The sequence below is a fragment of the Euleptes europaea genome, chromosome 7 (genome assembly GCF_029931775.1).
Source record: "Euleptes europaea isolate rEulEur1 chromosome 7, rEulEur1.hap1, whole genome shotgun sequence".
Lineage (NCBI taxonomy): Eukaryota > Metazoa > Chordata > Lepidosauria > Squamata > Sphaerodactylidae > Euleptes > Euleptes europaea.
In genome coordinates this window covers 24,993,835-25,570,550 of record NC_079318.1, presented here as the reverse complement: position 1 = coordinate 25,570,550, position 576,716 = coordinate 24,993,835, and the positions used below count along the sequence as shown (strand labels likewise).

General features: G+C 42.7%; 5 protein-coding genes across 5 annotated transcripts; 1 reads left to right on the top strand and 4 right to left on the bottom strand.

Moving 5' to 3' along the window:
* Positions 1-39,235: 39,235 nt before the first annotated feature.
* Positions 39,236-66,424, bottom strand: KCNK1 (potassium two pore domain channel subfamily K member 1). The gene is made up of 3 exons (XM_056853329.1): positions 66,085-66,424; positions 42,619-43,014; positions 39,236-39,730 (listed from the first exon to the last, which is right to left on the bottom strand). Exons 1-3 carry the CDS (start codon positions 66,422-66,424, stop codon positions 39,471-39,473), a joined length of 996 nt encoding a protein of 331 aa, XP_056709307.1. The 3' UTR covers positions 39,236-39,470.
* An 87,537-nt stretch (positions 66,425-153,961) lies between these two features.
* On the bottom strand, positions 153,962-207,570 carry MAP3K21 (mitogen-activated protein kinase kinase kinase 21). The gene is made up of 10 exons (XM_056852516.1): positions 206,743-207,570; positions 187,171-187,351; positions 184,844-184,992; positions 181,994-182,169; positions 181,241-181,481; positions 176,784-176,906; positions 163,316-163,466; positions 157,746-157,840; positions 155,390-156,139; positions 153,962-154,382 (listed from the first exon to the last, which is right to left on the bottom strand). Exons 1-10 carry the CDS (start codon positions 207,545-207,547, stop codon positions 154,000-154,002), a joined length of 3,054 nt encoding a protein of 1,017 aa, XP_056708494.1. The 5' UTR covers positions 207,548-207,570; the 3' UTR covers positions 153,962-153,999.
* Positions 207,571-219,822: 12,252 nt separating this feature from the next.
* On the top strand, positions 219,823-363,186 carry PCNX2 (pecanex 2). The gene is made up of 34 exons (XM_056852517.1): positions 219,823-219,975; positions 225,495-225,694; positions 226,043-226,160; positions 227,941-227,977; positions 229,920-231,191; positions 233,572-233,701; positions 233,851-233,996; positions 240,469-240,562; positions 249,969-250,104; positions 251,642-251,784; positions 252,541-252,694; positions 252,797-252,829; positions 258,637-258,808; positions 268,818-268,928; positions 271,848-271,939; positions 279,689-279,798; positions 285,119-285,215; positions 288,785-288,877; positions 291,537-291,687; positions 295,560-295,701; positions 297,381-297,558; positions 304,616-304,725; positions 306,699-306,827; positions 324,157-324,215; positions 326,934-327,149; positions 334,251-334,504; positions 339,002-339,235; positions 340,836-340,939; positions 348,783-348,927; positions 349,889-350,119; positions 353,062-353,336; positions 355,162-355,343; positions 360,444-360,904; positions 362,971-363,186. Exons 1-34 carry the CDS (start codon positions 219,823-219,825, stop codon positions 363,142-363,144), a joined length of 6,336 nt encoding a protein of 2,111 aa, XP_056708495.1. The 3' UTR covers positions 363,145-363,186.
* Positions 363,187-375,236: 12,050 nt separating this feature from the next.
* Positions 375,237-391,696, bottom strand: NTPCR (nucleoside-triphosphatase, cancer-related). The gene is made up of 5 exons (XM_056853284.1): positions 391,663-391,696; positions 387,712-387,874; positions 386,938-387,034; positions 379,046-379,255; positions 375,237-375,391 (listed from the first exon to the last, which is right to left on the bottom strand). Exons 1-5 carry the CDS (start codon positions 391,694-391,696, stop codon positions 375,323-375,325), a joined length of 573 nt encoding a protein of 190 aa, XP_056709262.1. The 3' UTR covers positions 375,237-375,322.
* Positions 391,697-438,385: 46,689 nt separating this feature from the next.
* MAP10 (microtubule associated protein 10) lies at positions 438,386-440,981 on the bottom strand. Its single transcript, XM_056853297.1, has one exon. The coding sequence runs from the start codon at positions 440,979-440,981 to the stop codon at positions 438,432-438,434; it is 2,550 nt and encodes an 849-aa protein (XP_056709275.1). The 3' UTR covers positions 438,386-438,431.
* Positions 440,982-576,716: the final 135,735 nt, after the last annotated feature.

The window sequence follows — 576,716 nt, the reverse complement described above, 5'->3', positions numbered from 1 at the left end:
CTCTAAGAAGCATAGTTAATAGTTATTTTAATATATGATAGGTAGTGTAGCCTGGATGGCCCAGGCTGGCCTGATCTCGTCAGATCTCAGGAGCTAAGCAGAGTCAGCCCTGGTTAGTATTTGGATGGGAGACCACCAAGGAATACCAGGGTTGCTGTGCAGAGGAAGGCACTGGCAAACCACCTCTGTTAGTCTCTTGCCATGAAAACCCCAAAAAGGGGTTGCCATTAGTCGCCTGCAACTTGATGGCACTTCACACACACACACACACACACACACACACACACACACACACACACACACACACACAGAGTGTAGCCTTCTGGGCATATTGCAGATTCTGTTGGTTTGACAGTGGAATCAAACAAGCTATGATGTACAGTCTTCTGTATGGTCCAATGCCCAGGGACTGTAATCAGGCATTAAGCATAGGTGTACAGTTGCCCAAGGTCCTTTTTAAAGAGGCTTCTAGAGTTTTGGTATCTAGATCAGGGCTGGACAGGATTGCCAGGTAAGTGGTGAGAGACAGGGGAGAATATGGGGGGACTGTTGGTGATGGTGTGACATCACTTCCAGGAAAACCTGGATGTGACATAAGTCCTCTTTAGGAATAGAGTTTCCAGCTATTCCTAGAGAGGACTGGCATCACTTCTGGGTTTTCCCCATGTTACATCATGCTGTTAACAATTTTTTAAAACATTTTTCTCCTACTGCCACGCAGAGTGGGAAATGAAATGTGTCAGAGGGGAAATTCCCTGCCCCCATTGGGGGGGGGGGGGGGCTGGCAACCCTAGCTAGGAGCCACCCTGGGCCTAAAAATAAAGATTGAGAGATAGTGACTTTAGTGCCTGAGCAGGAATTAGAACACAGAGACTGGAAGGTTTGCCCAAACGAGGCGAACAGAAGCAAACACAAACTTGCACAAAGGAAATGCAAGCAGATAATTAGAGATGCAAAAAAAGATTTTGAGGGGCATATTGCTAAACACATCAAAACAAACAATAAGAAATTCTTTAAGTATATTAGGAGTAGGAAACCAGCTGGGGAAGTGGTTGGACCATTGGATGACAATGGGAGTAAAGGAACTCTAAGGGAGGATAAAGCGATTGCTGAAAAACTAAATGAATTCTTCTCATCTGTCTTCACTGTTGAAGATACAGGGCAGATTCCTTCTCCTGAACAGAGATTTTGGAGAGGGGAAAATGAGGAACTGAGGCAAATAGTGGTAACAAGGCAGGATGTCCTAGAACATCTAGACAAACTGCAAACTAACAAGTCACAGGGACCAGATGGTATTCATCCTAGAGTTCTTCAAGAACTCAAATGGGAAATTGTTGAACTTCTAACAAAGATATGTAATATGTCTCTTCGATCAGCCTCTGTACCAGAGGACTGGAGAATGGCCAATGTAACACCCCTTTATAAAAAAGGTTCCAGGGGGGACCCAGGAAATTACAGGCCAGTTAGCTTAACGTCTGTTCCGGGTAAATTAGTGGAAAGCATTATTAAAGATAAAATTGTCAAGCATATAGAAGGGCAAGGGCTGCTGGGCAAAACCCAACATGGCTTCTGTAAGGGTAGGTCCTGTCTCACTAACCTATTAGAGTTTTTTGAAAGCATCAGTAAGCACGTGGACAGGAATGAGCCTGTGGATATTGTGTATTTGGATTTCCAAAAAGCTTTTGACAAAGTCCCCCACCAAAGACTGCTAAGCAAACTTCATAGTCACAGGATAAGAGGACAAGTCCTCTTATGGATTGAGAGCTGGCTGAAAAATAGGAAGCAGAAGAGAGTAGGAATCAATGGTCAATTCTCCCAATGGCGGGATGTGAGCAGTGGGGTGCCTCAGGGATCTGTGTTGGGACCGGTGCTTTTCAACCTGTTCATCAATGACCTGGAGTTGGGGTTAAACAGTGAAGTAGCCAAGTTTGCAGATGACACCAAATTATTTAGGGTGGTAAAAACAAAATCGGACTGTGAAGAGCTCCAGAAGGATCTCTGCATACTGGAAGAATGGGCATTAAAATGGCAAATGAGATTCAATGTGAGTAAGTGTAAAGTGATGCATATTGGGGCAAAAAACCCCAACTTCACATATACACTGATGGGCTCTGTGCTGGCAGCGACAGACCAAGAAAGGGATCTTGGGGTGGTAGTGGATAGCTCAATGAAGATGTCAACCCAGTGTGCGGCTGCTGTAAAAAAGGCAAATTCCATGCTGGCTATAATTAGACGAGAAATAGAGAATAAAACTGCTGATATCATACTGCCCTTGTACAAATCTATGGTGAGACCACACTTGGAATACTGTATAAAGTTCTGGTCACCACACTTAAAAAAGGATATTACAGAGCTTTAGAAGGTGCAGAAAAGAGCAACCAAAATGATTAGGGGACTAGAGCAACTGTCCTATGGGGAGCGGTTAAGACGCTTGGGGCTGTTTAGCTTGGAAAGAAGGCGGCTGAGGGGAGACATGATAGAGGTCTATAAAATTATGCATGGTTTGGAGAGAGTGGACAGGGAGAAGTTTTTCTCCCTCTCCCATAATACTAGAACACGGGGTCATCTGCTAAAGCTGGAGGGTGAGAGATTCAGAACAGATGAAGTATTTTTTCACACAACGCATAGTTAAATTGTGGAACTCCCTGCCCCAGGATGTGGTGTTGGCTGCCAGCTTGGAGGGCTTTAAGAGGGGAGTGGACACATTCATGGAGGAGAGGGGTATTCATGGCTATTAGTTAGAATGGATACTAGTCATGCTGCATACCTATTCTCTCTAGTATCAGAGGAGCATGCCTATTATTTTGGTGCGGTGGAACACAGGCAGGATGGTGCTGCTGCAGTTGTCTTGTTTGTGGCTTCCTAGAGGCACCTGGTTGGCCACTGTGTGAACAGACTGCTGGACTTGATGGGCCTTGGTCTGATCCAGCAGGGCCTTTCTTATGTTCTTATGTTCTTATGACCTTGGTCTAACACACTCTATCCATTATATCCATTATATCACATTGGCTTGCTGGGCCTTATTTGACTACTGGCCTGTCTTTTCCAGTATTTTTTACTCTGAATGGCCGGCATTCTGTTTCCCAACAGAAGACAGAGATGTCAGAGAATGAACCTTGTATATGCTCTACAATGAAGAAAGAAGGGTAATGACAAGGAAATATAACTGCAATGAATTAATAAACTGTTTACAAAAACTGTTAAAAGCTTTGATAGCATCCACATATACAGCAAAGTCAAATAAAAAGCAGAAAGGAATGGAGGCCAGGAGTAGAAGCAAACTGTAAACCACCAAAAAGGGGGAAATGAGGTCAGGGCATTACCAGCCGGGCATAAATGAATGATGCTGTTAAGAGTAAGGGCTGTGAACTGTACTGCACTTCAACAGACTGTGAAAGCTGAGCTTCTCTGGCACAAAACATGAAAGATTTGCAACTCTGGAGGGAAGCTGGGATTCGGCGATAGTCAGCCAGCTCCCTTACCCCACTGACTTAGACCATCTGATCGACTGCCAGTTGCTCTAAATGAACACACTTAATTGCAAAAGTGACTCCATAGCAAATAATCACAGATTTAACAGGGGTTGTTCCCACAACTTTCAGCATATAGTAGCCATAGGTGAAAAAAACACCTGCATGTGACAACTTCCACCCTGTGGCAAATACTTTATGTATACTGACAGCATGCGATGGGAGGGCTTTTCTGCCGCTTTCCAAGTGATGCTGGGAAAGATGAATCTCCCGCATGATAGGAGGTGCACAGAACAAGCTCAGTCACATGCATCCAGCCAGAGAGCCATGGGGAGTGAGTTTTACCTCACAGAAGTACTTGAGAGAAATATTTAGGACGTAAACTTCTGAGGGAGCTGAGTGTGGGGTAGTTTCATCCCAGCCATAACTTCCTAGTTAGCCTTAAGCTAACTGCCATCGCTGGTATTAATTCTGCCCTCTTTCCTCATCTGTAGTGTGGGAATAACCGTGTTGGCCTGTCATACAGGGCTTTTCTAAGGATCATTCAGTAAATATATACAAAAGGCTTTGAACATGTGGAAGCACTGTATTAATTTGCTACGGTCGTTGCTGTTGTTAGTGCCATTCGAAGATGTTCATGTATCTGTATAAAAGAGTCCAGTAAGACAGAAAACTAAACAAGAACAAACTTCCTCGCAGAACAGTGATGGGAGGAATGCCAAGCCTGAAAGGTAACAATCCTGAGGCTTTAGTGTCACGTACCTAACCAGAACTCTAGAATGACCTTGAAATGGAAAGAAAGAAAGAAAGAAAGAAAGAAAGAAAGAAAAAGAAAGAAAGAAAGAAATGAGCCAAAGCAGAAACATGATATAAAGTGGATGTCTTCAACTATTCTCACATTGACTGGTTAAATATTATGGTCGGCTTGTGACAAAGAAATCTAATTTAGTCATGGAACCATCTACGGGGAGGCAACTCTGCAAAGTGAACTCTGCACTGAACCAGCTAGGAAGAGTGTTATTGTTCCATGGCAGCTTACAATATTCAATTTAACAACATGTTAAAATAGGACAAGAGAGAGAGAGAGAGAGAGAGAGAGAGAGCAGCATAAAAAAACAGTTACAGTGACCCAATTAAAACAGCAACAAGAAGGTAAAATAGAGAAATAGATATATAGTACGACCAGAAGTATCAGAAAAGCAACATTGAATCAAAGAGTTGGAAGGGACCATACAGGCCATCCAGTCCAACCCCCTGCTCAATGCAGGATCAGCCTAGAGCATCCCTGACAAGTGTTTGTCCAGCAACTGCTTGAAGAGTGCCAGTGAGGGGGAGCTCACCAGCTCCCTAGGCAGCTGGTTCCACTGTTGAACTATTCACACTGTAAACCCCCCCCCCCCATAATATCATAATAATACCGTGAAGGCAAACCAAGCATCAATCTACAAAACCATAAAAACTAAAAATAGGGAAGGGGAGAGGACTGACATTAATGGGCAGTAGATTAAAGGCGAAGTACTTCACACAGTGCATAATTAATTTACATAATTAATTTACATAATTAATTTACATAATTAATTTACGGAACCCACTGATGGTCCCAAGCTTAGATGGAATTAAAGGGGAGTTAGACAAATAAACCCATGTAGACTAGCTCCTGATGTTGCTCATAAAATCAACTAAAATATATATAACATATATATATAAATATATATATAAAATATATATTTATATATAAAATATATATATAAAAGCAATAAAACTGGCCTTTGTTTAGGTGTTTTTAGGCTATACAGTTTGTACTTAGGCTATACAGTTTGTCTCAGAACTAGAGTTACAAAGATGGCTAGAACAGTGACCAATATTAATGCAGTCACACAAGCAGGCTGCTGACTGCAATTTGATTTCTGCTTAGTAACTATAACGGCCATAAGGCACTGAAATGGAGGGAGAAGAAAACAGAAGGGTAATCTTTTCTCTATTTTCTCCAGTTCATCTTATTTCTTCCTTCATAGTTGCTTTTGCTGATGGAATCGTTTGGTTCACAGGAATGTGGTGTGCCAGGAAGAAGAAACAGTTCAGGAACTGATGAAATGGTGTTGTAGAATTGGTTCATACAGAGTAAGTCACATGAACAAAAAGGAAGGATGACTTGTCTGTTTTAAAGAAATATATGACACACAGTTTGGGGGTATCCGATTATAACTGACACTCAATCCCTCCTTTGAAACAGCTTCTTTCCTTCTTGGATACATGGCATACTTTACCAATTAAGTGCAAGACTTAAAAACAGGACTCTGTCCTGTAAAACCTTTACCAGCTCATACATGAAGGAGAAGGCTTAGGCATAGAGTAGGCTTGCCACTTAATTGGACTGATGGCTGCCTGTTCACTGGGTGTTTTCTTGGGCCCTGTAACTGCTACCTGGATTCTTGTTAACTGATAACTGCACTCGGTTTCTTGCAGTTTTCTACAACCTGCTGCCAGTTGCCCCTTCTCCCAATGAGTTTGCTTCAGCTCAGACTTCATGGCCAGAACAGAACATCCCAATTTGGGGAGATCAACATAGAAACAACACTAGTACATAACAGGAAGAAATTGCCTGTCCCATTAAGATAAATCCTCTTGTCCCTGCTCAGCTGAATAACATTTTCTACAGTCAGTGAGACAGCACTTTCTCCATGTGATAACCCCCTGAATCAATTAAATATGTGAACCCATTATCACGGATCTGCTATCACATGTTGTGTTCCCTTCTTAAATCTGCTCAGTATCTGTAAGGAAATTAGGATGTGACAAAAAAGAGAGAATGTTGCCAATGACGCATATTTAGGCAATCAAGTAACTACCAAAGGTATTAGGATGGTCACTTCAGATATGCTCTTCATATTTGTTAGTCTCTTCCTTGACTGCTTTTGTATGTGAGGGAGTGCTTCAAGAAATAACAATCTATCCAGATTAAATTAAAATATAATAATCTTAAAGACAATTTAATGCTAGTAATAAGTTGAAAATAAATAGCTATGGAAATGGAATCCCCTGGTACCTTAATATATATGCAAATAACACCATGGACATAAATAACTGTTCTGTTGATCATGGTAGGCAGGACACATGTGATTCTCCTCAGTGAACTAATATGACTGCTTCTATGCACTGAATGACTATATTGTTATTAATAAATAGGCTACATGTACAAGGTATACGGTGCATATCAAAGGCACAAATCCCTTTCTTACATACCAAGGGTGTCTGTCCTGTGCTAATAACCTTAATTTGATTTTTAGGCAGAAACAAGTGAACATAATGAGCAGCCTCAAGAAGGACTCTGAAGAGATGGTATTATAGAAATGGTCTAAATAAATGAAGGAAATGTAAAATATTCTGCTTCTTTGTAATTTAATCGTAGATACATCTAAAAGTAGGTTATTAAGCGTTACTGTTCTCCTTCACTAGGAACCTCTCCCAATCACTAAAACAGCATCCAAGAGAGTTAGCAGCTCTGTAAAGTGTAAATGATAACAAACTCATGAGCTTTGTGTCAATTTAAAAAAAGTGAGTCTCCTGTTGAGTGCACAACCAAGTCCACAATGCAGTTAATGGGTCTGACTGAGTGGTCCACAAAATGTTAATGTATTTCAATTTTGGGGGCAACATAGAGCTTGGCATGTGTGCATATGTGTCAGTTGTGAAATATTCCCTTCTTTCCCTTGCTTTGGGAACCTGTTTGGCTGCCATCGTTTCCCCTGTCTGTGCTGCCTCGATGCCATTTTTTTTTCCTGATCAGGGTTTTGCTCTTCATCCTAGAATGATTCAGACTAGCTAGGGAACACACAGTGCATACAATGGCAGTCAGATCTGGTTATATGACAGGGTCAGAGAGGTCAAATCAGTCACATGCATGATCCCAACCAACCAGATCACCAATTCCCTGCATTCTGTATAGCAATTACCGTACTTTTGCCTCCCTTTCAAAATATTCCCCAAAAAGCCACCAAGAGGGGAGAGCTTTCCCCCTCCCCCAATTTTTTATTAAAGAATATAACACATACAATCCCACACATACAGAAAATCATTGCTTGCAAAGGGGACATATTTTTAAAGCCATTCATAATATTTCTAATATCAGATTAGTAATCTACTGACTTTAATAATTACTGCTTGAATCATATGAATCACTATTATATCAATGTTAATATCATATGAATTACAGCTTGCCGACATCTGATTTTATACTAACCCCCCCTTGATATTACATACCCTCTAACCTACTAATATTAACATTCTATTTATTTAACACCCTCTAACCATAGTGTGGTTACATATATTCAATATACAATTTCAATTTTCTCTGAAACTCCTCCTCCGGTCTTCTGTTCACCAAATGCATCAGTTTTGCCATCACTGTATACTCCTCCATTTTCTATCTCCACTTATCTATCTCAGGGATCTCTTCCTGTTTCCACATTGATGCCAACACCGTTCTTGTTGCTGTGGTCATATAACTGAACAATTCTCTATGATTTTTCTCCAACTCTTCTAGTGCGGTAAAGGTCCCCTGTGCAAACACTGGGTCATTCCTGACCCATGGGGTGACGTCCCATCCCGACGTTTCCTAAGCAGACTTTGTTTACGGGGTGGTTTGCCAGTGCCTTCCCCAGTCATCTTCCCTTTACCCCCAGCAAGCTGGGTACTCATTTCATTGACCTTGGAAGGCTGGAAGGCTGAATCAACCATGAGCCGGCTACCTGAAACCAACTTCCGTTGGGATTGAACTCAGGTCGTGAGCAGAGCTTGGACTGCAGTACTGCAGCTTACCACTCTGCGCCATGGGGCATAGTCTCTGGGCTTAGGGGAAAGGAGATTTTTTAGCACTTTCTGCATTTCTTGATGAATTACAATCCAGATCACCAATTCCTTGCATTCTGTATAGCAATTACTTTTGCCTCCCTTTCCAAATAGTCCCCAAAAAGCCACCAAGAGGGGAGAGCTTTTTTGATGCAGCCAACAACGTAAGCGAAAATTACTCTCAGCCACCCTTGTTGAACTCAACCCGTGTGAACTGGCTTAAGCTTTGATGTCATGGATAATCAGGCAACACCAAATTTGAGGGGAAGGCCATGTTAAAATCTATCTATCACACCACCCTGTACATGGAATATCCATATCCACATATTAAGGACAATGGAGTTTTGTCATTGCAAGCAGAAGGAGGTGCTGGATTGTACCATTGACGTAGTTGCTGCAGAAATTATTTTATTGGAAGCAAATACAGAAAAGCTTTTGATGGGAGCTGCATTCAAAGGAAGAAAGGAGTGAGTGGTGGTGTGAAGCATATGGCACTGAATTCTAAGTTAAAAACAAAGAGAACAGAATCGTTAACTGGAATCAGAGCAGAGAATGAAATGCAAACTGACAGTAGAATAAAGGCTGGTTGGCAAACTAGGTAGCACGACATTATTTCTGATGCCAAACTAAAAACAGCAAACACGAGACCCAAGTGGGGAAGCAGTAGGTTTCAGGAAAGAGTCTATTGCAGAAAAACAAAAATTAAGGGGGAAAAGGTCAGGTAAAATGCATGTGTTATTCAGTTCAAAAAAAATGTAGAAAATATTTTTGATGAGTATATGAAAGGTTTGCAAAATATGTTCATATTAATTGGCATAGATTTGACCTTCCATTTATTAATACATTTTATGCAGTTGGAAATTACTGGGACTATATTAATTTTCCTGAGCAACTGAGGATCTTGTTGCCAAGTAACAATCAACATTAGCACCAACAGGTATGGTATCTGATTCCACAACAGTGTTAGTGCCTGGGGCTATGCCATGCTTTCACATTTCAGTACAGTTGCTGAAAAATGCTCTCCCCAGCTTTTGATAAAATACTGTGAAGAATGAACAGGCTTCCATTTACTGTAAGAGATGTTGCCTTTCATGATACTATTTGTGGGACTAATGGACACAGCTAATATCAAAGTACAGTGAGGCAAAGGCCTTATTTTGAAACTTGATCCAGGTTATGGTGAAGATTTTTTTTTTAATTTAGAAAATACTACTAGACACAAACAATGTTTAGGTTCCACAGGGAGTCATGACTGTTCAAATGCTACTGCCCCCATCTGAGAACCATTTAAATGCACTTTCCTATGGTGATGCAAAAGTTATAATGTCTAAAAAATTCTGTGTGCATCTGTGGCGTCATGTGTGCCAGTGCTGAAGACCATCATGGAAACAGTGTGTTTGGGTAGATGTGCGCAATTAACAAATAAATCTTCTATGCAGAATGCTCTTGTGGATAAGAATTTGTCAGACTCAATTGTGTCAGTCCTACCATTGAAGACCTGCCCTCTCTCCCTATCTCTTCTGTCATTAAAATAGTCATTTTCTACAAATTGCTCTTGACTTTTTTGCTCACTAAGGCAGGCTTCAAATACACTTTGTGTTGCTGGATCAACTGTGGTAGGACATGATGAGAACCATGAGGAACTAACTACATGTTGTGGAGGAGGTATGGTTGCCGCTGGCTCATATCACCTGTCTTGCACATCTCCCCAGTAATACTGTCTTGGTGCTGCTCCTTCAGCACCCAATGTCTTGCCCAGTCCTCTGCAGTACCTCACTGCCCTTTACCTGCTGAGGGAGACGTCCTGCACTGAGCCTCTTGCTGCCAACCTCTTCTCTGCCACCTGCCATCTTCGTTTATCTCCGGTACCCAGCACCACCCTCAAACACCCCTCCTCAAACTCCAGCTCTGGCCCAGTTGGCAGAGGAAGAGGGCATGAACTCACCTTTGCTTGGGGTTCATAGTGGGGGCAGCTGCACCCTTTGTGTGAAGTTTCTTGGTTTCTCAAAAACATCTGGTAGGGCACTATCGAAAACAGACTACTGGAACTGATGGGTGCCAAGGTCATAATTTTCCTAGGGCAGCAAAAAAAAACCTTGGGCCAGCTCTAGATGGGTCACTGTACAAAGTAAATTTGGACTTCTGCGTCATCATACCGAAAAGGTTGGGTACCAGTATTCTAGAGGCGATATAAAAAGGTATTGTCTTGATTCCTTTAAAACACTGATGTGTCTTTTTAAAAAAACCTACTATCTATTGTTCCTGTTCTAGTCACTCTGTGAGCCTGGGGTTTTCCAAGGAAGGCAAATACTGAACAGACCAATTGCCAGGTAAACAGGACCTGATGACCACCAAAGCCTCAAGCAAAGTAACTTGGAAGACTAGCAGCCATATGCTGACACCATTGCATGACCTTATGTTGTGCTTGCTTCATTCTTCAGAAGGGAATCCTGAGAGAGGGGTTAGCCTTAATAGTGGAGTGGTATGACTCAGGCTTTATACTTGAAAGGTCTGAGCAGCCAGTTCCAGGTTCAGAATTTGCTGACTCATTCTCCTGATCCTTGGCCCCTCTTGCAATGAGTTTGGTGGGTCCTGGCAACATGAGGCCCCCTGAGCAGATAATCATGGTTGGTAGATTAGTTGCCACAAGGATCTGGGGGAGGTCTAATCTGGAAAAGTCTTGCCACTCAAATGTGTATATGATCAGCTTTAATGATATAGGCACTACAGAATTTTAAATTTGTGAATATTTCATTTATATGCAAACAGGCGTGACTGTTATCCACTTGAGAAGTGGAAATTGCATCTGTATAAATAAACTGTAAAAATATTTATATGAATACGTAAGTAGGGAAGTTACGGTGTGTTTGCTTCCAAACTATTAAAATAAAATTCGTTCTGAACACATAATAAAACATGTCAGGTTAAGACAGGCTCCGTAATAGAAAGATGGAGAAGTGATGAACATGCAGATGGTGAACAGCGTGTCAATTGCCTGCCAATGAGTTATTTTTTCTGTTGCCTTTTATGCTTTAATCTGGAGTATCAATCAAGGGAGCAACAATTATTACCGGTACTCACAATTTACATTGGTATCCATTCAAAAGCAGCCTTTAAAACAGTTTGTGAAGTAGGCATTCAGGAAAGGAATGACAAGGGGAACATCCTTACTGTGTTTTTCCTTTATACCGTTATTCCTCATGGCAATTACCCTTTAAAATATCAGCAGCGATTACCATTCTTCATACCATCACCGTTTTACCTCTCCTCCAGTTTCTGCTACTTTATGCAGAGACCATGGCAACAAATCCTCATGAAATAACAGCAAAGACCTTTGTGTCGTACATTGTTTTTGGCTTCTCCACAGACAAGGAGAGGGGCAGTCTGTGGTTTTGTGGGTTACACGTAAAATAACGGGTCACTCGGGGCCACCTGCTCTTTGCCTTTTAAAAGAATTAACCTCCCTGTGAAGGTTTGCTCCGCCACCATGAAACAGCTCTTAAACCCAGAACTTCCCCAAGGAGCCACTTCCTCCTCCTCATAACTTTTAAGAGAGAAGAGCAGGGACAACCAGGACATTTGTTTTCGGCTGGACGTTATCTCCTGAGAACGGCATCCTAAGTGTGTGTAATAGGAACAATGACATTCTTCCACTGTTTATTACCATCCTCGCATCAGCCTTCTTCGTTGACTTGTCACAGACTTTAGAAGTGAAGCTACATGTACAGGGATATGTCTTCCAACAACCAAGTAACAGAGATTTATTAAACACTGTACAAGGGATTTACTTGGAGGAAAAATGGTAGGTAGGGCAGGTATAGAACCAGGGCTAGTTTATAAGTTTTACTACAGAGAAGGCATAGATCTTAGATGGCTTAGTTAGTACAGAATTACAATTCTTAAATCAAGTTCCCAAATTCAGTTCACAGAGCTTCCTATAGATGTTCCTATTCAGACTCTGCTGCCTAGCCAACAGGGAAGTATGGAGATTATACAGTCTCTCTCCCCCAGAGAACAAAAAAGTATGGAGAGTGTTCCTCAAATCTCTCTTCCCGTTCTTTCTATAGATTGACCCCACTTTTGTGGCAGTAATACGTTAACAAAACCCCGGATCTGGAATATCTCCTTCCCAGAGCCAATTCCCTTTCAGTGACCTGAGAAAGGGTCCCTTTCCTCCCAATCTCTGTCTGTCACTCCACAGGAGAGGGTTCACAACTGCTTAGGCAAATCTGAACCCTCAGGTTCCCAGAGTCAAAAACAGCTACTTGAACACACAGGTCACCAAAAACAGACTCTCTCCCTTTTTTTCAGAAAAGAGAGTGAGCTCCCTAGCTCCGACCACCCCCTGCCAGTTTTTTTTCCTGAACTTCTCTCAAAGATTAACTCTTTGTTCATCGCTTCTTCTTGTGTTTTGTAAGAGGACATGCACATCAGCTGGGTTACATATAGAAATAAAAGGCAGCCTCTTATATAATTCTAAGGGAAATTAGAATTAGCCTTTTCTCTTAATGCAGTGTACTGAGGTGATCTGAGAGAACCCCTCCCCTGACAGCAGGTTTATTTTTGCTACTGCTTCACACCCAGCGGCTGCCCTTTATGTTTCCATTTATCTCCAACTCTGCTGGCATGACCTTGCATGAGCTTCCCCCTCCCGTTGCCGTCTTTTGTTTCATGGTGTGCATGAAATACCTCTTGCTCTCTGTTGAGGCTGAGCTGACATTTATCTGACCATGAGTAGTTCCTCCCCTGGATGAAGAGGTTGTGGGTTGCTTTTTTTGCATTATACATGAAACCAGAGCCAAAGAAGTACCAGGGGCTCACATGTTCCGTTTCAGTGCTCCCAATACATTGTTGGGAGTGGGAACTTATGTTTCTCTTTCTATATGAACTGCACCAGCTCCACAAAGAGAGTGCTTCAATCATTTGTACTTTTTCTCCTTCTGCTTCTTTGTAATATGTGACATTGCCCAGCACAGCGTATGGACAACTAAAAGGAGACCGAGCTCTGGAGGATTTATACTGCTTTGACACAAAGTAAATATGACGTCAGATGGCAGACTGGGGCCCAAGAGCATTTAGCCATTTCTGCCACATTTCTCAGATGAGCAAAAGTGAATGTCATCTCTTGATCTCCTTAGCAGCAAGCTGCTCTCCTTACCAGACTCTTTTTAGATCAGAGGGTTTTGAAAGATACAATTTTTAACTATACACAATATGAGAATCATTTTCTCTTAAGGAGAAAGTTGCAAGAATAGAAATCCATTTCAAGTACTAATTTATGTGGAGTTATCAGCCAGCAAGGTTATGTCCCTCCTAGAACTGCCAACTGGCAAAAAGCAAAGTGAACCAGCCTGGTCTCTCCCCCAACTCAACTTTAACAGTCTGATAGCAGAAATCAGCACATGGAGCATTTTATGGCCTGTAACTCTAATAAATGTACCCTGGTAATTGCGGCAGATCAAAGGGCTGTTCGGGAAAGCGAGAGGGGCTGACTCAACAGCTAGCAACATGAAAGCACGTACATTGTCGTGGCCTCTGTGCAGTCCCACATGGGATCTGCGCATGCGCAGGCCAGCCGCGGGAAATTTTGATTACCAAGCTTCTCTGCCTAGAGATAGGGACGCTCCCCCTCCCCTCTGTCAACGGCTCTTCCCGCCAATTGGTGACATGACAGGGGGGGGAGGGAGCGGCCATCCCTCAGTTCTCTTTTCGCCGCCGTGGGAAGAGGACTTATTCAAGCTTCAGTTACTGCTTTCTCTACTATTATAAAAATGGCACCTTTCAAAAAGTGTTCTGCGTGCGGCACCAACATGTCGCGGCAGGACGATCATGACAGGTGCGTGCTTTGTTTGGGAGAATCTCACATACCGTCCGCTTGTCGGGCTTGTTCTCGGTTGACTAAAAGGGCCCGCAAGGATAGAGCGAGGCGTCTTAAAGGGGCTCTCTATGACAAATCGAATGGGGGGGAAACCGCCCGTCGGCTTCCAGCGCCCCCGTTTCCCCGAGACCTACCGCTAGGGCTAGAGAGAGATCGTCGCTTTCTGAACAGCCCGCGGCCGCGGCAGTTAAATCCCGCCCTTCTGGATCTCCTCACCTTCCGAGATCTTCTGGGCCTGACAGCCATGCCAAGGGGCACTCCGGGCACTCAAGCAGGTCGCCCTCCCCCCCTTCTCCGGCTTCTAAGATGTCTCGTCGAACGGGAGGCTCTTCTGTTTCCAAGCGGCACAGCCCCTCCCGCTCTGTTGTCTCCGGCCGCCCCGACCCACAGCGTCGCAGCGCTTCGGGGGCTCCAAGCCGGCTGCCATCACCCCGTCGGCGCAGGTCCTCAAGGAGCGGGGAGTCAGCCGGCACCAACCACCCTCCCCGGGGGCAAGGTTCGCCCCAAGGCGCCAGGTCGCGCCGTAGTCGCGACTCAGAGCCCCGGCGCGGAGAGCAAGGCTCTGAGCGCCGGAGCCCTCACGACGGAAGTCCCGCCTCCAAGAACTCTGGCACCGGAAGGTCCGCCTCCAGAGGCTCGCGCACCGGGCGATCAACCTCCCGGTCGGCCCCAGACTCGCCAAAGAAGTGGCGCAGAGGCCGCACCCCTCCCTCGGCACGGAGATCTGCCTCCCACCTCTCCCCTGACCTCAGGCGCCGCGAAGGTCGCAGTTCCAGCTCGGCTCGGCGTTCCAAGTCCCCTCGGCACCGAGCCTGTAGCTCTCCTCGGCACCGCACCCCACCCAGGCACCAAACCCATAGGTCTCCGCGGCGCGGCTCCCCAGCTTCTCCACGGCGCCGTGCGGAACAAGGCGACCACAAGGAGGCGCCCCTTCGGCACCGTGACTGGGAATCATCCCGGCACCGCCCCTCTCCACCTCGGGCGCGGTCCCCAGGTCGCAGCTCGGCACGTTCGCCTCGGCACCAGGGTGGACCTTCTCATGTTTCTCAGCGGCGCCGTCGGTCTGCGTCCTACCAATCTCACCTATCTCACCGTAGCCGTTCACCTGTCTTAGACAGTAGGGACGTACTGGTGCTTGACTGCTCTGAGTCCGAGTCCACTTCTTCCCGTCGGGGTCACCGTTACCACCCCCATCACAGGGAGCCATCGCGTATCCAGCGCTCATCTGGATCAGGTACCCTGACTCCACGAGAGCCATCCAGTCGGTCTCGCAATGTCACCTCCCCAAGGCAAGTCCTCCGATACACTTCTGATGACCAGTCGTATGACTCAGAAAGGGACTCGGAGTCGGCTCTGACCACATCCCCAGATGGGGTTGTTGGGGACCCTTACCCGGTTTCTCCCACTGAGGATACCCATTCATACAACGAGCAATTGACCAGAATGGCCAATGCGCTGGGGGTTGCAGCGGTTCCAGTCGAACAAGAAGAGTCTGACCCCATCATGGATGTTCTTCAAGACTCTTCTTTTCGACCAGTTAAAGTCCCTATGGTTAAGGGAATCAGGAAGGTGGCCCTCAAAAACTGGGCAAAACCTGCTTCCTACCCTCCCATTCCTAGGAAGGTGGAAAATTTATACAGGGTGGAAGATGAGAATTCCTCTTTCTTATATAATCATCCCCCCAACAACTCCCTTATAGCGGAGACCCTCCCTAACAAAGGGAAACCTGGCCCCCACGCAGCCCCCCTGGATAAGGAGGGGCGCAAACTCGATGTATTAGGGAGGCGTTTTTATTCAGCGGGCTCCCTGGGTCTAAGAGTGGCTTCCCACTCTGCGTTGATGGCTCGTTACCAAATGCTGCTTTGGGAGAAAGTGGGGCCCCTTATGGATTTCCTCCCTGAGGACAAGGTACCCATAGGTAAGGCCATGCAGGCTGAGGGGTATAAGCTGGGTTGCCATCAGCTCTATGCAGCTCGGCATACAGCTGATGCAGCCAGTAAGTCCATTGCTTCCAGCGTTGTACTTAGGCGCCATTCGTGGCTCCGCTCCTCTAACCTGCCATTGGATGCAAAGTCACGGCTGGAAGACATGGTCTTTGATGAGCTGGCTCTGTTCCATGCTTCTACAGATGACTTCCTTCACAAATTTAAGAAGGATAGGGCAATGGCAAAATCGTTAGGGGTGACCCAAACTCCGGCCACGTCCTCATCTAAGCCTAGATATCAATCTAGGCAGAGCTCCTTCTACAGGAGGGGGTTTAGGTTTGGGCCCAGTTCGTATAATTACCAACAGCCTAAATCGCATTACCAGCCTCAGGAGCAACGAAAGTTCCCTCCTAGAGGCAGGGGGAAAAAGTGGGATCGGCAGTCTTCCCCGAGGGCTTCAGGGAAGAAGGGTTCCACATGACTGACCGCCCAAGAGGGGTCTGTAGTTCAAGCCCCAAATTTCTTTAACCGTTTGGCAAGTTTCCTACATTGTTGGTTATATGTTACTTCTGATAGTTGGATTTTGTCCATAATAAAATCAGGATACAGGTTGGAGTTCTATTCACAGCCTCCTTGTGGTTCTCCTTTATCAGTTCGTGAGTCTGATCCCCCTGAACTTCTCCAGGAGGTATCTGAACTGCTCCATAAGGGAGCCATTTCTGTGGTACCAGGTGATTCCCTGCACCATGGCTTTTATTCACGCTATTTCCTAATTGACAAGAAGGGCGGTGGTAAGCGTCCTATTTTGGACCTCCAGGACCTCAATGAGTACATGTACACCCGTACCTTTAGGATGGTGTCGGTCTCAGACATTCGCCTGCTCCTCACAAAAGGGGTTTACTTTGGGGTTCTTGATCTCAAGGACGCCTACTTTCACATTGCCATACATGAAAGTTATAGGCGGTTCCTCCGTTTCACCTGTGGTCAAGTTCACTATCAGTTTAATGTCCTCCCTTTTGGTCTTTCTACAGCTCCTCGGGTTTTTTCCAAATGCATGGCAGAGGTGGTGGGTTACCTCTCCATGAAGGGCCACACTATTTTTCCCTATCTGGATGATTGGCTGTTAGTTTCTCATTCCCAGTCGGGTTTAGAGGATTCAGTTTCTGAGGTGATTGATTTGCTTTCCTTTTTAGGGTTGGTGGTGAATTATAAGAAATCCCACCTTACACCTACGCAGCGCATCAAGTTCATTGGTGCTATCTTTGACTCCCAGGTGGGCAAGCTCTTCCCCCCCCCTGACAGAATTTCAGCTATTAAACGCCTAGTCTCAGCTTTCGGCCATAATAGGTTCCAGAAGGCTGTGACCATTCAGAAATTACTATGTCTGATGGCTTCTACGACAGCGGTAGTTCCTTTGGCCAGGCTACACATGAGACCTCTACAGAATTGGTTCCTACGCCACTTTAAAATCAATGTGGATCCTCAATGGAAAAAGCTTTCCATTCCCAGATATGTACTCCGTTCCCTGAGATGGTGGTCGGTTGCAGACAACCTTTTATCAGGCATGCCTTTTGGCTCCCCTTCTTTTGATGTCCAATTATTTACGGATGCATCTTTGAGCGGTTGGGGAGCCCACTGCGAAGGGTTGACCGCCCAAGGCAGATGGCCCCATTCACAGACCAATCTGCATATCAACTTATTGGAGCTGCGTGCGATAAGGTACGCACTTATTTCTTTTGCAGGTATCGTGGCAGGGAAGACCGTGCTGGTGGCTACGGACAACAAGGTAGCCATGTACTACCTGAACAAACAGGGTGGCACGGGCTCCTTAGCGCTCTGCACGGAGGCAATCGCACTGTGGAATTGGGCAGTAGCCCACGACGTGTCTCTTTCTGCCATCTACGTAGCGGGCGCAGACAACATCACCGCAGATGCACTCAGCAGGGACACATCAGACCTCCACGAGTGGTCTTTGCATCCCCGTTACATACAACCCATATTCAACAAGTGGGGCATACCAACCCTAGACCTTTTTGCCACGGGCATCAACTCCCAATGCCCTCAATACTGCTCACGCGCGTCCCTGGACCCTCGGTCTCTAGGGGACGCCTTCCAGATGAGGTGGCACGGCAGTCTAATGTATGCCTTCCCTCCAATTCCTCTGCTCAACAGGGTGGTGAGCAAGATTGTGTCAGACAGGGCCTCCATCATTCTAATAGCCCCGTACTGGCCAAAGAGACCCTGGTTCCCAATTCTGTGGAACCTAGCCAGGGGCAGACTTATTCCCCTCCCATCTGTCCCGGACCTGATTTCCATAGATCAGGTGAGACACCACGATGTTCCCTCCCTACACCTAACAGCTTGGCTGATTCTGTAGTTTCATCTTTCTCACAGGGAGTGGCGGAGATTCTTTTATCTTCCCGCAAGGTCTCTACCAGAAAGGCCTACAGGCTTAAATGGAGCAGATTTGTTAAGTGGGCGTTGGCAGCTAAGTTAGATCCCTTCGTTTGCCCCTTGCCCAGAATTCTCGACTATTTGCTCTCTCTAAAAGAGAGTGGTTTGGCCAATTCATCAGTTAAGTTACATCTGGCAGCCCTCTCCGCCTTCCACGAAGGCCTAGAGGGCAATTCACTGTTTTCACACCCTTTATGTAAGCGGTTTTTGAAGGGTTTAAATAATGTGTTCCCTCCTGTTAAGCAGGTGATTCCTCAGTGGAGCCTGTCTTTAGTTCTTTCCCAGTTAACTAAAGACCCTTTTGAACCCCTGCCTTCGTGTGGCTTGGATTATCTATCATACAAGGTAGCTTTCCTAGTAGCCATCACCTCAGCTAGGAGGGTTGGCGACATTCGGGCTCTCCGTCATGACCCCCCATTTTGTCAAATCCATGCTGATCGAGTGGTGCTTCGCACTGCTTTGGATCACCTCCCCAAGGTGGTTTCCACTTTTCACACCTCCCAAGAGGTCACCTTACCTGAGTTTTTCCCTCACCCTTCATCTGTCGGGGAGGAGACTCTTCACACTCTGGATGTTAGGAGGGCTTTGTTGGTTTATTTAAACCGTACACAACATTTCAGGGTTCATTCCAATCTGTTCATTTGTTTTTCTGGACCAAATAAGGGCAAAGCAGCCTCTTCTCAATCTATCTCAAGGTGGGTGACACAGGCCATCAGGCGAGCTTATGACCTTGCCTCTGAAGTATGCCCTCTACAGGTGACGGCCCACTCTACCAGGGCCCAGGCTTCCTCGGCAGCTTTTTCTTCCTCAGTGGCTTTGAGGGATATATGCAGGGCTGCCACTTGGTCATCGGTGTCGATATTCATTAGGCATTATGCAATGGATGTGGACGCTTCTGCGGAAGCAGCAGTGGGTAAGGCTGTTCTCATGTCTGCTCTTAAATAAAGTTTGAGCTTTGCAGCCTCACTCCCGCCTCCTGGTGTTTATTTGCTTGCTATTCTCCCATGTGGGACTGCACAGAGGCCACGACAATGTAAAACACAGTTGCACTTACCTGTAACTGTTGTTCATTGAGTGGTCCTCTGTGCAGGCACACATCCCTCCCTCCTTCCCCTCTGTGGCCTGCTGCAGCTCTCTGTGGTGGTCCCACGGCGGCGAAGTGAGAACTGAGGGATGGCCGCTCCCTCCCCCCCCTGTCATGTCACCAATTGGCGGGAAGAGCCGTTGACAGAGGGGAGGGGGAGCGTCCCTATCTCTAGGCAGAGAAGCTTGGTAATCAAAATTTCCCGCGGCTGGCCTGCGCATGCGCAGATCCCATGTGTGCCTGCACAGAGGACCACTCAATGAACAACAGTTACAGGTAAGTGCAACTGTGTTTTTCACTTTTACCCCTCTTCAGCAGGAACAAATGCACAAGAAAACAGATGGCACAAATGCATTCCCTTAGGCTAAAATGCTGGATCCAGGAGCTGGTGCTGCTTGCACACAAGCCCAGACAGATTGTTGTCAACAATGCTTATAATCTGTTTGGGGGAGGGGAGGTCTGAATCAGTCCCTCTGCTTGCTGTTACCATTATCTTCAACAGAAAACATAAGCTATAGATGCTGATCTGCCTGGGGCTATGGGAATGCAGCCTTGGCTCCAGGACTGGACATTTCAGCCTGGCTGAAAACACTGAGTGTGTATGTTTGTACCTGGCTCCAACACAATTCCATTCAAAGGCAGAGAACAGTGCTACAGGTTGACAGAAAGTCTGAGATTCTGACACAGAATCCAGGGAAGATAGCCGAAACATGATGTGATAGACGCTGCATTCTCAGTTGTCCCCATCATAGAATCCTTTGATTGACACGGAGTTTGAATGGAATTCTAAGGATGGCAATTAGAAAAACTGAAAGTTGGGGATGGACAATGGAAGGAGAGCTGTTAACAATGTTGGAGACAGTGGAGTGAGCTGAAAGTGTCTGTAGAGAATTCTGTAGAGAGGAACATACCTTGGTTTAGGATCAGAAAAACTTACCGTATAAAGGGAAATTTATTATCTAGTGTTGAGAGGGTGATCCCTAAGCATTTAACAGGAAATCACTCCAGTGAAAATAGTGACTCCAGGCCAGTTTAAAGAAGAAAACTGGGAAATTGTGTATATATCCCTAACTCCTCCAACTAAAGAATTACTGTTTGAAGAAGGTTATATTTATGAAACAAAGCAGTGACTGCCAAGATAAACCAATCTCAGAACTTAATAAAAGTATCAACCCTTGTCGGTGAACCACCTTACATACATCTTAAATTACCAAATATCTCTTCAATGTAATCATCATAAGTTCTTCGTTCCTTTTGTTCTGTTACAAGCCACATTCATGTTATGACATTTTATTAACCTGACCTTTACATTTCCCTCAAAAGAAACAAATAAACCCATTTTTACTTCAAAAAGCCTCTCGTACACCAAATATTTCTGACTTTTATATAAACCTGAGTATCTGTCATACATGGTATGTAGTCAGAGAAGGATTTTGACTTTGGTAGAAAGGAGAATGGGCTCCTAAGAGTATATTTGTACACTTGAAGAATTATGCTTGCACATTTTTCTTACTGAATGTGTACACGTACGTAATTATTGAAGTTCACTGAAACTCACAGTTAAGCTCACTTATTTGGGAAGCAGTCACAGTAAACTAACTGGTACTTAACTTCTGAGTAAATTGCATAAGATCACACTGCAAGTGTTAGCTTTGTCCACTTATAAAAACACAGAGAATTGTTCTAAAAACATCAGGTAAAATAAATGTGCTGTAATAATCTTCCCTTTCATCACTGTATATTTGAAGAGCATTGTTGGGGACATTCCACAGCTGACATATGACAACCCCAGAGGGTTTTCAAAGCAAGAGATGTTTGGAAGTGGTTTGTCATTGCCTTCCTCCACATCACAACCCTGGTATTCCTTGGAGGTTGCCCATCCAAATACTTACCAGGGTCGACCCTGCTTAGCTTCTATCGCAAGTTCAGCGGATTTAATCAGATGCTCCAAGAAAACTTCACCAGACGGTTGTTCTACAAAAGTACTAGTTTATTCACAGTGCAGTTCTAAAAGTTCTATAGACATTTTAGCATAGCCCTCGGCTTAGTCAGTAATTCACCTCAAAACTAAACCTTAGAGGCTGTGCTCCTTATATACATATCTCAGGTATAGTTAATTATCTGGCCACCTGGTGTATGCATCATACCACCAGTTCCATCCAGTTCTCTCCAGTCCACTCTGCTGGGCCAAGTCATTACTACACCTTGCATCAGCAAGATTAAGTGGATCTGACAGCTCCTTCTCAGCTGTCCTGTCACAATAATACAGCATGCTTGTATATTCTTGACAGCTTCTGATATATGACAAGATATTGTTTGAATATTTGAAAAGTAACCCAATGAATAGGCTCAAACTGCTTGCAAACAGCGAACTGATCAACTGATAATTAGCTTTCTGTCCACGACTGGCAAACAGATGGAGAGCTGATATGTTGTGTCCCTGAGCATTCCTGGTGATTGACAGAAAAATCTGATTGGTGTGACCAGCAAGACATATGCAAGTTTTTATGTAGCCAGTTTTACTTTGGTGGCTGCAAAATGCTGCTAAGATTATTTTAATGTCCATATTCAGACCAAAAACTCTTTTTGATACCTCTAGTATCATTTCCAACATTGTATACTCTTTTATAGTTTGCATAGTTTTTCTGTTTCTAAACAGTTGTGCTAAAACAAATAAAAAGAACAACAGAAATGAATTAAAATTAAATAAAGGTATAATGTATTTTATTTATAAAGATAAATAATAGTAAAATTGATTTTTTTCTATGCATGTACAAATACACAGAGAAACATACACAGAGAGAAGATGAAAATCTATTTTGACTTAATAAAAGGAGCATCACAGTATGTGCACATGTATATCTTTTTGCATACTATTAGCTGGTAAACTCATAAGGCTTTTCTCAGTATCCTTCGTAAATATATATTAAGCCACTTCCCCAATTGAGCACTTCCTGTCTACTAAACTTTGTGGAAACTATTATCATGAAACAATTAAATACTGTGTAATTGTAGACTTTTACTATGAAATTTCCATAATTTGTCAACAAGCTGTCTCTAAGTGCCCATGACAGCATAATTTAATTTTCATGACACCCCCCCCCCACAATTGAGCTGGCTCTGGGCTCCAACTGGGAAGCCTCCAAGGAGCCAGAGGAGCCAGAGAATACTGCCAGGAGGAGAACAGGAAACTTGGAACACCCCTGCAGGGCAGATGCTTTTGGCCCATCTGCTCCAGAACTTGCCCCTAAGGAACCTGCAGTGGGTGGGGTTGCTAACCTCCAGCCTATTACAGTTGCTATTACAACTGATCTCCAGCCGATAGAGATCAGTTCACCTGGAGAAAATGGACGCTTTGGCAATTGGACTGTATGGCATTGAAGTCCCTCCCCTCCCCAAGCCCCACCCTTTTCAGGCTCCACCCAAAAACCTCCCACCGGTGGCGAAGAAAGACCTGACAATCCTAGCAGTGGGAGATCCTCTGCCAGAACTTCCCTCTGTCCCCCCAGGTCCTGAGGCAACGAAGCAACAGTCCAGGACTCGGTCCACAAGCCCACCAGAATCTACCTCCACCCAGCAGAAATGGCAGAGGGTTTGTGCCAAGATAGCCCAGCGAAGGAGCAGTGCCAGGCTGGCAGCCCATCTCCTACCTCCTAGGTCAGAGGATGGTGGGTGGAATCCTTTGCAGGATTGTGGCCCCCTTAAGCCTGGCTAGATGAGTCCCAGGTGCTGCTTCCAGAGCAGGTGGAGCAGCTGTCCTTTCAGCCTATTTCAGCCTTGAGCTGGGAGGGGAAACTTGTTCGATCAACTGGTCCACTCAGCGAAAGCTCATGTCCCAGCTCCTTGCCTCCAGCTCCTGTTGATGCTCAAGCCTTGCTATTCAAGCCTGAGGGCACTGTCGCTCAAGGAGACCTGACTGGCCCTGCTTGCAGAATACAGGACATTAACCTGTTTTAAACACACGTACAAAAGCTGTTTTGAAGACAGAGCCTAGTCCATCTTTAAACCCCCAAGCCTTTTATTTGTTTGACTTGGTATTCTGATTAGGTACAGACTTAAAACGTGTCATGAATACTGTCATGTAATCTTGTTGGTAGGAGTTTTTATGGGTTTGTGCATCTGGTATTAAGGGCTGAATATAAATTAGGAAAAAATTATGTTTACACTGGTGACTACCCTGGGACTGAAAAGCTTGGCTGCTCTGTATGTGGTTTGTAATATGAATAACATCTAAATGAGGGAGGAATTTCAATTAGGAAACCTGTAAAACTGTTTACGAAGAGCACAACAAATAAGAAGAATACTTTCAAACTTGTCCTTGTTCTTTGATTACTCTGGAGACGACAAGCCAAAGAGTAGCGCCCATTTTCATCCCATGTCACTTTCTTACATCTCTTGCCTTTTCAGTTAGAAAGGTTTTTGAAAGGTATGGTAACTAAGGCTACAATCCTAGGGATACCATCTGAGGAGTAGCCCCCATTGATAAACATGGGACTTACTTCCAAGTAGACCTACTTAGGATGGCTCCCTTTTTCCACATTCATATACTACCTTTGAGGGACATGGATTTGGGGACATTAAGGGAAGTTTCATGTCAGGCAAGATGCACCGATGCCCCTCCTACACTGACACCACTCTGGTGAAGGACATAGTGGCACTTCAGACAATGAAGTAACAAAGCTGAAGAACAAATACTCATGAATACTAACATGCCCATAGAGGCATCAGCGATTGCACTGCAACCACCCAGTCACAACCATGTGCATTAATGTTGTTCCCATGCATGTAAAGGTGATGGCAGGAATATTATAATGATGGCATCTGGTACGCATACCCCTTGCCACACACAACGCACAGACATTGTACCTGGAAATGCCCAGAGTGCCTCACTAACCAAATGTCTCGCATGGCCCAGTGGTTAGGAGGACAGCAGCCCAGATCCTGGGCTCCTCTGACAGAGGTGGAATCTCCTGGCAGCCCAAACTTCTCGTTTTATGATTTCGAGTTTACCTTGATTCATACTTCTCATGTTCCTTGTTCCTATTATATGTGTCAAACAGCTTTGGAATTTCCTTTTGCATTCATTCACATCAACAACTGAACATCCTTTTGACTTTAGTCTGGTTGTGTCATTAAGAATAGCACCATAGGTAGTTGTCCTCCACTTTTCCCCAGTAGCCGACTGAGTGCCATCTCACCTAGGGGTCCTGTCTTCCAGCACTATATATTCCTTTATTTTGGATTGTCTCGGTCATAGGGTTTTCAAGGTAAGAGATGATCAGAAGTGGTTTACCATTGCCTTCTTCTGTGCAGTACTAACCAGGGTTAGCTGAAATGGCATGGCCGATGTCCACGAAAGAGCCTTTGCCAGTGTCCCGTTCCACTACTGCTGCTATTCAGTGGCTACCCTTCAAAGATTCCTCCTCTCCCATCACCATTGCAACTGTCTAGATAGATATAGATATGAATAAATAGTGGCAGAGCATGTGAAGCAGCATTTGAGTCCCAACCACAATAGCTCTATGAAGTGTCTACTAAGGAGTAGTTAATGAAAGGGCTCTGGGCTGCTCTGTTTAGAAGCATGTCTGGAAGTAAGAGAGGGGCCTGGTGTGAGAAAGGGGCAGGACTATATATTTAAAATAGATAAGACGGGTGGCAAGCTGTGACTGCCTGACCCACATGTATCCATGAGCCTGAGTGACCAAGGTTGTGATGTATGGTAGAGTCTGTGAGTTGGGAGTCACAGCACCGCTGAATAAAATGGGATTTACTTCTGAGTAGAACTGCTTAGGCTTATTCCCTTAGACATCCAATTAGCTTTCTTATGTCAGTTAGTAAATACTGTTGGAGAATCTTTGTCTTCATTTTATCTTTTACTTAAACATAACACTTAAATGGTTCTTTAACACTGACTAACTCAAAGGAATATAATATGATCCACTAATTCTACATAGATAACTGTAGGAGAGCAATTACCCAACTCCATTGAATACCCTACTCAAGAGCAAGCAGGCTCACAAGGCAAGGAGCTTCCTCCATGAAGAAGCTGATGATCGATTCAAACTTCCATATTTATAGGTTTTCAGAATCATCTCTACCAATAGCTAACTATCCCACTTGACAAGATTGACATTCTTGGCTAATTAATTACATTATAACTTCAAATACCGTACAAAGTTATCTATACTCACATCTACGTTATCTATACTCACTTCTAAAATTAAAAAAAATGCCATGTTAGTTTATTCTTGCCTCTTTTAATCCCAACAAAGAAATAAGAACTGCAAATTGCTCAAATGTTGGCCCTTAACCATTATACAACTTTGATCTCTATCTTCATTACTGTCCTTGGCTGAACATTCTCACCAATCTCAGACACTACTCACACTTGAGTACCAATATATCCCTCAGTATGAGCTAGAGTGTTTCTATACTACTATTATTCTATAGCTATTTTGTTATTTGTCCCTCTTCAAGTCTGTTCTATTCTGAATTACTTGATTTCTGGTTTGAGATGCCAATATTTAGCTGAGAGATTTGTTATGTTAAGTGCCGTCAAGTCGCTTCCGACTCATGGCGACCCTATGACTGAAAGTCCTCCAAAATGACAGCCTTGCTCAGATCTTGCAAACTGAAGGCTTTGGCTTCCTTTATTGAGTCAATCCATCTCTTGTTGGGTCTTCCTCTTTTCCTGCTGGGTCTTCCTCAACTTTTCCTAGCATGACTGTCTTTTCCAGTGACTCTTGTCATCTCAGGACGTGACCAAAATACGACAGCCTCAGTTTAGTCATTTTAGCTTCTAGGGTCAGTTCAGGCTTGATTTGATCTATAACCCAATGATTTGTTTTTTTTGGCAGTCCACAGAATTCGTAACACTCTCCTCCAACACCACATTTCAAAGGAATCTATTTTCTTCCTATCAGCTTTCTTCACTGTCCAGCTTTCACACCCATACATAGTAATAGGGAATACGATGGCATGAATTAATCTAGCTGAGAGATTAGGATAGCCCTTATTCTAGTCTACAGAAGAACCTTCTGTGATCAAGACCAGCAAACCTTAAGGACCACCTACTCTCACGTGAACCTTCCTAACCACTATAGTCATCTGAATTTAGGTAGGTAGCTACCCGAGAGGGGGTCTTCTTGGTGATGGCACCAAAACTGTGGAACTCCCTCCCCTGGTATATTTGTGTGTCCCCTTTCATCACTGCGCCTTCTACTGGCAGATGACTTATTTATTTATTTATTTAATTTTTAACCTTCTCTACCCCAGCCAAGGCCAGGCTCAGAGCAGCTTACAACATTAAAACACTGATACAAACATCGCTGTATTAATATAAAATACAAAAATAATTTACAATTAAAACCTAAATCATAATTCTAAAATCCAGTTGGTACATAATTTGCGGCACACAGGGTGGCAGCCAGCCCAGAAGAGAATGGTCAGCCCCCCCACCAATCAATCAATTCAATCAAATGAAGAAAGAAGGGGTGCAGGGGAAGGGAGGCTATTGCTGCCCTCAGCCATAGGCCTGGTGGAACATCTCAGTCTTACAGGCTTTGCAGAACTGTATCAAGTCCTGAGGTTCCCTGGTCTCACTAGATAGAGAGTCCCACCAGACTGGGGCCAGGGCAGAAAAGGCCCTGGCCCTGGTCGAGGACAGCTGGACACTGTTTGGGCCAGGGACCACCAGTAGGTTGTTATCTGTGGGGGGCATACCAGAAGATACAATGATCCCAGACTGTATAGGGCTTTAAAGGTTAATACCAGCACCTTGAACTTGATCCAGTATGCCACCTGAAGCCAGTGCAGTTGCCAGAGCACCAGCTGTATGTGTGCTCTCAGCGAGGTCCCTGTCAGCCATTGGTTCTGGGCACTTACCCAGAGCCAGATTTGGTGTCCTGAGCGGGGGCGAGGGGCAGCAGAGCCGCGGCTCTTCCGAGCAAAGGGGCTCCTTCTCCCCTCCCTCTGATTGGTCCCGGGAGCAGCTCGGCTCCCGGCCAATCAGGGGGTGGTCAAAAGGCTCAGACGAGCCAATCAGGTTCTGGGCGGGGGCTCCTGGGACGGGCGGCAGTTGCAGAGCAGGAGGAGTTCCCACTCAGGTCCTCCTGCTCTACATAAAATCAGAGCTCGCCCCACACGCTGCTCAGTCCGTCTAAGGACCCTTGCTGCTGCATCCTGGATCAGCTGGAGTCCTTGGAGCAGTCTCAAGGGGCTGTCATAGAGTGCGTTTCACTTGTAAACAATACACTGCCCAAAAAACATGTTTGATGTGGAGCAAACATCCTGTTCCTGCCTCAGGCACTCGCTGGGTGTTGGGAGCACAGAGAATATAAAAGATGCCTCATCACAACTGTCAAAAGTTACTGGTCTGAAATGGATTCTGCCTCTTGGTCAGCTTGTCTGCACTCTTTCTTAGCTCCGATAGTTTTGAAAATGTTCCTAATCTTCCCGACAAATATATTTTCAGTGCTAAAGAGACCTATTGCCTAAATAATTTACTTATGCCACAACATTTATTCCCCCCCCCCCCGCCTCAGTTCAGTGGAGCCATCCCATAGTCGGGGGCTAAGATCATCTGCAACAAATAGAAAAATGTCAATGAGTCTTCACTGATCCATCCATTATCAGCCTGACTTACCGTCTCATCACAGGAAGCGTCCCCACAGTGTCACTCAGCCAGACTTGGCTGCCAGCTTTCCCCATCTTTTCATCCATATTTAACTTCCTCCATTATTGAATCTGTCACCTCACCAACACTCACATGGTGCAACGTATCCTGTTTGTCACTCACGCAAGGGCTGTAACGATAAGCTGGAAAACGAGGCTATACATTATCTGGCACCATCAGCTTGCAACATTTTAGATATGCGGTGATAAGAACTGTTACCTCAGCAGCTGTGCCACTGTGCCCCCCGAGAGCTACTTTTGCTTCGTGCGTTATGTTAATGCCGTCTCAAACCACTCTAAGAAACCAGAGCAGTTGCAAAATCTGCAGGGAGAGAGTGAAATAGAGTTGTTAATGTGTTAGGCTATTTCTGTATCACATGGCATTTTAGGGGCATTTTGGTCCCTCTTCTCCACCAGCGGGATGTTTTTGGGGTGGAGCCTGAGGAGGGCGGGGTTTGGGGAGGGGAGGGACTTCAATGCCATAGAGTCCAATTGCCAAAGCAGCCATTTTCTCCAGGTGAACTGATCTCTATCGGCTGGAGATCAGTTGTAATAGTAGGAGATCTCCAGCTATTACCTGAAGGTTGGCAACCCTACTTTTTGGCCTTCCAAAAACCCCAAATATTGGTGTACCTCTATGCGCCTATATGCCTGAAGCTTTTCTGGGGCTGTATTTATGTGGAGAATGAGCTGTCCACAGAAATAGCCACACTTACCTAAAGGCAATTCCTTGTAATCGCGGTGGGCAAAAAGGTGCTTTCAAATCATGGAAGTTTTCACCAGGAAGCTTCTTTGGGGGACATCCTCGCTCGTACATTTTGCACACACGTATGTGCTGCTTAAGGCAGCCAGGATGCATTTCCAAGGAGCAACTGAAGCTGCTCAGAGTCATGTTGATTTAGGGTGCATTCTTATTAAAATCAGCTTGCATCCTTAAAACACTATGTGGGCTTATACTGTGGATACAGGCACAGAGCACAGGCTCATATATATTGCGAATGTTTATACATTAATTAAAATATCCTTTGTTTGGAGATGCTCAGGAGAAAGGTGGGCGTATACAATTTTTAAAAAAAGATCAAAATTGTGGTTCAATGCACTTGGAACGAGTGCTTAAAACATTCACAATGTAATCAAAGAATAGTTTCAGAAAAAAACTATTACAAAAATAATGGGTACATCAATGCTAAAATATTGAGAATTCAACAAAATGAAGGCACTATAAATAGAAAGGTATAAGCAGCCTCATGAAGAAAAAAGAATAATATGTAAAACCAATCATTCCTTTTGCCTGGCCAAGCTGAAAGGAAAACTAAAACCAGCGTATTTTCATCTTCCTTTGCAGATTGGCAGTGTTTGACTTCTGAAAGCAAATCTATTCATTTTATAAACTAATCAATTTTTGGTGTAAGAATTGTTCCAAATAATTAAATGTATCTCACCTCAGGCAAGCGAATCATACATAGTTTAGAACATCCTCAAAAAAAAGTAATCTATTAATGTTGTTTTTTATTCTAGACCAAAATGTGGATACTTAAGTCCAAGAAAGGGCTTTTGAGAGGGTTTAAATGGCAGGAATTTTTATGGAAGGGAGGGAGATATTTGTGGTTTATTGTTTTATTCTGGTATTAACTGGAAATGTTTTTAATTATTATTGTAATCCACCTTGAACCATAAGAAAAGGTGTGGTATAAATATTTTAACAAAAAAATGTATCATTAACAATGTCCCCCTTTATACTTCGCTTGTATCTGCGGTGCTGACGTGGTGTAGTGGTTAAAGCATCAGACTAGGACCTGGGTTTAAATGCCCACTTTGCTATAAGAAGAAGAAGAAGAGTTGGTTTTTATATGCTGACTTTCTTTCCCTCTTAAGGAAGAATCAAACTGGCTTCCAATCTCCTTCCCTCCCCATCCCCACAACAGACACCCTGTGAGGTAGGTGGGGCTGAGAGAGCTCAAAGAGCTGTGACTAGGCCAAGGTCACCCAGCTGGCTTCATATGTAGGAGTGGGGAAACCAACCCAGTTCACCAGATTAGCATCTACTGCTCATGTGGAGGAGTGGGGAATCAAACCCGGTTCTCCAGATCAGAGTCCACCGCTCCAAACCACCTCTCTTAACCACTACACCACACTGGCTCTCTATAAACCTTACTAGGTGTGCTTGGGATAAACTCTCTGCCTAACTTACTTTAAAGCGTTGCTGACAGGATAAAATGGGGTTAGGGTAGGAGATAATAATTTATGATACCCTTACTAGATTGGAAGAAAGGTGGAATAAAAACCAAAATAAAATGTTAATTTGTTTATTTATTGGATTTATATCCTGCCCTCTGTCCTGGCCACAGCCGGGCTCAGGGTGCTAACATCAATAATATATCATAAAATACAATAAAACAATCAGTTTGTTACAGTAATTCATTTAAAACCAAAAATTCCAGCCTAAAACAATATCAACGGCGCTCAATTTTGACTCACGGGGTCATGGCCGACCTGGAAGGGGCAGTCACACTCCCCCGCTTAGATGGAAGGAAAACGTAGGGGGAGGTAGGGAGGCCATCTCTCATGGAAACCGTGGCTGCCCTCAACCACAGGCCTGGCGGAAATCTCTATCTTACAGGACCTGCAGAACAGGGACAGGTCCCGCAGTGCCCACAGTGTCCTCTGAGAGGGAGTTCCACCATGCCAGGGCCAAAAAAGCCCTAGCCCTGGTTGAGGGCTGCCAGACACTTCTTGGGCTGGGGACAACCAGCAGGTTGGCATCTGCTGAGCATAATGCTCTCTAGGGGGCCGTACCAGGAGAGGCAGCCCCGCAGATACAATGGTCCCAGACTGTTTAGGGCTTTAAAGGTTAAACCCAGCCCCTTGAACCTGATCTGATATTCCAGCTGGAGCCAGTACAGTGGTCGGAGCGCTGGCTGGATATGGGCTCTCAGCGGGGTCCTGTAAGGACCCTCACTGCTGCATTCTGAGCCAGCTGGAGCTTCTGGATCAGTCTCGAGGGCAGCCCTATGTAAAGTGAGTTACAGTAATCTAGCCTGGAGGTGACAGTCACATGGATCACTGTGGCTAGGTTGGGGTGGGAGAGGTATGTCACCAGCTGCCTAGCCCGGGGAGATGGTAAAAGGCTGCCTGGGCTGCAGCTGTGACCTGTGCCTCCATTGGCAAGGAGGCATCCATCATAACATTTTGCATTTAACATTACAGATCTTCACATCTGGGAGTCTGCAAGGGAACAGTACTCTAGTTACAATTCAGCGAAGGGTTAAATGCGCTTATGCAGATTGATATATCCTGCCTAAAGATGTTGGCTATGTCTGGGTAGAAAATAAACTCTATTTTATAACGTCTACCATTTTGAGCAAAGAAAGTGCTCAGTGTTGTCAACAGAAGATTAAGAGTAAGCAGTAAATAAGCTCCACATTAAGATAAGCTTCTTAATTTTTAGAGCAGCTCAGCCATGGAATGAGTTGTTTAGGCACATCCTTCCATGAGGTTTAAAAAATGAAATGCACATTGGTTAATGGTTATTCAGGCACATCATACCTTTAAGTTCTGGCTAGACCAATGGTCTTCAGTCTTTCCAGACCTGGGTCCCACCGAGCATGGAACTTCCCTAAGTCAGGGAGAATGGGAGCCAGAGTTTTGATTACACAGGTATCAAGGCTGAGATTACAGATAGCAAACCGAAAGATCCAGGGACAGGAAACACAAGTCAAGCACCAGAAGAGCCATGGAGGAATTCTTGCCATCACTCAAATGACCTTTCCTCGGTGTACTTCTGCAGTACAATAATGTGCATACAAAGATGGGCAGGAGGCGTGATGCTCTTGCTCTTTTCACGTGCAGATTCTTCTAAATGGCAGCAAAAATAGTAGTTTTATAGGGGCTCATGACCCAGCAAGTGTAAGGTCGTGTCTTTAGCAACCAAGATCAAGTTACTTCACGCCTTTGTATTCCCTATTACTATGTATGGGTGTGAAAGCTGGACAATGAAGAAAGCTGACAGAAAGAAAGTAGATTCCTTTGAAATGTGGTGTTGGAGGAGAGTGTTACAGATATGGACTGCCAAAAAAACAAATCAGTGGGTTATAGATCAAATCAAGCCTGAACTGGCCCTAGAAGCTAAAATGACTAAACTGAGGCTATTGTACTTTGGTCACATTATGAGAAAACAACAGTCACTGGAAAAGACAATCATGCTAGGAAAAGTTGAAGGAGAAGGAAAAGAGGAAGACCCAACAAGAGGTTAATTGACTCTATAAAGCAGGGGTCCTCAAACTTTTTAAACAGGGGGCCAGTTCACTGTCCCTCAAACACTGTTGGGGGCCGGACTATAGTTTGAAAAAAATATGAACAAATTTCCTGTGTGTGCGGGGGAGGAGGAGGAGGCGTGAGGGGGCTCTCCGGAAAAGCATCCTCCTCCCGAGCCCGGACCTTCCCCCTGTAGTGGTTAAGAGTGGCGGTTTGGAGCGGGGACTCTGATCTTGAGAACCGGGTTTGATTCCCCACTCCTCCACGTGAGAAGCGGAGGCTAATCTGGTGAACCTGGTTGGTTTCCCCACCCCTACATACGAAGCCAGCTGGCTGACCTTGGGCAAGTTACAGTTCTGTTAGCACTCTCTCAGCCCCACCTGCCTCACAGGGCGTCTGTTGTGGGAGGGTATGGGAAGGGGATTGTAAGGCAATTTGAGTGTCCCTTTAGTGGTAGAGAAAGTCGGCATGTAAAAACCGAGGCCATTTATTCATGGAAGGGGTTGCCTTGGATTTGCCGCTCTCCAGATGCACATTTTCCCCATCCGAATTCTCCAAACTCTGCCCGGGGGTGGGGGTAGGGAGCTTACTTTTGAGTTCTGAGAATTTGGATGGGGAAAATGTGCATCTGGAGAGCGGCAAATCCAAGGCAAAACCTCCTGTGCATAAATGACCACAAGTCTTTTTCTTCTTCTCCCTGGAGATATGCCCAGCCCCCCCCAGGGACCCCTACAATAACCTCCAGGTCACAAGGATACCCCCGGGAGGAGAGAGAGCCCTGAGCTGTGAGAAAGCTGCCGACTGCGGCCAAAACAGGAACACCAGGGCCACGTTGGGCTGCATCGTGGAGGGCTCGAAGGACCAGGCGCAGCTGCATGGAGCTCGAGGAGGCCAGGTCCAGCCAGGCCACAAAGCTAGGCAATAAGAAGTCTCCCGGTGGGGCGTGCTGTGGAAGAGAAGGGGGCTACCGGGCCCAGGAAAGGGGGTTTTGGGCCGGGGAGGGTAAGAGGGGGAAGGGGGTGACCGGGTGGCGCGCGAGGCAGCAAGACGCCTCGTGCGCCCAGGAAAGGGGGTTTTGGGCTGGAGAGGGAGCAGGGAAGGGGGCGACTGGGGCGGGAGGGAGGCTTCCAGGTGCGCGCACGTGGCCAGGAAGCCCAGAAAAGCTCTGGAGAGGGGGCAAGGGGGGACTGGCTTTCTCGGTCTTCAGGCCGGACAAAAGCCCTCCGGGGGCCGGATCCGGCCCTCAGGCCGTAGTTTGAGGAGCCCTGCTATAAAGGAAGCCACAGCCCTCAGTTTGCAAGACCTGAGCAAGGCTGTTAAAGATAGGGCGTATTGGAGGACATTGATTCATAGGGTCGCCATGAGTGGGAAGTGACATGGTGGCACTTAACACACACATGACCCAGCAGATGGGTCTCCATGACTCAGATGGGTCTCCATGGCCTAGGTAACCCATTGGGGTCCATTCCAATCATCAGCAAGATTGTGAGGGTGTAGAATAATATATCACTTGTTTCTCCTTGCAGTTCTCTGTCAAACACTGACATTGACAGAGCTCAATCCCCACCCCCCTCTGTTGCTTTTGGTCTCTGTTTCAATTTACACCTGTCAGCTTGACTTCTGATTAGTTTCAGCAACAAACAAAACAACTTCCTATTTATACAGAAAACTGCTCTGTGGAATGATCTCCTATCTGTTCTGTAATCTTGAGTCCAACAGCAACATGTTGATGCTATGAGGTCTTGCACTGTTGGCTTCAAAGGAGGATTTTGCATGGGCAGGAACTGGAAGATTACCATCAACTGCACCGACTGGTGAAAATGAGATTTTTAGCATTACCTCATCTAATTGCTTGTATGAAAATAATCCACATTGGGGGTTTGCATTTGGATACACCTGAGCATATTCGAGGTCTCCCAAATATATCCAGGAATTTTTGGGAAACTGAAAAAGATTATCCCGAAAAATCCCGGAAATATTCAGGATTTACTGGGAAGATCAGGAGCAAGTGTTTGCAGGCTCCCAAGGACTCCTTCCTTCCTTCCTTCCTTCCTTCCTTCCTTCCTTCCTTCCTTCCTTCCTTCCTTCCTTCCTTCCTTCCTTCCTTCCATTTCTGCCCTCTGTTTTTGTGTCTTAGGGGAGTTGTATGGGCTTGCTGGGCTGCTTGTCAGTTTCTGGTTTCTTTGTCAGTTTCAAGAGGGTTTTTTTTTCTTTCTTTGCAAGAGTTGCTTTGTGTTCCCTTGGAGATTTTTACAGTGTTACTTACTGCTCAGAGCTTGGATTTGTTCTTCTCTGGTTTGACATTAGTCCTGTGGAGCTTGCACTGCCACTGTGGCCCTGGAGTTCTGCTGGGCATTCTGTATACGGCCATTAATTCTGCTAGGTTTGCAAAAGTGCCCTCTCCCCACTTGGAGTTTTTATGGCAGAGATTCTCTGGTTTGATTTTAGTCCTGTTGAGCTTGGCACATTGGCTTGTGGCTCTAATGGGATTACTGGGTTTTACAATTGTTCTGCTGGGTTTGTTGTGTTGGTTCTTCCATGGGAGGCATGATTTGACCAGTGATTGCTGCTTGCATGATTTGACCAGTGATTGCTGTTTGCAGGCATGGTTTTTTCCTGAAAGCAGCTTGAGGTTTTTTTCTCCCCCACCCCCACCATAGGCAATAATGGAGGATAGCTGCAGGTGCTCTGTTCAGGGGCTCACAGAATTGGACCCGTTGGTCCAATCTACTTGAAATTGGGGGGTTATTTAAAGGACAGGCACTAGCAGCTTCACTGCAATTATGGTGCCTGTACCTTCAAAAAAAAAACAAAAAAAAAAAACCCAGATCTCCAAAAGGTTTCCCCACAGGGAATAATGAAAAAAGAATTTGGATCCCCCAACCCCAAATGTGAATCCGAAAACCATATTGGTATTGGAATTCAGGAATACCATCATTTTTCAGGTCCAATATACTTGAATCTGGGGGGGAAAAAACAATCATTTTTTGGCACCCCCCCGATCCACATGCCATTTTACTACTACTATTTTTATCACTAGCTCCTCAAACATTCTTCTTAACAGACTGCACGTTTTAAGATCAAACAATGAAGGCTGACCTGAACAATCCTTATCTAACTTGATAGACATCTAGAACAGAAACTGAAGAATCTGAATACACGGAGATTACAGTACATAATTGTGCTTACTCTGTGGCAATGATGGCAAAGCTGTACACCAGAACTGTTCTGGGTGATGAGGGGACTTGGGGGGGGGGCACTGATGTTATAAATTCAGTGTATGTACCAGACCTCTTCAACTTGTGTGCTAGGTATTTGCAGACAAAATTGCTCACATCTCTGAGGACTTGAACATTGTTTTTATAAGCAGATCAGTCACGGAATATCATGAAATCTCAGTCTTATCCAGTTTGTATGCATGATTTTGGTTCCTGTACCTTTAAAAAAAAATCCCAGCTACCCAGAACGTTTCCCCATAGGGAATAATGAACTAAAAAATTTTTGGATCCCCCCCCCAAAAAAGAAATACTATCCCATCCCGTCCTCCCATTCAAAGTTGGTGAAGGACTTTATACCCAGCTGGTGTGAACTGTATCAGAGTGACCACATCACAGTCATCCTGTCAAGCAAGCCAGATCAACCTGTTCCTCATGCAACAGGTCAAATATTGTTGCGATCTTATTTTTCACAGACTTGGCACTGCACAACTCCAAGGTTGAAGTGGAGCCACCTAACAGAGTCTCCCCACCCACATTTTGCGGGGTAGGATGGATACTAGGCATGCAGCGACCACCATTATGTCTCTTTGCATGCCTTCTGACACCAACACTCCTCCTATCGCCATATCTGCCCACCCTTTTGTATCACCTTGATCTGAGATGGAATAACACACATGCTGGAAAGCAGGCAAGTGCAGGTTCCCTACCCCAGGCCTCCACAACCACAACTTGTGAGAGATCTCACATAGGGTTCTGCTAGCCATCAGATCTTCCTGCCAGAGGGACCGTCCCCTCTAATGTCCTTGACACTAGAGTCCTCTAGGGTCCTTGACACATTACACACTTTCTAATTGAATCCTGACATAAAACTGGACATGTGAATGGTGTATTTTTAAACTAACTGTATGTAAATACGTGGAGTCCATCATGAACAAATATTTTGGACATAATCCAGCAGAGAGTTAATGCACTTTCACCTAACTACATCAATGATATTTTCCCCCTACTATATAATCAGAAAGAGCCCCATGGCACAGAGTGGTAAGCTGCAGTACTGCAGTCAAAACTTGGCTCACGACATGAGTTCCATCCCAACAGAAGTTGGTTTCAGGTAACCGGCTCAAGGTTGACTCAGCCTTCCATCCTTCCAGTAAGGACCCAGCTTGCTGGGGGTAAAGGGAAGATGACTGGGAAAGGCAATGGCAAACCACCCCACAAACACAGTCTGCCTAGTAAACGTCGGGATGTGACGTCAGCCCATGGGTCAGGAATGACCCAGTGCTTTGCACAGGGGACCTTGACCTTTTATATAATCAGAACACATGCCATGATTCCGTGGGGATGATCTGTGAACAGAAACTGATGGTCCCTTGCTGCTGATCATGCTGGTAATTGCCACCTCCACTGATCTATTCAGTAGGGAGAAGTGAGAGGGATTCTGCAGCTGGAGAGTGAATGCATAGCCATTTGCTGCCTTCAAGTATCTCTGGATAGTTGAACATCACACAATGCACAAAAAAGGGAACTGGAACCACACTTTATTTAACTTTAAAAATCTAAAATGCTGTTTGGTAATATATAACACAGTGTGGTGTTCAGCTTGTCTCTTCAGTTCTGTGCTTTAATGTCCATTGTCTTTGCAACTGAATGCATCACTACATTGCAACACATATGATATTCCTCAGAGAGTAGCTATACACTAAAGTACACACATCATACCTGTTTCCAGGTACCAACAGTTAACAGAACTTCAGTGAAAAACTTTTCATGGTACAGTAAAGAACACCGCATTCAAATCATTGGCTAGACATATTACAAATAAGAATCGGAGAGTTGCAGCTCTGCCGACTTATCCTTCCACATTCAGTCAGTCAAAATTTAAGTCATTATTTCCAGTGTCACAGTTTGAATTATTTGTTCTCTTACAAGATAAATCATGGGGGGGGGGGCTGAGATAGGATTGCCAACTCTGGGTTGGGACATTCCTGGAGATTTGGAAATGGAGCTTTGGGAGGATGAGGCTTGGGGAGGGGGCAGACCTCGGGTATAATACCATAGAACCCACCCTCTAAAGCAGCCATTTTCTCCAGGGGAACTGATCTCTGTAGTCTGGAGATCACTTGTAATCCCAGGAGATCTCCAGGCCCCACTCGGAGGTTGACAACCCTAGGCAGAGATCTTCACAATTTCTAAGTTGTCCGTTTAAATTCTGGTGATTTTCAATGTATGTACATTATATAAATATATTTATGTATATTTATGTACACGGTAGTTAAACATTCATTATAAATAGAACCAACTTAGGCTGTACAAAAATAGCCACTCAGATGACAGCATGCAGTTACAATATGCTCCAAATCAAGTTTATAAAGAATCTCTGTCTTCTTAATTTCTTAATATAAATTTCAGTTCACACAGGCTTTAAAGCAGATCTAACAAGAAAGTTGATTTTTTTTTCCAGTAAAGGTATAAAATCTATTAATAACACTAAGTCCTAACTAAATTCATATACAGTGCTTTTAGGTGATAAGAGTTTCAAGTATGTTTGTCTTTCTCATGAAAAATCTAAACAGTATTCGGCTTGTTTACAGCAACTATCCACCTTCTATGAACAGATAAATATTACCATAATTCTGAAACCACTGAGAAATAAATTGTTTGGGAATCACATCCTATAGGATAAAGTAAAGGCCAAAGGATGTGTCTGAATGCAAAGGAAGATGGCTTTCCCCTATGTTACCTACAATGCTGTGTATGCTGGTGCTCATGGGTCCCTGATCCTGTATTCACTGAAATCAGCTGCAGCACACACTTTTGCTAGGGTTTTAAGGCCAGAAATAAAGCACCCAGTTTGATTTCCTACGGAAAGCAGGAATAGAGAATTCTTGTCCAGTGTTGCCTACAGACTGGAATATACCTTCGAAGTGTGGTGGGTATACAATGAATGCACGCTCAACCCACTTGCCTCCACGCTGCAGACGGTCTCTGTCCTTACTGAGCCAGGCTTTGATGGTGTGTTCGCTGAGCTCCAGAATCACAACGAGGGAGGCTACATAGAACTGCTGCCGTGCACTTTGCCTGCAGCCTTGGACTCCGTGGGGTGGAAGAAGAGGCACGACATGCTGTGCCCTGACTGCTCATTAAAGGACGTCACGGAATGACAGTGACCTTGCAAAGCCTATTCCTGTTTTCCAGGCAGTGTTACGTGCCATTCCCACTCGCACTACTGGGAAAGCAAGATGATTTCTTTTTCAGACAAGTTATTTCAATCTCATCAGTTCCCATTCAAAACCAGAGCCTGGACTTTGTGCCAAAATACTTCTGCTTTGCCAAAGGGGTCGGTTTTTTTGTGGGGGGGGAGGAGGATCTCAACAGGCTGCGGAAGTGAGAACTGCACTGTTCTTCAAACGTAGCCTCACTTATTTCTATTTCTTTATACACCATGAATTCAGGGGTTCCCAGCTGCACACTATGGTTCCACCAATGTCCCCAGAATGTAGATCCAGCTAAAGAAAGCCTAATTTGGCCCATACTTATTAAATTATTCCAAACAACGAATACTTAATAATGTAGCATAGCCTTCCTGCCTCTATAGTTTCACTAACGGTGCTAGTTTTAACTGCAAGAATGTAAGTGCACTGTTGATATTGGAATGGAAGCCCTTGGTTAATTGTTTATAGAGCCATCACAGTTAAGTGTAGGCTGAGGACTGACGAAAGGTTCATTTACTTTCTGATCGTCCTTCATGGATGCTGCCTGGTCTGAAATCGAAGAGAAAGATAACTGGTCATGTTCTACTATATGAACTTGATCCTCTTCCTTGTCCTTCTTCACATAGAACATTTTCCTAAATTTTTTGAGCTCGTGAAGTTCACAGAATGTCTCTAGAACAACCAGCATTGCAATGAGGCCCAGCAAAAGGTAACCTAAAAAAGAATGACAATAGTGTTTGAAACATTAGTTGATAAAATGTAAGCTACAACAACACTCTAAGTTTACACCAAAATACAAGATGCTAAAGAGCCCCGTGGCACAGAGTGGTAAGCTGCAGTACTGCAGTCCAAACTCTGCTCACGACCTGAGTTCGATCCCAATGGAAGTCGGTTTCAGGTAGCCGGCTCGAGGTTGACTCAGCCTTCCATCCCTCCGGGGTCGGTAAAACGAGTACCCAGCTTGCTGGGGGTAAAGGGAAGATGACTGGGGAAGGCACTGGCAAACCACCCTGTAAAACAAAGTCTGCCTAGTAAACGTCGGGATGTGACATCACCCCATGGGTCAGGAATTACCCGGTGCTTGCACAGGGGACCTTACCTTTACTTAAACAGTTTGGGCTGAAAGCTATTTGTAAGTTCACTCGTGGACATGGAGAGATGCCCCTTCAAATTTGTTTTAGATGTACCTCTGTGAGTTACAGATCTACTGTGTAGCTAACTTTCAGCCATAAAGGACTTAATGTGCGACCCTCATCTATTTCATTCATGTTTATCTATAATTTCCATCCTGTCCTTTTCCAAAAAGGTCAGAATGGTGTTTTAGCCACTATGAGGTGAGACAGAGGTTGTGATATGTCCAGTCACTCCACGTGTTTGTGAACTGACCAGAGATTTGAATTTGGGTTTTCCCACATCCAAAAAAGATGTCTCTAATTACAGTACTACACTGGGTCTACTGTACTTCAGGATTGTCATGCATGCTGCACACTTCTGGCATGATGCATCTCCTGAACTGTATGATGTAAAAGCTTCCTGAACAGGCTGCCTCACTGTACACACAAATGCAGGCTATGAAGCACCAGAATGATGGCTAAGTTGTTAATTTACATTATTGCAGTAATCTTTTGCCTTTGTTCCATCATTGAGGTCAAGGCAGTTTACATAGGATTCCCAAAACGTTTCAGCAAGAATGCTTTATCATGTGCCATATATTAGGATTTTGAATGAAAAAGCACCAGGAAGGAACAAGACATGCTCAACCCTCTCTATGCTGTTTCTTTAAAAAAATGCAAAACAACAACCAACAGTTGGAGCTTTGTTACACTTAATGTGCGACCCTCATCTATTTCATTCATGTTTATCTATAATTTCCATCCTGTCCTTTTCCAAAAAGGTCAGAATGGTGTTTTAGCCACTATGAGGTGAGACAGAGGTTGTGATATGTCCAGTCACTCCACGTGTTTGTGAACTGACCAGAGATTTGAATTTGGGTTTTCCCACATCCAAAAAAGATGTCTCTAATTACAGTACTACACTGGGTCTACTGTACTTCAGGATTGTCATGCATGCTGCACACTTCTGGCATGATGCATCTCCTGAACTGTATGATGTAAAAGCTTCCTGAACAGGCTGCCTCACTGTACACACAAATGCAGGCTATGAAGCACCAGAATGATGGCTAAGTTGTTAATTTACATTATTGCAGTAATCTTTTGCCTTTGTTCCATCATTGAGGTCAAGGCAGTTTACATAGGATTCCCAAAAAGTTTCAGCAAGAATGCTTTATCATGTGCCATATATTAGGATTTTGAATGAAAAAGCACCAGGAAGGAACAAGACATGCTCAACCCTCTCTATGCTGTTTCTTTAAAAAAATGCAAAACAACAACCAACAGTTGGAGCTTTGTTACACACATTTGCATGTAATGTATAGTCTGGCCCTTTAGAAGAAGGCAGATGCTGGCAAAGGGAGCTGGATTTTTGTTGCAAAAAAAGGGGGAGAGGGATTAGAGTCTCTACTACTGAAAGTTGCTAAATGCCAGAACTGCGTGTGCTGGAGGTGGTGGAGATGGAAGGCACTTATTAGCTATGAGCACGGAGCACAGCAAGGGCGTTAAGAAAGTGATATAAATAATCTCCAAAAAAGGCTGTTTCTTTTGTGTTCTAGGGGACGCCAACCTACCTCCTGGACGTGGGTGCAAGAAAAGAAATATTCTATGTATGTGATACCTCTGGCTAATGGTTACACCTTAAGAAAAGCTATCTAGTTCAGTGTCCTACTTCTCTCACATTGGCCATCTGATGCCACTGGAACACTCCCATGGTTGTCCATTGGCATCAGGTGTTCAGTGGCACACTGCATTGAATATCTAGTTATCATGGCTTATAGCTGTTGATCGATCTGTTTTCCAATAATTCCTATGATCCTGTTAAAATGCTAGTAAGCTAGTAGCTGCCACTATTAATCCTAAACTGCACAGATATGCTATAATAGATTCATTTATACATTGATTGTATTAGTTAGGCAGAAAAGCACATGGTCCTTGAAATGTCTACAAGGATCTGGTCCAGAAATTACTAACTCCAGTAGTCTTTACTTGGGACTCAGATCTATTACATTTAGTCATGATTGCCAAAGCAACTATGATTTTGGAACACTGGAGAGGATCTCAAGTAGTAAATCACTGCTAATGGATGGCATTTCCATCAGTAAGGCAGGACATTCTTGCCTCCCACTTCTTCCTGCATCTCAAAATGACCCCTAAAATGCTGCTCCAGGGAAATAGGGACCCTCTGGAACAGCATGAGGAGTTAACTGGAGGTCTGCAGCAGGAGGGAGGAATTGGTAAAAATACCCCTCCCCCATCCTTACTGTTAGCAGAAATTTATGATGGAATCCCAGGCATTACATTAAAATATATATTAATTTCATATTTTATACAAATTTAAAAGGAGTTTGATAACTGTTACAAAATTACTTTTGGATGTTTCTTGATTTGTTGCTATATGAACCAAATGTTATAGAGACAGAAGAACATACAACAGAGCTCTGACAAACTCTCAGCCAGTATCTGTTATTTGTATTGATGCATTTTACTCACATGTTATTCCTAGTTTGTACAGCTCTCTGAATTTCTGGTTGTAACCTTCTCCTGGAACATAGTCACCAAGGCCAATGGTGCTCAGAGAAATGAAGCAAAAATAAAAAGATTCCAGGAAGTTCCAGTCTTCCTCAAGTACAGAAAATACTGCTGCTGGGATAAAGAAAAAGCACGAAACAGTAACGAAGCCCAGAATCACTGCATGGATGATGGCCACGATCTGCTTTGAGAAACCCCATCGAATGTGGAAGTATAGCACAGGCCTCCGGGTGACGTACACAATAATGCGCTGCACCACTGCTGTCAGGAACAGAAGCGTAAAGGGGATTCCAATGACAGAGTAGATGATGCAGAAAGCCTTTCCTCCATCCGACAAAGGCACAGCGTGGCCATAACCTGTAACAAGAAAAAGAAGACGAGGGACTCAGAAAAACAGGCACACCAGGGAAATGAAAGTCAAATTAAAAATAGACACATCAGCTCTGACTCACAAAGGTTGTTAAGTCTTTAAGATGCCACCGGACTTTTTTTTGTTTTACAACAGAACAGCCTTTCTGTTTTTATCTTCTGCCATAGGGCAGAATTAAGTCAATAATGACTGATTACATGATTTCATGCCCTAACCAGGGTAACTCATGTTAGCCCAATCTCATCAGATCTTGGAAGCCAAGCAGGGTTGACCCTGGTTAGTATTTGGATGGAAGACCAACAAGGAAGTCCAGGGTCACTACATAGAGGCGGGCAATGGCAAACCTCTGAACATCTCTCATCTTGAAAACCCAACATTGTGATCAAGGTGTCTCCCCTGCCAGGTAAGTTGTGACTTGATGACAAGAAAGAAAGAGAGAAAGATTTAATGACATTTAAGGTTTGGATTTACCATATATCACCCACAGTTTATCAACATCTAGAACGGAAGTTGATTTCAGGTAGCTGGTTCAAGGTTGACTCAGCCTTCCATCCTTTCAAGGTCAGTAAAATGAGTACCCAGCTTGCAGGGTGTAAAAGGAAGATGACTGGGGAAGGCACTGGCAAACCACCCCATAAAACAAAATCTGCCTAGTAAACGTCGGGATGTGACGTCACCCCATGGGTCAGGAATGACCCGGTGCTTGCACAGGGGACCTTTACCTTTTAGATCATGTATATGTTTAGTGGAATAAAAACTAGTTCAGATCTGCCTCACAATCCCTGTTCTCTGTGCCCTTGCCTTCAGAGGCCAGGTGAATGGCAGCTACCGACAAGGCATTTTTAGTGTTGGCACCTTGCCTTTGGAATGTCCTCCCTCTTGAGGCTTGCATGGTGCTTACTATAATATCTTATAGGCACCAGGCAAAAACATATCTTTTTACCCAGTCTTTTAAATGAGGAGTTTTATCTACTTGGCAGTTTATGATCTGCCTCTGGTCTGGTATGTTTTATAGGTATCTTTATGCTGTTTTTTACATTCCTCGCTAGTTTTATGATTTTTTGTTTTATGGTGTTTTTACTTGTAAGCCACCTTGAGCAGGACTCAAGAGCAGGACTCTAGAGAGGTACCATAAAATTTCCTAAATTAATAATTAAAAAAAATAACAACATGAATAAATCTTGAAATCCAAAGGTATATTTTTCAACATTTCCTTCAAACCCTTTTATTTTGCTAGGAGAGACTAGGAAGAACCACACACAGAACTCCTTTGAAGTCACTCATACTGGAAAAGAGGAAAGCCACATTTGAAACTGAAATGTAGCTTGAAAATACTTCTTCATGCAATGCATAATTAACTTAACGGAGTTTGCTGCCTCAAGATGTAATAATGATCGCTAGTTTAGATACCTTTAGGACAGGACAGACACTATCACGGGGGAAAGGTCTAACAATGTATAACAGCTATAATAACTACACGAAATATCCCTATTTAGATAGAGTGCACATCTGACTAGGTGCTGCCAGGAAACAGCAGGAGGCGAGTCCTGCCTACAGTCCTGCTTATAGCTTCCTAGAAGCATCTGATTGGCCCCTGGAACAAGCAGGATGCTGGGACTATATGAGTCATTGGTGTGACCCAACAGGGTATTTATATTTTTATATATGGGTTTTAAAATTCTGATCCCACCCAACTCTGCGCTGCACACAAGTTCTTCCAAGCTTTTACCTGTAGTTTTTCTGTTTTGTTGGGTTGCTCTGGAAAGCCATAAAAATTAATACCACCACTGACTAATTTCAGCACTTTTAAAAACTTTTCTTACTTTGCCAGTCAGCCAAGTATCAACTGTTTTATGACATGACTAGTTAGGGAACCCCATAATAAGACCGTTCAGTCCTGCTTCTTGTGGGGCAAAATAAAGCACACTAATTTGTCTATATCTTCTTGAGTGTTGAAAGTTTAGCATAGTTTTATTCTGTCCTACAGGGCTGAAACATTTCCTTTCCAGCCTCCTTGAATTTTGGTAAGAGATAACAGCAGTTTCTTTTTCTTTTTTGTTTGTTTTTGCAAAAATAGTAAAACAAGCAAACTGGACAGAAACTGCAATCCTGGAATTGTTTCTGGGAGCTGCTCCAGATCTGGATCCCAGCAGAGAGAGTATTCCATGGGTGAAATCAACTATCAAGAAATGGCACCCACCCCTCATATAATGCTGTTCAGGGGTTTACAGAACACCTGTTTTGGCGTACTCTTATAGGAGCATGGGACTTTCTTACACAAGTAAGATAGACGTTTGAATCCCTTTCTTCAAATACATAACATTTAAACAAGTGAACATGAAGGGAAGAAAGGTTGGGCAGTCCTAGCATAGTATCTCACCCCCTCTAGGGATTGAGAGAGGAAGCCAACAGAGAAAACCCATGAACCCACCCCAACAAGGGTTCTAGTCCCACTGAGAAAATGATGCCCTAGGAGGAGATGAAACTCCAGTCTTTGAAAAGAAAGGGAAAACAGACGCCAGGACAAGCAACACGAGAAGAATCACTAGAATTCACAGAAGGCGTCCCTGTTCCCCAAAGCTTAGTGGGTAAAAGCATGGTTTAGGGAAATACGGGTTTCTAGTTTAAGTTCCACAATAGCTGGGATAAAGCCAAACGAATCTTTGGCAAGTTGCAGTATTGGCGGCCACAAAACAGAAATAGGATAGTGATAGTATTAAGGGCTATCACCAGATTTGGGTACTGAACTATATAAACACTTTAGAATGCTTATTGAATATGCACAAACAGACTTAGATGAATCTCTAGGAAAATAAATGCTGTCACTTTGCAACAACAATCCAGAGCACTCTGTAGTATTTTCCTAGATGCCTTTTAAGTATGGATTATATGAACGAAACTCTTGACATTATCATTTGCAAGAAAGGTCAAAGAGCGACAATAGGCAAAGACCAAATTGTTTATGAGTTTATCATATGCCTCAGTTTAGATACTGTACAGTAGGAGATTCTATAGTTGCAAAAGCCTAAATGATGATGCACTTTAAAAAATATGACCTTGACAAATGCAGTATTGAATATACTTCTGTTATATGCATGTGTAAGTAATATCAGCTGCAGTATCATATGTTCTCTTTTGCCTAAAACAGAAATGACTAAGGGAAGAGAATGATACTAGCTATTGCTTTTCCTACTCAGCCTGTATTATGTATGAGCTCAGCATGCAGCGTCAACTCAGGATGAACCATTACACCATTGCAATGAGGGAGTCTAATTAGCAACTCAGTATGGAAAAATGCACACCACTCGTGGATAAGAAACTGGGAAGAAGGTGGTTATGAGTTACTGTGGCTTCAGCTATTCCCTTAAGCATGCTGGATAAAAAGGATCAGACTCTGAATCCTAAATCAGCTAATTGTGCTCTGTGCTTTCCACTTACTCAGAAAAACCTTTATTCTACACTGTGTGCAAGAAAGACGCCTGCCGTTCACATTTACTGTTGTTCATTATAATTTATGACCCAACATACACTGCAAAGACCGCCTGCATCCATAATTACTTCTTAGGATGATAGTGAGAATGTTCTTATACATAGCAGGCCTGAAACTGTAAAACGCCTACTTCAGAGTTCACGCAGTCCTTCTGGAGTGTTGTTCTGATGATGCCATATAGAAGAAGAAGAAGAGTTGGTATTTATTTGCCGACTTTCTCTACCACTTAAGGAAGAATCAAACCGGCTTACAATCACCTTCCCCTCCCCTGTGAGGTAGGTGGGTCTGAGAGATCTCTAACAGAGCTGTAACTTGCCCAAGGTCACCCAGCTGGCTTTGTGTGTAGGAGTGGAGAAACAAATCCAGTTCACCAGATTAGCCTCCGCCACTCATGTGGAGGAGCTGGGAATCAAACCCGGTTCTCCAGATCAGAGTCCACCGCTCCAAACCACCGCTCTTAACCACTAACCATGCTGGTCATATAACCCTATCCCCAATACTTTGGTTAACTTAAAAGCAAAAATTAAACTTAGCAAAACATTTTTCCATTACTTAATCTTTAGACCAGGAGAAACATTATTTGCTTGGTTTCTACTTTCCTGGGACTACAACTAGTGTTGCCATCTCTGGATTGGGAAACACCTAGAAACTTTGAGGGTGGAGCCTGAGGAAGGTGAGCTTTGGAGAGGGGAGGGACTTCAATGCCATAGAGTCCAATTGCCAAAGTGGCCATTTTCTCCAGGTGAACTGATCTCTGTCGCTTGGAGATCAGTTGTAATAGCAGGAGATTTCCAGCCACTACCTGGAGGTTGGCAACCCTAACTTCAACAGTACATGTTTTTCCTCAAACCTGGACTCCAGAAACACAATAAAACAAGCCCTGTATGAAGCACTTTACTCACAAACTGGATCTAATTCCTTCAATACATTTACCACAATGAAAATCAAATTATTCCTTTGCTTTACTCCCTAAAAGCATGAATATCTGAACACTCAAGAATGTAAATATACAGTGAAAACCTATTAACCTTTATTCAAGTTCTTTCTGGACATCAGAATTGCAAATAGCAAAATTACTGCAAGATAAATTATTAATCCAGGCTCTTTCAATACACAGTAATTTTTTAACTCGACTATGCCATATTACAAATCAAATCGAGGCAAAGGACATTATTTTGGCTCAATAAAAAAATAATCAGCCAGGAAGGCAAAAACAAAGTTAAGACTTTGAGAAGAACCTTGAAGGATTCAGGCAGGAAAACTCCCAATTTACTCATTTATTGATTTATCTGCTTGCTAGGCAACAAGCAATAAAAGGACTGAATCAGGGTGAGGCTCCTACTAACAAGTAGGCAGCAGCAACCTGGCACAGCTCAATCAATAAATAGTAGTTAACTACAGCCACATTTTACAAGAAATACAAAAGTGCTCTTGGGTGGGTTTGGAAAGAAGTGGAGCTGGAGCAGCACAGAGACTGAGGAAAGTCAGCAGTCTCCGGTTCGATTCTTGCCTCTGCTGCCTCTGCTGTGAACCAATTAGAAGCCATGTGCTTGGATCCACGCAAGCATTTCTGGATGTGCAAGCTCTTGCGCCCACAGAATGAAATTTTCCTGCCTTCCCCCCTCACATGGCAGCCAGAAATGTGCCCCAGAATCCTGTTACTAGGGGAGACGGGAAGCTCATTTATTTACATCCCACCTTTTCCCCATCCTGGAAGTCAATGCAGGTATGTTCTTATCCTGGCACTGACCAGGCGCAAACCTGCTTAGCGTCAGCAAGCTTATGGTATCATCATGCCGTCAGACCATACTCTGGGCCCAGCCCCTCTCTCACTGTGCCTCACCCACAAATTTGCAACATGGAGATGTTATTATATAATAATCAAAATAATGTATATGCTGCCATTCTCCCTAATATGGGAGACAAGTAACAACAAATAAAATAAAGAAGAATACTGCCTTAAATCCTCAATGTTCCACAGTTACCCAGTATTCTACAGTTACAAAATCCTTTTGGAGAGGACAACTTTGAAATGCTAATAAGAGACAAGGAACAAGGATGCCTTCCTGACATTCTTGGGAAAACTATTCCACAGAATGGGCACTACCACTAGAAAGGATTGCACAGAGTTTGTAGCCAGTGTGCAGTTGTTTGCACAAAGGGATGGAAAAGATCTGGCCTGAGAAATGAAGTTGTCACATGGGTTCATGTAGAGAGGCAGTCCTTCAGGTACAACTGTGAAAAGCTCTGAGTCAAGGATCTAAAACCTTTCACAACTGAACAGCCACACGATGTCAAAATTCAGAGAAAGGGTTCAACAAATAGCCAGCATAAGAAAGTCTACTTGCATAACCAAAACTATTCCATTTAACATTACTAATAACAGGCGTGTTGATTAATAAGCCATAAAGTTTGTGCAGGGTATTCTTCATTTTATTTGTTGTTACTTGTCTCCCATATTAGGGAGAATGGCAGCATATAAATTATGAAGTGGCACACACAGGATCCAACAATAAGTAATAAATACACACAGGAGCTCCCTGGATGATTGTCTTGTGCACTGGAATAAATCTGTGCATAGTCAGCACTTGGATTACTGCAACAGCTCACACCTTTTATTTTCTTTTTTGTAAATCATCTCTAGGAAACCTTTTAAAGGTAAAGGTAGTCCCCTGTGCAAGCACAGGGTCTTTCCTGACCCATGGGATGATGTCACATCCCAATGTTTACTAGGCAGACTATGTTTACAGGGTGGTTTGCCATTGCCTTCCCCAGTCATCTTCCCTTTACCCCCAGCAAACTGGGTACTCATTCTGCCGACCTCGGAAGGATGGAAGGCTGAGTCAACCTTGAGTCGGCTACCTGAAACCGACTTCTGTCGGGATCGAATTCAGGTCATGAACAGAACTGCAGCTTACCACTCTGCACCACGGGGCTCACTAGGAAGCCCTTTAGTCCTACAAAAATCTTTTCATGCCACTCTCTTCAAATACAGGCTATTCTAGCATCTACCTACCCTGCCAACATACCTTAAAGATTTCATTTTCTTTTTAAAACAGCCTTGTTGCAGATCCCTGCTATGAGCACTTGACATCTTTAAAACTACATGACAAACTGTTTACTTCACCCTGGAGTCTGCTCTGGCCTGAGGATTTAGGTGTGTAACATTTAAAAGTAAGTACATAAAAATAATTTAATTTGCTTATTTTTCTCCAATTAAAAATTAGCTGTAACAGGAAAGTATAAAATGGTTCTAGATGCTAATGATTCACCATGTGTAACGAGAGGGGCCTGCTCGATATGCTAATATGAAGCTGTTAATTAGCAATGTTTAATTTGCCCACAAAATATGGAACTGCGTATTTCTTTGAAGCTGGAATATGGGTTTCCCCCCACCTTCTTTAGCATCATTTACAAAAGTGCAACCCTTTTTTAAAGCTTATCCTAATTAATCCAAGTACTTGAAATATATTGTTTATTCCTAGCTCACTGTGGAGATTGCCAGCTGTGAAGGCTGCTACTGCTGAGTGAAGCACCTGTGCAGGATGGTGACTCAGCTTGAGAAGAACAAATGGCAGGTACAATTAATCCAGAACAGGCTCCCAACCCTGGTATATGGCATCTGTCACCAACCCACAAGCAGCATGACTTGGTCAACCGCTTGACAGTCATACATTGCCATGTACTGCTGCATTTAATAAATCAAGCACTTAACTGGTTAGGAACTCATTATACAGTTGGTATTTCTTCTTGTTAGATGAGCAGCCGAAAACGTGCATGAAATAAGCTGCATAAATTGTATAGGGGAGGGGTAGAAGTGATATGCAAACATTTCTGTGAGCTTCCATCTCTAACTGCCAGGAATATTGTGGTTATTTCCTCTTCATGGCACTATACTCAACCAATAGCTGCTGCTGGCCAACAATGACAAGGAACGTCTAAAAACAAAATCCAGTAATGAAAGTGCAAGAAAATAAAGATCACAACTCAGTTTCACTGAGTGACTGCTGTGTACAGACGCCAGCCATGCAACAATGAATCAGGACAATATAGCAACCAGAGAACATTTGTTATTCCTTTGGCATCCAGTAATCTATCCTCACCCCTCACCATATATAGGCTGCAAATATATGGTAGAGTCATTCCGTGCCCTGTGGAGAGAAGTACATGTCCAGAAGATAGACATTCAGTGAATTAGAAGGAAATAAATTGAAGCTGTCTTTTTACCTCCTTATGGGACAACAGCTGCTCAAGGGAGCCAATGTCTACCGCAAAAACAGCAGGGTTATTCCCCCCCAAATCGCACACACACACAATGGCTGTGATTAAAATCAGGGGCCCATGGCTGGTTTTTAATTTTAATAAATATATTGATGCAATCTTAAACAATTACACCCTTCTAAGCCCATTGACTTAAACGGGTTCAGATGGGTGTAATTCCTTTTAGGATTCCACTGTAAGAGACCCATGACTGGGTCTTTCCAGTTTTTAAGGGGACAGTATCCATACAGGGCCTCAATTTGGACTGGAATTATGGAAAAGGCAAGGGGAAAAAGGGATCAAGAAGAAGAAGAAGAAGAAGAGTTGGTTTTTATATGCCGACTTTCTCTACCACTTAAGGGAGACTCAAACTGGCTTACAATCACCTTCCCTTCCCCTCCCAACAACAGACACCCTGTGAGGTAGGTGGGGCTGAGAGAGTGTGACTTGCCCAAGGCCACCCAGCTGGCTTCGTGTGTAGGAGTGGGGAAACAAATCCAGTTCACCAGATTAGCCTCCGCTGCTCATGTGGAGGAGTGGGGAATCAAACCCGGCTCTCCAGATCAGATTCCACCGCTTCAAACCACCGCTCTTAACCACTAAACCACGCTGGCTCTAAAAAGGGATCCCACTCAAGCACTTTTCTGGATTGTAACCAACTGCCTTCATAGCAAACAGCATTTTGAAAATCCCAAATCCTTTCACAAACACTGCATCATTTCAAAAGTCAAATCAGAAATCTGTATGTAATGTCTACAGTTTCTGGCAGCTGACATGTAGCTAGATTTGTAGCACATCATAACTGCCTTAATAGGAGGTTACATTTACCAATGTCAAATGCCCAGGAACTTTTGTTCTATGGTTAACATTATTCTGTCTTTACATTTCAAATGATTCTATAACCACTACTTTCAGGCAACCTACAGAACATAATAAAACAGGATTTCTAGGGATAAATTTATATTAGATGTAATTCTGGAGCAAGAACATAATATAATATTCCACTGACATTGGTTTATTCTGTATTTGTTCATTAGTTGCTTTTTTTTAGGACAAGGATAGGCCACAGGCTCCAGTGTGGTGTGGTAATTAAGTGTGGGACTAGTATCTGGGAAGGCCAAGTTCAAATCCACACTCATGCCATGGAAGCTTGCTGGGTGATCTTGGTCCAGTCACATTCCCTCAGCCTAACCTACCTCACAGGGTTGTCGTGAGGATAAAATACAGGAGAGGAGAATGATGTAAGCAGCTTTGGGTTGCCATTGGGGGAAAACGTGGGTTATAAATGAAGTAAATAAACCCGACCACCTAGAGTGTCCTATCTAGTCCCAAGCATAGTCCCCTGACTCCAAGGTTCTCATCACCCTTTCTACTGCCATTTTTATTTTTTTTATAGTCATATACATTCCTGTTAGACTATAAACAGAGGTCCTGTCACTTGCCCACTCTGCACACAGTGAGTCAAAACACAAGCAAACAGGAAGACACTGGGTACTGCCGATGTTTTGGCTATTCTATGTGTCCTGTGAATGCATATTGACTTCTGTGGGAATGAGTCAATTGCTGGAGTCAAAACTGCTAGCTTTTCAGCCCTTGCAGAATTCAATAGATGGACCTTCCTTGCTAAAAATTAACTGCTATCCTGATTTTTAAAAAAATAATTAAAACAATAATCCATGCAATTGAAATATTTTTCCAACTATAAATCCTCAGTCTTGAAAGACTGTCAGTTCTATCTCTTGAAGACAATGTTCTATCTCTTGAAGACACTAAGAACTGAAACAGACATGATACTGGGTATCCATGGTCAGATCAGATCTATGACTTTTGAATAACTCTTGTGGGGGAGGTCTCCAAATTTAGTTGGAACAAAATCACTAACAGAAGGGTGTATTTAACCTTTTCGCCCTGCTGTTTTCCTCATCTAATTCACCCATAAAGTTGCTACTATCTCCACAGCAGAAAGCAACAAACACCATTCTTTTTGATGTTGTGCTAAGAGCAGCTTTGTGTATGTGTAAGTATGCAATTTAGATTGGGGAAAATGGTTTGGGGCAAGGTTTAAAACACGCTCTCCTCTGAACTCTGCTCCAATCAAAATCAAAGCCCTGTGACAGATTTAAAGGGAGGAATGTCAGGTGATCATGACTCTCTCATGTCACATCTTTTTCCAGCACAAACTTACCTCTGAAGGTCATGGATCTGACCCAAAGTTTTGATAAACAGATTAATAACTTCCCCTTTTGTTTTTTATTACCTAGCAACCAAAATCTCATAGTCACAATGCTTGTTCTTAGATCTTCTGAAAAGACCTAGTTTTACAAGTAGTGATGTTGCCGTACAAACACTTGATCATGGGCAAATAGCATGCAGTAACGTTTGTTACCCATCTGAATGGATTGCAATCCTATGCACACTTGGAAGTAAGCCTCATTGAGCAAAACAGGATTTACTTCTGAGTTAGGCTAAGTGTGTGTGTTAAGTGCTGTCAAGTCGCTTCCGACTCATGGCGACCCTACGAATCAATGTCCTCCAAAATGTCCTATCTTTGACAGCCTTGCTCAGGTCTTGCAAATTGAGGGCTGTGGCTTCCTTTATTGAGTCTATCCATCTCTTGTTGGGTCTTCCTCTTTTCCTGCTGCCCTCAACTTTTCCTAACGTGACTGTCTTTTCCAGTGACTCTTGCCTTCTCATAATGTGACCAAAATACGATAGCCTCAGTTTAGTCATTTTAGCTTCTAGGGTCAGTTCAGGCTTGATTTTATAAGTACCTGTATATTATTTATATAATCAGAAACACTTGTGGAAAAGAGGAGATGCCACCCTGGGAATGTGTTCTTTGCAGTTATGGTGCATGTCACCTTCTTACAGTCTCACAGTATGTTCCTTATTTAAAAAAAAAATCAGTTAACACTCCCATTCTGAGTAAACACATTAGACTGGGTTGCATAAATCTCTAAAGATTGCCATCAGTGGCAAACAAAGAAGGAAATATTGCAGAAGGTTTAAAAGACTGACTTTTTGTGTGTTTGAAATCGTATACAGAATTGCTGTTTATTTTGGCAGCCATATCCCTCATGAAAGGGGGCTCTAAAAATACAGGACAGAAAGATAGCTTCTGACCCAAATGGCATCAAAGACACATTAATGCAGGCAGTGTGTTTTGCATGTCTGCATGTGTGTTTAATAGCCGGAAAGGAGAAACAGAAAGGGACTGATGATAAAGTGCCCCCTCAAAAATACAGAGCTTCATTAATTAACACTAATGACTGTACACATGATAGTATGAAGGAAGTTTATTTCTGTGAAACCTTTCAGTGATTTATCCTCTCACCATGCATGCATACAGAGGCAGAAAGCATGGCATCCTTGATTTCTACGCATGCAAAGCAGTAGGATGAAGACCCAGCACGTTTCTATGGCAGTCTGGGGATTCGAATCCATGTCCTAGGTTGGCACTTTAACCACTATCACCATAAAGAATCCTTAACCTTCTGACTGAAAAGAAGGAATAGGTAGTAAGTTACATCTGGCAGTATGTTACTCTGCTGTAAACATGAAATAACTAATGCAAAAGTGATTGGGTGCCACAAGTGTTCTGTTTTGTACAGACTGACTTTGTGACAGAAATACAGCATTATGACTTAAAAAGCATCTGCACTATCATTTTCCTAGCAATCATTATGGTTACACAGGACTGCAGTCATAGTTTACTTGATTTTAATATATGCAATATTGTTTTTCAACCAATATGGACCCAAGGCAGATTACAACAAAGAATTCATAACATTTAATCAAACAAATCATTAAAATCCAGTATCCATTCCAATAAGGACTCAACCAAACAAGCAGCCAGTCTGAGTTCTTCCCTCTGAAGCCAATCAAAAGCAGAAAATGCTGATTTAAATGCATTTGGATTATAACTCATGTTTTTAAAATGACTCTCTCGCACTAGTTTGGAAATAAGTGATTTCTCCTCCTAAAGACCACAAAGCCCTGCCAAGTATCACTTGAAAGTCAAATCCGCACTTTGGATCAGTGAATCAGACTTTAAAAGCATCTCATACTCATAAAAAGCCTTGTTGAAAATTTTCAGTGACTCATTTTCTACATGTTCCGTGAGTACTCTGTGTCTACCCAAGTATAGCTGGTTTTTCTTTCCTTTAAAGCAATATTGACAGCATCCCTGTTCTTTACAAATGAGATTTTTTAAATCTGGGGAAAGGAATTATTCCACATACTATTTTGTGATGGTTATTTTCTTCATTTCAATTCCCCCTCCCCCTCTACTATTTAAAACCTTGGTAGCATGCTAGTCAGACTGAAACTGATTTTTAAAAAGCTTTAAAACCATCAACCCACAATAGCCCAACTGCTGCAGCTGAAGCGGCATGTAATGTAAACGGGGCAAAGCTACCAAATTCTAACCATTTAGAAAACTCTGAATTCATCTTCCTGTATTCCCTTGCCGACGCAAGTTTGCCCTGGTACTTAGAGGGATAGTTTGACTCCCATAATTGTCAGGAAGTGATCCCACATTGCTTTCCACACCATTAACCAAACACCCTTGGTAAGGTTGAAACCTCCAAGTAGTTGCAAAACTTGGACTGCAATAATCAAACAAATGCAGCCACTATGGCTAATGATTATAATATAAACCAGTAATTTTAAAAGATCTTATTTATGTTTTTGTTATCCCCACAAAAACCAAAGACATTCTATACAAAAGTCAAACCAAAAACAGCCTATACAAAATTTCTAAGCCAAAACCAGCCTGTATATAGGCTTATGTAAATTCAAAGAGCACGTAAACATGTAATTATGCTTACAAAAAGAGGATAATTATCAACACGACAGGATTCCGGTATATGCCCTGTTTCAAAATAAATTTCCTCAGTTGAAAAGTATGAAAGTCCTCAAAGTAAGTATGAGAGTCCTCAAAATAAATGTTGTCTTCTCTCTTGCCTTTTTATTTCTCTTCTTTTAAATTCATTTTAAACATACTAGACACAGCAGTACATACCACAGTCTTTCCAAAAGCATTTTTCTGAAAATACTTCATTACAGTATAGTCCTGTTATCTGTATAAAAAACCCTCATGAATACTTCAGTTTTCCATAGTTTATGGAAAGCCAGGAGGGAGGACGCTTTCCAGACCTCATCAGGCAGGCCAGTCCCACAAGGTGGGGCCACAACAGAGACTGCACAAAGGTAGGCAGTTGTTGATTTCGCCCATTTCCATGGTGGCACCGGCTCAGATGAGTGAAGCTGTTATGGTATGAGAGTAGGGGGAGGGGCAGTCCTGCGGAATATGATGGACTCAGGCCATGAAGGATGCCCTTCAAGACCCAGTGTCCTTCCCAACTAGCATCACTTGCACCTTGTCTGGGCTCAGCTTCAATTTGTTCACTGGTTCCCTCTCTCCTTGGCCTCTGCCTGCCCTCTGGGCTTTGGGCCAAGACCGGGCCTCCTCCCTCCTTGGCGGTCCTCCAGGCAGGCCTTATTAATGGAGTAACTGGGGCAGGGCTTCCCCATGCTCCCACCAATGCATCCCAGGCCCCTTCAGTGACTGGCCTACCAGCCAATGGGCTGGTGTCCCTCTGCTCTGTCCAGTTGTCATTTCCCTCCAAGTCTTTAAAAGCCTCTCCCAGCCCCTTCTACCTGGGCTAAGGCCCATCCCATATTTCCCAAGGCTTTTTTTTTTTTTTTGCCTGCCCGGCCTCCCACCTTCCCCAAGGAGTCCCCAGAGGTCACCCTTCCTTTTCCTGGCCTCCCACCACTGGCCAACCTCCCGCTGCAGGTGTTGCCTCACCTTCCCTCCTCCCTCATCTGATGGTGGCCAGGGATTGGCAGCTGAGGCCCCTGCTGCCCAGGTGGATCCATCTGACAGTGGAGGCCACATGATGCCTCCTGGTGATTCAGTGGCGGGGACATTGGGCTTCTCAGAAGGAGGCAAGTGCAGGGGCTCTTCCATCCCCAGACATCCGCATATTGATGACACCAAGTTCCAAAGCAAAGAATTATTCCTTTGAGTCTGAACCACGAGGAATGATTTAAACCAACCCAAGGCACATCCTCTGACACCTGCTTCTGCCTCCAAGCCATTAATGGGATAGCATGATCTACTATATCGAAGGCTGCAGATACATCCCTTAGGAGCAACAAAGAAGCACATCCTTTGTCTCCATATAGACAGAGGTCATCAACAAAGGCCACCAGGATTGTCTCTGTCCCATAGCCCAGCTTGAAACCAAACTGAAAAGTATCCAGAGCACAAGAATTATTCAAGAAGACCTGGAGCTGGTCCGCTACTGCTCTCTCGATCACTTTTCCCAGGAAAGGTAGATTAGAGACTGGGTGATAATTGATAAATTAAAATAATTCAGTGAGCATCATTTTTCTGTCAGAAAGGTTTTTAAAGTAGTAGATAGATAACGGCCCCTTTGAGTGATAAATGAAAGGTGCCATGTATTAATGACTGATTTATAATGTACATCAAAGGCTCATTTATGTGGTCCTTATATGGTTTTAACAGCCAGAAAGGTAATGGATCCGGTGCACAAGTTGTGGCCTTCACAAATCCCAGGATGCTGTCAACATGCAGCACAGTATCTGGGCCAAACTGGTCCATAAGCAGACCAGATGAAGTGTTAGGCAATTCTTCTGTTTGGCATATATTACAACCAGCATCCAGATCAGAGTATATTCATGTTGTTTCATCAGCAAAAAAAAACTTTCTAAAGGTATCCCAGCTAATTGTCTGTTCCTGACACAATAAAAGCTCTAATTTAGGAGGCAGCAGATGTCAGGAATACCTTGAGCAGTTGAGATGGACAAGAACTAGCAGATGCAATGGTTGCAGAGAAGTAACATTTCTTTGCCACTACCACTGCTGCCTCGTAAGTCCTCCAATGGGCTCTATGGATGGTTCTGTTAAGATTCAGTACAGGTTTTCTGCCAGCATCTTTCTCGATATCTCTTTAGGTCACCCTGCTCCACAGTAAATCACAGGGCAGGCTTTTGCCCCATGTGCAGGAGAGGCTGACAAGGAACAATCTTGCCAGTAGCTTCAAGGAGCTTCACATTGCAAGCTGCCACTGCAGCCTCAACAGTATAAGTGTTTAGAATTCTAAAATCCTCCAGAAAAATCTGGAATCCAGAAGGATCCATGAGCCTGTGTGAGTGGACCTTTTTAACTGGGGAGGGGGCTTTTGTGGGGGGGTTGGAGCCATGTTCACCATTGCTTTAGGCAGGCAGTGGTCAGATCATGATTCAGGCCAAATCTCCAGTCCTGAAACAAGACCTTGGCTCAAGGGCTCAATGCAGAAGATTAAGTTTAAGGTGTAACATTTTTAAAGTGTTGGACCTGTAACAATTTGAGAGAGACCCTGGTTGCCAAAAACACTATAAAATCATGGGCTCACCCTGGTAAGGAGCACTCAGCATGAAAGTTGAAGTCCCCCCAGAATAATCACTCTAAGGAGTTCCCAGAACTGCATGCAAGAGCACCTCTGCCAACCCAGAGAGGGTGCCCACTGAGGAACTAGATGACCAGTAAACGACATGCCTAATTTAGACTTGGCTGGTTTGGAGACCATAGTGTTCTATCCCATGTAACTGTCAACATAACACATTGTGAAAACTAGTGGCAAATTGAGATAATCAACATATACAACTATGCTATTCTTACCCCTTAACAGCATTCTCTCACACATCCCGGTAAATCTAGGGGGTAAGTCAATAACTGGGATGCTAGACTTGAGATGTACCTGTTAAGGGCTGTCTTCTCAACCATCTAGTAAGCAGCGGAAACACAACAGCACAAACATTTCATCATCACTATAAAAATGGCAGGAAGGGAAGGCTACATGATATAGCTCGATCTTGTCAGATCTCAGAAGCTAAGCAGGATTGGTACCTGGAAGGGAGACCTCCAAGGAAGACTCTGCAGAGGAAGGCAATGGAAAACCACCTCTGCTTCTTACTTGCTTTGAAAGCCCTTTGCTGGGGTTGCCATAAGTCAACTGTGATGTGATGGCACTTTACACACACATACATAAAGATGGCAGTGCTGGTACACAGATCAATTTCTTGATATTAGCACAGTTATTCTTAAAATTAAAAAGTTTCTATGAACTAATGTCTAATGAAGAACAAATTTATTTTTATTTGCTCATATATGGCACGAATCAACATAGATTTATAGATTGTAGCATTTTATACAATCATGCATCAAAGTTGCAAAATGACCTAAAAAGCAACTAAATATCCAGAAGAAATAGAGAAGGCATCAAAGAAATTCCTTGATTGGGGTGTAATTTGTTTTAGATCCATCCCTATCTCACATTACAATGGGTTGGATCCAGCAGGAACCTTCCACAACTGGAAGGGGGTGGGTTTTGCTGATTCCGTTTCCCACAGCAGACCCCCAAGCTCACCAGTCATGGTGCTTGTGGGGTCCCTTTGTTCCCAGAAACAACATTTTAGAGAGGTCAGAGGGCTGGAGAGGAGAAGACATCAAAGTTGTGTTCTCTGATACAAGTGCCTTTCATGCGCAGAAAATTACCACTGGTTCTCATTAAATACTGCGTGCTTTATAAAAAAAACTTATCCTTAACTAAGATAATTATGTAGCCAAAATTGTAAGGAATCAACAAGCCTTCAATATCCAAAGGGGTAAAAATAACACCCCCTCCCAAAGTGACAAGCAGTGAATATTGTTGAAGAAGATCAGCAGTTCTGGGCAACCTGTAAGTCATCTTCAGGCGAGGGGGAACATTATATTTTGTAAAGCTCCAATAACCATGAATTATCCTAGAGAGAGAGAAAAACCCCTGCAGTCTAACCTACAATTAACTGAAGCTTACAGTACAATATCTGCAGGTCAGAATCAAACTAGGTGTGACAGAATGAAGATCTACATATTTCTATACACATTTTTACCCATTCATGTCTAATTGAGAGGTCTACTTTATATAACAAAAAATGAGAATAAAGGCGAAGATAAACCCTGTCTTCTCCCCCACCTTGTCTGCTATGCTTGGTTTCTTTTAGTGCTTTCATTCCTCCCTTGCTCCAATACCAGAAGTGGGATGGGTTGGAAGAAGGTGTTGAATGCAACCAAGTTCAGAGAGTTAAGCCCAGGGAAATGGCAAGGTTTCGTTTCCCTCACAAGCATAACTACACACCTAGCTTTAAATGTGTGTGTGTGTGTGTGTGTGTGTGTGTGGGATCACGTGGATCACTTCCTCCATCTCATCCAGTACTCTGGCCCTGATCTTTCAGCCTTACTCATATCATTCAAGATTTGTCACCACAAGCGTCACTGCTATAACCAGTTGCAGCCTCAGGGCTTCTACAGGACTGCCAAATGGCTGGAGAAGCATAGCCTGACTGGGGTGGGGGAAGCAAGTATTCTGAATGAAGGGAAAGCTGATTTAGGATGAAGGACTCCAAACTGAACTGGCCTGTTTAGGATTCAGAACATACACCTAGAACACTGAAAGCCACAGCACACAACAAAACAGCTGCCAAGGCACAAGTCAGCTATCCAGATCGCGAACATGTGATAAATTAGTTATGGGTGTGCATTTCCCCTTCAGCTATACTTGATGAACAATCAGTTTTTCCACTGCAACAGGAAATGTAATACTTGCTTGTCCTTACCAGGTGATGTTATTCAGAAAGCGAGAGAAGCACAGAAGGTAACTTTCCTTCTTTCAGCCATCATATCAGCACTGTGATGTACTTTATGCTTTTGAGAAGATTTGCAGAACTTGTATTCTCATGATAATGAGATGAGGCTTCTGAATTTTCTAGTTCTATCAATAACAACTGGAAAACATTTTTTCTAAACCTAGTGGAATCTAGATTAGATTCTCAGTTCTTGCAAAAAAACTTTACTTTGGATGTTTCACATAAGGAAAATCACATGACTGAAATCTTATTTCAAGTGGATTTTAGCTTTAAATGCAAAGTGTTTTCACTACTTAACTGGAAATCAGAGAAACCAAAGAAATGAGACAAAAGTTTATGCTCTTTTTGTCACTATTCTTTTACAGTCTCCTCTCTGCAGAACTTAAGGAAAGCAAGCAAGCACACTCACAAACTGACCTTCCTGACAACACTTTTAAACTTTTTCAGCCCCATGATCAGGGGGCGAGAGAGCATGTCCAAAGTGCAGAGCCGCTATTTCAATGCAGTAATGCTTATGCAATCTAGGAATCTAGTGATCCTGACAGGAATAAATTCACCTAAAATAAATGAGATTTACAAGAGTCACTACACGCAGGAGTGGGTGTATATCTCTTTTTGTCAGATTCTCAAAATTTAAAACTGTGCTTCTAGTTTGGAATCACTCTCTTTACATTACATCCAAGAAATGGGTAAGGGAGATGCTGTTCTTTGGCTGCCAAACTTTTCAACAAGATGATCCCTGAAGAGAACTTTTTTTTCTTTAACTGAGGAACTGAACCTCAAGCCGTTATTCGCAAGAATGCACAGCTGCCGTAAGATATTGCACAGATTCTCAACATAACACAGGAAGTGTTTTTTCTGATGAACTCAATTACACAAGCATTACCTTACTTCCTCTAGGCATGGTTGGGTGAACACTGGCCTGTCAATGCAGCATTGACGTTGTTTTTTTCTGGCTCTGAACATCTAAATCTGAAGAACACTCTCATGTACAGTCTACATGAAGCATCCGATTCCAGTATCGAAAGAAGTGTATCGGCTTGTGACTAGTTTCTGGGCCCAATTCAAAATGCTGGTCTTGACTTTTATAGGCTGAATTTTCTGAACACATGAATCAAACCCTTGGTCCATCAAAGTCAGTATTGTCTACTCAGACCAGCAGCGACTCCCCAGGGTCTCAGGCTAAGGTCTTTCACATCACCTACCTGCCTAGTCCCTTTAACTGGAGATGCCGGGGATTGAACCTGGGACCTTCTTCATGCCAAGCAGATGCTCTACCACTGAGCCACAGTGGAATTATCAAGGCCTGCCTCTCCCTTTATGCCAGTGGTTCTCAACCTTTTTTGAGTCGTGACCCCCTTTTACAATTGCCAAGTAACCTGCGACCCTCGTCACATTTGCATAAATTTGCATAAATGACATTTTCAATAGGATAAAGAAAACACATTTGTTTTTTGGGCAGTCCAGGGTATCAATATATATAATTACTTTAAATTTTTAAGTTTAAAACAAACAAGCAAACGGTACTACCACCTGTTGTGAAACGGCTGTGACGGTGTGGCGCGGCAACCTTTCCTGGCACGGAGGAAAGAGTGCCTCTGAGCATGCACTGCGTTCCTTGTCCTCCCCTCTCTCCCCAAAAACTCTTCCAAGCAGGCCGGGGCTCTTGCGAGGAAACCCCCTCTCTTGTGACTGGGACACTGCTTGTGCACAGAACTGCAGTTATCCCTCAAAGCGGAGCTCTGTTTAACCACCTCACGAGAGCGAAGGGCCAGGAAAGAGCCGAGGGCCGCTTATCCCGCTCGGACTTTTCGTGCCTTTTTCTCCCCTCTGCCAGTCACTGCTCCTTCTGCGCCTCACCAAACCTGCGCGCTCGAGGGGGAAATCCCGAACTGTGCATGCACCTCGACTCTCTCCCCCTTGGCCTTGCCAGAATGGAACTGATGACTCAGGGCAGAGCGGAACTGATGACTCAGGGCAGAAAAGTGAAGCCACACTACAGACATGCGCACTTGGATTCCAGGCTGAAGCTCCCGCCCCACCCGAGCGCAGCTAAAAGTAAAAACAACGTGGCTGTAGCGGCCTCAAGGGGGACCGCCCTCTTCTCCTCCGAGACCTGAACTGGACGAGCCAGGGGAGCTTCCTCGGCCTCCCACACATCCTGCCGCATCATCTGCCCAGCACAGGTGCGACCGCGCCCAGGACTGGCCAGCCCGCCTCTCAGCTGGGCAGCGGGGCTACAGCTGGTGTGTGGCGGCACGCCGCCGCGTCTCTGCAGCCCGGCTCCTTCTGGCTGTCGGTCGGCCAGTTCCTCACCTCTCTGCTTGGGGTCTTCCCTGCCCTCACGGACGGATCAGGGTTACAGGGCGTCTGGGTTAGTCCTGGACAGCCCGGGATGGGGGCTGTCCCAGGACAGTGGCGGCGACCCCCCAGAAAACACTTCGTGACCCCCTTGGGGGTCCCGACCTCCAGATTGAGAACCACTGCTTTATGCTATCTCTACATGTGTGGGATAAAACGTGGGTGAGAACAGTTTAAAAATGATATGTGTAATACAGCCAGTAGGAGCCCCGTGGCGCAGAGTGGTAAAGCTGCAGTACTGCAGTCGAAGCTCTGCTCACGACCTGAGTTCGATCCCAGCGGAAGTTGGTTTCAGGTAGCCGGCTCAAGGTGGACTCAGCCTTCCATCCTTCCGAGGTCGGTAAAATGAGTACCCAGCTCGCTGGGGGTAAAGGGAAGATGACTGGGGAAGGCACTGGCAAACCACCCCGCAAAACAAAGTCTGCCTAGAAAACGTCGGGATGTGACGTCGCCCCATGGGTCAGGAATGACCCGGTGCTTGCACAGGGGACCTTTACCTTTACTTAATACAGCCAGGGAAAGCTTTACACTTGCTTTATGGACCAAAATAGGTCAAATTCCATTTTAAACGTAATGTATAGTTATGCCCTACATCCCTGCCCTTTGTTATCTTCTACTCTTTTGGAAAATCTGTTTCCATTAGCAATGTATGGCTATGGGGTTTTGTTGAGTCTTTTAACTTTTGTACATGTATATGAAGGCCATTTTCATCCCATCTCTTTTCTTTGGCAAATGTTTTTCATTTGTTCTTTCTATGTTACTCTTACATCATATTAACGTTATATGCTGTTTTTTTCGCAACTGAAGCAAAAACATGAATCAATTTTAACAGTAACATTTATTTCAAATTTTGCTAATGTGGTTTTGGCAGGGAGGAAGGCCAACTGAAATTTTGTCCAGAATGGAAACTATATATATGTTTAAAAGACCTGAACTAGTTCCACTGTTTACATTTCTAAACAAAGAGGTACTGGGGCTCAGCCATGTTTGGAAGCCATAAAAAATGCCTTTTTTGGAAGCCATAGAAAATGCCCCCCCCCCTTCTTTTTTTTTTTTTTTTGCTGTTTACAATAAAGTGACTGTAGCTACTTAGTAGGGAGGGCAAGACATTTTGCATATGCTCAGAGGCATCTTCTTTATCAAATCTTCATACATTCAAGAACTTATTCCAAGTACTGAAAACAGGTTTGGCTGAACCTTGGCGCATACTAGGCCTTGCTCTAGAACAGGCTTGTCCAAACTGCGGCCCCCGGGCCGCATGCGGCCCAACACAGCTATGAATGCAGACCAACACAAAATCGTAAGCATACTTAAAACATTATGAATCAGCTATCGTTAGTGTTTGTGTATTTTATGTGCGGCCCAAGACCATTCTTCTTCTCCCACTGTGGCCCTGGGAAGCCAAAAGACTGGACACCCCTGCTCTAGAAATTCCTGCGCCAGGCTGGCAGAAGTAGAGTCCTGTATACAGAAAGAGAAGGGCAAGCACTTGGACAGAAGGAACAGGAATTACATGGGGGATTTTTTGCATGGTAATTAGAAGCGTGTTCCAGGCTGAATTGCCCCACATATTTTTTTTTAATTTTGCACGCTGAACCATCATTCCAGAAGTGACTGCGAAGCCGGCGTATACCTGCTTCGCATTGGAAAAGAGCCCATTTAACGCGACCTTTGGTGTTTGCCCCGAAGAATCCTGCTCAAGGAACAATGCAAAACAACAGAGGTGCGTTAGCTATGCACATGCTAATGGCGATGCAAACAGGAACAAAGGAGCAGGCAAGTGGGGGGGGGAGTGGAACTTCTCCTTTTGTGTCGGGACCGTGAAAGGGCATTTTTAAAGCCACATTTTTAAAAAAGAGCTTTGAGCAAGCATCAAAATTGACCATGCAAAAATGGATGGGGAGGGAGAGGGGCATGTTGCTGACAGAAAAGGAGAATACTTTCCAGTGGTTCCCAACCTTTTTTTGGCCATGTCCCACCTAAGCATCTCTAAAGTCCTGATGCCCCCCCCCCGTGACACATAATTCTTATTATTCAAAAAGTGAACTCCTATTCACGTGGAGCAATTCTAAAAGGCCATTAACCTGGTCCAAACAAGCTTCCAAAGAACATGGCATCCACGAGCCCATTAAAAGAGCCCATTTAACGCGACCTTTGGTGTTTGCCCCGAAGAATCCTGCTCAAGGAACAATGCAAAACAACAGAGGCGCGGTAGCGATGCACATGGTAACAGCGATGCAAACAGGAACAAAGGAGCAGGCGAGTGGGGCGGGGAGTTCTGATGAGATCAGGCTAGCCTGGGCCATCCAGGTCAGGGCCAGTCTCTCTCTCTCTCTCTTTTTTTAATAATTTTTTAAAAATCATAATTCAAAGTTGTCAAAGGGATTAAATCAAAGAATATCCTTTAAACGGCCCCGTTAAAAATTGCTTCTCACAGTAGAGTCTCCACGCCTCCCATTCCCCCCCCCCAAAAAAAATTGTACATTATCCATCTGATTTATCAACGCCTAGGTCAGGGCCAGTCTCGAATCGCCCCCCCCTTTAAAAATCAAACTGCCCCCCTGTGGGGCGTGTGCCCCCTCCCCCGGTTAGGAGTCACTGCTGATATGGCAAACAAGGGTTCGTGGGGGGAGAGAGAGACCTGAGATCAATATTTCAAGAAAACAGTTTACTTGCAGCTGCTGACCCAGAGGCCCTAATGGGCAGAAATCTCTGAGCCCCGATCATACTGAGGAAGGGATATTTATCCAAATTCAAAATAGGACAACCCATCAACATTCAGGGTAGGCTGACAGCACTCCAGACATAGAGGCGGCGCAGTACAGTTCGGTTCTATCCAGTTTCTCCTACCAATGTTTATAGTTCACTCTGACTCTCCATGACTCTTAACCCACTCCCTTAGCACACAGACATACAGGGCTATTCTGCCCAGCAACAAGCTCTTCCCTGGCTGCCCTAATACATTGTACAGAAAGGAAAAGAGATGATTACAAATTGCTAAGTCAGTGGATCTTCCATAGTCAGGGGAAGTCTACCTGCTGTCACACTGCTCTAGACCGAACGGCGGCGAGGCTGAACCCCAGCGGCAGCCAGCCCCCGTCCCAGCAGAGCTCTTCTCCCCCAGCGCTGCCCCGGGGGCCGCGAGGCGCGCGCGGAGCATCGCGCGCCTGGCACGAGCCGGGTCCCCGGGCAGGGTCCCCGGGCAGGGGCGCGCGGGCAGGGGCGCGCGGGCGGGCGCGCGGCTGCTTACCCGTGGTGGAGAGCACGGTGCTGGCGAAGAAGAGGGCCGAGGCGAAGTCCCAGTTCCAGGTGTCGGAGGCGTTGCTCAGGGCCGACACGCCGGCGTCGCTGGCCCGCAGGACGCGCGCCAGGAAGCCCTCCAGCTGCGCCTCCGACAGGCACGCGTGCTCCGCCACGAAGCGCCGCTTCAGCTCGCGCAGCTCCCGGCGCAGCAGGTCCTCGGCGGGCAGCTCCACCGACGAGAAGACCACGGCGCCGAAGAGCAGGTAGAGCAGGTAGCCCAGCACCAGCAGGCCGAAGCGCCAGGCGGGGCCGTGCCGCGCCACCAGCCGCGCGCACGACGGCAGCATCGTCCCCGGACGGCGCGGCCGGGGGGCTGGGGCGGGGGGCGCGCGCGGGAGGCGGGAAGGCCGGGGCCAGGCGGCGTCGGGGACCCTCCTCCCGAGAAGGCCCCTCGCCCCCGCCAGCCTTTGCGGCGGATCGCAGCCGGCCCTGGCCCGCCGCTGGGGCGCCGTCCCTTCCTCCTGCCTCCGACTTGCCAGCTCCCGAGCCCAGATGATGTGGCGCTCACGTGGGTTGGCTCCCCAGCTCAGGTAACCGGCAGGGAGCCGGGCGTCGGCGGGAGCTGCTGGCTGAACGGCTTCCGAAGGGCCCTGGTCGGCTCATAGAGCCCGAGGAAGACCACGAGGAGGAGGTTAAAAAGAGCGACAGTTCTTGGTTGAGCTCCACTGGTTCCCAACCGGGGGTCCCTAAATTAAGGTCCGCGAAACAAAAGTTATAGACCCATAATAAATTAATATTTTCAATTAAAAGTTCTCTATTATAAATATATATATATATATATTCAAATATTATTCTAAGTTTAATGCTGAACTAACAGTTATGATTAAAGTTTATTTTCAGATTGTTGGGATTTTTATTTTGGACCTTGGGGTCCCTGCACCGAACAAAAAAGTCCTAGTGGTCCCTGGTCAAAAAAAGGTTGGGAACCAGGCCTGGGGGTGAAATCAGCCACAAATAAGATGTGCAGAGGGACTCGCCCGAGAAACAAAGGAAAGTCGGTATCGTTGATGCGTTCGCATGGGGCAGGCCCACGGTTGCTGACAAGCAGATTGATACACGAAAGCACCAATGCACATTAAGGGTCTACTTCACTCTAATTAGTATAGCCATAGGTATTGGCCGAAGGCGTCACTTAGCGAGTGCCTGATCTTGTGAGCTCGGTAACCAGAAACCACATTCCTGAAGATGATCGTAATTCAGAGCTCTCTACTGGTGAGAGGCCGTACCAGGCACAGAGAGCATGATTTGTTGGTTCATGGCTCCCGGATTCCAACTTCCCCAAAACTTCCATGTGTGTGCGTATGAATACATAGTCTTCTAAACCAGCCCTTATATCTGGGCATTACAGTTCCAGCTAGGAGCTTTAGGGACATGGAAGAAGAAGAAGAGTTGGTTTTTCTATGCCGACTTTCCCCACCACTTAAGGGAGACTCAGACCGGCTTACAATCACCTTCCCTTCCTCCCCACAACAGACACCCTGTGAGGTAGGTGGGGCTGAGAGAGTGTGACTTGCCCAAGGTCACCCAGCTGGCTTCATGTGTCGGAGTGGGGAAGCAAATCCAGTTCACCAGATGAGCCTCCGCCGCTCATGGGGAGGAGTGGGGAATCCAACCCGGTTCTCCGAATCAGGCTCCGCCCCTCCAAACCACCGCTCTTAACCACTACACCACGCTGGCTCTCAAGGGGGTGGGGGAAGGTGTGCGCGGAGACACCCCCCCCTGAAAAGCTGGAGGGTCGTGGGCTCAGGTGGAACGACCGTCAGAGCAAAAAGGAGACCTTTCCAGTCCCTGGGAGACTCTGCCTTGGCACCTTAGGTCGAGGTCAAGGTCCCCTGTGCAAGCACCGGGTCATTCCTGACCCATGGGGTGACGTCACATCCCCACATTTACTAACTAGGCAATAGAAACATAGAGTTGGAAGGGACCACCAGGGTCATCTAGTCCAGCCCCCTGCACAATGCAGGAAGTCACAGCTACCTCCCCCCTGTGCCCCCAGTGACCCCCACTCCATGTCCAGAAGATGGCCAAGATGCACTCCCTTTCATCATCTGCCTAAGGTTATAGAATCAGCATTGCTGACAGATGGCCATCCAACCTCTTCTTAAAAACCTCCAGAGAAGGAGCTCTCACCACCTCCCGAGGAAGCCTGTTCACTGAGGAACCGCTCTAACAATTAGAATATTCTTCCTAATGTCTAGATGGAGACTCTTTTGATTTAATTTCAACCCGTTGGTTCGGGTCCGACCTTCTGGGGCAACAGGAAACAACTCAGCACCCTCCTCTATATGACAGCCCTTCAAGTACTTGAAGATGGTTATCATATCCCCTCTCAGCCTTTTCCTTTTCAGGCTAAACATACCCAGCTCCTTCAACCTTTGCTCATAGGACTTGGTCTCCAGACTCCTCACCATCTTTTTTGCCCTCCTCTGGACACGTTCCAGATTGTCTACATCCTTCTTAAATTGTGGTGCCCAAAACTGAAAACAATACTCTAGGAGAGGTCTAACCAGAGCAGAGTAAAGGCAGACTTTGTTTACGGGGTGGTTTGCCAGTGCCTTCCCCAGTCATCTTCCCTTTACCCCCAGCAAGCTGGGTACTCATTACCTTAGGTACCTTGGCACCTTAGGCGTCCCTTTTTTGTGGCTCTTGGCCCTGGATCTGTGGGTTTTCTTTTCGTTTTGGACCTGGCTGCTGCACTTTGTAAACACCATTCTATTTAAGGGCTGATGTGGACACTACTAGCCTAACCTATTTCACAGGGGTGTTGTGAGAATAAAAGGGAGGAGAGGAGAATGATGTAAGCTACCTTGGGTCCCCGTTGGGAAGAAAGATAGGGTACCAACGAAGTAAATAAATAAGTACTCTCAGGATCAAGCACAGGAGTGTGGGACGCATCCAAAAGAAAGGACACCCTTTCACTGCAAGCTGTGCTTGTAGTAGTCCATAGTGTTCCTCTCGCAAAAGTAAAGCACTAATACTAAATAGACTAGCTGTGAGAAACAATAGTACTCAGCTCTCAATGTAAGCAAAAAGTGAACATGTATTCAATACAATTACAAGTAGCCAACAGTGACAACAATACAACAATAGTTACAATATATACAATGACAAGATATAGAACAAGAAGGTATAGCTAATCAGCTACCACGTAGGATGGTAAGTTCAATATATGGTATAATATCTAAAGGTAAGTACAATGTCTCTTGTGTGTTTCTTCCAAGAAATAATAATGAAGCATGGACCGGAGAAATGAGAGATGGGAGCTCCTTCCGGATGATTGTGGACTCTTTCACTGTCACAAGACAGCTTCCTCAGCCATCATCTTCACAGTTGTTGATATTCCTTATACAGATGTACAATTTCTTATCAAAATATCTTGTCCTTCTATGCGCCCGGCTGGCTACTTGAATGGAGGCAGCCTCCATTCAAGCAGCCTGGAAGAAACACACAAGAGACATTGTACTTACCTTTAGATATTATACCATATATTGAACTTACCATCCTATGTGGTAGCTGATTAGCTACACCTTCTTGTTCTATATCTTGTCATTGTATATATTATATATATTGTTGTATTGTTGTCACTGTTGGCTACTTGTAATTGTATTGAATACATGTCCACATATGGTTCCTCTGCCTGTCCTCAACTAGGTGGCAGGGTTGTCAGCCTCTGAGTGGGTCCTGGACATCTCCCAGGATTACAGCTGATCTCCAGATGACAGGAATCAGTTTCCCTGGAGCAAATGGCTGCTTTGGAGGGTGGACCCTACAGCAGTGATTCCCAACCTGGGGTACACATACCCCCAGGGATACGAACTAGGACATTTGAGGTATGCGGGGGGAAATGAACAATGGCGGGAAAAGGCATTTGACATAACAGCAACTATATTAATTACGAACATTTTGGTAACAGACATTTGGGGAGGGGCCTTGGCTCAGTGGTAGAGCATCTGATTGGCATGCAGAAGGTCCTAAATTCAATCCCTGGCATCTCCAGTTAAAGGGGCTAGGCAAGTAGGTGATGTGAAAGACCTCTGCCTGAGACCCTGGAGAGCTGCTGCCGGTCTGAGTAGACAGTACTGATTTTGATGGACCAAGGGTCTGATTCAGTAGAAGGCAGCTTCATGCGTTCAATATGAGGGGTACAATTCATGGAAATAGGCTGCCAAGGGGTACACAAGTGAAAAATGGTTGGCAACCACTGCTCTACAGCATCACTTCCTTCTGAGCTCCCTCCCCAAACTCACACACACACACACTCACATCAGCAGGAATTTCTCAACCTGGAGTTGGCAACACTACCACTGGTCAAATGGGAGACTGGCATGAGTATTTAGTGTAGGGAATCACACATTCCAAACTGCACACCTGATCCCAGAAAGCAGAGCTACCCTGATATTGCCCTTAGCAGCAATTCCCCCTGTCACTGGGGAGCATTTTTATACAGAAGTATTGCTGCAGTGCTATGGCCTGTTAAGCCCAGTGGAATCCTGTACAAGGCAAAGTGGTGTTTGTATGTCTATCCTATGAATTAAAAGGTAAAGGCAGTCCCCTGTGCAAGCACCAGGTCATTACTGACCCATGGGGTGACGTCACATCCCGATGTTTACTAGGCAGACTATGCTTGCAATTGCCTTCCCCAGTCATCTACACTCTACCCCCAGCAGCAAGCTGGGTACTCATTTTACCGACCTCGGAAGGATGGAAGGCTGAGTCAACCTTGAGCCAGCTACTTGAAACCAACTTCCTTCGGGATCGAACTCAGGTCGTGAGCAGAGCGTTTGACTGCAGTACTGCAGTTTACCACTCTGTGTCACGGGGCTATCCCATGAATTAGGATCACTTCATAACAATGTGCTACAATTTATTGTATTGGGCTGAGGTAACGAGTTCTCTTTGGGTGAAAGGTGTTCATGCAGCTGAGAAGGCTATAGGCCTACCTAGCCTATTTCTATGCCATATGTTGGATGCCGCTGCACTGGCATTTAACTTACCAAGGAAGTGGGTCATGTCAATGGCATAAGGTCCTGTGATCGCCTGCCTCTTGCTATGGAGCAGTAATTGTTGTACTCCATCCCAGCTACTGGGGTTTGGAAATGCATTCAATTCACTTTCAAAACCTGCTTGAACGCACAGAGGGGATGGTGCATAGACATGACAAGCCACATCAAATAAGATACTAATCTAACAGAGGCTTTATCCAGTCATCGGTTTGGCAAATCAGTTTTCTGCAGGGAAAGTGTGGGGGTGGCAGAAGGATTTTGCCTGCGCTTTAACCAGGGAAAGAAAACTAGTCGGTCCACCAATTAGTATCACACATGACTCATCTCTTTTTTCAATTTTGGACGCAAGCATAACAAATGAAAGAGAACAGTGACATGAGTATGCCAAGGAGCCTCTGAGAAGCAAAATGAGCTAGACACGATCCTTTTCAATCTGGATCCCATCACAGTACATAAAGTACCTCGGTAGCCCTGACCTTTCAGCCGTTATCAGTAGCTGCAGCAATGAGCATATAAATTCAATGCTGTGGCAGCTGTATTGCCTCCCAGGTTTTTTCTGAGCTTCACTGAAGATGCTGCCTTTGAACTTTAGAGCCCTGAATGGCTTGAAGTACTTTTTTTTGGGGGGGGGGGTATCCCTCCATTTTTTGCTGCTGCTTCGAGAAGGTCAAGGATGCAACATGATGCCAGCACCATTTTAAATCTGGACAACTCAAAAACTTTTACTGTACCTTTACAACGTAGAGCTTTTCTATTGGCCAGGGTAAATGCCTTTCCATCTAAGATGCTCTCTGGTAGATATTCCCAGATTCCAAGGCACAAACTCTTGCACCATTGATCATATAATTTTAGAATGTCCTCTTTATGAATGTCTGCAGGAAAGATTGCTATCTACTTTATTAGCTACCAAAAGATTTTTGAATAATGATCTTAAATGTCAGTTTCTTTTGAACAATTCGATCCCTGAAATAACTAAGACGGTGGCCCAATATCTCACAGAAGTGCTTAAGATTAAAACTGCTTTTAATTAGTATATTGTATAATATCTTAGTTTATATGGAATTTTATTGTATCCGTCCAATCTATATTATGCTTTAAGTGTATTTTATATGGATTTATGATTATGGCATCGTAATTATGCCAATAAAGGTTTGTGTTTGTAACTCAAAAACTTTTACTTTGTGTAATTTTAGTTGGTCCTAATAAAAGGTATTACATGACTTTTGTATGGGGATTTTGATTTTGTCCTATGCAGTTACCTGCAACCTCTTTATATTGATCTGAATTTGCTTTTAGCTTATTTTATTATTTTAATTATTTGCTCCACTTTGGGTACCTTTTCAAGATAGAAAGGCAGCATAAAAGCTAAGTAAATAACTAAATAAATTAATATGCCCCCCCAATTGCCATTGACAGTCAGCAGGGAGGCACACAGCCATCACTTTTGGCCAGTCTGAGTGGACTTCCACTCTGCCTCTTGACCAGTTAACACATATTGTGGTCAAAGAGTATGAGAAGGCTTTGCACTTCCTGTAGCAAGTGGTCACATTCCTTTCTTATGTCTGCCACACCATTTGAGCCATCTACTTCCAGAAAAACCTTTCTCTTTTTTAGGGAGTGACCTTTCACCTTTTTTTCAAATAATAGCTTGCCGTTATTTAAATAGCTAGATGTTTAATGTAACAACAATGTAATTTGTAGACTAAAAAAATCAATTGGTAGCAGTGGAACAGAAATTGCATCCACCAACCAAGGATTAAACTATGCATAACAGATCACAGTGTGCCAGACAAGACTCATATGCACTATAGAGCAATGCCTAGAGGGCAAATAATTGGAGATGACTCACAGACTTTAAGGTGTTTAATATTTGATCTAGAGCTTTGCCTTCTTCTTACATATCAGTAATCAATGCTCTCTAAAAGACACAGAGTTTCTGGGGAAATGCTGCCACAGCTGTTCTTACCATGTTACTGTCTAGGTACTTTTAGTTGGGGAGGTAGAGAAAGTCATACTCTTTGCTAGGGAAAGGCAGCTCAGCTCCCCAAATTTCACACATAAAGAGCAAAAGGAGAAAGCGCTCAAAGATCTGCAGGCCATGTGGCTTTTCAAGAGTTTCTACTATAGAACATCAAAGTGCGAAGTAACAGGGTTGCCAGGTCCGGGTTGGGAAATACTTGGAGATTTAGGGGGCAGAGCCTGAAGAGAGTGGGGTTTAGAGAGGGGAGGGAGTCAAAGCGGCCATTTCCAAAGCGGCCATTTCCTCCAGGTGAACTGATCTCTGTCGGCTGGAGAACAGTTGTAATAGCGGGAGATCTCCTGCTGCCGCACGGAGGTTCAGTCAGAAAAATGTAAAACTTGGGCTGCAATATGGAAGTTAATCAAATAAGTGCAGCCACTATGGCTAATAACTATAATATAAATCAATAACCCAAAGGTCTTATATAATATATTTTAGTCTTTGTTATTTCCACAAAAACCAAAAACAACCTATATAAAGGCTTGATTGTATAAGTTCAATAAGCACATAAATATATGTACAAAAAGAGGATGAGCACAAACACAAGACAGGATTCCGGTATATGCCCTGTTTCAAAACAAATTTCCAGGAGGCTGGCAACTGTACCTAGTAATAGTGTCCTGGAGTTCCAAGCATACTTTTCTGAAGTGGTTCCTTCAAACTTAAACTAACAAACATAATGTTAATGTACTCCACTCCCACAAGGGAGTGTTCTGAGTGAGCAAGTTTCTGTACACATAGCTGATAGGTGGGCAGATGTTCTTCCACGTTGCAGTGCTTAACTCACCCATTGAACAAACAGAATGTGTCTTTTGATCTTAATATAAGGATTTGGATTATGGTTATTTTAATGAGGGTGCCACCAGACTCTTGATATTTGATTATTTTTTCAGTAATATACAATATGCATAGTCAAAACAAGAGATGTTCTTTGTTGGTGAAAAGATTGCTTTGATGCATATGAAACCAAGGCTTTTTAGTGTTAACAGAAACAAGGTCCTGAAGAACAAATCCTGCTTTGTGACATGTATTGCAAAAATTGATCATAATGAGACGCAGAATCATTCCATGCGGCATCTGGTATTTATATATCAATTACAACAATGATTCATGAGTCAAAGTACAGTGCTTTCCTTGTTGATTTTACAACGTAGGTAGGAGAATAAAGAGGCATTGTAGCAACGTGAAGTCAGCAGGTATGAGTCAAAACAAAGCTGCAACAAACCAGTTTATTAAACTGGAGAATTTAAAGGGGGACGTTTCAGAAATAAAGCTGTACTTAAGTAAGTTATTAACCAGAAGTTTACAAAGCCATTCATTTCCGCTCTCTTGCCTTTCAACGTCAGTATTATCCTTAAGCTTTGTTCAGGTTGTCTGAGATGCATTTGCTTCCAAAATCGATGCAGATATGATTCAGGATGGAAAGCAAAGGATCACCTTACTGAAGGGATAAAAGGAGAGTTCCAAGGACTCCTAAATTTAGTTGTTATGGATAGTCAGATGTACCCTTCATCAAAACAAAAGGCATTCTTCGTTCTATACAAAGGACAAACCTTGATTTTCCAGGCAAATGTAAATCATATAGGATTTCATGCTCATATTTTAAACATTACAAACCATAAAGCAGATGCCCTGGATAAATGGACAAGTCTGTACTAGTAGTACCTAGTCAGATTCAATAAACGTCTCTATCTGGGAGTCCCCAAAAGCCATAGAGCGCTACCCTATATGGCTGCTGCAGGAGGGAGAACCAAACACAATGCCTCCCTCCTCGCTTTGGAAAAGAATCACATGGCAACCATGCTGAATATGTGAAGCTGCCTTATTGAAGTAATTGATCTGTCAAGTAGGGTTGCTAACCTCCAGGTAGTAGCTGGAGATCTCCCGCTATTACCACTGATCTCCAGCTGACAGAGATCAGTTCACCTGGAGGAAATGGCCCCTTTGGCGATTGGACTCTATGGCATTGAAGTCCCTTTCCTCCCCAAGCCCCGCCCTCCTCAGGCTCTGCCCCAAAATCTTCAGATATTTCCCAACCTGGAGCTGGCAATCCTACTGTCAAGCTTGGAATTATCTGTACTGTAACTGGAAGCATGGTCCAGCCACTGGGAGGACAGCAAGCTTGGAAGAGGAGGGCTGAGCTTCTACTCCTGAACACTCATCTCCCCTTATGGCTCATCCCAGCTCCCTGGGCGGTAAAACTAGACTAAAACTTTGTCTCTGCATTGCAAAAGTCATGGCAAAAGTCAGTCAGGTCACAACTCCATCTCTCTACTCCTCTCTGCCTCATTTTATTCCATGATGGACACAGGAAGCAGCCTTATGTTGAGGGTCTATCAACACCAGAATTGTCTCTACTCTGACTGGCAAACATTCTTGGTGGCATTCTATTTAGAGACATGTTATTTAATTTTCTCTCTGGCTTCCTATATTAATAAGCCTTTTTAATGAGGGCTGTTTTAAAAAAATCCCTGTAAAAATATAAAAGCTTATTTCATAAGGAAGAGAAGGGGCATAAAAAGAAATAAAAGAATGCCTGGAAGGGAGGGAAGGAGAATAAAAAGAAACGAAGGAAAGTCTGAATGAGTTGTTAGGGAGAAAGAGAAAGAGGCTAAAACAATGGAAATCATGGGCATGGAGAGACAAGGGGAAATGAAACCACGCTTTGATTAAGGAAAGCTGGGGGGCTTATCACTCCTGATTTTCCAGTGGCTGTGGCTACTACTGCAGCCATCAAAAGCTCATTTACTTGAATGAAGATAGCCAATAAAAAGCCCTGCGTACAATAGTCCCACCCAATTTCTGACTTTGAAGCCCCACTATTAAAATTGACTATCACCCGTGATTTAAAATCCAGATGTTCCAGTGTGTTATTGCTGACTTGTCTAGCAGGGCTCTTGTACTTTTGTGAGCTGCTTAACAAACAATTTTGTGACCCATAAATCTGTACTTAACATGAGTGTGCGCGCGCAGTAATAAGGTAAACTGTTACCCTGCTGCCTGTTGTACAACTTTCAGAGATATAAAAGGCCTGTCAGAACAATAAACTGTCAACCCCATTAATCTGACTTGTTTTCAGGAGTATGACTAGTTTTCAGGAGTTTTCAGTTCTTGATGCCGTTCAATAAAAGATTGAGCTGTTTTATGGCTATGTCTCACTTGTGTTAACAGGTTTGGAAAACATCCTTCCACACCTCGCTTGTTACATGCTTGAACTTCTTTCAGGATAGGATTCTCTCTTGTTATGGGGCAGGTGGGGAGAGGGGGAAAGAGGAGTAACCTTTATTCTTTGGCTGCTTTGCTCTAGCAAGGGGAAAGAGGCAAGTTCCTAAGGGTTTACAACCCCCCTCCCCTACTGCCAGTGTGACAAAACCCTTCAATAAGGCCGGAGCATATGGAATAGGATTGAGATGGGTAATAAATAACAGGAAGAGCTAATCAACATAGTGAAGATGGAGGAAGCATGGCTGAATGAATGGGAGGGGGCTATGGAAACTAATAGCTAGCTAGTTGGCTAAATTACCAACTGGCTGTGTCAGCAGAATCAATGGGGGTGCCAGTTAGCTATGATTTGCCCATTTTCTGTGTGGCTGCCTTTTAGAGGGTTAGCCTGTGATACAATGGAGTTCAAACCAAAATCTGCTAAGTGACCTTGGGCCAGTCACACACCCTCACCCTGTAAATTATTACAGGGTTGTTGTGAGAATAAATTAGAGGCATGGAGAATGATGTAAACCACTTTTGTTCCCCATTGGGGAGAAAGGGTATAACAGAAATAAATAAATAAATAAATAAATAAATAAATAAATAAATAAATAAATAAATAAATACATGCAAGAGATATTAAGTTCTAGTCCTGCCTTCTTCCTCTGTTTTGTTGTTATTGATAGGGCGGGATCTAATTTTTGCTTTAATTCCACATTTCTCCATGATGGGATGTTTTTTTTTCTTCTGAAATGCAAGCAACTCTTGATTTTTTTTTTTTTAAAATAGCAATATACATTTTAAATACTCTCATACTTATTGGCCAGAATCAAAACTACCATGAAACTAGTTCTATGACAGTATCCCTTCTTTTAAAGCAGAGAATTAAACCCATTGTGCTTGCATTTGTTAGCCCTTTGTATGAGCCAAGCTCATGGCCATTCTCCATGAAAGATTTGCCTCCTGTGGTTCATTGTTTTATTAATTAAAATTCTGTTTCACAATACTGCATTAACTTTTTGCTCACTATGCTCAAGAGAACACAGATTTAAAGTCATTTTCCCCTAATGAACAAAAAACAAGGTTTCAAGTGTTCATTTATTAAATAAATAATATGTACTTTGTTAACAATCATAAAACTTTTAAATAGTGTCATTTCCTTTACCTGTCATATTTTTTTAAAGGCTTGATAAACAGACACTGGATATCACTGCAGCTCAGACCTTCTTGGGTTGGCCACATTTTCATGATAGGCAATAGGTGTATTGATAACCTATCAGGACAAAAAAAAATCCCTGTTCATTTGAATAGATACTTTCTGCCTTTTTGCAGTATTTCTGAAATACATTTCAAAAATTATTTTGAAAACCACTTTTCTTAAAAACTCAGCAAAGGTTTTTAAGAATGTGTAGCAAATTCTTTATTCACATTTCTGGTTTCTATTGCATTGTCATGGATGTAAATCAGTGTATGTGTGTTAAGTGCCGTCAAGTCGCTTCCGACTCATGGCGACCCTACGAATCAATGTCCTCCAAAATGTCCTATCTTTGACAGCCTTGCTCAGGTTTTGCAAATTGAGGGCTGTGGCTTCCTTTATTGAGTCCATCCATCTCTTGTTGGGTCTTCCTCTTTTCCTGCTGCCCTCAACTTTTCCTAGCATGACTTTCTTTTCCAGTGACTCTTGCCTTCTCATAATGTGACCAAAATACGATAGCCTCAGTTTAGTCATTTTAGCTTCTAGGGTCAGTTCAGGCTTGATTTGATCTATAACCCACTGATTTGTTTTTTTTTTTTTTTGGCAGTCCAGGCTATCAGTAACACTTTCCTCCAACACCACATTTCAAAGGAGTCTACTTTCTTCCTGTCAGCTTCCTGTCAGTGTATGCTTCAAGAATAAACGAAAGATGGAGGCCTCTAACTTTTGTTGCATATCTATTTTTATACTGTGCAGGGCTGACCACCTCTGCTTCCGACATTCCACTGAGCATGTTGCACACACTGCTTTCTTTTTCTGTGTATTTGGGTGGAAAGAGAAAGTGGAATTGCAGTTGCCTGGCAACCACAGGACAGACCTCCTAATCATTGACTGGATTGACTTGGAACTGATTTGCTTTCTGTAACTATGAGGCAGCTACAGCAGCCCTTCCTTCACTACCCTGAAACTAACAAAAACTATAACAGTAAATGTGGCTACAGTTGAGTCTCAAGTATAGTAGCAATTGGGGAGGGGGAGTAAAATGAAAGGAAAGCAAACAGGCTGGTTGCAGTTGATTTGGGGAGGGGCCGTGGCTCAGTGGTAGAGCATCTGCTTGGCGAGCGGAAGGTCCCAAGGTTCAGTCCCCGGCATCTCCAGTTAAAGGGACTAGGCAAGTACAGTGAGGGGGAAAAGTATTTGATCCCCTGCTGAATTTGCCCGTTTGCCCTCTGACGAAGAAATGACCAGTCCATAATTTTAATGGTAGGTTTATTGTAGCTGTGAGAGACAGAATAACAACAGGAAAACCCCCAGAAACCCAGAAGACAAAAGTCAGAGATTGATGTGCATTATAATGAGTGAAATAAGTATTTGATCCCTTTGCAAAAGATGACTTAGTACTTGGTGGCAAAACCCTCGTTGGCAATTACAGAGGTCAGACGTTTCTTGTAGGTGGCCACCAGGTTTGCACACATCTCAGGAGGTATTTTGTCCCACTCCTCTTTGCAGATCCTCTCCAAGTCAGTAAGATTTCGAGGCTGATGTGTAGCTACTTGAACCTTCAGCTCCCTCCACAGATTTTCGATGGGATTAAGGTCTGGAGACTGGCTAGGCCACTCCAGGACCTTAATGTGCTTCTTCTTGAGCCACTCCTTTGTTGCCTTGGCCGTGTGTTTTGGGTCATTGTCATGCTGGAATACCCATCCTCGACCCATTTTCAATGCCCTGGCTGAGGGAAGGAGGTGCTCACCCAAGATTTGATGATACATGGTCCCATCCATCGTCCCTTCGATGCGGTGAAGGTGTCCTGTCCCCTTAGCAGAAAAACACCCCCAAAGCATAATATGTCCCCCTCCATGTTTGACGGTGGGGATGGTGTTCTTGGGGTCGTAGGCAGCATTCCTCCTCCTCCAAACACTGTGAGTTGAGTTGATGCCAAAGAGCTCGATTTTGGTCTCATCTGACCACAACACTTTCACCCAGTTCTCCTCTGGGTCATTCAGATGTGCATTGGCAAACTGCAGACGGGCCTGTACATGTGCTTTCTTGAGCAAGGGGACCTTACGGGCTCTGCAAGATCTCAGTCCTTCACGGCGTAGTGTGTTACCAACTGTTTTCATGGTGACTATGGCCCCAGCTGCCCTGAGATCATTGACAAGTTCCTCCCGTGTAGTTCTGGGCTGCTTCATCACCGTTCTCATGAACATTGCAACTCCACGAGATGAGATCTTGCATGGAGCCCCAGACCGAGGGAGGTTGACAGTTAGGGTCAGGGTTAGGGTTGTCACCTTCTCACCAAGCTGCTTGGCAATAGACTTGTAGCCCAGTCCAGCCTTGTGCAGGTCTACAATCCTGTCCCTGATATCCTTGGACAGCTCTTTGGTCTTGGTCATGGTGGCTAGTTTGGAATCTGATGGATTGATTGCTTCTGTTGATAGCAGAACCCGAACCCGAACCCGAACCCTAATCTGGCTGGTTGATAGGGGATCACATACTTATTTCACTCATTATAATGCACATCAATCTCTGACTTCTGGGTTTCTGGGGGTTTTCCTGTTGTTATTCTGTCTCTCACAGCTACAATAAACCTACCATTAAAATTATGGACTGGTCATTTCTTCGTCAGAGGGCAAACGGGCAAATTTAGCAGGGGATCAAATACTTTTCCCCCTCACTGTACTTGCCTAGTCCCTTTAACTGGAGATGCCAGGGACTGAACCTGGGACCTTCCGCACGCCAAGCAGATGCTCTACCACTGATCAAATACTTTTTCCCCTCACTGTAGGTGATGTGAAAGACCTCTGCCTGAGACCCTGGAGAGCCACTGCCAGTCTGAGTATTCAATAGGGTTGCCAACCTCCAGGTACTAGCTGGAGATCTCCTGCTATTACAACTGATTTCCAGCCGATAGAGATCATTTCACCTGGAGAAAATGGCCGCTTTGGCAATTGGACTCTATGGCCTGAGGAGGGCGGGGTTTGGGGAGGGGAGGGACTTCAATGCTATAGAGTCCAATTGCCAAGGCCGCCATTTACTCCAGGTGAACTAATCTCTATCGGCTGGAGATCAGTTGTAATAGCAGGAGATCTCCGGCTAGTACCTGGAGGTTGGCAACCCTAACTTTCTACATATGTGTAGTTGATACAGCTTTTAAAAATCATATTATCCACCAAACGTCTTGTAAGAAAAGGATTGCATTGTTCAATTGGAAGAGATCAGCTTTAAAATTTAAGTTACCTTACCTTATTAACAGAAGCTACCTCTTTCAATAGCCATAAAAAATACTGACTTAATACATACATATAATACATCTTAAAAGTCTAGTTGTTCTGAAGCCGATAGCACAATTTGTACCCTCAGCTCAGCTCAATATACTGCTATAGATGATAAATTATACAAATAAATTGTCTCTTGTGTTTTAAGATAGAACAGAGTTGCATTATCAGTGCTTCTAAGTCATAGGCTGCAGCAAGTAAAATCTATATTCATGAAATGTTATTTGTGCCTTTTAAAAAGCAGTTATGGGATTGGAGTGAATATATTCTATTTGGCGCTGGGGAAAGGGATGACTAAATTCTTTTTTAGAAGAGATAAATGGGATGATAGGTTTTAAATGTGCTAATCAATCTTCGTAGATTTTAAAACTCTTAATTAATTGGTTGCTTATGCTATAGTATTAGCATCAAATGTCCCATTAAATGCATACTTACTACTTTTTATAGTGCATCAAAACCAGAATGAAGAATTCGCCTGGCCCAGAAGAAATTGGAATGTTACTGTTTTAGAGTTTAATTAAAAAATTTATAATTTGCCACTCAAGCAAGCAGTTCTGAAGGTGATTTATGATAGCTCTGAAGACATATACTGGTCATGGACTGTAATAAGAAACTTGGTACTTGGTACTAGCTCTGGAGACAGGTAATTGTTCATGCTAATTCAGAAATAAGTTAATTGGTGCTTACTCCCAAGTCCATGTGATAAAAGGAGCTGTGAGTGATAAAGTGAATTAAAAGAACCATAAAAGCAACCAAAAACAGTATCTATGCGCCACTTGTAAAGTTATGTTTGTAAATTGACAAATTCAGTTCTCATCCAATTATGCTGTTCATTCCTTTAAGAATAAACTGGGAGCAGGTTCCTGTTGGCTTTTGAACTCTCAGTTCTTGATATTTCAGGAAAAAAGCTCTTGATTTCCAAAGGCATTCATCCTGTGTGAGACTTTAACAACATGCTGCCCACTCCCCTCTTTATCCACAGAACCCCTAGGACAAACAATCCCACATCTCCACCCCGGCATGCTATGGGTCAGCTTGATAGGGGTTTGGCCAAAGATTTAAATAGCTGGGGAAACTGTCCAGCATTCCCCTTAACCTCGCAACCAGGGATTTTCTCTTCTGCCCATTCCATTGAAGAGGATTTAATTCATTCCTTTAAAGCCCTCCCCAATTCTGAGCAAGTGGCCATTGCCGACAGGCTTGCATAACTGAGGTCAACACTCTTGGAGTGTTTTTTTACCCTCTTCTGCCCTTTCTCCCCCTATTTCAGCTAAAGACAACAAACAGTGTCGGGTTTTGTTGGGCAGCCAATCATTACAAAATCAGTCCGGAGTTTCTAAATTATATGCACCTCACTCTATCAGGGCTGAGCTTGATAATAATTTGAATTTAGTTGCTCCAAATTCTATAAAAAGCTCTCTGATGTAGAGATGTTTGATTGTTATTTGTAGGATCATGAGTTTGGTCACCCAGATCCCCGTATAAAGATCTTTGTCCATAACTCTTCTCTCCAGCTCCCCACTACAGCTCCTAACAATGGTAAAAATGGCTACATTTTTCCTGGATACTAATAAGATCTTGGATAGAGTCGAGAAAGCAGATTGACAACTAAAAATCCTTTCTTGGAATACTATGGGATGGAATAACAAATTTCATGATTCTGCATTTCTCCTGTACCTACTGAAATGTGACATCTTATGTATCCAGGAAACCTGCATCTTGGAGCCCAATTCTATATTTCTTTGTGGGTTCCATCCATATGTAGTACCAGCAATCAAATCTAGTAGCAAGAGCCAAAGTAGCGGGAGGTCTAGCAATATTGGTTTCAGTAGACTGACCTGCTGATATCCAGTTATTGACCAGCGAATCTCAGGAATATATTCAGGTTCTGAGGAGACACAGTGCTCAGGTAGGCTCTCTTCTTTGCATTAATGTATATTTCTCTCCAAAAAATTCCAGCTTACAGGATCCAGACAATGTTTGGAATAAAGGCGCATGAGATATTCCAATGTGTAGCTACACTAGCTGGTGGTCTCCATACAAGAGCTTGCTGGTGGAAGGATCTCTTCTTGAGATGCATTTTGTATGAACTAGCTCTTTCATATGGGGGTTGAATGCATGGCTCTTTGGACATTTCTGTGACTCCAAAGGAGACAGAAGTCAACATACGTACTGGGATCTCAATGGACTTTTCCCATTCTCCTTCCCTAATTGTTATATGAACTGTGATGAGCAGTATGCACGCCCATCTGATTTGTACAGCCTTTTCTTCTAAAAAAGACAGTTAACAAGAATCATATGAATTAGATGTAAAGCCCACACCATGAGCTATCCTGTTTGTATTTCATAGAGTACACAAATACATGGCTCCTGCACTATACACTACACTGGATAACCAGCTGGTAGAATCATAGAGTTGGAAGGGGCCATACAGGCCATCTAGTCCAACCTGCTGCTCAATGCAGATCAGCCTGGAGCATCCCTGACAAGTGCTTGTCCAACCTCTGCTTAAAGGCTGCCAGTGAGGGGGAGCTCACCACCTTCCTAGGTAGCTGATTCCACTGTCGAACAACTCACTGTAAAACAATGTTTCCTAATTTCCAGCCGGTACCTTTCCTCCTGCAATTTAAACCCATTACTGTGAGTCCTACCCTCTGCTGCCAACAGGAACAGCTCCCTGCCCTCCTCTAAATCTGAAACGTCTGTGACTGAATTATACATTTGACACACACACACAAAACTTCACTAGCTTCTCTCAAGTGTACTTATTTTTTTCTGTTTGGAAGTTCTCGTGGTTTTGTTTGTCAGTACCTTTAAAAGAGATTCCACAGCCCCTTTTCTGCCTTTATCTGAAAATCTGTCTGAATCCTGGTAGTGGCTGATTGGAACAGACCCTCCTGCCTGCTAGGCCAGAACCTCCCCCACATAGCCGGAAAACTGCTAGAATGCTTTCAGGGCTAATGAGCTTCATTATTTTCTCTGCCTGGCCGTCAGTGGGCTTTAATAAGACTGGTAGCAGTAGAAAGCTGACACAGAAGAGATGGATGGGACAAGCAGGACAAGCTCACTGTGCTAATGAAACATCAAAAGCAGAGCAGCAATCCACAGGGGTATGAAAAGGGAAGGTTGAGAAGAACCCGAAGAGGAAAGGGCTCGCGGAAGTCTGGCACACGCTGAAAAAGAGACTACCTCTCAGTGCAAGGTTGCTTGATCTAAAACAGACAGCAGAGGGGGTTGCCAGCTCTGGACTGGGAAACACCTGGAGATTTGTGGGGGGTGAAGCCTGAGGAGTTAGGGGTTTAGGGAGGGGAGGGACTTCAATGGGGTGGTATAATGCCATAGAGTCCACCTTCCAAAGCGGCCATTTTCTCCAGGTGAACTGATCTCTGCTGCCTGGAGATCAGTTGTAATAGTGGGAAATCTCCAGCCACCACTTGGAGCTTGGCAACCCTAGTTAGGAACATTCTGTAGGGAGAAGGTGGTTGATTCTCCCAGAACTTGTGATTTGCTGGCTAACGCTTCATAGTTCTGCCTGTTGCTTTGTCTTCGGGGTCCTATTCTCACACAGAGTACAGTCCAGCCTAAGTACGCAGATCCTTGCGTCTAGCAATGTGCAAGTGGAAACATAAACCCACTTATCACAGCTCCACTTGCACAAGATCTTGTGCAACACCTAGCACTTTCTTCCCTATATACCGTGGTGCCCAGAAATTGGTTACACAAGATCTTGAACACTGAAAATTCAAGTGGGGGCTTAATAAATTTGACGTAGTGCAAGTGGCTGCCACTCTCTTTTTCTTTTCTGTTTGCACAAGAGCTATCAAATAGAAATTTTGCACCGGATCCAACACAATAAATTCTGTATTGTATGGTGAAAACTCTAGAAATAAGGGATACAAATTAAAAATAGAGTCCCAGGTTGAAAAAAATAGAACAAAATCTTATAATCTGAACTCATCATATTAACTTCTATGACATTCAAGGCATGAACAAAATGAGGTTTTGGGGGTGGAGTCAGTCATTATCAGTTTATCTGGTCATTTGGGGAAAAAAAGTACAGCAAAATTGTCAAAGAATATCCAAAGCAGACTTGTGTACAGAGGCTTGGCGGTGGGGGGAAGAGAAGAACCTGCAACATAAAGGTATAGAAAAGCTTCAACTGGAGAAGGCACCCAGACAAGAGTATCTAGAGCAGGGGTGGGGAACCTCAGGCCCCGGGGGCCGTATGCGGCCCCCGAGGACATTTTTTGTGGCCCTCGGGAGCTCCGGGAACCCTGCCACGGAGGCGGGGCGCAGGGTGGCCCTCCCCGAAGGTGTTCCTGGGGCCACGGCTTACAGCGCCCTTGTAGCGGCCTTTGGACCTCCTCTCACTGACTTTGGTTGTTGGTCGGCGAGATGGGAGGGGGAGGGACTCTTCCCCCAAGGCTGCCCCCTACAGCCTTGGCACATTGCTGCGGCACATTGTAAGCCCCTCTCGCTGCCTGTTGACTGTTGAGCAGCGGGGGGGGGGGAGAGGCTGGCGGCTCCCGGCTGCAGAGCATTCATGCAGAACCAATTGGGCTTGGGGAGGGCTTTTATGGACTCGGGGGGGGGGAGTGCACGAAGACTGGGGCCCGGTTGCTTGGTGCTCTGTGCGCCGCCGGGTGTGTGTGTGTGGGCGGGGGAGGTGGGGTGGCTAGGGCCCGGTCGGGCAGGCAGGCATGCGCAGGAGTGTGTGTGTGTGGGGGGGAGGCTTTTCTCTCGTCCTCTTTTTCTGTCACTCTTTCTCCTTTCTCTCCCTCTCTTCCTCCCTCTTTTTCTGTCTCTTTCTTTGTCTCCCTTCGTCCTTATCTTTCTTCCTCCCCCTCTCTCCATTTCTTTCTCCCTTTCTCTCTCTTTCTCCCTCCCTCCCTTTTCCTCTTTCTCTGTTTTCCTCCCTCCCTTCCTCCCTTGCCAATTGACTGTGGGCTGCACCCCTCTGGCGCCTCGTTTTCTGGGGCCCACCGCTGGCTTCCCTCCCGCCTGGGAGGGGGGAGTGGGGGCGCCCTGCAGGCCTTCTCTGGATGGCCTCCCCTCGGGTTGCCAACCTCCAGGTGGTGGCTGGAGACCTGGCAACCCTAGCCTCTCCTCCCCCCCACCGGGAGATCTACACCTGGTATGGCCCCCGAAAGATGTTATAAATGTGCAAATGGCCCTTGGCAGGAAAAAGGTTCCCCACCTCTGATCTAGAGCATGGTAAGGTCTAATTTTCCTTATTTCAGAGTAAAAACCTTTTGTTTCAAATTGTTTCATTTCAATTAGAAAATCTGGTTATAGATGCAAAGTAGAATCAATGGCACTCCCAACATCTGAATTTTTGAAGAAAATGTTACTGTCATCAAATATTTCTGTTTAAGGGACTCTCATTATTGGGGGGGGGGCTACTGCTTATTCTGGGCACTATGGGCAAAATTAAACACCATCTGGAGTTTTTAAGGGTTTTTAATTGGGTTTTATTGTTTGATTTTAGAATTATTACTTTTATTGCTAATGTTGATATGTGTGATGTTCCCCGCCCTGAGCCTGGTCTTGGCCGGGGAGGGCGGGTTATAAATTGAACAAATAAATAAATAAATATTTGTTGAGCATTTTGCTAATTTTTAGGGCATTTCAGGCACCTTAACAGTAGCCTTGTAAGATAAGCCTTCATTGTCCCACTACTATCTATAGAAGCAGATGTGGGTGAGCGATAGTAGTTTGCCTAGGGCTTCATAGTGAATGTACAGCTGAACCTAAACTTTGAACTGGGGACATACCATCTGAGGTATCATACATTCAGTCACTATGCCACACTAACTCCTGATGAATCTCAGATTATTTTCAAGTGATAAAAGCCACGTATCTGCAGTAGTCAAATTTCCAAAGAATGTTGCCGTGACAACCAAGATACTCCTGTTTCTCACATTTCCTTTAATAAAGAATAGCATACTTTTTGTGTTGCTGACTTTTATCAAACGATCACACTGTACCTCACACTTTACATTCATCTGTCATATTGTTTAGGAATGAGAAATGTGCAGTTCTGTCTTTGGGTATATCCTGAGCACTCTCTATGCACAAAACAAGGCCTGCACCTTAACCTAATGGCATGCTAAAGCCCACAGGCAGAGAAGTATCTGTGACAGGCAGACCAGTAGCCCAGTGACAGAGGAATGACCTGGTGACCTTCCTCAGCAATATATCCTGGTGGAAAACAGAAGATCTGGAAATCTTTGTATCAGCCATTGGTTTGTGGCAGTATATGAGCTTTCTAGTGCTGAGCTCAGGGGAAATGGAAGAATTGAGTTAATAGAGGGACTGGAAGTCCTGGGATTTGTGAGGGCTGGCCGTGAGGTCATCTCTACTGGATGGAAAACTCATTCATAACTCCAAGGAACAACCGAGACAGACCTGGGGTGAACATGACGGAAAGTACCCATGCATAACTGACCTATGTCAACTAGATTTGTTTTTTTTTAAATCCCTTCAATCAACTCTGCTTTGAAAATATGTAGCTCTAACATATTTATGGTTTAGTAAGTTTTTTTCCCCTTTTTCTCCCTATGCAGTTCACAAAGCCATGAATTTTGTCAGAGCTGGGTTCAAGTGCTACATGGACAGCCTCTTGTACAAGACAGGTTAAACAGATGTACAGCTTGATTCTGATTACATAAACTTGTTGTTTTTATATTTGTATTGTATTATTATTATTATTATTATTTTATTATCAGTTTACATGCAAGGCAAGCCTTTATATGTATTTGTGAAGGTAAATGCCTACAAACTGAATATGCTGTTTCTTTTAACTGGTGAGCACTTAGCAAATGACAGAACTTTGCAGGATGTTGTTTATAACCGCACTAAAATCCATATTTTAATGCATGCATTTCATCATAGATCAGGCCTGGAAATGATGAATAAATCATTCAAATGAATCCTTGGTGGGATGCATACCCATAGCTCCTGGTGGTAAGAAAAGTCCCTTTGCTATTCAGAATTATGACATGCATCAATAAAACACTAAAATACTAAATACATCATAATTTTAACATTGTAAATTAAGCTGCTGGTACAATATTTTTCTTCCATCTACCCAAAAGCTCAAATACAGTTCACCTTGAAAACCTTATTAAAAAGGACTGTTTTTCAGTCCCTACACGTGACTGCCTATGAGGATGTCCTCTACATGTCCTTTGGCAATCTGTTCCATAAAACAGCTCCACAATCAAGATTGCCAAGTGGATGGTTTTGGTGGGCAATTTCCTGCCAATCCACCCAGCTGCTCCGGAGTGGTGGTTGCGGGTGTGTACGGGCATGCGCATGTGATGATGTCACTTTGGTTTTACTTCCAGAAGCGCCACATCACTGTGGCTGATTTAATACTCAAACCCCAAAATTTGGGGGGTTGTGTGTTAAATCAGCCATGGTGATGCGGCATTTCTGGAAGTAAAATTGGAAGTGACATCATCGCGTGCGCGCGCATGCACATAGCTACCTTAGCCCTGCCCCATAAACCTCTTGCCGATCGGGAGAGGGGACCTGGCAACCTTAACCACAATGGGGAAAACCCAGCAACAAGAAGAGTTTGTTTTTATACCCCACTTTTCTCTACCTTAAGGAATCTCAAAGCAGCTTACAATCGCCTTCCCTTCCTCTCCCCACAATAGGCACCTTGTGAGGTAGGTGGGGCTGAGAGAGTTCTGAGAGAACTGTGACTGGCCCAAGGTCACCCAGCAGGCTTCCTGTGGAGGAGTGGGGAATCAAACCTGGTTCTCCAGATTAGAGTCCACTGCTCTTAACCACTAACCCATGCTGGCTCTCTGTTCCTCCAAATGTGCTATACTAAAATGAAATATTAATTCAAACAACAGGCATCAAAAGAATGGTGCCTGATTCATTTGGTCATACTCTCCACAGGGAATAGCCCAGTAGATACATTCATGCAGATGACCACATTGTTAGACACCACTGCTTAGTGGTATCTCATGTGAGAAATACCAGCTCAAGATTTGGGGCGGGGGGCTGTTTGAATGACTCTCAATAGGCCCCATTACAATGTAAGGGGTGGGGCAGAAATGAGGCAGTGCCTGTACCCTGTACCCCTGCCATATGGTCAACATCCAGGTAATAGCTGGAGATCTCCTGCTAGTACAACTGATCTCCAGCTGATAGAGATCTGTTCACCTGGAGAAAATGGCCGCTTTAGCCATCAGACTGTATGACATTGATATCCCTCCCCAAACCCAACCCTCCTCAGACTCCGCCTCAAAAACCTCCCGCCGGTGGCCAAGAAAGACCTGGCCACCCTAGAACTGGGAAAGCTGCCTTGCTGGATCAACTGGTCTATTAGGCACAAGTCTGTGTTCCAGCTCCTGCTTCTTGCCTCCAGTTCACAGCTCCTGAGGAGATCTGACTACTGGCCTGTAGAAGGCAGGACACCAACCCCTGTAAAGATAAATTCCAGGGTTATTATGGGGCCCACATGAAGGAACAACCACACTTGGTGGTGTGTGTGTGGGGGGACTGAAATCAGGAGGAGCAAGGGCCCAAAATTGCTACTTCTGCCTGTTCCACAAGCACAAATCCACTGAGGAGAGAGTCAGCTTCATCCCTTTGTCTCTCCTTTAGCCCATCAACCTACGTGCCTGTTTCTCTACATCAGGGGTGGGGAACATCAGGCCCGGGGGCCGTTTAAGGCCCGCGAAGTCATTTGGTCTGGCCCTTCATGGGTCCTGGCAGATCTCTAGCTCAGAAGGATCTAAGACTGGTGATCCGCCCCCTCCCGCGGACAGGAACAGCCTCTATTCAAGGCGAATGTGAGTTTGTTTTGCCGAGAAAAGGAACCTTTTTTTCCCCTTGCAGAATAGTCGTTAGCTATGGAGCTGCTAGGGCCACCCAAGAAACTGTGTTAACCCTTTCCCACCCAGGCCGTGGAAAAACGTATTGGTTGGCAAATTTTTAAGTTGATAATTTTGTATGGCCCGCAAATGATGTTATAAATATCCAAATGGCCCTTGGCGGAAAAAAGGTTCCCCACCCCTGCTCTACATGAATCCCACAACACCAGGGGACAATCTGTCTAGGAGCTGGAAAGGGCAGCAGGAATGGTGGAGAATGTGGGAAAACTCTATGCACCTTCTGTGCTCAGATAGTTAGATATAGTGCATTATCTATTTTAATATTTTATTTTTTAATCCATTGTATTATTTGTTTGTTTTAGTAAATTGTGATGGCCAATGGCTACATGCAATAAATTTTTCACTTTCACTAATGCACTGTCCTTAATTTCACAGGATGTATTATTCAACAAAGTAAGGTAAAGTGTAACTAATTCACTTTACAGCTGCTACTTGGATCTTCCTGTTTGTTTGTCCCTCTGTCACCCTGTTATTTTTTGTTTGTTTTTTGTGCACATGAACACATGAAGCTGCCTTATACTGAATCAGACCCTTGGTCCATCGAAGTCAGCACTGCCTACTCAGACCGCCAGCAGCTCTCCAGGGTCTCAGGCAGAGGTCTTTCATATCACCTACTTGCATAGTCCCATGAACTGGAGATGCCAGGGATTGGACCTGGGACCTTCTGCATGCCAAGCAGATGCTCTATCACTGAGCCACAGCCCCTCCCTAAGAAGGCTTAGGGAAGGAATTCCCCTTAATACTGTTTTAGGAGGTGGTGAAACTGAAGAGCTTAGAGCAGCTGCTTCTGTGTTTGAACCAAAAGCCTCGCTGTCAATAATTTATGTGCCTTCTGTATGGAAATTCAATGTGCTGGGTTTGAAGGTGACACTCCAGCATCTCTATGTACTTGGAGTCATGAAGGAGAGCTTCACTATAGGATTGCAGGAAGTCTCTCTCGTGTTCACTCAGAAAGGAGGAGGAAGATTTCTTGCTAGTGGGCTTTAAATGAATTATTAAGATGTTTTCCCACTGGCGCATATACAGGCTCTTAGCATTAGCATATCATCTACTGGGGAGCATTAAAAACGAATTAAAAAAAACAGCATAAAATCATCATCTACTGAGAAGTAATTAAAACATCTCTCTCCTTTAAACTATAAATTCTCACACTATAAACTATCTGCAGTTTTATAAATTATGGACTCTCATTATAAATTATGGACTTCCAACCGCCTTTACTCGCTTGTGTGCTCTCACTGGGTTACTAGCAATCCCTTACAACCCGTCCAACCCATTATATACATCAAAAGAACTACAGAAATACTAAAAATATCTTTAGGTTTCAGGACATACCGTGCTACATCTTTCAGCCTTAGTCACAAACAGTACAAAGCAGTGAAGATTCACCTGAAACCTTTATAAGTGCAGATCTACAAGCAGTGAATCTTAAGTACATTTGTGCAGGATACTGAAGTATATGGTGTCATGGTCTTGAGTATTCAATAAAGTGTTGGGAGATATATCTTAGGTTCCTGCATTGCACATGCCGGAGCAGCCTATCTTTGCTCTCCTATTCACTGGGGCTGCTTCCACACTGAAACTTAGGCTGCTCTCACACACCATGCATTTTCTGTGCACTTCAGCAATTGTTTGCCAGCTTGGAGGGCTTTAAGAGAGGAGTGGACATGTTCATGGAGAAAAGGGGTATTCATGGCTATTAGTTGGAATGGATGCTGGTCATGCTGCATACCTGTTCTCTCTAGTATCAGAGGAGCATGCCTATTATTTTGGGTGCAGTGGAACACAGGCAGGATGGTGCTGCTGCACTCATCTTGTTTGTGGCTTCGTAGAGACACCTGGTTGGCCACTGTGTCAGCAGACTGCTGGACTTGATGGGCCTTGGTCTGATCCAGCAGGGCCTTTCTTATGTTCTTATGTTTGCAACTGGATTTTCCTCAGGGAAAAGTGCACTGAAAGTGTATTATCCAATGTGTGTTAAAGCAGCCTTAGACTGCACCTACGCATTGTTGGAATAGTTGCACTATCGTTGCACTATACCATTCACCTCCTGAAACATCTAGTCCACACAGGAAACTCCAGTTGTAAACAGATGCTACAGCTGCCACCGTTATCCAGTAATGGATGGATGCAGCTCTTTTTTGCAAAGGTGTTTTTTTTTTTTTTTTGCAAAATTAGCTACACAAGGGGTGTCAAATTGGGAAATAAATGATCACAGAACAGGTTTGGAAAATGAAGGGTGAATACAGAAATCACAGGAATACAACGAATTGGCAATGATGTTATCTGGATTCATTGTCTTGTATCATCAAAACTGAATGAATGAGTGATGGCAATTTCAGACTAAATGGTAAGCGTAGAGGCAATCCAGGGCCAAACAAACCATGGAGTAGCACTAGGAGGTGCCTTTGCACAACTCCAATGACATTAATTTGACTGACTCTTGAGTAGGATACCAGATTTGCAGGATTTGCCCTCTATTCATTAGTGGAGATGTGTGGGGCACTGCGTGTGTTTTCCTGATTAAGCTTCTCGGAGATATGACATGGGATATTTAGACCAGCATCCACCTATTGCCCCTTCTCTTGAATAGGTGTGGACTTTTGTTTAGGATAAAGCTCTTGCCTTTCCACCATTTGGGTCTTCAAGACGGCTCACAGGTTTGAACAAAGTTGTTTCCAGACTGAGCAGGGATGAACTTCTACATCTTCCCCCCTACAACAAACCAACTGACTCCCTCACACTGTCTTAAAATGTCTACGCTGGATGGCTATGCTAAAGGGATCTGGCATCACCTTGATTTTATTTTTAATTGTGTTTAAATTACTTATAGTTCACCTTTTTACTGAGACTCATTGCGGTTTGCACAATGTAAACCGATGCAAACAATAGGATGAGACATCTAATAAGCAACGAATAGGACTAGGGATGCAGAAATTTGAAACCATGCTGTCATCTGAACAAAGAATATGGCTTAAACATAACAAGTGAAACAATGCTGCACATAAGTAGAAACACAATGCATTTCTCTGGACCAATCTGTTATGATGTAGCCTTATTTCCTTTATAAAAAATGCCCTCCTGAAATATTCTGTTTTTAGGGCTTCTTTGGTGTTGGTATGCACTAGTACAGTGAACTAGCACCTCTTTCAGCTGGAGCATGGGCTGTCTGTGCTGAGGCCAAGCCAGACCAATCAAGAATCCACACTATGGCCCATTCTGCAGCCAAAGTCATGCCCACTGATGGTATCAGCATGGTGGGGTATATCGGATGCCCTGCTGCCTTCTTCACTGGCCTGCCCTGCCTATAGTTGCCAGGCAGTGCTGGTGGGAAAATTGGGGGTGGGCAGCATCCCAGGAGGAATGTTTTTTTTTTTTTTAAAGCAGCCTCATGTAATTACTGTAAGGTGTAGGAGTCCTAGAGCTACCCTTTGTCACTTCCAGTAAGAAGTTTCAGTAAGTACTCAAGGATGCTTAAAACAAAGTCTCTCACCGCTGCTCCAAGTGGTGATGGCCAACAGGACTCGGGTGCGGGGGATGGGGCTTAGTAGCTGTGGCCCTGCCACCTTTTCCACCAGCCTGCTCTGTGACCTTCCCCAGGGGCTCTCAGGCAAGTCATGGGATTTGTTTGTTTGTTGTATGATTACTGGGTTGGATCTGGGTAGTGTGATGGACCCTCCAGAAGGAATCTGACTGGGGGCCTATGGCAGTTCTCAAGCAGCCCTGACTGAGGTGAGGTATGTGGGCAGAAAACTGACAGAGTTGGTTAGACTAAGAGATTCTGACCCATTCCTGACCCATGGGGTGATGTCACATCCCGATGTCTACTAGGCAGACTTTGTTTACGGGGTGGTTTGCCAGTGCCTTCCCGAGTCATCTTCCCTTTACCCCCAGCAAGCTGGGTACTCATTTTACCATTTATTCCTTAACTTGTTCCATGGATTCCTAGCAATGTAAATAAATGTATATATATGAGAGTATTTACAAAATAAAAATATAAGAAGGCGTATGTATTAATTTCTTCCTTATATATCATTTATTTCGAACATTTTTTGTGCCTCCTTGCCACCCAAATAGGGTCTCCAAGGCAGTGACCATCATGAGTATGAGCACCTATTTTTAACAGAAAAAGCACTGTCTATTGTACATAGTTTGCAAAATGCCAGTCCAGGAATAGAAGAGCTAACAATAGTTCAAGGAGAAGGTCAGAGCTACTCCTACCTGTCAGGTCCATGCTACCTACTAGAATACTGGCTCAAGACATATGCAGGCCAGGAGCTGGCTTCCAGTCAAGGCCAGAGTCTGGCTGCTTCTCAAGGTCTGATTCTCAGGCTTGCAAATCCGTGTGTAGAGTTTCGGTTCCTCTGTTTATCTCAGATGTGTGATGTTATGGCTTCCCTCCCTGGGAACCGCTATCTTGAAGTTACTTCACTGTTTTGCTTTCTCTGCCTAGAATGCTTTTAACCTGTACCTCGCATACCTAGAGTCAGCTTCTTTTAATCTGTCTTTTTGCTCCTAATAAAGTAGCATTGGTTAGGATCACCTGCCTGGGCATGTGTGATTTTTGGGATGCTAGGAATAGACACCTGAGTTTGACACTACCACAAACATCTGGCTTGATGGCATTTAAGGACTTGATGGAATGACGTGTCCTCTGGTCTTGCTGACATTAATCTGTGGTATTTCTGATTGTTTTAGCCTTGGCAGTGGCAGCAGGGTGAATAATAGTCTTCTCCAGAAGCAACTCCTGGACCAATCTGGGAGTAAAGCATGTTTGGAGTCAGGGCTACAGATGCCACAGAGTTCTTCCTACAGATAGATAAATAAACTATGACCTTGTCCATTCAAATATCAGGATAAGTTGTAACCTACACAGTATATATAGAGTCTATATTTTACCATTATAACATCCTCAGTTCTGGTGGCAAGCCTAAAACAAAAGCCTAGAATCATGTGGACAAAGCACACACACACACACACAGAGAGAGAGAGAGAGAGAGAGAATTGTCCCCATTAAATTCTCCACATCAAAACCTAAACATTACTTGTTGGTTGATTTCAGTGAGATCTGTGTCTTTAAAGACATGCTGCTTGCCTTTCATGCTAATGGCATGGTGTATATTTAGGGCAAACCATCCAACGGAAGAGGCATCTGGACAGAAACTAATAAGCTAAAATCCAAAGAAATCTTGTAGGTAGCTTGAAAACAAAGTCATTATACAATATTAGGCAAAAGTTTAGATTCTCTGGGGGAAATAATGGTGATGGATTAATAGCCCTTTTCATAACAGCAAATCACCATCTAATGCCCAAAAGCCTTATTTTTGGTCTCCCAATACTCTCTTTGACATGAATCCATGATTGCAATATACCGGTGTATTAATCAGAGATTCTAACATAGAGCTCTAATTAAAGCAGAGCCCTTGATGCTGATGAAAGCTGATTTCCTTCTTCACTCAGTTAAAAATGTGAACAGACTAGCTGGTATTCCATGATGACCATTCTGCTGAGTGTTATCAGGAACGCAATACACCTCTTCACACAATATCAGAGACAAGAGCTAGATTAAGAGAGCTACTACATGGGAGCCCAAGGACATTTGTACACTCTGTAGGATTTTGACTTGTTTTCTGTTGAAAATCCACCACCCTTTCCAAATCATACACCATTTTGGAAATTACTCTTGGTTTCCAAAGTTGTTTACTAATACAGTATGCTATTTTTCTCAGCCCAGCTCCTTATATCATATGGGAGCACAGGCATGTGCACATCCCCCTCTATCATGTATGTAATGTACTATAGGTCATGGATACTACAGGCATGCGCTCTTTCAGGGGGTGGGTGGGATTACATGACTTGGGTCTCCACATGGAGAACTTTGCCACTTGTTACATTAAATGCATGGTGGTAGGTCACAGGCATCTGTAAACATGCTTCAGAAGAAGAAGAAGAAGAAGAGTTGGTTTTTATATGCCGACTTTCTCTACTACTTGAGGGAGAATCATGCTGGCTTACAATCACCTTCCCTTCCCCTCCCCACAACAGACACCCTGTGAGGTAGGTGGGGCTGAGTTTGGAGAGAACTGTGACTAGCCCAAGGCCACCCAGCAGGCTGCATGTGGAGGAGTGGGGAATCAAACCTGATCAGAGTCCACCGCGCCAAACCACTGCTCTTAACCACTACACCGTGCTGGCTGGGGGCCTATGGCAGTTCTTAATCAGGCCTGCCTGAAGTGAGTCAAAATATCTCAAAACTGGTGTACAAAACAGTATGAAAATGTTTCAGTCCTTTGTAATTCTTCAGCAGCCTACATTTTCTGTACAAAGAAAAAAGATGGGAATGGGAAGAGAAAAGGCTGTTTCAAGGCATAGTTACAGTGTCCAGAATCTGTAGCTGTACACAGGATGTCTGGAGACACATTGGGTTTTAGGGTTGCCAAGTACCCAGTGATGGTGGGTAAAATCCCGCCAATCCACTGGGCTTCCCGCTGACCAGCTGAGGGCCGGAGGGCACCGTGGGCACGCACACACGCACAACAAGCCTACATCGCTTCCGGGTTTACCCGCTCTAGCAACCTGGGCCGAAACTCTATAGTTTCCATAGAGTTTCGTCCGAGATTGATAGAGCGTCTGCATCCCTGGCATCTCCACTTAAAGAGGCTAGGCAAGTAGGTGATGTGAAAGACCTCAGCCTGAGACTGGAGAGCCACTACCAGTCTGAGTAGACAATACTGTCTTCGATGGACCAAGGGTCTGATCCAGTATAAGGCAGCTTCATGTGTTCAAGCATAAATCAAGACTAAATTCTACAAAAAAAGCTAACAAACTCAGTAGTCACCTGCCTTAACTTAGGAGAAATCTATTTTTATTTGTTACTGATTGCATTTTTAAACATTTCAAAGGATTTTGAAATATTGATGACATAACTGAGGTAAAAACAACAACATGATCCTTAAAACAGATTACAGCCCAGGAAGTACAAACACACAGAAAGCAACTTCTCAAGATTTAAAAATAATAATTTTTTTTATAATCTAAAAGGAATCGTAGTCTAGACCACAAATCAGCAGCACTTATACTGCTAAACTCAATAAAGAAAGCAGTATTTCCTCTCCTGTTTTTTTTTTAGGGAGGCCTTGGGACAAGAACAAGCTAACTTGAGTCATTCACCCATGTGAAAACAATAAAATTGAATGTGCCTGTGGGCTAGTCATTCCAAGTACCATATTTTAAAAGACAGGGTAACAAAGGAAAGGAATAATTCCAAAAGCAGTTATTAAAATAATAAAAGATGCTCCAGATTCCAAGATGAAAGGCACTTTCTATGGTCCCCTTGAAAGGTAAGCCACTAATATATCAATGACAGGAACCCCATCAACTGTCACAGCACAAAATAACAGCCAGAAACTAAAATGTTCAGTAGCGAGATGTAACATAAACAAAACAATGGGATTTCTGAGAAAGTGAGGGGCGATGTTTTCCCTGACTTGAATTGGCAAGGCTAACCAGGGACTGCTTCAGCAGAGATAGGATGGTTATGGCATGGAGTTACGTATATCCTGTAACATTTCTCCTTGGACGACTTGGTGGGTAGCTTTTGCTGACATCAGAGTCTTGCTGGGTGAAAAAGCCAAGCTTTTAACATATGGCTAAGTTTTCATGAGAATATCGTTGATCCTTCAGCGAAGCCCCCAAATATGTTATGTGTAGAGAATATGGTAACAGAGCCAGTGCGGCGTAGTGGTTAAGGTGTGAGAATAGGATCTGAGAAACTCAGGTTCAGATCCCTACTTGAACCATGAAAGCCTGCTGGGTGACCCTGGGCCAGTCACACACTTTCAGCCCTGACCCTGGCTAGTATTTGGATGGGAAACCTCCAAGGAATACCAGGGCCGTGGGGCAGAGCCAGGCAATGGCAAACCACCTCTGAACGTCTCTTGCCTTGAAAGCCCTACAAGGTCACCATAAATCAGCTGTGACTTGACAGCAAAAAAAAAAAAAGTGAGAAAATATGATAAATGTCCTCCTCTTCCTTTGGTTTCATATATAATGAGTTGTAATGGAGTGTCAGAGTTGTGCCAAAATGGATGCTACGTCTGTCAGACTCTAGATATAGGGACCAACTGCATGGGGCTCTGGAACTCCAGATGTGGAACTTAGCCCCGAACAGCCAGTGTTCCAAATCTAAACCAGAGCCTTGATGTCCACTTACCCCCCTCCCCGCCATTTCATTGATTGGAAATGGCACCTGACTTGGACTGCTTTAATCCTCAGTAGGGGTAGGGTTGCCAACTTCCAGGTACTAGCTGGAGATCTCCTGCTATTACAACTGATCTCCAGCCGACAGATCAGTTAGGGTTGCCAACTGCCAGGTAGTAGCAGGAGATCTCCTGCTAATTCAACTGATCTCCAGCCGATAGAGATCAGTTCACCTGGAGAAAATGGCCGCTTTGGCAATTGGACTCTATGGCATTGACGTCCCTCCCCTCCCCAAATCCTGCCCTCCTTAGGCTCTGCCCCCAAACCTCCCTCTGGTAGCGAAGAGGGACCTGGCAACCCTAGTAGGGGGAAATGACAAATATTTGTATTTGACCAAGGAAATGGTGGGAGGGGGCAAAGCACTACCCTGCTCCTTGGCCCTGATTCAGATCAGCCCTCCCTATCACAGCTAGGGTTGCCAGGTCCCTCTTCGCCAGCGGCGGGAGACTTTTGGGGCGGAGCCTGAGGAGGGAGGGGTTTGGGAGGGGAGGGGGTTCAGTGCCATAGAGTTTCAATTGCCAAAGCGGCCATTTTTCTCCAGGTGATCTGATCTCTATCGGCTGGAGTCAGTTGAATTAGCAGGAAATCTCCTACTACCTGGCAGTTGGCAACCCTAACCACAGCCCACACTTATTGTGGGGGGCAAACATGTCTGAAGTCATTGCATCAAGTATAGTTTGGCCTTCAGAACATAAAATCTTCTGTTATGCATACAGTGTAAATGTTCACACTGAGTAGATGCATATTCTAATAAAAACCTACACAGTCAATTTCTCACATTGGTTTTCAATTTGAACTTTGTTTCTACAGTTTTTTCCCCCCTTTAAGAATTAAGAGTAATCCCTTCTATTTAATCAGAAGATATGCACAGTAAGCAAACCATAGAAAGAATAAAAAGTATGCCCAAACTAATAAGCACATTTTATATGTAGACAGAAAAACTGTGATGGGCTACCCTAAATTCATTTTAACACCATTTACCAGCTTTTGGGGCATTTGTGAGATAATAGTGGTGAGATATTAATGTAAGTCAATGTTATGTAGGTCATTGAACCTCAGGAGCCATGTAACTTCAAAAAGCATTTGTAACTAACGGGATTTAAATGTAGTGGCTGTCAAGATATATTCACTCATCTCAGCAAACTCTTAATGCTGCATGTTTCAGTAGTTCAGACATTATTCACTTCTGCTCAGCTCAGTTCAAGCTGACCATGTGACCTAAACTTCATGCAAATATATTTGGTTTGTTATTTCTTGTCATGTATGGGAATGATATTTGGTATTTTTTATCACAGAAGCCAAAATACCCTGTGAAAACAAATATAAACAACAAGAATGCCTGTTTTGGAACATTTGTATTGTAATAATGATTAAACGTAATTACAGGTTAATTTCATACACAGAAGACACCTATATACAGGCATTTATTTATTTCTTTAGGTATTAATTTCTCCTCCCTATCTATATAAATACACACAAGATGGCTTATGTACCTTTTAAAAAAATTAAAATGTTAAACAGTACAATAGTACAGACCTCATAATAAATGCTGTTCAGGATCATGGCTGCCACATTTTATACCCATTAATTTCCAGGTATTCTTTACTCAAAGACAGCCCCATGTAGATTGTAACACAGTAGTCTTATCTGGATGTTACCAAGGGTGCCAGCTCCGAGTTACAAAATACCTGGAGATTTTGGGGGTGGAGACTGAGGAGGGCGGGGTCTGGGGAGGGGAGGGAAGGGACTTCAATGGGGTATAATGCCATAGACTCTACCTTCCAAGGTGACCATTTCTCCAGGTGAACTGATCTCTGTCACCTGGTGATCAGTTGCAATCTCCAGCCACTACCTCGTTATTGTAACTACCTGGAGGTTGGCAACCCTACCAAGGTGTGTGTAACCATGGCCTGGTCTGTGGTAAAACACAGGTAAAGGTACTTCCTAGCCACCTCTGCAATATGTTTATCAAGAAACAGCATCTCTAACTCCCTTCAGACAACACTACCACCTTATCTGGATTAAGTTTTAGTGTGTTTGCACAGTTTGTTTATTCGTCCCTAAAGGGTAGGGTTGCCAGGTCCCTCTTCACCACCAGCGGGAGGTTTTTTGGGCAGAGCCTGAGGAGGGTGGGTTTTGGGGAGGGGAGGGACTTCAATGCCATAGAGTCCAATTGCCGAAGCAGCCCTTTTCTCCAGGTGAACTGATCTATATCAGCTGGAGATCACTGGTAATAGCAGATCTCCAGCTAGTACCTACTAAAGGGAGATGAAAAATGAGATACAGTTAGATGCTACAAGCATTATTGGTAATGCTGTACCCACATAAGTGGATGATCTCTTCCAGCAGCTTCATGCAGATGGAAAATCTTAGAGAACCCCACAGGCCAGAGGTCATCGGAAAGAACAGCAATCTCCTTAAACCAGCATCTGAAAGCTACCCACCATTAACAAATGAAACCAGAGCAAAGCTGTGCCTACTAGTCCCACCACAGCTGTTCAAGCCAGAAAGATATCCTGATCTGGTACTGAATGCCACTGAAAGATCCAAGAAAACTAATAGGGAAGTATTTCCTGCCAGCTTTCAGTGTACGGTAGGTATATTTGAGCAACTGAAGACGTTTCTGCCCCTTTCCTAGGTCAAAAAGCAAGTTTCTAAATAACCTGCCTAATCTAGAAAGACGTGGCATTGAGACACCACCCCTTTCTCAAGCACCTTTAAAAAAACACATTTGAGACTGGCTGAAAGCTGGGATCCAGAGGCTTTTTAAAAAACAGCACCAATGGATGTGCCAAAATAATACAGAAAATTATAGCTTTCCAAGGAGGGCCAGAGTTTGCACAAGCTTTGTAAAACGACAATTCCCATGATTCCTTAGAGAAACTCAGAGATGTTAATAAGTACATAGGGCAGTGGAATTCTCTCCCTCATCCTTGGGCCCACGTGTAGCTCAAATGTTTCCACTAAGCAGCCTGTGAACACTGGGCCTGAGAATGAGCAAGGCGCACGATTGACCTATGTAGGTGCAGAAGAGCCCCTGTTGAGGTGAAGTCATTTGACTCAATGGAGCAAGTGGGCGCTGCAGATGGCTTCCCAGCAGTCTGCTTGGCTCCTATGAGGACCAGCTCCACCACTTGCTTTCCACTAATGCAGAAATGCTGGCAAAGCAGGATTGTTCCTTTACAATTGTGAAGAAGCCATTGTGATGAAATAGTACTCATGTTTAAAAAGTATTCTTCTGTATTTTCCACAGAATGAATTCTCAAAGGCATTGTTTGTTGAAAAAGTAAATGTAATTTAAATGGCTTCAGAAGCTTTAGCAGATAAGAACCTGCTATGGAAACACAGCAGTGCCTGATTTGCATCTTTGCTTCAAAGGAGCGTAGTGACGATAAACAAGATACAGAATATAAATCAGTTTGCATAGCGCTTCATCAAATTAAATGCTTTTATTTGGACCTAGACACCATTGATTTGAGTGGATCTCACTTTGAAGTGATGTGCTTAGGACTGTAGCCTTTGAATGATAAGTAAACTGATGCTTTCCACTGTTTGGGTATTTTGTTGTAAATTACAATCTAATAAGGAACGAAAAATCATGGACAAAAACTATAGCTTATCATTTGAATATCAGATGGCCTTCACTATTCAGTATGGTAATACCAGATATTAAGAGTTGATCAGAACTTAGATTTTTGACACATTGTCCACAATAAAAGGGTGTCATGAAGAGACTTATGACTGGGTTTCAAGTTGGCAATGTGAGGAATGTTTAACATGTCACCATAGAGCTAAAGGAAATTCCAATTAATATAGTCTCTGGTTGGTCCAGTTAAATGAGAATAGGATATAGATTACTATAAAAAGTCGCTTCTAAAATAAGATAATGTAGATGGAAATGATGTCAGTATATATAAAGGTGTTGTGTTAAGGGAATCTGCTAGTGAAACAGTCTACAACTGTCTGATGTTCTGTTGCCATCATCAGATCAATGGCCATAGCTGTGAAGGACATTTAACCAACCTTTCTTCCATTCTTATTTATTTATTTACACTTGTATCCCACCTTCTCCCAGCACAGCAGGGCAGCTAACAACAATAAGAACATGGGCAGCCCATTCCTAAGGGGCGGTAGATCTGTGGTGGCCAGGAGTGGCGGAACCACGCTGCCTCCTCTGAGGCCGTGGAGGGGAAAAAAGGGTACTTAACCTCTCAGAAAACATCGTCTAGAGCTCCTTTTGTCAGACACTATACCAAATTTATCTGTTAGTATGGCTAGATTTGCCTGGGTGGCAACTAAAATAAGACAAAACACACTTAAGGCTCTAGAATAACCAATCTATAATTAGAATCTCTACTGGTTCTTGTAGGTTATCCGGGCTGTGTAACCGTGGTCTTGGAATTTTCTTTCCTGACGTTTCGCCAGCAACTGTGGCAGGCATCTTCAGAGTAGTAACACTGAAGGACAGTGTCTCTCAGTGTCAAGGGTGTAGGAAGAGTAATATATAGTCAGAAAGGGGTTGGGTTTGAGCTGAGTATTGTCCTGCAAAAGTATTGTCCTGTAAGTATCAAGATAATGTGCTAATGAGGGTATGGTATGTTAATATGGAACCATTGTATCCTGAAGTGATCTGTTAATGTGTGTAATCCAAAGCTAATCTGTATGGCTATTGTTGAATGTTGTCTTTGTCTGGAGGTTTTTCAGGGCAGGAAGCCAAGCCTTATTCATTCTTAAACTCTCCTCTTTTCTGTTAAAGTTGTGCTGATGTTTATGAATCTCTACTGTTTTGTGTATACTTTGGAGGATTTTATCCCTTTATTCCAGTTTTGAATCTCCACTACATCTTTAACTTTTGTATTATCAGTTCATAACTATTTATGTATATATTTAATTACAATTTTTGGGGCTATTTGATGGTCCATGACTACAAATAAAGTCTGATTCTGAAAGGGTACTTAAAAAAAGAAAATAGGGGAACCCCACCCCCTGAAAACAGTGAGGCTGCATCAGCAAAAAAGGTGCCTGTCTGAGGGGCCTCTTCAAAACTGTCAAATACGTCACAAGTCTTTGCATTACTATTTTTCTCGTCGCTCTTTTCCCCTTGTTACAGTTTTGGTGTTCAAACTACGTTACGTGTTTTCAGGTGCTGTTCTTCCTTAAAAGTGTGGTGTCAGAAGGTGGTGTTGTTAAGAGAAATTCTCTTAATTCCTTCTTACTCAGTTTCTCACCAAGCGTTAAACCTGCCGTTGCATGGTTTGTTTTTCCTGTAGAACCACTAACACTGCATTTCTGTGTACGGTTGTTAAGTTCAAGATGGTTCAAATAATTAAATGAAGCATTCTAAGGCAATTCTCAGACAGAAAAAAGTTTTCAAGGATTTCTAGGGGCTGCCTGCTATTTTCTAATGTACCATGCTTAGTGCAAACTTTGAACTAACAGAAAAATGGTATCCATTGATCCACTGAGCCAGCAATAGTCATCTAAGGCCTTTTTTATTTAGATAAAACATCTGAAGCTGAAAAAGAAGCACAGAAGGATTCTTTATTAATATGGTTGTAGACCAGCACAAATCACAGCAAAAGCAGAGAAGACACTATTCATTACCCAAGAGATATAATTCAAATGAAAAGGAGAAAGTGCTCTCACTATTCTAGCTTTTCTGTGCTCCTCATTCTTTATCACATCCATTTGATATAAAATGTATTAGAATCTTAGAATTCAGGCTTAATTATTTGAAGTTGCGAGTTACCCGTCTTTCTGCTTTTAAACTGATCTTGTGTTTAATTTGATCTTCCTTTTACATGCTCTCAGATCCTTTGGAGCTCATTCGTTTGAGCTGAAAAGGCAGCATCCCATTTCAGTATCAAGTAAGCATAGTCCATGCAACAGCATAGAATTAATTCTATATATTTCCTTTCCCATTAGTGAAATGCCACTGAATTTGGCATGGAACACATGAACACATGAAGCTGCCTGATACTGAATCAGACCCTTGATCCATCAAAGTCAGTATTGTCTACTCAGACCGGCAGGGGCTCTCCAGGGTCTCAGGCTAAGGTCTTTCACATCACCTACTTGCCTAGTCCCTTTAACTGGAGATGCCGGGGATTGAACCTGGGATCTTCTGCATGCCAAGCAGAGGCTCTACCACTGAGCCACAGCCCCTCTAAAGAATGGCATCTTCAGATTTTTAGCAACTGCCACACTCAGGAGGAAACTGAGTTCACATGGATCTTGTGGCTACATCTACAGTGAGGTCTTGGTTATAGTGTACGCTGATCTTCCTATTTCTTGTCAGCTGGGTTACATTTGCATGCCACCACAGCTGAGAGGAAGCAGGAAAAAAGCAAGGCTTGTTATGATGGAAACTAGGGAGATATGAGGAAGTACAGAGAGATCCGATCTCCAATAGTAGCTCCCTGAACGGCAGCCTAGTGTACACTGAGATAATAAACTATTTCAAACAAGAGAGGTGGGAGCTTCACATGAACAAAACTTTCTCTATACAAAACCAAGCTCTATATAGATCCAGGAAGATGAGTTCTAGCCTGCTTCTCCCTTGACAATCTTGACAAGCTAGTTTTCTGTTTGCATTGATGGTTTACCATTTCGCTTTCTGAAAAGAGTCTCTCTAAATATTAGGGAGGTTAGAGACTCTTGGGAGGACTTGTTCTGTGGAGGGATTTTAAAAATTACGACTTGCTTTAATAGACCCTGGCTTGCAGCAGCCTGAAACCTGATTCTTCTTTGCCTAGAGTTGCCAAATCTATGTTGGAAAATTCCTGGAGCTTTGGGGGTGGAACTTGAGGAGGATGGGGTTTGGGAAGAGGAGAGGGATCTTGGCAAAGTATAATGCCATACAGTCCAACTCCAAAGCAGCCATTTCTTCCAAGGGAAATGTTCTCCATAGTCTAGAGATCAGTTGTAATTCCAGGAGATCTCTAGGTAGAGATTGGCAACCCTATTGCCTTCAGAAAACCCCCTAGACCAGTGGTTCCCAACCTTTTTCTGGCCATGCCCCACCTAAGCATCTCTAAAATCCTGATGCCCCCCTCCCCGAGACATATACTTCTTATTATTCAAAAAGTGAACTCCTATTCACGTGGAGGAAGTCTAAAATGAAACCTTCATCTGGTTGTAAATATCAAGATTATACCAGCAAGAATGAGTCTTTCTGTAAAAAAAACATGATTTAAATCAAGTTGTACTGACTAGTGGAATGAAAGTTGCCTCACTTTTCTGTGCTCAGGCACTCTCTAGTCAACTCTATGCTCTCACCACTCCTCTCTATTAGCGGGCTTTCCCCCTCTCCATTGTCACCAGCTGACCGCCGTGTACATTCTGATTTTAATTTTTAAAATGTGTATGTCACAATATATATTTATATACTGTATATGAGGCCCCTAGAACCATAAGAATTGCAAAAAATTCACTGTTAATAATTCATTCTCGAATTGCCCCCCTTAAAAATCAAATTGCCCCCCTGTGGGGCGTGTGCCCCACATTGGGAACCACTGCCCTAGACACTGGCATGAGGACGTCTTCTTAACATCATGATCTGAAATGATCTGCTTAAAATCTTCTCTTCCCCTCCCTTTTTATTTTGTAACATCTGGCAAGATGAAGAATTCTGGGGAACTCAAAAGTTTGCACACTTTTATGGGTCATTGGTTTGGTCTCAAGAAAGGTATTAAGTGATTCTGCAGATTTTTGGACCAACACAGCTGAAAATCTTATATATGAAGAAACATTTCATTATGTGAGCCCTTACTGTCTGAGGTTATACAGCATGGATGTAGAAGAATGGTTTCTTGGGAAGAACAGTTTCTGATGATAACCTCAAAATCTGATGCACAATTCAGGCAGAAACTAATCTGAAGGTCAGGTTTTACCATGGCCAGTGTTTGTATTTTTAAAGAAAGCCTGCTCGCCAATTAAATACTTTTGGTGGGAGTTGTTTAATGATGTGATACTATGATTATAAATGTTAATGTCTTTCTCTAGATTTGTTGTAGCTCTCCTTTGTCCACAATAATACGCTCAGGCACTCCTATATCATCACTTTTAGTATGTATTACATATGGAAGCACTGAAGGGAAAACTCCACAGAGTATTACAGAGTGCTTGCTTCAGAGCAGCCCAAGTCTATGAAACTTCTGCAGAGTAAGTGATTCATAGACTGCAAGTAAGGCATCTATTTCACAGCAGTATAATAGCACAGATGGTAAGTAAAATACCCTTTATTGTAGAAAGTACTTCCATTCTGCTGGAAGACAGGAAGGCAACATCAGTGATTGGGGTGGGGGGTGGGGATGACAAATTGTATCTTCAGTCTCCAAATCCAATTTATTGAATAAGTAGTAAAAATGAACGCCTTAGATTAAGGCTATATTTTATGCTCTGCTGGTGTCCCCTGCTTTTTGGCATTCTTTTCTGTGCATTAATGTTGCCCTCCAGACCTTTGTTCATCTTCTTCAGTGGGTAAGGATGTGTAGTTATAAAGGAAGTTTATTTATAAACCACCAAACTTGGCTTTAATTGACTAAATACCTTGTGCATCATCTGAAAGTTATCTTAAATAATCTTAAATAAGACTACATAAAGTGCTTCCTTTTGCTCTCAGCTTACAAAGGAACTGTGTAGGGTTGCCAGTCCCCCAGTGGAAAAAGTAAACATTTCTAATTTATGAGCCATGCTAGCAGGTAAACCAAACCAAAAACCAAACCAACTCCCAGTGGAGGCAGGGGATCCTCTGCCTCTCATTTCCCACTGCCAGTTGGAGCAGCGGTGAAAGAAAAATAAAAAATTGCCATAGGGTAGAAGGTGTGGTGTCATTTCTGGGGAAACATGGAAGTTATGTTAGTCCTCTCTAGGAATTGCCAAAATCTATGGTTTTACCGTAGATTTTCTGGCAATTCCTAGAGAGATGTGATGTCACTTTCAGTTTTTTCTTGAAAGTGCTGTCACACCATTGCCAACTGCCACCCACCCTTGTCTCCACCGCACCCAGTCTCCCACTGGGTGTCAGGCTGGGCCTGGCAACTCTAGAACTGTGTGTGTATATTTTCTCTTCCTTATACTTCTTTTTTCCATGCTGTTACTATATACTAAATAACAGTTTATCAATGCTGTTATTATACACTTGTCTCTATGAAAGGAAGATTGTTTATGCATGTTATCTCCTTATCACTGCAACAGTATATATTATTCAGGCTGATGAAGTCTATTACACGAAACGGCAGAAGAATCCGGACTTCCATCCCATTCCTATTATTTTCATTCTTCTGTTGCTTGTTTTACATCACCGTTGCTTATCAACCTGTGTTTTGAACTTTGACACCCTCCCTTTACTTCAGAAATTATTGTCTGCCAAGTGTGTTTGCTTCAAAGGAATTTTCCTATTATGGACTCAAGCGATCAAATATCTTATTGTTGTCTTTACTTGTTCATAGCTGCATATAAATTGTTACTGAATGATTAATGAATATGTATTTTGCATGATTATTATTGTTGTTTGTTATTTTTTGGGGTCTTTATTAATATATCTTTCTTAGCCATAGTGCTGTTTATTAGGTTTGTGCTCAGTTTTTCAGCACAGGTTTATTCTTGTTTTGGCTTTTAAAATGTTGTTACATCTAGTCTGAGTCTGGTGTGCTCAAAAGATTATACAATGTTTGTGTCAATTTGGCTGGTCCTAATTACTTGGATTTTGTTCTTGTTTTTATTTATTTTTCAGCTGGAATACTGACTTGGATGAACCATCTAGGGTCTAACTGGAATAAAAACCTAAACCAATCAATATCAAATACAGCAGCTTTTGATTTAGAGACAGCCTCCAGGACTGGTTACTTTCACTTACTGAATTTGAATGAAATAGCATAGGGTTCCCCAGGGTGGCGCCCGTGGGTTCCATGGCACCTGCCTGGATCTCCCCTGGTTCCCACCAAACCTTTAAAAGAAGTAGACAGGGTCATTGTAATCAGAGCTTGTAACTGGTTTTCCTCGTTCAAATGAAAGGATTTTCTACAGCTGCAATAGCAGCTGCAGCCGCTGGAGTGCCAGGAGCTATCGTAAGCACCCGGGCTTGTGGTTCCCCTTCTTTTTATCCTTACTCCTCTTTCTCCCATCCTCCCTTGGCATCTGCAGTTCTTTTGCAAAGCAAGGAGGGAGGCATTGTGTTTAGCTCTGCCTCCTGTGGAAGTCATTTTAGGTATGGCTCCACCTCCTGCAGCAGCCATTTCGGAGCAGCATTCACCACCCCCTCTTGAAATTCCAAAGGTGCCCCCAGCTCCAAAAAGATTGGGGATCCCTGACTAGCTAATACTTATTAACTTTTTCTATCTCGATATCTTCTCCTCTAGGTTTGTGACTGGAAGTAAATCTCACAGCATTCAGTGGTGCTGACAAATAATTCAGAACAATAGCATATGTGCTTTCCTCCTGGAGGCTTGGCTTCTCCTGCACTAGAGGTATATACGGACTTGAACACCCCAAAAAACCTAATGTTGAATAGCCTTGCTCTCTAGTGACTGGATTGGAGAATGTTTTGCAAAAACTACCTTTCTTAGAACTGGCAGCTAATGGAGTTCCTGGGTCAGCAAAGAGTCTCTTTCTTGGTATGCAGAAGCAGTTTTCTTTAGGAAGGATGCTTTGATTTTACAAATGCGAGCAGATAATGGAGGATTCATCCACCCAAGGCTAAAAATTAATAGCAGGAGAGAAAACACCCCTCAGAAGGCTGGGTGGAAGAACATTCTTTCAGTGAAAATCCCCCAGGATCTTCCCCAATTTCAGCTATGCCACATGCAATTAAGGATTTAAATAGCATTGTGATCAACTTGACCCGAGTTCAAGGTCTCTGCATTAGTTGCCATAATACCTTTTGTTATGCTGCAAGGAAGCACCTTTTCCCAGCATGCCCTGATTTATTGCAGCTGGTTGTGAAAATTCATTATCCTTTGCTAGGAAGAGGCCTGTGAGTGTGGCTGTCAAAGACGGGGTAGACAAAAAGCGATTGCCTTTTAAAATAAGGGAAATAAGGGAGCAGTTTTGAAACAACAGCACTTTTCTCAAGGACAGCAGTAAATTATGCTTACTGCATTGAAATAGAATGAAGAGACAGAGTACTAGGGAAGGCAAACAAATAAAAAAAGCAAACCAATCTACAACCCAAAATATTTTAGGGGTGTAATCTATGCGCCCCCCCCCCAACACACACACTAGTATAACTGTATTGGAGATGTGGCAAAAATACAAAGTTACTCATCACGCTCAAATGTTTTTGTGCTTTGACAGTAAAAAAGGAATTACATCCTGGAAATTTCTTTCATTCTTCTCTTGCTGAATCAAGAAAACTTCTTTTTAATTTGTGATTTTATTTTCCTTTCATTGTTTTTGCTCAGCTCTGTATCTCATCTGGCATATTTCAGCGAGTCTCTCCAAGATCCATTTCTCACAGCATGTACTTTTTGATGTGGTAATGTTAGCACAACACCTTTTAAGACCAGTTTCAGCTCACAATTAAATCCTCTGCGCATTCACTGAAATGTAAAACCCATGGCAATCAATGGGACTTCATCCCAAGTAAGCTTGAATAGGAGTACAACACAGTCTCCCAGACCAGCAATGGAGACCCATATATATAAGCAGCCTTCCATACATGTAGTGGTATAGTGGTTAAGAGCAGTGAACTCTAATCTGGAGAACTGGGTTCGATTCTCCACTCCTCCACATGAAGCCTGCTAGGTGACCTTGGGCTAGTCACAGTTTTCTCCAAACTCTCTCAGCCCCAACTACCTCACAAGGGCCAAAAATGCATGGTCCCTTAACCCACTTTATTCCCCGTTTCAGCCAGGATCAAATTGACCCGGGCTTGGGGGAAACTGTACGCATTACCTTGAAAAGCAGGGACGAAACTGTGTGCAAATCCATCCATGTAAACAGAAAGTGCGGGAGACGTGCACAGTTCCTGTTTAGCTTGCAACACCCCCCCCCCCCCATTGATTGGTCATTTCCCGGGGCAGGGAAGGCCCTCATTGGTCAATTTGAAAAGACCAATCACCGGGAGCGTGGGGTGTGTGCCAAACTAAACAGGAACTTCATGTCTCCCGCACTTTCTGTTTACATCAGTGGTTCCCAACCTTTTTTTGACCAGGGACCACTAGGACTTTTTGTTCAGTGCAGGGACCCCAAGGTTCAAAATAAAAATTCCGAGAATTTGAAAATAAACTTTAATCATAACGGTTAGTTAAACATTAAGCTTAGAATAATATTTGAATATATATATTTTATAATAGAGAACTTTTAATTGAAAATATTAATTTATTATGGGTTTATAACTTTGTTTCGTGGACCTTAATTTAGTTCTCGCGGACCCCTGGGGGTCCACGGACCCCTGGTTGAGAACCAGTGGTTTACATGGATCTATTGGCACAGTTTCGTCCCTGCTTTTCAAGGTAATGCGTACAGTTTCCCCCCCCAGCCCGGGTAAATTTGATCCTGGCTGAAAACGGGAACAAAGTGGGTTAAGGGACCATGCGTTTTTGGCCAAGGTGTCTGTTGTGGGGAGGGGAAGGGAAAGTGATTGTAACCGGCTTTGAGACTCCTTAAAAGGTAGAGAAAAGCAGGGAATAAAAACCAACCTTCTCTTCTTAATGTGGATGAAGATCCAACATCTAATCACCTTTAAGAAGGGGGATGGAAGCACAGAGGAACGTGTTGAGTTCTGACTCAGGGACAGAGCCGTGATAGCTCAGGTTTGGCTCAGCTAAAGAACAGACAGTTTGAAAGGTAGCTCTGCCCAGTAGTGTGGCAGTGTGGTTTAGCTCTATCTCTGGGAAAGAACAGAGTACCCAATGGTTAGGCTTGCCGCCAGTAATGAGCAGACCTTGCACAATTTAGTCTGACTTTTGGAAAAGGTCAGGCTGGCGTGGACGGAGTCCTGTGAGAGAGAGGATCCAACCTACTGGCTAGTCAGCAAACAAGCATAAGATTAACTTCCATACTGAAATAGATGGAATTTAAAAGTGCTTAAACTAGGCTGGTTTTGGGTGATGATTTTTTGAAAGCTTAAAAAAAAGAAGACGACTCAGCCCAAAAATAAACAGCAACCCTTTAACAAGGTATAGGAAGGAACATTTGCAAATAAAAGACTGCAATAACCTCTGGAGGGACTATAAATTCAGCTACGAATGTTTACGTGATGGCTAGTTGAAGGAATGAAGTTAAGTGAGACTGAAATGAAATGATACATAGAATAGTCTTTAAGTAACTAGTGGAACATTAAATGGCCAGAAAATGGAAATCTGTGGCTGAGGGACTTCAAGAAATGTAAGACTTTATCACTGAATCTCATTTATTGGCCTCAGAGGAAAATGCACATGTGAGAACTTTCAAAGAACTGCAATAATTGATCCTCCAGGGAAATGCCGAATTGCATATTTTTAAAAAATCCAACAAGCAATTGTAAATGATCATGACAAAAATAGTTATGGCCTATTTAGGAGTTATTAGGAAACCACCGAACCCTTTAGGCAAGAAATGTGACCAGCTTGGTTTGGAATGGTGGAGTCTGATCTGGAGAAGAGGGTTTGATTCCCAGCTCCTCCACATGAGTGGTGGAGGCTAATCTGGTGAACTGGATTTGTTTCCCCACTCCTACACACGAAGCCAGCTGGGTGACCTTGGGCAAGTTACAGCTCTGTTAGAGCTCTCTCAGCCCCACCCACCTCACAGGGTGTCTGCTGTGGGGAGGGGAAGGGAAGGTCATTGTAAGCCGGTTTGAGTGGTAGAGAAAGTCGGCATATTAATTCATATAAAGTCGGCAACATGTGTAATTCTGAAAGAAAAAGGCACAGGGACAGAGCTAAAGCAATTTCTACCTGCTTTAATATAACCGTAGCTTAAGCTCTATCGTTGTCTTCCACCAGCAGATGAAGAATTTTTTGTTTTGTTTGGCATTCCCTCCCTAACTATTATTAGCCCTCTGCCTGTTTTTTGTGCTTTGATATGTTAATGTTTAGGAGCCCCGTAGTGCAGAGTGGTAAGCTGCAGTACTGCAGTCCAAGCTCTGCTCAAGACCTGAGTTCGATCCCAACAGAAGTTGGTTTCAGGTAGCCGGCTCAAGGTTGACTCAGACTTCCATCCTTCCGAGGTTGGTAAAATGAGTACTCAGCTTGCTGGGGGTAAAGGGAAGATGACTGGGGAAGGCACTGGCAAACCACCCCGCAAACAAAGTCTGCCTAGGAAACGTCGGGATGTGACGTCACCCCATGGGTCAGGAATGACCCATGCGCACAGGGGACCTTGACCTTGATGTTAATGTTTAGTGTTTTAACGTCTGCTGTATTAGGAACCCTGAATTAGGTAGAATAATATATAAATCTGCTTATTCTGTCATAAAAGTCACTTCAGGTCTTGAGCTGGATGAGAATAGTATGGGCTTTAGCAGGACACCCTTGGGTCTGCCACTATAGCAGTGTCACTCAAGAGTATATATTCTCTCTCTCTCTCTCCTACACGCACACACGCACACAGTGTGTTTTGATCCCACCTTTCTTCTAAGGAGTTCAGGTGCTGTACATGCTTCTCCACTTTAGATCAACTTAATGGTGGCGACTGGTCTTGCCTCCCTCTCTGGTAAACTCAGAAACTGGCAGTGAGAGGGAAATTCATCCCCCACCTCCCACTGCAAAGGAACAGTTTGTTACAGAGCTTTGTAGAAAAGGAGGTTATCAGACTGTGAGAAAATGACAAGAATTATGTAGTTGGGGGGTGACAACCTTGTAAATGAATCTTCTGCAAGTCGCAGCTCCCACAACAGCTCTTTTGCTTCCTGCAAAGAGAATCCAGCAAAAGCAATTGTTTAAAAGACAGAGCGCCACATACAATTTATATTATTCCCCCCCAAATCCCTTTAACATGTATTGATTAGCTAAGTGCCTGAAAGATATTGATCCTGCCCCCTCTGTTGAATGCAGTTCATTTTATTTTCTACTCATGTAGGAGGTTTACTTTTGAATTGATATGGCTAGTGCTATATGACTGAAAAAATGTGCTGTGATCCATGCATTTAATAATCTGTAAAAAACATGGAAATACCCATATGGATGACAAAAATATGTCAGACATTGGGTTCTCGAGAGCCTCAGCTTTCATTAAAATGCAATAGTAACAACATAGAAGAAAGAAAGAATAATATTAACTTACTAGCTTGCATGGGTGCTTTTTGAGTGTTCAAAACACTACATATAGATAACCTCAGCAATCCGTACAACCACAACGGAAGCCATATCTGAAGCAATTATTGTAACAGCTTTAGGAGAATATCCTTCTGCAAACCCAAAATGCTGTTTCCAAATAACAATATTAACCTAGTTTCCGGGGCTCATTTTCAGGGTTACTGAGACAGTGTGCAAAGTGTTTGGAGCATTCAAAATCAACTCATCATTATAAAAAGAATGATTCATTTAATGTAACAGCTACTAATACTGACTTATTGTGTTCATTTGCTTATTTTGTATGTTTATACCCTGCTTTTTAAATTGGCTTCCAAAGGGCAATTTGTATTTACACCAAATACTATGTCCATTGAAGCAACTTGCCTGAGGGAATACCATTTTTACTTTTTTTAAGACAAGAGGGCAGCAGCCAGTGCTGGATAGAGGGTACTCTTTAGGAAGGTGAATTTGCCGTCATTCCTTCCCAAAAGCATTCACCTCTAGTCCTCTCCACAAGCCTCCAGCTGGCCCAACTGCTTTTGCTTCTGGTGCTATTCCTTCAGGCCCTCCATTAAGGTTATCGAGTTCCAGGTGCTAGCTGGAGATCACCTGCTGTTACATCTGATCTCCAGCCGACAGAGATCAGTTCACCTGGAGAAAACTGCCACTTTGGCAATTGAACTCTATGGCATTGAAGTCCCTTCCCTCCCCAAACCCCACCCTCCTCAGGCTTTGCCCTAAAAACCTCCTGCCAGTGGTGAAGAGGGACCTGGCAACCCTACCCCACATAGATGCTGGCAGTTAGGAGTGCGAGTGAGGCTTCGTCACTCAGTCCAAGCTCTTCCCGTCAGCTCAGGAGTTCTCATGTGAGGGCTTTATTTGCTCTCTGCCTTTGTCATCTCACCTTAGGGACTGATTTAGTAGAGGAGGCCAGTATGCAAGTATAGGTAAAAAGGTAAAGGTCCCCTATGCAAGCACCGGGTTATTCCTGACCCATGGGATGACGTCACATCCCGACGTTTACTAGGCAGACTCTATTTACGGGGTGGTTTGCCAGTGCCTTCCCCAGTCGTCTTCCCTTTACCCCCAGCAAGCTGGGTACTCATTTTACTGACCTCCAAAGGATGGCTGAGTCAACCTGGAGCTGGCTACCTGAAACCAACTTCCATCGGGATCAAACTCAGGTCGTGAGTAGAGCTTGGACTGCAGTACTGCAGTTTACCACTCTGCTTATAAAGGCTGAATCATGCCCATGAAAATGTAAATGACAGATTTCATAGAATCCAAAATGATGCATCCAGCCAAAATCCAGGAGCAACAGACAAAGAGCAAGGTTTGTAAATTTAAGGAAGAAAATACAAAGCAAATAACGCATATTTTTTTCCTGTTTAATAACCTTGAAGTATTCAAACTCCTTTAAGACCTGCCATCACCCATCTCTATAAGCTTTCCACCTTGCCACTTTCACAATATATTTACCTGGATTGTTTCATTCAGCTATTTATTTGGTATACTTCTATCTTTCTTTGCACATTAAAATAGAGACAGGCTCTCAGATTCAATTGGTATTTTAAACTCAAGGATGCTTCAGAGATGTGAAATATAAAACATTGTATCAACTCCAGTCATTAGGGTTACTGAGCTGTTCTAGTAAAACAGACATCATTTTATCAAATGGAAAAAGGAGAGATATGTTGGCATCTGATCTGTAAGAGTGGGTTTCCTTTATCTTGAACTCTAACTGCCCTTTCAATGATAGTTAAACTGAAAGTGAGTTGCAAAGACCCATTACAAAGGTCATTTTGAAGATGATTTCTAATTATATCCCATATTTAAATTAAAAAACAAACTTGTTTCTCCAAAATCTGTGATCCACCTGCTCTCTGAATTCATTATTTGCATAAGTGCCATCAAGTAGCAACTGACTTATGGAGACCCCCAACAAGGAGCTTTCAAGGCAGGTGAGGTGGTTTGCCATTGCCTTTCTCTGTATAGCAACCCTGGACTTCCTTGGTGGTCTCCCATCCAAATACTAACCAGGGCTGACCCTGCTTAGCTTCTGAGATCTGACGAGATCAGGCTAGCCTGGGCCATCCAGGTCTCCCATAAAAGTACTGACCCTGCTTAACTTCCAAGATCTGGCGAGATCAGGCTATACCATGCCATCTTTCCTCCCCGAATTTATTACAATACTTCAAATTATTTTACCTCCCCTCCCCCAGAAAAAAGTGAAAAAATACAGAGGTATCCTTTTACTTATCCTTTAATTGGAAGAGGGTTTTTAAAAATCTGTGCTCATTTTTCATGCTGTCCCAATAGGCTCAGACCACAAATTACTCCAAAATTAAACTAGGCCTCTTTTCTGCATTATTCAGAAAGATGAAGCTGCCAGAATGAGGCTATCAGTGCGAACTGAATCTGTGCAGCCCTTCTAATTCTCTAGGAGGCTCATAGACAGGAGCTGCTAATCTGATGTTCTCTTTCAGAAATGTAGCCTGTTCACTTGTTGGACAGATGGTGGTCCAAAAATTAACAACCAAAATAGAGGCGAAGAGGCTTTTTAATATGAAAGATTATGCAACAGCTGCAACCTTTCCCCCTGTTTTTGTTCTTCATATTTCCTTTACACACACACACACACACACACACACAATATGAAATGTCTATAACATTAAAGCAGAGTAAGGAAGTCTTCTGCCCCAAATATGTCTGATAAGTCATCTGAAATCTACTATAATACAAGAGAGGGACCTTCAAGGATTCGTGGAAGAGAAGAAATCCCATTCCCTGTATTTTCCTCTCCTCTTGTTCTGTCCCTAACCTTGTTTTTTCCCCTGCTCCCCAATCCTCCTGTTCACTCCCATTTGGCTGCTGCTTACCTTTGTGGGAGAACAAAGACTTGTGAGATGTAGCACGTGGTTGCTAATTCTGACTGTAATCATGATCTCCTGAGATCTTGATTGTCATTTTTTTTTTAGCTTTTGGGGTTTATTTTTTTTGCAAAGAAAGGAGTTTCCACAGGTTTGTAGAAATCTCTCCCCTTTCCCTACATGGCCCCATTGTGCAGATTCTTTGATCTCCTTACATCCCAGTATGAGAGAAGAAGGGCCTTCTAATCACATGCAAGTAACGCTGGGTCCAGTCTTTATTTTTAAGTTAAAGAACTTTTAAAAATAATGCCCCAGACAATATTCCTACCCTATTTATAAATGAAGAAATGTTACTCAAGCATTCCTGCTGAAAGATGAGCGGATAATGCTTATGGCTAGGCAGTGACATTGGCTATGCAAAGTGGATGTCACTGATCACTGGAGCTAATGGCTTGCAGTATAATTACCCAATCAATAGTTAGCTCTGTGTATATGAGTGAAAGAGAATTCCTGATCTTTAAAAGATCCCAAGGAGAACAATCCCAAGAACTGCTTACAATAAAGATGGCAAAGGAAGGGGGAAGCTTCCAAAAATGTGGAACTTTTAATGAGGTAGAAAACTTGGATGTGGAAAGAAGACCACAGCATTATTAGACAGAATGTGGTATTACTATAGCACTTTCAATTCTCAGTTATCTTTAAAGATAATTGGAAATGTTTCTCTTCAGCAAAAGAATACGTTTTTTCCCCCCACTAACAATCTCAATAGCTGTGCTTCTTGGGGGCAAGAGTCAGAAGCACATTCAGGTTGTTCGGAGCATGCAATCTTTGCAACAAAAACATTGCCTTGAGGAAAGACTTTTCGATCGCTACAAAATGTGAGTAACAAACAATGTCATATTTATTGTATTAAAATGGTCTGAAAAGGTCTTTAGAACTAACAAGGGAATGTGCGTAAATCTTGGCTGTTCAGCATATTGACACAAGGACATTAAAAATGTGCACAGTTGATAGAGTAAGGATAATTTCTTACAAAGTAGATCATATTCAGTAGGAGAATATGGATATTGACCAGACATTATTGAATGAATTTACATTATTCCTTATCATTTGGAGCCTACACATATTTTCTTTGGTTGAGTAGAGAAACAAAAAGCTCCTCATTGAGGTCCAGTAACTAAGGGACTTAGACCATTATGGTACTTTCTGTTCCCAGTTAAAAAGGGAGTCTGTAGAGAAATTAGTGAGTATTTATTGCTATGCACAATGTGAGAATGCCATCTAAACACACACACACACACATACAAACACACTCATTACAAGTTTTCCACCGGGAGGAATATTTACCTATGATATGACTTCAGCACATGCTATAAGTATGTTGCCCTGTCCCAGATCACTGGTTGCTTGGGAAGTGGGGCTGAAATCAACACAACTTGATGGCATCACAACTCCAGGCTAGGAAATTCTTGGACATTTGGGGCTGATAACTATGGAGGGCAGTTAGGGGAGTTAAACAGGGATGGGATTCCAAATAAATAACCCTCCAAAGCTGCCATTTTCTCTGTAGTCTGGAAGAAAAAAACTCTACCGTCACTTCTCTGTGTATTCTGCTGCCAAAAGTGCAACCGGAGTGAAAATCTATCCCCGATGATGTTACTAGACTTTAACATTGGAGCTGGATGATAAAAGATGCATCCTGCGGAGCAGGTGGAAATATTTTACTCTTTCCATTTCTGGCTGGTAAAAATTAGTTTACTGCCAATCAGATGAAGAAGAAGAGTTGGTTTTCATACCCTGATTTTCTCTGCCTTTAAGGAGTCTTAAATTGGCTTACAATTGCCTTCTCTTCCTCTCCCCATAACAGACACCTTGTGAGGAAGGTGGGGCTGAGAGAGTTCTGAGAGAACTGTGACTAGCCCAGCAGGCTTCATGTGTAGGAGTGGGGGAACAAACTCGGTTCTCCAGATTAGAGTCTGCTGTTCTTAACCACTGCACCATGCTGGTTCTTAAACGAGTTATGCTTAGAAGGCTAAGCATGATAAAAGAGGCTGTACAAATTCCCCCTTTTTCCTGAGAGCAGAAAGCAACCAACTGGTTTAGATTTCAAGTTACCAGATCTCAATGAGGTGCTTTCTTGTTCCCAGTCTTTGTTCCTCCACCCAACCAAAAGAAAACTTTTTTCAATCCTGCTTTTTCCTGGCACCACCAAGAGGAGAAAGTAGAAAATGGGTTTTGATGTCTGTTAGCCAAACCATCTCTTTAAGGCACTTAAACTTTCCCCTTCTTCTAAACTAGTTCTGCAGGTTTCCCCCTTGCCACTTATACCACTTACTAGGAATCAAAGTTTTTTGTTATTTATATATCCAGGAAGAGGCCGTATCCTACCAGTAATGGGTAGGGTTGCCAGGTCCCTCTTTGCCACCCGTGGGAGATTTTTGGGGCAGAGCCTGAGGAGGGCAGGGTTTGGGGAGGGGAGGGACTTCAATGCCATAGGGTCCAATTGCCAAAGTGGCCATTTTTCTAAAGGTGATCTGATCTCTATCGGCTGGAGATCAGTTGAATTAGCAGGAGATCTCCTGCTACTACCTGGTAGTTGGCAACCCTAGTAATGGGGTAAGTTTCGAGCTGCACAAAGAGCAGGAAAGCACACTAGCTAGCTGACTAAAAATAATTTAGCTTTTACTTAGCACATCAAAATTGTTGCTTATGTAAAATTACTTCCTACAAAAGGAAAGCAAATGAATGACTATTTATAGCAACTGAGTAAAGAAAGACATAGAAGTAGGAAATTCTTTCCTCCCTAAATTGAAACTTATTCTAAAGATGAAAGAAGATGGGCTCTAAACTTGCAGCTATAGATTCCAGTTGTTATTTACCTTACAGCTACAAACTGGACAGTCTCAAGCCTCATTGTTTCCTGTCTCTACTGTAGCTTCTGCTTTTTTCCTCCAAAGAGATCCTTCCCCCTTTTGAACATCTACCTGGCAGAATTTTCTAGAAGATTCTGTGGTTGTTTATGAATGGGAATTTTACCTGAGGTTCGTTGTTCACTGGACCCACACTTTCCTGTTGGCATTCTATAAAGATTTGGAGTTAGGGAGGTGGTGGATGGAGGTCTCCCTCTAGTACTGCTGATCTCTAGGTGGCAGAGATCAGTTCACCTGGAGAAAATGGCCACTTTGTAAGGTGAACTCTATGGCATTATACCTCGATAGAGGCCCCTCCCCTTCCCAAACTGTGTGCAGTCTTTCAAGGTTTGGGAAAGATTGCAGTGAAGTGGGGCGGGGGACACACAGAAGCAGGACGAATAGGGAAGGTCATCATGCGGATGCTCCTGAAAACCGTACTGCTGTAAGGAAGCCAAGATGGAACAGAACTTCCATAGGGAAACAGCCCAAGTTTACAGAGCACTGTTTGCAAATCTGCTTGGTATTCCACCAATAAAATACAATAAAAATCACATTAACCATGCATTCTTGAGCCTGGGGGCCGATTCCTCTTAGGAGGAGGCGTGACCTCACTGCCAGCATAAGTGCATCTTGTGCCATGATTAGACGCACTTACGCTGGAGGTGAGGGCAGTTCCATCAGCGCCTGAGCGCCACGGAGCTGCGCACTGTTCCTCCACCAGAGCAGTCTCCCCATGACGCAGATCACGATGGAGACTTGCGGCGCCGGCGTGGGGGGGGCATTCCCGGGGTGTTCCTGGGGCGGGGGGAGGAGCCGCTGATAGGTGGCTTCCTGTCCCCTTTTCCCCGTAACGCCGGCACTGAGAACAGTGCCGATCATACTCCAATTTCCTGATGCAACTATACTAGGGAAACACTTTCAGAAATATACCAATAAAGATAATAGATAGATTTATTAAATACAATCACTGACCAGTGAAAGTGAGGGCAATCTGGCTGCAACATCTGTCACCCCACTGATCGTCAGGGTTGATTCGGCTGATCTGGCTGGCTAGGCGGGTGTTCCCTACCTCCCTCACTGCTCCATGTGCGTCCCTCCTGAAGCTGCATGCTCGGTGGAAGAGGATGATCATCCCAGATAGAAGGAGTGTACCGTTCTTCTGTCAAGGGTATACGATAGCTGCGCTCCCCTGCTAGAACCTCCAAACAATAAAGATCCTACCCAAACAACTCTCAGCCGTAAATACTGCAAACGGGTTTGAATCCAAACAAAATTATTTCTAACATTTTGGGAGCAGCTGAAACCTTTCCAATCTGACATCTGACATGGCAACTCGCTGTGTAATTTCGTTTACCTTAGGCAGTAAGGAGAGAACATGATTCAGAAGTTATTTGCCTGGCAGGAACAGCCTCTAGCCTGAACTGTTAGTCCACCTTCTTGCCAAACAGGCTCAATTTAATTGATGTTTCTGTGTTAAGGCTTTTCCATTTTATGCCAATCATTGTGCTATCTCATTGCTTTTCCGACTCCATATAAACCTGGGTCTTGCCTGCATAAACTATTTTGTTCTCTGGCACTGGGTATGATAGGCAAGTAAAAAAAGCTTTGCTTGCATATGTCAGGCAGAACAAGGTTGGGTAAAGAAGCAGGACTAAAGGAATAGGCTCAATTTCTTTAAAAATCTTTTAAAAAATTCTTCAATTAAGCTTTATTTTGCTTTATGGTGTGTTGTTGCGAGTCTACCAGATCAAACCCAGGTTAATCTTGATTACAGTACCAGAGAGGAGCTTGCTCCAGGCTCTCAGTTTGGAGACAGGGGAACAAATCTCTCAAACCAAGGCTGGTCAGCCTTGACTAGGTTTACCATCTCTGGGCTGGAAAATACCTCGAGATTTTGGGGGTGGAGCCACAGGAGGATGTGGTTTGAGGAGGGGAGGGACTTCAGTGGGGTATAATGCCACAGAGTCCACCTTCCAAAGCAGCCATCTTCTCCAGGTGAGGTGATCTCTGTCGCCTGGAGATCAGTTGTAATCCCAGTAGATCTCCAGCTACCATGTGAAGGTTGGCAACCCTAGCCTTGACAGAGGCCAGTGTTTTAAAGTACTGCTGCTGGTCTATTTGCTTTTGTCTCTCCTCCCTGTTGATATACATAAGATTTGTGACGTATATGCTGTACTGCATACCCACCCAGTATATATTTGCAGTTCAGTCAGTGTAAGGGATTGTGTCAACAATAGATCAGTGGCATAGTTGTCAAAATGCCATCACAGTTTCCTGTTTGTGACCACACAGTCCCTGTTTCTACAGAAATATTCTGTTATAGTATGATTCCTCAGACAGCCTGTGAGCAATGCAAACACCGCAGTAAAAACTGGTCTATCAACCTACCTTTTCCTTTGGCACTAGTGCAAAGAGAAATAATGTTGAAAGGAGAAAGTCAGAATCAAATAAAACCCACTATGGAAGGAATTTCAGAAAACTGCTACTGGAAAAGAGTAAACCACCTGGCCTGCAGTATGCTGAATTGCAAAGTTGGGTTGAAAAACCAGAAGTGGAATAAACAGATCAAGTGCATTTAAAATAGTATTAGAGACAGCTCTGAGTCATTGTTAAGGGATGACAGATAACGTTTCCCCCCATTTCAATGCAATTACTGGTATTCACTCTGCTATGCTGACATGTGAATGAATTATTTAACAGTTCCGTAAGAGTATCTTACAGCATTATTACTGGTTAGGAAATGCACCAACTTGTAGCTTAACAGTGCCATCCTAAGCAGAGTTACACCCTCCTAAGTCCACTGAAGTCAATGACCTTAGAAGGATATAGCTTTGCTTAGGATGGCACTGTAAATGTATCGATTTGTCATCTTGACAGCTTTTATATTTTCAGGATTAAATTAATTCTTGACTGAATTAGATCCTCTGTTAGTCTTCTTTTTTGACATATTAGGCACCTCCATCTAACAAATCCTTGTGTGAATGTTGTGTTATAGTGAAGAGGCAAGCTGGGTTGCAAAGGCGCTCGGCACGCTCATAGACTCTGGATGTAGCCATATGAAAATTCAAAGTAGGATTTCTCCAAACGAAAAGAAAGAAATAATAATTGTCATCAAGTCACAACCTCTTATTTGGTTTTGAAGAAAAGAGATGAGCAGAGGTGGTTTGCCATTGTCTTCCTCTGATCAACGACACTGGCCTTCTTTGGTGTCTCCCATCCAAGTCCTAACTGTGTTCCAAGCTTTTACAGGCTCCAGCTAGTCTGGGCTACTGAAGGAGCTAAAAGGAAAAAGACAGAATCAAATAAAACCTAGTAAGGAAGGAACTGCAGAAAAGCACTATTGGAAAATAGTATGTCCCCTGGTCTGCAGTATGCCCAATGGCAAGGTTGGGAGACAATTGAAAACCAGAAGCAATACAAACAGAGTAAAGGGAATGGTCAACAAAATAGAAAATGACATTCAACATAAGTGCAAATTTATGTGCATTGATGCAAAAAGAAAATCCTATCCTGTTCACTTACGCGTCTAACCAGGAAAGAGATGCAGAGAACAGTCATAGAAGACATCAGTTTAGTATGCAAGGGCCATGAGCAAGGCCAGTGAATACTAAACGCTGGGAATTATTAGCAAAGGGATTCAAATGAATGTATGAAGCTGCCTCATACCACTGGCCCACCTAGCTAGTGAACAGAATTTGGGATGGGAACTCAATAGGCTGCAGTGTGGGGTGAACAAAAATTCCACCCACAAGCTACTTTGGAATGAATCCAGCTCATTGTCTTTGGCATAATGTAAGGCGACATATTGGCACTGTATGGACTTGGTGCTGCACTCATTGAGGAACCTGCATGCAAAAACCAGTCCTGAATGTATGGAGAATTGGCTTGCAGCACACCAGTTTTCATGGTGGTCTCAAGGAATCCCAGCCCCTCTTTGACAGAGATCCCCAAGGGCCTGGTCTGTGAGAAGCGTGCTTTTCTCTCTTTTTTCTTCTTCGAAAAACAAAAACAAAAACACACATAACAAACTCAATAATTCCCATACATACAGTATAATCCACCTTCGAGGGGTGTCTTTTTAAATTTATCTTTACAAGTTTACAAAAATAGTAATGATTCACAACAAAAGGGTAATGGAGAAAAACAATGGCTTTTCAACTATCTTACAATCCACTGCTTAATCTTGAACTATGCCATTAGTATTAATCATCCTTGTGTGTGTGTAAAGTGCCGTCAAGTCGCAGTCGACTTATGGCGACCCCTTATGGGGTTTTCAAGGCAAGAGACTAAGAGAGGTGGTTTGCCAGTGCCTTCCTCTGCACAGCAACCCTGGTATTCCTTGGTGGTCTCCCATCCAAATACTAACCAGGGCTGACCCTGCTTAGCTTCTGAGATCTGACGAGATCAGGCTAGCCTGGGCCATCCAGGTCAGGGCATTAATCATTCTTACCTATTCACTTACTCTTCAATAGTTAGGTCCCCCTTCTTCTTCGGCGGGAGGTTTTTGGAGTGGAGGTGTGTGGGGGGGGGTCGTGTGCGCCCAGAAGTGCTTCGTCACTTCTGGTTTACAACCAGAAGTGCTGCATTGCAAAGGGCCGGTTTTGCATTGTAAAGGCCTGTTGCGATGCAGCACTTCCAGGTGTAAAACGCATCACAAGAAGCCGTTTTCCACTCAAACTCCCAGTTTGAATGAAAAACGGTCCTTTGCGATTGGGCGCTTCTAGATGTAAACCGGAAGTGACGTGTCGCCACGTGCATGGGTTGCCTGCTGACCCTCAGCTGGTCAGTCGGCAGCCAGGTGGATTGGTGGGGTTTTTCCCACCACCACCTGGCACTTGGCAGCCCTATCAATATCTAATATTTGCAAACAGGATAATTGTAGCACAGAACTGCTTCTACTGAGAAGAGCTGGCATTTCTGGGGGCCGACATTATACAACCAACACTTCTTTGATCTGATTTTGGGTTGCAACAGGAATCCTAAGTATATCACACACCCCTAACATTTCAGCTTGTTCATTTAAAAACGCGAGTGTTCATTTCTGTGAACGGAGACAGGAGCCAAACCAAAAGCGAAAAGCCATGGAGTGCTTGGGAATACTGCTGGCCCGTCTTCAGCCAGATATATATCATGTGCGGTGGCTCCAAGCCAACAGATAGTACCGAACAGATGCGCATCCGTGCGGAGAATGTTTTAATGCTGAAGCATTTTCTTGCTCGCGCAAAATGCAAATCATCAGTTTAGATACCATTTGCCTTGGTTGAAAAGCATTTTTCCTTCAAAACAATTTGAACTGTTAACAGAGAGCGTAGTCATTTGCAAACATATTTAAGTGCATAATATTGTCTCCATTTTCTTGGAAGTTGCTTTCATTACAGCAACCGGAATATATTAAGATAATTCTTTTTTTTTTTTATTATTACCAGCAGTAAAATATACTTAGCAAAAAAAAAAAAAAGAAGAAGAATTATCATGCCAACTGCTCCACCTGGAGCCCGGCATGTGAAGCAGATGCAATATTCTGGCTAGTTAACCCAGTTAACTCATTTGTTATAGGATATCATCCTTCAGCCAGCATTGCTCCCAGGCTGGCAAATTCAAACCTTCTCTTTCTGTCATGCATATCTGCCCAACTTACCACAGCTAGACTATCTGGTTACCAATTTTTGAGGTGCAAATTTACTCTTGGGCCCAGCACTGAATCCAGAACAGGTAATTTCCTCTGAGTGAAGATGGACTGGAGTCAGTGGGTAAGGGCCACCAAACTGACAAGAGAAAATCAGGGCGTCCTTGGATGATAATGTTTCTCATGGGGATAATTTCCAGCAACATGAAGATATATACCACCCCCACCAAAACATTAGGAGCCCCGTGGCGCAGAGTGGTAAGCTGCAGTACTGCAGTCCAAGCTCTGCTCACAGCCTGAGTTCGATCCCGACGGAAGTTGGTTTCAGGTAGCCGCCTCAAGGTTGACTCAGCCTTCCATCCTTCCGAGGTCGGTGAAATGAGTACCCAGCTTGCTGGGGGTAAAGGGAAGATGACTGGGGAAGGCCCTGGCAAACCACCCCGCAAACAAAGTCTGCCTAGTAAACGTCAGGATGTGACGTCACCCCATGGGTCAGGAATGACCCGGTACTTGCACAGGGGACCTTTACCTTACCTTTTACCAAAACATTGCAACATGGCTACTTTTGTATTTCTGTAGGATATCTAGGTGTGTTCTTCACAAGAACTTTCACATTCACCTCAGTTAATAACGCAACAGCAAACCCCACAGGTTTTTCCTGAAAATACTATTTGGAAAACAATCTTTTATCAATATTTCTAGAGGGCTACTTCATTTTTTCGGAAAATTGCCTCTAACAACTGTGCCAGCTCTGTGACATTATCAAATTTTGTTATTTACTGCCTCCTAAAATGTCAGATACCTAACCTTTTCCGGCTGTTCTCTCCCACAGGCAGCTTGTCCAAAGCCCATTAAGAATGTCAGTGCCCTAAAAGTGGTTGTAAATTGTGCCCATAACAGCACAGAAAAAGGGCAATGTCAAAAAACAACGGAAGCCTGCCACAGTAGGGCTGTCCAGGGGTTGAGTTCTGCCAGCAAAAAAGCAGTCACCCAAAATATAAGGGCTCCTACTGATAAATGTCTATGTATCACTCTCACACGTTAATGTCAGTCCTTTCTCTTTGGACATTGAACCAACAGTGAAAAAGCAGGAGAGTCACCCATGCTTCAATTCCCCCCCCCCCCCCGCTATCTTGTGTTGTAATAACCTGTTGAAGCTTCTCTGTTTTAGGACTGCCACTCTTAGGTCAGCAATGGAATGACCTGGAAGATTAAAATGGTTTCCCACTATTTTTTTAGTGTTGTGTTTTTTTAATGTCAGATTTATGTCCATTTATTCTTTTCCATAGGGACTGACCCGTTTGTCCAATGTAGAGACTGGAAGAACATTGCCGACATTAGATGGCATTTATAATGTTGGACGATGAAAAAGTGAATGAACCTGAGATGGTATGGCTGGTGTTGTCAAGTCTGGTGATTGTGTTGTCAGAATGAATCTGGGGACAGAGTTGGCATTTTGGTTTGTTGCAGGCCCTGGTCCCAGGATCCATGTCCATGTTTGGAGGGGTATTACTGTAGGTGAGAAGTTGTTTAAGGTTAGGAAGTGTCTGTGGGCAAGAATAGGTTTGCTTCCCAATGCCTGTGGGAGAGGAATATCATTGTCTAGCATAGGGTGTAGGTCTTTAATGATGCATTAAACTGGTTTGAGCGGAGAGCTGTGTGTGACCACCAGTGGTGTTCTGTTGTTTTATTTGGGCCTATCTTGTACCAAGTAATCTCTTGGTATCATCCTAGCTTTGTCGATCTGTTTCCTTACTACATAGGTGGGTATTGTAATTCCAAAAATGTCTATTGTAAATCCTGCAGGTGAGAATCAGTTGTGGTGTTCAAGATGATGTTCCTAACAGTTTGTATGGTAGCCAAAATAGTGGTACATGGAAGATTGTGAACAGATTGTGTTTCCATTATTGTATTTCCATTCCACCCAGAACATGGCAAAATTACCACAAGTAGCATATATGAGCAGCATCTGGAGAAGGCTGATAATAAATAAGAATTGTATTAGTAAACAGCTGAAGGGGTTAAAAGGGCTGGAGTTTTATTTAAAATGGTCCTCCTAAATAAAAATACATTTCCTAATTAGCAACTCTGGGCTCCTAATACTTGGCAAATAATAATAATTTCAGCATATTAACATATGGCTGAAATTATTTTTATGTTCTAGCCATAGGGATGCCCCACTGTGACTTCTTCTTTAGAAAAGTGTGAGTTTGTGCAACTTTCTGAAGTAGAACACCTCAGTGCTGAACAGATTTCAAAGGATTTGACATGTCTTCTTGATTGACAGGTCTGCTCAGAGGCAAACGGCAGCCATCTTAAGTCTGGACTTGAGAAAGCGTTCGGCAGTTTTCCCACTGCGGCCGCTGTGAAAGGGCCCCAGACACCTGCCCCCGCTGCAAGCCAGCTCAGCAGAACACACTGTCCAGTTGCAACGTGGGATTTTGCAGCAAGGAGAGCTGCAAAGATACAGCTTGGTACATTAAATAATCACAGATGGCCTGCCTGCTTTATCACCTGGAAAGTACAATCTGTTCCTGGCTGTATCCGGGTCAGCGGTATAGTCCCTGCAAATTATGCTGTCGTGCTGTTTGGAAATGGGAAGTAGTTCGCTGACGGACAGAACATCGACTTGGACTACAATAGAAATTATTGTAAGTGGTTATTGACTTAAGGCGTTACTGTGTAAATGAGTATGCATTAAATATCTTAATAAAACTGTCTATGAAATATTGCTGACTTTTAAAGAAGCTTTAATGGCCACATGGAGCAAGCCTCAGCAAGCCTATCCAGAAGTAAGTAATGTTGGAAGGCTATTTCTCTTCATTGTGGGAATTGTCCTACAAGGTCTCTTAGGGTTAAATCTTGTCTCTTATGTTCTTCTGCATTAAATTTCTGGGCAAGGTCATTAAAGGGTTTGGAGCATAGCACGCCAGCTTACAAATTCACAACAATTTGGGAGTGGACGCAGGCTAATAAACTGAAGCTTAATCCCAACAAGACAGAGGCGCTACACATGAGCGGAAGGTCTGACCCAGGACTTAAGATAACCCATTCTGGAGGCAGTTGCGCTCCCACTGAAGTAACAGGACCATAGTTTTGGCTGCTCTTGGACCCAAGCTCACTGCTGAATAAGCAGGTGGCAGCTGTGGCCAAGAGTGCTTTTTACCAGCTTTCACTAGTTAGCCAGATGAAGCCTTTCTTGGGTAAAAAGGATACGGGCACTGTGGTGTATACTCGGGTTAAATGTAAATTAGACTACTGCGATGTGCTCCTTGTGAGGCTGCCCTTGAAAACTGTTCAGAATCTTCATTTGATTCAAAATGCGGCAGTAGTAGTGACTATATCACTCCATACTTCACCCATCTACACTGGTTCCCAATTTGTTTCTGAGCCCAATTCAAGGTGCTGCTGGTGTTCAACTTTAAAGCCTTGTAGAGCTTCTAACAAGCACACCTGAATGACAACAACAACAACAATAAATTTACAGCTATTTTGCCAGATAAAACAGAGACAAGCCTTACAAAGAATAAATTTACAGTCCAAGAGTAATACAGTTAAGCGATACAGGATTGTACATATTCTGAATTAGATCAGAGAGATACTCTAAGATACACAGCAGCACACCTTAAGTGCAACAGCACAGCAGCACACCAGAACAACCACCCACTCCCATATGAACCTACCCAATCGCTACAGACATTTTCCAAGGCCATCCTTCGGGTGCCCCCACCTTCTGAGATTAGGTGGGGGCTACCTGTATGGGGCTTCTCAGCCATGACACCAAACTATGGAACTCTTTCACCAGAGAGACTTCTCTGCCCCCTTCTGTCACTGTCTTCCACCAGCAGGTGAAGCCTTTTGTTGTTTCCTCTAGTATTCTCTCAATGATCCTGCCGTATATTTTAATTGCTGTTTCCTGTGCTTTTAGAGAAGCATTTACCTCTGGTATTAAGTGTTTTAATTGTGCACATTTATAACTCTTATTCGGCACCTTGGGTGGCCCTGATGAGGGCAGAAAGGTGTACACATTTTGTAAGTACATAAATAAAATAATTTGCAGTGTTGCTCTTTTTATATGAAATCTTTATATCATACAGTACTGTAGTATTTCACTGGAGGATGGTACTGGACAAAAATGCTTCATAGCAGATGCTCACAGAGTTAAGAGGAGCACTGGAAAATAGGTCTGATTTCAACATTAAATGGGTACTCGAAACAAGTGTGAAAACCAACTTGCCACCGTTAACATTTGCAGAGATGTTTGATTCTCTCTAGTTATCGGCACTGTATTCAAATTTAGGGTTTATTTGACTTTTATGGCATTTATATTCCATTAATGTTATTAAAAACCAAGTCTCCAGGGTACCAGTGGAAATGCTTTTGGCTTTTAAATGACCGCTAAATGTTTTCTGAGAGGCACTAATGTCATTTTGAGGCCCTGGCTTGGAAACAACGACTTTCTCTTTGCTTTCACGGGCTGGCTGAACAGCAAGGAACCCGTTTAAACCCGTTCACAAAAAGTGTTTATTAGAAGAGCTGTGATTAAATGGAAATGTAGAACCAAGGCTCCAAAAGATGGATTCTGCAGCCATCAATGAGTGATTTAAATTTTAGGTTGGGGGCAATACTGTTGACAACAAGAGTTGGGGGAAAGGAATATGATGTACATATATTTTGGTCCAGACATGCAACAGAACAAACAATTTTACACATAGCTTTTAATTTATTTTTTGCCAAATACAGAAGAGTGGCTATTTTAGCTGGCCTATCAATCAGTCACATTTTTATCCTGTTTGTATTCCAAGGAGCTCAGGGCAGTGACCGTAGTTCTTCTGTCCCCCTTTTCTCTCATAACCACCCTGTGTAGTAGTTAGGCTAACTGACAGTGGCTGGCCCAGGTTTACAAAATGAGCATCGGTTCAAATTCCCACCCTGCCTTGAAGTCTTTTTCAAGCACAGTAACCTCTGCATCAGGAGCCCCGTGGCGCAGAGTGGTAAGCTGCAGTACTGCAATCCAAGCTCTGCTCACGATCTGAGTTTGATCCCGATGGGAGTCAGTTTCAGGTAGCCGGCTTAAGGTTGACTCAGCCTTCCATCCTTCCAAGGTCGGTCAAATGAGTACCCAGCTTGCTGGGGGTAAAGGGAAGATGACTGGGGAAGGCACTGACAAACCACCCCGTGAACAAAGTCTGTCTAGTAAACGTCGGAATGTGATATCACCCCATGGGTCAGGAATGACCCGGTGCTTGCACAGGGGACCTTTACCTTTTTTTACCTAACCTCTGCATCACACTGAGTCTTGAATAACATCTGTTATAAGAATCATCAGCAATTTAACTGCAAAGATTTAGACTGTTGTTATAATCTCTGCCATGTCACCCAGAGTTAGGCTTCTGTGAGGCATCCCTCCCCCAATATAGGGTTGCCAACTCTGACTTTGTGGACATTTGGAGGGGTGCCTGGGGAGGGCACAATTTGGGGAGAAGAGAGAACTAAATTGGAGTGCGATGCCATAAAGCCCATCTCCAAAATCAAAGCAACACCCAATCCACCTTGCATATTGAGGCCACCCTCCCAGAGTTCAATTATGAGCGTACAAAGGGAAAACACCTGCCAAACTTGGCATTCTGTGTTCTGTCTAGGGACACCCAAGTAGTCAGGCTGGAAAGCAAGACAGAACTGACAGGTCCTCAAACACTCTTCTCAGCAGAGTGCCCAGTATTGCTGGTGCAGTGGAAGCAAATGAGAATCTGTTCTGTCTAACAACTAGGCATTTCCTGCTTTCCAATTTTGCTTTGACTTTTTAAAGACATGAGATTTGAACAAAGGGCAATGGTTCTTGCAGCAGTTAAGGGGTATGGGTTAATCACAACAGCCTTTGCGGAGGGCCAAGCATGCTTTATGCACCTCTGTAATGACCCACTTCATTGTCATCTGGCTAGCACCAAGCTGAGAAGATCCATAAAGAGAGGTGGAAACTAGGGCTGTTGAAAAAAAAATTCAGTAAAATTCAGATTCGGCAAAATTTGGCCCGTTTTTATTCGGGAAATGCCGAAGTCCGAACTCCCCTGCTTCGGGTCCGTGCAATTCAGCATGAGGTCCGGAGTTTGGAGAAAAATTCGGCCGAATAAAGCCATTAAAAATACAACCGAGCCTTTCCACGGCTCTGGGGGGGGGGCATTTTTAGGAGTAGAGGTCCCAAACTTTCAGCCTAGCTTCAAAGGACCCTTCTTGCAATAACCGCCAAGTTTTGTAAAGATTGGATCAGCGGGGGCTGAGATATGGGCCCCGAAAGGGGTCCCCCCTCCTTAATGTGCATCTGATAATGGGGGTTTGCAATTAGCAGAGCTTGCCCCCCACTCGAAGCTCCCAGCCCCAACAAACAACTGAGCTGCGGGGAGCAAGGGCGGGGCAGGTGTGAAGAAGTTTGCAAACCATGCAAAGCAACACAACCATTCAAACCATGCAAAGCAACACGTTTGCAACCATGCAAAGCAACACCTGACACCTGGGAGTTTGCAAACCATGGAAAGGGACAGAGGCATGCTAGCTAAGCATAAGGAGCAGGAGGGGGTGGAATTTCCCCTTTTGCATCGGACTCGGGACCAGGAAAATGCATTCTTTAAGTCACAATTTGAAAACAATTTTTGAGCAAGCATCAAAATAGACCTAACCGATCTTATGAATGAGGGAAAACCTGAGGACACACAACTGAAGCCCCCCCTCAAACCAGGGAGAGAGAGACTCGAGGGGGCACACACACCCCAGACAGAATGGGTGAAAGCCCCCTTTGGCTTCCCCCCACCCATAGAAACTGCTCCTTCCCCACACACACACAGACTCTGCTTTCCCCCACACACACACACACAGGAGAAAAATTATAAAGCCCCCAAAGGGGTCTTACTGGGGATGTCTTCTGTTCCATCAGGAGGGACTTGGAGGACTGGGTAATCCAATACAGTTCCATTTAAGCATGGGAGGTTTTGCCTTGGATTTGCCGCTGTCGAGATGCACAAAGGATCGGCTGATCCCATTCATCCCAATAGGGAAAAGGGGGGGCATATCTCAGCCCCCGCTGATCCAATCTTTACAAAACTTGGGGATTCTTTCAAGAAGGCTCCTCTGAAGCTACGCTGAACGTTTGGGGGCTGTACCTCCCAAAATGTGCCCCCTGCAGCCACGGAATGGCTCGAATGTGTGCTGTAAATGGAATAAAAATGCACATTAAGGGGGGGACCCCTTTCGGGGCCCATATCTCAGCCCCTGTTGATCCAATCTTTACAAAACGTGGGGATTCTTGCAAGAAGGCTCCTCTGAAGCTACGCTGAAAGTTTGGGGACTGTACCCCCAAAAATACACCCCCTGCAGCCCCGGAAAGGAGCGAATGTGCACAAGCACCCCCCCCCACGGGGATTTCTCTCTCACACAAACAGATACTCTCTCTTTCTCTGCCCAGGCCGCGCAGCAGCTGGGCTCATGCACTCAATCGCGACTGATTGGCCAGAAGAAGACCCAGCTTGGCCACTGATTGGCCGGGGGAGAATGCTGCTTACTAACTGACGGTTATACTGCTGTGCCAAACCCCGAATTTGCTGAATTTATTCACCGAACACCCCGAACTCGCTGAATTCGGCTCCCCGTTTTCCCGCCTTTTTGAGTTCGGTTCCATCCGAACTAAAAACCGCCGAATCAGGGAAAATTTGGCTGTTTTTCGGTTTGGGACGAACCGAATTGACAGCCCTAGTGGAAACCAAAAAGGAAATTGTCTGATTCATATACACATCAAAAAGAATACAGTGTATCACTAGTAAATCACAATATGCAAGAGGCACATTGTAAGTATATTCTCAGCCCTCAAGAGTAAACAGCTAATTGGACACCAAAGCATCAATTTTTAAATGTTCTTCCCTCCTCTCCCACTGAAATATGTTGATAAGGTGTCAGCTTCTCTGGAATGAAGATAAATTATGATTTAGCAGAGACTGGGTTGATGCCCCTGACAGATGTTAGAACATTTCTGTGACATTCAGAAATAATAGCATTTGTCACCTTGAGCTAACTTGTAAGTATACCATGGAAGAAATCGTGATCAAAAGAAATAGGGTGAACCATTTTCAAAGGTGAAGGGGGAAAAGCGATTTGAACCTTTTTTGTGGAATCAGAAGAAAGACCTTGTGTGGTTAAATTTAACTTGTAAGGGTAAAAAGAGTCCAGGCAGGAAGCAGGAAAGAATTCTAAGCCTGACAGTGCAATCCTATCAGAAGGGTTTATGTATTCCCAGTGATGTATTAAGAGTTTGAAAATGTTATAAAAAATACTGTTCGCACTTTCTATGTATTCCCAACGATGTAGTAAGAGTTTGAAACTGTTATAAAAAATACTGTTCGCACTTTGTTTGGCCCCTTTAGCTGTGAAGACGTCTTCCAACCATTTTTTAGCCGTGGCATCCAAAAACCCAACCATTTTTTAGCCGTGGCATCCAAAAACCCCTTTAAAGTGATGTTTTTAATAACATTTTCAAACTCTTAATACATCGCTGGGAATACATAATGCGGTAACCCCCAGAGTTACTCCAGTCTAAGCCTATTGAAATGAAAGGTCTTAGACTGGAGTAACTCTCCTTAGGAGTGCACTGTGTGAGCTTATTCCTCAAGCAGCCAGACTACAGAGTTCTGCTGTGCAAAGACTCAGTTCTGCTTTCAGTCCCAAGTCTGCAACCAGTGACACACCACTTTCCTGAGTCCATCTTGCTCTCAGAGTAGTTTTCTTGTGCTGCCCCTTGGCACACTGTTGCTAGTTGGTCAGTTTCATAAATTCCTGACAAGAGGGCCAGCACTCCTAGCTTCCCTTCCACACTGCTGTTTAAAGGCTCTGCCTAGAGCTTGTATCTCCTAGTACCTCAGGGATGGTTTACTGCATTTGCGCACTCCCAAGGAAATAGGGATCTAGCAACTAGCTGCCTCCCCTCCCCTGGTTCCCATATAGGAGATCATATTTAAATGGTGGCGGTCTATGTGGTACTACCACCATTTAAAATAGAAAATGATTTATTGAAATAAAAATTTGACCACACATACTCTGCACAGCAACAAACTGAGCAAGGAATACAAAGAAAAGGTGCAAACACACAGTTCTCTGTCCCTCAGCTCTACACATGCCCGAAGGTAGGCTCCTTGTATTCAAGATGGAGCCTGGGTGTGACATCTCCTTCCTTCAGTTTCAATAATCCAAAAAGGAACCTGTTCCCTCCATGCCAAAAAGAATTCATCTCCTCAGCCTGACCACCCTACCCCATCCTGTTGGTCAAATCGTCCCTTCCTGAGGTCTCCAGGAAGATACCATTTAACCTCCCACATCCCAACTCCCAACTTTATGATTCTAAGTCTCTGTCAGCTTCTAAATGTCACATTCTTTTCCGGGTATGAGATGGCCCTTTGATTGTTCTCTGTTGACAACAAGTATTTGCATAACTAAACCTTAAGTACTGGTTGCTTGAGAGACCCATCAACAGGATGGGATGCTTGAGACCAATTATCCGCTCTCCTATTTCCTGTCCTTGTACTGATAAAGAAACTTCTTAAAATGAATGTGGGGATTTTGTAGCCCCAAAACTCTTAATAGGATGATGAAGCCCAAAGTAGTGTGCATTTTACTACAGTGTGGATTGTAGGTTTTTAATTTTCTTCTACATCCATCATTAATCCCCCTGAGAGGACATTGCCCAACAAGGGTGCTCTAGTTTGGTAAATCACTCAGCAATCAGGAAGTGAATCATGAGTTCATCCTCTAGAGTGCTTCTTGTGCAAAGTCGAAAACCACATTAGTGAGATGCTGTTGTGTGGGAACAATGCTCAGAAGCTATACTTTACGTATGTGTGTACCCTCCAAACAGCCTCTTTTCCAATGTCATTATATCATCTGCTATGCTCTGCAGTGGAGGTGAAGTCAGAACCTGTAATCATTATGCCAGCTTTGCACTTGGATATATAAGAAGCAGAGATGTGCATTCATTTAAAAATGAATAGGGACAAAAAAGACTGGAAAAGCTCAATTCATTTTGTAACCAAAAAAAAAAGGAATAAGAGTAATGGTCCCAGACATACCTGGGGCCAATTTTGTGGCTGTGGGGCTGGGAGTGAGAAAAGAGGAAGGATTCCCCTTTTGGCTCCACGCCAGCAATGAGGAACTGTAGCGATTGGCCTTGGCTGTAGTGCAGGCAGCCAATCAGGCACTTGGTCCAGCTGGGGGGGACTTCCAGGAGGACCTGGAAGCCAGAGTCTTCACTCTATCCCCTCCCCACTATTTAAATTGTTGCCAGGACCATGTAATCAGTTGGCTCCACCTGCTGGTGGGATGGTTGGTACCATCAGCTAACCGGCTGGTTGCCCAATGCTTGATCTGTGCCCTATTATGCGTCCATGTTCCTGTGACTGTATTCAGTAAAAGCTGTGGCCTGTTTTTCTCCAATAAATGAGTCTGATTGTTTATTCTCCCCTTCACCCTCCCTCTCTTCCTCCTTACCCCTGGGACTGCAAATGAATGAGCTGTCCCCACTCCCCACTAAAGATAAAACGCAACAAAAGGAAAGCATGCAGGGATCTTTTTTTGTTTTGGGGTTGTTGTTTTTTGTGCAGAAGGCTAGTTTTAATGCACAGGTGCTCTCACCATGGAAAATGAAACACTAACTGAGCCAAACAAGATTTCAGCTGTCCTGCTCAAAGTCCATAGATTGTGGAGTTAACAGGAAAGCACTTAACAAATTGAATTGAGTCTCCTGAATGTCAACATATTAAATGACTGAGGTTAAAACCTAGAGTCATGCTGACTTCCTTGCAAGAAGCGCTACCATGGTGACAAATAACCTGTTCTGCCTCTTGAATGCTTTTGACTATAAGTAATGTGTCTTATCTCCCAATCTTATTAACAGTACATATATTTGGCTTAATGTTACCTGGAGTGTCAGACCCCAAGCAGCACCTCATCTGACAGGAGGGCCCCTTTGAAGGGGCGATCCCCTACTAAGTATATTTTCAGCCAGTCTATCACAGACGATACTTCCTATTTTTGCCCAAGGGCTGGCAAGTAAAGGGAAATGCTTCTTGAAGGGTGAGATTTGGCTTTGTGGCCTCCAGCTGTTGATCAATATACTAGTCAAATTGGAACTGCCTTTTCTGCAAGTTGTCCAATGATTTGGTTCCGTTTTCCACAACAATTATGTATTGGTCTCTTTTCTGCACAGTAGGATGTCTAGTTCTAAGTTCTACACATATCCAAGCTGTTAGCTCGGTTTGTGAAGCTGAATGAGCCACAGTGTCTCTCTAACCTTCTCAGTTTCTCCATCCACAAGGAGGATTAATCAGTTAACCAGTCAATCCAGCATTTCATTGATGTCCATGGGTAATATTACAGGGTCTTCCTCGGTGCGTGGAGGGAAGAAATGGTGTCATACACACATCCTTGCTCCTGTTTTCCATTAATTGATTTCAAGATGTGAACAGAATCTTTTTATGTACAACTGTACATAGAGGTTTTCCACAAAACCAGTAACCTTTGTTTCCCATCATTTACCAACCAAGTGGAGAGCTGCCTATGCATGCACAACTGTACAAGTGGAGACTTGATATAGATTTTCACATCAACATGTGGCACTCAAGAATGGAGACAGGGAACATGATACCAATCTTTATTCCGCAACGTCAAAACATCTGAAAAGGAATGCTACCTCTCCGTAACACTGAGATACTGAACTGAAGTTTGGGACAAAATTTTACCTGTTCTATCTTTCGAATGCTCTTGTGTGTGTGTTAAGTGCCGTCAAGTTGCTTCCGACTCATGGCAACTCTATGAATCAATGTCCTCCAAAAACGCCCTATCTTTAACAGCCTTGCTCAGGCCTTGCAAATTGAGGGCTGTGGCTTCCTTTATAGCGTCAGTCCATCTCTTGTTGGGTCTTCCTCTTTTCCTGTTGCCTTCAACTTTTCCTAGCATGATTGTCTTTTCCAGTGACTCTCTTAATTACAACTAATTTGTGTCCATGTTCAAGACAATATTGTACATTCCTTGCTTAAACCTTAGCTTGGATCATCTCACACTCATTCTCCAGAAGGCAAGGACAGGTTGAAAACCCTCTGTCATGTGAAATCTGCCTCCAAGACTGAGCTGTGATATAAAGTTCAATGTATATGACCTATAATACTATTCCCCATTTGCGCTGACTACCTGTTCCACCCCCTCATTGATTTGGTGGAGGGAAGGGAGGGAAGCAGCAAGCTTGATTGTCATGTGATATCTGAAGTGTGTCCCCTTGGGCAATCTAATTCTCATTCGTTTGGCATTACACTTAATGCATCAGCCTGAAACCTGAAAGCTACTTGCTGTCTAGAAGAGAATGAAAACCAGTTTCTCATTGATGAGAGATACAGTCAGTGGAGGCTTGTTATATCTTGTAAGGTGCTTGACCTTAACCAGGCTCTGTTTAAATTTTATGGAGTGATACAGAGTGTGCTGCCAAGATCACTTATGCTGGCAGTTCTGCGCACAGCTTTAACATTCACAGTGTGAGTGGTCCAGATATTAATGCAAGTGAAAGCACAGAGCAAAGGGTTTATATTAGCGGTTGATCTGAAACATTATCAGAGGAAATTAATCAAATGTCAGACTATAAACTGGTGCTGCGAACCAAGTCTGGGAACTGGATTTAGGGTCAAGCAGTGGGAGCAGTGCAATGTTTTGTAATTATGTGTAGTGGGGCAGGATCATCAGAGGAGCTGTTGAAGCCATCATGCCGTAGAAGAAGAAGAATTGGTTTTTATATGGCAACTTTCTCTGCCACTTAAGGGAGAATCAAACCGGCTTACAATCACCTTCCCTCCCCCTCCCCACAACAGGCACCCTGTGAGGTAGGTGAGGCTGAGAGAGTGTGACTTGCCCAAGGCCACCCAACTGGCTTTGTGTGTAGGAGTGGGGAAACAAATCCAGTTCACCAGATTAGATTCCGCCGCTGATGTGGAGGAGTGGGGAATCAAACCCGGTTCTCTAGATCAGAGTCCACCACTCCAAACCACCACTCTTAACCACCACTCTTAACCACTACAATACGCTGGCTCTGTTGTAACCATAAGGGTCAATGGGAGCCAAGCAACAATCTACAGTTTATCCCAGAACAAAAATTTGAGTCCAGTAGCACCAGACAGACCAACACTTTCATGAGTCAATGCTTACTTCACCAGACGTACATCCACTGTATGTAGAAGAAGAAGAGTTTGTTTTTATACTCCGCTTTTCTCTACCTTTAAGTAGAGCCAGCGTGGTGTAGTGGTTAAGAGCGGTGGTTTGGAGCGGTGAACTCTGATCTGGACAACTGGGTTTGATTCCCCACTCCTCCACATGAGCGGCGGAGGCTAATCTGGTGAACTGGGTTGGTTTCTCCACCCCTACACACGAAGCCAACTGGGTAACCTTGGGCAAGTTACAGCTCTCTTTGAGCTCTCTGAGCCTCACCTACCTCACAGGGTGTCTGTTGTGGGGAGGGGAAGGGAAGGTGATGGTAAGCCGGTTTGAGTCTCCCTTAAGTGGTAGAGAAAGCTGGCAAATAAAAACCTGCTCTTCTTCTCCTCTTCCTCCTCCTCCTCCTAGCGGCTTACAATCATCTGCCCCTCCCCACAACAGACACCTTGTGAGGGAGATGGGGCTGAGAGTTCTGAGAGAACTGTGGCTAGTTCAAGGTCACCCAGCAAGCTTCATGTGGAGGAGTGGGGAATCAAACCCGGTTCTCCAGATCAGAGTCCACTGCTCTTAACCACTACACCACTCTAGCTTAAAGCACAGCCCATCACAGCCTCGCTGCCATTTATTTGATGTGGGTTCGAGGGGTTTGAGTGGCTTTTCACTGACATTAGGTGTCCCCTATGAATTAATTTGGACACCGTCTCTTCAGTGTGACCCAACTAGTTTTAAAATAAGAATCAATACAAAACATGTTTCCAGGATTCTGGAAAAGAAACTCAAGAGACCCTCAGTGTCTCCAGGTAATCCATGTTATTTGGATAGGTATATATGAGACAATTCTCTTTGAGAGTGATCAAACAATTGCCTGTCAGTAGTTCAAAAGAGTCCCAGATGGGTTCCTTGAGCTAAAGCTTCTGAGGCAGAAATAAAATGTCTTACCTGATGTACCTAAAATCCCCATTTTGATTGTAACTATTCTGCCACACCCAGAATGCTTGTTCATGCCTATTTGGCTAAGATGTTTTAATACAGATGTTGCTTAGAACATAAGCAAAGCCTTGCTGGATCAGACCAAGGCCCATCAAGTCCAGCAGTCTGTTCACACAGTGGCCAACTAGGTGCCTCTAGGAACCCCCAAACAAGACGACTGCAGCAGCACCATCCTGCCTGTGTTCCACCGCACCCAAGGTAATAGGCATGCTCCTCTGATCCTGGAGAGAACAGGCATGCATCATGAATAGTATAAATTTTAACTAGTAGCCATGAATACCCCCCTTTCGTCCATGAACATGTCCACTCCCCTCTTAAAGCCTTCCAAGTTGGCAGCCATCACCACAGTTTGGGGCAGGGAGTTCCACAATTTAACTATGTGTTGTGTGAAAAAATACTTCCTTTTATCTGTTTTGAATCTCTCAAAATCCAGCTTCAGCAGATGACCCCGCGTTCTAGTATTATGGGAGAGGGAGAAAAGCTCTAGGCTTATAAATAGCATAGTTGTATAGATGTGGTAATGATTTTGCAAGAAATTTCAAGAAAATATTCTGGCTTTTTAAAGTCTTCAAAGTGACATACGCCTCAATACAAATTCAACAATCCCATGAGAACCATCATAAAAGTTGGGCACAACCACCATTAAACAGACTTTAGTGTATAAATACAAAAGCCTAAAAATATTTCAGAGCATTTTTATTGAGGAGGTATTGCTGAGATAGATTTTATTTTTAAAAAGGTCCTGTTGCAACTTGTTTATAACATTTTCTCTTTCGTTCCCTATTACAGTCACATACCAGAAATATAATTGCCATGCAAAATAAACAAACTCCGCCCCACAACGAAAGTTTCCTTCTTGGATTAAAAATTGCCTTGTAGTGATCAACCAACTCAAGGTTTACTAAATGCATGTACTAATTAAAGTTTGTAGCCCTCAAAAAGACCCGAGAGAGGAATTGCAGCATTTGCTGACAATCTTATCAGGGAGAAGAGAACAAGCTCAGAAAACAGGTATGGATAACAAGGGATTTAACTTTAAACTCATTTTAATGAGGCATCTGCTGTCAGTGGGAATAATCAAAAGCAACAGGAACAAGTCGTGATGGACCTGTCCAACGGCAGAATCCAAGTGGATTTGTTTGTTTACACCCAGATTAGTTCAGCCTCTGTAATTTCCCTTCCTTCTCCAAAATGGGAAAATTGCACTGCTTTCACCACGCTGATAATCAAATGTCAATCACAGTGACTGGCTTGCTTTCAGCTGGACTGCAAAACTCCCATGGCTGACAGCAGGAAGAAGATGCGGTGTTTAGGCTGCATAATATGCCTTTAACAGCGTCAAACGACAACAGCAAACCTTCGAACAGGTAATTGCCTGGAGGGAAGGGGAGGTCCATTTTCAGTCCCCTCTGTTCAACCTGAAAAGCTGTAGTCAAAGTACCTAACTGGAGCAACATATGGACAATTTAAACTGGGACCATGATGTTTGGCTAACCACGGATCTTGTCCCCCCCCCCAAAAAGGTATTTTCTATACTTGCTGATAGAAGATTGTGTTCCACCAGGACAACAATGCAGAGTCTGGTTTAGACAATAAAATAAGAACAGATATGGACTTCTACCATGTCAGTGTCACTTCCTCTATCTTGTGCCCACTGTCCATAGCTGGTACCCATCTGGAACCACCCAGATATCTCGCGCAGCAACACAGTGGCTGCATAAGGAATGAGACCATGTAGACAACCATCATGCCTTCTGCTTGAAAGTAGGGTTGCCAGGTCCTTCTTCACCACTGACAGGAGTTTTTTGGGGTGGAGCCTGAGAAGGGTGGGGTTTGGGGAGGGACTTCAATGCCATAGAGTCCAATTGCCAAAGTGGCCATTTTCTCTAGGTGAACTGATCTCTATCGGCTGGAGATCAATTGTGATAGCAGGAGATCTCCAGCTACTACCTGGAGGTTGGCAACCCTAGCTCTAATACCTTTTTGCACCAGAGGTGTGTTGATAAAAAAAAATCCTCCTTACCGGTTGGCAAGAGAGGCAGGACTTCCTGTACACTCCTAGTCGGCTGGAGGGAAGGGGACTCCCATTTCCAGTTCCCACTCTTCCCCCTGAACAGCTGTATTCCAAATACCTAATGGGACAATTTAAATTGGGAGCATGACATTTGGCTTGCTACTGATCTTGTACCAGCAGAAAAGACCAAGTGCCTGACCAATTGCAATTGTGCAAGGTCTCAGCTCCTTAATATCTGATGCGTTCTTCTCCTTCCTTTCTATTTCAATGCCCCTTCCCAATCATTGCAGTTTGGATTGGCTACTCAGCCCTCCCCTCTGGCGCAACTCCCTCCCAGTTGGTATTTTTCTGGTAGACTAGAAAAGAAAGCTTGAAACTCCAGGAAGTAATTTGGATTGGTGGAAAGGGAAGGAAACACAGACATCTGTACCTGCCCACACTCCTGGGCCTCTTGTTGCCCGAAGCGCCCATTTTGTGGCTTTGGTTTCATCCTCCCTCCATCTTGGATTCTTGACCAAGTAAGTCTCATGCCACACACAACACTCTGCAGACCTAATTTTGGGCTATTTGCAGAATAATAGGAAGCAAATTGGCAGAATAATAGATAGGAGTCAGTTTTAATGTCAACTGCACATAGGGCAATCATTTCATCATGAAATGTGCAAAAACTGCCCTATGAATAAAACGGTTCCACAAGTGAAAGCACCTTTGAAGAGCTTGAGATGGATAGCAGTCAGAACACCCAGTCTGACACAATAATCAACCTGCAAGATATTAAACCAGCTCAGGGGGGAATCCTTGGTATACTGGAAGTCCAGAAACAAGATTGACTAAGTCATTAACTGAAGGCTCTTAGCTATTTTTTGAGATATTTCAGTTCAGTCAAGGTAATTTAAGCACTGTCTTTAGGGTTGCCAGCTCCAGGTTGGGAAATACCTGGAGATTTTTGGGGTGGAGCCTAGGGAGGGTGGGGTTTGGGGAGGGGAGGGACTTCAGTGCCATATGTGGCCATTTTCTCCAGGTGAACTGATCTCTATCAACTGGAGATCAGTTGTAATAGTTGGTGATCTCCAGCTAGTACCTGGAGGTTGGCAACCCTGTCTTGCATTCCTTTTAACAAAAGAGATGCAAGTGACAATCAGCCTCAAGCGCCACAATTTGTTTACATTATTTACCTTTGCTTAATTTCTGGTTTTGCTACTAAGACCACCTCTCACACACCTTCTTGCTTATATGGAAATCTTCCCACATCATGGGAACTCCCCTACAACCTCTCCAACCAATCAGAAAATTGACTTTTGAGCTCACCTGAATTTCTTCCCTCTCTCTGAACCTGGAAGAGCCAATGCTTTGTTCCTGTTACTTTTCTGCTTCTATTTCAGAGCTACAGTGGCTCTCTCAAAATGTGTTCTACAATTGGAGCTTGAACTATTTTGGCCCTGCTGTGGACCCTGAGGGCTTTTCCACGTGTGTGTGTGTTTTTTTTTTTAGTTGATTCTGGCCCCATACTGCTTCAGTTTCCTCCCTGGTTTTTTGCATGCATTTTTGTACCTTTAGTTTTCACTCTGGTTTTTTTTTCCCCTGGGTTTTTTCCCTTTCTCTTGAGACCACTTTTACCCCAATGTTTTTCTGGAAGCCGATTTTGAACCAGCTTCCCCCCCACCCACATAAAGTTTTTATTGTTTATTTGTTTATCATTATTTGTCTCACCCACCTCCAGCCCACTTTTCAATGCTTGGACTGTCATCATCGTTAAACCACTCCTGACGCGCCCCCCCCCCAGTTATTTCCGTTTTTTTTTAAAGGACTTAAAGTATCGATATAACACTGTAGTGTTGTAATGATAGTTTAAGCAGATTCTCTGAATTCCCAGCTTTCATTAAAAAAACAAAAAAACATATTGACACTGATGAAAAGACCCTTCCAAAGTCCTCATTATTTAAGCCACATGCGGAAGACAATAAACCGTAAAAATGCACGGGGGGGGGGAGATGTGTGGAAGAACCCTACCCAAACCGATTCCAGTGCTGGTGGGATTGACTCCCAAGAAAACTCACGCATGCAGCAGAAAACGTCTTATAGCTTGCTAAAATGATTCATGTGGGACTTTCCCCCCCTCCCCCAGTCACACTCATCAAGAATTTCACAAAGATCTGTAAAACTGCAAAATTTGCCAAAGAAACAGAAAGGCTCTTGAGAAAGAAATTGAAAACAGAGAAAAGTAGAGCTCATTTTCCATTGTTAAAATTACACCTCACATTATTGATGTCATTATTGTTCGGCAAAGGCAATTCTCTGAGACTGAAGCGCTCATTTGTTCTCTCCTTGAAACAGCAGATATTACCAAGGCCAACTAAGGCGAACAGTAAAAGCCGCTAATGACTTTTCTGTCTATGATGCCTTGATCATGGACGGTCATTGAAACACAAGCGTCAAGACATCCAACATCTTGTTGCTAAGATTGCATTCCTTGTGTTGTAGACATGGCACACAGCCCAAATAATGCACTTCCAATCCACTTTCAGTGCACCTTAATGATCGTTTGCAAGTTGATTTTGCCAGTTCACACAGTAAAACCCACCTTCAAAGTGCATTGAAATTGGATTGAAAGTGCATTATTTGGGCTGTGTGAAAGTGATGTCTTTCTTACTTCTTTGCGATCTACTGGGTGGCTTTCAGTCTACCTCAGATTTCAAATAATTGTGATCCTAGTATTATTGTGTTGTTGCTTTTTCATATGAGCCAATGAAGTCACCTCATACAGGGTCATACATTGACCCATCTAGCTCAGTAAGAGTAAACAATACCAGCTGATCTCTGGGATCTCAGGCAGAGAAGTGATCTTCCCTAACATCTGCTACCTGAGTTCCTTTAACAGGAGATGCCAAGGATGCTCCAGCCAAGTTGGTCCTATTGGCCATCTGAATTGCAAAAGATGTTTTAAGTATCTCTGTACTGCTCGATTCAGCCCTATCTACTTTAGAGGTCTTTCACTGGAGCAAAGCCCCAGCTTCAGCTGGCTTCACAAAACACTTGATACTTATAATGGCAAGCATTTCCAATTTCTAAAATACCTTGGAAGTGTTTGTGACTGAAGCATGTCAAAGAAAAAAAGTCTTGTCTTGTTTAGTAGATGTTTCTATTTCCTGAGGGAACAACAGGCTGATTGCTTTATCACAAGTGTACTTGAGCACTGGGACAATACTTTACTCCAGAGCCAGATATAATGGTTGATTTTGTGAGAAATGTGTGCCAGTCTTTGAGTACCGCTATCTGTTCCAAGTAGCCTGTTACTTTATTCCACAGCAATTGACCTTAACTGGAACAGAGGGTCCCCCCCCACACACACACATATACATGCAGGTAAAAAATACTGCCCGGGAATTAAGGATAGATATAAATCTAAATAAATAGATAAAGGGCCCCAGCATTCTCCCACCTGTGGACACCCCAAGCCAGCCCCTGGCCCGAATGGACTAGTGGGTGCCCTCACCTCTGAAGGGAAAGGGGGAGATGCTGTGGGGAGTCTATGCAGTCATGGGTGTCCTCCACTCGCCTGCAGCCATGCCTTGCAGCAGGACAACCATGCTGCCAAAGATGCCCCCAAGCTAATCCCCGTGCCCCCTGTTTGTGGCAGAGCAGGAGGGCCCCCCGCCAGGGCGAGGCATCATGTGGGGATGTGAAGCATCTATAACAGGTCCATCCAGCAGTCTCTCAATGAGCACCTCTCCCTCCCTGACATCCCTTGTGACAGCAAGCTGCTCCTTCAGATGCCTGGTAGCCATTTTTGTTGCACCTGGCCTCAGCCACCTGTTGGCCACATGGCCAGAGGGCAAAGGGTAGTAGCCGGGACAGTAGTCTGGTTGGGGGGGTGGCAGAGTACTGTGCAGGGGGTCGAAGTCTTGACGGGTGACATTCTATCCATGCTGACTGATCCTTCCTTATTTGCTGACCCCGTGTCCCCAAGATGATCCGCCAAACCACACAGCCGTTACAACCAAGCCCACCACCAGACATGCATGGTCATTGAGCAGGTATTCAGCCAGCTGAAGATGCAGTACTGGGAGAGCAGCGAGCCATGCAGCCACTGGCAGTCGCCAAGCTCTTTGCCCTCTGTACTATGCTCTACATAAGAACATAAGAACGGCCCTGCTGGATCAGACGAAGGCCCATCAAGTCCAGCAGTCTGTTCACGCAGTGGCCAACCAGGTGCCTCTAGGAAGCCACAAACAAGACGAGTGCAGCAGGACCATCCTGCCTGTGTTCCACCGCACCCAAAAAAATAGGCATGCTCCTCTGATACTAGAGAGAATACGTATGCAGCATGACTAGCATCCATTCTAACTAACAGCCATGAATACCCCTCTCCTCCATGAGAGGGGTATTCATGCCATCTGGCAACTGCTACAACATTGCCATCTGGCAACTGCTACCATCACACCTCATAGGAGGCTTGTCAGAGGGTCCCTGCCTCAGGAGGTAGGTGACACACAATTGACCAGGCTTGAATTTCCCAGTAGCAAGACAGCTGACCTTTGAAAAAACTGGCAGCAAGTCATTTCTCTGGGGCCTTGACACCCACTTGATTCCCAGGCAAATGAGAAACACTAATCAGGGGTTGACAACATTTTAGGGATTTTTCTATAGTTTACAAAGCCACTCCCACTCGATCGGATGCATTGCCACAACCGCATCCCGAGATGACCCATTCCCCTCTGGTGCAGCCCTGACACCAATGTGTGTGTGTTAAGTGCTGTCAAGTCACTTCCGACTCATGGCAACCCTATGAATCAATGTCCTCCACAATGTCCTATCTTTGACAGCCTTGCTCAGGTCTTGCAAATTGAGGGCTGTGGCTTCCTTTATTGAGTCAATCCATCTCTTGTTGGGTCTTTCTCTTTTCCTGCTGCCCTCAACTTTTCCTAGCATGACTGTCTTTTCCAGTGACTCTTGTCATCTCATGATGTGACCAAAATACGATAGCCTCAGTTTAGTCATTTTAGCTTCTAGGGTCAGTTCAGGCCTGAGTTGATTTATAACCCACTGATTGGTTTTTTTGGCGGTCCATGGTATCCGTAACACTCTCCTCCAACACCACATTTCAAAGGAGTCTACTTTCTTGCTGTCAGCTTTCTTCATTGTCCAGCTTTCACACCCATACATAGTAATAGGGAATATGATGGCATAAGATGGCACCACTAACTCCATTTATTGTTCAGTTGGCACTCTCCAGACCCAGCATGCCCTCCATGGCTGATGGCTATAAACAACAAGGAGACCATGTTTAGGGACGGACAGAGTTGGTCCTCTTGGCATCCTGGCTGGGGGGTTTGTAGGGCTTGGGGGGACTGGGCAGTCATGGGAGGGAGTTGATTGGTCATACCTAGGGTTGCCAAGTCCCTCTTCACCACCGGCAGGAGGTTTTTGGGTTGGGGCCTGAGGAGGGCAGGGTTTGGGGAGGGGAGGGACTTCAACGCCATAGAGTCCAATTGCCAAAGCTGCCATTTTTCTCCAGGTAAACTGATCTCTATCGGCTGGAGATCAATTGTAATAGCAGGAGATCTCCAGCTAGTACCTGGAGGTTGGCACCTCTAGTTGCACCGTCAGCATCCTGAGCTGTTTGGGTCCTGATGGGCATGGCTGCTGCTCTGGGGGGAGCACTTGATGGTCGCACACAATGCCTATCGGGTATGCCATGGTTTTCTAAGGTATGACTTTGCACCTCGGTCAGGGGGTGTTCCCAGGCTGAAAGGTCTTAGGGAGCCAACTAACTCTGGCCATGCCCCCAGAACCACCCACAACCATGCTGGCACAGAGGCCTGTGCCTTAGTTGCATTGATGGCCAGCTGCTGCAGAGCTGTGCCAGCGCCCAAGAGTGGGGCAGCTGCATTGGGGGCCTGCACTGGCATTACTGGCCCTTATGCCAGTGTAACCCAGAGATATGCTGGTGTAAGGGTCAGTCTGCTCCCTGAGCCTCTTCATCCTACTCCTTAGGATTGTGCTGTTAATTATCTATGGCTTTGCACTGGAATTAGAGTTTAAGAAGGTGCAGAAAAGAGCAACCAAAATGATCAGGGGGATAGAGCAACTGCCCTATGAGGAGAGGTTAAACAGGGCTGTATAGCTTGGAAAGAAGGCTGTTAAGGGGAGACATGATAGAGGTCTATAAAATTATGCATGGTTTGGAGAGAGTGGACAGGGAGAAGCTTTTGTTCCTCTCTCATAATACTAGAACACAGGGTCATCTGCTGAAGCTGGTGACACATTCAAAACTGATACAAGGAAGTATTTCTTTATACAACATAGTAAAATTGGGGAACCCCCTGACCCAGGATGTGGTGATGGCTGCCAACTTGGAAGGCTTTAAGAGGGGAGCGGACATGTTCATGGAGGAGAGGGCTATTCATGGCTACTAGTCAAAATGGATACTAGTCATGATGCATACCTATTCTCTCCAGGATCAGATGAGCATGCCTATTATATTAGGTGCTTTGGAACACAGGCAGGATAATGCTGCTGCAGTTGTCTTGTTTGTGGACTTCCTGGTTGGTCACTGTGTGAACAAGACTGCTGGACTTGATGGGCTTTGGTCTGATCCAGCATGGCTTTTGTTACGTTCTTATGTAGGAGATGAACCAGCATCCCTGGGCTGAAACTGATTTCTTATGTAGCCTTTCTCCTATTCCATGCCTCTGTGCTTTTCACTGGAACTGCAGTGAAGGTAGTCTAAACATCATTTTTCATCTACTGCAGCCAGGGGAGGAAGAAAAGCAATAAAAGCTATATAGCAGTAATATCTTAGACTAAAATGGCAGGAGACCCTCAAACCCTGAAATGCTTTTGATAATTGCAGCCAAAGTCCCAAGAACAAGGATGTACTATTGCTTTATTTCTGGGAAACTTTCACAATGGATTTAGTGGTATACAGGGGGGGGGGGAAATTGATCAGCTGAGATTTTGTTTATTTATTGACATCATTTATATCTCCCTTTCTCCCCAACAACCCTGTGAGGGAGGTTAGGCTGAGAGTGCGTGACTGGGCCGAAAGTCACCCAGCAAGGTTCATGGAAGGTTGGGGATTCAAACCTGGGTTTCCCAGATTCTGTGCTGACACTTTAACCACTAAATCATGCTAGTAACCTTTTAACACCTCTAGAAAGATGAGAGCTGCTTCATAGTTTAATGAACCAAATCAAAGACTTTGAGTTCAGCAAGACAGAGGCAGAGAAAATGAAAACTGGTTGTTTCCTTTTTGTTTAATGTTTGTTGACGCCTCTTAGAGGAGTTGGTAAAGATGAAAGTCTCGTTAATGTTAAGCATGTGTTGCTTTTGTGCTTTTTTAGTTGGGTGTAGGGCTGAAAGAGGAGGGAAGGCAGCATGGTACAGCCCAATCTCGTCAGATCTCGGAAGCTAAGCAGGGTCAGCCCTGGTTAGTATTTGGATGGGAGACCACCAAGGAATAGCAGGGTTGCTGTGCCGAGGAAGGCACTAGCAAACCACCTCTGTTCGTCTCTTGCCATGAAAACCCTGTAAGGGGTCGCCATAAGTTGGCTGCGACTTGACGGCACTTTACACACACACAGGGCTGAAAGAGCTATGTCCAACTTACACAGTGTACAACACCAATACCAAGCAAGAACAATGAAAAACAGATTGGCTAAAAGTGCTACATAAGCTTCTTGGCCTACAGTCAGTAGGTTTTATGTCTAAACACCCTTAGTCCAGCGATTTGTATAAAATAGGCAATGAGACTTTTGTTGGGATTTCTATTAGAACATATTCCTAAAGTTCATAGAGATACGGTATTTTGTACTGCTGCAAGAAAGTTAAAAGGTAAAGGTCCCCTGTGCAATCACCAGGTCATTCCTGATCCATGGGGTGACGTCACACCCCGACGTTTCCAAGGCTGACTTTGTTTGCGGGTTGGTTTGCTAGTGCCTTCCCCAGTCATCTTCCCTTTACCCCAGCAAGCTGGGTACTCATTTTACCGACCTCGGAAGGATGGAAGGCTGAGTGAACCTTGAGCCGGCTACCTGAAACCAACTTCCGTCGGGATCGAACTCAGGTCGTGAGCAGAGCTTTTGGCTGCAGTACTAGAGCTTACCACTCTGCTGCAAGAAAGTTAGTTGCACAGAATTCGAAGAGTGCAAAATATTTGACTAAAGTTTTGGATAAATAAGGTATGAGAGATGGCAAGATTACTGAAATTGACTGAATTAGTTAGGGTAAGGAATGGACAGGCTAACTGGGCTTATTTCTCTAAATAATGGAAATGCTTTTATGATTTTTGGAGTGAAAAGTTGTTTGTCTATTGATGTACATCATTTTGCAACACTATAATATATTGATTCATTTATATAATTGTATCTTTTTTTACAATCATATAGATATTTGGAAGATGATATAACTGGGGACGCCATGGGCACTCAGTAAGCAGTTGTTTAATGTTTATTACTACTATGAGATCCTTTATTAGTTCTTTATAGACACACACACACACATATATATTCTCCTTTGAAAGAAAAGATAAAAGTCTCATCACCTTTGAAGTAAGGCATATTTTGACATCTGGTTTGGATCCAAGATTTGAATTCACAGAAAAATATGGCATAATTTTACCAATATTCTCAAATGCATGGGAATGTAACCAATCAAATCACAAACCTGTGATAAATATGGTGAGAATTAAAACAGAGCACCACCACCCTCTAGTGGCACTAAGAGATTATCAAAAGCTGCTACTCATGCAAACCTACTTTTAATTTAGTTCATTTACTGAAGAAAAAATACCACCAGGTTGTTTAAAAAGGGATTCACCAGCTATTGCTGGGGCACCTCTAGGGCATACTCATTATTGACCAGTCTGAAATATTCCATTCTTGAGCAAGGTGATTGAACAGGGGTGGCTGGACAACTTCAAGCTTTCCTGGATGAGGCAAATTGTTTAGAACCCTTCCAATCTGGGTTTAGGGCTGGTTATGGGACTGAAACAGCTTTGGTTGTCCTGGTAGATTACTTGTGTTGGGAGACAGAGGGAGTGTGGCTCTGTACATACTCCAAGATATCTCAGCAGCTTTCAATACCATCAATCATGGTGGCATTCTGGACAGCCTATCTAGGCTGGGATTGGGAGGCTCCATTCCGTGGTGGTCCTGGTCCTAACTGGAGGGTAGGTTTCAGAAGGTGCTGGGGGACTGCTGCTCAGCCCCTTGGCCTTTGGTCCATGGGGTCCTGCAAGGTTCCATCTTGTCCCCTACGCTCTTTAACATCTACAGGAAACTGCTGGATGAGGTCATCTGGAGTTGGGATGGGCTGTGAATGACACTCAGCTCTATCTCATGCTTCTGCTGATCCCAGGGAGGCTGTAGAAACCCGGAATCGGTGCCTGGAGGCACTTTTGGAGTGGATGCGGGCTAATAAACTGAAGCTTAATCCCAACAAGATGGAAGCGCTGCTGGAGAGTGTAAGATCTGACCTAGGATTTAAGGTGTCACCCATTCTGGATGGGGTTGCATTCCCCTTGAAGGACTAGGCCTGTATTCTGGGGGTACTCTTGGACCCAAACTTATGTTGGATAAGCAAGTGGAAGCTGGATAAGCAGGTGGCAGGAGTGCCTTTTACCAGCTTCAACTGGTTGCCAGATATTTTCAGACAAGCATAGCAATCTCTGAGGCGGTGTATCAGGAGAGGCAGACCCATAGAAACAATGGTCCCAGCCCGTTTAGAGCTTTAAAGATAAGTACCAAAACTTACATTTATATTCCACCTTTCCTCGTGATTCAAGGCAGCTTAAAATAATAGCTAAATTTTTTTTGTTTAAAAGTAAAAATAAAATAAATCCCAAATCTCTTCCCCCTCCTCCACTTAAAAGATGCCTACCAATTCATCCTCTCTTCAAAACCCTGGCAAACAAACAAATCTTGTAGCTTCTTGAAGACCTCCGAGGAGGTGGGTCCCTCACTTCTTCAGGGAGCACATTCCACAGAGCTGGAGCCACGATGGAAAAGGCCGGGGTCTGGGGCCAACCTAAGTGGTGGAATAGGCAACAGATGGCTGCCTGATAACCATAGCTGGCACACAGGGACATATCGAAAGAGACAATCCTCCAAATATATGGGCCCTAGGCCATGAAGGCCTTTAAGAGTCATAACCAGCACTTTGAATTGAACTTGGAAGCAGTCAATGAAGCTGTTTCAAAATGGGCAATATATGGTCCCGATGGCTAGTCCCGGCAACTGTCAGGCTGCCACACGCTGGACTGGTTGTAGTTCCTGGGATGTCTTCAAGGGCACCCCTACATAGAACACGCTGTAGCAATCTAACCATGAGGTTACAGAATTTGAACTATTTTCAAAGACCGCAGGTTTGGAGGGAGGTTTCTGTAAAGGAAATCTTTCTTAGAGTTTTCAGCAAAAGGTAATTTTTTTAAATTGTCAGTCACTGTAAGATCACATAACGAATGGATGCATACAAGACATTTTTTAAGAGGCTGGTGTTCTCCTGTTGGGCTGCCACTGTTTCCCACCCACAGCAATCAGTGGAGAGAAGTGTCCTTGCGTCAAGAGGCACCTACTTTGGGAATCTTTTGTCTATTCAGCTTGAAACTTAAAGAGTGAACTACGTTCTGTGGAAATTTAGTGCCATTATCTTTAAAAACAGCTGCCTCTGACCCTTGAATTTGTTCCCCATTGAAAATAACAGTCCTGAAATTGCAGTCTCCCTCCCCGCACCCCAAGGATTTGAATCCTGAACCGGTAATGTACTATCTGAAAATCAGCAAACATGGTAAACATTTCCTTGCCAAATCCCAGATGTAAAATTATAATAGATTTTTTTCTCAGGGTTTCCCCCCCCCACATCTTTCCAAAATTAAACATACTTTCCTATACACCAGTGTGCCCACCTTTCAACTAAAGAACCAACCATCCAAGTTTTCAAATGATAAAACTCTAAAATTCGGATTGCATATCATTTAAAGGGACAACATTTTATAGTACTGTAATGGGAGACCACCAAGGAAGTCCAGGGCTGCTGTGCAGAGGAAGGCACTGGCAAACCACCTCTGTTAGTCTCTTGCCATGAAAACCCCAAAAAGGGGTCGCCATAAGTCAGCTGCGACTTGACGGCACTTTACACACACACAAAGTAGTTGACATCAAAAAGAAACAGAAGAAACTTATAAAAAGCACTGAGGAAAAAGAGAGGTAAATTAAAAAACAATAACTTAGTCATAAACAGTTGTACAAAGACCACTCAAATTACAACTAGACATCAGTGTGCCTTTAAAAAAAACTGGGTAGGAATATTACTTTAAGTCCAAAGAAATGTGCATAATTACTTCTTCTTCCATTCTTCCTGGGAAGATTATTCACCTTGTGTACAAATTACCATCAGGAGAACATTATGTGCTACTGCAATTCCAATTCATGAAAATTAACAAGACCCTTGCCCGTGAATCTTAACTGAACACAGAATGCAATCCAAGTGATGGACAACACATAATCTAACTTTTTATATTTAATTACAGGAACAAAGGGTGGAATCCACAGGGTTATATCTTTTTGCCATGCAACATAGCATTTCTTACGGTCCCACTACCAGTCTTCCCACTCCCTGAAAAACTAATCCTAAAGGTTGGGGGATCCTTTGGATTATATGCAGTGCAAAGAACTACAGTCAGAAAGCAAAATAAGCAAAATATGCCCCCCCAAGCTTTTCACTTTGCACTGATTGTTTGGATCCTGGCCAACACATTTCAAAATAACATCCTTAAAAAAGAAAAGAAAACAGAGACATGTAGAAAATTAATGATTCATTTGTGGACAAATTCATTTCTACAGCATATGGAAATCTATCAAAATGGCAATTATGAACAACTTTTAATTTACATGAGCCACAACTTCAGAAAACCCACTAGTTTTACCTTTTTATGATGATATCTTAAAAATGCCTTCAAGAATTCAGTGAAAACAAATACTGTGACTTAAGTAGCCAACATAGGCTTTAAATTAAATTGCTCAATCAATTTCAAATGCACCTTTGTCAAAATGTAATTGTTACAATTAAATTGCTGTGCATTCACTGACACTGAGCCAGGGTTGTAAGGCTTTAGCTTTTAAGACTATATACTGACAAGGAAATTCAAATAATGATTGGCGGACTGCAACAAGAACAATAATTGACTCCTTTTCAATATCTATAACAGCATTTGCCAACATGCTAGATATTATGCTCAGTGAACAATTTGAAAAAATGCCCTTTGTTTCAATTTTCTCCCCCCCCCCCTGCTCAAAAAATATACAAACTCATACGTTGATTTTAGGAATTGTGATCAAATTAACAGTACTAAAAGCAATCCAGAATGCACTCTCATCTGCGATAAAACACTTATCCATGCCTGTTTTCTTATTAAAGATCTTAAATACTTAAAAAAATAATGTCTGATTACCTGATCAAAGGAAGCTTCATTTTAAAAATCGTGATCTCAAATGTGCATATTTCCAAGTAACCTTATGATGGATGATAAGAAATTACTTGGATAAATTTCTGCCTTTGTGTCTATTCAAAATTGTGTCTGTTCTTATTATGACTTAAAACCACACAGTTTGAAATCTGAGGCTGAGGTTTCCAAATGTAGTCACTATTATTTCTCTTGTAAAGATGAGATCACACACTTTCAATGTCTTTTTAAGAAATCCTAAAACCACAGTTCCTAGCAGTGTTTCTCCTGCAAGCCATCAGCAGGCAAAATGTCAATTTACACTGCAAAAGGACTTTATTGTATTTATTTTATTGCATTTTTACCCCGCCCTCCCCGCCCTTAAGATTTAGCTGATCAACACTGGAATTTAAAAAGTCTTTGACACCGTGAAGAGAAAGATAAATTCAAATTGTGACAAATACACCAAACCTGACATGTATCTGTTAATTCAGAATACTGTCAATGACCACAGAGCAACTATTGTCCCACCCCCTGTACATCCTTTCTACATTTAATATTTTAGCTGGTCTTGTGTACCATCGGTTGTCTCGATTATTAAATTTAGGAAAAAGCAGCATAAAGTTGCCCTGGTTGCATTAAAAAAAGTCTAAACCTTACTTCTTTTAAAACGGCATTTAAAAAATTCAAGGCACTTAAGACAAAAATTCTTTCTCCAGTTCATATATTGACGGCCGGCATGATTTACTCTTCATTCTGCACAAAGGCACCGTACAATCACTGTTCTGACCCTCAACATCGATATCAAGTAATGAGGGCATATGGGATTTAGTTCTCTCCTCGGTGTCGGTTAGCGAGTTAGCCTTGGAACCTCCGTCACCCTCTAAGCGATCCGTCTCAGAAGGGCTTGGCTTCACACTTTGTGAAACAGCCTGCCAAGGATCTAGCCTGCTTCTTAAAGAAGAAGGCCGAGGTCTTGGTATAATACTGACAGTTCTTTGCTTTTCATGAGATGCGTCGATGGAAAAGTTTCTTTGTAAGAGCGACGAAACGAGCAGAACCTCAGGGACACCGTTAGCTAGTAGGGTGAGAAAGGGATAAACAGAACATCACAACAGTCATACATCTTATGGCAACGACTAAGGGGCCCATGGGACCCTTGAACAAGCAGCAAGTACTTTGCTTGTGCAAGGGGGAGGGGGAGAGATACTCATTTCTAGAGATGCTCTCTTCATCTGAAGCCCCTGAAATACATCCCATGGCATTCAAGAAGGTCGCTTGACCCCCAGGAGTGGTTTTTAGCAGGAGGGGCTGCAATAAAATGCAGCAAGGAGGAAGTGGAAAAGCCCAACTCTTTTGAGTAGAGTTACTCCTACAGTTCTTAGAATCCAACTTAATGAGCTACAGAACCCTAGACATTACCAAATTTCTTTTTAAAAAATCCTGAGGAGCTGTGACAGAAAAGTGGAGCTAGGGCATCTTACATGCTGTTTTCTTGTGTGATAAATAATGTGGAATGGGTAAAACACAGGGTAAACAGGGTAAAACACAGGGGGACTCAATCCCTGTATTATGTTTGTCTATACAATACTCAAATCCTTTCCACTATTATTCAACTTAAAGCAGACTAACACCAGCTGAACAGCTTCTGGAGAGAAAGTGATAAATAAACATACTTGATTGTCCTAAATCCCTGCAATTCCTTACATCCAAGAATGCGAGAAAATGGTACATGCATCCTGGGTGCAATGCAGAAGAGAATGGTTCATGGTTGTAGCAGTCCAGGAAGCTGTATATAAAATGTGAACTTTGGACTGCAAAAGGCCTGAGGCACATGTTCGTATTTAAGAACTGTGGCTTCTGTATTTAATAATTTGGGATAAACATAACTGTGCTTACTCTTTCTTTTACTCTGTACAGCAAGAATTGCCTGAATTTTGGTGGTACATGCTCCTCACTTCCTCATTGATGGTCCAGACAACATTTCCATATACCACCTCCATTATTCCTTTAATTACCCCATAGCTTCCTGGTCATTTTTGATCCGTAACGAATATATGAAATTGGACACTTGGTTCTACTCACTCGTGGCATGACACGGATTTCCATCCGACACGGTCCTTCTGTGCCCCATAACTCTCACTTTAGAGGAAGAGACTTTTGCTGTACATTGGGATTCTTGTTTCACAAGAAGAGCAGGACATGGCAAGTTAGAATCAGTAGCAGGAACAATTTGTTCTTTTCTACTTACAGGGCTTTCTGCCACCAAACATTTAATAGGACTGTCTCTGTCACTGGGCAGTGTCCTTGCAGTAGCATCTTCACAGTCAGACTGGAGCAGGCACTTAGTGGAAGCAGAAGATAAAGACAAAAGATTCACAGTGCTTGCAGACGGGCTTACTGAAGGGATGTGCATTTCTTCTTTTTTGGAATGCAACCTTAAAGGGCTTGCACTTCGACGAAACTTGGAAGCTCGCTGAAACAGTCCATCACGTTTCTTCTTTTCTTCCCTAGGCAACACTTCCTCTGGAACCTGCGGCCTGTTCAGCTCCCTAATATCCAAGCCCAGAGCTACAGACGCAAGGAGGACAGTACATCCATATAACACAGAGTCAGTTTTCTTCTTCTGCAGCGTTCTACTGAGACTGTTGGTAGGTGTCATCTGTGGAGTGCTATTTGTTGAACTTGCTGAATTTCCTTCTTCGAAGCTCTCCTGTTCTGCAGAATTGAGTCCTTTTTCATCCTTCCCGAGAGGTAGGTCAATATAGGCCTGATTTGGCAATTTTAATTGTTTTGGCCGCTTAGCATCCAGGCCTTCAGGGGAAAGCTTCTGCTCTGTAGAGACAAAACATTTGTTCAGATGTTAGCTTCAACAACAAAAAGAAGTTGCCATATGCCATGCAAAATTTATGTCATGAGGCAAGTGGAAATTTTAACCAGTACAAGCAAGCAAGGTAATTAATACTTTTTGAGATTTACTACACTTCTTCAAATAGCTTGATGGTAAATTTCTTGGGATTTTTGCATTGGTACTTGTCCCTTTGTGAATTTTTTTCTATTTTAATTAACAGCTTTGGGGCTGGATTCCATATTAAATAAAACATGTAACCACAGTATATAGAGGCACAGCTCCCAAGTTGGCAATGACAACGATTTGTCTCTGAATATGGGCCTTCTTAAATCTCATAGCAGACCTACGCAGCTATGGGCAAGTACCATTCCTCTTCTAGGCTTTCTAACCACTCAAACTTCAGGAACCATTGTCTCAGCTACCGTAGCAGTTGCTAGGAGTGGCTCTTATTAAGCCACTGAAAATGACAACAGATATCGGGGGGAAAGGAACATTGGATGCGTACTGTGAAAGTTCCTTCTATTCTGAGCTAGGGAGGGCATCTTAAAATGGGTGACTCCCACCAACGAGTCAAGGAGACAGGACTTAGATATCAATTTCCTGTTTCCACTGGTGGGGTTTTTTTCTGTTTCCACTGGTGGGGACTGGGTTGGAAGGATGAGCTGATGAGCCAAGTCTCTTGCACCCTCTAGTGAGCGTCTCAAGATTGCTGTTTTGCAGTCACGTAAATTCTTCAGCCATCATTTGTCACAGTCACCTGGCAATTTCAGGGAGAACTTGAGGCAGATACCGAGGGACCCTAGGGTGGTCTACAGCAAACGCTGTGCGCCTACGATACCTCTGGAAGTACAGTGGAGGGATTAGCAGAACAAAAGCCAAAGAAGAAGGAAAAGATACAGGAGGCAAAAAGAAGGCTGAAAGGGAGATTTTGGACAGTAGAGCTCCTGAACAAGCCCACACTCCTATTCTAAGCTGGAAATGAACTGAAGAGTGGATGGCCCCCACCAGTGGAAACAGGAAATTAATAGCCAAGTCTTGCCTCCTTGACTGATAGAAATCACCAACGTTAGTGAGAATGCTGAAGCACGGTTCCTGGAATATCCATCTTATTGTCTTGTGTCAGTTTGCATGGGAAGTAAAAAAAAAAAAGCTACTTATACTTCATTATCCTGTGTAGAATTTCTCCCCTCTGCCTTGACCTCAGATTACATTCCAGAAGGAATGTTTGCAGCCAGTGTGATCTGCAAAGGGCTGAACAGTCTTAACCGGCTTGGCTCCATATTAGCGTTTCTGCAGGTGCAACAATTTCAGCTGGCAGAGCAGCTTCCAGTCTCCTGGAAGCCTGAAATGTCTCCAGAAATCATGTTCCTGGTGGTCTCCAGGAACAGGGTGTTTTTGGGCCGCCGCTGGTGGGGTGGGGGAAATCACACTCTGTGGGAGGAAATCCTGGCACCCACCGAAATGTTAGTCTGGATCCAAGCCACTGGAAGCCTCTAATCTATGGCAAATATTCAAACGCAATGACATTTGTGCCGCTGGATCCTGAGAAACAGCCCCTCCTGCTGTAGTACTCTGCTATATAGTACTAACCTTGGTCCATGAACAAAGAGGCTAAAGGAACACCTTTCTGATTCTTCATCAAAAGTGTTGACCAAGGACTGCTGCCGTCTGAGAGCGGTCTTATTCTGAAATCAGAGAAACTCTTTTATCAGAATTTTTTTTTTTAAATATTGACAGCATGTTCATACTGTGCAATTAAGAACATGAATAACAGAGAAGATTTTTTCCTGTATGACAGGACATGTTTTGATGTTTGCTTCAGTACCAGATTTATTGTAGTGTCACAGCAAGTCCCCCCCCCCCATTACTATTGGGTTTTAGGTGTATTTGTTTCTAGTTTTTAATAATAAACAAAAACCAATGCCTCTATACCCGAATACAAAAGCATACAGGATTTTACAACAGAGGTTATTGGTATCTTACTGTTCAAAGATTGTATTTTAATAATTGAATATAGTATTTAAAAGATTTATGCCAATAAAGGTCTGATTTGATTTGATTTGAACTTGTCCTATTAAATCTGCTGTGGAAGAAAAAAAATGCAACTACTTGAAAGATTCCCTCTCAGATGATAATTAGAATACTTTTGGAACAGAATGGGCAACAAATGCAAGCATGAAGGAATACCCTTGACCATTTTCAAAGAGCAGCAAAATCTACTCTGGCTATGTGTCAAATTCATAAGATGCTTTACATTGTATGTGATATTTTAGAAAAGCTTCAGTCACAGCACAAAGCATCCAATTTAACTAACTGCCAGATTTCACAAGAACCCATGTCCTTTAATCTGGATCTGTCAAAAGATTTAACAGAAACACCACTGACCTGAGAAAGCCTACCATTCTATATAGTAAACAAATGTTAATCAGGCATCCTGATAATGTGTCCAAGCCTGCTGTAGAAGACAGTTAAGGATACCCATAATAACCTTTTTTTTTTTAAATTCCTTGATAGATGTTAATAGCTAACGGACAAGCATGATAGATCATAGGTTATACCTTCAGTGGTGGCGAACCCTTGGCACGCGTGCCAGAGGGAGCACTCAGAGCCCTCTCTGTGGGCACGCGCGCTGTCGCCCCAACACAGAGTTCGCCTGAGTTCGTTACTAGAAAGCCAGAGGGACGCGGGCTGGGCTGCTCCCCTCCCCCTCTCCACGCGCCTGAGGGCATTTCTTACATCACCCGCCCCTCTGCCCAGCAGCCCAATGGGAGCGCTTCCTCTCTCCCCTGTCACATGCGGCAGGGAAAACTGAGATCTCATGGGTTTGTCCACATATTGAGAGAAAACTGCAGGTTTTTGAAAGAGACCTTGAAAGTGGGCAGCTGAAATATTTTCCAAATCTAAAAATGCATTTAGAAAATTCTACAACATTTGCAGACAATCCTACAAGCCATCAGGAAATGTACAAGGAATTTTCTAGCATTATAGCAGGTGCAAAGGTGAATTTTAGTAACAGATTTTTACAGTTCCGTAAGATGGAGACAGCCCTGTGTTTTCTTATTTCTCCAGATAAAGCCAAATCGGAAGAACTTGATCTTTCCTACTTACACTGGTTAGATTTAGGAAATCTAGAAATGGAACTATTAGAATTTCAAGAAAGCTCTATCTGGAAAAATAAATTCTATGACCTGCGTGAAACACTTGAGAAGATAGAAGGGATGACAAAGGACAGCACAGTTAGTTCTGAAAATGAAATCCTTAAAGTGTGGAATTCTCTGCCATATAGTTTTAAGTCAATGGAAGCACTTGGGATGGCTTTCCTTACTTTGTTTGGATCATCTTATGCTTGTGAGCAGCTGTTTTCAGCTTTGAATTATATCAAATCTGACACCAGAAACAGACTAACAGATGACCTGAGTGCTGCATGTGTTGATCTCAAACTTACAAAGTATGAGCCAAGGTTAGACAAATTATCAGCATGCATACAACAGCAAAAATCACATTAATTATTCAAAAGCATGCCAAATGCAAACTTTTACCTTTCAATAAAAATTTGTTTGTATCATTGAAAGCTCAGTTATTGTGTTTTTCTTTTAAGACAAAAGATGTTAATATATGAGTTGTTTTTTCTAAACTAAAACCTCAGTATTCAGGTTAAATTGCCGTGTTGGCACTTTGCGATAAATAAGTGGGTTTTGGGTTGCAGTTTGGGCACTCGGTCTCTAAAAGGTTCACCATCACTGACCTATATGGTCTCTATTAGTCTACAGTCATCAGATCTGTGATCATACATCAATAAACAGAGTGACGTTTATCGCTATTAAGACCGCTATTAATCTTAAAGGCAAATTATAGCCACATTGAGAAGCCTGTTTTTATAGCAAATCTGTACAGGGAGGTTTAAACCCCTTCTAGCATAGACAATCTATCTCGCACCTCTAGCAGATCCCAAGGAGGCTTTAGAAACTCTGAACAGGTGCCTAGAGGTAGTTTTGGAGTGGATGTGGGCTAAGTGTAATCCTGACAAGACAGAAGTGCTACTGGTGAGCAGAAAGTCTGACCTGGACTTTAAGGTGAGCCACCCATTCTGAGTGGGGCTGCACTCTCCTTGAAGGAGCAGGTCCATAGTTCTGTCATGCCCTTGGACCCAAGCCCACTGCTGGATTAGCAGGTGGCAGCCGTGGCCAGGTGTGCGTTTTACCAGCCTTGACCGGCTAGCCATCTGCAGCCTTTCCTAGGCTGGTCATTTAGATACTGAGTAAATTGCTGGAATTGGCCCGTTGCTTATTGTTTTGGAAATGTGGGTTGTAGTTGAGATCAAATTATCTAGGACGAGGCTCCAGTGTCCTCGGGGAAAATAGCCCTCGACTGAATCCCTTAGGGTGGGCTTTCCCATGACTGATAGAGGAGCTGCCCTGCATTCCTTTCCTCCTTTGGCATGACTCACTGCCCGTTGATATCACTAATTCAGGCTTCTTTTATCAATCCTAGGCCCACACTGAGGTGCACACGCATACAAAAGGAGAACAAACAATGACAAAAATGGGGGTCCCCAGGGGTTGAGGGTCTCAGGGGCAACAAAACCCATGACCTCCATGATGTCTAGTTTGACCTTAAGCTACAGGCCTTTACAGTCACTGATGATTGTCAATTTATGCCCTATTCAACAAAGCAGATGCACTTTGTTAAGGATAAATCTGAGCTACTCTGAGTCATCTCTAGACTTTTAATCTCCTTGCATCCTTTTACTTCTGAGCCATAAAGCCACAGTAATTAGTAAGCTTGCATTTCAGAAATCCATAGAAGTTTTCAGGTAAGGATATACTTCTGAGCTTTCCTCTTCTGTACTAAATATGTTCAAGCTGCTTACTCCCATTCACTACATCCGTGCAAACAGGGCAGATCAGCAATAACAAATCACAGGGGGAAAGATGCAGATGCATTAGCCACCTAAAAACTGAATAGAAGCATTTTGTTGTTCAAGTCTCAATCAAATCAACCAAACATCTTTAAATGCTCAGTGGACAGTGGATATAACTATGTCTGATTTCCCCAATTAATTCCTGGTGTCATCTGAGTGGCAGACAGTTTGGAGCAATTTACAGACTTCTTAATACACAGGAAGGTCTTATCTGATTGAGCACTTATATACTGCAATGTGCTCCCCTAACTTGCCTTGCTGTTTGATTCCTGTACAAAGCCAGCCAGAGTAGGCAAAGCAGAGCAGATTGCTTGCTTTAAGGCACTCCCACATCAAACTCTCCTTATGAGTGAAAAATTTAACAAGCAGGAAGAGTGTGATGGAGTACTTTAAAACAAGCAACAGCTCCTAAATGTAGGGTACCTGTTACGCCAAGGCTCTCAGCCCAGGCCTGTACACTGTTTGCTTACTATTAGAACAAGACATCTCTCTGTAAGCCCATCTGTCTGGCTCATGTGATGTCAGCTAAGGCTTTCTGGCAACCCCGGATAAGACAAGATGGTTCCTTACATAAACAAAATGGATTTTTAGTTCGCTCCGTCCTCCCCTGTTTGCACTCTGTCCCCCGCCCGGCATCTGCACCACAATGGAGACCCGCCCGAGTAATCGCTAGTATGATACCAGGTCCCGCGGAACAATGCCTGGGAGCCCTGGAGATCATCTAGCTATTGCACGCATTAATTTCTTGTATGCGTTTTCTTAAGTAGTTACTGGCTGTTAACTTCCATATTGTTTCCTTGTATCTGAACTATCAAGACAACTCTGCCACTCCTCGTTCTTTTGTATTATACCCTGAACTAATCAACCCCATTGTATGTACCCTATAAATGTACCAGTATTTCCCCATGTCTGTATTCTAGCCTTAAGTTTCTATGACTTGCTGAACTTGCTGGCTTTCTTAATAAAACTTTAAACTCGCGACTACGTCTGGAGTGAAGTCCCTTATGCAAGGAACACAACGAGGTACTGAGGTCTGACAAGTGACTGATGACAATCCAATACCAGCTTCACTCACTCAGCCTTTATGTGTTTTTATACTGCTCAGCTTGGCCTGTAATTGGTCCAAGATTTGAACAGAAGGAGATAAACTCAATTGTAGTTGTCATGCAATCTGCATAACCATTCAGTTAAAAGTTCTCCCTCAAACATGTATATTTTGACATGAAAACTGAAATGCACAATTGGTTCTTGTAGGTTATCCGGGCTGTGTGACCGTGGTCTTGGTATTTTCTTTCCTGACGTTCCGCCAGCAGCTGTGGCAGGCATCTTCAGAGGAGTAACACTGAGGGACAGTGTCTCTCAGTGTCAAGTGTGTAGGAAGAGTAATATATAGTCAGAATGGGGTTGGGTTTGAGCTGTATCATTGTCCTGCAAAAAGTATCAAAGGTAATGTGCTAATCATTGTCCTGTAAGTATCAAGATAATGTGCTAATGAGGGTGTGGTATGTTAATATGGAACCATTGTATCCTGAAGTGATCTGTTAATGTGTGAAATCCAAAGCTAATCTGCATGGCTATTGTGGACTGTAGTCTTAGTTAGTCTGGAGGTTTTCAGGACAGGAAGCCAAGCCTTATTCATTCTTAAACTATCTTCTTTTCTGTTAAAGTTGTGCTGATGTTTATGAATTTCAATGGCTTCTCTGTGCAATCTGACAAAATAGTTGGTAGAATTGTCCAGTCTTTCAGGGTCTTGGAATAAGACCCTGTGTCCTGACTGACACAAACTATATCTGTTATTGCACACTTGATCAGTTAATCTATTAGAAGAAGAAGAGTTGGTTTTTATATCCCGACTTTCTCTACCACTTAAGGGAGAATCAAACTGGCTTACAATCACCTTCCCTTCCCCTCAACCCTGTGAGGTAGGTGGGACTGGAGAGTTCGAAGAGAGCTGTGACTACCCCAAGGTCACCCAGCTGGCTTTATGTGGAGGAGTGGGGAAACAAATCCAGTTCACCAGATTAGCATCCACCTCTCATGTGAAGGAGTGGGGAATCAAACCCGGTTCTCCAGATTTGGGTCCACCGCTCCAAACCACCACTCTTAAAAACCACACCACACTGGCTCTATTAGGCTCTGTTGATTCCAGTATCCACAGCTAGGCTACTCAAAGGCATTTGCCTATGTTATTGTAATACCAAGTTTGTATCATATTTCCCATGACACACAATCGCCATACCTCTCTTTACAATCTGCTCGCTCTTTTGTTTGAACCGAATTTGGCCCCCAAGTGCAGCCTTTCTTTTTAAAGCTTCTCTTAATTTCTTCGAATTCCTCCTGATGACAAGCTGTGCTTCTTCCCCAAGTTCTGTTGCTTTCGTCTGAGGTTACTGTAGACAGATGAAAGAGCTCAATAGCAACATCAAAGCCACGTCATAAGGTCAATGGTGAGTTACCCTTGGCAACACAACCTGCTCAAAACATTCACTCTCTGCTACTGCGGTAGAGATTATTTTATTTTCCCCATCAAAGGAAATACATCAATTAAGATGATCAAGTTAAGCAGGCAAAGAATTGAATATCTACAAAGGGTAAGAAGAGAAATTAAAATCAGCAGAAAGCATCCAATTTGTTTTTGCTTTTAATTTTTTATTATATTCAGATAAATGATAGACATTGAGCACTTGCATTGTGTGTACTAAATTACCTTTTGTGGAAAAGCTGGGACAAAGTCATGACATAATACAAGACAGAGGCTGTTACCGCACTTGGTATTCCCAGCGATGTATTAAGAGTTTGAAAATGTTATAAAAAATACTGTTTGCACTTTCTATGTATTCCCAGCGATGTATTAAGAGTTTGAAAACGTTATAAAAAATAATGTTCGCACTTTGTTTGGCCCCTTTAGTTGTGAAGACGTCTTCCAACCATTTATTAGCTGTGGTACCCAAAAACCCTTTTAAAGCGATGTTTTTATAACATTTTCAAACTCTTAATACATCGCTGGGAATACAAAGTGCGGTAACCCCCAACATCAGTTAATTCAAAACTATCTTTTAAAATGGATATTCAAGTGCTCAGGCTATCACCATACAAATTTAGCTTAGAAATTAATATAACCAACACCTTGTATGATTTAACTTTGTCTTGCCTTTTTTTTTAACCCCACACGGAAGTTCACATTCATTTGTGATATCTACATCTTGCTGGTACACAAATATACTGTTTCTTCGTCCATTAGTTGGATTTTGTTCAGTTTTGGAAATCACTGAAGAAACATTTAGAGAATATAGAGGAAAACACCAAGTTATACATAAACTGAGTATCAAGTAAACTCTTAACGCTGAAAATATTTCAACAGGCCTCAAATGATCCAGAAGAGCTGATCAAATACCGACAGAGCAAGAACTGTGCAGGGCTGATTATTTTGTGATCTGTTTTAAACAGCAGCATCCCACCATTTGCTGGACTAAGCAAAAAGTGCTTAGGATTATACATAATGACTGATGCTTCAGTGCTGCACCACAATCCCCCCCCCCACCCCGCTGTTGCACTGTAACGATCTGGTCAGAACATTGCACAGGTGTAAGAAAAGGATAGGGGAACTATGCCAAGTAGTACAATTGTTAGCTGATGATCTTTTGCCACGTCACATAGTGCCATTATGTGGCCCAGAAATGGGAACAGATATGAATGAGGCAAAGGACAACTTTTCTCTGCATCACCCCTAAAAGCCTTTTGACTCATAAGGCAGCCACGTGTTAGAATGGATGGAATGCAGCTGCTGACTGCTTACAAGGAAGTGAAAACACTTTGCAAAATCCCCAGAGGACTTCAATAGAAAATGAAAAAATGGGAGAAAAGAACAACAAACCCACACACTGCAGTTTGAGTTGAACGTATGAACACATGAAGCTGCCTTATACTGAACCTGACCCTTGGTCCATCAAAGTCAGTATTGTCTACTCTGACCAGAAGAGGCTCTCCAGGGTCTCAGGCAGAGGTCTTTCACACCACCTACTTGCCTAGTCCCTTTTACTGGAGATGCCGGGGATTGAACCTGGGACCTTCTGCATGCCAAGCAGAGGCTCTACCTCTGAGCCAGTTCCAATTACTAGGTCCCATAGATCCTCTTACACGTGCAGTAATGGTACCCCCAAAGACGCTTTTTCTGAGTGCACATCCAAAATCCCCAGGCACTCCCTAAAGGCAAAATTTGGCTTACTGAGCAGAAGTCCATAAAAGGACTTGTGCATCACCAGCATGCACAAGTATTTGTTCTTTTGTCCTGAGTCCTCTGGATGATAGTCAATCCTTATAACTATTTCATGCTCTAGAAATGGCTGTGATGGAAGGGTGGGCTAGAGGAAGACTGCAGCCTTAGTTGCTCAGTGAAGGGCTAAAAACTCATTTACTTATTCACTGACTTCAGTGTCTCTCCTACACCCACACACTGGGCTCTCTGTCTAATGGAAAGTCAAAGCATCATTTTCTAAAGAAATTAACACATAATTTAGAGTTATATCCAGTTCTCCTGATATCTTATGGATGGTAATAACCTTTGCAAAAGAAAATCAATGAAGGCTAAGTAAAAATATAATATGCAATGAAAAATAAAACTACGTGAGGAGGAAAGTATCTTTCATACTTTTCTTGTTATGAAGGACATGATAAATCTTTGAAAGTCACATGAGCACCATGAGAGCCTTGCCAAAGACAAAAAGACAACCCATATCTGAATTTTCAGTTGTACTTAAGATGCACCAGTTTCCTTCATGATGCCATTGCAATGCAGCCTATATGAGGTGTGTGTTTGTGTCTGGCCTGGGGTGCAACAACAACGCACTGAAAGACCAAGTTTCATCTTTGCTCACTTAGGACACTTTTCAGTGTCCCACCAGCTCCCCATCTCAGAAAGAACAGAAGGGAATGAGAACACAGGATTAAGAAAATGCTGATCAAAGGGGAAAAAAAGATCATAGAATCAAAGTTGGAAGGGATCTCCAGGGTCATCTAGTCCAACCCCCTGCACAATGCAGGAATTTCACAACTACCTCCCCCCCACACCCCCAGTGACCCCTACTTCATGCCCAGAAGATGGCCAAAATGCCCTACCTCCCATGAACTGCCTAAGGTCATAGAATCAGCATTGCAGACAAATGGCCATCTAGCCTCTGCTTAAAAGCCTCCAGGGAAGGAGCACTTACCACCTCCGGAGGAAGCCTGTTCCACTGAGGAACCGCTCTGACTGTTAGAAAATTCTTCCTAATGTCTAGATGGAAACTCTTTTGATTTAATTCCATCTCGTTGGTTCTGGTCCGACCTTCTGGGGCAACAGAAAACATCTCGGCACCATCCTCTATATGACAGCCCTTCAAGTAATTGAAGATGGTTATCATATCCCCTCTCAATCTTCTCCTCTTCAGGCTAAACATACCCAGATATCCAGACAGAACGATTACCCAACAATTGCGCTTTTTAGTTCCAGGAAATAAGAGTGATAATTTATTACCTTCAAACAAAAGATACCAAAATCAATTAGACTTTAGGGTCTGAGTGCAATGGAAAAGCAGTACAGCAATGGTGGATTCAACAACTGAATGACGGCATATGCTGGATCTTCTTTTCTGTACTGAGTGACTTGCTGGTGATCTAATCAAGGGACTAGAAGTTCAGCCTCTGTTATGTTCACATCAGTATTTGCTGAAGGCACAGCTGCGTTTGCTGCCTACTCCTGACTTTTGCACAATAAATACTGTTCCCATCCCCGAGCTCAGCAGTCTTCAGCTATTATGTTAGGAGGGCAATTTCCCCAATAATTGATTCCATGTGAGTCCAAACAAGCCCCCCAACTTGTCTAGTATCAAATAGCTATAGGGAAGTAAAACAGAGTCACACAAAGGCACACATCATGATGGAACTCCCCAGGTATGTACAGAAATATTGATTTGGAAGGATGGGGAAAAAGGAAGGAGGTGCCCAAAGAACAATCTGACACAGCTTGCTCATTGCCCTTCATGGGGCATGCAATATTGAGGGCAGTTGAGCATCTGCTTTAAACAACACAAAAGGAAGCAGAGGGGAACAAATAGGCTGACTGAACTCTTGATAATTTATGTAGTCCTGGGAAAAGAGATTAGCATTAGAGATGCAAGCTATGAGAACACACTCCTCAACTCTTATTCCTTCCCAGGTTAGTAAGCCAAAAGAGTCTAGAGATGAATTGCAAATCAGAGAAAATGTGCTTCTTCTGTTCCTATTTATTTGCACTTTCCTTCCCCACCCCCAACATTTTCCAGCTGTTTGAAACTGAATGGAGGGCGATGGCATAAAATTATGGTGAGGGCTGCACACCCAGCTCCAACTGCCACCCACCTCCAACCCTTCCATACAGAATGGAAGAGGTAAGAACACTCTGAAGGCTGTACTACTCAGACATATGACTAACACGCTCCCACTCAGCAGCCAGAGCCATCAGGTAACAAAGGTCTTTTATGCATGGCAGTTTCACTGGCCATCATCCCTCCGACGACTTCGGGACTTTGTGTTGATTATTCATGCCGTTTCTGACCGTCAGAGGTCGCCTCGCTCTCCCCCTGCCTTTCCCCGGGTTTGTCTGCATTTTCAAATTCAAGATAAAACAGGTCTCTGAAAACGTGGGCAAAATGCAGACAAATGCAAGGGGAGAGTGAGGCGACCTCTGGCAGTCGGAAATGGCATGCATCATCAACACAAAGACCCGAAGCCGCTGGAGGGGTGACGGCAAGTGAAACAGCCATGCATAAGAGACCTACGATATGGCCTTAGGCTGCAGAGTATCAGGCCCACCTGGAGCTTGGCAACTCTGCAGTAGAGATGCCAGCTGAGCTCCATGCAGGAGAATTTGGGGAGGGGTGGGGACTGGCAAAATGGCATTGTGTGAAGACTTGATGTCACTTGTGGCTAGGAACCCAGAAGGGGAACAAGTTATCACCTAGTACTGGCACTCAGCACTTTCACATCGTTGAGGGAAGGAGGGAAACTCCCAATTTATTTTCATTCATTCAGGCTCATGCATGATTCCTTGCAGGCTCATTAACTTGACAACAAACATTAGCTATATTATTTAAACAGAATCTCAAATTCAGAACCTGCTGCTGGGAAGGATCCACATGGAAGGCCTTCATCACCTTCATGCTCTGCTTGTGAACTTCAGGAACTATCTGAATCAGAAGGCCTGATCGGGGGGACCATGCTACCACCCGTGCAGACCAACCACAGGTGCCTAGCCTGCCAGGCCCAGTGTTGAGCTGGTATGCTAACTAAGCATGTGCAGCTACTTTGCATGGCTGGCAGTCCAGTTTAAACCAGATACGGTGGTGAACAGAGCCTTGTTTACTTACATGAGGGCTCCTTCTGTTCTGGGATCGAAGGCATCTTGCAACTGTGGGTTTTACCATCACGTGCCCAGGGAGGCAGGACTAAAAACTTCACTTCCTGTCTTCCTGGGCGGGAGCTCCACCCATATCCAGTTTTCGGACTCGCCGAGCTAAAGGAGACAGGTAAGTGCAAAAAACAGCAACAACACTACCCGGGATTATTAGAGTGTGAGAAAGAAATAAGAGGAAACATATCCACATGAACAAATAAGATAATTCACCGCTGGTAGCCACATGAACAAATAAGGAAACACACACTCTTTGTTGAGAGCAAGTTAACGGGCGAAGGAGATGGTATAGTCCCCTACAGGGTGTCCCATGAAACCCCTGAAACTGATTTCATTAAATTACTACGTCTTGGAAGTGAGCTCTGGGCGGGCAAGATGCCTTCGATCCCAGAACAGAAGGAGCCCTCATGTAAGTAAACAAGGTTCCGTTCTCGTTCTGGGCTCTCCAGGTATCTTGCAACTGTGGGATCTCCAAGAGCTACCCTGTTTGGGCGGGCTGAGGAGCTTCCAAGACGTGTTGCAGAACTCTTCTGCTGAAGGCTGCATCGGCAGAGGCCATGGTATTAATCTTATAGTGCCTGGTGAAGGTGGACACTGATGCCCAGGTGGCTGCCTTACAAATTTCCTCCACCGAGGCTTGTCTATTGAAGGCTGCCAAGGCGGCAGCGCTCCGCACAGAATGAGCCAAGATCCCTTCTGGGACCGGTACCTTACTGGCTTGGTACGCCACAGCGATGCACTGTCTTATGGCGTAGCCGATAGCTGCCCTAGACACCTTAAGACCCTTGTTGGGGTTGGTTAAGGAGATGAACAGAGAGTCTGATCTTCTCAGGTGAGAAGTACGCTTAATGTAGACTGGAGGACTGGTCTGGAGCACTCCCTTCAGGAAGGTCTGAATGTGTGGGTGCCTGGAGGTTGCGATGCCGTTGATGGAAGGAATGACAGAAGACAGAGCTGCTACCTGCCTGCGTAGAGTAGCTGCCTTCAGCCCTGTTCCACCCCCTCTTTCAAGAATTCCAGGACCTCGGAAACACTAGGAAATAGGGGATCGACATCCTTTCTTCTGCACCACAGAACGAAGGCCTTCCACGACAGGCCGTATATCCTTCTAGTGGAAGGCTTTCTAGCCTCAATCATGTTATTGACAATCGCCGTGCTATATCACTGGTCTAGGAGCCAGTTCCGTTCAACTTTCAGGCGGTCAAGCGTAGCCATAGAGGGTCTGGATGACGCAGGGGCCCCTGAAGTAGTAGGTCTGGTATCGGAGGCAGTTCCCAAGGCTGCTGTACCAACAGCTCCTTGAGACTGGGAAACCATGGCCTTCTTGTCCAGAATGGAGCAACCAGGATGACTGTTGCCCTCTCCTTCCTGATCTTCCTGACTACCTTCGGAAGGATGGGAAGAGGTTGGAAGGCGAAGAGGAGCTCTGAGGGCCATGGGGACACCAGGGCATCCATTTTCTCTGCTTGTGGGTGGAAGTACCTTGTGAAAAACCTTGGGAGGAGATGATTCTCCCCCGAAGCAAACAGGTCCACTGTCGGCTGTCCGAATCTCTCTGTGATTTGGAGAAAGATGGATTTGTTGAGGGTCCATTCCCCTTCGTCGAACGTCTGGCGGCTCAGCCAGTCGGCTTGGAGATTTAGGACTCTTCTGACGTGTTCCGCCGAGATGGACTGGAGGTTCTGCCCAGGTGAATATCAGGACTGCTTCCTTGTGAAGCCTTGACGACGTGGAGCCCCCTTGCTTATGTGTGCTTTGGCTGACACATTGTTTGTTCTCACGAGGACGTGACGATGGCGAAGTACGTCTTGAAACTGGATCAGGGCTAGGCGAATGGCTCTGAATTCGAGGACGTTTATGTGAAGACCTTTTTCTGACCTTGACCACGTTCCTTGGGATATGCGAGATTGGCATGTCGCTCCTCATCCCTCCATGCTGGCGTCCGTGTGAATCTGGATCTGATCCTCCATCAGGAAGACCAATCCCTTGCTGAGATTCCTTGGGTTGTGCCACCACTGTAGGCTGGACCGGAAGCTCTGATCCAGCACTAGGCTCTTGTTTAACTTCTTGGCGATCAGCTGCTGGTGAGGCTGTAGAAGACTCTGCAGTGGTCTCGAGTGGAACCTGGCCCAGGGAACACAACTCAGGCAAGACACCATCAGTCCCATCAACTTGGTTAGAAACATTACTTTTCCCGATTTCGCCCTTAGCAATGTTGGGACGACAGATCTGATCTTTTGGATCTTGTCCGGGGGTAGGAAGACTAAATTTCTGTTGGTGTCCAAAATGACCCCTAGGTGGCGTAGGCTCTGAGTGGGTGTCAACTGGCTTTTCTCCAGATTTATCAGGAAGCCATGATCTGACAGAGCCTGCACTACCTTGTGCGTGTGAGCCTCCGCTTCCACCACCGATCTGGAGCAGATCAGAATATCGTCCAGATAAGGAAAAACTCTTATCCCCTCTTGCCTGAGGGTGGCCACCAAGGTTATAAGTACCTTAGTGAACACTCGAGGGGCGGATCCCAACCCGAAGGGGAGGGCCCTGAATTGGTAATGTTTCCCAGCGTAGCAGAAGCGGAGAAACCTCCTGTGCAGCGGGTGAATGAGGATATGCAGGTAGGCCTCTTTCAGGTCCAGGGATGTCATGAAGTCCCCTGGCTGCAAGGCCTCTATGATGGACTTCAACGTCTCCATCCTGAACCTTCTGTACCTTACAGCCCTGTTCAAGAGCTTCAGGTTCAGGATGGCTCTCCAGTCCCCGTTGCGTTTTGGGACTGTAAAGAAGACTGAATAAGTCCCAATCTCAGCGATGGGAACCGCTTCGATAGCCTGAATGGACATAGATGGGTTATGGCTGCCAGGGTTCTTTGGTGCTTTTCCCTTTTCAGTGATCTGGGGGACCTCAGGAATCTGCTTTTTGGTGTGCTCACAAACTCTATTCAATATCCCTCGGAGACCACTTGGGATACCCAAACGTCTGTGTGGGGAGGGACCCACTTGTGGCTGAAGTGCTGCAATCTCCCCCCCCCCCCCACTGCCAGTTGTCTGGCGTCATTGCTTATTGCCCTTGGAGAACTTGTCTCCCTTGGGGTGGAAATGCTGTTGGCCCTGTTGGGGACGAAAAAACTTTCCACTCCCCCTGCGAAAGGAGCCCCTGGAGCTGTTCCAGCTGTCCCTACGCTGGTCAGGCCTGAAGCGCGGTAGTGCGTGGAAGAACCTGAAGGTAGGGTAGGAAGTGGTGGATCTCCTATCCTTTCTAGCTGACTTTGGTAGTACCTTCTTCTTGTCCTTGTCCTCGACCAGGATCTTTTTTAGCCTATCCCCAAACAACTTCCCTCCTTTGAAGGGGTAGGAAAGGGTAAGCGACTTGGTTTTGAACTCATTCTGCCAAGGCCTCAACCACAGGGACCTCCTCACTGCTATGTTGGAGGATAGGCCGCGGGCTGCGAAGGTCATTGAGTCAAAGGACGCATCTGCCATGAAAGCCGCTGCTTTGGAGAGGCGATTAAGGCCCTCTACAACCCTGCAGTTCTCGCCTGAATACAGCTGAGCTATCTTTCTAATCCAAACTATGGATGCTCTGGCCATGATTGAAGTTGCGGCCGAGGATTGAATGGCTAGTGCCGAGGCGTCATGGATCTTTCTGGTCAAATTCTCAGCCCTCCTGTCTCTTATGGGGTCTCTTATGTTGCCCATGCCATCCTCAGCAGGCAGGTCCAGGGAGTGCACCACCGCGACTGGGGCATCAATGATAGGTACTTGTAAAAGCTCCATAGTCTGAGGTGTCATGGCATAAAGCCTCTTGACGCTGGCTGGAAACTGTCTGTTGGCCAGGGGGTTGTCTAATTCTGCTTTGACCTGGTTTTCAAAGTATTCCGGGAAAGGAAAAGTATGTTGTCGGGGCTGGGATCTGGGAAAAAATTCCTTATCACCTTTTTTCTTAGCGCTCGTAGCAACTGGAGCCGGATCTGGCTCTTCGTTTAGAACTAGGGCAACTAGGGCCTTTGTTAGTAGGCTCTGAAAATCCTCTGCCCCAAAGAGGCGAGGCTGTTGTTCCTCCCAAACCAATGGATTGTCTTCGTCAGAATCAAATTCCCCTTCTTCTCTGCTTTCCCCTTCAGAATAGCCCATAATGGATGAGTCATCCTCCAGGGAGGCCCTAGTCTGGAATGTGCGGGAAGATTTCCTTGCCGCTTTTGTGTTCCAGCCCGACCCCTTAGCCTCTAAGGGGCCCTTGCCAGATGTGCCTTGAGGGTCCCCAGAATCTGAACTCGTAGCACTATCCTGGGATAATTTCACCAAGGACCTGAACAGAGGGGAGAGGGAATCGCTAAATGCCTGCAGCATCTGCGCCAGCTTTTCCATAACCCCCGTAAACAAATTAAAGGCTTCCCTGCGGGAAAGCGGAGAGTCTGGGGTAAACGTGCATGCGCCCCCCCCCCCCGCTTTGGAAAAACGCGCCTTGCCCTGGCGGAGTACTCACGTCCGGCTTGCCGCCGCTCGACTCGCCGCCGCGCGGTTCCCCGTGGGCGCCATTTTCAAGCGGCTCGGCTGAGCGCGCTCTTTGTGGCGCCAGAAGCCTCCGCGCCTGAATCTGCAGCGTGCGCCTTTTTTGAGGAGCCTAGGCTCTCCGCGCCCAATTCCGTGGAACAGCAAAGGCGGCCGTTGGAATCCCTCTTGCGACTCCGCCCTGTCGAGGCGACGAGAGCTCGGTCATTCTCCCCCCAGGGGAGGAGCTCCTCGTCCAAGTCGCCCCGTTCGGCCATCATCTTGCTCTCTCCGGAGTGAAGACGGAGGAGTGGGAAAGGGGTGGGCGGTAAAAGAAGCAGGAGGGAGACTGTCTCTCTCTCTCTTTTTTTTTAAAGGCCGAGGAGGAATGAGGAAGTGAAGAAGCCAAGGGATCAGAAGGTAAAGGATCAGAAGATAGAGGAAATCCCGGGTAAAAAGGGTATTCCAGTGGCGAAGCCTGTTGGCGAAGCTGCTTCCCTGTACAAGGCAGGATGGAAACTGGAGATGGATGGAGCTCCCGCCCAGGAAGACAGGAAGTGAAGTTTTTAGTCCTGCCTCCCTGGGCACAGGATGCTAAAACCCACAGTTGCAAGATGCTTGGAGAGCCCAGAACGAGAATATGAAGACCCACAAGTGAGTTTGCGTATATCATCAGCTTCACATTTAACACAGGATTTGACCACCTCTCTGCCGAGTGGAAGCAAGTTCTTTGTTTTAGATAAAGAAATGCATGAGTGGCACACTCTAGGATTCGTACCCAAAAAGCTCTGGCTAAGAAATAAAGGGTGTTGACACAATTTTAGAAATGGATATCTTTTAGCTTTTTGGGAGTTGGATTCTGCTTCTTTACCTGCCCTCTTAGTTAATTCTCTGTTTTCCTGTGCAAACTTTGTACTTGACCTTGCTGTTTTCAAGCTCAGTTACCGTAAACACATGCTTGGCTGATTTTTTATGTTCCTCAGAAAGATCTTTCAACAGTAGTTACTACCATTCAACTTGACCTGAATTTACTCTTTTAAGTCCAGTGCATATGTATAACCCTTAACTATGGACTGAAATAAAAGAGATGCTGGGGATCAGTATTCAAATCCCCATACATGAATGTGAGCTGGGAGGTCAAATCTGGATAGGGACTATAGCACTAGGGAAGGGTGTGTGTGCGTGAATTAACTCCTTTGTGCCACTTAGCTGATCAGAAATGCTCCCCTCTGCATTGCTTTCAGCCACAGTAGGAGAAACATATAGCTAGGTATCCATATCATGCCTTCTTCCTTGTAGGGGCTTAAAACAGTTTGGTAGAGGTATTTTCAAAATAGAGTCAGTAAATGAATTACTACCACCACCAACAACCCAAGCATGGCAATCATGATACAAATAAGTCACATTCACAGCTGCTTTTGGTAGCTCAACTTCACATATGGGGATCTGGATATGAATGCTTATTATAACACCTGTTTGGGCCCTTAGTTTAAAGGATCAGGACCAGATAGGGTTGCCAAGTTCCCCCTGGCCACTGGTGGGGGATGGTGAGGTAGGGTTGCCAGATCCAGGCTGGGAAACTCCTGGAAATTTGGGGGTGGAGCCTAGGGAGGACAGACACCTCAGTGGGGTACAATGCCATACAGTCCACCTTCCAAAACATCCATTTTCTCCAGAGGAACTGATCTCTGTAATCTGGAGATGAGCTGTAATTCTTCTGGGGAATCCCCAGGTCGCACCTGGAGGCTGGCATCCCCTCAACCAGACCACACACTTCCCCAGCACATCACTTCTCTTGTATATACTCACTCCCTTCACCACAATCAATTTTAAGCTCACCTCACATGCAGTGTTAAATGAGATTAAGGAAGCTTAACCATAGTTTGATCCAATATCCATACTGATGAACCACAGTTTGCAATTGTCTGGCAAATCAGAATTATAAACCATGATGTGAAGTGGGTTTGCAAACCAAGGTTTGGACTAACTATAGGTTGGTATGATTTCTGAACTGACACATCATATTTACAGTTGTTCCACATCCTGAATGCTTGCATCTAGAAAAGGGAGTGCTAAGCCAACAGAAAAGGAGGTGCTAAGCAGACAAGCAGCTCTAAGCCATGATTTGCCTGATTATTTGCAAGTTCCAACCATGGATTAGTAGGCTGTCCAAGCCATAGTTAAGGATAATTACTTAAGTGCCCATGGACAAAAGGTGTTCCCTAAGATATCGCCCTGACCTGGATGGCCCAGGCTAGCCTGATCTCGTCAGATCTCAGAAGCTAAGCAGGGTCAACCCTGGTTAGTATTTGGATGGGAGACCACCAATGAAGGCCAGGGTTGCTGTGCAGAGGAAGGCACTGGCAAATCACCTCTGTTAATCTCTTGCCATGAAAACCCCAAAAGGGGTCGCCATAAGTCGGCTGCGACTTGACGGCACTTTACACACACACACACACACACACACACAAGATATCCTAGATAAAGACCATTTAGGTCTTCAAAAAAGAGGAAAACAGCATCTTGTATTGGATCTGAAAACCTACTGGCAGCAAAGTAGTTCATTTAGGCTGACCCCTGGCAGCTGCATCTTGGACCAGCTGAAGTTTCTGGATGCTTTTCAAGGGTGGCCCTAAGAAATTCTAGTCTGTAGGTTACTGGGGCATGAATAATTGTGGTCAATACTTCTTGTCAAGGAAAGGGTACACCTGATAAATACATGAACACATGAAGCTGCCTTATACTGAATCAGACCCTTGGTCCATCAAAGTCAGTATTGTCTACTCAGACCAGCAGCAGCTCTCCAGGGTCTCAGGCAGAGGTCTTTCACATCATCTCCCTTGACTGGAGATGCCGGGGATTGAATCTGGGACCTTCTGCGTGCCAAGCAGATACTCTGCCACTGCACCACAGCAGCAGCAAAAAAGCACTCCTGGCCACTGCCAGCATGGTGAATGCAAACCATGATACATTTTTACATTGTGTAGCTGTCACACAGTAGCTATGAAATTAACTATAACAACCTTTATTTTTCTAAGATTGTAATTAGCCGTGTGGTCCAAAGATAAATCCAAAAACAAAAGCCATTTTAGTTGGTCTGAATAAAAGAACACAAAATAGCACACAAGCTTTTGAGTTTCCTAGAATGCATCATCAGGTTGGATATTAAAGGGGGGGGGGAGTTCAAACCATTAGGCTTTTGTCTGCTTCTTATGCAGGATGTGCTGCAGATTATATTAGGTGGTATTGGGTGGAGCTGATGCTGCTTCACCATAGTCTTTAGGGATTAAGGAAGAAGAAAAAAGCAGGCTCTGTCTGAAAATCTAAAATGTCTAACACCAAATGGAAAACACCAACAGCAAAGGAAAGATGTGCTTGTCATTACATTAACAAAGCTAGATATTAATTTAGGTGATGCACTAACAAAAGAGTCAATGGAAGCTGAATAAGGTAATATTATGTAGTAAAAAGAGATGAGGAAGTCCCACAAAAAGAGCTCCATCCAATATAATCTTCCTCCCATTGAAGAATCCTTTTCTTTACTGGCCAAATTTGGTGTTTCCCAAAATAGACAGAAATTGCGGGTAGCTGAACAAGAAAAGACACTACATGACGTTCATGCGGGGACTTTTCTGTTCATTATTTTCTTTGTCACCCTACTCAGCCCCCTTGAACTTGTATGAGGAATATTTTCCCCTTACATTCATCTGCTGCCAGCTAACAGTACCTTTACTATATAAAAATTACTTTATATTAATCAAGAAGACAAGGGAAAAAACCTGATGTATACTTACACTGTATAGCTCGAAGACGTGGAAGTATTGGGGGGGTACTTGGTGGACTAGAGCTGTTACTGTTTAAACTTCTTCGCTTATCCAAATTTGGGGAAGCTTGCACAGTTATCTTGTGCTGGAAATCTGTTATAAAGTACAAGAACGCGAAAGTTTCATTGTTTCTAAATACAAACCCAGAGAATTTGCATAGTAATTTAAAGTAAATAAGTAAAGCTATAAGGTAAAGATAAAGGTCCCCTGTGCAAGCACCGGGTCATTCCTGACCCATGGGGTGACGTCACATCCTGACATTTACTAGGCAGACTTTGTTTATGGGGTGGGTTGCCAGTGCCTTCCCCAGTCATCTTCCCTTTACCCCCAGCAAGCTGGGTACTCATTTGACTGACCTCGGAAGGATGGAAGGCTGAGTGAACCTTGAGCCGGCTACCTGAAACCGACTTCCGTCGGGATTGAACTCAGGTCGTGAGCAAAACTGCAGTACTGCAGCTTACCACTCTGAGCCATGGGGCTCCTAAGTAAAGCTATAGTTATAGATAATTTCTGAAATTTGGGAAGAAGGTAACAGAAGCATAAAGTCTGTTACATACGTAATCCTACTGCCCAGACTTCATGTAACTCAGGGCAGTGTTAACCTCACAATAACCTTACAGCACAGGTAATGACCAGTGAGCTTTGCAGCTGCATGCAAACTGGATCCTGTTTTCCCCATTTGCAATTTCCACACTATATACTGGACAACACTGGCTTCAATAGTTATTAATGTGATCTCATACTCTGTTAAATTAATTTACCAGTCTGAAAGGGACATGAACTGAAAACACATTGTGCTTTACAAGCCAAACAGCAATCGTTTCTAGTAATCATAGAGCAATTAGCAGTGTGTGTGTTAAGTGCCGTCAAGTCGCTTCCGACTCATGGCGACCCTATGAATGAAAGTCCTCCAAAATGTTCTGTCTTTGACAGCCTTGCTCAGATCTTGCAAATTGAAGGCTGTGGCTTCCTTGATTGAGCCCATCCATCTCTTGTTGGGTCTTCCTCTTTTCCTGCTGCCCTCAACTTTTCCTATCATGACGGTCTTTTCCAGTGACTCTTGTCGTCTCATGACGTGACCAAAATACGACAGCCTCAGTTTAGTCATTTTAGCTTCTAGGGTCAGTTCAGGCTTGATTTGATCTATAACCCACTGATTTGTTTTTTTTGGCAGTCCACGGAATCCGCAACACTTTCCTCCAACACCACATTTCAAAGGAATCTATTTTCTTCCTATCAGCTTTCTTCATTGTCCAGCTTTCACACCCATACATAGTAATAGGGAATATGATGGCATGAATTAATCTAGTCTTGGTGGCCATAGTCACATCCTTACACTTCAAAATCTTTTCTAGCTCCTTCATGGCTGCCCTTCCCAGTCTCAATCTCCTTCTAATTTCTTGGCTGCAGTCTCCCTTTTGGTTGATGGTGGAGCCAAGGAATAGAAAGTCTTGAACAATTTCAATTTCCTCATTGTCAACCTTAAAGTTGTGTAATTCTCCTGTAGTCATTACTTTTGTTTTCTTGATGTTCAGCTGCAGTCCTGCTTTGGCACTTTCTCTTTTAACTTTCAGCAGTAGTTGTTTCAAATCTTCACTATTTTCTGCCAATAATGCAGTGTCATCAGCATATCTCAAATTATTAATGTTCCTCCCTCCAATTTTCACTCCACCTTCATCTAAATCTAATCCTGCTTTCCTAATTATATGTTCTGCATATAGATTGAAGAGATAGGGAGATAAAATACATCCTTGTCTGACACCTTTGCCAATTGGAAACCATTCCGTTTCTTCATATTCTGTTCTAACTGTGGCCTCTTGTCCAGAGTACAGGTTGCGCATCAAAACGATCAGATGTAGTGGCACGCCCATTTCCTTTAAAACCAGCCATAGCTTTTCATGATCCACACAGTCAAAAGCTTTGCTGTAATCTATGAAACACAAGCTGATTTTCTTCTGAAATTCTCTCGTATGCTCCAGTAACCAGCGTATATTTGCAATATGATCTCTAGTGCCTCTTCCTTTTCTGAAACCAGCTTGAACATCAGGCATTTCTCGTTCCATATATGGTAACAGTCTTTGCTGTAAGATTTTGAGCATCACTTTACTTGCGTGAGAAATTAATGCAATGGTCCGATAGTTGTTGCAATCTTTGATGTCTCCTTTCTTGGGAATTGGAATGTAAATGGATCGTTTCCAGTCTGTGGGCCATTGTTTTGTTTTCCATATCTGTTGGCATATTCTTGTCAAGATTTTGATGGACTCCGTTTCTGTGGCTTGAAATAGCTCTATTGATATCCCATCTGCTCCTGGTGATTTGTTTCTCCCGATTGCTCTCAATGCAGCTTTCACTTCACTTTCTAAAACTGTAGGTTCTTCTTCAAAAGATTCTTCTTGGAAAGAATCTTTTATCCTTTCATCTCTTCTGTATAGTTCTTCAGTGTATTGTTCCCACCTTTTCTTTATTTTGTCCTGTTCAGTTAATGTATTTCCATGCTGATCTTTCAGCATGCCTAACCGTGCTTTAAATTTCCCTTTGATTTCTTGGATCTTGTGGAACAGATCTCTTGTTCTTCCTTTTTTGTTGTTCTCTTCTATTTCTTTACACTGGTTATTATAATAGGTCTCTTTGTCTCTACGTGCTAGTCGCTGGAACGTTGCACTTAGACTTTTGATTCTATTTCTGTCACCTTCTACTTTTGCTTCTCGTCTATCTCTGGCAATTTTAAGAGTTTCCTCAGACATCCATCGAGGTTTTTCTTTTCTTTTGGCTACAGGAATAGTCTTTGCACATTCTTCCTTGATAATATCTCTAGTTTCCACCCATAGTTCTTCAGGTTTACATTCACTTGAACTTAGTAATGCAAATCTGTTCCTTACATGGTCTTTAAACTCTTCCGGAATATTGCTTAGATTGTATTTTGGTGCTATGAATGTTTTGGTGTTTTTCTTAAGCTTTATCTTGATTTTCGATATTACCAGTTCATGATCTGTACCGCAGTCGGCTCCTGGTCTTGTTTTGGCCGAGAGAATAGAGCTTCTCCATCTTCTGCTTCCAATTATATAATCTATTTGATTTCTATACTGGCCGTCTGGTGATGTCCATGTATACAATCGTCTATTTGGTTGCCTGAAACATGTGTTTGCAATGAACAGATTGTTGTCTTCACAGAATTCTACGAGGCGTTCTCCTGCTTCATTCTGTGCTCCTAGCCCAAATCTGCCAACAACATTTGATTCTGCTTTGTTTCCTACTTTTGCGTTCCAATCACCTATGATTATCAGCATATCTTGTTTAGGTGTGTGATCAATTTCTTCCTGAACACTGGCATAAAAACTTTCAATTTCTTCCTCATCAGCATCTGTAGTTGGGGCATAAACTTGAAGGATGCTTATGTTGATAGGCTTTCCCTGAAGTCTGATTGATATTATTCGGTCAGACTTTGCATTATAGCTCCTGACTGCCTTTGCTACATCTTGCCTCACTATTAAAGCAACTCCGTTTCTTCTCTTTTTGTCATTCCCTGAATAAAACACTTTGTAATTTTCTGATTGAAAATGTCCTAATCCAGTCCACTTTAATTCACTTACTCCCAGGACTGAAATGTCCATGCGTTCCATTTCTTGTTTAACAATTTCAAGCTTACCCTGATTCATGCTTCTCACATTCCATGTTCCTATTATATGCGTCGAACAGCTTCGGACTTTCCTTTTGCATCTATTAGCAGTAGCAAATAGTAATTCAATAGGCCAATGGCTATTTCTTTTAATTCAGTTAAAACAGATTATCATCATATCATCGTTTGCAGACAAAGAACACCAGGGGGGATTAATTCCCCCAAAAGTAAAATAGAGGGCCCTGGCGGCTGCCGCTGTTCCTGCTGCTTCTTTGCTGGTGGGCCCCACTAGTGGCGGCTGCTGCAGCAGCAGCGGAGCCTGGCTGTACACAGCCCAGGAGGACTGGCTGCAGTAGTGGTGGATGCTGGAAAATGGTTTGGGCCCGGCCACTGCGGTGGAGTATGCTGGCAGCCTCTCTGGGCTCGGCTGCAGCAGACATTGGGAAAGGCCCAGCCACCACGGAGAGCTTTTCTGGGCTTGGAGCAGATTCCAGGCAACACCACTGACTGCCAGGCTCAAAGGTAGGAAAAAGGAGGGGGGGGGGGAGAAAGAAGGGGGACTGGCTTGGGGGGAGAGAGAAAGAGAAGGGGTGACATGGAGAAACAGTGAGAGGCAAAGAAATAGGGGGAGAAGGGGATGAAACAAAGGTGGGGTGAATGCCCCCTCTCTGCAAGTTTCTTGCTGGTCCCCACCTGTATCTATATACTAATAGTGAAGTCAGCCAAATCCCATGATACTTAAATTTCAACCAGGAATTTAAATCTGACAATGCAATACCCCTTTAAAAAGAGTGGAGAGGGGGAACCAAACCTGAAGGCAGACTGATTCTATGTCCATCTTTAAGTTTTAATCGGCTTTTTTTAAACTTTCCCTTTCTTTTCTTCACATTGGGCTTCTCTTGATTTAGCTGGAATATCAAAATATTCAGTTCTCGCTCCAGTACATCAATCTCCCGTTCTGCTAGCTGCTGCTCACGCCGCTTCAGCAATTCTTCTTGAGACTTCTGATGAAGAGCAGCTCTTGTTAATTCTTCTTCTCGTGACCTCAGCTCCTAATAACAGTTATAGAAATAATTGTTAGGACAAAGACCAATCTTATGTCAACACAAACCAATTATATGAACTGAACTGGACCCCATGATTTATTTATACAAAATATTTTATCCTGCCTCACCATACAAATCAGCTTATAAATAAAACAATAAAAATACGAGTCACCACAATAAACTAAAATGGCATCAAACAAAATTAAAATATTGAAATAAAACCTTTAAAAACATTAAAGCAACATCAGAGTAAAAACAAAGGGTTTACAAATCTATAAAAACTCAGTGGAAAATGAACTCCTAAAACAATGATGATACCCAACTAGGGCAGCTAATAACACTATCAGAGAGAGCAGAATTTCTAAAAGAAGTGGGTGAATAAAAATGTCTTGGCCTGGTTCACAACAAATAGTACAGTTACTGGCAGGTGAACATCTGGGGAGAGGGAGCTTGGTGCTTCCACTGAGAAGACCCTGCTTTTGCTGCTCACCCACCTTGCCTCTGAAAAATTCACTTACCTTTTCCTTGGTCCTAAGTTCATTGAATATCTGTTGGATTTCCAGTTTCCAGTCATCTTGCATTGAATGGAAGGATTCCTGAGGCATCTCAGTTGTAACAGCCCCTTCAATGGCAGTAAGCTGCTCAAGAATCAAGGCAAACGATGGTCGGATATGAGGGTCCTGAGCCCAGCAGTCTAAAATTCATCAGTTGTATCAATCAGAAGAAAATGCAAACAAAACTTGAATGTACAGCAATTTGTATGAATGCTAAACTATTTGGCACTTCACGTGAGAGATCTCCACATATGTCATTTCTTTTCCTTCATGTCTGTTGGTTCAGTTCACTTGGAACTATCCCTGTGAGAACCCCATGAAAGTCACTGAGATTATTTCCATTCAGGGTCACCAAATGGAACAAAATCCTACATACAGCGTGGCAGGCAGAACATGTGGAAAATGGGAATACAGACAGATCAATGTATGTTTGATTTCTAGAATACCTGAGAGCCCTTCCCTTTCAAAACGGGGGGAAAGAAAAGCAAGCAAAGCACACATGTATACATTATGTACAAATCCATCCAGGTTGCATGCAGTTTGCTACGTGCAATGGTGGGGTAGGAGCCCGGGTGGATAAAAATCAATGATTTTTTTAAAATAATAAAAATCAGATTTTTAAAATAAAATGCTTTTTGAGGAAAAATCTATCCAAAGATAATTTTCTATTTAAGATACATTATAGTCTAAAGGTTATTCATCATGAAAGAAGGATTAGTTTTTAATTATGCAGCATGAGGCTGTATACTGATGCAATGTTTATATTTTTTGGCAAATGAATTCCATTAATCCATTCACAATGTCATGCTCTTCCAAAGGTTTCTGTAAGATTATTTTGGGAAATTTTTCTATTTAGAACAGGGGTGTCAAACTCATTTGTTAGGTCTGCGGCCCCGGGGGGGTGGAGAAGCAGGAGGATGTCTGTCTCGACTCCATGGGCTGGATAAAAGTGCTTGGCTGGCATGATCCGGCCCATGGGCCGTATCTTTGACACCTCTGATGTAGAAGATATTATCACAGATGCTTGTTTTTGCAGTTCTCAAAACTGTGAATTTGTGTCTGCAGAGATAACATGCCTCTTCTTCGTGGCAAAAATGTTATAAAATAAACATACAGAGTTGAGAAAAAGACCTTAATCATATTGCTCCTTTGCAAATCTATGTACACAGAATCAACCCCCTTACCTCTTAAGTGCTAAGTTTCAAGAAGGTCACCGAATAGAAAATTGATTGGAGTGGAATAGATCTGCACAAGGAGCTAGGTGTGAGGAGGGAGGGGCAAGCCGTAAAAATTATAGTGAAACCTTTTGAGCAGAATTCTCCACAAGTCTTGAGATCATTGTGTATATAGCCTGAGGTTTATCATATTATTCTTTCCCTGAAGGAGAAAACCTATAATGGCAGGAGATTGTCAAATAGACCCAGTTTGGGAATATTTTAATGAAGTTCCTCTACCTATGGATAAGGCAGGCATATGTGCAAAATGCAAACACTGCAGCGAAGTATTGCAAGACCTAGTGTCTCAAATGAAACAACATCATGAGAAGTGTTGTTTATGGCCCCGGCAACCTCAAGGTACTAGCTGGAGATCTCTTGCTATTACAACTGATCTCCAGCCAATAGAGATCAGTCCACCTGGAGAAAATGGTCGCTTTGGCCATTGGACTCTATGGCATTTAATTCACTCCCCTCCCCAAACCATGCCCTTCTCAGGCTCTGCCCCAAAAACCTCCCACCGGCAGCAAAGAGGGACCTGGCAACCCTAACCTTTCTGGGCCTGTGAGCTTTCACCGGTTGGTTGTCTTCCCATCTACCATCTCCAGTCCAATTTCACCTACAGAGGACAGTCCACCTATAGGAGGTAGCCCTGTAGCACAGGGCGCCATCTTATAAATTTTCTTATACGTTTAGGATAGGAATTATGGTTTTAAATGCTGTGTATTGGTTTTATACTGTATGTTTATTTACTGTTGGAAGCCACCCTGAGCCTGGCCTGGCTGGGAAAGATGAGGGGGTAAGAACCAAACAAACACACTGTGCTAGCAATCAAGGGCTGTTTTCTTATCCTCCATTCACTGCAATGGTGAAAAGAGTAAGGTGCCATAGCCCAGAGTGTGAAACCCTACTCGATTTCACCAGGCTTTGCTAACTAACTTCTAAATTTGCTTTTCAAAGCCAGAGCTATACCCTGGCTGAAATGTGAGTTTGGATGGATTCAAATCCTTATTAGGCTACAAAACCTAACAGGGTAGCTTTTCTCATGTCACTATCCCTCAACCTAAACTAGATCACAGCTTACTGTGAAGTTACACTGCTTCTCTGAGTTCATTTATGGGAAAGGCGAAATACAATTTAGTGGCTCCAAAAGCCAGGATGGTACAGTGGTTAGAGCATTAGACTAGGATCTGGGACTCAGCCTCGAATCCCCACTCTGCTATGAAAAGCTTGCTGGGTTTCCTTGGGCAGGTCACATATACTTGGCCTAACCTACCTCACAGGGCTGTTGCGAGGATAAAATGGAGGAAAGGAGGTAAACTGCTTTGGGATCCCATTGGGGTGCAGTATAAATTAAGTAAGTAAAGAAAGAATAAATATACAAGCAATGCTTCTGAAGATTAATATAGACTTAAAAATTAACTATATGCATCAGATTTGAATGTGTTAAAAAACGTTTTTAGCACAGAACTGCCATGAAGTAGCAAACTAATGTAAAGTTAGCATGATACCAAGTGAAATGTTGAAACTAAAAACATGCATATTATAGACAACAAGCTAGTCATCTTGTAGCAATTGTTTTAATAAGCTGCACATGTACCTTTCATTAGTTTAGCAAATGGTTCAGGACAGGTGGATGGAATGGGCAAAGTAAGCTTATTGACAGCAACACCATAAGCCACCGCAAGACCATCAATGCCACGGTAAGGAACTTCTCCTGTAAGCAGTTCCCACAGCAATACGCCATAACTACAAAGTAAATTTTTAAACAGTTACATTTACTTCCTTTAATGCAGACACACGGCTTACTGAAGGGCAAAATAAAGACTGTCTAGAAAGTACTAGAAAATACTTGTCTAGAAAGTACTTTGGTAAAGACTGAAAAGTATCTGAAAACTCAACAAAGACTATTCAATCTCAATAATCTTTATCCTTCCAACACTGATTAGCGAAGCTACACATGCTTAAAGCAAAATAAAATGCCTACCAATCACACATATGCTACCAGGCAATCAACATAATCCACATAAATGAAGAGGAATCTTAGGAACAACGAAGTAGTTTTACCCATTTCCTTCCACCAGAGGTCTAAGCATGCAAGAAAGGCCTGGAGAATAAGGAACAGAAGAATCCATCTTCTTCCATCCTGTCACACATGTTTTTCAACTTGAAAAACACACAATAAATAGCCCACTGTTATGTGTTAATTTCACTTGAAATGGATTTGGTCTAATTTGAAATGTATTATAGTAGGCCCGTGATGTTTAAGGATTCTTAAATTAAAAGCCAAAAGTGACTTTTACATAACTGCGCAAAATTATGCATCTTTTGTGCATAACTCTACTCCTCAAAACACTCTTGAGCATGGGGGGGAGGAGCTACTTTTTCTTCTTGCATCTAACTAACGAATCTATATGAATAATTTATTCTGCTTGAATATATGACTTTTTTCCACGTGGGAAGCAACAGAAATGAATAAGGGACAAAACAGGTAGGCCAATAGCAGTGGGAGTGACACAGGACATTATGCCAAAAGACAACCACTATGGTATCCTTATATGGCATCACTCCTTCTCCCCAATCCTGCAGACATTGGGTGTGCGAGCAGGTACCGCATTAGTTCATCATGATGACTAGAAGATTCTAAGCTTATGTTTCTTGACCAAGGGAGTGGGACAAAGACTGAAAGGAGACATGGGGGTGAACAGAGGCTGCCCATTTTCTGCAATCACTTTCTGTTATGGGTTATGTTACAAAGTTCTGTTGTGTATATGGGGAACTCTTTGTACATCGTGGTTGAAGCTGCTTGGGAAACTATCATGCCCATAGAATTTAGCTATCAAATGAACCTTGCAAACCAAAAACTCCAATTCTGAATGCTTTGTTTTGTAATATAAGAATAAGTATGCAAGACAAAAGAGAAATTAATTTTGTTGAACCTAAAGAGAAGCTAGTGTATTAGTAAGCTATGAAAGAACTGTTAACATTTTCTCTTTCTCAAACAATATAAGCACAACAGAAGTTAATCATGACCTGTAAAGTACCACTGGGAAATCTATCATTCCCCATACCAAACATGATAGCTTGGGCCCTGCTAAAAATTTGCTCTGACAGAAAAATTTCCATCAGTACAGTCTGACTTCCCCACCTCTTCCCTCCTTCTGCAGGCCAAAATGCCCCTTGAAATGCTGCTGCTGGGGGGAAGATGGCCATGCAGGAACAGCATGAGGGGGGAACTGGAGTTCTGTAGTAGAAAGGGGGGGGGAATCAACAAATATCACCCCCTTCTGTCACTGGAAAAGCTCCGCTGTATCCAACCCATTGCAATTCAAAATATTGTCGAAGGCTTTCACGGTCAGAGTTCATCGATTCTTGTAGGTTATCCGAGCTGTGTGACCGTGGTCTTGGTATTTTCTTTCCTGACGTTTCGCCAGCAGCTGTGGCAGGCATCTTCAGAGGAGTAACGCATGAAAAGACACTGTCCTTCAGTGTTACTCCTCTGAAGATGCCTGCCACAGCTGCTGGCGAAACGTCAGGAAAGAAAATACCAAGACCACGGTCACACAGCCCGGATAACCTACAAGAACCATTGCAATTCAGTTCAAGATAGCCCCTCATAACACCATAAAGTTAAAACCAAAATGTTAAGCACCCTTTCATTTAAGATGCATTGCACTCAGACAATTTCTACCTAAAAGCTGGAGAAGGTCTATCGGTATGGTTTTGGTGCCCTGCATATTTCCCTTATAAAGAGCAAGGACAGAATGAAAAAATCCCTTATGTCAAATAAAAATCATATTTCTATAGGGCTGGTAGTTAGGGAAAACATTAGTCCCATTACTACTTCAAATTTCATTTCACTATACAGAAATCAGTTTTTTTAAAATAAAAAAATAAATAAATGTAAGAATGCTATGAATCATTTACCTCCAAATATCACTTCCTTTAGAAAACATGGAAGACTTGATAACTTCGGGAGCCATCCATGCATAGGTGCCAGCTGCACTCATTTTAGTTGTCCTATGCCACTCTCTAGCCAAGCCAAAGTCTGTAATCTTCAGAGTTTTATTATGAATATCATCATTCTCTATCTTCTCAAGCAACAGAACTGCAAAGGAGAGAAAAAAGTGTTTAAATCTTCTTTACTGTTAACTTGTAAGCATATCATTTACAGCTGATGACCCTAGATGCATTACTTGTAATAAGAGTGTAGCTATGGTGCCTTTCTTTATTCCTTTGTATTACTGCTTTTCTATTTTAAGGGGGGGGGAATCAATTTGAATTTATTTCATAGATTTATTTATTACAACATCTATACCCTGCCTTTACTTGTGGTTCAAAGTGGCTTACAATAGTTAAAAAGCATTTTCAGTTAAACCCCAACATTTCTCCCTTCCCCCCATTAAAATATGCCTGCCACTGAACACCCCCCCCCCCAAAAAAAAAGCCCTGGCAAACAAGCAAGACTTTTAGAGCCTCTTGAAGCACTCCAAGGAAGGGGCTCCCCTCACTTCTTTAGGGAACCCATTCCACAGAGCAGGGGCCATGATGGGAAAGGCCTGGGGCCCTGGTTGTTGCCAGATGGACCACCCTAAGTGGTGGGATAGCAAACAGATGGGTACCTGAAGACCACAACTGGCGCATAGGGACATATGGAAGGAGACAATCCTTCAAATATATGGGTCCCAGGCTTTAAAGATCATGACTAACACCTTGAACTGAACTGGGAAACAGACTGGCAGCCAATGGAGCTGTTTCAAAATGGGCAACATATGTTCCCAGCAGCTAGCCCCTGACTATAGCTGGACTGCTGCGTTCTGGAACAGTTGCAGCTTCTGGGTTGTCTTCAAGGGCAGCCCCACATAGAGCATGTTGCAGCAACCCAACAGTGAGATTATGGCTCAGTATAGGTAACAAGAAAGTTGGTGAACCAGATGCAGCTGATTGAAGACACTCCTGGCCACCATGTCAACCTGCTTTTTCAAAGAGAAGGAACCTGCTCTGAAAAAGCCAACTTCATTCCATCTAGGACAAGCAGATCCAATCCCTCTTATCAGCCTTCCTAACCAGAGTTAATTTGGCTTCAACTTGTTCTGCCTTAGTCACCTGACGACAGCCTCAAAGCATGGATCCAGAACCAAGACAGACACATCTGGATGGTTGGTTAATGCAATATATAGCTGGGTGGCATCTGCTTATTGATAACACCCCAACCTCAAAGCTTCAAACAATCTAAACTATCTAATTCAGTGGCCTCATTATAGATATAGGTAAGAGCCCTGTGGTGCGGAGAGGTAAGCTGCAGTACTGCGGTCCAAGCTCTGCTCACAACCTGAGTTCGATCATGACGGAAGTCGGTTTCAGGTCGGCTCAAGGTTGACTCAGCCTTCCATCCTTCCAAGGTCAGTCAAATGAGTACCCAGCTTGCTGGGGCTAAAGTGTAGATGACTGGGAAGGCAATGGCAAACCAGCCCATAGTCTGCCCAGTAAACGTCGCAATGTGACGTCACCCCATGAGTCAGTAATGACACAGTGCTTGCACAGGGGACTACCTTTACCTTTATAGATATAGAGCACGGGTTAGTGAACAGAAAATTGTGGGACTCCACAAAACAAATCCGGCAAACAACAGAGCTATGAGGAGACAATATTTTGATTGAGGTTTACACGGCCTGAAAGATAGTTATACCCTGTTCTTGGACAGAGATATTGAACATTTATAAACGTGATCTACTGTCTTAATGAATGAGGAGGAAACACACACACAATATACTGCAGATGCCATTTCTGGAAACAGAGCTTTCTTTCGAGCCAGTGGCCACCTAGTCCACACAACAGTGAATGAGGTGGTTAATCTATTGCTGGACTATGCCACTGGCAGGAGGGAAAACTGCATGGCAAAATGCATCCTAATAGAAAAACAGAATCTTTACACATAAAACCACTAGTGTATCAGGGAGCCGGCTAGACTTAGAAGTCTGTACTACTGCAATGAAACTTTTCTAATGTCTATTTCATACCACCTCTGTCAACAGGAGCAGCTCTGTTGTAGCACCCGCAGGATAACGCAGAGGGCAAGCACCAATTCACAGGTAACTTTCTGGCCATATAAATTGTAAAATACCATTAACAGTTAACCAGTTAAACCACGTAAAACTGTGGAATGTGCTCAAGCAGAAGGCTGGTGAACTCTTACAGATGCAATGCAGGAAATTATTAATATTTGACTATGCTTTAAAAAAAAGGGTCACTAATGCGGAACAACCAATCTTGAAGCACAACTGAAAAACCAAAGAGCGTACATCGTCACTCAGTGCCTACAACAGCAGTAATTAATATAAAAAGAATATTGTAAATGTAACGGTATGAATACAATGCCCTTTGCCTTTTAATAAAAGGTCTATTGTTTTGCATTCTAGACACGCAAAGCAGAATTCCATAAATTCCATGTCAGTCAGTCAGTATGACCGAAACCAAAAACAAACAAACTGCCTTGAAAAGGTAATAACTGGCTGACGGCCAGGTTTCATTTTACACACGGAGAGGGGGGGAAACAGCAGGCGGAGCAACTTCCAGCAAGCGGGACAAAGAATAATTACAATTACTACATAAACTCTGCATTTCCCCCCCTCCCTTTCACTTGGCAAGCTGGGTGGCAGAGTGCTTGACATAAATATACTAAACAGCTCGTGACTGAACAAATTCTTGTGGTAGGTTGCCTAGCAACTTGCACCAGGCCGTCCCTGGTGGACTTCTACAGATATTTGCCCCTCATTAGCTTCATATCAAAACAAATGACCTTTACAACCTTGGGCTTATCCTGTGCACTCAACCGTACCTGACTGAAGTTCACAAATGGCAGCATCAGAATGTGGAAGCTTTTATTGCAGGTACTGTGACTCAGGTAAGAAACTATGCAAAATGCTTCGTTTTTTTTAAAAAAAAAAGATAGGTAGAACATGAGCACCACAACCACAAAGGTTAATATTTGCCGTTAGAATTAGATGATAAGCCCAATCCTAAAGAGTACACTTTGCACAAACAATGATTTTTACTCTAGGGCCATTTTGGCAAGGTCAATTTTGATGCTCGCTCAAAGCTCTTTTTTAAAATGAGACTTTAAAAATGCCTTTTCACGGTCCTGTCGCAAAAGGAGAAGTTCCACTCCGCCCACTCGCCTGCTCCTTTGTCCTGTTTGCATAGCCATTAGCATACGCATAGCTAACACGCCTCTGTTGTTTTGCATTGTCCTTGAGGGGGATTCTTCTCGGCAAACACCAAAGGTCGAGTTAAACAAGCTCTTTTGTAATGCGAACCAGGTATGCGCCGGCTTCGCAGTCACTTCCGGAATGATGGTTCAGCGTGCAAAATTCAAAAAAATATGCGGGGCAATTCAGCCTGGAGCGCGCTGCTAATTACCATGCAAAAATGGCCTAGAAGAACCTAAATTGAAAAATGGGTTTCCAATACTGGTATTATATCCATATATTAAAATATCCTAAAACAGATAGATCTTTTACTCACGTTCTTTATTTACATGACTATTTAAATACACTAAACATTTCATGTAGACTCTGGGTGAAAAGCCATTTTAAAATAAATGTATTTGGATTAACAAATAGCTGTAGCATTTTAAAATAAGGTCAACATAAATCCATAAATGTTTTACATGCACAGTAACAGGACCCACCATACATGATTAGAGCAATAAAAGCAAACAAGCAAAAAATTGTGGGCACCTTAATGACTAACAGATTCTTCAAAGGTAGAATCCAATGTGAAACTGCTGAATGAAGATTCATAAAAAGATTGAATACCGTCTCTCCCAGGCTTGAACAAAGACTCAGCTTTCCTCACTCATTATAGATGTTAATAGTTTAGCATGATCACACCCTTAACAGATGTTAATTAGTTATGTGTGTGGGGTTGTTTTTTTTAGTACCATCAAGTTGCTTACGACTTGCGGCAACCCAATGAATTAATGACCTCCAAAATGTTCTATCGTTAACAGCCTTGCTGAGGTCTTGCAAACTAAGGACCGTAGCTTCCTTGATTGAGAAGGAAAAGAGGAAAACCAACATGAGATTGATCCATCTCATGTTGGTTTTTCCTCTTTTCCTGTTGCCTTCAACTTTTCCTAGCATTATTATCTTTTCCAGTGACTATTGTCTTCTCATAATGTCCCCAAAGTACGATAGCCTCCGTTTGGTCATTTTAGCTTCTAGTAAGAGTTCAGGCTCGATTCAATCTACAACCCACTTATTTGTCTTTTTGGTGGTCTATTGTATCTGTAAAACGCACCTCCAACACCACATTTCAAAGACATCAACTTTAATTGTCCAACTTTTCCACTCATAAATATTAGCAGGGAATACTATTGCATGAATTATCTTGATCTTAGTCGCCAGCAACACATCCTTGCACTTAAGGGTCACTGCTACCTCATTCATGGCTACCCTTCCCTGTCTCAATTCCTCTGATTTCTTGGTTGCAGCCTCCCTTTTGGTTGATGATGGAGCCAAGGAACAGAAAATCTTTAACAATTTCTATTTCTTCGTTGTCAAGCTTAAAGTTTTGTAATTCCTCGGTAGCCATTACTTTTGTCTTCTGGATGTCCAGCTGTAGTTCTTCTTTGGCACTTTCTGCTTTAACCTTCATCAGTAGTCGTTTCAAGTCTTCGCTATTTTCTGCCAGTAATGTGGTGTCATTTGCATATCTCATATTGTTAATGTTCCTTCCGCCAATTTCGATCTACCTTTATATCTAAGCCAGCTTTCCTTATGATATATTCTGCATATAGATTGAACAGATAGAGAGATACATATCCTTGGCTGACATCTTTGCCAACTGGAAACCATTCCATTTCTCCATAACCGGTCCTAAGAGTAGTCTCTTAGCTAGCATATAGGATGCACATTCAGATGTTGTGCAACCCCCTTTCTTTTAAAACCAACCATAGCTTTTCTTGATCCATACAGTCCAAAGCTTTGCTGTAATCTATGAAACACAAGCTGATTTTCTTCTGAAATTCTCTCATAAGCTCCAGTAACCAATGTACATTTAGTATATGATCTCTAGTGCCCCCTCCTTTTCTGAATCCAGCTTGAACATCTGGTATTTATCATTCCATATATGGTAACAATCTTGTAAGACTTTGAGCATCATTTATTTCACATGGGAAATTAATGAGATAGTTGCTGTTATGGGCAGAGCAATCCACAAAGGGGGGGGGGCAAAAGAGGACAGGAGCCTGCATGACCCCTGCACCAGCATTAGTGCAACTTGAGCTGGCTAAACCAGCACTAACGCCAGCGAAGGGCCACTTATGCCGAATCTGGGGAGCAGCATGAGCCACTGGTGCCGGTGCAGCCTTGCCAACAGTGTTTCCTCCAGCCAAGGGCTCGAGCTGGCACCAAAGGAGGCGTTCCTAGGGTCGGGGATGACTTTAGTCAGCTCCCTGAGTTCTTGTGCCCTGGCAACGGCCCCTTCTGCTGGTGCGAACTTGTGTCTGCAAAAAGGGGGGCACAGGCCTGTGGAATAGTATGGAGCACTTCCATGGGGTTTTCACAAAAATTACATTTTTGGCTTGCTTTACCTGGCAGCAAACTGATCTGGAGGTGGCCTGGCTGTGCTGTCCTCAGGTGCACCTCTACTACCACCCCACTCAGGATTGTGCTGTTATACTTATTAAATTTCACATTTCACTCCTCTTATTAGATGTTTATCCTCCTTTGCCCACCACTTACAACTAGAGGTGATCCTCACACATGTGCTAATGGATTTATTTCTTGCCTGGATCTTGTTTATCTGCACGCATGACAGGATGGAATCTCTGATTTCTCTTTCCTCATTATGTTTAATAACCACATCTGTTCCAGTCCTAGACTGACACCTGAATGATGTACAACAGGTCTCTCTCTGCTACAACTCCTCTCTCCAACCCCTTTTATTAACTTTGGCTATCTGTAAAATAATTGTGTACTCCTGATGCACAATCTGATGAAGTAAAGTCTGACTCATGAAAGCTTATGCTGGAATACATTTTATTAGTCTTTAAGGTGCCACTGAACATGTTTTACAAAGGTAATACAAATATACTTTGTAGAGTCATAGAAACCATTAAATGAATATGCTTTGTTAAGAGCAACTTGGAAATGGAAATTAGTCTACAGATTACACCTGAATCCTAGGTTATTCTTTGGAGTGAGCTCCCTATAAATTAACTTCCAATACTGAACTCCTCCCATCAATATACCTATATGTTCTTACAAGAAGGCTTAAATAGTAATGAATATTATAGTAACAGCTCATTAATATTTATAATGTAAAACTGATGAAAACTTTTGTTATATTTGTTTTATGTTAACATAAAGAGCCACTTCAAACTTTTATTGAGTTCTATAAGATTTTATTGTTTTGTTGATTTATTAATTGTATTATTTATTATTGTATTATTAATTGACAATTGTTACAGATATTCCATCTTGTATACTGGAAAGGCAGCACAGAAATGTTTCAAGTAAACAAATTTTCAAAGTAAATGAAGAATAGTAGTTAGGGTGTCAGTCTAGGACCAGGGTGACCTACATTCAATTCCCTATTCAACTATGAAGCTAAGGGCGCATTCCTGGGGGGGGGGCGCAGCTCCTTAGGAGCTGGTGTGACCCCGCACTAGCACAAGAACCCGCTTATCCCATGATAAAGGGCACATACACTGGTGTGGAGAGCATTTACGCCGGCGCCTGGATGAAGCAGAGCTGAGCTGGCCTTCCCTGCCAGCGCCGCCACTCTGGGAACTAAATCCCAGAAGAGGCAGCATACGCTGGCATGGAGGGGTGTTCCCAGGCTGCCTCCTCACCCCTTTCAGCCCGGGAATGCCCCTTGGTGCGATGGTACAGCTATGCCACCTTTTTTGATGGCATAGCTCTGCTACAGGCAATGGGGCTTTTTTGCCCTTCTATTTTTTATTATCTAAAAATGGTATTTTCGTCTCTGTGGTGGCCAGGAAGCCTCTTTGGCAGCGGTGTGGCTGAGCCATTCCCAACTGCCATGCAACACACACACCCTTCCAGGAATGGGCTGCCCGTAACCTTGGGCCAACTCTTTCAGCCTAGATCAAGAGGGAGAGCAAAGATTACTTGTCCTAGTCTGCAAAGAAATCAGATGAAAGAAGGAGGGATCCAGTGTGCGCTGGGAGACTCTGTTGCAGTTCAGTTGGTATCCAGGATAAGATTCTCATTACTGGCTCTAAAGCCAGGCTAGTTATACCGTTTTTGGCTCACAGAAGAAAATGGCTTCTTTTCAAGAAACAAAAGATTACGACAGAGGATAAAGGAATACTTGGGAGCTGGGCAACTACGGTAATCTGGAGAAAATTATAGAACTAACTAAATGGCCGGGAGAACTGGGGAAGTACAACAGGAAGGGAAGTTTCTGATGGAATTATAATTCAGGATTACAAAAAAAGAGGCATGAAGCTGAGTCATATATTTGGCAGGAGCTTTGGGACAATGGGAAGATTTGAATCGGAGATTCCAGACTATCACACATAATTTCGCTGAATTTTTTTATATTCATCTGTTTAAGAATTCGTAGTTATTCGTAGTTTTAAAATTACTATTTATGTATACTTTGAAGTTGCTAGGCTCGTAAAAATCAAATAGTTAATCGGCTCAAGAAAACATAATTACACCTACACGGTGCCTTATTTCCAGCATCTGAGAGCCAGTGCAGCGTAGTCGTCAGAGGGCAGGACTATGATGGACTCAAATCCACACTCAGCCTTGAAGCTTACAGAGTGATCTTGGGTCAGCCGCTCTCTCACAGGGCTGTCGCAAGGATAAAATGGCAGCGAGGAGAGCCATGTATACTGCTCCTTGGAGGAAGGACAGGATAAAATTGTAGCAGATTTACGGGAGCTGGTGTGGAAACAGTATAATCTAACAGCCACGGATCTTTCAATAATTTTTATTTTAACAGCGCATTAAGCTATTGCTACAAGTGGCACACAGAGGACAAGGCAGACACTATGGCAGCCTCCCAATACTACGGTTAAAATGAACACGCAGACCGGTTCATGCATAAATCTCAGTTAGTCTGTTGTTTACCATCCAGAGAGTCACAGCAATCCCAGCATTGGACAGCTCAATTTCCCCCTTTCTCTCTTGCCATTTCACTACCTTTTAATCTTCCCCTTTGCTGAAATCTCTGAAGCGTATTCCTACTTGGTGAATCATCACTAGCAAGGAAGGGATGTGAGCAGAGAAGTCAATTAGGAGGGTGTAGCCTGGGAAAGCACCATCACTAGCTGAATGCAGCTGGATTGACAAGGTCTTCTGTGGGCCTATGCTGCTCTTTTTGCATAGAGGAGGCTGACAGGCAGGGCTACCGAATAATCTAGGGTTTCCTGCATTCAGGCAATTACAACGAATCATCGTTAGCACAAATTACAGTTAACAAGACAGGTGTAAATTGTGACTCAGAATCCCAGTTTAGCACCTGCCAACAAACCACGGTTTGTTGGGCAGCCTGTTTTCAGACTGATCGAACTATGGTATATCGTGATATCTGAAAGCAGTCTTTGTGACTGCATCATAAAGTGGGCATTATCGAACAAAATAAAACTTCTGGGACCTATCAATACGGAAAGATCAGCCAATATGTTAATGTGATGGTATGACCTTTGGGGCAGTCACACTCTCATCGTAAATTCCTCACAGAGATGCTGCAAACATACAACAGGGAAAGAAGAACCAAGATCCTGGTGGGAGGGGAGGGCAGGATTAAAAAACAATGCAATAGATAGAGAATTTTTCGCTCATGCCACCTGATCCAAGCCAGTAGCTCTCTTTACTGCATTTTTATTCTGCCTTTTCTCCTAAGAGCTTACACCAGTGTATACGGTTCTCCCTTCCCCTTTACATCCTCTCAACAACCATAGGTTAGGCTTCATGAGAGACTGTGACTGACCCAAGGTTGCACAATGATCTTCATGGTAGTGTGGATCTGAATCTTAGGGTCTCCTAGTTCTTAACCAGACACCCCAACCACTATACAACAGTGGCTCTCCATTTAAATGTTACAATACAACATGAATTATCTTTTTGTAATACTTGCCAGAGGCCGAAGAGTAAAACAGTGCCCAAATAAATAAGAACTACCATCTGTTTACTCAAGCTTTCCTCCAACATTCATTTGTGTGTACTATTATCATGGCTAAGCATAATAATTTCAGTGTTCTTATAATTTATTACTAGATGTTCTTGATTACAGATACATGAAGATTACAGATACATCAGACCAAATAAAAATACTTCAGAGGGACATAGGGGACATAGGAATGTGTCAAAGTTTTTCAAAATTAAGACTTTTGAATTAAGCTGTTTAAACTGTAGGAGACACTTCAAAACAAAGAGGAAAAATTGTTTTCTTCATTTATACCCCACCTTTCTGTCTACAGGGGACCAACATGGCTTACATCATTACCCTGTTTTACCCTCACAAAAAGGCTTTGAGGTAGGTCAGGTCGAGCCTGGCCCGAGGACACCCAGAAAGCTTCCTTACCAGTGTGGAGATTCAAACGTGGGTCTCTCACTTCCTAATCCAGCACTCTAACCACTACACCACACTGGCGCTCCAGGCTTCCCTACAGCTTTAAGCCGCAATGACTATGCTTGTTTACTACATGATCCAAAAGAAAATGAAAGTCTTGCTACTAATATGACTGATAAATAACTTGCTTCAGTCTCTATTGTTTCCACAGTGGAAAATTAAGGTTTTAATAAACAACCTTAAATGCTTGGGTCTGAATAAGTTTCAAGATTATTTCATGCCTTGAGTTTTCAAACTACGGAATGAAAATCGTTTTGGTTGCAGTGTTTGGGAGGAAGAAGAGAGAAGGCTGCTGGCTTATCAGGCTTGAGTTAAAAGCACACCTGCAAAAACAAACATTTCATTAGCAGTGAAAAGAACAAAGCGGAATTGTTCTGCCAACACTGGCATGTCTAGGGCTGATTCAACTGACACTACAGAAAGAACCCCTTGGCAGTGAACTTTGGAGAGAGAAGTTGATTTTGGCTTTCCCTGTTCACATACTCTGGTTGCTTTACCAATGGAGTTTTGAGACATTTTAAAAAAACGTGGATAGGGGAAGATTTAATGTAGCAAGGAGGGGTTTTTTTGTACTTTAAGCTACACACAGTCACACAGTGCATCTGAAGTGCATATTCTGCAGTTTGAAAGATCAGCAAGTAAAGCTGTACCTTTTGTGTAAAGGAACAACTTGAGTTTCGAGTTGGTATAGACTCTCCCCCAACCCCTTTTGCGTCTGCCTGAATCACAATTCCCACACTGTCTGCCAAATATCCAGCCCTTTCATACCTGAATATTTCACCGAATACCTGCAATAAATTGGATAATCTCCCCTGGCATACATACTATATCGGGCTGCTCCGCTAGCCTCCTGCCTGGCTTCTGTGTGTTCTTTTTACTCTAAATCCTACATCCCAACCTTTCTGCTTGTAGATTTATTGCACTCTACTGGAGATTTCATAGCTTTCTGCCATCAAGCCAACTTTCAAACTATCTTAAACTGGCACCTTTTATGAAAATCCCCCTGGCAGCAAGGTATAAATCAGAATTTGGGTATTATAATGCACACCCTGCAATTACAGCCATGTCAAAAGCTGAATTTTGTTTTTAAAACAGTGTGGGATAAAGTGAGAACATTTACTGTAACTTTCCTTAAAGACTACTTTTTAAAACCTTAGTAAGTCACTTGATACGGATTCAGAAATAAAGTGCATATGCTCTCATTGTCAAGATGAAGTATAATCAGCAACAGCCTGGCACCCACGCCTAAGTACTCTGTTACTCTACAAGGCCACTTTTGTACAAAATCTGCAACACAAGAACTTTAACTTTTTAAGAGACAAGAAGCTGACAGACAGCAAACAAAGACAGTATTGGTTTATCCAGATTAAAATGGTTACCTAACTGGTACTAAAAATTTAAACACCTTATCTCTTATTCATTGGGGAGTGGGGGGGATTAGACTTCTAAATGTATGTACATTTCTATATACAATCCCTAAATGACAGCATCTTAGTGCATTTTTGTAAACAGGCCAACCTCCTACTAACACCATTCCAACACAACCATAGATCATCATTTACAGCACAATCCTATGTGGAGTTACTCCTAGGATTGCACTGTTAGCTTAATACCTTTCATTACCTTACTTCACATGAAGTTGAGAGCAACAGTTCAGCCCACGTGTATTTAAAGATATTTAAGATTATTCCTAGTTTACAGGATCCAGAAGTAGAAAAGCTACTAGACAATGCTAAACTATACCACATATATAAGCTTCTATGTGCCAGAAATGTTTCACAAATGTTTCATGCACCTTCAGGGCTGACACTACTGCAGCAAAAGCCCATGTGGCTTTGTTTTATTGCCAAGAGTCTGGATGGCAATCTGGTTACCTGTGATGTGTGCACGTAAATGTTTGAGTTGGCCAGAGGTGGTTTTCAAGCAGATATTTTGAGCACAATCCTGAAGGAGTGGTAGATCTGCAGCAGCTGGGAGCAGTGGAGCCGCACCACATCCTCAAGGGCTTCCCAGCTGCCGCAGAGCAAAAAAAAAAGAGAGCCTTTTTTAAACTATAAAAAGGGAAAAAAGGGGGAAATACTCCATTGAAAACAGCGTGGCTGCACCACCCAAAAAGGTGGCACAGCCCGTCACCGCTCAAGGAGGCGTTCCCAGGGCAAAAGGGATGTGGAAACTGCCTAAAGGCAGCTCTACCTCCAGGAACGCCCCCTATGCTGGCGCAGGCTTTCCTTTCTGAGAAAGCCCTGCTGGAGCGGCTCTGCTAGCGGTGGGGGACAGCAGCGCCTGGATGCCACCTTGTTCCGTGACAAGGTAGCACCTACGTCAGCGCGGGGTCACACCGGCCCCTAAGGAGCTGCTCCCCCCTTCAGGAATGGGCTGCCTGTCTCTTGTAGCCAACAGGATGCCCCAACTTTTTTTGGGAGGGGCGGATAGTTCCACACAGGATGGTGCCGTTTCAAAGCATGACATCAGGGGCTCCCAGGGCTTTCTCCTTTTGCTCCAACTTCAAGGGACAATTGTGTATCAGCAGTGGAAAGAGTCCCTGTGTGGAATGCCCCAAGTTATTTCCCCACAAACTGGGATTCTAAACCTGGATTCAATTTTGGTTAAGAAATGAATCCCAGTTTAATATCATTTGTTGTGACATCTGAATGCAGCCAAAGACATTTTGAAGCAGAACTTTTAATATTAGAATTGCTGACAATTCATGTGAATGCCCTATACACCAAAGATTATTAAGTCACCTCATAAAATGGGACATTTTCCCCCACACACTAAATAATACCCCACCTTGATTACATTCTCCTTTACAGTGCATCTTCTGTCTAGAACTGAGGACGATTTGAACAGCTGTGTAAAGATTACCTCCATGTGAGGCAGAAGTACACACACATGCAACTATCTCTAGGTATGCCTCAGACACAAGCAAGGCTTAGAATAATTGCATGGAAGGAATGTGATGCTGCCGCATGTGTGAAACAGCCCTTTGAACTCCACTGTTGAGCTACACATTGATTTTGCTCTGTGTGCCCTCACTGGCAGAAGCGAGTGATCACGAGAGACAGGGGCCTTTCTACAGTAGTGCCAAGCTTCTGGAAATCCCTCTTCAGAGATGCTAGCCTGGCACCAAACTTGCAGCCTTCCTGGTGCTAAAGGTAAAGGTCCCCTGTGCAAGCACCGGGTCATTCCTGACCCATGGGGTGACGTCACATCCCGATGTTTCCTAGGCAGACTTTGTTTATGGGGTGGTTTGCCAGTGCCTTCCCTAGCCATCTTCCCTTTACCCCCAGCAAACTGGGTACTCATTTTACCGGCCTCGGAAGGATGGAAGGCTGAGTCAACCTTGAGCCGGCTACCTGAAACCAACTTCTGTTGGGATCGAACTCAGGTTGTGAGCAGAGCTTTTGACTGCAGTACTGCAGCTTTACCACTCTGCGCCACGGGGCTCTTTCCTGGTGCTAGGCAAATACATTTTTAGTCTCCAATGTGTTTCCATAATTGTCCCTTCACTGTGTTTTTAAGAAGGAGCCCTTTACTCCCTAATATCTAGTGCATGCTGAAGGTTTTATGCTTGGTTTTGCAGTTCTCAAAACTGTGAATTTGGGTCTGCAGAGATAACATACCTTTTCTTCACAGCAAAAATGTTATATAAACATACAGAGTTGAGAAAGACCTTAATCACATTGCAAATCCATGTACACAGAATCAACCCCTTCCCTCTTAAGTGCTAAGTTTCAAGAAGTTCAATGAACAGAAGATTGATTGGAATGGAATAGATCTGCACAAGGAGCTAGGTGAGAGGGGCAAGCAGTAAAAATGATAATGAAACCTTTTGAGCAGAATTCTCCAAGTCTTGAGATCTTTGTGTGTATAGCCTGAAGTTTATCACAGTATTCTCTCCCTGGAGGAGCAAACCTATAATGGCAGCAGGCCGTAAAAGAGACCTAGTCTGGAAATATTTTAATGGAGTTCCTCTACCTATGGGTAACGCAGGCATGTGTGCAAAATGCAAACACTGCAACAAAGAAATGCAAGGCCTGGTGGCCCAAATGAAACAACATCATGAGAAGTGCTGTTTATGTAGAAGCCCATGATTTACATATAGTCTTACTGACTAGTGATTTAAATCGTGATTTAAATCCGTTTGATTTAAATCAAATCCACCCTGATACAGGGTGTATTTAATTCAGCATTATTTTTAAAGTTTACAGATTTTCTTCTCTTTTTCTTACTCTTCTGAGAGGCAGTAATGCCACAAGAGGAGATGGGAGTTTGGAAAGAACTAAAACATAGCTGTGAAAGTTTACATTGGAGAGAGTTAGTGAGCAGCATGTCCTTCCATTCAACAGATACTCAAACTCAGACATATCAGCTGTGATAGTGAAGATGGAGCCTCCATCCTTTGAAGCTCTTGGGAATAGACAGACCTTTATTCTGATCCCTCATGGCAACTTCTAAGTTCTTTTTACAGGCCCAGAAAGGTTGTGGAAAGTTTATAAACTAATCTGGGTCTTCTGCAAGAAGAGTTGATTTTTATATGCCGACTTTCTCTACTTTTTTAAGGAGAATCAAACTGGCTTACAATCTCCTTCCCTTCCTCTCCCCACAACAGACACCTTGTGAGGTAGGTGAGGCTGAGAGAGTTCTGAAAAAACTGTGACTAGCACAAGGACACCCAGCTGGCTTCATGTATAGGAGTGGGGAAACCAACCCGGTTCACCAGATAAAAAGTCCGCTACTCATGTGGAGGAGTGAGGAATCAAACCCGGTTCTCCAGGTTAGAGTCTACTGCTCCTAACCACTACATCATGCTAGCAAGGCAAATAGAATAAAAAATTTCATATTAAAAGAAACTTAAAATCAGGAAACTTATTAAAAGACACTAACAGTGCAATCCTACGCAGAATTACACCTTTCTGAACTACTCTTTCTAAGGTTTAATGGATTTATAAAGATATAACTCTGTTTAGGATTGCACAGTTAAGGAAACAAAAATCTTCCATGATGGATTTTATTGCCATGGCTTTTGTACTAGTTTTGCCAGAAATTATTTCAAAAAATACCCAGAACAAAGAGACGTTTGACTTCTCATAACCAAGAGAGGCTCTGTCAGAGCTAACAGAAAAGGATCTGGTTAACCTTTGAGAGCAAGGGAAGCCCCAAACAATCTCTGCTTTATTATATTCTTGTGCATCATCTTTTGCTTCATTGAGAGCAAAGGTAGAACCAATGTAATACTTAATAACCAACCTTTGTGCACTTGAGACAGGTGGGTGTAAACAAAAATTTCATAATTCTTAACTGAATAGCACCAGAAAGGCTATCTAATCTCCGTTTATGTGGATTTGAATGGGATCTATTCATACCCCATATGGATTAAGTTTAGGCTATCATTGGCCTTTGTGGATTAAAAAGGAGTTCATGTTGGGCTGGAACTTTCTGTCCTTGGGTAGCTAAAACTGAAACATTTCATTCCCATCAAACTTCCAGCAACCTATGCACTAGAATCATAGTTTTGGAAGGGGCCATACAGGCCATCTAGTCCAACCCCCTGCTCGATGCATGATCAGCCTAAAGCATCCCTGACAAGTGTTTGTCCAGGTGCTGACTGAAGACTGCCAGTGAGAGAGAACTCACCACTTCCCTAGGCAGACGATTCCACCGCTAAACTACTTTTACTGTAAAAAAAAAAGTTTCCTAATATCCAGCCAGTACTTTTCCGCCCATAATTTCAACCCATTATTTTGAGTCCTATCCTCTGCTGCCAAAAGGAGGAGCTCCCTGCCCACCTCTAAGTGCCAGCCTGAAATTGCCTTTCCTCGTTGCCCTGCAATCTTGGAGGCATCACTCTGGTAATGGCAGGTCCAACATGAGCTGCAAGGATGGTGGCTGCCAAGAAGACAATAAGTTCCTAGAGTCCACCAACTCCAGGCTTCAGCTGGTTATGAAAAGTGGTAAATATGTTTTAGGGTACAAACAGACTCTGAAAATGATCCAGAAGAGCAAAGCCAATGTTGGTCATCCTTGTCAACAACTGTCTCACTCTGAGAAAATCAGAACTTTGAGTACTAAGCTATGTTGGCCAAAACTGGCATGCGCCACTTCAGCGGCAACAACATTGAATCCCCTGGGACAGAGGTCAGATACAGACTGGCCTGTAGTTTCCTGAGTCATCCCTCCTCCCTTTTTTTGAAGACCAGGATAACATTCACCCTCTTCCCGTCTTGTGGCCCATCTCTCATCCTCCAAGAGGTCTTGACAATGATGGACAAAGGCTATGCAAGCTCTCTAGAATGTTCTTTGAGCACTCTCGGGTGCACATTATCTGGCCCAGGGGATCTGTACTCATCTAACGCGGCCTGATGCTTCTCAACAACCTTTCTGTCCATGTCAACCAGCAGCCCTGACTTTTCTACTACCATCTCTAGAGAAGCCTGTTCACTTCAGGGGAAAAACTGGGGCAAAATAAGCATTAATCCATTCTGCTTTCTTTCTATCCTCAGTCAGAGTTTCTCCATTTTCACCCAACAGTGAACCTGTCACCTCTTATCCTGCATTTGCTCCTCACATATCTGAAGAAGCTTTTCTTGTTGTAGCGAGCCTCCCTGGTCAGCCTCAGCTCACACTAAGCTTTGGCCTCTCTGATGGTTGACCTATATGGTACCTAGTAACCCTCAGATATTCTTCTTTGGAGGTATGTCCTTCCATCCATTTCATGAACATTTCCTTTTTCTACCTTAGCTCATCATGGAGTTCTCTGTTCATCTACATTGGCTTCTTGGATCCCCTACGACGTTTTCATCTTGTTGGAATATTGATGGCTTGAGTTTGCAAGAGCTCTTGTTTTAGGAGCCCACCCTTCAGTCATTCCTTTCCCTTCCAGAGTTTTTGGCCATGGAATGAATCTCAGCATGCCTCTTGAGTTCATTAAAGTCTGCCCTACTAAAATCTAACATACATGTCTGGCTACAAACTTCCTTGGTCTCTCATAGCAAAAGGAATTCTAGGATGACATGGTCACTTCCCCCTAAGGACCCTACCACCTTCATCCCATCTACCAATTCTTTCTTGCCTGTAGGTTAACATTAAGTCGAGTATGGCCGAGCCCCTCGTAGCTTCCTCCACCATTTGAAACAGGAAGTTGTTAGCCAGGAAGTTGCATGATTGTGGATGCTTAGCAGTTAGTCTCCCAGTACACATCAGGGAAGTTGAAGTCACCCATAACTACCAGATCATGTTTGGATACACTGTCCAGCTGCTCAAGGAGGACAGCATCCACCTCCTCTCCCTGGTCAAGTGGCCTGCAGCAGACTTCAACCACAATATCATTTGTCCTTCCTTCCCTTACCCTCACCCAGATACTTTCCACTGGGCTGTCACCTGCCATCACAACTATTAGCAGACCTCATGGCTAAGCAAATGCAAGCATCTCTAGCCTTTACACTTAATTGTGTCCTGTCCTCTTGAATTCACATGACTTTTTATGAAAAAAGGCATACACTTCCATCTTCCATGGCTTCATAGTCCTCCACTTCTGCCTATGCATCCATGGCTAGCGCACCAAACTAATCATTTTTCTCTTCTCATCTGCTTGCATAAAATTAAAAAAAGAAATCAAGGCACCTCTGTTACCCAATCCTTATTTATACTTGGCCTGTTTTGCCCATTTCCAACCTAATCACACACACCCTTTACTGTTCAAAAACTTCATTTTGCCCTTGTTCTCTTTATTACATCCTCCGTCTATTTCTCTGCACCAACCAAGAACCAGCCATATTTGGAAAATGTTCAAGATTTGATAGATTTGATACCCCTTTATCTGGGGTAAAGACAGAGTAATCTGGTCACATGGCAACTAATTAATCTAAATGGCAACACAGTAATAGAAATGGCACATTTCTAAGAACTGACCGTGAAGGGCTGCTGTTTAAAATTTACCAGGCTTTTTTGTGACCTACAGTTTCATGTATTACCATTTTTGCACTACCATATAACTACACATGTGTATCCGGGTGCAACCTTATAAACAGGCCTGTGAGACCTAGTTTTAAGACCGTACTGTGCACTGAAGCTTGCTGAGAGACCCTGGACCAGTCACCCTCAGCTTAATCACAGGTGTGTAGTGAGGTAAAATGAGGAAAGAGAAATCATGCATTCTGGTCTACATGTCTTGAAGAAAGGGATAGAAACGTGCTAGAAAAAGATAAAAGGTAAGATTGGGTATGCAATTAAAAGCAGACACAATTTTAAAATAATGCTTTTGATTTGCAAATGTGAAATTGGTGTGTTAGTGGTACAGGAAGGTCCCATAATGTGCCTTGCCAGGGCCTCAAAATCCTAGCTATGTCACTGCACATGCTATGTGTCTACTGACATGAAAAAGTCATTGTTGCAACACCAACCATAACAGAGAACAATAATAGTGGATTTCATAGATATTCTGCTAAAGAAACACACAAAAAGATATTAACTTTGTCAAAGGAATACAGAAAGAGATGGGCATTGTCTCAACATGCAAAGCACAAAAAGAATTCCAGAGTAAATCAACAGGGAAACAATGAAGAAAACTAAGAGCATTTCTGTACTAGAAAAGAGATAAAGGTTTTTTAAAGGAAACATTCCAGTAAAATAGACTAATTGGGCCTAGGTGGAATAACATGAAAGTTTCCATCCCTTACTCTGAAACCAGTTAAAAAATTATTCCACCACAGCATGCTTCGCTCACCCAACTGTGGGTCACTCTCCACAAAGTATTTCTCCATTTGAAATGGAACTGGTCTTCTTTATGAAGTTTTCAAATGTGGCTGGTAGTACTATAAGCCTCACCAAGAACCCCTATCACCAACCCAAGGATTTGATATACCAGAGCAGGTAGAGAAAATGAATGGTTTCTCTACACATTGGTAACAAGTTATGGAAGTAAGCACCTTGGGCTGACAATGGATATAAGAATGGAATGAGCCATCTTAAAAATCTTTCCATAGCCCAAAATGGTACAGCATGATGATGTCCCCAAAAGCTGAACAACAGGAAACAAAAAATCAGCATCCTATAAATTAGTGTTTTTATCATGCATCACTAGCATGGCTAAATCAGGCCAAGCATAAACAGTAGTCCTGTCTGCATTAAACTGATCACACAATAAAGGCGTTTTGAAGTTCTAATAACCCATGTATGGAGAGGCAAATGATTCAGAAGAGAAGGCTGATCCAGCCCCTTCTTGTAATGAAAGAACAAGGGACGGCTATACAAGTTTTCTAAGAATACAACACAGCTGAGCACTGAAATGCTAGTAGATGCGTAAACTTTGCTGGAACCCACATGCAACTGGACTGGATTATCCTGCAACATAAGGTAAACAAAGAAGATTCTGACAGGCACACAAATGGTAGCAACTTGAAAATAACATGATGCCAATATTACTTTTTGGTTTTCAAACTCATAAATTTACTTGGCTTCAAGGAATCAGAGCTGTGCTGTGGCTTTTCCCTCTCCTACTGGGGAGGGGCTTTGGCTCAGTGGTAGAGCCTCTACTTGGCATAAAGAAGGCCCGTAGTTTAATCCCCAGCATCTCCACTTAAAAGGATCAGGCAGTAGGTGATGTGAAAGACCTCCACCTGAGACCCTGGAGAGCCCCTGCCTGTCTGAGTAGACAATACTGACCTTGATGGACCGATGACCTTTCAGTGTAAGGCAGCTTCATCTGGGCTTCATCTATCCAGGCCTCCCAAACATGTTTCTTTCATCTCATTCATTTCAAAAAGCAGAATAGTTTAAAATAACGTATAGAGCTTCTTGTGATTATAACATTTAAACATAATAGAGAAAGTACAAGTTGTGTTCCTAGCTTTCATTAAAAAAAAACCTGTTCAGTATCAAAATACTTACTGTTGCTCGACTTGAGGTCTCTGTGGAGGATAGGAACTATGGCTTTTTCATGAAGGTAGAGCATCCCACGAGCGATCTGTACCGCCCAGTTGACCAGCACATGAGGAGGTATGCGCCGGCCCCAATGGCTTCCACTTGTGATTGGGGAAGCCCCTGACAAAGCTCTATTGAGCGGTCCTCCCCTAGCAAACTCCATAACCAGGCAGAGGTTGGGCTCCTGCAAACAGATACCATGAAGCTCAATGATATTGGGATGTTTCAACATGGAGAACAATTTTGCTTCTTGCCGTACGCTTTCCGCTGTGGCCGTGATGTCCTCATCCGGGTCCTGCCGAGCTGCTTTCACTGCCACTTCCTGGCCCTTCCACATCGCTCTGTAAACTTTGCCAAAGCCCCCAACTCCAATGATCTCTTGCAGTTCCAGATACTGGAAGTCAATCTCTGCAAGAGAACCGAGATGGTCTTCACCGCCTGTAGAATGTCCATCACCCATTGTTAGACTCTGGGCTCGATGCCCAGACTTCTCCAATAATCCCAACTGGGGATGTTGATAACGTCCTGGCTGGTAAGTCACATAGTTGGCTGGGAAGATACCAAGGCGATGGCGGATTTTGCCTGCCCACCAGCCATCATCTCCAGAAACCGCAGCATCTTTAGAGAGAACTTCGACCACTTCTCCCCGCCGCAAGCTCAGCTCATCTTCTCCAGTGGCTTCATAGTCATACAGTACAGTCCAGAGAGGGCAAGAGGTGCCACTGGCCCCCAAAGCCCCTTCAGCCACTCCCTCGGGGATCAGAAAAGCCATGGTCACAGTGGTGGCCCGAAACACATCAGGTTCAGCCTCAGCATTGGAAGCTGTCAGGGAAGCTCCCTCGGAAAGGCTCTCCTCACTGCTTTAGGAGAATGTAAAGGTGGTGGTAGAGAAAGAGCGACACTGTGGATGAAGAAGGTGATGAAGAAGAGTTGGCTTTTATATGCCGACTTTCTCTACCACTTAAAGGAGAATCAAACCAGCTTACAATTACCTTCCCCTCCCCACAACAGACACCCTGGGAGGTGGGTGGGGCTGAGAGAGCGTGACTAGCCCAAGGTCACCCAGCTGGCTTCATGCAGAGGAGTGGGGAAATAAATCCAGTTCACCAGATTAGCCTCCGCCGCTCACGTGGAGGAGTGGGGAATCAAACCCGGTTCTTCAGATCAGAGTCCACTGCTCCAAACCACCGCTCTTCACCACCACACCAGCTCTCAGCGTGAAAGAAGCAGAAGCATAAGAGCACAGGAAAGATCGAGGCGAGGTCTCCAGAAGACGGGGGCAAGGGGTCACAGAAGCAAAGCAGAGAGGGAACAAAGGTTTGGGGTCCTGAGAAGCAGCAAACATAAAGGGGTGTGTGTGGGCTCAGGCCAAGGAGGAACCACAGAGGAAGTGGGGAGATCTAAGATAATGGCACCCAGAGGCAGAAAGAGCTAGGAATGATGCACAGAGGGGAGGAACGGGGGGGGGGGGAGAGTCAGAGAGAAAAACTTCCCAAGCTACACAAGAGATAGGAAAGGAGCGCCGGGAAATCCCAAGAGCAATACAAAAGTAAGTTGCAGCGGCTGGAGCAGGAGCAACTGGGCGGAGAAGCGTCAAGGTGGCGGCAAAGAGAGGGGGACCCTGTGGGTGCAGAAGGTGAAAGCAGCACGGGAAAGATGGAGGCGAGGTCTCCAGAAGACGGGGGGCAAGGGGTCACAGAAGCAGAGTAGAAAGAGAGGGGACAAAGGCTGGGGGTCCTGAGAGGCGCAAACATAAAGGGGGGTAGAAAAGGGCAAGAGTCCAGTAGCACCTTAAAGACTAACAAAAATATTTTCTGGTAGGGTGTGAGCTTTCGTGAGCCACAGCTCCCTTCTTCAGATAAAGGTTTTTTGTTTTTTTTCCTGCGCTCAGGCCAAGGAGGAAGCGGGGAGATTTAAGATAATGGAACCCAGAGGCAGAAAGAGATAGGGAGGGGAGGAAGAAAAAAAAGAGGGGAGGAAGAAAAAAGAGGGGAGGAAGAAAAAGAGTCCGAGAGAATAGAGGGGAGGAAGAAGATGGGGGGGAAAGAGTCAGAGAGAAAAACTTCCCAAGCTACAGAACAGATAGGAAAGGGGTGCCAGGAAAACCACAAGAGCGGTACAAAAGTGAGTTGTGGCGGCTGGAGCAGGAGCCACCGGGCGGAGAAGCGCGCAGCCAGCCCCGCGCTGGCAAAGAGGTCGACTGCTCAAGCCGCCGGCGCGGGATAGAAACTCCTCCGCGCAGGTGAGGCGGCGGCAGGAGCGCCGCGGAAGGCGACAGGTAAAGGGGGGCGCCGGCAACGGTCGCTGAGGAGCCCTCAGCCCCAGGCGGCGCGAGACACGTCCGCCGCCCCCGAGAAGCTCTCGGGCCGCCCGGATTGGCCGGCCCCGGGCACGTGACGCGGCCGCCCCGGCGCTGGGCGCGCGCAGGTGGCTCGCGCCGCCGGGCCCCCCCCCCTGCGGGCGGAAGTGCGGCGGGAGGGTTCTGGCGGTCCTCGCGCGCCCGTGGGCGGTTGGAAGGCGGCGAGCGGCTCGCCCCCTTTGGGAGAGCCCACGGACTGGAAAGCGGCGCCTTGTGCCTCTCTCGGGGCCGGGGCTACCATTGCAGCGCTGCCAGTCCGTTTTATTACGGCCAATTGGCCCGTTCCGTATGAAATTCAGAGATCTGCAGCATTCGCGCCCTGGCCTGAGTGGCCCAGGCTGGCCCGATCTCGTCAGATCTCAGAAGCTAAGCAGGGTCGGCCCTGGTTAGTATTTGGATGGGGGACCCCCAAGGAAGGCCAGGGTCAGGGCCGGATTTAGGTTTGTTGAGGCCCTAGGCTATTGAAGGGAATGGGGCCCTTTATATGTCCAGCTGTCCTTGGTCAACAACAAATTGTCGCTGTTTTTTTGTGTGTTGAATATATGCTATATGGTAATTTATGGACCTAATAGGTATCTGCCCTGACCTGGATGGCCCAGGCTAGCCTGATCTCGTCAGATCTGAGAAGCTAAGCAGGGTCGGCCCTGGTTAGTATTTGGATGGGAGACCACCAAGGAAGGCCAGGGTCAGGGCCGGATTTAGGTTTGTTGAGGCCCTAGGCTATTGAAGGGAATGGGGCCCTTTATATGTCCAGCTGTCCTTGGTCAACAACAAATTGTCGCTGTTCTTTTGTGTTGAATATATGCTATATGGTAATTTATGGACCTAATAGGTATCTGCCCTGACCTGGATGGCCCAGGCTAGCCTGAACTGGTCAGATCTTAGAAGCTAAGCAGGGTCAGCCCTGGTTAGTATTTGGATGGGAGACCACCAAGGAATACCAGGGTTGCTGTGCAGAGGAAGGCACTGGCAAACCACCTCTGTTAGTCTCCTGCCATGAAAACCCCCCAAAAGGGGTCGCCATAAGTCGGCTGCAACTTGAAGGCACTTTACACACAATAGGTATCTAAAACCATTTGCACATAACAAAATATGTATTTTATTAAAGTAATTGTTGAACTGAAATACAGTTACATCATAGGAGCTTACACAACACAAAACACTGTTGTTGTATGTAGGTTTTATTTTATTTGCTTTTTATCTTATATTTTGGAAATGTACATCCAGGGTTTTTTTTCCTTTAAATTTTTGGGGGCCCCAAGAGAGTGGGGCCCTAAGCTATAGCTTGTTTAGCTTATACGAAAATCTGGCCCAGGGTTGCTGTGCAGAGGAAGGCACTGGCAAACCACCCCTGTTAGTCTCTTGCCATGAAAACCCCAAAAGGGATCGCCATAAGTCGGCTGTGACTTGACGGCTCTTCACACACACACACGCACACAACATTCGCGCTTCCAACATCCAAAGAATACAAACCCGAGAACGAATACTAATAGTTAAAATTCAATAATATACATTAATAAACGAATACAAATACTATCCTTAATACACTATTTAGTAAAATCATGAGTCCCCCATTAAGAGCTGGAATAAAAGCATAAATCAGTTTGGCCTTCCTTGCCTTACACACCCATTGCAATGCTGATTCTATGAACTTAGGCAGTTCATGAGAGGGAGGGCATCTTGGCCATCTGAGCATGGAGTAGGGGTCACTGAGGGGGTGTGGGGGGGAGGTAGTTGTGAATTTCCTGCATTGGGCAGGGGGTTGGACTAGATGACCCTGGTGGTCCCTTCCAACTCTATGATTAAGGTGATTGACATAGGTTCCCCTAGGCAGGGCTTCTTAAACTTTTTCCACTTGCGACCCCTTTTCGCCCAGGAAATTTTTACGCAACCCTGGTTATGTGGGTACATAAAATAGGTATACAAATCAAACATTTACTGATAATAGATCAAATTTTTCTCGACCCCCCCCCCCATTCATTTACACTAGGGTTGCCAACCTCCAGGTACTGGAATAGATGTTTGGCAACAATATACAGAAGTCCTTAATACAATAGTTGATATTACCACCTTAAATAAAAACTTTCCATATATCCCTTTGGGTATTATGTCTTTTTTTACTACTTATGAGTGTTAAAGTCACATTCATTACAGAGAATCAGTACAGTCCTACATAAATAATACAGCAGGATACAAAATTTAAAGAATAAGAACATAAGCAATCCAACTAAGTATAATGTAAACAACCAGTGCAAGTCACCACAATTTACTCCATTGTAGTCATAAACCGCACAGTGTCAAATTTAAAGGGCTCCCACCGGAGTTCCTGTCGTCTTTGCTTGTCAGTTTCTCTCGGAGGTAAGAAAACTCACTTGCACTCTGCGTTATACTTGTGCAATTTGCACTTATCAACCTTACTTCAGGATGATAATTCTTCAAGCTTTTTTCAAGGAAATAGCAGAAATGAAGAGTATACGCGGTGAATATATAGTCCCGTGTTCGGGTAGTTAAGTCGGGTAGTTGTTAGGAGGACGTGCCTTCCGGATTTCCTACACGTTTCACAAAAGTTCCTTTTGTCAGCTCCTTACCCACTTATTAAGCTCTGCTTGCTCTAAAATAATAAATTGTAGCATCTATTATATATCCTTATTGATTTTTTACTTACTTATTTAATATATCCAGCCCAAGAAATTCCCCTTATTTAGTTGGTACATACCTAAAAGTCAGGCTCTAGCATTCCTCTCAATAGACCGTACCGGTTCACTTGAGTAGCCTTACTAACTGCAGGATGCAGATAGATATTAATAGCTTACAGGTATGGGATATCCATTAGGTGTTTTTACTCATCTTAAAGTGCACTTCACCTCTTTTATAGGTCATAGTCAATATATACATGATACCTTTTTAAAAATAATTTTTAGACCTTTCTATACAATTTTATAAGCATATTTTAAACTATGTTTTTAATCCAAATTTAAATAAAACATGATAGGTCGAACTCTGTATTTAACCCATGTGGAACCAGCGTTTTAAATAAAAAGATGAACTTCATTTCATTTTGTAACAAGATTCTTTGATCATCCTGCGTTTGGTAGGGGCGTGGTTTATGTACCCATAATACAAAAAATGATAAATCATCATTTTTATGCGATTTTCCCACCCAATGGTCTACTAATGGGGCGTCTTTTGTTCTTGCCCTTATGCGAGATAAGTGCTCCCCTATACAAAGCCTCACTGGTCTAATCGTGCTTCCAATGTACAAAAAATCACATTTGCATTTTATTGCATAAACAGCATGGTGTGTTCCACAGTTGCTAAACTGCTTGAGAGTGTATCTAAAATTAGTAGAAGATGCCCCTACTTCCTTCACAGGTAACCTGTACTTACAGAAAGAACAATGGCCACATTTATGATGCCCTTTGATATTGGGAAATTTCTTTGGTTGTAGTAAATCTGAGTGAATTAGGGTATTTTTCATAGCCTTGGCATTCCTAAGCCCAAAGACAGGTGGCAATTCACAGCCCGGGATGTCTTTTAATAAGTGCCAATGTTGGTATATAATTCTTTTAATTTGGAAGCTTAATGGGTTATGTTGCATAGATGCATATATTTTGTTTTCATTTTTGGGCTTATTTTTAGAAAACAATAAAGTTTGACGAATTGCATCTAATGCTTTCCTAAAGGTAGTATCTAGGGTATTTCTGGAATATCCCCTCTTTCGTAAGGTAGCTGCTGTATCTTTAGCTGCTTCCAAAAAATGTTCTACTTTGGTTGAATTTCTTTTCAGCCTGAGAAAATGGCTATATGGCAGATTTATTTTTAAATGCTTAGGGTGGAATGAATTAAAATGTAGTCCTGCATTGCAATCCGTTGGCTTCTGATAGGGTTTCACTTCAAGAGTGTTCCGGTTAAATTTATATATCTCTACATCCAAAAGAGCTATTTTCTCCTCATGCCATTGGCCAGTGAATTTAATATGCTCATCTACAGAGTTGAGCCAAGTCTGCAGTTCAAAGAAATGTTCCTTAGTGTCCACTAGTAATAACAAATCATCTAAATATCTACGGTAAAAAATTACATTGTTAAGAAAAAGGTCATGATGGTGTGTTTTTGCTCAAATTCACACATATACATATTGGCTATGGCCGGGGCGCAAGAGGCGCCCATAGCCACCCCTTTCACCTAGGAAAAAAATTGCTCATATCTGAAACAGTTTTTCTCTAGAATGATATCCAAAATGTTGAGTAGGGAATAAGTAGGAGGAGAAGGAGATGTTCTACTGTTTAGTTATTCTTCTATAATATTTCTAACCTCTGGAAGAGGGATGTTCGTATAAAGAGCTGTAATGTTCATCGTTGCTAAAATGCATTCTTGAGGGACTGGTAAATTTTCAACCTGACAAATTAGGTCCCTAGTGTCCTTAAGATAAGAATCTGTAGCCACAGCATATGGCTGCAAAAAATGATCCATATATTTGGCTAGTGGCTCTAGGGGTGATCCTATGGCTGATAAGATTGGACGACTGAAGGGGGAGTTAATACTTGTGAATTTTAGGGAGTGAATAAAAGACAGGCACTTTCTAGGCAGTCACACTTCTAGGGTGCAGACCTCAGAGGGGCCTAAGGGGCACAGTTTTAAATAGATTCGTTTCTTGGAAAAAAATGCAATTTTTATTTTTTATTTTAAGATAAGTACCACAAAAGTGCTATGGAAAATAATTATAACGTCTTATAAAAAGTTCTGAAGGAATGCATCAGGCTTTTATTTTTTCTACAAGACATCGGTTTTTGAAAATTGGTTAGCAATGGGGGGGGGGCACAAGTAGTTAGCCTTGCCTAGGGCGGAAAAAAGACTGGCACCGGCCCTGGCCCTCTGTAGCTTGTTTTCATGGGCACGTTGCTAAAATTGGGTTGGAGAAAAGACATTAGCTCCTTGATCGATCTTCCAGATAGGTTGCAGCAAAAAAACAACAACCTGTTTGCTGGTTCCAAAGCAAACAAACAGGCTGGGCTCTAGGGTTGCCAACCTCCAGGTACCAGCTGGTGATCTCCTGCTATTACAACTGATCTCCAGCCGATAGAGATCAGTTCACCTGGAGAAAATTGCCGCTTTGGCAATTGGACTCTATGGCATTGATGTTCCTCCCCTCCCCAAACCCCGCCCTCCTCAGGCTCCACCCCAAAAACCTCCCGCCGGTGGTGAACAGGGACCTGGCAACCCTACTGGGCACTTTCACACATGCTGAATAATGCACTTTCAATCCACTTTCAATGCACTTTGAAGCTGGATTTTATTGTATGAAATGGCAAAATCCACTTGCAAACGATCCTTAAAGCACATTGAAAGTGCATTACTCAGCATGTGTGAAAGTGCCCAGGGTCTTTATGATAAAGTCTGCTACCTATTATTTCAAGTCCAGATCCATGCAAGGGAGTATATTGGCTTGTAAAGGGGAAGGCCTGCCAACCACTGAAAAATCTTCTAAGATGTGAATGCCGCCAGCCATAATTATCTTTTGATTGAGACACTGTTATCTTGAGGTTTCTGGTTTCAGCTGCTCCTTACAGAGAAGCCTTGTCCAGGGCCTCCAGGGCAATACTAACAGGTAACTGGGCAGAACTGAATGGGTGCTTGAGGAGGAGGCATAAAGCTCAAGAGCTGGTGCTTCTGTGTAAACAACCGTTCACTTCTATGATGAAAATCATCTGAAATTGTAATGTTTGTGGACTTGCATTTGGGTTTTAGACTATTTGAGACCATCAGTCAAGTCTGATCTCTCTGTTCATTATCGGCCCACTGCTAAATAAATAGTATGATTGAATTTCTCTGGTAAGGTTTTTATTTGCATTTGTGGTTGTTTAGTCTCCTTACAATTACTTGATCAGTAATGAATGAAATCAGACAAGAGTAGGGTTGCCAACTTCCAGGTGGTCACAACAATATTATACTTGGACCACAAGTATGTAATGTGTACATATGCCTTACCTGTTAAAAACTTTACATGTGTACAAACCGGATTTACTTTTGAAATCAAATCATGCACGGATTGCAATTCAATTAATGTGATTTATGCCGTTCTTTGCCCGTGCCAACTTTTATACATAGGCAAGACCAATCGAGCCCTGAAATTAAGGATTGGTGAGCACAGGTCGCGGGTGCGCAATCTTGTAATGGAGGCTCCTATCGTTTCGCATTTTGTACAATTAAAACATAAGGACACGGATCTAAGGTTTTTTGCCTTATGGCAATATAAGAAAAGAAAGGTCTACTCCAGGGAAAACGTGGATAAAATTCTTAGTCAACAGGAAGCACACTTCATCACCATGATGAATACAGTAGCCCCTAATGGGTTAAACGTCACGTGTGACTACTCAGGATTTTTGTAAAACTACCTTTTGTGTTAATGAGCTGGAACGCCATTTATTCTGAAAGTCTCTGATTGTAATTATCCAGCATGATGCCTCAGAAACATTGATTGTAAAGCACCTGCTAGGATGCACTAAGACGTGAAAAGTTGTCGGTGAGTTAATTTATTGTTTATATAAATGTTCATGCATGACATTTTGTAATGATTAACCAACAACATTGTATCAATGATTTTCTTTAATGAATTGTAATAGACCTAAAAATTTCAAAAAGAAGGAATTTCAAAAAAGAAATTGATGAAGAAACTTCAATCAAGTGCAACAGGAATTTTGCAACGCTGAACAAAAACCTGCAAAAGGAAAAAGAATAATTTATTTTGATACTACTTATAATTTATGGGACAATATATATACACTAACTGAAGAAATATACTGTGAAACAGGATACTTACCGGACTCCTGTCTTGGTTGTATATGGTTCTTATACCTATTTTTTGGTTATTATTTGTTGTTGCCATTGGAAAAGTGTACAACACATTGGAAAAGTGTACAACACATATGGTTATTGTGAAGTAACAAAACCAGATAAAACTTAAGAAAGTTATCATATAGTTGTGAAGCAGTTGTGTTGTTGGTTTTTCTATATAATTTTCTTTAGCCATTGTGACTGCATATGCTTGACTAACTTCCAGGTGGTGGCTGGAGATCTCCTACTATTGCAACTGATCTCCAGGCAACAGAGATCAGTTCACCTGGGGAGAAAATGGCCTCTTTGGAAGGTGGACTCTATGGCATTATACCCCATTTAACTCCTTTCCCTCTCCAAACCCTGCCCTCCTCAGGTTCCATCTCCAAAATCTCCAAGTATTTCCCAACCCAGAGCAGACAACCCTAGACAGGTGTCCAGTGGTACCTTAAAGGCTATCAAAATTCATTCCATCAGAAACATTCGTGCCTTGTTGCTCAGCCTATACATCTGATGAATGTTAGTCTGTAAGGTGCTACTGGATTTCTGTTTGATTTTTCTGTAAAAGACTAGTAAATAATTTAATCTGGAATTCAGATCAGTACTAGTGACCTAGCATTTCAACCTCACAGAACAAAAAAGAAAGTAGAGGTCCTCCAGAAAACCAAAAAAAGTAGGGCAGAGCCAAGACCATCCAGAAGATCCAAAAGACAGGAATATCAAACAAAAGCTATCTGAAGTGTAAAAATCCCAGAAGGAAGGATATAATGAATATACTAAAACTAAAATTTAATTTTAACCAATCCATTTACTGTGGAGTAACATGGATCCATAATTTATATGAACATGTACAGTGAAATATACAGAATAGTACTGATGAGATCCATGATACAATATCGATTTGCAATTGATTTTCCAGATTACTATGAACATATAACTTCTTTTCAGTCTGGTATTATGACTTCCACCACTTGCACAGATTATCAAGTGGTTCTTGTTTTCTTCTCTAGAGTATGATTGTATGCACATGGTCCTTGGTTTTCATTCAGATGGAAGAAGATATCAGAAGAATATTAAAGTGAGCTTGTACCTAGGATCTTGTCAGTGTTATCCTGTATATTTCACTGTTTGTGTTCAAACAAATTGTGAGTCCATGTTACTCTATTGCAAATAGAGCTGGTAAAATTACATTTTAGTTTTGATTCATACTTCATCATATCCTTCCATCAGAGATTTTTACATTCCAGATAACTTTTGTTTGATATCCCTCCCGACCCTTTGGGATCTTCAGGATGGTTCTGGCTCTGCTCTTTCACTTTAATTTACCAAAAAATTGCAAGGTTAGGTTATAATTTCTGATGTTAAAATGTACACATGCCATACCACATAATTTCATGGTGAAAATTGATCACGAGGCACAGTTGTGTTACAAAATACTGTTTAAGAAGAATTCCTTTATAAAATCATTGTTTAAGCTGATTATTGGAACTTCGGAAGTATATTTCCCCCCCCTATACATCTCTCTGAAATCACAAGAATGTTTTCCTATAGCCCATTGACTAAGTTTGAAACTTACAAGATTCCATCAACTGACTTATTGGAAAGATGAATCTTGGCAAAGGAGGTAAGAGGGCGCTGGATTCTTCTGCTCTGGTGAAGAAACTATGCATAATATCCTACCCTGTCCCTGGGCTGTGGGTAGAAATAGGCAGCTCAGAAAAGGAAATAGAAGCTTACAAGAGAGCTTAGAAAATTGATGACACCCATATGACAGTGGTGAGTCAAAACAGGAGATACCATGGGTCACAGAATGAAAGGAAATTACTGTGGGAATAAAGAACTCATGAGGAACAACTATTCCAGGTGACATACAGAAAAATTATTTGATCACGCCCCCTAGTGGATATATTGTAAAGTACATACTCAAAATTTAGTCTGGGTTTTGCACTTCTTTTATTAAACTGTTATCTCTAGATACACTTTTATATCCAATATTAAAGCGGGTGGCTCATGCCAATTATGAAAGCAGAACAACCAAGTGAATCATAAAAAGATGGGAGTTTCTACATCTCTAGACTCCCTCCCTCCTGGATGGCAAAAATAATTTTGTAAGTTCACCAAAAGACAAATGCCTCCCCCCTCACTGAGCAGGCTTCCAGAGCCACAAGTACTGAGTCAGCAAAGGGAGCAGAACAGAAAGAGATGTGGAAATTGAGCTACTAAGCCCCTGAAACTGACAGAACTTGGGGATTTGGGATTTTTCATTCATTCCCCCATGATTACTTAAGGCCCCCCCATTTTTCCTCTAATAGCAAAATTCATGCTCAACTGTCTATCACCAAAGCAGAAAAAAGATCTCAAACTTCCTGTTTATCTTGGAATTAAGTAGCCTATAAATAAGCAGTGAAAGAGCTATTCGTAGAAAAGACAGGAGTTTCTGAATGCTCTGCAGAGTCCCCGGGAATACAGAAAAATATTCACTTCTAAATTTTTAAAAGGCCCTTCAAATAAGGCCTAATGAACACTTAGCTTTTTCAGGAATCTAAGGGCAGCTGCATGACAGTTAAAGGGGGGGGTAATTGACCTGTTCGCATTCCTAACAGCACTTGCTTGAATTTTGTTCTACTACTAACAGACTAGCATGGCTACCCACTTGAAATTATAGTAGATAGAGCGGAAGATCAAGAGAGTGGAGACCTGGGTTCAAATCCCCACTTCACTGCGCTGCTCTCTGGATGGCCTTGGGCAAGTCACTTTCTCTCAGTTTAAGTTACCTTTTGTGTGTGAAGCGCCGTCAAGTCGCTTCCGACTCATGGCCACCCTATGAATGAAAGTCCTCCAGAATGTCCTACCTTTGACAGCCTTGCTCAGATCTTGCAAATGGAAGGCCGTGGCTTCCTTTATTGAGCCCATCCACCTCTTGTTGGGTCTTCCTCTATTCCTGCTGCCCTCCACTTCTCCTAGCATGACTGTCTTTTCCAGTGACTCTTGTCGTCTCATGACGTGACCAAAATACGACAGCCTCAAATTTAGTCATTTGAGCTTCTAGGATCAGTTCAGGCTTGATTTGATCTAGAACCCACTGTTTTTTGTTGTTTTTTTGGCAGTCCACGGAATCCGTAACACTCTCCTCCAACGCCACATTTCAAAGGAATCGTTATAAAGCTAAAACGGACGTTTCCATGGCAGACTTTGTTTGTGGGGTGGTTTGCCAGTGCCTTCTGATGATTAGAATGATTTACATTGTTTGTTTTTGACTGAATTGTGCCCTCCCTTCACACAGTTACTTGGAACTAGACTTGTCTATGGATATGACTTGGTTTTCGTCTTGATTTTCGTTGATGTTGTGGTGCAGTAGTTAAGTGTGTTGGGCTAGGATCTGGGAGACCCATGCTCGAACCCCCACATGGTCATGGAAGCTTACTGGGTGACCTTGGGCCAGTCACTCTTTCTGAAACGGAGAAGGAACGCCTTGGGGACAGGGGTGAAGGCAGGATATTAATCTTAATCTTAATAAAAAGGAGGGTTTGGGACGGGATTCAGAATTGATGCATAAAGGAGACATGAACGCCCAGGGCTGATCGTCTGGCGAGAAGAGCAGCCAGAGGAGAAGAAGGCGAAGCGCGCTACACGGAGGAATCCTACCGTCCGGCTTGGCGGGCGGAGCCGAGCGGGGCGCCTCCTTTTTCTCCATCCCGGCGGCCGCCGCAGAGACAGCGTGGGTACCCCAGGCGCCTGGAGCATGATGGGAAAATCCCTCGAGCATCCGGCATGAGCGGTCCCGGCGCCCTCCTCCGGGAAGCCGCTTAGCGGCGGCCGACAGCAGCAAGGCGGCGGCGAGCGGGCAGGAGGCGGCGATGGTGTCTCAGGCCGTGCAGCTGCTCCGGCAGGGCGTGTGGGCAGCGCTGACCGGCGGCTGGTACCACGACCCGGAGCTGGGCCGATTCACCAACAGCTTCCACCTCTACCTATGGCTCTTCTTCCTGCTGCTGCCCCTGGCGCTGCACCTGGTGAGCAAGGGAAGCCCAGCCGTTCGGGAAGAGCCGGAGCAATATGGAGAGAGCAGCCTGGGCTGGGAGGGTGGAGGGCACCGTTGTTATGGAATAAGTGGCCCAGGGGCCATTTACGCATAGGAGTTTTTGCCCTGGGTTTGCCGCTCCTTAGATGCACATTTTCCCCGTCTGAATGTTCAAAACTCTGCATGATTCAGCTCAAACCCAACCCCTTTCTGACTATATATTACTCTTCCTACACACTTGACGCTGAGAGACACTGTCCTTCAGTGATACTCCTCTGAAGATGCCGGCCACAGCTGCTGGCGAAACGTCAGGAGAGAAAATACCAAGACCACGGTCACACAGCCCGGATAACCTACGAGAACCAATGAACTCTGACCGTGAAAGCCTTCGACAATATTCTGCATGGGGGTTTATTTTTGAGCTTTGGGAATCTGGAGGGGAAATGTGCATCTAGAGAGCTGCAAATCCAAGGCAAAACCTCCCATGAATAGATGGCCAGGAAGTCCTTCCCCCCCCCCCGCCCCGGGCCTAGAAAGTGGGTAGAGCTAGATGGCCTTGGCCAAGCACGGCAACCCATGGGCATGTGGAGAGCTAAGTTAGGAGGCAATCTAGTCACAGCATGAAGGGAATTATTGTGGACATTAAGAGCGAACAAGGGAGAGGGAAGAAGGTGACCTCTGATAAAACTGGAAGTGGGTATTGTTGCTGCTGTTTTTTATTTCATTGTAGAACTTTATGTCAAAGTAAGCACTGGTCATTTTGTTGCTTGGAGGGTGAAATCCTGACAATATTTTTTCTAGAAATAAGTTCCACTGATATTACTGGAAATTAGTAAGACCATGCAAATAAAGTTAGGACTGACCTATAAGGCTTGTGATGTACTTGTGAAAGAAGTATCGTAAGTAAGACTGTATAGCTTAGTAGGGTTTGCTTTAGGAACATGTAGGACATCTAATTCTGGATACGATGCTCTCACCTGCCTGCACCTTTCAAGAACAAACATATGTTTTCATGTTAAAATAAATTAGAGCAAATTACTTTATAGCATGTTGGGACAATCCAGACAATGTTAATGATGTTTAGGATTCATTGTTAGGATGGTGGCTGAAGATCTCCTGGGATTACAAATGATCTTCAGGTAACTGAGATCAGTTCACCTGGAGAAAGTGGCTGCTTTGGAATGTGGACTCTGTGGCATTATACCCCATTGAATTCCCTACCCATACTCCTCAGGCTCCATTCCCAAAATCTCGAGGTATTTCCCAACTCGGAGCTGGCAATCTATTTATCATTGTGCATGCTCGGTTTGGGTTAAGTCCAACTGTATGTAGTGAGACTTACTTCCAACTAAATATGCATAGGATTGGGCTCTCAAAGAACATAGTGGAATTTAAGCATTACGCTTATTCCGTTTTGGTTGCTGTTTTTAAAATTGCATTGTATTGTATTGTGCAATGGATGTCCCAACCTGTTGATTGTATTAACTTATTCTGTGTAATCCAGTTTGTGTCCTGGTGAGAAAGGCAGACTATAAATAATGTAAATGAATAAACCATGTTTTCTGCTTCACCAGTATCAAAAGCAGTAAAAACTAGGTCAGAAGAGTTGAAAACACACACACTTGTCTTTCTTTCACTTACTGATAAATGTGGCAGTACGTATGTAAAGCTCCTGTATATCTGATTCAGTGATGTCTTTCTAGTGGTTTCAACTCTGAACAGGGACTTATTTCGCTTCTTTAAGAAAAATAACCCCACTCTGTATGGGGAAAGCATGAAGGCATTTGTGTTAGACTATTGCTTTAAAACAAAGAGATTAGGATTTGCAAAAGAGATTTTTGAAATAAAACCAACTAATCTCAATTATTTTTGTTATTTTTTTCTGAATTATATGTTACAAAAGTGTGTGGCATGATGTAGCCCATGTTAAGTAAGCCATTATAGGACTCATTGGTTTCAGTGGGAATGTTGAACATACGCTTCAGTTTTTCCCACTGATAATTAAAGGTAAAGGTCCCCTGTGCAAGCACCGGGTCATTCCTGACCCATGGGGTGACGTCACATCCTGACGTTTCCATGACAGACTTTGTTTGTGGGGTGGTTTGCCAGTGCCTTCTGATAATTAGAATGATTTAAATTGTTTATTTTTGACTGAATTGTGTCCTCCCTTCATATAGTTACTTGGAACTAGACTTGTCTATTGATATAACTTGGTTTTCGTCTTGATTTTAGTTGATGTTGTGGTGTAGTAGTTAGTGTGTTGGACTAGGATCTGAGAGACCCATGTTCGAACCCCCACATGGTCATGAAAGCTTACTGGGTGACCTTGGGCCAGTCACTCTTTCTCTGCTTAACCTACCTACCTCACAGGGTTGTTGTGAGGATAAAATGGAAGAGAGAAGAACAAGGTAAGCTGCTTTGGGTTCCCATTGGGAAGAAAGGTGGCGCAGAGCTGCAATACTGCAGTCAGAAGCTCTGCTCACAATCTGAGTTTGATCCCGACTGGAGTCAGTTTCAGGTAGCCAGCTCAAGGTTGACTCAGCCTTCCATTCTTCTGAGGTCAGTCAAATGAGTACCCAGCTTGCTGGGGCTAAAGTGTAGATGACTGGGGAAGGCACAGGCAAATCACCCCGTAAACATAGTCTGCCTAGTAAACGTCGGGATGTGACGTCACCGTATGGGTCAGGAACCTTTACCCTTTAATAAAACTGATTCAAATAAATATTGCAATATTTCAATCCAGTGATACTTTATGCCATTTAACAGAGATAATTGCATTCCTTATTTAAATATACATTACCAGCTATACCTCATAGAACCGACGAGGTGCCTTTAGGATTACATCAGTGGCCCATCTAACACAGCATTGTATTTCTCTGTTTTCCCCGAGTACCATCAGACAGGGCATGGAAGTCAAGGTCTTCCCTGATGTTGCTTCTCAACACTGGCAGAAGTTTGTTTACTCTGGTTGTGAAGGTTACCTGTAGTCATCAAAGCTAGTAGCCATTGATGGGCTTACTCTCCATGAATCTGCTTTTTCCTTTTTAAAGCCATCCATGCTAGTGGCTCTTTACACTGGCAGTGCATTCCATAATTACTTATTGAGTGGAGTACTTTTGTCCACCCTTAATCGGTAGCCCTTCAACTTCACTAGGTGCCCTTGAGTTCTAGTACTATGACCATCTTCTCTATCCCATGTATCATTTAGAAAGCTCTGTCATGCATGTCCCCCACAATCATTTCTCATTAATCCTTTCTAACTCATTTGTGTCAGGAGGAAAGCAAAAAGAAACTGATCTTCCTTGTGATGTAAAGCTATGCCAATCATTATATCAAATTATGAACAGGGACATATATGTAGATTGTTAAATCCGCAGGTTAAGACCGTGTATAGTGGATGAAGATCTTTCTACTGACTTGGGAGAACCCCCAGTTTTGCAGGAAATCTTCTGTTGTAAAACAATGTGGAGGGGAATAAAGTAAGAGTTTTAAAATGCTGAGATCTCACAGGATTTTGGCATTTGTGGGTTGCCTTGGTAACTCCAGTAATCCAGAAAGTTTGCTGTAGTTTCATTTTAACACTGGAGGTAATTTGGGGAAATTGGAAAGGCAGGCAAGAAGAAAGATAGGGATTGGTGAAAGAGAAGCAAAGAAGGATGAAACAAAGAGAGAAATGGAGAGTGAAGGGAATAGAGGTAGCAGGAAAGCAGGAAAGCTGCAAGGAGGATGGAATAAAGAACAGATGAGATAATGGCAGATTGGATGAGACCTATAGGTGGATGGAAGGTAACAGGGGAAAAACTTTGGAGGCTGTGATGTGGATGGAAGGAGGGGAAACGGAATTAAGTTGGTGAGGATGATCAGCTGGGGGTGGGGATGAGGTTCCCCCTACAGGTCCTCATGGGTCCTCTGCTTGTCAATATATAATGTTAGACGATAGCAAAACTTGATTCACAATAGAAATAATGTCAGAGTTGTGAACAGATATTCAGTGTACAGACTTTCTCAGTTGGGATCCTTTGTTATTTATGAGCTGAATCCAAACATCTCTCAAGTTTGGGCTTGGCTGTTGTTTATCTTGTCCTGAGCCCTTGCACCAACCCTCCTCAATGTTACAGCTATCCCTGTTACCTTTTCTACAATTCTTTATCCAGTATGTGGCTATCATTAGGATCTGCTGCAGCACTAGAGGAAATATGTTTGTTTCTCAGAGCTTCTATTTCTTTACTAAGGTCCCAGAAGCTCTGGGAACTAGTATACAGGGATAGTCAACTGTGGTGTTGTAGGGCCTGAACTAGGCAGCTCAGCAGAAGGGGATGGGGCTCGTGAGGTGTTTGTGGGAGAAGCATTAAAAGTGTAGTGAAACCCGGAGCTTTGAATGTGCCCAAGTACAGAATAAATTAATTCTAGCAGAGCTAATTTCAAATTGCGCCCAGGAGAGCTTACCACCTCTAGTTTAAAATAAGTTTAGCAACACAGTGCAAGTACCTAATTCAGTTTTTAGGAATCTGGGGGTGGGTTATTTAGCCTTTTGCTGCAATCGCTGCCCCTGGTCCCCTCCCCACCCAGGTTCTGAGATGAGTGGGAGAGGATCGGCGGCAGCCCCAGCAAGAGGATGGCATCTGATCTGACAATGAACGGCTCTGACGTGCCCACCAGGCCCTTGGCCATGGAATATGTTAAATGGGAGAAGGAGGGAGAGATGGGAGAACGGTCTGCTGCAGTGGCCATGGGGTGGGCATTCTCCGGTGGAAGGTCACAGTGGTTTTTTCTTTTACAGTGCTGTTTTATCGATAAAACACTTAATTTATTACTACTTTAATGATTTATTGATAAAGCAGCACAGTAAAAGAAAAAAAATGCTGCAGTTCTCTGCTAGAGAGTTCCCGCCCCATGGCGGCGGCTGCTGCCTTACCAGCCCATACATTACCAACCCCACCATCCCAGCAACATAATTCTTTCATTTGATCATCTCCATTCCGGAGATGTTAACATGCTGCTGAAACTGACCAGAGAGAACGCCGGGTGGTGGTGGGGCAGCTCCCTTCCTGAGATCTTTACGCTGTTGACCAAAATGGATTATCTGGGAGGGCTTGGATAAGGGTGGGGCAAGTGAGAATGGGCGAGGGCAGAGAAAACCCGAAACTTCTACTATTCATGGATTTTTACACATTTTGCTTTGAGGTGGGTGCGGGGCAAAGTTTTAAATCATGATAAAATGGGTCCCTGGAAATGCAGGACAAGGGTGCAGTGGCTGCAGGGTGACCCTTGAAGGACAGAAAATTCATAAATAACTCAAAAGAACTCCTGGGCCAGTTCCGTGGGAATCACGCGACAAATAACCAAGCATAAATAGCCTTTGAATACAGCCTATGAAAATAATAGTATTATAATTTCTAGGAGTAATGGTATTAGCATTAATGATTGATCTTGTCACAAATTAAAATTGATGCAACAGCGTACATCTTGGTAAACAGCTTAATTGCATTTCCTTTTTATTCTCATTTCTAGGCATTCCCGCCAAATACCATCACAGCTTTTATCTACTGCAGTTCTGTGACTTTATTTTTCACAATAATCAAGGTGGTCAGTTATCGCCTGCATGTTATGTTTGACAAAGGAGAAGCAATTCAACAACAAGTCTCTTGGAGGGAAGGAAAGCAAAATAAAGAACCTAGAAGACATAATGCAGTTCGTCATATAAATCTTAGGTAAGTTTTCTTCCCTACTGTGTACAGTCATTCCTGGTGCTCTCTTGGGCATACACTTAATGAAGGAGATTTCTGCATATATTTTATTTCCTTGATGTGGAACAATGTGAGGAAAAGTATATGTGGTCCCTCCTCAATTTAAGAGGGCTATGTACATGCCTCTCTGTTAGAAAATATATGTTAGTATGAACCACTTAAGAAGGGGCTAAATTACCCTCTCCCGGAATGGCTGATTCATATGACTGTCAGCTTTTCGACAGGACAACACTCGTTTGTATTGAAAGCATTAATAGCTATTGTGAGGAATAAGCATCACTGACCTTTTTTGTCCTCTATCATTCTGAGTAGCAATAACATGGGGGACAATGATGCTTTTGAAGAGCTCAAACGTAATGGTTCAACGCCAACTGTACACAGCAGTGTAAAAGTGCAGGCTATACTGTCGCATCATTCTTCAGGAGTACTGGTTAGTATACCTTTTGTATAACGATATCCATGTGCTAGTCACTCTGCATGTGCTACTGGATTCTGTGTGATGACAAGTAGAATGTGGGCTTTATAACCAGAAGGATCTTAATGATATTTGTTTTATATTCCTTGTAATTGCCTTCTTGAATCTGTATTTGGTGTACAAACTCAAACTTTGATGATGCTTTGCCTCATCTTAGCATCATACTAGATGAGACACTGAAAGGAACTCTGTTATGACACCCTATCTCCAGATATAGAAACTAAGATAAAAGGTAAAGGTCCCCTGTGCAAGCACCGGGTCATTCCTGACCCATGGGGTGACGTCACATCCCTACATTTTCTAGGCAGACTTTGTTTACTGGGTGGTTTGCCAGTGCCTTCCCCAGTCATCTTCCCTTTACCCCCAGCAAGCTGGGTACTCATTTGACCGACCTCGGAAGGATGGAAGGCTGAGTCAACCTTGAGCCGGCTACCTGAAACCAACTTCCGTCAGGATCGAACTCAGGTCGTGAGCAGAGCTTTGGACTGCAGTACTGACGCTTACCAATCTGCGCCACGGGGCTCCTTAGAAACTAAGGACTTGTATTTTTTTAATTGAGGCTTTTGGGACCACTTCTAGCCCTTATTGTAGTAGTAGCTGGAAGGTTTCATTTCCCCCCATTTTTAATATATGCTGGAGCTATGTGTTACCAGAGACATGTGGATACTGCCAAAAACAGCAAGTCTTCATCCTAGTAAGCAAATTGCTTGATGGGATATCATCATGGTTCAAGTTTACCTGCTTCTACAAGTGGCATCCAGTGGGCAGGAAAACTCAGTGGGATGGCATCACATCGTGCATTTTTTAATGGAACTTTATCAGAGTAATGACAAGAGATGGTATTGCCTTTGGTGGAAGCCCTGTTACTCCATTAGCATCCAGTTCTTGCCATAGTTGTAGATAAATTTGAAAATACAAAGCAAAAAATTCTTCAAGAATTCGTAAAAGATGGGGGGTGGGGGAATTAAAAGGGTCACATTCTGTGTTCTTGATCTATCCCCTCATCCCATGACAATACTGATGGTTTGTTAGGTAATGGGAAGAGAGTGCTTGTTCTTGAGTCCAGCACCCTCTCATCCTTCATTGTGTGTAGAGCAGTGGTTCCCAAAGTGGGCAGTACCACCCCCTGGGGGGTGGTGGGATTACCTAGGGGGGCAGCAGGGGGTGCTAGAGGTGGGCCCCTTCAACTGTGTGGTTCACTAATTTACAATAGATCAAGCCTATGGAACCATGCTGGCAAATTTGGTGGAAACTATCAGAATTTTTTTCCAGACTTTGAAGAGCTGGTACCACTGGATCAAGTTCATCAGTTCTGTTGAATAAATTTCAACTAAAAGTTTTAATTTGATTTTGAATTGATGTGCAATTGATTGTTACAGTTTTGAAATTTTATTGTTATTATCTTCTTTAGTGAGTTGTGCAAACCCCTATTTTGAATAATGCTTTTTATAGGATAGGGTAGGGGGCACTGGGGTTGAGTTTGTGGAACCAAGGGGGCGGTGGCCCGAAAAGTTTGGGAACTACTGGTGTAGAGCGAACAAGTAACTACTGTTATACCTATAAGATGATGTACATTGGAAATAGTAATTACATTCAACAATATTTTTTTGGCTTTTGATTTTAATGGGATGAGACTTGTACTCACTATGTTTTGCTACTGTACAGTGCTTAGGCTTAAATTTTGCAACTTTTACAGAAAATCTGTTTATCATATTAGCCCTGTGCTTCATTTTAGGAACTGCCTGCACAGGAAACAATTGAAGACCTAAAAGGTATCTTTCAGGCAATTTTTGTTACTGTTATCAAACTGTCAATGCTAAGAAAGCATTGTTTCTCAGTGTTTACAGCATATTTACAGACAATTCTGTGACAGAACTTTACCCAAGCGTTTAATTGATTCAGACGTAAGCAGTCTTTTTCATGACTTGTATTATGTCACCACTTTGGTTAATTTAATTTATACTGCCAAATCAATTAAAGCATCTTTATTTCCCAGGCTTCCTTAAACAATCCAAACTGTCTCCCTCTCCTCCTATCTCTATTGTGAACAAGAAAGTTGTATGTCCGGCTGAAATTTACTCTTCCAAGAGTGTGATTACAATAATAGATTTTAATTACTTTCTGTATTAAAAGCCTTTTTCATAAGAAACGTGTATTTATTCAGTACATCTTTATCCTGCCCAAGGAGATTAGGGCAGTGGACATCATTTCCCCTACTCCATTTTATCCTCACAACAACCATGCGAGGTATGTGACTGACCCAAGGTCCCCAACTAGCTTTTACAGCAGAGTGTGGGTTTGCACCTGGGTCTCCCAGATTGTAGCCCAACAATCTAAGTATTACACCACCACCATCATCATTCTTTTATTGGCGTAAAAACATAATACAGAAGGGTACAAAAGGAATGGAGATATTAAAAAGTGCCCTTTACAGAATAGTTAAAAGTCAGTTACATTGAATAGCGCTGTTTGTTGATACTGCCATCTAATTAACTGTTTGGCGGGCTTTTAAAACAAACTTTAAAAACTGTGCTACAGTCGCCAATATATGGGGCAAATGATTGTTCAATAAATAGGAAATGTTAAAAGAATCCGAGACATTCTGTCTGTTAACCAATTTTTGTTACGAAATTCTGTGTAGAAACTACAATATTTCAACCTGAAGAACGTATTGCATCAACTAAGTATTACACTATACTGGCTGTTTAATATATTGTCTATAGAGATAGTGAATTTCCTCTGTTTGATTGCTTGGTAGTTCAGGATGTCTGAACTGGGTTCAGTTAAAATGTCAGTGTTTTGGACAACTGAATAAATATTGTCGAAGGCTTTCACAGTCAGAGTTCATTGGTTCTTGTAGGTTATCCGGGCTGTGTAACCGTGGTCTTGGTATTTTCTTTCCTGACGTTTCGCCAGCAGCTGTGGCAGGCATCTTCAGAGGAGTAACACTGAAGGACAGTGTCTCTTCAGTGTCCTTCAGTGTTACTCCTCTGAAGATGCCTGCCACAGCTGCTGGCGAAACGTCAGGAAAGAAAATACCAAGACCACGGTTACACAGCCCGGATAACCTACAAGAACCAACTGAATAAATATCTCTAAGTGCTTAGAGCCTCTGTGTTTTGTCATGACCAAACAACACCATCACCTCGTGCCTTGGCGAACAGATTTCAGACTGTTAGCTGTTATTCTGCCAAATGTAAACTACTCAAGAGCAGTTTGAGCCTATTGCATTTGATTTTTAAGCCAGTACAAGCCTGTATGGTATAGTGGTAAGAGTTTTGAGCAGGGAATCCCGGGCTTAAATGCCCACTTCCCATGTAGGCCACTGGATAGGCCAGTCACACTATCTTACTCCACATGGCTGATGGTGTTGGGATGAAATGGGATCACCCTGGTATCTTCCAATGAGCTCCTTGGAAGAAGATGGGGTATAAAAATAAGAAATGAAGATATTCCTTAATTTTGTTCAGTGTGTTGTACGAGTGTACATTTTCATGTATTCTTAGTAATCTGTTTTTTTCTTATATAGATATTAAATCTTGCATATATAGTGGGTGCTGTCACAAGAAATGTGGAAGCAATGGGATATAGCTAAACTGTGCAGTGTCCTATTGATTTTTTAATGGGAATGTTCTATGGATTCTCTGAAATTCCTGTGACAGAACTTCATGTTGATTTTGGATGACCTTATATTTGTATTTGTATTCTTATTAGGGGTAGCAATTTTAGAAGACCAGGCTGTCCAACCAATTTCATCTACCTCACCCTGTGTCAAAGCAGATATTCTAACAGCTTCTATGGCACTTATGTCAAGTTCTACTACATCAGCAATAGTGGCAAAGCCAAATGCTATGGAGACATTTATTAATAGTACAACCTATGAAAAGGAAGAGAAAATGCAGCCTCCTGACCACAGTGGAGTGGATGACACTCCTCTTGATAAAGGTACGGTTAAAAAATTGCCAAGTCTCTCCTTGTCTCAATATGACATTTTAAAAACTGGCCTTTCCTTTGAACCCTGGAACGGTGATCATTCAGTCATCATTTCAGAGCACTTAAGCCATCCGAAATGTTTCAAGAGAGAGAAATTACTGGAGGTGTCAGCCCAAGACAGCATTACAAGTAGTTGCCCGCAATGCAACATGGTAGCAGTCAAGAAAAATGATAGACCTGTGGAAAGTTCTTGTGTCGATGATTCAGACAGTGAGGTAGCTGCGGCCTTTGTTGACCATTCTGTTCCGGGAGATACGCTTCCACTTCATGAACCGATTAAAATAGTTATCACTATGAGTAGTGCCCAGAATTCAACTTGTGATTTAGAGAGCTCGTTCCATCTAAAGATGCTGGGTACTGAGAAGTCCAGTTCCAACCTTGACTCTGGCATTACTGCGGTGGATCAACACAGTATACAAAACAATAACGAACAAGTGATAATACCTGTCATTACTTTTGAACTATCCGATGATAGCAGAGGCCGTGTTTATCAAGAAGCAAGTGAAAGTTTAAGAACACCAGAGAATTTAAATGTAGATGCATCATCCAACCAATGTTCTGGCTATGAATCTGGTGAACAAGACCAGGCTGAAAAGGAATATAGTGATAAACCAACAAGTAGTAATGCAGAAATATGTACATCTCCAGAAAATGCCTCTGAGGGTTTGGCAAACACAGCTGTACATTTGAAAAAAGGGCAACAAAACTTGGGCCTGCCCTCTTGTAAAACAGCTCATGAGAAGAGACACGCTCGTGTGCTCAGTGTGGACAGTGGGACAGATGTCCTTTTGAGTAAGAATTCCACCGAGACCGTCAGTGACAAGGAAAAACTTTTGCCAACCTCTAAATCTGACCTGGAAGCTAAAGAAGGACAGATGCCAAATGAATCTAATTTCTTGGAATTCGTCTCGCTGCTGGAATCTATTAATACCTCCAAGGCGGCAGCATCTGATTATAAAGCAGAAGCTGTGAAAGACAAGGCCCTGTCTGAAGGTACACCACATGCTTTCAACATTATTGGCTTTCCTGTGCATGTGAGAGATTTTTTGGGGTGCTTTAATTGCATTACGACCAATTGCCATTCCAAAATACCTGCTCATACGAATATATGGCAAGGAATAGACGTAGTATTTATTTATTTATAGCCTGCCTTTTGCATTCAGACTCAAGGCAGATTAGAAGCTCCTTGATCCATTGATCTTGAGCAGCATATATCTAATGTTTGAGGGATATAAGGACTGAAACAAATCATGCCACTGACAATGTAGCCTTGAGATCCCTGTCACTTAGTACAAAAAGGCATTATGTCCGACACAGAGGCATTAGATTTATATATTAAAAGGGGAGAGATATAATGTGGTCAAAGTTTCTCATAAAAGCGGCATTCCACGAGGGCATGAGCTAATGAATTAATAGAGCCAGAAGAGCAAGGACAGACCCTGTCTGGGTATGGTATATTCAAACTTCTGCCCTGCATAACCATAGAGGGGTTAGCATTCAGTCTAGCTACTGTATTTTTTGCTCCATAAGACGCACCTGACCATAAGACGCACCTAATTTTTAGAGGAGGAAAACAAGAAAAAATATTTGGACTCCCGGGAAGGGGGGCGGTGGGTCTTTAAAGTGCTCTGCGCTGCCTGCCCAGGCAGCGCGGAGCACTTCCCCCCCCAGCTCAGCTGTTGGGCGAGTTCCGCCCAACAGCTGAGCATTGGATCGGGAAGGGGGGAAAGTGCGCTGCGCTGCCTGGGCAGGCAGCGCAGAGCAGTTTAAAGACCCACCGCCCCCCTTCCCGGGACTCCCTATCGGCTTCCCCGATGGCTCTCGGCTGTGCCGGGCTCCCGAGGTGCGCTGGGCGGCAGGGGGGAGGGCCCCCCGCCCCCCAGCTGGATGTCGGCTTCCCAGCTGGCTCCCGGGGTGCATTTGGGCGGGGTGGGGGGGGCGAGGCTGAGAGGCATGTGCGCGCCGTGACCTCCCGGCCCGCGCTCTCCTCCCTTCTCCTCCTCACCTCTGAAGAGCTGGTTGAGCAGAGCCAGGGGGAGGCGAGCCGCTTGGGGACGCGCGCGCCCTCGCCAGCCGCTCTTCTTACACGCTCGCCGAACTCGAGGGAGGCGAAGCAGGGAAGGGAGAGGAGGGAGAGGCGCGCATGTCCTCAGCTAGCTGTCGGCTTCCCAGCTGGCTCCGGGGCGTGCCGGGCTCCCGAGGTGCGCTGGGCGGCAGGGGGAGGGCCTCCGCCCCCCAGCTGGCTGTCGGCATCCGAGCCGGCACACACACACATTCACTCCATAAGATGCACATACATTTACCCTCACTTTTGAGGAGGAAAAAAGTGCGTCTTATGGAGCGAAAAATATGGTAAACAGAAGGCTCTAGAGAGATGAGGAGTTGTCAAATAATAAGTATAAGCAGGCAAACAACGTGGTGGTGGTATTCCGAAGAACTGGGATGAACAAACGCGGCGCGGCGAGCACGAAAAGTAGTGCTGTTATAATCAAGCTCTTTAATGCGTTTAATAATCAAGCTCTTTAATGCGTTTTTTAATTTTGGTGAAAGCTTCAGTTTTCCCAGATTACAAAATATAAAAACCAATTCAGACCGGCAGCATAATGCAAATACAAACTGTTTTAAGTAGTAACATACTGTAACAAACAACGTAAAAAGTGGATTGCAAAGATAGAAGACAGCGCAGTGAAAGCAAGAACACAAATACAATAGACATTGCCACAGACTACATTCTATTTCCTTATAAAAGCACCCTCCTGAACTGTTCCAGTCCCTTTATAGAAATGCCCCCCTAAACATTTCTGTTTTGCATATTCTGCAGAATTACGGAAGTGTGGGATCCTTCCTGATCACTTTAGGTAGGCCACTCCACAAGTTAGGAGCCACAAAAGAGAGAAATGCACTTGAATGGGCAGCTGCTGACCGTAACCATTTGGAGAGTAGCCCCTTCAGAAGGCCTTGCTCAGGTGAGCGAAGCTGCTGTGGTGGATCACAGCGACACAGGGTGATAACCTGTGCAGGTGATAACCAACACTTTGAACTGAGGACTAAGGAGTGGAGTGAGGAGCAAACAGGAGACAGGAGTGCATGTATGTGAGACAGCAGAAATTTTGTAAAGGTTGTGTATAATTTTAAAAAAACTCGCATTTTAAATGCCTACAAATTTTAATACTTTACCCTCTTTTGGGGGGTTGTTTGTGGATTTTTCTGCGAACAGAAGTTCCCCGTGATGAATAAAAATATCTACCCAATCCCTAGGCTCCCCTGTTTTGCAGATTTTATAATTTGCATGGTGGAGCCAAGTTAGGAATTAGATATAAGGTTCTGATGACTTGTAGAAAAAGCCACCTTTCTTCCTCTGTGCATCTTCTAGATGGCTGCACAACAGAGAAAAAGGAAGTAACTCTGGAATCGGAACAAAACGGTACACATAGTTCTTCTAAGCAGGACAGTTCAGAGGTTCAGAATCAAGATTGTCCTGAGCCTGGCAAGATCACTTCTCAGTAAGAACCATTTCCTTCACATTTCTGTTGCCTGCAATGATGTGTGTTGTCTGAAGGATCAATCTTTTATTTTCTCTCTCTGTTTTCATTTTGACAAGGAGGGAAAAAGTCTATTCCTAACATTAGTTTTGAAATGTTTTGTTGTCCAGTTACCAGGGCACCAGGCAAAGGAAGATCATCTACCGAGTCACTTCTCAGCCAGATAATTCTTTCTTGCAAATCATAAGTGGGCCTGAGGCTTCTCTGCAAGACGAGCTGCCGGCGGATTCAATGCATGTCTTCATAGATGAAAATGGTAAGTTTCTATGGGGAGGTTAAAAAATATTAGGTTTAAAAATGCTAAAGATGTTAAGTATAGGGTTGTCAGGTCCCTCTTAGCCACCGGTGGATGATTTTGGGGGCGGAGCCTGAGGAGGGCGGGGTTTGGGGAGGGGCGGGACTTCAATGCCATAGAGTTCAATTGCCAAAGCGGCCATTTGTCTCCAGGTGATCTGATCTCTATCGGCTGGAGATCAGTTGAATTAGCAGGAGATCTCCTGCTACTACCTGGCAGTTGGCAACCCTAGTTAAGTACCTTGAAGCTTCTGTTCCTTTTGTTTGTACCTCTCTTAAAATGGGACATAAATCAATAAAATAGCATTTATCTGATTATTAGCAGTGGACACTAGTCTGGTGAACTAAATTTGTTTCCCCACTCCTACACACGAAGCCAGCTGGGTGACCTTGGGCTAGTCACAGTTCTCTCTGAACTCTCTCAGTCCCACCTACCTCACAGGGTGTCTGTTGTGGGGAGGGCAAGGGAAGGTGATTGTAAACCAGTTTGATTCTTCCTTAAGTGGTAGAGAAAGTCAGCATATAAAAACCAACTCTTATTATTATTATTATTTAAAACATTTGTATCCTTCCTTCCTACCCGATTCGGGCCCTCAGGGTGGCAAACAAAAAGATATTAAAAATCTCCTTAAAAAATGCAAATATGTAAAACAGCAATTAAAACAAACAGGAAGGAGGGTCAGTGAGGGAATGCCAAACAACAACAAAATCTTTACCTCTTAGTGGAAAGCAATGATGACAGACAAGCCTCCCTGAAGAGGGAATTCCATTGTTTTGGGGCAAGAAGGCCCTTTCTCAAGTTGCCACCTGTTTAGCTTCAAATGTTGGGAGCACCCAGGGTAGGACCTTTGAAGATAACCATAATGGTCCGATAAGCTCATATGGGAGTGTGTGTGTGTTAAGTGCCGTCAAGTCGCTTCCGACTCATGGCGACCCTATGAATGAAAGTCCTCCAAAATGTCCTATCTTTGACAGCCTTGCTCAGATCTTGCACATTGAAGGCTGTGGCTTCCTTTATTGAGTCCATCCATCTCTTGTTGGGTCTCCCTCTTTTCCTGCTGCCCTCAACTTTTCCTAGCATGACTGTCTTTTCCAGTGACTCTTGTCGTCTCAGGACGTGACCAAAATACGACAGCCTCAGTTTAGTCATTTTAGCTTCTGGGGTCAGTTCAGGCCTGATTTGATCTATAACCCACTGATTTTTTTTTTGGCAGTCCACGGAATCCGTAACACTCTCCTCCAACACCACATATGGGAGTAGGCAGTCCTTAAGGCAGCGATCCCCAACATGGTGCCTGATGGTGCCATGGCGCCCGCCAACACCTTTTCTGGTGCCTGCCAAGTGTTTTTAGGAAGTGGGTGGGGCCAGGTAAGGCTTTTGCCCAGCAAGGCTTCTGATCGACTATTGAAGATTTTATTAGCTGTGCAGATTTTTTTTTTTTTAATGTTGCTTTGGCAGCAACTGCCACCACAGCACAAGGATCTGCACTGTGTTATTGAAGTTAAGCTGTGGCAGCCATTCTGTTGCTGCGCTCACAACGCTGTGTCCGAATTCCAAAATGTGCCCACAGGCTCAAAAATATTTGGGACTCCTGCCTTAAGGTATTCTGGTTCCAAGCCATATAACGCTTTAGCAGTCTTGAATTGGGCCTAGAAGTAAATCGGAAGCCACTGTAGATGGAACAAGGATGGAATTAATTAAGTAAAAAACAATGCTAGTAACCCTGCTCCTCAAATGCCATGGGGCCACCTTGTTCTGGATACAGGGAGCTGCTAAGATGGAGGTACAGGGTACTAGTTGCTTTATCATTGGTCAATTTTTGTCTGGAGACATGGATACTTTCATGGTATAGTTTCCTCCCTCCTTTTGGAAGCTTCAAGACTTAAAGGGTGCCAGCCTATGCAGAGTTACACCTTTCAAAGTCCATTGTAGTTAGAAAGGGGTAACTCAGTGTAAGCTGGCACTGTGAGATCCCCCACTTTCTTTAAAAGAATAAGGAAAGCAGGTTTCTCCTTCCCTAAATGTTAAACCCTTCTGACTGAACAAGTTGGTTTTGGTTTTGTTTCAAAAGCTTTGTTTTCATTGTATTAATTATTACACATGTTTATTTTCCTTATTTTTTCCCATTGCTTTTGTTCCAGTGGGAAATGCATTTCTGACTTCAGCTTCTTTATTTTCCATCCAGTTTGGATGAAATTCTGAGGGATTGCACCCCTCATCTCCCATGGATCCCCCTGCCTACTTTTAGAGAAATAAAGAGGGTCCCAGAGGGCTGGACTTCTGGTTTCCGGTGATGCTGTAGGACGTTCAAGGATCTGCTCTGTATTCAAAGCTGTTATCTTTTTTTATTTTGGGCTTATTACAATTTTTATTTCCGGCTGACTCGTTTAAGTTCATTCAAGGTCTTATTTTTGTTTTCTAGTTTTATTGACAATGTTAGCTCTTTCTTTTCTTTTTATCTTCTCCTGTCTCTCTCCCCCCCCCCCCCCCCGTGCTTAAATCACATAAGGGAAGGGCAAGACATCGAAACAGTTGACTTCTTTCTTTTAGTTTATCTCTCTCCAGAGGTCTTAACAGGCAGTGTTAAATTCCTGTGAGGGTAGGAGAAGGTTTTGTTTATTTCTGTTTGTCTCTGTTATTTTGTTTTGTGTTTATTTGAGTTTTTTATTTATTTAAATTGTATTTATTTTGATTCATTTTTATGGTAATAAACATTTAAAATTACTTATATTAAATTTAATTATCCAAATTTAAATTATTTAGATTATCTAAACATCCAGTAGTTGGTTAGTAGGGTGTGGCTGGTTATGCTTGATTGTCTCTGCTGTTTTATCTTAGGTATTTCATTTATTAGTTTTGTATGCTTTATCTCTTGCCAGGCTCCTTCGATTGAGGATGTATTATTAAGAGGTAATTAATTGCCTCTTTTAGATTGTTTAGAAGAGAGTACCACTAGATGTAGCCCTGCTTTATTTAGGAAGAGGTTTATAGGGTTTTGCTGTTTGGACTGAACCCCATCTTCTTGGTTTTATTGTGTTATTTTTATCTTTAATGATTAAATTTAAATAGGACACACATGAAGCTGCCTTATACTGAATCAGACACTTGGCCCATGAAAGTCAGTATTGTCTACTCAGACTGGCAGCGGCTCTCCAGGGTCTCAGGAAGAGGTCTTTCACATCACCTACTTGCCTAGTCCCTTTAACTGGAGATGCCGGGGATTGAACTTGTTACCGCCAGCATGCCAATCAGAGGCTCTACCACGGAGCTATGGCCCTTCCCCTATAGAATTATGGCAAACCACCTCTGTTAGTTTCTTGCCATGAAAACCCCCCAAAAGGGGTCGCCATAAGTTGGCTGCGACTTGGGCACTTTACACACACATATGCATATATGCTTATTGTTTAGAAAGGGTCCCAGTTTTATAGCCACATGGGTTTTTTTAATTGAGTGCTACAGCATTTAGAAAGCTATTTATTCAGTTGCCATGCAATATGGGGACATGTTTTTATCCCCAAGGGATTCTCCTAAGGCAAAGGCAAGCATGAGGTGTTACCCAGCAGGCAGGCAGCATTACTGACAGAAATGGAGATGCCAGGGATTAAACCTGGATCCTGCTGAACGTAAAGCTGCGGCTCTGCCACTGAGTCACACTCTCTCCCTCTGAGCTCTCCTTGAACTCTTAGGCCCCTTTCAAACTGCCCTTGTAATCCGTTTGAGCAGCCGGGTGCTAACAGATATTTCCAGCTGCTAACAGATGTTTTTACCTTTTCAGAGAAAACCTCTTGTGTCCCATTGGTAGGGTTACCAGGTCCCTCTTCGCCACAGGCGGGAAGTTTTTGGGGCAGAGCCTGAGGAGGGAGGGGTTTGGGGAGGGGAGGGACTTCAATGCCATAGAGTCCAATTGCCAAGGTGGCCATTTTCTCCAGGCGAACTGATCTCTACCGGCTGGAGATCAGTTGTAATAGTAGGAGATCTCTTGCTACTACCTGGAGGTTTTTAAAGAGCGTGTGCTGTTATTAAGCTGAGCAAAAAGGGGTTTTAATATAACAAGCACACAAGCCACAAATAATAAGAATTAGCAATGTCTATGTCAATTTAAATTATATTGTGTAAGCAACATACACCATCACAAGCCATGCTGTGTGTAGATGACATATGAGTCTCTTTCCGAGAACTGCAAATGTTGCGGTCTGATGGATTATGCATGTTAATTAATGTTTTGAAGAAGGAAATAACCGAAACAAGCATTTACCGGTACTTGTCACATACTGTGCTTACGGCTGCCGTGCTTACGGCTGGAGACTACCGGAGATTACCGATCCTAGTTTGAGCAAACTACTGCCTTTCATAATTTTTAACCTTCGGGTTTGTTTCAAGGACGGTATTTACAACTTGTTTTCCACTTTATTACCATCAAGCCGAATGTATTTCGCTTTGTTTACAAGCTTTTTAACGCAGGAGCGGCGTTTTGATTATCTTCAAAGTTCTTTGAACCTTGAGCCCCGCACAGCACTTTTTCCTTAGGGACACGCTACTTTGAGACGCAAATACGGCGTTGACTCAGCTTCAAAGTTTTCATTGCGCATGCCCTGCACAGCGCTTTTTTCTTTTGGGACACACTACTGTTTGCTGATACTTTCTGGCTCAAATTTATTGTACATCTTGGGACCTGTACCTTACATTGTACATTGATTCTGAATTGTGTTGTGGAGACATTTGTACTTTGTTATTTAAGCATATGCTGTAATATGCTTTTTGATGCGTGGCTTGTGATGGTGTATGTTGCTTACACAATATAATTTAAATTGACATAGACACTGCTAATTCTTATTATTTGTGGCTTGTGTGCTTGTTATATTAAAACCCCTTTTTGCTCACTACATGGAGATTGGCAACCCGTTGGCATCCCGAGGCTCAGCTGTTTTTTTAATGAAAATTGTTTTCTCCTGTTCTCAATTCTTCCTTGTACTTCTGAATTGCTGCAGTGCGTACTTTACAACCTAAAGTGCTTCCACAAAGACTGCTACTCCCCTTTTTTAGCACCATGTTTTTTTTCCTGCTTTTTTGGAACATTTTAAGATTAGCGCTATAGCAACACAGTGTATCCAAATGCTGGTGATATAGCACTGAATTGCTATATCACCAGCATTCAAATACATTGGGTTGCTGTGGTGCTATAGCACTAATCGTAGAATGTAAAAAAATGCCAAAAACGAATGCACTACTTAAAAAGACGGATGAAAAGCACTGCACTGTTTGAAATGGCCAGAGCTCTTCTGAGCGCTTTAGAGATGGCTCATAGATGGATTGAAATGAGCTGTATGTACCGCCTGTCCCTGTATTGCTTTACTTGGAATCAGGCCAACAAAGGATAACATCCGGTTGAGAACAGTAATCTGAAAGGGGCCCATATCAGCTTTCCAGGTGTCAGAGGAATGAATGAAGGAAACCAACAACATCAATTTATCTGTTGTGGTTCCCATTTGTTATCATTTTCCTAATAGACACCTTTTTGATTTTTTTCATTTACTTGAAAACAAAGGTACATCTCTACTGCAGACTTTCATCTTGGCTGCTTCTGTTGGCTCCCTGTATATTTCTCCATAGTATTTCAACCATAAAAAGTATGAAGCATTTGGCTTCTATAAGGAAAGCTCTGCTGATATCTCCCCCTTGGTTGATCTCCGCTTACGCCTCGTAGGAAGTAAACTTTCTAGGTACCATCCATAGCAAGCAACAGCTGTGGTAGCTTTCTAGCCTTCTGCACCTGTAAGACTTCTGTAAGACTTTTGGGAATGGTATGAGAGCTGCATGTTATTGTGTCAAAAGGTTTCTGAGAATCCCTGTTGAGAATGGGCTGAACTGAAGTGGTCAGATAGGGGATCCAGTAATGGGATCATGAGTGTTTGTTGAAGGTGATTATATACAAACAAACAAACACTTTATTATGGCCTTGCCAGAAAAATACATATGGATAGTTCAATGGGCAAATATACGCATATACATCCTATATGCTGTTACAACATAATCCTTCTTTCTGGGAACTCAGTCCTAAATAGTCTGAATGCATAATTACACAACCGATGGACGCCCTTTTGAGGTTGGCTTACAGAAAATAGATTGCAGAACGAGTAGAAAGAAAATGTTGTTTCTCTTCTCCCTTATTAATATTAAATATTTAACATTATTTAAAAGTGGAAAGGGAGATGCCTAGTGTTCTAGTGGAGCTAGGCCCTTATTGGTTCCACCACATAGTGTTTAACAAAAACAGTACTGCGGACACCCTGGTGAAGAGAAGAAATGCATCGTATCGAGTGGGGATGAGAGGGCACTGGTCTTTGACTTTCCAGCTTTGTTATTTTACGGTTCTGAAATTGAGTTCATTATACCATTCAATTCATTGTAGTTTGTTTTTGTTTTTTTCTTAAAGGAGAAATTAAATCCTGTTACTTAAAGGCTGGCAGCCAAAAAGAAGGGAATGTTCAAAATCAGGCACCCAACTGTGACTGTATTTCTAATGCTCGGTGAGTAAACGTTTCTTTTAACTGTATTAGATGCTTCTGGCTATAGAAGGCTAGAGGTTGCAGAAGAATCAAACAATTAATAGAAGGGAAAATAAACATTCTGGTGTGTTTATAAATGTCATGTATTTGATTTGTGTTCGACTGCGTTTCATAATCCCATTAACTTCCAGTAGTTGTTCGTTAAAAGTATGTATTGGAAATTTGCCTTTGAGAAAATCAAACATTGTATGAAAAAGTTTTTTTGGGGGGGGTATGCTTTCAGTTTTTTGGGGGAGGGGGGAATCATTAGGGTTGCCAGCTCCAGGCTGGGAAATACCTGGAGACTTTAAAGGTGGAGCCTGAGGAGGGCAGGGTTTGGAGATGGGAGGGACGTCAATGCTAGAGTCCAATTGCCAAAATGGCCATTTTCTCCAGGTGAACTGATCTCTGTCACCTGGAGATCAGTTGTAATAACGGAAGATGTCCAACCACCATCTGGAGCTTGGCAATCCTAGGAATAACATATTTGTTTTTTGTTTTTGTGCATTTACCTATATATTTAGGATTTTTGCTGTTGTCTTTTGGTTTTGGTTTGGATTTTTGAAAAGGTTTCATGCTTTTGGGTTGCTCTGATCTTTGGGAGTGAAAGGGTTTCCAGCCCACCCACATGGGGGCTGGGATTCCCTTCCCTCAGCTGGTGCTTCCCGCCACCTGTCTGAGCAAGAGAAAAATAAAGTAACTGGCCATTGGCTGATGGTAATATCATTGTTAAGGAAACCAGGGGTTACCCAGAAGTGACATTGTGCCTCTCTAGGAATTGGCTTGGCCTGGCAACCATAGAGAGTGGTCTTGGGGCAGGGGGGTCTGTTTCTGTTGGTTTGTTGTTCGCTGGTGGAGTTTTGGAATGCTCTTGGGTGGGAATTGGAGGTTGCTTTAATATATCAGAGGTTTTAACCATGGCATTTTCCTCCATAAGAAAAGAAAAAAAGACCGGGATGGGCAGGGACACCTTGTTCATGGGTCCATAAAATCAGACCCCTTTAGCCAATCCCCTTAAAACGTGGAGGGTCTTTCGGAAAGTGGCGGTATTTTGGTTCTCTGTAAATGTGGTCCCATTTTGCTCTAAAAACACCTGCTGAGGCCCCTTTAACTCCCCTATTCCACCCATTTTTTTGTGGTTTTTCTTTCCTATTGCCAGAAAGTTCCTTAATTCTGTTTTCATTATACAAAACAACCCAAAAGTCATTTTGGGGTATATTTTTGGTCCGAGTATTTCAGTATGCACATCTCTAGTGACTGGTTATGCCAAATTATTGCATGGACTTCTATCATCTTTACCCTGGTCAGCTGCATCTTTACCCTGGTCAGCTTCATCATTCCCCTCTGCCACTTCTTTCCCCCATGTCTTTCCCCCTTTCTCAGGTTCATCCTCTGGTGTATTCCTTTCGCCTTATTCATAGAGTTGGGAGGGGCCATACAGGCCATCTATTCCAGCCCCCTGCTCAATGCAGGATCGGCCTAAAGCAGCCCTGACAGGTGTTTGTCCAGCTGCTGCTTGACAACTGCCAGTGAGGGGAAACTCACCACCTCCCTGGGCAGCTGATTCCACTGCTGAATTGCTTTTACTGCAAAAAAAAAAAAAAATCTTTTCCTAATATCCAGCGGGTACTTTTCTGCCTGTAATTTAAACTCAGTATTGCGAGTTCTATCCTCTGCTGCCAACAGGAATAGCTCCCTACCCCTCCTCTAAGTGACAGCCCTTCAACTACTTAAAGAGAGCAATTGTGTCCCCCTTCAACCTCCTCTTCTCCAGACTGAACATTCCCAAATCCCTCAGCCTTTCCTCATAAGGCTTGGTCTCCAGGCTCCTGATCATCCTTGTTACTCTCCTTGGCACCCACTCCATTTTGTCCACATCCTTTTTGAAATGAGGCATCCAGAAGTGCACACAGTACTCCAGGTGCGGCCTGAACAATGCAATATATAGCGGGACTATGACATCTTGCGATTTGGATGTTATGCCTTTGTTGATACACCCCTAGATGGCATTAGTCTTTTTTTGCTGCTACATCACACTGACTGCTCATAATTAGTTTATAGTCCACCCGTACCCCAAGATCTTTTTTATAAAGATGGTTTTATTTTTAAAGAATACAAACAAATCATGAAAGAAAATAAAAAGCCATATAATGATTGCAGTTACAATTAAATCCACTACACCAAAGGAAAAATAAAATATACAAAATACTTACAGTGCTAATTATTGTTTTATATTTCTAATAACACTTCCCAAATATTGAAAATTAACTCCCTCCCATTTTAGGCACATATTCAATACAATATATCAAGAAGATTTTTCATAATTCATAAGTATCACATCAACAATATCCTTTTTTGTTCCCCATTTTTTAGGGGATTTTCTGTTGAAAATCTTATGATTAATTTGTTTTGCTTGTTTTTATGCACATTTATCATTCCAATAGTGGTAGAGGCCTAGGGCTACAAAGAATTAATTGCAGCAGTCAGGGATTCTCCTTTAGCGACTGGGAGAAAGATACTTTTAAAATACCCCGCCAAAGCAGGTTCTTAAATACTGTGAAATGCAAGTGCGTTTGGCCTCAGGCATTCAGGAGTGTTTCACTCTAGTTGATCTACTTTCTTGATTCAGAGTCAGCCCCATAAATACCCAGTTTCAGACTACCCTGTACAGTATGAAGGCATTTTATTGTGAATACTTCAATGGTACTAGAGTTCTCTTGGGCAGTTGCATTCATATCTGACAGTTTTCAGCATCACAGTGTTCTTCACATTATCAGAAATGTATCCTGCACTCAAGGTTGTTTTTTGAAATGGGAGCAGACATTCTTTTTAAGTTTGGTAGCACTAGATGGCGTAGAAAAGCAGGCTTCTCTTCTCATTCGTCAAGGTGACTTTAAATTACAGGGACATCCTTCAGCTATGGCTGCTGATTTTTTTTACTACTCTGCAGAGTGTGAAGGCTGCTTTTGACAGGTTTCTCTTGCTAATTTGCTGCATAAATGTTAAGACAGTCTACAATGAAAATCTTTGTGCTCTCTGAGGATTCGAGGGAATAATTATAAACAGCTTGTTTTGTTCCTCATTCATGCTGTCATGTTGTTTTGATATGCACGTTTACTTACAAGTGAGTCATAATTGATTTCACTAGCGTTTACTCCCACCTAAGACTGTATAGAATTGCAATATGAATATCTTTTTTACGATGTACGGGTTGGTAATACTCATGTGATGTCTGCAATCCAAAGTTTGGGAGAGAGATGATGCAGACATGCAGCCCTGGGAAATACTCTTTTTGTGCATGCAAAGGAGAGACATGCTCAGAAAATCCCTTTGCATTCTAGTGGATGGGGTGGTCTCTGTATTGCCTGCAAGCACACAGGAACTAGACAACTTTACAGTGCACTTCTTTAGAGAGAGAATTCTGCTAAAAACCTTGTGATGAATTTGTCTTGCTTCATCACTCAAGCAGTGGTAAGGGCCTTGGGAGAGGGGGGGGGGAAACAATTGCATAGTTTCCATTCATTCCCTCTTCAGGACGAGAGAGACCTGGTAAAAGGTGCTGGTTCTCAGTAATGGTATATACTGTTACAAAAAAAGCTCTGATTGTAGTCAACTCAGGGATAACTAGGAGAGAGAGAATTTTATAACACTCTACTGTAGCAAGCACCAACTGACCAGGGATAAAATGGCTTGTCCTTCTGTTGTTTGATAATTAGCAGATACTTCTTACTCCATGATCTCACAAGTTTTATCCTGCCCCAATATCTGCAGATCAACTTGCTGGCTGCGGGTTTAAAAACAAAAGCAAAAAAACACCTTAACCAGAGCCACCCAATTATGATAAACTACTTATAGACATGAAACCAGGATAAATGGCTATGATGTCATTAGCTTCCTGTGATCATTGTTAGCCAATAAGGTAACCATATGTTTTCTGTCAGAGGTAGAGGGGATACTGGAAGTTGGGTTACTCTTCCCAATTGCTCCAACAGGTAGAGCTATTGGGCTAGGCACATGAATTCACTGGTTGTCGCTTCCAGGGGGCACAGACTCATCCTAGGTCCTGTCCTGGTCTGCTTTAGCAGAACAAGGGCAAATCTAGAATACACACATCTGGAATTCTTACTCTGATTTCTTCTTTGCCAGTGCCAATTGCAAAAGCAGCAAAGCAAGGCCCTCCAGGGGCAAGGAAGGGGTTTCTCCTACATATACAGAAAAGTACAACTTTGATAATTAACCAAAAGCATTTTTTGGGGGGGGGGGGCAAAATGGCATGGTAAGGATTAAGCCCAGGAGGTAAAAAAACAGAGTATGATAAAGAAATAGGCATGTCCATGCCCCTGCAAGTATATAAGATCCTAGAGGGGAAATTTCTAAATTGTTTTCTCTTCCTCTGCCCCAGCAAGATTCCCCAAGGGCCCCTGGTTTATAATCAACTATTACATATTGGCTAACACCTCTGAAAGATCAAAGTAGTGAGAGAAACCCTGTAAAGGTCAGCCTTTTAGAGTTCTTTCCAAAACTGGATTTCATGATAATTTATTTGCTTAATTTATGCCCTGACTTTCTCCCCAAGGGAAACCCAAAGCAGTTTACAACATTTTTCTCTCCTAAGCAGTCTCCCTTCGATGCATAATCAGCCAGTTTTGATCTGCAGTTTGGGAAATGTCACAGGCATCCTGAGTAGATAAACAATCCAGTAATATTGCATGTTTTAATGTATTATGGCAGATTTCAGATGATAATTATTCAGGAATGCTGAAATAAAATCAGGGTTTTTTGCATTATATTTTAAACCATTGTTATTGTAATCCAAACTACCTGTAACACATAACATAGGCCGTACAAAAAAAAGTATATGTTGCAATTAGAAATTCTATATCCTAGTGTCTATTAATAAACTGGGTAGTTGGAAATTTAGAATGTGGAAAGTATTGCCACATGGTGGCAGCAAATGTCTGTCAACAATCAATTGCCTTTAGCAATCTAAAGGCAGAGGTATAATTTTGACAGAAATATCTGCCTTCTGGAGGAACTGAGAGGAGCTCTACTGAACAAAGACAAACAAGTATTGTTAAAATCTTCCCTTTCCCCCCCATTCTGTTTTAAAATGTTTAATGTTAGATGTCTGATACCTTGTGACATATTTAAACGAGTGAAAATGTATTACAACTGAAATGAGTATTTAGTGTACAATTCTGAACAATTGCAATTATTAGAACACTTACCATTGTGATCCTGATCTGATTGAAGACAATCTTGCTAAAGAACTGTATCAGCAGGTTTTTTTTTTCCAGGGCCAGGAGCCAAACATGATTTTAAAAAAATAATTCTGAAAATTGCATATTTAAAATGTTATTTTCAGCCTAAATGAGAATTGGAAGAAACTTTCCTCTGATAGTTCCTTGTGATACACAATACCAGATTTAAGGTGAAGCTGTTTCATGAGGAAGCATTCCAACATGCCATCTTCTACCTGCAGTGTGAAATGGTGCAGTCTAGGAACACGTTTACAACTTAATTTGCTATAGTGGTGATTTATGTCTTGGTTCTGTTATAGTGGTTTGGACATGGAAATAGATAGTGGAGAGGTGTTGAGGGAGAAATTTTCTGGAAAAAGGCAACAACAAAAGGAAATTTTAAGTGAAGTGTCCTGATGACACCAGCATGGGAGCTGCATGTACGTAGTTCCATCCCACACTGCAGCTGCAACATTTAAAAGGCTTAGCACCATGTGGGTGGGGCCAGTCGCGCTGGTTCTTGCCATACAGTTGTTGCTTTTGATCTTGAATGGAGAAAGACGTGCACAATTGGTGCCTGACTCTCAAATGTTACAGCAGCTGTGTGACAATGGGGGTTACCACATTATGTATTCCCAGCGATGTATTAAGAGTTTGAAAATATTATAAAAAACATTGCTTTAAAAGGGGTTTTGGATGCCACGGCTAAAAAATGGTTGGAAGACGTCTTCACAGCTAAAGGGACCAAACAAAGTGTGAACAGTATTTTTTATAACATTTTCAAACTCTTAATACATCGCTGGGAATACATAATGCGGTAATCCCCATATAATGTGGTAACCCCCTAAGGACACAGGTAAGCAGCTTCCCATAACACTACTTCAGTGTGTGAAGGGCACCTGTGTGGCAGTGAAAGGACTGAATAATTGGCACCGTCACATTTGATATTGCTAAGGAAAAGGGACTCATCTTGCACAGAACTACAGAAAATGCATTACCATTTAAAATAAACATATAAAGAAGCTTATTCCTTCCTACTGTGCTAGTTACATTGGCTCTCCACTTGTAGCAAATAAGTGTAATAAAGAAGTTATTGCCGTACATATTTCTGACCAGCTGATCCGATAGTTTTTTAAAAGTATTACTTACAATGTAATGCTGTGCAGAGTTACTCCAATTGAAATAAATGGGTTTACTGAAGCAAGTACTTTCTTTTGAAATGTGATGTTGGAGGAGAATGTTACTGATACCGTGGACTGCCAAAAAACCCCAAATCAGTGGGTTATAGATCAAATCAAGCCTGAACTGACCGTAGAAGCTAAAATGACTAAACTGTCGTACTTTGGTCACGTTATGAGAAGACAAGAGTCACTGGAAAAGACAGTAATGCTAGGAAAAGTTGAAGGCAGCAGGAAAAGGGGAAAACCCAACAAGAGATGGATTGACTCTATAAGGAAGCCACACCCCTCAATATGTAAGATCTGAGTAAAGCTGTTAAGGATAGGATGTTTTGGAGGACATTGGTTCATCATAGGGTTGCCATGAGTTGGAAGTGACTTGACGGCACTTAACACACACACACACACACACACACAAACTGAAGTAGCACAGCAAAGAATTGCATTGCAATTTGGTGACTTTGATAATTCTGTCCGTGGCTTTGATAGCTGTGGCTTGACTCCACCACTAGTGGCATGAGTGGGGAATGAAAGGTCTGCCATGGGATAAGGGAAGACTGAAGGCAATGTTTGCCTTTGGGGAAAATTTCTGTGGAATCCAACCCTATGACAATCAGAATGTAAAATCTGCATCCTCTTATGGCCGTGGATTTATGATGTTCAGATGCTAAAAAGGAGCAGGAGATGGCTATAGCTACCATGCACTGCTTGTAAGATTCCTAGATGCATCTGCTTGGCCATTGTAGCGGCGGAATGATGGACTAGAGCTGTGATTCAGGAAGGCCATTCTTTTTAGGCCTTAAGTCAGTGTCTTATTTACAACTGCAATTCTTCCATTGTGGGTTCAACAGCAGTCAGTAATGCATTTTTATGATAGAATATAGATGGTCATTTTGTGAGATGGGAATGCCTGTCATGTGAATCTAATCCCCGATCTACCACACTTTGACAATAGTGACTTGGATCTGTCCTTGGATGCTGCTGTTCTCAGTTGCTGTAGGCCCTCAACACCTTGACTAAATCGGCAATGTATATAGTTTTACTGGAGCAGTGTTTTGATTGTCACCAAGGGTGTCAAATTTGCTAAAGCCTAGCATGTTTGATCAAGCAAACATTCAAGCATTGCTTCCTGAAGCAACAGGAACATATGTATATTGGTTGCGGACCCTCATGACCTACCTAGCAGTTATATTAGATTTCTTTCCTAACAAATTAAACTCTGGACAGAAACCCACCGTAAACAAATCAGCTTCAGTGTGTCTGTAGAGGGCACTGTATAGCTTTTGTATAGGTCATGCATATATAACATGCTTGTCAAATAGATTTTTGGTTACTAATTTACATTTCAAAATATATTTATTCCATTTCAAATATTAATTGTCTACTGCACTGCGACAGATCTCTTTACAACAGATTAGATTCTGCATTTAACCCAAAGGCTACTTTGAGCATCTCTGTTTGTTTTTTACTTTTTGTACAGATTATTTAATCAGTTATATGTTTTATACTTATGAAATGTACACAATGACTAGGTTTTGTGTTGCTATTCAGTGTTTGAGTAACAGTAATCATCAGAGAGGCAGTATATTTTCAAATAAAAGTATGCAAAAATGACAGCATTCAGAGTTGGGGATAGGGTTTGAAGAGTATTTGAATAACATAGCAGCATAAAAAGGAAAACCCGAGCCCGGGAACAAAGCACACAAAGGGGAATCAGGCGCAAGCTAACGGAAATAGAAAATACACTACAGAATTATTTGGACTGCATGTCTAGCAGACAAGAATCAAAGTCCCCTTAAGTGGCATTTCAACACAAGCTTGAAATGAACAGAAACTTTCTGGGCTTGGTGAACTAGAAGCTTAGACTTTGAGGAGGAAAAAGATTATCTTCTGATGTACAAATATGGACAGCTGACGGGTTCAAAGCTTTGTGCCTCATTTAGGAATGTTGCTTTGCTATCTTAATCTGCCTAAGTGAACACATGGCTACTTCTCTCTCAGAAACACTTTGCTATATTTCTAGGTTGCTTGTTCTTTCAAAACCCAGTTATAGGCCATGTTAAAGATTTATTCTTTCAGTTACTCCATAGCTTATTCAAAACCAAAATTTAGTTGCTGTTATTAAGAGCAACCATAATAACAGAAAAGTGTGTGCAATCTTTTGAGTTCTCCAAAACTCTTCCTTGGGGTGGGCGTTAATTTTTTTTAAAAGAGGGTGGGAATATGTTTCTGATCCTAATCTTAATGTGCCTTACACCCTGTGTAAAAAGCCAGGCAGATTTGAGTAGATAAATTGGAGCTGGATGGAGCTGGCATCAGGGTTGCACCTTCTGAAAGAAGAAGAAGAAATGGTAGCCTCCATGCTGTTTTGTGTTATTTTGGTTGTCCAAAACAAAAGGTATTATATGGCTTTTGTGTTTAGATTTTGCTCTGGACCTACATGGCTACCTAGAAGAAAAAAAGGAGGGGAATAAAACCCAACTTAAAAACAAAAGCTGGGTACCCAAGGTTGGGTGAAAAGAAAATATATATATGTCTATGTATAAATACTGAAAGTATAATTTTTTAGAAGCGCTATGTAAAATTTAAAATTATTTAAATTTTACATAGCGCTTCTAATAAATTATATTTTTAGTATTTATACATAGACTTATATATATTTTATTTTCACCCAATCTTGGGTACCCAACCTACATGGCTACCTGCAACCTCTCTTGGTTGCTTATGCATCATTAACTCTGGCTCAGCTTTCTGGAAATACATAGAAGGACTGATGTCATGATGTGATAGAACTGACAACCATTTGGGATGTTGAAAGTACAATTAATAGAAATTTGGGCTAAGTTTTCCTCCAGTCTCTTGTGGGGGAGGCTTTAGGTTCTGCTGTTAGTCCATGAAACTCACTAGCCTTCTTCGTGCATGAATGAGTCGCTCGCTAAATCAATTTACTCCTTTTTCTCTTGTACACAGTGAAGCCCATTTCAGCTCCTCTAGCACAACTACCTCAGAGAGCCAGGAAGCATCTTCTAGTGACCATGGGCCAAGTGCACTGCAACAGCAGCTCTTACTGATGGTAGCACGAAGAACCCTTTCTGAAACTCCACGGGTACTGTGTAATACCTCAGTCCTGAATATTTCTTTAAAAATAAAAATCCACATTGTTTCTGGGAGGGAGATTTTTTTTCAATAGTTTTCTTCTGTTGATTTGCTCATCATTGCTGGGATAAGGGAGATTTGTTTAAAGATGGTTAAGCGCCTGATTCAAGAAAAAATATATATTGTTTCAGGACATGTAATTACTTGGGTCCTGAGTTGATCAGGAGATGCAGACATAGAAGTACTTTAAATAGTAACAATACTTTTAAATGACCTGGTGGAAAGGACTCACAGGTTGCAGAGGGAGAAGGGAGTGCCAATAACCCTCTCTCTGTTCATCTTGTTCCCTCCTGTTCATCTTATTAACATATTTATTGGTCATTATCTCTTAAGTATCTCCTGATGAACCCCTGTTTTAGAGTGAAATTTGTACAGGGACTGTCTGCTTTTGACTAACGTATGTACTATATGTGATTTTCTGCTTCAGGCTTTGTGAATTGGCAGATTTCCTTTTTGTTGTTGTTTTTGTTGTTTTGGATCTGGTTGAACCATTGGCTGTATGGGAATGCATTTAGAATGATGGCTGTGAAGGCATGGGTCATGTTACAAGGCTCCATGTACATGATATTAGGCTTAGAGAGGTACAACATCAGCCACTGGAATTAGCAGGTAATATGGAGCCTCAGAATTCACAAGATGTATAGATAATAGTAATCTGGCCTTCTGCCTTTGCCTTGTGAACAGTGTAATACCCCCTGCCTTCTGCATGCCAATCTTACAGTTGGAGAGCATACACTCCAGTGTTTCTTCTAAGCATAGCTACTCACAGCCCCTTCCTGGCCCTGGCAGATTCCACGATATAATAGCTTATGTGTACATAGCTTCATAGAAATCATTCCAGAAGTACTGCTGCAGAGACAAATATGTCAACAGGTGGACATGTGCAGTGGAGAAAAATCGCTGTACGGACTGTAACTTTCAGTAGAAATAGGTGCGCCACCAAACGGAAGCTTGACTAATTTTCCACTGGTGAAAATTTAAAATGAGGAAATATGTTTTTTTTAAATGGTAACATGAAGTCGAAACCGGTCAACTGATGGTTAAATAATGATTTTTAAAAAAATTGGTGAGAATGGGGCTCAAAAGCAATTTAGCTTGTTTTGAGAAACAAGCCAAAGAACATCTTTTAGCATCCTCAGGCTTTACACTAGGTGGGGCCAAGATTTGCTAGATCAAAATTATAGGTGAACAAGAATTGTTCAGGATGAAGAGAACCATATCAGTGATTATATTGTTTGTATGTATTGTAAATGGCTTGTGACATAGCTCATAACTACAATGAGACTAGCTTAGTTTCTAATGCCAAAGAAAATAGAGGCTAGTTTGATTGTTTGGAGAAGCAAAATGAAGTTAGTAAAAAAAAACTTTTTAGGTAGATCCCTCTTTCCCAATATGCATTGTAAATGAAGTTGAATAGCATTTCCTGAAACAATACAGTTTTATGAAATCAACACACAGTTCTATTCATCTATGCTTTTATTTTAAAGCATCTTAGTGAAGATCTTGAGGATTCCTCATGTTCATCAGCGCAAAGAAAAATTAATCGACAGTTTTATAAATTGATTATATTTCCCGGCAAATGGATAAAAATCTGGTATGATCGACTCACCTTGTTGGCGCTGTTAGATAGGTAAGCTTGTAAAAATTTCTGTCTTATATACTGAATTAATGAAGTTCATTTGTTTCTCAGACCAGCGCTGACGTCTTAGATTTTACTAAGTGGAACACTTCAGTGGGAGAGGAACAACCTTAAATTTCATAACAACTTTAGGAGTATTTATTGTGATTTGTTATACATCGAAAGTCTGCTTTATGACAAATTGTCAATAAAAATATTAGCAATCAAATAAAAAAAAACAGTCACAATTTTATTTTGGCAGTATTTGAGTGTTCGTAGCTACACGTTGTAAACTACACATGATGGTGGCCTGCCCTACTCTCATACAGAGCAAGGTGGGGTGTGTGTGTGGGGGGAGTCTTGTGTTAGAACACAAATGCCACCTCAGTCATGGGGTTAAATTCTCTTCCCATCTGTGACTTCTTTTTCTCTGCTGCCTGTCTCAGCAAGTGCATTTCTCCTCATACAAGCTTCAGTAGCAGTATTGACCCTTGCTGGGGGAAAGGTGTGTGTGTGGTGAATGAGGCTATGGGAATGTACTCAATGGGGCACAGTTGACCTTGGCACATATATGATCCTCTGGTTTGGGGCATGTGAATACAATCCAGAGACAGTTAAGACTCTGAAGTCCCGTGGGACTTCAGTGCAATGCTATAGTCTCAAGTTCCGTTGTTTAACTTCTCCTATGACACCAAATACTGGAAAACAAGTCTTATACTCACAGTTACCTTTCTGCGATTGAAAAAAAATCCTGTTTTATTCCTACAGAACAGAAGAAATCAAGGAGAACGTTTTGGCAGTTCTACTAGTAATCCTTGTTTCTTTTCTTGGCTTTTTAATTATGAACCAAGGTTTTTGTAAAGATATTTGGGTCCTCCTTTTCTGTGTTATCATGGCAAGTTGTCAGTATTCCCTTCTAAAGGTAAATAAAAATGTTATATTGCATACCTATATTTTGTATGTATTTTGGATCCTGTAGAGAACTTCTGCAGAGATGTAAACTCATTTCTGATTCTGTTTTTAGAGTGTGCAGCCTGATCCTGCTTCACCAGTACATGTAAGTTATAAGAAACAAAAAACTTTTGTTATCCATGTCTCTTGATCCATGTTATCCATGTGGTTCAGCAAATTATTGAAAAACATTAAAATAAGTCTTCTTCCTTGAACTGTTGCTCAATATTTTCAGTCATCTAAAACCATAACATTTCATGAAAATACTGCTTTTTAAAAACACTGTAGCTGATTATTACAAATAATTAGGAAATTCTTTCTTTCTTTAAAACTTTTCTGTGCTGCCTTTCCATCCAAGCAGCATTCCCAAGGAAGTGAACATCATAACTTTTAAACACTAAAGCAGCAAGACTAGGGTTGTGCAAAAAAACGTTTTTGGGTAAATTTCTGGTTTGGTTTATTGGGCCGATTTTTTTCCTGTAAACTGGAATAAGCCAAATACAGTACCTATACTGGTAAAGGGGTATTTCGGCTTTATTGCTGGGTTTACCGGAAAAAAACTAGGATCCATTATAGTCTAAGGGGATTTTTTTCGAAGCTTGCCATGGGGCAGTCCCTGGGGAAGGGGTCCTCCTCAGGAGGATTCAGCCCCACTGGAGCTGCCATTGACCTTGCAGCCTGAAGTGGGGTCTGACTCAGCACAGCCTTGGGAGAAGGTTGACAGCCCTGAAGCTGGTGGCTCTCCAGAGCATGCACAGGACTTGCAGTCAGAAATTGTGGCAGAACCACCCCTGCCTTGCTCAGAACCTGGACCCAGTGGCCCAGCTGTGAGCCCTCAAGCTACTGAGGCAGCATCAAGGGCTGACAAGTGGAGACAACAGCAGAGAAAGGCACTGGCGGCTAAAAGACATAGTGCCCAGCTGGAAGCCTACTGGCGTTTGCTGGAACAGCAGCAGAACAGTGAGTCCTCGCAGGATGAGGATTGACATGGAATCAGTATGCCAGAAAAGCAGCAGCTGAACAACCCAGAGATGAGGAAGCAACGCAGTGTATACCTGAGCAACCTGCTGACTCCCATGCCTGAACAACTCTCCGTGCCTTTAGACCTTGGACTGGCTAGTTGGACCTCTGACTCTCCATGACCCTTGATCTTGGACTGGCTACCTGGACTACGAACTGTAACTCTGATTTGGCAGGTACTGGACTCTGAATTCTGGCTTTGACAAACAGACTTGTTCTTTGGATGCTGCTTTACCCTCTCCCTGCTTTTGGCAACCACCTGGAGCAGTATCTCAGAGACACTATAAGCAGAGACCTGAGCATTGGCAGCTAGCCAGCACAAAGCTCCTGTGGGGGCATTTTTGGAGGTAGTCACCAAATTTGCACCGTGGCTGCAAGGGACTCTCTTTAGATGGTCACCGAACTTTGGTGAACTTTAGGATGGGGCTCCAATTTTATGGGCCAGCAAAGGGGTAGCCCTCATCTTCCAGGCATTTGTGAGCCGAGCTGTCCATCGGTTTTCAGGTTCAGAGGTTCAGCATTGCCAAGGACTGGTGGAAAGAGCCAATTGGCAGGCTAGCACCTCTAAGTCTGGGGCTCCCTTCGTATCTGGGATGCATAGCATGATGTCCATGCAAATTAGCTTAGAAACAGAGGGAAAAGGCTTAAATGCAAGAAAAATAAGGCATGGAAAAATTTCTTTTGGTGGCAAATGACATTCTGTGAACAGTCCTTTATTATAGTCATCAAAAATCTGCTTTAAAGAGATGGTCATGGTGCGGGGAAACAAAGCCTCTACTCGGGGCGACCTTCAGCTTGAGAGCAGGATTTCGGGGGGGGGGTGATATCGGAGCCAGCCGAAGTCTCAACCATGGGACTGTTCTGAAAGAGACTGCTCATCCACATGGGTGAGGGAGTCTCCTTCGGAAGTCTGGTGGTGTGAGCAGCTGTTGAAGCCGGTTCTTTTTAGTTGGAGGGTATATCCCTCCAAACAGGACTTAGTGAGCCTCGACTTTTAAAAAACCCTTCTGCTTGATCCAGATCAACCCGCTGAATGGTTGGTCGGACCAAGTTGGCTCTGGTTACACGACCCCTACGTCAAAAGGGCCACAACTAGGGGCTTTAACAAAAAACCTGCCCCCCCCCAAAAGAAAATGGGAGAAAGCAATGAGCCATGCATCTGAGCAAAAGCAAATAGCCAAACCCAAAAAAGTTGAATAATTATTTGGCTTTTTTGGGAATCGCTTATTCGGCTTCAGGAAGATCCCCAGGTTTGGGTATTCAGTAAAACTGAAACCCAAATATTGCTGAAATGGCTAGTTTGGGTTTATTTTGGGTCTGGGTATATCAATATACACAATCCTAATCAAGACATTAAAATATGTGTACATAAAATATTTAAGCAATTCAGTAAAACATAGATGCATACATAACACACAGCCAGGAAGGAGATCCAATTATAGGAAGCTGGAAAACACAATCGAAACAAAATACGCTTAGGTTAACTCCCTAATAAGTTAGTTGGTTTTCTCTCATTTTCTGTTTATGAGTAATCTTTTTAATGTAACTAATGAATCAACAGTGGATACTTATAACATATTCGAGGATCATGCTGATTAAGTAGTAAACTTGCATGGGATCCCCTAATTGTGGGGGGGAAATTATGGTATCCCATTCCCAGTTGTCCTAGAGTGATGGTAGACGTTATTTAGAAGTGTTTGAAAAAGAAGCAAGCATGACTTGAGCTTTCATTCTCTTTCCACATTCTGGGTAATGTTTCTAAGAGCAATTCACACATCTTTCCCAATAGGGAGATATATGTTAGAAGGGCATTTAGAAATCACATATCTCCCCACACATGAGATGGATGAGTCACAGCTTCAGATGTTAACCATATGTGTGAAAGAGGATTTGTGCAGGTCACTTTCAATCTCTGTCTTGTTAATTTTTAAGTATTACCCATAGAAACAGGATGACCACTACCGCACTGAATACGTAACTAGGATTTCCTTTACATTTTTTAGTGTTCATGTGTTGCCTACTGATTTAGCTCTAATACCATGTAGGTGGCTATGATCACAACCTTTCCTCCCCCGCTACCTAACCAATAGTACTGAGTATAATCTTTAGTTATAAATGTATCTATGTAATCCCTCCAAATATAGGATTGTGTTTTCATAATTGTTCAGTTTATAGTCCCTGAAATATTGTATTTTACTTGCTTAGTCCAGTGAGCATAGGGTTTGGCATTATTTCCAAAATCTCCACTTTGTTATCTTCATTGCATTGTTTTTCGAATTTATGTCATTTTTACTTCTATTAAAAAAATTCCTGCTATCAGTGCCTCCAACATAGTCTTTCCTGGAGCTATTCCCCAAATGGTTGGATATTATAGTCTGGTTTTGATTGGAGGTTGAGCAGGAAGGGATTGGTGACAATGCTATTTTGAATTACTTCATTAGGTCCATAGTGATAAGCATGTGCAGAATAGCGTTTAGGCAGCTATGAAACATGTGAGGCTTCCTTGTCCTAAATCTAGGCATTCCGTTCATTGGGGACAATATAGTTTGAGTAGTACCAGTTCTCCAAGGTTTCACACCGAGGTCTTTCCCAGTCCTGCTATCTAACGTGCCAGAGATTTGTGGAATCTTCTGCATGCGTGTTCTTCAGCTGATTTGTGGGGCCTTGTAAAATTTCCTTATATACAGGCTTTTGCTGCACACCAGTGGAAAGGCGCAGGATTCGAATTCACAGCCGCTCAGGCTCAAACCTAATGAGATTGTGTGGTGTACATAATTTGCTTATTTAAAACATTTATTAGCCACCTTTCTTCCCTAAAGGAAGAATATCTAAAGGAAAATATCTAATTTATGAAAACTAGAATGGGTAGATTTTATTATCAAGTTCATGCCAATGTCTGGTTGTAGCTGATACCAAAATTAATCTTGAATTTCACAACATTTATTTTCTCTGACCCCACCCCCCATCACAAAGCATATGGAATTCCTCAGATACATCAGAGTTTAAAGGCATTTCATGTTCAGATGCAAAGTGATCACTGCCATTAAATAGGATATTAGTTTGTAGTTCTATTCAGTATTACATATGATGTTTCCAGTGATTTCTAAGAAATCAATATTCAGACCTCTCTAAAGAGGTAATTTTCTCAGTGCTAAATATAAGTTCTATTTGTCAGTTCAGCTGTATACAGTAACATGAATGGTAATCAAATCTGTTGTTTGGGCAGACAGCGATAATGCGGTCACATTTGTTTTAAAATGAGAAGAAATTGGTTTAATCAAAATTGCATTATAATAACATCAAAGCTTGATTTGCTGGTAGTGTCAGAAACAAACAGCATAATGATTTTTAATGAAAGCATTTTTCACATACACCATTGAGGGTGAAGTTTAGTAACTGAACAAAGTTTCATAGGAATACTAAATTATGATTTGGTTTATAAAGTGCTGTTGCAAAATAAAACATCGACGATGTGATTCCTTGTAATCTGATATCTTTTTAATGTGGATATTCTTTACTACCATAGTATTATATATACTCTCTACCCTATTTGGGGCTTTTTACCATAGAAAAAATATAGTTAAGTAAAGATACTCAGAGTTGTGCACAGTATAGAGAGAGCTGACATAGCCCTTCCTCCCAGGAGCCGAACGTTAGGTCACTGAATGAAGTTTAGGGAGGGGCCATGGGTCAGGCGAAGAGCATCTGCATGACATGTGGGCAGTAGGTCCCAGGTTCAATCCCTGGCATTTCCAGTTTAAAAAAAGACCAGGAAAGAGGTAGCTTCTACCTTGAGACCCTGGAGAGCCACTGCCTGTTTGAGTAAACAATACTCGCCATGATGGACCAGTGGTCTGATTCAGCATAAGGCAGCTTCATGTGTGTTCAAGTTAATTGACAGAAAGTTCAAGATAGCCAAAGGGAAGCGCTTCTTCATACAACCCCTTAATGCTATCTGGAAACTAATGCTAGCTACTGGGGCTGATCATTTCAATCAACCCCCCCACCCTGTGGAATCTTGATATCCCTGTAAGTCTAAAGCCCAGCAAACAGCGATCTGTTAAAAATTAATTGCCTTTGAAACCTGGTCAATACCACAATTAATTGCTGCTTTTTACACTACATTTTTTCCAAGCTGCTATGTCCTGATAGCTGGGTCAGCCTGCCTCACATGCTTGGCAGTGGCAAATCAAGAACATTTTGAACACCTTCCTGAAAATTTCAAGACTCGGCCTGCGATTGTGCAAGGGTTTTGCCTCTTTATCCCCATCTTTCTTCTCTTCCCTTCTTTCTTGGCAAGATTTAATAAAAACGTTACGATTATTATTATACTTCAGAAATAAACACCATCCTTTTCCATGGCTTTCTGAATATGAAAGCTTTGGAATGAAACTGAACATTTTGGAATGAAGTAGTGCCGTGCCGTGTAATGAGTTACAATCACCAAGATTCTGAAAAGTTTCTAGTGCATTTAAATTGAGGCATGAACGCCGTTCAAAATGGTTCCACAAATAGGCATCGCAGAGTGCCATATTGTCCTTCTCTATAATTCACAGAGCTGCATGAGAGTGAAAGCGTACAAGGCACCTTGATACTACTGCAAAGACGGTGTAGTGGTTAAGAGTGGTGGTTTGGAGCGGTGGACTCTGATCTGGAGAACTGGGTTTGATTCCCCACTCCTTCACATGAGTGGCGGAGGCTAATCTGGTTATAAGGATTTTGAAATTGCTCAGATTGGTTATTTTGTTTATTCAGCAGTATTTAAGATGTGTATATATGTAAATATTGTTCTTTTGAGTCTTAATGCTTAGTGCAGTCTGCATGGTTTTTTTTACATGTGAGAAGGTATCATGCCAGCATTAAATAAATATATATATTTTCTTTGCTTTTTAGGGACACAACCAGATCATAACGTACAGCAGGCCTGTATATTTTTGTATACTGTGCAGCCTTATTTTGTTGCTAGATGCTGGATCTAAAAATAAAAGTCCGTCAATTTATACAGTATATGGCCTGAAGATTTTCTCACCTGGATCACTTCGGGCAGCCAGAGATCATACAATAGGTGAGATAAAATAGCTGAAAAATTAACCATGGGCGGTTGGTCCCTCCAGTTGTACAAGCCATTGAGTCTCTTTGCACTTTTATCTCTGAGAAATGGGGTGGTGGTGGTGAGGAATAAGCCTTTAAATGTGATGATCAGATGTGTGTTCCACTCACTCAAGCATTAATAGCCTCTCTTCCATGAGATGGAAGATGCTGGTACAGGAGTCATCACTGTTGGATTTTCCCCCCCCCCCCACACACACACGTCTCTGACATTTTGAAGATGCTATTTAATGTTTTTGCTATTTAGTTGAATGTTTTCTTTTAAAGATGTGAAGTGTTAAGTATTAATGTGGCTATTATGTCTCACTCTGCATAGATCCAGGCGTTGACATCCTAGTTATAGGCTACCTTATTGTGTGCTTAAAATTGTTCCCTCCTAAAGCGAATTTTCCTTTGTAAAAAGTGGCTATTGCGGCTTTGTTTCATGCGTTTGCATGTAATGTTTAGTTAGGATCTAACTGTACGTTACATTTTCCCTGGGGACGTCCCTGGGTCAGGCGGAGAACAGTTCTGTGAAACCAGGGCATCAGTCTGCAGACCTCCCCCCCTTCACTTGTTCCCAGCAGTTTGTAGCCACTGGACAGAAGGTGCCGCTTCCTCCACTTCCCCAAAGTAAAATTCCATTGTGATCAAAGTAATAGTCTCCAGCCACTGTGGAGATCAAAGCGGTCTTGCATTTGAGGAGGTTCAATCACTTTTCCCACTCACTGGTGGTGGGGGTGTGAGTCTGTTCATAACTTTTCTAACAACTTCCCTGAAAGCAAAACCACCTGGTCAGTCTGTCTGGGTTTTTTTTCCTCCCCAGTTGCCAACCCTTTCCACAACTCATAAAAATTTATAATTATGCTGATCGCAATGCCCTGCATTCAACACTGCTTCTGAGACAGGTTGTTTAATTTTTTTTTAATTTGAGTATCAGATCAAAATGATAGTACTTCCTGTGTGACTAATTGGAGAGCCTAAGGGCGTAACTACATTCCTGGGTTGTGTGGAGAGGTGTGTTCTGGAGTTCTGCACTTCTCAAGAGTTTGCGGGGCCAATTCAGATTAGCAGCACGTCATGTGGAGAGACAAGGCTTAGACCTTTTCCTGATCTGAAATGGCCCCAGAGGGCACTCTTTGCCCCACTGGGAGCTGGAGATGATGAGCTACGTATTAGCTTTTGACGACAGGGAAAACTGCACCTCCTGGAGTCATTTCATATTGGGAAAATGGTGCGTGGTGGGGGAGGTCTAACTCCCTCTTTCCACTCACCTTGTTCCCAGTCCTGATTAGGACCATACAAGTCTAAGGTGTGCTGAACTTGAGAACACATGGATACATGAAGCTGCCTTATATTGAATCAGACCCTTGGGCCATCAAAGTCAGTATTGTCTACTCAGACCAGCAGCAGCTCTCCAGGGTCTCAGGCAGAGGTCTTTTCACATCATCTACTTGCCTAGTCCCTTTAACTGGAGATGCCGGGGATTGAACCTGGGACCTTCTGCATGCCAAGCAGAGGCTGTACCACTGAGCCACAGCCCCTCCCCAGTTGAACTCATGGCTGGAGCCTACATATAACTGCTTCATTGCTCACTTAGAGTTGCTACAGAGCTTTGCATGTTAGTCTGTAGCACCCAAAGCAGCAAAGAGTCCTGTGTCACCTTAAAAACTAACTTTATTGTAGCATCCCATTTGTGAGCCAGCACTCAGGTTTCCAGATGCAGGAAGGGTCACCCTCCATTGACAGAACTCTGAGTACAAATAGAGTGTGATATAATGGTTCAAGTGACAGACTATGATGTGAGAGATGCAGGTTGACTCCCCCAGCCTATCATGAACCTCATTTGGGGTAGTTACATTTTTTGTGTTATAGTGTGTCTTTCTCGCTGAGGTTCAAGGCAGATTACTTAGGGTAAGTCAAATACAATCAACAGGAAGGGACATCCAGTAAACAGTGCAATAGGGTTTGGATTGCAGAAATCTGAAAACAAGCAGAAATCTCAAACAGAGCTGAAACCAACCTGAAGCACAGCATAGGCATTTAAATATGGTATGTTAAATGAAGCAGAAATTACATAGGAGGAGCATACTTCCAGCCACAGATGTTATACAGTAGTATAGTCCACAGTCTATGTCCCTTTGCCAAAGCCATATTTCTGAACCGTTTCATCATAATGTAGCCCTATTACCTGTGTAAAAAAAACCCTTCCAGAATAATTCAGTGTTGCTTAGTTTGCGGAAAGTCAGGAGAGTGGAAGCCTTCCTGACCACATCTTGACCTCAACATGTAGGCCGTTCTATAAGGTGGGGCCACAATAGAGAATGCACATATAAGGGGAGTCGTTGAGTTTTTCTGATTTTCAGGGTGGCACCTGCTGGACGCCCTGCTCCAGTGAGCGACGTTGTGGCAGAGAATAGGTGGTCCTGCTGATAAGGACCATGGCCGTGAAGGGCTTTTCATGTGATAGCCAGTACCTTGAGCTGAGCCCAGTATCTGATGATGAAGAGTTGGTTTTTATATGCTGACTTTCTCCACCACTTAAGGAAGAATCAAACCGGCTTACAATGAGCATTCTTTAAGCCTAAACTACCTCGCAGGATTGTCGTCAACATAAAATGATGGAGGGGAGAACCATTTATGGTGCCCCTGAAGAGGAAATGCAATATAAAAACATACTAGGTAAATAGGTGGGGGAGAAACGGAAGAAGTTGTTACAAAAGGAATCTAGAAAGTAAGGCAAAGCAATCCAGAGATAGATACGTTACACTGCTGTGTGGTGGTGGAAAGTGTTGTCAAGTCACAGCTGGCTTATGGTGACCCCGAAGAGGCAAGAGACGTTCAGAGGTGGTTTGCCATTGCCTGCCTCTGCGTGGACTGAGAGCGTTCTGAGAGAACTGTGACTGGGCCAACGTCATCCAGCAGGCTTCATGTGGAGGAGTGGGGAATCGAACCCAGTTCTCCAGATTAGAGTCTGCCACTCTTAACCACTACACCCCACTGGCTCAAAAAGAACGTTACTATATGTGTGGGAAAACCATATCTAGTCAAAGGGGGAAAGGATCCTATTGGAGAGGCTGTGTATTATTCTTAGGTGCTAGGACACTGAGGACCATTGTATGTTTTTACTTTAGGAGGGGACTCTTAGTTGGGTCCCAAGCAACAAACTTGTTAGACAAAGACCAGAAAAGAAAATATGGTTTATCCTATCACTTTCTTGCAGCCACTTTGTTCTCCTTAGAGTGCTGCTTTTCTCTTTGTGAACTGTGATGGTAAATATTAGGACAGTTGGTTGGAAACTGCCATTAGGATGTAGGATAACCTTCTTAAGATAAGTGAACAATATTCTTGTATGAAACACATAAGGCTTGGATGGGGAATGCCACAAATCACGTGAGCTAACTGGTCTGTCCCATCATTACTTGTGGTACTTCTGTGTAGCTGATGTTAAAGATCATGGAATGGATTAAGTGGGTTTTGTGGTGTCACTTCCTACTATAGCTAATTACATAGTGAGGGGAAAACTGGACCACTTATTTTGGTTAGTTTCTTTATTAGAGTTTGCTTTTGCTTTCATCAGAGTTTTTCTTTGCTTATGTTTGTATTTTTGTCAAAGGTGATAAATAATTCAGACAGAATCCTAAATGGCTCCTGGGAGAAAAAGATAAAGGGAGGATACATAGCAGCTACAATAAAATGTGCTGATTTTTTTTTTACTCCCCTTCAGGAGATTCTTCAGGAAGCCTGGGTTTGAGGGAAACAATATATTTTTTCATTTTGAATCTTTGAAAAAATAGGTGCAGCAAGCTGCCTTTGTTAGCCTACCCATTTCTTGGGCAGTAAGTTGCAGAAGTAGTGTTTTTTTTAAAAAAGAACTCTATCTTATTATTTTTCACAGAGCCAGAAGCATGTTGTGTTCTCTTCTGAGCATGACTAAAAACTCTTCTTGAATCTGAGAATTATTTCGTTCTTCTTATCCACCTTCCCAGAGGAAAGGAGGAAACATATCAGAACACCCAGGGAAAGTCTCTGATTCTTCTTTTCTTCTTGAGCATTAAAGATTCCTGAAACAGCACAGATGGAGCAAGAGAGGAAGGGTAGATGAGACAGAAGATGATGGGGGATTTGAAATTAGAGGAACAAATGAAACCTGTGAATCCGTAGTTGTAGTAATGGTTGGACTCAATACTCAGCAAAGCTTTAGCATATGGGTGCTTTCAATCAATCAATTTATTTGCAGTCATAGACCATCAAATAAGACTAATTTGCATAGTTAAATACCATAGGATAAAAACAAATACAAAATAGATTTCCTATTAAAAATGGTTAAAATGGTTAAAAATTGCAAGATTATCAAAGTGCATAACTAATTAATATCTGAGCAAATACTAAATGTGGGTGCAATTAGAATGCTTGATAATATCCTAAAATTACAGAGGCTAAAACTAGAAGGAAAAATAAATGAATGAATAAATGAATAAACTTGTATTCAAACTGCAGGATCAAACAGTATTCATTCTCTATTTCATTAGCTATTGTAGGTTCTTAAGCACACTCTGCCTGATTTTAATTGCTAGCCAAGCAAACCAGGCCATGCTTGCAGATAGGTTAGCCATAGTAGCCGATAGGAGGAGCTCTAAACGTCACTTTCTTACAGGGTGGTTTCAAAATTCCAAAAAGAGAGTCGCGACAACAGTATTCATTCTCTATTTCATTAGCTATTGTAGGTTCTTAAGCACACACTGCCTGATTTTAATTGCTAGCCAGGCAAACCAGGCCATACTTGCAGATAGGTTAGCCATAGTAGTAGATAGGAGGAGCTCTAAACGTCACTTTCTTAAAGGGTGGTTTCAAAATTCCAAAAAGAGAGTCGCGACTCTCTGGGTCAGAGGCATAGACTTCTCCATTTCCCAATGGGAGGGCACAGGACTGAACCTGGTCCATGCTCATACGTAGTAAGCTATACTATTTATGTTTCCAAAAACCATATGCCATCAACAATTAATTGTGTGTGTGTTTTTAGTCTGAATCTCAGGCAAAGAAAGAGGGCTCTGTAAGAAGAGAAGATGTCATTAACGCCTTCACTGAGAAAAATATTTCATTTGTGTATGAAAGGCAGTCCTTCCCCGCCCCCTTTCTTTTTTCCTTACAACTACCCTGTGAGGGTATGTGGTTGCCCAAAGGTCACATAGTGTGCTTTAAGGCTAAGTGGGGAGTGGAACTTTGGTCTCCCTAATCTTGGACCAACACTCTATACTGGATACTCAATATGAATCTCCAAATGCATCTCATAAGCTAGAGTAAATACTGGCCTCTTGGATACCCTGGCCTGAAAATATGAGAGCTTTGTTTGGTTGAAGTAGGGCCCAGGACAGCGGAATCACCTCATTTTCCATATTTGGGGTACCAACTTTATCTCTTCCCCCATGTAAAAATGCACAGAGACAAAAAAACAGCTAAAGGCAGAAATATTCCCATTTCCTCCCATTTCTTTTTCTCTAAAGCTGCAAGTCCCAGGATACCAAAATCAGCATGTTGTCTGTTTCATTCATTTGCAAGCCCTTTTGGCAATGGGTAGGCCTGCAGATGTCCAGCCAGTGAATCAGTCTCCTGCTGTCCTGGACCCTACTTCAACCACTGAATCAGTCTTCCACTACTCATAAGCATACCCTGAGGAGAGCTTTGCTTTCCTTCTCCAAAGCAAGGAGTTGCTAGCCCCTAACGTGGCTGTCATTGTGAAGGTGAATTTAGCCAGGATAGAATCAGGGCAGACAGCACGGTAACCAGAAAAAAACGCACATGAAAAATGCCCACATGAAAATTGCTCACAGAAAAAAACCCACGGTCATAAATGCGCACAAGAAAAAAAGCCCACATGGAAAAAAGCCCACATGGAAACCAGACAGCACACATCTAAGTAGGAAGGAGGTCTTTCATACCTACACACCCATAGCTAAAAATGAAATGGAGATGGGCATGGGACCATTTCTTTCTCTAAGGCAGGGCCCTCCAGGACACAGTAAAAATGCAATTATTAGTATCCCATCTGTAAAGGCAAACCACAATTCTCTTGATCCGTTACTCACATCAGTGTTTGTGTTGCAGGCTACAGGAAACACATTCTTTGGTCCAGCCATTGAGGCCTTCTGATTGCTATGTGGATTCATCTTTCCCTTCCCCCCTTCTACGCTCTTTCTCTCTCTCTGTTATTTCTTCACACACAGTATTATCCGCTGAAGGCAGCAGCCGCAGCCTTGCTGTTTGTCCCAGTGGCGTACCCGGGGCGAAAGGGGACAGGAGGCTGCCTATAGGCAGCTCCACTCCCCGGCACGCCCCAGGAGTGCTCCCCCTCTGACACCGGCACACCCCCTGGAACGCTGGCATTGGGGCCACTCATGGCAGCATAAGTAGCCCGGGCACTGGTGCGGGGGCCGGCACAGCCCCTTCCTGGCCTCCTGAGGACGTCCGTCCTCAGAAGTCAGGAATGGGCTGTTAGTTTGGCCCTGAATTCACTACAGCGCTTCCCTATGGCATTGCTTTCCTGCTATTACTGCTGCCACTGGCCAGATTTATATTTATTTATGTATTTTATTAATTGCCTTTTTGCTTGACAAGCCTTTGAAGGCTATTAGAACTGACAGGAAATCATGAAGCTGCTAAGATGACCATGAGGGGGGATAAAAGCCCAGAGTGTAATAGTACAAGAGATTATATTCCTTCTGTACTGTGACTTTATGCGAATAAAGGAATGATGGAAGTAAAGATTATATTCCTGTAGATCAGTTTTAAATGCCAAGTGAAATAAAGAAGTTTTGACTTTTCACCTAAATCATTTCAATGGGAAGATGTCCTTATGTGCTTTCCCAGGGTATGACTCTGTTTTGATCTGACCCTCTTTTGAGCCACAGAAGATCTCGCTTTGTGTAAAGAAGGTATCTAGCAGAAGTGTGCTAGGCACAGTATAGCAGACTACAGAAACGGATGCATTCATGCTTTTAAAGGGAGAAATGCCTTCAAGTTTTGCTTTAAAAATTTTTTTCAAGGCTCATCAGAGTAGGACTATATTCTGCCCAGGCTAACAAATGGGCTTACTCACAGGGAAAATTGCCAGGAACAGCAATGTGGTGTTCTGTAAGAAACAGAATGAACAATCTGTGTGCTGTTTGAAACATAGTTTCGTACAGCTTCCCAGTGGACCCGTAAACATAGCCGTCTGATTGCTTTTTCTTTAACTACACCCATAGCCTGACATGAGGCTCCCTCTCTTTTCCCATGGATTTCAGATCAGGTCTTTGTTGGGTTTCCTCATGATAGTTTCAAGTTTAACAGACTTTTGCGGCAATGTATTTGCTGTCATTGCGCAATACGTTCTTTTTTTCTGTCTGCTGCAGATTTTAATCTAGAGAGCTGTGCTGTAAAAATCTGTTTGCTCAGATAATTCTCTTGGTTTTGTCATCTGTTTTCCTTTTAGCTTGTTCACTTTGAAAGTTTCTTTGTGGTCTTCATGTCCTCATTCTTACTTTCCCTGGTGTTACGTCAGCTGAACAAGCTTTCCCACAAATTTCTATTTTTTGCCAGTTTTCACTACTTTTCACTACTCACCATAGTGATGTTATTGAGCACTATATTCCAAATCCTGCAAACTATCTTAAGTCATTCCATAGAGACAAGCGTAAGGTGTAATGGGAGCTGCTACAACATTCTGCTATAAAGAGACCAAAGGACAATTCACATATTACAAAGTCTAAGTGGGAGACATATGGCCTCCAGAAGGGCTTAGGATCAGACTTGTGCCTGGAGTTCTGTGCTGGTTACTCAGTTCCTAGGGACCCAATGCAGATGGAGTCTTTTGCACATGGGAAGAAGAGGTGTCAGACTCCCCTACCCAACCCCCTTGCCATTTTCTTGACCTAAAGTAGCCATGGAAAGCTACTGTTGTCCCCACTGGGGAAAATGTCAACATGTATTGATGGCTACAGTTAAGTTTCACCAATGGGACAAATGGTGACTCCCAGAGATATTTCAGGCTGAGAAAAACAGCATAAGGGGAAGGGTTAAATCCCCTCTCCCCACACACTGTGGTCCTGATCCAGATCAGGCCCCATATGCCTGGGAATTTAGTTTTCAGCACAGAACCTAAGGCACACATCTGTTGATGGCAGTCTACCTGTCTGCCACATGGACTTTGCAACATGTGAATTGGCCTTCAGGGTCAAATTAGGCATGGTAGGGAGGATCCACTTGTCATAGAAGTTGGAAGGGGGCATACAGGCCATCTAGTCCAACCCCTTGCTCATTGCAGGATTATGTATATTTGTGTCATCTTCCTGACACCAATAGTTTGATTCTAAAGCAGCTGCTCTGACAGAGACAAAGCCTCCAGTTCTCAACTTAGCCTTCTCAGTCGGTTCCCACTGCTGACCGTTGTCTCCCTTCTGCTCAAGAACACATTCACAGGATAGCTAAGTTCCGTATAACATTCATTACATGCAAGGACAGTTAAGTTACTTCACCTTCATATAGCAAAATGAATAGAGACAATCCAAGATTCAGTGTAATTCACCATCCTTTACTAGTTTTCCAGCTTTACACCAGTTTATGTATCAAAACATTACAGTCATTTATCACCAGATTTTGAGGCAATTATACACCCAGGAACCAACCGCTCATGTTCACATAATTTGTGGATAGGTATACATCCAATGAGCATCTGTTTACATGTTGAATAAAAGTATCATAAAAAACCATTGGGTTGTGGCTCATTAAAGCTTTTTCCACAATAAATTTGTTATTTTTTAAGGTGCCCCAAGACTCTATCATTTTGACTGCTGCAAATCAATTCCTTCCTGGAATTTGGTTTCATTTTGATACTACAAAGGTATAAAACTGAGCAATCTCTATGAGTAGTGGCTTAGGGCAAATCTGCATTGTGGTACCCCACGCAAGGTTGTGGTACCCCATGCAAGTCTACACCATGTTGGTGGTACCCCACACAAGTCTACGCATGCATCCCTTGCAGTTATGGCTTGTCAGGAATTTCAACCCAATTTGGCACCATCAATCAAAGAGGTTAAAGATCTCAAGACAAGTGGTACACTTCTTCCACTGGTGGACTCTAGGTGCCAAAGTCCTAATAGAGATTCTGTTCCACCCCCACCCCCCTCTACCAGAAGTCACACTCACTAAGGAAACCTCCTTGTCTGGTTGGGGCACCCACATTGGTCAAGTGTCTGTCAGTGGGGTATGGTCCACCTGAGAAGTACTCCATTACATCAGTGCGCTAGAATTCAAGACCTTCTACAACAGTCTGTTAGCCCTGCACACCTATGTGTTGGGCAAAAATATCCAACTAGCTACAGTCTCACAGCCATGTTCCACATAAACAGGGTGACAGCTCTTCACTCACACACTGTTCACTGCCTCAGCCGCACCCCAGCACCTCACAAATGGCAAATCAACTGGGTTTTTCTTAATAGTCCCCTTTTGTCATGCACTGGGTAAAAAAAGGTCAGGCATACCTCTGGGAGGCACAGAACTCCCATTGCACATCTGATACAAGTCCACGTATCATCTTTCAACAAACAAAATGTGTAGAAATGTGGCTCTTAGCAAGTATGTTGGGCAGAGTACAGGAAACAAGTTCAACATGATCTCCAGGCATTGAAGAAAATGGGCTTTAGTGTGGTTATTATTGTATCTTTATCAAATTGGTTCTTCGCTTCTAGCCTGTGTCAGACATTGTAAATGTTCTTGTTATAACATCTTTTTATAAGCCAAAACCTTAATAAAACTATAAGAACAAAATAGTAACGGGTTTCATTGATTCTTTAAACCCATGCTACTTTTTATATTAACATAAAAATCTGTATACCATAACAATGAAAGGTGTTCCATCAAAAGCATATTGTATACCCTTCATGAATGTCAGTTATTGAGACTTTCAGATGCAAAGAATAATCTCATTTTCTGTGTGTATTTAATTCCAGGATTTTTATATTGCTTTCCTGCTATTTCTCTCCTTGGTCTTTTCCCACAAATCAACACTTTCTGCATATACCTCCTGGAACAAGTAGATATGCTGCTATTTGGTGGTACTGGTAAGCAGTTTATTATAGCCCTGTGTTGTCTAATCCGAAAAAATATTAATCAACGCCAACTTTCTGTTGAGGTGACTTGAAGTAACAGTGGACGAGATTCCTGTTCCTCCGATAAATTTGTAGAAAAAGAGATTTTGGCAGGTGCCACTTTTTCCGAACAAGCCGGGCCTGTCAAAGTTCCCTCTTCCGCCAAATTTGCACACTGAAAGCAAGAGCACTGGTGTTTTATGCCAACGTTGCCAAAGCTGCCTTATTTTAGTACATGGCTTTCTTGTGTGTGTGTGGGGGGGAAATTAGAACATTGTGTTTGCAACACAAGCAGTGTGTCTGATAAAGGGAACCCTCATCTCGCTGCCGCCTACTACTTTTGTTAGCTAGCACGCAAACAACTTTGCAGGTTGATGCTGCATGGAGGGCAGGGGGGTTGAACCAAACAGATTGCCTCTCTCTTACTTTAACACTCTCCCCCTGCACTGCGGTTGCAATTTCTGTTAGGATTCTAATTTTTTTTTCTTTTTTTGATTTTTTAAAATTATTTTTCAACACAATATAAAACATACAGCAAAGAAACACGCAAACTACACCACACAACAGCTCTACCTATCAATACAAGTCTTGGACAAGTTACTGTTTGTGAATAGCTGGAATGAATATAAACCTTTTAAACTAAGCTAATATAAAACCATTAAATAATTACAAAACATAATATTGATTAATTAACACCCATTGTATTCCCTATTGCTATGTATGGGTGTGAAAGCTGGACAATTAAGAAAGCTGACAGGAAGAAAGTCGACTCCTTTGAAATGTGGTGTTGGAGGAGAGTGTTACGGAGACCGTGGACTGCCAAAAAAGAAGAAGAAAGAAATCAGTGGGTTTTAGATCAAATCAAGCCTGAACTGACCTTAGAAGCTAAAATGACTAAACTGAGGCTATCGTATTTTGGTCACATTATGAGAAGGCAAGAGTCACTTGAAAAGATGGTCATGCTAGGAAAAGTTGAGGGCAGCAGGAAAAGAGGAAGACCCAACAAGAGATGGATTGAATCAATAAAGGAAGCCACAGCCCTCAATTTGCAAGACCTGAGCAAGGCAGTTAAAGATAGGACATTGTGGAGGACATTGATTCATAGGGTCGCCATGAGGCGGAAGCGACTTGACGTCACTTAACACACACACACACACACACACACACACACACACAACACCCTATTATCCTGCTGTATCAAAATCCTATTATCCGGCAAAATCAAAAGGATTCTACTTTTTTCCCCTATACACCACTTGGGATCTCTATAGCCCTAGAATCTCAGCTGGTCTGGCCCTAAAACTCATAGATATAGGCAATGAGCTATTTGAAGCTATATGCTTTAAGCAAAATAAAGTTAACACCTTATGTATACAATGATGTGGCTTCTTGTGAAGGGCAAAATATGCTGAAAATTACCTTGGCGCATAATGGCAGTGTTTCCTTTTGAATAAACTTTGTGACACTGTAAAATAAAATTGGTTCATTAGGAGCTCAGGAAAGAGGCAATGAGATATTTAGCCCTCTGTTGTATATTGAATTTACTTTCAATGATGTGTATCATCATTAGGAAGGCTGTCACGCAGTTAGAGCAAGCATTGGAGGAGGAGACAAATAGTACTCCATAAGGAAATTAAGTTTCTGTCTAGCACATTTGTGCCCTGCCCTGCCTCCAAGGAGCTCAGAGTGGCATACAGGGCTCTGTCTTCCCCACATTTTTATCCTCACTCCTGTCAGGTAGGCTGAAAGAGAGAGAGCGTGCGCTCCGGACTAGATGTGATGGCGGCCTGGGGGACAATCCCTGGGCACTCATGTCATTTTAAATGAGACTTTAGCCATTTAAAAATTGCCACAAGGACCTGATCCTGATCACGCCCATGACACGGCAGCCACAGGAAATTTTGTCCCCCTCCCTCTGCACCTTTTAAAGTGCCAAAACATATCCCCCACAGCTGTTAAGGCACTATAAAATGTGCTGGGGGAGGAAACAAGATTATCTGTTGCCACCATGCTGTGGGCCCAATCAGGATCCAGCCCTCACAGCAATTTCTCCTTTAAAATGGTGTCAGCAGCAGCCAAGGATCGTCCCATGGCCAGCATCATGCCTAGTTTGGCCCTTAGTCAAATGGTGGTAGGTAGTAGACCATCATTTCAACCACTACAGCATGTTGCTCCCTGTGTTCTCTGCAGCAGCTTAATATGGCCAAGTTTTTATGGCTACTGATGCTGTTTCTCTCCATATCCTGCTTCCCGTGCTGCACCTGAAGGGTAACTGGAGTGATGCCACTTGTATTGTTAGTGTGCTCACTAAAAGAGATCTCTCTAGAAACTGATAGATACAACCGTCAGCAAATTCATTGAAAATTTTGGTTGAAAAGGAAGCCAGTGAGAACCATAAACTTTCCAAGGATTATTGCAATCTGAAAGGCAATTAACTGAAAGGCAATTCTGAAATTGGAGAGGTATAAGCAGTTTAGGACACAGGAATAGTTTATTTTATAGGGTCATGTGTAAGAAAGAAAGGCTGCTGCAATTTTATTATTCTGGATCTTGACCGCTGTATTTAGCTAACTAGCAATGCTTGGTTTCCCTCTGTAGTGTATGTAGTGGGTCATGTGTTTGGGTTACCTGGCATAGTCTTTCTTATTCATATCTTCAAACTAGATATTGTCTTTAACCTGTAATCAATGTATGAATGAAAGCTCATGTTTCAACTATTACCCCCTTCTCTCCCCTACTCCAATAATTCATGTATTAATTGTATTCTATCCAGGCAATTGCCTCCTGAAATTAAACATTAAAATAAATGCAGGTGTCCTTCATAGTTCTGATTTGTATTGCAGCTGTTATATCCTGACTGGGGGTATTACATTTTGTTTTCTGTTGCAGCAGCTGTTGCTGGAATGATATCTTCAGTCTACAGCATTTCTCGAAGCGTTATAGTTGTGATTGTTCTGTATGCATTCTGCTTCAATGCAGTAAAGGTAAGGAGGGGGTAATTCTGCTGGTAAAACAAGTCGGAACCTATAGTTGCCGTAGCTCAGATTCACTACTTTCGTCTAACGGCCAGTAACTTAGATGGCTTTGAAATGGGCCTAGGAAAGTTTCTCAAAGAGTTATTAGCCATGATGGCTAAATGAAACCTCCATGCACAGAGGCAAAGTGCTTCAAGGGCTAAACTATGTTTAAATGTTGGGAATACATGATCAGATCCCCCAACGTTAATATATATTGAAAAAGAAGCCTTGAGAGGGGCCACAATGAGAGGGAAGGCGCTGTCCACCCTGCGCCATTTTACTGATCTAGACTGGTGTCCCACCTGTCAAGTTGTTATTATCCCTGGATGGGAAAAAACAAGTACAGTATGTTTACTTGCCTTTTCTTTCTGTACTGGGCATAAAACAGCCATGAACAGGGTCCACTTTTGATTGGGGGAAATGGCAGGGGGGGGAGTTAAAACCCATCTTCCTCATTACTGTGTTTCCCTGTCAGCCCCGCCAGCTGCATTTCCCAATGAAATTGCTTGTTGGAGATCTGATCACAGCTTCACAATGCATGCTGGAACATTTTAAGAGTTTATGAACCCTGTTATTTAGCCTATTTCTTTCCAATATTATGTTTATTCATTGGCTCCATTTTTGATCTATTATTAATTTTTCAGGCAACCATATGACCTGACACGGCTTACAACATCAATTTATCTTTCATCTACTGTGTATGTACTAGTTGATTGTGACCACTTAGGAAGGCCTTCTTGGTCGAAACACGTCTGGTCCATGTATATTATTTCGTTGGATTAATCTGTGATACTTTAAGGAACTGCAAGAGGTGTTTAGTGTACTGCAAAGTTTGTGACTTGCATGGCCTAGATGCCAGTTCGGTTTTTAATGTGCTTTTAAGTGAGCTGCTGGACTAAAGATATATTTTGTTTAACTCCTGTTTCTAGTGTTACCCTTAACCTCCTAGGTTTCCAGTTCAGTTTTGGGTTGGGTTTGCCCCTTTTGTTTCACAGATCCACAACATCATAGGCAGTTTGTCCCAAAGCACTAGTTGCTATGGGGCATCGGTGGGAGGAGGCTGTTCGCTTCTTGCTCTGCTTGCAGGAATATGGTTGGTCACTGTGTAAGACAGGTTGCTGGAATAGGAAGACACTTGGTCTGATGATCCAGAAGGACTCTTCTTACAGGTGCACTGTCTGTTTGGGCTTCTGCATGGAGACTTTGTTCAACATGTTACATTAATACCCCTCCACTGCGCAAAGAAGATTGTATCACTTGCTATGTAAGAACTGGGTCTTAGTCTTTTATGCATACTGAAAAAGAGGAATTAAATATGGAAATGAGAAGCTGAGAAATATTGTATGAGACTGTGGAGGAAAGAATGAGAATCTGATGCAAGTGTGTTTGTCAGTAACTATAGAATTTTGTTCTCTCCGAGGGTTAACTGAGCTTCCAAATTGTCTTTGGTAAATAGCATTAAGGACAATCCTTTTAAATGTACTTTCCCATTTGCACATCTTTTCCCAGCACAATCATCTAAATTACACCAGGCAGGTGGCTTTGTAGATAAGCAATCTTGCCCATGGGCTAGATGTCTTACTGATTTGAAATGTGTTTATAATGCTACCCTGAAGTTGGAGAGTGCTGTGAAAGATTTACAAGATATCAGCTGCAAATTACCCATATTAACTGAAGGTTTTTCGTTCACACAGAAAAATTACCCCTAATTTGAATTTTATGGTCCTGTCCTCCTGAAGATATTGTTAAGCAAGATAATTAAGTGTACAAAAATGATACCCCTTCTTTCATCTTTTAACTTTAGTCCACCATAGTGTTAGAATGTTCATAACCTTTATGCAGTGTGGAGTGAAGGCTTGCATTAAACTTGAATTCCTACTGAATGTGACCTTAAATTATTGCTGGCCATATTAGTGATGAAAAGGTAAAGAGGGGCCCCGTGGCGCAGAGTGGTAAGCTGCAGTACTGCAGTCCATGCTCTGCTCATGACCTGAGTTCGATCACGACGGAAGTTGGTTTCAGGTAGCCGGTTCAAGGTTGACTCAGCCTTCCATCCTTCCGAGGTCGGTCAAATGAGTACCCAGCTTGCTGGGGGTAAAGGGAAGATGACTGGGGAAGGCACTGGCAAACCACCCTGTAAACAAAGTCTGCCTAGGAAACGTCAGGATGTGACATCACTCCATGGGTCAGGAATGACCCGGTGCTTGCACAGGGGACCTTTACCTTTTATATTAGCGATGTGTCAGCTCATACTTTCCATTCAATAGAACTGATATTCCTCTTGCCCAGTATTTTGCTTCCTGAACCCTTTTTGGACAGCTTAGAATACAGTAACCCAGAATATACCTTCCTCCCCAGAGAACCACTCATTGTATAGGCTAATTAAAAGTATGCAGAAGTGAAAATTTAAGAAAAACAAGGAAATACTGGTTGCCAACCTCCAGGAGAAAATGGCTTCTTTTGAGGGCGGACTCTACAGCATTAGATCCTGTTACGGTCCCTCTCCAGATCTCTATGATTTTTGCAGTTAGCATAGGGTTGCCAGCTCCGGGTTGGAAAATACCTGGACTTTTTGAGGGCAGAGCCTGAGAAGGGCAGGAGCTGGGGAGGGGAGGGACTTCAATGCAATAGAGTCCAGTTGCCCAAGCGGCCATTTTCTCCAGGTGAACTGATCTCTGTCGGCTGGAGATCAGTTGTAACAGCAGGAGATCTCCAGCTAGCACCTGGAGGTTGGTAACCCTAAGTCGGCAACCCTAAGGAAGTAAGAGTTTGGAAGATAAGCTGATAATATAGACACTGTTAATTTAAAAAACAGAAGTCACACAATCTCTGGACAGACAACTGAAAGTAAAATGAAAAGTATTGTGAGGTTGCTCTATTAAAAAATATAGTGTAGCTTTCTGTTCCACCAATTTCAAAGAAGGATATGGAAGAACTGGAAAAAACGTTTAACGAGCAGCAATAATAACAGAATGGTTTCCATATGAACAGCAGCTAAAGAGATCAGAATAGTTTAGAAAAACAGATGGGAGAGAAAGGGGTACCACATGATTTGGGACATTAAAGGGGATACCATTCAGCTCTCTGTGAAATTACCAATAGAGCTACCAGAGTTTGTTCTTGGACCACTGATCCATGGATCTCATGCTTGAAGGCTGTAATGATGGCCAGTAGTACAAAGTGTAGTTCTGTGTTACTCTGCACTAAGAAGAAAACATCAGGATTTGGCATCAAGGAATGCCCAAACCTGTGAGCTGAATAAATTATCCATCCCTGTCATCCTGAGCTGACTGAAGGTCTCTGCCCCCCACAGTGATCCACCATTTCTCCTTTGTTGCTCCTTACGTCTGGAGCTGCCTCCAAGAACACCTGCATGATCCCTTCTCTCTCGTTTCCTTAGTTCAAATCCCTCTTCAAAAGTAATTTTTCCCATTAAGTCTCTGTTATAACACTTTAGCCTGTGTATGCTTCCAACACTAATCCTAAATAAATGCAACTAAAGTAAGCACGCATTCTTCCACTGTTCTCCCTCTCCCTTCCTTCCCTCTGTTCCCATCCCTGTGTTGAATTTTAACTTGTTGGTCTTTACAGAGTACATGAAAGATCCCTAGCAATGGGCTGTGCATGTTAACTAACTAAGGAAAGAAATAGTTCAACTGTTGACTTTTTGAACCTTACAGACAATGGCTTTTCTAACTATTTTATAGGCTAAAAGTTTCAATATGACATTCATGTGAACTATTCTTTTTTTTACTATTCTTTTTTACTTATGCAACAAGAAATAAGAGGGGGAAATGCTTTTGTGGAATGAAATTGCTATGCTCACCATGGGTTTGCAGCTTATTCAGTCTCTACATTGTTGCAAATAATATTTCTTGGAGTTAAGAAGAAGAGTTGGATTTTATATGCTGACTTTCTCTACCACTTAAGGCAGAATCAAACCGGCTTACAATCACCTTCCCTTCCCCACAACAGACATCCTGTGAGGTAGGTGGGGCTGAGAGAGCGTGACTAGCCCAAGGTCACCCAGCTGGCTTCATGTGTAGGAGTGGGGAAAGAAATCCAGTTCACCAGATTAGCCTCCGCCGCTCATGTGAAGGAGTGGGGAATCAAACCCGGTTCTCCAGATCTGAGTCCACCGCCCCAATTAAGCTATTGTTGGCAGCTTCCTTCCAAGTACAGTAGCACATGACTGACAACGGCCTTTTATGCATGGCTGTTCCCCTCGCTGTCACCCCTCTGACGACTTCAGGTCTTTGTTTTGATTATGCATGCTGTTTCCGACCATCAGAGGTCACCTCATTCTCCCCCTGCATTTCCCTAAGTTTTGCCCGCATTTTCAAATTCAAGGTAAAACGTCCCTGAAAGCACGGGCAAAATGCGGGGAAACGCAGGGGGAGAGCGAGGCAACCTCTGATGGTCGGAAATGGCATGCATAATCAAAACAAAGACCCAAAGTCATCAGAGGGGTGATGGAAAGGGGAACAGTAATGCATAAAAGGCCAAAGACCGGACTCCGTTAGATGTTATGTTGAAAGTGTCCTCTCTGTGGTCTGTTGCAGAAGTGTGGGCAGGATATGGAGATTCAGGTTTGTTCAGAATCTTAGCCCTGTACTGAACAGTGAATCCAGAAGAGAGGCAGCTATCATTTTAATTGAGGGGTTGTCCAGAAGATGTGGACTTTCCACCTTACACCTTGTGGGATCTTCTAGTTTTTTGCCAGGCTGTCTTTTAGGCCTTATCTCTTATGAAAGCAATAGATTTATTTATGACACTCTTGTGTTTGCCATGTCATGTTGCCATCAAGGATTATGTGGAAACAGTGATGTCACCCAACAAACTCTAGCACATCCTTCTGGCAATGGCTGCTCCTGGGCTATGTCTCTACTCATCATTGAGTGTGTCTGCTTATTCTGCTGCTAGCTTCCCCTGCTTGATTGTCCCATTATGTGATGCTTAAGGACACATTTGGTAGCACTATAACTGACAAGTAAAAGATAAATAAATGCCCTCATGAATACAAAAATATCTCCTCACAAAATTGATCCACAGGTTGTCATAGGTATTTACTATTCTAGGCTTTCTTAACCACAAGAAGTTGGCATAGTTTAAAGTATATTCCCAAGTTCATCAATCTTATCAATGAGGCATGAAGTGCTTTGGGATACCTGCTTTTGGTAGCACAAACTTAATCTATACACCCATAATTTTGACTCATTTATCTTAATTAAACGCTTTAGTGGCAAAGTGTAGAATTTGAAAATAGTCTTCCAGCGGCTAGATTTCTCAGTAGACTTTTTTCAGTAAGACTCGATATCCACTCCACAAATGCATATTTAAAATAATCCTATGATACGTTAATTACCTTTCACTAAATAACGACTATCTCAGCTCATAAAAATAATTCAAAATACGTTATAGCATTTTAGAGAGTGGTTTTAGCTGTTCTGAATTAAGATCCCCTTGGGATCTCTTCAGCTATTTGAGATACAAATTTTGGAAACTAGTTACCAAGCTTATGTTGTTCTTTATCAAATGAGCGATAAGGTGCTTAAAATCCAGTTGATGTCAAAATAAATGTGTTCTGCTTCCTTTTAATGTGTTGCCCTGGGGAGATAATTTTGAATATGTATAGAGTCTCATTTTGAGTCTACAAAGAAGTGTCACTAGAGCAACTTGTGGATCTCAAAGTATAATTAGTACCAGAAAGTAAAAAAAGATATCATTGCTGCCTGGGCAATGCAGAACCTCTTGATGCTGACGTATTTGGACCCAGTTTGTACGTGGCAAACAGTGGCCGTGGTTGTTGACTGAAATGCACCCCCGTGGAAGCAAGCGGTATAAGGCAGCTCCCTGCACAGTTTCATTCACGCCACAGCGCTTCTTTTATTTGTAGGTTTGTCATGGCATTGTAAAAACAGCCAACACTATGTGAGAGTCAGTTCACACCAGCGACGTCCCCCATGATTACACTGCAATCATCAGCCACACCATTGATTACCATATGTGAATTGGGTCTTTCACGTAATAGGCTGGAGATCAGTTGGCCTAATATTAATTTTATAGGTAAAGGTCCCCTGTGCAAGCACCGGGTCATTCCTGACCCATGGGGTGACGTCACATCCCGACGTTTACTAGGCAGACTTTTGTTTACGGGGTGGTTTGCCAGTGACTTCCACAGTCATCTTCCCTTTACCCCCAGCAAGCTGGGTACTCATTTTACCGACTTCGGAAGGATGGAAGGCCGAGTCAACCTTGAGCCGGCTACCAGAAACCAACTTCTGTTGGGATTGAACTCGGATTGTGAGCAGAGCTTGGACTGCAGTACTGCAGTTTACTCTGCGCCACGGGGCTCCTTAATATTAATTTTAATGGTGTTTAATTCTAAAGCGTGTATTAGAGAACCAACGGGTAATAGTGCTTGAGTCAGACTAGGCTTGTGAAGCCAGTTTGACTGGCATTCTCTCTGAGCTTAATCTACCTCATAGGGTTTTTGTAAAGATGAAATAAAGGAGAAGAGAATCATATATACCACCCTACATTTACTGGAGGAAGGGTGGTATAAAAATGCAACAGGTAAATAAAGATGCTTCTCAACTAGAAGGTTGAGGTTTCAACTGTGATGATTTGGAGTTATCAGAATTGTTAATCATATTTGTATCTCATTCTTCTTCCAAGAAGCTCATCTCTCCCCTCCCCTTTAATCCTCATAACAACTCTGTGATTCTGAAGGCAAAACTTGATATGAATTTGGGAGATCTGTGAATGGATCTCCTGTGGTATTTCTCACTCTTAGTGGCAGCTGGGGTGGGGGGAGGGAAAATGATATGTGTGTGTGGTGGGGGTTAATGTCTTCAAATCTCAGACTGGGCCTCTTATGGCTGCTGTTAAACGGGGGGGGGCGGTATTCACAGATCTTCTGATGTCACATTTTGTTTTGCCCTGAGCACAGACTCGAACCTGGTTCCTCCAGACCCGCATTCTGTTCACTGAGACCTGAAAATTACCTGGGGCTATCCCTGTACTGTTCTTCGCTATTTCTGACAGAAGGCTATTGAAAGTTTCACAGAGTCTATACAGCTCAAGGATAGAATCCAACTTTATCAAAATAAGTAGGACTAGTGCCATTTATTCCTGTAGGTAAGACTGCACCCAAATATAGTATTGTTGTGTGTAATTCTTGACAGGACAGTCGTGAGGATTATAGTCACTGGACCATTTATTACCCCGTCTTTTTTTTTTTTTTAGTATTTTTTGTTCTCTGGGATCAACAGGGCAACTATTAATTATGTTAAAACAAGAAGAGGGGAGATGTTGGCATTGGTTATTTTGCTCTTTCAGGTGTTGCATTTGAAATTATGCATATCATTGCCTTGAAGGAGAAGTGAGGCTAATCAATTTTAAAATAAAATTATTCATTTTGCCTCTGAGTCTAGTGTTTTCAGGTTTTAAAAGAGGGAGAGCCATTTGATTGCCATGTGGTTTCTTTGGCTCATTTTAAAGATAACTGTGGGTTGTATAATTTTCAGTGTGTGTAACATCATACTTTTAACATCCTACACTTAAGAGGCAGAGGTTCGTCTTAATCCTTTCAAATCAAGGAGTAACAGTTGGTCTACTGTACATTTATGAGCACATATACAGTGTTTAGTTTCTTTCTAAAGTGACTGCTCATTCATAACAAAAATATTCTTCATTTCCCCTCTATTTCTGCAGGATCCGTGGGACGCTCAACATATTCCTGCATTGTTTTCTGCTTTCTGTGGCCTTTTAGTTGGACTTTCTTATCATCTTAGTAGGCAAAGCAGTGACCCATCTGTTTTAGTGTAAGTCTCTTCCCCCCCCCCCGTTTCGTTAGCACTGAGACTTGTATTGATGCTTTTGTAAACTAACATGAATGGGATAAATGTGGTTTTGTCCTTTGTGGTAAGTCAGCTTCAAGCTAGTGCTCAGGGTAGCTCTGCACTTTTATGTAGTGTGCTCTTCGTATGGCAAACATCTTTGCTGTATATATGTATGTATGTATGTATGTATGTATGTATGTATGTATGTATGTTAATATGGGACAGACTGGAAATTTAAAACTGATCTGGGGTGGGGGGAAGCATTCTCCTGGTCAGGAGCTCAGTGAGTTGGAGTCCAGGCATCACTGATGAGCAAGCATGGTAGAAAATGTCTGGTGGTTGCTGCTGGCCCTGGCAAGTCCTCCCTCCATAGCAGAAAGGAGGGGAGCAGGGATAAATTGAGAGGCCTAAATAGCCTTGGAAAGGGGCCTCCCTCCTACCTTTTACTGACAGAAACCAAGGCTTGAAGGCTGGCGATATTGTTACCTAGCAATAGCCACCATAGCCTCGAGAAGGTGCTCCCTTGCCAAAGACAGGATCATTCAGAGAAGTTTGTTTGTAGTTCATTTTGGGGATTTTTAGAGACTCATAAAAGGTTTCTTGACAAGAACATGGATAATGACTAACATGCTGTGCAAAGAGCAGCTTGTCGTCTGCCGTCATTGCTGTTCAAGTTGCTTTCAGTTCAGCGTATAATTTAATGTTTTAAAGTATTTGTTTTTTTAAATTATAATTATCACATCAGTCTAAATTATTTCCCCCTATTCTTTCTTAATTTCTGTTTGGTTCAATAAAAATGGGTATCTCCCTGTAGTGTTTTTGTTTTAAACCCATCTGGTATGAAATTCTCATACACTGTCTTTTACCAAAGGGATCATTTATGCCAAATTCCAGGCAGACGGAAGAAAGGGTCCCAGTTTTATAAGGAGTTTATAGTGCATTCCTAAACAGTTATACTCTTCTAAGCCCATTGACTTACATGATAGATAGATTGTTTATTTGCAGCCCTTGGCCAGATAAAACAAGATACATGGACTAAAATGGTCTTTCCGACAAAGGTTTACAGTCCGAGTCTTAAATCACTTTAAAAAATAAAAATAATAAAATAAATAACATCCAAGTTACATCTGCCATTTGGACTAAGAGACTACTCTGTGGCAACGAATTTTCATTGCTGCCGTACAAAACTTTGCTACCTGAGAGGTGATTGAGCGATTATCTCCTTGTAGGAGCTTTTCTATCTTTTCTCTTTCCCTGTTGGGTCCCATTCTCAGTATGAGGGGCTATTGACTTACATGTACAGCATTACATAGGGAGGATGAATTGCTGTATGTTTTCCTCCACCCCCACATTCCTCTGCCAGAACAGGGGATTGATATCCTGCTTGTTGCCACAACTTGCCATACTGTGATTTGGTGCTTGAAGCAGTTTTCTCCCAACATGACTATCTTTCAATATGGAAGCCTATTTGGGAGGAAAAATGTTTCTAGCACCACAGGAATGTGTAGGGTTTAACTCCCCTCACTCATGCTCTTCAGCTTGGAGCAGAGCATTTTGGTAGGCACTCTGCCTATCACGGTTTCTGTATATATGTGTGCACTCATGTGCAAGTACCACCTCGGTCTCTTGCCCTGTACCCAGTCTGGTTCTGCCAGCAGCTGCAAGCAAAGTGCTTGCCTTGTGCCTATTAGGCACAGTCCCAGTTGGCAACAGTGCATTGATTTGTGGTACGGGAAGATGGTGTGTGCAGAAATCTAGTTAGGATGATCCTGTTTGTTGAGAACATCTACTAACTGTTTCTGTTGGAGACGTCCCTGTCAGGCATGTAACTAGTGAGCCATTTCCTCCTCTCACTGCCCCTTCCACTGCCTGGGGAATTGAAACCACTCATCAAGTTGCCAGAAATGTTTCCATCATTTGGCTTAATTGTATTAAAGAATAGGTGTGGTTTGGATCAGTTTTGTTGGCTTACTATCTAGTGCAAACTTCTCTAGTTGGTAGAAGAAGAAGAGTTGGTTTTTATACGCTGACTTTCTCTACCACTTAAGGAAGAATCAAACCAGCTTACAATCACCTTCCCTTCCCCTCCCTGCAACAAACACCCTGTGGGTCTGAGAGTGTGACTAGCCCTGGGTCACACAGCTGGCTTCATGTGTAGGAGTGGGGAAACAAACCCAATTCACCCAATTAGCCTCTGCTGCTCATGTAGAGGAGTGGGGAATCAAACCTGGTTCTCCAGATCAGAGTCCACCGCTCCAAACCACCACTCTTAACCACTACTCCACGCTGGTAAAAGTGTTTCTTGTCAAGGAAATTCAGTAGGACAGCGTACCCTGAGGATATATACTTATGGCTTTGAAGCAGTTGAGCGATGCTGCCTTTTGGGCAGAACCAGAATGTTGGTTCTTAATATTGTCGAAGGCTTTCATGGTCAGAGTTCATTGGTTCTTGTAGGTTATCCGGGCTGTGTGACCGTGGTCTTGGTTTTTTCTTTCCTGACGTTTCGCCAGCAGCTGTGGCAGGCATCTTCAGAGGAGTAACACTGAAGGACAGTGTCTCTCAGTGTCAAGTGTGTAGGAAGAGTAATATATAGTCAGAAAGGGGTTGGGTTTGAGCTGAATCATTGTCCTGCAAAAAGTATCAAAGGTAATGTGCTAATCATTGTCCTGTAAGTATCAAGATAATGTGCTAATGAGGGTGTGGTATGTTAATATGGAACCATTGTATCCTGAAGTGATCTGTTAATGTGTGAAATCCAAAGCTAATCTACATGGCTATTGTGGACTGTAGTCTTTGTCAGTCTGGAGGTTTTCAGGACAGGAAGCCAAGCCTTATTCATTCTTAAACTCTCTCCTTTTCTGTTACAGTTGTGCTGATGTTTATGAATTTCAATGGCTTCTCTGTGCAATCTGGTTCTTAAGTTTGTATTAGAAAGGGTGCACAGGATTAGAAAGGGTGTTTGTATTAGAAAGGGTGCATAATTTTTCTCAGTAGGGAATATAGAAACTTTCTTCCAGGCAAGTGTACTTAGAACTGTATGTATGCCTCAGAGGGGCTGGAATGGTGTACCAGGTGTGCATTTATAACCACATATGTACAGACTACTGTAGAGGTGTGCTGGGATTCTTGAATCTTCACAGGTCCCAAGAGTTTTCAGAGCAGAAGACGCAGAAATGAAATTTCGTTATTTAAAATGCTGAAAAGTAGATACGTACTTTCCCCTTTAAAAACAAACAAATCTCTTTTTATTAATTCTCTATTTATAAAAAGTATCCCTTTTGCTTTAAATTAAGCATTTTTGTGTCCTTGAAATCATTTCTTAGTTGCTTTGTACAGTTTCTAATCTCTTCTAATGCCTTTAATCTCATCTCTGCAGTTCAAATTGTTGTTAAATATCTTGTTTGGGATTAAAAACTTGTTTTTGATATTTAAAAGGTTTCAAATATTCATGAAATAACCATGATTAAAGTACTTAATCCTCTCCCCAAAAAAATCCTTTGAACTAAATTAAGGAGTAGTCAAGGGAAGACAAAAAGAAGTGAGAACTAAATTTGAGATTAACATATTTGCTGCTAATGTGGCTGATTTTAACCTTTAAAGCATAGCTGCTTGAAAGAAGACAGGCTCTCAATCTGTGTGTAATTTCACACACACCCCTAACTCCACACCTGTGTTGCTTTAACTTGATTTTCTGTAGTATATGCAACAAACATATCAACACTAAGATATTGGTGGGGTCAGTGGGTGCAAGGAGAAGGTTGCTGTGGAAATCCAGAAACCTCGTGGTACAGATCTACTTCATATTTGTGAATATATACTTAGTCAGAATCTGTGCTGTGGTGGTACATGTTAGGTCTACTCAAGCTTTGGCTTCATCTCATCAGGGCTGGTGGTCAGAACACAGGCAGACAGCAGGCAGACAAGCAGGCAAGAAGTAGTCACACCACGGCAGGTCGTCTCAGGGAATCTCAGTCTGTATGGGACCAATGACTTGCTTATACTGAGGAACCAGACCTAAGTCAGATGCTTGACATGAGCGGGTGGAACCCTGTGGACTCCGCTGACTCCAGCTGAGCTACTGACTCCAGTAGCACTCTCTGGCCACCTTTAGGATTACTTCTGAAGTGCAGCAGAGGGTAGGCCAATGGCTGCCTCCTTTAGCAAGCAGAGAAGGTAACACCTCTACAAGAATCCCTTCTTTGAGATCTCCAGGGCTGCTCCTTGGATGAAGGTTGCACCTGGGTGGCACTGCTATTCCCATCTGCCACCCTTTATTGTAACTGATGAGGTAAACGGGTGAACACGTACTAGCCATCAAAGCGAAATGTTAACAAAGGAGAACAAGAAGGCCCCGGTTTGTCTAGTGCAGGCACACCCGGGCTGGCCGGGGCTACATGAAGGCCTACAAGGTGTAAGTCAGTGACACAATTGGCCTACACTGACCAATAGAGATGGCTGGTCTGGTCAGTACTGCTTCATCTGCACCAGTCAAAATAGGCTCTTGTTGTTTGGCCGGTGTGCAGGTTGACTCAGTGGTGGTGTAGCAAGGCATGCTGCTTCACAGATATATTGTCTGTTTCCTCCGTTGGCAGATAGGGACAGTTTACGCTGAAGTACCCCGCATGCATCCATGGAACGAGATGGGGCCAGTCCTTAGGTCCCACTTCTGTGTATCCCAACGTGCATTAGTGTCATACAACGAAAATGTGTGCATTTCATTTTCAGTGGATTATTGCATATGTCAGTGTTTGGAAACATTTTATGGAACACACCCGGTCAGATTCTTGGCTTTTTGTTCAGATGTCATTCTGTGAGTTGCTGCCAGCCAAAGGCATTTCAGTCCTGAACTCAGTCTCTGTCAACGACTTCCTGATAAATAATTTTTGGGTGCAACCAACAGCAGTTCATGAAGCACTTTATTGGAGGGCTACCAGCTTCTGCTACTGAGCACCGTTGTCTGGTGCAAGAAGGTCCCTTCACCCTGGCTTGAGGGAAGAGGCAAAGAAGCTGTTTGATCACAGCTGAAATTTGCGAAGAATTGTGGGTTTTTTAAAGTGTGACTGTCATACAGACTATTGAAAGCCAGTTTTTTTCCCCTAAGTAAATATTTATTTTCAAAGCAAAAAAGCAGGGAATTTGTAGTGTTCAGATTCTGTTTGGTTATCCAGATGTATCAGAAAACTTGGGCTCTTGTGCTTAGATTGCTTTTCTCTGAAGAGAATGATAAATAGATAACAGTCTGTCACATTAAAAATGCCCTAACTGTGTTTTGTTGGGGTGGTGGTTGTTTTTTGTCAACTAGGTCTCTTATTCAGGGTAAATATTTTCCTCACTTTCTACATCAACATTTGGAAGCTTCACAGAATGATCCACTTCCTGGGAAGATGAAAGAATCAGTGGTAGGCGTCCTTTACTTATTTATATTGTGGGAACGTGCGCCTGAAATTCCAGCGCCAGGCTGTGATAATTGTTTTAGGCGTAATGTGCCATTATGCCCAGTTAAATTATTTAAATCTGTAACAAGGAAACCAGTGTGAGACAGAGCTGTGAACTGTTTCAAATGGGATCCTTCTTGAACGGCAGAAAGAAGGGCTTTATGGATGCAACTGTTTTCCTTGCTCTTTCTTTCTTCGGCGTGTAGAAGAAAACCACTAGGATCCTCTAATGTTGCTGTGATGGTGCATAATTGCCTGTTTATGTGAGTGCAAATAATTGCTGTCTCATCCATGTAGAAGGTTTATTCGCACCCCCCCCCCAAGTTATCTCAATCCAACTGAGGAAGGGAGGAAAGCTTGTCTTGGTATTCCCGCCTTGCCCATTTTGCCTGCCACAGATAAGCATGCTCATGTTAACTGGGTGTTCTAAATTGGACTGCAGATATTTTGTGCAATACTCAGCTTTGTGCGGCCATCTGGGAACTGTAGTTCAACTCTGTGAGCTTTGAGCATGCATCGGTATGACGAATGCCATGCACTGCCCAGCAGCATAAACACTTAAAGTGTAGCTGGTTTTAAATGATGCATGATTATCCTGGGGCCTGGGTAATCCAAGCAAGCTGGTGAATCATGAGCCTTCACCAACAGCAGCTCCCTGGCCAGTTGCCTTTTAAATTGTGAAGAAATAATTATTGCAGTTCTGTCTTACTTGCAAGTCTTACTTGCTTCAATACCTAAGTGGGATAATTACATTGTTTGGCTCCTCTCTCTGATTTAATGGAGTCACTTTCTATTATGTTTAAAGGGCTGTTGACAACTTCCTGCAGTCCCAGTTCAGTATGTTATATCAAACTGAACGTGCTGGGAAATGATCTTGGAAAAGTCATGTCTCTCCCTCCTCCTTCTCCAATCACAGAAGCCACAACCAGTTGCTCGTAAAAAGAACATTCTTTAAAGTGTTGATTATATGATGAATAAAACAATGTCTATATTCAAATTCAAATTTATTTAAAACAGTCAGTCAGACCAGTAAATTTTTTTACAGCAATAAACCTCAGCAAAAACAATATAAAAGTGACTTTAACCAGGTGGAGCAAATATAAAGAAGTTCAAGAACACTTTACATAAAAATCTAGGTGGAGTGAGAAAACAAGGCACCTTAAGTGCAGATAACATCATTTAAACAGAGATTTACGAAGCTTCATAATAACAGCACAATATTTGGCGACCTTGATTGTGACCTGAGGATTCTCACTGCTTAACAATTTTCCTAATCCTATCCACTGAGTCCTGGCCAGGATATTTTGCCAACAACGGGGAGATCATTGGTTCTCGTAGGTTATCCGGGCTGTGTAACCGTGGTCTTGGTATTTTCTTTCCTGACGTTTCGCCAGCAGCTGTGGCCGGCATCTTCAGAGGAGTAACACTGAAGGACAGTGTCTCTCAGTGTCAAGTGTGTAGGAAGAGTAATATATAGTCAGAAAGGGGTTGGGTTTGAGCTGAATCATTGTCCTGCAAAAAGTAACAAAGGTAATGTGCTAACCATTGTCCTGTAAGTATCAAGATAATGTGCTAATGAGGGTGTGGTATGTTAATATGGAACCATTGTATCCTGAAGTGATCTGTTAATGTGTGAAATCCAAAGCTAATCTGCATGGCAATTGTTGACTGTAGTCTTTGTTAGTCTGGAGGTTTTCAAGACAGGAAGCCAAGCCTTCCATATTAACATACCACACCCTCATTAGCACATTATCTTGATACTTACAGGACAATGGTTAGCACATTACCTTTGTTACTTTTTGCAGAACAATGATTCAGCTCAAACCCAACCCCTTTCTGACTATATATTACTCTTCCTACAGACTTGACACTGAGAGACACTGTCCTTCAGTGTTACTCCTCTGAAGATGCTGGCCACAGCTGCTGGCAAAACATCAGGAAAGAAAAAACCAAGACCACGGTTACACAGCCCGGATAACCTACGAGAACCAATGAACTTTGACCGTGAAAGCCTTCGACAATATTTTGAACGGGGAGATCATTTCATCACGAACATTTTTATAAAGAGAGCAAAATAATTGAATGTGTTCCATAGAATCGACTTGCCCACTGCCACACAAACAACGCCTTTGAGACATGGAGTTTTCTTTATAATGACCCTCCAATAAAGCTGAGGGCATAAAACAATGTCTTACAGTATTCAGCCATGGTTTTACAAGTTCCTGCTCCCACTAGCTGTGATTATGCCCCTTTTGACTTGTGCAGCCAGGTTGCATCAAGAAAAAGTATTAAGTGGTAGTTTGAATATGTGAAAAAGTAATGTAATATTATAACGTATTTGTGTGCTTATCCTTTCTGATGACTGCAACATAATCCAAGTGAACACATTATATTGTCAAGTGGTTCCTGCAGATAGCGCCTCTCTGCTGATCAACACACAGACAGAGATACTTTTATAGTGGCTAATATTTATTATGAGTTGGAGCTCTTGATATCAGTACGTTTTTGAGCTGAAGATATTTGATACACTGCAAAATTAGGCCAGAGCAGTTTACTGTATGAAAGAAACCTCTGATTTCACATTCATGTTGGTAATAACTTATTGTGTGTTTCAGTGACCTGTGCTACATTTTAGCTGCTTTAATAGTACTGTAACAATTGTTAGCTTGGGTGCCTGGAATTACAAAGCAGCTGTGTTAGATAATTGATTATTCAAGTTTGTGGGGGAACTTCTAGCTTCACAATTAATTTCATAGGCATCCACAGTCGATTGCTACATTAACCAGCAGCCGGAAGGCATTCATATGTTGCATTCAAAACCAACTTCCTGCTTGACCTTTGAGTGCCAACAGTCAGAGAACAAAGCTCCAAAAACCCAATTAAATACATTTTTAACAAGCAGCCCACAGGATATATTATGAAACACTATAGATGTTTTATCATCTACAGAGCTTGAGAGGCAGAACAGCTTTGTGAAAGGTGAACTTTTTCTGTTGCTCAAGAAGGTCGGACCAGAACCAACGGGTTGAAATTAAATCTAAAGAGTTTCCGTCTAGACATTAGGAAGAATTTTCTAACAGTTAGAGCTGTTCCTCAGTGCAACAGGCTTCCTCGGAAGGTGGTAAGCTCTCCTTCCCTGGAGGTTTTAAAGAAGAGGTTAGATGGCCATCTGTCAGCAATGCTGATTCTGTGACCTTAGGCAGATGATGAGAGGGAGGGCATCTTGGCCATCTTCTGGTCACTAGGGGTGTGGAGGGGGGAGGTAGTTGTGAATTTCCTGCATTGTGCAGGGGGTTGGACTTGATGGCCCTGGTGGTCCCTTCCAACTCTATGATTCTATGATTCACCTCTGTTAGTCTCTTGCCATGAAAACCCCAAAAGGCTGCGACTTGACGGCACTTTATACACACACACACACACATGCACAATGTACTTATAATACAACTACCAACTGCTAAGAATGGGTTGTTTTAATCTGTCAAATCAAAATGGACTTTTCTTGAGTTTTTATATTTATGAAATTATATTCACAGAGGGAAACCCTGAAATCGGATCTCATTGTGTGCTCTATGGCTGCCGTGCTTTCATTCGCAGTTAGTGCCAGTACTGTTTTCTTGTCATTGCAGGTAGGTCTCGTAACTCTTCACCCTCTCCCATGTTTTTTTCCTAAGTTGTTAATGCAGTCTCTTATGTTAGACATGGTAGAAGAAGAAGAAATGTTTGATTTTTAAGTGGTAATGGAAGATTTGTACACTGTGTACACAAATTCCTAAGAAAGACCTATGTAGAGAGTTAAGAGAGGAAGAACTATGTTGGTAATATATAGAAACAGCTGGAAGTGATCTCAAGGGTCATCTAGTCCAACCCCCTGCACAAAGCAGGAAATTCTGTGGGGTTTTTTTAGGTTTCCCTTGCAAGAGAACACTGAGGCAAAGCAGGAATTGGGCAGTTCTGCCCTCTCTCCATCACCCGTTAAAATTCCGCTTTCCTCTCCCTGCCGTGGGCCTACCACTTGCACTGAACATACTCGAAGAGAAGGTAGTCCAAGAGGGGAGGGAGTTTCTTAAAGCCCTTTTTTGTTGTGTTTAGCATCTCTCACCAGCCTAAGCTCATACTGAGCTCCAGCTTTTCTAACACTCTCCCTACAAGCACTGACTATTTGTTTATATCCATACTTGGTTATATGGCCCTCCTTCCATTTCCTAAATGTATGTATCTTTTTTAATTCTCAGATCTTTAGAAAGCCGTTAATGGAGCCACCCTGGCTTCTTTAGGTTCCTCCCATTTTTCTCATTGGACAGTTTGTGATTGTGCCTTCAATATCTTGCTTTTAAGAAACTCTCTCCCCTCTTGGACTACCTTTTCTTTGAGTATTTCTGACATGGTATTCTACCCAGCATAACTTGGAGTTTGTTACAGTTAGCTTTTGTAAAGTCCAATCTATATGTCTGATTACATAAAGCTTTTCCATTCCGCAAGATCGTAAATTCCAAAATTAAATGGTCACTACTAACCAGGGTGCCCACTACTTTCATCTCATCAACCAGTTCTTCCCTGTTGGTGAGAATCAACTGCAAGATAGGAGACCCCCCCCCCTTGTTTCCTTCTCCACCTTCTGGAAAATGAAGTTGTCTGCAAGATAAGTTGGGAATTTATTAGACCTTTCATTTTTAGTGGAGCTTGACTTCCAACAGATATCAGGGTAATTGAAATCTCCCACGACCACTATATCCTTTCTCTTTGAAAATTTTGTAATCTGTTCTAAGAGTGTATCATCCAAGTTTTCTGCCTGGCTTGATGGTCTATAACAGATTCCCATCTTAATATCACTATTATTTCTTACTGCTTTTATTTTTACCCAGAGACTCCCAACTGCCCTTCCATGCTCAGATTCATTTATTTCCTCACAGATGTATACATCCTTGACATAAAATGCTACTCCTCCCCCCTTCCTTATTGGTCTGTTCCTTTTAAACAAGTTGTACCCCTCAATCCTAACATTCCAATTGTGAGTCTCATCCCACCAAGTTTCAGTAATGCCTATTAGGTCATTGTCTTTTTCCTATATTAAGACTTCAAGTTCCTCCTGTTTGTTTCCCATACTCTGCACACTATAGAGACATCAAAATCCATGATTTATGTGCCCTGGGTGCTTCATTTTGTTTTTACTTACAAATTAATGGGTCCCTGGATATGTGCCCCTCCCCACGCAACTTAATCAGCGAGGCATAAGTACTGGAAAGCAGACCTATAAAAGGGTAGATTCTATAAAGCTAAAGAACAGGAAGATAAGTGAAAGATGGGAGTTCCTTTCTACTCACAGTTTGTGTCTGTGGAGGAAGGAGAGGGAAGTGATTTTCTGAGATTCCCCTTTGCCTTTGCAGCGCTCCATCATGTGATACATTTTGTTTGTGAGGCTCTTGCGATCCTCGAAGTGGAAATTCAGGACAAATGCCTGGCTACTTGAGGAAGGAGAAAGATCCACTCGGTCAGCTCCTGTGGAATCTTCCACTGGATCCAACCCAGTGTCCACAGCAGCTGGCCACATGGATCAGACCTCCTGATTGTAGAGTTTACACTCCCATCATGGCCAGAATGGCTCATGATAATGTGAAACATTCCGCACAAAAACTAAGGTTGATGTAGCAAGATGTTCTACACATTATAGTCCTCATTCAAAGTAGCTTTCAAAATTACCTTCTCATTTGTCTTAAAGACGAGCACCCTTCATAATTATCATGTAAGAATTGTTTACTATTTACATTTAAATGTAAATGTTTACTATAACACCTGAAGCATTCCTTGGACTTCTTCCGTATATTTGGCATATTCTGAGTTTCTGGTCTTTCATTTCAATGACATTCCCTGATGAGCCACTTCCTGTGTTGTATCCTCAATATGATGGACTCCTTGGCTATGAATGTACAGACCAAATAATTTGCAGAAGTGAGAGAACCATACAAAAGCATTTATTTTCTTTTGAAATAAAATCTAAATACATCTTGTCTATCAAGCACATTATAAAAAGAAAATGAAAATTAAGAGTAGATTTTGCTGTCGTTTCCTTAGTTCCACATCTGCTCCCCACCTGCTACATTTATAAGCATTTTTTTTTTCAGAATAAAAACTGGCTATTCTTGAATGAAGCCTCAAGAAAATAACGGTACTTTTAAAATTTAAACTTGTTTCTCTAAATAAAAACAAGGAAGTATCTAATAATATCTAAATTATTGTTTAAAAATGAGATTTAGGGTTTTTTCCCCCTTTCTTTCCCTTTTAACTCAGCCATTTCTCAGCATTGTGCTTTTCGCTTTAGCATGGACTGTGGGATTCGTAACACACTACATACTTCCTCAGCTTCGCAAACACCATCCGTGGTCGTGGATTTCCCACCCTATCCTTAAAAATAAAGAATATCGGCAGAGAGAAGTGAGAGGTATGGAAGCACTGCTTTCCTTTTTAAGTATCCCCCCATTTGCATGGTACTATCTACCTGTTTGCAACAAAAAAAATGGTATGAATTTTTATATGAAATCGTGGGTTACAAATTGTTATCATCATTCAGGGAAAATAGGGTTGCCAGCACCGGGTTGGGAAATACCTGCAGATTTTGGGGGCAGAGCCTGAGGAGGGTGGGGTTTGGTGAGGAGAGGGACTTCAATGCCATAGAGTCCAATTGCCAAAGTGGCCATTTTCTCCAGAGGAACTGATTTCTGTCGCCTGGAGATCAATTGTAATAGCGGGAGATCTCCAGCCACCACCTGGAGGTTGGCAACCCTAGGGGGAAATGAATGTAGTAGGATAGCTAGAGAATATAAACCTTTTCACATTGTGAGTAGGTATCTAGGTCAAAGTCAGCTACTGGGCATAGAAATCACAGCCCACTAGAAATTATGCAGAAGCAGATACAGCTATGTCAGCAATTATTACAGAGACCTCAGGAGGAAGAGAAAAGACTATTTAGAGAAAATTTAGCCAGTTTGCATTCTTGTTGAAAAATTCACTTCTGGATTCAATCCTGACTTAGGGTTGCCAGCTCCAGGTTTGGAAATTCATGGAAATTTGGGGGTGGAGCCTGGAAAGGGTGGGGTTTAGAGAAGGGAGGGACCTCAGCAGGGAGATCAGTTGCAATTCTGGGAGATCTCCCGGTCCCACATGGAGGCCGGCAACCCTATTCTGACCGGACCGATGTGTGTATTATGCATACGTACACTCAATTTTCATAGGCTTGATGAGTGCGAATGAATTGTCAGAAATGTATAAATTGAATGACAGTTATTTTTAGCTGTACCTATTTATAACGCACAAGTTCCAAAAATAAGTGAGTTACTGCTTGCCCCCCTCTAAGCTTCTTAATGGAGGAAGCCAATGGAAAAAAGATTCCTACTCTCTGAAGAAAACTCGGAGGAAGTGACTCACTGGTTCATACCCATAGTTGTCAAAGTGGATTTTTTTTCAGGATTACTCAAGCATGGTAAGTGGGATAGTGATACTAAAAAAAAACTCCACCCTCAGCTTGAAGCTGAGCAGCAGTTCAGGTTGACAGGACATTCTCATGGGAGGGACACGAAGGCTCCCCTTTTAACAGAAAATTCTTCCCCAAGGAAGATGGGATTTATGAACCTAGCAGGCACCATGATTGAGCAATGAGAGGGCAGGAAGGAAGGAAAAAAGATGTGTCCAACGATCATGTCCTCCCTTAACCTCACCTGGTGTAGTGGTTAAGAACGGTGGTGTGGAGCAGTAGACTCTGATCTGGAGAACCGGGTTTGTTTCCCCACTCCTCCACATGAGCGGTGGAGGCTAATCTGGTGAACTGGATTTGTTTCCCCACTCCTCCACATGAAGCCGGCTGGGTGACCTTGGACTACTCACGCTCTCTCATCCCCACCTACCTCACAGGGTGTGTTGTGGGGAGGGGGAGGGAAGGCGATTGTAAGCCGGTTTGATTCTTCTTTAAGTGGTAGAGCAAGTCGGCATATAAAAACCAGCTCTTCTTTTTATTATTATTAGTTGCTTGTTGTTGCTTGCTAGTGGTGCTTGTGGGAGCTTTGGGGACGGGGACATTGTGGGCCCCATCATCGGTGCCGCAATGTCACTTCCAGGGGAAACCCAGTTCTAGGAATTGCCAACTATTCCTAAAGGTACCCAGCATCACTTCTGGGTTTCCAGCTCAGACAACACTAACTTCCCACCACTACCACCACCACTTGGAGCAGCGGCAGGCAATGAGGGTACTGGTGGGAAGCCTCCCACCATCGCTGGAGACCTGGCAGCCCTAGGCTAGATCATGATTTCTGTGACATTGGTGATAACTAAAAACGGAGAGAAGAATTTACTTCATTTGTTTTCTAAAAAAAACTCCACAAAGAATGACAACACAGATTTGCATAACCATATTGCTGAAGCTGTGTCTTTGTAGTCAGTTTTTGCATATACAAAGGTTGTTTGGTCTTGCGTTTAGGCTGCTGCTGGAGAAAATGTGGCTCTAGGAAATAATGAATTTGTGTTATCTCTGTGACCTCAACCCACCAAGCACTGCTTTTGTGTAATGTTCTGGGGATCTGCCAGAACTTCCTCCCAACATGCGATGGAATGAACACAACCTGTGCAAGAGGTTGGGTGGGAGGTTGGTCCTTCTGTTTAGAACAATCTCTGCCATCTGGGCTCTCTGTGTATTTTAGCCAATTTCAGACTTCTGTTCCGTAGTATTCATTGGTATTCACCTCTTTTAAAATATTGAACAATATTGAATCAGTTGTGTGCAGATATACATAGGCATCTTTTTACCCTAAAATCCTAGCCTTTAAAATGCATTTCAGTTTTTACATTTTTGGCAGACCTGTATTTCAGATGTTTGGATGTAGAACAAAGTTTGAGTGGTAAGCTTGTGATTTTAATTTCCTGCATTGCATTCTCATGAGACACCATAAAACTGAATGAAAAAGTCTCATTGTTGACAACTTGGTTTTAAGGAACTGCTATCTTCAGCAGGCGGTAATTTCAATGCTAGGGATATCTGTAAATGTTAATACTATGAAATGCCTTGACTTTGATAACATTGATTTGTTTCTTAGCTACCCTCTTTTCTCTGCCGCTATAGGAGCTTGCTGTCAAGTACTGATGGGTTTATGCTTTAATCACTCTCAATGTGTGTGTTTGACACTTTTGAAGATAAGAATGTCAGAATAATGGTTGTTTGTGTGACCTCACTCTCTTTTCAAAACTAGCCCAACTGATTCTTTGCTGAAAACATCCTCATGAGACACAAGCTAAATGTGTGAGGGTAGTATAGCTGTGTCTTCAGAATGGTTAATTTGAAAGCAACATCCTAGATTCCAGGCTTTACCCAGGATATAGTACAACAGGAGAGCAAGCAAAGCTCAACCCCCTTTAATAATTTTAACTCCAACTGAAAAATAAAACCTTGCTGTTCAGCAAGCCTTTCAAATGGTCTGATGTCACAGCAATGCATATCTGAAGGATAATGCACTGGGATACAGTCTCCCACACTCGTTACTTACTAGGCTGTTAACATGTACAAGAATAATCTTGGCACGTCAGAATATGTGTAAAGACAGTTTCCGCCAAAGTCACCAAGATCATCCTAGGTTTTGGTTTGTGCCCAGGCACCCTTCCCCCACCCCGCAAACACAATGCATTACAAAACAGGGTGATCCCAATCACCCAATCAACCCAGGGCTCACAGCCTACACATCTTAATACCCAGGTCATGTTTTACAACAGCTATCTGTCTTGCCCCCCGCCCCCCCCCCCAGCAGGCAGGCAAATGGTTATTTCTCTGCAGAAATTCCTCTCTCCTCTTTGACCTCTTTGTGCATTTTATGGCCATCTTCCCTGGGAAAACAAATGGCTGTCAGGATCCCAGGGACTCTGTGTTTCAAAGCATGTTGCATCTCCAAATCACAACAATCTATGTGTCCAGAAGTCTCTGACTTCCCTTAGCTGTGATTAGTTTTCTTTATTGTCTCTTCTGCTGCCATTTTCTTCTCAGATTTAAAGAGCTCTAACCTGCTACTTATGCATGCAAGGATATTGGGAACATTGTTCTGGTACTTGGGACTTGAATTGCTCCTGTGATCAAAAGCTGCTTTGGAATTTCTCTCTGATTTTAACACATATTACATGCCTTGAATGTAATATCAATCTTCAATCGGAACCTATTTCATTAACAACATTCATTGTAATAAATGAATATTAATTAATAGCATGTACAGAACATATAAGCTGTCTATTATTTGGGCTGAGTGTATTTTGACGAAGTGTTGCCTTCTTTGGAAATTTCAGGTGCTGCCCATTTAATGTGGTTTGAAAGACTCTATGTGTGGCTTCAGTGTTTTGAAAAATATGTCTTATATCCTGCAATCATACTGAATGCCCTCACCAATGATGCTTTTTCAATCAGCAAATACAAGAGTCTAACCCCACAGTAAGTTGTTTATACTCAATAGTGCAGATTAAGGCTTGTGCAAGATCTTGTGTAGCACCTAGCACTTGTGTAGCACCTAGCACTTGTGTAGCACCTAGCACTTTTCTTCCTGTGTGTTGTAGTGCCCAGAAATTGATTGAGTGGAAATGTGAGTGGGGATACAAGAAGTTTGGCTCAGCACAAGCAGTGAACGCGGTCTTTTTGTTGCATTTCTACTTGCGCAAGAGCTCTAGCCCAGGCAGAAATGTTGCCCTGGATCCAACCCTAAGAGTAAATTAAAAGATTAGGAACAGCGCATTTCTAGCAGGCAGTACCAACTTGAGGACCCACCAATGTGGATGCACCATAATAGCCATGTGTGGTGGATTTGCCAGGTTGCGGACAACCATCCATCTCATTTTTGCAGCCTTTGGAAGGCAGCGAATAGACAAGGTGTATTTAGCCTCTGGTGAGGTAACCATGTATTGCTGATGGTTTTATGTTTGGTTTGCTGACTCCCAAATTGTCCACGCCCTTGTACAGCAGCTATGACTTTTTCTTTTCGCTTGGCATACTTTTGTCTTTGCCCTTCCCCTTCAAACCGTCCTTGTTCGGGGATGCCAAATCCAGCAAGTATTCTTTTTCGCTTTGAAAGGTGGCTGTCTACAAGTTTGGAGCCAGTTCTTCTGTACTTATTTATATTACCTTAAAAATGGAAGTATGAATAACAGAAGAGGCTGTGACAGGCTCATAAAGCATTTCTGACATTTCATTCACACTGCAGCATTTAGTTTGATTGGTTGGAGCAGCCTCATCTCAAGCTAACCTAGGAATCTGCATGGAGGGACACAAAGCAAAGAACAAGTGTCACTGAGACTGAAATTGCTTAAATCCGGCCAGGCTGAATACCTTGATGAAATGACAGGAGAACACAACCTAGAGGTCTTGAAAGAACTGGCCACTCATCACAGACTTTGTACCATTTTGTACTTTTGTGGATTATATTTAATTTGGAGATAATGGTTCACAGTTTTCCTATCAAGTTGTTGTTGTTGTTGTGTGTGTGTGTAGGTGTAATATAAAGTTGTACCACCCATTCTTTGAGGCAATGTAACTTCCATAAACCTTTGTTCAACCTTAATAAACCCAGGAACAGAAACGCACAGTTGTTTTATTGATGAAAATAAGCCCTTTTGCTCTGATATCTTTCCTTCTCTTTGTTTGGATCCTGTGGGTAAATTTCTGTGAACAGAACGAGAGCGACAATTTTAGCTGATTTCTCCCCTCTAGTTGCCGCCACCCCCCCAATTCTCCCTTTCATGCTGTTCCTTGCCCCCCAGGAACAGCATTTCAGGGATCATTTGGGACTATAGCCGGAGGGATGAGATGAGGAAGACCCTTTGCACAGAAAGAAATGCCTTGCTAGAAAGATTTGCCATGGGATCCAAGTCCCAAAGTTCACTTCCTTTTTCTTCTTGCCTTCTCAAACCTCTGATAATTGCAGTGGAAAGCTATGGTAGCAGTTCACTTCAATAAACATGATGACCGTAAAATAGTACTAATGGCAGAAATAAAGATTCAGCTTTCCCTGCAGAGATTAATTAAACAAAGCAGAAGCAGGCCTGATATGTTTGTTAGTATCTATTCTATTTATGCTAGTTTTCCTGATTTGAGCTTTTCTCTTCATTTTCATCTTGCAGCTGTGATATCTTCCTGATTACAGTGGCAGGAATGAAGCTACTGCGGTCTTCGTTTTGTAACCCCATTCACCAATTTGTTACATTGAGCTTTACCGTGATCTTCTTCCAGTTTGACTACCAAGACGTCTCTGAGAACTTCTTGTTGGATTTCTTTGTGATGTCCATTGTGTTCGATAAGGCAAGTGAATTGGTCTTTAAAATTCTGTTGTAATTTTGGGCACCACTGTTATTCCGCCTTAGATACTTCTTCTTTTCTTTAAAACGCTATAATGCTGCTGAACTGTAACTCTGTATATCTGATTGTTTAAACTTTAATTTTTAAAAACCTTCTCAATGAAGAGCAGTAACGCAAGTGTGTCCCTCCCTAGCATCGGAAAAAATAGTCTCAGAATGTCTTTGAAATGTCATGCTGACTTCTGTGTTGACATGACGCTGTAGAAATTCACAGCTGTAGAGCAGCTTTTAGAAATAGCATAATTAATGAATTGGAACATGACTTCCTGGGTCACTTGTGAAGGTCAGCCTGCCAGGCTCATTGCTTGAATTTTTCTTTATCTTTTTAGCATTTCTGAGTTTTGACTCAATGAGCTCTTAGAGGAAATTACTCCATTATCTAATTTATTTTTAATCTCTGATGTCTGACTTATTTTCCCACTTGTTTTCAGGACATTTTACCCTATTTATGTTCTTTTACACTAGCCTTAAGATATTATGGCACAAATGCTAGCTAGGTGCCATCCTTCGAGATTACATCGGAATCTAATTCCAGGGAGGTAGAAGTGTTAATCTATTGCAGGAAAAAAATCTTGTGGTATGTTAAACTTAACAAAATTTTATTTCTGCATTAAGTTTTTGTGTACCAGAGTTCATGCCTTCAGATGCACTGTTGTTGAATTCTCCTTTTGGTGCTTTGCATTTAAAGTCCATGAAGTGATACTGTGTGGGACTATCGTGTCCAGAATAAAAAAATTATCTAACTGCATCACTGGAGGCTGGCATTATTGACAAGTTTTACCATTAGGCCGTTTCAGCAAAAATGGCCTAGTGGTAAAACATGTCAATAATGCCAGCCTCCTGAGGATTGGGCTGAAAGTGGAGTGGAGGCGGCTTGACCCCATCGGCAACGTAAGCGCCCTCTTATCACGGAATAAGAGGCACTTACACTGGCAGCGGGGGCAGTTCCAACAGCGCCTGGGTGCCACAGAGCTGCACAGTGCTCCTCCAATGCCACAGCCTCCCCAGGAACTAAATCCCAGAAGAGAAATGTGGCGCCAATTTGGGGGGAGGGCATTCCTAGAGCATTCCCGGGGCATAGCTGACTGCAGTCAGCTTCCTAAGCCCCTTCAGCCCAGGAACGCCCCTTCCAACAAGAGCGTTGCCATGCCAGGTTTTTTCTTGGCACAGCGTTGCTGTTTTGAATGGGGCTGTTTCCCCCAATTTTTGCTTTTTAAAAGGTTTTTTTAGCCTTGTAGCGGCCTCTTTGGAGGCCATGCCGTTCCGGAGTGCTGCAAGGTTCAGGAATGAGCTGTAAGAATACAGAAATTGGTCATCATGTTATGACATGATGGCTAAATTCCCTATTATTAAGGATCATTCTATGTCCCTGAGACTACACTGTTCTGGTGGGGGGATCCCTCCATTGTTGGGATATTGTGTTACTGTAATCATTTACCACCTTAGAAAATCTAAAAGGTGAATAAATACAGTAGTGCAATACCCAGTGATATATACTGCAGTAAGCAATATATTAGAACTAGGCTGAGTCTCTTGTGTGTAGTTCCTGAAAGTGTGTGTGTTTTGGCCACCATTTTAGATACTGGAGTCCCCACAAATAAATTAAAGTTTTCAGGAATAAATACCATTTATTTTAAAGGGGTAGATCTTCACAGTTCTTTAGGTTTAGAATTAACAGATATAAGTGTATTCTAGGCATTTGAGGAAAAAGTAAGGATGTTTGTTTAAAAGTACCTCTGGCAGATTGCATGTAGGTTGGCGGATACTAGTGACAGCTAAGAATGAAAATAGTCTGTACAGACCTGTTGTAAACTTGTTTTGTAGGGCAAGATGCTGGGGTAATGAGTTAAACTAGAATATTGAGCAGTAGGCAGGAAATTATAGGCCTGCACTGAGGATATAAATACAGTTATAGGCTTTTGCAAATTGTCACATTTTTCAGGTTATTTGATCACCAAGAGTCTTTCAAATGTTATGGGCTGGGCATCTAAATTGATCATTTGGGAATAATTACATCTTTGTGAAATGTCAGTACATATATGTGTGTGTGTGTTTCCTGTTTGGTCAGTATCAGTATATCCGTCTCGTTCTTGAACCCTTTGTGGTCTATGCTTCAGCAAGAAAAAGAACTGACAGCTTCAATCAATGCGCAACTCAGTCACTGTAATGTTCACAACTATTCTTAAAAGAGATAGAAAACACATTTTTACTGCCACCACCTTTGGCAATGTAGAAATAACTCTGAAAGTGACAGCCAGAAACTTGTTATTCACTGAAAGTGTGAATTTTCCAATGTCTGAATGGCAAGGCTTCTTCCTGAGTGTCATAAGCCGGTATAATCACCTTGATAGCAAAAGAAACTAAATCTAAGCAATGGTTGAGAGAACATTTCCATTTTTTTCCTGCTAGCCTAAGAAAAACATAGCAGACATTCCCACATTACTCTATGTCAGCTGAAAATTCTTTCATCTGTCATCAGTAATGAGTCACTATAATGGTATTCATTCCCCCCTTATCTCTGTTCTTATATTAATGAAATCCAGTTGGATCACAGGATTCAAATCAACATACCTTTATTGCGCAAATAAGGGTACTAGAACCCAAATGCCCATTCCTAGGTTGTTTTTTTCCCCGTGTTAGTGTACGACCATGTAACTCACACTGGATTTAGATAAATCAGTAATGTTGGCTGCCCCCCCGGCTTTTCAATATGGAAAAAAACCTGGCTAAATGGCACTTATCTTGACCAAGAAAAGGAACATGAGGAATATATTCAACACTTGCTATATTTCTTCAGCAGCCTTTTCCCTTAGCTGCTTTCCTCCACTTGATGACAAAACATATCCCAAACTCCTTGGATGGGAGGGAGGGTTTGCACAGTAAGTGTTAAGTGGGGAAAAGTTGGTGCCAGTCAGAGTAGACCTTGATAGACTATGGCTTTATTCAGGGTAAAGATTATTCATATGTTCAATAACATGGGGCTGGTAATATCATGTTGGTTGTAGAATGTGTAGCTTCCTTGAGAACAGTAGTCGAATTTGCATTGGGGCAATGATGTAAGCTTTAGGTTTACCACATAAAATTGCTGATACCTGTTTTTTGCTGCAAACTCCTAATACATTCAGAAGCCCATTTTTCTCCAGAATGTATTGACCTTGACATGATTTACCCAAGGTTTGTCATTAAGTGTTAGTAAGATAACCATGGTAGATAACAAAATGGAATCAAGTAGTCTAAAAGGGTTAAGACACACAATACGTCCTGCAACCAACAAGTCATAAATTGCAAAAGCTTGCTTTCTTAGTGAGTGGTGGCTGAAGAATGCATCATTTATTGGAAGTACAATTCTTAAGTCTCAATGGAGATTATTTTTCTCTCTGTCAGGTTTCTGAATATGATGATTTCTAAATTCCTGTTTCTCAGATTATAGTATATATTTGTTTCATGTGGTTTTAGTAGTTTATCTGTTCAGTTTTTACAAGGATATACTATTCAAGATAACATTTTTTTACATGAGGTGTTTGATATTTCAGTTCTTTCAAATTTGATAACCTTCTCATATAGCACATTGTGTTATAAAGTTATATACACATGAAGGCAGAAATATCCTGGTTTTTCATTTTGGTAATCAAATTAAATATTCTAAGTACGAAATGTCTGTAGAATAATTTTTTTGCTTTGCATGTTTTACATGTTCTGATTAACTGTTTTCCTTTGGCAAGTGTGTGTATTGGCTCTGATTGGCAATCAAGGTCAAAACCTGTCAGAATTTCTTATGAAAAATGTTACAAAATGAGTTTGTCAGCTTAATCTGGTCAGCAGGAAGCCACCTGCTGGGGTCTTTCTTGGAGTGGGGATGAGAGGATTTCAAGAACAATTGCAAAAATTTTCCACAACTTAAACAAATCTAAGGGTGGAATTTCCATTCAAATTTCAAGATTAGTGTGTGGTTATCTAAAAATTGCAGTCTCCATCTAAATTTCAAACTTGAATCTTGTAGAGCAACCCCAAAGCTCACCTTTTAGCCACTTACAAGCCAATCAGCAGCAAAACTACAGGGCAGGAGGGTATAGAACCCACTGGACTTGGAACCAGTACGGTAACCACACAGCTGGTGTTGAAACCAGCCATATTTACTAGGAAAGGCACAGGAAAGACTGCAAAGAAAGACCTGGTGCTGTGGAACAGCATGCATATCCCATGCCAGAGGTCAGCAATTCAAGCTCTGCATATGCTTAACTACCAACATATCTAGAAGGAGTCACAGACACAACTGATGTTTGTGTCATCAGCCCCTATCAGTGGGGATGGGCTGCTCATGCTGAATGCCTGCCACACACCAATCGTTTGCTTTGCACTTTCCGATAATTTATCTGCAGCATCCATGAGGTTCATGACTACTTCTTCCTCCCTTTTTCTTATTGCATAGTCAGCATGGTTTATAACAGCAGCAGGGATAGAGGGATTGTTTTAATTTTATATATTTATTTCTGTTATTTAATCACAGGCAGCAATTGAGGACCTCTGATACATCTCCAGGAAATTTGGATAAGGAGATAGAAAGCTGGGTATTGTTAGCATATTGATGACTGCCCACCCCAAAACAACAAATGACTTATCCTAATGGCTTTATATATAGTTTGAAAAGCATGGGAGATGGGATTGCGCCCTGGGGAACCCCACAGGATAGGTTCCACACTCTCATAGCTGGACTCCAGCGGCGACCCCTTGAGTCCGGTCCATGAGAAATTATTTGAACCAGTCAAAAACACATCCCCTTAACAAGATATCATGGCCTGCGGTATTAAAAGCAGCAGATAAATCCAGTAGGAGCAAATCCAGTAGGAGCCTTGCTCCATGTTACAGCCCTGGACTTTCTTGGTAGTTACCCGTCCAAATACTAACCAGGGCCAACTCTGCTTAGCTTCTGAGATTCGACGAGATCAGGCTAGCCTGGGCCATCCAGGCTCTGGGATTACATAAATTAAAACATTCCCACTGATTATATTTGTATAAAAAGCACATGTTGTCATAAACTTGCTAAGGCTTTTTAATTAAGAAGCATAATGCATAAGAATGTGTCTGTTGTTCCCTGCAGAACAATAGATGATGAAGACATCAAAGAAGACCAAAGTACACAAGTAATAAACAGTTTTGGATTATGGAACAGATAGTTTTATAGAAAAGACATTTTACTGCAGTGAGAGAATCTTTGTCATCAGCAATCCCCTAGCTCGGCCAATTTTTCAGAAGATGCAGAAAAACTGTTAAAGATATTCATGAGCAGGGGAGATTAGGGACATAAACACCAAATTAGTCTGTAAATAGACAAAAAAAAACCCATCTGTAATTGAATATACATAAAAGAGAAGCATTATGATTCTGATTCAATAGTGGAAATGCTAAGATCTTTCAGATGAGTCTCCTGACAGTTATGTTGTTAAAACCGGTTTGTGAATCTCTATATCTGAAATTCTGCATTTGTAACCCTCCAAACTCTGTGACTTCAAAATACAAATGCTGCAAGAGGAATTACCTATGCAAAATAGATGGATTCACACTTTCACCACTTTTCATGATACACATAATTTGCACAGTTGCACCCTTCACTATAAGAGGGTGGCAGAATTTGTGTTTTTGTGTTGCTTTTTTTTTTTTTTTTTTTGAGATAATGTTGTGAGAAACATAATAGAAAATAATGTAATGCTTGTGTTGTGCTTTTAATACTATGGTGATTTTGTTTCTTGGTCAGTCTGTGAATATATCACTATGGTGAGCAGTTGTCAGGGCTTAATCACAGACCCAGATGCATCAGGTTACTGAAGCTCATTTGAGGTATCATATTAAACTGAGATTAGTGCATATGGTAGAATTTGATGGCCAGCATGGTGTAGTGGTTAAGAGTGTTGGGTTAGGATCTGGGAGACAAAGATGCGAATCCCCACTCTGTCATAATAGCTCGCTGGGGGACCTTGGGCCAGTCATACTCCCTCAGCCTAACGGTGGGATATAAATAAAGTAAATAAATAAGACGTCACCATATCCTTGTTCAGTGTGGGCTGAAAACATCAAAGCCACTGCAAGTGAGAAGTAAGCTTCAAAAAATTATGTGTTTACTGCATTATCATTCTCCTCTCCTCCACTTTATCCTCACTCAATCCTGTGAGGTAGGTTAGGCTGAGAATATGTGGCTGGCCCAAGGTCACCCAGCAAGCTGCCATGGCAGAGTCAGAATCTGAACCTGGGTCTTCCAGATCCTAGTCTGGCGCTCTAATCACTGTACCACAACAGCTGCTTTGGAATCTGCCCATAGCTACTTTGTCCAAGGGCCACTTTGGAATCGGTCCACCTCATGAGGAGTTCCCACCCATAGCATCTGAGGCAGCTTTGTCCTGACATCAAAACAGCATTTCCCTGCTTTCAATCCACACCATTCGCTAACATGGATATCCATAACATCATGATGTCCAGACATGGCATTGCGAGCCTTTATATATCACAGGTGAGGGAGAATGTGACCTGGAGCTGCCATTTTTGTAATGTTCTACTGTAAGGACAGGGAGATATGCAGCGTGTGCCCCAGGGAAGCTGTTGCTCTAATCTTTAGTTTACTTAATATTTCAGTTTCTGTACTAATTAAATATCATCATCAAAGGTTACATTATAGTTATAATATAGGTGCCTACGGATTAAGCCATACATAAAAAGTGAAAGCATGGGGAGGGGCTGTAGCTCAGCGGTAGATCATCTGTTTGACATGCAAAAAGGTCATAGGTTCAATCCCCAGTATCTTCAGTTAAAAAGGACCAGTCAGTAGGTGATGTGAAAGACCTCTGCCTGAGACCTTGGAGAGCCGCTGCCAGTCTGAGTAGACAATACTGACCTTGAGGGACCAGTGGTTTAGTTCACTATAAGGTAGCGCTCTCTCTGTGTGTGCGTGCTCTTTAAAAAATTGTTTAAAAATATACACCCATTAACTTTTTCCCCCTTTTTGCTTTCAGCTATGGGACCTACTGCAAAAATTACAGTTCATTATGACCTATATTGCTCCTTGGCAAATTGCTTGGGGTTCTTCTTTCCATGTGTTTGCCCAGCTCTTTGCAATACCTCATATCCTTTGAGAATGTTCTGGTTTTTTTATTCTCAGCTCACTTATATGCTGACGCTCTTTGATAATTGATATAAAAAGATGATTTTTTTTTAAAAAATGAAACATTCTGATGGAAATATCATCTTTCTGGAGGACAAAAATGTAGCAGAAAAGCAGCTGTGAACATTTTGGGAAAGTAAAAATGTTAATTATTAAATAGATAAAAAGAAGGAAAAAGTAATGAACAGAGAAATATATTTCATTATTACTTCTGAAAATATTACTTGTGCAGTAGGGTGTATAACTATTTTAGGTCTTTCATTTCGGAAGTTACTTTCTTGTCCCTAAAACACCTTGTAATATGTAACATTGCTCATGAGTCAGAAACCCTCAATGTAGGGTTGTCCGGTACCTCTTTGCCACCGCAGGAGGTTTTTGGAGTGGAGCCTGAGGAGGGTGGGGTTTGGGGAGGGGAGGGACTTCAGTGCCATTGAGTCCGATTGCCAAAGTGGCCATTTTCTCCAGGGGAAGTGATCTCTGTTGCCTGGAGATCAGTTGTAATAGCAGGAGATCTCCAGCTAGTACCTGAAGGTTGGCAACCCTACAGATATCACAAGGTTGAGAGAATCTGCAACTGCTGAAATCCCCTCTTCTCCAGGAGCTTCTTAAAATCCTATATTCCCCAACTGCTTATTGGGAGCTCAGATGTTTCCCTGCCGGTTAGAGGTTTCGCATTCATTCCAAGATGTCAAATTCCAGAGAAAGTAGCAATGTTACGCCTGTTGCAGAAAAAGCAAAAAGGAATTTTCTGGTACCTTAACATTAGTTTTCAAGGTGCCACAAGATTCTGTTTAGTTCGCTGGAACATCTTTGCTGATTGATTTTCTTCATCACAGTAGAATACTCATAAGTCTTTGACATTAGATCGTATTTCTGAGTAGCTAATTTTTCAAATAGCATTAGGAGATTTTCTGGTCTGTCCACCTTATTTTCCTCTTTCTGTTTTTCCACTTTCTTAGCTCCTTACAATTATCTGACAGAGGTGACTTTCTTGGGGGCGGGGGGGAGGCAGTGGGCTGCAGCCAGTATGAATTACCAGTCCATGATGCTATGCCAAGTTGAACTCTGTTGACACTTTACTCCCTCCTTATTCTCCCCTTTGGCTTTTGAACTTGGAAGTTCTGAGGGCAGATCATATCAGGTACCCTCTAATATGCTCAGACACTGTTTTAGAGCATTCTCTGTGAAAAATGAAGAAGTTACAGTTATATACTTTATAAATATTTGTTGAATAGGCAGATTGTTAGAACATGACATGTTGTTCCCAGAACTGAAATATTTACTCAAATAAAAAAAATTAAAAACTGCACTTCAGTAATTTATTATAACATAGGGAATAAAGAGCCTTTTGCTTATATAGAATTGCTTTTTGCTTGGCTAGATTGAATGCTAACCCTTCTATGGTAATGCAGGGCAGAATTCTGAATATACCATACTCAGACAGGATCTTCCCTTGCTTTTCTGGCTCTATTGACTTATTAGCCCATGCCCTTTTGGAATGCCGCTTTTACGAGGAACTCCGATCACATTATATTTCCCCCATTTTAATATACAAATCCAATGCCTCTGTGACTGACATAATGCCTTTTTTACTAAGCGATAGGGACCCCAAGGCTACATTGTCAGTGGCAAGATTTGTTTCAATCCTTATATCCCTCCAACACTAAATATATGCTGCTCAAGATCAATTGATCAAGGAGCTTCTAAGGGATAAAAGGAAAGGAATGCTCACCTATAGTCTACAGTGGTAGAGTCCGGAGACAAATTTACCAACTCAGAGGTTCCTAGCATGATCTTTAGCAGCTACCTATTATTTGTTTCTGCCTATCTGGGAGCAACAAAATCAGTACAATAACTAGGTTCAGAAGGTGCCAGGAGGACAGCGTAAAAGTGCAGTGAATTCCTTTGTGTTACCTTAACTTGAAGTGTTCAGACTCTGCTATGCTCTTCTTTCAAACTCTGGCCACTGCTGTCTTTTCTACTCCACTGAGTCCATTTCTTGGGAGCGTCATTTTTCTCACCTCATACGCCAGACCAGTGAAGTTCTGGGAAAGGAATTACAAGTAAGTCGATGTGTTATAAATCTATTGTTTTTATTATTAAATATGTTATGGGCTTAATATTTCTAGTTTTGCTTTTACATGTTTTTTTTTTTTTTACACATTTATGTTGGCTTTGAGTGTTTTGTAGATTTGTAGCCATTTTGGAAAATGAATGTATTTAAACTGTCATCAAAATGTTGCGGAGGACTTGTCACTTCACATTTGCTAGTTGGAGAGGGCCATGAAAAGGGGTGTGGAAGGAGAATTCTAACTGTGCTGAATCAATAGCTGCTGACATTCAGAAAACTAAATCTATTTGGCCTTTGGCACTAGAAGTCAAAATGGATTAATACAGTGTATGTTAGCCAGCTAACGTTCTGCCAGATAAGTGGGGGTTGGGTGGGAGGGGAGATCTCACCTTTCGGAGTGCAAGAGTCAAACTTCATGTTACAAGCAGTCCTGCGCAAGAAGAAAACAACCCCAAACAGCACACTTCTTTGCTGGAAAACCATGTTGGGAGGGGATAATATTTCAGTGGATAAATGGGAGGCACCCACCACTTTTGTATTGAAATCCCTCCCCCACACTGCTCTTTTTCCTAAGGGGTGGGGAGAAGTTGTCATGGGAAAGTGGTAGGCAAGAAAAGAGTTAAGTATTTCCGCCCTTTGCCACTTCTCTGCTCCTAATCACCCTCTCTCAAGGCAGCTTTTCTGTAGGGTCTTTCCCACAACATTCTGAGGGGAATGTAAGGACCGAAGCGGGATCCTGGTGACGAGTTCCACCCCTGGCCTACACATCTTTGTTGGAAGGTATGCAGGAGTCCTACACATATACAAGGATAATGCATGTCGGTAACTCTCCATGCAATTGGTAACCCTGTAAAAGCAGTGTTCTTGATCACAGGGAGGAAGCCTAGCATGCACGCACTTGCATACCTTCCAACATATATGTGTAGGTAGAAGCAGAGCTTACCACCACAATCCTGCTCTCCTCCCTTCTGCATCCCCCAGATTGCTTCTCCTCACACCGTCTTCCATGCTGTTCCCAAGGGTTCCCTTATCTTCAGAAGCATCTTTCTGGGTGGCACAGGGACTGCAGAAAATGGGTAGATGGAAAGAGCCATTCTGTCGCCAGAACTCCTGCTTGTGGTTCTTTAGATCCAACCAAACACACGTTGCATTTCCTATGCAGTCAACACATTATTGTCAGATGAAGTAAAATGGTATTGCTTGTACTAACATGCAGTGTAACAAAATGCTAAACAGAAGGAGAGTAAAGAAGAAGAGTTGGTTTTTATATGCTGACTTTCTCTACCACTTAAGGAAGAATCAAACCGGCTTACAATCACCTTCCCTTCCCCTCCCCACAACAGATGCCCTGTGAGGTAGGTGGGGCCAAGAGAATGTGACTAGCCTAAAGTCACTCAGCTGTCTTCATGTGTAGGAGTGGGGAAACAAATCCAGTTCACCAGATTAGCCTCCGCTGTTTATGTGGAGGGGTGGGGAATCAAACCCGGTTCTCCAGATCAGACTCCCACCACTCCAAACCACCGCTCTTAACCACTACACCCCGCTGGCTCCCTGGGGTGTGTGATAGGGGTGTAATTTGTAACATTTCTTTTACTTGCGCTTTGCATGCTACATAAGCTCTGGACGATATAAAAACATTTTTTCTGATCAGTCAGTGATGGGAATGCACGGCAAGACGGATATGCTCCAGTTGCCAAGCACACCATGTCATTGTTGCTACATTGGCACAAGACACTATGTGCAGTTTCATACAGAGTTCCAATCAGTAGGATCAAGTGCCAATAAACAAAAGAGCTTTGATTTGTTTTCATTAAGTTCTCTCCTCCTTACGTCATCGTTCAAAAGAACATGAAAGTCCTTGAATAGCTTGCTAATGCTTGTGTGTGTGTGTATAACAAGCTTTTCTCATTCTTAATCATTAAAAGCACACTAGGAACATCCTCTATACACAGCCAAATCAAATGAATGGGAATTGCACAAGAGTTGTCTGCACTTCTGCACATTCATGTTAAGTGGGGTTGCCATGCTGAGCTGAGTAAGCAGCTAGATTGATGTATTACAAAACGTCTGATCAGTTATGAAGGTGTTGCCAGTTTATTGTGCAGCCTTTTTTAATGTTATTTTAAATATAGGTACTTGGCGTTTTTTTTAAGTACAGGTTACAGGGTTATTGTTCCTGGTGTTGCTCTGAATCCGCTGTGTACCTGTAAATGACTATATATGCATCATTGGCAGTTTCCTTGCCTACCTAAGGTTATTTTTTGGAGGGGGGATTAGGTTGGCCTTTAGGTCAACACAGTGATACTTTCCTTAAACATAAAACAACTTTGTTTGTTTGTTTGTTTGTTTGTTTGTTAGAGAGAGAGAGAGAGAGAGAGAGAGAGAGAGAGAGAGAGAGAGAGAGAGAGAGAGAGAGAAAGCTCCCTTCCTGTCAGGATCTATCTGGTAGTGGGTGCTTGCAGTGGCCAGCTTATGGAGGAAGTAATCAAGAAATTTCTTGAAGCCAAAAGAACAAATTGTTAAAAGGTTTTATTCTATTCACATGCTACTAAGAAAATTTAAGAAAGTGAAAACTCCAGGATAGGTTGCGGTGGTGGTGGTGGTGGGGAAATGACACAGTTTGCTTGCTAACTATACTTACAAAATTTCAGACATCTCTGTCCCGGTAAAAGAGATACAAAGGGTTTTACCGTTCTGGCCCACATTTCAAGAGGCAGGGAGTTCGTTTTTGAACCAGTCAGAAAATGAGGCTCTGTTGAAAACTCTTACTAAAAGAAGTTTTCACCAATAAACGGTGTCCTTATGATCCCAGCATGTCTTTGTACACAATCCTTTTTTTACAGAGTAAAAAAAGAAAAAGCATGTGCATTGTAGAGGAGATGGTGTCACAGGGCAGACTAGAGAAAATTCTCTGTTGCTTCCCACCGCGTTGATAGGTCATTGTGACAGATGGCCAGGTGTGACATCTGTATGCTAATTCTCTCCTCTCCCCCCCATCTGGGATGGTTACGTGCTTTGTTCATCTCTGTGAAATGGAGTTTTGAACTTCACTGGAAACTCAAAACAGGACTGGCCTAAAAGACAGGGATCTTTCCACAACAAGCACCATCTTAGAAGGGGCATTCCTTTCTCACACAGATGGTGCCTGCTGAGACACATTCATGTATCACCCAAAAACAAAGAATGCTTTTCTCCCCTTTAGAATGGTTTTATTCAGATGCAAATTTATGTAGATATAATTGATTAAATCAAATAATCGACCCAAACTCATACAATTAATTGACTAAGATTTCTTTAATCAGGTGACAGCTCTAATTTCAAGGGATTTGTGTAAGAGACATTCCTGGTGGATTTCATTCTGTGCTTGTATTGATTTCAGTGAACATATAGATGCTCATGCAGACATAATGTTAATCACTGCCTATTTGAATTCTTTATTCATACTGAATTGCTGCCAGCCCCAGAATAAAGAATTTTCACCCCCTACATACATTCTTGGCAGCTTGAGAGAGGAAAGAAAGCTTCAAATCTCCAGGTACACAACTAGGACTTGTTAAATTTTCAGATTGTGCATGTGTACGTACTAATGAGCGGCAAGTACTGTGATATCCCCCCCCATGTAGTGGCTTATTTTCCTTCAACTCCTGTCCCTCAAGTGTCCTCCTTACATGAGACATAAAAACAGTTTGTAAATTGGGTTTAATTTGTGTGATTTTTAGGGAAGGAAAGTGAGTTTTACATGTGTACATATCAGTGGCAGAACGCTGATGTGAAGAATAAGTTTCATATTTAGACAAGATAATGCTTCATTCCTGCAGGGAAAAGGTTGAAGAATTAAGTTGGTCGTTTATGCATGGGTTCTTTCACTCACGTTTGCCACTGGTCTGACTCAGTTGTTCCTTGGAGTTATGCATGAGTTTTTCGTTCATTAGAGTCTTCCTGTTGCTCTTATAACCCGATTCTTTGATCTCTCCTGAGATCAGCCCAGGTGAAATCTCCATGCATAAGCCAAAGCGCAGGACACAGAAGCTTGTGGGGGGGGGGGCAGTTGACGGTTTTCTCCCAGTAAGCACCACTGCCAATTACAAAGCAGCATTTCAAGGGGTGGGGACTCTAATGCTTCCTGCTTTCTCTGAGTTCTTTCTGAGCAGTGTAGGTCAAATACAACCAGCAGGTTGTGACCGCCAATAAACAAAACAATAAAGATTAGATTGCAGGAATCTGAAAATGGAGCTGAAACCAAGCATTAGCATTAACATGACATGACATGGGAGAATCATACTAATAGCAGACAATATGTACTAAACACAGTAGTGTAGTTCACTGTCCGTATCACTTCACCAAAGCAACGTTCTGAAACCTTTTATTACAGTACAGCCCTTATGACCTGTTTAAGAAAGCTTTCTTAAATAATTCAGTTTCGCATAGTTTGAAGAAAGCCAGGAGGGTGGGAGCCTTCCTGACCTCATCAGGCAGGCCATTCCATAACAGAAAATGCATGGGTACAGGTAGTTATTGATTTTGCTCATTTACCAGATGGCACCTGCAGGAGGCCCTGCTCCAATGTTCGAAGCTGTTCTGGTGGAGCATAGGGAGAGGGACAGTCCTGCAGATGTGAGGGACCAAGGCCATGAAGGGCTTTGTATGTGATAGGCGGTATCTTGAATTGAGCCTGGTGACTGATGGGCAGCCAGTGGAGTGACTGCAGAATGGGAGTAATATACATGCTTTGCCTAGCTCCTCATAATAACCAAGCTGTGGCATTTCTGCACCAACTGGAGTCTCTGAGTTGACTTCAAGGGAGACCTATCTAGAGTTCATTACCACAGTCTGGTCTCCATGTTATCATGGCATGGACCCAGGAGGCCAGATTGGCTGTGTCAAGGGCTAGTCTGAGTTGGAAGAAAGTGTTTTTTGCAGCTGCATGAACTTGTTTCTCCAACAGCAATGCTGGGTCCAGTGTAATCCATAGGTTCTTAACAGAGTCAGCAAGGGTCAGCTGTATCCCTTCAAAGTGGGAAGAACAATGTCCTTCAAGATCTCTGCTTTTCCAAGCATCATCATTTCTGCCTCATCTGGGGTCAGTTTCAGTTGGTTCACTTTCAGCCATTTACCCGCAGCAGTTAGGCATTGTCTCAAAACCTCTACTACATCAGCAAGGGGGGTTAGATAGAGGGAAATAGAGCTGGGTGTCATCAGCATATTGATGACATCCAATTCCAAAGCTGCAAATGATTTCTTTTAAAGGCTGTACATAAAGGTTGAATAACATGAGGGATAAGATAGCACCCTGTAGAACACCACGACAGCTCCCACACTGAAGATACCTGTTCTCCAACAGCAACCCTTTGAGTCTGATCCATGAGGAATGATTGAACCAGTCCAAAGTACATGCCTTGATACCTACTGCTGCTTCCAAATACCTCAACAGGTTGGCATGATCTACTGTATCAAAGGTTGCAGATAGATCCAGTAGGAGCAACAAAATAGTGTGGCCTTTGTCTTCGTTCAGATGGAGGCCATCAACTAAAGCTACCAGGGCTGTCTCTGTCCCATAGCCCAGCTCAAAACCAGACTGAAAGAGGTCCAGAGCACATGAATTATCCAAGAATTCTGGAGCTGGTCCACTACTGTTCACTTAATTGCTTTTCCCATGAAGGACATATTAGAGACTAGGTGATAACTGGCCACATCATTTTCCTGTAGGGATAGGTGTGGTTTTTTTAAAATAGTGGATAGATAACCATCTCTTTGAGTGGTGGAGGAAGGTGCCCTGAGTTAGTGACTAATTTATGATTAACATCAAAAGCTCATTAATGTGGTCCTTACATGATTTTAGCAGCCAGGATGGGCAAGGATCCAGTGTGCATAGTGGTCTTTATAGTTGCCAAGATCCTGTGAACATGCATCACAGTAAATGAGTTAAAATAGTCTATTAACAGACATGAAGAAGTATCAGGTATTTCTTCTACCTGGCCTATAGGCAGGTAGCCTCCAGATCAGCATGCATTCATGCTACTTTATCAGCAAACGTTTGCAAAGGTATCACAGCTAATTGTCTGTTCCTGAAGCAATAAAAGACTTAGATGAAGGAGTCAGCAGATGTCAAGACATCACAAACAATTGGAATGGTCATGAGCTAGCTTATGCAAGGGTTGCAGAGAAATAACGTTTCTTTGCCATTATCACTGCCCCTTCAGAGGTCTTCTAGTGGGCTCTTTAGCTTGCTCTGTCAGATTCAGTACATGTTTCCACTAGCTTCTTTCTAGACAACTTCTGGCCCTCTATAGGTCACCCAATTCCATGGTAAACCATGGGGCTTGCTGACAGGTATCAGGTAAAGTAAGTTCGGCTTTACCATGCCAGAATGGTGTACTATAAGTGTAGGTGTATGGTAGAAAGTACCTGAAGTGAAACATAGTTCCACAGAGATGCCAAGTCAAACTCTGATCATAAATCACAAATCTGTCAATTAGATTCCTGGTTTGATTCAGGTGAAAATAGGCCAGTACTAGTGCCTCCTATCTTCTTCTTTGAACCTCATGAGAGAGACTGTACTGATAAGAAATTTAGCAGTGGAATCCTAAGCAGAGTCTAAGGGCATTAACGCATGGGCAGAATGTTCCTGGTTCGCTCCTCTGTTATCCCACAATATTTAATCCCACAATATTTAAGTCTGGATAATCAAACGCATGACGCCAGCCTATCCCACATTAAGTCTGAAACAAGTAGCTGCTGGAGGCTCCCCGTGCGTTTGAACCAACCATATAATGTGGGATAGTTCGCAATGCGGGATAGCAGGGGAGTGACATCGCCCAAGGATTGGCTGAGGAGTTATCCAATCAAAGGGCGATTCTCCCCCTTTTTTTTTCTTGGAACACCAGCGTTCCGGTATACCATCGTCTCAACCTGTCAATTAAAAAAAGGCGGGACGGGAGGCCGGAAGCAGCAATTGCTCGCACAGGAAAGGGGGCGGGACGGGGGACGGGAAGCGGCAATTGCTCGCGCAGGGAAGGGGGCGGGATGGAGGAGACCGGTAAGGGGCATTAGTAGCGAGCTAGCCAAGTAATTACACGCACGTCGGTGTTCCGGTAATGTAGCGGAATTAAAAAAAAGTAGCGGATTAGCACTGAAAAGATCGCTATAAACCAGGGATTGATTAACCCGGGTTTTTTTGCCTTAATTCGCGACTAAGGTGGGTCCGATGCGCATCCCTTGGACGGTCGTGCGTGTGGACCATGGAGATTCTCTACTATTAAGGCACAAAAGCGAGACAAATTGGCCGTGCGTTAAGCCCCTAAGTCTGTTATTACAATCTCTGTGCAGAACATATCGTAGGGAAAGATGGGTTAGATTTAGATGAGGGTGAAGATTGGTGGAAGGAACATTAACAGTTTGAGATATGCAGATGACATCACATTACTGGCAAAAAAGAATGAAGACTTGAAACGTCTACTGATTAAGGTTAAAGCAGAAAGTGCCAAACAGAACTACAGCTGAACATCAATAAGACAAAAGTAATGACTACTGGGGAATTACTCAACTTTAAGGTTGATGATGAGGAAATTGAAATTGTTCAAGACTTTCTATTCCTTGGCTCCATCATCAACCAAAAGGGAGAGTGCAGCCAAAAAATCAGAAAGAGATTGAGATTGGAAAGGGCAGCCTTGAAGGAGCTAGAAAAGATTCTTAAGTGTAAGGATGGGTCCTGGCAACCAAGATCAAGTTAATTCATGCCATAATATTCCCTATTACTATGTATGGGTGTGAAAGTTGGACAATGAAGAAAGCTTACAGGAAGAAAGTAGATTCCTTTGAAATGTGGTATTGGAGGAGAGTTTGACAGTTACTGAGGACCGCCAAAAATACAAATAAGTGGATTCTAGATCAAATCAAGCCTGAACTCTCCCTAGAAGCTAAAATTAAACTGAGGCTATTATACTTTGGTCACATTATGAGAAGACTAGAGTCAATGGAAAAGACAATCATGCTAGGAAAATTTGAAGGCGGCAGGAAAAGAGAAAGACCCAACATGAGATAGATTGACTCTGTAAAGGAAGCCACGGCCCTCAGTTTGCAAGATCTGAGCAAGGCTGTTAACTATAGGACATTTTGGTGGACATTAATTCATAGGGTCACCTTAAGTCGGAAGCGACTTGACATCACTTGACACCCACACAAGTCTGTAATTGTTTTAGGATTGCACTGTCAGTTACTTTCACACACAATTTGAATCCTTGCATCTAAGCACCCACAGATGTCATTTAAGTGGCATAAAGTTAACACCCCTCTTTTCCTTAGCTAACCAGTGTTGCATTCTAATTTCCATCTACATTTGAGAACTTAAACTTAGCACAGTCTCTCTCTTTCAGAAGTATTCCAAAGGCCACTCTGTTAACACTGAGAGCAAGTGCACACGGACTTGTTTTTCAATATTTGGAAACCATTTATAGACACTTATGTCTAGATCCACCACCATTGTTATTACATTTTTGTCTTTATGTATATTCTTAAGCCCCCCCCTTTTTTTTAGGAAGGAAATAAAAAGAGAGAAAAAACATTGAGGGCAGGAAAACATGGACCCAGATACATGTTTATCATTCATTAACTACTCAGCACGGTCCCTTAATGATCTGACTGGATGTTTACTTCCTTCCTTCTCATGCATTTTAAACATTTTTCCTGTTATTAGTAAGCTTTCCTCCCCCTCTGTTTATTTCTTTTGCCTCCTGGTGGTTGTTGTTATCCTCCTACTGTTAAAGACCTTTCCATGTCACACTACTTTGACAGCAGTTTTTTACATTTCCAATGACATTCTTTTTGTTTTTTAATCATTCCCAGCTTGTTTAGGTCCTCTTCTTCACACAAAACCGTACCCTACAACATGTATAACAGTGCTAAAATGACTAAGCATGATTGAGCCTTCTGCACAAGAGCAAGGTGGTACATGCAAAGGCTGGGCAATGAAGCATTCATGTTGTGTAAGCCCCTACTGAAGTTGTAGTCGTCCCTATTCCCTCCTCCTCCTTTCCAAGCTCAGTTGCTGCTCCAGGGATATTATCAGCCACGTGGAAGCCCTTCCACCGGAATTTTACTCTGGCACCATTTATGCACGGATGAATTTGCTGCTCCCTCAAAGCTCTTTTTTAAAATTCGCCTTTTAAAATGCTTATTTATGGCACCGAATCAAATGAGAAAGTCCGATGTTGATTGGAGCCGCGAATTATGCAATGGTATCCCAACACGCAGACCTTTGCTCCGATAGGGCTGGGTTATCTCAATGGTGTTCCTCCCACAGCCATTTACCCACCGCCCTTTCCCCGCATGCGCACGGCGCGGCGGCCACCCTAAAAAAAGCCTGTTTTCCATTGGTGGAGATCTCACTAAGGACTATGTCGTCCTTTTTTCTTTTAATTTCTCCCTGATAAAATAGCAATATACTGATAAATTGGTACCTCCCTCATGAGAGGTCTTGCCTTGGATTTGCCACTCTCCAGATGCACATCTTCCCCACCCGAATTCTCAAAACTGAAAAACAAGAGGTCTCAGCATTCACGGCAATGGAAAAATATGCATCTACAGAGCGGCAAATTCAAGTCAAAACCTCCCATGCAGAAGTATCTTGATTCCTAGAGCAAAGTTTTCTTGCCAGCCCAAAGCAGAGGCTGCAAGAATCCCAGCTGCACAAAGAGAAGCAGGGTGAGTGTTGTGTGCCTTCTGCACAGGGTAAAAGGACTGGGAGGATCACACCCCCCCCCCCCCGCCGCTGCCTGCACCTCAGAGCTGCATAAAGATTGCAATTCCCAATTCGATTGGCGTTTGCAATCACCATCAACAAAGCTCAGAGCCAATCTTTAGAATTGTGCTGTTTAGATCTAGACACGGATTGCTTCTCACATGGACAATTATATGTTGCGTGTTCTAGAGTCGGCAAACCAGACAATCTCTATATCTGCACAGGCAATGGAACCACAAAAAATATTGTATACCCACAAGCATTGTGAAATTAAACATATTAGAAACGTTCGCTTTCTCTTGTCTTTCTTTTCCATTTAACCAGACTGGGCCACAGCAACGCGTGGCCGGGTACAGCTAGTATCTAAATAAATATTTTCCCTGACATAAGCAATGTACTATGTTAGCTGTTGAATGTTTACAGCTGTTCTTAGGATAAAGTGGTGGGTTTCCAGCACCAAAATGAGAGAGACCTTATAATCATACTGAGATGGTCTCTATATTACTCTTGAATTACTAGGAGGAAAGAAACAGGACTCCCATGATGGGTTTTCCATCTTCAGCTGGCATTGTATAAACATGAGGGAAGTTCAAGAAACTCTTTGTTATTCTTAGTCGTCACATATTGAGTTTTTGTGCTTCTAAGGGCCATGATTGCATAGTGTTTAATATAATAGTTGGATATGGAAACTCACTACAATGGCATCCGCGTAATGAGAAATAACACATAGATCAACTTCCCCCCCTCTTTTCTGTGCTGCGGCAGAAATTGAGAAGCAGTTGCTATGGGAAGTAATAATGTCAGTTACTAGATCCCATTAGTGCTTTCTGCATAAGTTACCAAGAGGTTGGGGAAGCAACTACAATTCCCATACTGCTCAGATAAAGGCCATCTGTGGGAATTGGAAGTTTCTTAGGTGGATGTGGCTCTAGAAGAAAATGTTACTTTAGTTCCATGTCATTTTCTGTTCCTGTTTCTACCTCCACCACATGAGTAAACTTCAACAGGGCTGGGCTTCATTCATAGGAAATCTAGCTAGCATTTACTGAATTGTTTAATTTAGCTTACTTCTTAGCTTGTGGTCTGTATAGTAGCCAAATTCTGAACACATCTGTTCCTTAAAAGTCGTAGCAGCCTTGAATCAAAGACTGTCTTATTAGTAGGTGTTTTTCCCCCCCCCGGCGCTGCTTTAGTCATTATTTTTACAGCTGCTCAAATGTTTGCATCCTAGAAGTTGGGAGAATGAAGAGGAAATGGTAGTAAATCTCCTCTGATATATGGACACTTGGAAGCTTCATCCGTGTGTGCTAAGTCTGACTTTTCTCCAGCAACAATAGGAACAGTTGCACGAATGCTAGAAAAATCAGTTTTCCTCTCCATCCTTTTCTCACTTTACAGTGTTCCATAAAGCAATGAGTACAACAAAGCAATAAGTCCTCTGTGTTTCCCATGGATTGGATCCTACAACTGAATAAGGCTCCAGGCTTACCCAAAGGGAGTTGTAGGATGCAACTTCGTGTGTTTGCTGGACTGCTGGAACATCCAGCTACGCAAGTTGTGTGTCCAGAGGTGTAATACATCTCTGCTGTGAAGTTACCATTAGGGATCCTGCATTTTCATTTGCACGTCCCTTTCTCTTCTCTCTCTCTTTCCTTCCTTCCTTCCTTCCTTCCTTCCTTCCTTCCTTCCTTCCTTCCTTCCTTCCTTGCTTCCTTGCTTCCTTGCTTCCTTGCTTCCTTCCTTCTTTCCTTCTTTCCTTCTTTCCTTCTTTCCTTCTTTCCTTCCTGTTTCTTTTCTTTCCAAGTCATTTGTCACAGTTTCTATTTTGGGGATGACACAGCTTGTGTTAGCTCTGGGGGTCTCCAGTGAATTGCTGCGTAGTGTAACTAAATCAGTTACAGTGTCTCTAAAGAGGTTAGGATTAAACTGCCAGTTTTCTTTGTACTGTATTACCAGCTTTCTCGCTACATTGAGGGGGGAAATTATAATAGGTCCCCAGCTGTTGACTCACGTCCCAAACATTCTTCCAGTAATCACGATCTGGAAAATAGCCACTCAAAATAGCACACTACTGGGAAAAAGTGATCGTGAAGCCCTTAGACTTTTAAGGCTGACATTTACTTTGTTCCGGTTTCCTACTTGGTTTCCTGTGTGTTGGCGAATGAACCAAAATTGTATTTGCTGGGGTGACTCTGATTAGGGTAGCTTCCTGAAACCAATTCAAGTGACCTCTTTGGGGGCTTATATTTTAGTCCTTGCTGACTTCTTTTCCTTTGCCACCCTCAACTGACTAGACACCAAAGCTGCACATATATAACTTCTTGCACCGTGGTGGCTGCTTGTAACCCCATTTCTGCATATGCAGCCAGTCATTTAGCCATGGAATGGGACCATGCATAAGTGCATTACAATTTTACCATATGGCATCAAAACAAGTGTTCTTATACTCCTGCAGCCACTCAGAAATTCAGGGAAATGAAGAGCTGGGGGGATGCTTAGCTTTAGTGAGTGGCTACAGCTGCAACCACCACCTCTCCAGCACGGTGTGTGTTTGCAACAACTATATGCTTTGTGGTACCTAGGGTTGCCAAGTGCCCGGTGATGGCTGGTAAAATCCCGCCAATCCACCGAGCTGCCCGCCGACCACCTGAGGGCCGGTAGACAACGTGTGCACGCGCACCCGCGCAATGTGTCCACGTCCCTTTTGGTTTTACTCGGAAGTGGCGCGGACGCTCTAGCAGCCTCCGCGGAAGCTCTATGGAAACCACAGAGTTTCGGCAGAGAATGATAGAGCGTCCACATTGCTTCTGGGTAAAACCAGAAGTGACGTAGGTGCTTTGCTTTTTGTTTTTGAAATAGTTCTTCATTAAGAAATATTACTTGTTTTTTCACGGTAAGCAGACTCCCCACATTTTTCAAAAACAGCTTTAAAAATCATTTTAGCCATTATATTCTAGACAGTTATTGCAATGTGGAAGACTTTAGAAAAACATTTTAGACCAAAATTTGATTCTTCCCCTCCCCAACCTAAATTAAACCCCACTCAAATAATATTGTCACCTAGCTGAGTTATATTTTGATATTACTTTCCTACCCTGAAATCTAAGAGTTAGTAATAGTGAAGACTTCAATTTTTATTTTTGTAAAGGCACTGACATTCTGATGTGCAAAATCTTCTGATCAGCTGTGAAATTCCTATTAAGTTTTCTTTGAAATTATGGTAGTGTGCTATTGTGAAACAATCACGCTATTCAAATGTGAACTAAAGAATGAATGGATTAATTAAAATTGTAATATTTGTCTAAAGAAGGGCAGCCCATTCCTGAAGGGATTTATTTGGAGCCAGCATGACTTATCACAGAATAAGGTGGCATCTAAGCCAGTGCAGGGGCAAATATGCCGGCATCCGGGTGCCGCCGGCCGCCAGCGCAGCCATGCCAGCAGGGCTTTTCCAGAAGGGAAAGCCTGCAATGGCATGGGGGGGCATTCCCAGGGCGTTCCCGGGGGTGGATCTGCCTTTAGGCAGCTTCTACAGTCCTTTCGCCCCAGGAACACCCCTTTGAGCAGCGGTGAGGGTGTGCCACCTTTTTTGGTGGCGAGCCTCACTGTTTTCAGTGGGGTATTTTCCCCCTTTTTCCTTTTTTAATTTAAAAAAATTATCCACAGCAGCCGGGAAGCCTCTGAGGAGGCGGCATGAATCCACTGCTCCCAGCCTCCTCAGATGTACCCTCCCCCTTCAAGATTGCACTCTGAGAAATGTTAGATCTGTGGCAGAGAAGCTTGGCAGATACAGACTGAGTGTACTAGTAGCCAGATGAATATGAATTTGCAGTTAGTGACCAGAATTGGCATAAAAACAGGAACTTTTGGCGCTTCTCGCAATATTGAGAACAATGGAAGTGGAAAGACAGTAATTCAAGGGTCTTTTTATTAAAAATGCAGACAGGCCCCTTTTAACTGGTTCTATATTTTCTTCTTTTTACTTTTTCCTCCATTGGCCAATAAAGCACTTTGTGAAATGTCATTGGAGACACATCCAAGATTCACTGCTCAGTAGTTCTCTGCCAAATTAAAAGATGCTTTTAAATGGCTTGAAGTTTTAGCAGAGTGAATGCTCAGAAGGGAGAGAGCCCAACCAGCCCATACAAGAGAAGGCACCCAAGCTCAAAAGCTAAGCAGAAGAAAGACACTTGGTGGAGAAGAGGAGAGTCTGCATCCACACAGCAGGGATTCTCCTTTTCCCTGTCCTCACTGCCATGTATGTGGAGGTATTCTCACTGGCAATGGGGCTCCCATTCAAGAGTTTTATGTGGATTTTTCTCCATCAACCACCATTCCCCCTGCATCTCCCCCCCCCCGCATACACACATTGTGCCATCAGAGGGCTTGAAAAAAATCCGTAGTTGCTGTTGTACTGTAACAGTCTATCACCACAATCTACTAGTTCCTCTGAATCCCCAGCTTTCACTGGGGGAAAAAAGTTTATCTCCACACATTCCTGTTTGCTTCATTTTTTCCCTAAACAATAGAGCTGCATCTGAGGGAAAGGATATAAATATGCTGTGGGATTACTTTTTAAAGCCTGAGATCATCCCTACGATATATATAATAAATAAAACAATTGCTTTGAGCCTGGGGCCTTCACATGTGGTATCAGAGACAGTTCTGGTGTATTAATTTTAATGAATATTCTGAATTTGGATCTGGCTCATCAAGATTTTCTGATTTGGGGGCTTAAATAATTTTGAGAATCAGGAGTGACATTTTAGTTAGCAACATTATGGAATATATCAAAGGGGTACCTCATCAACAGGAGAGTATAGTATGTGTGAGTGTGTTAAGTGCCGTCAAGTCGCTTCCGACTCATGGCGACCCTATGAATGAAAGTCCTCCAAAATGTCCTATCTTAGACAGCCTTGCTCAGATCTTGCAAATTGAAGGCTGTGGCTTCCTTTATTGAGTCAATCCATCTCTTGTTGGGTCTTCCTCTTTTCCTGCAGCCCTCAACTTTTCCTAGCATGACTGTCTTTTCCAGTGACTTTTGCCGTCTCAGGACGTGACCAAAATACGATAGCCTCAGTTTAGTCATTTTAGCTTCTAGGGTCAGTTCAGGCCTGATTTGGTCTATAACCCACTGATTTTTTTTTGGGCAGTCCATGGAATCCATAACACAAGATTCCAGCACCACATTTCAAAGGAATCTATTTTCTTCCTATCAGCTTTCTTCACTGTCCAGCTTTCACACCCATACATAGTAATAGGGAATACGATGGCATGAATTAATCTAGTCTTGGTGGCCAATGACACATCCTTACACTTCAAAATATTTTCTAGCTCCTTCATGGCTGCCCTTCGCAGTCTCAATCTCCTAATTTCTTGGCTGCAGTCTCCCTTTTGGTTGATGGTGGAGCCAAGGAATAGAAAGTCTTGAACAATAGTATACTATAATAGTATAGTATACCTATAATAGTATAGTATACCAATAAGCAATACAATAATGCATGCTATATAATGGCAAGCCCATTTGCCTTTACTAGCATTTTTAAAAAAAGAAGCAATAGTAGTATGGAAGCCATTTAAAGATTTAGTGGAGTCTTTTGGAATTAGTTCCTTGCTGAAGAATTTTCACATGCTCTTCAGGGTAAGCGCCAAAGGACCTGCACTCGGTTTGTTTGGAATAACGCCTCTCAGGAAGAAATTCAATTACTGAGCTAATTATCGCCCTGGCTGAGTGGTAAGAGTGAAATTTAAAGCAAGAAGCCACTGGAGAAAAGCCGAAATTGCCCAGTAGTCCCAGACGCTCATTTTTAGAAGAGATCCTAGTTGACAGCTGAAAACCCAGGGGTAAATGTGGAGCTGAGTCTGGAATACAGATATTAGAATTTTAATACTGTACAGATTTTTGTAGCTTTTAATAAGTTGCAGCAGTTTAGCTGCCATAATTGTGTGGAGGTTTTAAAGTCCAAAATAGGCATTGCAGATATTCCTGAATTAAACAACTCCAAATTTCCTGAACTTTAACAGTGAAGTTCATCTGCACTTTGTTTTAAAATAGCCATGTGATATTAGGAAATCAGAAATGGGAGAGGTTAAAATGGGTAAAATTAAGAGATCTAAATTTGTGTGAAGCTCTAAAGTTCTCTTGTATATTACTTTGATTAATGTATTTATTTTTAATTATTATTTTGAAGCATTATGTGGCTGTTTTGTGACTTTTCTTGGTCTATTTCATGTTTCGTTTTTTATTTGGGGGGTTTATACAGGGATGAATCTGTCAAGAAAAAACTTTTTTGTTAATATCTGCGACCATTGTTTTGTCATATATAGAATACCTTTACCCTAATGGTGGATCTCCAATATACATTGGGGGGAAACCCCATGTAATATGAGATGCTTAAACATTCATAAAACAGTTCCTGAACTGGGCAGGCCAGTGTTCTAGGCTTCTTCCCTCCCTTTATAAACATATTTTTCTAAAGTACTGCTTAATATCTTTACTAGAACTATCCATTGGGAAGTTTGATCATAAAAGGCCTAGATAATTTGATATACTAACTTCTGGCTGGTCAAATAGACTGTATCAATAAACTTGACTTGACCATAAAAGGCCACATCACCATATCTATCACCTTTGTGACCATCCTTCTTTGACCTGCTTAGCAGGAAAACAAATTGCCATTTAGAATTTGAAGATCAGGTTGGTCACCAGAATGAAGTAGTATAGGTTTTTATACCCCACTTTTCTCTACTTTAAGGAGTCTCCAAATAATGTACAATCACATTCTCTTCCTCTCCCCACAACAGGCACCTTTTGAGGTAGGTGGGGGCTGAGAGAGTTCTGAGAGAACTGTGATTAGCCCAAGATAACCCAGCAGGCTTCATGTGGAGGAGTAGGGAATCAAATTATTTCTCCAGATAAGAGTCTGCTGCTCTTAACCACTGCACTACACCTGATATTTTAAGCATATCCCCAAAAATGAAGTGTGAAAACACTCGTATCCCTCCTCTGGCAACAAAGGCTGAATGTGATTCAGTGACAGACTTTGATATGTGTGAAATGGTCTCTAGGCAGCTAAGCTTATGAATTACAGCGTTCTAAGTTTGCCGTGTTAAAACGTTGTAATGTAGTGTATTCCTTTGGAGAACTGAAGTAGCATGCAGTTTTTGATCTTCATAATTGTTTTTCAGAAACATTCATATGGTCAGACTTAACCCAATGCCCAGCCAAAACTGATTTCAAACCCTCGTTTTCCTATGAACGGAATCTGAACCATTTTGTATGGGCAGCAAATGGGAGGCAATCAAGTTATTTCAAGCCAGAATCCACTGAGCCCAAAATGGTTTTAATTATATCATTACACAGGCATAGGATTGGTTAAGAGGGCTCTAACATTTTAAGTGGCTGGTAACACGAGGCAGCAAAGGATCCAGCCAGTGCACACAAATGGATGCCCTTCAAAGGATTTAGGTTGTGTAAGAAAGGAGCATTGCCCAACAATATTCTCTGTGTCCAGATAAAGCCAGAAAAGGAACTGGAACATTGCACAGGTACAGAGATGATCAGTACGTACATGTTTATTTCCAGCACAAAGCGAGCGGACCATTCAAACACAAGGCTGGCGCTTCAAATCGAAAAGGATGCAGGTATGGAACGTCCAAATGTTTATTGTTAAAAAATGCAGAAGGAATGTTATACCTTGACAAGCATCTTTCCACGTTGAAATGCTTTCTGATTGCGAGGGAATGTTCTATGTAAAGGCAGTAGAATTTGAAAAGGAGCTGTCAAGCAGCAAATCATCCCATTGAATTTCAAACATTTTGTACTTATCTCTTTAATCTGCCTACTTAGAGGAGGAATATCCCATACTGGTGATGTTCCCTGAGGAGAGGGGGATTATTTCTTCCTCAGGTTTTTTGTTGGGTTTTTTTGCCACCAAGTCACAGCTGATTTATGGCAGCCCCGTGGGGTTTTCAAGGCAAGATACATTCAGAGGTGTTTTGCCATTGCCTGCCTCTGCGATGTGACCGTAGATTTCCTTGGTGGTCTCCCATCCAAATACTAACCAGGGCCAACCCTAGTTAGCTTCCAAATCTGATGAGATTTGGCTAGCCTGGGCTATCCAGGTCAGGCCTCGACTTGTATTAGTTCTGTAGTAACTCCAGGAGTTGGTCACATTTCGTGTTGGGTTTGGAACCGGGTGACCAAATATAAATATCCCTGTATCTTTACTAGCTATGTTGAAAGGATTTTGGCAACATTGCAAGTTATTACAAAGCTCTTCTACACAGTTATTAATAGTACAGGAGCTCTGTGGGTTTTGTTGCTGCTGCTGCTGTTTTTGTTTTTTTGCTTCAGGCTATTTTCTCTTCAGTAGTGTGGCCTGAAGATCTGGCATAGGTGTCCAAAGCTTCGGGCCCTTTCCTGCTGCTTTTGCAGCACTGCACTAAGGGCGAAAACGCACGGTCGCTTTATCCTCCTTTAATCCCTGCTTTAGCCAGGATCGAACGCACATTGGGCGAAACGCATGCGTTGGATCCTGGATGAATCCTGGCTGAAACAGGGATTAAAGGAGGATAAAACGACCATGCGTTTTCGCCCTAACAGTGCTAGTATTGCCAGTATGAAGCAGCTAGGGATCAGTTCTGAGGTTTTGTTTGTGAACCATTATCAGTAAAGGGGCCTCACTGCAGCCAAAGGTGGCTTTAGAACTCTAGCACTGCCGTCCATTGTGGATCAGTGTACCCACAAATGCCATAGTAACTCTTTATTTGTTGGTTGGTTGGTTTATTAGATTTATACCCCACCCTCCTTGGCACAGCCAGTCTCATGGTGGCTTCCAACAACAAAAATACATCATAAGATTAACATAACTGAAAACTTTAAAACTGTAAACCGATTCTAAAGACACAGATGGTGCCGAAACTACGAAACTAGCTCATAGAGATAAGCTGACCTAGGGTTGCCAGGTCCGTCTTCACCACCAGCAGGAGGTTTTAGGGGCAGAGCCTGAGGAGGTTGAGGTTTGGGGAGGGGAGGGACTTCAATGGCATAGACTCCAGTTGCCAAAGCGGCCATTTTCTCCAGGGGAACTTATCTCTATTGGCTAGAGGTCAATTATATTTGCAGATCTCCAGCTAGTACCTGGAGGCTGGCAACCCTAAGCTGACCTCAAATGAGGAGTTGGCCTAAAGATGACAAATCTCACAACAGGAAGGCCAGCAGCCACCAAAAGGCTCACAGGACCAAGGAAGAAAGGAGCAAGGGGGGATGGAAGTCTTTTTCGAAATAATAGGGAAAGGAGAAGGGAGGGAAACGGGAGGGGTGAGAGGCCAGCTAATCTACATAACTGTTGCTGTCCTCAGCCATATGCCTGGGGGAGCATCTCCGTCTTACATGCCCTGCAGAACTGAGCTAAGTCTCACAGAGCACTGCTCTCCTTAGACAGAGAGTTCCACCAGGCTGCACTGTATTGCAAAAACCTGTTTTAAGGGCAACCGTCAGGTTTCCGATTCACTATTGATCCTCACTACACTATTCTGACAGAATCCCTACAGAAAGTTTTCCGCATCTATTTCAAGGGCCCAAGCACCTTGGACCACCTCTAAATGGAATTTGTGGGTGAGCGCTGAGGCGTAGGAGAAAATGAAAGCGCTGACCAAGCCAGACCTTGCTAAGGAGGCAAGAGAATTCAGGCTCACCCGCATTGTCAGTTAGAATGTGTGACACTGTTTTGGCCCATGTGGAAGATCTTGCTGCATTTCGTTAATAGGTTCTTATTTTAATTTTCCTTGAGCACACATTCACAACTTGAATGCTTAGGTTTGAGAACTGTTGTTGGTCCAGGAGAAAAACGTCAGATATATAGTTAGAGTATCTCTGAGGATGAAGCCAATGGAAATCCCAACTCCAGGACGATAATGAAGACATATTAAGCTTATAGTAAACACAAGAACAAAAAAATGTGTTGCAATGACTTTGTTATATCCTCTTTCTTGCTTTGACTAGTGATTCAGAAGCGCACATATTTTTCATTAGATCTGCACAAATCTGATTTACAACAACACACTGGAAAACCTTTGCGGTAGACTTGTATCCTGTGCCTTCAGACATTCAGTGGGCTTCTTAGGATATAAGAAATGTCTTACAGGGAAACTACATGTAGTCATGGATAATTGTGGTTAAGTGAGCTGGGCAGAATCTGCCAGGATTTAATGGTGATGTGTGCTTCCAGAAGTGTAATTCTAATCTCTGATGGGAGCTTCCAGTTGAGTATGCAGTAAGAAAATAGAATTCTTTTCAGAGCCTTCTACTGAGCGATTTGTTCTTCATCCCTGTTTCTGACTATGTTGTTGTGATTTTAGGTAATGATGATAACAACCTCAACTCCATCTTTTATGAGCACCTGACAAGATCTCTGCAGGAGTCTCTTTGTGGAGATTTGATTCTTGGACGTTGGGGAAACTATACTTCTGGAGACTGCTTTATCTTGACATCAGACTATTTGAATGCCTTGGTTCACTTGATTGAAATAGGAAATGGTCTGGTCACATTCCAGCTCAGGGGGCTAGAATTTCGAGGTAAGAGAGTAAAAGGTCCAGAAATGGCAAAAAATATCCTTTTGCCATATGGCTTTTACTATACATCACTTAATTAAATTCACTATAATTCACTTAATTAAATACTATTTCTAGTCTGTGATGTAGCACAAAATTATAGGTCCACGTAAGTTGTATTGGACATAATCATAAAACATTGCTAGTACCTGACAGTAGGGCATCTTCAGTATAAAAGACCTAGTAAGGCTGAAGGATTTTTCATGTTACACAATTAGAAGACCCATCTCAGCACAAAGCAGGAGATCTGTCTCTGTGTTACATGTTCTTCTCACCTTTCCTCCATAGAACTCAGGGTGGCATATATTATTCTCTTCTGCTCTATTTTATCCTCAGATCAGTCATATGAGGAAGGAGGCTGACAGAGAGTGCCCGGCTCAAGGTCAGTGAGCTTTTCAACAGAGTAGAAATTTATACCTTGGCTTTCCCAGTCCCTAGTCCAACAGTCTAACAATTTCAGCAAACTAGCTAGCCAGTGTGGTATAGTGGTTAGAGTGTTGGGCTAGGACTGAAAGACTTGGGTTCAAAATCCCACATGACATACAGCTTCCTGAGTGATCTTGGGCCAGTCATTCTCTCTCAACCTAATTCACAGTGGGTAGCTGTGTTAGTCTGTCTGCAGTAGTAGAAAAAAGCTAGAGTCCAGTAGCACCTTAAAGACTAACAAAAATATTTTCTGGCAGGGTATGAGCTTTCGTGAGCCACAGCTCACTTCTTCAGATACAGCTAGAATGTGAATCCATCTGTCTTTAAGTAGAGGAGAGTGAATTCAGACAAGCATTAGTATGTAAATGTTAACAGTATGTAAATGTGAATAGCAGGCGTGATGGGATTAGGTGTGGTATGCAGAAGAGTCTGTGATGTCCAGGGGAGAGATGGGTGTGGAAAAATCAGCATTGGTAATGAGCCATGAATGCAAGGTCTTTATTCAGTCCAGGTAAATGCATTGACTTTAGTTTGAATATCAACTGTAATTCAGCAGTTTCTTTTTCCAATCTCCCTTTGAAATTCCTTTGGAAGAGAACTGCTTTGTAAGAGAACATTTCAACCTTCCAGGACATTCTGTTGCAGATTTAAGAGCAGCAGTTCTCTTAGAAAGGAACTTCAAAGAAAAGCTTCTCTTTTTGAAGGCAGACCCTTCCATTCTATGCAGCTGCCATATCATGGCTCACCACCACTAGGTTTCTTGTATGCTTGGTAGGTTTCCTTTCCTGGAGCATCTCAGTAGTGGAAGAGCTCAGCATGGCAAAACAAAAGATCTGTTAGTGGAAGAAAAGTGTGAGCCATTCGGCAGTTACCTTAATTGGTTAGAACAGAGCTCGACAAATCCCAGGTGCCAGGTTGCCATGGTGCCTAGACATTTCACTGTGACACCTAGAATTTTCAGCAATTATGTGTCTCTCCAGAATCCTCAGGAAAACGTACAAACATTTCACATCAGAATATGTTTTGCTGTATGACAAAGAACGACAAAGTGCATGAAATTCTTGTAACAGCTTGTTTATATCACTGGTGGTAGAGGAAGTCATTTCTTAACCAGTCGCTTTCTACACTGGCTCCAATACTCACTATTCAATTAAACAGTTTGTAAAGCAATAATGAAGTTGTGAGAAATTGGGGGAGAAGTTAGGTCACAATTAGATATTATCTTTTTTGTGGTGATGATAAACATAGATACCCTATATTTATTACTAAACTATTCCACTTTGGTCATAACATTAATAAAACTATGAGAAACTGTGATGAGTTTAGGACTAGGTTCTGTGATAGCTACAGTGAGAAAATATGACCATTAAAATACGAAACCCCAAATGCTGGAAAATGAGTCTGGCTCCTAAATTTTTGAGCTGACTCCTAGAGCTGAAGAAAATTTATCAGGATCTTGGTTAGAAAGAATGCAATATGAAGCTTGATGGCTTAACTTCAAAGATATTCAGGGAAATATATTTTGGTTTGGATGTACATTGCACATACTGTTTCAGTTCCTAAAGTTCATATCTGTCTTTAAATACAAAAGCAAAATTGTAGGCATTGTCTGGTCAGTTTCCTTGCTAGCCAATATAGAATCAACTGAGAGGGAATACCCCCATATGGTAGGGCAGATATTTATCTATGGTAATTGTATAAGGATTAGGAAGCAGTGTGCGTATTCATTAGGAAGCTGAGAACAAAACAAAGGAAGTATTTTTCCCACACATACAATAGACTAGATAAGGTCTAACAGCATAGCATTAAGGATGAATAAACTGGGGATTCATAAAAAATCAGATGGTAGAAATGAATGGGGAATTTATCACGAGCCCAAATTTAACCCACTAACTAACTTTCAGCTCTTCGCAGCTTGGGTAGGCCAATTCCCACCCACCCCCAATTTATTCTTTATTTCCCTTTAAGAGATATTCAGCTCAACAACCCTCAGAATTCCATGTCTTCCAGATCAAATAATATGAGGAAGTCGGTCTGTCTTTTGAGAGCCAGTGTGGCGTAATGGTTAGGAGCGGTGGAGTCTAATCTGGAGAATTGGGTTTGATTCTCCTCTCCTCCACATGAGCAGCAGACTCTAATCTGGTGAACCGGGTTGGTTTCCCCACTCCTCCACATGAAGCCTGCTGGGTGACCTTGAGCTAGTCGCAGTTCTCTCTGAACTCTCTCAGCCCTACCTACCTCACAAGGTGTCTGTTGTGGGGAGAGGAAGGGAAGGCGATTGTAAACTGGTTTTCCCTTAAAAGGTAGAGAAAGTCAGCATATAAAAACCAACTCTTCTTTTTTTAGTTTGCAAAATGTGAAGGGGTAGGAAAACCTGAGCAAGGCTGTCAGTGATAGGATGTTTTGGAGGTTGTTAATTCATAGGGTTGTCATAAGTCTGAAGCAACTTGATGGCATATAGCCTACACACAGGAAGACAGCATTTTTTGGCAGAAATGAACAGAATGTGGCTCCACGTTCTCTTTCCCTGTGAAACCCTAATGTGGGGGGGGGAAGCTATAATAAAGGCTGGTATTCTGGTCCAGAACTTGCTGTATCTAGCCTAGAAATGCAGATGAGACCTGATATTAGCCAGTGATTAGCTTCCATATGACCTTACCGCGTGCCAGTTGCAATCTTGGCCAGAGTGGGGGAAGCAGGCAGCTGGAAACCCAGTGGCTGTGCAAACTGGCCCTCGGGCATATTTGAGAACATTATGTCTAGATAGGTGGACTTGGACTTTCCTTTTCTTGCCAGCTAGTTTCCTTTGTTCTTCACTAATACCATTAACTGCTAAATGTCTCTGCTAGTTTTGACTATGATATCACTAATACAGTAGCCGTTCTCTGCTGGGAAGTTGGTGAGAAAATTCAGGGGAAGGGAGTCCAGTACTGACTCGGATGAAATTGCATGCCAGATTGGGGAAGGCAGCGGCTGTTGCAGCAGTAGTATAGCCCCTGGGTCCGCCTCCCACCCCCCGTTTTTGCTGGCTTATCACACAGTGGTGGAGGAATATGAACAGTGTAGATTATATGCTCCAAGCGCAAAGACGGTGTTTGAGTAACAAGGGTATTTTATTATGGTAAATGAACGCACATGATGATACAAAGACTTTATTTAAAGAACAGCCCTTATGCTCATTTCTGGTTGCTCAAATGTAATTATGGCATTGCAAAGAAGAAAACAGATCGTACCATTGATCTGTTGGAGTATTTCCACAGACAGAAAGACTTGTGTCTACAGAGCACAACTTTCTTTCCTCTCCTCTACCACTGCAGCCCCCAAATGCCCCCAGTGTAACTCCTGGGGAACACAGGGGTGATTTCCAGTCCACAGGTGGAAATCCTTCCATCTGTGGAAATGCTTAGTTGGATCCAACCATGAATTTTTTGTGACTGTTTAAAAATAGTGGTAATATTTACTCTAAAAAGCAGTGTATACGAAGGAGTCAGAAAATCCAAGTGAACAAACAAAAATATCATTATTCTGAAAGAAGGAATGTATTAGAAGGAAAGTTGAACAAATGCCATTGGGCAGGAATGACTATTCAATATGAAGACCAGTTGCTGAAGCATGTAATGTTGTTGGAATAGGAAATATCTTACAAAGATGAGAAGAAGACCCTGCAGGGGGCAGCAAGTGGGCAGTTAGATAGGACAGTGAGGTGAGAGACCTTCTCTCCTTCAAGTGTCATTCCTTGTCTATCTCCAGATTGCTACTCTTTGGGCAATGTCCTGCTTCTTCTTGGAAGTCTGATTCTCTCTTTCCCTGCACTCTCAGTTAGCTATGTAGTTAGGAGCCTGTCTCTGTGTCTACTCTTCACCATCAATTATGTACTTCCTTAATAAATGTTTGTCTACACCTTAATCAGATCGTGCACCTTTCCTACCTTAATCAGATCGTGCACCTTTCCTGTCGCTAATTCACTCTGCCAACTTAGAAGAGTAAAAGACAATCCAGGAAGGCTAGAATCTACTGGGTTAACCATGCATCAAAATACATGGGAAGCAGGGGAAAGTTCTGAATGAGGCTCTCTAGTCATTCCCCCCACTCCCCCCCCCCAAAAAGTAGCAGTGCTAATTGCTTGAGGCAAAGACAACAGACTTCTGTGACATGTATGTATGTATGTATGTATGTATGTATGTATGTATGTATGTATGTATGTATGTATGTATGTATGTATTTAAATTTCTAGCCTGCCCTCCCATCCAAAGCTAGTGCATTGTGGAATATGTTTGTTTGTGTTGCCATAGCAGTTTGTTAGTTTAGGTTATTTGCTGAGAACAGACCAATTAATAAGATGGAGCTCCTGTAGACAACAGCTCTATGAGATGTCAGCGGGAGGATCTGGTACAACTCATTTTCCGATCTAAGGACCCTGGGAGATTTTCCAAGTTTAGGAAGTGTGTGCATATGAGTACCAGGGTTGGGAGGGGATCATAGGCAGGATGTGAACATAGACACATGCTAGTAAAACTGTTTTGGTGAGAGTGGTGTAAACTAGGTTTATATTATGAATTTCCTCAAGGAATTGAAAGCATCCTTTAGTTGTCCAATAGACAACAGTTATCTTGGAATGTTTGAAAGAAGAAGGAAAAAAACCTTGCAAGATGCATTAAAGCTTTGTTATCAGAGACAGACAAATGTGTTTTTGGCCTCAGACTAAAAAAGAAAGAAAGAAAGAAACCAAATAACATAAACTGTCATAATTTGTAGCAATAACAATTTTTTGCAGCAAGGGGGGAAAATAGCTTGCTGTGGCAGAACTTATCCTGTTTCTGGGGAGAGGGAAAATCTAGTCCTACTTAGCAACTCACACAAACAACTCTTCTACTGAATTTTAATGTTGCAGATTACACACGCCAATCTTGCTCAAAAACTGAACATAAAGAAACACCTGAACCTGGCATATGTAGAGATAGGATGTTTAGATGCCCAGGAGGGTGTTGCTTCTGCATCTTTAATAGTTGTATAAAGGAGGACATTTTGACAAGGGGCAATTTGTGATTTAAGGGGGAGAAATGATGAACCTGCTGAAAAAACTTGTTTGCCCCCATTCACCTTGCGGAAGAAGGATCAGTTTGGAATGTCACTCTTTAATGGACTAGCATATTGGTAGAGGAGTAAGACTTGTGATCATCTGAGTATCATGTAACTCCACTTCAGGCTATAACACCATTACCTTTTAAACCGGGGGTGGCAAACTCATTTGTTATGAGAGCCTGATTAATGTCACTTGGTCAGGCCAGGCCATTTGTACCGTAAAATTTAATGCCAGGTACCAGAGATATAAATTTTATAGAAGACACAAGAAAAGCCAATTAATGATATTATTGTTTACTTAAAATACAAACATGCTTAAAACAATAACACTGTTAAATAAAAGAAAATACTATAAAGAGTCTTATTGTTTTAAGCATGTTTGTATTTTAAGTAAATAATAAAGTAAAAATTAATATAATTAATTGGCTTGGCTTGTGTCTTCTATAAAGTTTGTATCTCTGGTCCCTGGCATTAATTTTTTAAAATTTAAAACTGGGGTTGGGGTGGCTTCCTTGGCTGGCGAGCACACAGCCCTCCCCCTATCCAGAAAGAAAAAGAAAGATGGAGAAAGAGAGAGAGAGAAAGAGTAAAACAGATAAGAGAAAAAGGGGGAGGGAGACAAAAAGAGAAAGAGAAATAGAAAGAAAAGGAGGGAGAAAGAGAGAGGGAGAGAGAGGGAGAGAAACAGAGGAGGGAGAGAGAGAAAGAAAGAGAAAGGGAGAGGAGAGAAAAGCCCTCTGCAGGCCACATTCGGCCTGTGGGCCACATGTTTAACACCCCTAGTAAGTCGATCCAGTAAATATAATGATCTACTCTATGGCCACAATTCAGAACTCACCAACCTCCCATATGCATAGTGGGGTTAAACACACATGAAAGAAAATTTAGCCAGCCTTGGTTTCTTCAGATCCACACGCATGCATACAAACCATTTGAACTGTTGGATAAGGGTACATGAGACCAAAATGGCAGCAAGATCCTGCGCCAGTATTTGAAGTTTGTTTATGGAATTGCTTTGGTTCCTTCCCCCCCTTTTTTTTAGAGAACCAGCCAACTAGCATGTCTACACACACACTCCCACCTCCAACAATTTTGGCTTCTCTATACAAAATCATAACTTTTTTTTGGTCTTGTTGGTGAACATGTTCCAACTGAATATAACAGATGAATAAATTCATAAAGCAACACGTTGGTTTTATGCTTTAGGCAATCAAAGGGCTAAGTTCCTGATGTGTGTTTCTAAACTGTATCCCCCATCTTTCTACATTTAAGGGAAATAGCATTTGGATGCAATTATGTTTTATCTAATTTATGCCAACATGCCTAAAGCATAGAATTAGGCATATTTCACTTTATAAGGTGAAATAAACAGTCTGCATCTCACCACTCTTTGCTGAGTACAGATTAATTGGTACATTTTATTCATTGCTGTAACTGTCCCTTTTTTCGATTGCCATTTATTAAGCATATGACAGCAAGCAGACTGTTATCTCTGGACAGCTCCTTTGAATCAATCTCCTCTGTAACTGCCATTGTGCTGTTCTTTAATCCCCCAAGGGACGTACTGCCAGCAAAGAGAAGTGGAAGCTATCACAGAAGGAGACGAGGATAACGAAGGCTGCTGCTGCTGTAAACCGGGGCACTTGCCTCACTTGCTGTCATGCAATGCAGCTTTCAATCTGAGATGGCTGACCTGGGAAATAACACGGACCCATTATATCCTGGAAGGTTACAGCATTATCGATAACAATGCCGCAACAATGCTCCAAGTGTTTGACCTGCGGAGAATACTCATCAGATATTATATCAAGGTAATAAAACTTTACCTGCCATCTCTAAAGGGAAAAAAATGTAATTTAACAGTTCAGTCTATTGTACAAGAGTAAGTAGGATTGGGTGCATTGACTCCATCATGATGCACAGTATTGGTGTACCCATTTAGCAAAACACTCAAAAGTTTGCATTGGCACAACCACTCATGACTTGCATCATGCAAGTCAAATGCTGAACGTTGACATACTGGATATGGAAGGATGAAATGCCTATGATAAGCAAAGTTCCATCTGCATTAATGGACCTGTCCTCTTCTTCCCGTAATGGGGCAGCAATATGATGACAAAACATGGCTTTTCTCTCAAAAATCATGTCTACTATATGCAAAAGACCATCACTGAAGAAAAATGAACATTCCAAATAGGATTCCATACTGTACACTAATCAAACTGCACACTTTTATGGTCATTCTTTGTCACTAACCTTGCCTTAACAAGACCCACATGTCCACAGATCACAAAGGAAAGTGGCCAGAAGAGCAGTGAGCAGGAAGCATAGCAAACTAAAGGCCCACAAAGGCACAAATGGCCAGGTGATCATCAGACACCACAGTATGCCACTGAAGAGCAGAATGCTGACTAGCTGCTACTGCTGCACAAGCAGCCATTTGCAAGGATTGGGTAGATTTAGCACAACTAATTTACAGATTAAGCCGCAGCGTATTAGCATTTGGTCATCCTCTTTAAAGAAGCGCCAGTGTACCTTTTCACTTGGCTATGGAGAGAATGCAGCAAATTTATTAACTGTTTTTCTCGGCAGGAGATGCAGGCTAACAAAGGGAAGCCACGGGCATCTTCCTGAGTTGTCTTGTTTTGGTAATTGCCAGACAATATTTATGGGGAAATTATTATGTAAATTGTAGGTGGGGTTTACTAAGTGGAAGATTTAAGCTAGAATAGGAGCCAGTCTACATTATGATTGTGATAATGTCCTACCTATTTTGAGACAAAAGGAGTGAGCTTCAGGACTGTACAAGCCAGACATTGCATGTGGGAAATAACACATGGTCTGAATCTGTTGCGCAGGTCTCTCAATGATTCAGCCATATCTAAAAATGAATGGAAAGAAAGCAGCTGTCAGTGTCTCTGTTCTTCCATTACTTTGTACTTTATTATCTGTGTGTCATTTGTAAATTAGTCTCTCTTCTTGACTCTGCTGAACTGGTTACACTGATCCATGCTTCTGTAACCTCAGGTCTGGATACCGGAATGTGCTCTACATGGGGGCTGCCCTTTCAGCTAGCCTAGAAGCTGAAATTGGTTCAGAATTTACAAGCCAACTATTTAAGTGATATAGACTATTGTGCTCACGCATAGATTCAGAAACATTTTCACTGTTGGACTGTTTGCTTCCAAACTTAATCCAGGGTGCTGGGTCTTCCTTTCCTTGACCTGGGACCTACATTTCTAAACCTCCCCCTATATGAACCTGTGTGCATCATCTTTGGTCAGTCCAGCAGATGATGTTGGTCATGCCTCCTCCCCAAAATAGTCAGATATCCTATGCATGCACATGTACTTTTCAGTGACTGTGCTTCACCACTGAATTAATCTTCCAGAGAAGGCATGGAGATTTGCTCCTATGGTCACTGTTTGAAAAGCCTGTTTTGTTTTTGTACTGCTTTTAATTCCAGAGGGCTTTCCCAGTTTTATTAGTTAGTTTTACTAGTTAGTTTTATTGGTTTGTTTTCAGGACCTATATCTAATAATTATTTTTGGAATACCGTTCTGTGCGGTTTGTTTAGTTTGATTTGTAAGTTATCATACACTTGTGAAAGGCACAGCGTATACAGTTCCTTGAGATGGAAATCAGGTGAATTGCCCACACACCCATACATATATTCCTGAGTTCCACCCTACTTCCTACAAAGAGTCAAGTCCTGTACCTCAACATATGTAAGACACCGCAATAACCATGCAGATCCAACCTGGTCCTAGCTTAGATTCTAATGAAATGAATGTTCTTGAAAACCAGTATAACTAATGCTCTACTTTCGTTTATTTAAAAGTCAGCAATATTTGGCACACAAGAGGCTTTTTTTTAAAAGTAAAACTTAAAATGGTTTATCTGTCTCCTTTTAGGGGAATGTAAAGGTCAGGTTAATAAAGTGTCATAACATGAATATGGCTTGTAACAGAACAACAGGAATAAGGAACTTATGATGGTTATATACAAAAGATATTTTATAATTCCAGATGTATCTAAGGTGGTTCACAGAGAAGTGCTGATGTTTTTATTAAGTACTGAGTTTGATTTCTCTTAGCAGTCACTGCTTTGTTTTATAAACATAAGCTTCTCCAAATAGTAGTTCTTAAGTTGGAGGAGTTAGGAACATATGCACAATTTCCCAGTTTTCTTCTTTAAACTGGCCTGGGAACACTCTTTTCACTAGAGCTATTTCCTGTTAAATGCTTAGGGATCACCCTCTCTAGAGCAGTGGTTCCCAACCTTTTTTTGACCAGGGACCACTAGGACTTTTTTGTTCGGTGCAGGGACCCCAAGGTTCAAAATAAAAATTCAGAGAATTTGAAAATAAATTTTAATCATAGCTGTTAGTTAAACATTAAACTTAGAATAACATTTGAATATATATTTTTATAATTGATAACTTTTAATTGAAAATATTAATTTATTATGGGTTTATAACTTTGTTTCGCGGACCTTAATTTAGTTCTCGCGGACCCCTGGGGGTCCACGGACCCCTGGTTGGGAACCAGTGCTCTAGAGAGATTTCACTTTATAACAGGTTACAGATCCTTCTAATCCTAAACCAAAACGTGTTCTCCAGAGGACAATCCGCTATAGACAGCTTGCAGCTCACTCCGCTGTCTCCAACACTGTCCACAACAGCTCTCCTTCAACTGTCCCTTCCCCCCTGTCAGTTTTTTAACTGCCATCCTTAGAATTCCATTCAAACTCCCTGTCAATCAAGGGGTTCTGTGACCAGGACAACTCCTCAGAATTCAGCTGTCCATCACACCAAGCCTATGGAAACAGATCACATAATGGGTTGCAAGCACTCTGCTTATGGAAACAAATAATTCTCTTTCCCACTGTAGACCTTATGGAACAGTGTGGGATGTGAAATAGGAGTTTCCAGTGGGAAGAGGGAATCAATAAAAATGTCCCCTTGTGTGAGCAGAAGTGCCCTTTCCCTTGTGAAGGAGGGACTTTGGATCCATCCCTATATGAGTCCACAGAAATGTAATTGAATGTGCAGATAAGCTGTTTTTAGTTTCAGTCTAGCACAGAGCAGAACAGCAATGAATGAAACCTAGCATAAACTTTAAAGTTCAAAGCATCATTCAGATAAGTTAAATGACATTGTTGTTAAGAAGAGAGTTTCCTTACATGAAAAAATACATAGAATTGATAACAGCTAAGTCAACATGAACTATACCAGAGTTAAGGATCAAATACCAATATTAGATGTCTTTTTCATACTGAGGTCTAATAAACACATGTTCATTTACAGCCTATTCTAGAAATGCTGAGAGTAAAACAAGGGAGAAGATGATTTAACAGTTATAGACGTAAAGATTAACAATCAGGAACGTACGGTAGGTTCTTTTGAGCAGCATATGCAGCTATGTAAACTTAGCAGAGCAGTGGAAGAAATACTTTCCTTCAAAATATTTTAATTTTACCTAGTCATATGGTTGAGGAATTCATGTTGATCTTTTTAACAATACTCTCTGCATTTGGCTTTTTGAGTTTATTCTTTTCCCCCCCTACTTGCCATGAAGCTGACAGCCAAAAGAGAGAATGAACTATTTCTCCACATAAAAGAAATTTTTGCTCGCCTCTAATAAAGTGGGTCAACTCCTGTAGCCTTTCTGCATATATTTGAAATCATTTTCTGCCTGGTTATGAGAGGTTATTTATTCCCCCGGCTCCTTAATATTCACTTTTCAATGTATTCCTCTTCAAACATCTCTTAAAAGAAGGCTAAAGTCTGCTATCTTTGAATGTGGCATGTTTTGAAATCCATTGTATCTGCATAGTTCTTCTTGAAAAGCATGGTGCTTATCACTTTCCGCACAGTGAAAAATTACAGCCTGTCCTTGTTTTGTATCTAGCTGTCTGTCTTATTTCTTTACAATAAGTAGGACCCCTTTTGCAGGTATAATTGTTAGTTTGAATATGAAACTGTGAGGGAAGATTCCAAGAATTTTAAATAGTATCAGCAGTGTGATTCCATTACGTCCTTCATTCCTCCTTATTTTGCTGCAGCGTTTTTCATTCATGTTGAAATGCAATTGTATCAACAGCTGTTTCTAGAGCTGAGACATGTTTAAGGATAAGAAAATTTCTAGCATGATGGAAGACCGGAGATGGCAACGGATGGCAATAAGCTATGAGAACTCCCTCGACAGATTGCTCTTCCTCCATCTTCAAAGCAATTTCAACTGACTTTTGATGATGTTATTAAAACAAGCAATATCTTTTATTTTTATTTTTGCTTTCATCAACAGAGCATTATATACTTTACTGCAAGTTCCCCCAAAATCCTACACTGGATAAGAGATGAATCATTCCAAAAGACATTGCAGCCTTTCTCAAAATGGCATTATATAGAACGTGACCTTGCAATGTTCAATATTAACATTGATGATGACTATGTGCCCTGCCTTCAAGGAATCACCAGAGCAAGCTTCTGTAGTGTTTACCTGGACTGGATTCAGTTCTGTGCCGGGAAAAGAGTAGATGTACGTACATACATGTTGCTAGCTGTATAGATGGGTGGGCACTTTCTCCCTTACCTGAATTCCTGTTACTAGCAGGTGAGCAGAGTAGTATAAACCAAGAAATTGTATCAGGTTGAGGCATATATCATTTACCTTCCATATCTCCTGTTTTGTTACTCATTTCCCAATGAACATCAGCAAGGAATTTATTGATATAATGGGCTGGCTGCAGAGGGTGAGGCAGAATTGTGTCTAGGATTGCCAACTCCAGATTGGGAAATTCCTGGAGATTTGTGGATAGAGTCTGGAAGGGCAGGGTTTGGGGAATGGGTATGGTTGCCAGCTCCAGGTTGGGAAATAACTAGAGATTTTTGGGATGGAGCCTGAAGATGGTGGGGTTTAGGGAGGGGAGGGACTTCAATGCCATAGAGTCCAATTGCCAAAGCGGCCATTTTCTTCATGTGAACTGATCTCTATCAGTTGTAATAGCAGGAGATCTCCAGCTAGTACCTGGAGGTTGGCCACCCTAGGAATGGGCAGGACCTCAACAGGTACAATGCCATAGAGTCCACCCTCCAAAGCAGCCATTTTATCCAGGGGAACTGATCTCTGTAGTCTGGAGATCGGTTGTAATTCCATGAGAACTCCAACTTTATTTTTTTTATTTATTTGTTAGATTTTTAACCTGTCCTTTCCTGGCAAGCGCTGGGCTCAGGGCGGCTGACATCCCAGTTAAAATACAAACACCATAACAGTAAATAAATATCGTTAAGACCAAATAACACATTTTAACAGTTCAACAGACTAAAAACCCAGTAATCCAATGATGCCTTTAAAATTGGTACTTGTGGCATCACAGCCAGGTGAGCTTGGAGGCTGGCATCCCTAATTGTGACTGTTATACTTCAGAAGGGGAAAATTGTGGGGTGGAGGGAAGCACCTTGTTAATTAGTTATTAGGCTGCTCCTGCTAAGGAATTTTAACAGCCAGAATAATTTGAACAAAGCAAATATATAGGGTTGCAAGGTCTCTCTTTGCCACCGGCAGGAGGTTTTTGGGGCGAGGCCGGAGGAGGGTAGGTTTTGGGGAGGGGAGGGCCTACGATGCCATAGAGTCCAATTGCTAAAGCGGCCATTTTCTCCAGATGAACTGATCTCTGTCTGCTGAAGATCAGTTGTAATCGCAGGAGATCTCCAGCTAGTACCTAAAGGTTGGCAACGCTACAAATATAACAATGTTCAAACACAGGACAAACTAAAATTGACAAAGGAAAGAGAAGAGTAGTCTGGTCAAAATGTTATATTAAGAAAATAAACACCGTGCTGATTTTAGAAAATCTTTGATTGAAGAAGAAACCCAATAAACCTTAGACAAATATGTTATGGAATTAAAGACATTTGGTCAAAAGCTGTGAGAGTTTTATGCAGTTTCAGTGACTCTTTGCAATGTCAGATTGCTTTGAAGCCTAATTTCTGTAATCTTATTTATTGCATTTTTATTCGATAACTTGTGCTGTCCGATTGAATTTTTAAATTTTAATCCAGCTTGAGTCTCAATGAGAAAGGCAGGTTACACTTGAAGTAAATAAAGACTAACTATGAAGGCCTTAAATATTTTACAGCCGATAGACTGTGATGAAGACTCTCCTTTAGTAACGCTTTCCTTTGCCCTGTGCATTCTGGGTAGAAGAGCTCTAGGAACAGCATCACACAATATGGCCATCAGGTAACTTTGTATCAATGTCGTGATGGTTATGGCAATATAATAAGCGTTTGCTGCAGGCTGAAAAATGTGTTTGTTTATCTGACCCTGGTTTGCTTTACCATTTATTGTGAAGAGCTGTGGGTTATAGAATAAATACAAAGAATAGACCGTAAACTAATTGCAAAGCCAACTCTTGGTAACATAGGGCGAGAACGCATCATTGCTTTTGCCTCCTTTATGCCCTGCTTCAGCCAGGATTCAGCCAGGATCGGACGCACGTTCGGTGAAACGCATGCGTTTCAATCCTGGCTGAATCCTGGCTGAAACAGGGATTAAAGGAGGGTAAAGCGACCACGCGTTTTCGCCCATTGTCAAAGAATTGAAGTACAATATGACTGTAGCAAAATGCTGGATAAGAGAATAGCCAGTGTGGATTTTCCTCTTGAGATTCTAATCTTCCCATCTAGGACAGCTATGACAACCTGTTTTAAAGAAGCAAAGAAATGTGTGGTCTGTTAGTACTGGAAATGTGTACAAAGATATGAATTGGTAGGAGAGCAGCAGCAAGGACGCCTTCTGGCAATTTTTTAAAAATGATATAATGATAAATTATGGTTTGTCATTATGAAAACAAATATTGGAATTTCTTGGCTTTGTGCACTCCCTCTCCATATTTCACTTATGCACACTTTGAAGATTGAAAGCTTCAACATCCATAACAAACTAGACTTTATTGTTACATCCAAATAAGAAACTATGGTTTGTTTCTTATATAGAAACCAATGATTCTAAACCAGGATTAAACCAGGTATTTGTTGTTGCAACTTAGAAATTCTTCAGGCCATAACTTTTATTTTATTTATTTATTTTTATTGTTGCTTATAATTACATGCACTCAGAGAAAAGGGAAAAAATTACATAAGTATCCAAACAAATGGGGCAAAAAGAATAATTCATACACAAGAAGCAGAATAATCTACAATGAATCAAAGGGCAAATGGGTAAATCTTGTCAATTATTTTCTCACTGCAGAAAGTAATAAACAGTATCCAGTGTTTATATCTTATCTCCCCCCCCTTTTCTTTTCTTTTTTAAATTGCTCCTTTCGGTTCTCTGATAATATGTTAGTCTTGTTAATAAAGCCATACCCCTGATTTTATTAAACCATTTATTTATAGAATGTGGGGGGGGGGGGTTACCTGTATTTCCCAAAGTTTCTAGCTTGAGAAATGTGTATTCAGGGTCATCAGGGTTATGTTGTACATGCTGTGGTGAATAGATGACTCTCTTCTGCTCAAGAGAGTCAAGCTCCCGCACACTGAAAAGTCTGGAAAGTACCTCTAATCACTTGGCCACCGTGGTACAGTTCACGCATGGCCTCAGCATCAATCTCTTGCATGCAGTGAGGTATGAGAACAAGTCTTGGACATTATGATTTCTAGCTCTCACAAATGGACAGTATTAATCAAGAGTGGATCTTTCCTGCCTTCATCCAGCAGCTCTCTGCACACCCGGACAAGATTCTGCTGAAGGTGGTAGGGACTCTCCTGAATAAAATGCCATGAATCACGGGTGACTGCAGGAAGGGAGAATCAGGCAAACTCTCTCCCTCTCCTTGTGCTAACAGAGCAAGCTTGGAATGCAGCAACCCATTTTGTTCACACCAGAGGCTTTGGGGGGGCAGCAAGGGAAAGTGGGAAGATCTACTTCTGCAAAATCTATGGTGAGACCACACTTGGAATACTGTGTACAGTTCTGGTTGCCACACCTAAAAAAGGATATTGCAGAGCTTGAGAAGGTGCAGAAAAGAGCAACCAAAATGATCAGGGGACTAGCAACCAAAATGATCCTATGGGGAGCGGTTAAGACGCTTAGGGCTGTTTAGCTTGGAAAGAAGGCGGCTGAGGGGAGACATGATAGAGGTCTATAAAATTATGCATGGTTTGGAGAGAGTGGACAGGGAGAAGCTTTTTTCCCTCTCCCATAATACTAGAATGCGGGGTCATTTGCTAAAGCTGGAGGGTGAGAGATTCAAAACAGATAAAAGGAAGTATTTTTTCACACAATGCATAGTTAAATTGTGGAACTCCCTGCCTCAGGATGTGGTGATGGCTGCCAACTTGGAGGGCTTTAAGAGAGGAGTGGACATATTCATGGAGGAGAGGGGTATTCATGGCTATTAGTTAGAATGGATACTAGTCATGCTGCATAACTATTCTCTCTAGTATCAGAGGAGCATGCCTATTATTTTGGGTCCGGTGGAACACAGGCAGGATGGTGCTGCTGCACTCGTCTTGTTTGTGGCTTCCTAGAGGCACCTGGTTGGCCACTGTGTGAACAGACTGCTGGACTTGATGGGCCTTGGTCTGATCCAGCAGGGCCTTTCTTATGTTCTTATAAAGTTTTCTCCCCAGTTTGCAGGAGTTAGGACCCAGCCTAATGTGTGATATGGATTTGAGACTGGATTGTCCCATTCAACTTTCACAGATCTTTGAAAATATTCAGGAAAGGGAACCGTATTGCTCTGGGTTTGAATTCTAGGGAAGAATTATTTCACCCCTTTCTTAATTGTTGGCTTTGGCTCTTCCATCAGATCAGGTTCCTCATTAAGATCTAAGGCCAACAGAGCTTTAGAAAGCAGCCCCTGAAATTTCTCAGGGGAAAAAATTCTGGGCTGCTGGTCTTCCACAAAGGAGGACTTTGAATTGAATTCCCCCTCCTCTCTTTCCTCCTCCTCAGACTCTGGATTGAAGGGTGGAAAATCTGCCCGGTGGCTGAGCCCAGCCCTGGAGAATGTAGCTTTCATGGTCTCCTTAGTGGGCCAGTGACTACTGTTAGGATTGCTAGCCTAAACGTACCACTTGCATCATTGTTCGTAAACGTACCCCTTGCATCATTGCCCCTGCATGATGCCCCTCAGAGGCAGAAGGCAGAGGAGAAATTAAGGCACAGAATATAGAAGAAGTAGGTAGATAGAATCAACAGGATGGAATAAGTTGTAGATTAGATAAGTAGATAGGAAAGTCTGGAATAAAGGTTTCCTTAGAGCCTATACTAAGCATGAAGTTGTGCTACGAAGTTGCTCTCCCCTCAGAGGCAGGAAGGAAACTGAAACCAGCAGGGCAATTCCTGCCAAGGAGACAGAAATGAAGATTGGTCCTGCCTCCCCAGGTACACAGTAGGAATCACCCACAGCTTCCAAGATGCCCTTCCCTCAGAGTGAGAAAGGGATGGATGGGTTGCATATGCTTGTAGCCCCAGGGTTACTCTAATGCTCTTTATGGAGGGAGACAGGGGATCACATCTGCTCTTTACCACATTGAGGACATTGATGTTGGGGTCATTCTTGAATCAATCCTGTGCCTTGCAGCTAAGCCAGGTGCCAGGAAATGAAATAATATGTGATTATGCAAGGTATTCCCTTTAGCACATAAATGTTATGTAGGGTTTAGCAAACAATAAATAAGATCAGTATTAGTCCTTTTATGTATCTTGCCTGGTATTGACATTGTTCATTAAGATGTCATTACCACTATAAGGCAAAATTAATGTTTAGAGAGTAATGTTGAATTGTATACTGCTACATCAAAAGTGAAGTTTACATTATATACGTAAGCTAGCAATTTGCCTTCATTTACACATGAATTATGTGTAATCAATTAATCAGAGGATTTTAACGGCAAGCTACGGTGGTAAGGGCTCTTATGCAATGAATGTTAATAACATTTCAGTTACCTGTCAGTGTAAATGGCAGTGGATGGGAGCCAAATGTAAGCTCTCAAATTATGCAATATGTTTGCTAAATTAGTAGAGCAGAAAGTACAAAGAAGTCTGCACCTATGCAGACTATATAATCTGAAAACAAATATAATATCAGCATTATACACTCATGCTGTACATTGTTTTATTTGTTAATCATGGATGCAGTAGATGAATTAAAAAAATGGTAAAACCTAAACTGTTATTTCTCCATTGGTATGGTTAGTGGCTAAGGATGTGAGCTATGAAATGAAGAAGTGCAAAATCTCCCTTTGCCCGTGGACTCTCTCAGGTGGCTTTAGACTGCTGCTGTCTCTCAGACTCAGCCTGTCATTTCAAATATGAAGATGACAACGTTGCCCTGCCATATAAGGTGGTTGTTAGAATTTCTAAATGCTCTGGAATTGCTCTGAAGGGTCGATGCTGATGCATACATCCTATGCACAATTAATTAAAGTAAAACACCTTCACTCTGCACACCCAGCAGTCTTCATGGAAGTGTGCACCTAGGGACCTTAGAAAAAATCCTTTAGTGTCCATGTTTGACATACACCAAGGTACCTCTTGCAAACCATTTCAGTCTCTACATATACTCGTTTAACTCCTAAGGATGCTTTCCTAGAAATAAGGCACATTGGCTAATGGGGGGGGGGGGGGCTTACGCTCTGAGTAGACCTGCTTATGATTGCTCCCACTGTCTTCCAAACAGGTAATCAGAGCTGACAATAACCATCCATTGGGGTGACCTCACATCCCCTACTCCAGCAAAACTTACCCTATGCACAGTTCTGAGTGCTGGATGTGGGGGTCAGTTACCATGCAGTCTTAAGCAGAGTTATACCCTTTCACCCATTAAGGAACGTATTTAGAAAGGTGGAACTCCCCTTGGGATTGCAGTGTTAGTCTGGCAAAAAGGAGGTATTTTATATATTATTTTACAAGTTGCTTCCACACAATGAGAATTCTCCATTTGACATTCATTGCTGCTGTAAACGGAGAGGCGTTTGCGTTGGCAACTTTTCTGTGTACTTTTCTCAGCTGCCATTTTCCCTGCATTCTCTCTCCCCCCCCATCCCAGCCCACCTCTGGAGGGCTTTAAAAAAAAAAAGTAATTACTATAGCATCGTAGCACTATTTCCACAGCAGAAAAAAAGGGCCCTCATGAGTGCCTGACAGAAGAATAAAGATGCAGATGTGGGCGGGAACCTTGAAAATGAGCATCTTCCCGTCTAGACAGCCTGCTCGTGTGCTAGAGCAGTGTTCTTTCAGAAAATACTGCAGTAAACCAGATTTGAGAGACACCGTTCCAAGGACAGGGAAAATCTGGAAAGTAGATGACTGGAGGATGATTCTATGGATACCAAAAATGGTGCCCCGTTAGGGAGCAAAGGCAGAGAGAAAAGGTATGTGTAGAAACCATCACAGAGGACTAAGTTACTCTGGCTCAAATCACAGTGTAATAACAGCACATTACATCGGTATTGGTGTCTAAGAACCAAACTAAGCCTGACGGAAACTTGTGGCAGCTGTTTGGGCACTTGAAAAGGCCACGGGGTAGGAGGAGACTTCCATGCCATGGGCCCGAGGAGGATTGGGCCCTTAAAGCATTCTATATCTCAGATGGCAACAGTGAACTCGGAGCAGCCACAAGTTCTGCATCCCGTTCGGTTTTGCCCTAAGTAACCCCGTATCTCAGTAATGACAAGATAGTTTTAGAGGCAATGCCTGATATGGCTTCTGCAGTATAAAGAAACGTCAACTTGAATCTAAGCACATTTCTTTGGGAGTAAATCCCATTCGCTCAATAATGCTTACTGCCAAGTAGATGTACACAGGGTTGCAGTCCAAATCTTGCAAAATGGATGCACCTAAAGGAGCTTTCTGGATTGTGGCCACAGCAGCTACAGTAGACTTTCTAGCATGTGTACATGAAAACTGGGACAACAGACTAAGAGGGAGGGAAGAAAAGCCCTAAAGGAGGCTTTGAGAAAATTAGAATAATCTCTTTAAAATCTTCAGAACAATGCACATTAAACCAACATGTTGCAGTAGATGTACTGAGCACTAGAAAGTTCTAAAGAACTTCAGTGCAGTAATATAATGTGCATATTTTATTTTCATAACCTGATTTCACTGTACTGCACTAAAAGAGATATAAAATATTTAAAATAACTGGGCTACTGAATTGTCCCCTGCTATTTTTTCCAAATGTTAATCTCCCCTTTGCAGAGGCAACCAGTTGCCATTAGAAAGTGCTGGCTCTTTCCATTTAGGGTCTCCAGTGAATGACTGTAATAAGCAGAATTATCCCAAGCTTATAGTGAGCACAGGTGCAGTGAAAACTTTTCACCCAGAGTTCTGTTGCCACAGCTGAGGATTTGTAATGCTGTTGCTATGGTTGTTTTTTGGTAGGGTGTTATATTGAAGAAGAGCAAGTTTGAAGAATTTGTCTTCCTTCTATTTGCCATTTTGTTTTCTCGTAAATGTGAAATAGTCAAAAGGAAGATTAATAATGTAGTGAAACTGAATATTGACTGGACATCTTCTTAAATGGGTTCTGTTCTTACCAAACGCATTTTTCCTACTCTGACAGATTTTGAAAGTTCCACTAAGTGGACAGATCGCACATTCTCAGTAAAACCTTACTGGACAATAACAATCTTTAACATTGTAATGCTTTATTCCAAGGACACAGTCGAAAATACACTCCTGTAAAAATGGTAAAACCGTGTCCGGTAGATTAAGCAACATCCTCTGGGGCTGAAACGGATGCCCTGAATTTTAATTCTGGTTTCCTGACAAGTATGACCTGGGTCTTTTGTGCATGGCTGTTTCACTCACCGTCACCCCTCTGATACTTTGGGTCTTTGTGTTGATTATGCATGCCGTTTCCAACCGTCAGAGGTCACCTCACTCTCCCTCTGCGTTCCTCCGTGTTTTGCCCGCGTTTTCAAATTTGAGATAAAACAGGTCTCTGAAAATGTGGGCAGAACGCGGGGGAATGCAAGACAACCTCTGAGAGTTGGAAGCAACCCGTATAATCAACACAAAGACCTGACGTTGTTGGGAGGGGTGACCACGAGGGAAACAGCCATGCATAAAAGACCCTGAAAAACATGCTTCATGGCTCCTGCATACATAGTTTTTAGTAAAAACTTGAACTCCATGTAAACATCTGTCTTTAGGTCTGAGAGGATTTGGGTGGAAGGGCAGAAGTAGATCCCAGTGCCTCAGTAGGTCCTTACAGAAGATTGTGCAATTTTCTTTGGGTTTGATTTGCCTGAATTTGTTGCCAATAAATAAATTGAGCAGCAGATCCAAATTGAAGGGGGTTTAATTAAAGGAATTCCACCAGCATAAGGGTGTCACCATACTGGTATAATGTGTTTCCACCAATGTAGAATTGTGCTCTGCTGGCACATGGGGTTTTTCAGACCAATCCTGGGCTACCCAGCAGTTGTGTAAGTCAGTGATAGGATTGCAATGTTCATCCATTGATATGAGAGGGAGGAATTAATTAAAACAACTGGATGGGCAGCCTATTCCTAAAGGGGGGGCAGTCAGACCACAGCTGGGAGCTTCCCATCCGGCGCAAAGAAAATAAAAGGCATTTATAAAATGAAAAAGGGGAAATGCCCCCACTGTGTAAAGTGAGGCTACACCACCAAATTACCTGGCATAGCAACACCACAGCGTGAGGGGGGCATTCTTGGGGCAAAAGGGGCCAGGAAGCTTCCTAAAGGGAGCTCCACCCCCAGGAACACCCTAGGAACCCCCCCACACACACACACACGACATGGGCTTTCCCTCCCTTATCCCAGGTTAAAGGGGCATGCCGGCTCCTAAGGAGCTTGGCCCCCCCTTCAGGATTACAGCCTTAAAGTGTTTAATGTTTACTGATTCATGCCCTAAGCAGATATTTTTATTTCCTACTCTCTCATGCCTCCCCCTCTACAATCAACAAAGTACATTTGAAATGAGCAGCATGTAATCCCCTTTAACTGGATCCTGGTTGGCAGCTAGCATTAACGGGAATAAGAGAATTGTTTTCTAAAAGTTTAAAAGGGAACAAGATCTGTAGGTAACTAATGTTATTATCCTACAGTTTAGATTCCTTCCTATACGGACTCCATGCGTTGTTCAAAGGGGATTTTCGACTAACATCAAGAGATGAATGGGTGTTTGCAGATATGGACTTATTACACAAAGTGGTTTCTCCTGCCATCAGAATGTCGTTGAAACTTCATCAGGCAAGTTACTCCCCTTTATGTACTCTCTGGTACCAGCAAGACTGCTAGTAGTATTTGATATTTTATAGAGCTAACTTTATACAAAGTGTATAAAGGAAGATCATAACTTTCAAAAATTGATCCAAAGAAAATGAACTTTAAACGAAAGAGCAAATATGTGGTTGTAGCTTTCTTCTGAAAAAGTAACTTTACCAAAATCAAATTTGTTAGGGGCTGGAGTCCTGAAGTTTCTTATCAAGCATATTTTAAATGAATCTATAATGGACATGCAAACTCATCACTTATTTATTCAGCCATCAAATTAATGTATCAGCCTTTATGTATAAAGTACAAACTAAATTGATGGGAGTTAATTACTGAATCCTTCCTTTTCAGATCAACAACCAGACTTCTCTCCAGTTCTGTACGCATTATAGTTTCTCATCCCTTTCAGTACAGAGATGGAGATGCAGAGATTTCCATGAATAACTAGAATCTAGAACTCAAAACATGTCCCTGCAAAGCCAGAATGGCCTGATACAGGCAGGGGCTACAGTGCTGGGAAGGGTTAACCCCCCGCCCATGTACTCAGTTCCTGTGATCAGAAAATGTCCCCCAAGGATCCTTTTAAGCCCTAGTTTTTGTTTTTAAAAAGACAACTATCATATTTTGACCTTCAGAGAAGGTGTTTGTTTCATAAACTAATGAGATTTTCCCTCCCAATAACCATCAGGAAAAACTCGGATCTTTTCAGCTCTTTTTAAATCCATGAGAACTTCACCAGTGATTTCAATGAGATGTGGATTCTAACTTTTTAGATGTGAAAGGCAACAGCTGCTCTGACTACCTGACCCCTAATCTTAACTGAAGTCAACAGTCTTCTCACCCAACTCTTGGGGAGCAAGATTGGGTGTGCTCCTTGACAGCCTTTGTCTCTTCACAGAGCTCTCTGATTATAGCCATGCCTTTCATTTAATACCAGGACCAGTTCACCTGTCCAGATGAATATGAGGACCCTGCAATCCTTTATGAGGCAATTCAGTCTTTTGAAGAAAAAGTTGTGATTTGCCATGAAGGAGATCCTGCCTGGCGTAGCGCCATCCTCTCAAACAAGGAGGAGCTACTTACTTTGAGGCATGTGGTGGATGAAGGGACAGACGAATACAAAGTCATTATGCTCCACAAGAGCTACTTGAGCTTCAAAGTTATCAAGGTAACTCCAGCTAACCTAAATTTCATTGTTTTGCTATTTTGTTAACAATATTACTTCATTGAATGTGTTTGCTTTGCCCATCCCAGAAAGTCTAAGTGGATAATCAACTCTTCAACATGCATAGTGGGAAAGCAATGTAGGATTAAAACAAATCAAATATTAAAAACTCATGCTTTATGATCACCTTGGTCATTTATGCATGGGAGTTTTTCCTGAAGTTCGTTGCTTGCTCGACCCACATTTTCCTGTTGGAAATCTATGCACCAGCAGTCTCCAAGCTCAAATCAAGTCCCTGCCCCTTTAAATGCTGCTTTGTGATTGGCTTACTTTGTAGAGCTTACTGTGAGAGAAAATTCCCCCCCCAAAAGCCCAATTGCTGCATAAAAAGGCATTTTAAGAACAAAAAACAAAAAATGGAGCAATCTGAAAGGAGGGGAGGAGAAATCCAAGCCTCGGTTTTAAAAAGCCTTTCTTCTGCTCAGAAAGAGCTCCGAGGAAGCAGGAAGCATTTGAATCCCTGCCTCTTTACATGCAGTTTTGTAATTGGCTGTGAGAGAAACCAAGTTTCTGTGTCCTGTGCTTTGCCTTATGCATGGGGATTTCACTTGGGCTGAGCTCAGGAGAGAAGGAAGAATCGGGTTAACAGGAATGGGAAGTCCCAGGATTTGTGAGGGCTGGCAGCGAGGTCATTTCTAATAGACGGGAAACTCATGCATAATTCCAAGGAACAACCATGTAAATGCTTAAGACTCTGACAATGAGGAAGGCTGATGATGAAGGAACAACCAAGACAGACCAGGGGCAAACATGAGTGAAAGTACCCATGCATAAACGACTCTTATCTCTAGCTCTTCTCCAAATCAGCCCACATCTCTCTAAGGACAAAACAAAGTTCTGGTGCAGCCACAGACAATATTTCATGACATGCTTTTGCTTCCCTAAACTTAGCTTATACATGGTAAGCCCAAGAAGGTGCTTTTCATCCATCTTTAAGATAAAAATGTTCTTTTTTGACAAACATCAGATTTCAGCTATTATTAATATGCCTGTGCAATCAGTCATCAGTTGTGAAGGGGGTTTCAGCAGGTCTACTGCCTTAACTTAGATATGTCACTAGAAGATGAGTTTTGGCCATGAGTCTTCAGAGAATTACAGCCAACTGTAGTGGTGCTGATGAAGTCTGAACTGGGGGAAACTGGAATGAAATTCCCTTTTAGTTCAAAGCAAGGTTTGCCAGGCCCTCTCCGGTTCAGACCTGGATCACATTGGGAAGAGCTTTGTACTCTCCCCCACCCCCTGCCAGCCTCTCTTCCTTGCCACATTTTCCCTTTCCCTTCATTGAAACGCCCATCCATGGGGGAGGGGCAGCAGCAACGCAGTCCCTTTCCCTTGCTGCTTCTACAAGAGCACCTAGAAAAATGATGCCACAGCAACATCTATGACACAAAGTGAAATGTAGTTCACCCGAGCTCCTAAATCCAAGAGATAAGTGTTGGGGGCCCTGGGAAACTGCATTTCCAATGACTTTATGTACCTGGAACACAGTTGATGCTTTCCTAGAAGGAAGAAAAGGATTTTATTGCTTCCCTTCTACCTAGTAAGTATAGGGGAAGTAGAAGAAGCGAATGGGATCCTGGATATGTGTGGGGGCAACTTTTTTGCACTTGCATTTTGCTTGTTTCTTAATGAGCACTCAGACAAAAAAAGCAAGAAGGTTTTTCCAGTGATCACAAAGAAAACTTGCAGCAGCTAGCATAAATTCAAAGTGAGCTGTAAAGAATTCACTCATCACCACTCTGCAAAGGGAATTTCCCTTGAAAGAAAAATGTTACTTGCAATGGGAACAAATGATTCTGAATGTTTAACTGCTATAGTTTTGTGTTTTTTTAACTGTTGGCATGTGGTGCTCAATAGCTTGCTTCTTGCAAACACTATTTTCTATTTATAACTTTATATTTATAACTTAATATATTTATAACTTTATATATAACTTTATATTTATAACTTTAAACATAAACACTAAGTTGGTCATATCTTGTTAGATCACAGATGTACCTATCTGGCAGCTTTATTCCTGGCATCATGAAGACCAATATAGTTGTGGTATAGATTTTAATTCGGAAATTGCCATGTTATTTTGTGCAATAATCAATAATCAGCTAGAGAGTTGCTAACTGCTGATTCTACTAGTCTTTCCCATTTAATGCTCACTGAATATCAGTCTTCCAAATGGTAAAACCACGTTGAGCAAAAAAATTAAAACTTTGGGAATCTCCTTAGATTCGCTTTGATTGGTATCTGAAACATCCAAATATAAAATCATAAAATGTTGAATCCTAGACATAGAACTTAATTCAAGAACTTAATTGTGCAGCCAGGAAAACCTGCTCCCCACTGTATTGTGGATTTCACTACCTTTGGACAGCCCTGTGTTCTATTTCTTACCACCTGATCAACCCACAGCAATGTAGAGCCTTTATGCTTGCAAAGTTTAATGTTTTACCTTCAGCTGTGCTACTTGGGAGGTTTCAGAAATCCCATATATAAATAGACTCTGCCCTTGCAGACTGAGAGATGTAGAATCACTACACCATGTTTTTCTGTATTGCCCTTTCTATGTTGACATTCAGGCTAAACTACTTAATTCAATCTTAGCAGCATGGAATGGAGCCTTGGACAAAGGCAAGGTACAGCTTTTCCTTTCTGGACAAAATCCTACCACAGTAGACAGGGTAGCAAAATTTCTGCAACTGGCAATGAGGCTCCGCGAATTTAAATCCTGATTTTGCTTCGCCTTAGCTTTCTGTGTTTTCTTGTTTTTGTACCTCACTGCGAATATATGCCAATAAAGGTGTTGTGGTTGGTAACTAGAGAGTTGCAACCTAAATAGGTCTTCCTTGTGAGAAGTGTATCACTTGACTGGTTCATCTGCTTGTACCTAGGTTAATAAGGAATGTGTCCGAGGTCTCTGGGCTGGACAGCAACAGGAACTCATCTTTTTGCGCAATCGTAACCCGGAGCGAGGCAGCATCCAGAACAACAAACAAGTTTTGAGAAACCTGATTAACTCTTCATGTGACCAACCCTTGGGATACCCTATGTATGTTTCCCCTTTAACCACATCATACATAGGGACCCACAGGCAACTGAAGAATGTTTGGGGAGGACCAATTAGCCTGGACAACATCAAAACATGGTTCAGAACCAAGTGGCTTAGGTAAGCACTTGGCACATCAGACTCTGGTGCGCCATCTAGACAAGAGACCTTCAATCATATCCTAGTTGTTCTAATATAAACACATGAACACACGAAGCTGCCTTTTACTGAATCAGACCCTTGGTCCATCAAAGTCAGTATTGTCTACTCAGACTGGCAGTGGCTCTCCAGGGTCTCAGGCGGAAGTCTTTCGCATCACCTACTTGCCTAGTCCCTTTAACTGAAGGTGCCGGGATTGAACCTGGGACCTTGTGTATGCCTAGCAGATGCTGTACCACTGAGCCACAGTCCCTCCCCAAACAATGTATGCATGGTCTCAGGCTTCTAAGATATGAGATGGGCATCCCAAAGAAGGCACATAGAAGTTGCTGTGGGATGTGCAACTTCCTTTATCTCCATTACACCAGTTTAAAATTTTTGGATACATTGACTGGGTAAGGGTGGGTAGTTCTGTCCAACCTGACTCCCCACTCTCCTGATTGGGATCACAGTGGCAGTCACATGGGCTATATGCTGATCCTTTTGTTTTGGTGGAAAGCAAAGAAAGCTTGTTTATTTGTTGCTTTTCTAGATCTCCTTTTTTCAAGAGTTAAGCATAATCAAGAACATGGTTCAGTTTTATCCTAGTTTTGATTTACTTCAATGATCCTGGTCATGTTTTAGCACTGACTACAATGCGCCATACCTTTTCTGTACTTGGGAAGGTGCAGATTAGGAGATATGACAAAATATATGTACCTCATGGCTAGTGGAATACTTCTGAACTCTTCACAAAACTCACATTTCCTCACACCCAGGTGTCATGCCCCTCCAAACTATCCACTAGTCCAAGGGTCTCCTTTCTCCCTTCACCCCAGTGTTGCACTATTTTGCAGTTAGGACAGATGCCCTGACTTAAAATGGGTGCCACAATGTCCATTAAGGTGTAGTAGTTCTAATGCTGAAACTGACCATTATGGAATCTGAGGTAGGGGAATTGACAGCAAGAGTTCTAAGACACACAAATCTCTCAGACTCTCCCTTGAAGGACTCTGTTTCACATCTTGGCCACCATCCAGCAGATCCTTCAAAACCAGTTTTGTATGAACTAAGTTTTTTTTTTAAAAAAATTGCATAACTTAGAAGCTGTTCATCACATCAAAGGATTATAAAATTAGCAAGCCGCAAGGGGGGCAATCTATCTCCACTTCCCCAGTGGGCATTAATGTCCAGCAGACCTACCTACACAGAATCCAAATTATAGCACAGCAGGAATGAACAATGTGCATCAGGTCAAAAGTGCGCAGAATGATGTAAATCTCAACTAAACATTGACTGTATGATGGAGCTTCAGAAATGACAGCAGTTTGGGGCATACTACATGGGTAGCCATTTTGAGGTTCCTTTTTCCCAAGCTAAAGTTCCCAGAGAGAGCCCCGTGGCGCAGACTGGTAAGCTGCAGTACTGCAGTCAACAGCTCTGCTCACGACCTGAGTTCGATCCCAATGGAAGTTGGTTTTAGGTAGCTGGTTCAAGCTTGACTCAGCCTTCCATGCTTCTGAGGTCGGTAAAATGAGTACCCAGCTTGCTGGGGGTAAAGGGAAGATGACTGGGGAAGGCAATGGCAATGGCAAATGGTAAACATAGTCTGCCTGGTAAATGTCGGGCGTCACCCCATGGGTCAGTAATGACACGGTGCTTGCACAGGGGATTACCTTTACCTAAAGTTCCCAGTTTCCATCTGACAAGACAATTAAAGCAATTACGAAAGAAAAATTATTGTTCTGTGCTATACATGTCCTCGACCCATTTTGGGGATACATTTGTTTGCTTTTTCAACAATCAGAATGCGGAAAGACTGTAATGCCAGCCACAACAGTGGAGGCAACGTTGATGAAGTTGACAGTAGATGTGGGTCATCTTCTAGCAACAATCCAGCGAATAATTCGAGCCAGAACAGCAGCTCCCAGCACACATGGAACAGTACACCCCAGTTGCAGTCTTCGTTACACATTGCTCAGTTTCCAGGTATTTATGCCAAGACGTCTTATGTTCATGTTTTGTTCTCGTAGCCTCTATGACCCAGCAGAGGTAGAAGAAACTACTGGAGCCACAGTCTGTGTTTAAGTCCTCTGCAATATTTTATAATGCACTTAAAAATAAGGTAGACATTACAAGAGAAACACCGGAGTCCTAACCTCTCATGTTCCCCTTACATTGGTAATGCCAAGGTGAGAGGGGACTTGCAGGGTGGAATCATCTGTCCTGATTTTACTGACTTACACTGAAACAAATTGATCGTATCATTGGACACTCACCCAATTTGGAGAGATCCTTTTGGATCTCTTCACCATCTGCTTTGATTTTCACCATCCTGAATAATCGGGTGTCATCTGAAAACGTGGCCATTTATGAGAAAATAGCATTAGTAGCAATATTGAGCCCTGTGGAACCCGCTGCTTACTTCATTCCCTTGCAAAAACTCTCCACTTATTCCTACCCTCCGCTTCCTGCAGTTTAACCGGTCGCTAACATCTTCTCCCACAACTGATGAGTTTTTATTCCGGATGATTTGGTGAGGAACTTAATCATATACTTTTTGGAAGCCCAAGTATATAATGTATCTTGGAGTCGGAGATCCTTTGTCCATATGTGTGTGTTAAAACTCTCTCAAAGAACTCCCAAAAGTTGGTGAGAAAAGATTTCCTGGCACAGAAGCCCTTCGCCAGACTGCTCACAACAGATGCTAGGCTAACTGGGCTGTAATTTCCTAGACCTCTCTCGATTGGCATTACATTTAGTACTTTCCAATCCTGGGGAAGTGAGGCTGACTTTAACGACATCGCATGCTTTTGTTATATGAACAATCTGAGTTCCATAAGAACCCTGGAGTGTATGCCATAAACATCTAGGAAATTGTTGGTTTATAATTTGTCCATTAGCCCCAGCCCATCATTGTTCATTACCTCATCTCTAAAATGGAGGAGAGGAGGACAAGGTAAGGCACTTTGACTCCCCATTGGGAAGAAAGGCATGCTATAAATGAAGTAAAATAAATCAATTTGATGCTGTTTTTTCCAAAACCTTTTCTGAAAACATTGGCTCTGGTGTGGGTAACCACCCCATAATTACTTTATGAAAAGATGCATTCTGCCCCTTTGCAGTCTTACCATCTTCCTTTAGCAAGCATTTTATCTTTCATCTTTCGAGAGCTGCCTCCTTCTCCAGTTTCCTGCTTCTCTCTAAAGAGATCCTTATTGTGAGGAGCAATTTGTTTTTCCTTTTTACCCGCTTTATTATCAGGGCATTTGCAGAGGAATGTCTCCTTGTGCACCCTTTCAAGGCCAGTGTAGTCATGCAGGAGATCATTCCAAACCATGACAATGAGCAGTGCCCCAGCCAAGGTGGCAACTGACCTCCCAGGGAAAGGGAGGATGATTACGTTGGAGGGACTGCATGCTTGTGAGGTTGGACATGAGCGCCCTTTCCCAAGCTCTTCTTTTTAATCAAATAAATTACTCGATCACTTCCAAATCAGTAGGCTTAAGCTTGGTAACTTGGTGATATATTGTGGCCACTGAATCAGCAAATTGCTTGCTGGATTCCCCCCCCCCTCCCGACTTGACATTAATAGATAATGCTCCAAATGGTCTTCCCATAAGTAAAGAATTGTAAGGTCAAAATAACTGCTGCTAACTCAGTCTAATGATGGAACACTATTCCTCTTTGCACTCGTGATTGGACTGGCAATAATCAAGAATGCAAACTTAACTGTGAAATAATGACCCTGGGATTCCCAAGTGGATTGATTGTTTCTTAATTTAATATGTAACTGTATTGGCCAGTGTGTTTCCATCTGTGAAATACAGTTATAACTATTTATCACCACTGAGTCAAAATCAGGAGCAGTTGGTGTGGGATAGGGTGCCTTAGAAAAGTGTCCTTAGGATAAGGAAACAAAGGCTCTTCTATACAGTGAGCATTTTCAGGAAGTTATTTATGTGCAGACATGGGTGGTCTGCTGTACAGCACTGAATTAGAAATGCGTACGAAATATTTTTGGACAGTGGTCAGCTTAGCTGTTTAAATTGCGCACAGATGTTTGGCCACATATGACCATGAATGTACCAGCCCAGAACAGAGCCCCTCCCATCTCACTTCCTAGTGGTATTTTTTTAATTTAAAGATAGTAAAATTGAAATAACTGACAGACCCAGAAGGGGAATTTAATCCAGACCCTGAACTTCAAGGAATCAACGTACTCAAAACAGTTTTAAAAGTGTATTGTAGAGCAGAGGTTTCCTGAGACAGCCTGTGTCTAACTAGTTTACAACCAAACGTCCCTCCCCTCTTTGAAATTGCAAAGACATCTAAGGGTGTGTGGTTGTGTGTTCAAAGGAGTGCCAACAGATTGGCATTGGATTGGATCCATTTAATGGAAAACATAGGTCTTTTTACACTGGAGTCCCAATGCCTTATATCAGTTTTGAAAATATACTCTCTATTTATCCCAAGCAGCAAAATTGAAATGCTAATACATTGCTGGTGGATCAGGAAGATATTCTCTTGCTGTAATTATTAATTGACTGAAGTTGCTGCATACATGTCTAGGTTACTGTAAAAATAAATTATGTAAGCATTTGAGGATGGTTGACTGACAATCGCTTACCAGGGGGTAATCCATCTCTTTGATATTTTGCCACTACTGATGGTAAAAGCCACAAAGTGAGGTGATTGACTCACAGTTAAATATTATTATGTCTCTTAATTCACATCTACCATTTTAAATATCTTACTGGGATATTTGCATTTTAGTAATGTGAAACTATTCCCACAACCTGTCCATGACCAGTATTACTTGGATTATTAAAGTGTGAGGTAGTCCCTCCTTCTCCACTATTATAAATAGATTCTTTACATACAAGAATTCCTTCTCAAGACAGCAGGGAGTATTTCTGTTGCTATTAACTATCTAAAAATCTACTGCCCCAGCCCAGTGCTTTCAACTTGCTGTTCATGTAGATAAATGCAAAGTCTCAATCTGCATCAGCATTTCACCATCTTGTCCTGGTAGTGTCCTTACAAGCTGATCCAGGATGGTGTAACAGAGCAGCACTGACATGCTGCTACACAAGTTTGGCAGTGAGTAATTCTGTTACAGCTGCATCATATCAACATCTGGAGCAAAGCATTTTCATAGCACAGGATGGAAACTTGGACTACACTTGCATCTTTTTAGCCATAGGATTGCAACTCAACGATGGACTTACTTTCCACAGGATAACATTTCATCTGTTTATTGTGTCTTCATCCCCTCTTCCAAGAGCTCTAGATATCTTGCACAGGGGATTCTGATCTCCTTAGCAAGTGCAGCACACCAATCCCCTGCTCCGTGTAAGCTACTGTGTACACAAAGCTTTAGAACTGAAATTTTACGCTTGAAGAATCAAAGCTTGCTGTTTGTGTGCCAAGAAAGCAAAGATGATTCATGGACTTCATAGAAAGCTCATAAACACGCATTTCAAGTTTTCTAGTCAAATGAACAATAATGGCTGCGATATAGCTATCTAAGACCTTGCCCCTGATAATTTTCAGTGCACGAAATAAGAGACAAGTGTCGTGGTGTCATGGTTAAGAGCGGTGGTTTGGAGCGGTGTACTCTGATCTGGAGAACGGGGTTTGATTCCCCACTCCTCCACATGAGCAGCAGATGCAAATCTGGTGAACCAGTTTGGCTTTCCCATTCCTACACATGAAGCCAACTAGGTGACCTTGGGCTAGTCACAGCTCTCTCAGCCCCACCTATCTCACAGGGTGTCTGTTGTGAGGAGGGGAAGGGAAGGTGATTGTAAGCCTGTTTGATTCTTCCTTAAGTGGTAGAGAAAGTCAGCATATAAAAAAACCAACCAACAAAATGTTGTTTTCAGCCGAAGGGATAAAAGCAACAGGTAGAGGCAGCCAATTGGGCCTACTTATTATCTTATGGAGAGGCGACTATTTGCTCATGCAGATGCTTTATATCTGCTGGGCTTGCGTATTTATTGTTTGAACAAGTCATGTGGAAGGAAAAAAATAATCGACCAATTCTGTAGTTAAATGACCCAACTGCTCAGTTAACCTCTTCTTAGCACTGCCAGAGAACTCTGAAGGGAATCCTGGCTTCTGCTCTGCGATAAGAACAATAGAAAAAGGGAGTGAGGGAAATCAAGCCATGAGAATATCTAAAATAGATTAGCTCAATGGCTGCTAATACCATAAATTCACCATATTCACAGGCATTTATTATGAGGGCCAATGTAATTTTTCTTAATCTTATTTTGTTGCACAACTTTATGACAAGAAATGGGAATGTTCACGTGGCCAAATCTGAGGGAGGAAAATTCTGTCCTCTTCTGCTGCCTGGCCCCCAGCTCCATGGTTAATGCTGAACAAACCAGTTTGTAGGTGCATGTAAGATTACATTGATAATCTTTAGTCAGTCCAAAGTTTACCTTAGGCACAGGTCAATACAGAGTAATGTATATTTTGAACCCATTGATTTCAATTCTGCTAATCCTGAGAAAAATTAGTCATGTTCAAGCCCCATTTAAAGCGAGATTTACAGTGCCATCCTAAGCAGAGTTACATCCTTCTGAGCGCATTAAAGTCAATGAGTTCACCAGGGTGTAGCTCTGCTTAGGATGACACTGTCGATTTAACTGGGGTAGTGCAAGGTTTAAATGTGCATAACTTTCTCTGGTTCAGAGCCAAAAGACCACTAAGTACCTTGTAGGCAGTTCTCTGAATGAGGCTACACTCTGAATTACAATTACTTGGAACCAAATCTCAAATCGTTTTCATTATTAGGATTGGGTCAGAAAAATATTGTATATTTCACTACAAATTACACCATAGTTAGGCCACATGACAAAATGTACTGCAGATTACCTATGAGGATATAGTATTTGTGGCCCTAGAGCCCTTTTACAGCTCTTTGAGCTTTGAATATACTTATTTAAAAATTGTCACTGAGTCAATACAGCATGTGCTACCTCCTGCTTCGTAATAATCGGATAGAGGCAGTACAGTTGGGAAGATATCGCTAGAGACGTAAGTCCCCCAAATAATTTTCCGTGTCTTTCTTAAAAGGCAGAAGAAAATTCCGGAGTCAGTCTGTTCAGACGTACGCTGCTTTAAGTCAAAGGCCCCCTCGTTCAAGCCATTCCGGCCCAATCGTAGAAAGTCACCAGGCCTTCAGCCAAACATCCACGTCTGCCCACGAAATCGCTCGAGGCCTTTCCGGCAGCCAGCTCTCCTTCCACAATTCCGCAGCCTCCGTGTTTTCGCACACGCCGGCCATCCCTGCCATGGGCCAGCTCACCGTCCAAGAGAGAGCCGGGGCAATGCTCCGGTCCAGTCTGGCCTCCTCCACCAGTTCGACGCTCAGCCTCCTGTTTGGCAAGAGGAGCTTCTCAAGCGCTTTGGTCATTTCTGGGCTTTCCGCTGCCGAAGGAGGAAACACCACAGACACCCAGTCGTCCAGCAGCGTTAACATTGCCATGGGCCCGTCTGCCAGAGCAGCAAGCCGTACTGTGCAGGAGAGCACACGGGTAAGACTGAATCACACTGACGTAAAATGATTGCTGTGACAGCTATTGCTTTACCTGTACCGTGGCTGCTCACTAAGCGACACAAACAATGGAAATGCACAGCACGGTGGCCAACAGACTGAACAATCGGTACAAAATGAATGCAACAAGCTGCATAAAGTTAAATGCTGATTATAATGAAAAGTACCACGAAACTGACATGCGGTATTTAACGTTATGCAGCTTGTTGCGTTCATTTTGTACCGATTGTACTCATATATTTACCATGTTAAGTTACTATTATCTTGCATAAATATTGATGCACTGTTTGTGGCAGCATATTTGTAGCATTCTTTTAATGCATTAAAAACATTGCATAAACATTGATGAACTGTTATACTTTGTAGCAGCGTATTTGTACCAGGCCTTTTAACATATTAGGTAGATGCAGCTTTTTGAAACTGATATGCTGTATTTAACGTTATGCAGCCTGTTGTATTCATTTTGTACCGATTGTACTCATATGGACTATTTACCACAGGGGTGTCCAATCTTTTGGTTTCTCTGGGCCACACTGGAAGAATTGTCTTGGGCCGCACATAAAATATACTAATACTAATGATAGCAAGTTTACGATTTTGTGTTGGGCCACATTCATAGCCGTCCTGGGCCGCATACGGCCCGGGGGCCGCAGTTTGGACAAGCCTGATTTACCACATGATGTTACTATTATCTTGCATAAACATTGATGCACTGTTATATTTTATAGCAGCATATTTGTACCAGCTCTTTTAATGTATTAGGTAGATGCAGCTTTTTGTGTGATAAGATAGAGTATACATGGATTGTTTAGTCTGGTGGCCACCGTGCTGTGAATTTCTTTTTTGTGGCGTCAGAACTTACAGCACAAGGTTTTCCTTCTTTTTTTTCTATGCTCACTAAATGAGCCATTCTCTAGGCCACACAAACCTTTTCCGGGCTTCCTTAAAGCACTCTAAAGTGGAAAACGATAGAGATTTGTACGATGTGCAGTTTGGCTCACTTGGGTATCATTTGTATTAATATTGCATTCTTTAATATAGCCAGATGGAAACACAAACTACTAAAATAGTTTAAGAGCAAAATGGGCAGCTCAAAACTGTCATCTCAAACAATATGATGTTTTCTTAGAAATATATGAACAGACTGATATTACAGGTCTGTTGTAGCTGTGGAAGCAAAAATAGTATGTTTGGCTGCCGGAGCTAAAGTAATGACATACATTTGGCAAATGGGAATGGGCTACGTGGCTTTCACACTAGCTTTCCATAAAAAAGCAATTGAAATCCTCTTTAAAAGACAGAAATGATGCTAAAGAAGCTGAAGGAAGGATCACTGCCATCTCTACTTCTTCCCCCAGCTCTGTCTCTGCATGAGTTATAAAACCAGTGCTATGTAGTGTAAATTTCGTGCATAGATTCCCGAGCTCTAAATTGGGACAGGCAACTCCCAGCACACATGCCAAACAGCACCCCAACCCCAGCATTTTGCTCAGCCTTCAGGGCCAGTTCTTCACTTAAGAAACTGAGGCCATAACCTGACATCCCAGAAACACCAAGAACACCCTTTATTTTCCCCACCGCGTTTCATCTGTCACCAGCATCTTGATAGGTAGACATGGTGGGGGTTTGGGTACTTGGGCCAGAAATCTTTGCCAGGATCCAAAGTGCTCTTTGTGAATGCCTAGCGTGCTTCCAGGCATGCTGTCAAACTGAGCACATGAAGCTGCCTTCTACTGAGTCATATAATTGGTCTATCAAGGCTAGTACTGTCTATGCTGACTGGCAGCAGCTGGGCTGAACTGAATGCAGAGCGGATGTTCTACCACTGCAGCCTCTCACACTCCATCATGTCATACCAGAAGATTGCCTAACTCACAGGGGTGGCTTTTCAGGGGGTGTGACCTGTGGTGGGAATTGGGAGGGGGCACTTGAAAAGCCCTGGTGCACATGCTAAAAAGCATGCAAGGCCATTTGGATCCTAGCACTTATACTGAACTATCTGTTTTGAAGACGTGCTGAAAATATCTCAATTTCTCTTCTTACAAGCAATTGTCCGAGACTTGTGAAGCAACTGATGCTACTGAATCCAGACAGCGAAAGGAGCTGGGAGCGACACATGCTCTTCTGATGAGCCACACACTGGAATGCAGAAGAGCCAGCCAAGAGGACATGGCATTGGAAGACACTGGTTCTCAACACAGTCTGTCAGATGAGCAATAAAAACGGCACTTGCACAAGGTGTAGTGCTCTGTACGACTGATATCGACACACAACTAGCTTAGTCTCCTGGAGAAAGTTAAATTATTTCAAGTAAAACTATAAGGTTTTTTTTTAAGCTCTTCAGCAAAAACAGTATTTAATGGAGAAGCTTACAAATGTGGAAATCGAAGATCCTAGAATTAGCATTTAGTTCCGTCCAAAAAATGCAGTGCAACTTCATCTCAGGTTCTTGAAAATTCAAATGTGACCTGAGAAGGGGGAAAAAAAGAAAACTTCTTGACGTTCTCGAAGAAGTGCTGACACTCTTGGGATGGAATTTGGAAAGGATTTTTTTTTAAAAAAAGACAGAAATCAAATACTTGGGAGGATTGAAAGCAACAGAAAATCTGAATGCAGCTCAGTGAAAAAGCACACCGACATCTGTCTCTTGCCATAACGAAATAGATGATTGCATGCTAAATAACTGGCGTTTTATACATAATGCATCAGAAAGGATTGTTTTTAATTGAAACGATGAATATGTAGTAGAAAAAAAGTGCACACTGTAAGATTAGTATGCTGAATCTTTAAAAAACAACGCGGAAGCTAAGCCTCGTTCTTCTGTTTGTTTGAAGTGTTTTGCAGCTGGCAATTCTGTACAAGCAACACTCATCCAGAAGGTGGTCCACTGCATGCAGCCATACTGAAATAGTTTATGAAAATGTGAGGCTCAGCATTGCCTTGAGCCAAATATAGCCGATGCATGAAAAGCCGTCTCAAAGCCAATGGTGCTCCTCGTTTGCAAATAAAGAAGCTTTCTTTAAAAGGTTGTACGTAACGCATAACCTTGCACTTCTCTTTGGTTGACAGAAATTCATGCCTAATTCTGAAAACCGAGACTTAACACAACTGTAATGTACTGTATAATCTCTCATGTTCACACACAGACATGTCCACTCTTTTGTAATTAAAACTTTATAAATACCAATATATGTCTGTGCATTTGTTCTTTTTGTTTTTCTCAAGTCACTAACAATCCATGGACATTTGGGGATATTCCTTACAAATCTGGGGCTTATCGAAAGGTTCTAGAAACAAGAGACAAAAAAAATCCAGATGGCTTCAAGGCAGGCTGAAATATTCCTTGAGGCAGGGTCAATGGGCAGCATTTGGGCATTAAAGTAAAGGTAGTCATGGGATATGATTCATGGTGCTAGTGTCCTTCAATGCAGAAGGATATTGTGCTGCAGCATCACAAAAGCTTTCAAGATTTGATCATGCATAGAGCAATGAAGTTGTCTACCACTGGAGAACAGAAATTATGGCACAGTAAAACAATAAACAGTGGCCATTTATGCTTGGTAATTAGCAGTGCGTTCCAGGCTGAATTGCCCTGCATATTTTTTTAAATTTTTTCACGCTGAACAGTCATTCCAGAAGTGACTGCGAAGCCGGCGCATACTTGCTTCGCTTTACTTAAGAGCCCCTTTAACGCGACCTTTGGTGTTTGCTCTGCCCCTGCTGTGAAGAATCCCCTGAAGGAACCATGCAAAATAGCAGCGGTGTGTTGGCTATGCAAACAGGAACAAAGGAGCAGGTGAGTGGGATGGTGGAATTTCTCCTTTTGCGTCGGGACCGTGAATAGGCATTTTTAAAGTCGCATTTTAAAAAAGACCTTTGAGCGAGCATCAAAACTGACCATGCATAAATGGCCAGTCTCATATAATCTCAATTTAAAATTATGGTGAATTACTAGGCAGTGACATGTTTATCAGCCATGTTTCTATCATACAATATATGTGATCAAACCCAGTTGTGCTAAAGGAGGGTGTGTGAGCCATCTGGATCCTGTGTATAGTGAAACCTTTGCCTTGTGTGCATGGTTTCATGCAGAACATAAATCCACAGATATGAAGGCGAGGTTGGAAACAAGTTGGTGGGCTTAATAAGCAAAAAAAATCCCTATCAATAATCAACGCTCTGTATTGTACAGCCTAATTGTTGGGGAGGGAGACAGCTAGGCTTACCAGGTCCGTAGATCCATTGGCGGGAGCTTTTCAGCAGCATGGGACACACACATGTGTGTCCCACACGATGCACCTACGCCACTTCCGGGTTTACTTGGAAGCGACGTGGACGCTCTGTCAATCTCTGCCGAAACACTATGGTTTCCATAGTTTCTGTGGAGGCTACTAGACGAAACACTATGGTTTCCATAGTTTCTGCGGAGGCTACTAGAGCGTCTGCGTCGCTTCTGGGTAAACCAGGATGTGACATAGGCACGTCGCATGGGTGCGCATGCACACGTTGCCTGCTGGCCCTCAGCTGGTCAGTGGGCAGCCTGGTGGATTGGCAGGATTTTCCCCACCACCACCGGGCACTTGGCAACCCTAAAGACAGCTGACAGCTCTTTAAAACCCCTCCACACTCATTTTGTGTCTCTTCCTCCTGCCCAGGAGTATACAAAGTGGGAGATTGCGAAGGCAGCCTCCACCTCCTCTTCTCCACCTGTTGCAGGAGCAAAGGCGTCAATTGCTTGAGCCTATGAGCCCTGGAAAAATTTCTTCTTCCTCCTCCCCTGCTCCACTAGTTGCACACTCAAGCTATACGACCCCCTCTTCAGCTACACAGCTGCTCTCTTCTTGTGTGTGTAAAGTGCTGTCAAGTCGCAGCTGAATTATGGCGACCCCTTATGGGGTTTTCAGGCAAGAGACATTCAGAGGTGGTTTGCCAGTGCCTTCCTCTGCACAGCAACCTTGGTATTCCTTGGTGGTCTCCCAGCCAAATATTAACCAGGGCTGCTTAGCTTCCGAGATCTGACAAGATCAGGCTATACCATGTTGCCTTCCCTCCTGCTATGCTCTTGCCCTAGGCTATATTTTAGGAAAAGGCACCACAGAAAGCACAAGGGAAGACACCCACCCTGTTGTGCATTCTGGCAGTTCTCACTGAAACTTGTAAATTCTTGAAAGTACTGTTTTGGTGGTTCAAATAAAATTATAGCATGCGTATGTAAAACTCCAGGGACATCCTTACTTCATATCTGCAGAATTCTTTGTGTTAAATAGTGGAACTCCCTGCCCCAGGATGTGGTGACGGCTGCCAACTTGGAAGGCTTTAAGAGGGGAGTGGACATGTTCAGGGAGGAGAGGGGTATTCATGGCTACTAGTTAAAATAGATACTAGTCATGATGCATACCTATTCTCTCCAGGATCAGAGGAGCATGCCGATATATTAAGTGCTGTGGAACACAGGCAAGATGCTGCTGCTGCAGTCGTCTTGTTTGGGGGCTTCCTAGAGGCACCTGGTTTGCCAGAGTGAACAGACTGCTGGACTTGATGGGCCTTGGTCTGATCCAGCAGGGCCTTTCTTATGTTCCTATAAAAACAAACTAAAACAAACTGAGCACTCAACACCTGACATCTGCCAAGGTATATAAGCTCACAAAGCATTCTAGAACCTTGTTTCATTTATATTCTGACTGGCTTTTTTAACATAGTTAAAACAAGTTTAACAAAATATTGTCGAAGGCTTTCACGGTCAGAGTTCATTGGTTCTTGTAGGTTATCCGGGCTGTGTAACCGTGGTCTTGGAATTTTCTTTCCTGACGTTTCGCCAGCAACTGTGGCAGGCATCTTCAGAGTAGTAACACTGAAGGACAGAGAGACACTGTCCTTCAGTGTTACTACTCTGAAGATGCCTGCCACAGTTGCTGGCGAAACGTCAGGAAAGAAAATTCCAAGACCACGGTTACACAGCCCGGATAACCTACAAGAACCAAAGTTTAACAAAGTTTTTAACATAGCTAATTTTTCTCTTTTTCTTACTTCTGTGAAAACTGATGTTTCATATTCGAAACTAAACCTTTTGCATCAGCTGACATTTATTCTCTATCTTAGAGTCGATATGTATAAATGACTACAAAAGGTTATCCCATATTGGATCAAATGTCTGATTAATCAGACGGCAGCTGCATGAGATGAGCTACCACATTTACGTAAAAGTACATAATGCTTTTCATACAATGATTTCTGCTATCACACAAGCAAATGTCTTAGTGCTATATAGATCAATGTTTAATGTGTCAGGCAGGTATCTGGTAGACGGAGGGAAACCTGCACGATTCACCTGTCACATTTAAACGTTTGCGTGAACTAACTTGCTCTGCTCACTCTTCATTTTCCTGGAATGAATTCAAGTAGTGTGTCGCGCCCAGATGCACATCTGTCCCACGTTGACTGACTGCTGGATCATTGTTTGTCTCACAAAACAGACTAAAACAGTACCAGAATTAAGTTGGCGTTGAGCAGGATTTTTATGTTCAAGACTGTATCCACCTAAACACTTGGCAAAATCCATAGTTTTGTCCCTCACTATCCCTGTACTAAATTTCCCATTTCCCATACATATGTACTACTTACTCACAAAATTGCATTTTTCCATCTTTCTCCATTTTTATGATGCTAAATTCATAGAATTGAACTCATGCACACTCCAATGGCTTTGGTTCATTGTGCCAAAAAAGCCTGTTCTCATAATTTGACCAAAGTATGATACCCTCAGTTTAGCCATTTTAGCTTCTAGTGAGAGTTCAAGTTTGATTTGATCTACAACCCACTTATTTGTCTTTTTGGTGATCTACAGTATTCATAAAACTCTCCTCCAACACCACATTTCAAATAAATCAGCTTTCTTCATTGAGCAACTTTCACAGTCATACATTGTAACAGGGAATACTATGTAATGAATTATCTTGACCTTGGTCAAGAAAGTGCCAAAGCAGGACTACTGCTGAATATCAAGGAGACAAAAGTAATGACTACAGGAAAATTACTCAACTTTAAGGTTGACAATGAGGAAACTGAAATTGTTCAAGACTTTCTATTCCTTGGCTCCATTATCAACCAAAAGGGAGACTGGAGCCAATAAATCAGGAGATTGGACTGAGAAGGGCAGCCATGAAGGAGCTAGAAAAGATTCTTAAGTGTAAGGATGTGTCACTGGCAACCAAGATCAAGTTTATTCATGCCATCGTATTCCCTGTTACTATGAATGAGTGTGAAAGCTGGACAATGAAGAAAGCTGATAGGAAGAAAGTAGATTCCTTTGAAATGTGGTGTGGGAGGAAAGTGTTACCCTGGACTGCCAAAAACAACAAATCAGTGGGTTCTAGATCAAATTAAGCCTGAACTGACCCTAGAAGCTAAAATGACTAAACTCAGTCTATCATACTTTGGTCACATTATAAGACAAGAGTCACTGGAAAAGACAATAATGCTAGGAAAAGTTGAAGGCGGCAGAAAAAGAGAAAGACCCAACAAGAGATGGATTGACTCTATAAAGGAAGCCACGTCCCTCAATTTGCAAGACCTGAGCAAGGCTGTTAAAGATAGGATGTTTTGGAAGTGACTTGATGGCACTTAATACACACAAGTAATTTGTACATGTCACATCCTTACTTTTAATCCTTGAAGTGTTGTTCTGATTACCATTAAATGCTTATCTTCTGACCTGGAACACAAACTGTAGACATTTAAAATATCCCCTAAAAGGACGCCATTAATGCACCAGTGCTTATCCAGTGTCCAAGGCATGATCTCTCTTGCTCTTCATTAATGCTAGTCAAGTTTGGGGAAAGTAAATGCTGTTATGCAGAATACAGATAGTCATCAGTTTTATGCAGACATTTGTGGCGTGAATGCAAGACTCTTTGGGGTACTCTTCACGGAGATTTACAGAGGTTGAGCTTTAAACAACTTGGGAATCAATTGTACCCAATTGTTGGCCTCTCAACTAATGAACAGCTGCTGTAACTACTTGGGCCCCCCACTTCACACACAAACAGATGTGCTGCCTTGATGACCACAGAAGCCAATGATGAAAACATGGAAATAGCTTCAATCCACTCCATTCCTTAGGGAAGGCCTGTGAATGCAATTTCACGAGAACGGTTATTAGTCAGTATTGGTATGTTTTTGCTACAGATCTGTACAGAAGTAGGTTGTGAATGCCAAGGTTGTTAGGAAGGGTAGGTGTGTACACATTGCACAGTTCATCAGATCTCAGTCACCCCACTCAACATTTTATTCCTAAAATTTTTGGGATAGGTTGCTTATCTGTACCTGGTTTTCTTTGGTCATTTATGTAGTCACACCAATGGCAATCTGCACTTGTGCAAAGTCTTACTTGGAACATTCTACTGCTAATCTTGAAACGATTTTGGTGCTTGACTCCACCCACTCTGAGGGAAAGGGCACCAGTATACGCAAACAGACATGACACCTACTTGGGTATGCTTGAAGTGTGGCCAGAAGTAGCTGGTGTGCTGGCTCACAGCATGGTCGAATGTCTGGGATTCCAGTGACTGAATCTCTGCCTGGGGTCATGACCAAACAAAGTACAAACAGCCACATTAGGAAAGTATACAGTATAACTAAAGGAATGTGTGGCACACTTACCATATGAAAATGGGCTCGGGAAGAAGGTAAGACGATGTCCTGATTAATATGGGATCTCACAAACTGCTTTTTGGAATGTTCCCTCTTTTGAAATCAAATGTTACTTTTTTGGACTTCCCCTTGACATGAATGCTGAACGTAATAGCATTGTGGTCACTGTTGCCAACTGGAACAACAACATTTCTAACAAGGTCTTGAGCCCCAATCAGAACCAAGTCCAAGACCACTGAAGTGCAGTGCACAGTCATTTATAGTGTCTAGGAATCTCATTTCTACTACATTACTCGAGAACATGTTTACCCAGTCAATGTGAGGGTAATTGAAGTCTCCCAGTATCAGAACCTCCCTTATTTCCTTCTCTGTCTCAAGATTAGCCTCAAGGGTTTGATCAGGTGGGCAACAGTACATACCCCACTTTTAAGTAACTCTTAGAGCCCAGTACTTCCACCCATATCACTTCTGTTGGGGAGTTCATTCCCCTGATGTTCTCTAACTTATTTGATTCTATGTACAACACCTCCCCCAACCCATCTCTTCCTGTCCTGCCAATAGTTTATACCCAGGGATAGATTTTTCCCATTCCACCATGTTTCTGAGATACCTACTATATCTAAATTGTCATTGAGCACCAAGCACTGCAGCTTCCCCACTTCTAGCATTGGTATATAGACACCTATGATGTGTTTCCATCTCCAGCAACCCTCACACACGGTTCTCCTTCACCATCCTACCCTCATTCCCAAGTTCTATTACGCTCCTATCAATATTACCCTGAGTGTTTACACAACTATCCCTTTGGACTGACTTGTCCCAAACAGGAAGCTCCCCAGCTCTTGTTGGCTCCCCCCACCCCAGGATAAATTTAAAAGCTGCTCTCCAACCTTCTTGATATTAATTGCCAGCACCCGGTTCTCTTTTGTGATTGTAGCTGGGATCTTCTGTATCCAAAGCAGGTTCTCTGTCACTGAGTGTGATCCCTCCCTGAAATCTCCAGTGAAATTAGTGTTGGTTCAACTACATTTTCATCAGTCACTTCACCACCTTGCAAAAGTTGAACTTGGGAGGCATTGGGAAATCAACAACTTCAACCAACCCTTATCCCTCCCCCCATGTTCATTGACAAATGCAATTCCATTTCAATCTAAAACACTTTAAAATCTGATGCTGGGAATATAGAAATACATCTCCATTATTGGTTCTTGTAGGTTATCCGGGCTGTGTGACCATGGTCTTGGTATTTTCTTTCCTGATGTTTCGCCAGCAGCTGTGGCAGGCATCTTCAGAGGAGTAACACTGAAGGACAGTGTCTCTCAGTGTCAAGTGTGTAGGAAGAGTAATATATAGTCAGAAAGGGGTTGGGTTTGAGCTGAATCATTGTCCTGCAAAAAGTATCAAAGGTAATGTGATAATCATTGTCCTGTAAGTATCAAGACAATGTGCTAATGAGGGTGTGGTATGTTAATATGGAACCATTGTATCCTGAAGTGATCTGTTAATGTGTGAAATCCAAAGCTAATCTGCAGGGCTATTGTGGACTGTAGTCTTTGTTAGTCTGGAAGTTTTCAGGACAGGAAGCCAAGCCTTATTCATTCTTAAACTCTCTTCTTTTCTGTTAAAGTTGTGCTGATGTTTATGAATTTCAATGGCTTCTCTGTGTAATCTGACAAAATAGTTGGTAGAATTGTCCAGTCTTTCAGTGTCTTGGAATAAGACCCTGTGTCCTGTTTGTGTCAGTCCATGTTCAGCCACTGCTGATTTCTCAGGTTGGCCAAGTCTGCAGTATCTTTCATGTTCTTTTATCCTGCAGATACTGACACTGAGAGACACTGTCCTTCAGTGTTACTCCTCTGAAGATGCCTGCCACAGCTGCTGGCGAAACGTCAGGAAAGAAAATACCAAGACTACGGTCACACAGCCCGGATAACCTACAAGAACCAATGAACTCTGACCGTGAAAGCCTTCGACAATACATCTCCATTATGTTTTATGAATTACAGAATTCCTTTTGCATCCTGTGTAGAGATGCTGAGGTGGCTGTAATATCACAGAATGTTAATGAAGGCATGAAGTGGAAGTTTTGTTTGGCTTGGGATAAAAATCAGAAAACTCCAAAATGACAAGGGAGATTGTGTTATGGGGGACAGACAGGCAAAGGAGGAAAGGAAACAGACAGACTAGACTGCTGGTCTCAATTACAAGTCCATTGCACCTTTCCAGGATATTATCTGGATTAAAAAAAAAAAATTAAATCCCCTATGGGACTTTGCGGAATTTTGAATCAGCAGGAAACACCAATATCCCATGTAAATAGCTACTATTCCCATTTTATAGACAGGAAACTGAGGCTGAGAGACGACTTATGTATGGCCCGTCAGACAGACAATGGCTCAGCAAAAGTTAGAACTAGCGTATGTGTGTGTGCCGTCAAGTCACAGTTGACTTATGGCGACCCCATAGGGTTTTCACGGCAAGAGACATTCAGAGGTGGTTTGCCATTGCATGCCTCCGCATGGACTGAGAGAGTTCGGAGAGAACTGTGACTGGCCCAAGGTCACCCAGCAGTCTTCATGTGGAGGAGAGGGGAATCAACCCCGATTCTCCAGATTAGAGTATGCTGCTCTTTACCACTAAACCATGCTGGCTCTCAGAACCAGCATACTAATCTGCCAATTCACAGCAATTCCTAACATATTTATCACTTTTTCTTCAGCAAGCATAATCACAGAATCTTAGAGTTGGAAGGGACCACCGGGGTCATCTAGTCCAACCCCCTGCACAATGCGGGAAACTCACAACTACCTCTCCTACACACACCCCAGTACCCAGAAGATGGCCAAGATGCCCCCCCTTCCCATGAACTGCCCAAGTTCATAGAATCAGCATTGCTGACAGATGGCCATCTAGCCTCTGCTTAAAAACCTCCAGGGAAGGAGCGCTTACCACCTTCCGAGGAAGCCTGTTCCACTGAGGAACTGCTCTAACTGGTAGAAAATTCTTCCGAATGTCTAGATGGAAATTCTTTTGATTTAATTTTAACGCACTGGTTCTGGTCCGACCTTCTGGGGCAACAGAAAACAACTCAGCATCCTCCTCTATATGACAGCCCTTCAAGTACTTGAGGATGGTTATCATATCCCCTCTTAGTCTTCTCTTTTTCAGGCTAAGCAAACTGTGCTCTCAGGCACAAAAGTAAAAACAGTTAAAGAATGTTGTATTTGATGGCTTCCTGATTTCAGTGCATTACTAGAATTCTTGATGCCTGTATAGTATTTACATTGGCTTTTCTCATCATAGGTTTCTATTAGGGGATCTAATTTGTATCTTTTTTAACTTCTCTCCAAATTGCAGAAGTTTAAGCATTACAAATTAATCCTTTCTTCAGAAATCCAAAGAGTACAATCAAAAAAGACTGACACGTGCTGAATATTGCAGCCTTTTGTTTACTTTTTTGACTTGAATTGCAACAGACATTTATGCCAAATGGCCTTGTGTCTGAGGCTTACAGAGAAGGCCAGGCGCAAATTATCCTCTTCCTGTTATCCCAATTAAAATTAGCAGGTGCAACGAAATTGTAATCAGGACCTTCAAGAGATACTGTTTGCACTAGAGGCCATCCTTACTGAACATTTCCAGAACAACTGTTTCTTTCCTATCACAGAGCTCTTGAGCTTTTCCAAATGCAGGCACAAAATAATACCCAACTGTCAACATAAGGCCCCATAAAACAACAATGAAGTGAGAAACTTATTAAGACTAATCGTAAACATGAGGTTCATCTTAATAATCCAGTTTCTCACTACATTACAAAACATGTAAAACAGGGCATGTTGTGTTAGCAGGACGCTGAAGCAGATGTGTTCATGTATCACAGGTTATGATGTACTCAAAATCAAGAAAATAACTCTAACAGAAAAACCAAAGACAATCAACCTTCTTGTTAGCTGGATCTGCAGAAAAGCCTTTCTTCATATCAAAAATGACAGGTGGATAGACCCTTTGCATCAAATCTTTAAAATTGAGCAGTTTTTCACTTAGGGCTCAGTCTCAATGTGGAGACCAAAGGAGGGAAACATATGGGGTACAGAATGGGGTTATAGTCATACATAGGTTTTCTGCAGTTATAATAAGCCCTGGCCTCTAGCATATGGGACAAGCAATCCCTTCATTTCTGTCCAGCCTACAGGCAACTTATGAAGGAGTCTGCAATACTGGAAGGTAAGGTAAAGTCACAAGTGATTTATGATGACCCCCACTATGGGGTTTTCAAGGATAGAGATGAGCACAGAGGTCTGCCATTGCCTTCTACTGTGCAGCAACCCTCGTCTTCCTTGGTGGTCTCCCATCCAAGTACTAACCATGGCCAACCCTGCTTAGTTTCTGAGCTCTGATGAGACCAGGCTAGCCAGGGCTACACAGTAGGCTCATGAACAGATATATCCAACAGAATTGTATTGTAGATTAATTAGAACCTGGTGTCCAAAATACATGGCTCTGAAAGCAATGGGAATTTCCACATTCCTTCAGTCAAGGAATGCTTTAACTTTACAGTAGTTATACTTCACACACCAAAGAGTATAGAATGAAAGGGGCTCCATTCTTTTATGATTTTTGCTAAAGCCAAGGAATACTTTGCAGGATAGGAAAACAAATGTACACCTGGCTGGGAATTTAGCTTTTATGACATGCAAAACTGATTAAGTGGTGAATGCTTTCCTGAAAGCCATTCATAACCCCTGCATGATGCAAACTGGGTCACAGTCAGTCACAGTTTCTTTATTAACAGGAAGTGAGACAAGGGACGACAAGAGAAAACAAATATTGTTAAGCAGCAGGGGACACAGATTGTTTAATATGACCCATAAAACGACAAACCAAGTTACAGGAAAAGATCAATTTCTGAATAGGAAATACCTTCCAATATAGAGCAACGGAAATCTAGGAAATCCCTTCAGAAATAAAAAGCAAACTGAGTCAAAAAGGGCTATTGGAAAACCTGAAATAACCAGAAGCCGCAATCCTCATGACACCACACAAGCAAAATAGTTAGCCCAATTTCTTTGAAACGTCAGCCTAAAAATGACACCAAAAAAATTGCAGAGCCTGTGGCCCCTATCCTTTGCACTGTACTTACCTCAACAAGTAAATCAAACTGATTTGTCTGTCCACCGTTAATTACCAATATTCGTGATGAAGAGCATGCCATGGACAGCCTAGGCACACAACCACCACAAATTTGAACAGAGCTTGTGTTTGTGATGTATCAGAGAGAAGAGACAATGGAATGGATCCTGTCATTCAGGTAAATGCAGAGCATTTCAGCGGAAGAACTCTTCTGCCGGAGGCTCTGCACTTAGCTGAGGAGAGCGGTAGGATCCCACCCCTATGAAATGTTTGCGAAACTACCTGCTATATGGGGGAAAGGTCTGAGCCCAACTCTGCTGTGATGAAATGGAAGCCCTCTCTTTCACCATTCAAGTGGGTCAAAGTTCATTTAACTCAGAGTCTGGGTTTTCATTAAATATAATACAGAGAGTAATTTAAGAAACTGATTTCAGAGCCCAAGATTAATTGTCTTATATTAACCAGCAAGCATTGGTAGGTAAATGTGAGATATGCAGGTAGATGTGAAATAGCACTGCTCTTATCTGCATAGTCTAAGTCAATGAAGTCCCACAGACATCAAGAAGAGGTGTGCTGAGCCGTCAAGAGTTCATGAGAGGGTATGATTTCAAGGAACTTCTCATTTTAGGCAATTCTGCACAGCTGTCACAACATCTTGCAACACGCTATCTCTGTTCTCCCTTGTAATCTAAAAATCAGAAGAACACGTATCAGCACAAAAAGAGTTTGGATTATTAGTGGTTGTCATTTATCACAATGGTGTTTAACATGCAAGGCTCAGGGGATTTAAACAGTTGTCAGGCAAGATATTGACTTGTGTGTGCTTGGTCACTAGGACAAAATCTGAGAATGTGAATATTCAGTCACTAATTTTTCTTTAAAACATGAATGAGAAATCTCGCATTACAATTCTATATTGGACAATATTTCTTTCAGGTCCCTTAGCAACCAACTTCAAGATACTTGACGGATTCTTAATTGCTTTTAATTGCTTAACAGCAAAAGGGTCAGATGAATTGTTCATGCTATTACAGATGTGAAAATATTCAAACACAATGTCAACAGAACAGCAAATACGAATGTGTTGAATTCTCAGTGTAGCCAGATCTGTGCCTACTTAAATCTAGAGACTGGAGCCATGAACAGTCAAGACAGATATATCTACAAATCTGAGAGAAGTCCCAACAAAACAAAAAAACACTGGGGGGAGTTAACCTCCCCCCCCCCAAATAATAGAAATAGCACCTGTAGCTTTAAGAAATGAATGCCCTCAGTGGTCACTGCTAGGCAACCATAATAGGATTGCCAACCTTCAAGCCTTGGTTTCTGTCAGGGGCAGGACCCTTTCTAGGGCTGTTCTGACCTTTGAAGGAGGGTTTATCAGAAGCAGGCCTGGCAGCAACTCCTGGGCAACTTGATACCACACAACTTGATTGCCTCACCAAGGAATGATTGTTTGCTACTGTTGAATGGCACCCACCCCCACCAAAGTCAGTATCCTCTAGTAGTTGGCATTTCAAACTAGGATCTGGGCGACCAAGGTTTGAACCCCCACTCTGCCATCGAAGCCCACTGGATGACCTTGGGACAGTTATACATTTTCAGCCTATCCTATCTCACTGGGTTGTTATGAAGATAAAACGGAGGAGAGGAGAATTAAGCAAGCTGCTGTGGGTCCCCATTGTGAAGAGAGACAGGATATAAATGAAGTAAATAAATAATAAATATATCCAAAGACAGGGGTGCAGATAAAAAATAGGTGGGTGGGTGCGTGGGTGGGAAAGATACAAGGAAAGTTGAGGATATGGGGGCCGCCAGGAGGAGAGAAAGAGGAAATTGTGTGGGGAGGGGGTACAGGGGAAAGTGAGGTGCCCCTTGCAAGTCCTTGAGGATTCCCCAAAGAGCAACTGGGCTTGGCCCAGCCCAGCAGCTAGAACTGTGTCCCCCCAGGGAAAGGGAAGAAGGGGAAGCTGAAGACAAGGGGTCAGATAAACGTAGACTGTGTGGTGGGTGGGAAGGAGAGAAGGCGGCAGGAAAACAGGAGGGGATATGGGGGCTTTCAGGGAAAGGAAAGAGGAAATATTGGAGGAGGAGGAAATGAGATGCCCCCCTACAAGTCCTTGTGGGTTCCCTGCTTTTATACAATATTCATGATCTGCATAATAACTACATGACATTTCTCCAAAGAAAAAAACAGGACCCTAGCAAAAGACTACACATACAATCCTTCCGAGGGGTGGAATGGCCAAGAAAAGGTGAACCTGCAAAATCATTCTGGAGATGGAGTCTCTGTTGTGCTTGGAAAAGAAAAAGGAAGCAGGTAGGGGAAAAGTAGTGCTATAAATCTATATTCTTTGATGCTTTCATCAAAATAAATTGACACAGATGAATCAAGAGCATCTTGGGCATTTACCTGCATTGACTTTATGTCTGATATTTCTAGGTTCATGTGGCTTAATCCAAAGAGAACTTGACATGTTGTTACCAGATGCCAGTAACAAACAAATGTGAAATACAGCTCTTATGCACACAAACAAATGAAAATGTCTTGCACTACAAACAAACATTAAGTACCAATGCAATGGAAGGTGGTATACAGAGCTGAAAGAGATCCAGATGCTTGGGCATTTGCGGCCAGTACTCAAATGCAAATGGAAAGTCTAAGCAATAATGTTTAAAATACAAAATATTAGGCCTTAACTCTGGTATTAATTCTCCTGTGTTCTGAAGACTCAGATGCTACTAATAATGGGGTACAAGACATACTACTAGATGACTACTAGATCAGAGAGTCTGGGGATGTGGTTCAACAACAAGGATCAAGAAGCAATTCAAGGGATGGGAGCTGTTATTTCACAAACTGATTAACTACGCACCCAGTTCTTGAGCTGCACACTTCTAGTTTATATAAATGTTGTCTCTGACTATAACCATTCAGCAACTGGTGCTGTTTAACAGAGTTCAATGTAGATCTTCTTTTATTTTACACCAGCAATTCAATTAATAATCTACTGAAGAGAACAGTTCCTCTCTATCGCCTGAGACTACAATTCAAAACACTTTTTTTGTGCCAGAAGAGTCATAACTGAAAGCAAATGGAGAAAATGGAGGATAAAATATAAAATAATTAATTGCACATTTGCTTCCACAAACCCATTTAGGATATTGCAAGAGTGGTTTAATGAATTCCATGTTTGTGGAAATAACGCTAGGACAAGGATTTCACAAAGCCTATCCATTCAACAGGGGCAATGAATTTTAATCCACGTACTTCATTTCTAAGTAAATTATGGCAGCAATTGCAGCACTGCTAGGTGTGGGGCTGTTTTAATCTGCTGAGATTACCAGAAATTTAGTCAATTACAATCGTAAATTCTGCTCAACAAGAACTGGATCAAAAGGCCAGTCTCACACCCTTCCATGCCGCATCAGTGCAGTATAGGAACAGATGCAGGACTCTCAGCATGAGTGTAGTAGGAGGACACACCATCGACTTGTTCGATCACTTGACCAGGCCTTATCAACTGAGCCTGACAGGATTCTCCTCCTCAATGAGGAGGGTTTTGTGGTTGCCTCACAGAGGGTAGAGCCCTGTGGCGCAGAATGGTAAACTGCAGTACTGCAGTCCAAGCTCTGCTCACGACCTGAGTTCGATCCTGACGGAAGTTGGATTCGATTCAGGTAGCCGGCTCAAGGTTGACTCAGCCTTCCATCCTTCCAAGGTTGGTAAAATGAGTACCCAGCTTGCTGGAGGTAAAGGGAAGATGACTGGGGAAGGCACTGGCAAACCACCCTGTAAACATAGTCTGCCTAGTAAATGTTGGGACGTGACGTCACCCCATGGGTCAGGAATGACCCGGTGCTTGCACAGGGGACCTTTACCTTTTACACAGAGGGTGGCAGCATAAACCTCTGCTTGCATCACAACAGCTACAGGAGTGGATAATTCTGCGAATGATGAGGACAGGATGAGATTAAAGCTTCCCCTACCTACCCAAAGGAATACAGTTCGGTTTTATGTGAACAAGCCTTAGATTTGCAAACTCCCTCACACTCTCCTTCTTTGCTCGTTCCCTCCCTTCCTTCCTGGTTTGTGCAAATCACGCTTTGCCCAGTTTGGACCCAACGGCAACCTCTGCTATGCCACAGAGGGAGGAGGATAAGACCATGCAAGGAGGAGGGGACATGTGAGCTCAAGGGTCTATCACAATATGTCAGCCATGAATTGGGGTTATCTCTATGCTGGCTCTATCTTATGTCAGAAAGTAGTCATGAGAACTGTGTCGGATGCCATGTAGAACTAAAGACGAAAACATCCTCAGCGGATCATTGAGTGACTTACACTGAAGACCTTCACCTCCTTCCTATTTCTGATCTCTTCCACGAGCCCCAGAGGCTTTCCTTTGGGCACTGGGATGGTTCCAAGTATCACAGTTCCTGAGCCACTGAGAATTTGACGGACAGCTTGAGTGAAGGGCTGGCTAAAGAGTTCCATTTTTCCAATCTCGTCAATTACGCAGACTTTTTTCACTCCACTGCTGTCAAGATCAGCCTAAGAGGAAAATATATAAAATGTGATTGAAAAGCTCAGCAAGACAGTTTACCACATTTATGGATGAATGAAGTCATCATTCTGTATAGTTAAAAAAACAACAACTCAACTTCAAAAGAACAATTTCTTTTAAAATTAAATTTTTCACAAAACAGGGGAAAAGCTTTTTTTCTAAGAATGTCAGTTATTAACTATCTTTAACTAGTTGTTAACTAGTTATTAACTAGCTTAAAATCAAGAAAGGTGCCATCCCATCCAGCAAACAACACTGCATGTGTAAATATCTCAGTCAGAGTGTTCGATATAGCACTGGATGTTTATTCTGTTTCTCTGAGCAACTGTTCCATTTTTTCAGTATCTACCTTGTTCTATGTATCTCAAGAGTCTACAATAAGAAGTTTTGACAGGTGCTAATGGAAAATAAGTTGACTCTGTGGCAATTCTCTGAGACAGAGACTGAACTTCCTCCTGGATCCTTCCTAACACATCTTGAGATACTTCTCTATTTACCATATACCCTCAAGTCGAACAGGGGAATCCATTTGATTTTATTAAATGTTCCTGCATTGAGGAGGACATTAACAGATGTGCTACAGGAGGACCGAACATATCAAATCCCACTTGCAGGCAACACTCGGATAAACTTTATTGGAAACTACAAAGTATGACTAAACCATGGTTTATTCAAAACAAAACGTAAATAATAAATATAAATGTCTCTTCCTATAACAATTTCTTCAAGACTCTGATATTCAGACTGCAGTTCCTTCTTCCTTTCTCTCAGAAGTTCCTTCAAGTCTCTAACAACCAACTCTGGACTGACCAATCATTTCCTTCATGCATTACATAAACCAGTCAAATTCTGAATCTACCAACACCAATCCAACAGGAGTTTCATAACAGCAGAAATTGAATTCCCTCCTGTTTCTGAAAGCTTCAACCCAAATCAATGGCACATCTTTTACCCACACACAAACCACATGCCATAACATAAAACATTAAAATCAATCAGTGCCACTTTTATCCCAAGCTTGAAGAATGGATCATTTTTTCTTGAGTGCAGCACAATAAATTGATGCATTTACTTCTGGGTACAACTCATAGTACTGGTTTGAGTCCATACAGTCCGTTGTTTAGAAGTGAGGGGAGAGACATTGCCATCAGGGGAAGGGGTGGAAACAGACCTCTCCTTTTCCAGAGAGCGGGAGCAGACAGAGCCGCGACAATACACATCCTATGGAAGACGCAACAATACACATCTCATGGAAGACGTGGGAGAAGAGCAGGAGAAGAGCGGTGGATGACAAGTTCTTAACTTTATTTACTAACCTGCTCGGCCAGTGAAGCTTGTTTCCTACCTCCTACCCTATAAATATCCCTCAAGACCAAACGTGAGTAAATATAATTGGCAAAACCGTTTATTTCACCTCTGGGGAAATGAGCTCGAAGAAACGACAGCGCTCTTCTCCAGAGCAGCTAGGTCACAAAACTGAAAAGCAGCTGAAGTTAGATTACTACTGGAAAGAAAAGAACCGGGAATCTACTCCTATACCACTTAGCAACAAATATGCAGTGCTAGAACAAACCCCCACCCCTCTTGAAGGTGAGAATGCTACACTTGATACTTCAAGAATTACCACCATTGCAGGTGCGGAGGAGGAATGTAATCAGAGAATTGAAAAGCAGCCAAGTGACCCGGATATCCTCATAAAGCAGACATCCCTTATAACAGAAACCATAGTTAACCTTTATACGAAAATCGACCAAATTAACTTGAAGTTAGATGAACTAAAGGACTTAAAGACTGTGATAAAAACTACTAGGACGGACTGCCAAGGAGAAGGGAGAGACAAGACAGGAAAAAGTAACTCCCTGGGAAAGGCGACAAACAAATCCTGCTATATGAATACGGAACGAAAAACAAACCCTTCCCAACGACCCCTTATAATCAATGAATGAACTGAGAATGACAGAAACAGCCGCAGATCACAAAGGAACCAATTAGCCTTCCTTATTGGGAACCATGCAGCAAACCACGGCCGATGGAATAACGAAAGGGCGGTACTGAACTCTTTAAAAGAAATAATCCAGGGTGGTCTCAGGGAGGGTGAGATTCAGGAATTATATTGACTCCCCAGCAAGAACTTCTATAAACGACTCCTGATCACCTTCCGATCAAATTGGACGACATCTCTGCTTATGAGTAGAAGAGACTCCCTAATAAAATACCAATTTTTTATAACAAGAGTTTTTAAAGATAGTATCTGCCCTCCCCTATTCAAACTAAGAACTAAACATCCACTTAAGGGAGCCTTCACAGCTACTGGAAACACTTCTGAAAAGGAGAGATGGGGAAATACCAACTGACCTTGTGATAACAACTAAAACAATTAATAAGCAAAAAACACCAGAAATGGAACGCCAGGGGCCTGATAATATAGATAAAACAACCAGCCAAACCCTCTGCAACCATTTAATTACTGACAAGCCTGAAGCAAATACGTCAGAAATGGAAATTCAGGGAGAATATTTATCAAGTAGCCCCTCCACTACACAGTCCTCGATTCCGCCCCTAGAATCATCATACTATTCAAATACGAATGGAAATAGCGGACCTTCAAAAATAACACCGACCTCACCCTATAAAGAGGACAACTCGCAAGAAAGGGAAGAAGTCCAAACCACCAATAAATACCAACCTAGCCCCCAAAAAACTCCCATCAATGTTAACATTTATGAAACAGCAATACGGGAGGAAATAGAAATTGACCCCCCAATTCTCTTTACAACTATTTTCTGCAACAGAGATGAACAAACCTCAGACCATATCAAACCTCTTTCTCAAGAACTGAAAGATGCTGAAAAAGCAACAGTAGAAGGGGATTGTCATCAACCCCCTATAAAAGCCAACACATTTATATAAATCAAGTACCTCTTACTCCGCTTAATAATCCATGTGGCCCATCGGATACACCAGATGACCGTAGCCCGACTGTTACCACCTCTCCCCTACAATATTCAAAAACAGAGGACTGACTATCTGAAGTAGGAAATGGGAAGAACTTTTCTATCATTTCATGGAATATAGCAGGATGGAAAAGTAAATGCGGAGACCAAGACTTCACAGACTACTTAACCTCATTTAATTGTATCCTTTTACAAGAGACATGGTCAGAAACGGACGTGAATTTAAAAGGCTTCAAGTCATTCAACCTCCTAGCTACTAAACCCAGGCAGAAGGGTAGATGCAAAGGTGGTCTTTCCATATTATTCAAACTAACCTGCAATTGTATACCCTTGGATCTCGGACCCTGTGCTTCTATTGCCCAAGCTATCGGCTTAACTTTCCCTAAGATTCAATTAATCATAATTAATGTCTACCTTCCATCAACTAACGAAATCCTTGCTCAGTGGGATTCCCTCTCTGAGTTCGTTACATCTTTATCTAAAAGACATCCAACAGCAGTCTTTGTTATAGCTGATGATTTCAATTCTCGCTCAGGCAACAACCTCAATAAAATAATTTCTCAGCTGGGCTATGATGAGAACGACCCTTTACCCTGGCCTTTGACCTTTACTCGCTTGTCTAAAGATAAAATAATTAACAGAGCTGGCCTTAGACTCTATGAATTCTGCATAGCTCAAAATGTTATTATTCTAAATGGCCTTGGTCAATTTCCCAACTCAGTTGAATACACTTTCAGGGCTCCTACTGGCTGCGATCGATTATGGACTATGCTCCCTTGAAATATTAAAAAATGTGAAAAGTGCAAATTTAGCATATCGCACTGAGAGTGACTACCTTCCCTTAGAAATATTTATCGATCTTACCCAAGGGAAAAACTATAACGATAAACGAAGCGACGAACAGGGAGGAGAAAAACTGAAACGGATCACATGGTCCATTGCAAATGAGACAGCAATGTTTTCCTTACTATACTCTGAGACACTAACTGCGCTGAGAGAGAAAATAATGAATGCAATTATTCCTGAAGAAACTATTTCAATTTATTTACAAATAATTAACCAATGTAAATCTAAAGCTGCTCCCATAAATTGTTCAAGACCTAGAACTCATTCCTGGTTTGACACCGACTGTTTAACCAAGAAAATAGTTGAGGACCATATTTCATGACTAGTGTATGTCAAGGGACCTTGATCACTATGCCGAATACCAAATGCAAAAAAAAGCTTTTTGAGAGCTGATTCGGAAAAAGAGATATTCTTCCAAAACGAATGGAACCAACTATATTGAGCCTTTACCACAAATAACCGCAAACTATTTTGGAGGATGCTTTCCAGTAACATCAATAAAGATCAAAACCCACCAGCGTCAACTATTTCCCCCCAAACCTGGATGGATTACTTTGGTTCCATCTATGCGGATAATGATTGCCCTCCACAAACCAATATAATCCCAGCCGCCCTTACTGACTCTCTTTACCCTTCATGGGAACCAGTGAGATCAGAGGATTTAAAAGATATAATTTTGAAATTAAAATCTGGGAAGTCTCCAGGTTTGGACGCGCTGCCTCCAGAACTCTTTAAAAAAAATGCAGACTTGGGTTTTAGGGCACTATAGGGTTTATAAAGAGAAAAGAATATTGTATTAGCAGTGAATCAGTGCTCTGTATATGTTTTATATATTTTACGGTATGTTGGTTTTTTGTTGTTGTTGTTGTTGTATTATGATTTCACTACCATTATATTTTTTTCTTTTTTTGTGTTTGTATGTTTTATTATAAAAAGCATTAAAAAATTAAAAATTTAAAAAAAAATGCAGACTGGTGGACAGATCCACTAGCAAAGCTATTTACTACCATCAACAATTTTGGCTGTATTCCTGAAGATTGGCTAAGTGCAATAATAATACCAATCTATAAAAAAGGAGGATTAGACTGTCCCGAAAATTATCGCCCAATCAGCCTCTTGAACATTATATCTAAAATCTATGCTAAATATCTAGAACAACGACTAGTTAAATGGATACAGGATAATAAAATCATTGGCCCTGAACAAATTGGATTTATAAAAGGATGTTCCACAGTGGACCACTGTCTCCTTTTATCTTGTCTAGCAAAAAAATATATGAAATCGGGCACAAAAACGTTATATGTTGCTTTTATAGATTTAAAAGGAGCTATTGATTCAATTGATCGGAACCTTCTCTGGAACAAATTAGAGTCCCTGAACATAGACCCCCGCCTTCTATATCTCATTAAACAACTCCACACAGGTACCTTTTGCCAGGTCAAATTCTCGGATGAAGGCCACTTAACACCCAAAATTCCCACCTCAAAAACAGTGAAACAAGGCTGCGTTTTAGCCCCGCATCTTTTTAATCTATTTTTAGCTGATCTTCCAAAGATTTTTAACTCAATTGATGGTCATTCCCCTAAGATTGGAAACCTGAAAATTCCACTGTTACTTTACGCTGATGACGCCGCTATTTTATCTTTTACAAGGGTCGGCTTATTAAGACACCTACAACTGTTCGCCAATTATTGTAAACGTAACAAATTGCAAATTAATTATGCCAAAACAAAAATTCTAGTTTTCACCAAAAGCTGGCATCTTTCAAAATGGTCCATCGACAATGTACCAATAGAGCAGGTCAAGACTTTTAAATATTTGGGTCTCACTTTTAACTACAATTTAACTTGGACAAATCACAGAAATAATGTCATCAACTTAGCTAAATATTCAGCATCACAGATTAAACGATTTTTTTACTTAAAAGGGAACCAATATGTACCTGCAGCTATTCATGTTTTTACAGTTAAGATTTTGGCGCAACTACTGTATGGAATACCTGTCTGGATAGAAGCACTGAATAAAAATTTGGAAGATGTACAGACTTCCTTCCTCCGCCAAATACTAGGACTTCCTAGTTGCGTCCCATTCCAATCTATCCTTAGTGAAACTGGAATGATGACTTTAGAGACCAAAGCTTGGCTCTTAACTTTTAAATACTGGATTAAGATTCATTTTTCTCCAAATGAAAATCGTCTTACTCCCTTTTTATTAAAAGAAGCTGCAGATACAGAGTGGTTCACGCTTATCCCACACAAATTGAAAACCTTGGGATTAGATATAGACAATTTATTGATGCTGGACAGGCAAACCATTTTCCGAGTTATTAAGCAAAGACTACTTGACCATGAAAGACAAACAATCCTGCCTGCAACTCCTTTATCTTGTTCTTCATCCAAATTGGGTCTTTCTGCCAATTTTGGATTCCTCCAGGATTACTTCTACTTTTTAAGTGATCCTTCCCTCCGTAGGGCCTTTATGATAGCTAGACAAAATGCCTTCCCATCGGCGGTTTTATTCGGGAGATTTAGTGGTAAAGAGAATTTGGAAAAGAGAATTTGTGGCTGTGGCTTTAATCAGATAGACTCCATTTATCATATTTTATTGGAATGTGAAATGCTAGCGGACCTACGTACTAAATTTTTAATGCCATCAATTTTGGATAGGAACTCTTCCCCCCACTCTTTGTTTAGACTTTTACTGAACAGGTATGATCCAGAAACTACAGAAATAGTAGCCATGTTTTTGAAGCAAGCTCTGATAAAAATCAAACAAAAAATATAATAGCTGCTATTCCAGTTACTTGTAGACACTCATTTTCTATATATACCTTATATTCACTGTACTCCGGCATACCTCATTTTATTCATATCTATTGCTACAGATTTCTATATTGATGTTTTTATCATTTGTCAAATTCTGGAATACCTTGTACGATTTGTTATGCCAATAAAGGTTTTTGAACTGAATTGAATTGAATTGACAGAGCCGCAATTACCTGCAGCCACCTAACTTACAGATGACTCAGAGTACTAGTCAGAAAATGCACTGCTTGGCTGCTGGGATCCAGCACAGAAATTCATGCATGAAATAAAATCCAATAGATCAGCACCAGGAACTCCAATAGGCAGAGTGGTATCAAGGAGGTAGAATCCCAGTACTGTCATCATAGTTACATCAGACACAAAACTGAATTGGTTTTCAGTTTTCCAATGCGAAGGATATCACAGAGTTACAAGGGTGTTCAACAGCCAATTGCAATTTTTCATTGAACACTGAAGTGTGTGCGAGACACTGGTCTGCAAGCAGCTCTGAATGTTTTTTTCCCCAAGCCCCTTTCCTCCCCTATTCAGCTGGCCTCTGGCTCGAAGTTATTAACCAATAAGGCAGTTTCGTTCGGTCTCTGGCGCAAAGTCTCTTCCAATCAATGGGTGACTGATCAGAACTTCAGTCAGGACCTTTTGAATTTGTAGCCCTATATAAAGTCAGCTGTCGCCTGAGACCTGACCTTGTAGGTCATGAGCAAACAACACAAACATCGGACTTAAACTTGCTTTTAAAGTGTTAACACAGGAAACACTGGGAGACAGAAGCATCCATGAGATGTGTACTGCTTGCCACACATTTTGAAAAGCAGCTGTCTGCCACATGGCAGGTGCCAGTGTAAGAAGGACTTGGGCGGGGGGGAGAGCCCATGAAAATGTTTAAACAAAAATGGGGTCCCTCAGGTAGTTGGAGAACTTCTGCTTTAAACCAAAGAGCCGCTACATCACAAAGAGCCCCTGAAGGAATGCGAAATATTACATTTATATTTCAATGACAACATCAGATCACAAGTCGCTCACCAAAAACTTAAATAAGCTACTCACGTATCTCAACAAAGGAAGAACCAACTGTTCAAATGAAGCTAGGTCTACTACATATTGGCCAACACGGTATTCATGCCTTGTCACTGAGGAGCTAGAGCTAAAGAAAGGAAGAAAATATTAAAAATTAAATACCACAAACAGCAGAAACAATTAACACTTCGGATAGGGTTTCTCAACAGGGAAGCACACCAGTTCTCCACTGGGCATGCCAAGACCCTTCTTCTTCCCTTTCCCTGCTAATATCTCCATACTTTTCTTTGCTGCTCCAGGTAGCTGCTAGTATCCCAATACTTGCAAGACATTAATCCTTGCACAGTATTATTATGAAATATGATAGATTGGAATGATATACGACCACAACAGGTGACAGCAATGGAGTAGTCAGTCGGGGCATTGGATTCACCCAAGTGGTCCTTTAATTGCTCTGGAAGGTTGCCATAATTCTTAATTTGGACTGATTGGAAACATTTTATGCCACCTTTCCACCCTATCAGGGTCCACAAGACGGCATAATTAGGAGTATAGTGTTGATTTTCTAAGTCATACATACTTATAGTGAACGGTGACTACTACTACTTCCACTTCTCATTTGATTGCATGCTCCAATATTTTGCTTGGTTACAAGACATTTTCTTACTACATGATGGTCACGGTTTTACCACTTCAGCCAACCCCAACAGACTTAGGATTTAGAGCGCAGTGGTCACAAAAGGGCATTTGTGCCAAATGCTTTGGAAGTGAGATGCCACAGTGTATCTTTTAAAACATTAGTACCCAATCCTAGATAAAACTCCTCTTCTTCCGCTTAGAGTGACAACATCAAATCCTATTCTCCGGCCACCTTCTCTCACTTCTTCTGTGTAAAATCCATCAATAGGGCCAACGGACGGTCTCAAAACTTCAATGGTTTTCTGGATCAATGTGGTTTTTCCAATTCCTGTAACAAAGAGAGTCTTTGCTATGCCACACTTTCAGTAGCAATGAGATGTAAACTCTAAAATAGTAAGGCAGTAAAAACTTATTTCTAGTTTTTATAGACCTCTCTCCTAAAATACACATTATAGTTCCAATGTAGTATGATGCTGGTGTAGCCAAATGGGGTTCCTGCAGCGGCCTGCACATGACACTAGAAATAGAAGATTTTACCATATAATCAGGACTGTGACATTGCAAGTCTTCACAACCTCTCATCAGCCACAGACATACAGGGTGGGAACAGGGACATTCACAACATAAAAATCCTAATCTATCTGGCACATATTCCTATACTCCACCGTTTGCCTTGGTGGAGACTGAAAGGGCAGCCTTTGCATACAAGAACTGTTTGTACTTCAGACTTCTCAAACAAATAATGTATTGAGTAATTACATAAACACGCACTGATATTTTTTGGGAAGCATCCCCAAATATCCATTTTCAAAGATATTCTTACACTTTATAAAAGTGTAAGAATACCTGCGTAAGCATTTTGCAGACTGATGTATTTAGAACTTCCCTATAAGAAAGTAGATATTAGCTAATGGCAATTGTATCTTAATTTCAGATCTAGATAACTACTTCGACGCAGAGCTATTACAGTAAATATGCTTGATAGATATAAAAGGTGAGTATTTTCAGATGTTATATATTTAGCTTGCCCAAATATTTTTTCTTTTTTCAACTTAGGCAATCATTCGATCGTAAAACAGTGTAGAAAAGCAGGGTAATGTAGTCTGCTTGATTTGTTTCTGAATCCTTGTTTTTTTATTGTATGTTGGACATCTTTATTTTTTCCCTTTCCCTTTTTCCCCCTTCTGTACCCTTTTGATTATAAAATAAAAACAAATATTAAAAAAGAACTTCCTTATAGGTGATAAATGAGGTCCATCGTCTCAATTTCCGCAACAGACGGACGCTACGCAATAAAAAGTGTTTGCCTATTAATATAGCCACCACTGCCCTCCCAACTCTAATCCTGTCATCCTACACAATCATATTAACATCCATTGACAAATGACTCTGTTTGGTCGGTTTACCACTTAAACCCTCAGGAACCTAATTTATTCCTACAAAATAGGAGGACAATGATAATTGTCCCATAATGGTACATTACTTAAATTGGACATACTAAATCATTTTTTAAAAAAGATTAAGCTACACAATCTGAATATTAAGGGGACCACTGGCGCTTGCAACTTAACTGATGAGGCAGTAGCTGTTTCAAAACCTGTCAGGATCCAAAAAATGAGGTTTGAGCCACGAGAACATTAAAAACTTTAGCAGTCTTAATAATATTTGGGGACGTCTTTAAAAATGAGGTTTGAGCCATGAGAACATTAAAAAACTTTAACAAAGCAGTCAAATAATATTTGGGGACGTTTTAAAAAATAAAAATGAAATTTATTTTGTCATTTAATTCCATATGCCTACCCTGAACAGCAGGGTGAGTATAATCCTATAACAGCATACCTGAGTTAAAATCAAGTATTTGAAGTGAACTGACATGTGTAGCTTGATCCTCTGTATGCTTACTCAGAAAACAGGTCTTATGCAGTCCAGTGGGACTTTCTTTAATGCACTGTACTTATATATAATACTCTGGGGGGAATACTAAGATTTGTTATGATTATTTTACTATCCAAAAATAAAATAAGAAGCCTGTTTTGCAATACTGAGACACTAAGAAGCTCATTCAACCCAAATGCCATACAAATGTATGGAATGGGGTTGGATGGGGTGAATGTTTCTTTCCTGAGCATTTTTAGTGGCAAAATTGCGGGTGGGAGGCGGGGAGAGAAAAAAGCAACAAGGGACAAGAATCAATAAGGGCTGCGGGAGCCAATTTCACATTGCAATTCGATATAACCAGCCAATATATTTGGCTGCAGGCTTCTTTCTAGCCAGTAAATATAAATTGCTGTTTAAGTGTTGTTATATAACAATAAATAAAAGTCCTTCTCACAACCAGGCCGATCCAAATGATTTTCTGCACCGCCATGTTTATTTGGAACCAAGGAAGTACAAGCGCAATCCAAGCAATTACTGGCGAGTAAGTCTCACTGGGTGCCACGACGCTTACATCTGAGTAAACAAGGCTTGGCCTGTAAATTAGTTTAGGGCCATTTATGCATGGGAGGTTTTGCTTTGGATTTGCCGCTCTGTAGATGCACATTTTCCCCATCCAAATTCTCAACTCTGCCTAGGGGGCTTATTTTTGAGTTTTGAGAACTTGGATGGGGAAAATGATTCTACAGAGCGGCAAATCCAAGGCAAAACCTCCCATGCATAAATGGTCTATGTTTATGGGGTTGGTTTCAGGTAGCCGGCTCAAGGTTGACTCAGCCTTCCATCCTTCCGAGGACCATAAAATGAGTACCCAGCTTGCTGGGGGTAAAGAGGAGATGACTGGAGAAGGCACTGGCAAACATAGTCTGCCTAGGATGCGACATCACCCCATGGTAGGTAGGGTTGCCAGGTCCCTCTCCGCAACCGGCAGGAGATCTTGGGGGCGGAGCCTGAAGAGGGCAGGGTTTGGGGAGGGACTTCAAGGCCATAGAGTCCCATTGCCAAAGCGGCCACTTTCTCCAGGTGAACTGATCTCAATCGGCTGGAGATCAGTTGAAATAGCAGGATACCTTCTGCCGCTACCTGGAGGTGACAATACAAAATAGGCACCTCCGTGCCAATACCAACGGTTAGAAAATCTGCAACGGAGCCTCCAGTACAAAAGTAGCAAAAACTTCTTCTTGTTATTGTCGAAGGCTTTCACGGTCAGAGTTCATTGGTTCTCGTAGGTTATCCGGGCTGTGTGACCGTGGTCTTGGTATTTTCTTTCCTGACATTTCGCCAGCAGCTGTGGCCGGCATCTTCAGAGGAGTAACACTGAAGGACAGTGTCTCTCAGTGTCAAGTGTGTAGGAAGAGTAATATATAGTCAGAAAGAGGTTGGGTTTGAGCTGAATCATTGTCCTGCAAAAAGTATCAAAGGTAATGGTGCTAACCATTGTCCTGTAAGTATCAAGATAATGTGCTAATGAGGGTGTGGTATGTTATTCTTATTGGTGCTTACACATGTAACATCAACAATACAATAGTGAAAGATACATCAAAGTTATATACAAAGTTATAACAATCAAAGTTATATACAGTATGCACAATCTAAGTCAGTGGTTCCCAACCTTTTTTTGACCAGGGACCACTAGGACTTTTTTGTTCGGTGCAGGGACCCCAAGGTTCAAAATAAAAATTCCGACAATTTGAAAATAAACTTTAATCATAACTGTTAGTTAAGCATTAAACTTAGAATAATATTTGAGTACATATTTTTATAATAGAGAACTTTTAATTGAAAATATTAATTTATTATGGGTTTGTAACTTTGTTTCACGGACCTTAATTTAGTTCTCGCGGACCCCTGGGGGTCCACAGACCCCTGGTTGGGAACCAGCGATCTAAGTAAAGTGCAGTCTCAATGCACCAATCGCCCTGTCCTTTCAAGTAAATGCTGTATTTTCTTCAAAAAGTCCAATAGTAGGGACTATCCCAAAAGCACACTTTTTGGGGAAAAGGTGGGGGACGGCCGTTTCAAACCTGGTCTTCAGCCCCAAACCGTTTCCTGGCTGCAACAGGGAAGAAAGGAGGCTCGAGCGCCCGTGCGGGTCCGCCCGACGTCCTGCCTTTGCACGGCCCGGTTGCTCCGCTTCCAGCCGGCTGGGCCTTGGGAGCTCTTTCGGGGGAGGCGGCTTACCTGGCGGTCCCGTGAGCAGCACGTGCTTGGCCATGCTGGGGGAGCCCGAAGGGGGGAGAAGGAGGCCGGTCTAGAGGGAGCTCTTCCCCCCCCCCCTTTGGCTCGGATCCCTGCAGCCCGCTTGCAAAAGGAGGCGGCGGCGGGGAGGCGGTGCTGGGAAAACGCGGGCGGCGTCTGCAGCGCCGGCCTCGCAGCTGTCCCTCCCGCCGGGGAGGGCGCACTTCCCCCGGGGTTCTCTTGCTGCAGACCTATTGCAAAATAAAATAAAATAAATAAATAAATAAAAAACCCGGCTCGTCTCACTTTTGGCAAGACGAGTTTTTGCAGATCTTTCCCAGTGGCGAATCCAAGGCAAAACCTTCATGGAAGGTTTTGCCTTGGATTTGCCACTCTTTAGATGCACTTTCCCCCCATCCGTATCCTCAAAACTCAACAATAAGCCGCCATGAAGGACAGTTTTTTTTTTATTTTATGTTTTTAATAATAAATCTGGTCACAAAAAAAAGTGTATATTTACATCCAACAGCCATGCAGAGTTTTGAGAATTCAGATGGGGGAAAATGTGCATCTATAGAGTGACAAATCCAAGGCAAAACCTTCCATGAAGAGCAAGAGTCCAGTAGCACCTTAAAAACTAACAAAAATATTTTCTAAATGAAGAAGTGAGCCGTGGCTCACGAAAGCTCATACCCTACCAGAAAATATTTTTGTTAGTCTTTAAGGTGCTACTGGACTCTTGCCCTTTTTGACTAAAATATTTTCTGGCAGGGTAGGAGCTTTCGTGAGCCACAGCTCACTTCTTCAGATACCTATTTTCTGGCAGGGTATGAGCTTTCGTGAGCCACAGCTCGCTTCTTCAGATACCTATCTGAAGAAGTGAGCTGTGGCTCACGAAAGCTCATACCCTGCCAGAAAATATTTTTGTTAGTCTTTAAGGTGCTACTGGACTCTTGCTCTTTTCTACTATTGCAGATCTTTGTGTTGGGTCAAACACCCGCAGAGCCCCCCCCCTTTTTTTTTGGCCAGAAGGCAACCCCAAAAAGCCTCACTCGACTTTTGGTTTTAAAAACGAAACGAGACCCTTCTCTGCAGCTGTAGAGGCTGCCAAGTTGGAGGCGTGCTAAACTGAATGGAGAAAAGAATAGGGTTGCCAGCCTCCCAAGTACTAGCTGGAGATCTGCTATTGCAACTGATCTCCAGCCGATAGAGATCAGTTCACCTGGAGAAAATGGCTGCTTTGGTAATTGGACTCTATGGCATTGAAGTCCCTCCCCAAACCCCACCCTCTTCAGGCTCCGCCCCAAAAACCTTCCCGCCGATGGCGAAGAGGGGCATGGCAACCCTAGAAAAGAACAGGGCATTGAGTCCTAACAGATGATTGTAAAGGCGAGCCACACATAAACACTGATTAAGCTGCCTTATATTGAGCTAGACCATAGGTCTATCAGGTGAGTAATCTCAACTCTATAGGGTTGCCAGCCTCCAGGGACTAGCTATTGCTATTGCAACTGATCTCCAGCAGATAGAGATCAGTTCACCTGGAGAAAATGGCCTCTTTGGCAATTGGACTCTATGGCTTTGAAGTCCCTCCCAAAACCCTGCCTTCCTCAGCCTCCAGCCCAAAAATCTCCAGGTATTTCCCAACCCAGAGCTGGCAACCCTATCTAAGTAGCTGCAGCCCTTCCGGGTCTCAGGCAGTGGCCTTTCACATCACCTACTTCCAGATTCCTTTTTTTTTTTTTTTAGTGGAAGTGTAGAGTATTGAAACTTGGACCTTCTGCATGCAAAGCAGATGCTCCACCTGAGTCATATCCCTACCTCAAAAATATGTGGTGGGTAGGGTTGTGTGAGAGCTTGGAACTCTGGGTCTCCCGGACTCTAGCCCAAGTCTCTGGCGCATAATCTAGCCCAGTGGTTCCCAAAGTGGGCAGTACCACCCCCTGGGGGCACTGGAATTACCTAGGGGGCACTAAGAGGCAAGGGGGTAACGGGGCGCTAGAGGTTGGCCCCTTCAACTGGGTTGTTGGCTAGGGTAGGGGGCGCTGGGGTTGAGTTTGTGGAACCAAGGGGGCGGTGGCCCGAAAAGTTTGGGAACCACTGATCTAGCCAAATAATGATAATTATTTACATGCAGCACATCCATCCTGCACATGATGGTGGTCTTCAGAACACATCAGAAGCTCCAGCTCACACAATCACCATTGAAATGATGCCTTATCATTGTGTGTATTAAGTGCCGTCAAGTCGCTTCCGACTCATGGCGACCCTATGAATGAAAGTCCTCCAAAATGTCCTACCTTTGTCAGCCTTGCTCAGATCTTGCAAATTGAGACTGTGGCTTCCTTTATTGAGTCAATCCATCTCTTGTTGGGTCTTCCTCTTTTCCTGCTGCCCTCCACTTTTCCTAGCATGACTGTCTTTTCCAGTGACGCTTGTCATCTCATGATGTGACCAAAATACGATAACCTCATTTTAGCTTCTAGGGTCAAAGCCTTATCATTACTCGTGTTTATTTCACACACATAAAGAAATGTATTCATTCTGCTTGAAGGGGTCGCAGCTAGAATTCGGAGAAAGAGGTTGAATGAAATGAGCATAAGCAAAATTACCTTTCCCACACCACAAATCTTTAGTGGGAAGAGAATCAATGAGATGACATGATTCTGGGTCACAATGGCAGCAAAACAACAGGAAGACAAGTGGGAAATCAGTGGTGTGACTGTGGATTGAGTGGGAAATAAATGAAGCAAGAACTGAATGACAAGCCTGGCCTGGGAGGAAAAGAAGTGCAAAGGGAGGGTGTCAAAGGGAATGACAACCCCCTACCCTTAACAAGAATAACAATATACCCTAAACAGGGAACACTGTGAGTGTACAGCTAGCAGAGTAGACATTTAGGGCTTTTCCAAGCTATTTACATGAAATTATGATTCAAGGGCTGGGGCTCATGTGATGTCCCTGGAGGAGAATTGCTACTGCTAGAAAAGAGATCTAGATCACATGCAGCCAGTGAGTAACAAGCACTTCACTATTGCTCAGAACGCACTGGCTGAAAAGCCCTTCATGACTGTTGATGCATTCTGGCTACCAGTGTGGCTGTGCTGGGTCACCTCAAGGAAGATCTTTTACATGTTAGATTGTAAAAATAAATATTTGGTCTCAAGCTTCCTTTCTGGAAAAATATTATGCCATGACTCCACTGAAGATTGTCAGTTTTCTACCATAGGCCCGAGGGAAGGCAGAGGAGTGAACTCACTTGATTTCCATGCCTCAGAACCATATTGGTAGGGGGAGGCCCCACTTTATTATAATAAAAGTGAGACTAGTTTTCTAGCCTTATCATGAGATACAGGCCTACTTCTGAGCACCCAGCTACAAGGGACGTGGAAGATGCAGGATCAGCTAACCTAATTTTTTAAAAGTAGCCACGTAAGCACCTGAAGCTGCTTTGGAAGAGGTATTGCAGAACATTGTCTGAAGTTGCAACTAGCTACACTGGGGAATAAAGACAAGTAGGGATGTGCACAAAATTTTTATTTGGGTTATACTCATGTTGACTTAAGTCTTTTATTTTTTTTTGGTTAGGAATGACACCTCTTTGGATTCCTTGCCTCCTCTGCTGCTCTCAGTTCTCTTATGTTTTCAGTGAAAGATACGTTTCTGCTTGTGACATTTTTGTTTCCCACCTGATTAGAATATAGAAAGGATTCTTCCTTCCAATGTTCAGGCTTGTAGGAGAAAGTGACCCTATTTCAAGGGCAATAGAAACACTCAATTTGTACAGGGAAGTATGAATTGGTATATGAATGAGTTATTCTTCCTCTCCCGAGATCCTCAAGCAAAGAATTCTTTTTTAAAATGAAAACAAAGTGTGCCAATGGGGGAAGGTATATTCTCCCACTTTTATATGATAGCTCCTGGTTGATTTCTACATTTTTTCCCATCCAAAGTGACTTGCGGATTGTTACTTAAATGGGGGGGGGGGAATGTTGCCCATGGGCTCAACTTTTATTTTGAAAATCGGCCTCCCACTTGTGTTACATGGGGCTAAGAGGAGTAGGGATAGCTTGACCTGGATAGCTGAGGCTAGCCCAGTCTCCAAAACTAAGCAGGTTCAGCCCTGGATGGGAGACCACAAAGGAAAACCCGGGACACTACACAGAGGAAGCAATGGCTAACCACCTCTGAAGGCCTCTCGCCTTAAAAACCATACGGGATCACCATAAGTCAGCTGTGACTTGATGAGGGGAAAAGGAGGAGCTGGAGGGATGTGTTTATTTGCATTTTTTTCATATTTATACTCTGCTTTTGTCCCCAGTGGGGACTCAAAGATGCATACAATATCATTCTCCCCTACTCCCTTTTATCCTCACGGCAATGTGAGGTAGGTTGGACTGAGAGAGAGAGGGAGTGACTGGCCCAAGGACACCCAATGAGCTTCCATGGTAGCATGGAGATTTGAACCTGGTCTTCAAGATCCTAGTCTGACTGCACTATTTTTATGAGGGGAAAGTGTAATTGCTTAGTGCTTTAATTTTAAACCAAGTAAGTTGAGTGATCTGAGATCCCGAATTGGTAATTATCTCACAGAAAGAGTGATGAGGTGGCCATCATCAGTAGGGTTGCCAGGTCCCTCTTTGCCGACGGGAGATTTTTGGGGCGGAGCCTGAGGAGGGCAGAGTTTGGGGAGGGGAGGGACTTCAGTGCCATAGAGTCCAATTGCCAAAGCGGCCATTTTTCTCCAGGTGATCTGATCTCTATTGGCTGGAGATCAGTTGTATTAGCAGGAGATCTGCTACTACCTGGCAGTTGGCAACCCTAATAATCAGTGATCTCTCATATTTTTGGGGGTTTGATATGTGTTTGTTTTAAATTGTTGGGGCAAAACCTTCAGCCTCTGCTTCTACATTCCCCCCACCCCACACACACACAAAGCTGGAGAGCTGTCTGTTGTGTGTGGAGTGGGGAGGGCTGGCCTCTGCTCCGTACCCCTCCCAGTCTCCTTCTGCAGCCCTGCCTGCCAGCTAAACCAAGAAATCATTTGCTTTTGTCACCCCCTGCAGGGGCTGTCTATTGCGGGGAGGGGGCAAAGCCTCTACATCCCCCCTCGTCCCCTTGTCAATCATGCCTTATTGCCGGCCGGTAAAGAGATCCAATGATATCTAAAAAGTTTCCTAGAGGTTTTGAATCTTTCAGATACAGTTGTCAAAAGCTTTCTTTATATTATGAAAGAACAAAAGAGGAATGGCTTTCTGTCGGTAGACTGCTGTTGCATTCCATTAGCTATAGCATGTTGTAAGATTTATGCAGGATTGGTGAATGGCTCCAGATGGCACTCAGATTGGTTTAATGTTCTCTAAAATCATTGTGAAGTTTTGTTGTTGTAAAGAGTGTAATTAAACATGAACATCCAGTTCATTCCTCTTCCCAATTTTTTGTCTGCAATTGTGAATTTCTGCATCTGGTTTAAATTAGTTAGCGCACAAAGGACACATTTACCTTTTGTTCTTTGAAAGGAAATAATGTCCAGTGAAAAGTTTGTCTCTTCTGTCTGCAGGTTTACCTAATACAGGACCTTCTGCCCTAGCCTTCAACTTGTCCCTTCTCTCTAACATATGTAGTCCTTTCTGGGCTGACTTTTTAAATAGTCTTCCTTTTGGGAAACAGGTGAGAGAAGTGACTGTTATAGAATCATAGAGTTGGAGGGGACCATGCAGGTCATCTAATCCAACCCCCTGCTCAATGCAGAATCAGCCTACAGCATCACTGACAAGTGTATGTCCAGCCACTGCTTGAAGACTGCCAATGAGGGGGAGCTCTGGGCAGGCAGCGCAGAGCAGTTTAAACCACCACCGCCCCCCTTCCCGGGAGTCCCGGGAAGGGGGGCGGTGGGGAAAGAGAAGGAAAGGAGGAAAAAGAAGAGAAATATATTTTCTTAAAGACCCAGCGGGTCTTTAAAAAAAAAATTTTCTTCTTTTTCCTCCTTTAAAAACTAGGTGTGTCTTATGGTCAGGTGCTTCTTATAGAGCAAAAAATACGGTACTTGCAAAACAGACACTCCACTTTGACAACAGCCAACGTATAAATATTAATTGCTGACCTAGCACTTGATTGGGAAGTGCCTAGAGCTCCCTACCTAAGCAGCACCCTATCCTCCCCATTCTTGGAATGCACTTCAAACCCCAATTTCTTAGCAAAGAATACCTTGGCATGCAATTAAACACTCAGGAACCATTGTTGGATGGAAATGGCCACAACTTTTATTGGTTTCAGCTACAGGCATTGGCATGGCATAGGATCGTGATCCTAAGCATCGGCAACCTGCCTGCCAACCGATGCATCTTCTATCCCCAGCCTGCTTGCTGGGAATAGCCTGGGATGGCAGTCCGTGGGACCCGCATGGATGGAAGCCTGCTGTGTGGTCCCCTGCCACTTGGCGGGAGGCCACCTTAAACAGCCCCCGACTGGCTATGTCCCTGACAGCCCCCCACTGGGTATGTCACAATCTGGGTCTCCCCCAAAATCCCTTATTGGAGTCCCCAGAATGGGGGGAAAGGGGACACACAGGCTATCTTTCCCCCCAAATTGGATTTGGCCCCATGCCAAACCGCCAAAGTTGTGATGAGATAACGGAACATGAATAACAAACCGCTGAAACAAAGGGTGGGACAACTCTGGTTAGACCTCAACTAGAGTACTGTGTTCAGTTTTGGGCACCACAATTTAAGAAAGATGTAGACAAGCTGGAACGTGTCCAGAGAAGGGCAACAAAGATGGTGAGGGGTCTGGAGACCAAGTCCTATGAGGAAAGGTTGAAGGAGCTGAGTATGTTTAGCCTGAAGAGGAGAAGACTGAGGGGGGATATGATAACCATGTTCAAGTACTTGAAGGGCTGTCATATAGAGGAGGGTGCCGAGTTGTCTTCTGTTGCTCAAGAAGGTCGGACCAGAACCAACAGGTTGAAATTAAATCAAAAGAGTTTCCGTCTAGACATTAGGAAGAATTTTCTAACAGTTAGAGCGGTTCCTCAGTGGAACAGGCTTCCTCGGGAGGTGGTAAGCTCTCCTTCCCTGGAGGTTTTTAAGAAGAGGTTAGATGGCCATCTGTCAGCAATGCTGATTCTGTGACCTTAGGCAGATGATGAGAGGGAGGGCATCTTGGCCATCATCTGGTCACTAGGGGCGTGGGGGGGGATGTAGTAGTGAATTTCCTGCATTGTGCAAGGGTTGGACTTGATGGCCCTGGTGGTCCCTTCCAACTCTGTGATTCTACGATTCTATGAACTCAGAAGCCGAACGAGCTGGGGGCCGGGAAAGGGCTCTTTAAATTTTCTGTAGGTTACCTAAGTGAAACATTCAGGTCCACAGTTCAGAGGAGGGCCTGCCCCAGAGCCCCGGGGCTTGATTGGCCCTGGGTAGGCTGGGGAAGGAGTGGCAGGGGAGGAAAGTTCCCACCAGAACCACCAACGTTGCAGATCACTCCCCGGCCTCCCAGCTGGCTGCCATTTCAACGTGGTGTGCCTGCCAGCCCCGCTGCCCCCCAGGGCCCTGAAAAGCCTGACGCCCAGCCTGACGAGCCCCCGCACTTGCTCCAGCCACCCCTCACCACAGGCCTGCAAAACGTGGCTCTTTCGGAGAGTCGGAGCCCATGCTTGGGGAACTCTGTGTGCTGCATTTTGAAAGATGAGTACTGTGAGTGCCATTGATGAGTCTTTGCGATCTCCTACAGCTCACCTTTTCCCTTTAGGTTACACACATTGTTCTGCACAGCATGTCATGATCCATTTGGTGGAATTTCTTGTGCTGAAAAAAAAACTTGCTGTATAAGCACTTGACTGCTGGGAGAAGGAGATATACACTGCAGAAATCAATTTGTCAAGGTTTTCTCCAGGATGAAAGACATTCTGTAAATGTAAGATCATTACTAGGGTCATTATAGAAACCTGGCTGCTGGGGAGAGAGTCTTTAAACTTCACTTTTGACAGACTCCACACTTGCTCAGAGTACAGATTCTTCAGGGTCATTCTGTGCGCCCTTTAGTTATCATACATACAATAACCTCGGAGTGAGTAATTCAGCCTGGTTGTCACTGATATCTAATTCAGCGCTAATAGGTCCCTGAGCCTTCCGACAAGAAGAATGCAGCAAGAATAAAGTCCAAATCAAAGAACGATGCAGTGAAAATACCAATATTTGAACTGCCCTCTTTCTCAAGTTAAGTTTGTAATTCACTGAGGGATGGAGACATATTTAAGCATTGGGCCTATTGACCGTGGACGCTCAATGTTCCCTGGAGACTGTGGTTGAAGAGAGCACTAAGGCCCGGACTACACGGGCAGAAGGAGGTAGACATGAGATAGCAGAGTGGTGAGGCCGTACGATAGACTGTGTAACTTCATTCTGAAGTCGAGAGGTTACATTTTTCAAAGTACCTTCACGTTAACAATGCCTTGTAAAGAGGAAATGAGCACAGCATATAGATGGCTTGCCTAGAAACTTTCTCTGTCAGTGCAGGGGCTTGCAGTTATGGCTCTATGAAATAAAATCTTTAAAAGTTTAGGTATATTGGCAGGGTAGGTTGAATGCTAGAAAAGCCAGTATGTGAGGGGAGTGTCAGACCAAGATTTTGATGGGAATAAGGGACTTCTTAGGTCATTTATGAGTGGGTACTTTCACTCACATTTGCTTCCGGTCTGTCTTGGTTGTTCCTTGGAGTTATGCATGAGTTTTCCATCTATTAAAGATGACCTCGCTACCAGCCCTCACAAGTCACAAATCCTGGGACGTCCTGTTCCTCTGTTCCTCTGTTAATCCGATTCTTCCCTCTCCCCTGAGCTCAACCCAGGTGAAATCCCAGTGCATGAGGAAAAGTGTGGGACACACAAATGTGGTTTCTCTCACAGCCAATTACAAAGCAGCTTGTAAAGAGGCGGGGGTTCAAATGCTTCCTGCTTCCTGGGAGTTCTTTCTGAGCAGAAGAAAGGCCCTGTTTGCTCACCTAGCTAAGCAGCCAAACTGCCTTGGTTATGGTGGAAAGTGTGGGTGCTCATGTGTTTCAGGCACACCTACAATGTAGCATGCATGAAAACAATTGGTGTGATTGCACCTTCCAGCCAATGAGGACATACTGGAATTTGTCAGCATTAACCTTTCTGTTCAGATAAACCTAAAAAAAAAAAAAAGAGAGAGACAAATCTAGTATGTGCATAGCAACTGTTTTTTCAGTATAAAGCTCAGGGAACATACTCTTCCCAGGACAGAAATAACTAGATTCCCACCCTCAAATTACAATTTCATCTGTGCAAATTCAATTGAAATTAATGTGATTTGTAGCAGCCAAACACTTTGAGGATTGTAGTACAAGGCAGAGCCACTGGATTTAGGCCAAGAATCTTCAGAAGGTCTCAGTTTGAAGGTAGACCTATGGCTTCCCACCCCCTAGTCTCCCGTTTCATAAACAGCTGAGAACTACATTATCAATACTGACAATAGAGTCCGTCTCAATCTTTACCCAGGAGAATCTCATCCCTTAACTCCCAAGGGGGCAATGAAAACTGGCCCATCAGATCAAGATTCACCTGACTTAAAAAATGTTTTATTTAATGGCATTTTTGTATGCTGGCCCTCCAGTGGAATCGTTAGGATCGGGATATCTTTCCTATCTTCCTTTTTTCCTTGATTGGGGATATTTCTGAGGGCTGGTGGTGATGCGCTGCATAGGTTTTGTGTGGGAGTTGTGATACATTCATTTGGCACATTAGTGCCTTACAAACATCTCCGCATCAGTGCGCTGATTTGCCCAGTCGTCTGCAGGGAACAGCAAGGTCAAAATAGATGGTGCAGACCACTGGAGGAAGGAATAAATAAAACCCTGTGCAACAGGATACCTCTTCTCCCCAGCCCCTGAACCCAGAGAAGGAGCCTTCACGCAAACAAGCGTCTTTGTTAAGTTCTCAACAGCAGGAAGATCCTGTTCTAGCCAAACAGAAGGGCTAGCATAGTTCTCAAAAAGTCATCTGATCTGTCTGTTCCAGTTATAGAACGCAAGCTGATACTGCTGTGAACATAGTTACAGTTATGAGTCTGCATGTTCTATTTGGTCACCCTGTTGGCAGGATCTAAGACTCTGTCTGTCTCCTTATGAAGTGGCCATTCCAAAAGAAGACAAGCGAGCACACAACTTCCTGAAAGTCTATTTCAAAGGCCTGGGAAATTTTCCGATAGGACAGATACAGTTGTTACTGTCATTTCTTAAATAGCAAACAGAAGTCTCTGGGAGAAGGCAATAACTTATAATAATCTTTGGGGGAAAGTGTGTGTGTGTGTGTGTGTGTGTGTGTGTGTATATATATATATATATATATATATATATATATATATATATGCAGGAAATTCCAAACTACCTCCCCCCCACACACATACATATGTGTGTGTGTGTGTGTGTGTGTGTGTATATATATATATATATACACACACACACACACACACACACACACACACACATATATGTATGTGTGGGGGGGGAGGTAGTTTGGAATTTCCTGCATTGTGCAGGGGGTTGGACTAGATGACCCTGGTGGTCCCTTCCAACTCTATCTATCTATCTATCTATCTATCTATCTATCTATCTATCTATCTATCTATCTATCTATCTATCTATCTATATTTGGAAGGGACCACCAGGGTCATCTAATCCAACCCCCTGCACAATGCAGGAAATTCCAAACTACCTCCCCCACACACCCCCAGTGACCCAGAACCATACTCCATACCCATATGTGTGTGCGTGTGTGTGTGTGTATACACATATATTAGGTTTGCCAGGCCCCGCAGCTCCACCGGCGGGAGCTTTGCGGGGCCGTGGCGCTAGCACGCGATGCACCTACGCCACTACCAGTTTAACCCGGAAGTGACGGGGACACTCTAGCGATCCTGGCCCAAACCTTATGGTTTCCAAAGAGTTTTAGCCGAGGATGCTAGAGCGTCCGCATCACTTTTGGGTTTACCCAAAAGTTACCCGTGCGCCGCGTCTGCGTGCATGCCCACAGTGCCCGCCAGCCCTCAGATGGATGGGCGGTAGTTTACCCGCCACCACCGGGCAATTGGCAACCCTAACACATATATATTAGTGCTTGTAAGTCAGAAAGGTAAAACTGCATACAACCGTAAATGTTGTAATAGTGTGCAGTTGCTCTAAAGATACTAAATTCGTAATTTGTAACAGTTAGTGAAAACTACCTCGCTTGATTTACTTCAAGTAGAGCAGAGTGGCTGGAGTCTGGACTCGTCCATCTTTGCTGTACTTCACAGCTTCTTGTGCTGGTATATGGAGCTCGAAGGACCATATCCGAAATTCTGACATTTCACGAATTCATGGCTAATTCTGATAAGGTGGAGTTGGGTATACTCTAACGGGATGTTCTCTTGCTCAGGCCCCACACTGCAGTGCTCTTGTGCAGCCACAGTTCCTTTCAAAGAAAAGGAGATCATCCTGTGGATTGTGCCCATTGCCATTAACTACTCTATCACAGTTACACTTTCATTTTGTCACTTATTTATTTAATTCATTTATACCCCACCTTTCCCCCTTAAGGGGGACCCAATGCAGCTTACATTATTCTGCTCTCCTCCATTCTATCCTCACAACAACCCTATGAGGTAGGTTAGGCTGAGAGTGTGTGACTGGCCCAAGGTCACCCAATGAGCTTCCATGACACAAGTGGGGATTCGAACCCGGGTCTCCCAGATCCAAAAGTATCTATCTATCTATCTATCTATCTATCTATCTATCTATCTATCTATCTGTCTGTCTGTCTGTCTGTCTGTCTGTCTGTCTGTCTGTCTGTCTATCTATCTATCTATCTATCTATCTATCTAATCTCCCACCCTCATTCCCAGCAAGTCGGGCTCAGAGCTTGTCACAACATAATAATAAAATATCAACTAAAACATACATTAAAACATACTTTAAAATTCCACACTTCATATTATAATAAAACAAGATGGCATTCCCTTCTAAATTGTAGCCACTAGGCAGGTCCAATCTGCAATGGGCCCCCAGACCCATTAATCACTACACCACAGTGGCTCTTAATGCCTAACAAAGAATGTAAGAAGAACCCTCAAGAGCTACTATGAATTGTATCCGACGGGGCACAACAGCTCTCATTTTCATCCCATTAATCAGCCTAATCCACTGAAAACTTTTATTTCAAGCTGCATATAAACATTAGCAAATCAGCCGCATTATGGGGATAGATTAGAAGATGCTCATTGTATGCAAATCACTTTATCCAACTTTAATCTGACATTGTAATTAACTCCATTGGTAAAATAAGTTCCCATTTGTATTTAACTGGTCCCATTTAACTCAAAAAGCCTTCTCATTAAGACAGTTAAACAATGGCCACATTCACTAGAATTGTGCAACTGGAAATTAACATCTGCTGCAATGTATTGGTAAGCAAGAGGCCTGATGGTAGTCAATGGCTTGGCTGATGTCTTTATTAAAATGTCATTTTGAAAGAACAACACTGAACAATTTAACTCTGGCAAGCATATCAATTAATTAAACTGGCCCTGTTTTAATTATGCTTGCACAAACTCAAATTGTGCCTCTGCCACACAGAAGAATACTGCCACACAGAAGAATACAGTTCACTGCAGCAATACTGGGAGATTAATAGAAGGTTGGCTTGAATATTTTCTTCTTTAAATAGGTATACAGTACCTGCACTGACAACTGAGACCAGATCCCTGTTGTAAGCATACATGTGTGGTAGTTTTGTCATGCTCAGCAAGGCTTATTCATTAGCATCACTTTTAATCCTTCTGTCTGAGACTGTTGATACAATTTATCATTCTATTCTGTTGGAGCAGTTGGGAAAACTTTGGAACCAGCATGCCCGCGTCAACGGCCTTTTATGCACGGCTGTTTCCCTCCCGGTCATCCCTACGAGAACAGTCGGGCAGCGATTCAGGACCTCTACTACATAACCAGGAAATTTGGATAATGATATATGGAGCTGAGTATCGCCAGCATGTTGATGACAGCTAACCTCCAAACTACAAGTGATTTGTCCTAAGGGCTTTACATAGAGATCGCAAAGCATGGAGGATAGAATTGTGCTTTATGGAACCCCACAAGAAAGGCCCCACACTAATGATAACTGGTTTCCATTAGCAACCCTTTGAGTCCAATCCATGAGGAATGATTTGAACTAGTTCGCCACACATCTCCTAACACCTGCTCCTGCCTCTAGGCATCTCAACAGGATGCCTAGTGCAAGGGTCTCCAACAATTTTGACCCTGAAACAGGGTGGTGGGCAAGGACCCAGCCAATCAGGTGTCCAGTGGCCAATCAGAAGCCCTGCTGGGCAAGTGCCGCTCCTGGCCCTACTCACTTTAAAAAAAACACTTGGTGGGTACCAGGAAAGGTGTGAGTAGGCACTGGGGTGCCCACAGAGCACCCAGTTCAAGAGCCCTGGTCTACTGTATCAAAGGCTGTAAATAAGTCCAACAAGAGCAACAGAGAGGGGTGGCCTTTGTTGTTTACACTCAGGCGGAGGTCATCAACTCAAGCTAGCAGGGCTGTCTATGTCCCATAGCCTGGCCTGAAGCCAGACTGAAAGGGGTCTAGAACAGATAAGTTCTCCAAGAAGACCTGGAGTTGGTGGTCTACTACTCTCTCAATCATTTTGCCCAGAAAAGGTAGATTAGAGATTGGGAGATAATTGGCCACATCATTTTTCTCCAGGGATGGTTTGTTTTTTGTTTTGTAGCAGCAAACGGATAACTGGCTCTTGAGTGGCTGAGGGACGTTGCCCAGAGTTAGTGACTAATTTATAATAGATACTAAGGGGGTACCTTTTGATGTTTATCAGCCCTCCCCATACTTATCTCACCTGTGTGATCCTTCTCAACGTAGAGCCATTTCTCTGGCCAGATTTAACGTTTTGCCATCTGCACTACTTGAAGGCAGATTTCGGAAAATCCCTCTGTCTGACAGGCTCTGCCCTTGTGGCAACAATTGTACTGAATCGGTTGCTCATGTCTTATTTTATTGTAGTTTCTACAGAGAACCTTGTAACGAACTTTTAAGCCCCCTGTTGGTTAATAGACAGAAAGTCTCAGATTCTTTTAACTTTTCCTATTTATTGAACAATCGTTCGCCCCATATATTGGAGACGGCGGCACAGTTTTTAAAGTTTGTTTTAAAAGCCCGCCAAACTGTTAATTAGATGGCAGTATCAACAAACAGCGCTATTTGATGTAACTGTCTTTTAACTATGCCATAAAGGGCACTTTTTAATATCTCCATTCCTTTTGTACCCTTTTTGTATTATGTTTTTATGCCAATAAAGGAATGATGATGATGATGATGATGATGATGATGATGATGATGATGATGATGATACTAAGGGTTTGTTGATGTGGTCCTTACATGATTTTAGCAGCCAGGATGGGCAAGGATCCAGGGTGCAAGAAGTGGCCTTCACTGATCCCAGGATCTTGTCAACATCCATCACAGAATCTGGGACAAAATGTTCCATGAATAGACCAGGTGGTGTATTAGCCCTGTCTTCTGGTGTCCCTTATGTTACCACTGACATCCAGGTCAGAGCATATTCTCGATACTGTATCAGCAAAAGAGTTGGCAAAAGTATCACAGCAAATTGTTTGTTCCTGGGAGATGAGGCTCAGATTTAGGCAGCTGATCTATCTTGAACAATTGGGATGGACGCGAAGTAGCTGACGCTATAATAGTGTAATATATAATAGTAATATATAATAATATAATTTTGATTGTCATCAACCTATGTGTGGGGGCCTTGATTGCTTATTGGGCCTTCGGTGGCCTCTATGACCCGATGGTGAGCGCCATTAGATGGTTTTAATCTAATGTATTTAAATTAATGTTTCATTGTGGGTGTTTGCTATTGTGATTTTATTGTTATTATGCAATGGTTTGTTAACCACCCTGATCCCAGTTTTGGCTGGGGAGTGAGAGCGGTATACAAATGGAAACAATAAAAATAAATACATAGCAGTACTGCAGTCAAAAGCTCTGCTCACGACCTGAGTTCAATCCCGACGGAAGTCGGTTTCAGGTAGCCGGCTCAAGGTTGACTCAGCCTTCCATCCTTCCGAGGTCGGTCAAATGGGTACCCAGCTTTCTGGGGGTAAAGGGAACATGACTGGGGAAGGCACTGGCAAACCACCCATAAAACAAAGTCTGCCTTGGAAACGTCGGGATGCGACGTCACCCCATTGGTCAGGAATGACCCGGTGCTTGCACAAGGGACCTTTACCTTTACTTAATGTTTCTTTGCTGCCACCACAACCGCTTCATAGGTCTTACAATGATCACTAACTTGGGGACTATTTTAAATCTGCCAGTGTGGCTGGGGAAATAGGGAGTAGGAGGTAGCAAAAGCCTGCCTGCCTCCGTGGAGTTGGGGAGAGCCCTCATCCACGCCCAAAAGAAATGCATGGCAGCCCCGGAGGCAAGGATCATTTATGCACGGGAGTTTTACCTGAGGTTTGTTGCTCGCTGGACCCACACTTTCTTCTTTAGAAGCCATGCACCAGCAGTCTCCAAGCTCGAAACAAGAAGCCCGCCCCTTGAAATGCCGCTTTGTGATTGGCTGTAGTTCTTTCTTTGAGAGAGAAGTCCACGCCCCCCCCGTGGAAGCCAAAAACAAAACGGAGCACCCTAACAGGAATGGGGGTGTGCGTGGAAACCCAAGCCTCATTTTAAAAGTCCATTCTTCTGCTCAGAAAGAACTCCCAGGAAGCAGGAAGTATTTGTATCCCCACCTCTTTACAAACGTCTTTGTAGTTGGCTGTGAGAGAAACCAAGCTTGCATGCCCCGCACTTCACCTGATGCATAGGGATTTCACCCGGGCTGAGCTCAGGGGAGGTGGAAGAATTGGGTTAACAGAGGAATGGGAAGACCTGGGGTTTGTGAAGGCAGGCAGTGAGGTCATCTCTTTTTTTTCTTTTTTTTAATAATTTTTATTAAATTTTTAACAAAACATACAATATAAAAAGAAAAAATAAAAAGGAAAAAAAAGAAATATAAAATACAATAGTATTAAAAGAAAAAAAAAGAATTATACAAGGGTATTTATATTTAATTCAATCATAATCAATTTAAGTATCCAATAATACCCTTTCCCCAACACCCACCGAAAAAGTGAGCGAGGTCATCTCTAATGGAGGGAAAACTCATGCATCACTCCAAGGAAGAACTGAAACAGACCGGGGGCGAATGTGAGTGAAAGTAGCCATGCATGAATGACCAAGGAGTGGCTCCGTCAGGCCATCTCTGCGGTGGTCTGCAGGATGCAGATGCCTGGTCTGAAGCTGCCCAGCTGGAAGTGCTACGAGATCTGCCCCCCCCTACCTGGTTGGGGTTTCAATGCAAGAGATGGGGGAGGGTCCTTTTTCCCAGCTGCGGCAGCCTTTTAGTGCTTTCCAACTCACACCTCGCAAGCGAGATGAAAAGCAAAAACAGTCTCTGGGTTAAGATCAGGCAACCCTTCTTTGAATTCCATCCGATATTCTCATTCGTTCACTTTCCCCCAAGCAGTGTTATTAAAACTATGTCGGGGTGTTATTTTTGGTTTGATTAATAGGATTCAGTTAATTGTGTGACATTGTTATGAACATAGGCCTCCTCCTCCTCCTCCAAACAGTTTCTCCAGCATTCCAATCAAGGCTGCGCTTGCAATCTTTAAATGGATGTTACTTTCAGAGTATATGAGTCATCCTGTGAAATTGCGTTTGTTGGTTGTGTTTTGTAATTGGACATAGAATGATTCTTACTAGGTCTCAGTAATGCAGAATGATTTTAGCAGAGCACCACCTCTAAATATCGATCACTTTGAATAATGACTGCCAACAGCCCTTGCTAAACCATTTAAATGTCTGGGAAAAGAGAGAAAAAAAACACATGTAGGAATTCGAAATGATGAGTCATGACTGAAGCCCTTCGTATAGCCGCCGACTCGAAGTGAAGCACTGGAAACAAAGGAAAACACCATGAACAAATGTCTGCATCTTTTGACCTGAGCAGTGAATCTTGTCCCTCATGATGAGTCTAGCTGTATCTGAGTGATGCACAAGCCTGCAAATTACAGTCTTTTACTGTGGTACTTCAGTAATTTCAAGAGATTTCACAGGCTGTTTATGTAAGTTATTTATCACAAGGAATTGTCAAGGAGATGAAGAGCCCTTATCTATCTCTATCTTTCACACATACACATACTCACTCAGAAAGGTTTTTGGGATAAACTTCAGCTCAATTTTTCTTCATCTCAATAAAGATTTCTTTTTTTAGAAAATCAAACTGCTTACAAAACAGAAATTCTGTGTTCAGGATCTCTGCAGAAAAAGTGATCCAACGAATGGATGTACTGCCTCTCAAGTATGATGTTTTTGAGTTACACACCTTACTAAATGGGAAGCATTAATGAGATAAATACAGGACCTGTATCATGCAAGTTCATTAGCCGAAAAGCTAAGATTGTCCACAGCTCACTGTTGTCTGTATGTTTGCTGTTTGTATGTATAACCTCCGGAAAGGACCAGTAGCCACATGGCTTTGACTTAATGTTTTGGCCTTGTGGTCCTTGGCTGTTGGTACTGCCAATTTCCTTCCAAAATGGGTAGAAGGCTGATAAAATGGAAATGGCAGTATAAGAGTGACGATTCGGCTGTGTTCACATCATGGTTGTAATAACATTTTCTAAATTTTCTAGAAGCCGAGGTTCTCTTCTCTTATACTCCCTTATCTTCTTAGAGTCCCTCTAGCAAATCTGCTATTCAGATTTCTCCTGGAACTACAATGGGGAGGTGGCAATCTATGGGCAAAAGATATAAGCCAAAGGGACCTTGTAAAGAATCTGTGGGTTAATGATAATGTGGAATTAAATGGTAGCACTTCTCTGGCTGGGAAATTGCGTTTTGCTAGCAAGAATCTGCAACACTGAGTTGCTAAACACACGCACACACCAGCTAGTGCTTTTGTAATTACAAGTAAGTGTAGTGTGGTTTGCATTTGCCATAGTATAATGGGTACTTACCGTAGTTCATGCTGCCCATAAAGTTACTGATGTTAAGCTGTACTATTCTCAATGGAAATGTCAGAATTAAATGGTAAAATTAAAACTTCACTGGGATAAATCAGGCATAGCAGGCTTTCCTCATGTATTAGACAGTACCATTTTCTGACGTGAAATGGGAAAAGAATATCCCAACAAGTGCAGAGCTAACAAAATGTCTTTCTGCAATAGGTTTCCAATGAATACTGCCGAGCTGCAAAAGTATATTTCAAGTTGACAGATATATTAAAACTGGTGTTTTTTCCTGGATCCAGCTGATAATACACAGTGAGCTTTTAAGTTCTTTAAGTGAAGTGGGTGGAGCTGTGGTTCAGTGGCACAGCATGCCAAAGATCCCAGCACCGCTGTCCCACCGACATCTCCAGTTAAAAGGCTCAGGCGATAGGTGATGTGAAAGATCTCTGCCCAATATCCTGAAGGGCCAGTAAGAATAGGCTATACTGAACTTGCCTGCTGACGAACTTTCATAGGCACAAGTAACAAAAGCAAGAAAGATGCAAAAAACAGCGTGGTGGTCCCCTATATCAAGGGAATGTCTAGGAAAAATTCACATGTTTTCTATCTATGAACTGGCTATACCAATATTTTCTAACCTCATGGGGGGGAATAAAGGGGATTATTACTGTCTTACCATTTTGTCCTTTGCCATGTGGAGGAGTCAGCGTGGTGTTGTGGTTAAGAGCAATGGACTCTAATCTGGAGAACTGGGTTTGATTCCCCACTGCTCCACATGAGTGGCCGACTCTAATCTGGTGAACCGGGTTGGTTTCCCCACTCCTACAGCTGGGTGATCTTGGGCTAGTCTCAGCTTTCTCTGAACTCTCTCAGGCCCACCTACGTCACAGGGTGTTTGTCGTTGGGAGAGGAAGGGAAGGCGATTGTAAGCCCCTTGTAAGGTAGAGAAAAGCGGGGTAGAAAAGCCAACTCTTTTTCATCATCTTCCTCCTCCTCCTCCCCCCAATACAATATAAAGGAACATGGTAGGTGGAATGTATACTGCCTGCTGGTATTAAGTCATTTTTTTGTGGAGGTATGGAAAATACAAGTAGAAAGAAAATTTTTAATGTGATCTGACATCAACTGGTGATGGGCAAACGACCCTTGGCTCAGTTCAGAATAGGCTCAATATTTATGAGCTTTTTCAAAGAACTCAGGGTTGCTGTTCTGAAGTGTCTTCTGACTCATGATAGGGATTAGCATGAGCTGATTATGTCATGCATCTGCCCCTGTCATATTGCTCCTAGGGAACGGCAGCGTTTAATCATTCTTCACAAAATGACACACCTGGGAACAAGAGAGGGTAGCAAGAAATAATCAAAAGAATTAACCTGAATATAGAAGAGATATCAAATAAAAGGCTGCTGGACCAGGTAGTGGGGTCATGTAGGTTCACTATAATCAGCAAGAGGCTCGGTGAAAGCTTCACAGAGGGCAAGAGGTTGACATTAAGAAGGAGCTTTTGTGCATCTATGTAGTGTGACAATGATCAATGACAGTCAATCAAGAGTGAAGGCTAACATTAAAGAGTTTTTGTGCCTGGAAAAACAGCCTGGTCTGCCTGAAAGGTGACCATGCATGTGCAGAGGAACCCATCCAGAGAAGAGTCTCCCAGGAATGTGGCACTTGGTCTAAAATGCATTCAAGCACTTATGAGCAACACTGGACGAGTGCTCCTCGGTCCAGACTGCAAATTGGAGCAGCGCCCTTGAGCAAATGGAAGCCCTTTATCAAACACTCAAAGGTGTGTTGAATTATATTGCAATTGTTTTGCGCACGTACATTCTCATACTGCTTTCCCACATTTCTCTCTGTACCCCTCTCTGGAACACGCCCCACTATGATGATTGCCGCTGTAATAAACGTTGCTACTGTGCAGGTGGAAATGGAGCACACGCATTCGAAATGTAGCTGATTTTACATTCTGCGTGATCCGTAGGGTTGCCAACCTCCAGGTACTTCAAAACAATTCACAGTGCGATGCTAATAGGCTATGCAAAAACAACCCACACAAGGCTCAGTTCTATACATATATTCAAAAGGAGATAGTCAATACAAAACGTGGTGCAAGCAATATCTATAGGTGAGCGACAGTCAAACAAGAGAACATTATACAAAAATATCAAAAGACAAGTCAAAGAACAATATATACAACAAATCTATGTCTAATGTTTCTCTTTGAGTCTTAAAGACTTTCCAGCATAATTTCAGTCTTTGTAAGAGCTTGTCCCGAAAGTAGAAAGAATTCCTACAGATTTTCCAAGAGTCCAAGTGGGGAATCAGACTTTTGTATCCACTGGCTATGTGCTGCTGGTGTTTCAAACGGAGACCAAGCTGGCACTTATAGTAGAATGGAAACGTCTTCCAGGTAATAGACGCTTTCACCAATGATGGCTTCTTCAGCCTTGTTGTTTTCTTAATGCTACATAGTAGTCTGGTGGTTGATGTTTGCCTGTGTAGTGGTAGCTTACGCTTTTCTGCTATTACAACTGATCTCCAGCTGATAGAGATCAGATCACCTGGAGAAAATGGCCACTTTGGCAATTGGACTCTATGGCATTGAAGTCCCCCCCCTCCCCAAACCCCCCCCTCCTCAGGCTCTATCCCAAAAACCTCCCACCAGTGGCGAAGAGGAACCTGGCAATCCTAATGATCTGCTTCTGATGACCCTGGGCACACACAGTCCAGGCAAATTGTGTCCATGCGCCAACAGTGGCCACCCAGCCATCAGCCATGGTGAATGCTGCCCACATGGAAAACTACTTGAAATAGTCCTAATTTTAAATTGCAAACAAATCAGCGATGCAATTTTATCCAGTACCTGTAAGGAAACTGACATTGCAAGCAAGGGAAGTTCAGATTTTGAACAGCACATGTGTAAAAACTGGAATAATCTATAATTTTGTGGTGGGTAAATTCATACTTTGAACCAGGCAATTATGTACTTATGTCATAAATAAAAAAATATGTTGCAACAAATTGTCAAAATCATTGCAGTGGTGACTGCACTGAGCCATATATCCAGCAGATGGCATTTATAGACGCTTCGTGTTAGTTCTGGGTACCTAAAACCCAGAAGAACATATAGGAGACAAAGGAAAGAATACATTTTAATGTATTCAGATCCATTTTTCTATGTGAAAATAGAAAGTGCAGTGCCATTCCAGTGATTACTCTCAATTATTTGTGACACCTTTGTAAATAATCCAGTGGAATTGTATCAGTGTTTAGAGCAGTGGTTCCCAACCTTTTTTTGACCAGGGACCACTAGGACTTTTTTGTTCGGTGCAGGGACCCCAAGGTTCAAAATAAAAACTCCAGAGAATTTGAAAATAAACTTTAATCATAACTGTTAGTTAAACATTAAACTTAGAATAATATTTGAATATATTTTTATAATAGAGAACTTTTAATTGAAAATATTAATTTATTATGGGTTTAGAACTTTGTTTCGCAGACCTTAATTTAGTTCTCGCGGACCCCTGGGGGTCCACGGACCCCCGGTTGGGAACCAGTGGTTTAGAGTGTGCCTGTCTACACAAGTATTCCTAGACAATACTTCTGAATGCTCCTAGTACCTCTGAACCTGAGTTGCCCTGCATTTTGCCTGCAAATTGTTTTTGTGATGAACAGGATGACTGAAAGCGAGGGAGGGAAGCAGGAGACAGGCAGGTATTTCAGTATTCAACACCTCAATAATACAATGGTGATGACAAAACTGTACCAATGACAAATCATCCTTCTAGTGAGACATAAACCCACACTTCTGTCTACGGAGTCTACAAAGGCACATTCAAGTTTCATAAAACTGCTGATCTAGATCAAGATTATTTCCTGCACAGAAGCAGGACTGATTTTTTTTTTGACAGCCCAGTCATCTGAAAGAACTGCCATATAGCCATGGCTCCCCAGATCTGTAAAGTGCCTTCAAGTCGCAGCCAACGTATGGTGACCCCTTTTGGGGTTTTCATGGCAAGAGGCTAACAGAGGTGGTTTGCCAGTGCCTTCCTCTGCACAGCAACCCTGGTATACACTTCCTTTTTTCATCAGCACAACAACCAGGCAGGCAGAAACTTCCTACAATTCTGGATCCTAATAAATCCTTGCTACCCCTTCTTTACACTTAAGGATTTAGCCAGATTGTCTGGAGGGTATTCTGCAGTCTACAGGAGGGCTGGTTTACATTGGGAGATGCTATATCAACCTGTTTAAGTCTCTATGAAGTTACAATGAACTCAGTGTGGATTGTTATTAATTCTGAGTGTGACATGTCTGTTACAATAAATGCACAGGGTTCAGGCGATTTTGCCCAACTAAGTGATTAAAATATTGACCAGGGTGAACTTAAAATGTCTACTGTGGCTGTACTTTTCATTATGTGGATCAGAGTACTTTACTGTGGAGGAGGTTGGCCAAAGGAGAATGAACAAAGGTTCCTGACACCTGTTATCTAAAAAAAATTGGTGTAATTTCCCCCCTCTTTGTTCTGTTCTTAAATGTGAAGAACTTTTGCTATTCTGATGTTAATATAAAAGGTAAGGTAAAGGTCCCCTGTGCAAGCATCAGGTCATTCCTGACCCATGGGGTGACGTCACATCCCATCGTTTACTAGGCACACTTTGTTTTATGGGGTAGTTTGCCAGTGCCTTCCCCAGTCATCTTCCCTTTACCCCAAGCAAGCTGGGTACTCATTTTACCGACCTCGGAAGGATGGAAGGCTGAGTCAACCTTGAGCCGACTACCTGAAACCAACTTCCGTTGGGATCGAACTCAGATCGTGGGCAGAGTTTGGACTGCAGTACTGCAGCTTGCCACGCTGTGCCATGGGGCTCCTGTTAATATAGGCCTGAGTCAAATATGAGGGCAGATATATGAGTAGCCATGAAACTCATAGGCAGGCACTCTGTCCCACGTGGCAAACCCTTTGTGTGCGCAGCTCATTATATGGAATCCATTGATTTTCAACACTTGATCACACACTAGAAAAAATGGAAGGGTTGTGCTAACATGGTTAAAAAAAAACAGATACCAGTAGCACAGCCTGTATGGTTGTGTTTCAAGTGGCCATCCATGTGGCATTTGTGATCGGGTCTTTTATTCAAGCATGACTATACTGGAGGCAGCCTTCCATGTCTTTCAATGGTGCTCAGTCACTCTGTTACAGAGCCTGGGGTCCATAAGCCCTCCAGTGCTCTTTGCTGCATTCGCCCTGTTGTGCATGTGGTGTCATCTCCACTGGCAAACCCAGGTAAGGGAATTGATATGCATATCAGAGCCCCTGCAAAGGGTTTTTTTGGAAGATCAGGAGACTCACCTGGAAACACTAGGCCCTTCAGGAACAGAGGCAGCTGTGGGTCCTGACTAATTCGATTGTTAATCCACCATTCATCCATTAAGCCCACAAATGTCTCTACTGACTGGGAGCTGCTGTCCAAAGTTTCAGGAAGATGCTGCTTCCTAGCCCTGCTCCTGAGAGCCTTTAACTAGAGATGCCAGGGCCTTGAACTTGGGTCTTCCTACAGACAAAGGATGTGCTTTGCCACTGAGCTATGGTACTTCTGACCAGACCATCTAGCTTCTGTCTGTTGTCTGGCCCACTTGCTTGTCTGCTATTATGAGCAGGTTTCCAGGCATGGAGAATGGGACAGGCTGGTTTGTTCCCAGATTCTCCTGAAGATTTAAATAAGGGATATGAACAACATTAGGTTGTTGTTGTTTAATTGGGTTCATTTTAAGTTTAAAAATGTTGTTTTGGTTTCATTACATTAGTTATTAAAGCAATTTGTTCCAGTAGGAAACACATTTCCAGCTGCAACTCCCCCTCCCTGCAATTCCCAGGCTTGCTCTCTTCACCCATGGGATCCTCGCTGCCATTTCAGACAAATAGGAGGAAACATTCCCATGTTATAGGTAATTAACATTTTTGCCTTCTGAGTGGAAAAGGGAGGAGATTTGATAACCCAGGAAATCAGGCAGGGGGCTCAATAATATACAATAATATGATCAGTAGTAAAACTTGTTGTACCTTACTATAGTTATGCATCAGTCCATCTAAAGTAGGCTTTATCTCCCCCCCACCCATGATGCGTGTGTTAAGTGCTGTCAAGTCGCTTCCGACTCATGGCGACCCTATGAATCAATGTCCTCCAAAATGCCCAATCTTTGACAGCCCTGCTCAGGTCCTGCAAGTTGAGGTCTGTGGCTTCCTTTATTGAGTCCATCCGTCTCTTGTTGGGTCTTCCTCTTTTCCTGCTGCCCTCAACTTTTCCTAGCATGACTGTCTTTTCCAGTGGCTCTTGTCTTCTCATAATGTGACCAAAATACGATAGCCTCAGTTTAGTCATTTTAGCTTCACACTGTTCCCTCCATGGTACAGTGTGAAAAAAAATATATGCGGGGCACTTCAGCCTGGAACGTGCTGCTTACTACCAAGCATAAATGGCCAATGCAAACAAGATGCTATCACTTTAATTTCATGGTATTGCCCTGGGAGAAAAAAGTGACATCTTGCATTGTATGTGAGGGGGGTGCTGTAATGAGTGATAAGTGACAGCTATTTGGGGGGAAAGAGAGAGACAAAGGCTGGAGAAAAAGGAAAGAGAAGCAAAAGAATATAAAAGACAAGGAAGTTATGCTAGGGAAAAAACTGTTAAAGCTAGTCACGTGAGACAGATGGGCTGGCCCATGACGAGCCAACCCAGGACAATCCTTCTAAACAGTGTGGTCTTTTTTTTTGCTCTTGCTGCATTTGTGGAAAGTATCACAAGTCCCAAAACGGTAACAAGGCAAAGCAGAAGAATCCCATTCTAAAGCTTCAAGGAAATGCTCAGGGACACTTGCTAGAAATGGCGAGAAAGGAAGCGCGAAGAACTCATGCTGCTTCTACCAGTGCTCCTGGGTTACAGCTGAAGTGGAAGCAGAGCAGTTTTTCTTAGCATTGAAAGAAGGTGCATCTCCCTACAGGAAACATGTGCATCTTTCCCATCTGGTTGTCACCCAGGAGTGTGTAGTAAATAAGATTCACCACACACTTCTGGGCCTTATCTCTTGTACTGTACTCCTAGTCTCAGTGCATTGTTCATTCAGTGTCCTATACTTAGGGTTGCCCTCTTTGCCACCGGTGGAAGGTTTTGGGGGGCAGAGTCTGAGGAAGGGAGGGACTTCAATGCCATAGAGTCTAACTTCCAAAGTGGCCATTTTCTGCAGGTGAACTGATCTCTATCAGATGGAGATCAGTTGTACCAGCAGGAGATCTCCAGCTAGTATGTGGAGGTTGGCAGCTCTATCTATACTATATGTTTTTTTTCTATCTTTTTGTACTCTGTAATTGGTGAAGAGAGCTAGCGTGGTGAAGAGAGCCAGTGTGGTGAATTGGTTAAGAGCAGTGGTTTGGAGCAGTGGAGTCTGATCTGGAGAACCGGGTTTGATTCCCCAACTCCTCCATATGAGCGGTGGAGGCTAATCTGGTGAACTGGATTTGTTTCCCCATTCCTTCACACAAAGCCAGCTGGGTGACCTTGGGCAAGTCACAGCTCTGTTAGAGCTCTCTCAGCCCCACCTACCTCACAGGGTGTCTGTTGTGGGGAGAGGAAGAGAAGGTGATTGTAAGCCGGTTTGAGTCTCCTTTAAGTGGTAGAGAAAGTCGGCATATAAAAACAAACTCTTCTTCTTCTTCCTTGAGTCTCAGTGAGAAAGGTGGGCAACAAACAAACAAATAAAATAGCTCCTGGAGAATGTCCAAAGTGTGCCATAGTTACTGTGACCATAGTGACCTCAGTAAAATAATATAAACCTGATGGCCCATTTCAAACCATACATTTTCTCTTGGCATAGACATTATTCATAATTCTATAGAGTAGCAATAAATAAAATACACAGTTTCTTTGTATTCTAGCGTCGCTCCCCCCACCTAGTACATCTGTGTAACTGTGACCACTGTGCATGACAGGAAGCATGTACTGCAAAACAGAGTTTATTTTTCTTTTTGTTAGCTGCTGAAAACGTGTCCGCTATAATTTCTGCCTCACCTTTATGTACACCCTGCTGCAGATGCGATTACTTCTCCAATTACTGTTCTCTTTTTCCTTCTGCTTCTCTACACAAATGTGCTCGTCTTGTAAAAGTAAAAAAACCCGTTTTCTTCCTGAATGCTGGGCTGATACCGCTATGGCTACAGTCGCAATGGAGGTGACTTCTCCTTCGGCTAAGGCTTGATTAATTTTGGGTCGGTGTTTGTTTGATCTCCCCGTTTCTGTTTACGGGGTCTGGTTGGTCTTCAAACCCAGTAGTTCGTGTCAGCGAATGACTGATTCCATCTGCCATCTCCTACAGACACTTCGTCCCTTACCACTCAGTTGTTCTTTCTAAAACATAAAAGGAAGAGGAAGCAGCAGCAGTGAGGATGATTGAGTATGTTTTATTCAAAGAGAAACATACTTCGAAGGGTTTTTTTTCTTCTCCCCCCCTTCACTCTGACAGAGGCTGTCTGCAGGTCAGGGGGGTGAGTCAGAATGAATCATGTGGGAGAAAGAGAACAGTCAGCGTTCTTCACCTTTTCTGTTTTTCATGTTTCCCTTTCTGGCCAAAGTGTAAAACCCTTCAAGAGGCTTCACGGAGATTTTAAAATGCACAAATCTCCACTCCCCCATCCCCTACAAAGATTATCAAATTCCAGTTCACTAATGTAACCACTTGAATAGCTGTCTGTGCCTATCCGGAGCTGTTTTATAGTATCGTACCCTACCCACTTCCAACCAAGTCTTTCTTTTATTAATTCACATTAATTTTATTTTATTAATTTAATAAATTTTATTAATTCTCTTTTATTAGCCAGCTTTAAAACTGAAACTAGTTTCTCTTCTGCAGAGTAATTCCCACTACCAAATTGTTTTCTTCAGGACCACTGGAACAAGTAGAATGTGTTTAATAGCTTGGGGCTACCAGCCATCAAGCACCATGCTGTAGGAAAGCCAAGAGATGGTCACCTCTCTTGACACAACACAACAGCATTCCTGGTAAAACTGCTTTATACTGCAAAGGAACCATCTACCGTATATACTCGCGTATAAGCCGAGTTTTTCAGCCCAAAAAAAGGGCTGAAAAAGCCGAACTCGGCTTATACGCGGGTCAATACGGTAGAGGGGGAGGGGGGAGGGGGGAGGAGGGAAGCGGGAAGAGGGAGGAGGGAGGGGGGAACTTACCTCCTTCACCGCCGCCGCCGGGCCCAGACGCCTTCCTCCGGCCGGCAGGGGCCTTCCTGCCCATGCAGGAGGCCCCCGCCGGCCGTGCCGCCGCCGGCCGCGCGCCTTCGGCCGGCCGGCAGGGACCTTCCCGCCCAGGCAGAAGGCCCCCGCTGGCCGCGCTGCCGCTGGCCGCGCGCCTGGGCGCCTGGGCGCCTTTGGCCGGCCGGCAGGGACCTTCCCGCCCAGGCAGGAGGCCCCCGCCGCCCGCGCGCCTGGGCGCCTTTGGCCGGCCGGCAGGGACCTTCCTGCCCAGGCAGGAGGCCCCCGCCGCCCGCGCCGCCGCCCGCGCGCCTTCGGCCGGCCGGCAGGGACCTTCCCGCCCAGGCAGGAGGCCCCCGCCACCCGCGCGCCCGCGCGCCTTCGGCCGGCCGGCAGGGACCTTCCCGCCCATGCAGGAGGCCCCCGCCGGCCGCGCGCCTGGGCGCCTTTGGCCGGCCGGCAGGGACCTTCTCGCCCAGGCAGGAGGCCCCCCCCGGCCGCGCCGACGACGACCGCGCGCCTGGGCGCCTTCCTCCGGCCGGTGGCTTCCTCCGGCCGGCGGGGGCCTCCTGCCAGCCCAGGAAGGCCACGCCGCCACCGATTCGCCGCCTCTCCAGGTAAGGGGCTCTTCCCCCTCCCCCCCTTGAATGGCACTGGGGTCGGGGTGGCTTGGGGTGGGTTGGGAGGGCCCGGAGGCCGGCGGGAGGGCGACCTGGGGCAGGGCTCTGCGCTCTAAAATGGCGGCCGCTATTTTAGAGCGCAGCATTGCCGGTAAAGGGAATTTCTTATTGACCCTCGGCTTATACGCGGGTCAATAAGAAATTCCCTTTTCTGGCCTCAAATTTGGGGGGTCGGCTTATACTCGGGTCGGCTTATACCCGAGTATATACGGTACTCCAACACCATTAACATTCATGGGCGACCAATCCCTAAGCAGCCTTCCCAGACTTTCTGGACTACAATTCTTTTAAAAATTGGAAGTGCAAAAAGATTGAACCTAAAATGATATCCATGCAACACATGTATACATGCAAAGTATTTAGGGTTGCCAACCTCCAAGTAATAGCTGGAGATCTCCTGCTATTACAACTAATCTCCAACCAATAGAGATCAGTTCACCTGCAGAAAATGGCCGCTTTGGCAACTGGACTCTGTGGCATTGAAGCCCCTCCCCTCCCCAAACCCCGCCCTCCTCAGGCTCTGCCCCAAACACCTCCTGCGGGTGGCGAAGAGGGACCTGGCAACCCTAAAAGTATTGCCACCATTCCCTCTAATAGCAAAGATGATGGTCAAAAATACCTGTCAATATGGCAGCAGAACAGAAGTTCCCCCCAATGAGGACTGATGAGGACTGAACACGCTAATAGTCTGATATAAGACACAGAAAGTTGAGGGCTGTTCAGCATCTGCTACAGGGGGAAGGAGCACAAACAAAGAGGAGGTGGAGAAATTGACTTGCTCAAGCCCCCAAGTGCTTGTAGCATTTCGGAGGGGGAGATTTGGAAAAACTTCCCAATTACTTATCCTGCCCTTTCAAGATGTCTCATGTAGCCCCGACTCATTTGCTGTAATGCTGAAGTAGGGGATGGTCTCTGCTTTGTTTTGAGATGGAGGAACTGGGGCATTGGGAAACGCTACTCTTTTTTTTTTAGTGTTTAGCAACGAGAAGCCTTTTTGCATTATAGAAACAGAGAAAAGAAAGGGAGGGTGAAGGGCTCTTTTAGGGTCAGACTAGACAGGTTACTGGAGTTCCATGCTTAAAGCTCCGAAAGCCTGTTCTACATGAGCTTGATTTGAATCAAGATCACAAATCAGGAAAATGACCCAGGATAAAAGTGGTAACCCCACCCCCATCCCTTCTATGTACTGTAGTCCTGGTCCAAACTGGGCTGCTATTCAGATGCTATTTAAAACAAACAAACAAAAGCATTTCATTTCACTTCATTTCATTAACCTTTATTGGCATACCAAAAAACAGAGATAAAAAACAACAATATACCTCCAAAGGGCAATACATATAAGTTACAAGTCAGGTTAATAAAACTTTTCTTGTTCTTTAAGAACTCCTGTAAGAAATTCAGCCAAGGTAGCCGTAATTTTAGGATCATGATCACTCAAACAAACAAAAGCAAATTTTGGGAACAAACAAACTACAAATGATGTGGGGATCTGTTTATTGGATGCCTAGATGTGATTTCTAATTTCAAAATGTGGCTGAGTGGAGGCCAGGTAGACCTCCCCCCTCCTGATGCCATTCCCCTGATCAGAAGGAGAGCCAGCATGGTGTAGTGGTTAAGAGCGGTGGGCTCTAATCTGGTGAACCAGGTTTGTTTCCCCTCTTCTAAACATGAAGCTTGCTGGTTGACCTTAGGCCAGTCACAGTTCTCTCCGAACTCTCTCAGCCCCACCTATCTCAAAAGGAGAGGAAGGGAAAGCAATTGTAATCCGGTTTGAGACTCCTTAAAGGGGTATAAAATTGGGGTATAAAAACCAACTCTTCTTCTTCTTCCCTGGGCCACTTTGAGTCTCAAGAGCAAGAAAGAACAGATATCCATACTATGGTTGTCTTTTTTACTTCCCAGGGCTTAAAGCAAAGATTGCTTTCCATTCCCCAGTGCAGAAGCGTCAATCTATATCCCTCTCATTCACAGCTGCTTTTAGAAGCTAAAATATACATTATGGAATTTGATCATAGATCTCCTGTTATCACATAGACCTTGACCCTTTAGCTTCTTTGTGTGTGTGTGTGTGTGTGTGTGTTAAGTGTCATCATCATCAAGTCACTTTAGACTTATGGTGACCCTATGAATAATGACCTCCCAAATGTCCTGTTAACAGCCTTGCTCAGGTCTTTCAAACGGAGGACTGTGGCTTCCTTGATTGAGTCAACCCATCTCATGTTGGGTCTTCGTCTTTTCCTGCTGCCTTCAACTTTTCCTGGCATTACTGTCTTTTCCAGTGACCGTTATCTTCTCATAATGTTACCAAAGTATGATAGCCTCAGTTTAATCATTTTAGTTTCTAAGGAGAGTTCATGCTTGATGTGATCTACAATCCACTTATTTGTCTTTTTGGTGGTCCACCATATCCATAAAACTCTCCTTCAATACCACGTTTCAAATTAATCAACTTTCTTCTTGTCCGCTTTCTTCATTTTCCAGCGTTCACACCCATGAACAGTAATGGAGAATATTATAGCATTAATTATCTTGATCTTAGTTGCCAGTGACACAGTGTTACACTTAAGAATCTTTTCTATCTCCTTCATAGCTGCCCGTTCCAGGCTCAATCTCCTACTGATTTCTTGGTTACAGTCTCCATTTTGGTTGATGATGGAGCCAAGGAATAGAAAATCTTTAACAATTTCAATTTTTTCATCATCAGCCTTAAAACTGTGTAATTCCCCAGTAGTCATGACTTTTGTCTTCTTGATGTTCAGCTATAATCCTGTTCTGGCACTTTCTGCTTTAACCTTCATCAGTACTTGTTTCAAGTCTTCACTATTTTCTGCCAGTAATGTGGTGTCATCGGCGCATCTCAAATGGTTAATGTTTCTTCTACCAATTTTCGCTCCATGTGCATCTAAATCTAATCCAGCTTTCCTTATATGTTCTGCATATAGATTGAAGAGATAGGGAGATAAAATGAACACATGAAGCTGTCTTCTACTGAATCAGACCCTTGGTCCATCCAAGTTAGTACTGCCTACTCAGATTGGCAGGAGCTCTCCAGGTCTTTCACATCACCTACTTGCCTAGTCCCTTTAACTGGAGATGCTGGGGATTGAACCTGGGACCTTCTGCATGCCAAGCAGATGCTCTACCATTGAGCCATAGCCCCTCCCCTGAAATGCATCCTTGGCTGACAGCTTTGCCAACTGGAAACCATGCTGTTTTTCCATATTCTGTCCTAACAGTAGCCTCAGAGTACAGGTTGCTCATCAAAACAATCAAGGTTGTGTATCAAAACAATCAAATGTTGTGGCACCCCCATTTCTTTTAAAACCAACTATAGCTTTTCATGATCTACACAGTCAAAAGCTTTGCTATAATTGTTGCTGTCTCCTTTTTGGAATTGGAATGTAAATTGAGTGCTTCCAGTCTATGGGCCATTGTTTTGTATTCCATATTTGTTAGCATATTCTTGTTAAGATTTTGATGGACACCATTTCTGTGACTTGGAATAGCTCTATTGATATCCCATCTACTTCTGGTGATTTATTTCTCCCAATAACATTCAGTGCAGCTTTCACTTAGCCTCTATAGGCAGAGAAAAATTAAGTGAATAGTCTCCTGCTGCCATTCACACTGTAATATCTCAGTCAGGTGAGCCATTGGATGTCTTGTGTAAGTGTTTGGAATTGGTAAGGAACTGAATGGGGGCCAATCAGGTGAAGCTCAATTCCGGCGGTTGCTGTTGGTTGATAACGTGGCCACCTGGATGGAGTTGTACTCTCTCCCTGAAGGAGTAGTTTTCTGCATGGGGATACTACTGGATCCATGCCTGCAAATGGAAGCATGGACGTCTTCTGTAGTGTGTAGTACCTTTAGCAAACCACAGTTGGAGTACCAAGTGCAACCCTTCCTTGAAAGGCATAGTTTGATCCCAGTTGTACATGCTCTGATCACAACTAGGTTTACTACGATGCACATGACTTGGGGTTGCCTTAAGTCTGTGTCAAATGCTGCAACAAGGTTACTTGCCCGTGTAAACTTGTGTGGAGAAAACTAGTCTGATGTAGTGGCTAGCGTGTTAGACTTGGACCAGAGACACATGAATTGGAATCCTTGTTCAGGCCACAAAGCTCACTGAGTTATATGGGCACTAATTGTTAGAACCACCACCTCCCTTAAATAACAGTTTCTAATTTCACCAAAATCAGCAAAGAACTTTGAAAAGCAAAGGCAGTAAAAAAAAGTCAACATTTTGAAAAGGTAATATAGAAATTACAATATACCTGCTTATACCTCTTTAAGAGAACAAAAACCCCTTCATTTGTTAACAATAGAGATAATTAATTATTGTTTCTCAAGGCAATCTCTTCTCCATTCAGCCATAGAAAAGGCACAAGAGGATATTAAATTAATGGGGTGAGGTGATTGGTTAAACACTGCCACGTTTGTTCTTTATAATGATAAAAATTAAAAAGCCATCATAAAGATATTACCATATTGAATTACCTTGCTGTCAGCAATTAATTTGAATTCATGCATTATAATGGCTACAAGACAAGAAATTATGTGGTTACTTAATGATTTGTTAAGAAACCTACCATTTTAACATACTATCAACTTCCACCAGTAATTCATTTTGGAAGATGGATGGGTAAATTTATTCATGGTACAATCCTTATGCATTGTGAACTCTTACCAAAAAAAAGTAAAATAAGTTAGCATCATACCCAGTTTTACACAAACCCACTGTAGGGTTTTAGGATAAAGTGTGTTTTAGGATAAAGACTGACATACATATTACTAATTTTATTTTTATGTATTTTAAGCAGTTTTGCCTCCTGAATGTGGATGTATACACACCATAAAGATAGGATTTATGCTGACCTTGCTTACTAAGATATTTGGACCAGATGTAACAACTGTCTGAAAAATGATACTGGATGGGCCCATGTTATTCCAATAATGAAGGGGTGATTATCTAGCTAATGAACTGCCCCTACTTCTTATGAGTGTTTTATTGCTTGCTCAGAATTGTTGTATTTTATATTTTGAATGATTGTCCTTTATGGTGTGTACTTTAACAATTTATACCACTAAGGAAGGCCTATTGGCCAAAATGCACTTGATTTTAATTGAGATTTTTATTATTTACAATGTATTAAATAAAGCTTTGTTAATTTTTTGTATATAACCCATTCTTATTCTGTTTATTATTAGGGATGTGTTTTTTTGGTCAACCTTCTTGGTTACCTGCTGTTGCTGGGTTGAAGTTCTTTCTGCCCCTTGCTGTTTGGCTTAAAATATAACCATAACCATTCAACAGTGAGTCACTCTAAAGACCACTGAATGGCCAAGTAAGCAGCAAGGTTTTTAACTGGTATCTAAAAGTAATCAGAGCAAGATCAAGATGTGTGAGCATGGGAAAGGAATTCAACAGCCATGCCTTCATGCAAATCTGACCCTTACAATTCAACACTGCATTGGAATTCTTGAGATGTTAAAAAGAAATATAAATAGTGACTCTACACTTGGATTTCTTGAACGATCTTTTCATCAAACTATGTTACATTGTAATTTTAAAACAGACCTATTGAAAAACTGGGACAACAATGAACTTGACAGGTTTCCTTATTTTTTGTCATAAATTTCCAAGACAAGTCCTCAAAAGCAAATATAATGGACAAAGGTAAATATGGTGGTTACTTAATCTTTCTGTGTTTGGGTTAACTAATGAATGAGTGGGTGTAATTTTCTAGAATAAGGAACCGTGGATATGCTCTACTAGGCTTTCTGTTAGCCTCATTTGTGTTTGAGTCTAGTATTTTTTTTACCTGGCAGACACTGTTCAGCTAGGGTAGCCTGATGGCTGTGGTTCAATGAATCTCTGGAATTTGGAAAGTAGCCGGTCTCCTTTGTGTGTTTATTGACTTAACTGCCTAGCAAAAATGGTAATAGAGGCATATAGTCAGCTTGTCTTGTAATTGCAAGTGTGTGTGTTCACTTATAAATGCCATGTCGATCAGACCACAGTAGGAGCTGCAAGATTCACTATCAGTCATCTCTCTCTCTCTTCCCCCCCCCCCATTATTTATTTCATTTTGGCCTGGGGAAGCCACAAGTCACCTTTTTATAAAAGTACAAAAAACAACCGAACTCTAAAACAATGTTTTAAAAACCCTTTTGGGATTCATCAAAGCAATCCAGTAGCTAAAGAGCTTCATCCTCCAAGACCTGAAATGACCAGCCAATGAGCCTACTACCTAACTCTAGGGAGGGAGCTATTAAAAACAAGGGATCACATGTGTGTATGTGTTAAGTGCCCTCAAGTCACTTCTGACTTATGACAACCCTATGAATCAATGTCCTCCAAAATGAGCCATTGTTAACGGCCTTGCTCAGGTCTTGAAAACTGAGGGCAGTGACTTCCTTTACAGAGTCAATCCATCTCATGTTGGGTCTTCCTTGGAGGAAAGAAATGGTCGCTTTGGAGGGCAGACTCTATGGCATCATATCATGTAGAAATCCTGAACCAGTGCCTGGAGGCAGTTTTGGAATGGATGCGGGCTGATAAACTGAAGCTCCATCCCAATGAGATGTTAGTGCTGCTGGTGTGCAGGTCTGACTGAGAATTGACGTATCACCCATTCTGAACGGAGTGGCACTTGTCTTGATGGAACAGGGTCTGTAGTTAGGGTTGACAATACCTGGGGGGGAGGGGGGAGCTGGAGGAGGGGGATTTAGGGAGGGGCCTCAGTTGGGGTCAAATATAAATAGTTTTTGAAAAGATTATACACATATCTATATTTTTTCCAGCTTAGGAAAAATAACATATAGGGAGAAGGAAGGCCCTCAAATGAACAATCAGCATCTGGGACCTTAAAAACAGTCTGGATTCATGTACAGTTAGTCTTTTATGCACACAAGCTACTTATTACATTGAGAAACATACACACAACTAATTGTACACTTCCTCTTCTATAGGTTAGACATCTATACTAATAGGAAATAAATTGTTTCATGTTCTTGGTTGGGATAAATTTGCCATTGTCACCACCATATCAGGAAACTCTTATATTGCATAGTATCCTACACCTGCTGATCTGATCCACATGTAGCAAGAGTCTTCAAATGCATTCATTATGATGTTATTCCAACATGAATTGCTTTGTTGAGTATCACACTAAGAAGCACAGCTGACTCATAAGAGGCTGGGTTCTGTCAGAGAGGCATGTCTCCTAATCTTATTGATCTGTGCATGAAAACATCCTCTCTCACACACACGGACCAAACTATTTGTTTCTTACCCTTGAATATATCAGACTCACTCCCTCGGGTTCATCATCTTTCCTCCCTGCTTCCTCCTATCAAGAGGTACTATCTCCTAATAATGTGATGTCTGTTTGTTTTGTAGGAAATACACGTTGGAAGAAAAGGTGGCTGCCATGCTTTTAACAATTTAAAGCCATCCATCTGCAAAATCCAGGTAAGCAAAACAAAACAAAACCAGAAGCTTGAAATAATTGCTCCCAGCAGCACAAGGAAGGATTCTGTTCAAGGACCCTATCCCACAGAGCATTGTGAATATATTTAAGCAGGCACTTTTTTTTTGAAGCTTATTCTAACCTAATTAAGTTCCTGTTTCCCCTTGGCGTGGGCACTTGCATGAGATAACAGCTGCAGAGCTGCAAGGAGACACATGAAGGACAAAATATTGGTTAGCAGTTGCTATTTTCAACCTTGCCAGAATCAACAAAGAAGTGCTCGGCACCTGCAGTCATTGCTTTTGAGAAGTCAGCACAATTTGTGCATAGTCTTGGGAGGAGGGGGCAGCTAAATGAAAGAAGAATGGACAGTCATCCATTACCCATTTTAATGTTTCTCCGTCTGCAGCTGCATGGGGAGAACAAAATGCCTTCAGAAAGGCAGGAGTGCCCAGAAGAATTCAGTGTTTTGAGATTGCGAATGCACCTTGGGTAAGCCAGTGTGGGAGTAAACAGGAAAGATGGAAAACCAAACAGAGTGAATTCAAGCAAAAGCTCTGATTTGGAAGGGGAAAAGAATATATCCCACTAAACCTGCCAGCAAGAAATTATCTTTGTTTTTAATCATTTGCCGTGAAACCATTAAACTGTAAAATTCAGCAAAGGAAATTCAGGAGGAGCAGACTCTGGACTCAGCTCAGGGTCAAATTAAAGAGAAACTGGATATCTAACAGATTGTGTTAAGGCCAAAAAAGAAATGCATTAGGAAGGTCAGCCCTGCAGGGGTTCTGTTTGGCCGCATGCCGTCACATGACAAATGGCTGCTTCATGCTGCCGCACTTGTGTGATCAAGTAGCTAGGCTCTTTGGGAATCCCATGCGGAAAGCGGCTTCACAGAAGGGACTAGGAGAAGTGGCCAGCTTGCAGGCTGTCATTAGGTTGCTGTTGCTGCCACAGCGTACAGGTGGTTAAGTAGACATGTCATTTACTCAGTGGCAAGAGACTTCCTTGGAGGGGTTGGAGTTTTTATTTGCTCCACAAAGTCTGCCTAGTAAATGTCGGGATGTGTCGTCACCCCATGGGTCAGGAATGACCCAGTGCTTGCACAGGGGGCCTTTACCTTTAGAAAGCTGCTGAAGCGGAGAAGAAGAAGAAATTGGATCCCTATCCCATTGCTGCTTTACAACTTTTTGGTTCAATCCACCTTTGAAACCGAGGCTACTGCCATCCTCTCCCATTCTGTCACAGGAGTAGGCTAGTGGATTGCAGTTCTACAGAGCCAGTGTGGTGTAGTGGTTAAGAGCGGTGGTTTGGAGCGGTGGACTCTAATCTGGAGAACGGAGTTTGATTCCCCACTCCTCCACATGAGCGGCGGACGCTAATCTGGTGAACCGGGTTGGTTTCCCCACTCCTCCACATGAAGCCAGCTGGGACGACCTTGGGCCAGTCACAGTTCTCTTTGAACTCTCTCAGCCCCACCTACCTCACAGGGTGTCTGTTGTGGGGAGGGGAAGGTGATTGTGAGCCGGTTTCATTCTCCCTTAAGTGGTAGAGTAAGTAGGCATATAAAAACCAACTCTTCTTCTTCATCATCTCAGCAAAGAAGTCATATTTGTGTGCTGGAGCCATCACTAATCCAGTTTGAATCTGTGTCATCTACGTAGTTATATAATCATGTAGTTCAGTAGTAACTAGCCAACTGGTGATCCCAAGCCATTTGATTGTTGCTGGCAAGAATGATTGTTTACAGCTTTGGGGGAATTCCCTGTGGTTCCCCCTCTCTCCCACCTCTTTACCTTGTTAAACCATTGTTTTTACAATGTTTAAACAGCACGGTTTTAGTCTTTAAAATATTTGCCAAGCATGCCTCCCTTTCAATTCGGTAATCATTGCATGTGATAGAAACCAGTTTGTGAACATAACAGTTACAAACCATCTGTTCCTCTGGCACTTGCTTGTACAGGAATGAAATTTCAATTACGTTTTATTAGCAAATGCAGCAAATGATGGTTCCCATATGAAACCTTGTAGCCAGTGAACCCCCATTGATAACAAAAAGTCATCCATTTTTTGCTACCCCCCACCCATGTTGTCAGAAAGAAACAGTTTAGACAGTTGTTGTGTTTCTGAAGAAAGGCCCATATGGCAGGTAAATTGGAAAAGTCACACTGTGAAATGCATAACAGAATGGTACAGCTGGAGAGTAAATAACCTCTTTGGTCTGACAAGTGAGAATTGCATCAAAGGCGGCTATATAAAGAAAACTGCTGAGAGTGGGTGGCATTTCCTAATTGAATAACTACACAAGGGCTCAAAGATAAGAATTTAGGTTTGCCTGAAACCACACAATTCCATTCTGCTCCCCTGCAAAGAACATGAAGTGGTCGCCAATAAAAATTAAAAACAAAAACCAATTAATAAATATAAAAAGCAGCACAGGGCACTCAATGCCCACAGCAACCATAGAGCTCCCACAGATGTAAGATTTATATGCTCTCCATAAAGCTGGAAGGCCATAAGGAGTGGAAACTTCTAGGTGTGAAGGCTTCTAAAGGGAAGAACTAGCACCCTGAACAATCCTGGAAGCTAACTGGTCTCTGATGTGGTTGCCACTAAAAGGTTGGCTATATTCCCTTTTCCAAATCTCTATAAAGAGACAGGCAACTGTTTGAAGGTTTTGAGTTGTTTTTAATGTCAACTGCACCAAGTTATTCAGTTTCTGAGGTTACAAATCATTCATTACCATGGCAAGATCAGATCCACGTGGATCAGACGAGGTTGATAAAATGTGCTCCTTGCCTTTGCCAGCAAATCTGTTACAAAGTTAAGTGGGGTCCATGACTAGTAGCCGGCTCCTAACCTAATCATGGAGGGAAACCACTACCTTATTTATCACATAAAAGTCCACTTCAACCAAAGCATTGGGATTACCTATGAGCATTACCTCTATCTCATCAGTTTCAGCCTGATTATCCTTCTCCTGGTACTGGTTTTGAACTGAGACAACTGCTTTTGAATACTTACTTGACGACATACAGAGCTGGGTGTCTGACTTACTGGTGACACCCATCTCCAAAGGACCATATCAAAAGAAGAGTTGGGTTTTATATGCCGACATTCTCTGCCACTTAAGAGAGAATCAAACCGGCTTACAATCACCTTCCCTTCCCCTCCCCACAAGACACCCTATGAGGTAGGTGGGGCTGAGTGAGGGTGACTTGCCCAAGGTCACCCAGCTGGCTTCATGTGGAGGAGTGGGAAAACAAATCCAGTTCACCAGAGCAGCCTCTGCCGCTCATGTGGAGGAGTGGAGAATCAAGCCCGGTTCTCCAGATCAGACTGTACCGTTCCAAACCAACGCTCTTAACCACTACACCACGCTGGCTTTTCCAGAAGCTGCTTATAGATGTTACACTAGATATGCAACATTGTAGGTCAACAGCCAAATTACCATCAGCAACAACAACCTATTGTATCCTAATAAAAAAAGAATGAAATCACTCCTAAGTCAGATCTACCCCCACCCCTCATCCAACAGCATCACATGATCTGTTGGCTCAAAAGCCCATGAAATACTTAAAAGAGAAAAGACCCCACAATCATCAACCAAGACCTTAAAACTGGTATGTTTCTGTAAATTCTTTCCAAACAACACTATACTAGGAAAACGGTGTTAACATATTGCTTTTTCCAGTACTAGATAACTGAAACTTTTATTTTGCTCAACTCCGTCACTGTCTGCTGACCCATGAGCTGTTCTTACGTGAGTCAATGCAACAAGCTGTACGTTCTCCTTGTTTTGCAACCATTTGGTGTTCTAATAAACTCTTGTCAACAGCTGGCCTATTGGCACCAGCTGCAAATAAATAAAGCTGAGTGAGCAACCATTTGTTCAGTTCTCTCTGTCACAACAAAAATTATGGGAAAAATTGGAATGGTTATTGACAGGGCACAAAGAAAAAGACTAAAGGACTACATCTAATACAGGCATTATCAAAGAAAAACATGACCAGAAGATGCAACCCTATGTGCACTTTCTAGGGAGTAAGACCCATTGAACTGAGATCTCATGCCCCCACCCATTTCTTCTTTCCCTACCCTGAAAGACCCCATAGCCTCTCCCCTTTTCCTGCTTCCTTCTCTCCTTCCCACCCACCAGCCAAACTACCTCTATCTGCTCCCCCACCCTCAGCTTTCCTTCCTTCCTGCCTCCTCTTAGCAGCCTCTCCTAAGGAAAGACTGGCCGAGTTGCGTAGTGGCTGCCACTGTAGGGCCAGGTCTAGTTGTATGGTGGCTGCTGCCAGGCAAGGCCTAGCTGCAAGGTGGCTGCTGCTGGTGCTGGACCCAGCTGCATGATGGTGGTGACTGGTGCTGGGCTGGGAACAGCTGTATAGTGGCAAGCAGAAGTGCTGGGCTCCATTACGAAGTGGCCGCTGGAGGTGCTGGGCCAAAGTCAGTTGCATGGTGGCAGTTGTATGGTTATTCAGTCTCCACTGGTCACTGCTGGTATGTTCCTTGGAAAGTCCTCCTCCATCAGGGGCCATGACAAGGACTTTTTCAGTGCTGTTTTGGCCTCCAAAGATTCCCACCCCAAGCTTCACTTTATAGAAGCCAAGGCTTAAAAGTCACCATATTGTTGTGGTTGCTACAAATAAGCAATATGGCCACAGGAAGCTCAGTCAACATTCTTTTCTCAAAGCTACAGACATTGTTTCTGTTATCTGGGTTTTTTTTTTAATCTCAGGTTTTTTTTTTAAAGACTTTTCAGCAGACATGGAATTTTCTTCAGGTTTGTAGAAAAAACCATCCTGTCTGTCCCTAGATCCATTTTGTGTATCTATTGATCCACACGCCATGGCCTGTTTCAAAATATGGTATATTATATTGAGCCTATCTATGCATTCATTCTCACCACTTATATTTTTGCAGGAGTTAATATAAACAGGAAGACAATTCAAAGCAAATCCGTTTCTTTACAGTTACTGAAATTCTTAGATTTGCATATTGCATGAAATGGTGATTCCACTGCTGCATTCGTTTGTTAATCTGTTTTTGGTTATGCCACTCAGCAAACAACACATTCATGATAAATAATATCATCTATAATAGTGTTTCTTTTGAAAGAAAGATGTATAAAAGACAAAGAGAGAGTAGGGTCATAGGGAGGCTTTTGAGAAGCTTGTTATACCTGTCAAAGCCCACATTATGCCCCCCTCTCCAGGAAGAAATTCACTTTTATAAAAATACACATGATAATAATGCTACCAATTTGTAAGCCAAATATAATAAGAGCTTCAGCTAAAAAAAATACCCACATTTTGAAATTACTTTGCCATGCACGTTAAGATAATTAAACTCCATTTCCTAGGGCTTACTACAGAGCTAAAGATATTTTATTTCTTGTAAAAATTTGTTTTCATCTTGTCTGTTCTTCTAATAATAATCATACTTGAATGCACTTTAAAATGTAATTTCTGTAATTGAATGCACTTTAAACTATAATTTTGCCAAAACCACATATCAGATGGTGGTTAGAAATTCTCTCCAGCAGGCCATGTAATTTATTAAAAAGAGAAGAATCATCGCTAGCAAGTGGTTTTCTTACCAATTGAAAGGTGGCATGAAAAGATTCATCGTTGGGTTTCAGTGACTTGATACATATCATTTCAGAACCTAGTGAAGAATAACATACATTTTCTAGCTAGCTACAATGAATTTTGAGAACTCAATAGGAGAAGCCAGACCAATCAAGACATGATTACATTTTGTAAAAGATTCTTTGAAATTGCTGGAAAGAAGTTAAAATTATGTAAGCAAATCCCGATGGCAAAAAGCCAACTCAAATGAATGATCATCCAAACTGGAAAAAATATAAGATCCTAAAATGTGACGTTCAATGGCATAAATCAGCTTGTTCTCTAATGCTGCAATCTTATGCATATTGCCTTGGAAGTAGGCACTATTGAACGGAGACTTACTAGAAATTACATGTAGGTGAGCTGAAAATATTCGCAACGACTTCCAATCTAACTAAAAGATGAAAGCGACGTTTGACACTTGTTCTTTATTAAAATACATTTTTATTTTAAGAGCATGAACTTTTTCAAGAGCCTTGATGGTTCCTTTTAAAATTCAAACTTCTGTGCTTGTGAGTAAATTTCAGCATTTTATGAAGTCTATGAAAGTTCATATTCATAAGCTACGAATTTATAATGTCACAAGACCAACTCTTATGAATAAAGAATCCAAATAGTACTAGTTGCATCGAAGTCTCTTTGAAATCGTTTTAGTCTCAAGTAAGGTAGTCCTCTTGGTTTTTGATATGACTTAATTATGAATAACTTCAGTTGGTTCACCAGATAGGTCATTTGATCTGAGAGCATTTTTCCCCCCACTTGAATACTGGTTTAAAAGGTGAGAGGCAGGACAAACACATAGTAATAATAAGATCAAATTGATGCATATTGTTGCTTTCTAAGAGTTAGAAAAGCAGCAGTACTGCTTGCAGGCTCATAGCCAGAATTTTAAGGTAAGGAGGCATGAGTACCTGGTGGGGGGATAGGCTTCCAGGTCCCCACATAAACCCTGAGACTCATTGGGTGAAGGATGATATCATGGGGTGAGGCTTGATGTCATATTAAGTAGTGGCCTTAATAGTAGTACTTCCACATATTACTGGGTATGTACCACATAGTATCACTATATAATCACAATCACATGGCTTTGAAAATAGGGGCTGCTTACTAGACTAAAAAAGTAAACAACGTGGAAACTAGATATGTGCTCAGTGTAAAATGTAGTCAAGCATTTAACGCCAATTATTGCCTCCCATTTTCCATATGCATGTGCAGTAGTTATGACAAGCAATCATGCACAGATGTCTTGGAAGAAGCCACAGATTGGCAATATAGCACATCATCAGTTACCCAGAGAACATAACTTGCAGTGAAAGAGCTACATTATCTTTTACCTGTTCCCTTTATTTGTACATAATGAGTATTTTGACACTGGTTTGTACCATGAAACTTGTAAAATATTACAATTCTTTAGTTGTTTTAAGCAACCTGGAGGCTGGCTGGTTTATAGCCTTGTCTGATTGCCCATAAGGAGCCCCATGGTGCAGAGTGGTAAGATGCAGTACTGCAGTCAAAGCTCTGCTCAGGATCTGAGTTTGATCCAGATGGAAGTAGTTTCAGGTAGCAGGCTCAGCCTTCCATCCCCCCCAGGTCAGTAAAATGAGTACCTAGCTTGCTGGGGGTAAAATGAAGAAGACTGGGGAAGGCAATGACAAACCACCTCGTAAACATAGTTGGGCCAACTAAAAGTAATGACCTGGTGCTTGCACAGATGACTACCTTTACCTAATTGCCCATAAGACGCTTTCAGAGCCAGCTGTAATTTTGCAAATTTTTTATATTGAGTAAAACAAATCTAATTTAACATGCATAAATAAATATTATAAAAGATAAAATCAGAGATAAAGCTTTCTATCATTGCTACTATATTTTAAACCTCTGAAAAAGCTAGAAATTTTGAATTTAGCTGACTTAAAACATATTCAAGAATAATAATACACTGGATTTTTCCTAATAATGCAAGCTACAGATCACTAAATGCTTATAAATTATAGAATTTGTTGACATGAAATATTTTCAAGAACAAATTATTTGAACAGCTGACTTTATGAAACTATACCAACTCCATATGGAAAATCTCAGCATATGAATAAATTCCAACTGATGAACTTTACGAACATCTTGACAAAGAACAAAAAATAAATGAAAAGGAACACTAAACTTTAAAAATGACAAGGCAGAGGGGAATCTCAAAACTTACCTAAATCCAATGTGTTGCTCTGAAACTAGATTCTATATACTAAATTCTGGTGCAAAATTGCATACGTAATCTGAACTCTACCTTGCACTTGGATTGCCAAGTACTTTTTTGTGAAAAGGGTAACTTCAGACCCATTCTGCAGTGAAGCATAAACTGAAATTGTGAGACACCGTAATCTACAGAGAAATCTTTGTAACTGTCTAAACAAGACAGAAGCCTTAAACAATAAATGAAAGCTAGTTCCCCCCAAAACTTCTACAGTATTTCCTCTGATGCAAAACAGGTTTTCCCCCAGGGTCGCCTTTTGAGTAAATATGGTAACATGTGGAAGCTCACAACTTCCCTATTTTATTTATTTATTTGCTGTCAAGTCACAGCTGATTTATGGCAACCCCATAGGATTTTTAAGGCAAGAGATGTTCAGAGAAGGTTTGCCATTGCCTGCTTCTGCGTCATGACCCTGGTATTCCTTGTCGGTCAGTCTCCCATCCAAATACTAACCAGTGTGGACCCTACATAGCCTTGAGATCTGACGAGATCAGGCTAGCCTGGCCTATCCAGGTCAGGGCTCCCTATGGTTAGGTTTCTCAAATTGAGAGGTAAGTTTCGCCAAGCAGACAGGAGAGCTGACAGGGAAGGTGGAAGCAACTTCCCTGAAAAATCCAAAAGTACCATTCTTCTCCCCCCATCACTCATGCTAGAAACCAACAGGAAAACGTTTATGAATTTTCAAAGTTAATTTCCCACTCCCTCTGCCACCCTCCCCCACCCAAAGAAGCTCAGTATAAAACAGTGAAAAACAAAAACAATGTCAATATATTAAAAATAAACGAAGACTCGCCTCATATTAAAACCAACAGCATCCTTCCATAAATCTCAGCAATTTACTGTTTTTATCAGTCAAATAAACACCTTGGTGGCCATTTATCATCCACTGTCAAAAGACGGTTTTTCTGAACTAGGCAGATTTAAAAAAAAAATTCTAAAGGCCAAAAGAATTGGGATTACTTTAGAGAGCCTGTTCTCTAATGTAAGGGGGGGGGGGGAAAGGAGGATGAGGCTTCAAGAAGAGCCCAGAGCCTCTCCAGCACCAGACACCCTACCTAGGAAAAAAAGGTGGTCAGGGCAGGTTGGTGAGCTGATCTCAGCGTGCACGTGCACAGGCCTCCATCACAACAGGAGGTCCCCCAGTGAAAACTGCCTCATTTGTCCTGTTATTCTGAGAATGTAACGTGTAAGAAGGGGAAAGAGTAAGCACTGCCACTTGAGGTACCCTTGAGAGGATCAAACAGGTGTTCCATCCCTATGCAGGGACTCTTCGCACTCAAGCATGCTCAATTATTAACACAAATGGCAATGTTCTCCACTTCCCCCTTAACTGAAATCTGACTTCCTGCATTTCAGTCCCTACTCTGATTCTACATTATGTTGAACCTTTTAAAATCACCTACAAGCACCTCAGGAACCAGGGGCTATATAGTGACTTAATTAAAAATAACAGTAGAATCGTTTTAAGAGTAGCCAAGAGCACAAAAATAACTTCCCTAGTACTACATAACACTGCTAATATATTGAATACACGGGTAATGCTAATGAAAGTGAAAATAACATTTGCCTTTTTACAGCAAACTTCACAAACACTGACTCACATTGAGCACTGATGTGTTAAAATCACTTCCCTCAGCAGCACAGATATTTAACAGATCATCCCACATTTTGGATTAGCAAATTCACCTTTTCCAGCAATGTGCTATCTCTGCATATTTGTCTTAATGGAGTTTCACCTTCTTGTTCTTATAACAGTCCTTATCTATGCATGCTAGATCTATGGTATATTCATGCACAGAAATGGACAGCATTTGTAGCTGGTCCTTCAGTTGTGCGTGGAACGTTAGGAGTCATGGAGCCATGCTGCATTCCTTAAGTCAGGTCTGATACGAGTCTACCAGCATCCACACGTGAACTGTATCCACACAGAATTTTTTATTTTGGACTGCTTGCTTCAAAAGCAAAGACCTGCCAGTCCATGGTAATAAAACACACCTGCTTTAACATCTCTGTGAACTCTGTGTTGCTTTCTCAGAGGTCTGATCGAGAGGGCTGCATCAAGCTTACTGGCTCAAATCACTGATTTGTCCTATGTTACAGTATGATGAATGTAAGAAAACATCTCTTTCTTATTTTGTAAAATATACATCTATACTATTGGACTAATCATGAAAGTACATTCTTACACAGCCATCTGGACATACGGTAGCTATAGAAAAAGCCTTAACCATGTTGACATCTAGCCCCGAGATGCATTACTCACTGCCTCCTCAAACGTCAGTGCAAACCTCTTAGGAGTTTGCAACGGCATGTGGCTGCCACACACCAATTCATCATACACTGAAGCCAGTGTACCCCGCTGGCAAAGCTTTACTTGCAACTACACATGCTCAGTTGGTCACATTAAGTAGACCTATGCTGCTTACTGCAGTACAGTTTGAAATTATCTGACTATGCAGTGGTTCTTTCATTATAACAACAGCTAAAATTGTTATAAACTTCCAAGATATAAAACACTTCCAAAATACAAAAATAAAACAGTTGCTACACATGTGAAAGCAACAGCAAAAGACTGATTTTTAAAAATAATTTCAGAAGGAACAACTTCTATTTATTAGATGAACAGGGCCACATTGACTTTAAAAATGTATATCAAATTGAATTATTTCTTTTTATTTATGGAGAATATTTTGAGAATTTTTTTTCATTGATGTACCATTTGATACTTACTATTCATATGAAGCCCTGATACTTACTATTCATATGAAGCCCATTCTTACATTCATCACACAGTAACATAAGATACATCAGTGATATAATTAGCTAAGTCAGGATCGACCATGGCTATTATTTGGAAGGGAGACATCCAAGGAATATCAGGGTCATGATGCAAATGTAGGCAATGGCAAACAACCTCTGAATGTCTCTGGTCTTGAAAACCCTATGGGGTAGCCTTGAGTCAGCTATGACTTGACGGCAAAAAAAAATTCATATGAAAGATATATCAGCCATTTTTTCTTTTGTTAACCATTGTTTTCATTTCTATATTCTACTAAAGGGCTCTACAATTTATATCATGCATTCACAAGATACAATTTCTGGGATTGTTTTGCACAGCTCATTTTGTGTAAATATAATTGTTCATTTTGTTTTTCTCATTGTTTCAATTATACCAATTCAATTATTCTTTACTAACCTTCCAAAAGTTTACAGATTATTTTTGTGGGAAAAATTCGTACAAAATTTAGCAACCTCCTTGTTACCCAATGCATAGCAATTCTTTTGAACTGAGGCTAATGTAAAAAACACTCAAAATATTGCAAAATGTGTTTGTTTATAAAAGTTAAGACATTTAAACTTTGATCAGTTATTATTATTGGTAATTACATTGTATATCCTGGAAGTTTGTTTACTACTAGTTCACTGACATGTTTATACTGATTGGTAATGTCTGGCATCTCAAAGTCATCTTGTTCTTCTTTGTAAGATGTATTGCTTTCTAACTCACTAAGATCAGACATGTTTGAGGGCATGTAAGAGCTAACTTGAGATGTCCTTAGTGAGAGGCTCTTTTCTACAGACTGGTCTTTTGTTCCCCTGCTGTTCAAGTCAGAGCTTTCTCGTTTACTCTCAAAAGTCTGCAAATCTTTGCTCTCTTGCTTTTTGGCCTGTTGATCTGAACGTTTCCCCTTTAAGGTTCTTGTGGGAGGAGAATCATCATCATTATATCTGTGCTGATCGACAACTTTCTGACCAGGATTGGTCTTTTTAAGACTCTGGACAGGAGATACTGCTGACGGTACTGGAATAAGAGAGGAAATACTTTCAGAAGTCTGACTTCTTTCAGTTATTTTAGAATCTGAAACAGTGTCAGAATGGCTTGGTTTTGGGTTCACTAGTAAAGGTTCAGAACTGCTCAGTGGAGCTTCGAAGCTGGAACTATCAGCATTGGTAAAATCTTCTGAATAGCCCCCATTCTCACACTTCGTGCTGACATCGTCTGAATTCTCACATTCATAGCAGCTTTCAACATTATTTTGGCTAGGATTCTGTAGCACTGAAATCTTGCCATCCTTGTCCTGTGCACACCTTTCTGCTTCTGTATCTATTATATTTTCTAAAACATCTGTATCCTGTAAAGAAACTCTTGGCAGATGGACTTTCAACCTCCTCTTTTTATAACCAGAGCCCAACCTTTTAAATTGGCACCTTTCCTTTGTATTTTCATGGCTCTTCGCGTGACAACCCACAACACTGTTTTGGACATCAGAATTTACTTCTTTCCTGTTGGTACAGCAATCTTGTTCAACACTATATTGTATTAAAGTCTCAATATTGTCATTAAATTGAATGTTTTGGTCTGAAATGACTCTTTCTTCAGAGTGTGCAGAGCCAGAAGGCTTTGGATGACGCTCAGGAGAACGTCGGAGTATTTTACTATTGGCTAAGGATTTGTTGCCTCTTATGAACACATTTGCTTGTTTTTTCCTGCGATGTTCCCTTTTTTCATGAACTTTCAACATGCTTGGATTGGTCTGCTGCAACCGAAGCCTGAGTGTATTGGTCATCCCATAAACAAGCTTGCTTCTTGGGGGAGAGTTTTCCTTGCTATTCTTCTCAGGGCTGCTCTTTCTTTCATAGACCGAGGCTTTAAATCCAGTCCAGGTTCGCTGGAAGGATGAAGACATACATTTTAAGTTCTCGGGGCGACTTCTTAACACGAGGGTAGGGGATCTTCCTCTCTCTTTGCGAGGAGGAGTTTTCTTATCCTCTCGTGGGGGACTTGCACTTTTGATGTACGGGGGTGGGCTTTTGGAGCTTTCTTCTACATTTTGGTACAGCCATGCTAACTGCGGGTGCACAGAGGATGGCCCTGGTTGAGGGGTCTGGTTGTTCAGCAGGGACAGCTCCACCAGCAAAGCGTTCAGGAGAGGTAGCTGACTCAAGGTTTGCCTGAGCTGCAGAGCGTTCACCGAGGTCTGGGGCGAGGGAGACATGTCCCGGCCCCCTCTTGAAAGCTCCTCGTTCACCGGCACGGCGGATGGCAGCGTATTTCCCTCTTTCTGAAAAGATTCCTGCTGCTCAGCGGCCCTCAGAGGCTCAGAGGCTCTCGGTGGAGGGCAGCAATCTTCAGCCAGGCAGTTGTAGTACATCGGCGGGGGGCAGAAGACATTGGCCTCTGTCTGCAGCTCTCTGGCCGTGTCCCCGCAGCCGGAGTCACTGAGCTGCGGCTCTGTACGGGAGCTACTGAAGGAATACAGGCTGCCGCTTCCGCTTCCGGGGTCTTGGTTCTCCTCGGCCTCTGGGATGAGCTCCAGGCTGAGCCCCCTCTCGCCTTGGGTGCCCAGAGGGGTGCGAGGCGGCAGGGCCGGTGGCCGCTGCCACCGCCCCTCCTCGGTGCAAGGCTCCCCTGCGGCCGCCCCTTCCCTCATGTGCATCAGCATGGTGGAGCCCAGGTTGCTCAGGTGGTAGCTCAGCCCCAGCTCCCCCACCGGCTCCCCCATCAGGTCCCGCAGCGGGAAGCGGCCCCTCCGCCCCGCGGGGCCGGCCCCCAGCAGCAGCTCCTCGGCGGCGGCGGCCAGGGAGACGCTGCAGGAGCCCAGCAGGCGGGCGGGACCGGCCGTGGGGGGCAGCGCCAGGAGCAGCGCGTGGAGCGGGGAGCGCCTCAGCAGGCCCCGCAGGGCGCTAGGCCGCAACCGGAAGAGGCAGGACTTGCCCCGCCCGAAGGGCACCAGGGGCCCCGGCCCGCAGTGGGGGGCGCGCACCAGGAGGGTGGGGAAGTCCAGCAGCCGCAGCGCCACCGCCGGCCGGAAGGGGCCGCTGGCGGGCAGAGGCGACGGGAGCAGCCGCGGCTCCACGCGCGCCGACTCCACCAGGATCTCCAGCGAGAAGAGGCTGTCGCCGCCGCCGCCGCCGCCATCGCCTTCCTCCATCCTGCGGAGGTCTCGCGAGAGCGGGCGGCCGCGGCGGTGCATAATTATCGCTATGGAAGCGCCCGGCCGCCGTTGCCTAGCGACCGCGGCGGGAGGGGGGCGGGGCGTCGTCGGCCGCAGAGGCCTCTGGGAGTCGCCGCGCCTGGTCGCCCTGGGCAACCCCGAGGTGGGAGCGCCTCTTCCGCTGGCGGGGAGGGCTGCTGGGCCCTGAGCAGCTCCGCCATATCGAGCCCAGGGCGAGGCTGTCAGAAGACGGCGCCTTTTCGTGTGTCGGGACGTTAGCCGTGCTGGATTAAAACATCCTCGCGTCGGGCCGTGTGTGTGTGTGTTAAGTGCCGTCAAGTCGCTTCCGGCTCATGGCGACCCTATGAATCAAAGGGGGCTGTGTGTGTGAAGTGCCCTCAAGTCGCAGCCGACTTATGGCGACCCCTCATGGGGTTTTCACGGCAAGAGACTAACAGAGGTGGTTTGCCAGTGCCTTCCTCTGCACAGCAACCCTGGTCTTCCTTGGTGGTCTCCCATCCAAATACTAACCAGGGCTGACCCTGCTTAGCTTCTGAGACCTGACGAGATCAGGCTAGCCTGGGCACCGCACTTGCATTCCCAGCGATGTATTAAGAGTTTGAAAACGTTATAAAAAATACTGTTCGCACTTTGTTTGGCCCCTTTAGCTGAGAAGACGTCTTCCAACCATTTATAAGCCCCGGTATCCAAAAACCCTTTTAAAGCGATGTTTTTTACAACATTTTCAAACTCTTCATACGTCGCTGGGAATACAAAGGCTGTTACCTCACTTGTATTCCCAGCGATGTATTAAGAGTTTGGAAAATGTAATAAAAAATACTGTTCGCACTTTCTGTGTATTCCCAGCGATGTATTAAGAGTTTGAAAACGTTATAAAAAATACTGTTCGCACTTTGTTTGGCCCTTTTAGCTGAGAAGACGTCTTCCAACCATTTATAAGCCGTGGTATCCAAAAACCCTTTTAAAGCGATGTTTTTTACAATATTTTCAAACAATACATCGTATTTTTATAATATTTTCATTCTATGCATTCCTACCAATGTATTAAGAGTTTGAAAACGTTATAAAAAAATACTGTTCGCACTTTGGCCCCTTTAGCTGAGAAGACGTCTTCCAACCATTTATAAGCTGTGGTATCCAAAAATCCTTTTAAAGCGATGTTTTTTTACAACGTTTTCAAACTCTTCATACATCGCTGGGAATACAAAGGCTGTTACCTCACTTGTATTCCCAGTGATGTCTTAAGAATTTGAAAACGTTATAAAAAATACTCTTCACACTTTCTATGTATTCCAGCGATGTATGAAGAGTTTGAAAACATAAAAAATACTGTTCGCACTTTGTTTGGCCCCTTTAGCTGAGAAGACGTCTTCCAACCATTTATAAGCCCCGGTATCCAAAACCCCTTTTAAAGTGATGTTTTTTACAACATTTTCAAACTCTGAATACATCGTATTTTTATAATATTTTCATTCTGTGTATTCCTACCGATGTATTAAGAGTTTGAAAACGTTATAAAAAATACGGTTCGCACTTTGTTTGGCCCCTTTAGCTGAGAAGACGTCTTCCAACCATTTATAAGCCCTGGTATCCAAAAACCCTTTTAAAGCGATGTTTTTTAACAACGTTTTCAAACTCTTAATACATCGTATTTTTATAATATTTTCATTCTATGTATTCCTACCGGTGTATTAAGAGTTTGAAAACGTTATAAAAAATACTGTTCACACTTTCTATGTATTCCCACCGATGTATTAAGAGTTTGAAAACGTTATAAAAAATACTGTTCACACTTTGTTTGGCCCCTTTAGCTGAGAAGACGTCTTCCAACCATTTATAAGCCCTGGTATCCAAAAACCCTTTTAAAGCGATGTTTTTTAACAACGTTTTCAAACTCTTAATACATCGTATTTTTATAATATTTTCATTCTATGTATTCCTACCGATGTATTAAGAGTTTGAAAACGTTATAAAAAATACTGTTCACACTTTCTATGTATTCCCACCGATGTATTAAGAGTTTGAAAACGTTATAAAAAATACTGTTCGCACTTTGTTTGGCCCCTTTAGCTGAGAAGACGTCTTCCAACCATTTATAAGCCCTGGTATCCAAAATCCCTTTTAAAGCGATGTTTTTTAACAACGTTTTCAAACTCTTAATACATCGTATTTTTATAATATTTTCATTCTATGTTTTCCTACCGATGTATTAAGAGTTTGAAAACGTTATAAAAAATACTGTTCGCACATTCTATGTATTCCTACTGATGTATTAAGAGTTTGAAAACATTATAAAAAATACTGTTCACACTTTGTTTGGCCCCTTTAGCTGAAAAGACGTCTTCCAACCATTTATAAGCCGTGGTATTCAAAAACCCTTTTAAAGCGATGTTTTTTATAACATTTTCTAACTCTTAATAAGTTGCTGGGAATGCAAAGTGCGGTAACCCCCAAAGTGCGGTAACCCCCAAGGTCTTCCAAAACGTCCTATCTTTGACAGCCTTGCTCAGGTCTTGCAAACTGAGGGCCGTGGCTTCCTTTATCGAATCTGTCCATCTCTTGTTGGGTCTTCCTCTTTTCCTGCTGCCCTCAAGTTTTCCTGGCATGATTGTATTTTCCAGTGACTTTTGTTCGACCAAAATGCGACAGCTCAGTTTAGACATTTTAGCTTCTAGGGTCAGTTTAGGCTTGATTTGATTCTATAACTCACTGATTTGTTGTTGTTTTTTGGCAGTCCACAGTATCCATAACACTCTCTTCCAACACCACATTTCAAAGGAATCTACTTTCTTCCTATCAGCTTTCTTCATTGTCCATCTCTCACACCCATACATAGTAACAAGGAATACGATGGCATGGATTAACTTGATCTTGGTGGCCAGTGACACATTCTTACGCTTCAGAATCTTTTCTAGCTCCTTCATGGCTGCCCTTCTCAGTCTCAATCTCCTTCTGATTTATTGGCTCCAGTCTCCCTTTTGGTTGATAATGGAGCCAAGGAATAGAAAGTCTTGAACAATTTCAGTTTCCTCATTGTCAACCTTAAAGTTGAGTAATTTTCCTGTAGTCATTACTTTTGTCTCCTTGATATTCAGCTGTAGTCCTACTTTGGCACTTTCCCTTTTAACTTTCAGCAATAGTACTATATTAAAGTTCTTTTTTGTTGTGTAGTGCATCTCCCCCCCTCCCATGTTTCTAAAATGGAATAAGAAGTGGTGGCCTGAAATTAGAAACAGGTGGCAAATGTACTGATTTTTTTCCGGAAAATCTAGGCAACGTGCCTTCCAAACTATTGCATTCCCGTGGTCTCCCCCCCCCCCCACAGTGCTTTGTTTAGTTTCCACTGTAACTTACAGCACAGTGTTTTAAGTAGTGAACTAAAAATTGGTTCACTCATGTAGGAGGAGAATGGGCTGTAGGCAGATATAGGATATCTTACCTGTGTAAAAAACTTGCATGTAGGGGACTACACATGAAAATAATGGATAAAACCTTTCTCCCTGTTGTGGTAGTTTTCTTCTTGCCATGATTTTTATGGGAAGGAATATTCAAATCTCTAATCGTACTTGAAAGTAAGTGGGTTCAGGCTGGTGCAGAGTACTAGTGAAAAGTTGCTGATGTGGTGCCCCCTCCATTGTGTGCTCCAAGCTCCTGGTCCCCAGAGAGAAACATGTTGCTCTCCTGGCTGGAATCCCCCTCCTGTAGTCTGCCGCCTCAGTTTAATCCCTCATTCTTCTGCATCTGTGAATCAGTCTTTAGTAGCTATCCTGTCACAGTTTATGCAAAAGCATCGTCAAGAAAATGGTTAGTGACTCTGCCTTCCTATATCATCTTTTCTACTGCTAGGGTTGTCATGCCCCTTTAACAGAAATGGAAATGAGCCACTGAGTCTTGGCATGACATGGAGGTAAATAACATCTTATTATGCCTCAATTCAAGGAACAATATTTTTTTGTGTGTCCAGGCCGTTGGCAATCTTACCTCCTGTCCCGCTGCCATTTCCTTCACTAGCCTTGCTCTGGCATGAAACCCACAAGGGGGAAAATCTTGTCAGTTTCACTACTGCCTGGTGTGCTGAGGCACAAAGAGTTTCTTGTGTTTTTCCCACCCATACCTCTCCCCCACTTCTCTCCTTAGGAATAGCAACAGCACTGGCAGCAACTGAGAAAAGTGGCCCAAAGGAGGAGCATCTTTCTTTTCCTGTGCTGCTGTTGTTGCTCAGAAGGGTAAAGACTAGTTATGGTGTGTCAGACTAGGTACAGAAGGAGTGATGAGGTCATAGAGTTCCTCTCTGCAAAAGCAGCAGTTGGCCTCTTATTTACCAATGGCCTCCTCTTTTCATGCTCAGAGAACTCCTTGCAACTAGGCCCTGGCTTCAGGATGCTTTTTAAGGTAAAGGGCAACTGTGGTCAAGGACCTTTTGTCTGGAGTCCAGCTACCCCATTCCCAGCTATGCAGGACTCGAAGGTAATCCTGCTTAATGCTACAGACTTTCCCTCAGCCTTATGATTTGTGCTCCTCCTCCAGAAATTGTTTCATCCCCACTACAAGGCTGACCCCATCTGGAATTAGATGAATTTTCCTAGCCAAACTGGGATGGGAGGAGGGGGATATTGCTTACCAGATTGCTTCCAGTTGGCAACAAGAAAGGATTTTATTACCAATACCAAAACCTTTAATGGCATAAAATATACAGGTTAGACAATGAAAATATTGCAAAAAAGGTCAAATTACATTGCAATTATAGAACAGCATTCACCTCTGGGTTTTGTCATATCGTACTTTTATGGCACTCTGAAAGAATTTGGCCACTTTCCCCATTACAATGGAAGAACCATTGTTCAGGAGGAAGGACACCTTGGCAGAATCAGAGAATCCTGTCTTGTTTGCCAAGATGGGAGTTAAAAGTTTGGATCGAATTTCTGCATAATAAGAATAGTCAAAAAGCATACGTGAGAGTTTCAATACAGCTCCTCCCACAGAGACAATTCCTGGCTGAGTAGGGTAGTTTTTGAAATCTCCCGTACAAGATTGGAGATGGCAAATACATCAAATCTCACGAGGGAGAAGGCTGTGTGTTGCTGCGGAGCTTGCAGAGCAAATAAGTATGGTGCTAGTTGACCTCATTCTAGAGAGATCCCCAAGCCAGTATTTTATTAATGCATGAAACTGATGCACAGTTGTCACAGACAGGGCCATAAGTAGTATACATTTTTTTGCTGTCAAGTTACAGCTGACTTATGGCGACCCCTGGGGTTTTCAAGGCAAGAGACGTCCGAAAGTGGTTTGCCATTGCCTGCCTCAGTGTCATGCCGCTGGTACCCTTGGAGGTCTCCCAGCCAAATACTAGCTAGGGTCAGGGCTGAGAGTGTGACTGGCCCAAGGTCACCCAGCAAGCTTCCAGGGCGCGAGGGGATTTGAACCTGGGTTTCCCAGGTCCTGTTCCGATACCCTAACCACTATACCACACTGGCTCTCAGTGTGCAATTAGTACAGCAGTAATACAAAATATTACTTTTTTGATGCTACCTAACAGTATTACCTTATGTTGTGAATATCTCTGTGTCTAATCTGTAACTGTATGCTAGAAGCCGAAGATTTGGTTTTCAAATGTTTGTTTCATCGTTTCCCAAAGATTTCCCCCTTCCAAAATGTATTTTGATCTTTAACATGGGATCTTAGTATGACTTACAGCATTGTAAGTTTCCTAGTCTGTGGGTCAGGACCCAAAAGTGGGTCACAGAGCCTCTGCAAGTGGGTGGCAAGCCAGCCCTCCCTAATGGCCACCCCTGCCATTCCCATTGCTCTCTATTGTATTTGGGGAACCAAGACCTGAACCTGAAAACAGTAGCTTCCATGGCATACATTAGTTGGTATTTTTTTCTTCACTGTTTATATACATTGGTCAAGTACAACGTGTCCTTGTGGTTACTAGAGTGAGTTTCTTATAATCTTAGGGGGGCTTAGAGGGAGTAATAGAGAAAGAGAAGGTGGTCAAAGGCTGGAATGTGACCTCCGTACGCAAGACTATATATGTTGGAATGCCACTTGCTTGGGTTTTGTAGTGGGGGCAGCTGCACCTTGTGCACGATGTTTGATGGTTTCTCAAAAACATCTGGTTAGTCACTGTAGAAAATGGAATGCTGAAGTAGATTGGCACCAAGGTCATAGTTTGCCTAGGGTTCCAAAAAACCTTGGGCCAGCCTTGGATGGATTACCATACCAAGTATATTTGGACTCGTGGGTCACCATACCAAAAATAGTAGAAAAGAGTAGGAGTCCAGTAGCACCTTAAAGGTAAAGGTAAAGGTCCCCTGTGCAAGCACCGGGTCATTCCTGACCCATGGGGAGACGTCACATCCCGACGTTTTCTAGGCAGACTTTGTTTGCGGGGTGGTTTGCCAGTGCCTTCCCCAGTCATCTTCCCTTTACCCCCAGCAAGCTGAGTATTCATTTGACCGACCTCGGAAGGATGGAAGGCTGAGTCAACCTTGAGCCGCCTACCTGAAACCAACTTCCGTCGGGATCGAACTCAGGTCGTGAGCAGAGCTTTTGACTGCAGTACTGCAGCTTAACACTCTGCGCCACGGGGCTCCTTAAAGACTAACAAAATTTCTGGCAGGGTTTGAGCTTTCGTGAGCCACAGCTCACTACTTCAGATTTGAAAAAGTGAGCTGTGGCTCATAAAAGCTCATACCCTGCCAGAAATTTTATTAGTCTTTAAGGTGCTACTGGACTCCTACTCTTTTCTGCTGCTAGTGACAGACTAACACAGCTATCCATTGTGATCTATCACCATACCAAAAAGGATGGGAACTGCTGACTTACTGCAGTTCTTGCTGCTTATACTCTTAATGTGTTTCATTTTACTCTTTAGCTAGCCTGAAATCATCAGACCAAAAAAGACAACATTAAGCACTTTAAAATCCCAATGGCCCATTTATGTCAATGAGAGAGTTGAGCACATGCTTATTTCTCTCTGTGGAAATGAAAGGGACCTTAGTACTTTTTTTAGCTGGGCCATGTTAAATATTCATTCATTTCTTACATGTGCTTTCTCCTCCTGGATTTGTACCTTGGTGGGCATTTATTTTCTGATAGTGGATGCTGGAGGTGGAAAGCTTGCATTCCTGTACTTATGCACCAATTGACCTTCATAATATTTTGAAATATGGCATTTTTTTCAAAATCTGAGCTTTCCATTTTGAATGATCAGTTTTGCCACTTCTGCATCTGCCTAAACAGAATGAAAACATTAATCCAGTGTCTTCAAATGTTTATAATGGAAACAAAGAAGGGCCAAAGTTTATGCCTTTAAGCCATTCTCCTGTCAGTTGTGGGCTGGGAAGGACAATAACAAGCTGTGTAATTACATCAGCTGCTTTTAAAAAAAATATTTATTTAAATTTATATCCCACCCATTCCCTGCCAGAACAGGGCTCAAGGTGGCTCACGTCCAACAACAAACCCAAGGATATTCAAGTAACTAAGGTTGACTCAGCCTTCCATCCTTCCTAGGTCGGTAAAATGAGTACTCAGCTTTCTGGGGGTAAAGTGTAGATGACTGGGGGAGGCACTGGCAAACCACCCCATAAACATAGTCTGCCTAGTAGTGTCCAACAAAATTAAACCTGGGGTTGGTGCTATTGTCAATTTTTTTCACACCAAAGGTGGCAAATATATTCCAGGGGCTGTTCAGGTTTTTAACCTGAAAATTACCCCAATTATCCTCTTTGGTGTTGCCATCTGGATTACAGTCATCAGTGAATCTATAGATTGTCCACTGCTTCAGTTCTTACGAAAACTCCTAAATGCCCCTCGATGTGTTGCTGGCGTTACTCTTCGTTCCGAGTTTGGCCAAATGTCACTTGAAGCTAAGGCTTGGTTGGCCGTAACTCCACCTTAAACTGTGCTTTAGCACTGAGGGGTTCCTAGCTTCTCTGAAGCATGACCCTTTCAAATCCTCATGGCAAAAAATCTTAGATGAGAAACTGGCGTTGCTGGGCTTCTCGCAGGATATGTTATCAGATCTTGGGAAAACTGAAGCTTTTGCCAAAATTAAAAAGCGCATTAAAGAGCTCGATTATAACAGCACTACTTTTCGTGCTCGTCACGTCTGTTCATCCCAGTTCTTTGGAATACCCCCTCCACGTGGTCTGCCTGCCTATACATATTATCTGACAACTCCTCGTCTCTGTAGAGCTTTTTGCTTGGCTAGATTGAATGCTAACCCTTCTATGGTAATGCAGGGCAGAATTCTGAATATACCATACTCAGACAGGATCTGCCCTTGCTCTTCTGGCTCTATTGACACATTAGCCCATGCCCTTTTGGAATGCCGCTTTTACGAGGAACTTCGATCGCACTATATTTCCCCCATTTTAATATACAAATCCAATGCCTCTGTGACTGACATAATGCCTTTTTTACTAAGCGACAGGGACCCCAAGGCTACATTGTCAGTGGCAAGATTTGTTTCAGTCCTTATATCCCTCCAACACTAGATATATGCTGCTCAAGATCAATTGATCAAGGAGCTTCTAAGGGATAAAAGGAAAGTACATGTTGGGATGTGATGTCACCCCATGGGTCAGTAATGACCAGGTGCTTGCACAGGGGACTACCTTTACCTTTTAATATACAATACAAAATATCTAAAATCCAATAAACTCTGTTTAACGGTAAAAATCTTGGCAATTTAAATTAATATGAACACCAAATGTCTTCAATATTGCCAGTGTTGGAATCTTCAGGTCGGAGGCGAATGTTAGCCGATAACAGATGGTATAGAAGTAGAACAGGGAGGCCAGCTGATGATAGAACTGTGTGTGTGTGTGTGTGTGTGTGTGTGTGTGTGTGTGTGTGTGTGTGTAAAGTGCCGTCAAGCCGCAGCTGACTTATGGCGACCCCCTTTGGGGTTTTCATGGCAAGAGACTAACAGAGGTGGTTTGCCAGCGCCTTCCTCTGCACAGCAACCCTGGTATTCCTTGGTGGTCTCCCATACAAATACTAACCAGGGCTGACCCTGCTTAGCTTCCGAGATCTGACGAGATCAGGCTAGCCTGGGCCACCCAGGTCAGGGTGATAGAACCATAGCTGCCCTCAATTGTAGGCCTGGCAGAACAATTTTGTCTTAGAGGCCCTGATCTGCGATAGGTCTCGCTGGCTCTGGCTCTAGTCGAGGACAGTCGGATATTTCTCGGGTTAATAAGTTGGTATTTGATGAGTGTAATGCTCTTAGGGGTATAACAGGAGAGGCGGTCCCACAGGTACAATGGTCCCAGACCATTCAGGGCTTTAAAGGTTAATACCAGAACTTTAAACCTGATCTGGTATTCAACTTGGAGCTCGCTGGTTAGTGCTGTAGAACTATTGCACATAAAATTAATTCTGGGGTAAATACCATTGAACTTCCCCATCTCCTCCTCCCTCTTTAAAGCCCTGGCTAGTATTTGGATGGGAGACCTCCAAGGAATACCAGGGATACGACACAGAGGCAGGCAATGGCAAACCACCTCTGAACGTCTCTTGCCTTGAAAACCCTATGGAGTCTCCATAAGTCAGCTGTGACTTGATGGCAGAAAAAAAATGTCTGTTTAGCTTTCTAAAACATTAGCATTGAAAATTTTGCTTTTATTATTCACTGATGCAGAGGAAGGCTCGAAAAACGTTAACGAACTGCTCCAAATGTTAAAACAGTCTAAATGGAAATTAAAACTATTCCAAAACATTTTCCCCCTTCAAAGTCACTGATTTCTCCTTAATCTGATTGTGTTTTGGATGTCATCCAGGAGCACTTGGGGCTGGAATTATTTGGAGTGAATAATTCACGTATGGCACTTAGTTTGCAGACAGGAAGATTGCTGCTGTGAATATTTTGAATTAACACACTAGATTTGATTTGGCTTACTCTTGTTTATTAGGATTCATGTAACTCAAATGAGAGCTGTAACCAGAGGTACTCTCAAGCTGGTCTGTAGCTAAGAAGGATTCAAGGCATGTATTCTACCACTCAGCTATGGCCCCACCCTGCAGAAATAAGCTATGGATTGTCCCTCTATGAGTCATAGTATGAATTTATCTTATCCAATGAACAGCCAATTTGTACAGATTGTTTATGTTTTAAATGTTTAGAAAAACTTGTCTCAAAGAGCCAAATACATATTTTAAAGCTTCAGAGTACATTTTTCAACAAAATTATAAACACCAGAAGATCTCTGTTCTTTCCCCACCCCTATCATATTTTCTTCCATCTTGATATTGCAGCTGTGTATCCCCACTCGAAGGACTTGCCTGCATGAGATTGTGTTAGGGTTGGTTCATGATGCATTTATTTGGTTTTGTTTCTCCAAATAACCACACAGAAAAATGCAAAATGATTTATCCAGTTGGAGCAGTCCCCAGATTTGCAGCATCTATCTTGTCTAGTACCGTTGTACCACTGATTCATAGGTTATCTCTGTCTTAAAAACTGCGACACCCCCCCCCCCGCAATCTACCACCCCCACAGTAAACCTCTCTCTCAGGTTCAGGGATACAGGTTGGTCAGGCTATCACAGTTTGCTACCCCTCTTGTCTCTAAATCATATGCTGAGAGCCCCGACCCGTGTATACACACCAGGTCCTCACTCTCTCCTATTCCAGAGACCCCACTAGACCAGGCAGGCCAGTTACCAGTCACCCACCCCTTACCCATATACTTCACAGAGCTCTACCACAGAGTTTTGCCCAAATGTTAGTGCGTCCCTGGCAACTGCTGATGTCACTTAGGGGGTAATGGGGAGTGATGTCAGTGCATTGCTGGTGACATCATTATGTAAATGGTGAGCCCACACACACACCAGTCAATCCTGCCAGTTGCCAGGCCATGCCTGCAAACCCTAGCCCACAGTGATTTTAAGGAATCGGAACCAATGGCCTCCCTGGCTGGGCCTTCTTTTCCCCTGAGGGTTTTAGAGGCTGCTCTGCCACCCCCAGTTTTTCTTTCATTTACTTTGGAGCATCTCTGCAATCACCAGGCCATACCATGAAAGGTGAGGCAAGTGCTTTTGTTTTTATCTAGCTGTTTGTGTTTCCCCCCCACTTCATCACCTTCCAGCCTGAAAATAGTTGGAGGAAAACAGAGTGGCAGAATTGATGAGCGATGGAGATACTTATGTTGAGGATGCTGTTTTGTTTAGCTGAAAGAAATCTGCTGGTGACAGAAGACACTACAAACAGAACACTATCAAAACCATACTTTGTTTTTAGTATTTTCTAGCAAATGGAAGTGAAAATTTCTCCCCTCCTTTGTTCTGATTGTGTAACTTTCATTTCTGCCTCCTGTTTTCCTCGCCAACAATCACAACATACCTTTTAAAAGGTATTTTTAGCCAAATATAAATAGATCTTAGCATTTTGACTATGTTGTAAGGTGGGTGATTGATTGCTGATGTCTAAGCAGGTATTGAATGAATAAAAGGTAACAGGTTAAAAAAAAAGATGGAATTTCAGTTAAATCTGCTTTCACCTTAATCATCATGCTGATTGCCTTCTCAGTTCCTCAAAGGTACATTCTCTGGTGATCTGAGTGTTTGACCCTTAAGCCCAAATAGATAGGAGGTGGCTTCACTTTCTCAGCAATGGATGCCCAGTATGTGCAGAGGTTTATTGTTTTGCGTATTTCGGGGCTGAGTTCGAGCTTTGAAAACAGTTTCTGTGCCCATCCCAAAATAAGCCTTCCGTTTGCTTGATTCCCAGCCCACATATTATCATTCTGTAACCTTATTCAATCTTCAGGCTTATAACTGAGGGCAGCTGCAAGTAACCTTTTATTGTCATAGTTACTGGCCTCCTCATCCTCCCCCGCCCAACCTGTTTATTGGGGGATCACTGCCTGGCCAGGTTTTTCCTAGTGGCCACTATTTAGGATTATTGAATGCCATCCTGTTTTATTATTATATGGAGTATAGAGTTTTAATGAAGTTTTAAAAGTATGTTTTATGATCATATTGTTGTAACCCGCTCTGAGCCGGCTTGCTGGGAATGAGGGCAGGCTATAATTATAAGGAATAAATAAATAATCCTCGAAACATTTTTTTTCTGGGAGTAAATCCTATTGAATAACCTAGTGCTTGCTTCTGAGTATACCTGCTTAGGATTGTTCCCTTACAGTGCAGTCCTAAGAAGACTTTCCTGGGAGTAAGCCTCCTTGAATAGACCTAAGATTCTGAGTAGCCTTGTTTAGGACTGCCCTCTGACAGTTCTGTCCTAAGCAAAGTTTCACTGTTCTAAATCCTTTGAAGTTAATGGGCTTAGGGCAGTGCAAATCTGTTTTAGATGGCACAGTAAGTGTCACTAATTCTAATAAAACAAAACCAATGTAAGTGTTAGCAATGCTGTTCCCAGCCTCTTACCATAGCTAATTAAAGGCAGGCTATTTATTTTATTTTTTAAAATTATAGCCCTCCATCATTCCCAGCAGTTCAAAATAAAGGGGAAGAACTGCTGACCACGTAAGTTTACAAAAATAACAGCAATTCAGGCTATTACCTAACAATGCCAAGAAATGTATTCACATTAAAGAATCCAATAACATTATGTACATCAATGCTATAAATTACATGCTCCGACAATGATGAACAAACTGTATATGGAAACTGACCATAATTTTGCTGGTTCCTTACACGTTCCCATGATGGGAGCGTATGAGTTTACTGCATGCCAAGCAGATGCTCTACCACTTAGCAACTGCCCTTCCCCATTGGCAGCGTCCATATGGATGTGTGTAAATGTGCCCCTGCCAGGGAAGAAGCAGCAAGCAGAATGGGTAGAAATACCATCCACACACACCCATTCCTGTACCTCTTGCTGCTACTGCTACTTCTTGTTCCTCCATCTTTCCCCCATTGTGCATATACCTTGAGTCTCAGAAAGAAAGGTGAGCTATACATGAAATAAATATGCAGGTGAAATGGAAATCATGCTGGGACCCCCTGTAGTTCTGAACACAACCCCTTTCTCTTACTTTCTCTTCCCCTACCAAGCCATGCTCTAACACTACAGCACAGCTTGGCAAGGAAAGGGGGGAAAGCCCTTTAAAGGACTAAGAAGGGGTGGATGGCACATGGCAGCAAGGTAGTATACACCATTTTGAAAGCAGAGCTTAGCTGTTGCCCTCTCTGCTTGGTGGTGACAAACGGAATGTCCGTATGGACACTCCTCAAACAGCCACTATGCTGATTCCCCTTTAAACCAGTTTAAAACAGGTTTATTTTAAATCTAGTTTAAAAGAGAAAGCCTCAGGGATGTCCCGAGTCATGCTCAGAATGACAATTACATTATACAGGTGTTCTCCTTTAATGTAGGATCTTCCTTCTCTCCATATGGGTAAACATCCAGTGTGGAAGCAGCCAACATTTTCAACTTATTTTAACTACACTGAAGCCAAATAAGGCTATTGATCTGATGGGGATTCTCTACCATCCCACAGGTATGAGATCAGTTTTGAAAATCTACCAAAGTTGCAAAATCTACCTATTCACAAAAATATTTGCTAGCCTTGCTGCCCACCCATACCTGCATTAGTTACTTGTGGCACATTAGCATCTTTAAAGGAAAATAAAATGGAGCCTCCAAGCTCATGCCTGGAAGGAAATTCTTAATCACCCCAGGTGAGTAGGCAAGTGGCCATTTCCCAAGCCTTCCCTGGATGATGATATCACAGCTGCCTTGCATCTGTTGCATCACCCCAATATAAAGTCACTCCCAGCACAGCATCCATTTTGTACGGTAACCCTTCTTGATTGTCAGGCCTCTGGCCTACCCAAACAATTGTTTACATTAGAGTTTCTAACCTCCTGGTACTAGCTGGAGATCTCCTGCTATTACAACTGATCTCCAGCCGATAGAGATCAGTTCACCTGGAGAAAATGGCTGCTTTGGCAATTGGACTCTATGGCATTGAAGACTCTCCCCTCCCTAAACCCCACCCTCCTCAGGCTCCACCCCAAAAACCTCCTGCTGGAGGCGAAGAGGGACCTGGCAACCCTAGTTTACATTGACATCAAACAAGCACTCTAGCTGTGTCATTTTATGTGTTTTTTCTGCTGTACTGGCTCTACCTCGGAGTTCTTTCAAGCTCTATCTTCTCATGAATGCCTCTCATTCTCACACCTTAAGATTATGCATCAACACTATTGACTTTCTGATTCCAAGGCTAGAACATTTTGGAAAGAACTATTTAAACAAGATTCACGAAGCACAGAGATTGAATTTGGGAATCCAGCTGCTAAGTGAGAATACACAAGGCCAAGGGCAGCTTTGGAGTTATTTTTCTTCAGATGGAGGTAAACAATTCACGTACAATATTGCTCTTTCAAAAATATGCAATTAGACTTCAAAATTAGTTATTTAAGAGCTTAGAATAAAAAGAGGAAGCACTGGTTAACTTTTTCACTGAAGAGAGGAAAAGGATTCTTCCAAAATCAAATCTAATCAAAAGTAGTGATAGTTTCACTCCTGTCAGCTGCAATCACAATGCAGTCGCTAAAGTATCATCTGTGAACAGCTTAAAAAATAGCTCTTTAAAAAGAGTTCTAAATTGCATTACTTTTTGTTGTCTGTGCATGCACATTTTCACACTGTCTCTTGTAAGCTGCAGGAAGCAAACTGACCAGGGAAGCCAACGCATTACCTAGATCAGTGGTTCCCAACCTTTTTTTGACCAGGGACCACTAGGACTTTTTTGTTCGGTGCAGGAACCCCAAGGTTCAAAATAAAAATTCCGAGAATTTGAAAATAAACTTTAATCATAACTGTTAGTTAAACATTAAACTTAGAATAATATTTGAATATATTTTTTATAATAGAGAACTTTTAATTGTAAATCAATGTGATTTTTGAGCTTGCATCCTTTTTACAAGCTGGGCAATTCTGGGGCTAATACTGTTGCTCAGAGCTACACGAATATCATCACTTGCTTCCAATCGATTTCTTGTCGTGTTCTTAATTATAAGCAAAGCAGAAAACCCTTGTTCGCATAAATAAGTTGTGGAGAAGAGCATAAGCTATCGCAAGGCGAATCCCCGAACTGTAGGATATGAAATTGCTTTTTTACACCAGAACTCTTCAAGAGAAACTGATTCAAACACATCCTTACAGTGCCTATCATTTTGGAATTCAATAAGCTCTTCCTGGATTTCTTCTGCAACCTCTTCAACAGCAATACCAAAAGGATTGCAAATCAGCTTTTGGGTATCTTTTGATTCTGTCTGGTTATATTCCGGGAAGTAACGGTGGAATTCATCGACCAGCATTTGCAGATGACTTCTGATGTTGTCTTGTATATTTGCGGTGATCATGTCATCTTTACTATCATCGACCAGTGCTTTTAATGTCACAAACGCAGAATAATTGTTTTCGCCTACCCATAATTGAAGTTTGCAAATAAAGGCACGCAGTTTATCTTCAAACATAAAAATGTTTCCCACACCTGCTAAATTTATGTTTCCAGAACCTTGCAACTGTAAGTTTTGTTTATTCAAATGTGAGAAAATATCCACAAGATAAGCCAAATGCATCTGACTTTTCGAATCAGAAAACAGCTCTAGTAAATCTTTAATTTTCTTCTCGGCTAGAAACAGCTCAACCTCTTTTCTTAGTTCAGATAACCTTCCCAGCATATTGCCTTTCGATAGCCAACGAACTTTGGTGCACTATCCGTACAGAAGCCGGTGAGCTTTTCCCACATAATGCTATGTTTCTCAAAATACTCCGCTATTATATTCATGACGGCGATACCTTTTGACATCGTTTCCAGTTTCTGCGAAATCAATAATTCCTCTTTAATAGTGTTGTTGTCGTCTAAAACACGGACAAATACGAGCAACTGACTGCTATTAGAAACGTCTGTCGATTCATCACACTGCAAAGCGAAACATGGCAAATTTTTTATTTTCGAAACAAGCTGCTCCTCGATGTCATTTGACATAATTTCAATTCAAGCTTTTACCGTATTGTTCGATAGACGTATTCCTTGTATTTTCTTCTTGGCTTCCATCCCTAAAATGGGGTGCGCCCGCGAGCCGCCGCCATGCCGCTTGCGTAAATATTAATTTATTATGGGTTTATAACTTTGTTTCACGGACCCCTGGTTTAGTTCTCGTGGACCCCTGGTTGGGAACCAGTGACCTAGATGTATATGCTTGTCAAAGTTGTTTTTCTTCTCCAAGAGAAGGAAGTTTATTTCTCCCACCTCAACAGCTGGACTTAGGGTTGCCAACCTCCAGGTAATAGCTAAAGATATCCTGCTGTTACAACTGATCTCTAGCCGATAGAGATCAGTTCACCTGGAGAAAATGGCCGCTTTGGCCATTGGACTAAAAGCCAGGACCTCCAAGGTAGCTTTCTCAGAAATGCTACCTGTTCCACGTGTAGGACCAGCTAGGCAGGCACAGTTGGTGAGTCTTAATGCGTGGATGAGACGGTGGTGGAGGGAAGAGGGCTTTAGATTTGTAAGGAACTGGGCAACATTTTGGGACAAGCCGGGACTATACAAAAGGGATGGGCTCCACTTGAACCAGGATGGAACCAGACTGCTGGCACATAATATAAAAAAGGTGGCAGAGCAGCTTTTAAACTGAACCTGGGGGGAAAGCCGACAGGAGCTGAGAAGCATCCGGTTCGGGCAAACTCAGTGCACACGGACAAAGGGAAAATTGTTTCAGATTGCCCACATGGGAATTACTTGGACATGAAAGGGAATGGGAAAAAAATGATGGATAGCCACTTAAAGATGCCCAAAGGCACATGTCAGGCAAGTCGAAAGAGAGAAACAGTGTGGAGGTGTTTTTATGCTAATGCTAGAAGCCTCCAAGCAAAAATGGGGGAATTAGAGTGCATGGTTTTAAGAGAAAGCATAGATATAGTGAGCATTAAAGAAACCTGGTGGAAGGATGAGAACCAATGGGATACAGTCATCCCTGGTTGCAAACTGTATAGAAATGACAGGGAAGGGAGTATTGGAGGGGGTGTTGCTATGTATATCAAGGAAGGCATAGTGTCTAATAAGCTAGAGACCATAAAAAGGGCAGACTCATCCACAGAATCCTTATGGGTGACAATTCCGGGCCCCAAAGGAGATTTAGTACTGGGGATGTTCTATCGGCCCCCTGACCAAATGGCTCAGGGTGATCTTGAGATGGAGAATGAAATTAGGGAAGCATGTAAACGTAATGAAGTAGTAATAATGGGAGACTTCAACTTCCCTCATATTGATTGGATAAATGTATGCTCCAGTCAAGCCAAAGAGATAAAATTTTTAGACATCCTAAATGACTATGCCCTCGAACAGTTGGTCATAGACCCAAGCAGAGGGGAGGCGATCCTGGATTTAATATTCTGTGGTGCTGCCAGTGATTTAGTGCAGGATGTGGATGTAGTTGAGCCAGTTGGCAATAGTGATCACAATGGCATCAAATTTAATTTATATGCAAATGGGAAAGTGACTGGGAAATCTCACACAATTACCTTTGACTTTAAAAGAGGGAACTTCTCTAAAATGAGAAAACTGGTAAAGAGGAAGTTGAAAGGAACAGTTAGGAAGGTTAAATCTCTTGAAAAGGCTTGGGAGTTACTCAAGTCCACATTACTAGAGGCTCAGCTAGCTTGTATACCGCAGGTCAGGAAAGGTAGTAATAAGTCCAAGAGGTCACCACCATGGCTAACGGGTAAGGCGAAGGAAGCAATTAGAGAAAAAAAGTCTTCCTTCAGAGACTGGAAGGGTTGCCCAAACGAGGTGAACAGAAGCAAACACAAACTTGCACAAAGGAAATGCAAGCAGATAATTTAGAGATGCAAAAAAAGATTTTGAGGGGCATATTGCTAAACACATCAAAATAAACAATAAGAAATTCTTTTAAGTATATTAGGAGTAGGAAACCAGCTAGGGAAGCGGTTGGACCATTGGATGACAATGGGAGTAAAGGAACTCTAAGGGAGGGTAAAGCGATTGCTGAAAAACTAAATGAATTCTCCTCATCTGTCTTCACTGTTGAAGATACAGGGCAGATTCCTTCTGAACAGAGATTTTGGAGAGGGGAAAATGAACTGAGGCAAATAGTGGTAACAAGGCAGGAAGTCCTAGAACATCTAGACAAACTGCAAACTAACAAGTCACAGGGACCAGACAGTATTCATCCTAGAGTTCTTCAAGAACTCAAATGGGAAATTGCTGAACTTCTAACAAAGATATGTAATATGTCCCTTCGATCAGCCTCTGTACCAGAGGACTGGAGAATGGCCAATGTAACACCCATTTATAAAAAAGGTTCCAGGGGGGACCCAGGAAATTACAGGCCAGTTAGCTTAACGTCTGTTCTGGGTAAATTAGTGGAAAGCATTATTAAAGATAAAATTGTCAAGCATATAGTAGGGCAAGGTCTGCTGGGCAAAACCCAACATGGCTTCTGTAAGGGTAGGTCCTGTCTCACTAACCGATTAGAGTTTTTTGAAAGCGTCAGTAAGCATGTGGACAGGAATGAGCCTGTGGATATTGTGTATTTGGATTTCCAAAAAGCTTTTGACAAAGTCCCCCACCAAAGACTGCTAAGCAAACTTCATAGTCACGGAATAAGAGGACAAGTCCTCTTATGGATTTTGAGCTGGCTGAAAAATAGGAAGCAGAGAGTAGGAATCAATGGTCAGTTCTCCCAATGGTGGGATGTGAGCAGTGGGGTGCCTCAGGGATCTGTGTTGGGACCCATGCTTTTCAACCTGTCCATCAATGACCTGGAGTTGGGGTTAAACAGTGAAGTAGCCAAGTTTGCAGATGACACCAAATTATTTAGGGTGGTTAAAACAAAATCGGACTGTGAAGAGCTCCAGAAGGATCTCTGCATACTGGAAAAATGGGCATTAAAATGGCAAATGAGATTCAATGTGAGTAAGTGTAAAGTGATGCATATTGGGACAAAAAATCCCAACTTCACATATACATTGATGGGATCTGTTCTGGCAGCAACAGACCAAGAAAGGGATCTTGGGGTGGTAGTGGATAGCTCAATGAAGATGTCAACCCAGTGTGCGGCTGCTGTAAAAAAGGCAAATTCCCTGCTGGCTATAATTAGACGAGGAATAGAGAATAAAACTGCTGATGTCATACTGCCCTTGTACAAATCTATGGTGAGACCACACTTGGAATACTGTGTACAGTTCTGGTCACCACACCTTAAAAAGGATATTACAGAGCTTGAGAAGGTGCAGAAAAGAGCAACCAAAATGATTAGGGGACTAGAGCAACCGTCCTATGGGGAGCGGTTAAGACGCTTAGGGCTGTTTTGCTTGGAAAGAAGGCGGCTGAGGGGAGACATGATAGAGGTCTATAAAATTATGCATGGTTTGGAGAGAGTGGACAGGGAGACGTTTTCCTCCCTCTCCCATAATACTAGAACATGGGGTCATCTGCTAAAGCTGGAGGGTGAGAGATTCAAAACAGATAAAAGGAAGTATTTTTTCACACAATGCATAGTTAAATTGTGGAACTCCCTGCCCCAGGATGTGGTGATGGCTGCCAGCTTGGAGGGCTTTAAGAGGGGAGTGGACATATTCTTTTTTTTTTATATATATATAAATTTTATTGGGTTTTATGATAGAAATTTTCCATTGCATTAAACAACATCCAATTCCAATTTGTTCACTCTTAGTCATTTAACCCCAACAGACTGGCTGTGATTCAGGACTTCTACTGCATCATCAGGAGATCTGGATAAGGAGATACAGAACTGGGTGTCTCCAGCATATTGATGACAGCCAACCCCAAAACTACAAATAATTTGTCCTAAGGGCTTTACGTAGAGGTTGAATAGAGTGGGAGATAGGATTGCACCTTGTGCAGCTCCCCAGAAGAGTTCCCACACTAATGATAGCTGGTATCTAAGAGCAACCCTATGAGGCTAGTCCATAAGGAATTATTTGAACTAGTCCAAAGCACATACTCTGAAAGTATATCAACACTCTATACAAATGGACCAGCTCCAAATTGGTCTTCATGCAAATTCCTTAGGGATGACTGGCCCAGGTGAGATATAGTTAAACTCTCTGTCAACCAATTCAAATATTTTTTTTTATATAAATTTTATTGGGTTTTATGATAGAAATTTTCCATTGCATTAAACAACATCTATAACAATATCAAATTTCAATTCTAACCTAAAGTTGTTATAATTCCATATCATATAATAAAAAAGAAAAAAGAAAAAAAGAAATGGAAATTTTTTTGACTTCCCCTTCACCTCTATCTGCCTCTTAATAAAAAGTTCATCCCGTCATAGGTAATCTAATCTTAATAAAATATCAATACCATATATAAAAAACCATAATCTGTTAGTAAATATAATTATGCTTATTCAATATAAAAAAAATCAAAAATAATCCTCTGGATCAGATTAGAAAATATTCTTCCATTCTTCCCAATTTTAACTCATATTCACAATAATGCATCCACGCCCCCCATTCCCCCAAAAACCGAACGTCATTTTCTTCATTTAGAATAGCTGTGAGTTTTGCCATTTCTGCCACTTCAAACATTTTAACAATCCAGTCTTTTTTCTCGGGAGTTTCTAGCCCTTTCCATTTCGCTGCATAAAGCAGTCTCGCAGCTGTTGTGGCATAAATCAAAAAAGTTCTTTGTGTTGCTAAGTCGTCTGGAATCATACTCAATAACATCATTTCTGGTGTTTTGGGTATATTCTTTTGTAGTATTAATCTCAATTCATTATAGATCATGTCCCAGAAGTCTTTGGCTTTGTCACAGGTCCACCACATGTGATAAAAGGAACCAATTTCTTTGTTACATTTCCAACAAGTAGGGGACATCGTTTTATAAATCTTTGCAATTTTCTTGGGTGTTAGATACCATCTATACATCATTTTATAAATGTTTTCTCGCACTGACTGTGCTTTTATTCCTTTTAAATCTTTAGACCATAATCTTTCCCATTTATTTAAAACAATATCATGTCCCACATTTTGAGCCCAATCGATCATAGTTGGTTTAATCGTGTCCTGCTCACAGTATATTGTTAAAAGGAGATTATACATTTTAGAAATCAGCTTTGTATTATTGTCTAGTAGAATCCTTTGAAAAGGAGATTTTTCTTTAGAGAAACCTTTTTTTGCATCTTGTACAAAAACTGATTTGATTTGGTAATATTGAAGCCATTGTAAATCATCCTTAAGAAGTTGAAAGTCTTTTAGTGAGCATTTCTTTCCTTCCCAATTAATTAGATCTTGATAAGTAATAAATTTGTCTGGTCTAAGTGGGCGCAGAGTTAGCATTTCTTCGGGCGATATCCACATCGGTGTTTCTGGTTCCAAAATGTGTTTATATCTCATCCAGATACGAAGTAGAGAGGACCTGATTATATGATTACGAAATGTTGCTTGTAATTTAATTTTATCATACCACAAATAACCATGCCATCCACTTAAGTTATTATAACCTTCCAAGTCTAACAAACGTACATTTGACAAATTCATCCAGTCTTTTAGCCATACTAAAGCTACCGCTTCAGCATAGAGTTGAAAATTAGGCAGTGCTAAACCTCCTCTAGTTTTTAGATCCACCAAGTATTTATAAGCAGTCCTTGGTTTTTTTCCTTGCCAGATGAAGTTTGAAATGTCTTTCCTCCAAGTTTCAAAATATTTAGTTTGTGATATTATTGGTAAATTTTGGAATAAGAAGAGCATCCTCGGTAAGACATTCATTTGGATCGTTGAGATACGTCCCATTAATGACAATTTTTTGTTTGACCATATAATCATATCAGTTTTAATCTTACCCCATAACTTGAGGTAGTTGTTGGTTAACAGATCTTTATTCTTTGCAGTAATCCAAATTCCCAGGTATTTAACTTTGTTAGCTTTCTCCCAGCCAGTATATGATATAAATTCCTGTTGTTGTATTTCCGATAAATTTTTAAATATTATCTTTGTTTTTTCTTGATTCACTTTAAAGCCTGATACTTTTCCAAAATCATCCAAAGTCTCCTGAAGTATATTCATTGACTGTGTTGGGTTTTCCAAAATTAGCAGTAGGTCATCCGCGAATGCTCTCAACTTAAATTCATGTTTTTTAATTCTTAGCCCGCGGATGTCCTCCATACTTCTTAGTTTCACACATAGCGGTTCCAACACCAACAAAAATAAAAGTGGAGACAAGGGACATCCCTGTCTAGTCCCTTTCGTGATTTGGCAGTTATCTGACATTGATTCATTAACCAAAATTTTAGCTTGTTGGGAGGTATAAATAGCCGATATACCTTTCTGAAAACGATCTCCAAAGTTCAATTTATCCAAAATCCGTTTCAAGAAGTTCCAAGAGACCATATCAAAGGCTTTTTCTGCATCCAAAAATACAAAAGCCGCAGTTTGTTGAATATTCTGGTCATAATATTCCAGTGAATCTAGTAAAATTCTTACATTGTCTTTTATTTGCCTTCCTGGTATAAAACCTGCTTGGTCCTCATGTATAAGATCCTTAATAAATTGCTTTATCCTGCATGCCAAAACCGAAGCAAAAATTTTGTAATCCACATTTAAGAGCGATATAGGTCTGTAATTAGATGTTTTTTCTGGATCTCTTCCTTCTTTGGGTATCAGTGATATAAATGCGTGTGACCAAGTATCCAGGGATGTTCCCTCGTCCAAAATTGCATTGTAAAGTGAACCAAAAAATCCAACTAAATTGTCACTAAATGTTCTATAAAATAGTGCAGTAATTCCATCTGGTCCAGGTGTTTTATCCGTTTTTTTGTCTCAGTATTGCTTCTTGTATTTCTTCCCTTGTTACTGGAGCTTCAATGCATTCTCTCTGGGTCATTGACAAAGCTTTCATCTGTATTGAGTTTAGAAATTTATCTATTTTCTGTTTTGGAGTATTTTCTTTCTGATATAACTTAGAGTAAAATGAAACAAATTCTTTCTGAATTTCTGAAGTTGAATAAACTGGTCCTTTAGCAGTTTGGATTTTTGTTATAATCTTCTTTTGAAATGAGTCCTTCAGTTGTGTTGCTAAAAATTTTCCTGGTTTATTTGCATATTCAAAATACTTTTGTTTAGCAAGTTTCAGATTTTTATTCATTTCCTCCATTATTACCAAATTTAATTGGTGTTTAGATGCAGAAATCTGTATTTGAATTTCTCTTCTCTCCTCTTCCTGTATTACCATTACCAATTTCTGCTCCAAATTTTGTAAATTCCAAAGTATGTTGTTTGTAAATTGCAATTGAGTCTTCTTCCAGGCCGAGTGTTTCTGTATCATAAAACCTCTCAGAACAGCTTTGAATGCGTCCCAAACTGTATTTAAAGAAGTTTCCCCATTAAGGTTAATTTCAAAAAAGTCTTTCATTAAAACCTGTAATTCCTTTTGTATCTTGTTGTCTTTTAAAAGTTTATCGTTTATTCGCCATCTAAATGCTTGTTTATTGTTCCAATCAAAGGTAACAGGATTGTGATCAGAAAAAGTTCTAGGTAAAATATGAATTTTACGTAGTTGCGTGAAAATTGATTTACTGGCCCATATCATATCGATTCTGGAGTGTGAATCATGTCTTGCTGAATAAAAGGTGTATTCTTTAGCTGTTGTATTCATTGTTCTCCAAATGTCTTGTAATTCTAATTCTGAAGCCATGGCAAAGAAAGTTTTAGGCAAGCATCCATCATTGATATCTTTTGCTTTTGATTTTTTGTCCAGAGATGGGAGAATAATTCCATTGAAGTCGCCCATCAATAAAATTTGGTCTTGTGCGTACTGGGTTATCAGATCATGTAATTTTTCATAGAAGATTTTTTCCCTTCATTGGGTGCATAGATTCCAACCACTATTGTCCTTTGTCCCAATATTTTAGTTCTGATAATTACAATTCTTCCTTCATTGTCTTTATATACTAGTTCTGGACAGAGACTGGGGTGGGCATAGATTACCACTCCCTTTGTTTTAGTTTTAGCAGAAGCAATAAATGCTTGTCCAAGCACCTGTTTCTCCAAGTATTTTTTATGCTTTGAAGCTATATGGGTTTCTTGTAGGCAAATTAGGGAGTATTTATATTTCTGTAGATATTTGAAGATTCTGGCCCTTTTAGTTTTCTCATTCAGTCCATTTACATTCCAAGAAATTGCTTTTGCCATAATGTAGTGTTTTTTAGCAAAATAAAAAGTCTATAGTTTGGTACCACCTTCTGCACCCTGCACCTCTTCTTCTTCCTCTTCTTCTTCCTCCTTCTCTCCAGGTAATTCTTTAAGGTCCATTTTATATTTTCTCAGAAATTTCCCCACATCTGCTTGGGATAGAATTGTCGTTTTCACTTCCTTATAGGTGAAAGCCAAACCTTGTGGCATAATCCAACGGTATTTGATACCATTAGCTTTCAGTATAGACACAAAGTCTTTGTAGTTATTCCTCTGTGAAAGTAGATGCCTTGGAATATCCTTCAGTAGTATAAGAGAGGAATCTCCTGCTGACACTGGATTTTCATAATGAATCTTCATAATCTTGTCTTTAACTCTGGTGTCATAGAACACTATCATCAAATCTCTTGGCTTAGATCTTCTCATTCTAGCAGGTAGTGGTATCCTGTATATTCTATTAATGGCTTGTTTTAATTCTTGTTCATCTATCTGAAATAAGTAGGCCAAATTTGGTATTGCAGATTCTTTATTATCTCCCATCATATCTGGAAAATTGCGTATACGAAGGTTGGTCTCTTTCACTCTCATCTCCATCATTGCCATTTGATTTTTTGCCGCCATCTGATCCGCTTGTATTGTTTCAATCTGTTTTTCTTGGCTTGTTAATTTTTTCTTTGTGTCCTTATGCTCATCCATCACTTTCTTAATTGATACATCCATCGCTTGCATATCTGTCTTCATAACAATCATTTGAGTTTTTACTTCTTTCAAGTCTCCAGTGACCACATCCAACTTCTGATTAATAGCTTGGGATGCTTGACCAAGATTTGTCATCATAGAAGTCAACTGTGCCATCTGTGTAGACATCTGTTCAAACTGTTTATTTGTTGCCTCAGTTTGTTTAGTTAGCATATCCTGTAACTTTTTTTCCATGGTCGAGGTTTGTAAAGAGTCCCTTAGTTTAGTATAGGCAGGGCTGTGTAGTGAGCCAGAGCGGGGTCGAGACATTTACATTAAAAAAAAGCTGGTAAAATACATGTCCACCGACAGGGCCTTTAAGGTGCTGGTTAAAAGATGATAGTTCAAAGATCAGCCTAATAATTTTTTCGGGTTGAAAAGAGTCGAAATTGGCTTTAAAATTGCATTTTAAAGTTTTAAAATACCAGTGAGTTTTTTCGGTCGCTCTAGATCGGATTAATCAGGAAGTAAACAGGAAGTTACTAGTGCTGCAGACCTTCTATCGCCTCTTCTCGATGGTTATTCCTTCAGGAATGATTTGAAAGTAACTCGAGTGCGACGGATATTCAGTCCCGCGGCTACTTCCTGTTGTTTTAGTTCCAATGATAGAGAGAGTGTTATAGAGAGTCTTCCGTTCCAGGCACTCCCTTACTGCAAACGTGGCAGGAATTCGCCGGAAAATCAGGAAGAGAGATCACCCTCCCCTTCCTTCGGACCTTCTCATTGGTGATAATTCTTGTCAGTCTAAAAGGTATCCTTCCGACTCTTTGTTATGGTTTAGGCTGATCGATCCGATAAGGCTCCTGTCGCTAATCCCGATGACTAACTCAGATCAAACTTTTTCAGTTCGGATTATGGAGGGGTGGGGGTCCCAGAAATATTCTTATCAGCCCCCCGTCTGTTCAAATTTCTAGTAAGTAGACGAAGAGTTCTTTTGTACTCACTTGGGTGTCAAGAGGTGAGGTTCTTTTCTTTATGTAGTCCTTACGTTGGTATTAAGGCGGTGGAGGGTAGAGCTTGCTGCCAAAGTTGCGTTTTGGCGATGTCCTTCCCTAGTGCCCTCGCAGGACCGGCGTCTAGGACTCCGAGGGGCTTAAAAAAGCCCCCTCAGAGTACCTAGGAGGTCAAACTGCGTTTGCGGGCTGCAGGGAGTTCCTGCTTTCCAACCCACTTGCAAGGGTCGGATTGGGGTATCTATGTACCCAAAAAATAACGCAAACTTGGATTTCTCCCAGGACAACCTGGGGAAATGGAGTGCTCTCTCCAACGGCACCACCGGAAGTCCGGGAGTGGACATATTCATGGAGGAGAGGGGTATTCATGGCTATTAGTTAGAATGGATACTAGTCATGCTGCATACCTATTCTCTCTAGTATCAGAGGAGCATGCCTATTATTTTGGATGCGGTGGACACAGGCAGGATAATGCTGCTGCAGTTGTCTTGTTTGTGGGCTTCCTAGAGGCACCTGGTTGGCCACTGTGTGAACAGACTGCTGGACTTGATGGGCCTTGGTCTGATCCAGCAGGGCCTTTCTTATGTTCTTATGACTCTATGGCATTGAAGTCCCTCTCCTCCTGAAACCCCTCCCTCCTCAGGCTCCACCCCAAAAACCTTCCACTGGTGGTGAAGAGGGACCTGGCAACCCTAGCTGGACTCAAGATTTTCTTTTTATTATTAAAGAGGCCATATTTACATTATGAATACCTTGCCCTTGAGCAGGAATCCCCAGTGGGGTGCCCGTGGGTTCTGTGATGCCCACTGACACCTTTCCTGGCCATCTGCCAAGTGTTCTTAGAAAGTGAGTGGGGACAGGTAGGTAGGGCTGTTGCCCAGCATGGCTTCTGATTGCACCACATTGCTTGGGCAGCAACTGCCACCATAACACAAGGATCTTCACTGTGTGACTGAAGGTAAATTGTGTCAGCCATTTTGTAGTTTGTTCCTCCTGCTGCACTCATTTTATGGCTGAGCCCCCTGTGCTATGTCACAATTTCAGATGTACCCATAGGCTCAAAACATTTTTCCCAGTCAAATGTTTTGCTCCCGTCATGATCCAGAATACCTTTTGTGTATATTGCATGCCCATTTTAATTCTTGAGAGCCAGCGTGGGATAGTGGTTAAAAGCGGTGGTTTGGAGCGGTGGCCTCTGATCCGGAGAACCGGGTTTGATTCCCCACTCCTCCACATGAGTGGCGGAGGCTAATCTGGTGAGCTGGATTTGTTTCCCCGCTCCTCCACACGAAGCCAGTTGGGTGACCTTGGGCTAGTCACAGCTCTCTTAGAGCTCTCTCGGCCCCACCCACCTCACAGGGTGTCTGTTGTGGGGAGGGGGAGGGAAGGTGATTGTAAGCCGGTTTGAGTCTCCCTTAAGTGGTAGAGAAAGTCAGCGTATAAAAACCAACCCTTCTTCTTCCTCTGGGATTAGTCCCATTTAAAAATTAATGTCAGCAATCAATGACAGTTTTGTGAGACTGAGGGGAGGGTTAAACTAATCCATTTCTGAGCATGCACCAATAGTAGCTACCAACTTGGGTGCCTACACCAAGAGTCCCCAATGTGGTGTCTGTGGGCACCGTGGTACCTGTTGGCACCGTTTCTGGCATTCAAGTGTTTTCAGAAAGTGGGCGGAGCCAGGTAGGTTTTTTGCCCAGCAGAGCCTCTAGTTGACTACTAGAGATATGTTTGGCAGCAGCTGCTACCATACCCCAAGGATATTTGCAGTATGACTGAAGGTAAGCTGTGTGCATGCAAGAAAATGTTTTTTAAACAATATGCTCATTTTAAAAGGCATCCTGTTAAACAAAGCTTCTGCCTGAAACGCTGAAGAGTTACTATTAGTGTTAAGGACAACCCTACATTTTATGGCTGACTTTGTGGTCTCTGCGTCTTGTGGCAGCCATTTTGTGGCTGGCTCTGCTTAGGGTTCCCAAGTGCCTGGTGAGGGCGGGCAATTGTCCGCCAACTCACCGGGCTGCCCGCTGCCCCTTAGCTGGTTGGTGAGCAGAAGTAGGCCAGCTGGGGGTGTGTGTGGCGATCCACATGCGCCATGCAAGTGCACTGCACCGCCAGCACTTCTGGGTTACCCCAGAAGTGCCAACGATGCTCTAGCAATCTCCTTCAAAACACTATGATTTTCATAGGGTTTTTTGAGGGGAACTGCTAGTGCATCGTGCATGCGGCACTTCCAGGGTAAACCTGGAAGCAAGGGAATTGGGGATTGCTGCCGCACGTCAACAAGGAAATGAAGCTCCCACCAGAGACCAGGTAAGATCTGACAACTCTAGCTCCACTTCCTGCAGCAGTCATTTAGTGGTTGCACACTCACACCTCTGTCAGAATTTCAAGGGTGCCTGCAGGCTCAGAAAGTTTGAAAACCCTGTCCTAGACAGATTAATATCTATCATACAGGTTCAAGGAAGGCAAAACTAGGATTGCCAGGCCTGGCAACTAGCAGGGGTACTTACTAGTGGTGGGGACCTTTGCCGGCTGGCGTCACTTCCAGGTGCACAGGGAGTAATGCCAGTGCGTAGAGATGCTGCAGATGTTTCCCACCATTTTTCCTTCCCTACCAGCCAACTGAGTTAAGGTTGCCAGGTCCTTTGCCACCGGTGGGAGATTTTTGGGGTGGAGCCTGAGGAGGGCGGGGTTTGGACAGGGGAGGGACTTCAATGCTTCAATGCCATAAAGTACCTGGAGGTTGGCAACCCTCAACTGAGTGGTGGTAGGGAAGCGCCTGTTGGCGGCGGGGGATCTCCTTCCCCCCCCCCCCGTGGAAGAATGGCAAGCCTAAGCAAAACTATCATATCTAAAATTTATTAACAAAGTAAAGAGAGCTCAAGTTGCAATATTATTATTATATGCTAGGAAAATTCTAATTTTGAGCCTGTAGCAAGCAGAGTGGTAAGCTGCAGTACTGCAGTCAAAAGCTCTGCTCACGACCTGAGTTCGATCCCAATGGAAGCTGGTTTCAGGTAGCCTGCTCAAGGTTGACTCAGCCTTCCATCCTTCCGAGGTCGATAAAATGACCTTGGAAGCTTGCTGGGGTTAAAGTGTAGATGACTGGGGAAGGCAATGGCAAACCACCCCGTAAATACAGTCTGCCTAGTAAACGTCGGGATGTGACATCACCCCATGGGTCAGGAATGACCCGGTGCTTGCACAGAGGACTACCTTTACCTTTAACAAGCTAATAAAAAGTGGCTATATCTTCTACTAAGGCCTGCTCCTCTAATAGTGCCAAATCAGTGTTCTAGCAGGAAAAGGATGCGCTTAGCAGACTGACATGTTTGCATGAAAAATTGAAAGTGAAGAGCCTTCGTTTGAAAGGTCAGGTTTTATTTTATGCAGCCTTCTTCCCACCCCACCAGCTAAAGAATAGCTTGTCTGTTTTCATCCCCATTGCCCCCTCGTCACTGGTATAGTTTCTTCAGGCTTATCGTGGGCAATAGCTTAAAAAAAAATTAGGCCTTCAGTTCCATTTTGAAGGCTATCAGGTGGGACAGGAAAATATGCCACAACAAGAGGTATGTGTTTATGGGTTTAATTTATGTACTTCTTTTTTCCCCAAAAGAGCAATAGTTAGGAGCTGGCATTACCAGTCTGGGAGTGAGAAGGGATTCTAATAAGCCTCCTAAATAATAGAATGTGGCAACTATCCCTTTAAGAGGGAGCAAATGCTCATATTTAGAAGCTCCCACCTTGACTAAATGGGTGCCATAACGTCAAACCATGTGCAGTCACATCCCCTATACCCATTTTGGCTGCCATCCAAACAATAGCAATGAGCCCTCCCCACCGACTTGCTGGGGATGGATATTTTTCATAATCCTTGAGCTCGCTAAAATTCCTCTCCCAAGGACCTTGTCTTTAATATGTGATGGGCCTGCAGGATTGTTTGCTTTGAGGAATAAGCAGCTTGCAAGACAACAAGTGTCTTTACAATGTCCTCTTTATTTGGGGGAGGGGGAAGGCTCAAATAATTGTTTCCTTATCTTAGGGAGGCTTCTTAGATCACAATCTGAAAGCCCATACTTTTGTTGGAGTAATTAGATAGCTAGCATTAAAAATGGGATGAAATGTTTTTTAATAAGGATGGGTATTTCTTCTTGGCACTATTTCAATAATTCAGGAGCAGTTCCTTTCATTATAAAATTCCATGCTCCATTTCTCCACCACAGAGCATCCCTCCCTCATGTGGTATTACTGAAAACCCCATGACTGTTTCTGGTGTAATTCAGTGTTAATTAATGTACCTCTTTAAATATTGATCCTTGTACATTAAGTACCCAGGATGCTCATTGCATAGGATTAGAAAAAAGGTCAAATTGTTTTCTTCAGCAGTGTGCAGCTAAGCCTATTCCTATTGAAAAACGCAAGTATCCCATTTACTTAGTCATCCGTGAAGGACAGCTTCATCAAGGCTGCACATTTTTGTGAGAAACACAGAAAGGATGTATCTTGAGGTGGTGCAGAGCACCTGCATTTCCTGTGGAAGCCAAGGAGCCCTATAGATGCCCAGAACTTCTCAAGATGCGGCCCTTTCTCTGCAGGCAAGGATTTATCCAGCTCATTCAACACCACCTGAAAAGCCACATTTACAGTCTTCTTATAGGTCAAGCTGCATACCACCAGGGGCAAATGGCAGGTTTTTTAAAACAACAAAAACCTGACAGTGCTTTCTATGGTAAAAAACCCTTTTAAGTCTCCGGAAGGTTCTACAACGAAATTAAACAATTCGATGAGCTACACAAAAATGGCTGCATGTATACATTTTGTTAAGAATATGCTTGTTCTGTGTGCATTGTAGTATCCCGCTCAAGGACTCATTGTGAAACCAATTCTCATTTTTGTCAGAGGTTTAAAAGTCAGCTACTTTGCCCAGTTTCTTAAACAGAATTTTAAAAATCTTTCCCCTTTCTTCAAAAGCTGACTGAAACTCAGTGTGGCTGCTTTGGGCTTGGTATTTTTAAAATCAGAGACCAAAAGGATTTTGGTGGATGTTAATAGCTGCCTGCAGCTTATCTCTCCCACTTGGAACTTATTAGCTATAGGAAGGCCTACACTTTAGCCCGATGCCAAGCCCTGCCATCTGCAGTTTTAGATGGAAAATATAAGAAAGCTCCCAAGATCTGAAAGGCTGTAGGACAGGTGACATAGAAACCATCGAACATGTATTGTTCAGCTGTCCATTTTATCATGGGGCTCGTATTAGACTTATTGAACCTCTGATCAGTGGATTCCCAGATAAGTCGGCTGAGCTCCTGTCTAAGAAGCTTCTGATGGGGGAAGATTCCTCATCTTTCGCTCCCCACTGCTAAATTCTGCGCCATTGCAATCAAAATACGCAAAAACAGGGTGGAAAAAAACTTAAACTCTTTTATACTTTTATATTTTTAGTAATCTTAAATTGGCAAGCCACTTTTGTGTCATGCACTAATTTTGTATATGTTATTAATACCAGATTTTTTATCAGTTTTTGTAATTTGTAACAGTTTTTACAGTTTTATCAAATTGGACAATATGATAAACTAACTTCTGGCTGGTCAAATAGACCGTATTAATAAACTTGACTTGACTTGATGTTAATAGCTGAGACAAGTTGGGAGTTCATGAGGCATTGCAAGTGGGAGGGTGAAGGAAACAGAGTTTGGAATTTCCCATAATTGCACGAGACTTCTGACAATGTGACAATGCCAGATTTTTCTGTGTTTCTGTGGAGGGAGTCTCTGAAGTATGCAGATACCCCCTCATCTGTGGGTAATCTGCTTTCGCTGCTTTTGGTGACTATACAAGCCACCCACTTCACTGGATAGTGGCAACATGCTGTATGTCAAGAGCGTGCAGAGCTTGAAGACAACTTACACTGTATATGTAAGATCCTTGGGCTGTTAGTAGGAAGTGAAAAAATATTTTAAAGGAGTAAATCAATTTAATCGAGCATATACTGGCAGGTGTTAAATACCGTATACACCCATGTATAAGCCGACCCGTGTATAAGCCGAGGTGCTTCATTCCCACCTCCCATAAAAGGTAACCTGGTTTGTTGGGCCACCTACATTCAGACATCACAAGTACCTTTGAACATATGGTAAAGGTGAAGGTCCCCTGTGCACCAGGTCATTCCTGACCCATGGGGTGACGTCCATCCCAACGTTTACTAGGCAGACTTTGTTGTCGGGGTGGTTTGTCAGTGCCTTCCCCAGTCATCATCCCTTTACCCTCAGCAAGCTGGGTACTCATTTTACTGACCTCGGAAGGATGGAAGGCTGAGTCGACCTCGAGCTGGCTACCTGAAACCGACTTCCGTTGGGATCGAACTCAGGTCGTGAGCAGAGCTTGGACTGCAGTACTGCAGCTTATCACTCTGCTCCGCGGGGCTCTTATTGAACATATGAGGCTGCCTTATACTGAATCAGACTGCTTGTCTGTGTGTTCTTTGACAATCAGTGGATCTACTGGATCTCAGATTGAGATCTTTCAGATCACTTAAGCCTATTAACTGAAGATGCCAGTGATTGAATCTGGGACCTTCTGCATGCAAAGCAGATGCTTTACCCAAAGCCCTCTAATTACCTGTGGTTTGATTAGTTCTGAGCCACTATTTATCATGACATCCAAATGAAGCATTAAAGAACGTACTTGACCCACTCCAGTACTGTGTCACAAGGGCTAAAATATTCCCACAGTTTTCTGCTGACACTGGATTTTTATCATGATGTACTTCTGCCCCAGGAACTGAATGACGGGGGCTACTCTTGCTTCACACCCCACTTTCTACTCTTGCATCTATGCCTTTTAAGACCTCCTTTTTTCAGTTCAGTATTGAGAGTTCCTTATTTCAGTTGCATCAAGAAAGATTTCTGTCAGACGCATGTATTGTTTGGGAAGGCACTGTATTAATTTCAAGTGTGAATTACTTGCTGCGTAGGTGCAGCAGAGGAAGTCGATGGGAGCCCTTCCAAATAGTTTTTAATGAGTTCAGTCATCCGGGATCCTGATTTCCATCTTATAAATAATAAGCTGTCCTCAATATGCTAATTTAGACTTGCCTTGAAATTGCTCATTTAAATTTTGTAAAGAGGGGGAAAAATCAAGGCAAAAAGTTCTAGAAAATGGAAGTCTGCTCTGATAGGTTGATTAGGCTTTCACAGCCTGTCCCACCTCTTCTATTTGAAGAATCTTGCAAACATAAGAATCATTCAGTTTTGCCCTGCTATAATTTTACACCCCATCTAGGGAGATTAGAAATTGCAATTAACATTTTAATTAAATGTATGTGCCACATTTGTCCCTTTAAAGAAGTGTTATATTGCCCAGGGAATTTCCTTCTCTAACAGCCTCCCTTCCTTGTTTGGCAGCTCTTTAGCAAATGCTTTAGAGCCCCAGCTAGCTCACCCCTCTCCTGACTGAAAGCTTAAATGTAGCATGTAGGGTTGGCAGTCCTCCCAGGTCAAAACAGCTTGGACAGACACATTTCCCCAGTGGGGAGGGGCTGTGGCTCAGTGGTAGAGCATCTGCTTGGCATGCAGAAGGTCCTAGATTCAATCCCTGGCAACTCCAGTTAAAGGGACTAAGTGAGTAGGTGATGTGAAAGACCTCTGCCTAAGACCCTGGAGAGCTGCTGCCAGTCTGAGTAGACAATACTGACTTCGATGGACCAAGGGTCTGATTCAATATAGGGCAGCTTCATGTGTTCATGTATGTATATCCCTTATTCATTACTGCTCCATAGTCAAAGCTTACCCGTGTGATGCTTCTGTGTAGATAAGATGGCAGGGTCTCATGAGGCGGACAGCACGGCTTAGTCAAATGATACTTCGGTAGGACAGCTTGAAGGGGATATCTCACAGCTGGAAAAGCAAGAGGGGAGGGTCAAACAAAATGACCAAGGGGTTGAAGAAAGGCTCAAACATTTTGGTCGGTGTAGTGTAGCAAAAAGATGACTGAGTGGGGCACGATATAATTGTCTCCTCTCATAACACTAGAACTTGAGGTTACATTAGAAATTGGAAGGCAGTAGATTCAGACCAGGCAAAAGAAAGTACTTATTCATGCCATGGCGTACCATGGAATTTTCTCCCATAAGATGTGATAGCCTAGATATTTTAAAAGGTGATTGTCCGCATTAATGGAGGTTGGCTCTATCAACATCTTTCAGTCACGAGAGCTAAAAAATAGGATCTCTAGGTTCACAGACAATATGAATGGACTTGTGGGCTTCCCAGAAACGTCATTCTGGACACTGTTTAAATTTATGTTGTTTATTTAAAACCTTTACATGCTGCCTCTTCAGAGATCAGTAAATAGGATGTCGGGTTAAGAGGATTGCACATCTGATCCAGCAGGTGTTCATAGGCTGAACTTGAACTTTCTCTACTTTCAACTAACAAATATCTTAACTATATTTCATCACTATAATTTCATTGGTGAAAATAATTTATTTTATATCAGTGGCATTTTCTAGCATTTTTTTTAAATGAGCCAGAAGAAAATATTTGATTTTTACTTTGAAAGATGTGCTAATGAAAGTAATGGGAGTAATGTGCTAAGCACATTTTTTTTAGTTTAGAAAGTGCTACTTCTGAGTACTCATCAGATGAGACAGAAAGTAGAAGAAATCCATTTTAGAACAGAATATATACACAGGCATCAGTGTAACTTTTGTCAGATTTACTTTTACAGGAAATATATATATATATCTGTCATTTATGAAAAAGGCCAGTGTGTTAATTTTGAGAAGGCATAAAACATATGACTAAAAACAAAACAATCCTTGAGGAAGGCCAGGCCACATGGGTCCCTGGTCCCAGATTTCTCTGATTCCTATTCTAATAAATTAACTTAATACTACTACTACCACCACCACCACCCCACCACCACTACACTGGTTCCATAATCCTACTTCAAATTAGGTAGTGAACTTGAGGGACAGGCGGGATGCTTTTTGGTGTTCTTTGTGGAAGAATTTGCTTGAGCCATCTGGTTTGTCCTTCAGACTTCTAACACGTTTTTTTTCCATTTTTCTAATACATTTTCTTCATTTTTTACTTCATTGAAAGCATTCCATTTACTTCATTACCTCATCTTCATTTGTGAGCGATGGATTTGATGTGATGGCATCCTCGTGGTAGCCATGAGGATACTGCCACCATTTTAAAGTCATTTTAAAATTGCTGTAAGGGCTTAATCGTGATTGGGCCCTAGGGTTGCAGGTCCCTCTTCACCACTGGTGGGAGGTTTTGGGGGCTGAGCCTGAGGAGGGCGGGGTTTGGGGAGGGGAGGGACTTCAATGCCATAGAGTTCAATGGCCAAAGTGGCCATTTTCTTCAGGTGAACTGATTGGCAACCCTACCTGGAGAAAATGGCCACTGTGGCAATTGGATTCTATGGAATTGATGTCCCTCCCCAAACCCTGCCCTCCTCAGGCTCCACCCCAAAAATCTCCAAATATTTCCCAACCATAGCTGGCAACCCTATGCATAAGGTCAGCAGTGGACTAGATCTAGGAGAACTAAATCCTATCACCCCAGACCATAGAACAGAAAGTAATAACTGCCACAGGAGTCTCACTTTCCTACATAATTGTCTATATTTTATATTTTGGTGATGGCATTTCCATAAGACTGACATGACAGGGTCTTTTTCTCCTGAATATGAAGAGGTTTGTATTTAATAGGTTTGATATGCACTATTTTACATAATTTTCTGGCTAACATACTCATTACCCTAATGTCCTCTATAAATGACTGAGCTATCCTTTAATAATCCATTTATATTCTTTGTTGAATAAAATTTTATTCCATCAGTTTGGACCCATTGTTCTATGTTGCTCATTTCAGTATTTGTTCCCAACACAACAGACTCCCTATGCTATTGATCTCCCACATGAATTGATCATGTTTATATAAAATGCCATGATCTCATAAAAGCTAATTTCTTGGAAGCCTAAACAGTGTTTTGTTTTGTTCATTCAGATGATTTATGACTACTTCAGTAAAATAGCTATATATCTTTCTTTAGTGTTATACTTCTCTTGAAATAAATGAAGATCATTATGTTTCATAAACATGCGTACGTTGACATGCCCCTGTACCACTCAGAACTTAGAATCAAGACTTTCCTTGCAAATGGTTATGAATTCGCCTGTAAATGCCGGGGATTGAAGGTCCCAGGTTCAATCCCCGGCATCTCCAGTTAAAGGGACTAGGCAAAGTAGGTGATGTGAAAGACCTCTTGCCTGAGACCCTGGAGAGCGCTGCCAGTCTGAGCAGACAATACTGACTTTGATGGACCAAGGGTCTGATTCAGTCTAAGGCAGCTTCATGTGTTCATGTGGTTTTACTTCTGTACCTAGGCTATCTGGATCCTGTTTTGAATCTGTATCTTGAATGTTTCTGGACCCTATTTGAATATGTGAAAAGGCTCCTTTGAGCAGATAGCATAGCACTCTGGCTCCTGCCTTTGTGAATCCTGGGATGTTGGCACCCTTCCCTTCAACGGCGGAATACACTGCAGACAGTGTCACTGCAGGGGTGACCTTTCGCAGAGGGAATGGTGTGCATGTGTGTGTTAATTAAAAAGGAGTGTGAGTAAATAATGGTACCTGTGTGAATGGGATGTGTGCGTGACCAATAGAAAATAGAGGCAAATACAATATTGCAAGCAACACACATTGTGATTTTTCTCTATTATTAATCTGAATAGTAATTATTTTTATTATTACAAGCATACTGTTATTACAGCTTTGTCTTTAGTTTGCAATGTACAAAAACATTTCTCCTGATAATGTGTAGTTCCCTATTGCAAAGTCAATACACATATCTCCTTTTTGGTAACTTGCTCTTTGTCTTTCTGCACTAACATGGAGAAGTTGTTGTTTTCGATACTACTGCATATTGTAGGGTTGCCGGGTCCAGTGGCAAAGAGGGACATTGGCAACCCTATTGTTTGTTCATGTGTCTGAGATATAATTTTAGCTGTATTTTTTAATTGTTTCAATGTTGTAATGTTTTTATGTACGCCTTATAGACCTTGATTGGGTTGAAAGATGGCACTAAATGTTTTAAATTAAATAAATAAATGCCACAGTGCTTTTATATTGTAGTGCTATAGCAATTACTGATTTTCTAAAAAGCGCTCCAGTGGCATGGAAAAAATGGTGGCCGCAGGGGACTGCTGAAGGAAAGTGCATAGAAAACTCCACATGTGGAAGCTCTCTTGCCAGTGTGCAATGCATTGTGCAATGCAGAAGATCCTCACCATGTGGTAATTAGGGTTGTCATCAGGCCTGGAGAAAAATGTCCTGTCCCTTTAAGACAGACTTAATGTATGGAAGCTTTTCATAGCATAGAGGTACATCATCTGATAAATAACATCGCATTAAACCCCTATTAAAGGGGCAAGACGTTTTTTTTTATCCAGGCAGTTGGCACCCCTAGTTGTGATTTTTCTGGTTTTTGTATTAGTGAACAATAAGAAACCCAGTTAACTTTTCGTAACTCATGCCTTCACCATGAATAAATATAAGTGTGCACTGGGGTTGCCAACCTCCAGGTACCAGCTGGAGATCTCCTGCTATTACAACTGATCTCCAGCCGACAGAGATCAGTTCACCTGGAGAAAATGGCCGCTTTGTCAATTGGACTCTATGGCATTGAAGTCCCTCCCCAAACCCCGCCCTCCTCAGGTTCTGCCCAAAAAACCTCCCGCCGGTGGCGAAGAGGGACCTGGCAACCCTAGTGTGCACTTGACATTTAAGTATGCTGGACTATGAATTCTATTTATTTTGTCCAAGTTATTCGGAGTTGTATTCCACTGAGGTATTAAAGCAGTTGTGTACATCTGTACATAATGAGAAATAATGGCCTCCTGATAGTATAATTAGTTTAAATCATTTAGGTACTTTTGTATGTAATGAGAATTAATGACCTTCTTTCTAAAGATATTCCCAAATTTCAAAAACTGTTAAGAGTATTTTGGTTTTGCAGCCATTTTATCATGTTCTTTTTTACATGCCCTCCTTTGCATTTTAACTTTGTATATATTTTACAAATCTCTGTTGTATTAATAATAAATTCTTCAAGTGCTGTCCTTGTTGCTAGTTGATTCTGCTTATCAATAACGTTGTTGTATTTTTTTTGTAAATTTTTGAATAACTGAAAATGTCTGCTTTGTATTTTGTTCTTAATTGAGGACTATACTAGCTGGTGTAATGATGTGGCTGAGATTGACTGCCATCCTAAACAGAATTACACCCTTCTAAATCTGAGTCAATGGGCTTAGAAAGGTGTAACTCGGCTTAGAATGACACTGTGAGCTTTCAGTCAGGCAGTCCTGCTTCGAATCTTACCTCTGCCATGAACACATGAGGTGGCCTAAGGCAAGACCCTTAGCCTGCTCATTTACAAGGGAGGGATATATAATATCCCATTACGGCACAGGGTTGCTGTGCAGTTTAGAATCAATAATGTATATGAAAAAGAACAAGAGTTGGTTTTTATACCCTGCTTTTCTCTACCTTTAAGGAGTAGTGTGGTGTAGTGGTTAAGAGCGGTGGGCTCTGATCTGGAGAACCAGGTTTGATTCCCCACTCCCCCACATGAGCGGTGGAGGCTAATCTGGTGAACTGGATTTGTTCCCCCACTCCTCCACATGAAGGCAGCTGGGTGACCTTGGGCAAGTCACAGCTCTCTTCGAGCTTTCCAGTCCCACCTACCTCACAGGATGTCTGTTGTGGAAAGGGGAAGGGAAAGTGATTGCAAGCCGGTTTGAGTCTCCCTTAAGTGGCAGAGAAAGTCGGCATATAAAAACCAACTCTTCTTCTCTTCTGCGTCTCAAAGTGGCTTATAATTGTCTTCCCTCCCCCTCCCCACAACAGTCACCTTGAGAGGTAAGTGGGGCTGAGAGAGTTCTGAGAGAACTGTGACTGGCCCAAGGTCACCCAGCAGGCTTCATGTGGAGGAGTGGGGAATCAAACCTGGTTCTCCAGATTAGAGACAACCGCTCTTAACCACTACACCATGCTGGCTCTCTATATAAACACACAAAGTACAATACAAATTGGAAATACTATTGTTTCATAGGCCAATACATCATCACAGGCTCCCAGTATTTAAACAGGTCGTATATCTAGATGAAAGTCACCTAGGGTTGGATCCTACAAAAAGGTAGAATGTATTCACCCTCTTTCTCCATCAGCTCCCTATGACCCACAAAAAGATGTTGCTGGGTTTGGAGAACGCTTGTGGGCAAAATGCCATGTGGCATGAGAAGGTTTCAGTAAGGAGGGTAAAAAGGGTTAAATCAACTCCTTCTGCCAATGGAAAGTCAGTGAAGAAACCTCTTCCCTGATGAAAAAGGGAGAGGATGCTCCCACAATTTCTCTTCCTTACTGCACCCTCCATGCCTCATGTCGTTGAGGGTCACTGAACATCTTGTTTTGGGAAGGCTACAGGGGGCTGCTGGGGAAAGCCATGAAAGATCCCAACCGCAGATCAACCTCCAGGTCATCTGCTACTAAGGCTGACATTTGCATTGTAATTACCCCAGATTCCTATAATATTTGATGTTATACTTCACTTAAGAAGAAGAGTTGGTTTTTATTTCCTGCTTTTCTCTACCAAAAGGAGTCTCAAAACGGCTTGCAATCCCCTTCCCTCCCCCCCCAACAGGCACCTTGTGTGGAAGGTGGCGCTGAGAGAGAACTGTGACTGGCCCAAGGACACCCAGCAAGCTTCATGTGGAGGAATGGGGAATCCAATCTGGTACTCCCGAGTAGAGTCCGCCGCTGTTAACTACACCTTGCTAGCTGTCCATATGCAATGAAACTTCATATTCTGCAACTTCTCAAAGAACAGTTTTGATGTCCAATGATTAAGCGTTTATGTTCAATTGATTTCCATGGATAAATTAAGTATCTGCTTAAATCTCTCTGATTTACATGAGTGTGGCCTAAAATGCTTAGCTTTGTCAGGATTATGCTTCATGTTATTAGTAGGTATTATTGCTGTTTTGTTACTTTCCCAAGCATACATATAGCACCCAGAGAGCCAGCATGGTGTAGTGGTTAAGAGCTGTGGTTTGGAGTGGTGGAGTCTGATCTGGAGAACTGGGTTTGATTCCCCACTCCTCCACATGAGCGGCGGACGCTAATCTGGTGAACGGGATTTGTTTCCCCACTCCTACACGCAAAGCCAGCTGGGTGACCTTGGGCAAGTCACACTCTCTCAGCCTCACCTACCTCACAGGGTGTCTGTTGTGGGGAGGGGAAGAGAAAGGTGATTGTAAGCCGGTTTGATTCTGCCTTAAGTGGTAGAGAAAGTCGGCATATGAAAACCAACTCTTCTTCTTCTTCTACTGTCATTCTTAGTTTAAAAATGCATCAGGCAAGTAGCACCCCCCCATATAAGTAAAAAAAAAGATAAATAAAACTAAGGAAGGAATTAAACTCTCTATATACATCTGGTCTTAGCGCCTCTTCACGTTGAGCAATACAATATTACTTTATTTGGTAATAGTCCTTCGTCAGCCATCTCACCTTCTGTTCCCTTCAAGGATTTTGCTAGTTCCTCGCTATGTTCTTGGCGACAAGCCCAGGACTGCTGTGGTAAACAGAAAGTCATTTTTAAAAACTTTTTTTTTTTAACCACAGAACATTCAGGCATTGTTACACATTGTTCCCCTGCAACCATCAGCTAATTTATGAAATGTAGCCGCCACGTAGAAAGTGCTTCACATTTGCCCTCATGGTCGACACCTCCGTGCAGTGAGTTGTTTGTGAACAGTATTCACCACATGGATTGCATCATATACTGCAAAAAAAAAAAAAAAGCCCATTCCTTGGGCAAATAGTTGCATTGGCCCTCATCTTCACCCAATAAATCATGAGCCTGAGGTAACTTCCAATAAAATAAGGCTTACTTTCCAACCTCTATAGTTATTGTAAACTTTGCTGACATTGGTTTTTAAAAAGCAGCTCGGGGAGATTTTTGAAGCCAGTTATATTCATTTGCTTTCTCATTTGAAACCTCCCCACCCAAAGTAGTTGTTTGTCCTATCTATCGGTTACAGTTGTATCCTGATGTTCCTCTGAGGAGCTCACGACTAGGGTTGCCAACTGCCAGGTAGTAATTACTAAACAATTGATACGTGTGCTGAATAACGTTAGTTAGGAATAAGGAACAGCACCACAGCTCAACCTTAATTTAAAGAATATTTTAGTAATAATCATCAAAGTAAATAAATCTCATGGACTTTGCAAGACCATTGCAGTTATGCCAAAAACACATACAAAATACATTTCTAACATTCCAGTATAGTAAGGTCCGTACTAGAAGCTTCAAAGAAAAAAAGTCCAAAGGTACCGGTTCATTCACCGTAATAGTCCAGATAAGGTAAGTTCCACAATATGGTCTCTTAGACCTTACTATACTGGAATGTTAGAAATGTATTTTGTATGTGTTTTTGGCATAACTGCAACGGTCTTGCAAAGTCCATGAGATTTATTTACTTTGATGATTATTACTAACATATTCTTTAAATTAAGGTTGAGCTGTGGTGCTGTTCCTTATTCCTAACTTCCAGGTAGTAGCAGGACATCTCCGGCTAATTCAACTGATCTCCAGCCGATAGAGATCAGATCACTTGGAGAAAAATGGCCACTTTGGCAATTGGACTCTATGGCATTGAAGTCCCTCCCCCCCACAAACCCCGCCCTCCTCAGGCTCCACCCCAAAAATCTCCCGCCGGTGGTGAAGAGGGACCTGGCAACCCTACTCATGACCCATGATTCTCCCCTCCTTCATTTTATCCTTGCAGTGACTCTATGAAATTGTCAAGAATAAACAAGCATGCTGTATTATTTTGACAGTACAGCTGAGAAGGAGCTGTCAGATCCACATGATCTTGCTGATGCAAGGTGTAGAAATGACTTGCCCCAGCAGAGTGGACTGGAGAGAACTGGATGGAACCGGTGGTATGATGCATTACACCAGGTGGCCAGATAATTAACTATACCTGAGATGTGTATATAAGGAGCACAGCCTCTAGGGTTTAGTGTTGGACTAAATATATTACTAAGCCGGAGGCTCTGCTGGAATTTGTATATAGAGCATACTAACTGCACTGTGAATAAAGGAGCACTTTTGTGTAAGCTGCCGTCTGGAGGAGTTTCTTGGGCATCTGATTAAATCCGCTGAACTAGCAATAGAAATTAGGTAAGGGCGAAGAGGCAACAAATCTAGTCATTGCCCCATATGAATGGAGAGGAGAGGTGGATAAGGCTTGGGAATTACCTAAATTGTGTCAGAATCGGAGTCACCAGTTCTGATAATGCACTCTCTCAAGTATGTGGCTCCCTTGTGGAGTGGGGGGTGAAGCTTCCAGCTCACTGTGTCAGTGGCCACACCCAGTAATTGATTCTAGGACCTCATGTGGGTTATACCTGTGTGGTTCTGTGAGGGTAGGGCTTTCTCTACAAGACTTTTCCAGTCTTGGAGGATAGAGCTGAATTCCTTACCATGGCCAATGGAGGAGTCCAAATGCCATTGGGGGTGTCGTAGCATGCTACTCTGTGACTATATCACCATGGACTCTGACATATTGCTGTATTGCTCCCAGAGTCACAAGTGCTGCAGCCCATTCCGCCACCTTAGCTTTCTGCCACCTCCTTGTTCTGCTAGCGTAAACCAGGCCTTAAAAGAAACCCCCTTAGGTGGGACATGGGGAAGGTGGCATGGCTGTATAATTGTCATGCCTGCTACCGAGAAAAAGTTCTCATCATTCATCAACTGCTGATGCAGTTTCACACACACACAATTTTATTATCCAGTTGATTAATATTGAGAGTTAAAATATTCCTCACTTTGTGGCTTTGTTGGGTTTTTATGAAATTTTAACAAGGTGAATTATTATAAATGTGGTTGCACATTCGTCTGGTTGAAGTAGTTAACAGCATAACATTGACATGTAATGTAGCATAGCACTGTACTGCTCTGCACCTATTTCTTCTGTTTTGTGAGGCAGTATGGAGGGAGGGAAGGAGCCCCGTGGCACCGAGTGGTAAGTTGCAGTACTGCAGTCCAAGCACTGCTCGCGAGCTGAGTTCGATCCCGACGGAAGTCGGTTTCAGGTAGCTGGCTTAAGGTTGACTCAGCCTTCCATCCTTCCCAGATTGGTAAAATGAGTACCCAGCTTGCTGGGGGTAAAGGGAAGATGACTGGGGAAGGCCCTGGCAACCCACCCCGTAAACAAAGTCTGCCTAGGAAATGTCGGGATGTGACGTCACCCCAGGGGTCAGGAATGACCCGGTGCTTGCACAGGGGACCTTTACCTTTATGGAGGGAGGGAGAACAGGAAGGGGGGATCATTGCATTAGCACTGTCCAGATCTTCCAACACATTAAGCATTCAAGGAAGGGCACCAATTTTGAATGGCTACAAGTGATAGAAATGCCTTAACTTAAAAAAAAAAAAAGCATCATTAAATTAGGTCATCTAGCCACAATCAAATCTGCGGTGTAAAACTCAGTGATTGCCAGAAGTGACTTCGTCTGTGCTGTAAGATTTTATATCAGCAATTTTTTAAATTAATGAACATGACCATACAAAGCTGCCTTATACTGAAGTCAAGCCATTGGTGCAGCTAGTTCAGTACTGTCTATTCTGACTGGCAGCAATTCTCCAGGGTCTTGGGGTCTCAGTATTCCCTAACAGCTTCCACATGAAATCCTTGCAAAATGGACGATACCAGGGATTGAACCCAAGACCTTGTGCATTCAAGGCAGGTTCTGTGCCAGAGCTCCTCCGCCCTTCCATATTCATTTGAGATGAGTCTCATACATGTGACTCTTACTATGATAGGGACTGTCTCTGGATTAGTCACACATCAGGTCTTTACAATCAAATACTAGTACAAATGAGTCTAGAGAAGATTTCCTGTTTGCACACATCTATGCTGCGCTGAATTGAGGTGACCTATTTAAGTTCCAGTTTACCTGCAAGGCAGCAAAGCTGTGAGTGGGGGGGTAGAACATTTCACCTGGTCTAAATGCCACAAACTTCCTTGTTCAAATACAGAATGGCAACAGTTTCTTTGCCCACGGTTAAGCTGCCTGACTTCTAACCATTTAGTGTTCTTGGAAGGGAAAAAGTGTTGAGATTGCTTGAGTTTTCCAGCGGTGGCTGAAAACCCCAATGTCATTGCTACATGTTTAAATCTCTTTGATATTACAGTTGGTATTTACTTTTCTAATGGATTATTGCTCTAAGAAAACAAGACATTTCCGCTAGGCAAGTTCTTGCTTAGAAGCTGAGAGGTTGAGATCGCTGCATTGGAGAATATTCCATTGGGAAGTTCTCCTGTGCATGCCTCATTAAAAAGGATAGCAACAGCATTTTATGCCTCTGCATAGCTCCCATTTACTTCACAGTGGCAAATAATAGGAAAAATTCTCAGTGTGCTCTTTCCTTTTATTTTTTTACTTTTAAAAATATAATTTTATATATAAGGATACAGAAAAAAGAAAGGAAAAGGGAAAACGAATATAGGGGAATTAACAAAAATATCAACATGTCTGTGTCCAAGCTTCAATATAATAGTACATTTTTTGCCCCCATCACACACATTAAACATCTAAAAAATCATTGGATGGTATTTAATATTCAAATGGTTAAGTACTAATTAATATAACTATTGCTGCATTAATATCTAGTACATGCTATTGTATCAACTAAATAATCAAGCATATTTTGTGATATGATTCTGGAAATAATATATATGTATTCTCTTGATTAATTAATTAAACTAAAACTAGCAACTTCAGTTATTAAGTACTGGTTAAACTCATTACTTCTCTACCTGCTTTGAAATAGAGATATTTTAAACGCCTTTTATTTCAAATAATCTGATGGTCTATGGTCTTGAACAACACAAATTATACTAACACCACCCTCTATTCTACCCTTGTATTAAAGCCACTGCAGCCAAAAATTGTGCCACAGTATACAATGTAGTCTATATTTGTTTAGCACTAATGAAAAGAAATGAGCTAACTAACTACACCAGCCAAATATGCTCATTCACTTCTTATCAACGTGTTAGAGTCAAAGCCAAGTAAAGCAATAACAAATATTGAACCAGATGGGTGGATGGAGGATTTTAATAAGTGAAAAGATGTTTTAGAAATAAGCAGTGCAAGATGTGTAACTAATGCCAGCGTTTGTTTTGGTTTACCTTTGTTCAATGTGATTGCATCTGCATTGCTATGGTAACTAACAAACAAAGATTTCATTTACAAATTTGGGTTGCTGTAGCAGTTGGGTATTTAAAAGTATGCCTGCAGAACCCTAAATCTTTCAGCTGATCTGCATGATTGTATGGGAAAAGTCTAAATCCTTTTTTTGTTTGTTTATCTCAGTGTGTTTACCTGCCTGCTCAAACAGAGGAAAACAAAAGGGTTAGCTCGTGTGAGGACGGCTACAAGCTAAACAGTAGGTGCAAATAAATAAAGTTACGTCCCCTCCATTTGAACTGTCAAAACGCACAAGTTGACAGTGAACTACATTTGAAATAAACGCTCGCTGTACATTTCATTGTTCATTCTTGCAAAACGTCTGCTGCTCTTTACTTCTATAGATGTTTAGATCAAACCATAGGTTAGATTTTTCTCTTTGCTGATGGGTCTTACATTGTCCCCACTAGAATGACTCTTCTTATGAGATACTGACCATTAATGCATGGCCATTTATCCAGCTAAATTCCCTGGCTTGTGGTGAATCTTATGAGCCTACATGCATGGCCTGTGTGATCGACCTGTCTAACATCAGAACTTCCCCGGGTCTACAAAGTGTTGGTTTGCAGCGACTTTGATTTAAAATCCACTGGAACTGCGAGAGTTCCCTGGAGCATTTCAGCATCCGGGTCGACTCCCATGCAGGAAGAAGCCTGGCAGGGCTGATGGCAGCAGCAGCAGTTCCCACAACCCCATGGCCCACTCTCTCCCCCGCCACTCCCCACCGGCTTCCCCTCGCCTCTGCCGGGGAGGGTGGGGTGGAGGCACGCGGAGCGGCGGCAGCTCTGGCCAGGCGCTCCTTTTCCCCTTTGTGTGTACGTTTTTGCGGAAAACGTGCTATATTAAAGCTACAAACAAATCCGCACACGCCATGTGTTAAAGGCCACTGTTTTCCCATAGTATTTTGTAGTGCTAGGAAGACCTGACTCTTCTAAGCTCACTGGCTTCAAGAGGAATGCATTCCTAATGTCCTCTTTTCACTGAACAAATTCTTGGGGAAACCTATACTCACATCCTAACCCAACCAGCGCTACTACCTGGGAATGACAGGAGACCTCTCTGCTTTCATTCACTGTACTTAAAGGCAGAATGCTGATGGATTCTGAAGAAAAGAGATGAACAATGCAAACCTTTACTCCTAGATGGTGGTGAAGCATCTCCTACTCCCTTCCAGGGGAGTGCTCCCATTTTCTGTTATGGAATTGCCCTAGGCAAGTTCTTGCTTAGAAGCTGAGAGGTTGAGATCGCTGCATTGGAGAATATTCCATTGAGAAGTTCTCCTGTTCCAGGAATTCCAGGAATGTTGCATCCAACATGAGGGGAGGGGCTGTGGCTCAGTGGTAGAGCATCTGCTTGGCATGCAGAAGGTCCCAGGTTCAATCCCTGGCAACTCAAAGGGACTAGGCAAGTAGGTGATGTGAAAGACCACTACCTGAGACCCTGGAGAGCCACTGCTGGTCTGAGTAGACAATACTGACTTTGATGGAACAAGGGTCTGATTCAGTATAAGGCAGCTTCATGTGTTCATGTGTCTGCTGTTGGAAGAGCTATCTTTTTCTTTAAATGTTTTTAAATAGAACCAGTTATTTCTAGGTGAGTGGGTCGAGGGTTAAACCAGTGTGCCCACCTTCAGCTGTTCTTAGCCCAGTTCTGAGTGGCACAGAAGTGTATTTGGTTGTTAAAATAACAGCTGTAAACCTGATCTGAGTAGTAACTACTGGATTAAGTTTGCCGCCCCTCAAGTTATTCCTACTCCTGTTGGCTCCCAACGTGTCTCCCAACAATTTAAATTTAATAAAAAGGTGCAATATGTTGCAGATAACGTAGGATATATGGACAGCAATCACTTCTGACCCCTGGCAGTCTAGGATCGAGGCTCTTCCCTCCAGAAGGAACTGAAGGTGGAATCTTGGGCTGTCTGATGGTAAAGTTTCCAACCCACAGAAGCAGCCCTTCTGTTGATCTACTGACTCCTGGGAACTGATGACATGCAGAATAAATTTTCCATGTGCCCAGACCTGGAAAAGAGGCTGTATATGCATCTCCATAACCATGAGTATGCTTCGGTAGCAAGCTCACTGCTAAACCTATGTAAGTATTTAAATATTTATGTATTTACTTATTTATGCTATTTACTTATTTATGTAAGTGTTTTGCAAACTTGTGCTAGCGGCTATTAATACTTCTGCCCCCCTCACCTTCTGTTATCAAATGTCACAGCAGTATAACATAAGTATATTTCCATACCGCTAGCAATCACAGGAAATATGCCTGCCATTAGTAGTTCCACTGAAATTTTATTTAAAAAATGAAAATGGTATGAATATTATGGATTTTTTAGCTCAGAACCCTAACCCAAAAATTTTGGTGTCTTTTCTGAAAAAATGTTTTTGATGAATCCTCTTCTGGCACGCATTATAATCATAATATCTTCATTCTTGCAAAAAAACTTCTTCTGCAAGACCATTTGTGTACTCAACATTTCAACTGATATGAAAGCAGCTTCATTTTCATCAACAAGTCACTGCCTTCACTCAAAGCACAACATTTCTAGTACTCATCACATGCAATCCAAACACAACGATGCTGGAGCCAGGTTTTGCATTGTTATCCACTGCTCAGGATCAGAAAAAGGAACTAAAAAAGGAATTCTGCCAGACGTTTCACACATATCTGCTTGCAATCAGCATTTCTGAGTGTTTCTCAAATGGCACAGAGGAATTTGCAGCCTGTCCACTGCCAGGTGTTTGCACCAAATGTCGAGTTGACCACATCATCATTCAGGTATGCACAGAGGCAGTCACCTTTAATCCGAAACCTTCTGTTGGCAAATGAACCATTTTGGCCATTTCCACTACTTTTCTACCTCCGCCTTTTGGAAACTAGTCCAATACTCACCACCTCAGTTTCTTTCTACAAAGGTAAAGTAAAAAAGGTAAAGGTCCCCTGTGCAAGCACTGGGTTATTCCTGACCCATGGGGTGATGTCACATCCCAACATATGCTAGGCAGACTTTGTTTATGGGGTGGTTTGCCAGTGCCTTCCCCAGTCATCTTCCCTTTACCCCCAGCAAGCTGGGTACTCTTTTTACTGACCTCGAAAGGGTGGAAGGCTGAGTTAACTTTGTGCCGGCTACCTGAAACCAACTTCCATTGGGATCGAACTCAGGTCGTGAGCAGAGCTTGGACTGCAGTACTGCAGCTTACCACTCTGTGCCACAGGGTAAATTAGATCAAGCACAATCGCAGGAAAGAATTTGCTTCCTCACTTTGCCATTGCAAATCATCCACCTTTGCCACTCAAGTGGCCTCTGTCTCATAAGCTATTGGCAGATTCAAACGGAAAGTGACCCAACTCAGTTCTTGACTAATTCAACAAACCAGGTTCTTCCAGTCTTCATTGTCCTTCCCCTTTGACATACCAGGAGGACTAAACTTTAGACCACAAATATCCTATCACAGAACCTTGCATAAAACTTGCTAATTAGAGACACTTGCAGGAACCTGAAAAATCCAGTATTATGCTTTGCGGAATAACCTGCCCTATATGGTTTACAGTAGAAAATGGACAGATGGTTTAGAAGTCAAAGCGCTGAAACAGAACACGCAACTTAGTGGAAAACTCACATTGTGTTATTGCCTTGTGTGCAGTTGTAAAGTCATAGCACAGGATGTATGCTGATGCTGATGTTGGCACTATACACCCTTGAGTGGCTGTTAACACAGTCAGCATTTATGAAAATATAGTATGCAGAGAAAAGCAACATGCAGAAAATTACTGAGAATTCTTTTTCTCCTCCACACCGCTACAAGGTTGTGGATTTCTTTATTTTGAGAACCACAGAGGTCTTGTTAGAAGTTTTTCCCCCTCAGAACCAAGACAAAAAGTGATCCAATGTAGTTTGCAAGGGGAAAAATCAAGCGAAAACAAACGGAGCCATGTAGTATTTTTAGGAAAGCCAGAGGCACAACCAATGATAATAAATGGTGCAAAGGAAAATATCCTTACTTTAGGAGAATTGTCATAGCTGGGGAGTGACAGAGTACTTCTGAATTTCACAGTCCCAATTTAATCTCTTCTCATTTACAGAGGTCTGAGCATTAATAAACTGCTGCAGCAAAGGGAGGCGAAGTCTTAAGTGTAGGGTTTGAACCCCAAATCCCTGGACCCCTGGCGAGCTGGCAGACCACTGCCAGAAGCACAAGGTCTTGCCCTGGCGAGCTGGCAAACCACCGCCATAGCGCAGGGCCTTGGGGGGATGGTCCAGTGGCAGTAGGGGTTTAAACCCTAGACTAGGTTCCTATAGGGTATAGGGTTTTGGCCTACCAATGGTTGCTGGCACACCACCCATCAGTGACGTTGGCAAACCAACGTCACCAGGCCTTGGGGGGGGGGGCAGGCTAGCAGATCACGCCATCTAACAAGCTGCCTTTGTTCTTAGGTTAGCAACTACTCCTTGCAGAAACCTATATTGCAACAATATACCTTAGCAATGTACAAGCTGTTCTAGTCACTGAATCTAGCTGCTTTCTGCCTTGCTTAGCTTGGCTGCTGATTACAATTGCTATAAAATAAACTCAGCTCTCTGCAAGGGAGTTCTGTTTTACACTGACACTGAAGCCTCGCCTCAATCCTTCCCAATTCCCACCCTTAAGAACAAAAGAAGAGCCCTGCTGGATCAGACCAGTGTCCCATCTAGTGAAATATACTGTTTCACACAGAAGACTAACAAACAGGGCACAGAATACAGGGTTGATGTTGTCTTCTAGTACTGGTGTTCACAGATTTGCTGCCTTTGCACATGGAGGTTCCCTTTACTCATCATGGCTAGTAGCTATCGGTGGACTCGGGCTATGCATAAACCTGAACCAAAAATAAACGCCAAATTAGCAGTTTTGGCAATGTTTCGGTTTATTTTCAGCTGAATAACAAAACCTGGGAATCTGCAAGAAGCCGAATAGGCAATTCCTAAAAAGCTGAATAGATATTCGGGTTGTTTGGGTTTCGGCTATTCGCCTTTTCTCAGATGCACAGCTCTGTGCTTTCTTCCATTTTTCTATCTTTGACTGGTTTTGTTAGGACCCCATAGTTGGGGCCCTTTTGAGGTTGGGGTTGTGTTAGTCTGACCAACCCAAGGTACATCACCCAACAGAAGTCTAGTCTTTATAGCAGAAGAGTCATTTAAAAGATGGGGCTCACTCAGTCCCGGCCAGAGGGATATACCCTCCAGCTAAAAGCACCAGCTTTAGCATCTGCTGACCAGGCTTCTGAAGAAAACTCCCTCACCTGTGCGGATGAGCAATTTCCTTCAGAACAGCTGCCTTGGTTGAGACTTTGGCTGGCTCTGATATCCCCCCCCCCCATGAAAACCTGCTTTCAAACTGAAGGTCACCCTGAGTAATGGCTTCGTTTCCCCACGCTGTGACCATCTCTTCAAGAGATGGTTTTGATGACTATATGATGACTATATGATGACTATATGAAAGGACTGTTCACAAGAAGTCATTTGCCCCCAAAGAAATGTTTTCCTCACTTTATTTTTCTTGATTTTAAGCCGTTTTCCTCAGTTTGGAAGCTAATTTGCATTGACATCATGCAAAGTGGCCCAGATACGAACGGAGCCCCCAGACTCTTAGGCCCGACTTCCAATTGTCTCTTTTCGCCATTCCTCACCAACACTGACCTTCTGAACCTGAAAACTGATTGACAGCCAGCTCTCACAAATGCCTGGAGGATGGGGTCAACCCTTTTGCGGGCCCATAAAATTGGACCCCCTGACCCAAACTTCACCAAACTTTGGTGTCCGTCTAAGGACAGTCCCTTGCAGCTTCGCTGCAAATTTGGTGACTCTACCTCAAAAAACACCCCCTCTGGAGCCTCGAAAATAAATTCCATAGACTATAATGGAAACCCAGAAATAAAGCTGAATATCCATTTACCGGTATGGGTATTCAACTTATTTCAGGTTTACCAAAAAATTTGGGCCCAATAAACTCGAAATTTACCAATTTTTTTTTTTTTTTTTTTTTTTTGCACAGCCCTAGTGGACTCATTCTCCATGAATTTCTAACACCACTTCAAAGCTGTCTATACTTGTGGCCTTCATAACCTCCACTGGCAGTGAATTCCACAGTGTAATTACTTGTTGAGTAAAGAAGCATTTCCTTTAGTCTGTCCTGACTCTATTGCCTGTCAACTTCATGGGGTGCCCCCTGCCTGCTATAAAATGTCTGTATGCGATGAACTCCTAGATCTGGCCATTAGGCTACCTCTTTGAACCTGCAAGGTCAGCTGTGAGCCAATCCACAGGATTCTTACTGCCTGTCTGCTGGCATTCAGCATCCCTAAGTCCCCTGCTGGGCTCACATAGTCTGAGGTTGCTTGCCAAGCCAGATAGCCTCATTCCTTGACATTCCCAGCTCTTCTGATGTTTCAGAATTTTGAGAGCAGAGAAGTTTTGATATTGAAGGGCTTTCATGTATACAATTTCCCATGGGCCTTCTGAAATGATATGGTCTTGTGAAGGGCAGCAGCACTCACAGCAGTATATTTGAATTGGTTGACAGAGAGTTTAACTATATCTCACCTGGGCCAGTCATCCCTAAGGAATTTGCATGAAGACCAATTTGGAGCTGGTCCATTTGTATAGAGTGTTGATATACTTTCAGAGTATGCGCTTTGGACTAGTTCAAATAATTCCTTATGGACTAGCCTCATAGGGTTGCTCTTAGATACCAGCTATCATTAGTGTGGGAACTCTTCTGGGGAGCTGCACAAGGTGCAATCCTATCTCCCACTCTATTCAACCTCTACGTAAAGCCCTTAGGACAAATTATTTGTAGTTTTGGGGTTGGCTGTCATCAATATGCTGGAGACACCCAGTTCTGTATCTCCTTATCCAGATCTCCTGATGATGCAGTAGAGGTCCTGAATCACAGCCAGTCTGTTGGGGTTAAATGACTAAGAGTGAACAAATTGAAATGAAATCCTGACAAGAAAGAGGTAATGCTGGTTAGGAAAGCAGAGATCTTGAAGGACATTGTGCTTCCCACCTTTGATGGGGTTTAGCCGACCCTTGCTGACTTGGTTAAGAAGGAGTTAGTTTTTATATGCCAACTTTCTCTACCTTTTAAGGAGAATCAAACTGGTTTACAATCTCCTTCCCTTTCTCTTCCCACAACAGACACCTTGTGAGGTAGGTGGGGCTGAGAAAGTTCAAAGAACTGTAACTAGCCCAAGGTCACCCAGCAGGCTTCATATGTAGGAGTGGGGAAACCAACCCTGTTCTCCAGATCAGAGTCCACCATTCCAAACCACCGCTCTTTACCACTACACCAGTATGTGCTGGTTGTTGCAGTAAAATTAAATTAAAGGAGGACAGCAGTGAAAGGGATGTAAGGAGAAAAGAAGCTCTGGGTCTGAGAGGAAGTTGGAGGCTGGGAGAAGGAAACTCTGAAGGTGGTTAGCTGAAGGAGCAACAGAAGTCTTTTAGGAGACAGCAGTGCCTTGGTGTCCTAGTGTATTCAGACAGCAGTCCTGATCAGAAAAAAAAAATCACTAGCTTCAAAAGGGATGTTTATATCTTCTGTATGCCAAATAGACAAGGAAGAGCCTGACCAGAAAGAAGAGCAAAGGAAGCAGAGCTATGTAAGTGCTGGGGTGGTGGTGGTGGTTTAGACTAAAAGGAAATTAGCTATTTGGATTTAATTAAACTAGTGAACCAGCACATGGATTGACATTTCCCTTAATTACTCTAACTTGAAAGAAATCATGAAGGAGAGGTTCCTGCATTATAAATATCCAGTTAGGTAACCATAGTATTATAATTTTAGCGATTAATTCTTCAACAGTGTTTTTAACTATTATTGTCAGCTGTCTCAAACCGTGAGTAAAGGTGAGATAGAAATGTTTTAATAAATAAACATATCTATAGTTTTGGTTTGTGTTATCCCAGGGTCTCAGTGTCCATCCTAGTCTAAAAATGCCAAGCTGCTGGGTTTTTTTTTTCTTCACCAGTATGTGATGGCAGCAGAATATAATATGGATAATAACTAGGTTAAATGGACAACAAAAGTTACACTAAAAGTTACACTAACTTAATCAGCATAGTCGGTGCAGATTGGAAACTGGAGATGGGACGTAAAAAACAACAACAAAAACAACTCCCAACCCAATTGTAGAATGGTAGGATCTTCATATTCTCCTCCATCTTCAAAATTGGGTTCAGAATCAAAGTCTACAAAATTATGTCACCTTTGCTGAGATAATGTATGTGAAGTGCTTTCTGCCATCACATAACTCAAGGCAAGGCAGAGAACATGCGTGTTCCCAGGAGGTCTTCCATCTAGGCTCTGACCATAAGGTTGCCAACTCTGAGTTGGGAAATTCCTGGAGATTTAGGGGTGAAGCCTGGGGGGCAGGGGTTGAGGAGCGAAGGGACCTCAGTGGGGTTTAATGCCATAGAGACCACCCTCAAAAGCAACCATTTACTCCAGGTGAACTTATCTGTCATCTGGAGATCAGTTGTAATTTTGGGAGATCTTCAGGCTCCACCTTGAGGTTGGAAACCCTACCTGACCATTTTCAGATATCGTTAGCTTTAGCATGGCAGATGCATCATGTTCTTTCCAGTAGTATCCTGGGAACTATTTTTTAGTTAAAAAATACAAATCAAACTTCTACATGGGCCAATTATGTTATTTTCATTCTCTACATAGAATCAAATAAGCAGGGGACCCACAAGGACTTGCAGATGTGAGTCTCATTTCTCCCCCCCACTTTTTCCTCTTTCCCTTCTGTGACAGCCCCCATAGCCTTCTCCTTTTCCTGTTTCTCCCTCCCATCCACCAGGCAACCTACCTCCACCTGCCTCCATCTTCAGCTTTCCCTTCTTTCCTCCTCCTGAAAGCTTCTACCCAGTAAAACTATGGTCCAGTTGAGCAGTGGTAGTCTCAGGGTCTGTTGTATAGTGGGGAACCTGCAAGGACTTGTGGGGGGGGGCACCTCACATTCCCTCATATCCCTCTTCCCACACTCTTTCCTATTTCCCTTCTCTTGGCAAACCCCATGTAGTCATCATTCCCTGTTTCCTTCTTTCCTTCCACCCACCAACCAATCTACCTTTTATCTGACCCCCATCTTCAGCTATATTATTTACTTCATTCTTCAAAATAGGGGCCAAAAGCAGGTTACATCATTCTCCGCTCATCCATTTTATCCTCACAGCAATCCTGTGAGGTAAGTTAGTCTGAGAATGTGTAACTGGCCTAAATCCACCCAGTGAGCTTCCATGGCAGAATGGGGATTCAAACCTGGGTCTTTCAGATCATAATCTGACATTACAACTGCTACACCACACTGGCTTTTGTGGAGTGGCTGCTGTTGAACAGTTGGAAGCAGCCAGTCCTGGGCGAATCATGGAAGTCACATGGTAGCCTGGTGGTTGTTGCTGGTCCTGGTCCCAATGAGTCTACCCTCAAAGGCCAAGAGACTGGTCCATCTGCTGGTAGGGAAATCTGCAAGGACTTGTCAGGGGCATCACCTTCCCCAGTATGCCCTCCCACACACTATTTCCTCTTTCCTTCCTCCTGGCAACCCCCATATCCTCACATTCCCTTGCTTCCTTTTCTCGTTCCCACCCACCAACCAATCTTTTATCTGCCCCCCGACCTTCAGCTATTATTTATTTGCTTCGTTCATACCCCGCCTTCCTCCTCAATGGTGACCCAAAGCAGCTTATATAATTCTCTCGTCCATTTTGTCTTCACAACAACCCCATAAGATATGTTAGTCTGAGAGCATGTGACTGGCGCAAAGTCACCAAGTAAGCATCCATGGCAGAGTAGAGAGAGTATTCTATACTGGGTTTCCCGGATCTTAGTCTGAAACTCTAACCACCACACCATACTGGCTGTTGTCAGCGGCTACTGTAGAATTGTAGTGAGCAGTCAGGTACAGGTGATGCTTCTATATTTTTCTTCAGGTTTCATTTTTTTCCTGCAAATCTGGGGATTTTCTCAGGTTTGTAGAAAGGTTTGCTTGTCCATTCCTGGCTTCCGTCTCTGGATTTCAGTATCTGTAAATGGGGCCACGTTGAGAATCAGATATGTTGATATCAAGCATATTCTAACAACCTTTCTGTACAGTCTTCACAACCAAACAGAAAAGCAAGCAGCGGATTTCACCTTCAGCAAATCATGCTGTCGTGACAAGGCATCTTCCGTCGGTTCTTCTGTGAGCTCGGTGGCGGCAGGTTGCTCTGTTTTGCGGCCTCTTTTGGTGAATCAGTATTTTGGACCGTGAGGGATATCAATAATTTACAGCTCCAGCTTTTTGTTGCTTGCTCACTGAGCCAGGGCTGCAGAGGCACCAGGCCAGGATCTAATTCCTGGCTTTATTAGGTTATGAAACAGTGTCTGCACCAAACATGCAATGTCCTCAAGCTGTTAACATCATCAGCAGCTGATCGACCTAATGCTGTTGGAACTAATAGAATTAGATTTCGTGTGTACTTAATGAATGCAAATACTACTGAATTTTTACAGCTAAGCTGGGAAGTCGTTTTAGGTGAGGCACGCTGTTGCCTAAAGAGACTACTTAAAACAATATTTCATGCACCCAAGTCCTATTTCAGTAATGTAAATTGTACAGTCCCTGGAAATATCCCAGGCAAATGTCACCAAGAGAAACTGTATGATTTAAAGCCTGCCATGGAGTAACATTATCATGTATGCTCTGGGCGATTTGCAAAGCTTTCATTGGTTTCCCTTCTCCTTGATGCAGATGAACAAAAACTAGAATTGTAGCTGCATAAAGAAGACTTTCTGGGTTCATAAAGGCTCTGGGCAGTTGTCTTAAGAAGTCTGTTTTACTAGCTACCATTAAGCTTCAGAGGGTAGCTGTGCTGGTCTGTAGTAGAACAGCTAGATTCAAGTCCAGTAGCTCTTTAGAAACCAACAAGATTTTCAGGGTATGAGCTTTCGAGAGTAAACATTCTTATTATCAGACAGGGAATCCTTGAATCTCAAAGCTCATACCCTGAAAATCTGGTTCGTCTCTAAGGTGCTGCTGGACTTAAATCTAGCTATCTACCTAGAATAAAGATATTTCCTTTTGTAGCCTCTCCGTTCATCCTAAAAAATACTCAAGCTAAATGCAGTCATAAACAAACAAGAATTGTTTCGTTGTGCCATAAAATAATTCAGTTATACAAAAGTGCATGTCCAGCAGTGCTCAGAAATGGTGTTGCCCAGATATCACTGCAAAAGGAGGGGTTGTGTGAGTCTTATGTTTCACTGCTACATCAGAGGATGAAGCCACCAAGATAAATTAGTGGTGGATATCGCAACATAAGGAACTGGAAAGGAGCCTACCTTATTTACATTCGTACAAGGAATAACCTTTGATATAGTATCCTTGGGGCATCTCTGTAGTGGCAGGCTTCTGCACGGCTTTCTTCTGGTAAACACTGCTAATTACCGCCTCCAACTAATGCCAGATCTTGTTCCAGTTTGCATTCTGCTTTCAGGTTGCTTGGCACTAGGTATGTCAAACTGTTCCTTTACCCTGATGATTTAGGCCAGCCTTACGACAAAGTGAAATGAAAAGGCCTACACTTTGGGTACTGTGGGCATAGGCCAGCAACAACATAGTTTAGAAGGTCACTTTTAATACAGAAATAGCATTGCAGCGTTTATCATGTGTATCATCTTGCTTTTACTGCACTGTCTTCTACCTTCATAATCCACACTCTACATTGTTTATAGTATGTTATGTCTTGGATAGTTTTCTGCTTGCAGTGTTTTATCACTCCGTAATCTTTGTCCTATTGCATTTTCATTTGATATTTTATGCTGTCTGATTCACAGCGAAAAAGGTGGATGATCAATAAAATAAGTAAGTCAATAAGCAAGCAAATAAGCACCTAATGCTAATTCAGAAAGGCAATATGCAAAGGCCAGTGTTGCTAGAACCTGGGACATTATTTTATTTATCTTTCTTTCAATCTACAGTCTGCCTTCATCACTGAGACTCTAGGGAGATTGCACAGCATAAGTCAATGCAATCAACAGGAAGAGACATCTGCTAAGCAATATAATGGGACTAGCAAATGTCACCAAGATAAACTGTATGATTTAAAGCCATGCCATGAAGCAATGTTATCATGTATCTTGTCAATGTTCTTCCTTGTATGTTGTACACCTCAGCAAAATTATCAGTGTTGAAGACAGATGCTTGTTTAACTGTGTGTATATTTGGCAGCATTTATTGTAGATCCTCCATCTTCCTTCCCCCAAAGCTGTTTCTTGACAGCTTGTGTGTGTACATTCTGCACAGATTACAGCATGTATGAATCACAAAATGGTTGAAAAGTGGCAAAAGACACAAGATATTAGGAGACATAGCCAGAGTAGTGTAGTTGTTAAGAGTGGTGGACTCTAATCTAGAGAACTAGGTTTGATTCCCCACTCCTCCACATGAGTTGCGGACTCTAATCTGGTGAACTGAGTTTGAAAAATCCTGGGTATTTTTGGGAGACTCCAAATATACCTGAGACATACCGATAAAGTATTTTTCTGGTGTATACTCGGCTCGGGTATATCCCTCGGTACACCCCTAGTCCTGGCATAATTTAAGTAGTTGGGTCTGCCGAAAGAACTAAGGAGACAAGAAGACCCATCCTACCAATGACTATTGACATCCACTGCTGAGGTTGCTTGGCAACTGCTTCTGGAGAAGGAGCTACATCCATTGGGTGCCTTTCTGCCTTGAAAGGGCAACAACAGCAGCAGGGCCATCTGAGGGCTGGGGCGAGGACTTTTGTCAGCTTGTACCTGCCAGTCCTCCAACAGTGCTGCCAAGATGACAAAGAGTAGCTTGAGCTCATTTGTAGATTGTAATTCTTTTGTTTAAAACTTTGCATACCGCTGTCAGTCATCTTGGGTGCCAATATTTGCAGAAGGGGTGTGTGCCTAATAAATAAATAAATGCCTGCTAAATAACAAGTGCCAAAACGTTGCCTGCTCTGCCAATCATGCCAGTCGCCAGGGTCCCTGTGCATGCATGTGCAATATACCAACGACTCATGGCACAATATTATGTGAAATAGCAAACAAACAATAGTGTTGTAAAATAGCAATATGTAACTAAACCAGAACAACACCAGGCTAAAGAAATCAAGAAATTTATCAATATATATAACAACAGGCATAAATAACTTACTATGAAATATAAATCACCTAAATGTACAAGGAAACAACAACCCAACCCCACTATGAGGTACAGAAATAAATGAATGAAAAGAAGAAGAAGAGTTGGTTTTTATATGCCGACTTTCTCTACCACTTAAGGGAGACTCAAACCAGCTTACAATCACGTTCCCTTCCCCTCCCCACAACAGACACCCTGTGAGGTAGGTGGGGCAGTGTGACTTGCCCAAGGTCACCCAGCTGGCTTCATGTGTAGGAGTGGGGAAACAAATCCAATTCACCAGATTAGCCTCCGCCGCTCATGTGGAGGAGTGGGGAATCAAACCTGATTCTCCAGATCAGACTTCACCACTCCAAACCACCGCTCTTAACCACTACACCACACTGGCTCGCAACTATTTGTGTTGGTGATCTCCGGTTGCTGATATCCTCCCATGGAATTTGATGCATCCTATTTGACTTTTCATTCATTTATTTATATACCTCATAGTGGGGTTAGGTTGTTGTTTCCTTGTATATTTAGGTGATTTGTATTTCATAGTAAGTTATAGGTTATTTATGCCTGTTGTTATACTTATATATATTGATAAATTTCTTGATTCTTTAGCCTGGAGTTGTTCTGGTTTAGTTACAATATTACGTGCATCATTTTAAAGCAAAACTCAGGCAAAGATTTGGGCTTGTGCAGACAAGCATATTAAGCAAAAAAAAAAAAAAAAAAATTAGCCTTGCCGAAGGACCAAGTTTTTCCCATTTTGCACCCATTTCTGCAACCATTTGCCAAAGCAGAATTTTGCTGTGTGGAAATTTAATCCATGAAGGTACATTTTGAAAAAAATGCAAAAATTATAAATCATTGCTTCTGGGCAGGGAAAACATGAATTATAATGTAAAGCAGGAAGTCTAAAAATGGATTTTCACATTCATCCAGAGGCATGTTTTTCAAAGAAAAAAAATGACGTGTTGCTACTGTCTAGGCATGTAGGTATTTTCTGATATCAGTTGTTCAGCCTGTGGTATCCTCAATCCTGCCTCTGTCAGTCATTGATCCCTCTGTGAAGGATGCAGATTCTTTTCTTCTTCCAAGGAAACCAGGCTCTGAGGAAAGGATGGATTTCCTTCTGCTGCCTATTTTTCCTATGCTGTGTATTCATCTTACAGAATCACTGAATAAAAGACAGAAGACCCTGCCTACAATAGTTCTAGTAAAGAGAGAATTATATATCAAACACGACCAATGGCTGTGCTTCTTGCCCTCTTTTCTGATCCAGCACAAACTCTTTCTCCTTACTTCTACTTCTTCATGGCCCTGACATATCTCTGTGTCCCTAAGGGCCAACTACACATTACATTTTCTAACAAGTCAGGTATGGGAAACTTGCTTTCCCTGCAGCCACACAAAAAGCCATATATCAACTGGTACCCAACCAATATAGAATTCTTTTCAAAGCTCATAATAAATTATTCATAAATGTATTTGTATATTCATGAATATAAATTCAATAATATAGTTGCAAATCAAAGGTACATTTTATATTTGTAATAAACACTTTTTATTACACTTACAAATACCGTATATACTCGGGTATAAGCCGACCCGAGTATAAGCCGACCCCCCCAAATTTGAGGACAGAAAAGGGAATTTCTTATTGACCCGCGTATAAGCCGAGGGTCAATAAGAAATTCCCTTTACTGGTAATGCTGCGCTCTAAAATGGCGGCTGCCATTTTAGAGCGCAGGGATGATCTCGCCCCTGCCCCAGGTCACCCTCCCGGCCCTGCAGGCCGCTGCCGGCCGGAGGAAGCCTTGTGGGCCCGGCGGCAGCGCGGCCTTCCCGGGCCTGCAGGAGGCCTGCAGGAGGCCCCTGCAGGAGGCCCCTGCAGGCCGCTGCCGGCCAAAGGAAGCGGCGCGGGCCTGGCAGCGGCGCGGCCTTCCCGGGCCTGCAGGAGGCTCCTGCAGGCCGCTGCCGGCCGGAGGAAGCCTCGCGGGCCTGGCGGCAGCAGCGGCAGCGCAGCCTTCCCGGGCCTGCAGGAGACCCCTGCAGGCCGCTACCGGCTGAAGGAAGCGGCGCGGGCCCGGCGGCGGTGGCAGCGGTGACTACGGTAAGTTCCCCCTCCGTCCTCCCTCCCTCCTCCCCCCTCTACCGTATTACCCGCGTATAAGCCAAGTTCGGCTTTTTCAGCCCTTTTTTGGGGCTGAAAAACCCGGCTTATACGCGAGTATATACGGTAAACACTTTTAAATAGGGCTGTTGATTCGGTTCGGCCCAAACCGAAAAACAGCTGAATTTCCCCCGATTCGGCTGTTTTTCGGTTCGGTTTGAACCGAACTAAAAAAAGGGGGGAAACGGGGAGCCGAATTCGGCGAGTTCAGGGTGTTCCTGAATAAATTCGGCAAATTTGGGCCCTTTAAACAGATCTGCGCCTTCCAGCTGGAAGATCTTTCCCCCTTCCCCCGCACGCCTTCAGGGAGCTTCCCTGAAGGCGCGTGGGGGGCCCTTTAAATAAATCTGTGCCTCCCGGGAAGTGGGGCAGGGGAGTCTTTAAACCCCTCTGCCCCCCCGCGCCTTCACGGGCTTCCCTGAAGGCTCACGGGGGGGGGCTTTAAATAGATCGGGGGCGTGGAATAGATCTGTTTAACGCCCCCCCCACGCGCCTTCAGGGGACTCCCCTGAAGGCGCCCAGGGGGGCATGGAATAGATCTGCTCCTCCCGGCCCCAAGGCACAGATCTATTTAAAGCCCCCCCCGTGCGCCTTCAGGGAAGCCCGTGAAGACGCGGGGGGGGGGCAGAGGGGTTTAAAGACCCCCACCCCTCTTTCCGGGACTCCTGGGAAGAGGGGTGGTGGGTTGTCAAGCCCCTCTGCGCTGTCTGCGCAGGCAGGGCAGAGGGGTTTAAAGACCCCCCCAACCCTCTTTCCGGGACTTCAGGGAAGTCCCCTGAAGGCGCGCGGAGGGTCTTTAAACATTTTTGTGTCTCCTGGCCGGGAGGCGCAGATCTGAAGGCGGGCGGGGGGGGGAGATTTGTGCCTCCCGGCTGGGAGGCATAAATCTATTTAAAGGGCCCCCCGCGCGCCTTCAGGGAAGCCCCCTGAAGGCGCGCGGGTGGGGTGAATTTTCCCCTGAACTCCGGATCTCGCTTGAATTTCAGGGATCCGAAGCAGGGGAGTTCGGACTTCGGCACAGCCCAAATCAAAACGGGCCAAATTTTGCCGAATCCGAATTATACCGGGTTTTTTTTCAACAGCTCTACTTTTAAATACAAAAATGAATGGAGACTCTATTGACTTTTTATATATACGAAACTTCATATATCACAAGTAGCAAGTTTGACTCCTTCGTGTAACCGGCTAACTCTGATTCAATTTACAGTCTCCTAGGTTACACTTGTTTCGTAGAGGTTAACTTCCTCAGAACATTCTTAACTTCTTTCTAACAAAATCACAGGAAATGAATCAAATGTTTTGAATGTCTCCAGATTTTTCAAAACAATATATAAATCTAAATAATTATTACAGTATTGTACCAGATTTGGATCTTAATGGGACATAAATAACACATATATATTGTGGGAGGAGCCCCGTGGCGCAGAGTGGTAAGCTGCAGTACTGCAGTCCAAGCTCTGCTCACTACCTGAGTTCGATCCTGACGGAAGTCTGTTTCAGATAGCCAGCTCAAGGTTGACTCAGCCTTCCATCCTTCTGAGGTCGGTAAAATCAGTTCCCAGCTTGCTGGGGGTAAAGGAGAGATGGCTGGGGACGGCCCTGGCAAACCACCCCGTAAACAAAGTCTGCCTAGGAAACGTCAGGATGTGACCTCACCCCATGGGTCAGGAATGACCCAGTGCTTGCACAGGGGACCTTTATCTTTATATTGTGGGAGGAGGGGCTCTGGCCTCTTCTCTGCACCATTTCCCTGAGCCAGAACAGCCCAAGGGGTAGTTATTTTCCCAACTCTGGAGTTGCATGTGTCTGAAACACTCCTTCTGAAGCTCTGAAATGGGGCAAATGGCTCACCCCAGGGCTATTCTAGCTCAGGAAAATTACATGAGAAGGAAGGCAGGAACCCACAGCACACAGTCAGCATCTTACCAACTTACGATTCTGAGGACTGAGACGAACTAATGTGGAGAACATGATGGCAGGGAGGGCGGAGGATGAACTCTTTAAAGGGGGTGCCCCCCTGGGATTAGGGTTAAATACTGAAGGGGCATTGGGAAGGAGCCCCCACAAGCCCCTCCTATCCTGTTTGCCCTGGGAGTCAGATAAAAACCACAGCTGTCTGAAGTCTCAGCTTGGTGATGGCATTCTTTTGCTCTTTCCCTGTGGATTGCCAAAACAAACTGGGTAACTCCTACTGCCATCTTGAGAGTATCTCCTGCTAAACAGAATCATACACTTAGCATTTTATCTGTGCTGCCGTACGAGGCTCTGCCTAGTTGCTACAGCTCCTGCTACACTCCTACAAACTAGTATGGGGACAATCTATAGCAACTACACAATTTTAAACTATCATGCTCCAGGGACAGGTGGGGCCTGGAGATCTCTTTCTTCAAGGAATTTGTATCTTGAATTCTTTGGCTTAACCCTTTAGCTATCACTCCAACTAAAATGAAATCGAAGTACTTGGAATTGTATTTTTTTTCCCATTTTCACTGTTACCTTTTCCTTTCTTGCCTACCTCTGTTACCTCTTCCAATGTGGAAATTTAAGTAAGTTCCTCAGACAAGGGATCTTTACTTTGTTACCCTGTAAAGTACCATGTACATTCATGGAACTATATAAACAAAAACACAAATAAATGATATATTTATTCATTTTAGTCATGTAGAACATTTCTATGCCACCTTTCCACCCAAAATGGTGTCTCAAGGCAGCGAACATCAAAACAGTAAAACATTTGAACATTAAAACCGCATTTAAAATAATACATTAAATAATTCAGTAAAAACATATAGTACACCACATAACACCAAGGAAGGAGGACCAGTAACAGTTACTGGGGGCTTACCAAACCAAACAAAAAAGTGTAGTGTAGTGGTTAAGAGCAGTGGTTAGGAGTGGTGGACTCTAATCTGGAGAACCAAGTTTGATTCCCCACTCCACATGAGCGGCAGACGCTAATCTGGTGAACTGGGTTGGTTTCCCCGCTCCTACACATGAAGCCAGCTGGGTGACCTTGGGCTAATCACAGCTCTCTTAGAGCTCTCTCAGCCCCACCTACCTCACAGGGTGTCTGTTGTGGGGAGAGGAAGGGAAGGAGATTGTAAGCCAGTTTGATTCTTCGTTAAGTGGTAGAGAAATTTAGCATATAAAACCCAACTATTCTTCTTCTCCTTTTCCTCCTCCTCCCCCCACCCCACTGGCAGAAGACACCAATAGAGGGATACAGACAAATCTCTCTAGGGAGGGCATTCCAAAGTTTTCATACCACAACTGAGAAGGCCTCCAAAGATGACCGGAGTGGATGGGTAGGTTCATATAGGAGAAAATGGTCTTTAAGGGATATTGCAACCCCTCCCCCCCCCCAAAAAAAACTGCAGTGGTATAACAGCTGTTATTAGGACAAACCCAAATGTCAGAATAGTAAGCAAGTGTTTTGAGTTCCCCTGAACTTTTTATCAGGGTTCACTGACTCCTGGGAACTAAAAATTTGTTCAGTATTTTATGATACTTGGATTGGTCCCAATATAAGGAAATTGCTTGGTTTTGGACTTTTCCCTAATGCACCAGTGGCTTCTTACATTCTTTCTAATATATAACTAACTCATACTACTTAATGCTAAGCAGAACTCTCTGCTTTTCCCAAGTATGCAGTCTTAAGCTGCCATGAAAGCTTACTGTTGGCTAGTCCGACTGAGAGGAAAATTTTAGAAAATATAAATACAACGAGTTCAGCTAAATCTCTGTGTTATTTCTTTTATCGTGCATTCCAAGCACATTTCATACTGTTGAGTATCCGCATAATTATTAGAAGTCTTTAATTGCAAATATAGTTCCTACTGTAGTAGATGACCTCTGCAGGGGAAAAAATCAGCAAGTTTTTGTTATGAGGCTAAGACCTTTTGAAATGCATATTTGAAGCAATCACCCCATCTTACACTAGTTCAACATGACGCAGAAAATAAAATAGAGTTGTTTTAATAATGAAACAAGACAGACACAGTTATTCCCCCCCCCCCCGTAACAACTTATAATCAGGAACTACTCATCACAATCTATATTACAAACACCTGTCCTTGAGAGAGTTGCTCACAAGGGAATAAATTATTTGTACAGGAAATATAACAAGCAAAAACAAGGCTTCCAGGAATATTGTAATGTAAACACACTGCTTCCGAGTGGAACAATTGCTTTATTAATGTTAGGTCTGCTTCAGACAAGTAAGGGAATGAGGTGGCGGAATGCTAAAGAGATCAAAATGGACTGCACCAATTCAGACTGCGGTCAGCAGACTCCAGTAGTGAATGTTGCACAAGCAACTCTCTGGAAATAGAAAAACAGCACAGCAAGAAGAAAGCTTTCCTCCACACTGTTGATTTTTTACTTGTAAGGTTTTTTACAATTTAGATGGGGAGCATTCCAAAATGCAATTTTCCATTATCCTCCACCTGTTGTCGGAAGTGGTTCAAGCCATTCTGCCACTACCCACCTTTGCTGCCTGAGCGCCACAGTGGCAATGCCGCCTCATCACTCTGTTTTTTAATGCTACATTGCACCTATCACAAATTTAAACTTCCTTCTGAACTTACACTTTATCTGGGGCCCTGACACAAAACTACGTTACCTCAGCAAATCTGTTTCTGAATATGCAACTGCTGAGGTACATAGGGGGGGTTAGATTTGAGTCCAGTAACACCTTAGAGCAGGAGTGTTAAACATAAGGCCCGCAGGCCGGATCCAGCCCCTTGAGAGCTCTAATCCGGCCTGCAAGCCAACTGAGGCAGCCCCCACCCCTCTCTTGATCTGGGCTGGCAAGGCATGACCCGGCCCGACCAAGTGGCATTTATGTCATATCCGGCCCTTGTAAAAATTGAGTTCGACACCCGTGCCTTAGAGAGCAATAAGATTTTCAGGGTGTAAGAGCCAAATCTCCCTTTGTCAGATACAAGTTGGAATGGAGATCTCTGAGTCATTATATCCTAGTCGAAAGGTGGGAGGAGCGTTGCAAAGGATATAAGGACTCAGAGATCTCCATTCCAACTTGTATCTGACAAAGGGAGCTTTGGTTCTCAAAAGCTTATACCCCAAAATTGTTGTTGGGCTCTTAGGTGCTGCTGGACTCAAATCTGCTGTTCTGCTGCAGACCAATGAAACGGTTTTAGAATAGGGGGATAAGTCACATTTGTAGTGGGAATCAGCAGGAGGGATAGGAGAGTTAATTCTTCCCCATCTACTGATTCTCCAGTGCAATGCTATATTCACCCCTATTTGACTTAATTCCAGTCATGGAGCCTAGCTGAGTGAAAAACGAGTTGAAACAGAAACACCCCTTCCCACCTACAGATTCTCCCTGAATTCACCCCAGCCCCCCACATTAGCATTATCCGGCAAATATGGGGTGGAGAAGATTTAACCGAGAGTGGTACCGGTGAGACAATAAACCTCTGAATGCTTGTAGGTGGTATAGGAGAATCCTGGCCTACTCTGAGTATTTGGGAATGGTGCTGTTTGCTTGGAGATTATTCACCCACCCCATTCATTTCATGCCTCTCCTAAATCAGAATGTCTTCCTATCGCAAGAGGAAAGATATGGTTAACATCTACACACTTTACTGCTCTGTGAATCATAGGGAAAGAGCTAGTCAGTTGGTTTTAGATCTCTGCCTCTGCGAGTATTTAGAGAGAGAGAATGACATAAAACAGCTTCTCATCCTCCCCAAATTATTAGACTTTGGGTTGTGGCTTTTTAAGGAAACAGATAGTTAATAAAGCAATAGCCATAATACAATAAAGGCCACAACAAAGGAACCACAGAGAAAAGGGGGAGGAAGTACAGACAATGGAAGGGCAGCTCGATAGCAGAGGGAGCAAGCAAAAAGATGGCAGCCTCGAATGGTGTAAGTTATATTGATCTCATATCATCTATTGATCTTCTTTCATCTTAGTCATCTTCATTTTCACTTCTCTTCTCCCAATTGTCCAAGTAGCTGTTGTGCAGCTGACATTGCTTCAGAATGCTCCATCTGCATTCACAAACCAAAAGCCACCATGGAACTCTTGCAGCCCAAGGGGATTCTCTAGATAATGCTGAGATTTGACCCATATTCTTATGCTGGGCTTCAATCCAAACGAGTTCCTTACACTTCAACTAAAACCTCCTCTGTCTTTTCATCTTTAAAAAGCCTTTGGTTCCCCTGATGCACAGATGCATCAAAGAGACTGTTGTTTCATAGATATTCTGTCACAACAATGAAAAATGATTTCCATGATGAACTTACAACCATGAAATGCTACTTTTTACAATAGCTGTTCACTGAGAAGTGTGGCGTAAGGTTCCCATGAGGATTTCTTGTGCTATAAGAATATTAGAGTCACACTTCTGCTGTGGAAAAGACAGCTGCCATACAGTTTATGAGGACTGAGAGGTGCTGCAAAGGTCAGGAGACATAAAATAACAACCAGTATTGGTGTGTGATGAAGGTATGGCAAGTATAGAAATCTCTCTTAGTCTCAGCCAAGTAGCAAAAATGTTTGTTTTACAGAGGGGGGGAAAAGATATGCTGGTGGACCTCATTTTCACAAACATTTTTATGCTTGCAAGATAACATTCCCCCCTTATGTGATGGGGAGGGCTCTGATCCTATTTGGACCCCAAACACACAACTATTACCACAAAATTATTGGGAGATCTGATCCATCTTGTTTGGCCATCAGACTGTCCAGGTTTCCCTTCCTCTGAAAACTAGCTCCATAGGGTTTTTTTTAGAGCCTCCCTGCATAAATAAATGTCTTCTACTCATGCCGTGTAGATCAAAGCCATTGTTGATAGGCTACACAAATTCAGCAAGTTCAGTTAATGGTAACTGGAGTTCACTATTCATTATATGTTCTGAGGTAATTCTCACCAACAGGGTCGGCAGAACTCAGCACCTGTCGGGACTGGATCCATCTGCTACCAAGCCGTGCTGGGGGCACAGAGAAACAAGGTAAACACATGAATACTGTCCAAACACATGGGACTCTGGCCAGTAATTTCAATTCAGTGGCTGGATGTTTGATGGTGCAGTTTATACAGGTTTTGTAGTGTAATGCCTGAAATCATTATATACTATGGGAAAGGTATTGGAAATGTATGCTTTTGCGTTCAGTCTGCATACTTGCTCTTATGGAAATGCTAGGCCTAAAGTATAAGAGCTGGTTTGAAACACTATGCATTCATGTGCACACACACACGAGGGCTTTGGGAAGGTGGCACCCAGGAGCCATGAGTCAGTAAATCAGGCTCTCTGTGTCTGGTACAGCCTTCCACCAACACACGGCCCAGAATTACCTACGGCCTAAGGAATGTTAAGTTTCGGTTCCCCGTCCCAGATCATGTAGCCACCTAAGTGCCCGCCTCAACCCCCACTGAAAGGCCTATGCTAATCCAAAGGTGTCCATCATTGGATCTTTGTGTGTCTATGCTCAATATTATGTGTATTGTAACACCCATGACCAGAGGTTATAAATGTAATGGCAATCCTTTGTTCTGGTGTGAGGACAGTCCTGCCCATTTGGGTAGTTTCACCTGGTATGTATATTAGGCCTAATAAACAACTGCTTTGAACTATCAACCTCTTCCTGTTTTATGGTCATTGGGACTTAACACCATAATTCAGGCTCTACAGTAGAAAGGGCTATCCGCAAATCCAACAATCAGATCCACCAACCCTTAAACAAGCAGGCAGGCTGGACTACTTGGAGTTAAGTCAGTTCCATCCTGAAACCTTCTAATAAAGCATGGCAATATTTTTTGTGTCTGAAAGTGGAACCAAATATTAACTTGACTCTCAAGTGTCTGGCAATTATTTATTGAAATTTTCATGGCACCGTTTGTATGGTGCACAAAAACAGAAGAGAAAGAACAGGGATGGTGTCTGCCGTTACTCAGTCTGCAGTAGACAAATGATTTACTGTAAAAGCCTAAGCAACGAAAGCAGTTCTGGTTTTGGAGAAAAACAATATAGAAAAATCTCGTGGATTTTCAGTTTCAGCTGAACATCATGGGATTAGGGAAACCTTTGCCCACATTCTGCCAGGTCAATAGTTCAAAGGTCCCTTTGATCTCAGTGGCAAACAGTAGTTCATATTGATGTTGTGGATTCCTTTGAGCTGTCAATTTCAGTGAACCTTTTCCGTGTCACAGGGAAGGTTTATAGCCTTTTCCCTGCTTCATTGGTCCCTGTTGTATTGACCATGAAGTGGTTTTTAATGCCGGAACAGCAACATTTATCCAGTCTTTCAACAAAACAGACATTTAAATGGCATTTAACAAGCTTTCCCTTTAGCCCTATAACTGGTTCTGTGGTAGCAAATCGGCAGTATACTAATAGCTGAAATATTTTTTTTTTAAATCAATGACTTTGCAAAGCTATATTCAGAGGAAAGTCTGAGAAATGTAGTCATGCATAAAATACCATATGACACATTGTTTTGAAGAACCTCCTGCTTATAGATAACAGTGGTCACATTAACCACTAGATCAGGGGTGGGGAACCTTTTTTCTGCCAAGGGCCATTTGCATATTTATCACATCATTTGGGGGCCATACCGGTCATAGATCCCCCGGCGGGGGGTGGGGTGGGTGGGATGGGAGAGGCTAGGGAGGTTTTTGGGGTGGAAGAAAGAAAGAAAGAAAGAAAGAAAGAAAGAAAGAAAGAAAGAAAGAAAGAAAGAAAGAAAGAAAGAAAGAAAGGCCATTTATGCATGGGAGGTTTTGCCTAGGATTTGCTGCTCTCTAGATGCACATTTTTCCCATTTGAATTCTCAAAATTCTGCATGGGTGCTTACTGTTGAGTTTTGAGAATTCAGATCAGGAAAATGTGCATCTAGTCTAGAGAGTGGCAAATCCAAGGCAAAACCTCCCATGCATAAACGATCGTTTGCAAGTGGATTTTGCCAGTTCACACAGTAAAATCCACTTTCAAAGTGCATTGAAAGTGGATTGAAAGTGCATTATTTGGTCTGTATAAATAGCACCATAGTGTTGGTTGCCCTGGGAACCATGACAGTTTCCTTGGTTATTCAGGCAATGAAAATTATGGCTGAAATCTCACAAGGGGAAGAAATCCCATGAGAACTTGGGGAGCCGTATCAGGCATGTGATCTGGAAGGTGGAATGCTGTAGCCTGATCTCATCAGATCTCGGAAGCTAAGCAGGGTCAGTAGAACATAAGAAAGGCCCTGCTGGATCAGACCCAGGCCCATCAAGTCCAGCAGTCTGTTCACACAGTGGCCAACCAGGTGCCTCTAGGAAGCCCCCAAACAAGACGACTGCAGCAGCACCATCCTGCCTGTGTTCCACCGCACCTCACTCTGCGGAGGAAGGCAATGGCAAACCACCTCTGCTTCTCACTTGCCTTGAAAACCCCTTTCCTGGGGCTGCTATACATTGACTGCAACTTGATGGCACTTTACACACACACATCGGGCATGCTGTGCTATTTTTAAAGATGGTTGGGGGAGTAAGGTTGCCAACCTCCGGGTGGTTCGTACCAAGGGAACAATAACCTATGCTGTAAAAAAAGTAGTCGCTATGCAAAAAAAACAGCAGGAAAAACAACAGCAGCTCTGGGAGGCACTGGGAGGGTAGCTGGAAAAGGAAATAAGGTGACACCCCTTGTTTCCTCTCCTCCAACTATCCTCCCTGAGCCTCCCCACGCCTTGCCGCTAATCAGCTGTTTTTTCCAATCAGCTGTTTGGCACGAGGCAGGAGGACGGGGCACTGCTCGCAGCCTGTTTTACCTTGGTTGCTTCCCTCATTCTGGTGGTTGTCTGAGGCTGCTTTCCTTCTCCGGTGCCCCAGTTGGACTCATGATGTCATCACACCGGATGCTCCCCCTCCCTTCTCCCACCTGCTTCCGCCCGCTGACACCTGAGAGTTGGCAGGCAACACCAGCAACCACCGGTAGATTGGCCACCATAAGCGGGCACTTGGGAACCCTACCTATGGGGGAGTGAAGGCGCAAGGGGGACTATCCGCTATGGCTCCTGACCTGAGTAGAAGTCGGGTGGAAGCTGCAGGAGTGAGGCCGGAACAGGGGCAGCCTTGGTAACAAAAGAGCTACAGCCAGCACTGTGTATGTAGGACTGTAGCCATAGCTGTTAAGTGCTACATATCCCAGTAAGATGTGGAAAAATGAACATGTAGTATAACAGCTCATTTATTGTTTTATTTATTTAGGTAAAAGATTTATATCCCACACTCTCAGTGTAAACATACACGAGGTGGCTGACGGCATTTCAATCAAAACCGTCAAAGCAGAATAGAGCAAACAAACCTCGGAATGAATAATGAGTTACATGATTGTGCGGGCCCTTTAAATTGCCAACATCCAGGCTCTCCTAGTTGACATACGTTGCTTTCTTATCTGTAAAGTGGCTTTGGGGCCCAAAGGGAACGTGAGCTGCGGCTGTTTGCGTACCAGTTATGAAAGCCAAGAACTAACTGGGAGTAATTCAACGTGTGTGGGAATGTCAAAAGCATTTATACTGAGCCTTCAAGCTGTCTAAACGAGGTTTTCAATTTAGTCTGCAGCTTATCTTGCTCCTGTTTTTGGCAGGCAAAGATGTGAAGTTTACGGCCCATCTTGGTAATGTTGGAAGCCATCCAAAGTATACAGTAGAATTGTGTATAAACTTTATTGATTTTTTTTTTAAGGTAGTTGAAGAGTCGTGACCCTGCACAACTTTTGAATACTGGGAGAGAAATGAGCGTGTCACCTCTCCCTTGCTTTGCAGCCCATTTGCATTGGGAGTTAAATGTTCCAACAAAGGTGGCCCCTCTTTTTGTGACCCCAGGTTCCCTTTCTGTTTAATAGCAACCACCTGTACTGCCACATCCAGAGAATAGAGATCTAGATGTTTATTGATTCTGACATACTTACAAGCCAGCAAATGCTAAAGTATGACCTTTGTTACAATGGCTATTGAGTTCCTCTGGGTGGTTCAGTCTGGAAAGATCCATCATTCGCGCAATGGCGGGTTCCCCCTCCCTCCGCTGTCCCTGCCTTTAGCCAAACTTAAAGTTGATGCCAAGTTAATGAACCAAAATAAAACATAAATCACTTATGGCCATTAATATTGCTCAGTTTGCATATCATTAGCCTAATTAACCTTTCTGTAGAAACATGCACGCCATACTCAAAAATAACAGCCTCAAAGGGTAACAGATAAGCAATTAGCTTAGGAATGTTGGCTGGAAAGCTCTGGTGACAGAAACGGGTTTTTAAGGTGCTCTGGTATGCAAGGGAGAGGACATCAGTATCACCAAAAATTGCAGGCTAGAGACATGGTGAGTTCATGAAGACATGAGAAACCAGCATTTAGATTAAACTAGGATTTTATTTATAGCTGCTCTGTCTCATAATATTTTCTAAACTTTTAAAATTATAAGTGGCTGCTAACAGGTAGCGTCCTGGGTACAAGCTAGGGTTGCCAGCTCCTGGTTGGGAAATACCTGGAGATTTGGGGGCAGAGCCTGAGGAGGGTAGGGTTTGGGGAGGGGAGGGACTTCGATGCCATAGAGTCCAATTGCCAAGGCGGCCATTTTTTCCAGGGGAACTGACCTCTATCGGCTAGAGATCAAATGTAATAGCAGGAGATCTCCAACTAGTACCTGGAGGTTGGCAACCCTAGTACCAGCACTTGGGTCAAAACCCTCCTGGCCCCAAACTTAGCCAGCATTACCACTGGCTTTGTTTAACCTAGCTTGCATATGAAATAGTGTGGAGGTGTGTTAATCCTCATTTCCCTACAAATAATTAAAGGATTCGTTAATGGATTGGAACTCCCTGCCCCAGGATGTGGAGTCGGCTGCCAACTTGGAAGGCTTTAGGAGGGGAGTGGACATGTTCATGGAGGATAGGGCTATCCATGGCTACTAGTCAAAATCAATACTAGTCATGATAAAAGGTAAAGGTCCCCTGTGCAAGCACCGGGTCATTCCTGACCCATGGGGTAACGTCACATCCTGACGTTTTCTAGGCAGACTTTGTTTACAGGGTGGTTTGCCAGTGCCTTCCCCAGTCGTCTTCCCTTTACCCCCAGCAAGCTGGGTACTCATTTTACCGACCTCGGAAGGATGGAAGGATGAGTCAACCTTGAGCTGGCTACCTGAAAACAACTTCCCTTGGGATCGAACTCAGGTCGTGAGCAGAGCTTTTGACTGCAGTATTGCAGCTTACCACTCTGCGCCACGGGGCTCATACTAGTCATGATGCATCCCTATTATCTCCAGGATCAGAGGAGCATGACTATTATATTAGGTGCTGTGGAACACAGGCAGGATAATGCTGCTGCAGTCGTCTTGTTCGTGGGCTTCCTACAGACGCCTGGTTTGCCACTGTGTGAACAGACTGCTGGACTTGATGGGCCTTGGCCTGATCCAGCATTGCTTTTCTTATGTTCTTATGTTCTTTTGCTGCTCTGCACCAAGCTCCACCCCACTCCAATGCACCCTGCCTATGCTGAGGTGCTTTGGAAACCACCCATCATCATTTGATGCCTCAGGGTGTTTGCCAGTTACCCACAGGTATACTAGAGCTGTACCCTTCCTACCAAACTTTGTTCTTGATCTAACCAGCCAAAAGGTTAGGCCTAACATTAATGCCCCTTTGTCCCCAAGAATAATATGGAATAAGCAAAATAGCCCCCCTTGAAGTCCTCCTCCTAAGTCCTGTTCAGCCCTCACAACATTCCCGGTAACCCCACATAATTCAATAGGGAGTGTGAGAGGGTCACCTTGCGGCCAAACCCTTCATAGAGGACACACAGTTTTTAATATAGCTGCCTAACAACTCCCTTTCTTTTGTCTGGGCTCCATGAAAAAGTATGAGGAAGGACTTAAAAACATCACCTCTGATCAATGATTTCATGGAAGTGTTGAGGGACTTATGACTGAACAACAAAGCCAACCCTGATGACAGGGAAACAAATGGTTTAGAAAAGCAGAGTGGATGCCTTTTATGAATGCCTCGTGCTTCTTGGTCTTGTCTGATCACCATATTTGAAACTGGAAAATAATATTCCTCCCGGTCAGGTTGGTTGGTGATCTTAGAAGGATATTGCCTTCTGATATAGCATGTGACTTCGGTCACTGCCTCGTAGTGTACCTCGTGGTTTGTTCCCTCTTCCTTAAGTACCAGAGATAATCTTAAGGATTTTGTTTTAATTGTTGCATTGGTGCTATGCCTAAAGTACTGTTGTGGAAGGGTAGTGCAAAAATGTTATAAATGTCCAACAGTCAATGGGCTTAGAAGGGTGTAACTATGTTTAGGATTGCATTACCGATGACCTTGTTTTCTTTTCTCTTAGCTCCAGCACTGTTGCAATTAGTATGTCTGATGGGAAGAAAAACGCCTTTGATGCTTAAATGAATGGATTTATCTGAAGAGCCGAGAATGAGAGATGCTTCCTTTGTTTTGGCACACACCCTGAAGTCTCACTGGGCTCTGCCCTGCTTCAGGTAAGTAAACTTGCATTGGCTCTGTTGCTATGGACATAACATATTAAGCATGAGGTGAGTTAGTAGCTCTAAAGGCATAGCATTACCAGTTGTATTACCAAGGCAAGTAGGACACAAAAGGTGAGAGACAGGAGGAGGAGGTGAAATTAGGGATGTCTTCAAATGTATTGACTCTGCTGTTTCAACCTCAAACTCCCTGTTTTGGTTATGGTATTTCCTTGTGCATAATTGCAGTTCTTTCTTTTCACATCATTTTCTGCTTCCATGTATCGTTTTTCTACATAAATTGTATGCATTTTTCAGAGTCATTGGTTCATCATTCTACGTATATTAATCATGTAAATGATGGCCATTGTAATATCGATACCATATAATTTGTATATACAAACGATGTGACATGCTCAGAATATAAATGAATTTACAAAACCAAGAGCAAAAGAAAAAGAACCAAAACCACTGTCAAAAATATGAATGGGATTCTGTTTCTTTAATATATCACTTTACCACCTCTCGAGAATGAAGCTGTTCATGGTTACTCACAACAATATCAAGACAAAATAAGCCTTTTCCTTAGATAAACCGGGATTTTTTTTTTTACAGTGAAAATCACGATTCTCAGGGTTTCATACGGAAACTTTGAGGATAAACTGCCAAGGTAACATTGTCAGTGGTTTAGGATGATCTTTGTGTGTACACATTAATGTCATTTTCAAAACTGCAACATTACTCATCTATTCTAAAGAAAGATTTTAAAATTTCCAAACCTCTTTCTTTTCTGTCTGAGTTTAATTTCAGTGTGGGGAAAATAAAGAAACCAACGGTGCTCTTGTATTCACCTGAACTACAAAACTGGGGGAATAACATTGGCTAGATCAGACAGAGGATTTCTTTGAGCAGAAGAAGAGCATCTGTGCCTTCAACTCCCCCATCATGCTGTTGATGGGGCTCCCCTGTCCCTAGAAGCAACATTTCAGGAGGCATTTGGGGCTGCAATAATAGGGGGCAGGCAAGGAAGGTCAACTGTTTATATGTTTTACTGAATTATTGTATATATACTTTAGTTCACACGTTTTAATGTTGAAATGTTTTAATGTTTGGTGTTCATTTGGGTGGAAGGGCAGCATAGAAAGGTTTCTAAATAATAAATAAATAAAACTCCTCTGATGGGAATTTCTTCCATCAGTGAAAATGTTCTGCAGAATCCAGACCACTGCAATCCTGTACAGAGTTACTCCCGCCTAACAAACAAGCTTAGACTGCAGTAGCTCTGCAAAGAATTATGGTGTTAGTGATATTCCTCAACCAAGATGGCCATTCACTAATATTTTCTCAGCACATTCAAACTAGTAAGTTATTCTTGACTTTAAAGGTAAAGGTCCCCTGTGCAAGCACTTGGCCATTCCTGACCCATGGGGTGATGTCACATCCCGACGTTTTCTAAGCAGACTATGTTTACAAGGTGGTAAACAGGGCCTTCCCCAGTCATCTTCCCTTTACCCCCAGCAAGCTGGGTACTCATTTTACCGACCTCGGAAGGATGGAAGGATGAGTCAATGAGCCGGCTACCTGAAAACGACTTCAGTCGGGATTGAACTCAGGTCGTGAGCAGAGCTTGGACTGCAGTACTGCAGCTTATCACTCTGCGCCATGGGGCTCTTATTCTTGACTTTACCTCTCTTATATTCTGTAGCATTATCAGTGGATGGCTCTCCAGTCCTCCCTTTCACTGGTAATGGATTGTTCAGGAAATGGATTGCACAGATGCTTATAATCTGTGAAGGGATCTTTCCAGAGGAAAGTTGCCCTGGAAAAGCAAAGTCTAGTGTTACTTCTTGTCTGTTGACTGACTTCATCTCCACCCCTTGGAATAGCTGGCCACTGCTGAGCAAATATTAGTGCAGCTACTCCCCAGATGAATCAGTGGGGCTGCTGTAATAACATGCCAACTCATTTCTGCCATCAGATAAGGGTCACCTTGCGTATGCAGATCTTAGTTACCACCAGTGACTGAGTCAGAAAGGAAACTCCCAAGGCAGTCTTAAATCAAGGGAGGTCTTACTGGGAAAAGATATCATTCTCTTTTGTAATAAAATTATTAATAATGTAACAAAAGGAAAGCACAGCTTAATCAGTATTAGATGGGTCTAATAACCTTTGTGACACATTGCTACACTAAGGCCTTTTATGCAGGGTAAATTTGTGCTGGGTTTTTCCCACTCAGCAAACGCACATTTTCCTGATCTGTATTCTCAAAACTGTATTCATGGGGGCTTTTTGCCCTGAAGATCTTCCAGGAGTACCCTGCGCTCAATTATTCATCCCCAGCAAAGTACGGAGCTTCTGATTCCCTCCCCCCCGACAACGCTGATTTGTAATTGGCTGTAGTGTATTCTTTGAAATGCATCACCTCACCAGCCCCGCCAGCCCTGTAGCGGGATTCTTGCATTTGTTATTAATCACGTGGTCATTTTACAGCCAAAGCTGAGATGGTGCAGAAAAACACAACACCCCCCCCCACCCAGTTTTTTTCAGGCTAACCCAATGCAGGAGTAATAAGAACAGAAAAACACTGGCTGCTTCCTTTATAGTGCATCTTTCCATTGGTAATCACTTGCAAATGGAGGGAAAGGGTTTCATGCCTCCGCTACTCATGTGTAGGAGTGGGAAATCCAGATCAGACTCCCAATCAGGCTAAAGTTTAATATGTTAGGGCCAAACTAGACATGCTTGTTTTTAAAGAGCTGGGTCCGGGTTACCCATGGCCAACTCAGGTTCCCCACAACCACACAACAGCTGCAAAGAATGGCTTTCAAAAATAAATGAGTGCTCATTTGGGCTTGGAACACTGCCAGTGGTGAGCACTGAGTGGCTGCAAGGAAACTGCGTTGGGTTTGGGGAACCCAGATCCAACTTTTGAAGAACAAGCTCATCTAATTTGGCCCTGAGAGGTAATCTTTTTACATTTAGAAAAGGGAAATGCAAAATCCTTCTCTGGTTGTTGGCATGCATGACATGATAATGCCAAGAGAGAGCTGGGTGGTCAACGTATCTGAAATATTGTTCACCATGACATTGTGAGAAGTCTCCAGACCCTTATAGGCAGGACCAGCCCCATATTTAGTGCTGGGTAAATATATGCTCATGCAAGGCAGGCATATGTTCAACCGAGATGCATTCATTCAGGAGCGCCAAGTCAGTACGAAGTGACATATGACATTTCAGGTTCCGCACATTCTTTCACATGGCAACACAGACACCCTACAGCATAAAAATCACAACGGACGTCTTCCCTTGATGGTACTTTCCACAGATGTTAAAGAAATTCCCATGTCCATAACTGAGCTTCTGACTCTTTGGCACACAAATGTATGTTTCATGTCAGCGCACACCTGAATATTACATTACATTAGTTTGTGGGATGCTATGTAAACTAAGATTTAAAAAAAAAAAAAAACCAAAAATGACAGTTAGGCAAAGCACCTGTGGTGCAAATGGTGAAACATACCAGCTTTCAGTTGAGCAGGTAGAAAAGAGGCAGACAAGAGCCTGGGTGGAAATTCAGTGGAGCAAGACTTCAACAGCTGCCGTTCCTGGGTGCCCCATAACTACCCCCCCGGGGTTGTGCTGCTAGTCTAATACTCTAATTTTTCCAGCACACTGGCTCTCCAGTATGGGGTGAGCTGCTTTGCTTCTCAAGCCTATGCATCCTTACACAAAATAAGTCCAACACTTGTCAATATTTCTTTCCCCCTCCCTCAGATAAATGTGCCTAAGAGGATCAGAGCTTAGGCTACAATTCTACAGACCATTTTCTGGGAATAAGCTTCTTTGACCACACTGGAACTTCATGGTTTTGCTGGGTACTTTGAGACCACACTCTATGGGGACATCAAGCATGGCCAGCCACAGATCATTAGCACAGTGTCCAAAGTGGTGGTCAGCAATAGGTCCACAAGTAGAAGTGGCCAAAGTCTAGCATGGAACTAGGAACTGGGCTCTTGCAAGGGCACTTGGCCAACAGAGGGTGTGTGACACAAATAATTGCTGCCTATATAGTGCTACAGATCATGTATGTGCTTATTCTGTTGCACTCAGCAGGGGGTTGAACCTTGCAGACTGGCAAATCATGTTTCCACTGACTGCTTGTTCCAGTTTGTTTTTTTGTGATGCTGCTGCAAAAAGGTGGCTGGTTCTGGTGGGCTACTGAGCCAACCAGGTTGTGGAGAACACAGAATCCTGGATCTGGAAGGGAGATACCTGTGGGAGCAATCCTAAAGACATCTTGGAAGTAAGTCCCAATTTATTCAATGGGGTTTACTCCCAGCATTAGGTTTTGTGGTGTACTGTGTAAAATAAAATGGGGAAAAAAATCAATGTCAGGTAGACAAAAAAAACCTGTGCAGCAAATGTTCTTAGGACTACTGCAGCCTGTGGTACTAAGGGATGCCCAGCTCACATACAGACAAGCTGGGAACTAGCACAGGCTTACCTGCCCACCAACTGCGGCATGTGGGAAGAAGAGACTTGAGCACAGCCAACTTTCTAATCAATGCCCAATACCACAACTTCATAATTTATTAAACTGGGTTAACCAAAGTGTAAGATTTGGTTGCAGGACATAATAGTGGAAGCAACCTTGACATATTTTGAGTGTTTCTTAGAATATCTGGATATATAGGGAGAATCATCAGGTTGTCATGCAGTATTTAGCAAGTGGCTTATTCCGGTTTACTTTTACCTTAGATTTATTTCTAATATCGACTTTAAAATGATTTGCACTTTCTTGTTAGGTGCCTAGCATCTACCAGAAAGAAGCTTCCAAGCACATTTTTAGTACATAATTATTTACGTGAACCAGGAGACTGTCTACTCCAGATCTACAGTACTTTGTGTTTTTAAACTGGAGCGATAGTGATAAATCTGTTGTTCACTTAAATACTTTGCTGGTTGACATGAGTAAATTGATCACTTGATTGATTGATTGATTTTTAAAAAATCTTTGTTTGTCCAAGGCAGCTGTTGTCTACTTTAACATCTTTAATGAGATTGGGAAATGGCAGTGAAAGAAGTTGTCAAGAGACATCTGGCTCAAGGTATGAGACAGTATAATCCATGGGGGATTACAAGTGGATCTCTGTTTGGTCTTATGTAACACATCTGTTCATTTTGTGCATTTTGCATGAATATTTTTAGAAAACAGTCTTTCTGGGACTGTAGGACTTTTTAAAATCATTTGCACACAGTTCCTGTTACTTTTGGTGATTACTGGGGTTAGCACATAGTGTCTTGTATCCTGTATAGATTTCCATGGTTGGGGGGGGGGGTTCCCTTTTGATCTCAGTTTCCCCCAAGGTATTCTTGGGGATGTCCCATCCCCCAGGAGCAGCATTCAGGGAGCAATTTGGGCTGCTGTGAGAGTGGGGAATCTGCAAAAATTGATTCTCTCGTGCCAACAGAAATCTTCACAGGATCTATACTAGTGACAATAACAGTGCATCACAGGGTTTAGAAGGGTGTGGCTCTGTTTAGAATTGCAGCGTATGCCACTGCCCATAAGAGAATACAGAGTGTAAATCCCCAAATTAAAGGAATTGTCAGTGATGGATGAGAAATGAAAATGGGGTCAGAGGTGTTTGGTTGCCAAGCATGGTGACGAGAGCATTTCCCTGTTCCATTTCTTTATTGTTTTGAGCATTTTGCCACGCATCCTACTCCTCCTTAATTCCAGTAAGAGAAGTCTGAATATTTATTCTTGAATTAGAACAGGATTTCAGTTATACATGTCCCCCAAACGCTGTATTATTGATGTCCATGTGCACACTGATGAAACAGTAAAAAAGGGATCAGGCATCAGGAAAAAATAAGGCCGCACCGGTAGGCTGAAAGAACAAGAAGAACACGGTGCCTGGTAGACAGTTTATTCATCCCTTCTAGATCCCTAAACATTTTGTATACAGCTTCATCAGGGGATCTTCTACAGAGATTTCTCAGCTCCCACCTTGAACAATTCAGTAAATAAAGCCATACTGAAGTGATCATGTTCTGAAAAAGGCATGTGCTGTAATTTTCCTTTATAACTCAGATGTGGGGCGGGGGGGACCTGCCTGATCAAATTCACTGCCACATCCAAAATTTCCTACCCACAATAACCTAGGGCCTGTTCTCATAACTCGCTTGGTTTGTGCCATCCTCTGTCATGCACATTAACATCACTAGTGAGTTGGGTGCTTCACACCGAATGGCTGATTGTGCCCAAGCCATACAGTCCCCTTCCCCTCAAAAGAATGGGGAGGTTATGCGAGACCTGTTCAAATAAGTGGTTGTAAAGAACTCCATAAGTGATGTAAATACCAAACTGGTGCATTGTGTGGACAGGAACAGGAAAGTTTTCCTTATGATATAATATATTCCAGCTTTTATTTGGAGGAGCATTCAAACATGCGATCGCTCCACCTGCATTCTGAAATCATACAATGCTCTGCTGTGTGCCTTTTCTCAATAAATATTTGCCATTAGGTGGTAGGATAGGGTTGCCAGTTCTGCGTCAGGAAACACCTGGAGATTTTGGGGGTGGAGTCTGAGGAGAGCAGGGTTTGGAGAGGGGAGGGACTTCAATGCCATAGAGTCCAATTGCCAAAGTGGCCATTTTCTCCAGAGGAACTGATTTCTATCGCCTGGAGATCAGTTGTAATAGCGGTAGATCTCCAGCCATCACCTGGAGATTGGCAACCCTAAGTAGGAATTAGACTGCACCTACTAGTTAAATTTCTAATGGCAAAAGTTACTTAACCACAGTTTGCTTCATTCATTTCTTTATGGCACAGAGAAATATGCACGGTTTGCCTTCTGACAGATGGAGATCTGTGAACTTTGTTGCATCTGTTTGTGCCCTGAGAATCACTTTTGTTAATGTTGATTTAGTTCAAACGACTTCATTTGAACCAGTGATTGTAGACAATCAAGCCATAAGACATGAAAATATACTCTGCAAATTTTACTAATATCCAGTTAAAGGAGCTGATTGAATCATTATGCCAGTGTCAATGCTGTAAAAAGGGCAAATCCCATGCTGGCCATAATTAGATGAGGAACAGAGAATAAAACAGTTGATATCATACTGACCTTGTACAAATCTATGGTGAGACCACACTTGGAATACTGTGTACAGTTCTGGTCGCCACACCTAAAAAAGGATATTTCAGAGCTTGAGAAGGTGCAGAAAAGACCAACCAAAATGATCAGGGGACTAGAGCAACTGCCCTATGAGGAGCGGTTAAAACGCTTAGGGCTGTTTAGCTTGTAAAGAAGGCTGTTAAGGGGAGACATGATAGAAGTCTATAAGATTATGCATGGTTTGGAGAGAGTGGACAGGGAGTAGCTTTTCTCCCTCTCTCATAATACTAGAATACGGGGTCATCTGCTGAAACTGGAGGGTGAGAGATTCAAAACCAATAAAAGGAAGTTTTTCTTCACACAATGCATACCGTAGTTAAATTGTAGAACTCCCTGCCCCAGGATGTGGTGATGGCTGCCAACTTGGAAGGCTTTAAGAGGGAAGTGGACATGTTCATGGAGGAGAGGGGTATTCATGGCTACTAGTTAAAATGGATACTAGTCATGATGCACACCTATTCTCTCCAGGATCAGAGGAGCATACCTATTATCTTAGGTGCTGTGGAACACAGGCAGGATAATGCTGCTGCAGTCATCTTGTCAGTGGGCTTCCTAGAGGCACCTGGTTGGTCACTGTGTGAATAGACTGCTGGACTTGATGGGCCTTGGTCTGATCCAGCATGGCTTTTCTAATGTTCTTATGATTAATGCACTCCTTCTGATGTAGACCAGAAGTTCAAATGGTGGATAAGAAATCTTGAACAGCTTTAAATGAGGTACCTACAGTGCAATCCCAAGCATAGTGTCAGTATACTTTGAAGCTTGTCTATGAAACTGGGACAGCACAATCCTTTCGTAAAACGTGTGACAAGAATACATTCATTAATGCATACAAAGTACTTAGAAACATAATAACAGTGATTAGCACTGTATAAAAGCCCCTGAATTAATACACTGATTATTCACAAATATAATTTGAGTTTTTGCAGGGATGCAAATTTCATTCAATTGTTGTTCTTTTTATTTTGACCCTAGCAAGCTGACTGCTCTCTCTCTCCCCCCCCCCCTTATCTGAAGGATTTGGCTACACTGTATAGAAAGCAGAATGGAAAAGTTAATTCTCAGTAAAGCCCCGGATTAAATCCTTAGGAATAAACCTAATCATTCTCTTGCAAGGCAAACGATGTGCTGTTTTGAAATTGGGGTGATGTTTGAGGGGTTTTCTTTTCCATTCACAGCTTTCTGTTCTAATATATATTCTAATGTGAGAATAGATTTGAGAACTAAGCTGAGGATTGAATGGAGGGGTGGGGGAGGTTCTTCTCATAAGGCAAAAGCTTTGTTGAATGCAGTGCATTGCACCTTGATTGGATACTTGCTTTTTCTTATTTTCATACCTGACAGGCCAGAATGGTGTCAGGGATCCTTAGAGTCCAGCATATTTGTGTTCCTTTTCATATTACCAAAAATCTCATTTGATAACTTGCTCAAAGGACTTCAGATAAAACCTTTGTCTACTCAGGGTTCAGATATTATTAATAATAATAAAAAACAGTGAAAACCTAGTTATTAAAAACATACTCGTGATAGCTTTGAGAACCAGCATGCTGCAGTGGTTAAAGTGTCAGACTGGGACCTGGGAGACCCACGTTCAAATCCCCACTCTGCCATGGAAACTTGCTGGGTGACCTTGGGCCAGTCGCACACTCTCAGCCTCGTCCCTGGAAAGTATTTGGATGGGTGACCTCCAAGGAATACTGGGGCCGTGACTCGGAGGCAGGCAATGGCAAACCACCTCTGAATGTTTCTTGCCTTGAAAACCCTACGGGGTTGACATTGCTTTACTAGGTTGATAACTGCACACATCGTATAAGGGAGACATATGTAAACCAGTATTACAACTAGAGTCAGATGTTTGAGTAATTGGTAATATAGTGTATAACCTATGTACATGCCTGGTTTGATTTAAACTGTTTGTATATGTATATATTTCTGTAAATGTGTGCAGGTGTTACAAGGGTTTTAATTGACCACTGATGAAGGCCAAATAGGCCGAAATGCATCTGGCATGTGGTTGGAGACATCAACCTCAGGACATGCCATTGTGCTATTTTAATGTTTTTTAAATATATATATATAATTCCACCCAACCTTGGGTATGCAGCAAACCCTACAGGGTCACCATAAGTCAGCTGTGACTTGCCAGCAAAAAAAATTAAAAATTGATATCTTACATTTTGAAAAAGGGTTATTCCTAATAGCTTCTTGGAGGGTTTTTTTCAGCCTTGACCTAGTCAGGCCAAATAACAATGCCAAGAGCAATGTTATATATTACCTTCTGAGGGACAAAGTCTGAACGTTCCAAAAAGTACAGGCTGTCTGTAATGAGGGCACAAGTATCTGTGCTATTGTTTCACAGATTAAGAAACTGATAACTGCAATAGGAACTTGCCCATCACCATTCAAACTTTATGTGAGCAGCAAGTAAATAATTGGTAATGGCAGTATTTATTTATTTATTTATTTATTTATTTATTTATTTATTTATTTATTTATTTTCTTTATTCACAGTTCACCTTTCTTGCTCAGATTCAGGGTGGATTGCAGAGTGTACGGCAATGCAGTCAAATAGCACGATACATTCAATAAATAAAACAATAGGACTAAGATCACAAAAATTAGTGATAATGGAAAAAAAGTATCAGACATGATATGACATGATATTTGCTATATGTGACATATCTAGGGTTGCCAACCTCCAGGTACTAGCTGGAGATCTCCTGCTATTACAACTGATCTCCGATAGAGAGATAAGCAGCCGATAGAGATCAGTTCACCTGGAGAAAATGGCCACTTTGGCAATTGGACTCTATGGCATTGAAGTCCCTCCCCAAACCCCGCCCTCCTCAGGCTCCACCCCCAAAACCTCCCGCTGATGGCGAAGAGGGACCTGGCAACTCTAGACATATCAGACATGATATGCTGCAAAATATGGAATTACAAATGTGGAAAACAGTACTGTAAGAGCAAGATAATACATACAATATAAAGTGGAACAGTCTACAATCCTGTTCTCTTTATAAAAATGGCTTCCATTCCATTCCATTACAGCCTTAGTTCCTTTATAGAAATGCTGTCCTGAACCCTTCAGTTTTCCATAGTTTGTAGAATGACAGAAGTGTGGGCACCTTCCTGACCTTCTCAGGTAGGCTATTCCACAAGGTGGGAGCCACAGCAGAGAAAGTGTATGTATGGGCAGCTATCTTACCCATTTGCAGGGTGGCACATAAGAACATAAGAAAAGCCATGCTGGATCAGACCAAGTCTGTTCACACAGTGGCCAACCAGGTGCCTCTAGGAAGCCTACAAGCAAGATGACTGCAGCAGCATTATCCTGCCTGTGTTCCACAGCACCTATTATAATAGGCATGCACCTTCAGAAACAGTTGGTTTGGATACAATTCAACAATTCTATTGGTTGTGTGCTTGCATGCCTAGGTGTATGTATGTATGTGTTCACTGTTCAGCAATTTCTGGCTTTCCAAATTATACGATTAAGAAATGTGCTTGTTTAGACAAGTTCCTTTCACCATGGATCCATCTGAGTCTAGCTAGAGTATCTGGACAATTCATGTGTAAAGTCTGTTGGTCACAGTACCTCTGGTGCTATAACCCAAGGCAAAATGTGTAGGCAGCCTAGTTTGAAAAAAAAAGGCAACATTTTAAACAAACCTGGCACGTTGGTGCCATTTTCAATTTTACAGACTTTACCCCTATTACAGGTTTTATCCCATTCCTAGTGAAGCTGATGGGAAATTGATTTCACGGGAAGCAGGACCTGGGGTAATTCAAAAACAGGCTCATTTAAATCTGGTAGCCGTGCCGGAGGGGAAGATGCTTTAGAATGCAGTAAATATATATGGTTCTTATCTATGTGGAGCTGATGACTGCCAGACGACATTGTTCTTCCTGATTTACAGATCTGATTTACAGATCATGACATTTACTTTATTCTATCAGCGTGGCTATTATGGAAAGCCTGGAGACAGACAATTGTTTTTAAGAGATTTGAAGGTGTCATGATAGAAACATCATTTCCAGTAGTTTACAGTTCGAACATACTTATTTCTGTCGCCCCATGGTTGTTTCTGGTCAAACAGATATTTCAGGATTTTGAAACACAATGACATATATTCACCAAAGCCAATAGTGGTATAGACATCTCTATTGTAGAGGAAATGATCCCTCCATCATACCATCTTTATCCTCTGAAGAAAACCAACAACTATCTCTGACCTTACAGCATATGAGTGCAAGACAACAGTTCTATACGAGCACTGATCTCTACTTGTGTGTGATTCAGTATAAAGAAAGGGGGGGGAATCACGTGATAGCCATGCTCCTTCCTGATATTTTTATTCTGTGTTTCCCAAGTCTGAGATGGGGAAGGGGCCATGGCTCAGTGCTAAAGTATTTGCATTGTGCACATGTTCAATCCCTGGCATCCCCAGTTAAAAGGACCGGTTAGAATGTTATGTGAAAACCTGGGACCCTGGAAAGCTGCTGCTGGCCAGCGTAGAAGCAGTGCTGACTGTGATAGTCCAGTGGTCTGATTCAGTATAAGACAGTTTCATGTGTCTTCATGGATCAGAAGTTCTATAAAGCCCAAGACACAGAAATAGCATTACATGACTAAAAACTGCCAAAAATATAAACAACAACATCATCATAAAACTAACGTTCTACCTATTTGCCCCTGCCACTATCAGCCACCAAATAAATCCTCTATACCTTCCTGAAGACTGTTAAGAGAAGTAGACCTCCCCTGGAAAACCTTCCAATAGCCCCAAGGTACCACAGTGAAGGACCAGCTTCTTGCTAAGTCTGAAGGCATGCAGTGGCAACACAGGAAGCAAGACCCCTGAAGAGAATCTAAGCTGCCAGAAGAGCACATAAGGGGAAAGGCTAAGGAATGGAGGTTCCAGGCTTTAGTGGGATGCAAGATTAAAACCAGAACACTGAACTGAGTCTAATGGGAAACGAAAACACTGACCATGCTCCAATTGGTGCTGAGTTGAAAGAAGTGTGCATTTCATGAATATTCCCCTCACCCACCCATGCACTCACACATTGCAAAGTGTGTTCAATGGTTTTGTGCTGGAGGGACGATTTCCATGTTGCTGAGGCAACTGGCCCAGTGTTCCCTGACCAGTCAGGACAAAATGTGGTTGACAATAGGCATCCGAATGCACATCACATTGAAGGTAATGCAGTACCAATCCAAATCTGGCAATCATCTATTTGCGCTGCAGTTCTTTCAATGGAATGCACATTCAAATATGCATCCCCATCCAGATTCTGCTCCAATTAGCTCCATATAAGTATGCCCAACCAGAGGTGGATTAAGGTCACATCTTCCTGTGATGAAATCATCAGCGCAGCATAGCATGATGGGAAGTGTTGGACCAGTTGCTGGGGCACTGGGGACATCTCCCCAACACATTCAGAGTGAGAGAAATGGGAGAGCTTTGTTTGGCTTCAATGGCATTGTCTCGTAACCAAATCTGGCTGGCTGCATGATGCCATGACATCACCAAGTTCACTACATGATCTCTAATTGCCTGGGTTAATGCACGAGGAAGAACGCTATAAATTGGATGACAGAGCCGCAGCAAGCTTCCATGGCAGTTTGGGGATTCAAACCTGGGTCTTCCAGATTCTAATCTGATGCTCTAACCACTACTCCACACTGGCTGTCAACGCTACTCACAAAACTATTTTAAATTTCTCTGTGCACATGCAGTGTATATGTCAATATAAAAGGAATTCAATTTGAGATGGAATGTTCAGGCTTCAGTCTTGCCTAGGAGATTCATCCCCTGTTGGATGTTGGTGAAAATTCAGGTCTGATTTCAAAGGACAGACACAGGTGGTAAAATTCCCTTCCATAATTCTGAAGCTCTCTCTCCTTCTGTAATTTTGACAAGATGCACAGGATAGTTCTGAAGTCTTTTACATGTTGCCCGAGCCTTTAAAAGCTATAGCAGAAGAAAAGGTTTCAATTAAAAGAATAACAGCACCATCCTATGCAACAGAAAAGAGCAAGAGTCCAGTAGCACATGGCTACCCATCGTGATCCATCCTATGCAAAGTTACCCCAGCCTAAATCCATTGAAATCAATGGGCCACCATCTTAAATAGAAACAAATGTACTTAGAAAGGGATAACTTTATGTAGAATTGCACCATAGTTGTTGTAGTTAGCATCACAAAGGTGGGATACTAGTCCAGCTAAGGAGATACCTACCGCTGACTAGTGTTGGGGGGTGAGTACACAACCTAAACTGCAGTCCTTTAGCAAAACGTGCTCTATTTATGTTATCTCAGAAATGAAATGGAAAAATATCTGTAATGACGCATGAGATTTTATTTATGGAATAGGATGGGAGGGATGGTGTGTTACAAATATTACAAGTTTGTACTGGACCCAGAGAAAGGATACTTGGCCCCTGAAGCTGATATGATATAATTGGAGAATGAATCAATCTGGGCGAAACCTTTAGTATTTATAACGCCAAAACCTAAATCCCTAGTCAATTTTCTCAGTTGCTGTTTTACCTCAGGCAGTGAACATTCACGGATTCGTCACTTCAAAAGTGGTGTGAAGGAGGTTTCTTACAGATGAGGAGCAGGAACAGCGGCTTTAGAAATCAGTTGAACGTCTTTGTACTGTGAATGTTACAAAACAGAGACTATTTGCAATTTACTTTGTTACTGGCTGGTTTCAGAAACTAAGCAGTGAACTAATTTGCTTGTTTCTCCTCACACTCGCCTGAAGGGTAAAAAAAAAAAATGCATAAAGTCTGGGTCATCCGACTTGTTAGAACCCTAGGTAAACCGTGGGAGACAAAAGATAAAACCAGCTCTCCTGTTAGTTGTGATGGATGAGTCAGAGGTTTTTGGTCAGCAGGATACGCAAAACAACAACAGCAAAAAACTGAGTTGAAGAGTGGGGAAGAAGAGATGGGGATTAAATTAAATCCACAAAATAGTATTTGAGGACAAAAAGACAGGATACAACGATGCCTGGGAGCAGAACAAATAGGTGAAAGGTTTTTCCAGAACTGAAAGACAGCTGACAACTACTTGGAAGGTTTCCAGCTCCACAGCTGCTTCCTACGAGGCATTCAGCAGAATATATTGTTGTATGTGGCATCAGTATGAGAAATTAACATTCACACCTTGATATTCCTAAACCACGGCCATGCCGATTTGTGTTCTTTTGGATTTTGAAGGGGGAAATAATAAGAAGGCCCAACAGCTTTACTACAGGAAATTTCACTGGAGGAGAGAAAAGGCGCAGAAGTGGACTAGAAGTAGCCACTTCACACACAATACTTTCCCTCATCTCCTTGCCAGTAAAAGCACATATCTTGTAACGTGTGTATCTTTTTCACAATGGATATCTGTCACATTCCCAGCTATTCATGCATACATGCATACGTACATACGTACATACATACATACATTTTCGTCTTTATACTGGAAACAAATTATCCTCATATGTAAGAATTATAGCCAATAAAAGAATCTGAACAATTGGCTGAATATTTGTCAAGCAGTTAGTTTCCTAATCACCTCTGAGCTTTGACCAGGCAATAGCAGGCAGATTTGGGGTGGCATAGGTAGATCACAGGCAAGTCACAAAACAAACTGCTCAGACTGTTTTCTCTGACCTGTGCTTTGAAGCAACACTTTTGTTCCGGGAAGCAACAGAGAGATTCACAAGGTATGGATGGCTGTGGAGTTTCAAGAAGGATTTCTATAATCCTGTTGGGACATGCCTTAGGTATCTCTGCAAAAAGGCATGCTGGTGAGCGGAAATGACCCAGCAATGTCCTTTGCCTCCAAAAAGGTTAAGAAAACCTTTAAGAAAGGAGAAAAAAATAGTGGAATAAAGAAAAGTTCAAACGGTTCAGAAAATCTTGGGATTAATCTGCTCCCATTTAACCATTTAATGATTTCACCAAGGGTGGTGCTGTAACTGGGGGACTAACAGTGCTATCCTAAGAAGAGTTACACCCTTATAAACCCAGTGGGGTGGATCCAGACATCTTCCAAGAAGCCTTCCTCCAGGCTAAAGAGCCTTCCTCCAATTTAAGTGGCTTTTTCATTGGAAGAAGAGCCACTTAAGTTGGAGGAAGGCTCCTTAGATTGCAGGAAGGTTTCAGACTTGAGCAAAAAGGAAAGGTGGGGTATAAATATTATTTTGAAAAATATTTAATTTGATAAAATATTTATTTTGGTAAAAAATAAAATAAAGCAGACATGTGTTCATTTGTGCACTGTGTGTTAAGTGCCATCAAGTCGCTTCCTACTCATGGCGACCCTATGAATCAAAGTCCTCCAAAATGTCCTATCTTTGACAGCCTTGCTCAGGTCTTGCAAACTGAGGGCTGTGGCTCCCTTTATTGAGTCAATCCATCTCTTGTTGGGTCTTCCTCTTTTCCTGCTGCCCTCAACTTTTCCTAGCATCTGCCTTTTCCAGTGACTCTTGTCTTCTCATTTGTGCATTACATGTTGCAAAATGTTTTTGACACAGATATCAATAGCTATGCCAGAAAATGTAACATGTGAAACAACTCACAGATGATATGTTAATGATATGTTAATGAAGAATCTGCTTATTACCCAAAGCAAGTTTTGGGGCATGCTGCATCCGTCTGTAACATTGACAGAAACGTTACTTTGACAACGTTACTTGGACTCCTTTGACACTGTGCTGGTGCAACTGTTAGCGGCACTTCATCTTCAGTTCATAGGCAATGGTGCTGCAAGTTTTAGGCCCAATCAGGAAGATAAACTGGTAAACTGCAGCATGCAAGGTCCCTGATGGACTTAACATAATCAGATCTTAGTCTTACATATAAAAAAGCCCTGCTTCCTTCTATGTTGTTACAGTTCAGAAGATTTTCTCTTCTGGCATATCTGCAAGCATGCATTGGGAAAGTAAATACAAGAAATAGTAGCTCTAAATCTTTAAAAAATTGGAAGCAATTTTATTCGGATTGGGCATATTTACTGCATACATTATGATAGAACAGTCTGTTATCTTCTAATATTTGTGTGTGTTGGTTAAGTCTCATGGGCTGGACTCCCTGCTGGTTAGTTTTGTTTGTTAGTTAGAATTGTAGACTGCATGAGCTCCCTTGCCCTGAAACCAGTTGCTTTCACCCCTGTATCTTCTTGCTAATAAATAGAAGTTGTTCTGAAAACACCCATCTCTGCTGTGTGAACCTAAGAGTTTTGTTTGTTAGTTAGAATTGTAGACTGCATGAGCTCCCTTGCCCTGAAACCAGTTGCTTTCACCCCTGTATCTTCTTGCTAATAAATAGAAGTTGTTCTGAAAACACCCATCTCTGCTGTGTGAACCTAAGAGCACGAACGTGAGTACCCCATCTAGGGTTGCCAACCTCCAGGTACTCAATACAATAATACACTCAGTTCTGTAATAGTATAAGCTAGAAATTCCAGAACAGCACATAGGCTCCAAATTCATTCAATATATAACAATTTAGTTTATTAAATTAATAAACCATGTATAGGAAATCTTACTCTAATTCTAATCTAATCTATTCCATATACAATTCATTCAAGTGTACAATCACCATGTACATAACAGGAAGCACAGATCCTGCTGAGTGCAACATAGACAACGTAATTAAACAATAATGAAAATATGCAAGAAGAGAGTCCCAAAAGAGAGTACGTGCCCTCTAGATCCTGGCTGTGTTTCGTAGAAGCCTTCTTCAGCTCATTAATATTTTTTGCTTAGTAGTCCAAGAATTTGCATGCTTAGTAGTCCAAGAATTTGTATTAGAACTTATATCCAGATAGGTGTCTTGATATTTTTTGATATTTAAGGCAAATTGCCAAAATAACCACATGCTATAAAAAGGCATAAATTGTTAATGTATAAGCATTCTTAACATAAATTATCTATTATTTTAAAATAAATTCTCTCTCTCTCTCTCTCTCTCTCTCTCTCTCTCTCTCTCTCTCTATCTATCTATCTATCTATCTATCTATCTATCTATCTATCTATCTATCTATCTATATCTATCATATACATACTGTTTCTCCACAATTCAAACATTCCTTCCGACCTCAGAGGGTTCCAAAATGTAAGTCAATCAGTGGGTGTGGAATTCAGTTACCACGAGGTTTAAATAATAATACTGGCAGTATAAGAAAATCCCTTACATTCAGTCTTAAAGTCACAGAGTCATATTACAGAATCATATTACAGAAAACATGAGAGGTCAAATTCCGTGTTCAAGCCTCCCGGAGTCAGTGTTTTAAATAAAAAGATAAATTTCATTTCGTATTGTAGTAAAATCTTTTGTATATTGCAATGTTCATATGGGATTGGTTTGTATTGCCATAATGCAGGTGTGTAAAATGCCTTCAAGTCGCAGCCGACTTATGGCGACCCCTTTTGGAGTTTTCATGGCAAGAGACTAACAGAGGTGGTTTGCCAGTGCCTTCCTCTGCACAGCAACCTTGGTCTTCCTTGGTGGTCTCCCATCCAAATACTAACCAGGGCTGACCCTGCTTAGCTTCTGAGATCTGACGAGATCAGGCTAGCCTGGGCCATCCAGATCAGGGCATTGCCATAATACAAAAAAGGAAAGATCATTCTCCGTGTGGCGTGCATTTATAAAAAGATCCACTAGGGGCGCATCTGTAATTTTTGCCCGTATACAAGAGCAATGTGCTCCTATCCTCAATTTTACTGCACGTACCGTGGACCCTATATAAAGAAGCCCACATTTACAGACAATGCAATATACCACCTAGTCTATTACAACTGATCTCCAGCCAATAGAGATTAGTTCCCCTGGAGAAAATGGCTGCTTTGGCAATTGAACTCTATGGCATTGAAGTCCTTCCCCTCCCCAAACCCCGCCCTCCTCAGGCTCTGCCCCAAAAACCTCCTGACGGTGGTGAAGAAGGACCTGGCAACCCTACCTATTCCTGTTTGCAAACAAAAGGAAACATCACACAGATTGGGTTTGATTTGTAAATGGTAATGAAGCGTGGACAAATAATACATTTAAATTGCAGTGGTTCTGGTTGTAACATATGGCAGAAATGTTTTGTTTGCATCTGGGTAGTCCAGATTGCTTTTGTTGTACTTCACAAACCTCTGAATGAAAGGCTGTGACCATAGCCTGGCTCATGTAAGTGTGAAAGGCATTGGTTTAATTACTTATAACTAGAGAAGGAAAGCATACAGGGAACTCCATCAATCATAGAAGAAGAATCTTGTTCTGTAGCACTTTGCTTCCTAGGATTCCAAATTGATAGAAAAGCACTGTGATGGGCTGACCTTCAGGCTTCAACAGCTTGTACTCCACTGCTTATACAGAGTCGCACAATTTGTGACACATTTGCCTAGAAAGTCCATGGGCCTTATTGTTTCATGTTCCCCCATGTTTGTGTATTACCAGGCAGGCAGCACAAACAATGTATTTTACTTTATTTTAATTACTTCCTATGCAGACTTACTCCTTCACATAAAATACAAACAATACAAGCTAAGAACAGCACAAAAGCCAATAACAGTAAAACCTCAGGCAAACCAATAGCTTAATTCAATGTTTTCTGGATACATTGTCTTCTGCCATTCTTCCAGCAGCAGGTGAAGCCCTTTTTTAATGTTCCCTTGGCGAACCCTCCTTCCTGCCCAAAGTTTTAATTGTGATTTTTAAAATGTTTCTGTGTGTATTTTAGCTTTGGTTTTAATTGTCTTAATGGTATATTTTTGTTGGCTTTAAATATGTGATTTTTATTATGTATGTTTTAATTTGTGAGACGCCTTGGTGGCCCTTACCAGGGCAGAAAGGCAGGGTATAATTTTTAATAGAATAATAAAATAAATAACCCAGTTAGCCTCATATGTTTTTATGTTCTTTTTCTCAGTCTTTAATACCCTGTAGTGTTTTGATATAGTTTTCCAATGCCTTGTGCTCTAGTGAACTGAGAGTGAATTTAAGGACTTGACTGCCCAAACCCCGCTCTCCTTAGGCTCCGCCCCAAAAACCTTTCGCCAGTGGCAAAGAGGGGCCTGGCAACCCTACAAATACCCTAATGCACACTGCCCTTGTCTGTGACTCAAGCCGTGGGCAGAAAGAGGAAGGACACAGCTTGAATGGTGGCTACCCTGCGGGACAGGAGGGAGGGGGCAAGTGGGGGTAAGCACTCTCACCTGCATGCAGGTTCCCCGCCATCTCTCAGGCAAGGACAGCAAGAAGGAAGGGGAAGAGGAAAACAACTCTTTTACAGGCAGGCCTTCAGGTATGGTGGTCCCAAGCCACATGTCTTTCATTTACTCTGGAAGGCCAAGGGGGATAGATCCCATCATATCTCCTGGTTGAAGGAGTTTCACAGTTGGGGGGTAACAACAGAAAAGCACTTTCATGGAGCCCTGTTAACCTTACACCCAGGGTTGGCAACCTCCAGGTACTACCCGGAGATCTCCTGCCATTACAACTGATCTCCAGCCGACACAGATCAGTTCTGCAGAAAATGCCTGCTTTGGCAATTGGACTGTATGGCATTGAAGTCCCTCCCCTCCCCAAACCCCAGCCTCCTCAGGCTCCACCCCAAAAACCTCCAGGTATTTCCCAACCCAGAGCTGGCAACCCTACTTACACCCCCTAGTAAGGATTGTTTCAGCAGGAAACACCTAGCTAAACTCCAGTCCTACTAGCAGCTTCATACAAATGTATCTGCTGAACTATCTTAAGCTGGTAAGAGTAACTGTTGGCTACCTCTGACTCCTGTTTTTACAAGCCAAAAGCAACGCCCCCCCCCCCCAAGACTACGAGCTTGTTCTTTCAATTCTGTCCAGAACAGGTTGCGTACCTAATCCAGAGTAAAGTTACTCCCAGGGCACAGTACCTCTGTCTCATCTGGATTAAGTTTCAATTTTGCACATATCAAGTGGTTCAGGGATTCGTTCGCTTCCCTGGAGTTTGATGGAAAACTGAAAAAAACTGAGAAAATAATTGTGCATCATCAGCACATTGATGATTCTTCATTCCATATATCCAAATGATTTTCCCAGTTGTTTCATTTAAGTATTAAACAGTGTGGGATATAAGACTGAACCCTGAAGTGCCAAATGCATGGACAGCTTTTGATGTTTCATTTGGACACGGAGGCTGAATGCCAGGCAAGCAGACTGTGGAACAAACTGAATGAGGGTTCCCCTATGCCATTTTAACCACTTTCCTGAATATGTGAATATGCCCTTAAACACTGCCTATCTTACTGCTATCTTCCTTTGATTTGCTCCTCTGTGTTGGGGGAAGAGTCATGACATTTTTTTATTACCTTTTAAGTGAATGCCCTTAAGAACAGTTCCGAACTAGGGAATACATTTCTCCCACTTATCAGTAGTGGCCATTTTTAACAGCCATGGATAACAACTGCATTATTCCAGGGATAATCAGTTGTAAATTATTTACTTAAAGCTTGTGGCCACTGCATATATCATGCCTCTTATGATAAGAACAGAAGCAGTATAGCCTTTCTGGCTAATTTTTCCACACAGGTAGAGCATGTCAGAGTTGCATAAAATTTCCTTGTACTCCTAGCAGGATTCAAATTAATGTGCATTTGGCTGGCTACATATCAGCAACTGTACTAATCCTTTTATTTCTTTGCTAAGAATGAAGCTTAACTCTTGAAGGAGGCTTAACCGCCCCCCCTAAATTATGTGGAATAAAGCCCTAAAATGATATTCCCAGATACTAGTGTGCTGAGAGGCATAACCAAAGAGTACAAGTGATTTGCAATACCCCTCTATTCCAGGAGGATCATATTGGTGCAGTTGTACTGTGTGCATAATGTGTGCAATTTATAATGTGGAGGAGTGGGGAATCAAACCTGGTTCTCCAGATTAGAGTCCACCGCTCTTAACCACTATACCACACTGAACAACTCTTGGCCAGTATTAAACCCTTTGGCTTCAGCTGCCCATTTTCACACATCAATCCTCTATTATAGGGGCAGCACATTTTCCACCAGACCTGTTGGCAACCGAGAGACTAACTCAGCTATCCCAGCTGGGTCAGGAGAGAGTGACAGTTCAAGCTTAAAATGGTTTTATTTCCTGAGGCAATTAAGTTGGTACGACTGTGGATGTAGCAATTCAAAAAGACTGTAAAATGTCAGCATGTCTAGTGTATAGATGATAATTGTATGTTGTGCAAACTTATCTTGATATCCCCCCCTGTCATTTCCTGCTGGTAAACCACAGAAAGGGAAGGTAGTGGTTAGTATACTGCTTCTACAATTAATGTAATGGCATACTCATTTGGAGGGTACCGCTAATTAAAACAAGTAGTATTTTGCCCATCTTGTGGGCTCTGGAATTGGCTTTTAAGTTATACAGTGAAATCTGCCCAACGATGTTAGCGGTGGTTGAGGCAAGCCACTGTGACATAATATTGTCTTTGTGGCAAACTCCTGTTGCTCTCTCATTGTAATTTATAACACAGATATTGTGCATACTCCTTTACCTCAGATAATATTGAGTAGCTTTATGCAATTTAAATGCAATATGGTATCTGTGGATTAAAAAAAATCACTTCCCTTATCTGACAGCTACATGCTCCACCATGTCTCTAGATGTTGACATGGTGTGGTGATCACATCTATCACAGCAAAACATACAGAAATAAGAATTACCATAATATTGCTCCAAAGCTGTGGCTTCTCTGATTAACTGAAATCCAAAATGGGAAGTACCTCACAAAAAAGCTGTCTGAAGTTGTGAGGGTTTAGAGGAACTGTCAAAGCGTAATGGTTGCTATTCTCCTCTGGCTGATCCTGCTTGTATGTTTGGACTAACAGTGATCAACAGGAGGTCTGCTACAATCAATAAGTGATTTGCTGCTGACCATCAGCCCCACAATCTCCCAAGTCAATGGATGTCAGGGAACCTCCTAAAGGTCCATCTGCTTCAGCATTCTCACTCTGACAGTAGCCAGAGAATTCCCCAGGGAACCTCACAACCGATGAGGATGACAATTCAATCCTCTTACTTGTCTCCAGCATCTGACAATCAACAGTATGTTGCCTCTGGATAGGAATGATTCATTTGTAAAGTCTGAGGGACATTGACTGATTGACCCTCCGTCCATTTGTTCATTCCATCCTTTAAAAACAAATCAAATCCATGCACGTGACTATGGTTGTCAATTTCCCCCCATTGCAGGGCTCCCATGCCTTTAACAGCTTGCTGAAATGCACAGGTTTTCTACATCAGAAAAAATGTTCACCTGCTAATTTATTTTCTTTGAGGCAGTTAAAGACAGTGATGCCTTGCCAGAAACAAACAGCTGGCAATCCTGCTAGTGGCTATTACAGCATCCTGTAGCAATGGCATTCATGTGTCTAAACTTACTCCCACATGTGTGTTCATCACACAATATTTAATCATTTGATAGCTCAACATTAATCTAAAGATGGAAGCGTGCTGTGCTCAGGGCTGTAGCCAGCCTATGTTGCTAGATGGGGCTGTCATGCTCCCCAGCCAGGTTTCAAAGGGAACAGTGATTCCCTCGTTGCAAGTGGGACATTCTATACTGTACATCTTCTGTCAGCTTAATTGTCTCTATTGTTTTCCAGCTTCTATGAATTCTAAGCCTCAGAAATCTGCATGTTGGATTAAAATGTTATTCTACTTTCAGAATCCTTTACCTGCTTATAATAAACACATTCCTTATATTAAAAAGTTCTGAAGTTCCCCATTACCCCAATAAGAGTGAAAGATCTTGACAAATCCACCCTGAACCAGGAGGAATTTTGAGTGTGCAGAGGTAGGGGGCTCAGGTTAGTATACTTTGAGGCATGTTCACTTGGGGGGAGAACTAACCACTACTCTTAACCCCTAATATCCCTGTTCCAAAAACAAGCTCTTATTCTTTCAGTGGAAGCTGTCATGTAACAAATGTAAAAGTCCAGGGTTTCCCTGCAAAATATTGCCTCTGGTGGGGCAAACCTTAGTAGAACAGTGCACAATTGCCCCACCCTATCTATCGCCCTGACTGGGCTGCAGCTGTGAAAAACACAACAATAGTATAGACAAAATGGAAAGTGTAATGACGCTATTGTATAAATAGTTGGTGTTGCCACATTTGAAATATTGTGGCCAATTCTGGCTGCCCCACATCAAAAAGAATACCACAAAGATGGAAAGGATGCAGAAAAGGCCAATAAAAATGCTGTTTGGGATTAAGGGCACCTACCGGTGAATGCATTCATCACTGCGAGTAGAGATATAGTAGCTGGGATGGCTCCTCTCTACCATTTGAAATGAAGTCCTTCCCAGCCACAGATTTGCTGCTGTGGTTGCTTATCAGGTACAGATCAGCCGGCTGTGGAGGATTCCATTTCAAGTGGGAAAGTTAATAGCATGACATTAAAAAATGACCAGAGGGCCTTTAAAAATCTCGTAGTCCATCAACTCTCCTCTGATAACTTCAGATAGATATCTGGAACTTGTCAAGTTGCAAAAGATACACAATTTTATGAAAGCTATCAGAGCACATTTAAAGTGCAACCCTGTTTAGAGTTACTCTGATCTAAGCCCATTGGTTTCAGTGGGCTCAGGCTGGGGTAACTCTGCATTGGATTGGATTGCTAGTCTCTTGTATGCAACTAGTGTAGCACAATTGCACCATTAATTCATGTGGAGAAGTGGGGAAACAAAACCGGTTCTCCAGATTAGAGTCCGCCACTCTTAAACACTCACCATGCTGGCTCTCTATATGTACACACGAAGTACAATACAAATTGGAAGTACTATTAATTGTTTCATAGGCCAGTACATCATCACCGGCTCCCAGTATTTAGACAGGCCATATATCTTCCACAGCTGAAAGTCACCTAGGGTTGGATCCTACAAAAAGTTCGAATGTCTTTACCCTCTTTCTCCAGCAGCTCCCTATAACCCTCAAAAAGATGCTGCTGGGTTTGGAGAACACTTGTGGGCAAAATGCCATGTGGCACGAGAAGGTTTCAGTAAGTCACACATACACTTGATGTTAGCCAAAAGGCCAAGAAGGTTGGCATGTCTATATTCAGAAAGGGTTATCCCAAATTAATACAACCTTCTAACATTTTCATTGGTCTTCATTAACAGTTGTTCAAGACAGGTTTGCTAAAGTAGTGTATACTTGCAGAAAATAGGCTGTTTATTAAAATAACTGAAATCCTTTTCATAAAATCCAAGAGGTTGGTTTCAGGCCAAATTATTGCTTATAGCAGAGCTATAGATCCAGTACAAATAAGAACATGTGTAAAAACAGTCTGTATTGCAAGTAATATTTCAGCAATACTGAAATGTGATAGACAATAGTAAAAAACAGCCAACAGACTATCTTTAATTGTTCACATTTTTTTTAAAAAAGAAGCAGATATTTCCCCTTTGTATTGTCAACCCCAGCAGCAAGGACACCTAGCGGTGGAGAGAGCAACAACAGGCTACTCCTTAAGACAATATATATTATGTAAAATACACAATAAAAGGGTTTGGAAGGTGTCGAAGAGAAACTTATGCTAACAAAGCTATCAGAGAATTCTAAATACTTTAAAAAAATGTTAGTGTCCAGGATTTTGTAGTCTGCTTTAGAATTGCAAATTACAGTGATAATCATGGAATTAGCTGTGATCATTTGCAACTCTACACTTGTCAGTCATTTCTAAGAAGACAAGTGACAGGCTATAGAGAAAACCCTACAAAAGAGCCTGAATGTTTAATAGGCATTGTGTGGGAGTCTGGCAGGGAGAAATGCCTCCACAAAAGGAGGAAATGTACTTCAGTTGGTTTATATGGACAATCATTTAAAAGTGAGAGCAATATCTAAGGGAAGATACACATGTTCCTCTACCATTGAAAAGTATTTCTTGTTTATATGTATGTTTATATTTATTTTTAAAACAGGAACCCCACCTTTCTGACATACATTAAAACTACTGTATGATTATGCATGCTTAACCATGTATGGAGTCCACAGGAATGGATAGATCATTTTTAGCAATAAAGCTGCTCATGCAACCATGCTGTTCTCTATATGAATTTGTATTGGTATGTTTATTAACTGGAAAGACTGGTGTGCATGTCTTCATGAATATTCATTGTGTCTATTTGTGCAATTTATACACCATGCGCCAAAAAATACATAGACTTATATATGGGGGATGAATGTGTAACTCTGCCCTGAAGGTATGAAAGTGTACCTTCAGACAGCATTCATCTGGGTTTGGTTACTTACCTCAGAACACTTTCCTGGGACTAAGCCCTATTGAACAAACTTGAGTAGGATTCTGAGTAGACCTGTTTAGGATTACACTGCTCGTTGTCCCAAGGGCATGCTTATGATTTAGTTGTTTTAAAAAATTATACTGCACTATCACAGCAGGGAGGTGTTATGGACATGTTAAAACCGGATAAACTAAGTGGAACACCATGAATTTAATAAACAGATAAATCAGGAATTAAATCAGATTGTTGATAGTTGAATCACCTTTCAACTAAGTTGAAAAATTAATTCTCTGTTGAGTATTTGGAACAATCCTGAACATGTGGTATTTTACTATTTTCACTGTGTCTGCTTGCTCTTCCTATAAGGTTGGCAGTAAAAGTGAAATTTACAAGACAGCTGAATTCTTGTAAATGTCAGCATACTGCTTGTTTCCAAGAAACTGGGGTTGCTAAATGGCTAATGCCCATGCCTGTCTGGGAAGCAGTGTGAGGCTCGGAGGTGAAAGCCACATGTTTATGCAAATCTGAGTAATGAAACAGTGATGGGTATCTGTAATAAAAACAGCCTCGGGAAGTGTGCTTTTGAGCAGAGAAGCAGCATTGTATTTTATTTTCTTCATTTATTTTCTGCCTTTCTCCCCAGTGGAGACCCAAAGTGACTTACCTCATTCTCCTCTTCTCTATTCTTATCCTCACAACAACTTTGTGAGGTAGTTTAGTCTGAGAGAGTGTGACTGGCCCAAGGTAACCCAGCAAGTGTCCATGGCAGAGCGGGGATTTGAGCCCAGATCTTAGTCTGAAACGTGCACTGTGGGGGTAAAGGAAAGACGACTGGGGAAGGCACTGGCAAACCACCCTGCAAACAAAGTCTGCCTAGAAAACGTCGGGATGTGACGTCGCCCCATGGGTCAGGAATGACCCGGTGCTTGCACAGGGGACCTTTACCTTATAGCAGGACTACATTATTGTATCTGCACTTTCCACTGAATATATCAACAACTGCAAAAAAAGGTTTGTTCTCGTGATGACTACAGTATGACATGTGCACTTCTGGGTCATGTGATGATATTCTTTATTTCATCTTGCTCTTTCAGAGTCAGGATGCCAGGTACTTAATTCCTTCAGACTAGAACAAATGTCTGTTCTGTTCCAAGTACTGTTCCATTGGCCATGGGCAACCTCCCAGTCCATTAACTTCTTTCCAGTATAGAAAGTATATTTCTAGTGTATCTACATTCCAGTTGTCAAATGATACAAGGGTTAAATGGAAGAATTGTCCATTTGGTCCAGTTGTCCAATTCCAATTGTCCAATTGCAGTTGAACTTCAGTGGAACTTCAGTTTGCAAGATCTGAGCAAGGCTGTCAAAGATAGGACATTTTGGAGGACTTTCATTCATAGGGTCGCCATGAGTTGGAAGCAACTTCACAGCACTTAACACACACAGTGGAACTGGCCCAGTTCTGCAGGGCCTGCAAGACAGAGATGTTCCGCCAGGCACATGGTTGAGGACTTTTGTCTGCTCTATTACATCCACCGGCTACTGGGCAGAATCTCTCCTCTTCTATATGCTCCCCTCAGTCCCCCTCCCCACTTATTTGCAGATAAGTCTGTTAGTTTGGGAGTCTATTGGTTTGGGAGTCAACTCTGCTGGGAGCTTAGGGTGCCATTTTAGGGCTCAAGAGCCAGTGTGGTGTAGTGGTTAAGAGCGGTGGACTGTAAGCTGGTGAACCGGGTTGGTTTCCCCACTCCTTTACATGAAGCCAGCTGGGTGACCTTGGGCTAGTCACAGCTCTCTTAGAGCTCTCTCAGCCCCACCTACCTCACAGGGTGTCTGTTGTGGGGAGGGGAAGGGAAGTCGATTGTAAGCCGGTTTGATTCTTCCTTAAGTGGTAGAGAAAGCTGGCATATAAAAAAACAACTCTTCTTCCCTATTTATTATCTTATGGAGTTTAATCTGTTTTAACTGTTCCTGATTTTGAATTTATATTTAACTTGTTGTTACCCACCCCAAGCCCAGCTGTAGTGTGCGTGGGGGAAATATAAACCTAATATATAAACAAATAAATATTCTGAACACTCTGAAATTCTTGATGTTTGTACTCATTAGGAAAGATGGGTGAATACAAAGATAGTAAACAACAGCAAATGGAGGAATTTTAATATATGTTTTTTAAAAGCAGTTTCTGATGATGCTCTTGCATTTGATGTACGTGTAAATGTTTTTGTTCTTTATGGGGAAAATGCTATAAAATAAGAATCTCAGCAGTCGTGAAATGTTGGATGTTCACACTGACCGGCTGGTGCTTACCTGCAGCCCATTTGTTTTGATTCCTCATGTTGCAGAGGTCTTGCCATGGTTTGTGCGCTTTGAAATTTGTTCCCATAGGACCCAACTTGCTGTAGCTGCTAGAGAGTCTAGCAGAACTCTCTGCACTACAGCGCCTTGTGGCGGAGTTGTCCAGGGTCTTGAAAACGGAGATGGCCCTGCTGTCCATTGAAAGGCATATTCAGCCTTGCCAAAAAAAAAAAAGGGGGGGGCAAGTTTGTTACTCGGGACTTTGGAGGATAACACAGTCCGAGAGGCAGGAAAGTTTCGTGAAGTTTATCCATGAATGTTTACTCACCTGCGGCTCATGTGTTGACCTTTGAGCCTCTCCCTACTGTTATGGTTCCCGTAGAAAATGATGAAAATGTGATTAGGCAGACAGATGCAGTTGCAATGCGAAAGCGCATTCTGGCCAAAGGCCATCCTCATTACAAGCCCATTACAAGCCGCTTTAAGAGTCACCAGGGACTGCAACGGGTTCGGAGGTGTCTCGCGCCACCCGCGGCCAGCTGGGAGTCGCGGCTTCCCGCTAGGCCCCGCCCCCCTCCGGCGAGTTCCCCCGGGGCGGACGCCTCAAGGGACAGAACGTTGGCGCGCGCCGCCTGGGAAAGAGAGCGCGCGGCTGCGGCGGCCTCTCTCCCCGGACTCTATAAGGCAACGGAGACAACCGCAAGGCGAAAGCAGAAGGTGGGAAAAACCGCCGCTGGCGAGGCGGGCCCCGCCCCTTTTCCGAACGGCGCTCCCCGCGTCCAATGGGGCGTCAGGATGCCCACAAGGGGGGCGCGCCTGTGACCAATGAGGAGCCAGGGAGAGGCGGGCGGCTGTGTTGTGAGGGAGCGAACGTCGCGCGTTCTCTCTCCGCCCCCCCTCTCTGCTCCTCTGAGGCGACAGAGCCGGATTCTTGCCTGGGCTGGCAACGGCGCTGAGGGGAGCAGGCGGGCGGGCGGCGCGCGCGCTTGAGGAGGACGAGGAGGGGGGGGGGAGACAAGTCCCTCGCCGTCCCCCCGCCCAACTCGGGCAGGCGGGAGCGCGCGCGCGGGCCGGCCGGGCAGTTTGGGGAGCGGAGGTCGATGGCGGGGACCCTCGCCGGGAGGCAGCCCGGCTCCGCGGACCGGGCTTGACGGAGGTGAGAGGATCCGGCGCGGCTGTCCCCTGGGGAAAGGGGCGGGGGGGGGGGTCCGCGCCCCCGCGCCTCCGCGCCTCCGCTCCCCTCAGCGCCTGAGAGTTGGAGCCCTGGGCGAGCAACTCATTGTGGGCGAGGGTCGCCCTTCTGAGGGAGTGGGAACCCGGGGGGGGGGCGAGGAGAGAAAGCGTGTGTCCGTTTTAAAATGGGGGTGGGGAGGGGGTCCCCCTGGCGGGGTGGCCCTGGGGGCGGACGCGGCCCCGCTGGACACGCTGAGGCGGCTCCTTCGCCGGCGAGGGTCAAGGTGGAAAGTTGGAGGCGGCCGTTGCGGTCCGTGCGCGCGCGGGGGGGGGGGGGCGGGGGAGTCGCGGCTGCCCTGCCCGCCTCGGGAATGTCTGCACGGGGCTCCCTCCGGGGGTGGAGATGGGCAACTATGCCCTTGCATAGTTTTCTGCTTGCTTTACTGCATGGGTTCTCAACAAGGGGGGGGATTTAGGGTTGGGGGGGGGATTGGGACTTCTGTTCAGCAAAGTGTGATGTCCTGTAGATTATGTCCAATCTGTAACATTGTAGGGTTTTTCTTTTAGTTAGACTTTTTTGGGAAGGGGGGGAATAATATTATATTCCTGGGGGGGGGATTTAGGGTTTGGGGGGAAATTGGGACTGCTGTTCAGCAAAGTGTGATGTCCTGTAGATTATGTACTATCTGTAAAATTGTAGGGTTTTTCTTTTAGTTAGACTATTTTGGGAAGGGGGGAATTATATTATTATATTCCCCGGGGGGGATTTAGGGTTGGGGGGGAATTGGGACTACTGTTATGCAAAGTGTGATGTCCTGTAGATTATGTACTATCTGTAAAATTGTAGGGTTTTTCTTTTAGTTAGACTATTTTGGGAAGGGGGGAATTATATTATTATATTCCCCGGGGGGGGGGATTTAGGGTTGGGGGGGAATTGGGACCGCTGTTCAGCAAAGTGTGATGTCCTGTAGATTATGTACTATCTGTAAAATTGTAGGGTTTTTCTTTTAGTTAGACTATTTTGGGAAGGGGGGAATTATATTATTATATTCCCCGGGGGGGATTTAGGGTTGGGGGGGAATTGGGACTACTGTTATGCAAAGTGTGGTGTCCTGTAGATTATGTACTATCTGTAACATTGTAGGGTTTTTCTTTTAGTTAGACTATTTTGGGAAGGGGGGAATTATATTATTATATTCCCGGGGGGGGGATTCAGGGTTGGGGGGGAATTGGGACCACTGTTCAGCAAAGTGTGATGTCCTGTAGATTATGTACTATCTGTAAAATTGTAGGGTTTTTCTTTTAGTTAGACTATTTTGGGAAGGGGGGAATTATATTATTATATTCCCCGGGGGGGGGGGATTTAGGGTTGGGGGGAATTGGGACCGCTGTGCAGAAAAGTGTGGTGTCCTGTAGATTATGTACAATCGGTAACATTGTAGGGTTTTTCTTTTAGTTAGACTATTTTGGGAAGGGGGGAATTATATTATTATATTCCCCGGGGGGGGGATTTAGGGTTGGGGGGGAACTGGGACCACTGTTCAGCAAAGTGTACATAATCTACAGGACATCACACTTTGCTGAACAGTGGTCCCAGTCCCCCCCAACCCTAAATCCCCTCCCCAGGGAATATAATAATATAATACCCCCCTTCCCAAAATAGTCTAGCTAAAAAAACTACAATTTTACAGATTGTACATAATCTACAGGACATCACAATCTGTAAAATTGTAGTTTTTTTAGCTAGACTATTTTGGGAAGGGGGGTATTATATTATTATATTCCCCGGGGAGGGGATTTAGGGTTCCAGGGGGGGATTGGGACCACTGTTCAGCAAAGTGTGATGTCCTGTAGATTATGTACAATCTGTAAAATTGTAGTTTTTTAAAAAATTTAGACTATCTTGGGAAGGGGGAAATTATATCCTGAACAATGGTGAAAGGGGGGAATGGAGCAAAAAAGGTTGAGAAGCACTGCTTTACTGGTAAAGGCATTACTTTAAAAAAATACCAGAAAAACACGAAACCCCCTGCAGGTTAAATGATTTTGTTAAGGTTCCCCCCCCCCCCTTGTAGGAGAGGAATTTCAGCTCCACGGCTGGTATAGCTGAGTTGCACATATGCCTTAAACTGGCTTATCAAGTTTTCTTTGTAACTGAAAAGAATGATGGATTCTTGGTATGTGTCTTAATTTCTGGAATGTTTTTTTAATGCGATGAAGTCTGATTGAGGAAGGGAGGAAATGAGAGAATTCCTCTCCTTCCTTGGAGAGAATAGGCTGATGCTCATCATTTGGAATGAAAGGATTGGGTTTATTGGCTGCTCTAAATAAACGATTTCTCAGAAAGAAGAGAAAACGATTTCTTTTTATTGAGTTGAGTGTGTATAGGTGTCCCCCTTCTCCCCATCCACCACCTCCCCCCCCCATTGTAAAGAATGGCCACCAGTTCATTTAAAAACTTTTTCTTCATTTGGAGTCTTGGCATGCTTAGTTGAGATGGAATGCACAGGGTGGTGTCATTCGTTTGATAGAATTATGTTATTGTTCCCTTATACATTTGTGTACAACTTTCAATAGAAAGGATTTCTACTCTTGTTACTTAGCTAGCTCCAGCCTAGTTTTGACAAAAGACTGCTCTGAAGTCGATAATTATCAGATGCATCTATTAACATATAAAGTGACTTTGAAAGCTGCATTATTAATACTTGATGGAGGATCATTTTGAATACTGGCAGTGTTTGACTTTATCGCTGCAGGGTGTTTGTTTGTACAGCAAAACATTTATTTGTATTCATCATAAAGACTCATGTAAATTGTCCTTGCTTAATTCTTGCGCGCAATCCTCATTTCTAAATGTTGACACTAGATGGCTTTCTTGTATCATTCAGAAAATAGTGCATTTCTGAGCTGTCTTCTGACTTAGCGTATGCATTTTCTTATTATAAATTGAACTGAACCAAATTTAAGCTCTTCCCTTCCTGCCTGTTTATATTGACATTTTGTTTACTATAGCACTGTATTTATTTTTATGCATGTTTGGTATTCTTGTAGTTTTTTGGTAATTGGATGATTAAAAAAAACTTTTATTTTTTTTAACAAAGTACTGTATTTATCAATTGAAGGTCATATGGTAACTGGATATATGTACTGAGCAATCCAAATTCATACTAAGATTGTTTCACACATTCTGTTTTTGAACTGGTAGAACTGATTTGCCACAGCAAAGTGCATATTCTCTCTTATTGTCATAACTGTTTGGTCCTGCTGGTCAAAATACCACTTCATTAGTTTACAAAGTTCATAAAGTTATATTTTGCATATTAATACAAAAATGAGCATAGAGCAGCACGGTTAAGAGTGGTGAAGTCTGGAGAACCACATTAGATTCCCCTCTCTTCCACATCCAGCCTGCTGGGTGACCTTGGGCTAGTCACAGTTCTCTCAGAACTCTCTCAGCCCCACTTACCTCACAAGGTGCCTGTTGTAGGGGGGTGGAGGGGAAGGTGATCGTAAGCCTCTTTGAGACTCCTTTTGGTAGAGAAAAATAGGGTATAAAAACCAACTCTTCTTCTTTAGCCAGTGTATGCATGTATGCTGGAAGCAAAGGTGTTGGGGGACATGTGCCTTGTACTGGGTGACTGGTGCAAGTGATGTTGCCACATAATGATCTCAATTTTTATATAAGCACAGTGTGAATAGGGGCTTGACCTGTTTGGTTTGGATTTGGTTGCGTTATTCTTGTTACCTTACATTTTGGAGGATTAATTTTTTTTTAAAAAAAATTATTTTTAAAAGATTTCCACCAAGAGTGCCATTGAAATAACTGGATTAAAATGTAAGGGTGCTGCATTTGGATTTGGAGAGGATCCTGGACTCAACTTGTCTCAGCAGCAATGCAGGAATCACTAGAATGTGGAGGCCTTCTCTGCATTGCTTTCTGAACTTTAGCTGGTGGAAGAAAACATGAGATGTGTGATAAAGAGAATTTCTAATATCGCTTACGAAGATTGATGAAATCATTGTCCAACGTTATAGATGTTTAAACTTCAATTAGCCTTCAAAACAGTTGGTTGATAATTCATGTAATGCTCATGCAAATTAAACATAATTTCTGTCAAAGTCTCTATAGTCATGAAATGAGAGTTCTCTCAGTAGTTGTATTTTACTGTTTTGAGGCTGAAAGAAAAGAAGGAATGAGACAATGCATTGCTTTATCTTATTTACTTCATTTATACTCCACCATTTTCCCCATTGAGGACCTAGACCAGTTCACATCATTCTCTTCTCCATTTTATCCACAAAACAACCCTGTAAGGTAGGTTAGGCTGAGAGTGTGACTGGCCCAAGGGCACCCAGCAAGCTTCCATGGCATGAGTGGGGATTTGAGCCTGGGTCTTCCAGATACTAATCCGACACTCTTAATCACTACATACTGGCACTGATTTCATTTTGGTCATATTTTACAGATGGTCTAAGCCATTATTATCTTGATGTCAGACATTTCCATCATCCAATGCATCTAATACCTTGATTCCAAAAATGTTTCTTTGGAAGCAAGTTTTGTTGATTTTAGTGATATGGTTATTAAGACTAATTATTTAGCTGCATTACTTTCAAAAACAGAGTCATAGCCTGATCTGAGTAAAAAAAAATTTTTTTTGGGTGGGGGGAATTTGCTTATTTAGACTACCTTGAGTTGTTTCTTTTCCAGAAATAGTAGGGAAAGATCTTGTAGTTTCATATTTCGCACACATGAGAACAGAGTTTGACAACAGTGGTATTTGCCTTGAAATGAGGGCATAAAAAAGTGTAGATGGTCACTGCTGCTGTTCTTGCTGTTTTGCACATTAGTCAATTCTGCACTTGCATAGTAGGAATGTTGAGAGTTCAAAATGAAATTTTTGTGATTGATGGTGCTTTCTCTGTTTGTTTTGGTCTCCTTTTAAAATTTACTTAGGTCTAGGCACAGACAAAACACATAAGAATTTACTGTGCAACCTTCCCATTCAGAGAACACTACAGTAAATCTAATTGATTACATTCTGTTTGTAACTTTTTATTGCAAAATTATTTTAGTACACTCTTATCCATAAAGTTTAATTGTGCTTGTTTGTTAAATGTACCTGGGTTTGTGACTGGTAGTAGGCAAGGGCTTTATATTTATACATTATTAGACTATTGTAGAAGGTATTCAAAATGTTTGATAACATTTATAAAGTTACTATTTCATTTTAAAGTTTTTATGGCCTATTTTATGGCTCTTACATTCCCACAAAGTATAACAGATCGACTTTTTAGTTCTAAATGCAGAACATGGTTCCATATGAAATCTTTAGAACCCAAGTTGTATGCATACTTGTGAAAGCTATTGCAAACTTATACTTCCCAGTTTGTCTTGAGTTAACATCTGCTTAGAATGTTCTATACTGAATGTTCTCAGGTTCACAGAATGAATGAAAGAACATGGTTGTTTAGTTGAAGGCTGAAATGTCATTGGGTTAAAATTGATTAGAAAAAAATGGCTGCTGTGGAATAGGTTTTGTATTTTTAGCATTATTTTTATTGAAATGTGCTTTACTAGTTGATAAAGAATAATGCCTGCACATTAAGAGCCCATTCCTGAAGCCCCCCCCCGAAGCTCCTTAGGAGCTGTTGTGACCACCCACGTCGGTGTAGGTCAGTGCAGGAAAAACATGCTAGCATCTGGGCGCCACCTGCCCCCACTGCCAGCACAGCCATGCTGGCTTCCGGGTGCCACCGGAACCTGCTGCCAGTGCAGCTATGCTGGCAGGGCTTTCCCGGAATGTTCCTAGAAGGGAAAGCTGATGCCAGCATGGGGGGCATTCCTGGGGGTGGAGCTGCCTTTAGGCAGCTTCCACAGCTCTTTCGCCCCGGGAACACCCCTTGAGTGGTGGCAAGGTTGTGCTACCTTTTTCAGTGGCGAAACCTCGTTGTTCTCTATGGGGCATTTCCCCCTTATTTTAATTTTAGATGTTTCTAAAAGGCTTTTTTTTTTTTTTTTTTGCTTCCGTTGCAGCTGGGAGCTAGTGTGCTATAGTGGTTAGAGTGTCAGACTAGAAACAGACCAGAAGTCCATATAGCCCAGCATCGTGTTTCACACAGGGGCCCAACCAATTGCCCTGGAGAGCCGAATAGGGCACAGAGGCTGAGGCCTTCCCTTGAAGCTGCCTCTCAGCACTGATATTAATCTGTCTAACTCCCCTTAAAAGCCAGTCTGATATGAGAGAATCAGGTTTAAATCTCCACGCTGCCATAAAAGCTCGCTGGGTGATATTGAGCCAGTCACTTTCTCTTAGTCTAACCTACTTCACAGGGGTGTTATTGTGAAGATAAAATGGAGGAGGGGAGCATGGTGTTGTAAAATGCTTTGGGTCCCCATTGAATGGAAAAGAAGAATATAAATAAATAAAATAGTGGGAAAGTTTGATGTATATACTTGCCCTCCCCAAACCACCTTCCCCTGCTACTAGAATATAACCCCGTGGGAGAAAAACAATTGGGGTTGGGGAGATGTTTTGTGGGGTTCAGCGGTCTTCTCCTCATACTGTGCTTTAAATTAGTCCATTACAGGAATTCAGGATAACCAGTTGAAATCTTTCTCTGAAGCCCTGCTCTCTGACCCCCTCCATCCTGTCAAATGTCCTTCCCTTGAGTCTTGGCTGGCACCTACACTACTCTGTTTTAGACACCAGTCAAAAGTGTGTCTGTTTACCCAGGCTTTTAATTAATGGATAGATCTTTTAATAGCACTTTTATAGTTTGCTTTAATCCTGAAAACTGTTGCTCATTTACTGCTTAATGATTTTTAAAATTTCTGACTGGGTTTTTAGTGCTTGTTTTTATTAACGGCCAATTTTATAAGCTGCCTTGGGCAGGTTCCTCTGGAGATGGAGCATACTTTTTTTCCTAAATAAATAAATAACTTACATTCTAATTTAAAGGTTGTACCACTATTAAGGTAATTAATCCATGAAAAGAGCAGGTGTACATATCTGCCTGGTATTATGCAGCAAGAGCATTTGGATTAAAAGCAGCAACTGATAGCTCTTCAGCACTGAGACAATAGCTTGAATGCATCTGCAGCATCCTTTGAAAGATTTGTTGTGAAATTTCTGACTCCCATATGCCTTTGGTATTGAGTAGTTTGGAGCAATGATAACAGCAGAGTTTTATTTACACAACTCTTCCTGCAGTTATCCCATCACTGGGATGCTGTGTTTGCATCAGTTTCCCGGGGGGGGGGCAATTTAGTGGCTGACCAATGTGAGAAGCATACGGTTGGAAAGGATGTCTTATGGTCAAGGTATTATCTAGTGACCAGAGAAGGGTTCAAAGTGGTTTCTAGCTTGTCCTTACAATATCAACTTTGGAGCAAATTGTTACCAGTAGATTGGTAACAATGGAATGCAGAAGACACTAGCTGTTATGCTGGAATATTCCTTCATACTTTTATGAAGACTCTCTTTGTTCTCTAAACACCAATAAGGAAAGGCACTCAGATAAAAAGTGGGATGATACAGTTCTGGCATTGGTCAAAAAGGATACAAGTAGATGATAGGAGTGTACTGCTTGCACTGAATACCAAAAGAGCTGAGCTGAATATATGAAGTAGCAGAGGTGCTATTAGTTGCTCAGGAGTGTATATGGCACTTCTAAGCTAGAAATAAATGAACTTTAAGTCCTACTGAAATATTTTTGTGCCATCACAACAGGAACTAATTGAACACACATAAGGCTGCCTTATACTGAACCAGACCCCTGGTCCATCAAGGTCAGTGCTGTCTACTCACACTGGTAGTGGCTCTCCAGACTCTCAGGCAGAGGTGTTTCACATCACCTCCCACCTGGGCCTTTTAACAGAGGGAGATGCCGGAGATTGAACCTGGGACCTTCTGCATGCAAAGCCGAGGCCCTTCCACTGAGCCACAGCCCCTCCTGAAATTGTGCATTGCATGCAAATACAAGGCTAGGTTTTGCTGCTGAAATGGCCAGGTGATATTGATGCAAGTAGATTATTCTTATTGTTTTAGTAGTGAAGTCAATTAAAATTTTATTTTAGAAGCTGTTATCTTGATAACCGCACAGTTATCCTCAGTATGTGTGTTATATCAACAGAGGAGCCATTTAAAGAAGGAATCCCTTTTTTACACAAAATGATTTGGGTTGAGTAGTGTGCTGAGCTTTAAAAAAGGCGGAAAGCATCTGGTGTGATAGTACTTTAGATGAATTAATGCAACCACACTGCATATTCTAACAGGTTTTTTTTTCCTGAAGTTAAAGATAATGGAAGTCCTCTGTGTAAGCACCAGGTCATTACTAACCCATGGGGTGACGCCACATCACAACGTTTGCTAGGCAGACTATGTTTATGGGGTGGTTTGCCATTGCCCTCCCCAGCCGTCTACACTTTACCCCCAGCAAGTTGGGAACTCATTTTACCGACTTTGGAAGGATGGAAGGCTGAGTCAACCTTGAGCTGGCTACTTGAAACTGGCTTCTGTCAGTATCAAACTGAGGTCGTGAGCAGAGCTTTGACTGCAGTACTGCAGCTTAGCACTCTGTGCCACGAGGCTGCTATTTTTCTGTAGTTGGTACATGAAAATTATGGGGAGGGGGATACTGAAAGCTGGACCTGGCTTGAAGGAGTATTTGAAGCAGAGAGCAGACACTGCCTTCCAGTGGGAACCAAGTTTAATAAAGTTTTTAGGCTCTCATCTCCAATCGTCTGGTATATCTCCTGCAGAGCAGGAGATTAACCCAAAGATTACCACATGGGAAAGGTGCAAGGAAGTGTGTGAAAGAAGGATAGGAAGTAGAATACTGTAATAAAGAGAGAAGTTGCATTGAGCTTAAATTTAAAGACAAATGATTTTTATATATATACACTACTGTAATATATGCATTCCGACCTGGATGGCCCAGGCTAGCCTGATCTCGTTAGATCTCAGAAGCTAAGCAGGGTCAGCCCTGGTTAGTATTTGGATGGGAGACCACCAAGGAATACTAGGGTTGCTGTGCAGAGGAAGGCACTGGCAAACCACCTCTGTTAGTCTCTTGCCATGAAAACCCCAAAAGGGGTCACCATAAGTCGGCTACGACTTGATGGCACTTTACACACACACACACACACACACACACTCTCTCTCTCTCTCTCTCTCTATATATATATATATATATACACACACACACACACACACACACATACACATTAATTGTCTAGTAATGCTACTACTATAGTATTATTGGAATGATTGGAAACTATAACATTTTCAGTAGCATTATTGGAAATTATAACATTTTCAGATTGTTTGAAGAAATGCAGTAATTGCGCTCAAAGTGTTTCATCAATATGGTAAAACAAAATTACGAGAATATGGATTTAGTTACTGCTTCAAGCAACTGTGATTCCAATGGAGGGGCATTGTTTCATGTCTCCCTACGATAAGTATTTTGGCATCTTGACTGTTGGGCTATTGGATATTATTAATCCTACTAGTCTTAGGGAAATTTTTTCTCTGCATTCAGGGTTGATTTTCCCTCAACATTAAGGACAAATTGACCTCTTCAAGTTTGTCTTTCTTGTACCTGTTGAGAGTATAGCTGCGGCAGTAGTTTTGGTATATGTGGTATTGTAATATATTCATGGCAAGTCTAATTTAATTAGTTCCTTAAAGAAAGTAATTCAACTTCATTAATTGGTTGAATCGTTACATATACATATGTCAAGAGGCAGTCAGGTTGCAAAAATGAGCCCCTATAACAGCAGCAGGAGGTATTATGTATGATAGTGACCATGCTGAGATCATACTGGCATGATAGTGATTGTGCTGAAAACTGTTGCCTGTGGCCCTGAACCCCCTCATCCCCTCAATTTCCTCTTTCCTACCAAGGCACACTGTAATTCTACAGTGCTACTTAGCAAAGAAAAGGAAAAAACCCCTTTAAGGGCTAAGGGTGGCGGCGGCGTATGTGATATTTTGAAACCAGAGCTCTACACCCCTATCCTGTAGTGGCAATGGAGGGATTGTCTACATAGACATATTCTCTCCCCACCCCCCAGCCACTCTGCAGATTCCCCTTTGAGGTGGATTAAAATACTTTTTCTCCACCTCAGGTGAAAATTCTGGGAAAGTGATGAATTGTACACAGAATTAGTATGATGTAATATAGATGCTCTCCTTTTATGTGGGCTTCCTGCTTTCCATGAGGGACAAATCCTCATGTGGAAGCAGCCTTAAGAAAACTCTAGTGTTTGTTGGGAGATGAAATATGCCCTGGAAACAGAACAGAATCACTCCAACTGGAATTTAGTTCTTACATTCTGTTAAAGGGAGCAATGAAGCAAAATTGTTTTGTATAAATCTGTATGTCAAATTCAAAGAGTGTAATGAAATCGTGAAGGTGTGTTGGATGGGCAGAATATTTGGCTATTAATTAAAGGCAAAAAAATGTCTATCATGTTTCCCCTTAGTTCCCTCTTTTCTAAACTGAACGCCTTTCCTGATAGGAAAGGTACTCTAACCCCCTAGTCATTTTGGTTGCTTTCTTCTGTACTTTTTCCATCTCTGTATTGTCCCTTTTGAAATACAGTTACTAGAACTGCATACAGTATTCCAAATGAAGCCACACCATAGATCTATACAGGAGCATTATAATATCGGCTATTTTATTTTCAATCCCTTTCCTAATAATCCCCAACATAGAGTTTGCCCTTTTCACTGCTGCAGTACACTTTCATTGAGCCATCTTCTATGACCCCAAGATCTTTTCCCCTCAGTCTCAGCAAGTTCAGATCTCATTAGCATATACATGACGTCAGGAATTTTTTGTTCCAATGTGCATCACTGTACAGTTACCAACGTTGAACTTCATTTGTCATACTGATGCCCACTCACCCCATTTGTGGAGATCCTCCTGGAGCTCATCTTTGGTTTTCATCACCCTGAATAATTTTGTGTCATCCACAAATTGGCCACTAAACTACTCACCCCTAATTCCAGATCATTTATGAAAAAATTAAGTAGAACCATCCCCACTATTGATCCTTGTGGGATCCCACTGCTTACTTTCCTCCATTGTGAGAACTGTCAATTTATTCCTACTCTTTGCTTCCTGTTATTTTACCAATTTTTAATCCATAAGAGAACCCATCCTCTTATCCCATGACTGCAAAGTTTATTCAGGCTTTGGTGAGGTACCTTGTCAAAAATCTTTTGAAAATTCAAGCATATAATGTCTACTGGGTCTTTATTATCTAAATGCTTGTTCACTTTCTCCAAGAACTCCAAGATGTTGGTGAGGCAGGACTTTCCTTTGCAGTAGCCATGCTGATTTTCCCTCAGCATGCTTTGTTCCTCTATGTGCTTAATAATTCTATCTTTGATTACAGTTTCTACTGATTTGCCCAGACAGATGTTAGACAAATCGGCCTGGAATTTCCTAGTTCCCCTCTGGACCCCCTTTTAAAAAATCAGTATAACATTTTCTACTCTCTGATCTTCTGGTACAACAGCTGAAATGTGTGATAGGTTACATATATGGGTCAGTAGATCAACAATCTCACATTTGAATTCCCTAAGAACTCTTGGGTGTATGCCATTATGACCTCAGTTTTTAATTTTCCCAATAGGTCTAGAACTTCATCACCTCAATTTGACTCAGTTCTTCAGAATCCCTGAAAATAGTGTGTGTGGTGCATGTACCTGACCCACCCTTTCTACAGTGAGGACAGAAGCTAAGCCTGGCTTTGTCCACGGGGAGCAGGATAACAAATAGAAATAATAAATAAATAAATAAATAAAGCAAAAAATTCCTTGAGCTTCTCTGTCATCTCCCCATATATATTTTTTAAGCTATCCTTTTATTCCTTGGTCATCCTGAGACTGGTTTCCTGCTATATATATGTTTATTGTTTTTGTTGATGCTTTTAGCAACCTGCTGCTCCTCAACTTCTCTTTTTGCATGCCTAATAAATGACTTACATTTTTTTTTACCAGAGCTGGTGGTCCCTTCTGTTCAATTCATTGGGGCAGACCTTCCACTTTTAAAAAGAAGCCTCCACTTTTTATAGCTTCCTTAACTTGCATTGGTAACCATGGAGGCATTATTTTAGAATTGGCAATGCCTTTCCTAACCTGGGGAATACATTCTGTCTGGACTTCAGTTAGTGTGATAACCATTCCCTTCATTTTTGTAAAGTTCCCTCTGTTGAAATCAAATATTACTCTTTTGGACTTTAGGGGTAACTTTCCATTGACGTGAATGCTGAACTTAATAGCATTGCAGTCACTGTTCCTAACTGGTTCAACAGACTCTACATCTCTCACCAGGGCTTGAGCCCTGCTCAGAACCAAGTCCAAGATCACTACCCCTCTCATAGGCTGTGTGACCAACTGGTCCAGTGCACAGTCATTAATGATGTGCTCAAGTCATGCTGTAGAAATAAGATTCTTAGACATGTTTACCCAATCCATATGAGGGTAGTTCAAGTCTCCCAGTATCATAACAGTATCTGCTTTAGTCACCTCCCTTATTTCCTTCTCCATCTAAAGATCAGCCTCAAGGGTTTGATCAGGTGGGCAATAGTACACCACTTTTTACGTAACCCTTGGGACCCATTATTTCCACCCATATCGCTTCTGTAGGGGAGTTGATTCCCCTAATGTTTTCTAACTTATCTGATTCTATGCCCTCTTTGATCGACAATGCAATACCTCCCAACCGGTCCCTCTCTGCCCTGCCTATAGAGCTTATACCTAGGAATAATGGTATCCCATAGATTGTTTCCTTTTTCAATGTCTTCCACCAGTGGTTGAAGACCATTTTTGGTTTGGGGGGCATTTTCTTATTGTCCTCCCTTTTTGTTTTTAATTGTTATGTGTATGTATTTTTTTAACTGTTTGTCTCCTTGAGGGACCTAATTGGGTGGAATGGTAGGCAGTGTGACTTGCCTAGAAGGACCTTGTGTATTGCCTGCCATAGATGCTATTTTGGGGTGGGTTGTATGTAAGATAGTTGGAATTTCTGTATGGGTTGCATGCAGGGTTATAGCCTTTATTGATGAGCCTTGGGAGTAATTCATTCATATACATACAGTGAATGAAAGTTGACTTTACAGATATTCCAGACCCTGGGGTTTTAAGAGGGTTTTTTTTTAGTATGATATTCCAAAAATCTTCAGTAAGAAGGCAAAGTGATGTTGATATGGTTTTGCTCTGCAGAGAGTTATTAGGGATATTACAATGGGAGGCATTTTGAGAGGGAAAAGTTAAATATAAAAATAATTTTGAAAAAAAGTTGGTTGACCTTTTTTATATACTGGAACATCACAAGTTCTTCCAGAAAATGTGAAGTGAAAAGTTCTTACTACAATTTAAATTTTTATGTCTTTTGAAGATATTTTTCCTTTTTGTTACTGAGAAATTATTTTGGATCTTTGGAGCGTTGATGACTCTCTAATTTGAACCCAAAGCAGACTTCTGGGTGTGTTTGTTATATTCCTCAATATTTGTTATTTATAATATTTCTCTTAAATTTTTTGAAAAGAATTGTGTAACGACTCATAAGGGAGGAAAAATCCTGTTTCTCTGCTCCTTATCAGCAGCTCTGGCTTACTTTCCATCTCTGACTCCAATCTCTGGCTTTCTGTCTCCCCAGTTACTACCTCTGGTTTACCTCTTAACACTCCTCCACACACCCCTGTGACTTGCCTTTCCCCTTGTTATGCCAGCTTACCTTTCCTTGCCCCTTTTAGCTTTTGTACTCTCTTTCCTGCACACTCACTCACCTCTCTCCCAATGTGACAAGAAAGAAGGAAATGGGTTTCCATCCATGTTTGGTCCTAGTGGCTGTCTCCCCCCGCCCCCACCCAGTCCTATATTGTAGCTAAGGCTGGCTTCATTGTGAGGAGGCAGGGCAGCCCTTGGTTATTTGATACAGATATGTTAATATGTGGTACTGTTATCATTTACTTTCATTAATATGCACATATCTACAAGTATTTCTAAGATAGTAAGACCCTTGAAAATTTGCCGCTGGTGCAAAGTATATAGCAGCAGCCTAAATATTACCGTATATACCCATGTATAAGCCGACCCGCGTATAAGCCGAGGTGCCTAATTTCTCCCCAAAAATGGGGAAAAATTAGGCACCCGCGTATAAGCCGAGGGTCGGCTTATAACCCCTCCCCCCCACAGGCTTACCTGACAGGGCTCTCCAGCGGCGAGGGTCCGGCGGCGGCGAGGCCCGGGGCAGCCTTCCTGCGGCTGCAGGAGGCTGCCCCAGGCTGCTCCCGGCGGGAGGAAGCGCCGGCGAGGCCCAGGGGGACCCGGAGCAGCCTTCCTGTGGCTGCAGGAGGCTGCCCAAGGCCCCTCCTGCCCGGAAAAAATGGCGGGGGGGCGGGAAGGGCCGGGGCAGCCTTCCAGGAGGCTTCCCATGGCCCCTCCTGCCCGAATAAAATGGCGGCGGGGGCGGGGGGGGCCTTGGGCAGCCATCCTGCGGCTGCAGGAGGCTGCCCAAGGCCCCTCCCGCCCAGAAAAAATGGCGGGGGGGGGGCGGGAAGGGCCAGGGCAGCCTTCCTGCGGCTGCAGGATGGCTGCCCAAGGCCCCTCCCGCCCGAAAAAAATGGCGGGGGGGCGGGGGGGCCTTGGGCAGCCATCCTGCGGCTGCAGGAGGCTTCCCAAGGCCCCTCCCGCCCGAAAAAATGGCGGGGGGGGGGGGGCGGGAAGGGCCGGGGCAGCCTTCCTGCGGCTGCAGGATGGCTGCCCAAGGCCCCTCCCGCCCGAAAAAAATGGCGGGGGGGGGCGGGAAGGGCCGGGGCAGCCTTCCTGCGGCTGCAGGATGGCTGCCCAAGGCCCCTTCCGCCCGAAAAAATGGCGGGGGGGGGGGAAGGGCCGGGGCAGCCTTCCTGCGGCTGCAGGATGTTTAGATAGTTACGATATTTAGATAGTTAGTTTCACGTCGCATACATGGCTACACTTGTGAATGTTACCCTTCGTGGGAATTGAACTGTATCCAGCACCTTGTAATTTATTATCAAGATGTGCAATATAAGAGGAAAATGCTTGAAGGACTGATGAAGAATTCAAACTGTCAAGAATTTGAAACGGCCGTATCCTCCATGAAGTTATTCCTCCTGAATTAATATTTATTACCTCTACTTACCTGCATGGGATGAATACAGAAGACTGTTGAGCATATCTTGAGAGAAACTGCACCTTTTATTGAACTTTTTCCATTCACCACCATCCTAGAGATGATTTTGTGTATGTGTGTTACAACTGTATGAATGGTTCTTTTTGTATATTCATGAAGTGCGTATTGTATTAGACACGGTAGTATATAAATATTTGTTTGCACTTATAAGTATTCTTCGCTCCTGTACTGAACCTCCAGGTAGTAGCTGGAGATCTCCTGCTTTTACAACTGAACTCCAGCTGATAGAGATCAATTCACCTGGAGAAAATGGCCGCTTTGGCTATTGGTCTCTGTGGCATTGAAGTCCCTCCCCTCCCCTCCCTAAACCCTGCCCTCCTCAGGCTCCACTCCCGAAACCTCCCGCCAGTGGCAAAGAGGGACCTGGCAACTCTACTGACTTGGCATGTGAATAATTCTATGGCAGCATACAGAAACCATCTGGTGCTGGTGACTGGACCTTAACCTTGGGTTGATGTTATGATACGCCATGTTCCCTGGCATTCTAAGAGTAGGTGCATTGTCTGAACTGGCTCTGTTCAAGTGTTATAATTGCAATATAAAGTGGAGGTGGGCAGAAAATTGTGAGTGTGTGAATATAGTTGCTTGCTGGGCAATTGAAGGTTTCTATCAGTCTTTTGCCTGCCTCTTCTTGCGCTGCTGCTATCACTTTCTCCTCCAGTTTGTGCAGGCTTTTCCTTTGCATGAAAGGAAAGGAGGACTGAACACATGACTTTACTCTGGACAGGAAAAGAGTATGCGGCTTTTTTCTGTGGCACACAACATGTATTTTGGCCTTCGGCATGTGGGCACCTTTGGCATTCTGGCACAGGTGTTTTGGCAGGGGCAATTAGTCTACTGAAACTTGATCCCATGAGCCTTTGGAGAGTAAGGGCCAAAGTAGCTGATTTTGCAGAAGTATCTATGTAACATGATAGGTATTTTGATTAGTGCCAAGGAGAAAGGGGATGACTTCCCCTCCTCCCACTGCATCAAAGCTGCTACTTGCCTGTTTTGGGGAGCACATGGGGTACCTATATATATTTACTCCTCTAGATCAAGGAATTAGTTTGGAATGATGGTGGTTTGCTTTGTGGAAACAGCAAAGGAAATATTTCTCTACTCCAGCACTGCAGATCTCTCTGAAATGCTTTCCCTTTGGTAAACAAAATTGATTATTTTAAACATTTCCAATTTAGCATGACTTTGAGTTTGTAAATAAAGTTGGTTTGGAATTTGATAAGGGTGTATGGAGCAAGCCTAAATACATCTAGTTAGAGATAAGTGCCATTTTATTCACTGGAGGTTACCTCAAGGGAAATGTTTTTAGCACCCCCCCCATTCAACTGAATATATATATATTCCTGGTGCCCACCAAATGTTTTTTAAAAGTGGGTAGGGCTTCTGAGAAGCGGTGTGTACGCAAGAAAGTATTTTAAAACAATATGTTCATTTTAAAAGGCGTCTTGTTAAACAGAGGATCTGCCTGAAATGTTGAAGAGTTACTATTATCTCACTCCCTGACATTTTGTGATTGGGCTCCACCTCTCATGGTAGCTATTCTTGTGGTTGTGCCCATAAACCTATGCCAGAATTCCAAAGGTGCCCACATGCTAGAAAAGGCTGGGGACCCCTGATCTAGGGTGTGGGGGTGTATAAAATCCCTTGTTCCATTCAGGATTCTTGAATCAGGGAGCTGCATGTTATGATGGCAAGCAGTGAGGAAGGACTGGATCAGACTCTCAGACACAGCATTTACAATTATGAACAATACTAGATACAATTATAAACAATGCATCAGGTAGACATCCATATCTTGTATCATCCAGTTTGCTGCTGCATTTATGGAGGAATTGGGCGACATGGCAATATGCAGACATCCACTAGTGCTGGAGGCAGATCTTGTGACCAGAGTGGGAAGGCACACTCCCTACCATGTGTAGTGCCAATGTATTGCCTGAACCAGCTCATTAGAAAGTACACATAGGTTTTTGTAACAGGAATGGCTAAAGAAATTATGGAAGTTAATGCTGTCACGGTCCTGAAAGGGAGGAGGAGATAAATAAGGGAAGAATATACATTCATTCTAGTTGTATAATACAGACACATTCATACAGTTTCATTTGTGCAGGGGATCTTTGGGGTTGCATCTAAGGTTTCACAGAAATGGTGAAACCATGGTGAAATGGAATTTGAAGGAAGTGAGAAGTGTTATTGGAGGCAACCAGGCATAAGAGGCAGCAAGGGATACATAGGAAAATTTTTGAAAATAAGGAAGGGCTTTTTTTTTGCAAATTACATAAGTCGATTTCTTGTCAGAACTGAAACTATTCAAATCATTATATACTGTGTAAAATAAAAGTATCCCCCTTCCCCCAGTACATTGATTTGGATCCAGGAACTCTTCTGTTAAGAGTGGAATCTTCCAGTGATAGAGGGAGGCTTTCTCGAATAGAGGAAGACTCCTTATGTATTTGAAGAGAGTTCTTTTATTCAACCTGTTGGCTTCCTTTATCAGTATAATTGAGTATGATAAAACAGCATACATCCTTAAAATGTCCGGGAAAGCTAGCCATAATGACAAAGCCTATTGGCTTTTTTGGACCCTGTCAAAGAATTGTGCTTAAATACTTTATTAGGAAGTAAATTCTAGAGTTAGAGGCCCCACACAATCCTACAATTGTTATGATCTTTCTTGAGGAGTGATGTTTCCTGAAATATGCAGGTCCTAGATGATACTAAGGTTTTAAGATCAAAAGCTAACCAGAAGTACTGGTGCAAAAAAGGTGGGACTATTCTCACCCCCGCTCGCCCCACCAGAGTATTTTGCACCAGAGGCCACTTAAACAATCTTCAAGAACAGTCATAAGAACATTAAACAACTATTGTTAGGATATGACTGGTGCAGGTTAATGAAGAAAAAAGTGTCTAGATTGGCCCTGAGATTGTTGCCCTGTACAGAGGCAATTTCAGGGGTTTGTTTTGCACAGTATCATTCTTCTGCATGTATGCTGTTTCTGAAACAAGACATCATCTTGCAATATCTTTTTCCATTTCTAATCATGCTGTTGTTGTACATGAAACAACTTTTTCTGTTTTGTTGCCGCATGGAGAGTTTGTGGTTAGGCTTCCTGCCTGTAAACAAAAGCAATCTGTTAGCATAATGGGATTTTTTTTTTATTTACAGGATGCTTGCTGTATGAAAGGAAGGAAAAGTTCTTTTGGAGAGATCAGTTCATTGTGTTCAGACTATCGCTGACTAAATTGACTTTAGAATAAGTTGAGGAAATTCACCGCAGACAGGTGCATCTATTTTGGGTATGATCCTGGGAAGCCCTTAACTATGTGCATCACTGGATGAAGTCAGAGATAGCATAACTCATAACCTTTCCTGTTGTAAATTATCAGGGCATTTAGAAAGCTAATCAAATTTAGACTAACTTCAAAATGGGCTAAATTAAGAGTTTTACAGTAAAGAGGCATGACAGTTTTAAACGTAAGGCAAAACAAAGCCTGAAAATGTGTACCTTGAGAGTAATTTTGTTTTAAATTTTTAAGTTTTCTGGACAAATATTGTAAGAAGACTCTTTCTGAACGTGCTGCTGCCTTGAAATGAGGTTAACAGTGTAATCTTAAATAGAGTAGCACCTTTTAAGTCCACTGTGGTCAATGGGCTTAGAAGGGTATAATTCTGTTTAAGTTGCACTGTAAATGAAGTAAATCAATATTCTCTGCACCTTATTTCTCTACATCTTATTTGTATTTAGGGTTGTGGACAAAGGGCAGAAAAGAATGTTACCCTGGTAAATATGTGCCCCAAACAGGTTTGCCAGACAGGAGACCCAGAGACACATTGTGGGATGATGGTGACAGCATGGTGTTATTCCTGGGGTGCGGACACCAGAAGTGACATCATGCCTTTCTAGGAGTTGCCAGAAACTCTATGGTAAAACCACAGAGTTTCCAACAATTCCTAGAAAAGACTGACATGACTGCTGAATTTTCTGGATTAACCCTAGTCCCAAATCACACTCGCTGAGATAAAGATGAATGTGTGTGTGTTAAGTGCCGTCAAGTTGCTTCTGACTCATTTCGACCCTATGAATGAAAGTCCTCCAAAATGTCCTATCTTAGACAGCCTTGCTCAGATCTTGCAAATTGAAGGCTGTGGCTTCCTTTATTGAGTCAATCCATCTCTTGTTGGGTCTTCCTCTTTTCCTGCTGCCCTCAACTTTTCCTATCATGACGGTCTTTTCCAGTGACTCTTGTCGTCTCATGACGTGACCAAAATACGATAGTTTAGTCATTTTCGCTTCTAGGGTCAGTTCAGGCGTGATTTGATCTATAACCCACTGATTTGTTTTTTTGGCAGTCCATGTAACACTCTCCTCCAACACCACATTTCAAAGGAATCTATTTTCTTCCTATCAGCTTTCTTCACTGTCCAGCTTTCACACCCATACATAGTAATAGGGAATATGATGGCATGAATTAATCTAGTCTTGGTGGCCAGAGTAACATCCTTACACTTCAAAATCCTTTCTAACTCCTTCATGGCTGCCCTTCCCAGTCTCAATCTCCTTCTGATTTCTTGGCTGCAGTCTCCCTTTTGGTTGATGGTGGAGCCAAGGAATAGAAAGTCTTGAACAATTTCAATTTCCTCATTGTCAACCTTAAAGTTGTGTAATTCTCCTGTAGTCATTACTTTTGTTTTCTTGATGTTCAGCTGTAGTCCAATTTTCACTCCACCTTCATCTAAATCTAATCCAGCTTTCCTAATTATATGTTCTGCATATAGATTGAAGAGATAGGGAGATAAAATACATCCTTGTCTGACACCTTTGCCAATTGGAAACCATTCCGTTTCTCCATATTCTGTTCTAACTGTGGCCTCTTGTCCAGAATACAGGTTGCGCATCAAAACGATCAGATGTAGTGGCACACCCATTTCCTTTAAAACCAGCCATAGCTTTTCATGATCCACACAGTCAAAAGCTTTGCTGTAATCTATGAAACACAAGCTGATTTTCTTCTGAAATTCTCTCGTACGCTCCAGTAACTAGCGTATATTTGCAATACGATCTCTAGTGCCTCTTCCTTTTCTGAAACCAGCTTGAACATCAGGCATTTCTCGTTCCATATATGGTAACAGCCTTTGCTGTAAGATTTTGAGCATCACTTCACTTGCATGAGAAATTAATGCAATGGTCCGATAGTTGTTGCAATCTTTGATGTCTCCTTTCTTGGGAATTGGAATGTAAATGGATTGTTTCCAGTCTGTGGGCCATTGTTTTGTTTTCCATATCTGTTGGCATATTCTTGTCAAGATTTTGATGGACTCCGTTTCTGTGGCTTGGAATAGCTCTATTGATATCCCATCTACTCCTGGGATTTGTTTCTCCCGATTGCTCTCAATGCAGCTTCCACTTCACTTTCTAAAACTGTAGGTTCTTCTTCAAAAGATTCTTCTTGGAAATAATCTTTTATCCTTTCATCTCTTCTGTATAGTTCTTCAGTGTATTGTTCCCACCTTTTCTTTATTTTGTCCAGTTAATGTATTTCCATGCTGATCTTTCAGCATGCCTAACCGTGCTTTAAATTTCCCTTTGATTTCTTGGATCTTGTGGAACAGATCTCTTGTTCTTCCTTTTTTGTTGTTCTCTTCTATTTCTTTACACTGGTTATTATAATAGGTCTCTTTGTCTCTACGTGCTAGTCGCTGGAACGTTGCACTTAGACTTTTGATTCTATTTCTGTCACCTTCTACTTTTGCTTCTCGTCTATCTCTGGCAATTTTAAGAGTTTCCTCAGACATCCATCGAGGTTTTTCTTTTCTTTTGGCTACAGGAATAGTCTTTGCACATTCTTCCTTGATAATATCTCTAGTTTCCACCCATAGTTCTTCAGGTTTACATTCACTTGAACTTAGTAAATCAAATCTGTTTCTTACATGGTCTTTAAACTCTTCTGGAATATTGCTTAGATTGTATTTTGCTTCTATGAATGTTTTGGTGTTTTTCTTAAGCTTTATCTTGATTTTTGATATTACCAATTCATGATCTGTACCGCAGTCGGCTCCTGGTCTTGTTTTGGCCGAGAGAATAGAGCTTCTCCATCTTCTGCTTCCAATTATATAATCTATTTGATTTCTATACTGGCCGTCTGGTGATGTCCATGTATACAATCGTCTATTTGGTTGCCTGAAACGTGTTTGCAATGAACAGATTGTTGTCTTCACAGAATTCTACGAGGCATCCTCCTTCTTCATTCCGTGCTCCTAGCCCAAGTCTGCCAACATTTGATTCTGCTTTGTTTCCTACTTTTGCGTTCCAATCACCTATGATTATCAGCATATCTTGTTTAGGTGTGTGATCAATTTCTTCCTGAACACTGGCATAAAAACTTTCAATTTCTTCCTCATCAGCATCTGTAGTTGGGGCATAAACTTGAAGGATGCTTATGTTGATAGGCTTTCCCTGAAGTCTGATTGATATTATTCGGTGAGACTTTGCATTATAGCTCCTGACTGCCTTTGCTACATCTTGCCTCACTATTAAAGCAACTCCGTTTCTTCTCTTTTTGTCATTCCCTGAATAAAACACTTTGTAATTTTCTGATTGAAAATGTCCTAATCCAGTCCACTTTAATTCACTTACTCCCAGGACTGAAATGTCCATACGTTCCATTTCTTGTTTAACAATTTCAAGCTTACCCTGATTCATGCTTCTCACATTCCATGTTCCTATTATATGCGTTGAACAGCATATCGAAAGATGAATAGGGGTGGGTAATTGACAGGAAGAATATATGCCTGGAGAAGTGCTTAATCCTTTCCCTGACCATTAATTCTCACAACTGCTGATTTTCTCCTGCAAAATTTGTTAGTCTTGTTGTTTTCTTACTTTTTATCTGTCAGACATTACTTTTTTTTTGATAATTAAATAATCTGTGGTTCATGTTGAAAATCTTGCTTGTATGAAAATAAAAAATTTCATTAAAATTTTCTCTTTAATATATGAAGGGAAATCTTTCCATTGTATTCTTAGTTATCTGTAACAATGTAACTGCTGCTCCATGAACCTGTCAGGAGCAAAAAGGGCCCAGACCCAGTACAAATGGACTTAAAAGAGTGATCAAATCTCTGCCCAAATCCACTCTGATCCAGCAGCATTTTCCCCCAGATGAACACATGAAGCTGCCTTATACCGAATCAAATCCTTGGTCCATCAAAGTCAGTATTGTGTACTCAGACAGGCAGCGGCTCTCCAGGGTCTCAGACAAAGGTCTTTCACATCACCTACTTGCCTAGTCCCTTTAACTGGAGATGCCGGAGATTGAACCTGGGACCTTCTGCATTCCAAGCAGATGCTCTACCACTGAGCCATGGCCCCTCCCCAAAATCAGCACAAGTACGCACATGAAGCTGCCTTATACAGAAGCAGCCCCTTGGTCCATCAAGGCTGGTATTGTCTACTTAGACTGGCGGTGGCTCTCCAGGGTTTCAGGCCGAGGTCTTTCCCATCACCTACTGCCTGGTCCTTTAACTGGAGATGTTGGGGTTTGAACCTGGGACCTTCTGCATGCCAAGCAGATGCTCTACCATTGAGGGAGGGAGACAGAGAGAAAGCCAGGTAGTAAGTTCTTGAAAACAGAAGTAGTGTTTATTAAATTCATGCCAAGGAAATGCACCTGATTTTATTTCACTCATACACAGGCAGGCTTTAGACGCAGCTGATACAATTTGAATTGGAAAATCCTGATGGGTGGTAAGAGATTCTTCCCCTCCCTTGTCCTTTATTGGTTTTATACTCCTTTGTGTCTCAGGCCTCCACATGGTTTGCGCCTTCCCCCTTTCTACAGGGTTGGAATCAGCCAGATCCAGGTGGGTAGTGCCTCAGCTTTCTTGGGAGAACAGCCTTCTGTTTGGGAAAGCCTGGTGAAAACGTCTCTGTTCGTCGGCGTGGCTTCTGTGCAGTCCCACTTGGGTACTGTGCACACGCAGGCCAGCCGTGGAGAATTTTATGCTGGAAAGCTCTAGAAAGTTCGAGCCGCTCGCACTCCTCCCCCGCCCAACGGCTCTTCCCGCCAAGTGGTCATGTGACAGGGGAGGGGCAAGGGGCCGTCCCTCCAGTTCTTTCTTTGCCGCCGCGTGAGTTAGAACGTTTTCTGGTTAGCTCTTCATTTTTTTCTTACCTATGGAGAGTATGATGGCGCTCTTCAAGAAATGTTCCTCTTGCGGTTACAAAATGTCACAGTTGTATGAATATGACGTGTGCATTTATTGTTTGGGGGAAGCGCATATATCAGCGTCCTGCAGACATTGCAGTTCGCTTACCCATCGTTCGCGACAGGATAGGGCTTTGAAGCTTAAGGCTTATTTATATGAGCCGTCCTTAGCTCCTGTACTGGGGATTTCTTATAAAAAACCTTCCCCCTCATCGTCCAAAAAGAAGAAAAATCTGAGACTTCTACTGGATCTAAGAAGTCGGGTGATCCTAAGGCGCCATCTTCAAAATCCAAAAAGTCTCCAGATAGGTCGCAGTCTTGTTGGGAGGAGAAGTCGGGATCTCGGCATCGATCGCCATCGACGTCAAAAAATGACTCGATGTCAAGGAAAGACTCAACACCAAAGCACAACCCCACTCCTAGGAGTGGCTCGGTGCCGAAGATCTTATCGACGTCAGGGGATAGCTTGGCACCTAAAAACAACTCAGTGGCCAAGCCCTCTCCGAAGCCCTTATCCCCACCAGCCTCCCTTAAGGGCCCTCTGCTTCTATCCCCCATCAGAGTACAAGGACATGGGATTCGTGACCAGCAGCCCCGCTCCCCTAGATCGGGTGAGGCACAACTCCTTTCCCCTTTGTCATCCAGAGAACGTTGCAGCCGGGTTCCTTCTAGGGGGAAAGACTCTGCAAGTCGCGGACATTCCACCTCCCCCAGAAGAAAAAGGTCCCCTTGGGAGGATCAGATTTACTTTTCCCCTTCGGAGCACGATGTGATTGTGATTCCTGACTTCCATTCTGATTCCAAACTGAGATCACGAGCCTCGGCTGAGTCTCACCACAGTGATTGCTACAGAGCCCGTTGGCATTGGGAGCGAAGGGGGCACTGCTCCTGTTGCCGTTCTCCCTCCCCCCATCGAGGGGATAGTCGATGTCGAGACTCCCTTCAACGTCGTGTTTCGCCCAGAGCGTCCGATCAACGTCAAGATCCCTCACCACGGATCGATGATCGGTACCGTCACGACCATGAGGAGCTTCAGCACCGAGTGATCCAGTCTGCCTCAAGACACCGTTCGGTGCCGAGAGGTTGCTTCAGATCTCCGAGAGACCGTGGAGCGGTGGCATTGACATTGAGAACGTCTGCACCAAGAGAGACTGCTTGCCAGTTGAGGCAGGTTTTCCACCCTGGTTCCTCGGAGTCAGAGGATGACTCTAGATTGTCTCGCAGGGGGTTGGAGACTTATTCCTGGCCCTCACCAGATGATGTGGTGGGCGACCCGTTCCCAGTCTCCCCATCGGAAGATATTAGGGGCTATAACGAGCGACTGGCCAGAGTGGCCAAGGCTCTGGGGCTTAAGGTCGATCCCACACAAGCCAGAGAAAAGGATCCTGTAATGGATGTCTTCTACTCCCCAGAGGCTGAACCAGTCTCCGTCCCCATGGTGAAGGGTATCAGAGAGATCGCGCTTACCAATTGGGCCAAGCCGTCTTCTTACCCCTTAATCCCTAGAAAGGGATTTTACAGTTTATATGGCTAACTGTATGTTGGCCTGGATCATGGGACCTCCCCCCGCTGTTGTTTGCCACCCAGTTCCTTCACCTATCAGCCCTCTTGATTATCATCTGGGCTGCTGCTAGGTGTTGTTGCTAGGGTTTTTTTGTTTTTGTTTTTGTAGAGTCATTATTGATTGTCATCCAGGATGCTGATTTTAATGTGCCATCTTTTTATGGCAAGATGTAACATATCAAATTTATTTGGTTCTTGTAGGTTATCCGGGCTGTGTAACCGTGGTCTTGGAATTTTCTTTCCTGACGTTTCTCCAGCAACTGTGGCAGGCATCTTCAGAGTAGTAACACTGAAGGACAGTGTCTCTCAGTGTCAAGGGTGTAGGAAGAGTAATATATAGTCAGAAAGGGTTGGGTTTGAGCTGAGTATTGTCCTGCAAAAGTATTGTCCTGTAAGTATCAAGATAATGTGCTAATGAGGGTATGGTATGTTAATATGGAACCATTGTATCCTGAAGTGATCTGTTAATGTGTGTAATCCAAAACTAATCTGTATGGCTATTGTTGAATGTTGTCTTTGTCTGGAGGTTTTTCAGGGCAGGAAGCCAAGCCTTATTCATTCTTAAACTCTCCTCTTTTCTGTTAAAGTTGTGCTGATGTTTATGAATTTCAGTGGCTTCTCTGTGCAATCTGACAAAATAGTTGGTAGAATTGTCCAGTCTTTCAGTGTCTTGGAATAAGATCCTGTGTCCTGTTTGTGTCAGTCCATGTTCAGCCACTGCTGATTTCTCAGGTTGGCCAAGTCTGCAGTATCTTTCATGTTCTTTTATCCTTGTTTGTATGCTGCGTTTTGTGGTCCCGATGTAAACTTCTCCACAGCTGCAAGGTATACGATATACTCCTGCAGAGGTGAGGGGGTCTCTTTTGTCTTTTGCTGATCGTAGCATTTGTTGTATTTTCTTGGTGGGTTTAAACACTGTTTGTAGGTTATGTTTTTTCAAAAGTTTCTCCATCCTATCAGTGACTCCTTTAATAAATGGCAAGAATACCTTTCCTATGGGAGACTGTTTTTCTTGAGTTTTCTGATTTTTGTTTGGTTCAATGGCCCTTCTGATTTCATTCTTGGAGTAGCCGTTTGCTAGCAGTGCGTGATTTAGATGGTTAGTTTCTTCCTTGAGAAACTGTGGTTCACAGATCCGTCTTGCAAATTTATTTATTTGTGGTTTTAATAGTTTTAATTATTGTTATGCGTGTTTGCTGAGAGCCACTCTGAGCCCTGCTAGGCACGGGGAGGACAGGATACAAATATGAAAAATAAATAGAATAAACTTTTGTCATGATGTCTGAATGTAGCCATTATCTACATTATCTTTCTGGTGTAGAAGAACAAACCTTTAAAGAAATTAAATATGTAAAATGGGGGATTCCAGAGGGGTAGCTGTGTTAGTCTATTGTAGCAAAATAAACAGAGGTCTAGTTGTGCAACATTTATTCTAGCAAGTGCTTTTAAGTGATATTGAAACAAGATGCTCATTTGCGCTCTGGTTGTATTATGAATTTTGAAAACCTGATGAGCATGGAATAGGTACAACCCATTAAGATTTTGTAACTAAATTCATTTATTACAACTTTATATTTTACAAAGCAATATGAATGTTGTCATTATCAACAGTTGTTAACATCCTGTGAGCTCATGGGATGGGAATGACTAAATAACCAGGTATATTAGAAGAATTTTCCCTTATGTATGTGTGTTGTCTAATATTTTAAAAAATATTTTTCTTGGTACATGATGAAGTAGCATATAGCTACATTCATATCTAAAAATAATGAATAAAAGTTCTTCTGATGTTTTTCAGGGTGGCTGTCATTTTTACAGTATTGGTGAATAAGACGCAATGAAGAACTCCTTTTTTGGTAAGCATACATATGGTATATAATCTGTTTTATTTAGGATAGTAGCTTATTACAGACATATGAATTTGAGGTAAAATTTAAGGTGATATGGTTGTCACGACTTCTGGTTGTTGATGACTGAAATGCTGAGTTATAAGAAAAGATGCAGAAAAGATTTTCATGTTCATTGGTTGAACTTGAAATTCAGTGCTTCAAATGGAAGTAAGGGACAAAGTGGTACTGCTGAACATGATCAATTTATGGATAAATTTTGACAGGAAAATATTTGACATTATTACTACCTGTTTAGGGATGAAGTAGTTTTCATTCTAGTCTGTTGCTTTTTCTTAGGCTGGCGACTGAGAATGATTAGATAATTGCTCAGTAGCTATAAATTAGGAGACAAGATAAGCAGTCAATGCTACAAAAAAGAAAAGAACATAAATATTTTGAAATGTTTGGTTTTAAAAAAGCACTTCACAGTGATCTTTGGGGTTTTCTGCCCTCTGAATAATTTGTCATCTGCACAATTTACTGCCTTGCTCTTTTATCTGATTCTATACCATTTATGAAAAACGAACTAGTTCTGTTTCTAGTACAAGTAATTGTGGAGTCCCCAAATTATTCCCTTCACTGTGTAAACAACCTACTTATTTCTCCTCTCTACTTCGTGGTTTTAACTTCCTTCTAGTATATGAGACGTCTGTCATACCTAACAATTGCTAAATTTTCTTAGCTTTTCTTTAAGTGTTATTCCCCTTTAATAAGGGAATTTTAGAATTATTTGAAGCATGTAGACATTGATACCTGCTGTTCAGGGATTTTTAAAACTTTCCCCCACCTTATTCTTTGGCTGAACAACCCTTTTGTTAATTTGGGTGACGTTTCTATATAGTGTAAACTGTTAGGAAATGATACCCTGGTAATATACCCTCCCTCCTAAGGCAAGAGGGAATTGGCACAATTTATATATTACAATCAACTGGGAAAATGCTAACCACAAAAAATTACAGGTATAAAACAGGGAACTAAAATTCAATAGAACAGACTACTGGAACATCAATCATCATTGTATCTATATATCTGATTCTCAAGTGTTGGCCAATCTGTGGATATTTAAAGCCACAAATCCAGCCCACATTGCCAGGACATTTTTTTCTCCATACATGGGGCATCCCCAGGTTTGTAGAAAAATCTGAAAACTGTAAAAAAAATAAAAAAATAAAATTACATTGGGGGGGTTAGTTCTTCCAAATCAAGAGTTTTGTCTGTGCACGTGCTGTCAACACACCTATTTTCTCTGTTGCTGAAAGAACTTGTGGAGATGGGGGGAAGGGAGCTTGGCAGCAGTGCTGGAGGAAAGTGGGCCCTCAGTGGGCCCAGCACAGAGGGCCACCTGGCTTCACTGGCGGCTCTGGCTAGATTGAGGTGGTGGTGGCGGGCCGCGTTGAGCATATTCCTTGGCACCAGCTTTCAATTTCTAGCATAAGATTTCCATTATGGGCCCACTCAGCTTGTTACACATACACACCAAAATTAGTTAACAGATACAGACTTAGATCAACTGACATGGATCTTCTTGAGACCTGTTCCATACATCAATCCTTCCATTAAATTATAAATATTTTGGTGTGGTTTTTCTCAGCCAGCTGTATCTCACCTAATGGCCGATTCAGGTACCTCTCATTTCTCTAGTTTACTTACAGTAATGTCATAGGGATAAGGCTGCTAAAGCCACTGGTTGGGGTGTGGGATCCCCCTGCCCGAAGTTTCCATTCCTCAATCCTACTCAGAACATCCTCAGGGGGAAACATTAAATAAATGAAAATTGAAAAAACTCACCAGCATCTCCTGCTTGATGATGTCACTTCAGGGAATACCTGGAAGCGATGGCAGTAGTCTAGGAATCACCAGAAACTCTATGGTTTTTCCAGAGGTACGACCGTCGCTTCCAGGTATTCCCTGGATTCCTAGACCTACCAGTTTTGCCATAGAGTTTCCGGTGATTCCTAGAGCTACCACTGTCACTTCCAGTTATTCACCAGAAGTGCTGTCATTGTGTGAGTGCTGCCACTTTCCATGTCCTGTCCCCCCCTCCCTCCTGCCGGTTAGCCTGGCAACCCAACATAGGGAGTCTGTTCCAAGCTTCAGTATTGTCAGCTGTATTCTCCACATCCCATTCTTTACAACGTCAATTAGACTTTCAAAAAGATTGGATCTGCTAAACTAATCTATGCTGTGGTATTAACTACACAAGGGCCTTATATGCTTACCTACACAACTACTAGTACTACTACTATTGTTGTTGTGATTAAAAAATCTCAAGTATTTAAGCAAAATGCATATTTCTAAAGTAGTCAAGGCTTATTGGCCAATTTCTTTTGTCATGCATTTTTACAGTGAAGAGTCAGCATGATGGAAGACTTTTAAAAGGGAACCAAGTGTTTTCTTCTTTGAATGTAGATTCAAACTTTAATTTTTCAGTGGACTCTAAATTACAAACTACAGAGAACTTTTTAGATATATTTGGTCATATGATTTTATAACCAGAGGGCAAGGTAAAATTTAGTGCTTGTTAAAATCTACAGTTTGGTGCATTCACTTTAATAAAAGTTGTAAAAGTAGTAGCTTTCTGAAGCGAATTGCCAAATTTTATCTTGCAAATGAATTATTACATTTCTGGCATGAAGGTTAAGAGGAAGTAAAAGGCATATTGCAACATACTGGCTACTTTGAAGATTTTTCAGACCACATAAGTAACTAACGTGTAAGGAAAATGATGGGGCGCACACTGGGGGAAATGGGGGAAATTAACTAAGTTGCTTTCTGGAAAACATTGTGAAACTGTAGATGGTTGCTTTTTTGGCAAACTTGATAATAGCTGTGAAAGAAAAGGGAGGTAATGTCAGTTCGTGTTTTGTATCTTCTTACTGTATAACCTTGAACTACTTCAAATTCAGCATAACAAATGGTTTTACAACTTGAACATACTGACCAAATACAGTAGTTTTTCATGCTGGCCAGATGTAACATCTGTTTACCACCATCTGGTCATCAAATTTTTCCAATGCAGCACAGTGAAGAAATGACTGTTTATTCAAGACTGAACTTTTATGTTGTAGTCTATGTGTAAAGTTAAGATTTATTTCTGACTAAATCTGTAACTTAATATGTGGTGGTTTATGTTTAAAGTGGAACTAATTTTATTTATAGCCTATCAATGAGATTAGAACACTGTGTGTGTGTGTGAGAAAATGGGAGACTCAAAGTATACCACCATATATGACAAAGGTGAAGAGGATGTGTATTTGGAATTGAACTGTAAATGAAATGAGTTGATGGGATGCTCTTCTACCTTTCCTACAAATCCTCTAAAAAGGTGCTCCTGGGAGTTGGGGAACAGGTGGGAATAGAGTGGGATGCAGATTGGAGATTGGATTGGAGATTGGATGCAGATTGGATGCAGATTGGAGATTGGATGCAGATTGGAGTAATCACCTGGCATCCCTATTTATGGAAGCTCTTCTACAAAAGACAAATCCTAATGCAAGAATGGGGGATTCTTCTGATTTTATCCTTGCTGTAGCCCAAGCAGTGCATCCCCAGGGTTCCCCAATCGCCATGAGCAGTTTTTGGGAGCACAAAAGGCTTCAGAGGCAAAAGGGAGAGCTCTTTGAACTTGTTCCCATCATTGGTAGATGTATCCTGTCAATGGGGAATATGGGCTGCAATAGCAGGAGAGTCAAAACAATATCTCCCTGCTGTCAGAAGGAATTTCATATGGACCTGGACAAGTTGAACTTGGGAGATGGGAAACTGCTAGCAAGGAAATGAGTTTCATTCAGCTACAGAAATAAGTTGGCAAGGATTCAGACACTCAGAGAGTGACAGCTGAGCCAGATAAGTCCCCTCTGAAGTGGTTCCTGTTCACTTATGGAGCCTAACAGAAGATACTATGTAGATAGGATTTCTTGCCCCTCCCCACAAGGTAATACTGTACAATTTGATTTCTCGCTCTGAGGGAGGAGGGCGTCTTCAGCTCGGGTTATTTCCTTTCTCATTATCAGGGAAGGCAGGAATAAAAACTCTATGGTTTTCCTATCTCCCGGGGAAAATGACCTCCCTCCTTTCTCACAGCTCCAGTTCTTTTCCTGCCTTTGACAGGGAAGCAGCTTCTGCAGCGTTCTGCTGCTAATTGTAAGCTAAGAAAACTAGAATTTTCTGTGTTTAGACTTAGTATATTAGATTACTTAAATTAATCTGTGATTCCTGTTGTTTCCCTTATTCCTTTGTTTTGTCGGCTCCCGCGCCTCGGCTTTTGCCAAGCAGTTTTTCCCCGGTTCCCGCCTAAAAAACATGGCAGAATCGACGGGCGACGAGTATATCTCGCCTATGGACTGGACCCGGGCCTCCTCACGGCCGCAGGTCAGAGCCGAGAGGCAGCTACTAACAGCCTCCACACCGACAGCTCCGGTCAGTCACCGGCCAAGCCAGTTAAGCGCAAGAGAGCGCCTTCAAATAAGGATAGGGGAACATAAAAAAAGGCTAAGAGCTCCACTTAAAACGGAGCCCGCAAGCATGGAGCGGCTTCTAGCCAGACACCTAAAACCAGCCCCATTACTTCAGTAGCCGAGAGGGTTAAGATCGGCGCAGCTTCTAGCCAGGCAACAGAACCCAGCGGCGCAGCGCTTCCTCTCTCTGCCACGACTTCTACAGACACTAAAACAAGCGGCGTGGCTCCTAGCCGGACGCCAGGGCATTGTGGCACGGCTCCTAGCCCTTCTTTACCAGCGCCCCCGCAGTTCCTTCCCCCCCGGAGGACAGACGGCTCTTCAGCCGACCACCCAAGTTCCCAGGTCGGACCTTCCAGTGCAGACTATGACCCCGGGCGGTAATGTACAGCCGTGCGCGTCGGCTTCAGCTGAGGGGGGCTATCAGCTCTGCGTTCAGAGTTCACTAACCTTTTCAGAAACGTCCTCTTAGAGGGACTACAGGCCATGCAGGCCTCCCCGGCCCATTCAGTACACAATCTATCCGCCTCCCAAGATCCCCTGGAGGGCTCTAGCCATGATCATAGGGATTCCCATATAGGCAGGAGGCATTCAGGAGCCACGAAGCCCCCTCATATTGCCTCTTCATCCAGGCACTCGCAGGCTACCTTATCCCCTGACTCCTCAGACTCCGAGGGGGCGCGGGAGGAGGGAGAGTTTTCATCCGAAGATGACCTCCCCACCGTGGAGGAGAAGCCGCTTAGGTTGTTCTCCCAGGAGGACTTTCCCGCCCTTCTCTCCAAGGCCTTGACAGCCCTAGATCTCTCTGAGACCCAAGCCACTGAGCCTGAGAACCTAAAGGGGTCCAAAGAATTCTTCCACAGGCATTCTGTTCCATCCAGGACCATCCTGGTCCCTGAATATTTTACCTCCATAATTATGTCAGAATGGGAGAAACCTCTGGCAAGTAAGCAGGCCCCTGCCATGGCCAAAAATTTTTATAATCTAGCCAAGCCTTCCACTCAGTTATTTCAAATCCCAGTGGTAGAAGCCCCTGTGACCACATTACATTTTTTTGATCTAGTTGCCAGAGATGGTGTGGGATCCATTAGGGACCCTTTGGATAGAAAGGCCGAGCTCGCCCTAAAGAGGGCTCACGAGGCATCCGCCTCAGCCATTAGTGCTTCTGTAACATCTGCACTAATGTCCAGGGCAGCAATCGTGTGGGCACGCAAACTGCAGCAACTTATCCCGGAGGATAATAGGAAGCCCTTGAGGGCATTTCCAGAGTCCTCAAGGCCGTGACATTCCTAGTGGATTCTACTCTGGATAGTCTGTCCTTTTCCGCTCACGCCATAGCCACCCAAATGGCAGCCAGGCTAGCCCTATGGCTCCACC

Excerpts from the sequence above, each read along its gene's own strand:
- KCNK1 (XM_056853329.1), bottom strand. The coding sequence starts at position 66,424 with ATGCTGCCGTCGTGCGCGCGGCTGGTGGCGCGGCACGGCCCCGCCTGG. Across the intron at positions 43,015-66,084 it reads CACCGTGCTCTCCACCACGG|GTTATGGCCACGCTGTGCCT; the intron begins GTAAGCAGCCGC and ends TTCTTGTTACAG. Across the intron at positions 39,731-42,618 it reads GTACAAACTAGGAATAACAT|GTTACCTTTTGCTGGGCCTC; the intron begins GTGAGTAAAATG and ends ATTCTTTTTTAG.
- MAP3K21 (XM_056852516.1), bottom strand. The coding sequence starts at position 207,547 with ATGGCTTTTCTGATCCCCGAGGGAGTGGCTGAAGGGGCTTTGGGGGCC. Across the intron at positions 184,993-187,170 it reads AAAGGAAGTGATATTTGGAG|TTATGGCGTATTGCTGTGGG; the intron begins GTAAATGATTCA and ends TTTACTTTGTAG. Across the intron at positions 163,467-176,783 it reads ACGTCTTCGAGCTATACAGT|TAACCTCAGACGAAAGCAAC; the intron begins GTAAGTATACAT and ends ATCTGTCTACAG.
- PCNX2 (XM_056852517.1), top strand. The coding sequence starts at position 219,823 with ATGGTGTCTCAGGCCGTGCAGCTGCTCCGGCAGGGCGTGTGGGCAGCG. Across the intron at positions 252,830-258,636 it reads ATCCTGCTTCACCAGTACAT|GGACACAACCAGATCATAAC; the intron begins GTAAGTTATAAG and ends TTTGCTTTTTAG. Across the intron at positions 271,940-279,688 it reads TCTGCTTCAATGCAGTAAAG|GATCCGTGGGACGCTCAACA; the intron begins GTAAGGAGGGGG and ends CTATTTCTGCAG.
- NTPCR (XM_056853284.1), bottom strand. The coding sequence starts at position 391,696 with ATGGCCAAGCACGTGCTGCTCACGGGACCGCCAG. Across the intron at positions 387,035-387,711 it reads GGAGTTTTATCTAGGATTGG|CTCTAGCTCCTCAGTGACAA; the intron begins GTACTAATGTTT and ends TCCTTTCTTTAG. Across the intron at positions 375,392-379,045 it reads AGGAGGTGAAGGTCTTCAGT|ATTACAAGGGAGAACAGAGA; the intron begins GTAAGTCACTCA and ends TCTGATTTTTAG.
- MAP10 (XM_056853297.1), bottom strand. The coding sequence starts at position 440,981 with ATGGAGGAAGGCGATGGCGGCGGCGGCGGCGGCGACAGCCTCTTCTCG.